Consider the following 576716-nt stretch of genomic DNA (forward strand, 5'->3'; position numbering starts at 1 on the left):
AAAAAAAAAAAAAGAGGAATTAGTGGCACGATGCAGGGAATGGAGGAGGCCCAGATCATTTCAAACCCAATAAAGGCGAACAGTCAGTGAGGAGAAGATGGAAATAAGGGGAGTTAAAAAAGGAAAGGAGCAAATTACGTTTGGGAGGAGAGAGAGGGGTCGACACAGGCAAAGTCTTGAAAGAGCTGATGGGCAGAGGGAGGATAAGACAAAATATGTTATTATCCACAAATATAAGGGACTTAGGGAGGTAAATACACAACAATAAAACAAACAATACTATGAGGGAGGTCTGGTTAATGTTAAGCTTTTATCCAAGCATTTTAGGCAGCTTTTAATGTTTTCAGAGGGATTAAATGTTCATGACATAAAACAGTTTTGAATAAAGTCTTATCAACATGAAGCTCATTGTTTTTTTGGTTTTTTTTTGTCCTTTATCAGTCAATCATGTGTCAGTAGAGCCTGTTTGACTGTGCCCTCTAGCATAATGTCACTCACAATTGTGTTTTGAGAAGCTGAGATATTTCCCCTGTCTCACCCATGAAAAATACATTTCCTGATTTGTTTTAAACAGTTTTTATTAATAGAGAACGTGATTTCGCCAAGCCTGGGTTCAATCACTTCATGATCTAAAGAGAAGAAATTAGGCTGCAGGCTATTGTTCATTAGATCATTTTGTAAATATAATGTGTAGCTGATTTTCTAAATTAGGTTTAAGACAGATTTTACCACCTTTGCCTTTCCCTAATCCATCATATTCAACAGGAATCTAGTCTTTGTTGTTTCTTAGTCATAATTCACCATCATTCTACTCATCTTTCATGACTAAATGTTCAAATGATTTTTAAATTATTATGATTGTAATTATAGATACTATCATTATTATTGTTATTATTGTTATCATTTAAATTGGTCAGATTTTTGTCAGATTGTTTTTCTTAAAGTGTTATGCTCCTCACTGCCTTGTTTGGCTGTTTGGTTGGTTCTTTATAGCGGAACATATCTAAAACAGGGAGGCTTGTTTTCCCCCCTCTGTCTCCACAGAAAGACATTTTTGTGCACATTACCACCCCGCCCTTTCTGAATCACAGGTGCCGAAGACACTTCATCAAACGCAATGTTTGCTCTCTCCGAAATCACCCCTCACTCTGTTAATATTCAAGGCAACCGAGTTGTGTTCAATTTCAGCAAGTGGATAGATGAGGTGGACAGAGCAACGTCTTTTTAGTTTTTGTCATGCAGAGGTGACAATGGCCTGCAGGGCCAGTCAGCTTGACTGGCCCTGCGTGTGTGTGTGGGTGTGTGTGTGTGTGTGTGTGTCATCGGGTGTAACGGCTTGTCCTTTCAGATCCATTCAGAGCAAGTATGAAAGACCTGATAGGATTAAAACACCACAAACAGATTTATGCATCTTTAAGAGGACCTGGGTCTGACCAGCTTTGTCTGAACAATGGTCTTAAAAAATGACTGATTAAAAACGCACACGATAACTCTTTGGCAAAATGGCAGTAGAATAATAAAGCCGCAGTCAGGGGAAGAACAACTACCTTGCTAATACTGTTTTCAGGCTCTGTCTCTCGACAATGTGCTGATATCATAATGAATAAATACAATAAAACAAAACACAACTCTGATTGCTTTTATGCAAATTGTCGTAAACATTAAAACTGTACTATCTGTGAGTTTTTTTGCAAACAATAAATTGATAAATATATTAAAAAAAACAGGAACACAATGAGGATTTTTTTTTGTAAACAAGCTTCAGTTAGCCCAGTTCAGTACATTCTGCCTGCGCCTGATAGGGCTGTGCTTGGATTGTCCACTGACAAATTTCCACATAAAATTAAGATGGTGGCAGCAGGACGACAGGGTCCAACAAAAGCACATTAGAAGACATTTCTGAGGTTGAATACGCCTCAATTTTTACATTGCACACAGTCCATTTAATACCTCTGTTGTGTCATGTGGATTTGCCATGAGGCTGATTGCAGATGACGTAGGATCAGGTGTTTTATGTCCGAGCTTTTCTTTGTGCATTTTATTGTTCAAAGGTGTTTCCATATTCCATCGGTGCAACATCCCTGACTTTGGAGCTTGACTCTGGCTTTCATTGTTTTTTTTTTTTTTGTTTTGTTTTTATCCCATGAAAAAATGAAGCAATTGAGAGCAAATTAAGAGCAAACAATTTGTAGGTGCCGCTGCGTTGCCCTCAAGTATTGAGACGTGCAAATGTTCTCGGGGCCCAGACGAGGCTGGGGTTTTGCGTGAGTAAAAAATTTTTCAGGCAAAGGGTTTTTCAGGTGATTTGCTGTAAAAATAACCCCCCACCCACCCACACCCTACATCACCCAGCACATTTTATAGCCCAGGCACCTCGGTCTCCATTTTGATCCGTGGAATGAGTTCATCCATATTTAATGATCGCCCTAATGAAGCTTTCACCTCGTGTTTGCCTGCTCTCCATTTTCCTCTCCTGCATCTTGAGCAAAGGCACTTTGCCAAAAAAAAAAAAAAATGAAAAAAACATTTTTTCTTTAAATGCACATGCTTCTCTTAGTAAAAGTCCTCTGAGAGTTTCAGACAGAGAATGTGATCATGTTTGACTTGCAGGTTAGGTGATTTTGAGTCCAGTATGGATGGGTTTTGTACAGTCAGGACACAGTCTGTGTAAGTGTGTGTCATGTGGAAACCTGGGACGGGGTCCATAACTCCCAGCTAAGTGACTAAAGGGTCCCTGCAGTGCCCTTTGAGATGCCCAATTACAATGATGGTTTCTTGGCTCAGATGAAGGGGTCCTTCAGGCAACAGGCGAAGTGACAGCGATCCATTACCATAGAAACAACCTATGGTTGCAACGCACATACACACGCTGACAGATTTAGACACACACAAATAGCAGGCGCTTGTGCTTGTTGACACACATGCTGGTCCTTCAGTTGCTCTCATCCATGATTTAACATGGAGAACTCCCATGGAGTGGCAGAGAGTTATAGGGCAGAGAGAATGAGCGCTCTAATTAGAGCAGAAAAAACGGATAGAACCAGGCAAAAAGTGGGAAGTTGATAGATGATTCAGCCTAGGGGAGGGGAGTTGGAGCGTGGGGGGGTTGGAGGGTATCATTCTCTGCTCAAATGATCAGTTAATTCTTTTTTTTTTTCCTATGTGAACTAGCCAACATAGAGAGGGAGGGGCAGACTCATGGGGAACGGATGGCCACAGCTCTGTTCCAGAGCTCAGATCGTGGGGGAGAAAGCAACCGGCTCACCCGTTGGAAAAAAAAAAAAAATCACAACAATAAAATAAAACAAAACCTGCCAAATGTTACAACGCAGACATGTCCCCGGTCCAGATAAACAGATTGCGACAAACATGCTACGCTTAGTCATCTGAAACATGCCAGTCAGTGATGTATCTGCTGATCTAAAATGGTTAGAGATGATCTGTGATTGTTACAGAACCCAGGATTAAGCCTGAAGTCCTGATATTTGAATCTTGGAGCCTTGGATCTCACAGGATCTCACCTGCAAATTATTTTGGCCTCACCAATATAAGACAGCAATATCAACAATAAACTGAAGGCCTTACACATGACACAGTGCTTTGTCAGAAAATATGTCACTGAAAGTCATGCAAGAGCAACACATCAGCAGACATTTTCCTTTTCACAGTAAAGGCTTTTTGAGTAGTTTTATTCTATGAAACTAATAATCAGACTGCATCTTCCCAAATTGTTCTTTTGAGTCTTTGCATTGACCACAACCCCACATGAAATAACTGGACTTGGTTGGTAGTGAGAAGATCAGAATTGCTAGGGATATAGCCCAGTATCTGCTTCAGCTGGATGCTGTATTTGCCCCAGCAGAATTATTAAGTGTCAGTAAGCAAATCCAACCACTGACAGAACATCTGTTTCTTTTTTTATAGTGCATTGATTCCATTTGAATAGGGTATAAACCATGGATTCTGTACATATTCACAGTCGTGGGAGGTGAAAAACCATCGCCGTTATGTTTCAATGTTGACTGCCGCTACTTGGCCTTTCGGAATAAAAGCTCGAAGAACTGACAAATAAAGTCAGAAGATACGGATGACGGAGGACACACCTGGTCATACGGTACCTTCTTGACCTTTGCCATCTGTGTGTTCGTGCATGAATTTGTGTGTGTCCCCCAGCTCACGGTACAATGATTCAGTAACTCTACACTGCGAAATAGAGCTCAGAGGTCACAGTGCATGGCTGCTCTGACCTCCAGATATATAAAGATATTAAGGTGCAGGCACGTGTCTTAGTTACTTTTGCCGGCATGGTTGAGTGGACTGGCAGAAGAAAGAGCAGAGGTCCCCCTTTTCAAAATATGTCAGGAGTCCGGTTCCGCTCAAGATTTCCTCTTTGCTTCTCCCTCAATGTGTGCAACTGAGCCAGAACCTCATCTGACAGATTAATTTTATGAGTCGCTGTCTGAGTAAACAAACAAGAGGCCAGATGCATAAAACTTCTCAGATTCACAGCTCAGCCGGGGTAAATGTGCAAAGGAAGAAATATGCGCGTGTGTTGCTCCTGTCAGATTTATAACATCGCACATGGGTTTGGTTCTGGTGCGCTTTAGGAACTGGTGGGTCGGTTACAACCCTGGCACTTAGCGAGAAAAAGAATAAATATCAGAATCCATCAAAGTTCAATTTTAAGAGACAACATGGGTCTGTTTGAAATCAGCATCAATTTTGGAAAGAACGTTTTATCTGTGATGTCATGTAAAAATACACCAGAAACAATAACCTAAATCATTGGTGTTTCTGATTAGTGGTTCCCAGCCAACACCGGCAAGCATCTTTGCTGCTTGGACTGGACACATGCATAACCAAATAAAAACCACAATTATTTGGTTGCTGCACGAGGCCGTCAATATTTTAATATTTTTTACTTTAACATCTTGAGGTGAGTTACAATAAGTTATGAAAGTGAAGTAAGTAACTTCATTTTTCATTTTTGATTCTGTGAAACACAGAAAAAGAATTATCCTATTGTATTCATAATATCGTATAATGCAGCCTCAGGGGGGAATTGGCTGTTGTTTTCAGGCGCCAGCTTTGGGGGGGCATGGGTCAGTGTCTCTCTGAGCCAGTCTCAAGTCTGGATAAATGCAGAGGATTGCGTCAGGAAGGGCATCTGGTGAAAAACTTGTGCCAAAACAAAATATGCAATTCAAACCCAAGAATCTCATACCAGATTGGTTGAGGCCCTTGTTTACTATGACCGCCATTGGTGCCAATAGCCTGAAAATAGGGCTACTGTGGGTCGAAGAAGGAGGGGAGGTAGGCGCATTCGGAAGCAAAGAGAGAAGAGGAAAGGCAAGAGTTTGGCACTAAGAGTAGGGACTTTGAATATTGGGGCGATGACAGGAAAAGGTAGAGAGTTGGTTGACATGATATAGAAAAGGAAGGTGGATATACTGTGTTTCCAGGAGACCAGGTGGAAAGGTATTAAGGCTAGAAGCTTAGGAGCAGGTTTTAAGTTGTACAATCATGGTGTTGACATGAAGAGAAATGGAGTTGGAGTTACCTTAAAGGAGGAGTTTGTGAGGAATGTTCTGGAGGTGAAAAGCATGTCAGATAAACTTGTTAGTCTGAAACTAAAAATTAAAGGGGTGATGCTCAATGTTGTTAATGGTTATGGCCCGCAGGTGGGATTTGAATAGGAGAAGGACAAATTGTGGAATGAGTTAGTTGAAGTGATGCAGAATATCCCCAGAAATGAGAGAGTAGTAATTGGCACAGACTTCAATGGGTATGGTGGCGCAGGCAAGAGGTGATGAAGAAGTGATAGGCAGGTTTGGTATCCAGGATAGGAAAGCAGAGGGACAGATGATGGTAGACTTTGTAAAAAGGATGGAAATGGCTATTGTGATTTTTTTTTTACCAGAAGAGACAGGAACGTAGGGTAACTTATAAGCGCGGCGGTATGAACACACAGGAAGACTAAATCAACATCAAGGTAATCTGAAGGAGATCAGTGATTGCAAAGTAGCGGTAGGTGAGAGTGTAGCCAGACAATACACCTGTAGGATGTTGGTTTGTAGGATGACTCTGGTGACAAGGAAGATCAAGAGGACAAAGGCTGGAAGCTGAAAAGAGAGGAGTGTTGTAGGGAGGAGGTGATAAAGGCTCTGGGTGGTCAGGGAGAGCTCCGAGATGACTGAACAAATACAACTAATATGATCAGGGAGATAGGTAGGAGAGTACTTGGTGTGTCATCTGTAAGGAAAGTAGATAACAGTCTAGTTGGAGGAATAAGGAAGTGTAGGAGTATATACAGAGAAAACAGGTAGCGAAAAAGAACTGGGACGGTGAGGGGACTGAATAGAACAAACAGGAGCACAGGGACATATAACATAAAGTAAAGATAGAGATAGCAAAGGCAAAACAAAGGGCGTATGATGACTTGTACGCTTGATTGGACAGAAAGGAGGGAGAGAATGATTTATACATGTTGGAAAAATAGAGTGATCGAGATGGAAAGGATGTACAGCAGGTTGGGGTGATTAAGGATAGCGAGCGTATTGTATTGACAAATGGTAGAAGCATGATGGGAAGATGGGAGGAGTACTTTGAAGGAAAATGACAGAGAGGGAAGGGCAGAAGAGGTGATTAATGCAGACCACAAAGTAGCAGAGAAGTGAAGTGATGAAAGCATTGAAGAGGATGAAGCGTGAAAAGGCAGTTGGTCCTGATGATATACCTGTGGAGGTGTGGAAGTGTCTGGGAGAGGCAGCGGTAGAGTTTCTGGCTAGATTATTCAAGAGGAACTTAGAGAACGAGAAGATGCCTGAGGAATGAAGAAGTGTGATGGTGCCCATTTATAAGCATACAGGGGATATTCAGAATTATGGTAACTAGAGGTGGGTAGCGTTCATTAGCAATAAAATGAAGTTATGGGAAAGAATGGTGAAAACGAGACTTAGAGCAGAAGTCCGCATTTGCAAGCAGAAAGAATATTCCAGATGCAGTCTTTTTCGTTTGAGAAAGCTAATAGAGATGTACAGAGAAGGTCAGAGGAAGCTGCATTGTGTTTTTGTAGACCTAGAAAAAGAATGCAACGGAGTACAGAGAGAGGATCTCTAGCATTATATGTGGAAGTCTGGAGTAGCAGAGATGTATGTTAGACTGGTGCAGGACATGTATGCTGGCTGTGAGACTGTGGTGGGATGTGCTGTGGGTGTAAGTTCAAGGTAGAAGCGGGACTTTATCAGGGATCAGCTCTTAGCCCGTTCTTGTTTGCAGTGGTAATGGACAGGCTGAAAGAGGAGGTTAGACAGGATACTCCATGGACCATGATGTTTGCAGATGAGAGTAGGGAACATGTTTAGGAAAATCTCGAGAGGTGGAGGTATGGTCAGGAAAGAAGAGGAATGAGGGTTAGACACAGCAAGATAGAATATGTGTGTATGAATGAGAAGAGCCCATGTGAAAGATAGGAGGATGCTGTGAATCAGAATAGATGGAGAAGGTTGATTCACTGTGGAAACCCCTGAAGGGGCCAAAAGAAAAAGAAGGCAATCTATCACATTGTATGCTGTCAGACTGTGCCATTTTTCACTGTGAAAATAGAACTGAAAGTATATTTTTATTGTTAAGAAACAAAAAATGTTCTCCATGATGCCAGTTGAGGATAATGTTGTGTCTGTGAGGATGAGCAGTACTTGCTAAATCTGCTGAGCGATGGAGCAGCGAAAAAAATCACCGGAGGCTTGACCAAGTTTCCTGTTTGAGGGTTTTCAGTCTGAAACCTTTCTCTCCATAATTCAAAACCCTCACTCAAAACTAAATTGTTACAATAACCCTAGAATAACAGTTATTCTAACCATAATATTAACCCTCATCTTAGCTGTTAGCCAAACCTAAATCCTTTTGATCGATCGGTATGGATCGATCAGAGTCCACAGACTTGTTTCAAAGTCTGTGCATAACAGATTTGTAATTTACAAGGGGTCAAGCAGAAGCTGATCAGAGTGGGAATCTCAGGAAATCACTGAAAAATATTGTTCATGTTGTCTTACAATGTCAGGGACCTACAAGGTTTTAGGTCTTACACCAATTTTTCAATGACAAAAAAAAAAAAAGTCAAAGGAGGAAACAACAAGTAATGTTCTTGAATTCGGCAAAGGGGGGAAAAGGATATCTGTAATTGTAAAACTCAAGATTAGATTGGATTAGAACCGATTAGATTAGATTAACCAGACAAATTGAATTTTCTTTTAATCATACTTTCGATGAAGTGGTGGTCGGTAATTATTTTTCTTCTAATAGGACTCTTCTCTTCCCTGAAGAAAAACACTGGGCTCAAGTCTTCCTCGTTGGTCTCAAAAGTGGGTTTAATCCTTATTACAGCTAATGAGTTGCCTAAAGAAGCAAAAGAGCCCCGCCTGATTCCCAGCTCTCATTGCAAGGGGTAAAGGAGATTATGCAGTATGCCTGAAAGTTTACCGTCTATCCTGGAATCGTCCGTAACATGCCATCACACAATCAAATTTGATGTTTATAACACATGAATTACCTCAAATGTTCCCATTTTAGCCCGCTCAACCCATATAGTCACTATTTTCTCCGTCGTAAAAGAGGTATTACATACCATTTTTGCTCTTAAAAAAAAAATAAAATAAATATATTTAAAAAAGCCAAAGAGACGCTGCATTGAAGCCAGAAGATTTTTGGTTGATGTGTTTTGTTTGGCTTAAGAGTTTCCCTTGGCGGCAAGGGGGGGCTCAGCTTCCCCCTATCTTCTGAAGGGATGGGGGGAAACGGCCGTCCATGAAAACACTCTCCACACCTGCTGGAGACGATAATGAGATAGGGAACTTGCCATGTGTACTCCCCCTGCTCATTTAAATGCTAATTTTTTTTTTCTTTTTTAATAATTCCGCCTCTTCTCATGATGTCATTTAAGGTAACAGATTTGTAAATGTTGTTTTTTTTTTGTGTGTTTTTTTATTTACATATTTACCAACTTTATCGTATGACTTTTTATTTTATTTGAATTTTTTTTTACAATTTTCAAAATTGGATGCAAAACAGGCATAAACTATGTTTTAACTAGCCCAGATAAAATAACTCTTTAAAAGCTTACCACTTGAACTGGAGTGTGCACCGGTGGTCTGGGTAACTGGATGAATCCTGCTATAATGCTGTGACGCACAAACCTGAAACAACTTTGACCCATCCCAGATATATGATTGACATGTCATCTTGAGGGAGTTATTCCAGGAACAACTCTTAACAATGTTGTTGCACAATATTGCTGGCCTTCCGAGTGGACTGTGGGATGCATAAGATTGTTCTTAAACACTCAAAGTAACAATAGATAAACTCTTACCATCTTTGCCATGCCCTAAAACATTAGTTTCAACATGAATCTAGTCTTTGTTTTTCTGTCATAATTCACCACCAATCTACTCAACTTTGATGATTAAATGTTCCAAGTGTTTTTTTACATTATCATTATTATAATTATTATTATAATAATAATAATAATAATTATTATTATTATTAGTAGTAGTAGTAGTACCAGTAGTAGTAGTAGTAGTGCTACTTGAAGTAGTGTTTAAATCAGTAGAAAAATTAACTTGTGTTTCGCTCATAAATGAACAGGCTGTTTATTTTTTCATTTTTTCGACCTCTGCTTGAGCTGAGGTCTCTTCATCAGATAAATAATTGCATTACAATAAATGAGTTGCTATGCCATAGTTACTTTTTCTTAACACTTGAATGACTTTATCTGAATTAGCCTAAAAACTGAAATAACTTTTAGCTTCAACAGGCTTGATGGACTATTTTGCAGGTTGTTGGGGGGTAAGTGTGAGTGCTGGTGATGGGATGTGTTAAAATCAGTGAACGATGTCCCCATGCTGTAGGCGTAATGGTTTTTCAGAAAAGCCTTGAGAAGAAGCTGAATAGAAATACGGTGATTCAATGAGTCCTATTACTTCCATTTAAAACAGCAGGAGTCATCTCTGTTTTTCATCCCCCTTGTTACTCTCTTTTTTGCCTTCCATTACTGCTCTATCCATTCCTGTGTAATTAAATATATTTTCAAATGAAAGCCAAGTGCCAAAGCATGTGTGTGCGCAATTGCATACACACACCAAATGTGCATGTATGTGTTTATCATCATCATTGTCCTAATTATAATTATCAATAATATTGAATCTGATTATTATGATTGTAACTACTTATAATAATAATAATAATGATAATGATGATGATGATGATGATGATGATGTTAATTCAATCTATTTGATTAATGTTGTAGAATATGTAATTCATTTGACCAGGTTACAAAAATTAAATTGAACAACGTTTAGCTGGAACAAGAGACCCCAGTACCTGTTCGATAGGGGGGTGGAGGGACCTACTTGTGGCAACAAACAACAAGTTGGACTGGAAATGTCCACTGACCATTAATAAGAGTTTGAAATATTCTGCTATTGTGAAACACATTCAGATAACTTTTTTTAAACCAAATTTTGTAATAATTTTACGCCAATTTTCAAGCATTTTTTTTTGCTAATACTCAAGTACTTAGTACTGGTCTTTGTCTTTATTTGCACGAATTATTTTGAAAGTGAATGGATTATCACAAAGACATACGGAAATTTATCTTGTGAAGCTGTAATCCATTCCCATCAGAATTTATCCAGATTTTGCTTAATTTTCTTTTTGTATGATTTATAATATTTAATTGCTCCCTTTTGTAAATTATTTCTTTCACAGGAAAAGCATTAATCTCAAAGATAGAATCTGCATTTTGCCTTTTTGCGGGGAAGGGGTGAAGTTTAATGTTTGTAAAACCCTCTTCTATTTTTGAAATCTACAAAATGCTCAAAAAAAAAGCCTTAGATAACGCAACTTTTGTTAATGGTGCATTCAGGTGTCTGTGTTTGTAATGTACCACTGAGTCATGGAATAATTTTTCTTTTTTTTCCAGATGAATAACTTACAATTCCTCCTCACTGAACCAGGATGACGCGATGTGAGTGGTAGTGCTGGCAAACCAGACATTGGCTCCACTTCTTGCTTGCTCTTCTTCCTCACACTTCACTCATCTCTCTCCATTGCTTCTTCTGGTCTTTTTCCTCATAACCCCAAAGTCTGCAGCACACATCCCATTTTTCTCTCTCGATTTTTTCTTTTTAATCTCTCTCTCCACTGCATGTTGCTTTATCCCAACCCCATTCCTTATTCCACCATCTTTTTTTCACCTCCTGGGCTAAAGATTGAAGCGTGGCAAGATGAGTACTGGCACCAGGACTTCTGGGTAATCATGCCAGGGTTTTGGTGCCAGTTACTGTACAGAAATGCCCTCTTCTCCTGTGTGTGTGTGTGTGTGTGTGTGTATCTAGCTTCAAGCTTCTAAATCCATCAGCAAATTTGGCATCAGGTCAGCTTGAGCACCCCCCACCCGTCTCTTTCCTCCTTCCCCGTGTCTCAATCTATTTGTGTGTCTCTATCTCTGTGTATGTGGATGTGGATGTGTGTGAGTTTGTACGTGAGCGAGAGAGTCAGTGCACATTTACTGGCCATCAGTAATTCCTTTGTGTTCCCTTGTGGATCACAATAAGACATGGCCATAAGGAGCTAACATTCCTCATATGGCTGCTCATGCCAAAACTCCTTTATATGCATAAGATTTACTGTAAGTGTGTGTGCATGTACTACACATTTTTCACAATTATCTTCAAAAGGTGTTTGATAATATATAACCATGATTGTGGACACGTGCTTACACACAAGTCAGGTCAGTATGTCTTTGCTGAGGCTGTGTGTGGATATTGGCATGTGCAAAAGTGTGTGTGTATGTATGTGTGTGTGTGTGTGTACAAGTGGCTGAGTGTGAACATGAAAATACAATCCACACCATACATAGAAATCTACAAGTTTGCTAAGTATATTGTCATGGTTGAGGATATAAAGGTATATACATATGGAAGAAAAACATGTTGTACTGTAGCATATATTTGTCCTAGTACAATTAAAAGGGATAAAGCTTAAGCTTGTTTTCACCTTTAGGCAATGTTTTCAGCTTTGAATATGGATGACTATACTCCTATTTCCACAGCCAACTCCCTGCGTTGTTCCCACCACAGGAAATATGACTTGGACGTGACTGCTCAGCGTCACTGTTGAATCTGTTTGGGAATGTGAACCAAGGAAAAATAGTCTTGTTTGTCCAGCTCTGGGTGGGAGAAGTGAGGACCAGGACAAACTATTCACTCATTCATTATGCATTCACTCAGAGCTTGAACTGATTATAAAGTCTACTTTTCTATCGTGAAAGACCAATCCCAGACTAAGTAAGAAAAAAAAGTCATTAGTTTGTAAAGTTATTCATAGCCAATTATACATAATGTATAACTGTTTTAATTTTAAAAAGCAAACTTATTACTTACTGCTTTTTTCTAGTTATTCATTAAGTTTTATTTTGCCCATGTATGTATGTATTTGTGTATATATACACTGCTCAAAAAAATAAACGGAACACTTAAAAAACACATCCTAGATCTAAATGAATGAAATATTCTTATGAAATACTTTGCTCTTTACACAGTTGAATGTGCTGAGAACAAAATCACACAAAAATGATCAATGGAAATCAATTGTATCAACCCATGGAAGTCTGATTAGGAATCACACTCAAAATTAAAGTGTAAAAACAAACTCTAGGCTGATCCAACTTTGATGTAATGTCCTTAAAACAAGTCAAAATGAATCTGTGTTGCTTCCTGAGTGGACACTATGATTTCACAAAAGTGTGATTGACTTGGAGTTACATTGTGTTGTTCAAGTGTTCCCTTTACTTTTTTGAGCAGTATATTTGCATACATATAATGCTCATAGCACAAAGGAACCTAGTTTATTTTCCACGCGTGGCCTCCCTCTCTGTGTGGAGTTTGCATGTTCTCCCCATGTCTGTGTCTTTCCCCTGGGTTCTCCAATGTCCTACAGTCTAAAAAATGCAGAAGGTTGATTGGTGTGAATGAGAGAGTGACCTGTTGTTTGTCTCTATATGTGGCCCTGTGATTGGCTGGCAACATGCTGATTGACTGCAGCACCCCCTGCAACCTTAAGTGTAGTCTAAGCGGTGGAAAATGAATGACTAAATGTTCCAACTGATCCATGTTGTGCTTTTTTACCTCAAGAAAAACAAAAAGCATGTACATCAGCTGCACAGTGAGGGACGGGTGCTGGACCAGAAAAAAACATAGACTGAAGAAAGGTTAAAAAAGTCGGCTCACCAAGAGGGCTCCATCACAAAGATAATTTAATTTTCAGTCATTTCAGTGACAATGGTGACAAAAAGAAAGGTCAATAAGAAACATCAAGAGTTCAGGTCTTTAGAAACATCTTGAATAGGTATCTATGACCCACATAGAGAGAAAACACAAAATATACATCGAAAAGAAATAAAAAAAAAGATAAATCTATGTATGCCAAACATCTTGAATAGGTATTACATTCCCACATCAGAATTCGGGTAACTATGCCATCAAACATCAAAAAAATACACAAAATCAACTAGAAAAAAGTACTCTTATCTTCCCACATCGGGATCCAAGGTAGATAAGTCATAAAACATCAAAAAAAGATATAAATCTATCACAAAAGCATCTTTAATAGGTATTATTATGTTCCCATATAAGGACTCAGGCTGGACAAGCCATCAGATACCATAAAAATATTACAAGGGGCACCTCGTATTAAAGAAAATATAGTATCTTCCTCTTTTCAGAGATAGGACCAAAAAAGATACTCTCATTATATGTAAAGACATTTGATATTGCCTGATGGAGCTGAACATTTTTTTACTGGAAAACATTGAAGAATCAACAATGGAAATAGTCATTAGCTTCAATGCAATATGCATAATCCTAACAGTTTGAGAAACAATATGTAAACAGAGGAAGTAATTGAAATAACGTGACAGAAACAGCAAAATAGACACAATCGTCTCTGTAGACATGGTCTGATATCAAAATTGTCATCGAAGCCTTGGGTCAGTGTTCCCAGTATATATATCCGAAAAAACATAGAGTTCACATCTGCGAGGACATTTTACAGCCTCAATGCCTGGGTACTTTAGGGTGCAGAATTTAAACTTCTCTAAATTATAGCGCTATTTGGCTGGACGCCACTTGATTTCTGATCGTACTGCGATGTTCAGCAATGCGGGGTATTGACAGGCTTCAGCATCCCCTGCAACCTTACGTGTAGGATAAGTGGTGGATATGGTGGGCATGGCATATTACTGGTTATTCTGTTTGTTGGCAGCTATTTAGAATTCATTTGTTATGTTTTCTCGAGGACTGACATCGACAGCACAAGTTTCATACTTTTGTAAATTCAGTTAGTGGATTCCTCCATCAAACGCTATCTCTGTTCCAATATATAGCAATCCTATGACTCTCAGATCATGGTGGGTTTTTGTCTCCTTGTATTTCGCAGTGCATGCAACGAATGGAATGTCGTGCTCTGCAAATCTGAAACTTTACAACCTAAGGAGATTTCCTTGCTTCTCTCAGAAACAAGCATGATGCATAGCATTCCCATTTCCCAATTTAACGTCCCCTGATTACATGCCTTTGGAATTTGGAGCGCAGAAACGTGTGCTGTGAGAGGGAAGGCTGGGAAAACGCCGGAGGTGGGGTGGTGACTGTGGTTGGCTACGAAGGAGAGCCCAGCATGGTTTACCTCTATCTCCCCCTGCGCAGGGCTCTGCCTGCCTTTGCCTTGCTCTCTTGTTTTCCTGCGGGAGGATTTGGAGGTCTCAAATTCTGCCATCCAAATCCATTGTGCTCGCTATAAACTCTCCTTCATCCTGCTATATCTCCTTCTCCAACCTCCCCGCTCTTTCACCTCGCTTTCACACTTTCCTCTCTCTTTGTTTTTTTTCTTTTTTTTTTTTTTCCTCTGCTCACATCTAACATTTTGCTTTTCTTGCCTGCACTACTTTGTTTCTGCTACCAGACAACTTCATTGCCAATGCTGTCTCACCTTGTTTTTTTCTTCCCTCCCTCTTTTTCATCTTGTCAAAATTTCTTTTTTATTTTATGTTTGTAGCTTTCAGGACAGGTTGAAACTACATCATCCAGAGTTGTCATACACTCTGAGGCGTGTGATGACATAATGTCGATTGATGATTGGACAGGTTCTCCTAAATGACACACACACACACGTACACACATTATTTTTCAATCAATACATTTATTTATTTCTATTTATTTATTTTTTCCACAGGAACCATATTTTTTTGTCATTGTGTTTTGCGTATCCACAATCAACAGCATACTTGCAATCATGCATCACAGTCAGTGGGCCAAAATTGTTGCAATGTAACAATTTAATGAGGGAATGTAAATAATTTGCTTATTTTCTCTGTAGTTTTTCAACTGATGTAAAAAGGCTCTACTATTGATACTCAATTACAAATCCAAGCTTCTGGCCCTCTATCTCAACACTGAACTAAGAGTTGTAACAGTTTTGGTGCGAACTTCATTACCTGTTATTATTTTATTCTTGTCCTGGTCTCATTTCAGTCCGTACTCTCTGTCCTCTTTGGCTCATATCCTCCCATCATTTATGTTTCCATCTAATCTCTACCCTCACTTTTTTATTCTTAATCCAATATTTACTTCGCGTCCTTGTTTTTTTTTTTTTTTTCATTTTTTTTCTCACCTTATCTGTCCTTTGTTGCTTCCCCATCCTCGTCACTCCAGAGCCAGTCAGAGTCCTTTTCTCACTCATGTCGTCTGGAATCATCCGGGGGCTCCCCGTCTGTCTCCCTGATTCTCTGGCGGTACCAGCCCGACATTCTGAAGGTTCAACTTTTGCTCTATGTAAAACACGCGTCGTGGTCTCATGCTTGGGTTCTTATGCCTGATCTTGAACCCCCCCTCCCCCACCCCCCCTCAGCTGTTATTCTCTAAATATTTCCCTTTATCACGATGAGAGAGCCAAGCCAGATGCCTATTTTCCTCTTTCCCCACCACCGTGGGAGCTGCTTGCCTTGTTTTTTCTGTTTTTGAGCTGACAAGAAGGTCCACCAATTAAGAGAGTAGGGGAGCCACTAGTCAAGACTGAGGGGGGTTGGGGGCTATGGGGTTACACAGGACTCATTACTGCTTAAGGCGCAAGCGAGCTTCCCCCCACGCGTCCAGTTTCTGCCAGCGAAGCTCCTTGAAGCAGGAGGAGCGGGGGAATTATGATGATGATGATGAAGATGAAAAATATGAAGAGAGTGACAGAAGTGTGCATTTTATTTTTGAGCAAAGTTGATTGTGTGAAGGGAGATGATGGATGTTGCGAATCCGCATTCCGAAGGACAGAGATGACACCGTTGCCACATTTCCCAAGATGCTTCCTGGGATTACCTCCTGCTGATTCCAGTGGGAGGACAATATGGGATGGAATTGGGGGAAAAGGGGTATGAGAGGAGGGGAGGGTGGGGGAAGGGGGTGTGATACGTCTTATTAAGGGCCATGGGGAGTGGGAGAAGGTCACGCTCGGAGAGGAGAAATATCTTCACAAAGAGCAGGAAAGGGAGATGGATTGAAAAAGTAGGCGAAGGGACACTGGGCGAAGAGGAGATGAGTGAAATCAATTCAGGAGGTGATCTGATCCTCAGATTTACTGTAGTTTAAACTAGGCAAGGACAGTAAAGTCAGGTTTTAGCAACAATAAATATGCTGCCTGATACAAATATGTTTAAGTTATTGGAACATCAAATAGGACCTGTCTGAACTAGATAATAGTTTAAGCAAAATGGAAAAAAATAGGGTTAAACAACACCAAAAAATAACAAGTGCGCTTCAGCTGGGGGCTACCAGTGTCATGCAAACCCCAAGAGACAAAAGATGAATGTGGTCATCGGTGTGATCCAATGAAAACAGTTTTAAGATATGCCGGCCAACTCAGTGTGTCATATCAAAGCTGAAGTAGAACAGTAGCTTTTTAAATGTTTCAAATGTTAACCTCCTGCGAGCTGGTACGATGGTGCCAGTTTGAAACAGAGTATAAAAGTCTGATTGGAATTTTCCTACTTTGATTAGTCTGCTTAACCTTCACGGGTCCTCCTCCTCAGCCAGTCTGGCAAGTTTCTAAAAGGGGATGGGTTTCGTTTTTTGCCTTTTACACGTTTGTATTTTGCCTTTTCCTCGTACCTTCCATTCCTAGTCTTTAGTATCACACTCAGAGCTTTAATTTTTGTTGAATGATTTGTTTTTCTTATCTCATGGTTGACCCGAGGCATGTTATTATCTATATCTTTTTATTTTGCTTGCTTTTTTGTTAGAAGCCTCTGGGCTTTGACTTACTCTTCTTTGTAAACTGACATTTCTAGTTTTGTTTAAGAGATTCCAGATTACCGTCGTTTTTTTGGTTGATTTTTTACCTAATTAAATTATCTTTTTTTTTTTCTGATAAAAAATTCTATGGTCAGTAACATCCATAAACATTGACTGAAATCCATTTCATTTTCACCTTTGTCTTTCACCATTAGTACTAAGCGGTAAAGCCTTTTTTACTCACTTTAAATTTTTCCAAATGGGCACAGGCAATTGCGCGGCAACGGAGTGAGAAGATGATGCCAGATGAAAGCAAAACGAGTCCAGAGAGGAATGAAAACACAAGTGTAGAGAGGGCAAATTCATCTGGATAATTGGAAGGGCAGACATGGGGCGTGTAGGAGAGAGTGTGAGATTAGCGGAGAATGACGGGATGGCGGAGGAGAACAAGAGGAGGAATGAGGATGGGAAGGAGGGCACATTAGTGAAAATGGGGTCTTTCGTCATCATCTGTACGTTCACTTTCCCCCGGCCTCCATTTCTTCATCATCAAAATAAACTAAAAGTCTGACGTTAACATCGAGTTGGCAACCCGTTTCTATTACACTTTGTTACTTCCGTCACATTACAACCTGACTCCTCTGCTTCTCGTAGGAACGACATCTTCTACTTTTAGTCTCGTCTTTTCCCTTTAGGGGACGCCACGAAGAATCAAGCTCCTCCATCTAACCCCGATCTTTGCATTCTCTCACACCAGCTTCATCGCAGTTTTCGCAGGGGGGCAAGGCTTGATCTACTGCAGCATCTCACCAGGTGTTCACCATTATTATATTCATTATGTATATGTATACTAAAGTCATACTTATATCATTACAGTAATTATCCATATATTTGTCATGGCTGCTGGTATTTATTGTAAAACTCATTTATGGCTGTCCCTAGCGTATTCTCATACCCCCTGGTCCCCACAACACTCTGGCTTCCTCCGCCCACCTTTAGCTTGTATTAGTCCAGTCCTCCTCAAATAGTGGGGCGCGCCGAAAGTCACCCGAAAGCTAAGATGGCAAAGTGTATGTAGCACTTGGCTTCACTGTGACAACAGGGGGAGATGAGGATACTTAAAATCTTTTCTGTTACAGGCTAAAAACAATGTTAATAAAGATATTCTCTGTTGTAAGTTGAACTATACTTCTTTCTTTTTTGTTATCTTTAATGTTAATAAGGATATAATTTTATGCAGAGGTGTACTTATAACAATTTTATAGACAAATTATATTATTTATAGTTGCGGCGGAGAGTGGTGGGGGCGCGGATGGTTTTCTTCTTGCCAGGGGGGGCGTACCAGAAAATAATTGAGAAGCACTGCATTAGTCCAAGGCAATTTTCCTCACTGCTGTTGCCAGTTGCTTGCTCATGGAAGAATACCAGGATTCTGTACGTGGTATTGAGTGTGGTCTAGACCCACGTCACATGTAAAGTGTCATGAGTGCAAGTCTTGTGAATTTACATTTTATAAATAATACCTGACATGGTTTTACTAGACTCCGCCCACTTTTCCAGACAGTTCTGCATCAGACACTGGCAGATTGCTGCAGCTGGGGACAAGTCTCCCACCAAATGACCATGACAATACAATACACAGTGAGGGTTGTAATGGGTTTGCTTACACAGACACAAACACACACACAGACACACATCACACACACACCTGCGCGTCATCTAACATTTCTTCAACATTTCCTCTTTAGTGCAGATAAAAGTCGGCTGGTGGTGACTTGTTTTGTTTTCTCTCTGTTGCTCTTCTGATTGTTTTGATTATATCTGCGCTGCTGGACTTGTAAATCTCTTTCTGCGGATCTTTTTTAATCAAGATTTTTATTTTATCTTATATAAATGTGCTGCAGGCAGTCTTTCCTGAAACAACACAAAATAAAAAATAAAGAATAAAGACGGAATGAAGAAAAAAAAAAAGGCAAGGTGTGTCAAGTCAGTTTTGCTGATAACGGTTTTGCACTCAGGCTGTAATGTTGAAGGTCCTGAAATGATGGCAGTTGCATAGTGTGTGTTTGTGTTTGTTTGTGTGCAGTGCTTCTTGGATTTCTGCAATTAAAAGTGGACCAGCATGGTAAATATTTGATACTGGGCCCCACCTCACCCTGCTATGTTCTCCTTTGTAATTTGACTCCATATTCTCTTTCTCCTTGCTTTGATCCCCTCTCCTCTTTTTCTCGCTTTTGATTTGTGTGTCTTCATTGTCCCACTATCTCCTTCTCTCCCCCAATGTATTCCTATTCTGTATATCCCTCTGTATATTCCAAGTCTACTGCCCAACTTCTAAAACGTTTCCAGTGGTTTATCTTTTAAAGCCTCCGCTAAGGTGTCAGTAGAGATTTTGAGCATGGTGGAGGCAGTCTCATTTCATAATAACAGGAGGATTTGAGTGACTTTTTTCAGTGTCTAGGCTGTAGTTTTTTGTTTGTTTATTTGTTTTTTTGCTTGTTTAATTGTGGTTGTTGTTTTTTGTTTACTGATGTAGTTGCTCCCTGCTATAGCAGTGTTAAGACCGATGTGATTTTTCAATTCCATTTAAATAGTTTTTTTTTTCTATCAGAAACTCCCATCATCTGGTCCATGCCACATAAAAAAAGGTCTTGTCAATTTGGCCCCTAATTCCTCATTTCTGCTTGATGTATTTTCTGTTTATTAGTTGAGTGACAGCTGACATGCTTAGCTTGGAGCAACACAAACTGAGGTTGGAGTGCGGGGAGCGACCCCAAACCCCCCTCCCATATGAAACCCTTACACATCACTCCCAACTGGGTCAGGTACAAAACCTGGAAGAAGGAGGTATAACTGTGTGTGTGTGTGTGTGTGTGTGTGCGTGTGTGTGTGAGTGAATGGGGGCAAGTAGGAAAAGAGGTTGTTGTAGGTTAGAGGGTTGGCAAATTAATCAAAAGTCTAATCTTGCCATCTCCTGCTGTAGATTTTGATCTTTAATTCTGGGTCTCCTTTGTGTTTCATAATCCAAAAAAGTGAGATGCTGGATGCTGTCTGTGTTTTGTTGCTTCCGTGTTTGTTGATGTCGTTTTCGGTGAAGATAAAACAGAATACAGAGCTCTGGGAGAAGAAACTGTTGTAGATCGGGGGAGTGCGGAGAACTCATATTGATCTTTTTTGCTGAAATTTCCCCCAGCTGGTCTAACGTCTCTGGATCTACGGACTGAAATTTTTGAAATATCTCTGAGCAAACACCAAGTGCTGCCAGAATGTTAAATAAAGTCTCTCTGGTCTGTGTAAATAAGAAATGCAAAGTCAAATATAAGTATAAATCATCGTCCATAATCATTATTTCGGTCCAAATTACACTGCTTAAGCCTGCTGCAGTTTTATACCTTGCGAGTGGCTTGGAGAAGTGTGCACAATGAGTTAATATACATTGTGTTACACTTTTATTAATAAACTATTACATTTTTTTCCTCTTTATCATTTTTTTTTCATTCGTTGTTCTGATCTTGAACATTTGACTTTTCTGCCACTGTGGCTTATTTAATTTTCTTTTATTGATTCAAATATATTTGTAAAGTGAACACATTTTATGTAAAATACAACATGGGGGATGTTCATAAGTTTCAACATTTTGGAAGGTTCCAAAAAACAGAATGCACATCTGGCAGAAAAGGACTTGTTTGGCCATTGCTGTCCATAGCCACGCATGTGGCTGTGAGCTAGAAAAAGGAAAGAACAAGCACATCCACTGCCCAGTTGGGGATATGTGCTAGATCAAAAAAGTCGAGGGAATAGAGGTTTGAAAAAATCTGCCCACCAAAAGTGCTCCAAAAATAAAGATGATTTATTTTACATACAGTACAAAAGAACTTTTCCTCACATGATGCTTTGAGCAAACATAGCCTCTTTCCTCAGATGCTTCGATGCAGAGATATGGGACACTTACTTTGGTAAACTACATCTTGTATAGACCAGGTAACCTGAAAGAGATCAGTGACTATAAAGTAGTGGTAGGTGAAAGTGTGGCCAGACAGCAAAGGGTGGTGATTTGTAGGATGATTCTGGTGACAAGGAAGATCAAGAGGACAAAGGCAGAGCAGAGGACAAAGTGGTGGAAGTTGAAAAGGGAGGAGTGCTGTATGGTTTTAAGGGAGGAGTTGAGAAAGGCTCTGGGTGCTCAGGGAGAGCCTCCAGATGATTGAACAACTATAGCTAGTGTTATCAGGGAAACATGTAGGAGAGTACTTGGCCTGTCATCTGGAAGAAAAGTAGATAAGGAGACTTGGTGGTGGAATAAGGAAGTGCAGGAGTATATACAGAGAAAGCGGTTAGCAAAGAAGAAGTGGGACACTGAGAGGACTGAAGAGAACAGACGGGAGTACAGGGAGATACAACGTGAGATGAAGATGGAGGTAGCAAAGGCAAAACAAAGGGCGTACAATGACTTGTATGCTCGGTTGGGCAGTAAGTAGGGAGAGAATGATCTGTATAGGTTGGCGAAACAGAGAGATGAATATGGAAAGGCTGTAAAACAGAGTCCAGATGACTCTCTATCCTTTCCTCTCTTTTAGAGAGGGAAATGTATCGACAGATGCTGAGTTCGAATACAGGTTGGAAAAATAGAGTAATAGAGATGGAAAGGATGTACAGCAGGTCGGGTGATTAAGGATAGCGAGCATATTTTATTGACAAATGCTAGAAGCGTGATGGGAAGCTGGAAAGAGTCCTTTGAAGAGCTGATGAATCTGGAAAATGAAAGCGAGGCAAGGGTAGAAGAAGTGACTACTAGAGAACACAAAGTGGCAGAGATTAGTAAAACTGAAATGAGGAAGGCATTGAAGAGGATGAAGAGTGGAAAGGCAGTTGTTCCTGATACCTGTGGAGGTGTAGAAGTATCTAGGAGAGGCAGCAGTAGAGTTTCTGACTCGGATCAACAGGATCTTAGAGAGTGAGAACATGCCTCAAGAATGGGGAAGAAGTGAGGGAGATGTGCAGAATTGTGGGTTAATTAGCCACACAATGAAGTTATGGGAAAGAGTAGTGGAAACTAGACTGAGAGCAGAAGTCAGCATTTGTGAACAGCAGTATGGCGTCATGGCTAGAAAGAGTACTATAGATGCAGTATTTGCTTTGACAATGCAAATGGAGAAGTCCAAAGAAGGCCAGAGGGAGCTGCATTGTGTTTTTGTAGACCTAGAAAAAGCATATGACAGGGTGCCATGCAAGGAACTCTAGTATTGTATTTGTAAATCTGGAGTGGCAGAGAAGTATGTTAGACTGGTGCAGGACATGTATGCTAGCTTTGAGACAGTGGTGTGCTGTAGGTGTAACTGAGAAATTAAAGGTGGAGGTAGGACTCCATCAGGATCAGGGATCAGCTCTCAGCCCCTTCTTGCTTGCGGTTGTAGTGGACAGGCTGACAGATGAGATTAGACAGGATTCTCCATTGACCATGATGTTTGCAGATGACATTGTGATCAGTAGTGAGAGCAGGGAACAGGTTAAGGAAAATCTAGAGAGGTAAAAGGTATGTGCTGGAAAGGAAAGGAATGAAGGATAGTCGCAGGGAGACAGAGGATATGTGTGTGAATGAGAGGAACTCAGGTAGAACGGGGAGGCTACAGGGAGTGCAGATCAAGAAATTGGAGGATTTCAGTTTCTTGGGGTCAAGAGTCTTGAGCAACAGAGAGTGTGGAAAAGAGGTGAAGCGACGGGTTTAAGCAGGTTGGAATGGGTGGTGAAAAGGGTCAGGGGTACTATGCGATAGAAGACTATCAGTCAGAATGAAAGGAAAGATGTACAAGACAGTAATGAGACCAGTTGTATGTTAAAGAGTTAAAATGACGAAAAGACAGGAGGCGGAGTTGGAGGTTGCAGAGATTAAGCTTTTGAGGTTCTCTTTGGGAGTGCAGGGAAGAATAGGTTCATCTTTGGGACACCACATGTTAGATGTTTTGGAGAGAAGGTCAGAGAAGCCATACTGAGATGGTTCAGTCATGTACAGAGAAGGGATAGTGAATATATTGGTAGATAGATGCTGGAATTGGAGCTGCCAAGGCAAGACGCCTAGAGGAAGACCAGAGAGAAGATTTATGGACGTAGTGATGTGAAGCTATTTGGTGTGAGAGAGGATGATACAGAGAATAGGGTTAGATGGAGAAGGTTGATTCGACGTGGCAACCCCTGAAGGGAACAGCCAGAAGGAGAAGAAGAAAGTAACGTCTTGGTTATTTGTTAAAAAAAATTACCAGCAATTTTTATTGGTGATTTCACCTAACTTTTCATGAAAATTTTCAGTGATTTTCAAATTACTTTTTGAAATAGTCGTGTGATTTATTTCTGTCATCAATTTTCATATTTGGTAAATTAAGTAAAATATTCAACATGAGTTTTCAAGATTTTCAAAATGTCTTTCGCTAATTTTCAAGCATTGACTTTTAGTTACTAATTTTATTAATTTGATATTGAGATTTGAGAACAGGGTTAGATGGGGAATGTTGATTCGCTGCGGCGACCCCTGAAGGGAAAAGCCGAAGGGAGAAGACGAAGGTCTCTGGTAATAATCTTTATTTTTTGAGCCTTTTTTATCAAACCTCCATTCATTCATGTGGCTCTTACAGTAATAGCCTCAGCAGTCCCAGCAGTATTATAAGCAAAAAATAGTAATAAAACAAAGTGCTAATCAAGTTAAAGCATGTACAATACTTAAACCATCGACAGCAGACCCGTTGAGTGTCAATAGCTGTAACTGATATAATTGGGTTTTCACAAAAACAAATGATCAAGTTTTAGATCATATAATGAACGTCCTTATGACTGCCCCACTCCCACCGCCGCTTCCCCAGAGGCCATCTTGACCCCTTGAACAACAAATCTCTAATTGCCCATAATTTGATGATGTGGCTGTGTTTCAGCTAATGAATTAGTGTAGGAGCATGTGTGAGGTAATACTGTGAAGGGGTTCAGTTCCAGAGAGACAGCTATTGATTTATATCAATTGGTACATTCAGCTCTTAAAGCTAGCAACAAAAGCAACAGCTCTTGGTTGCTATGTAGCAAAAAGAAATTTTTACACCTGTCATTACAATGTGTCTCTAGATTGTAGCCAAATATGGTTTGAACCAGATGAAAATTACAACTGGTATTCATTTAACAAAAATGTCAAATGAAATCAGTCAGTGTACCCAAATGACTAAAGGATTATTTGTTGTTGCATATTTATTACAAGAAAAAATGGTCAGTCACATCGGTCACCCATGTTTTTTCCTTACAATTACGCTCACAGTTTCACCCAGTCACGTATTAACTGAATTCAGACTAATCAGACTGAACAAATCTAAATCCAAAGTGTAAATTGGGTCAAGGGTAGTGTTCCTTTCACGGTGCCATGACTTCTTGGTGCCATGACTTCTTATAAAGCTAAGATTTACCGTAAAGGGTTCTTCAGCATGACAAAGAGGTAGAGGTGTTGCCACTTGGTTAAATTATCCCTTTAAAATGAGCTGGTCTTAATTACGTAACAAGTCCACACTTATGTTTTGAGAGGCCACCCGTGTGTGAAGTTGTATCAGACAGCATTTACTCATTGGAAATGTGAATATGCCGTGGAAGGTGGCAAATTGGCCAGCAGACAGTAACGAGGATGGGGGTGGAGGGGCCTCTATGCTGCCACTGCCAGAGCTATCAAGCTAATGGTTTACAGTTTATGACCCAAATGGTGCTCGCTGTTAAACGGGCAAGCGATCCAACAACTGCCGCTTCACTGGTTTGAGTCTTTAGGTTCTGTAAATTGGCTCTAAGGCTCTTAACTTTGGTTAGAAGCTTCAGCGTCTCTTCTTTTTTTTTGCCTTTCGTTTGTGTGGATGCATCGTCAAGGTTACCATTGCACTCACCGCACACATGTTCCTTCTTGACAATGCATTTTATGGTGGATACCCAATCTCTGGTTGAAACATCACTTCAGAAGAAATAGAAGACATTGAAATGTACTCATTCAAACACACAAACCATCTGTATGCCTAACTTTGATTACTGTAATGAATAGTCAAAACATGGAAAGAACACAAATACCACCAAATAAATATCTGTTTGACTTTGAGTCCAAGATCTATAATTTAACACTACAGCACCATGTACTGAAACTGTCAATAATTTCATTGTGGATACATACATCCAGTGACCATATACTTTGTCTCAGAGCAACCATCTCATTTATAACAAAAGCAAACTATACTCCCGTCAGGATTTATTCCAATTTGAAAGACCGCCACTCTCGAGTCCTAAGTCAACCCGTGTGATGTCAGACGTTCACCACACTTCTTCTATAAACACCATCTCTAAGCCTAACCCACTCCAATTCCTCTTTTGCTCCAAAAAACGTTTGTTTAAATTCCAATATACCATAAAATACCTTTCATCCCATCTGTATTAATTTACATTTAAATACTTTCTTCTACCAGCGCTACGACTGCATTGCTACAGTCGCTCTTTCACCTTCAAGTTTTTATTTTTGATTGCCATCGCTCCTTGCCTGTCCTCTCGGCTCTGTCTGGGCCCCTCCTCGAGTTTTGGATGCCAATGCCCTTTCGCTTGTCCTTCAGGCCCCGACCGGGACCCTGCTTGAGTTTTGTTTTGCTTGCTGGCGCTTCCCGGTTGGTCTCGTGTCCATCCAAGACACCCCCCACTTCAAGTTTTTGAAAGACAGCACCCAGTATCTCCCCCGGGGTACAGACTCTCCACTGGTCCCATCTCAAACTCATCTACTCCTGGAACCTCAGTGGATGTGCCATCGATGTTCTCCCTGCTTTGACACCATGTCACATCAACGAGGTGTTTTCCTGCTGCTGGAAGCAGCCCCGTCCCAGGGCCGACTCCACGCCGACAATTGGCTGCTCAACCACTGACAGAAAGTTGGTGGGTGTCAGCACCGGTGGACTCCACACGTCTCAATGCCGTACTGTTAATCCTCTGTAAAGTTTTCTCAACCCTCTCCCTCTTGTGTTGTCTTGTGTTGTGCGTAGGTCCGAGAAGCAAACCAAAACACACTCATCAGGTTAAATTACAAGTTTGAAAGAAAAAGGTAGAATATCAAACTGCTACTACTGAAGAGAATAATATATATGGTTGGATCGAGCTATAAATCACTTGAAAAATTGCAGTTCGGGTTAAATGGGATGTTAAAGAAACTTTCTTGCAACTCACACACTCCTTATTACATGGCTTGTGTGTGTCTGTATTGGCCACGACCCAGACATTCCCCCCGCTGAAGACTTTCAGAGGATAAATAAAAATCTCCTGTTTGAATTTCACAGTTCTTTGTAATGTTGACCTTCAGAGAGAAAGAAATAAATGCCCTGCGGATTGGAATAAAACCCTGCATCGCATAAACATGAGTATGTTCAGAAAAGAAACTGGTTGATTCAAGGAGATACGGTTGGTTGAAGAGCCGTCCTGTCAGTCTCGAGAACCAGAGCCAGAACCAAAACAGGGTTGGGTGAAGTGACATGAAGATAAACAAGTGCATCAAATGCATACTTATATGAGAATTTATCGTTAGTCGTAATAATACATTAAAATGAGTCAAACATGTTTGAAAATTAAATGTGGGGCTTTAAGCTTATTCACAGACAAATGTATCAGTTTTTTTATTAGACATTTACACATTCTGATAATTGCAATTTTACATCATAGCACTGTTTCCACACTCTGCACTCATCTATGGTTTTCTTTTTATTTTCAAGTAATCCTGGTCATTTGTTGTCACTTTAAGTCACTGTTTGAAATTCAAAGGTTAAGCAGGAGTGGAGAAATTCAACAAATCCCATGGATGTCCCAAAACTACAAACACATCTCGGGCACATTTCGTACCTGTCGTGTTCCGTGTGACCAATGGGGGGCGTCGGTGTATCGCCAAGTGAAGCTTCCCCATTGAACAAGTGCTGAGAGGCTGGATGGGAGGAGGGCTTTGGAGGGAGACGCATGATCCCGCTTGGTCTGTTTAACTCCCCCCACCCCTCCACAGACACACACACACACACACACACACACACACACACACACACATACCGCCACCACTGGGGGTAGTGGTGATAGGGAGTGGGGGTGTTTGCTAATAGTGGAACATTGAGGAGATAAGGGGCACTATGAAGAAGGAGAGGAGATGAAGAGAGAGAGGAAGGAGAGGAGGGAGAGAAAGAGACGGAGAGACCATAGTTGATAAAGAGGAGCTGAACCGCAGGTAGATAAATGAAAAAAAGAGTGATTATAAATGAGGAGAAAGGCAAACGATAAGCTGAACTTTTAGCTGACAGCTCTCCCTGCGATCCCTCACTCCATCCCCCCCACACCCCCCTTCTTTCATTTCTCTTCTTCTACTGTTTGCCTTCACAAACACTCACACACACACACACAAATACACAAATAACACAAATTCACACACACACACCTCCACCCCGCAGCCTCCTTCCATCTCTCTCATTGTCTTGCAATGTTGGAGGTAGACTGTAATGGCTGTTGTGACGGAGTGCTGGGAGTAATCAGCTTCCTGACGGCGGGCTGCTCACCACCTTCTCCCCCGGTTTGGACGGAGAGCTGATAAGGAGAGAGAGAGCCAGTCAGCCTCGTCTTCCTCGCGGTGGTTGATTTACCATCCCTCTTTACAAAACACCCTCGGGTAAAGGGTGTGGAAAGGAGAAGGTTCCCTCCATCACTGATTGCTCCTCTTTCGCAAACCAGCGGTCACAAAGTGCTTGTTGTGTTTTCGGCATAAACCTGACGAATCAGTCCCTGAACAACCGGCGGTGCGGTGACTTGTCCAATATTAAGGGGGCAATAATGATATATTAACTTTTCAGAATAACTCACTTGACTTTTCAACAGCTGCTTCTTTTACTTTGGCATTCTGCGGGACAGAGCATCTAGTATGGAGACATCCCGTGGTTTTTCGGCCCGTCAAAAGTTCATTTATCCAAACCCAAAGTTTAGTTTAAACAGCTCCCTCAATTTTTTATCTCCATCGCTATTTGACTTTTTCCTTGCCTTCCATCTCTGCCATGCCTCTATTGCTCCCATTCAAAATCCTCCCTCCTGTACCTCCTCTGTCATCTTTGCCACCCCCAGTCATGCTTCCTTCCGAAAAGATAAAAGCTAACACACACACACACATGCACACACACGAATACATACACACACACAGACCTTTTTGCCTACTCTCTCCACTCATCTGTCAAGCAGCGATCACTCACAGTTACTATTCCAGATGGATGCCGGGGTGTCAGCCCCATCGGCCGGTTAAATAAAGCATCAGCACCTCTCCCCCCTGTGTCCACACACCTGTGATAAATGACAAGAGGGGTCCGTGGGAGGGAAGAGTGAGATTAGATGTTGTTGAGGGAGGGGGAGCCGCTGGCATGCCAGGAGAGAGGAAAAAAAAACCTCTTAAAGGAATTTTGAATTCTTAACTGTGAGTTTTTAGACAGGCCAAGAGGCAGTTCAACAGGGTTTCAGTGAAGGGGGCTGGCAGTCATTGGCTCACGTGATCATGTGATGACAACAGCTCACATGGGATGTTATTTTCACCGCCACAACCACTCTTCAGTGTTGTGAAGGCTCTTATACCGCTCTCAGGGTCACAGGAGGCTTTAGCCAATCCCAGCAGACACTGGAGGGAACCTGGAATGAAAGCTACAAATCAACATCATGCCTGCTTCTCAGAAAGTTGGGGTCACAAACAGCAAAATAAGAAAATAGATCCCCATTGAAAAAAAAAAAAAACAACAGTCGTATATATACGGTATATATATACGACTGTTGTTTTATATATATATATATATATATATATATATAGAGAGAGAGAGAGAGAGAGAGAGAGAGATTATTATAGATGATAGATAAACAAAGTTTGTTATAATTATACAGTTATCTAGCCATTAATTGATTTATTTTTATTCATTTGTATTTTGTAATTAATTCATTAACTATCGTTTTTATTCATCTATATACGTTAATTTTTTTGACTATCTTTTCTTTTGCATTTTATTCATTTATTTTCTGGTTTGATAGTCCACATTTTTAGTGGGAAAAAAAAAAAAAAAAACATAATGACAGAGCAAACAGAATGGAGAGAGAAAAAAAAAGTTGCCATGGCTGCAATTATTGAAACATTTGTCACAAGGTTCCAAATTCATCTGCCGGGGAACACTAGCAGAATTCTGATCAGGTGACACACAGCCCTGCTGGCCTCTGCCACTGCCATATTGTGCTTCTGTAAAGATTGAGCAGGGCTTTAATTATTTATTTATTGATTTAATCATTTATCTTTTCATGTTTTAAGGCCAACCCTGCGCAGACACCATCTCCGGTACTCCCCCTCACGAACGCACACACACTTTTATCCAGACATCAAATCTCGAAGTGGATCGGTGATTGGAGGGAACACAATTGGTGTGGTTTTTATTCTGTGCTTTGTTACAGACGTGCTGTGTGTAAATGATTCTGTTTTTCTCCACCCTCCTTAAGATGCGAACGTCTGTATTATTATTCGTTGGGATATCATTTGTATTCTGGTTGGGGGGCAATGGCATAATAAACCATAAAAAACAATCTGTAATGTGATCAAATCATTACAGTTAATTATGGGGATGCATCAAGTGAGGAATCAGTTAACCTTCAGGTTCAATGCCGTTATCAGTTCAAATTAAACGACGTGTTCAGGCTGAATGATGTAGCATCACCTGCGTCGTGGTAACATGTGCAGCCGTGTTTGCACCACTTACATTGTGGCACTAATTAATGCATTAGTTCATCTTGATGCTTTGTCATGAATCAGGAGTATATTTTACTCTGGTAGAACAACACAGCCTCAACAGAAAACACGGCTCACCAAAAAAGAAAACAAAACAATAGATACATAAAGAAAATAATGATAATGTTACTAATAAAGAGAAGAAAGTGGTGTAATAAATAATACGCAACGCTATGATTTATTTCATGTAATTTTTGGTGAATGGGGTCACATGAGTTTGTCATGTGATCTTTTTTTATTCATATGTGTGTTATTATCATCTGTCATTCTCATACATACTTGTATGTTTGTAGTGTTTGTATGATTTCTGATTTTTTTTCCTTAAATTTGAAATTGTGTTTCAACACATTTCTTGTGACACTTAAAGTATCAAACCTAAAATATAAACTATTCTCTCAAGCTTTAACCGAATCACATGGATGTTATTTCATTTTAAGGTGGAATATCTTGATTTCTAAAGTCTTGCCTTCTATGTTGTGACCATCACAACTGCATCAACTTAAAACTCAAACTGCAGATACAGGGAGGGGGAAAACAAGTAACTGTGATTGACAGGTGATCCTGGGGAAATCTAGTGCAAGACAGTAAAACGGAGTAAAGGAGTGCAAACCAAAAGCATGTGCTCTCAAAAGTGATAACCAGCTGCAAAGCTTCCAGTGCGGGATCCAGATTTAGCCTCTCCATGGAGCTGGGCTTGTTAAAGGACGCCGCCACTTCCACCAACTGAGACAGTACCTGATTTGAGCCGGGATTTGTGACCCACTTAATTCCAACACCTGTAGACACATGCGCGCACACACACACACACACACACACACACACACACACACACACACACACACACACACACACACACACATTCACACACAGACACACATATACACATTCCTTCAGCCAAGTTATAGAATATGTAATTCAAGTTATTTCCGTGTAATTTAATACACACAAAACATCATGGCGTCACAAGAGCAATTGACTATAAACAATCATAATAAACTAAATAAATACATTTCTGCGTGTGTATGTGTATATGTGTGTGTGTGTGTTTGTGTGTGTGTTTGTGTGTGTGTGTGTGTGTGTGTTTGTGTTTCCCAATGTTTGATGTAAGTTTATGAGACATATCAGTTCAGATTTTCCCTCTGGTAATCATGATGTCACCCATTGATAGACTCTCCTGATGCTCATCTTTATAAAAATTTTGGAAATACTGCACTTTGAAGTTTCACAGATGCCTCTTCACATCTTTGAAACTATCCTGTGTGTATGTGATGTGACTGCGGCAGAATTTGGGTGTTTCAGAACCGAGTTTTGTTTGGCAGTGATGTCATAGAGCAATAACAGTCACTGTGTTGGGCTGGGCTGGTTCTCAGATCAGGGTAAAATAATATCAGATTTCAATCGTCGTTCATCCCCTTCAATCCTCATGCTCCTCTTTGAGTCCAAACCTTGTAATTCAGTAGGTTGAGATATTCTGCATCTGACCAGTGTCTCTAACAAGCCGAAAAAAAAGAAAAAAATTAAAAAACTGAAAAAAAGATGAGAAACACTGGTTTATTAATAATCAATACGCCTAAATCAAATACATCAAGTGTTCATTGGCCGGAAGGGGAAAATGTCCCCAGGCGGCGCTGCCAGCTGTTTGCTTTTGTGACTATCACCAGACGGCAGCCTCCTGAACCCCCACCACCCAACCCCCCCTCACGGCTGTGCATCAGCCCCGAGGAAGCCAAACGCTGCCTTGAGACGATAGTGCCCCAGGGGCACGCAGAGGCTGGCACACACACCGTCACACGTGCAGGGGTTGTTGACTTGAATTTGTTCTCCCCGCCATGGCTTCCCGCAGGGAGACAGAGGAGGCCTCAGAGAGGCTGGCGGGCAGAAAATACAGTCCGCAGAGGGGGGAACAAACTCGCACACTCAAGTTCATGCAAAGGTAAGTCAGCATTAAACTGCTGTTTTAATGTCTCATCCCTCTGGACAGCTGTTTAAAAAAAAAAAAAAACCTTCAAACAGATCAAACCTATCATTTTTTTTCACTAGCTGTCTTTGAGACATTACTTGAAACTGAAACGTGCTCTGAAAAATTCACATCTTTGGAACAGAAAGGTTGCCCGGCGGGTTGGCCATCTTCAGGACTCAAACCATCAAACTACGGTCACCTGCTGAGAGACGTTCAGAGCGAGCTGTTTAATTATCAACTATGACCTTCAATTGGGGTCGCATCAGAAAACCCAACAGCAGTAGATCTTTAAATACAACACATGTGACGATCAAGGAAAAAACATTATCCAAATTCACACCTTAATACCAAGGTCCTGTTTACATGAAAATGATTCCAGGTGAAAATTCAAAACTTTTGACATCTACATGAGGGCTCCACAGTGGAAAGATTTGAAAATGCCTCTGTTTCCACGGAGTTGGGGAGAGCGCAACGGGCACACACATAAAGATAGCGGTCAGTTTCCAAGTGTGGGTATGAAGGCCATAACAACAATGGCCAACTCCCAAGCATACTCAGTGTGTTTCACTTGGCTCAACTGCCAGTCGATATTTTCTTGAAATTTACTCCCCCATTTGTTTCAGTCACTTGAAACAAAACAAATAATCACATAATTCCAAATCAGTCAATACAAATAGTCGCTAGCCATTGTTGATGCTTACACCTGCTGCAGTGCCCACCTTTTTTAATGCGCCAAAGCAAGTGTTCCAACACATGTGCATGCATTTCTTTATCACGAAATCACACTGCCAACTATTGGCATGGCATGTGTATTACAGTCTTTATTTGTGTTTTCTACTGTTTGGTGTGTTTGGTGGAGATCGTTTTCCAAAATGTTGCCCTCTGCATGTGGAACTGTTTGAAAACAGCTGATGAAAATCAAGCAGAATGCTGTTGTGCTGCATATGGGGCCTAAAGTAGTCTGCTTCTTCAAACTGTAGCTTTCTCAAAAAAGCCTGGATTGGTCAATGTTCTCACTTTCCCAAATTGCTCAAATTGTTACCTTCTAGAGTTTTTGTTTTTGTTTCGTTTTTTTTTTTTTTTTTCCCCAGGGTGTAATATGAAGAAAAAGAAAAGAACAAGAAAAAAAGAAAATAAAAAGAGAAACTTTGGGACTAATCTTGCTTTTAGGGTGAGGAGTCAGGATATAAAGCTGTTAAGCTGAAGTCTGTCATCCAGCTGGCCCCGTCTCCTCATTTCAAAACTCACTCTGGTCCTCTCGCACACACACACACATACACACACACTCACACACACGCAGTCTGCAGTGCCACAGGCTACAAGTCTGGTCTGACTAAACTGTCATAAATTTATCTGATTGAACGATTGGCTGTCATACAGCAATGTGATTAGCTGACAGGCCATGATGACCCCCATTAGACATTTCTTCCTGTCTGGAGGGATGAGAATAGGAAGTGGGGATGGAGCTTATATGTGTGATGCAGCAGAATTGGCCTGACATAAATGCAGGGAAAGCGTACTAAACGTACGGTAACACAAGCGGAACACGCACTAACATGAATGAGAGGCGTTGACCCACAAATCCCTGAAGGCCCATCGGTCAAGAAGGGTGTGCGTGTGTGTTTCTGTGTCAGTGTGTGTGTGTGTGTGGTAAAAGACAGGTGGGTTCTCTTAACGATGCTGATATGGTAATAGGTTGCATGACATGACTGTGCAAGTTTGTCCTTTTTATCTGTGAGAGAGTGATGACCATGGGAGGCAGACATCGAGATACGTGCATGCGTCTGTGTTTATTTGTGTCTGTGTTTATTTGTCTATCAGTGAAATATAGACTGCTGTAGAGGACAAGACATGTAAATGCTCTGTGTGCTTGTGTGTGTGTGTGTGTGTTTTGGTAGTGGTGAGTGTAATTACTAATGTGAATTTCTGAATTATGGTTTACTGCACAGTTCGTGTGTGTGTATGTGTGTGTTTGTGAGAAAGTAATGACTAATGCTTGTGGGATAGATGGGTGCAGAGCAGAGCAACGATTATGGAGTCGTTCCTCACCTCAAGGTTGGCAGGCTCAGACAGATAAATGCATTGACCATCTTGTCCCTCCCTAAATCCAAATCCTCATATTCCTTCAACATTCCTTCAACAGGCAAATCATTGTGGAAACCTCCTGCGGGTTCAAAAATGGCAGCCTCATCCTGTACAGAAGCAAAAGCTATTTTTGCATTCAGACCTGTGAAAAAAAGTTCATCTCCCTAAGTCAGGGGTGTCAAACTCAAATATACAGTGGGCCAAAATTTAAAAAAATAGTACAAGTCGAGGACTGGACTGGTTCAATGTTTATTGAAAAACTTATGGAAATGAACTTATTGCAAATATTGACCCTGAAACTAACAAAGCTTTTAAATGATTTCCCATTGAAACAACATTAAACATTAAATAAATTAAAAATCAATTGCAACAAATTCGTATGGCTCTATCTGCAGCATTTCCAGGATAATGTCTAATGAAAAAATCATTCCACTGCCAAAAAAGAATTTCCTTTGAAGAAAAATCCAACGTAGCTTGTGGCAGCAAGAAAAATGTACAAAAAGGAAGCATACTACGGCTCAGTTTTCTGCTGTCTGATTCTCTTTAGTCTTAACCAGAAACTTGAACCTGGAACTGACAAAGCTTATAATGTCATGCCCATAAACAGCAACATTAAACATTAAATACAAGAAAAAAATCTATTGCATTTATTTCTTATGGCTCGATAAGCAACTTATTCTCATCCCAATGTGTCAACCGCCTGATGAATGGTGAAGCTTGCCTCGGCGTCACATACCAATGCATTAGGCGCCCTATTTTTGTCATTTTTCGACAAACCTGGAGAAGTGTTTAATTTTTTTCCTAAAATTTGCCACACATTCCCATGCGTCACATACCGGTGCATTAGGCACCCCTTTCTCGTAGGTTATCGCATCAGTGGAGGAACGCGATTTCTCCCTGAGAACACAAACGTGCAAAATATTAACATTGCTTTTATTTTCGTTAGGCTTTGAAAGAAATGCAAATGTTGATGTCGACATGACGCTCCAGGTCCATCAAAAAATGAGAAAGGAATTCCGAATGCATCGGTATGTGACGCGAAAAGAAGACTTCAACATTCGTCAGGTGGTTGACGCTTTGGAATAAGAATGGGCTGCTTTAAGCAGGTTTTTCCTGAGTAATTTTCTGAGTATTTCCTCATGCATTTTCTCCTGGATTCTGCCCACCAGTCCAGTCTCTTGACCGCACATCACGGGCACTCCATCTGTTGTCAGTGCCACAAGTTTGTCCCAAGGCAGGCCCGTTTCATTTACACATCTGGACACTGCTTCAAAGATATCCTTTAGTTGTGCAAGGCATTGATCTTAACCCCCAGAGTTCCTCTTTTAAACACAGATCTGAGTCCACTCTAAGGATAAAAATCGACAGCTGCACAGTATCGGAAGTGCCGTTGCTCTCTCTGCGAACATATATTCTGTCTCTCACCCGTCTTGAAACCCCCTGTTTTCAAAGTCTACCTTTCATTTTGCCATTTTTCGGGGAGACGGGTGGCTGGCAATTGACGACAGGTGACTCAGCAAGGCCAGCTGAAGTTCGGGTGCACCTCGCACTTGCCGGCAACTTGTAGAACTTTTTTGTAGCATTGTAATGTTCGCATGGGCGTGCTCAACAATGAAGATTTGGCGGTTCACAAACTTTATCTTTATTTTCGCAATGAAGCAACAGTGGCTTCACTCATCTTCCAACGCCGTGTGCACACACTCCACCATGCCCCCTTGCTCCCTCCTCTTCAAACACCTTCGCAGACAGTCGGAAAACACAGAACTCAGAACCTTCATTAACAGTACCGCAGGGTCATTACATTGCCCCCACTTCACAAAAACCCCGGGGGGGGTCACAGAAAAAGTCCTTTAAACGAACGGGAGGCTTTCTGCGTCTCTCTGGCCATCTTTGAACCAACAAGAGTGGCTGCAATAGCAGTCTTGGAACTGCCAGCTGATAAACAGGGGTGTGTTTTGGGATGGAGAATGCAGAAGGTCTAAACTTTCGCAGTTACGCTGTCATAATTCTCTTACCACTGCCAGCTTGTCAACCTTACAGGTTGCCAATTGCTGGTCCCGGGCAGGGGGGTGTACATCGAATGGCATATGGGGTGTGGCGGCCAAGGTGGAAGGCGGGGAAGCCTGGAGGGAGGAGTTTGACCCATGGTAGGACCCAAGGTTGGAGAGCATGGTCTTCGGGCCTCAGAGGGGTGTACCATTTCAGCTGTGGGTCCCCCTGGAAAGGAGAGATCTAACACACAGTGAGTGGTCCTTGGGAAGTCAAGTCCTAATCAAGTTCTGTACTGCTGCAACCGCTTGGGGCATCACATGCTGCTTGGCTGGCCACACACCCAGCACACGGGAGGGCCCCGCGGGTGCTGCTACGGGTTGGTTGCAGTGATACACCATGGATCAGTTCCGCTAACTCATCCACCCATCTCCTGGACTCGGTCCACCCATCCCGAGGCTCTCACAACAGGCCGAGCCCCGACATAGGCCTCCCTCTCCAAGGGCAGCTCCAGTACCTCCTGTAGTGTCTGAGGATGTGCAGCTCCCTGGGAGTTAAGGCCCTGTAGGAACCAGTCTCTGGCCAGCTCACCCTGTACCTCAGCAGGTATATGGGCATATGCTCTCGTCGCCAGGGTTTCAATGTCATAAGCCAACAAACAGAGCAGTTCCCTGGCCTGTCTCTGCCTATTTGATAACTCAGAGCGTAGAACATCAGGTTGGTGACACTGTCCAAGCCTCTGCTGTCGAGCACTAACTATGTCCCGCAGTTATCCCTTTTGAAAGGGCTTAGCATTAGCTAGCATGTCAACACTTCCGCAGTGAGACACAGGCCAAGCTGGAGTGCTTTACTATCCTATGACTAGCCTACTGCCTGTGCCAATAGTTCAAACTGGGTCTGGAAGGCCTGCAGAGTATTTCAGTGTCAACATGGCAACATTGCACTGTCTTTGCATTCATCTGAAGCTGCGTTGTCTGTGGCGGCCATTTTCACGGTGCCGCTGGCCACTGCACTCTGTGAGCCAAAACCAGCATCAGCAGCTAGCTTCTTTACCGCTCGTCTAAGGTGAGCATAATGCTCTTTAGCATGGTCAGATTCTGCCTCAAGCCCCGACAAACCTGCACAAATGTAATCTATCGCCTCCTCCCTGACTAACAAAGGAGAAATGGTCTTTTCTCACCACGCTGCCATACCTCCGGCTGAAGAGGAGCTAGCCGGTGCGGGCTCACCTCCTTAGTGAAGTTCTATCGGTTAAACTCCAAAGTTTTTTTTCTTCTGATACCAAGATACCTATGTAATTTCCGCATGGATGTGCTCTTTAATTTGGCAGTTAACAAACTTTTTGGCAATAATAAAAATAATAATAAAATAATAAAGATGATCAAATATATTTAATTTAATTTAATTTAATTTAATTTAATTTAATTTAATTTAATTTAATTTAATTTAATTTAATTTAATTTAATTTAATTACATGAGATATCTTGGTATCTTCTTTTAAAAGCTCCCACTTTCTTGGATTCCCTGCAAGCTAAAAGAATGATGCAACTCTTCCCAGTGTTTCCTTGGAAACAAAGGAAGGACAGGGACATGGAGAATTATTAATCCCACTTATTGCCACCTACTTACCAAGCTGTCTCATCTGAACAGAGAATCTGAATCTATTCAAGGAAGCAGAGACATTGGCAAAAACACCAGAGTGTATTTTATCTGTGTGGTGGCTAGTAAATATAAAATGATTACATATGAGTATATATTTGTGTGTGTTCATAACATCTGTTGTTATTATGCAACAAATTGAATTTATCAAATTCAGTGCAATTACAGTATGGTTGTCAGAAACATAAACATACACACACATAAACAAAAGAGAGGATTTATCCAGATTGTGCTTTGGTAACTGGTGTAAACTTCAATGCGCATGTTGGTGCAGGTAAACGAGGTGATGAAGAAGTGATGGGCAAGTTTGGTATCCAGGATGGGAATACAGAGGGACAGATGGTGGATTTTGCAAAAAGGATGGAAATGGCTGTAGTGAATACTTTTTTCAAGAAAAGACAGGAACATAGCGTAACTTATAAGAGCGGAGGTAGGAGGCTGAAGGAAGGAGATCAGTAACTACAAAGTAGTGGTGGGATGGTGGTTTGTAGGATGACTGGTGACAAGGAAGATCAAGAGAACTATGGGAGAGCAGAGGACTAAGTGGTGGAAGATGAAAAGGGACAAGTGTTGTATAGTTTTCAGGGAGGACTTGACAAAGGCTCTGGGTGCTCAAAGAGAACTTCCAGATGACTGGACAACCACAATTAATGTGATCAGAGACAGGTAGGAGAGTACTTGGTGTGTCATCAGGAAGGAAAGTAGATAAAGAGACTTGGTGGTGAAATCAGGAAGTGCAGGAGTATATACAGAGAAAGCCATCAGTAAAGAAGACTAGGGACACTGAGGGGACTGAAGAGAATAGACAAGGATACAGGGACATACAGCGAAAGGTAAAATACTGTAGATGTAGCAAAGGCAAACCAAGGGGCGTATCATTGCATATAAAATGGTTGGACAGTAAGGAGGGAGAGGATGATTTATACAGCTTGGTGAAACAGAGGGATAGAAATGGAAAGGATGTACAACAAGTCCGGGTGATAGACTTTTATCTTTCCCTCTCTATTAGAGAGGGAAATGTATTATTAGATGCTAGAAGAGTGATGGGAAGATGGAAAGAGTACTTTGAAGAACTGATGAATGAGGAATTCTAAAGGCAGGCAAGGGTAGAAGAGATGATGAGGGTAGACCACAAAATAGCAGATATTAGTAAAGGTGACATGAGGAAGGCATTGAAGGGGCTGTAGAGTGGAAAGGCAATTGGTCCTGATGATATACCTGTGGAAGTGTGGGGGTGTCTGGGAGAGGCAGTGGTAGAGCTTCTGACTAGAATCAACAGGATCTTAGAGAGTAAGAAGATGCCTCAAGAATGGAGAGACATGTGATTTTTGTGTGTGTAGGAGAGGCGTATGTGATGGTGCCCATTTTTAAGAACAAGGGAATTTGCGGGAATTGCTATAGGGAGATAAAGGTGATGAGTCATACAATGAAGTTATGGGAAAGAGCAGTGGAGACTAGACTGAGAGCAAAAGTCAGCTGTATGGGTACATGTCTTAAAAGAGCACTACAGATGCAGCATTTGCTTCGATAATGCAAAAGAGAAGTACAGAGAAGGCCAGAGGGAGCTGCGCATCACCTTTGTAGACCTAGAAAAAGCATACTACAGGGTGCCAAGAAAAGAACTCTGGTATTGTATGAGGAGGTCTGGAGTGGTAGAGAAGTATGTTAAACTGGAGCAGGACATGTATGCTAGCTGTGAGACGTGGTGAGGTGTGCTGTAGGTGTAACAAGTTCAAGGTTGAGATGAGACTTCACCAAGGATTAGTTCTGAGCCCTTTCTTGTTTGCCGTGGTGATGGACAGGCTGACAGATGAGGTTAGACAAGAGTCTCCATGGACCGTGATGTTTGCAGATGACATTGTGGTCTGTAGTGAGAGAACGGGAACAGGTTGAGGACAATTTTCAGAAGTGGATGAATACTCTGGAGAGGAGAGGAATGAAGGGTAGTCACAGCAAGACAGGATATATGTGTGTGAATGAGTGGAACGGTGAGGCTACAGGGAGTGGAGATCAAGAAGTTGGAGGATTTCAGGTACTTGGGTCAACAGTCCAGAGCAGTGGAGAGTGTGGAAAAGAGTTGAAGAGACAGGCTCAAACAGGTTGGAATGAGTGGAGAAAAATGTTATGCAATAGAAGACTATCAGCCAGAATGAAAGGAAAGTTGAACAAGAAAGTGGTGAGACTAGTGATACTGTATGGTATAGAAACAATAACAATGACAAAAGGACAGGGGGTAGAGCTGGAGGTTGCAGAGATCAAGGTGTTGAGGTTCTCTTTGGGAGTGATGAGGATGAATAGGATCATAAATGAGTTCATCTTTGGGACAGTACATGTTATCAATAGATTGATAGATAGATAGATAGATAGATAGATAGATAGATAGATAGATAGATAGATAGATAGATAGATAGATAGATAGATAGATAGATAGATAGATAGATAGATAGATAGATGTACTAAGTGAGAATTTCAGTTTGTGTGGTTGTTTTTCAGGAGCTGTGCTTGACACATTTGTTCTAGTGAAAGGAACTCTGAAACCTTCAGCAGGACAATTCCATGCTCTCAGCTTTGTGGAAACAGTTTGGAGGTGCCCCCTTCCTTTTCCAAGACTGTGCACCAGTGCACAAAGCAAGGTCCATAAAGACATGGATGACGGAGTCAGTGTGGATGAACTTGACTGGCCTACTCAGAGTCCTGACCTCAACCTGATGGAACACCTTTGGGATGAATTAGAGCTGACACTGAGAGCCAGGCCTTCTTGTCCAACATTAGTGTGAGAACTGACAAACATGATTCTCAAAGAATGGTCAAAATTCCCATAAACACACTCCCGAACCTTGTGGACAGCGTTCACAGAAGAGTTGAAGCTGTTATAGCTGCGAAGGGTGGACTAACATCATTTGGAACCCTATGGATTAGGAATGGGATGTAACTTAAATTCATATGCGAGTCAAGGCAGGCGAGCAAATTGTTTTGGCCATATAGTGTATATCATGTTAAATATTCATTGATCCTGCAGCACAAGTTGAACTGGTTAACTCGGCGAGTCTGTTGGTGGGTGTCCGTGTTGGTGAATCTCTCCCAACAGACAATATTCAGTCACCAAATAATCATAACTTTGTGAAGAACTTTTGTTAATAGTAGATAACAAAATAGCGCTTACTGGAAAAAATATAAAACAAAAAAAGCATAACATTGAATATTTCACTTTACTGCAGCTGAACACAGTCCGGCCATTAACATAGGGTCCGTAGCTTGTTGCTGATGTTTTCTTTTAATTTGGCTGATGTTCTTCTGTATTTTCTGGGAATGGTCAAGTGACTCAGTTCAATGCACCTGGTCGCAGGTAAAACCGACAGAAAAAAACAAATCGGATAAAGTGGCAAATCGTGGAATGGACTAAAAAGAGCAATATTAAAAACAAAATTAATTTTTGTCAGCAACAATTAACATCTAATTAAATAATAGCAAGACAGTATTTGGTGTGTTATTCGAAATTAATTTAATGTCAAAAAGCCAAAAAAAAAAAAAGAGCGATTCGCAAATATTTGTTAAAAATAACAGAAAGAATCAAATAAGCAGCAAATTACCAAAGATTCCTAAAGAAAAGATTTCCATTGTGATATCATCAAAGAAGGAAGCCAAATACCACTTACATTAAAACTGCAACAAATTGAGCATTTCTGATAAACCGCATTGAGAAAACAACAAAGGAATGGATAAAAAGAAATATTATTATAACCCACCTGCAATAATAATCAAAAAAAATACTCAAAGAAATTAGCAAGAAACCATAAGGAATACACAAATTAGAAATAAATCAAGGTGCAAAAATGGACCAACTGTTGTAAATATAATGGAAAAAAATGGTTTGGTTCAAATTAGAATCCTTGAAATGCTCTCCTGAAAGCGGAACAAACGTGATGCAGACCAGTGGCATGATGATAAAATAATCCAAAATCTAGCATCCCAATCATCCAAAAAGGAAGAAAAAGAAAAACCCAAGGTTCATAATGGAAAAGTGGCGACATTGAAAACACCTGCTTTTCTCTTGGTGTTGAAAGAACTTGAGAATTTCTCTTTTTTTTTTACCTTCATGCTTAATCGAGCGAAATCCAACAAGAGATTCACGAAATGTACTTGCATGTTTGTCATAATAAAACCAAGCCGAAGACAAAAACCCATTGTCTTTCACAACCGCTTTTATCAGAAAGCAGAGACCGCAGGGATCCAACCTGCCACTTACTATTCAAAAAAGAAAAAAAAAGAATCTGACGATTTCCAGGCGGAAACAAGCAAATGAATCACAAGTTTTAATTGAATTTTTTTTGGTAAATCAGCAAAAGGAGATGGTAATTTCTGTTTCCGTGCAATGCTGTCATGCAAATCAGTTAAGCAGATCATTTGGGACGAGAGCCAAAGTTTCTCTGTCGCACTGAAACATCAAGACTTTTCTTTTTTCTTTCTTCCTTTATTTGGTTGACATTGTTATCTATCATGTTATCTTTCTTCATCAGTGGCGGTCCAATATCAAATTAAATAAAATTAAAGTGAATGCTTGAAAATTAGCAAAGGACATTTTGAAAACCCTGACTGCTCATGTTGAATGTTTTACTTAATTTACCAAATTTGAAAATTAATGACAGAAAATTGACAGAAATAAGTCAGATGACTAATTCCAAAAGTGTTCTGACAATCACTGGAAATTTTCATGAAAATTTGGGTGAAATTACCAAAAAAATTGCATATATTTTTTTTTTTCCACAAATAACCAAGGAATTACTTTCTTCTTCTTCTCCTTTCGGCCTTACCCTTCAGGGGTTGCCACAGCAAGTCAACCGTCTCCCCCTAAACCTATTGTCTGTATCCTCCTCTCACACCAACTACCCTCATATCCTCTCTCACTACACCCATAAATCTTCTTTTTGGTCTCCCTTTAGACCTCCTGCCTGGCTAGTCCAATTCCAGCATCTGTCTACCAATACATTCACTATCCATTCTCTGTATATGACCGAACCATCTCAGCCTTTCTTCTCTGACCTTCTCTTGAAAACATCTAACAAGTGCTGTTCCTCTGATGGACTAATTTCTGATCCTGTCCATCCTCGTCACTCCCAAAAAGAACTTCAACATCTTCATCCCTGCATTCTCAAACTCTGCCCCCTGTCCTTTCGTCATTGTTATTGTTTCTATACCATACAGCGTAACTGGTCTCACCACTTTCTTGTTCAACTTGCCTTTAATTCTGCCTGATAGTCCTCTATCACATAGTACCCCAGACATTTTTTTCCACTCATTCCAACCTGTTTGAACCTGTCTCTTCAACTCATTTCCACACTCTCCACTGCTCTGGACTGTTGACCCAAGTACCCGAAATCCTCCATCTTCTTGATCTCCATTCCCTGTAGCCTCAACGTTCCACCCGGGTTCCTCTCATTCACACACATATACTCTGTCTTCCTGTGACTAGCCTTCATTCCTCTCCTTTCCAGAGTATTCACCCACCTCTTAAGATTTTCTCAACCTGTTCTCTGCCCTCACTACAGATCACGTCATCTGATGACATCATGGTCCATGGTCCAGATTCCTGTCTAACCTCATCTGTCAGCCTGTCCATCACCACTGCAAACAAGGGGCTCAGAGATGATCCCTGATGGAGTTCCACCTCCACCTTGTACTCCTCTGTTACCCCTTCAGCACACGTCACCACTGTCTCACAGCTAGCATACATGTCATGCTCCAGTCTAACAAACTTCTCTGCCACTCCAGACTTCATCATACAATACCGGAGTTCTTTTCTTGGCACCCTGTCATATGCTTTTTCTAGGTCTGCAAAGGTGATGCACAGCTACCTCTGGCTTTCTCTGTACTTCTGTATTAGCATTCTCAAAACAAATACCGTATCTGTAGTACTCTTTATTTAGGCATGAAGTCATACTGCTGCTCACAAATGTTGACTTCTCTCTAGTTTCCACTACTCTTTCCCATAACTTCATTGTATGGCTCATCAAACGTTGAAATGCCTTCCAATTAGGAAGCAGAGCCGGGGGACTCTCGATCCCTTTTTAAAAAGGGTGTTCTCCGGCTACTGAGGGATAACACTCCTCTGTCTCCCTGGTAAGGTCTATTCAGCGGTGCAGGAGAACCTCGGGTCCGGGAGGAGCAGTGTGGTTTTCGTCCTGGTCGTGAAAGAGCGGACAAGCTCTAAACCTTTGGAAGGGTCATGGGGGGGGGGGGGCATGGAAGTTTTCCCAACCAGTCTGCATGTATTTTGTGGCAGTAGTATGAGGCACTGAACAGTCGGTACAACGGGGTTCATTACTACCGAGGCTGCATTATCCAAGAAATAAGTTTAATTCATTAAATGATAAACAAATATAAAAGAACTTCAGAAAATCGTTAAGAACATCAGCAGAAATTTCCTAAAACAGCACAAAACAGATTAAAAAAAAATATATATATGTATATATATATATATATATATTTTTTTTTTTTTTTTTTTTCGGGGGGGGCATGATATTGACAAACCACTGTTAAAAAGACATTACCTAACTGTCGAAGAGCAAGTCACACTTGATAAGTCACACAATTCCAAGCACTGTCTGTTGTGGCCCGTCCATATGTCTTAAGTTTTACAAAATACCTGTGGTTCAGATTAACAGCAAAACCTTGCTTTTGCCTTAGCAATAGTACTACAATTACAACCTGCTGAATGACACCGCCCCTCTCACGCTAAGAGTTTATTTATCACATGCTGTCCTCTGAGGCCACATGGTCAGAATTTGTAGCTGCCGGAAGGGGGTTGGGGCGGGCTGCCGCTAACATTCCTATTTTGTAATTCTTGAGAAATGATTTAAACAACTGAGAATTACAACACATGCTGACACACTGTACGTGAGCTGATTTTATTTATGTTACTGTCCTGCAAAGACACACACGGACACACACAATGAGACAATGATCCATGTGTGACTGTTATTTCAAAAGGTCCTGCAGTCAGAAATTAATCAGGAGAAAAAGACACAAAGAAATCAATAACCAATGAAAACAATGCGAAAAGTGAAGCCAAGTTGATGACAAGAAATCAGAGGGATATGAGATGAACCCCGAGGTCAGTCTCGATAATTACTGTTTCTCTCCACAAAACTATAATAATATTTCAACCAGAAAATCCTCTCTGATATGATGGTCAGGGTGTGGGTTCTATGAGATCCAAAGGTATGGACAGAGAAATCATATTAGTGTTGTTCACACTTGGACTAGTGGCATGCATTTTATGTATGTATGTATGTATGTATGTATGTATGTATGTATGTATGCATGTATGTATGTATGTATGTATGTGTGTATGTATTTATTTATCTATTTATTATAGATCAATCAATATTTATTTGGTGACCATCAATGTTTCTTTTTACAAATAGGCACACAAACAAATAAATATTAGTAAATAAACTAAAGCAGATTGCACAAAAGATTTAGGAAGACGCAATAGAATCAATTATGCATAAACATTTTTTCTGTGGAGCAGTCAGCCATTTTATTTAAATAGATTGGAAATATGTGAGGTGTAACCTGGTGCATTTCTTTTTTTTTGTTTGTTCTGCTAAAAAAACATTCCTGTTGAACTGTCACCCATCACATGACTCCGGGCGCAATCTGGCACTGGCTATGAGGCTAATGTTAGCTTGATGGTTTGTCAGGGCGCTTGTGGCGCCTCCTTATCGGCCTCCAGTCGGAAACCGAGGGGAAATTTATATGCAAATGTTCCACTTTCATCTTCTAAAGGAGTGCTTGAATGATCCCTGCTCGCGCCCCAACAGCTTCTTCTGAAAATATTCAGCGGGGGAAACTACGAATCACGTTAACCTTTGAGAGTCTTTGTGCTGAACCGCTCCGGCCCACCGGCGGGCGAATGAAGTCTTTCTCTGTCTCGCCTTCTTTCTCTCAGCCCTTTTAGTGTTTTTATCACTATGTCACAACACTTTGAAGATACACCCAATGTGTATCTGACCTCTTGGATGAAGTTACTCTTTTTATATGTTTATTCATTTAAGTATCTATTCATTCACCTCATAATTCAGTATAAATTTCCGACTACTGGGAGATACTTACACAGCTGTAGGGACACAATTGTTTCAAGGTCACACAATAGATGAAGAAAACTAATAAAAAAAGAGCAGCAGATAACTGAGTGAGAACGAGAGATATCTGGCTCTGATTGATTTTGAGATGTCTTTACCAAACCGATCCTTCCTATTATAATTGAATAACCTTTTTTTCCTGCATTCCTCCCAACTAGAATAGCAGTCTGCACCTTCCAGCCAAATGACATGTGAACTCTTTGGATTTCTTCGCATGCTGACATGAATCCCCAACAAAATCACAGCATGACGCACAAATGTATTTTATTGATCAGTAAACAAGATTTATTTTTCACTTGAAATTTCTACCACAACAGTCAGTGGAGATTTCACCTATTCATTTTGCTCACAATACTTCGAGAGATCATTTCCACTTTTTCCTTTTTTTTTTTTTTTTTGCCTCACAACATTATTCTTCAAATACAGTTTATAAAGTTTGCATTTGCTTGCAACAGCTCTCACATAACCTCCCATCATTTGTAGTACTGGGCTCTGTACACATTTCTGGAAGCCAGATCATGGCTTCTTCTTCTTTATTCTTATTACCTTTCTCAGTTTCTTCACTGTAATACATGTTAGCTGTCCTGATTTTTACTTAACTTTGCTCGGCCATTTAAAACCAGTCTCAAAATGTAGTTTGGATGATTTTAAAAACATTGAGATATCTTGCAGGGGTGTGTTTGATGCCCAATATCCTAAAATCAACACACACTCTGGTATGACTTACTGTCTCCCTTCTGAGATGCACAGAATGATGAGTATCACATGCCTTTTTTTTTTTTCTTTTCATTGCGTTTATTTCAAGCAGTATATATTTGGAGCCTGAAAACTTTGAGTACACGTATGTAATTGGCTGAATGTATCCAATTGATAAAACAGAACAAGAATGCAGAATACATAGAATAATAGAATACATTATTATCCTTTGCATATTTTCAAGATGAGCCTTAATCTACAGAAGGTTCCCTGGCTGGGGTTGACAGCTTGTATCGTCCCAGCTCCAAAGATCACATGTCCTAGTGTCTCCGAGTACTTCTGGCCTGTTCTACTGACATCCCATGCAATCAAGACACTTGAGAGGGTCATCCTGGATGAGCTCTGGCCCATGGTATGACCAAATCTGGACCACCTCCGATTTACCCATCAGCCCACCTAGGGGTAGATGATGCCATAATGTACATGCTGGATCACACTTATGCACTTAACCATGTTCTTCGACTTCTCTAGTGCATCCAACATCATCAGACCATCTCTACTTGGTGCTTAGTTGATATAAGTGCAGGTAGAGATCTCCCCTGTGTCATGGATTGTGGACTATCTCCCTGGCAGACCACAGTAAAAAGGATGACGTGTTGCGCTGTGGTTGGTTACATCAGAGGATGATGATGAATTTAGAACATGCCGACTCCTTCGTCTCCTAGAGTGAGCAGAACCATCTGCAGCTTAACCTGCAGCTTTTTACCAAAGACAAAGGAGCTGATTGTGGATTTTAGAAGGTCCAAATCACCTCCTTACCTGATGTCTGTCCACAGGGTTAAAGTGAGCATTGTTTAGGACTTCACATAGCCGGATGTCCACATTGGTTGCAAACTGAACTGGACAAAAAACTTTAATGCAATCTACAAGAAGGGGAGGAGTCTACTCTACTTAACAGTACTTAACAGATACTAAGGTCCCTTAGTATCTGGCAGACATTTGCTGTGGCCAGCACCAACTTTTATGCTGTTGCAAGCTGGGTCTGCAGTCTGAGAGAGGCTAACACTATTAGACTTAATAAACGAATCTGTAGGGCCAGCAAGGTGATGGGGTTGGAGCTGGACTCTCTGAGGATGGTATCAGAAAGGAGAATGGTTTCCAAAATGAGGGCACCTCCCACCCACTCAATGACGTGCTGACCAAATGTTGAAGCTCATTCAGCAGCAGACCGATTCCCCAGAGCGTCACATGATTCTTACCTGTGGCAATCAGCTGTGTAACTCCTAACCGGTAATAACATCACACTATCTCACCTCTTCTCACTATCCATCTGTATGTTTTGTTTGTAACTTATTTATCTTTAACCTTGACACCATTTATATTTTATCATCTTTATTATCTTTATTTCCTTCTGATATCTGAAATCACTCAGATCACTCAATGGTCAAAACCAGCAAGAAATGGACCGAAAAAGAGGTCCAAGCAGTTCCAGCCTAATATGCCTTAAAAACACCTCAACTCATCTCAAAGTCAATGTTTTTTATCCTCAGCCTGCAGAACTTGAAGATAACTTCTGACAGATAGATAGATAGCTGGATAGCTAGCCAGCTAGCCAGATAGAATTAAATATAATAGAATAGAATCCACATTTTATAATCCCAAAAAGGGGACATTTTAATTTGCACAACAGAAAGTGGTATTTAGGTTATAAATCTTGAGTTAAAATCAGCAGCATATAAAGTAAATTCTAGAAAATATAAAATAAAAAATAAAAAAACTCACAGCAGGAAACAGCTGCTTACACCAGCAATATGACTGCACGGATGAGTAGTTGTATGAATGAATGAATGAAATTAAGTTTATTGGGAGCATAGCTGGGTGTTAAACAGTTGAACAGGAGCTGGAAGGAAGCACCTACAAAATAAACTATTGGGGTGAAATAGCCCGGCTTAAGGAGCTGCTCAGTGCTGCAATGATGTTCTGCATGTGGTCAAAGACATTGTCCATCAGAGCTGATCACTTTGCTATTACTCTTATCTCTCCCATCATGTACACTGAATGTATAGGACTCCCCAAGACGGAACTGGACCTGAGTCCCCTCACAAGTACAGCCTGCTCTGACCTTTCCTGTAGATATCCCCAGTATTGTGTTACCAGGCAGATAGATAGATAGAATTATTTGTCCAGGAGAGCAGGAACCCATGTTCCTCGGATTGCCATTCATCACAGATTTGCCGTGACCCCTGTCCCCCTGTCCCAGTTTAAGTTCCCTGAGTCAGGACAACAACACAGGCATCACAAACATCTTTTTTTCTCAAAAGTATGTAGCCATTGAGTTTAATTTATGAAAAAAATTAAAATTACAAAATGCAAAACCCCGTTGCTTTTCAGCTATGGTGAGCAGCCTGGAGGCTGGTGAGAATGGAGGGTTGTAGGGCGGTGAGTGATGCGGCAACTCTCATGAATAATAAAGCCTGGGGAAAAGACGGGCCATATATCACGCATCCATTTAGCGAACACAACAGAGGCCGACTTCCGACCAGTTCCATCAGCTTCACAAGCCGTAAACAAACACATACATCGGCAGCTGCCATCAGACAGCAGGAGTGTGCTGACAGAGAAACGCCTTGAGGACACTAACCTGTTATCTCCCACATTAGTTGATGTTGCGTGTTCAAAAAGAAGGCACCATATTTCACCGCAATAAACAAATTAACAAACCTTATTTGACCAAAATCATCAGTAATCGTTACTGGTGGAAGAACCAAGAATACAGTTTTGAAGCTGGAAAAATAAAAAAATAAAAAAAAACAGGAAAAACATTAAAGAGAGTTGTCAGTATTTAGTCTGAATCTTAACAGTTAGACATTAATCCCAATTTAAGTGCTTGTAGCAGGAAGCAAACACAAACGGGAATGATTTTGAGCCTAGAGATTAGATGCCACAATCAAGATTTTTTGCACAAATGACAGGATAACTCAATTTTTCAGGAAGAAAAAATAGTACCTCTCTGCTTGATGCTGAAGAAGATTTGATTTATCCTCTTGGATTTGGAGAATTATTTCCATTTACCACTGAGAGACACCTTGCAGTTTTCTCCAAATGTTATCTCCTGTCTGTCAACGGCTCTGTCGTGCCCTTCTCACACATGTCACCACCAAAAAATATCACAAGTCAAATAAAAAACATGCACCATCCTCCTGATTGCTGTACAAGACAGGAAATAAGGACATATATAACTGGTAAAACTGATTTGGTTTCTGTTTGTTACATTCTCTCTTTGAACTGGCGTTTGCTGCAGAGTCGGGGCAGACTTTATGCTGAGAGCCAACAAATTTTGCCAATGACCTTCATAACCCTAATAAATGATTTTTTTCTCCTGTTTGAGGCTGAGAGATTCACTCCAGCAGATGAAAGCAAATATGAAAACAGACTCAATAAAATATTTATAAATCAGTGTCATTGGGGATTCGTCACTGCGGAGCACATCTCGCTTCCTCAGACGAAAGAGACACTGCTGGCTTTTCTTACACGGTGTATAAAGATGGTGATGCTGCTGCTCCTGGACGGTTGTCGGTGTATCTTTACATGACAACGTTTCCCAGATGTCTTGTGCATCAGGGATGAAATATCACGGTCATTGTGATCAGCAAAGAAAAAAAAAACAAAACAAAACTAGAATAGTCAGAACACAATCCCTGTGAAAACAGAACCGGATATAGATAGAAATGATAAAGCTGTGATTATGGGAACATTTTTGATTTTGGATGACCAACTGGTCTTTTTTAGCAAAGTTTTAATCTTCTCCCTGTTCTCGATCTTTCCTCCACAATCTAAAAGCATTTAGAAAGGTCACTGATGACTAAATTGTCTATACATGTGAATGAGAGAGTGAATGGTTGGAGGACTCTATACTCTATATACACAACAATACACAAAAGCACAATTATGAGGCAAGTTGTATTTTTGAGAATTAATTTTGTTATTGTACAACTAAAGTGCTCTTAGTCAATCCCAAATGTTAACAAATCCTCAAACCTGAAAATTTAAGTAGTAAAAGGGAAGTTTTGGCTGTCTTAGGAAAATATCTATTTGTACACTGGGCAACTATTAATGTGCAGAATTATTACTCAACTAAATGAAACACAAAGATTGTCCCATCTCACTTGTTTATTTTCACCTGTTAAATTGAGAATAATAAAAAACTCAAAATTTACAAATAAACATTTCTGAAATAAAAAAATAAATAAATAAAACCTCAGTGACTAATATAGTCACCCTTCTTTTCAATAACAGTCACAAGCTTCCATTCATGGAGTCAGTTCGTCGAGGCATCCTGACCAGATGCTCATCTGACTCCTCAATGCGGAGGCTCTACTCCAAGCTCGTCCCCGATGACCGAACTTCTCACCCTATCTCTTAGGGAGAGTCCTGCCACCCTGAAGAGGACTCTCTTTTCGGCTGCTTGTTTCCGCAATCTCATTCTTTCGACCGCTACCCACAGCTCGTGATCATAGGTAAATAGAGAGCTTTGCCTTTTGGCTCAGCTCCCTCTTCACCATGACAGACCGGTACAGAGTCTGCATTATTGCAGACACCACACCGATCCACCTGTTGATCTCCCGCTTCATTCTTCCGTCTCTTGTGAACAAGACCCCGAGATACTTGAACTCCTCCACTTGGGACAGGACGTCTTTTCTGACAAGTAGCGAGCATTCCACCTGTTTCCGGTTGAGCACCATGGTCTCAGATTTGGAGGTGCTGATCATCATCCCGGCCGCTTCATACTCGGCCGCAAACCGTTCCAGTGAGAGTTGGAGATCATGGTCTGATGAAGCCCTTTTGACTATTTGCAACAAAATGTTTGATGGTTCTGTGATCACATCCCAATATCTGCTGCATCCCTCTGAAAGACTTGTTACAGACTCAGTTAAATTGTTTTTGTGGCCCAGTTTAGGCTGAAGAATCTGCCTAATAATTATGCACACCTTAATATAGCGTGTTGATCTCCTCACCCTCCCCCATTACACGATTACACATCACCGGATTAGCATTGAATCCAATTAGCATTCAAGTTTCTACAGCTTGGAGTTAGAAATTATGGATAAAATGATATGCCGAATAATTGTGCACACAGTGTATGTGTTCTCGTGTCTGAAAGGTGACCAGTTTAGGATCACCCCACCTCTGGCCCAAATGACAATTGTGATTAGCTCCAGCCTTGCAGCAACCTGAGTCTGATATAGATTATTAATGACAGGATGTCCTTTTTTTGACATTTTTAAACATGAAATTCCATTTAAAACTAAGATGTAAAACTCCTTTTATGACACCGTAAATTTATGGTCTCTCAACTTGTGACATTAAAACAGCACACCCTCCAGATGGTTATAGATCAGCTAATGAAAATCTGTCAGAAAACATAAAACTTTTCAAAACCCAATCTCGTGCACTTGGTTGTCACACACTGATTTATGAAATTGAAAAAATGAAATTAGAAACAGCCCTCTATCGAGGTCTCTACCCTTCACTCATCCAATGGCATGTGCATGCAAGCTCGTTACCATGGTGCAGCCCGGGATTGTATGGCGGTGACAGGCTCACAGTGTCACCTTGATGACGGCGGGGCGATGATGGAGGATGTTTCTAAGTAGAACGGATGTGCGATCCTGACACAGCAGGGCGTCCTGGCATCTGATGCCAACATCCTGCCGGGTGTCTTCTAGCCTTCTGACGACGGGAGAAAATCTCTCACTCTTGTCTCCGTGTCCTCCAGGAGTCACATGAGATGCAGGACACCTTCACACAAAATGACCAGACGCTAATGACACTAAATAATGTATTTAGCTGAAAGTAAGTCAAAATGTCAGCTGATTGAAAATACAACTTAAGGGCAAGTCTGATGTTTGATATTGATATGTCCTTGGTATATTCATTTATTCTATTTGCAGCAAATCATGCACACAACTTTTGGCAGGATTGGGTGGCGGTCGGAGCCAATCTTAGTTGACATTGGGGGCAGAAGACAGGGTCACAAACATAAACACACACACACACATATATATATCTATATATATATAGATATATATATATCTTCACACTCATGGCATATTTTGACATAAAATTGCTACTATTAACCCCCTTTTTTTTTTTTTTTTTTTTTTTTTTTTATGCCAGCCCCCCTTCCCCAAAATATACTACAACAATTTGCGGTAATATAGGAATCATTGTGAGAAAATAAATCTTTACCTTTCTTTCCATTTGAACAAAAAGTCTCCATCCAAAGTTATTCATACCCATTGTAAACAGTCACAATCTATGGAAAAAAAAGGTTCTTTACCATTACGAATAGTCCAAGCTGTTCTGATGCATCATAATTTTTCCTGATTCATTGGGAATAGCTGTTTCAATCCACTCAACGGCTGAAAAACAGCAGCTCTGCCATTGGTTCATGGACAGTCATGGCTAAGACAAGGGAATGACGAAAGAATCAAAAATGTACTATGAGACTGTATTTAAATGTTTTCATGTTCTGGCTGCTACATTTCAAAGCATTATAGAAAAAATAGAAGACATTCCACACTGTGAAAAGAAGATGTGGTTAGAATCCAAAAGTGACATCCGTGCTGGCTGGTCGGACATTGAGCGATGTGAAAAAGAATCCAGGATCACCACCAAGGCCATCCTGAAAAATATGGCCTCTGCTGGTAGAAATTTCTCAAGGCAGACTATTCAATGGACACTGCACACTGCTGGGTTCCATGGACTGACCTAGAACGAAACAATTTCTCTAGATAAAGTGATCAAAAGCTTGCTTTGCCTCTGCAACAGGTCATCTGGAGCTCTGTTTTATGGGCAGATGTAACAAAAATTGAATTGTTTGGCCACAATGATGTAGCCATCGTTTAGCATAGTAAAGGAGAAGCCCTGAACCCAAGGACACTGTCCGTCCACTGTCACATGGTGGTGGAAACCTGATGCTTTGGGGGGAAATTTCAGCCTGTGTGCTTTGGAACTTAATCAAAGTAAATAACACCATGAAAAAAGGACTACATCAAGATAAACATCAGGCAGTCTGCAGATAAACTTGGCATTGGGAATCATTAGACATGTCAGCAAGAAGTCTATGCAAAATTGGCCAATAAATGGTTAGACAAAAAAAACATTATGTTTTGGAGTGGCACAGTCAGAGTCCTGACCTCATTCCAATTGAGAACCGGTGGAGGGAGCTAAATATCTGGGTGATGCCTGGAGGCTCTCCAACCTGTGAAAGACCCTTCTTCTTCTTCTTCTTCTTCTTTCAGCTTTTCCCTTGAGGGGTCGCCACAGTGAATCAGCCTTCTCCATCTAACTCTATTCTCTGTATCCTCTTCTCTCACACCAACTACCTTCATATCCTCTCCCAGTACCTCCATACATCTTCTTTTGGTCTTCCTCGAGACCTCCTGCCTGGCATTCCCAATTCCAGCATCCACCTACCAATATATTCACTATCCCTGCTCTGTACATGACCGAACTATCTCAGTCCAAAACATCTAACATCTGCTGTTCCTCTGATAGACTTATTCCTGATCCTATCCATCCTGGTCACCCCCAAATAGAACCTTAGCATCCATCCAACCTGTGAAAGATGAATGGGCAATAATACCAGTGGATACAAACAACTGGCTACTACAACAGTTATACAAAAGCATTTGATTGCTGTAATAACAAATGTATCTTTATTTATGGGTGGGGTATGGATAATTTTGGACATGCCACTTTGTCAAAATGTAAAAACAAAATGCTCTTTTCCCACAATTATGCAGCTTATCTTTTGGGAGAAGCGTCCTTTTTTTTTCTAAAAACAAAGTAACAAAAAAAAATATTGGTTGAATAAAAGCCACCTTTATGCCAGGTATATATTGTTCTGGGCTTGACTGTATGAATATACCCTTTTTTCCCCAAAGCAAATCAAGATGTCCCATGATTGTCCAAAAGTTGAAAGCTTCAACCAGAACTTGTCCTTTAACTCTCCGAAACCCCTCTTCACCTGATACACCTGCAGACTGTTTTCTGCAGGTGTAACACCTTGGAACACCTTGGAATTTACACTGACACTGATATATCCCTTCCAAGGTGTGTATTTAATAAGCCTGAAGTTACCACTGGGGTCCATTTTGACTGAGCGTTTCTTAATTTTTAAGTAATCGAATATACGCTGACTTTCAAACACTTTAAACTCCCTCGAGGTAACTTTTTGTTTCGGTCATCTTACCAGACATTGGGTTATAATCACTTTTTGGACATGATTTCAATATAAGTATTTCAGTTTTGAAAAACATTATCTTTGGATAAATATGGCATTGTTTCTGTTAATTTTATGGTTGACTGTGGGCATTTCTTCATTTCTCCATTTCTCTGCTGTCAACCCCCATTTTTATTTTCTTGTCTCTTGTTGAGTCACTTAAAATGTGTTCTATTGCAACCATAGATTGATCAGTGTCTTAGATCAAAATTGGCTTAAAATGTAATTTTTACCTAATGAAGACAAACTATCTGCTGGTAATTGTAAATACATGGTAATTGTACCCCGGTGTGGTATTCACAGTATGTCTTTCATCAATTCAATCAATTTCTGTGTCATGAAAATGAGCAAAATCAGCAGAGGACACAACACCTCATCATTGCTTCATTAGTTTGACGAGGATTCACAGATACGTGCGCTCAGCTGTGCAATATATGTGTGGCTTTATCCGATAACTGGCAATTTTGCCCCCTTCATCTCTATTGACACAAAACTCTATCCACCAAGATGGAGTCCTCCATCTTTCTGTTTCACCGTGTTGTCCGCCCACCCGCTCAATCCTTCTGGTGTTCACTAGCGTGCTGCTTCTCATTTGTCTATTGCTGATTACTCTGTGTTGATGCTAATCGTCCTCTGGCTTCAGAGCGGCTCATCGATCCACTGTCGGTTGAAGAGTACCTGGAATTGTTGTCTAATTTAGATTTTGACCTTCAGATCAGATGGAAAAAGTCACTTTTCTCCTAACATATACTAAAGTAATTTCTTTTGGTGGTATTCTGTCCGTGGTTCAATCTTTTAAGAAATTGCAAAAAGTGAGCCGGAATAAACTGTCCCCATGATCACATGACTCTTCAAAAGATCACAAGAGGTAGCTTCCAAAGCCTTGTCTCTTGGCGATCTCTGCACCTGAAAACATTTGAGGCAAGTGTTAAAGATTGCCTTCTGAGCAAATTGGTCAATGAAGAATGCAGTCAACATTGGCCTGCAATGTGTCCTCTAACACCTAGACTACCCTGGAACTTGTGCAAGGATGCTGTTTGTAGACCTCCATCATCCCAGAAGTCCTCTCCACCAAAGTATTCCAGCTCGATCTCAACTTCCACCTGTCAGCGGATAACAAACTTCCAGGACAGGAGGCAGCAAATCAGGCTGGGGAAATTCATATTCAAACAATCAGCGTTCTTCCTTCCCTCAGTGCTCTTCCATCTTAGACCAATGGTTGCACTTCAATCAACCCATCCATTGAGGTCCTGATTTAAGAAACACAGAATAAGATGGAATAATTCTTTATGTGCCAATGCGTACAATGAATTTACTACAAATTAAAACTGTAGTTTTTGGGTGGACACCCCCTTTCATCAGCTTTTTGTTGACTTAAGCCTACGACACATCTAGAGCGATCAACTGTGACCCTAGGTGTTTCTGAAGCAAGCCCCTCTGTGCCTTTCAGCCACATTGTTGTGCTTAGGTTAGCATACCTTAGGTGCCTTCTTTCATATGACTCCTTTATGGAATCTTCCAAGGGAACAGTAAGTTTGACAATGAAGACCTTGGCAGAAGGGGACTAGAATACTGTCAGGGTTCACAGCTGATCCCCGTTGTAATCTGCGCCAGCTGCAGCAGATGCCGCTAATTGAGATCCCTATAAAGGGCAGCGGCGCTCTCTGCCTGGCGCCGGGGGATTGTGGTCTTCATGGACTACTGTGGGACCCTGCCACGACCCGGACCTCACCCTTGCCAACCCGGACCTCACCCCTGCTATGACCGGACCCCAGGTGTGACCTCCTTTCCCTTCCCGAGTCACGGCCGAGACCCAGTTGGCCGGCGTGACCTCTGTTCCCTTCCCGAGTCACGGCCGGGCCCAGACGGCCGGCGTGACCTCTGTTCCCTTCCCGAGTCACGGCCGGGCCCAGACGGCCGGCGTGACCTCTGTTCCCTCCCGCAACCCGTACTGTTGAGGCCCAGCCTCTGCCGTTCAGTCTGCAACTCGTCTCGTCCAGTCTGCAACTCGTCTCGTCCGGTCTGCAACCTGTACTCGTCTAGTCTGCAACTCGTCTTGTCCCGTCTGCAACCCGTCCCGTCTTCAATCCGAACTGTTAAGGCCCAGCTTCTGCCGTTCTGTCTGCATCTCGGCCAGTCTGCAAACCGTCCAGTCCAGTCTGCAACTTCACCCAATTAAAAGCGCTTTCCACCCATCTCTGTCCCGAAGTGTGGTTCCCTGCTCGAGTCCGCCCCAGCACATCGTGACAAATACCAGGTCAGGTCTTGGGGGGGTGGCATAAAAGTTGCTTTTATTCAACCAATTTTTTTTTTTTGTTACTTTTTTTTTGAAAAAGGAGGCTTCTCCCAAAAGATAAGCTGCATAATTGTGGGAAAAGAGCATTTCGACCTGTTTCTACATTTTTAACAATCTCTGGATGAAATATCTGCGGAAAGGATCCTGAGGATGTTTTAATGTTGGCTATGGTTTGCCTGTACTCCAGGGTGGCCACAAGACTCAAACCCAGTTATGCTGCCAGGTATAGCATCCCTGGGAAAGACTCACCCCACACTCCATGAGAATGTGCCTGAGATGTGATGGAAGAACATTGTATGTAACCCTGATAATGAAAGTGACCTGCTTGGATTCCATGGTCCACCGGCCTTTCCAGCTCAACTTCCTTTTCTCCATGCAGCCCCAGCTGGTCCACTGTCCCTGCTTCCCAAGTGACACCACCTTGGCCCACCTAGTGCTTTCCTCCTGGCCTTTCACCTCATCCACTAATCCTACTTTCAGCACCTGGGGCAAGAGGCCAAACTGCAAGCAATAGATCCTAAGCTTCCCGAGAAGCTCTGTATTTTCGATGGCCTGCACTCCACTGCTGATCTCCGTCTACAGTTGTGCTACCTGGTCCTCTTCCCTCAGGCTTGGATCAAACCATCTGCCAAGGCTCTTGACTGGCTGCTCAGCCACTGCCGATTGGGATTGAATCATCCCAATGGAATCATCCCAATGAAAAATTTCAGATGATACAACACTCCTTTGATGATGGAAATGCTGCGTGACTTGGATGGTTATATCTTCATATGAGCCCAACTGATGTTCTCCTGTACTTTCCTGAGCAATCACCTGGTACATGGAGCAGTGGTTATTAGGATAGTGATGTCATGCATGTATGCTCTGAAAGAAGGGAGAGTCAGGGCTGAGTCTCTGTCCGCCAACCATCTATTTAAAGGCTGGGATGATGGCCTCCATAGCCGTTGTGAAAGCCAGGGGGTAAACTCTGGTGGTGAAGCAAAACTGCAGGTCTTGGAAATAAGAGTAGAATAGAATGCCCAAAGGAGTTCATGGGGCATTGACCCAAACACATTTGCCAGGTCTAGAAAGACCACATGGAGATCTCTCTTCTTTGCCTTTGCTGTTTTACTTTTGGTGGCAGACCATGCTAGAGTGTTCCAGGCATCCAGAAAAGCCTGGGATGCCAGCCTTCTGTACAGATGTATCTATGTACTGGTTGTTAAGCAGGTAACCAGAAATCCTCTGAGCAATCATTGAGTTTACCCTCTACCTTCAGTAGACCGATTGGTCAAAACTGGCTGTTCTCTGCCTCTTTCGGGATCAGGACACCTGCTGCCCAACACCATACTTTAGGTATGTTCTTCCTTTGACATACTTTTTTCATCAATTTCCAGAGAAACCTCAGGACACCCGGTGAGGGTTTTATAAGCAGCTCCATTTGGTCCCAAGGCTGAAGCTGACCTTGCTCTATGGACTGCCCTTTCCAGGTCTGTAGACCAACATCAAATTGAAATTCTGGGTGCAGAATTGGTGGAATGTCCAAAGGGATGGCAAGGTGTTCATGCCGTTTTGGGTCTGAATGTGCTCCTGAAGAGGTCTTCCACATTGCTCTTGGTCGCTTCTTTGAAGACAGATCCTTCAGGAACTTTTAAGAATCCTTATAGAACTGTTCTAGTAGATTCTCCCTTTCTTCAAGTTTGCAAATGAAAAAAAGTTATCAGCCTCATTGGGAATAGTAATGAGTCTACATAAAGCTGGACCTGCAAAAATCATTGAAAAATGTGTGGTAGGGATGAGTAATGAGACTTTTTTTTGGCATTACATTGGATTGCATTTTGAAGACTCACCAAGACAATGGCTAGTTTTTAAAGCTCAAACATACGTTCACTTGGATCCAAACAAAACCACAAACTTAAAACCGAAGCAAAAAGAATGCATTTCTATGTGGCTGACGCACCTCCTGAGTGCAAACAAGAAACTTATCGCTTTGGCTGCCCTGATGTGTACCATCTCATTTGCATATTTGTCAGTTTCTGCTGTGAAATCCTGTCACGGCTCATTAAGTGGCACTCAGGTGGCTGGTTTCCGTGTCAGGCAGCTGCAGTGCCATGATAACATCATTTCCCAATCCGGTAGACTGGAATTGTCCTGAATCCTCATGAATGAAAGCTTTCTGTAAACATTTTTTTTTTTCTCCTCAAACTAGATACTATAATTTTGACTGTGTATATTGTCAGTGACTCCTATGCGATGAATTAACTCCTATTTACTTGTGTATTTGTGTCCGATGGTACAGTTACACTTCTGGACAAAAGGAAATAAATTAAACAAATTAAACATAAAATATTACTCACTGGCATTCAACATATTGGAGCATCTAAAATTTCATCTTACAGCTCTTTTTTTTTTTTTCTTTTCCCCCTGTGATAGACAGTCACCTATCTTGTTGACAGGCCTCGAGAGAAGAGAGGAAAATGCTAATGTTTCTGGGCCAAGCTTTAGATCTAATCATATACCAGTTCATGCGTGTGTGTTCCAGAAAATGTAGAATTACCCTGATACATCAGCTGAACGAAATGTGAACTCCTCAGTGAAGACGGACTTGTCAACTTCAATGGAAGCTGAAGTGTGTGTTCATGAGAGGGTGGGAAAATGTATGTGTGTGTGTGTGTGTGTGTACATGTGTTGGTCCCATAACCTTTCCCTTGCTAAATGTGCCAACATAAGACGTGTGCAAACACTTATCTGTACCTCTGGTTGACGTCTTCAGGTTGACAGTGTGATCGAGTGTCTCTTCACATGAATCATCGAGAACAACTTTTCAGTCACAATGTCTGTTCCAGCTGCTCCCTCGTCCTATATCTTGTATAGGATGATGGGGAAATGTAGAGCTTGTCAACAATAACCTTTTTTTGGCTGATAATTTTTGAACTATCTGTCAACTATCTTTCAACTGTCAGGCATGATTTGGCTTTTTTTTTTTTTTTTTACAGATCAGAGGTGCTTGACCGCATCAGAATTGCTTTATTCGCCAGGAAATTTTGCGACTACAAGGAATTTGCATTGGTTGATGGTGATAAACAGACATTTAACAGGCATTAAATAAGTGAAAAATAAAAGTGAGATCGGGGCGATTGTGCAAAGCAGTGCAAGGTAGTGCATTCGAGGGATTGGTACGGTGTCAGCGGGGGATCGGGGTATTATTTATGAGGCAGGCTGCCTGTGGGAAGAAAATGTTTTTGTGGCAGGTAGTTTTGGTCCTAATGGACCGCAACCTCCTGCCAGAGGGGAGTGGTTGGGAAAAGTGAGAGATCCTGGGTGAGAGGAGTCACCAAGGATCTTGCCTGCACAACTGCAGATCCTGGAGGTGTACAGGTCCTGTAGAGAAGGTGGATTACAGTCAATCATCCTCTCTGCAGAGCGGATGATACACTGCAGTCTGCCCTTATGTCTGGCGGGGGTGTACCAGATGGTGATGGAGGTGTAGAAGTGCACCATCATCATCTTTGGCAAGTTTAACTTCTTTAATTGCCTCAGGAAGAATATCCTATTCTCTGCTTTGTTTGTGAGGAAGCTGATGTTCAGCTCTCACTTGAGGTCCTGGGAGATGATTGTTCCCAAGACACAGCAGGACTCCACGTGGCCGGCTGGGGAGTCCCTTAGGATAATGGGTGAGGGTGGGGCTGGGTCCTTTCTGAAGTCCACCACCATCTCCATCTCCGTCTTTAGAGCATTTAGCTCCAAGCTCTTCTGACCGCACCAGGTCATTAGGTGGTCGATCTCACATCTGTAGGCGGACTCATCCCCACCATTACATTACATTGCATTTGGCAGACGCTTTTATCCAAAGCGACTTACAATAGAGGACATAGGGACTGCAAATACACTTGCAAATACACGATGCACAGGAAATATACAGAACTGTAAGCTTGGGTTAGTGAGGTTTTTTTTTTTTTTTTTTTTAATGGACAGAGACACACAAACGTACACACACACACACACACACACACTGCATCTCCACCAGCAACGAGTCCAATGAGGGTGGTGTTGTCCAAATGTCAGGAGCTTCACAAACTGGTGACTGGAGGTGCACCTGTTGGTGTAGAAGGAGAAGAGCAGAGGGGAATGGAGTCAGGACTGTCCCACTGTCTTTCAAAGCGACAATAGAACTCGTTCAGGTTTTTGTCCAGGTGTGCATTGTTCATGCAGTGTATGTGTGTGTGTGTGTGTGTGTGTGTGTGTGGGGGGGGGGGGGGTTACATTTGGTGATCTGCCTGATCCCATTCCAGAGGGAAGCAGAGTTGTTGGCTGAGAATTGGTGTTGAAGATTCTCTGAGTACAGTCGTTTAACCTCCCTCAACCCCTTGCTAAATCTGTACTTTGCCTGTCTGAACATGACTCTGCCCCCACATCTAAACACTGCTTACCTTTCCACCCTTAACAGTTTGAGTTTTGTCTATTAACCAGGGTTTGTTGTTATTAAAGCTCACTCCAGTGTTTTTTTGGAATACAGCTGTCCTCACAGAAGCTAATGTACGACGTCACAGATCGTAGGTGGCAGACCTGAAAACATCCCAGTTGGTGCAGTCTGAGCATGCTTGGAGGTCCTCCACAGCTTCACTGGTCCACTTCTTTGATTTCCTCCACAGGTTTGCAGAGTTTTAGTTTCCGCCTGTTTGCAGGAATCAGGCGGACCAGAGCGTGGACAGACGCCCTGGTCTGACCAATTATTAATACCAATTATTGCTCTGTTCGTCCTGACGTTGCTATTTCTTTCATCATTGTTGAAATTATTTTTGTCAGACGTGATTACAACGGGCAGGTCGTCATTCTGAATATCAAAGAGATGGAGTGTTTTTTTTTTGTTTAGTTTTTTTAATGAATAAGTTTGTGATTTCAAACTAATTCAACTGCATATGAACTTAAGTGTTTCTTTAAAACCCATTTTGGGGGCTTTTTGTGTTATGCAGATGTCATGTTGTGAAATAATAAAGATCATGCACTTCTAACCTCTTTGCTTCCTTGGAAAATAGTCGAATACTGCAATGACTTTGCAATAACACTTTATTTCATGTTACCACGGTGGCAATACAAATAGAGTGAGCCCAGGCTCTCTCTCATTTTTTTTACATATATGAATGTTCTTTTGCTGAACATCCCAGATTCTGCTATAGAGCTACAAGGAACAGTGTATCCAGAGCAGACTGCTTAGTACGTAGGTTTGTGGGACAACTATTGTACTGACATAATTGTTGTACAGACTTGTTGTTTCTGGCGCTGAAACAATCTTAAACTTAAAAAAAAAAAAAAGTCCTAAACGGGGCCTGGGGGTCACGAAATGACTATTTTGAGGACACGAGGAAGTGGCTCTGTGATGAAGAGGACACAGAGTAATAAGCCTCCACATTACTGGACTACATCACATTCTATATTGTAGAACACCAAGACCAATCATGTCAGGGTGACTTAAAAAAACAAAAGCTCTGGTTCAACAGTAAAGTTTACACTTTGCTGAAAGCCAGAAATGTAGCGCTGTGCTGAGGAAACAAGGAAGCCAATAGAAGAACCAGATCTGATCTGAGAAGACTGATTGTTGCTGCCAATAGGAAATTGGTAATCAAACAGCGTTCTTTTTTTTTTTTTCTGACAATAACCGCATGTGATATGGGATTAGAACAATCACTAACTTTGTCCTGACCCCACACTCCCTGATCAACTGAACAACGTCTTCTCCTGATTTGATAGCACCACCAGCAGTCACAGATAGTCTTGAGATGATCATCTCCAACACCATTCTTAACATTTGCAACCCTCAAGGCTGTGTTCTTAGTCCACTCGTATACTTGCTTTTCACGCACAGCTATCTCCTCATTCATAACACTGACTTCTGTAAGTTTGGTGATGAAACAGATGTGGTGAGACTGACAACCAACAGTAATGGAGGAGCCGGCAGAGAGAAGGCTTGCTCCTCAACACAGAGACTAAGAGGCTTGTTATTGACTTCAGCAAACAGAAGAACACAGCATATGCCAGTGTAGTGATCGACGGTGACAAGGTAGAATACGTGAGGAGTCTCAAGTACCTTTTTGTTCATCTCTCAGATGAGAGCACCAGGGAGATGATGATGATGACAAAAAAGAAACCATTCCTCCTCCTGACATACAGAAAAAGCAGGGTGCCGCAAAAGCTCCACCAACTTCTACCTGTAACCCTAGAGTTATTGATACACGATGGGGTTCTCTAGCTGCACCTCATAGGAGAAGGAGCGCCTGCAGTGGATCACCAAGACTGAGTCAGAGTCACCAAGTCAGATAGCATTTCCCCCTTTCTGCCCTTGGGAACAGGTACACTCTGCCTGGCTGAGGAGCAGAGCTGGGGAGCTGTGCTTTGGCTGCACATGCATGGGACAATGTCTCTGCACACACTTTACATACTTTGCACTTTACTTTTACATTTCAGGGACATTCTGCCACCCCCATTTGCTGCTACCTAGTCCAGTATTGAGATTAGATTATATCACTTGTTTATGCTATCCACTTTGTCTTCTTACTGGGTGTGAAAGGACTGCTATCAAATAGAATTTTGCCGTCAAAGACCATGACAAGGGATATTGCATGCATCAAATGCCCCCAGCAAGGAGCCACAGGATATCACAGAATGTATGCTGCTAATTGGTATTATTAGTTGTATTTTATTTTACCTCCCACTGCCAAAACCAGCCTCCCCGAACTCTGCATGTAAAAGTTTTTTAAGCTAAAACATCTCAAATATAAACCAACAAACTAGTGGTCACCCTGTCAGATAAAATCAGCATTCATTTGCACTTGCAAACCTGCAGAAGAACATGGAACCGTTTCTTGTCTCTCGTTGCCCTCAAGCATTACTCTGAGCTCCCAGGCTGGCACAGAATCCCTGTGAGGTTGTTGTTTGGTAAAATCATTGGTGTAGCATGTGTTGGTTTATTCACACACTGTCCTTTCCCCCCAGCGAGCCTGCACAGGGATCTTTTTGTAATGGAGACGAGGCCCTTGAGTTGCGAAAGGGATGTGGGCGAGTGTCTCAGAGGATTTCTTTAAAGAGGAGTTGAATCAGAATCCATTGCAGCCTCCAGATTGTATCGCCTCGGGCTCACTTCCTGCAGGGGAATCGGGAGTGTGTTTTACTTGTGTAGCCTGTCATGTTGGATGATTGAAACCCCATACCTGTGTTGACATATTTCCTGGAGACTGCGTGTCTGTATTGCATAGCGGATGATCTATGTCAACAGCACATGGTAAAACAACATACATGCAAATTAATGACCAACTAAACCTTGGATTTTCCCCCTGTGAAAGAAATGTATGTTACACAGCTTTGTATTAAGGCAGTAGTATTTGTGGGCGCATCGGTGGCAATAGTACTTGAAGTAGTCATGGTGGATGAAGTACCTGTGTTAGCTTGTGGTACCTCTGGTTGCCTCTCAGTCACCGAGTCACATATAGAGAATGCGACCATTCATTTTAATAAACAGTTATAATACTGGCGAGTACAAATAGTGAATCCACTCAGTGGAACCTGCACACTTCCTCAAGGTACTTTTAAGGTTCTCTTTAAGCAGGATAATGTCAGGACCACAATTTGGCACAGTGGTTAGCACTACTGCCTCTTTGTAAGAAGGTTCCTGATTTGATTTCAATGGTCTGGTGTTTCCAAGTTGTCCCCATTGCTATGTTGGATCCAACCAGGTTAATTGGGAAAACGTCCAGATGTATGAATTGAGATATGTCTCTATTTGTAGCCCTGTGATTGACTGGCTCTCGCTCAATAACAGCAGGCACATATTTTGAACCTTGCAAAGGATGGATTCTATCTGTTGGGAACTTTCCGCTGCAAAATCCTACAGCCACAGTTTGGTCCCCTTCAACAAAGACTGTAAAAGTTTCAAGAGACTGATGTGTGTGTGTGTGTGTGTGTGTGTGTGTGTGTGTGTGTGTGTGTGTGTGTGTCTCAAAGGAGGATTTAATGATAGATACTGGAGTTTAGGATTGTACCCAACAGAGCAATATTACGCACATACAGCAGCCATATCCTGCAGAGTTATATCTTCTTGGTCAGACTTTCCATGGATTGATGGTCAGGATGAAACACGACACACACATACACACACACACACACACACACACACACTCACATAGGTGACTTCGTCTCTCTCAGTGTCCTCCTCACAGAAAACTCGCAATCCTACTCCTTGTCTTCTCCTTCTCTTTATCATCACCTTTTTTCTTCTGCCTTGCCCAAGATCATTTTCTGGAAATAATGGCAAAGCTATACAGGAAGGACGGCAATCTGCGGGAGAATCTAGAGTAGATCGTGCAGTCGCACAGACAAAGCCCCCCCAAAACCTTCGAAAACAGCGCTTCACTCTTCCCGCCGTTCCGCCGTCCAGCCGTTTTTTTTTTTTTTTTGTGAGGAAATCGGTTGAGTGCCACCATCAGGCCAATCTAATCCTAAGAGCTCTTCAAAATAGCTTTTTGCAAGACCCCTGCCTTGAAAGTCCAAGTACCCGAGTAACAATAGAAAAGAGAGAGAGTGAGAGAGAAAGAGGGAGGTCAAGGGAGAAAAAGGAAAAAGTGCAGTTTCACCTTGGTCTGAGCTCCCAGAGAGGCACTGACACCTGAAATAGATGTTAAATAGGAGTGTGCTTGGTGAGCCGAGGGGGCATGCACATTTTGCAAATGAAATGACTTGGATGTAAAAGAGATGAAAGTACATCACCACCATCTTTAATGACTAAGCCAGAATGTTTATTTTTTCAAACGAAATTTGCGTACAACTCACATTTATGTACCGTTAATCAGTCATAAGAAATAATTTAGTCCCTATAGTATAGGTACTTTTTGGCAATTTTATTGTACTTTTTGGCAATAAAATTGACATTGATAGAACAATAAATCATAAGCTACTAAAGATAATCAAGAAAATAAAATGGGAGTGTACTATATGATGACGTAAATTTCTTGTTAATTTAATGATGTGATCTTATCTAGTTTTAATTGATCATTCAGCTTTTCAAAGTACTCCCTCCCACCGGCACATGTCTCAAGGATGTCTCCTTCTCATCTAGCTCACATCCAGCCTGAGGGGCAAAACCATTAACAACATTGAGCACCACACCCTCAATTTCTAGCTGCAGAATGATTACTCTTTTCACTTCCGGAACATTCCTAACAAACACGTCAATCAAGATAAGTCATGCTCCATTTCTTTGCCTATCAACACCATGATAAAATAACTTAAAAACCAATCCTAAGGTCCTGGCCCTGCTGCCTTCCGCTTGGTCTCCCAGACACACAGTATCTCCACCTTCTTCATCTGCACCATGTCAACAAACTGTTTAGCTTTTCCTGTCATCGTGTCAAGAGTCCCAATTCACAGCACAGTCGCTTGCTCATCTTCTCGTATTCCTCCTCTCCTTCTTCAACCCACTACAGCTCAATTTCCACCAGTAACCTGCCGATCATAAACACCTATGGCTGTCGTTGCTAACTTGGGCCTCAACTGATCCGGAATGAAAGTCATTTTCTGTTCAATTTTCATATTTTGCACTTCCTGACGCAACCCATCGCATTTATCCAGGATTAGGAATAGCTCGAGAAGAATGCTGGTTCGCATTGATCCTATGATTGGTTTGATTGGGTTTATACTGGATCTTTCTCTGACATTTAAAAAAAAAAAAAATCTATATGGAAACTGTCTGTCTGTGCCAGTGGACTTAACAGAACTTCACTGCTGCTGAAAACTTCCCCTCTTGCCTGTTAATTTATGTTTCCTCTCCAGACGTGCAGTCCTTTTCAATCACTTAGCAGATACCTTGGAGGTCTGTTGGGTAGAAAACGACAAGAAACGACACCATTCACCCCCGATTACTGTCATCCAGATAAAGTGCTCAAGGCATTCTTATGAAGCTGGCACTGTGCCCTTTCAACAAGCTTAAATCAATTAAGACAAAATGATCAATTTACTCCAGTAATTAGCCCGCGCTTTAACAGTTATTACCACCAAACGCATCTTTTCCCCCTCCTTGGTCTCGTCTCAAGACCGTGTACTTGATCCTAAATGGGGGAAGTGTGCAATCAGCTAAATTGAATTTAATTGATAAAAATAATTAGACAGATTTAAATGAGACAATTAATGAGTCAATTATAAGAGGTGGCAGGTGGGGAGTGTCTCGAGGGCTTCAGGGGTTTATTAATAATAACGGGGATTTAAATGTCTTGGCACAAGGGAAACGTAATCCCTCACTGTCTTCCTAACCCAGAAAAGCTCCACTCCGAGGAGATGCAGTGGAACATTCACAATGAGAGGAAAGAAAGAGCCATTTGTAAAATGACTTTTCAAACATCTAGAGTTTTTGTGAATCTGCATGTTCACCAAAGTCTTACAAACACTGGCTTTGCAGCAAAGGAATGCTCTTTAAAAACACCATTGTAATTTCCTTTAGATGCTCTTCGCAAAGATATTATTAATATTATTATTATTTTTGTGCTTAGAGGGCATCATAGTGTACCGATCTCGGCGCTGGGATGGGATCATTTTCATTTCATTTCATTTCAAACCTTTATTTATACTTGTAAGACCACTGAGGTCTCCCTCATTTTCAGGGTTGGCAAGTTTATAAGCAAAGCAGAGCACAGCACAACAATAACATGAGATCAAATTAAAAAAACAGTAGATAAACTAAAAACAGGTGGAAATGAGATTAAATTAAAGACAGTACGGAAGCAGTCGATAAAACTCGAAACAAGTAAAAAAATGAGATCAAATTAAAAAGTACAAGGGGGTGGATAGAACTAAAAACAAGTACAATTGGCAGTACAAATTAAAAAAAAACAGTAGATAAACTAAAAACAGGTGCAAATGTGATTAAATTAAAGACAGTACGGATAATTTCTTTCACCATTCACGTCAAAAACATCATGCATGTGGGCAATGAATTCACAGGTGAAGAGCTGGATAATGGAAAAATTTTCCTTCGCTTCTTCTTTATACACTTTTACTTCTCTCTTTAATCATGAAATTATTATTATTTGTTGATTCAAGATGAGATGGATATTATCATTATATTATAATAGGTTATTTTAGGGTGCTCAAGTATTTCAAACGTTTGAGTCTGTGGCAGGTAGAGCTGACCAGTCTCATGTTGATGTTTTTTGGGGACAGATTGTCAACCAGATATGACCGATTGCTTCTATTCTCCTATATGCTTCCCTCTCGGAGGGCTTCCAATCCCGGGCTTACGTATGAGTCTGCCCAGCGTCTTCCTTTTTGTTGCTGACAGACCCAACAGACTAGTTAAGAATTAAAATAAAAAAGCTGATGACACCACAGTGTCACCTCTGATCCTTTCTATAAAGCACAACTACATGATCAGACGTCAATCACCTCCAGTTATTTGGATTTCCCTGCATTCATCTGAAGGCGGTTCTGCAGACACGACATCTTGTATCATTTTCTTTTACTCTATATCACTGTCCTCTGCAATGAGGCAAAACATTGCAGAGTGTCCGGAGATATTCTTGCAGGTGACAGGAGGATGAGCTGGGGGGAAAGTTAGCAGTGTACAGTGAGGAGAGGAGAGCGCTGTCCTGCAGGTAGACAATGGTTTTATCCACATCATCAGTACCGTTGAAGGTGAGATGCCCAAATCTTCATCAGTTGGGATGTTAATGCCATGTTATCACCCTAGTGTGGCTGCTGATGTATTTAAGTTGTGGGGTTTGGCATACAGTACCACACAGGAGGTCTTCCAAAGCTGTGATACTCTCCCCAACTTCAAGGATGTGTTGGAAATAGTTCTCATGATCCCACACAGCTGGTCAGCACAGGATTTGAGGATTTTGGAACCAATGCCTTAAGAACCCAGCACCTGAATGAATTCCAGGTAAGCTAATTCCTCACCTGGAAGGTTGTGAAGGCCAGGGTGAATCCGATAAGATACTGGTATCTTATTAAGACATAAGACTTTTATTTTTATTTTTTTATTTTTTTATAAACCATTATCATATGTCTTGATATGACCATATCATAAACCTCTTTCTCAAGAGAAAGCAATCTACAACACACATTATTTCAAGGTGGAACAGAGATGAGGAATATTGATTAAATCGATGTGTGTCACCTCTCAAAGTTGACATTGTCTCGCCATTTTATGTTTTAGAGGATTCATTTGTAAACCAGCTGCATCCAACAGTAAGTACTGACCTGGCAGCGGTACAGTTCACAAGTTAGATCACACAGAGTTATAAGTTAACCGTGAATTTGTGGTGAGAAGGGATCCCATATTTGGAAAATCTTTGGCAAAGTTAAGTAAGATGGTAGTGTTGATAGGCAGATGTTTCTTTTTGCCTTTATTCACTAATTTCTTTCACTTAGCCCACAATGTACTTATGTCTCCGATGTGAGTGTGCGTGTGTGTGTATATGCATTTGTGGATCACTCTCTTTTGTGTGCGGTCCACTATATATTTAAGCCTTAATTAGAAATACCACAGTGGGATGGAAACAGACATTTTATTTATGCATGCATGTATTTATTTATTTATCATATCCAAAGAGAGTGAGTCTGACCAAGGTTTCAAGCCCTGGTTATTTTTCTGTAGGTATTCCTTTTTGTTTCTGCAAAAAACACACACACTTCTGTTTGTCTACAACTCCCATCTGTAGGTATAGATTACAATTTCATCAGGAAACACACACAATGAAAAATACACAGATGCACATTGACACAGGCAAACAATGTTCACCCATAGTGCACGTTTTAGACTCCTAGCATAATAAGTTTCTTCTCAAGCATCAAAGCCTATCAAAATGCCGTGGGTGTGATGTGTGTGATTTTTGTGAGCTTGTTTTATGAAGGACAAAGCAGTTGTGACAAAGCAGAATCCTCTAGGGGAAGTGAGCAAATACATGATGTAGAGATGAACTCTAGAGGGACAATCACACATGCAGGTACACACACATACAAACAACATCCAAATGTTTGAAGTAATTTCCCACCTTTCACTCTCAACACCACCCATAGATTGTAAAAGATGAAACAAAAACAAAACAAGATTGTATTAAAAAGCTAATATTCTCAGATCTGAGGCCAAATAAAAACAAATGCAACAAAAAGGTGGGATAAAAAAAAGGAAAAAAACAAGGAAAAAAAAAAAAACAGGTTATCCAGTGGTCAGTGTTTCCATGTATCTATTTCTTTTTTTTGCAGTAAATTCCACCACTTTCAAGCAGAAGGTGTTTTCTTCCACATGAAACAACTGTGACTCAGTTAAGAGCACAAGTCTACAGCGTACACCAGCAGAGCTTTGTCCTTGTACAGGGATGGTGCACATATTATAGGCTTTTCTTGGACTGCTTTTCTTCCTCCCCTGACAATCTTGGTCACTTTGTTGTTTGGATGCTGAAAAAAATGAGTTGTCTTAAATTACAGGTTTTGTTTATTTGAAAGACAAAAAGATTGGATTCTGCATGGTGTTCGCCAGCAGCTGTATGGGTGTCTGTCTTCCATCCCGGGCAAATCTGGAGTTCTGGTAGCACAGTGGAGAATAATAACAGCAGAGATTTTTGCATAAAATTTCCAAGACAGTGACGATAAATACAGATGTTGTCTTGAATTAGTCCTCTTCAAAAGAAAACACACAGATGAGCTCCAGTCTATGGCATAATGTAAAAAAAAAAAAAGGAAAAAATAAAAAGAACAGGAAATCCTTTGACTTGGCAGATAAAACACTTAACTCATTATAAATACTAATTGATAATTTGTATTTTTTGTTTTTTTGTACAATCGCGACACAAACCATTGCAACATTTGAAAATCTGATTGGGGGAACTATATTCATTTTTTTATTAATTTATCCAATGGCTGAAACCTGACACTACCTGATGATTAAGTAAAAGTGGCCCACTGGATGTTTAGGCAAGAATCGTAATCCAGACAATTAAAAAAAAAATGTTTGATAAAATTTCTGAAAAATGATTTGCTTAAAAGCAATGGCTTTTTGATTTAACCTGTCTTATGGCGAATTAAAAAACAGAATACCTGCACATATTAAGGTCGTTGGCCAACTCAGATATAACAGATACATTAAGTCACCTGAACAACAGGTATTTGAATTAATTCTTCCAATGATCAGACATATTTGTTCTAATTAAGTTGTCACAAAATTTCTTCTACAGTTCGAACACATCAGTTATTATGTTGTAATCAGGTCTCAGGTTTTGCAAGGCGCTGAAATGTTTTTTGACTCCTAATCTCAAAGCAGATTTTCTATATATTGGAAGCCCTTTTTTAACATTTATGTGCCATATCTATTTCATATTCCTCACATACGGTGAAAATTCGAATCTGTGAGCTTTAGTGATATAGAAGCAGACAAAGGCAGTTTCTCCTCCTTTGTCAAACTCGAGCGCTCCAAGAGCCCTGCTGTGCACTCGCTTTTCCTTGTCCGTCTTCCGCCCTCAGCTTCACTCTTTCAAATTGAATTTGTTCTCTCATTTCATTGGCGGAAAGCCGTGGACTTCTTGCTGCTCTGCTTGCTCAAATCTACCTGTCTGTAACCTTCAAACCGTCTGGTGAATCAAATGGTTCCTTTACAAGTTCCCCAGTGATTCTAGGCTTTTGCAGTAGAGGACAATGGCCAGGCAGAGCAGAAAGGTAGAAGCCATATATATATATAAAATGGAGAAGAACAAGTATTTGATACACTGCTGATTTTTCAGCTTTTCCCACTTACAAAGCAGGTAGAGGTCTGTAATTTTAATCATAGGTACGAAACTGTGAGTAACGGAATCTAAAACAAAATAACCGGAAAATACGATTGTATGATTTTCAAGTGATTCATTTGCATTTCATTACTTGACACAAGTATTTAATACATCAGAAAAACAGAACTTAATATTTGATATAGAAACCTTTATTCGCATTTACACAGATCAGATGCTTGCTGTAGTTCTTGACCAGGTTTGCACACATTGCAATAGGGATTCTGGCCCACTCCTCCATACAGATCTTCTCCAGATCCCTCAGGTTTCATGGCAGGCGCTGGGCAATATGGACTTTCAGCTCCCCCCAAAGATTTTCTATTGGGTTCAGGTCTGGAGACTGGCTGGGCCACTCCAGGACCTTGAGATGCTTCTTACAGTGCCACTCCTTAGTTGCACCGGCTGTGTGTTTCGGGTTTTGCTGGAAGACCAGCCACAACCCATCTTCAAAGCACTTACTGAGGGAAGGAGGTTGTTGGCCAAGATCTTGCGATACTTGGCCCCATCCAACCTCTCCTCAATACAGTGCAGTCGTCCTGTCCCCTTTGTAGAAAAGCATCCCCAAAGAATAATGTTTCCACCTCCGTGCTTTACGGTTGGGATGGTATTCTTGGGGTTGTACTCATTCTTCTTCTTCCTCCTTTCAGCGAGTGAGGTTTAAGCCATAAAGCTCTATATTTGTCTCATCAGACCACATGACCTTCTTCCATTTTCTCCCCTGGATCATCCAGATGGTAACTGGTAAACTTGAGACAGGCCTGGATATATGCTGGCTTGAGCAGGGGGATCTGCAGGATGTAATCCATGACGGCGTAGTGTGTAAGCACTGATGGTTCTCTTTGAGACCGAAGTCCCAGCTCTATTCACTTCATTGGCCAGGTCCAGCCGTGTAGTTCTGGGCTCATCCCTCACCCTCCTCTTGATCATTGATGCCCCGCAAGGTAAGATATTGCTTGGCGTCCCACAGCAAGGGAGATTGACCATCACCTTGAACTTCTTCCATTTTCTAATAATTGTGCCAGCAGTTGTTGCCTTCTCAACTAGCTGTTTGCTTATTGTCCTGTAGCCCATCCCAGCCTTGTGCAAGTCTACAGTTTTAAGTCCTTGCACAGCTCTCTGATCTTGGCAAATTTGGAGAGGCTGGACTTTGTTTGATTGAGTGTGTGGACAGGTGTCTTTAATACAGGTAAGGAGTTCAAACTGGTGCAGCTAATACATGTAATAAGTGGGGAACAGGAGGGCTTCTTAAAGAAGAACTAATAGGTCTTATGCAATAGAAAAGCAAATTCATTAAAAAAATCATACAATGTGATTTCCTGGGTTTTTATTTTATATTCTGTCTCGGTTGAAGCTTTGCAAGTGGGAAAAGCTAAAAAAATCAAATGTTTATCAAATACTTGTTCTCCCCACTGTGTGTGTGCGAGTGTGTGTGTGTGTGTGTGTGTGGTGAGTCTTCTCCTTTCAGCTTTTCCCTTCAGGGGTCGCCAGAGCGAATCAACCCTCTCCATGTAACCCTATTCTCTATATCCAATGTACACATTGATACCCTGTAGGTCATATGTGGCAGCAGTGGTCGTTGTTAACCCAGGCCTTGACCGATCTGGAATCGTCTGATTATTAGTTTTGATCCACATGTCTGGTTTTGGCAGGTTTGACCAGGCAGAAATGTTATGCTGGATGCCCTTCCTGATGCAACCCTCTGCATTAATCTGGGCTTGGGACAGACACATTAATTTATTTCGTTTTAAACCATTCCATTGTAGCCCTGGCTTTATGTTGAGGGTTTTTGTCTTGCCGGAAGATGAACCTCTACCCAAGTGTCAAGTGTTTTGCAGACCAGCGCTCAGATTTTCTTCCAAGACGGCTCTGTATTTGACTCCTTCCATCTTCCCATCAACTTTAGCCATTTTCCCTGCTTCTGCGGAAGAAACCCCTGAGCATGATTCTGCCACCACCACGTTCGAGAGTGGGGGTGGTGTGTTCTGGGTGATGTGCAGAGTTGGTTTTTTGTCTTACAAAGCATTTTGCATTTAGGCTAAAAAGTTCAATTTTAGTTTTCTTTCACATGTCTGGGGTCTCCCCCAAATGGCTTCCGCCAAACTACTAAATACTACAAAAACTACAAACTACAAACTACTTCAGGACTGTTTACTGCGCTGATGCTTGAGCTGCCCCGGATCAGGTTGGGCACCAAGTTAGGCTATGCAGTGTGTGTGTGTATGTGTACGCTTGTGTACATCTTTGTCAAAAAGAAAAAAAAACACTCACTAACCCAAGCTTACTGTTCTGTATATTTCCTGTGCATCTTGTATTTGCAAGTGTTATTTGCACTCCTTATGTCCTCTATTGTAAGTCGCTTTGGATAAAAGCGTCTGCCAAATGTAATTTAATGTACTAAATGGACAGATGCCTCCTTTCTGAGCTGTGGATCTTTGCGTTTATCGAGTCACCATAGGCCTCAAGGCTGCATCGCTGGTCAGCGTTCTCATTGTTAGAAGTTTAGGTGTTGGTAGGTGTGCAGTTGTTCCATGTTCTTTCCATTTCTGGATGATGGATTGAACAGTGCTCCTTGAGATTTTCAAAACTTGGGAAATCTTTATAGCCTAACCAATCTTTAAACTTCTCCGCAACTTAATCACTGACAGAACAGCTGTATATGTACCGAGATTAAGTATATTAGGTGGACTCTATCTAGTCATGAGGTTAACGTTCGATCATTCAGGAATCATCAGGCAAATTCTGAAGGCAATTTGTTGCACTCAGAGATAAGATGGCTGAATACTTTAGCACACCTCAAGCTTCAGTTTTTGTAAAAAAAAAAAAAAAACACAAAATAATGTATTATGTGTTTTGTACTTCACCATTGTGTGCCACGTTGTGTTGATCTTTCACATAAAATTCCGATAAAATATGTAAGACATTTCCACATTACAATGTGGAAAAGTTCAAGGGATAGGAGTACTTTTGCAGGCCACTGTAATTTTAATGTTCTTTTTTCCCTTTTGAATATCTGGCAGTATTAAACAATGAATAATTCCTCTACCCCAGGAAGCCTGCCTGCCAGATCTCCAAATACAGTGTACCCTCACTTTTCTCAGGAGTTACGTTCCAAGACCCCCCGCGACAAAAAAATTTCATAAAGAGTAGGGACGTGATAATTTGGTATTTACAACTATATTAACCCTCAACGAACCCCACTTAACGCTTTACAAACCTCCCCCAAACTGTGATCAATCCACCATCAACTGTATTACACTTGGCACACTCTTATACAGTACACTAAACACTTTTGGATAAATGAAACATACAATAAACACTGAAATACAATACAAAATGTATAGTAAATGAGTAAAACATCATATTAAATATAAAGTAAATAGAAATTATTTATGGAAAGAAATCACATTGTTTTTTTTGTTTTTTTTTTAATAAATCATTTTTCGAGGGTAGTCACCATTTGAAATACTTTGCTGCGCCGAAACTTGAATGATGATGGATTTGCTGTGCAGTAGTTATGGTGATGAATACCGATGAGGCACTGCAGAGCGAATAAGAGCTTTACAACTCTTTTGATGGCGGCTCTGGCGCTGCTTCGTCGGGTGGTACAGTATCTTCGAATTCTTGTGGATCTTCTGCTGAAGGCGCAGGCCTATGCTTTACTGGTGTTTTTTTTCTTCAGAAACATTGTTAACATTGCAGCAGTTGCTGCCTCTGCTTTTTTTCTGGTTGAAAATGGCTTTAAAAACTGCCACGGCCCCGTCGATAAAGTTACATAAGTGGACCGAACGAACCATATTGTTGTACCAATCTTGTGACATATACGGCTGATTATTTCATCACGAAAAAAAAATCAAATTCTGCAAAAAAAAGTTTGAGAACGATAAATTGCAGGAACCGAATGACAAAAAAATCTGTGAAGTGGCGAGGGCGAGAAAGCTGAACCGCGGAGTAGTGAGGGTTCACTGTATTACACTGATTGAGACATTCAGTGCCATTTTCTTCCTTTCAGACAAAGATTACTGTAAATACTGGCATATAAGCCGCTCCTTTTTTTTTGAGAACTGCGGCTTTTACAACAATGAAGCTAATTTATGGATTTTCATTGGGTATTTATGGTAGCTCCCTTTCGGTTACACCGTCACAGTGGACAAATGAAACTAATTCGGCGAACCCTCTTGTATTACAATAATTCTTCAGATCAGCCATTTGGCACTTATTGCACACACCCCCATCATGAAAAAGACACACAGAAATGCATTTGATGGCGCTTACAAGTTGAAAGCGATCAGTCTGGCTGTTGAAAAAGGAAATAGAGCTGCTGCACGTAAGTATGGTATATATTCTGAAAAAAAAAGAAAAAAATGGTGTTATGTACCGTTAGTTGTAAATGTTACCAACATTAATTTGATTAAAAGTTTTCAAAAAGATCTTTCCTGTAACATCTTGCACTGTTAATATCTCATGTTCAAACAGGGACACTTGTGGCTTATTTATGTACAAGTCATATGTTCTTTTAAAAACTAGTAGGTGCAGCCTCTATAAAGGTGTGCTCTACAGTCAATAGTTACAGGAATTAAAAGACTATCATTTTCTGATCACAATGTGTGTGTGTGTGTGTGTGTGTGTGTGTGTGTGTGTGTGTGTGTACTCATGTCTTCTCAGAGATAATGTGGATTATTAAGGGTTGATGAGGACCATGGCAACAAGAGGTAACAACAGATGAACAGATATATATACACACATGTATTCGCACTTTGTTTTTGCTATTCCATATTCATCTGTTTTGGCAATTCCCCCTGTCTGTCTTGTAACAACACCAAGCAACAATAGCACTGACTCAATAGACTTGAAGTGGACACACACACACACACACACACACACACACACTGGCGACAGAGAGTTGGGGCTGGGTACACAAAGACAAATGATAGCAGTGGTGAATTGGGGAGGCAGTGGAGTTGGAAAAAACGACAGAATGGATGAGCAAAGGGGGGGGGGGGATAAACAAAGAAAAACCAAGAACAGATCAATAAAACTAAGTGGCGTCTAAGAGTCTTGCGAGTCAGGTGGCAATTTATTTCACCCCCTGCCCCCTTACCGGCATACCAAAACAATACGTTAATCAATCAGTGAAAAGGAACGAAAAATAAAAATTGGAAAGAGTAGCAATCCGGTGGGGTAAACTGATTCATTTCAAAATAACACACAGCCAGTGAAAACTAAATGGGCCAGATCAATAGCAGCAGCAAAGGTCCATCTTTTGGGTATTAAGGAAAATAAAAAAAGCAAACAAACAAAAAAAAAAAAAAAACAGTTTGAGACAGTTCTGTGGTGTTTGGATTCAGCAAGCTGGAATTGAGGGATGAAGAAAAAAAACACTGCACATCCATGACAGATGGATTAAAAATATCACCAGTATCTGGCCCAGGCGAATTTCTTTGTTTTATCATTTCAGACCAATTAAGTGATGATTGGTTGGTAATCTCTATATGTGTCCCTATGATTGACAGGTGCTCTATCTAGGTTAAACCCCACCTCTCACCCTAATGACAGCAGGGATTGACAGCAGTCCCACCACAGGGTCCATTACTGGTGGATTTCAAATCATATCTAATTAAACTGTTTAGCGATGGCTGACATTAAGAAAAATCACCCCCAAAAAAGGTAATGAAATAATACCTGCACCCATCCACTGGCATGCAAATATTTGCTTTTCAGATGTGACAAATCAAATGTAATTCATTGATTTGATCAATGATATAGTCTAGAAGATGGAAGGAAGATAAAAATCTGACTTTTCCTAAAGTTGTTACAACTCAACTCCCGGATGTTGTTTTAATATCTTCTGAGGGCATGAATCGGAATGACGGGGGAAAATCAGATTTGCATTTAGGCCTTCAATCTTTAGGGAAAACATGCATTTGATGAGTGTTTGCCGTCTGGTTGGCGGTGGCTGGTTTGAGTGGGGGTTGTTAGTGGAGAGACATACATTTCCACAAAATACAGGGTAAAAGAGGAATGAGTATATTACTCAAATCAACCTCACAGAAATATTCATTTCTCACGTGTTTACGGTCTGGTTCTATTCAGTTTGACGTTATACTCTTTTCCCACTCTGTTGGGATTATTTCTTTATATTAACACTACAAACTGATTACAAGCATGCTAGAGTGTCTGTATAAGTATGCCATTATTGTGCAGTCTTGTCACCATGGTGAACCGCGGCCCATCTGCTTTTGTATTCACCACTTTACCTCTGTTTACACCCGCGCTTGACTGATTACCAAAACATTCCACCCGTTAGTCCCTCAACGTCACCACGTCCATTATTACTGACCCATGCTGCAACCACACATTTGGCAGCAATTTAGCATCGTTTAATGTAAAGTGTTCCGCGACGTGGGTGCGAAGAGAGGAGGTGCCGATCGATAGCAGATCCCTGTTTCTCTAAATGGCTCTTAACACCAGACTCCTCACACTGATCCCGAGGTGTAATTGTTTCTCTCATTTTTGTGGGAAAATCTATCCAGCTGTGATTGGTTTCCTGGATCCCACCAATCCGTGTATTCATGCTAAAGGTGTCAGCGCACCGCAGGAGATGCTTTCAGGAACACGTGCTCAGGGTTACTTGAGGAGTTACGCTTCCTGTGTTGCTTCCCTAATCGTTTTCTATTTAACTTCTTTTACCATCCGTCAGTGCACAAGTTGAGGCCACCTCTGACCAGGGTTTGTACGATAGTCACACAAGACGCTGCATGGATTTAAATGCAGATTCATGTGCACACACATTGATTTTTTTCTCTGAGAGTTCCAGATTTGTATTATTGGTATTCATTTCTTAAGCAATCTTAAGCAAATAATACCAATTAATATTTTTTGCTTTGGTTGTGTGGGTTTCCACATTCTATTTTCTGGGGTTCACTCCAGATGGGACTCCTCCCAAGGTCCAAAAAACTGAAAACTAAAAAAACATAGGTAAGAATTCAAACAGTGAATGTTTGGGCATCTCTGGATGCAGCCCTGTGATTGGCAGTCTACCACATGTTATGGTAGACAATCCATGTTCCTTGGCATGAGGATCTTAAACTGCTGTCAGCTGGCCTGTAGTAACCTTCTGGTGATCATTTCAAACGCAGCATCTGAGGATACTGACCTTGACAAAAAGTGATCCTAAGTAGTTTATCATTCTGTATGCAGATATCTTTAGAAGCTCCAAAATCAACACCGATTTCAGATTTGTAGGTTGCCCCTGGTTCTCTCTTTTCCTCATCACAGACTGAACTTGACGGACAAAAACTGCTCTCTTGTGTGTTTTTTTTTTTTTTTTTTCAAGGCACTTTACCATTTGTGTTCTCGTGGGAACTTCAATATGTTCTTCAAAGATTGCCGAGACAATGTGCAAAGCAAAGGAAGGTTGTGTCTGTAATAGGATATCAAATCTCAGTTGGGATCTGAGGTTATCTTTCTCTGTTCACCGCAGTTCTCCACCAGCGAGCCTGATTAACAGGGAGAATGGATTTCAGCCGGGGTGCAGTGCACACCTGCGGCTCATCGGGTCTGGTCAGGCCAAGCTTAAAAAGGAGCCTGTTGCCAACTCCTTTGGTGCCAGAGTGTTGAACTACAGTGGTTACTGTCACATGGGCACGAGTCCAGTCAGCACTGGTAGCCCTTCAGCTCCTTGTTCTGGTGTTCTGTATCTCTCCTTTCCTTAAGTTCCCAGTTTCAGAGGGTTGATGCCCCTTCCGTGCTCCAGAAACCGCCTGGACTGGACCTTGCACAGCCCTCCATTCATCACCTTGTAAATAAACTTTTCTTATGCCTTATCTTCCGAGTGTCTTTGGGTGTGGGGCAGACACCCCTCTGAAATCCATGACAACCTTAACCTATATCCACTGGAAAGGGGAGAATAGGTAGAATCTGTTTTCATCCCTCTGTAGATTCAAATTCTCAAAAAAATTAATTGGGGGGAAGAAAAAGAAAGGATCAGTAACTCTTTGAGTTGGTGATTTTTTTTAATTTTTTTTTTTTGCCGTGGCCTTTTTTTTGACAAATAATGCTGTTTTTTTTAAATATAAGGGGAGATTTCTTGTGTTCCCTTTTTCTTTTTTACATAAACATATGCGTCATAGTAAGGACTGTTTGCTCATTTGGGGGGGAATTTTTTTTTTTTTTTGCCGTGGCCTTTTTTTTTGACAAATAATGCTGTTTTTTAAATATAAGGGGAGGTTTCTTGTGTTCCCTTTTTCTTTTTTACATAAACATATGCGTCATAGTAAGGACTGTTTGCTCATATGGGGGGGAATTAAAATTAAAAATCTCAGCTTAGAATCTCCAGGCACCTGCCGGTTCCAGGAGATGAGCCTCCCGGTCTCTCACATAATTAGACTCACAGATTTTTCTTTCCCCTTCCTCTCAAAATCCCAACCCTCTCGTCCTTCCACAGGCCCGGTTAGTTGCTGCTACCAAAATCCATACAGATGAGGAGCTGAGACCGTTTGATCCCTGTCATCTCAAAGAGGAGTGTTGGAGGACGTCGCCAAAACCCTGAGAGAGCGCCACTGAAAACACTGCCAGCATGCAACCGAAGGATGACTGAGAGGCAGGGAGTTTCGGACAGCCCATAAAAGCAACAGCTGCTGTTTTGAGTTGCTGTATCCAAGTAGCACTTCTCAAATATTTGATGGGTATAACCCCCCCCCCCCATACAAAAGAGTCCCTCATAATGCCTAGAATTTTTTTTTTTTTTTCTGAATAGCAGAGGTGAAGAGCCTGAGTGCAGTACTTCCAATTGCTAAGCTATGTATTGACTTGATTCCATACCATAACACAAACAATTTTGTCTGGCAAAAGAATGAAAAGGGTTCACATTCTCACCAAAACTACTGTCCATGTTAATTTCATCCCAGCCAGCCAAGACCATTTTTTTAAATTAATTCAGAATGGATGGTTTCTTTAAGGTCCACACTCCTGGGAAGACTAATTGGCATAAATATATTTTAATTGTTACTCGAAAGCGTCACTTAAAAAAAGCACTACAAATTTTGATTGCTTAACCCATGGACGCAACCTCTGTTTTATTACTAAAGCAATGTGTTAATGCAAACAGATTGCATTGTGTTAACATTCGCTCGGTACAGTACGGTATATACAGTAATAATGCCACAACCTGTGGTTTTCGGTGCAATTTCAAGTGCAAGGGAAACAAAGGGAGTGATGCTAGTTTGTTACACCGCTTTCCATGGGACAAAAAGAAGGAAGAAGAAAGGAGTGAGAAATTGTTTTCAGACGTACACAACTTCCGAAGGACCCGGGATTGTGTTCTTGACACCTCTGTCTGGATTCATTTGATGCATCTAGCTGACCTGAGCTGCCGAAAGAGCTCATAGGTGCCAAATGCACTGTCTACAATTTTCTTTCACAAGCATACAAAAGGTCCTCGAGAAATGAGTGAAGCCCGCTCTAGTTAACACCACAGGCAGGAGACGCTGGATTTGTCCTGCGAGAATGTCAACAACCCCCTACTGCATAAGTAGCCTCTGATGACGAAAGACTGATCGGAAGATCACAGAGGAAACTGACGATGAGTCACCTGGTCAGTCAGTAAAGCAGTCCGTAATTCTACAGTGAACTTCAGATGTCAAATGTGAAGCTTCTTGCAACAGATAGGCTTTCTCCCCCTCGGCATAGCAACGGAGTTGCCATGCGCACACCAGCAACTTTCTTCAATTCTCGCCTCTTTATGTCTTTGTTCATTGTAATTTCGAAAGCTCATTTTGACCTCTCTGTTCTTCAATATCCTCTGTTCTCACATCTCTCTGGTTCAAATCGAAAGGACTGCGCAGATGACATGTTTCTGCACGCGCAGATGACATGTTTCTGCACTGTAGGGTAAAATAAATGGGACCAAGCCCAGTGCAACTACATGACACCACTCTTGAGACAGCTTTGAGACGTAAACAACAATGGCATCTAGGAGTGAATTTTTTTTTTTACAAATTTCACATAATAAGATATGAAGTAGGACAATATAGTTTTGGTAACCATGGACTCCTTTTATAAAATTATAATGAGATGGCAGAAACTTAAGTTGTTGAAATCTAAATGAAAACATGAGTTCAAAGGGTAGCTTTTACTTCATGGTATTTATTGTTTTTTTTTTTTTTCTCAAAGCAACCTTTGGCCTATATTTTTTTTTATTTGTTGTATTAAAAATATAAAACTGATGTCGATCATTATGATCAATATCCCCTTAAATTATATCTATTTTTTACCACCACTTTTTTTAAGACTTCTTTTTTTAGTCTGTTTCACGGCATGATTTGAGGTTCATATCTTTATAGTACAAGGTTTTTCTTGTATTATTGCTTCCGAAATATTATTTATCCTTAAATCAAGCTAATTAATAATGCCTTAATTAACCAGCATATAATCCACATGGGGTGATTGTTCCTAGCAAGACCTTTAGGGTACAAGGAAATACTTTTTAAATTTTCAGAAACATATCAGCTCCTGAGAAATAAAGGACGGAATACTGAAATACTCATGTTAATCATAATAATCGATACGTACAAAAATGCAAATACAAATTCATACACATTTTTTTCCACTTCAGATAAGATCAGTGACTGTGATCTTTGGGATAATTCATCACGACTCCCTATATTTTTTTAATCCTGTAGAACATTATTTAAGATGTGTCACGTTGTATTGAATGTTGGACTCTTTCAAGTTTGTTTTACACCCATCTCCACATCCACACATTTGACAATACAATTTTTACTGATTTTTATCTAATTTTTCCTTTTACACCAAGGATGTTTTTGGTTCTGCATGCAAACCCACGGACACTGGAGAAAAGAGTCAAGTCAGACTGCAGCACAAAAGTGGCCAAAAAAAGAATGGCAGCAAGTGAAAAAAGGTAGGAGAGCAGAGGGACACCAGATGAAAAGGATGGAAGGCCACGACGGGTTTGAAAAAGGTGAGGAGGCGAAGAATAAGATTAAAAGAGATGGCAGACAGTGAGAAGGAGATAACACAGAATATAAATCAGTTGGAAAAGAAGAAAGAGGGGGAGTTTAAAAAAAAAAAAAAAAAAGAAAATGGACAGCACGGCTGTCATCTCAGCTAGCCTGTTCAAACGGTTACACTCAGATCAAGGTCCCCATCTCGTAGCCGCCGTCTTCTTTTATGGTAGATAAAATAAAATGTCAGCATTAATACCCTCATCCATCACTTCCTGCTATGATTACTGATCCACTCATTGAGAAGTGTTTGGGCATTGAGGAGACAGGTCCATGTTATTGTTGTTATTCCATGTCACCAAGGTGACACATCTGAACGGCTCTCAGACAGGATATGACATTGCACGGTAGAAACAGGGTGGAGTCAGGGATTACCTTGGAAGGCACAATGCATGATGGGATATATTGCTTGTTGACATCAGAGACCTCTAGAGGAGGAATAGCAAATAGAGGATGGACGGTAAATACATTTATGGAAGGATACTATGGTTGGAACAGCCAGGCAGAAGGCCTGGAACAAGACCAAAAAGAAGATTTCTGGATGTAGTGAAATAGGTTAAAGTTGGTTAAAAAATGAAGTTAGCGAGTGTGAGAGAAGAGGATACAAAAAATAGTATTGGAGGAGGTTGATTTGCTTTGATGGCCCCTGAAGGAAGCTGCTGAAAGGAAAAGAAGAGGAAGAAGAAGACATCAGGGATCTTTAACACCATAGCATCACAGTTTGGAACTTTTAGTTCCAAAAGGTAACAGAGTTGATCACATCTCTCGAACCCTTAACCAACAACAATATTAAAATTTTAAAGTTTGATTTGAAGCCTGGCAACCCCAACCTCATCATAACCCCGTGAGCAAATGGTGATTTCAACAACTCTTCTAATTTTATTCTTGAATGACAATCAAACTCTAAATTCTTAATGTTGGTGTCATTAATCATGTATCTTTATTTAATTGTTGTTTTTTTTATTTTTTTTATTATTCACCTATCAATCACCCTAAGGATATCATCATCAGCACCAGAGGGGGTTACTCTGCCATGCTAATCAAATGTTTTCAAAACCACCAAAGATACATACTTAAATCATCAAAGATTATGTCTAACGAAATGGAGGATTGAACATTTTAAAACAATCATCTCAAACAAGTTTATTAGATGTATTAAATTATAGAGGAGAAAAAAAAGTAAATTTAAGAATCATCCAATTCCCATTGTTGTCTCTGGTTATATTTTTCAGATCAGACTGTTCAGTATTTGACATGTGAGCAATTTATTTATAAGCGGCAATGAAAAAACAAACCAAGAAGAAGGAGCCTCACTCAGCCCCTGTGTCCATCTCTTATTTCTTTTGCTAATTTATTGGAATCTCCTCCATCTTTTCCCTTCTTAGATCTTGAGTTCTATCCACCCCCCGAGACCTTCACCTCCACATCTCTTTCAACCTTTCCCTTTCAAACCTTTTATTCTTTCTGTGTTCACATCAAGGAATAGCTGGGCTAATGGAGATTTTAATAGTTTTCTGGCACAACAGAACTCCCCCCCCCCCCCCGCCCCGATAGATAGATAGATAGATAGATAGATAGATAGATAGATAGATAGATAGATAGATAGATAGATAGATAGATAGATAGATAGATAGATAGATAGATAGATAGATAGAAGTGATTAACGTTCCCCTGATTTACCCTTAGTTGCAAAGCAAATAACATGGAGCAAAGAAATGATTTCAATCTATAATATGATGAATTAACTTTTTTGTGCAATATTTACAACTTCTGTTTCTCTATTTGCAAATTTTCGGATAAGTTTAACTTATTAATCACAAAGTAATATATTCTATTTATTGCTTATCCTGCATTCCGAGTGACGGGGCTGGAGCCAATCCCACCAGAATGAGAGGCAGGTTTAAGCCGGACTTGTCAGCTGTCAATCACAGACATTTGACTATTCACTCTCTTATGGACCTCAATGTACAATTATGAATATCCAATCGGAACATACTGACTAGAGAACATGGAGATCCTAAGCAGGGGGCCAAGGAAAGAACCTAGGCAGGGGAATGAATGGAGAGTCCATGCTGAGAGAGAACCCATTTTGAATCAAACCAGGGTCTTGTGAACCAAGAGTGCCATTGTGCTGCCTGTGATGGATTATCCAACAGTTAAATAGATACATTTACATCTATGATATCTTAAGGTAGTGATGACAGTCATTCTAGATGCTAAGTTTTTGACTTATCCCTGTGTCTCCCTTGGCCAATTCTGGATAATCCAGTCCAGAATATCGGAATAGTTACCTGTTGGGAGACAACATCTTTTGCTTTTATTCCTAAACCTGACTATATTCCCTATTCGGAACTGATAAATACTGAAAGGGATTGTGAGAAGCTTCGAGACTGTTGCTACTTCATGTGACCCGTTGGGAATTAGAGACACTGTGTGAGATACAAGTATGTGTCTGCTTCTCTTCAGAGAGAGATTTCTCCAGGGTGGATGTTTTGGCGATTTGTTATGGCCCTTGTTCTAATCTTTCTGCATCTAATGACTGGAACATGTGAAGAGAAAGAGAAAACAGTCACATTTTAATTTCTATTTACCCCCTGTTATCAGCTCATAATCACCCTCCAGTTGAAAGCAATTTTCAACAACTGGCGTCAACAAAACCTTTTTGTTACGCTCAAATTTTGTAGATTCGCACATTTCAATGGAATCATTCACAGAGTGGTTTTTTCTAAAGCTTCCCTTCTTGAGATAAATTGATATGTATTTTTTAGTACTCTCTTTGTGTTTGTCAGCTGAAGGCAAAATAGCTACCTTTTCTGATATCAAATTTGCATTTAATGAAAGACCGTTTATTATAAGATGTGTTGAAGTGAGTTCTGTGAGAAAAAAATAAACCAGATTCATGATTCATGTAATTTAATGTTGTCCAAGTATTTCTTCTTTTGATATTTTCCACATTTTTTCCATTTAATTTGCCTCAGTGAGCTATAGCATTGCCATGTTTTTCTTTCTGTTCTTTATTAAGATCATGGTTTATTTCAATGTCCTTTTTTGCTCCATGTCTAATCTGAAATTAAACATCTGTTTTCCGCGTCGTGTCTATTATTCTTTGACTATCTCAACAGTATCTTGTCAATATCAAAAGACAGCTGGTCACACCTGGTCCTGGATGGACATACAAACAAAAGTAGTGCCCCCTAGAATTTCTCAATACCCATCACAGGTCATCATGTGATCTGATGCCCCACCCATAAATAAGCAATGCCTTTATTTACATTAATAGCCAGGCGTTTTATCCAAATAGCTTGTGTTTGTTAAAGGTTGTCGTTATATAGAGAAAGTCCCAAAAGTCTCAAGGATTCAAATGGGCCAAGCTCTCCAGCCTTATACGTATTGTTGTTTATTTTCATCAAAACCATGTTCAGGTCTGCAAAATATAGGACCTAAGAGCCTTGCGACCCTCAAACAATGTAAACATTGGATTCTAAGATTGAATTGAGAAACCCGCTGACTAAAGAGTGTACATTTGTATAACAATAAGCCCCTTGGAGCATGACAAAAGAAGACCTTCAAAGCTAAGTATGTATGTCCTTCAACGGTTTTGATGCTGACAAACATGGACCAATATATCGATGCCTATCAACATGGCCCCCAGAGAGCACCAATGTCCAAGGACATAGATCCCTGAGAATATCAACGTCTACAAAATTCAAACCCTACAGAGTACTGTTGTGTTGAGATATTAACTCCTGGGAGTTCGAACGTGTACAGATCTGGACCACTGAGAGTATCATTATGTATAGAAAATAAACTTATCAGGAGTACTGATATTTTATCATACATAATGGATCATACATAAATAAAAATACATTATATAAAATATTAAATACATTAATATTAATCTGATTAAATAAATAAAAAAGTGAGTTCCATCCTGTTCTCTAATTACTCTTTGCACTTGCTGTCAGTTCTCTCTTCCATTAAGTTGCCAAATATCGGGTTGCTTTCTTTTCTGTTTTGACATCATGAATTAAAGGGAGAAAAATACTGGAATCTACAAAATGATAATTAAAATAATTTCAGAAGATAATGTGATTGTTTTGCAGCGTAGTAGTTAGTGCCCCCCTTTGACAGCAAGAAGAATCATGGTTCGATTCTCATAGGGCACCTTTCTGTGTAGAATTTGCATATTTCCCTGTGTCTGCGTGGGTTTGCTCATAGTTCTGCTGTTTCCTCCCGCAGCCCAAAATATGAGGGTCTTTAATTGTATATATCGCCCTGATGTATGCGTGACAGAGAATGGTTTGTCTTTAAATGTGTCCTTGCGTTCGACTGGCGAACACTCCAGGGTGTACCCTGCCTCTTGGCCAATGAGAGTTGTGTTAGGCTCCAGCATCCCCTAATCCCTGCATGCAGGACAAGCGGAAGATAATGAATGACTAGTAAAATAGAAAATAACTATTAAATATTGATTGAATATTTTTTTTTATTTTTTAATTGTCTTTTATTTTTGAGAATTCTTTAACCAGGCAATATTTAATATTTGAGGCAAAATGTTACAACATTAACGGTATCAACAGTTCAGACTAAGCCCAATGTCCAAACGTTCCTTGCAAAGCTGTCTGTGTCAGTTGGAGAACAAACCATCAGAGATTGTGAAATTACTGTGATTTGCTCGTAGTCTGTCCGCAGTGTAACCATAACGCCATTTATCGCCACTTTTTTTTATTTTCTTTCCAACTATTCTTTGGATGGTTTTAAACTACGTCTCCCTAATGGCCTGCCCTTCATTGTTACATCACAATAGCTTCAGCGTTTGGATTACTGTAATGGGCCTTGCCTCTCCCTCACGTGATTAGCTGCCTGGGCCTAACTGCCTTTTAACATCTGAGTCAACCCCCCCTTTCTTCACCCCCTTCCAGCAGTTTGGATGGAGAAAGTTAATCCAGGGAAGCACTAATCTCCCGTCGCTGGCCATTGTGTGCATTCCCCATGGATCAGGAGCTGTAGCTAAAAAGGGTCTAATTGATGCTGCCGCCGGCTGTCTGTCGTCCCCGACGGAAGCGGATGATTGTCGGCGCGGCATGCATGGAAGTTTTGTGGTGCTAAGAAAAGTCAGGAGTGAAGGTCAACAACATTCTTGCTGTTTTTTATTTTTTTTAATCTAACATATTGAAAATATAAGGTGGCACGGTGGTTGGCGCTTTAGCCTCACAGCAAGAATGACCCTGATTTGATTCCGACAAGGGGACCTCTCTGTGTGAAGTTTATATGTTGGTTTCCTCCGAGTCCTCCGGTTTCCTCCCACAGTCCAGAAACAGCAGGTTAATTTGAAAAATTTGGGAAAATTGCCCAGAATGAGTGAGCGGTGAATGACTGAATGTCTGTGTATGTGGCCCTGTGATTGACAGATGACCAGTCCAATTTGTACAGCTGGGATAGGCTCCAGCATCCCCCATAACCCCACGTGCAGGATAAGCCCCAGATGATGGATGGGTGGAAGGTAAAAATGTAGTATATACAGTATATACACTTACGTAATGTACCTTAAATGTCCATCTTAAGAATGCAGAATAAGTTTCAATTAAATTCAGTAATTAACCAGTAATTTTAGATTTGAGGGATTATTAGAAAATGAAATCACAATATTTGATAAAAACTCAATCATCTAAAATTTTCCTCCAAAAACCAAATAAAATGATAAAATTAGATAAAATAAATCAGATTAAATTAAATAAAACACAAAAATAAATCAAATTAAATAGGTCATGGAGGGGTTGGGGGAGGTCACACACAGGTCATACATATTTCACTAACAGGTGGCAGATAGGTATCATGTACATAATATAAAAGTCATGCATGGATTTATACAGAAGTCATGGGTAGGTTTTTCTTTCTTGCATGAAGGATTATTGCATTTGAGTCACATAATTTTGGTAATTTAGTTTTATTTTTTTATGATTCTACCATCGTCCACGGGTTCTAGGCCAATAATACCACATAATTGTTCCTCCTCAGCGGTCCAGCTATCTATCTCATAATGCCTTGGTGCGCCTGTTGTTTATCTTTGGGGGTCAGAGTGGTCCAACCGTACTGTTTGGTGGTGAAAATTGGACACGTTGCAGGATACAGGGAGAAGATTGTAATGGCAGACAATGTGAAGAGTCTAAAGAGGCTAAAATGACCACTTGTGGGTTCTTCATTTCGAAGAACTAAAATGGAAGTTCCACCTGGTAGGATCAAAAATGATGGATTTGGTTCATTGGAATTAAAATTTCGGAATCCACCGACTTATGGTTACCCGCTTTTTTGTCTATTATTTATTTTTTAATCATTTAATGTATTTTTTACATTCAAATTCAAATTTTAGGTGTCTATTTATTTTCAACATTCCTTTTCTCTTTTCATTTTTTGGCTGAACAAAAGGTATTTTGGGGTGCGTGACCAAAGTGCCACAGGCTTTCCAGATGTTCCTCACAAAGCCAGCTGATCAGGAGGGGGCAATAACGAGTCACCTGAGCAACAGTGCGTGTGTGTGTGTGTGTGTTTGTTTTTGTGTGTGTTTGCATGTGTGTGCACTTGTGTTTGTGAAATGCAAAGAAGTGTGACTAATACATTTGAGGTTGGGATTAACTTTTCCACCCTGAGTATCATTCATTTTAAACCTCCTGACACAATGCACTAACACACAAACAAACACACACACACACACACACGCATGCGCGCACACAGGAGGCAGATGGAGTATGCAAATGGATGACTTCTAAAATAGCAGAATGTTTACTGAGATGAAAGGTTTGGCTTATTTTCCCCTCTAAGAAGATCCAAGCCAGAATGAGCGACTGCCAACAGTGTTCTTATGTGATGGTTTCCTCGCGCGTGAATGGAACCCTGGCGTCTTTGTGCTCCTCTGGCTCATTGTCAAACACCGGTATGTAATCTAGGTCCATGTCAATTGAATAACAAAGACAAACGTGCGCTTGTAACAAGAATTATTCTTTAAATCTGGCTGTTTCTTTTTCTGGTAATGAACGCTACCTCAGATATATGGAAACACGCCATCGCACCCAAACACTCGTCCAGTGTTCACCTCTAGGAACAAAGACACGTTCATAGGAAAAAACACAAGAAATAAAGTCATTTTATTGGTAGTTACTTTTTAGGATACACAGCCGCTCCCGTGTATTTCTGGATATTGCTCTGACAGAGAATTACCATTGCTGCACTTCTGGACTGCTTGGCCTATCGTGCAACAATGAATGTATTTGTCATGTTTATGATAAATTCTATTAATACATACATACATACATTTCCAGCATTGGCCACAGGGGGGACATTGCAGACGGGATGTGGTAAATTATAGGAATACAACTTTCACTTGCGCTTTTTTTCTGTCTTTATTATTAGTTTCCTCGAAGAGTGTCCTTGAGTTTAATTTTGTCAAATGAAGTCGCGGAGCTGTATATCAGCGTTTGGTCATTGGCGATTCTCTGCGGCATCGGTACATGGGAGTTACATCATCCTTAATCTCTTGATGGCTGCGGCATGTCGTCTGACGGTGCAAATTGATGGCTGCTCATTGACGTGAAATAAACACAAAGAGTCATTTCCTGTCGATACTCAATACTATCAATCTATCAATCTCACAACATTTCTGAAAAGTGCTAATGTTGCTGTTTTGTTGTGTCGAATTAGTATTTCACTTTTTTGTTGCAGAATTTGCCTATTTTTAACACTTCATTCAGTAATATCAAACTTTAATGACCTTGTTTTGCGTTCTTTGATACCTGAACACTAGTCATGTTTTTTTTTTATTCCATATTTACCCCCCATCAAGTTGTTGCAAGTTATTCCTACTCTTGCATTCATTGATAAACTTGACTGATTATTAGTCTAGTTATTGATTGTTATTGCTATTGTTTTTTATGTGACTATGTTATTTGTATGTGCAAATTCTGAACATTAGGTTTTCTGGTCTTGCACCTCAACAAGAAAAGTCAAATTAAATGAATATAAAATGTTATAAAAGGCAGGTTGACATCTGTTACAGGTGATATCAAAATATAATTATAATAATCACGTTAACTGCATTTTCACTGCTCCTTTAATGAAGGGCATGCAGCTCACAGTGCTTTTGTTTCAGAAAAAAATCCCTTAGCAAGACAAAAAGGTTTACAAAGTTCAATAAAAGAGCCTTAAAGCGCTGGCTGGTTGTCCCTGAAAAGTCAAAAATAATACTTCATGGCAGAGTAAATGAAAGCTAGAAAGTTGCAAATAAAGGAAACGTGTCAACACGATCCGTCTTCATGGCCCTTATCAGTCAGCGAAAAAAACCCACCTCATGTTGATGATCAAAACACAAGATAAAATTGGGTTGACTTGAAAAGCAACAGGCCTGTGTGTCAAGGCTGATTTTAGGGATGTGTTTTAAAGTTTTGTTTTTGGAAAATAGCATGTGTGCCAGACCCTTTCGGGGCAGTTAACCAATACGGATCAGCTGGATTTTACTTGTTCTTAGAAAAATAAATAAATAGAATGAAACGTGGGGAGTCAGTAATGCCTGTGCCCCTTTAGGGTTACAAAGCTGATATTGGCTTCATATAATTTCCTGTTGATTCTGGATAGAAATATGCAATAATTAAAAAAAAAAAAGTAATATGCATAAGCCATGCTTCGCCTGATTATGATTGATGGGAATTTCCTCTCTTATTTCCTGTGTGCAGTCAGTCATACTTCTGTCTACAATCATTTCATCATCACAGGACTGTGTAAAGGTGAGAAGGAGATTAACGCACACAGACATGAATACGAAGTTGTGGCTCCAGTGTGGACGGACGATCATGTTCGCTAATGTTCTACTCGTTAGAACTTGTTGTTCCTGTTCATAATAAAAGACGTTTATTAACCTGCAATAGGGAATCGGTCATCTCTGAGGACGATCCATGGTCCTTTGCGGGCAATTTGGTTTGAGATCAATGTATATTCTCCACAGTTAATAGAGATAAAGGGGTAATCTGCAGTAAAGGATTCATGACGTATTTTTCTCCTCATGATACAACAGCAGGACACTTGGGTGTCTGGGCCTCAGTCACATCCCCGCCGCTCCACCTACGTAACTTGTCTTCGGTATGTTTGCTTCGTTATGATTATTATTCAGTTTTTCTGTTTATTTTTGTGAAGACCGTTTCATTTTCATTGTGATTAATCACAGGTTAAAAAAAAAGATAATTATTGATATTATTAATAATAAAGTGGTCTTAGAATGACACCTTTCAGGACCAGTAGTGTGGTATTTTATTTCAAGTGAGTTTTTATTTTAATATTTCAATCTAAGTATCTTGTGTTTGATTAAGTAGTTCCCCTTTCGCCATCTTTGTGGACCATAGTATGTAAAAATCAGATTTACTTCCTGCGATATTTTCTCCTTGTGTTTCATGTTTTTCCATGCCGCATCTGTGCAAAAGTGAGACTACAGCTTACAGCCTTCACGCTCTGTCACCATTTAAATTGCGGTCATTTTTTGAATTACAGGGTAGAGGACCAACATCTTTTTTTTTTGTTTTTCCATTTCTGTCCAGTGAAAATGTGCATGGCCTTTAAAGTGCACATGTACTGACGCACATCGTGCACTGATGTACATCATGTACTGCTCCTGTGTGCAATTTTCTCCAAAGTTCGCGTATAATTATGTGTAATTTTCTCAGTCACACTGGACAAAGTGCACGTCAGGTGCATTTAATGTATTATGGTGTGTATTTCACCCAAAATGTGCTGTTCATAGAATAAATATATAGTTTAAAGGGGGCATTAAATTTACCAGTGTGATCAGAAACTTTTCAAACTTTCTGATTCGAGCTCAGACTTCATATATCATGAAGTTGGGCGACTTCAGACCGAGTTTGTTTTCACCCCCGTACTGGAGACGCTGTCTCTTCACTGACAGACGTGGAGGCTGGGTCCTGAGTCCTCCATAATATCCGCGGGCAATTAAAATGATGAAACTGATGTGAAACACGTGACTCAACGCGATGCAGAAATACCACTGCAATGTTAGAAAATTTTGAAAAGTTTGGATCACATCAGCTGAGGCCAAGTGAGAAACCAGTGGGTATTTGATTGATGATACATCTGTAACTACAAACTCATGTGAACTTTAAACAATAATAAAACCAAATCTGGCTTATTTTTACTTTCCAGAAAAAAGGCAAAAATCTATTGTCTTGGCTTGAACTCATCCAGCTTTCTTATTGTTTATTTATATATTTATTTTTTTGTCTACTTCTAAAAAAACAAACAAAAAAAAAAAAAATGTTGATTAAAGTTCTTCTTCTTCAGTTTGGCTTTTCCTTTCAGGGGTCACCACAGCAAATCAACCATTTCCATCTGTCAAATAACCATCACAATACCATATAAATACATACATTCATTTCTTCTGTTTTTTTTGGGGGGGGGTAAGTGCGATTAGTTGGGTAGTGCTTGGTGAAGAGGTACGTTTTCAGATTACGGCGGAAGATGGGCAGCGACCCCACTGTTCTGACCTTTTCCAGGAGTTTGTTTCACCACTGAGGAGCCGAGAAGAGCCAAGACCGGTTCGATCGGCAGGAAGGGGCTCGGAGTGATGGGGTGAACAGTCGCCGAGAGGTGGCAGATCGGAGGGGACGGGTAGGGACATGTGGCTTGAACTCCTGCCTGGCAGCTCCAATTCCAGCATTTGTCTACCAATATATTCACTATCTCTCTTCAGTACATGACCTAACCCTCTCAGTCTGGCTCTGACTTTCTCTCCAAAACATATAAAATGCACTGTCCCTCTGATGGACTAATTCCTGATCCTATCCATCGTCGTCACCCAGAGGAGAACCTCAGCATCTTCATCTCTATGACTTCTAGCTCTGACTCCTGTCTTTTTGTCATTGTCACAGTTTTTAGACAGTGACATCGAGCATCGCTGGTCTTACACCTGTCTTGTACACCTTCCTTTCATTCTGGCTGATAGTCTTCTTTCGCATCTTACCCCTGACACTTTTCTCCACTCGTTCCAACATGCTTGAACCTGGCTCTTCACCTCTTTTCCGCACTCTCCATTGCATTGGACCGTTGACTTTAGGTACTGGAACTTCTCCAACTTCTTGATCTCCACTCCTTGTAGCCTCACCTTTCAACCCAGGTCCCTTTCATTCACACACATATATTCTATCTTGCAACAACCAATCTTCATTCCTCACCTTTCCATAGGATATCTCCACCTCTCAAGATTGTCCACAACCTGTTCTCTGCTCTCACTACAGATCACAATTTCATCTGTAAACATCATGGTCCATGGAGATTCCTGTCTAACCTCATCTGTCAGCCTGTCCATCACCACTGCAAACAAGAATGGGCTCAGAGCTGATCTGTGATGAAGCCTCGCCTCCACCTTGAACTTTTCTGTTACATCTACAGCACACCACACCACTGTCTCACAGCTAGCGTACATGTCTTGCACCAGTCTAATTTACCACCCTGCCACTCTAGACTTTCTTATACAATACCAGAGTTTATCTCTCAGCACCCTTTCCGATGCTTTTTATAGGTCTACAAAAGCACAATACAGATCCTTCTGACCTTCTCTATACAACTGTTTTGCAGTCATTGATCTTTTTCAGGTTACTTCATCTATACAAGATGCAGTTTACCTGCGTGCATAGGTTACCCTATGTTTTTCTGCAAAAAAGTGTTCACTACAGCCATTTCCATCCTTTGTCTAAAGTCTACAAGCAAAATGTCCCTCTGTGTTCCTATTATGGACAACAAACCTTCCCATCACTTCTTCATCTACTCTATTAGCGGCACCAACGTGTCCATTAAAGTCTACACCAATTACCACCGTCTCATCTCTGGGGATATTCTGCGTCACTTCATCTAACTCATTCCAGAACTTGTCCTTTTCCTCTAACTCAAATCCTACCTGCAGGGCATAGCCGCTAAGAATACTGAGCATCACACCTTCAGTTTCCAGTTTTAGATTCATAAGTTATCTGAAGTTCTTTTCACCTCCAGGACATTCCTCACAAACTCCTCCTTCAAGATAACTCCTCCTCCATTTCTCTTTCTGTCAGTACCATGATAGTACAACTTAAACCATTCTCTGAAGCATCCAGCCTTACAATCTTTCCACCTGGTCTCCTGGACATTCAGTATATCCACTGTCCTTCGCTGCATCATGTCAACCAACTCACACAACTCACTGTCATCATCCCATTATTCTAAGTCCCTACTCTCTGTCCTAGATTCCTGCCCTTCCTCCTCTCTCTGCCTCCGAATACAGCATCCTCTTCTCCTTCTTCGACCCACAGTAGCCCAATTTCCTCTGGTACCCTGTTGGTCATCGGTACCAATGGCGGTTGTAGTTAACCCGGGCCCCAACCAATGAAATTGTCAGGTTTGATTCGCATATTTGGTTTTGCCAAAAGTTTTACGCCGGATGCCCTCCCTGATGCAACCCTCAACCCTGACATTATCAGGGCTTGGGACTGGCTCAGAGAGACATTGGCCTGTACTGCCCTAAGGCCGCGTTTGACAGTTTAAGTAAGAGTTGGCAATTAAACCTACCGGTAATACAAGAAATGTAAACAATAAGTGGTCAAGAACATTATAAATACAACAAGATAATGTGCGGTGAAGTTATTGCAGGTGCAATAACTTATCTTTCCCTACTTTATTTTAAAAACTGATAAGCTGTCGAAGAGTCTCTGCAGCTTCTCGACCTGCTGTGGGTTTTTTGGGATTTCTCTAGAAAAGCATGTTTTTTAAAATGACCTTTATGGGTTTTAATGAAAGACGGGTTTATTTTCAGTCTTTAACCTGTGCCCTGGCTGCGCTGCAAGTTTGTTCAATGTTGTACCACGCTATACTGTAAATTCTGCCATGAGCGTCTCAGTATCAGGGCTATTTTTTTTTTTTCTGTAAGATTGGAAAGAAAGTGACTCAATAATAAAAAATGAAATGGGAATCAGGATGAAATGTGGCTTTTATGGTTATATATTTTTGTTGATACCTGTTGACTATCTAAAACCTCAATTACCATCAATAAATCACTCCAGTTCTCAATGCTTCAGGCTCAAACGCAGCACAACTTTCCTTGAAACCAAGCAAAATAAGAGAATGGATTATAATTAGAAATAAAATTGTATTAAATTATATTAAATTAAAATCTAAAAACATGAAAAAGATTGTAGATTCAAAAGTGCCCAGATGTCTGAATAAGAGATTAAAAGGTTATTTTTCTTTTTCTATGTGGCCTTGTGATAGACTGGCGTCTCGGGTGACAGCTGGAATAGACTTTAGCATCCCGGCAACCCTGAATGAAGGATAAGCGTAAGTTTATGAATGAATAAATGAATATTAATAAAAGTAATTAGATAAACAGAAGTGGCATGAGCTTAGATATTTAAGGAGCACTTTCTCTCTCTGTGAACCTTTCTGTGAAAATAATGAATCCTGCAAAAATAATCAATAAAATAACTTTAGAAAATAAAATAATTGTTAGTGGTTAGAGCTCACACCAAAAAGGACCGCAGTTTGATGACCACAGGAACCTTTCTCTTTCTGTGTTGCGTTTGCATGTTCTGCACAGGTTTCCAGCGGGTTCTCAGGTTTCCTCCCGCAGTGTAAAACATTCAGGCCATTAAATGAAAAAAATTCCCAGATGTGTGAATGAAAGATTTTTTTTTTGTGTCAAAATGTGGCCTTGTGATCAACTATCGATTGATCCAGGGTGAACCCTGCCTCTCGCCCAATGACAGCTTAGATAGGCTCCAGCATCCCCATTATCCTATGTGCAGGATAAGTGGTAGATAATGATTGAATGGATGAATGAATGCATAGTGAATGGATGAGTGTACAGTATATCCTTGTTTTTCACAGGGGTTATGTTCCAAAGAGGACCCGTGATAGGCATAATCCGTGAAGTAGAAACCTTCATTTTTTTTTACAATTATTATACAATTAAATACTCTTTTATACATTGCCGCTGTCGTCCTTATGTTTTTTTCTTCCTTCTGTCTGGAACGAACGGAAGATTCATTAATTCCGTAATACCAACCTGCAGCCGCATAGCTTTTACCTTCCCTTAGCATGTCCAGAAGTTCAACTTTATCTGCGATAGATAGCATCTTCCGCCTTTTGGGCCCTGCCGCAGGTGCTTTTGTCGGGCCAGAGCGTTTTGTCAACATTATGGATTTAAGGGAAACTCGAAATTGCAAGAGAATTTGTACGTGTAAATTTGTAAATTTGTAATGTAAATTCGTAAATTGTAAATTTGGCAAGCTGTTTTATGTATGTGTACATATTAAACTGCAACGTTATTGACGCACAGGTAAAGAAGAAGCGGAGTGACTTTTTAGCCACTCAGAATGCAGAACACAATGCACTATGCAAATCCGTGAAGTAGCGAAACCGTGAAAAGTAAACCGCGTTATAGCGAGGGATCACTGTATCGCTAATCATTAATGCGAAAAGGAAGTAGCGCACACACACGGACGCATGCACACAAACTTCCTTTAGCTAGGCATGGTGTCAAGACTACTAGGTCAAGAACTGCCCACACCTCTTCCTTGTCCCCAGTCTAACTGGGTCAACCTGTTAGTACATAAACTCTGTGCTTTTGGTTTTGTCGCAAGTAGAACATGTCAAGATTTGGAATTATTTTCTGTTTGTCTTTTGGGAGTATTTCTCCATTGTACTTTGCATTTCGCTTGGTACTCTGCACCACGTTTATTGCGGCTTTGGTCATCCTGTCTAAACACAACACATGGAAGAGGTTAAACACCTCTTAACACATCAGGAGTGTTTTTGGGTCAGTGGTCCCTCTGTGAGGTGGACAGATGCTTCACTTACACAATATCCCTTTGACGGCAACGTGTAATGGAAACTCTGAAAGACACTTTATGGCTTAGAGCGGCATTTTTAACTGCTTAGACTAAGCTCCTTTGTGGCCATGAAGAAGAGCAGAGGGGGTAAGAGTGAGGGGGGGAATTAGACTTGTCGTCTTCAGCCCATGGCTGAAGCTTTGCGTTTGACAGATTAGATGGTCGTGTGTTTTTTTTTTTGTCGCTCTGTTACAAAGCTAAGTGGAGGATTTTTACCCCACCCCCCTCTTTTGTTCTTACAATTATCCACTTTTTCCCTCCACCCAAATGTCCCAATCTGTTATAAGAGATGAGCTCATGCTTGGCTTTTAAAGGCATTCCAAGCAATGACAACAAAAAAAAAGCAAAGCTTAGGGGATATTGGATGTAAATGTCACTGTCCCCTTATGGGGATTTTTTTTTTCTCATTTCTCTGAGCGACACACAACAGACAACCATCGCCATTGTTTTATCCCCCCATGTGCTGACAAGGATTGAATGTAAATTGCGGATGAAAGTCAAGACAGAAGTGATGAGTCATGAAGTTTTCATAAGATGCTTATTGTTTTGGGGAAGGAGGCAAAGCCTCTCACCGCAAATCTTGCGCAAATACATTGAAGACTGGAACCGAATGCGGTACAACATTATCTTATTTCCCATGTCTGTCCTCCTCCCCTCTGCTGCATCTTTATTTATTTATTTATCATGTTTTTTTTTTCAGGGATTACATTGTGGTTGATGCTATGAAACCCTTAAAACTCTTAGTCATAATAAGATTTCAGTATTGTAACTGTTCCGATACAGAGCTGTTCTGGAAAGAACATATATGGTCCGTGTTGAATTATCAGAACCAAATGAATCCTTTTGCTGTGGGGCCCAGTGGTGCGGGAAGAAACATCCTTAAATAAGTCCTTAGTTATCTTAGCAGACAAGTATAATTATGTAATTTAGTTAGAAGAACTCAGTCAGACTCACATTCTGAGAATGCATTAGACTCTTGGATTTCCGTTTTATCCATTTATTTAATGTATTTGTTTTGTCCGAAGGTTTTCTGAGAATAATGCATTGCCTCTGGATATTCTGACCCTGTTTATTAATTTACTGTTTTTTTTTTTTGCTAATTTGCTGAACACTTAGCAAACTTCTTTGCAAGATGGCAGGAGTTAATCTGTAAAAAATAAATAAATTGAATATGCCCTAAAAGCTGGCACAACCTACTTCAAAACTGAACCCGGAAAAAATAACCTGTTAAAAGTGTTGCATAGATTTAATGAAAATAAACCAAAAACAAACAGCATCTCAGAGCAGATCATAATAAAATCTATAAATTATTCCGAAATCATCAAGACGTTTTTTAAAAATCTGCTGAAAAGATACAAATAATCTAAAATCTGCAGGCAATGACTAAGAACTGTAAAATGAAAGGTAATTACAAATAATAAAACACTAAAACACTGTGCTGATGGACGAAACAAAATCTACAATATCAATCAGATATTGCTAAACCAAAGTACCGTCTGAAATATGGGAAGAAATGACCTCAACAAAACCAAAGATGAGCAATGACATCACTTAAGTTGACTGAAAATGTAGGACTTATTTCCGGTCGCCTATCCGATATCTGTAAAGGCAAATAATCCAAAGTTGAGTTCACCCCAGTCAATAGTGAAAGTACGGGTCGAGGCCACAGCTGTTTCGGGCTCGTTGATGGATAAATCCTTACAATTAATCTGACCAAGGATGTAACATCACAATAGATGCCGTTGGGACCTAAATTGGTCCTGAGAGGATTTGACATGAAATCTGCATCACACAATGGCCTGCTCATTTATACGGCCATCTATGCGGATAAAGGACCAGGACTTAAAAAAAGTCATTTAAACACAGGAAGGAATTAGTGAATCAGAAGGGGGGAGAAAGGGATTATACCATTAGTGTTTTGACCTTTTACAGGCTTAAAAATGCAACAAAACGACATGATCACCAAACTGGAAGCCACCCACTTTGAAAAAAACAAAACGACAAAAAAACCCGTGGTCTGCCACTGTGTGGCGCTAGCAGCCCACATGGCGAGACAGAGTTCACACAGAAGCGTATCATTCATGCATAGCCGGCTAATTTTTAAATTCTTGAGGAACTTCCAAATGTGTTTTTGTGTCTCCTTGCAGATCATATTAAATTGACACACTGAATTTGTTCCCAACAGTTTTGGGTTATTCAAAATCATCAATATTATTTTGCCATTGGGGCGAAAAAAAAATCACCATTGAAAACAAAAAATTAACTAATAAATAAAAATAACCAATATGTATGTTCTGTCAAACATAGAACTGCATCTGAGGGAATGTTTTAATTGATCAAATTTCACTCTTTTCCATAATTTACAAGTAGAAGAAAGTAACTTGAGGTAATTGGAGGAAATAGTTTATGAATTTCACTGCAACAGTCAAAAGCTTTTTTTTTTTTTACAGAGGGATAGCAAAGAGGTTAATTAGGTATCGGCATCTGATGAGACATTTGCTACTCCTTAATTACTTTGTTATTTACGTCACGATAATTCCAGCAGTGGTACATTTCACTCTCCGCTGACCTTTTCTCTGCCGCGGATGTCAAACGTTTCAAGAATGTTTTTATTTCTAAATGAGACAAGAAAAGTATCGTGTCAATGCTTTCAGGAACCAAGGTGTATTTGAGGTGTTTATGTAGATATTGCGGGACTGATGCCGTCTCACAATTTGTTTTTGATACCAGAACAATGCATAATAAGCATCCTCACTTGTCACATTGACTTAGGACACTAACACTCACACATCACACTCCCAGATGTCTCGTAGCGTTTTTGGGATGTTGAGTCACTGGAGGTCATTCTGCCAGTGATGAAAATAGAAAAGAAGTCAGATGATGAGTGGCGGTGCAGGTTTTTCAGAAAAATAATGCAAAAAGTGAAATGAGTGCAGAATGTTAGCGTTTTGTTTCACAGAATTTCAAAACATTGCATAGCCAACCGCAGACATTTAGTAAGGACCAAAGTCACATGACTTTGCTCTTTTGCACCATTACAACCGGAATCTTTTACTGTTAGGGAAGTCATTAGGAGCTGTTAGGGCTGATGATTCCATCTAGAGCTGTTTATAATCCACCTCAGTTTTAAGTTTGTTTGACAAAAATTTTGCAGCTAAAGCCTCAGCTGCTATGTTTTTGTGATCAAATACCTTTTTGTGACAAATTAAATAACATATTCCTGAGATATTTTGGTGCAAAGATACAGTACATGTTTTCGTTTAAATTCATTTGGACTTGTTTAATTTTACTTTTGTGTATTTTATTTTTAATTCATGCATCCATTAGCTGTCCTGCTTTTCTTGCAGTTAAGGTCCCTGGGCAGCTGTAAAGTTTTATCTCACAAACTCACCAGGATAAAAGTCAAAGGACCCTGCCAATAACATTTTTGAAAAAATAAAAATAAAGATAAATAAAATAAATAAATAATGTGTATATCAGCCAAGCTTTACAATCGGTTCTCAAAAGGGAACCGATAGAACAGAACCACTGAGAGCAGGTGTGTGTTCTCTTTCTGAGTCACGTTCCCTTATTTTGCAATTAGCCAACAGAAACCTAACCAAAAGTTAGCTTAGCTATTACCAATCTCTGTCTGTGGATCACCCTGGTTTTATTTCTAACGCACCTCGCTCTGTTTTGCTGCAGCTACAGTGCCCATATTTGATATACTGCATAATCAAACCACAAGGAGGTTTTTTTGAAATTTGCACACACACAATAAGCTTTCCCTTTTTCTGTCCACCAGAGGCCATTACTGAAAATAACCAGTGGGTTGATATGAAAAAGGAGAAACACAAAAACGATAACGTGCCGTTTATTATGTGTATTATGTGAATTGACATGCCTCATCGGTCCCCCTATCTTGGCCTCTTATCATGCAATTTATTTTGTCCACCGAACGAGTGATAAGTGTCTCCAGCTTGACGGCGAGGAGGAGAGAAAGCCAGAGTCAGTAGAGTCTGTCAAACACCGAAGCGAAATCCACTTGAATGGTGATAACTTATAAATGGCAGGGAGGAATTCGATTTCAAAATAATGGGTTGTTTTTTTTCTTCTCTTTTTTACACCTTTTAAAATTCAACAGGGATATAAAAGCTTCCTTGAAGCAACGCGGCAGCTTCTGGCAGAATTCAGTTCACTTCTCTCCCTCGCTGAGTGTGAAATCTGGATACGGTGAAAGGAGAGGCATCAATGCAGACGTCCCTAATGGATAAAATGGGAACTGCAAATTTAGAGCCAGTCATCAGGCTCTGGATTTATAAGGAGGAAGAGGAACCTGTTTAATGTTGCATTCTTTTTTTCACATCACAACCCATATAAATGTCCACCCTCAATGACAATGACTTGAATTGAAAACATAATGGCTACCGCCTTAGTTCGATGTTACTCTTAGTTTTTATCCCTCCACATAGTTCATGCTTTTCTTTAAACATTTTCCTATTTTCTCATCTGTCATTAGAAACCCAGACAGTCATTTTTGTCATTCTTTCGCTCCGTGGGGCATTTGCCTTTCTGATAGGTAACAGTAGTTGTACCACAGGTGAACGCCACTTCTATTTGCAAACCCGACTGAGATTATTGTCGCACAAAACGCCCAACACGGAGGGCATCATTTTCACCCGAGTTAATCTAAAATATATTATTTTCCTCACTGCTCTGTTGTGGCGCACACCAGCGGTCGGCCTCTGATTGCCCTCACTTCTGATGGGCGATGCTCCACATACACACTGAGGCAATGCGGAGTCAAGTGGAGATTTTATGATTTTGACTGAATCCATTTTATGCAGGAATGAGGCAGGTGGGGAGGATAGAGAGATAACTGAAATGAGAGGTAGAAAAAAAAAAAACTTCATTCAGATTGAAGAAAGGTTGGGGTTGACTGAATTTTGATTAGCAGGAACACACACACATATTGTGTGTATTCTCTAAAACAAACAAAAGAGAAGTTATCATACGTGATTGTTATCAATGTGTACGAATAGTGTAAAACCACACACACATATACAAACACATATATATGAGCCACACACTTGAAAGACGTCTTTATTTCCGCACAAGCAAACATTCATTCCCACAAACGACGCTCCTCGGCCTCGGCTGGGTTGACAAACCTCTGGATAAATCACTTGTCGGATCAGAAAGTGAGGAAGTTGGCTGTTCTACCAATTATTTTAATGAGGGAATAAGCTTGCCCAATTTATCTGAGATCCTTTCAAAGCACCCCCCTCAGGGAAGACAAAATCCTGCTGCTTAAACAGTTTTGTTGGCTCTTCTGTTTTCCCTCAAAATCGGTTACGAAACAAATTGACTTTTTTTTTTTTTTCGTTTTTCTTTTTGTTTTGCAACAGATTATGCACAGGATGTAATCTCCTTGCATTGCTGCACAAGGGGAAAGGTTTCCATGAGTCTGGGGCTTGTCAGATGGAGGCGTGGGATCAAGAGAAGGTCGGGCTTTCAGCAAGGGACCCAATGCTGATTTGCTGCAGCAAAATCACATTTTGTCCGTGTAAAAAAAGCTAAGCGTACTCCATTTCATTGACAAAATCTAACATTTAACAAGGAACAAAAAAGAAGAGGAGAAAAAACTTGGGTATGAGGAAGCATCCCTCTCTTGGGGAGGAAACCATGGGGAAAAAAAAAAAAAAAAAAAAATGAAATTGATGGCAAGAATATAAGAATTGTGAATTACCGCTGTGTTTATTTGTAAAACCAAGATCAGAAGTTTCCCCCCCTGCAGGTGAAAACCCAATTAAAACCTCATCAAATCAAATTATCTCATGTGCAATTATTTTCTTCATCATTTAACTGCGGTCACCAACATAGCTACAACCATTGAAACAGAAATTTATATTTAGTGAGTGCGTGAGCAGATGCGTGGTTAGAGTGAAACTTTTGCATATCAGTCAAACCAATCTACACGTTCATAAAAAAAAAGGGAAACAAATTATGAACCAATTATAAAGATCATAAACAATCAGAATGGCAAAAAAAAATCAACTAATTTATTTATTTTTCCATAATGAATGCATTTATATTATTTCATATTAGTGTGTTAAATATTGAAATGTGAAAATGTGCTTTCATATATATATATATATTCAATCATGTGTCATAAATCATCAATCATCAATCAATCATTCAATTCAATCAATATATTCAATCATGTGTGATCTTTATTTTTGTAGATCTGAAATAGAATCACACTGTGTGACCTTTGTTCGGTTGTTGTCTGTTTTTTTCTGTTATTCTGGTAGACAGATAATAAAATGTGAAAGACTCATCAGCTGCTTAGACAAACACAGAAGTGAAAAATAAATTATAGCGGTTTCATTTACGCCAGCTGCAAAAAACACATGGGGGGGATTTTTTTTAAAGATAGATGCTTTTGGTGATACTCAATAATCTGACCTTTAACAGGATCTGGGTAGGGAGAGTGAGAAAATAGAAATCAGATTTTTGCTCCCTGCTTTTCCCTCTTTTATCTTGTTTCAGTGCCCCAACCTCTTCACCTCCCACTTCCTCTTTTCACCCGCATCAATATAATCTCTACCTTTTTTGACCTTTCTTGACCTTCAGCTCTTTCTCTGTCATTTTCCTGACCCTCCTCACCTTCACCCTCCATCCCTCCCCCTCCTTTTGGTATGACACCGGTCTTCTGCAGCACCCCCTTTAGTATATGTTATGCATACAGATACTTGTACTGACAGCAAGCAGACTCCAAGGGCCTTCACGGCGAATTAGCTGGTTAACGGCACACACACACACACGTTCATGAATGAATAAATGAGCGCACGCACTTGCTGACGTGATACCGGTTAATGAGGGAAATGTATCAGCTGCTAACGAGCAGCAAAGCGCTGACAACACCTTGTAGTTTAATGACATCTGCTAATCAGAAATGAAGTCTACGGGTAAACACATGCTGTTACAGGTTTGCATGTACAGCATCTCCCTCACACACGCAGAGAACGGTTTTAGATTTGGTTCATTAGATATTCCTTTGATTTGTGATCATCATTGAAAGAGTCATGTTGGGAATCCATCAGTTGGATGTAGAGTGACAACAGCTGGGTGGGAGCCAATGACAGGTTGGAGACGTGTCAAACATTTAAATGCAGATACGGTGGGGATGATCTCCAACATCGTGCTTCTTGGGAACAAAGGCTTTCTTTGATAATATATGTTCAAATATATGTGTGTGTGTGTGTGTGTGTGTGTACAAATGTTATTTCTACTACTGTGCACTTCTTTTCTTTTGGTTTTTTTCCCTTCAGGGATTGACACAGCAAATCAACCCCCTCCATCTAACCCTATCATCTGTATCCTATTCTCTCACACCAACTAAGTTCACGCCCTCTTTCATTATATCCATAAATCTTCTCTTTGGTCTTCCTCGAGACCTTCTGTCTGGCAGCAGCATCCTTCTACCAATGAATTCACTATCCCTCCTCCTCCCTCTGATGGACTCATCTTCCTGTCCATCCTCGTGACTCCCAAAGAGAACCTCAAAATCATCATCTCTGCACCCTCCAACTTTGATTCCTGTCTGTTCTTCAACGCCGACGTCTCTAAACCATACAGGATTATTGGTGTCACAACTATCTTGTAAACCTTTCCTTTCATTCTGGCTGATATTCTTCTATTGCATATTACCCCTGACACCTTTCTCCAACTGTTCCAAAATTCTGGAACGCTATTCTTCACCTCTTTTCCTCACTCTGCATTGCTCTGGACAATTACCTATACGTTTATCAAATCCTAAACCTTCTTTATGTCAGATCCTTGTTGCTTCACAGTTCTACTTGGGTTCCTCTCATTCAAACACAACTATTCTCTCTTACTGTAACTAACCTTCTTTGTTCTCCTTTCCAGAGCATACGACCACTTTTGAGAGTTCCCTGCTCTCACTACAGATCACAATGTCTCACTGTAATATGTACGTGGTACCTATTCTTTTCATCCAAAGGTTTGGATTATCTGGCCTGATCAATTTAATGAAATATATTGGTGTCACGAAAGAAATCCTTAATTTTCATTTTCTTAAGGAAGGTGTGATATAGAAAGGCATTAATGTCCTCTTAGGTGTAAAGGTTCGTTGTTCTCTGATTCCCTCCTTAAAGGGAAGAGTTGTCTGGCTCGGAAACCCACTTCATATCACCTTCATTTATCTGGCTTCTTGACTCACCTTTATCTACAGTAGTTGTTATAGTTGTTCGTGAGTCCATAAATACTAGGAAGCTCACCTGCACCTGCAGGGGTTGGTGATGCAAGATCCCTTGAGTCCTTATTGATAGAGAAAGGACTCAGGTTCACTGGACGTGTGGTACTGGTGGGCGCAGCTACACCAGGCGTGGATGCACTGGTGGGCGTAGCAGCAGCGGGCCTTTAATAAGCAGTTCGCCTTCCTTTTCCAGATTCCTGTGTGGACAAGTAAACCTATTTGTATATATATACATTAAAAAACATTAAAAAAATACCAATCATCAATGTTAGTTTACTACATTTTTTATATATTTTTTTAAATTTTTTTTATTTTTGCAGAACAGACTTCCATTTCAATATTATATTAACCATGCAATTAGTCAGTTTATCTTTACAGTATATATTTTGTAAAAAGTGCATGTTTACTTTATGCCTACCACTTTTTTTTTGTCCCATTTGTCTCTGTTGCTGGAAACTTTTCTTTGGAGCCGAGAGGATACTATCTTATTTTAAGATTACCTTTTAATCTTCCCACTTTACACACTTTCTGGTCTCCAACATCATGATAACTTCACCATACAATGTTTGGCACTATGTTTTTGTACTTATGTTCATACTGAAGTAAATTGGGCAAAATGGATTGAAAATATTTATGATGTTGTGTGAGTATGTGAATGTGTGTGTAAGTGTTCATGAAGTTATGCATTTTGGACTCAGATTGTTGAGATCTGGCTGGTCGACCCAAACTATGATTCAGTCCAAGGAGCTATAGGCGCCTGTTTGTGAGTGTGTGTGTATGTGGCTGCACACACACACACACACACACACACACACACACACACACACTTGTACCTGAGTGTGTCTGTGTGCAGAAAGGAAATATGTTGGCATGGGGACCGAGTGTTGTGTTTTGAATCCACTATCTCTTCTGTGCAGCTGGACAGAACACAGATTGGACCAGAGCTATAAATACTGTCTCTGAGATGCACACACACACCCACGCACACACCATAAATACACCTCAATGCCGAGTTGAGCTCAGGCCGCTCTGCCAAACACGATTAAGCGGGAAATAAATCGCTCGAACACACCCACCCATGGACACAAATTTCAACACATGCACGGATTCACGTACTTGAACACGCACATACACAAGCAAAAAGACGAAAGGGGGGTTTGTTTTCCTGGGATGTCTGAGTCTGAAGAGGCAGGCGTTCAAACACACCCCAACTTCACTTGAATGTGTGATTTAAATGTGCATCTGAAGAGGGAGTCCCACAGGAACAGTGACGGCTACTGATAAGCCTGCTCCACCATGAAGCCCTGCACCGTCCGGTTGTCTTCTTCTCCTTTTGGCTTTTCCCTTCAGGGATTGCCACAGCGAAATCAACATTCTCCATCTAACCCAATTCTCTGTATCCTTCATGTCCTCTTTAACTTCATATCGTCCCTCATTACGTCTATAAATTTTCTGTTTGGTATTCCTCTAGACCTCCTGGATGGCATCTCCAATTCCAGCATCCTTCTACCAATATATTTACTAGTCTGGCTTCTCTAACTTTCTCTCCAAAACATCTAACAAGTGCTTTTCCTCTGCTCCTATCCGTCCTCATCACTTCCAAAGAGAACTTCAACATCTTCTGTGCGACCTTCAGCTCTGCCTCCTGTCTTTTTGTCATTGTCACTGTTTATAGACCATACAACATTGCTGGTCTCACCACTGTCTTGTACACCTTTCCTTTCATTCCGGCTGATAGTCTTCTATTGCATAGTAACTCTGGCACTTTCCTCCACCCATCCCAACCTGCTTGAACCTGTCTCTTCACCTCTTTTCCACACTCTCCACTGCTCTGGACTATTGACTCCCAGTACCTGAAATCCTCCAACCTCTTGATCTCCACTCCCTGTAGCCTCATCGTTCCACACGGGTTCCTCTCAATCACACACATATACTCTATCTTGCAGTGACTAAACTTCATTCCTCTCTTTTCCAGCGCATACCTCCACCTCTCGAGATTTTTCTTAACCTGCTCTCTGCCCTGACTACAGATCAGAATGTCATCTGCAAACATCATGGTCCATGGAGATTCCAGTCTAACCTCATCTGTCAGTCTGTCCAACACCACTCCAGTACCAATTACCACTCATCTCTGGGGACATTCTGCATCACTTCATCTAACTTATTCCAGAACTTCTCCTCTCACTCATATCCCACCTGTGGAGCATAACCACTAACACCATTGAGCATTACTTCTTCAATTTTCAGTTCCAGACTCATAAGTCTATCTCACAGTTTCTTTTCACCTCCAGATAATTCCTCACACATTCCTCCTTCAAGATGGTTTTGGCACAAGTTTTACACCGGATGCTTCTCCTGATACAACCCTGACCAATATTTAAAGTTCCTACTCTCAGTCGCAAACGCTTCCTTTTCCTCTTCTCTCTCTGCTTCCTAACACAGTGCCCTCCTCTCCTCTTTGACCCACAGTAGCCCAATTTCCACTGGTACCCTGCAGGTTGTCTGCGCTAATGGTAGTCGTTGTTGACATGGGGCTTGAGCGATTTGGTATGAAATTCTTAGGTTTGATTTGTATATTTGGCTTTGGCGCAGGTTTTACTCCGGATACCTTTCCTGACGCCCCTTGGTCTGCATTACATAATAAAAGAGTAAGAATTCGTATATTGTGACTATTCAGTAAGAATTAACCCTTGACTGCTTTTCATATGTCTCAGAACATAGCCATCTGGTTTCACTCCAGATTATTTTGATTTCATGTCACTTAGGACCTTTCTGTATCTTGTATAATTTCAGTTTCAGACTTTTTTGGCATCAAATCCTGCTGAAACTCAACAACACATATCTGTTACTTGGAGGAAGTGATGAAACATAAAGTTTAGGTGGTTGTGACATGCAATATTGAAAACGTAGAACATGCACAACTTAACAGTGTCTTAATATTTAAAACAAATATTCATTTTTTGGGAAAAACAACATCTATGAAAAGATCACACTGTTAATTTTTTGGGGTAAGTTTGTAAAATTCATTGTTTTCCCTTGGGACCTCTTAGAGTGTGGCAATTTACTAAAATAGGTACATTAAAAAATTACAAGAACAAAAAAAAAATCAAGTTATATATAACTTCAAATGTGATTATCTTGAAAAAAAAATGCATTAGGATGCCAATAATTTCATAAGCAACCTGAGAAAAGATTGATGTTTAGGTAGATGCATGATATGCTGTAGATATATATCAATATCATTTTCCCAGCGTAACTTGTGACTGAAGGGTTCACTTTTGTGAGCTGATCTCCACTTTTTTCAATCATGGGCTTCGTCATGGGTGACATTTGCAAGTATCATTACTACTTCAAGGCAATCAAGCCATCGCTTCTTGGGAAGTCCACTGAGCTGGCTGTCACAGTTTGGGCATAGGGCTGTACCGGCTGCTGACATCTTATCAATTGGCCCCACGTGGCCTTAACACTCTATATGGGCCTCAGGCATTTTGTGTGTTGTTGGTGCTCCTACAGTGGCCTCCCGGAGATCTTTATTTCTAATGTGATACATCTGTGTGAGGCCAAGTTCCAACTGAATCTGCAGTGCAAATCTGCACTGAGGTTAATGCATGTATGTGCTTAACTGTTGCAGGACAAGATTCAGAAACTGGGAAACTGGGTGCACAACACCATTGTTGATATTTGGCTTCAACTGGACAGGCATTTTGCAGTTGTGGAGGATGTTGTTGAGCTGCGTCCATATCGACCAAGTTGCTTTTATATGACCTCGGGCATCTGGGAGGATCTCACAGTTTGTACAAACAAATATCTGGGGAGTCCAGATATTTAAACTTTAGTTGCCTACATCACTATCAATATAGATATACAGTAGATATTTTAATAGATGTAAATATCAATATCAGACATGCTGTTATTGTAAAGTGTCATGAGACACTGTCTGTTGTGATTTGGCACTATAAAATGAAAATTGATTTTACAAAGTATAGAAAATGGTATATGTCTATGTGTGTGTGTGTGTGTGTGTGTGTGTTACACAATAGATATCTATTACAACTGTAAACATAAATAGCAATAAATAAAATAAAATACATCAAATACATCAAAAACTGAATCCGTGTGTGTCTGGAGAAGAAAAAGACATCTGTCATTGTTTTTTTCCCAAATAGAAAGGATAATCCCGATGCAGCCGATCACCGAGTAGAATTCAAAGATTATAAACCCACACTTTGTTGAAACACACTTATTCCACTGTCACACACACAACCATTCCCATCTCATAATCTGCACTGCGTTACCACGGTTACATATTGATCTAAAGGGAGAGTATTTCTGCAGGAACATCCATTAAAGTATCTGCTCTCCGCCCCCGACAGCTGCCGCTAATTAGCAGATGACCCGCAGCTGGGTCAAGGGGTTGGGTTTCCTGGTTGTGGGCACACACACACACACACACACACACACACACACTCACACTCATCGATCGGCCGAGGTGAGGGGGCAGAGCAGGATGAAAAGTCTAAATCTTTAGGGGAGATAATTGCATGCTGGTGAACAGATACAGCAGGACAAGAAAAGATGCAGCAGGCGACGCCTACGCTGAGGAAGAGGAGCTGAAGGTGGCAGTTGCGTTGATTATTCTGAAAGTGTAACACTCTCAGAGAATGCGGCAGCAGCTGCTAAAACCCATAAGTTTATAAATGAATTATCCAGAGAAGTGTCATCAATTCATCCAATAGAATCATTGGTGTCCAAAAGTTTTGTTGCCCCTCAAACCAGAAATAAAGGCTTTGGCTAACTTGCACTTGTAAAGAGTTCATTGTTAGTTTTTTTTTTTTGTATTATATTTCACATAAATAGCATTTCACTCAAAGGGTGAGACCCTGACCTCCAATTCCAGCATCTGTCTACCAATATATTCACCATCCCTCCTCTGTACATGGCCGAACCATCTCAGCCTGGCTTCTTGGACCTTCTCTCCAAAACATCTAACATGTACTGTCCCTCTGATGGACTCATTCCTGATCCTATCCATCCTCATCACTTTCAAAGAGAACCTCAACATCATCTCTGTGACATCCAGCTTTGCCTCCTGTCTGTTCATCAATACCATTGTTTGTAAGCCATACAGCATTGCTGGTCTCACCACTGTCTTGCACACCTTTCCTTTCATTCTGGCAGATAGTCTTTTATCACATCGTACCCCTGTCCACCCATTCCAACCTGCTTGAACCTGTTTCTTCACCTCTTTTCCACACTCTCCATTGCACTGCACTGCTGATCCTAAGTATTTGAAATCCTCCAACTTTACAATCTCCACCCCCTCCACTCCCGCCATTCCACTCAGGTTCCTCTCATTCACATATATATTTTCTGTCTTGCTGCAACTATCCTTGATTGCTCTCCTTTCCAGAGCATACCTCCACCTCTTGAGATTTTCCTCAACCTGTTCCCTGCTCTCACTGCAGATCACAATGTCATCTGCATACATCATGGTTTACAGAGATTCCTGTCTCATCTGTCCATCTGCCTGTCCATCACCACTGCAAACAAGAAGGGGCTCAGAGCTGATCCCTGACGAAGTCCCTCCTCCGCCTTGAGCTTCTCTGTTCAGCATACATATCCTGCACCAGTCTAATGTACTTCTCTGCCACTCCAGACTTCCTCATCCAATACTAGAGTTCCTCTCTCAGCACCCTGTCTTATGCATTTTCTTGGTCAATAAAAGTGTAATACTCTGTTCTTCTCTTTTAACATTCTCTTCAGCAATTACATCATCTATAGTACTCTTTCTAGGCTGAAGCCATACTGTTGCCCACAAATGCGAACTTCTGCTCTCAGTTTATTTTCCACTACTGTTTCCCATAACTTCATTGTATGGCTCAACAACTTTATCCCTCTATAGTTACCGCAATTCTGCACATCTCCCTAATTCTCAAAAATGGGAACCCTCACACTTCTCCCTTCCCCAGGCATCTTCACACTCTCAAAGATCCTATTTAATAATCTAACCAGATACTCTAACACTGCCTCTCCTAGATACTTCCATACCTTTTCAGGAATATCATCAGGACCAGCTGCCTTTCCACTCTTCATCCTCTTCAATGTCTTCCTCACTTCACGTTTAATGATCTCTGCTACTTTGTGGTCTACAATTGTCACCTCTTCTACCCTTCCCTCTCTCTCATTTTCCTCATTCATCAGCTCCTCAAAGTATTCTTACCATCTTCCCATCTCTCCTCTAATATCTGAGAATTCATTTCCTTCTCTATCCTTAATCACCCAGACCTGCTGTACATTCTTTTCCTGTCTATATCTCTGTTTTGCCAACCTGTATATATCATTCTATCTCTTGTTACCCTCAAACTGAGTATACAAGTCCTCATATACCCTTTGTTCTACCTTTGCAACCTTTATCTTTATCTTACGCACATCTGCATTCCTATCCTGGATAACAAACCGACCCATCACTTCTTTATCACTTCTATTGCCTGCACCAACATGTCCATTGAAGCCTGTACCCAATGCCATTGTGACATTACTAGGGATATTTTACATCACTTCATCTAATCTATTCCAGAACTTTTCCTTCTCCTCGAACTTACCTACCATCTGTGAGGCATAGCCACTAACAACATTGAGCATCACATTTCAATTTTCAAGTTTTTGACTCATAAGTCCATCTCACACTCTTTTCACCTCCAGAAAATTCTTCACACACTCCTCCTTCAAGGTAACTCCTACTCCATTTCTCTCCCTGTCAGTACCATGACTCCACAACTTAAAACCTGATTCCAAAGCTTCTAGCCTTACTACCTTTCCACCTGGTCTCCTGGAAACACAGTATATCACAGTATATCCATCTTCTTTCTCTACATCCTGTCAAACAACTCACTACCTTTTCCTGTCATCATCATCATTTGGTTTTGGCACAAGTTTTACAGCGGATGCTTCTCCTGACACAACCCTCTACATTTATCCGGATTCAGGGCTGGCTAAGAGAGACAATGGCTTACCCCCCCGGGGCTGCATTCCTGCTTTTGTCTCTCCATTTGTCATTTTCTGACTTCACTAGGGCCCTCTGAGACTATTAAAGAACATAGATTGGACTTGTTTTTTTTTTTTTAATTTTATCTCTTGCTTTGTCTGTTTGGAATTTTCTTCCTCCACTTCCTCGAGGCTGTTTCTTCTCTCCCTTCTCCCAAAAGGAAGACGCAGAATTGCAGCGCCATCCAGACATGGCCAGTGCCCAGAGTTGCCTCCATGTGTCGTCTGGTGTCGGGCCTCGTCCGCAGGGCCAGTTTGATCCCTTGTTTACTCTTAGAATCTCATCTCCTCCAATCAATACTCCATTTATAAGGAGCTCACGAGGAAATGAGCCCCGTCTGCTGAGGTTCCCCCTTCCTTTCCACAATTTCACCACTTACAGGTACTTCAGGTTCTTCTTCTTGTCTTTCTCCTCTCCTTTTTATTCTTCTGCTTTCCTGTTTGCCCCTATCTTTCCTTGGCACATCTTCTCTCCTCTCATCCTCCTACTCTCAGCCTTTCACCTTTTTAACTTTGCTAGTTTTATTTCAATTTTGTCTTCATCATTCTCAGTACTGCACACATTCTTGTTTTCATCTCTCGCTCTCTCTCTCGCTCTCTCTCTCTCGCTTCCCTGGCTCCCTTTTTGCTATAAAATCTGGCCGTGAACCACCTTGGCAGAACAAAGAACTGATATCACATCAACTGGTGTTTATTTATTTTTTCACAAAATCCAAAATCCCACTTCTCACTTAACCTCGATGGCTTTGCTTACTGTGTGAAGTGGGAATTTTTCCGTCCTCTGACGCTCCTCTCATGCTCCTCTCAAGCAGGAAAGAAGTTCCCTCACCACAAACTCCTTCCAATAACAGCCTGTTGGATTTTATGAAGTTGTAGAGGAACAAAATTCTGTCCTTTGTCCATATTGTTGTAGTTCATGTAGTTCATGATTTGTGGAGCAGCTTTATCACAAACAGTAATAGAAAGAAATGTGTTGCCATAGCAACACAACACACAATATTTCAATCCACAAGCATGAAATGAATCATATGAAAATTTCTACTGGTAATTTTTTATGCTGCAATGTATAAAGAAACTATTCAAGGTCTTGTTTCAAAAAGGTTTTCAATTTTTAACAAATGTGGTGCCATCCGACCCATTTTTAGGAATTTAAAAAGTTGCGTACACTTAAAAGACAGCTGTGGGTAAATCATACATGTTGGAGGTTCTGGTGTTAATTCTTCTCAACTTTCCATGATGATTCTCAGCAGTAGAAAAGAATATTTGTTATATGTTGGAATCTGATTGGTGACAGTTGATCACACACAGAAGCTGATATTTGTTGCTACCAACCACCACAACCCACTCCCACTGTGGACACTTTCATGTTCCTCGATAATGTGATTGTGAGTTCAATTTCTGTGATATTGATTTTTTTATGTTTTTTGTTTGTTTTTTTTATCTTTGTAGATGTTTGTAATGTCCATTTACTATTTCAACTGAAACAGTGAGACCAATCCAATATTTTCTGAATTTACCCAGTTTTTCTGTGAAACCCGCTTTGGATTGAGAGCTCGATAACCTCGAGTAGCACTTTATATATAACCATGGCGACAAACGTCATCCAAAACTAGACAGATATGATGGATAGGAAGAACGATCAAATCAATGCATTCAAAACTTTTACAAAAAATTCGTAGCTCTCAATTTTTTTGTTCACTCTCCCTTCATCCACATAGTGGCCCACCTGTGACCCACCCGGTCATTTTCACTCTGTCCCTCTTCTCTTTTTTCTCTCAGTCCTCATCCCTCCATGGGTTGTTTCTCTTTTCCATCACCGTTTTTAATACCTGAGGATTTTTTTTTCTCCCATTTCCAGACCCAGAGACAATTTATCCATGCCTCCCAGCAAGAGGAACAAAAAATGGTAAAATAGCATTTTGGCGTAATTTGATTAGTGTGTAATTGACATTTTAAATGCTTCACATTTAAATTCGCCAAGCTGGGTGTCCAATGCAAGTAGTGTGACTCAGGAAATGAATATATCTGAGCAGAGCTGGTGGTGTCATGCATGTTATGTGGTGGTGGTGGGGGGCTGATGACATGAGTAATAGTGGAGGGACCGGAAGATCTGTTGTGTTGGACTAGGTGTTGATATCCCTTGATAAAAGCATACCTAAGGCACCCATGAGACTCTGTGGGGTCAAGTGAGCGATGGCTTCCTTCAGGGTGTCAAATGAACGCCCTCCTTCTTGAATGTTTTGCTGATTGGCCCACGACATCTCCAGAGGGTTCAGCAGTGAATCCCAGCTTTCACTCCCTAGATGCCATCAGCTCACTTGAAGGCCCAAGTTGGTCATAGTCAAGTTCAAAGTCATGAGCTTTTTTGGAGATGTTAAAAAGTGACATCTGGTACTGTTTTGTACTGAGTATTGATTCAAACCATGAATAGATAAGTGATAGAACAAATACAGCAGCAGCATTGTGTTCCAATAGTGGGTGCCTCTGCCTCAAATTAAAACGATCCCTTGTTTGATTCTACAATAGGTGGTCTTTCTATGTGGACTTTGCATGTTCTCCCAGATTTCCTCTGTGTTCTTTTGGTTTCCTACCGCAGTCCAAAATGATTCAAGGTTTCATTTGAGACACTAAATTGACAAGACCTGTGAATGAGAGATATTATTGTCTGTCTCCATATGTTGCCGCCTCACACCCAATGGTAGTTGGGATAGGCTCCAGATACCCCAAGTGAAAATCTAAGAAGTTATGTTTGATAATGGGAGTTAATAGAAAAAAGTATAGCAACAGGCCTTTAATCCTATGGAAGACAGTATCTAAATATTAGCATGTATATCAATCATGTTGTCTGCATAGGTTTACACTCTCTCTCTACTGTCCACCATGAACATCAACTGCATTTGCATCTGCAATAGCAAGACCACGTGATTGTTAGTATATGTGTTTGAATTTATGCAAATAACTTTTTTTTCTCCCTTTTTTTCAACCAAACTTTAATTCATAGAAAGAAAAAAGACTGAGTGTGCAATTTTCGAGTTTGTTAGGAAGGCTGTGCTAAGCCAGAATGACTGGCAGTGACAGCACTTTTCATCTATTTTTAAAGGACACATACAGTCCAAACATGTACACACACACACACACACACACACACGAAGCAGGTATCCAGCTGGTGCTTGATCTCTTTTCCACAGTCTTTTAAAATTCTTTCAGCTGCAGTTTTTCAAAGGAAAGTCCTTCACAGCCCAGGCTGTTTGATGTGTCCAGTGCCTGCTGTCATCAGCAGCCTTACCTTACCATGTTATCTTATCTTATCTTATAAGGGGGAAATAATTCCACTACCTTGGAATCTTATTTTGCGAGATTTGATTTTTGTTCATCGGAATTTCTGTTTAAAAACTGGGGTTCAGGGCCGAATGTGAATAAAAGAGATTCATTAAGAAAAACGGAAGAGGTAACAAAAATTTGGTTCTCATTTTCTTCATGTTTATTTTTTTTTTCTGTTTGTCACCTCACCCTCAGCAGAGGTTTAAAAGGCCACTGAGCCCTATCAAAGAAACAGTCTCTTAATTTAGACAGAAATTTGCACTAATGATTTTAACATGGTTGAGTTTTGTGGTGGAAAGTCTCCCTGTGATCATGGGCGAAACTCAATATCATAGAGAAGGCAAACACATCATAAGGCTGCATGCATTTTAAACAGAGGGTTTTGCAGATCAGCAAACCACAAAGTGTGTGGTTTATTTCATTTCTATCTGTTTTTTTATTATTTTTTTTTTATTTTTGTTTAACGTATTGGCAATATTCTGACGGAAAACAGTACGCTTACATTTCATGAAACTGTTAAATTGAACTAGATTAACAATTGAGAAATAAATATATCAAATGACTGCTACCATTCTCATCAATGATAAAAGAAAAAAAAAAAAAACACAATAGTCACACATACTGAAATCTTGTTCTTTCCTCACATAATATCACCCAATCAATCAACAGGTGATCCCCATCGGTAATTGCATGAGAAAAATTACATATATTTCTATCTGGTTTCAATCATTCACACACACAGCAGTGGGACAATCTCAGTTTATTCACGCCCTGCCTGGCTTGTCACATGGCCTGGGACCACATATGATAAAATATACCTAATATATGTAGGTATCTTGTGTGTAGAAATCAATCCACAAGGCCTTGGTTTGGTATTTATGAAATTTCACATCCTGCCTTAGTTCTTTCCATGTGCTGCTGGCTTAAGACTCCGGATTTCCCGGTCTGGGTTTGTCCGTTGGGGGGAATGAGAGTGAATGGTAGGATGTCATAGAAAGGTTACAGGTCCAGGTTAAACAACGCCTCTAACACAGTGACTCTTGCGATTAGCCTGATGCTCTGTGACCCCTGTCAACAGGAGAGGCATTTTAGATGAGGAGTGAAGGACCAGATATTCATGTAAGGGTATTTTTAAAAGTAAATATCTTGTGGAATGATTGCAGAAAACCCCAGCTGAGAAAAGGTAAAAGCACATTCAAAAGCAAGAAATATGTGCACTCCTTATATGCAGGGATGAATAGAATAGAATAGAATAGAATAGAATAGAATAGAATCATCCTGCAGTGGGCAAAATTTCAACATCTGGGCAAAAGGAGGGCGAGGAGAAACCTGATGAACCTGAAAACAGCAAAGAAGAGTCTGTTCAGACTTTGAAAACTGGGGCTTCAGGGACTTCATTATATGGGGAGAAGTTTTAGGGGCCATTCAAGCGACCAGACTAAGTGCAACTGGATTTGAAACTTGAACAGGCCCCTTTTTTTCACAGTTTTATCTCACCGTTTTTATGTATTTTTGATAATCTGAAAGAGTGTCTATGTATGAGCTCATCAAATCCTGTTGTTTCAAGCAAGAAATGACAAAATTATTGTTTTATACTACTACCGGGCAGCAAAACGCTACAGTGGTTACCGCTTCCAACTCACAGCAAGAATATTCCAGTCAGGATTCAGCTCACGGAAGCTCTGAGCTTGGAGGACATACGGCTATTGCAAAATAACCGTGCGTTTGGAGGACGCAAGGCTGCCACAGATTACTGGCGGACCAAAGCCTCGATCTCCCTTGTGGCTTGCTCATTCGCTCTCTTTCTTCTGTCTCTTGTGTCATCTCTCTCCTTACGAATCGTTATACGATCTCTGTCTCCTTTTCCATTCTGGCCTTCCTTTCTCGGTATCCCTCGTTCCTCTCTGCCCGTCAGCCAGCGCCTCCAGCCTGGCTGCATATCCCCAACCGGACCCCTTGAGTTTTATCAACAGTACTTCCCCCTCCTGGTCTCCCAGTCCCATCCGAGCTCCTCTTGCAAGTTTGGACGCCAGCACCATTCTGCCTGGCAACCCGGTCCCAACTGGGCCAGCTCCTTTCTGCCTGGCCTCCAGACCTGAACAGTTTGTTTGCATTTTGATTGCCACCGCTTTCCCGCCTGGCCTACGGGTTCTACACCGGACCTTCCTTTGAGTTTGGATGAAAGCGCTCCCTGCCTCGCCCCTAGGTCTCTCCTCGAGTAAGCTAGCATTAGAAAAGCTACACCCAACCATCGGAGAGCTCTAGAATCACAGTCTACATAGCACCTTCATAGTACCAAGGGATTTTGACAAAGTCAATTTACTTATTGACTGCTAAGAGGCTTCAACATTGCAGGCCAGGTGTACACCAATGTGAAAAATGTATTCAGCGCATTCTCAAATCCCTCTCAAGGAAATTCTTACCTACTCTCACTGTTTCTGGCACCAACATGAAGATCCCTCTTCCGCAATTCTAGACCCACCACAAAAATAATAAAAAGGACTGTTTTGAGGGAGTCAATTGAAACTGTTCCCCGACGAAGCTACCTGAGGCACAGGAATAAACAGTTACTGCGCTTTTCTACATCACCAGCAGCGTGAATGATGTCACAATGGCAATGAATTCAAAAATATACATCAACCAGAAACAGCGGATGAATAATGGGTTGAAAAAAACCACGAGAATTTAATAATGCCTTCAAATCTGGCGACACCACAGCATACAGTGTTGCCAGACACAATCTGAAGAAAGGCATAGAACAGTCCAGAACTGCCCACAGATAATGGATAGAGCACCGCTTCAGCAATACCAACAATTGCAGCATGTGGCAAGGCATCAGAGTTGTCACTGACTAGCAGAGCTCCCCTGTCTCCCTCTTCTCAGACTAATGAGCTCAACAACTTCTTTACTCGTTTTGATGACAGAGACAGAAGGGACACGATCCCAGTCACAGAGGAGGAACAATCTCTGAAACTGAGCATACATGAGATTCAGCACACACAGCAATAGAGTAGAGTCAACTCATGGAAAGCAGGACTGGACAGCATCTCAGGCCAGGTTCCCAAAGGCTGCGCAAGACAATTATTTGGAGTTCACACATCTTCAATCTGTCAATATATGCCTGTAATATGCCACTATAGTACCTCTAACAAAGAAACCAATCACCACTCTGTATAGTACTTCCTCTTACCAATAACTGTGTCCCTGCATTTTACACCAACACCGTAATGAAAGTTGCAGACATTGGGACTGTGGTTGGGCTGATAACCAATGATGACGAATTAGCCTCCCCCGGGTTTCTATGATACAGAAACCCGGGGGACTGGTGCTCGGAGAGTAACCTCTCTCGAAACGTGGGAAAGACCAACGACTTCTCTTTGGTCTACTTCAGTGAAAAGAGAATGAAGAGGGAGTTCAGCATCAGGTTCCTGAAGCACACATCTCCATGGAGCTCGTCTAGGTAACACACACCACAGCAGAGCTGAAAAAGGCCCAGTAGGTGTAGTTTATCCCGAGGACAATAAAGAAGGCCGAACTACCACAAGAGATACTGATAACCTTCTACTGTTGCTCCATAGAGAGCATTCCAACATACTGCATCTCAACATGGTACCACAGTTGCTCTGCAGCATCCAGGAAGGCACTTTGGTGTGTTGTGTCCAGTGCACAAAGGATAACTACCCGTGCAAGAGAAGATCTGCACCAATAGATCATTCGGGAATTGATCACTAGTCAAGGAACTCATATGAGGCATCACTTGTGTGAACTGCTGCCATCAGGCAGATGGTATAAAACAATCCACAGCCACAAAAGTTAGACTGAAGAACAGTTTATATCCCAAAGCAGTGGCTGCTCTAAATCAGGCCAAGAAACTACTGCTGTTACACAAAAATGGTGTCAACTGCTTATATCTAACCATGTCACTCCATAAAAAACACACATTTTTGAACTTGATGAGTTTTTTTCCACTGTATATGATTTTTTTTTCTCCATTTGTAAAATTACTACAAGTTGTGAATATTTTCAAATTTTAATTTTACTTAATTAATTTATTGTTTATTTTTATTATTTTTTTTTTATTCTCAAGGTATCCATAGTTATATTCATATTGCAAAACACAAGCTCTGTTCATCTGTATATTCTCCAGAGTCATGTCAGACTTCTATTTATAACCATATTAACACTATAAATACAGTTTGTTTTCTTTTCATCCTGAACTTCTCACATGGCTGGAAAATATATATTGTTGCACTCTACAACTTGTGCTCTGCATTGATGTCAAAAGTCCATTATAATTAATTCTATTTTAATATATCAATATCATTATCATCACTATGGAATTTTTCCAGATGATCATATAAGCACGCAAGCATGCATACACATTCATTTCTATATTCGAAACTGTTGGATTTTTTTTTTTTTTTATGCTGTCCAAACTTTTTTTTTTTGTAATTTAGAAGACAATATTAGTGTTGGCTCGATAAATGTATCCACACGGTTGTATCTGTTTGTATTTTTTGTGTGGGGGCACAAAAACATTTTATGTGTGTGACTTCTGACTTAATATGCAAGTGGTTACGCTGAGGTTAGTGTGTATGTGTGGTCACCAGCTGATTGCAGCCGGATGGAAGGGAAAACAATTGCTGCTCTCAGCTTGATGGATCCATGTAATCAGCGCTTACAAAGTGTTGGGAATCACAATGTTTTTGCGGCATTGCTCGTTACCATATAGATAAGACCTGGACGTTCAAGTGCTTCTGTCCCACATCAGGACGCAATCAGAGCTGACAGCGGCTTTCTCAAAAGATGAGGCCATGTTTTCCAACCCTTTGTTATGAGGCGACATCACCGAATTGACAAAATATCCGCTTGGCAGGACCAGAAGTAAATTCCATGGCCAGGATGTCCCATAATACGCATATTTTTTGGTCTACCATCACGGGATATTGCCTTAAATCTGCAGCTGCATACACTGAAGCCTGGGATGGACAAAGTGTCCTCATATTCAAAACCCGGAAGACTCAGTTATAGTCTCAACTCAAATAGTACTTTTACGCCTCATGGATTTAGAGCGGTTTACCTAAGATAGCATTCACCCATTTCAAAACAACAACACATTCACATACCAAGAACAAACAGGGCCATCAGGAGCAAATTGGAAATAATTCTCTTGCCCGATAACACTGCAGACAGGAGGAGATCAAACCTCTAACTTTCCAATTGGAGGGATGTCCACTCTACCAACAGAACTTTTATTTTTAATGTCATATCTGCCACAATCAAACTGAGAGCAAAAGTGGTCTGCTTGTCTTGCTATTGGTAATTTCTCAAAATCAATCTAATGCACTTCCTTCCAAAAAATAGAAATAAAACCAAAATAGACAGTTCAGCATCCTGCATTCTGATGCTTGTTTTTTATTTTTCCTTTGGCTTCAGGGCCAGATGCTGAAATGAACAAAGTGACAATGGAAAGTTGTCCAATTTGCAGAGCCCCCCGCTGCATCTGCTCGTTTTATGCAGAGCATGGTAAAAACAAAAACCTGAGCTGATGATGTAACCTTGCACTTATCGCCATAAAGCACATCTACTCTTTCAGGGAGAACACAATAATACCAAAGGAAACCGCTTGGTTGTGACCTTTTGACCTTTAAGAGATCCTCTAATTAACAGCAGGTTACATAAGGCTATTGATAAACCAAGGGACTCCCCCCACTTCCCCAACTCACCAAGGGGTAAATTCTTCCATCCTTCCATCTATTTTATTTTTCTATTACTAGGATCTACAGGGAATCTCAGCAAGGCCACATGAGGGTCACCACAGGGTTACTTCTTAGTCTGTGTGTGTTTGTGTGTGTGGGTGGGCTAAAGGGAGAAAACAAAAACAAAATAAAAGAGAGATTAATGCTGACTGTAAGAACCACATCACGGGTCATTACGAGTTACCCATGAATTACACTTGTATTTGGGTGTTTTTTTTCACTGCTCCAGTGTGTTTTTGTGGCTCCACGACATTTGTGTTTTTCCGAATGTCACCATCATGCTCCAGGGGAAGCTTCACTTGCAGTAATTTTAAATTAAAATGTGTAAATTTTTTACAAGAAATAAAATATATATTCAAGCGCTTTCTGAATTTACTAATTTGACATGTAAAAAAGATCATTATTTTGTTCGGTCGCATTTGATTAGAGGTCAAAACGGTCATGAATGCAATTTTTTTGTCTTTTTTTTCTTTTCATTGTTTTTAAAAAATGTACTTTGAATACTCCTAATTTATAAAGCATCATTTCACTTTGCAAAGGTTTAGGTTGAGTGAAATTATTGCTCTGTCCAGTGACGTGCAAGTATGCTTGTAACATGCATATACTATGCATACATTAGCATATTTGTGTTTCGCTCATTATGTTGTGATTCACACTTACAGGTCTGAAGGTCATGATTTCACACACTTTGTTGATGAAGATGCTGGGAGCATGTGTGTGTGAATATGTGTATGACTGTGAGTCTGAGTATGTTTATTAGTATGGAGCACTGAGCACATGGCAGGGGAGCCAGAGGTGATAAGTCAGCCTTCCACCTCGAATAATGATGTCTGCTGCTTTGCTCCCACCTCCACACACACACACAGGGAGCCTCCGCCCCAACCCCATTGCAGCTGTGTTTCACCTGTATTCCACAGCTGTTAGGAGTGACAGAACAAATGTCAAAGGGGCAGAGCAGATGACCTCAGGGGCCATCATAAGGAGGAAACGGTACCTTCCATGTTAAATACCCATCATCCATCATCCATCTAGACTGGAATCATGTCAGTAAATGCTAAGATAAGCTCTCTATGCACAAAAATATGCGCATGCATGTGTCCTTCATGCCGTCCCAGTCACTGGATTCAGTGTCCTTTAGGGGGACGGCCAGAGTCTCTACCATGTGTATATGAATTGGAAGGTGTGTTTGAGAGGGTAACAGGTTGTTTGAGTTGGAGGGACAGATTTGACTGATTTGAATGTGTTGTGCGTCTTTTGTGGTATATTATCAAAAAATATTACCCCATAGCATAAATCTACAGTTCTTCTTCTTCTTCTCCTTTTGGGCTTTTCCCGTCAGGGGTCTCCACAGCGAAACAACTTTCTCCATCTAACCAAATTCTCTATATCCTCCTCTCTAACTCCAACTACCTTTATATCTTCTCTCACTACGTCCATAAATCTTCTCTTTGGTCTTCCTCGAGACCTCCTATCTGGCAGCTCTAATTCCAGGATCCATCTACCAATATATTCACTATCCCTCCCTCGTATATGACCGAACCATCGTAGTCTGGCTTCTTTGACCTTCTCTTAAAAACATCTAACATGTGCTGTCCCTCTGATAGACTAATTTCTGATCCTATCCGTCCTGGTCACTCCCAAAGAGAACCACAATATCTTCATCTCTGTGACCTCCAGCTCTGCTTCCTGTCTTTTCTTCAATGCCGCTGTCTCCAAACCGTACAGCATTGCTGGTGTCATCACTGTCTTGTACACCTTTCTTATCATTCTAGCCGATCGTCTTCTATCATATAGTATCCCTGACACTTTTCTCCCCACATTCCAACCTGCTTGAACTTGTCTCTTCACCTCTTTTCCACACTCTCCGTTGCTCTGGACCCCAAGTACCTGAAATCCTCCAACTTCCTGATCTCACACTCCCCGGAGTTTCAGCGTTCCACCTGAGTTCCTCTCATTCACACACGTCTTGCTGTTCAGTCCCAGTCCACTGTGTTTCCATACACATTCCTCTCCCTTCCAGCCCATACCTCCACCTCTTTAGATTTTCCTCAACCTGTTCTTTCACTACAAATCACAATGTCATCTGCAAACATCATGGTCCATGGAGATTACTGTCTAACCTCATCTGTCAGCCTGTCCATCACCACTGCAAACAAGAAGGGGCTCAGATCCCTGACGAAGTCCCACCTCCACCTTGAGCTTCTCTGTTACCCCTACAGCAAATCGCACAAATGTCTCACAGCTACCATACATGTCCTGCACCAGTTTAACATACTTCTCTTCCATTCCAGATTTCCTCATACAACACCAGAGCTCCCCTCTTAGCACCCTGTCATATGCTCTTTCTAGGTCTATAAAAACAAAATGCAGCTCCCTCTGGCCTTCTCTGTTCTTCTCTATTAGCATTCTCAAAGTAAATACTGCATCTGTAGTACTCTTTCCAGGCATGAAGACGTACTGCTGTTCACAAATCCTGACTTCTGCTCTCAGTCTAGTTTCCACTACTCTTTCCCATAACTTCATTTTATGGCTCATCAACTTTATCGCTCTATAGTTGGGGCAATTCTGCATAAGCCCCTTATTTTTAAAAGTAGCCACCATCACACTTCATCTCCATTCTCACTCTCTAAGATCTTGTTGAATAATAGAGTCAGAAACTCTACCGCTGCCTCTCCTGGACACTTCCACACTTCCTCAGGTATATCATCAGGACCAACTGCCTTTCCACTCTTCATCCTCTTCAATGTCTTCCTCACTTAATTTTTACTAATTTCTACTTTGTGGTCTACAATAGTCACCTAATCTACCCTTGCCTCTCTTTCATTTTCCACATTCATCAGCTTTTCAAAGTACCCTTTCCATCTTCCCATCACTCTTCAAGCATCAGTCAATACATTTCCCTCTCTGTCCTTAATCACCCGGACCTGTTGTACATCCTTTCCATCTTTATCTCTCTGTTTCGCCAACCTGTATAAATCATTCTCACCCTCCTTACTGTCCAACCATTTTAAATGTCATCATACGTCCCTTGGTTTGCCTTTGCTACATCTATCTTACCCCTCATTGTATGTCTCTGAACTCCTGTCTGTTCTCTTCAGTCAGCTCAGTGTCCCACTTCTTCTTTGCTAACCTCTTTCTCTTTATATGCTCCTGCACTTCCTCATGCAGCCACCAAGTCTCCTTATCTACTTTCCTTCCAGACAACACCACCAAGTACTCTTCTACCTGTCTCACTGATGACACTAGCTGTTGTCCAATCATCTGGAAGCTCTCCCTGAACAACCAGTGCCTTTCTCAACTCCTCCCTAAAAACAATTCAACACTCCTGCCTTTTCATCTCTTTGTCCTCTTGATCTTCCTTGTCACCAGAGTCATCCTACAAACCACCATCTTATGCTGTTTGGCGACACTCTCACCTACAACTACTTTGCAGTCACTGATCTCTTTCAGATGTAGTCTACCTGCATGCTCCTTCCTCCACTCTTATAAGTTACCCTATGTACCTATTTTTTTCTGGAAAAAAAAAAAGTGTTCACTACAGCCATTTCCATCCTTTTTGAAATATTTACCATCATCTGTGCCTCTGCATCCCAGCCCAGTATACCAAATCTGCCCATCACTTCTACATGCCCTCTGCTTCCTTCACCAACATCCCCATTGGAGGCTGCACCAATTTCCACTCTGTCACCTCTGGGAATATTCTGCATCATTTCATCTAACTCATTCCAGAACTTCTCCTTCTCCTCAAATTTCTATCCCACCTACAGGGCAGAGCCACTAACAACATTGAGTATCACACCTTCAATTTCCAGTTTCAGACTCATAAGTCTATCTGACAGTATTTTCCCCTCCAGAATGTTACTAACAAACCCCTCCTTCAAGATAACTCCTACTCCTCTCCTCTTCTTTTCATTACCTTAATAGTACAACTTAAAGTCTGCTCCTAACCTTCTAGCCTCACAACCTCTCCACCTGGTCTCCTGGGCACACAGTATATCCACCTTCCTTCTCTGCAGCATGTCGACCAAATCTCTACCTTTTCCAGTCATCATCCCAATAGTCCCTACTCTCAGTCCCAAACTCTTGTCTTTCCTCTTCTCTCTCTGCTTCCGAACACACCTTCCTCCTCCCCCTAAGACCTACAGTAGCCCAGTTTCCATTGGTTCCCTGTAGTTCATCAGTGCCAATGGCAGCTGTTGATAACCCGGGCCTCGACCCATCCGGTATTGTTTGATTATGATGGTTCACATGTCTGGTTTTGGCAAAAGTTTTACGCCGGATGCCCTTCCTGACGTAACCCTCTGCATTTATACAGGCTTGGGACCGGCTCAGGGAGACACTGCCCCCCCAAGGATGGCTCGGGAGACACCGGACAGTACCGCCCTGAAGCTGCATTAGCATAAACCTAACCAAGTAGCTTTAATCCATTCATTGACCCAAATCATAATCAGTCCATCTTGTCGGACAACCAGTTTTGGGATTGTCATTCTGAAAGTGCTCCTTCAGGGTACAGCAACCTCAGCAAGCTTTAGACTTCCAGAATTATTTTTGCTACCAGTGGTAAGAATGTCCTTTAAAATCATGCCCTTTTGTGATGTGTTTGAATCTAAAGTACAAATAAATTATAATAATTAATAAATAACATAAAATATATATTTTTTAATATCAGATTGTTAGGAGAAAAAATGTCTGGTATACAATTACATATGCTGGCACATTAACCCGAAAACACCAAACAAGCTACTTAAACATGAGGAATAATTCTGTGAAAATTAGCATAATATCTAATTTTTTGATAAACAAACAAACAGAAAGAGAAACAAATGTCCTGCACCAGTCTACCATACTTCTCCACTTTCTCATGCAGTACAATACGTCTCTATCAGCATCCTGTCTTAGGCTGTTTCTCGATCTTTTCTTAAAAGGCACAATGCAGCACCCTGTGACCTTCCCTGCACTTCTTCATCAACATCCTTAAAGGAAACACTGCATCTGTCGTACTCTTTCTAGGAACGGAAGCCATACAGCTGCCATACAAAAGCTCTCCTCTACTCCCAGACTAGTTCCTATTTCTGATTCTTTAAACCTCCTTGTTTGGATCATCATTTTATCCCTGTATAGTTACAATCATTCTGCACATCTCCCTTATACTTTAGTACCATCACAGTTCTCCATTCCTCAGACATCCCCTCGCTCCCACTTGCACTTTATTTCGCTGGACTCATGTCTGCTCTCTTCAGTCCCCTCAGTGTCCCCCTTCTTCTTTGCTAAATGCTATATATACTCTTTCACTTTCTCATCCACCACCACGGCTCCTTATCTACTTTTCACCAAGTACTCTCCGATCGGTCTCCCTGATCACATTAGCTGTAGTTGTCCCGTCATCTGGAAGTCATCCACATGACCACCCAGAGCCTTTCTCAACTCCTTCCGAAAAACCATACAACACTCCTCTCTTTTCAGCTTCAACCACTTAAACCTCTGCTTTAGCATTGTTCTCTTCATTGTCACCAGATTCATCTTACAAACCACTCCCACTCACTACTACTTGTCGGTGACTGACCTCCTTCAGGTTACATAGTCAATACAAGATGTGGTCAACCTGCGTGCTCCTACCTCCCCACTTATAAGTTCCACTATGTTCCTGCCTCTTCTGGATACAAGTATTCACTACAGCCTTTTTGATCCTTTTGGCGAAGTATACCCCCATTTGTCTTCTGTGATCCTATCTAGGATACCAAACCTGCCTCTATAACCTGGACCAACATGTCCATTGAAGCCTGCACCACTTAGCACTCTGACCTCTGCTGTATTTTGTAACACTTCATCTAACTTTCTCCAGAATTTTTTCTTTTCTTCCAAAGTACATCCCACCTGTTGGGCATAAGCGCTAACAACATTGAGCATTGCACCTTCAGAAACACTGCCCGGAGGAAATCATGTAGCTTCAGTTTCGAGCTTCAGAATCATAACTGTATCTGACACTCTTTTCACCTCCAGAATATTTCCGATGAACTCCTCCATCAAGATAACTCGTACTTTATTTCTCTTCATCAGAACCAGAATTAGACTCAGAATTTCTTGAATTGCAATATATAATGTACACAGGAATTTGATATGATATGAAAGTGTCTTATGGCAGAAAATTTAAGATAAGAATTATCTGTTATAATCATACTAATACCACGTTAGAGCAACTTAATTCCTCTTCCTAAGCTTCTAGCATTGCTTTCTATTCACCTGGTCTCTGGGACACCCCGTGTATCAACCTTCTTTCTCTTCATCTTATCAACCAACTCTCGATGTTCCTGACAAGTCCCTTCACTCAGTCCCTCTTTCATGTCCTCATCCTCCATTCATCTCTCGCGTCTCTCAATCCCTCCTCTTTGCTCTCCTTTTTTTTCAACTTCCCACCTCCCTGCTCCACTCATTACCTCCCAGGGGTGTTTCTTCTCTGGCTTGCCTGGCCAGCTTTTAACTGCTGGAAATGGGGAATATTCTCCTTGGCATTTTAGTGAAGCAATGCTTTGTGATGACCCGACTGTGGCATCGTGTTCCTCCCCGGGCGAGGAGCTAAATTACAGCAACCTTCACATCCCGCCGAAGAGCATTCCAGAGAAAATTGTCTCTCTTTGGAGGAGAAAAAAAAGAAAGGTAACTCTATTTGGTCCTGCAATAACAGTGTGATGAAGCCTAAGGGATGATTCAACCCCTTTATTCCGGCTAAATAGTTTCCCTAAAATAATAAAAATAAAATAAAGTATTGATAATCAGAACATATATATTTCTCTTACACTGGAAATGTTTTGATCTTTATGAACTCACCTTCACTTTTCATCCTTTTCCGTAAATCCCTAAATATAACATACGTGTAATTTAGCAGAAAATGAATGGCTTCATAAATTATATATGATAAAATGCACAAATGATGATAATAATGATGATGATGATAGCAATAATCTAAAACGAAGAATATGTAAAATACTTTAATTTTAGGTTTGAATTTCAAAGAGAGAAAGTAAGATTTTTGATGATCCAACTTGTTCTTTTTTTTTGTTTTGGTTTTCAGAGATTGAAAAAATCCCCCAAATCCAGCAAGGAACAGTTATATCACTGGAGTAACCTGAACAAAACTGGGGGCCAAACTATACTGCAATCTTCACACCTGACTGGAAGAGATGGAGGATCAGATTATTGCAGGCAGGGAACTGATAGGATAATTGATACTATTATGAACCAACAAGCAACATCTTGAGGTTCATTAAAAAAGGAATGGCAATCAGGCAATGACAGGAAGTAAAGCAAACCCAAAACTGAGTACCTAAGTAAAACAGGCAGTCAGAAGAAACCGAGACAAGAGTCTATTATAATTCAATATAATGTAATAGAAAACAAAATGTAGAAATAGCAACAGAACAAATACATACAAATACAAAAAGGAAAAATATAAAAGAAGAAAAACAATCTGGAATACACAGAAACATTTACCAGCTGAAAGTCTAAAGGTAGAGACTGAGAATTACATTACTTACAAAATGAATAAAATGAAGTCCGTAACACTTGAAAGATACAATGATGCCATTTACATTGCACAAAAGTGCACGGACACATGCACACATGCACACACCCACGGGAGGCTAGTCTGACTGTCGAGGTAATGATTTCACCACATACTCATCCTGGCAATACAATCTAAATGATGATGGCTGTTGGTAGAAATGGGAAATAATGTTGATGATGTGCTGTGAAATGAAGCCTTGTGTGTGGCTGTGTGTGACTGTGTGTGCGTGTATGTGTATGTTGGTGCGTGTGAGTCAGAAACATGTGTGTCACACTGGATTTGCCATAGGAGAAAATGACAGCTCACTCAGGTTAGGGAGAGACATGATATGGGTGAGGATGATGAAATCTCTGACACTGTATTGCAAATGTGTGTTTGTGTATGTTTGTGTGTGTGTGTGCATAAAACTATAAAATGTGCACAGTAGTTGAAATAATGCAGCCTAAGATTGCACAGGCCAGTGTCTTCCTGAGCCGGCCCCAGCCCGGATAAATGCAGAAGGTTGTGTCGGGAAGGGCATTCAGTGGAAAACCTGTGCCAAAACCAAATATGATAATTGAACCGTAGAATCTCATACCAGATCAGTTGGGGTCCGGGGTTAACAATGACCGACATAGGTGTTGATAACCTGCAGGGTTCCATTTAAAATTGGGCTACTTTGGGTCCAGGAAGAAGAGGAAGCTATGTATGGAAGCAGAGAGAGAGGAGGACAGGCAATTCTGGGACTGAGTATAGGGACTTTGACTATTGGGATGATGACAGGAAAAGGTGCGAGTGGGTTGAAATAATGCAGAGAAGGAAGGTGGAAATAATTTGTGTCCAAGAGACCAGGTGGAAAGTTACTAAGGCTAAAAGCTTAGGAGCAGATTTTAAGTTGTACTATCATGGTACTGACAGAAACACAAATGGTGGAATTATCTTGAAGGAGGAGTTTATGTGGAATGTTCTGGAATGTTCTAAAACTGGATATTGAAGGTGTGATGCTCTATATCAGCGGTCGGGAACCTATGGCTCGCAAGCCATATATGGCTCTTCTGGTGATGGCATATGGCCTTCAGACAATTTTGAGTTGAAAAATAAAAATCGGTTTGGAACTGATTTTAAAATACTTGTGATATTTCTTCATAATACTGTGTCAAGTAAACAGAAATTAGTTTGGATCAGGAACCAACGGCGTCTGAGCATGTCCGTGTCATTGCAAAGGTGTGGAAATCAATTTTATCAGATAGCCAACTAATACATCCGTGTCAACCCTTATAATTGAAAAGATGGCGAAAAGAAAAAAAAGACGACGATTACAGTGCATTCCAGCTGCGTGGACAGAGGAATTGCATTTACATTTGGATCTGCGCTATGTCAAATATCCAATGATAAAATTGCATCGATGAAATGGCCAAATAAAAGCGGAACAAATCCATGCAGCACCAGAGGTTGCATTAAAAGTAAGTCATATTTGATTCATAATACGTTAAACATACTATATGGCTCCCAATAAAATATATCTAGAAATATTTGGCTTTTATGGCGCTCCCAGTCAAAAAGGTTCCTGACTACCACTCTATGTTGTGTGTGGCTATGCCCTGTAGGTAGGATGTGACCTGCCCTGTGTAGGAACACAGAGGGACTGATGGTGGTAGACTTTACAAAAACAATGGAAATGGCTATAGTGAACACACTAGAAAAAACATAGGGTAACTTACAAGACCAGAAGTAGGAGAGCGCAGGAAGACTACATCTTGTATAGATGAGGTAGCCTGACAGAGATCAGTGACTGCAAAGGAGTTGTAGGTGAGAGTGTAGCCATACAGCATCGGATGGTGGATTGTAGGATGACTCTGGTGACAAGAAAGATCAAGAGGACAAAGGCAGAGTAGTGGACAAACACCACTTGTTTGCAGTGATGATGGACAGGCTGGCAGATGAGGTTCGACAGGAATTTCCATGGGCCATGATATGTGCAGTTGACATTATGATCTATAGTTGGAGCAGGGAACAGGTTGAAGAAAATCTTCAGAGTTGGAGGTATGCTGGATGCTGGAATTGGACCTATCAGGCAGGGGATCTAGAGGAAGACCTGAGAGAAATATACTGCTCAAAAAAATAAAGGGAACACTTGAACAACACAATGTAACTCCAAGGCAATCACACTTCTGTGAAATCATAATGTACACTCAGGAAGCAACACAGATTCATTTTGACTTGTTTTAGGGACATTACATCAAAGTTGGATCAGCCTGGAGTTTGTTTTTACGCTTTAATTTTGAGTGTGATTCTTATCCAGACCTCCATGGGTTGATACAATTGATTTCCATTGATCATTTTTGTGTGATTTTGTTGTCAGCACATTCAACTGTGTAAAGAGCAAAGTATTTCATAAGAATATTTCATTCATTTAGATCTAGGATGTGTTTTTTAAGTGTCCCCTTTATTTTTTTGAGCAGTGTAGTAGAAGTAGTAGAAATAACTAATTCACAGTAGTAGAAATCACATTAGTTTCCCTTTTGAAATTCTGGTCACAACGGAGCTTTGGATTTGCAAAGAACATTTGGCTAAATAAAACCGGATCTGTCAAAACTTTCAGTGAACTTACCGCGACAAGACATGAATATCAGTGACAAATATTGCACATCCACTATTGCAGATCGTTTTAAATCCCCACATGCGATCAGGGATCTCTTTTTAAGGACAGATTCTAAATCACCCTGCTGACCTCCTCAAGGGGGGACATTTTATTCTTTGTTCTGAACAAGAGCAGTGATTTTTGGCTCCTATGATGGCAGTGCAATTCGAACACACTGGTGAAGAAGTGCTATCAGAGAGGGACTGTAAATTGCTACTTTTCATTGAGTTCATGCTATAAAGCTTGATTCACATGCTTACGTTGATCAAAACATACTGACCACATGGATGGCTATCTTTCGAATGTTAGGAAGTTGATGCTTGTTAACATCACTCCAAAACTTCACAGGTCTGTCTGTATGAATCTCTTGTGCTCTACATGCAGATGACTGTATGTCCACAAACTCCAACATGACTTTCCTTTGTCTATGGAGGGGAAAACCTCTTTTGCTCTGGTGGATGAGCCCCTTGCTGTAGCAACAGTGAATGGATCTCTGACAAAGCCCCTTACATCTGTGGGCAGATCAAGGCCATCCAGACGATTAGCAGAGTTCTCTTTTCACTTCACGATGAAATCTATCATCACATTGGTTATATGCGGTGGCGATGAGATGCTTTTGCAGAGTGTGGGAAAATGAAGCAATCTGCTCAAGTCAGCCCTGAAAAGGTCAAACTGACTTAGGCACATCTGTTCACCAAGATCGATCACGGTTTTTGTCTCAGTCATTCAGGTATTTGACTATGTCAACCAGAAAGAAGATATTGGCTATGAAGTTGTCATGCAGACTGCAGTTCATTTGTGTTTCCATTTTATTTTTCTTAATCTCCTTTCAGGGTTCACAGAACCTCATAGATTTGCATTTGGACAGCCACCTGATGCCATTGTCCAAATGCATGTCGTGGTGCTCGGCAGAATTTTCTAACAGTAGCTTGCAGTAAAAGTGACGTTGATGAACAAATAAAGGGAATTCTAGCCATCCCTCTGTCCACTATTGTTTTAAGTCCCCTGCCAAGTTTTGCACACAGTTCTGTCCAATGGACAATGTGGTGTAATTATGTTATCTGAGAGGTAATGGTGCACAAATGACGAGGCAATCCATCTACTTTACACAACATCTCTGGTATCTCTGGTAGTCTCAAAGACTATCTCACCAATTGTTTGTCCTTCCAATGGCAATAAGCCAAGCAGTTTCTCTGAAGCATTTGCCGAATCCTCAAAAAACGAAAGAAAAACCATTGCTAAGAAAACTACATCAGGTGTCTTTTGCTCAGTTAAGTTAAGTTAAGTTTCAAATACTAGTGTAGGTAGAATTTCAATACAGCAGATGTTTGACATGTATAACATGGGTACATTTTTAATAGCACCTGTCACACTTATTTACATTTTCTTGCCATTTATGACTTCATTGAAAACTGCCAGCATACATTTTTAATAGTTTCAAATTCATAAATGGCATTTTCCTTTTTCTAATATCCTCAAAACACAGTAAGAAGCAGCCGGGACTCTAGAGCTGTGTGTGCCTGCTCCATAGTGGTACAGTTCCAGCTGTAGGATACAATTTTTTGAAATTTCCCCACTGTGTGACGATCAAAGTTGCATTCTATTCTATTCTATTCTATTCTATCAAATACTGCACTTTTACCAAGCTCCCCAGGGATCCCTTGCGGGCAATTCATCAGGAATGTCTGGTGTTTCTCAGAGTGGTGCCTCCAGACATTGTAATCTCTGAGTACCTCAATGCACGCTTAGCAAATCAGACATTGGTTTTGTATTTGAAGTGGAGAGTAGATTGAACAAGTATTTGTCAGTCGGGGCAGGGTTAAACTAACAGTTTTCATTTTCAATTTTACATTTCAGAGATGAAGAGGACATATTGTAGGCTTTGTATCTTGTCACTACTAATTGCTGGTTGACTGTTAATAGGCTAGTTGCATTTAAAGTGTGTAATAATAGTATAGGGCCTACATCATTAGAGTCTGAAACTGTTGTAAACATAACATAGATCAAAACTTCTACATTGTAGAATGCTGCAAAATATGTTGCTCAATGCTTATTTGGCTGGATAGCAGGCTGGGCCACTTGGAGATTAGTTCTGGGCCATATGTCGCCTGCAGGCTGGCAATCGAACAGCCCTGCTTTTGTGGAACCTTTCCTCAGGCTCTCATATTCACTTGGGGACAATAACGATTCATTAGAATTATTTATCAATATACATTTTGCAATAGTACGCAAGCATATACATACAAGTGAATGCACATTTTTAAAATTGTATCAAGTATTACTTAAGTATTGATCATTTTGCACTAGTCTTCCACAGCAAAAAGGAAGCAAGCATCAGGTATTTTCTTCTCCCCTCTTCCTCTGTTCTCATTCAGATCTTGGCTCATCAGGGTGACCGGCCCTCTGGTTTGCAACAAAAGTGCAGCCTTAGATGATGTTTGTCTGATTTAAAATTCCATCTTAGTGACACGGCATGAAAAGTCCTCTCCTTCTTCTTCATTGATAAGAGACTACGTCATTTTGTCTTCTCTCAAAGCCCTTTGACGATACAAAATGCTTTGCAGAGTCCTAAGAGGCCTCTGATGTTGGATTCCCTCTGCTATTCCATGTGTGTGTGTCTGTGAGTGTGTGTGTGTGTGTGTGTTTTAGTGGGTGTGTGAGTGTGGGTTAAGACAACATTCCCACATCTGTCTTTGTAAGTTTGTGTGAAAAAGTCTTCCTTTCTCATGCCAGGTTTTCTTTTTTGTTTTTTGCTCAATTCCTCTTTGGATATATATTTTTTAAAATCTTTAAAAGCTCAAATCTAAATTATTAGCAATAATTATTTTGTAAATATCTTCTAATTTTCTCATCCTTGTTAGCTGAAGCACATTGGGTCATGGGGGTCCTGGAGCATATCCAGGCTACCATTGGTTGAGAGGCATGAGATGCATGAGAACCTGAAGGAAACCCACACAGACACAGGAAGAGCACGTAAACTTCACATGCAGGTTGAAATGTTTACATCTTGTAGCTTTGAAAACCTGGATAGAAGCAGTAGGTTTTGCTGCAGCAAACATGATTGTAACCAGATCAAACCATCAAAGGTTCAAAAAGATGAAGGCAGGAAAAAGAAAATCCTGAGAAAAACTAGGAAAATCAGATTTCCTGAAAAAGTGCAAACGCAGCACAATCGAAGTACGTAAGATTCGCTTCAGATCCCGAATAACCTCGTTACAACCAATCTGGGACACATTACATTAATAATCCTGTCAGAGACGGAAGATGTGCTACCTCCAAACCCCTTCTCCCCCACCATCCCCTGGATAATTTCATTTTCAGGGAGAGCAAATGGAATGGGTCCCATTTTCAAACTCATTACAAACTGTGCCCCAAACAGAGGTGAACAAAAGGAGAAAACAGAGTGAGGAAAGAGATGTGACAGATGAGAGACAAATTTGCAGGCCGACAGCAAAGACACAAAGCACCGGGACAGGCTTTGGGGTCACAACGACATCGGAAATGTAGCTGCTGCTGCTGGACAAGAAAAAATCTGGGCATCAACTATGAGGTTCTTGGCAAACTTTAGTTTCTCAAAAATGTAAAAAAAAAGTTGAGATGCATAGGCTGTTAAAAAAAAAAAAAAACGGTGATGTGACTGAGATCTGTTTTGTGTAGTTTGTGCTGATTTTTGCTGCTATTGTTAGTCAAAAGGTTACCGAAAGTTGTTTTTGCAGTTTTCGTTAAGGCACATGTTTTGAGAAAAAGCAAGTTTGGGGTTTTAGTCTTACTTGTCCAATATTTTTTTTCAGCCAGCTGGATGCATACGTGCATCTGTAAACCACAAAAAGTAAACCACAAAACCACAAAAAGAAAATACCTGAGGAAATAACTTATAAATTCTTCTGGCAAGGGGGAACAAGTACCCCAAGGCCCAGAGATTGACTGACAGCTGACCCATTCGGTTTGAACTTCATCCCTGACCAAAACAGTGAACCAGAAAATACAGAAAACTGTTACCGAGAATGAATGAATGAATGAATGTTTGGGCATTATTTTGGCATAAAAAAAAGCAAGAAGAAAACCTATAATAATATCTATAGTCCTCTATTGTTACTAAGCAACACACAGAAAGTATATTTATATTAGACTTTAGTCTAAATATTTGATGTCTCTGTTTGTTTAGACATCTAGTAATGCCCTGGTTCTACCTGAATATAAAAAGAAAGCTGCATACGTCAAAATAACAAAAAAAAACGTCAAAAGTCAATTGAGTTATTTAATCAGCCAGTTGCAACTGATGTGTAAGACAGTACATTGTAATTGCAAACCGAGAAAATAAAACATCTAAAGGAATAAATAATTAGAGGACTAGTTTTGAGGTAGCAAGCCCTTTTAATGCATGAACAAAAATAAATACAAATATTATGTTTGCTGTTTTCTCTTCTCTGTCACACGACACCCACTCTAGTGAAGGTACATAAAACAAAAAATAAAACTTTGAGGACTTTGTGGGCTTTTTTTTCCTAACCCTCCCCAACCAATCAATCAGCGATCTCCACAGAAGCCAACGGCCTCATCCTTTATTTAGCTGGTTGATTCCTGAGGAGCACATAAATATTCATGAGCTGCGATTAGCGTCGGCACCAAGGACAAGGCCTGTACCTCGGCATTATTACGATCAATCAGGAGCACTAAGGCGCTCCTTGGAGGGAAGCTGTCTGTCAGATCCACTTTGGGATCAGCTGACGCTCACGTAAAGAAAAGGTACGCTGTGAGCATACACAATGTATGCTCAAGATAAAAAAGATGATGTTTTTTTAAATCCGTAGTTCATAAATTACTATTATTATCAGGTACCCAGGTACGATAGCCCTCTCAAATGAAGACTGTCAACTGACATCCTGTGGAATTTTGAGTAACCATGGCAACAAAACTCCTCAAACATCACACGAAAAAAATGTCATTGATGTGAGCGAAGAATCGATCTGAAGGAGTCCTCCCAAAGCTCGTTACACAAGAGCCACAAATGTGGAATATAATAATATGATGTTGTGATTAACCATTCCAACAAAAATCATTCATTCATTGTCTATACAGTTTATTTTGCACACAGGGTTGCAATGACGCTGGAGTGAGTCCCAGGGTTTAACCTGAACCATTCAGCACTCAGTCAGTGGACCGTAGAAAGAGATATTAAACCATTCACTCTAAATTGTCTGTAGGTGTAAAAGGGAGTCTTCAGTGTACCTGCTGATTGTTTTTGGACTATAGGAGGTGGATGGAGGACTCAGGCAAGCAGGGACACGCAGAATCAATGGAAAAAAAAAACAGTTGGAACTGAACCAGGAACCACCCCGGTGCTCAGATCTGATTAATAACATGCATTCATAACAAACATTAAAAACATGCTTTCAAATTAGCTTTGCAGATACCGATTTGAAAAGTGGGTTTAAATTTAACACTTATTGACAATACTGGTGTTTTTCAACCTTTACAACATAATCAGTGACATTGTTTGACAAGTTGAACACAAAGCCTCATCTTTAACACATAGCATTTGATTACAAAGCTATATTAGGCAATTTTTAGGACAAAGGCATGGCGTTCCCCTCATATTCATCCCTTATGCTGTGAAATCGGGAAAAAACTCCAGATCTTTTTTAAGATTCCCTTTAAACAGATACGTACAAAGAAAGAGAGTGAACAGTATCACATTCAACATTTTGGTCCCTTTATTTTTACTTGAAACCACATTTCAAACAACTAAACAACCGATGCTTAATGGCGTCACCAGATCGAAACAACACATGGACAAATCATTTTCAAATAAGACAAAAGTACAGACGAGAAAAAAAAAAAAAAAAAACATAAACAAAAGCAACAAAATAAAGCAAATGAAATACACTCAACTGATAAATAAGCCTCGGCAAAATTAAGGGTAAACATTTCTATAATTATTATGTCATAAGAATTGCTGTCATCATTGTTATAGGTCCATGAATGAGTCTGAATGCACTCTGGCAAGAAATAAAGAGAGGGCTCAACATTTGGCAACAATGACCGATGCTCAGACCTTTTTCCCAGTGTGAACCTTGCGAACGTGGTCACCTCTCCAGATGAACACATGAATTGAACTGGCATGAATTGACAGACTGACCTAAATAATGGTATTATCCTGGCTTAAGAAATTATTATCTCTATTATTGTCCTTCCACAGGGGACCTACATTTGAAAACTCAGCTCTTGATCAGAAAGCTTCTGTTTGTGATATTCATCCCTACCCTCCACCCCCCGCCTACCACTTCCACCCTGTATGAGCACATCCCCGTAGAACCAAGCGAGTTCACAGGCTCTTTGGGAATATTTACAATTTAACACTGTGTTTGTGTCATTAATGTTGGAGGGGTTTGATTTTTAATATTGAAATTTAAATGAAATCTTGTTTTTTGTACAGGAAACTCAGTAACTATTTTCCATGTGAGAGCATGCAGCAGTTACTAATGCTGGTGCAGCTCTGACGAGTTCAACATTCTTACACCTTGTTCGACTATACATATTTCATGGTAATGTACAAAAGAGAAATTATTATGATCATTATAATAATTATTATTATTGTTACAATGGAACAAGCTGGTATTTCAAGAAAAAGCTCTACCCAAAGTGCTTGGGCAACTTTGCTCGTGGGATCCACACTGTCGAATGTTGTACTTGTAGGCGAAACCAATCTATTTTTTTTAATCTTTCATTACATACTTTTGTTGCCTGAAGTCACAGATTAGCAACAACAAGCAAACAAACAAATTATATATATATGACAAGTAATTACATGACAGTTATTTTTGTCAATGATTGATCTTATCATTTTTTCACCTAATCGATCAGTTGACCGAAAAAGAATCAAAAATAATGAAATACCACAAACAACATAGTGTTTCACACGCTAAAGAAGTTCAGCTTAAAGATTTGACAAATGTTAAAAGTAAATAAACTAATCAAAATAAAAACATGAATAGTTAGGTGGTGATTCATTGAAAAGTGGACAGCTAATTGACTGCTAAAGATGGAAGGTCACATGGGAAACAAACATGCAAACTAGCAAGTGCCCTGCATGAACCTTCCGCAAATACAGATAATTTGGTTGCCAATATTATCTTGATAAACTGAACTGTAGTAAAAAAAATGAAGACAGAGGCACATCCCATCCCTTAAGGTAGCAAGAGGAAGTGTAAACTTTAACCATACACACAAAATAAAAATGATAGCAGCTCTCTGTCAGAGAGCAGATAAGGACAGGATTTTTTTTTCCAAACACTTTTTTAAAACTCAGGTTGAGGAGAATTTGTATTTCTTCATATGTCTATGTAGTCTATGTAGATATTTATTTGTTCCCCTCTGCATAGATTTAAAACAAATTAGACTAGCTTGCTTGCCAAATAGACAACTGCTGACCTTGCTTAAAGATTATCAAGCAAGCAGCTAGCCAGGGGGTTTCTTCCAATAGCTAAGGAACTGGAAGGAACAACCTGACCTACAAATATATATATATAATATATAAAATCAAGGTTTTGGTTCAGCTGTTTTTTCTTTCTTTTTTTTTTTTGTGTGTGTGTGTGTGGGGGGGGGTAACTCCGAATGTAGAGTCCTGCTTCTTACCTTGAGCAGCACGTAACATACATCTATTATGATTTTTAAAATCCTGCAGTGTGAACTCTGCCTGTTCCTGTTCTATTTTTGTTTTCTAAAGGGACCTAGAACACCACAACTATCAGAGCTGTTTTAAGAACTCCCCCCAAAAAAACTCTAAGTAAATAAGCAAAAATGAATAAAATATTAAATTAAAATACCTGAAAACATGAATAAATGTATTAGCATTTGAATAATCCATGAATTACTTAATAAACAGAAAGAATAATATGTCATGTTCATTTGTCAAAAAAAAAAAAGAAATAAATAAAAAGATGTACCCATAAATCTCTCCACTCCGGAGCCCATTTTCATATTGTTCCATTTTCAGCCATTGCACCGCCGTTCTCTTGTAGATGGAGAGTTAACGAAAGTTAACGAAAGTTTCGCGTTTTGTGTTTAAACTCCCCCAGAGATCTGTATCCTCAGACAGGTTGAAAAGATTCTCAGGGGATCCCTATTTTTATGGTTACAATAGATGAATAAATAGGTTATTGGAGAGAGATGAGGAAAGCATCCTTGATTCTAAGAGCTGTTAACATCCTAAAAGAAAAGCAAGTGACTTGTCAGGTCAATTGTTACGCTTCTCCGTAAACACAGGTTTTCCTCTTCACCAACGTTTTCAATCTATTATCTGCTTATCCGTTCTTCTTCACGTTATTCTCAGTGTGTGAGGAGCAGTTGACAAATCCCTGGCTGAACAATGGAGATTTAATTTGTTCTATTTTGGCCATGTAATACACTCACCATTAGAAATGGATTTGGGGTTCCTTCTCTCTTGGATTTTTTTCTTCCATTCTTTTGTTGCTCACCTAACTGGGGGACATTGCTGATATCTGATGACATAGAATCCATTTTTTTTTTTTCTTTTGAATGTACAAAAGCCAAAATTCAATTAATAAAATAATTAAATCTGGAATGATAGCTACCTCAGCCCAAAAAATAACAAATTAAACTTTGTAAAAATAAATTAATATGAAAATAAGACAATTTTTTTTTTTAGATTCCTGTTACATGTATTGTAACTAGAGCTCCATAAGCTCAGTCCAAACAGTGTCAAATTGAAATCGAATAAGAATAATAAACAAAAAAAAACAAATACGTGATAAATAAATAAATAATAAAAATAACAAAATATAATCAATTCTTTGTAATTTCACAACACAACAGGCTGAAAATAGTTTTTGATAGTCTGATAGTGTTTGGAAATGATAACCTTTTGACACATCTTGGATGCGTCTGTTTGTTTGTTTGAGTGTGGCTGTCTAATCTTATATACAGCAAGGGTGGATGCACACTGTGTAATTTAGACCCAGCTTCCTGTAGTGTGTCTTGATTCCTCTAATTTAACTTTTAGGAGTGAATCCCTTTGTTATTTTCACTCTAAGTCTTTTTTTTTATTTAAAAATACATACTGACAGAGATGATGGAGAGGCACTGACGCTGAAAGAGCACAGATTTGTGTTTCATTTAAATTAACTTTGGACTGACTCAGCCATATTTCAGCTAATCTGGCCGAGGGATTATTTTGAATCCAAAGGATGTCAATGGCATCAAGGCATCACCCAGGAAACGAAACATACAAGAAATCATCCAGTTGTGCATCCAGCCTTCAGAGGGAGACAACATTCAAGGCATAGAATATAATATGTAAAAAGGAAATACTGTACAATAATCACATCACAGCTCAGCAGAGAGGATGGAGGGGGGACTTTGCGTTTCTTTTTTTTTTCAACATGTCATTTTCTGTTTTATTTTTTTCCAACAAATATTTGTTTTGTTTTTTGTTCTATTTTTTTTTTTTCTTTGTACAAGCATGAAAAGGTTTGGGTCTGACTGATGTTAACATCCACAGGAAAAACCACCAGGTCATGTGTTTGCAGCTCCTTCTTTTTCCTCTTTCAGTCATCTGTACAGGGTTGTGTGTTGTCACAGGCACACATATAAGATAAATGCCCTGCAAGCATGCCCTTTCTCCCCCCACACACACATGCACACAGGCACACACATACACACTCACACAAACACGCACACAGGCACGCTTCACCACAGGTTGGGCTGGTGCACCCCTGTGTTGTGTTGAGGGTGACAGGCAAGCAGCGCTGATGGTCAATCAGAAAAATTCAGTTTTTGGACAAGGGATGGATCAGAAGGAGCTGAGGGCCTCCAGGGCCACCTCGTAACAGAACTTGTACTGTTCCTGCAGAGGAAAAACAAACAAAAAAAGAAATCCAAGATAAGCAAATATTACACTCTTCACTGCTGCTGGCTGAACATCACTGGCACTTTCTGCTTGACAGTAATGTGGGAGTTTCTAACAATCACGCTCACCGACAAATCTGTGCATATTTAAACATAAAGATATGTATTGTCGGTTTACTTCAATGGAAATAAAACATTATATTCATTTTTTTTCTTTTTTTTGTGGCTTGAGCTTAGTTTCATTGAATTTCATTGAATTTGTCTGCTGGTGTTAATCCAATAATGATAATGTTTTTGCATTTTAATCATCATACAAATACGTTGCATGCAGTCATTCCTTTTTTTCTTACACCAACCAAACACCTGACCAATGTCGCCAATGTCTGATGGGTAGAGGTGCAACAATTACTCCTAAATTATGACAAAGGTACAGGGGAAACCTTAAAAGCAACACTCCATGGCAACTACATACATTCAAAAGACTTAACCTACCACGCAGTTAATCCTATTTCCGGGGTAATCAATACTTCAATTTAACAACACATTTGAATTTTAGAAACAATTCATTTGATGGGACACTTATTGGAGAGTGAAGAACAAATAGCAGACTGAATTACTTTTCCCCCCATCCAATCTAGAAGCTAACAAAGCTTTAGCTGCTTAGCTTGGGGAAATATTTTCAGTGCAGAGCCCATGGGAGGCACACGAATGTGAATGACAATTTTAAAGTTTGGCACTTGATGTGCAGCTAGAGACACGGACTAAACATCCGTGTTATAACCATACACATCTTCATGTGTATGGTGTCAGCAAAGAACATATATCAGGCAACAACCCATAACAGTAGTTTTGTGATGTCTATAGGTTTCTGTGCAAGAAGTGTCCATTTTATGTGGAGAAAAGGCACAATAAAATATTTAAATCTCCTTCCACAGTTTTGGCGTGTGATCACAACTGTCTGTCAATCAGCCGGGTCCTCACCATCGTCTCCACCATGTTGGTCTTGTTGTTCCTCAGTGTTTTGACGGTATGGAAAACATCTACAATGTTCTGCTGCTGAATCATCTCATTGATGCTGCAGATGGCACAGAATGTTCCAGAGCGCCCGCCGCCGGATCTGCAGAGTAGAGAGGAAGGAGAAAGAACTCCCTTGTTATCTCTATTTCAGAAAAAAAACAATGTCGTTGACATGGAGGTAGAGTTAAAAACATGAAAACACTTTATAGGAGCTTCTTTGATGCCCTGTTCCTTCTCCGCATCTATTGAAAACCAGAAACGTGCTTTTGCTCCTTTCGTAACATCAGAACTTTAAAATAGAATTAGAAAAAAAAAGTATACATATATATATATATATATATATATATATATATATATATATATATATATATATATATACTGTATTTATCTTTCTCTGCCCAGTCCTCTGTGTTTGAAACTGCAGAGGTCGACACCACTGGCCTTTCAGAAAACACTCGTGAACCCAGTGAGCCCTGAGGTGAGAGATCATTGAGCAGAATTAATAAAACCTCATGCCCACTTCGTGATGGGCATGTATTCCTTGGTTTGCTGCCAGAACCCCCGAAGTCTATGTCTTTAAGACAAAATCTGTCTAACTGGGTTTGATTTAATGCGGTTCTGGATGTAGTTCTATGATGTGTCCTTTGATGTATCCATGGACATATCACTTGATTTTTTTTACGATAAAGTCTTCAGAAAAGTATTATGAAAAGTCTTAAGTGCAAGTCTTAAGAAAAAACAGCTTCATAGCAGATGCATTTGTTTTTGTTTTTTTTTATATGAGGACTAGCACATTTTCCCTCGCGTTATCAAAACTTTTAATACACATTTGTAACATCTAGGGATGTATTTGCATCAGATTTGAAAATACATATAATACGCAAAGACATTATGTGGTCACTTATAGGCACTTGGAAGAAACAAAGAATACTTGCTCTTTTGGAAAGTCAAAAAACCTGCGAGGAGGAGTAAGAGGTTCATGTTTTTTTCTGACTACTTTGACATCCCAATGGGATTAATCAAACAGATGATCGAGATTACTGGGGATGTAGTTCTCTTAGTGTGCTGGCAGGAAAGTGGAAGTACTCCATGTGGTTAACAGTGCACTCAGTCTCTGAAGAGGCACATTTGGAATATTAGCTGTATTGTGTGAGGGGGAATGGGACAAAGAATGACAGCATGTCATCATGCCACATTGAGCTGTCAGCCTATCAAAAAAAGAAATACATGTTCTGCAAATGGCTTTTAGAAATTTGAATAAATGCCTTTAAGATTGTTATTTTTGACTTTAATTGTATCTTCTTTTGCTCAGTTATACTTTTTTGGCAGGCTAATTGCAAAGAACAGATCAATTTACTGTTTATTATGCTATTATCTTTATCTTCGGAATCCAACCTGAACACCCTGTAATTCTGAATAAGATCTGAGCTTGAACCCGCAGGATGTGGTGTTCAGCAAGTGGGACTAAGCAGATGATCTTATCAGCCCACTTATCTTTGTGAGAGTCGCTAGTTAATAAAGACTCAAAATGGAAAATAATGGAAGTAAACATAATTGAAAAGGGCACTGGCAAACTTTGCATTGTGTGTTTTTGTATTTATGTGCCAATCAGCAGGCTCTCTTATCTGCAGCTGAATTACCCTAGTATTAAAATAAACAACAAAAAAAAAACCACTTAATTCCAAACCATAGATCAACTCAGCAGTACCAGGAATTACACTTCTCCTTCAGAACTTGGATCTTACACATTGCAAACTTCAAGCTAATTCTTCCGGTGTTCATTAAATAACTTTTCAAAGGACTCAAGTACACAACTTCCATCTATGGTTAAGTAGTACTAAATTATTTAAAAACTGACTAAAAGTTTGTTTTACAGGAAGGTTCCCCCCTAATTCCTGATTGAGTCCCAGCTATGATAAGCACACTTAAAGCTAAGAGTTGTATTTCTAACAGTAGTGAAACCCTGTCTATCAAGATCCTTTTCATCAAAAAAAAATCCTATACAAGGTCAAATGGTTGACCTGACATTGTCATGATTTTGCATTGTCATCATAAGAGCCAAAATTGAACATCTGGACTTAAAGGTTAAGTATTAACCTTGACACCAAATGTAAGAAACCGTGTTTTGGGGTATTTGCTAGTGATGTGCACCTAAAGCAGTGGTACTTACAGTTTTGTCAAATTGATTTATTATTCTTCATGTCATGCTAACGCTTAGGTTCTTACATGTTAGCAATGAATAATAGGGCTGCATGTAATGTTTTCCAACATCTATAGCAAACAAAGAATCCTTGTTATTCTGAAACTTCCGCAGTACAGTGATTGCTCCTAGTTTTGCACCATGATGCTGTACCACATATCTTTACCTTGACCTCTGATGACTGTGGTTTGTGTTACAGTACAGGAAGCTAACTTTGTATTTTGACAGTTTATACAACCTGATTTGTGATTTTTGAGTTGTTTGTATTTATTGACCATCCAGGCGATAGTTTCACCTTGCAGATGGCAGCTGCCTTAGTGACTGATTCAATACAAATATGGTCCAGGAATTGTGAAAGGGATCTTCATAGAACCACAAAAGTTCATGGAGCCATGATTACTTTTTAACAACAGAAAGGATGCAACTCATTTGTTAATCAAAGTAAAGTTACCAAATATAGGTACAAGGAGGGGCCACGGCGCAGGAGGATAGACCACTGGTCCTTGGAACCAATTATTCCTGGTTTGACTCCTGGCTCCTCCTAGCCTGTTGAGGTGTTGATGAGCAAAATACTAAACCCCAAACTGCTCCCATGGTGATGCACAGTGACTGCTAACTACTCATGGCTCTTCATGATAAGTTAAATGCAGGGAGGAATTCCCTGCAAGTGATAAATAAAGTATAATAATAAAAAAAAAACAATGATGCACTGAATTACTATAATTACTATACCAATTTCACACAGATTATGTCTTGATTATGTTTTATATCTCATGCGTTCCTGAAATATATGTGAATCCTGTCATTATCAAGTTCGCTTACAAATAGTTAACTGCATAATCAAATATCTATGGTCACGCCATCCTGAGGTGGATGGCTCAACATCCCCACACTGAAGCCGCTAAGGTTTTCCCAACTCCTACGGCTGGATAGTTAGGCAGTGGGAATGAAATAAGCATGTGAATATTTTTAAAAGTCTAATTTCAGAATAAATGGGATTTGAGGGATTGGGAGGAATATAACACTGCAGCAAAATATATGAAAGTTCAGTTCATGACAAGATGTTTTTTGTTGTTTTTTTTTTTTTGTGCTTTTTTTTGAAAACATCATTTCTAGGTGAGGCAAAACACGGAAAATCAATTTTACATCAGCGCTGTCAGCTATATCTCAGCCCGATGATGAACCTAATTACTGAAGAACAACCAGCCTAGCCAAGAAAATCAATGCAGATCGAGACTCGGCCGGCAGTGAGAGCTGAGCAACTGAATAAGTTCCACATGTCTTACTGAAATACTCAAGATGCATTGGGCTCCTTATTAACCTCAGTGTCAAACTGTCAAACAACTGAGTCTTTAAATACACAATGAAATAAAGGAATGAAAAAAACAAATAATAGAAAGCAGGAAAAATAATTTAACTCTATTAACATATACAATTTTTCAGTGATAGGGTTAGGTTAGGTTAGGTTAGGTTAGGTTAGGTTAGGTTAGAGTTGGTGATAGGCTAATGGTTAGGGGTTTGGGTTGGGTTTTGGAGTAAGAGGTTCAGGGTTAAGGGTTGGGAATTAGGGATTAAAGCTACGGGTAAGGCTTAGATTTAGGATGAGGCACAATGGTTAGGGTTAGGAAGGGTTAGGGTAGGGTTAGGGATAGGGTATAGGGTATAGGGTATAGGGTATAGGGGTAGAGTTAGGGGTTAGGGCGGGGTTGGTGGTTTCGGTTAGGGTTGGGGTTGGGTTAGAGTTCAGGTTGTTTTGGTGTAGGGTTAGGTGTAGGATTAGGGTTAGGATGAGGTCAGGTTTAAGGTTAGGGTTTTGGTTGAGGATAGGATTAGGACTTGGGGGACTTGGGGGTAGGTTAAGGGTGAGCTTGTGGTTAGGGTTAGGGACAGGATTAAATCTAGGTTCATGGTTTAAGGTTGGGGCTTAGAGCTTAGGTTTAGGGTTAAGGTTGTTGCTGGAAAGTGATTATGCTTGCAGTATCTGCATTGAATACTTCCAATTTTACCTTCTTTTTTCTTCTTTTACTTTACAATTTGGAGTTTTTATGTGTTTTGGGCCAAGGCAGTAAACAATAACACAGCTGGTTCTTCCTCAAAAAATATGACAGTGGCTAGCATTTTTACAGTTTTATGTCACCATATACATTCACATCTCTCCATTTCTTTCTTTTGAGGAGAAAGCGATTAAGTTCATTTTAAGACAATGATTACTAAAATCAACAAATAATATAACTAAAGCAAAATAAATGTAACTAACTAAGCTACAATTTTACTTTCACATAAAAGTGTTTCACAAACAAAAGAAAAAAATTTTTTGGAAAGTTTTACATGGTCATCATTTCAAAAATAAGGGACACGTGGACTTGGTATAAAATATAGACAGCTGCAGCTCGTAACCCTTGAGCAGGTTCTGCTGAATATGAAACATGTGTTTAGCATCAAATTACCATCAAGCCAACCCTCCGGACGAGTGAGAAGCAAGAAGAATAATACAATTTCTCCTGCTGTTGATTAAACCATCATGTTTCTCCTTATCTCTTGTGTTACCTGGTCTGAAATCAATAGCTGCAGTTGATTAGCTGCCAAGTGTGTCTTTACAGGCACAATGCTGAAATGACATTGCTTTGGACAAAATGTCTGATGATATAGTTAAACTCTGGCAAATAAAATATCAGCAGATAGACAATCATATTCTCAGTTAAAGTAATTTTATTTTTCTCTGCTCCGTGACTTCACTGGTGAATGGCGTTATAACATTGTTATATCTATCATCTCCGCTGGTTTTGATGCATATCTGGAATATCCACAGTCAGCTAATTTAGGCAGGTTTGGGCTCATACTATTAGAAAATTTATTTAGGGTTGTTGCCTCAGTTCTGAGCAATGATATGAGGAACACAATCTCCCTTTTTTGCTGTTGCAATGGGATAAAGTTTTCACATGGTGTCCTAAAGTAAAAAGACATAGAATTCATATTCTAACATGTTTGATCATATGTTAAAAGTGTGTTTGGCTCAGTATATTGGCGTAGCTTCCCTTTTGTCCATCATTAAACAGCATTCTACGCCACTTCCCTTCCATATTTGTGTTGGTCTCCCACACCATACTTACTTTAATTTAAGCCATTACAAATCTAAAAGAAAATTGTTGAATTCCTCATTTGGCAAAATGACTGCAACAAGTAGAACATCCATCCATCGATCAATCATTTACTGATGTTCCTGCACTTAGGGTCCCAGGGTGCTGGAACCTATATCAGCTTTCCTTTTAAATAAGAGGCGGCGTTCACCCTGGACTGGTCACCAGTCGATCCCAGGGCCACATAAAGAGACAGACAACTATGTACTGTCTCTTTGCACATCTGGGCATTTCTTCTCCAATTAATTCCAACTGAACTCCAGCATGTTTTTGGGCTTCAGGAGGAAACCCACTCAGAAATTGGGAGAACATGCAAATCCCACACAGAAAGGCACCCCGGTGGGAACTGGACGAGGGTACCACTTGCTGTGAGGCGGAAGCGCGAACCCCTGTATCCCCGGCGACCCCAAGTGCAACAGTCAAAAAAACATACAAATTAACAAAGGGCTGATGAAAGAAATAGAAAAGATACAAATCAATGGTTTGTTTGGATTTGTGTTGCCACTGTGTGGCTCTTCATCTGTATTTATACTGTTACATGTTTACATTTTTTTCCTTGATGAAACCAGAAATTAATGGAAACCAATGAAAATATGTGAATTGAGAAATAATGTGAGAATTAGACATTATTTCCCATCCTCTCCTCTTTTCATTTTTATGTAATGTGGCAGGGTCAACCACAAATCATTGGTAGTCTGGATTGGTCCAGCGAGCTGTGGCAGAGGAAGCTGATTGGATGAATATCAGTGTGATTAGTAAGGTGGCGCGAGAGTCTGAGTTTGTGTGTGTGTGTGTGTGTGTGTTAATGTGTATGTGTGTGTGTGCACGCGCACACCAGAGGCAGCCGACATGAAGTTTCCTGTAATCTATCCTCTATAGATTTTACAGCTTGTGTTTCCCTCCCTCATTATCAACCTCATTTGTTCGGCTGCTCACCGTGTTTGGATTTGTTTGTGTGTGTGTGTGTGTGTGTTGTGACAAGACTCACAAATATGTGTTCATGCTCATGTGTGTAATTATTCTTTTTAAGGACTGTTAATTAGACGCAGTGACTCTTTACATACTGAATAACTCATAGAAGTATCAAGTCACATTGTGGAGTCAAGAAGTGCGTCAGCCAGTTTAACATCACACCTAATAGATTCTTCCATCCAACTGAATTAATTATGGATTTCTAAGTTAAGACATTTTAAATACATAAAAAAAAAACAAATACATTAAACTATGTCATAATTTGTTTTCTATTTTTTTTTGATTGATGGATGTTTTTGTTCATACAATTATGGTTTATGAGTTAATCATCTATCATGATTTTATTTTTACATTGCATTTTATTTTAGTCTCGTCTTACTCACTTACTGGTAATTATACAACATGGGGTCACAGGGAATAAATTAACAATTCAATTTAAAAAGAGACAGTATATATCTTAGGTTATATGAAATAAAACACATTTGATTAAGGTTTAGGTTAGCAGACAAAAAAAAAAAACATGAAGGAACAGATGAAGGGATTGTCTGGAAGAACTCTGACTGATAATCTAATTGGTGTGTATGTGTCTGTATGTCTGTGTGAGTGTTGTTTTGCGCAGGACTCACAGACAGTGGACAACCGTTCTGCCATCCCCTCCGTCGTACTGCTCCTGCCACTTGGCCAGCCTTCGCACCAATTGCAGGATAGAGCGCTTTGAGAGGGGCGTGTCCCTGTAGGCTGGCCAGCCAATGAACTGGAAGTGCTGCACCAGGCGGTAACCATCCTGTGGCTGCAGAATGGGGTCACATGGTTTGGGATTATAGTCACAATCACTAATTTTTAATGTGCAATTAAACAGTGGTACAAAAAGCTCGGATTTCAAAAAAATTTATGCAAGCCACGTTTTCTAGTAAGTCATATTTGCTGTAAGTCAAATTTGAAGTCACGTGTCCTCCACTCTGAGGAAGCCTGGCATCTGCTCTTTAGCTTTCACTGATAAATGTTCATAAATGGTAAGTTTTATTTCATCAGAGATCATCAAACACTCATCTGTTAGCTAAAACACAAATTCATTTATCGCTTTACAAAATACGCACATGATGTGTTATCTGTTCCCAAAGCAGTTTACATTTTAATGTATTTAATTAATAATAAGAATTTTAATAATTATTTTTCTTTTTTTGTTTTTTTTTCTTTGGAAACCCCAACGTAACCCACCCTTAGCCTAAACTTAGCCAAAGCTATATATTGAAACTGCTACCATTGGAAACCCCACCCTATCCATTACCCTACCTTAAGCCCAACAGTAAACCTTACTCTACCGCCAACCCAGATGGATCCAAGTGAAAGTTGCACAAACTTGGTAATGGTACTGATGAAAAGCCCACCTTATCCATATCCTAACTCAAATTTTTTATATCCCTTTATGAATCTGAGTAAATCTGCAAGGGAAAATTGACTTGGACTGGTATTGAGAAAATATATTCATATATTTATATATATATATATATATATATATATATATTTATAAATTTGTATATGTGTGTTTGTGTGTGCATGCGTGTGTGCAAATGAGCATGTGCGTGTGTGTGTATGAGTGTGTGGCTATATCCATGAGTGAAACGAACACTAACTTGAGACTGGCAGTAATTGAAGCCCCATCCTGAACTAAATGCTAACCTTAAACCCAGCTTTATCACTTGCTGTAACCCTAACACGAACCATCACCCAAACCTTAACTTAATGCAAACCTAAACACCAACCAAAACTATTTTGATTATTTTGTTTTTCATTTCCTTCCTAAACATGATCTGCAAGTAAAGGCACTAACTTGGGCACTGATGGAAAGCATGCTTCAACCTTATCTATAATCCCAATGCCAACCCTTTCCCTTATGGTAATCCAAACATCCACAACTCCCAATGACATTGTTTTTATTTGCCTCGAAAATTGAGTGAATCTGCAAGTGACTGTGGCAAAAACCTGAGAGGGACACTGATGGAAAGGCTACTTTATCCGTAACCCTAACCCTATTTCCAACATGAACCCCAACCTAAATCTCAACCCCAACTGTAACCGATCTTAAAGAGATTTTTAATGTCCTTCAAAATTAATAAATAATAAAAGAATGGATATAAAAGGAAATTTAAAAATAATCTTAAAATTAATGTTACATAAACTTGGATGTGCCTATGGGACTGGTATCAATAGAGGCCCAATGTATCCATATCATTAACCCTAAAAATAGCTTTAACCAACCCAAGTAATGTTTTTTTTGGTTTGGTTGTTTCATATCATTCAAAATCCAGGTAAATCTGGAAGTGAAAGTCATATATACTCTGAAGGTCCATTAATATAAAGCCTACGCAATTTTTTTTGCAACATTCATCTTGACCTGACAGTGCTTTATGTTTGAAACTTGGCTTAGTACAAAATACCCCACGGAATGTTTTTATTTTACTCATATGGACATCGTAACGAAAAAGAAAAAAAAAAAAAAACAGTTGAAAACAAAGGAAAAAGAAGTGTTATTACTTCAAAGATAAGTACATCAACCATAATAACAAAAGAAAAAGAAAGCTAAACTGCGACTTTTCTTTTGACCAAAAAATAAATAAAGAATGAAATAAAGAGATAAAGAGATAAAAGATAAAGAATTATACCAAGGTGTTGCTTTTGAAAAGAAGCTTGCAATCTTCACACTTGTCTTTTACTCTCCGCTAGAATAATTATTTACTCACAAAAACTGACTCATAAACCATATATCATGTTCGCGGCCTGAGATTTTGTTAATGAGTTTGTTAAAAAGAATTGAATAGAATCTTATTTTTTTAAATCCTATGTTTAATTCAATTTCATGGCAAAGCTTTTTCTTTTTCCTTTTTTTTTTTACTCGTCTGTGTGTTATTTGTGCTTGGCTGGCCCGCGGCAGCTGGCAACTGCTGCCATAACACCAAAATCCACCATTACTGTCAGACTGATTTACCGCCACACAAACATTTGCACAATAAAAAAATAAATAAAAAGAGAGAGAGAGAAACACTTACATGTGTGCGTGTGCAAACATACAATGACAACATTCCAGCAAATTAGTTTTTCTTTTCATCTACATTTCCTCCCTTTGGGACTTTCATTTCTCTTTTTATCTGCCTCTTTTTTTTTTAATATTTCTCTTTCCTATACCCCCCTCCCCTGTCAGTGGATTAGTGGTTGGTGGTAAAGACTCAGCCGGGGTCTCGCGGTGTGTGAGAGATGCTGTTGTCGGGACGATATGGGCCATTTCACGCTCGGCCGGTGATGTGTGAGAGACTATGGAGAGGTGGGGGGAGTTTGTTAGGTGCGGCCGGAGCACACTGACAGTGAAGTTGTAGCACTATCAACTGGCGGAAAAATGAGACGCCAGGGAGAGAATGAGGAAGAGGAGGAGGGTAGATGCAAAATTCCAATTTTCTCCTTCCTACTTTTTCTGCCATAGCAATGGAGTCTGCATGGCTTGAATGAATTCTAATTCAGATGACAGTGAACTTGTCTTCAGATTACAGGGCTTCACAGATTTTGATTGAATGGCTACAATGGTGTTTATTATTTTCTTTTTTATATGTTGAGACATCAATCACCCCTTTACCACAGCAGTTTATTAGGAAGCTGTACTAAGGAGTGTTTGTGAACTAAAAAGTTACATTTTTTTTGTCTTATTTTTTTTTTTTTTGCTTTCTTTTAGTTGAGACAAAGTGTTTGAAAGCTTCCTTTAATGGAATCCACACCAGCTAGATTAAACTCAAAATTGTCAGACAACTTTCAGCTGCACTTCTTTATAGGTCTTTTTAGTTTTGCATGTAGTTCTATGTAAACATCCCCATGTATAGGATTCACGTCCCAATGATTCAAGATGATGTGAGATTTACAACAAAGCAAGAAGGGAAAAATCACAGATGGAACGGTGGAAAGTCAAGTGAGCGCCACAAGGAAGTGTACAAGTTAGTCTCTTTTGCAAAGCACAGAGGAGATCTTATTAAATCCATACCAAACCACAGTTCTATGGTTTCTGTCTGGAGCCAATGAACAGCGAGATTGGGACTGACCAATCTGTATGCATTGGAAGCATTGCCAGAGGATACAGTAAATAAAATTGGATTTCTGTTAAATATGCCTCCTATCAAAAGATAACAAAACGTGTAATTGTTTTTAATAGTAACACTCTTTATCCTGTCCTGTTCTCAAGATACTATCAGACATCAGAACTTTTATCCTGAGGCCTCGGTCTTAATGGAGCAACTCAAGGGTCAGCCATGGTTACATGGAAATCTCCATGCTGCTGTCTCCAACAGGACACCTCAGTGATTTTTGGGTAGTGAAACACGTTTGTGAACTGGGCGAATATGGGACAACTGGGACAACAGTGAAAGCAAGACATACCCGGGCCATGTTGCAGATTCTGAAGATGCGGTTGATGATATCCTCATCAATGTCTGCTGAGATGAATTCCACTTGAATGGGACCATAGCAGCATGAGCTTTTCTCTGGCCAGTACTGCATGCATAACTGAGAGGGCAGAGACAACAAAAGTTGTCAGTCGACCATAAATGAACAACAAGAACGCCCGCATGTGGCTTAGTTTCTTTTTCACTGCAAAAATGAGTAATATCCTAACATTAAATGGACAATAAGAGATACCTGGTCTTAAAGGTACATTAAATTTCCAAGTTATTGGACTTTCTGCATCGTTGATATAAGATTCTATGAAAATGAAAGTGCAAAGACCTAACATTGGCTGTCAGACAATGTTGCAATAGCTGCTTCTTCTGTGAGATAATATCGGGCGGATTTTCTTCAATGACAAATTTGACATATTCACAAAATGACATATCCTCTCTTAACAAATTTAGAAGTAAAATTTTTTTGGAGGAACCCCCCACCCCCCCATCCCTGCGTTGATCTGGTCTTGATTGCAGGTGCAAGAGAAACATCGCTCTCTCTTTCATCCGAAAAAGATCACGTTCATTTTAAAATCGTGTGATTACCTGGATACATCCCATCAGCGCAATGGCGCCAATCTGAGACATCAATTTACACAGTCATAATGGAAAGATGATGGAAATTATCCATTTTTATAGTGAAGATTTGTGTGAATTTCTCAAGTCTGAAAGTAATTCAGCCTTGGGGAGAGAAAGAGTCTGCCGATGAGGAACATGCAAGAGCAGCAGCACAAGTTTGCAAGGATGTTACTTCAATGTGAGAATGCAGTTGATTTTTGTATCTGGCTTTACATTCATTCATACATCCAAATTGTTTAAATCCTACATTCAGAAAAAAAAAAATATATATATTGCAATTAAGTAATAGAATAGACCAACATTAAAGAGCTCATAAGTAGAGGAAGATAAAATCTAAAAAAATACATAAAAGACAAAGAAAAAGAAAGAAAAAACCTTTTCCTAACCATCTTGTTAGGAAATGACTCCTTCAAGGTTTGCTTGTACCTCAAATGTTACAGTAGCTCAGTAGATACCTTCTGAGCATATTGAATGACATAAAAAGAGGCATTCATTATTTACTAGTCCATTTTACATTCCAGATCAATTCCATAAGTGTCTAGAATTCAAATAAGGTGAGGTAGTGATGCCCTACAGCCTTTTTGTTGTTGGCCATAAATTAGTAATTGCTGTTTCTACTTTGTGATTTTAATGAATGAAGTTAAACTGGAGGGGGTGACTTGGTTGGGCACATTCACAATCATGGAGTTCTGGATTCCAAAACGACCATTACAAAAACAGCAAAGAAACCAATGTTGTGTGTGTGTGTTTGTGTGTATGTCCATACTTGAGCCGCATCCATTTCATTGAGCATCACAATGGAGGAGCAGTTGTAGTCGAAAACAAGCCTCCAGAAGTCACCCATGGTGTTTGGCAAAGGATGCTGGGTCACAATGAAGGCGGCTGGCTGTTTGTGGCTCTAGAGGTCGAGGAGAGCCAGGCCGTGAATAAACCAACAGCACGATAAAAACAACACACATATGAAATAAACTCACTCACGTCCATTAAGGCTGCGTTGATGTAATTTGAACTCTCGCCATCAACGGATATGAGGAAAGGCAGGCAGCGGTCAGCTGACAGGACGTCCATACTACGGTTTTTGTCGTGGTTTCTGGGTAGCAAACCCACACTGCAGTCCTCTGGGCGGACTCTAGGGGTGACTATATTTAGAGTCTGATGACAAGAGATACATTTTCTTTAGGTTTATATATAAAGTATATACATATACAGTGGGGAGAACAAATATCTGATACACTGCAGAATCTAAAACAATCACCTTTTATCACCTACCAACAAGTAAGACTTGCGGCTCTCACAGACCTATTAGTTCTTCTTTAAGAAGCTCTCCTGTTCTCCACTGTAACTGTAAACTGTACCAGTTTGAACTCATGACTTGTATAAAAGACACCTGTCCACACACTCAATCAAATAAACTCCAACCTCTCCACAATGGCCAAGACCAGAGAGCTGTGTAAGGACATCAGGGACAAAACTGTAGACCTGCTCAAGGCTGGGATGGGCTACAGGACAATAGGCAAGCAGCTTGTTGAGAAGGCAACAACTGTTGGCACAATTATTAGAAAATGGAAGAAGTTCAAGATGATGGTCAATCTCCCTCAGTATGGGACGCCATGCAAGATCTCACCTCGCGGGGCATCAATGATCATGAAGAAGGTAAGGGATCAGGTCAAAACTATACGGCTGGACCTGGTCAATGACCTGAAGAGAGCAGGGATCACAGTCTGAAAGAAAACCATTAGTAACACACTACACTGTCATGGACTAAAATCCTTCAGCGCATGCAAGGTCCCCCTGCTCAAGACAGCACATGTCCAGGCCCGTCTCGAGTTTACCAATGACCATCTGATCCAGAGGATGATCCAGAGGGGGAATGGAAGAAGGTCATGTGGTCTGATGAGACAAAAAACTTTGTCTAAACTCCACTTATCGTGTTTGGAGGAAAAAGAAGGATGAGTACAACCCCGAGGGGCCACTCCAACAACCTCCTTCCCTCAGTAGGGTCTTGGAGTGGCCCAGCCAGTCTCTAGACCTGAACCCGATAGAAAATGTTTGGAGGGAGCTGAAAGTCCATATTGTCCAGCGACTGCCCCTAAACCTGAAGGATATGGAGATGATCTGCATGGAGGAGTGGGCAGAATCCCTGCTGCAGTGTGTGCAAAGCCGGTCAAGAACTGCAGAAAACGTCTGATCCCTGTAATTGCTGACAAAGGTTTCTATACCAAATATTAAGTTCTGTTTTTCTGACGTATCAAATACTTATGTCAAGCAATAAAATGCAAATTAATTTCTGAAAAATCATAAAAAGTGATTTTCCCGGTATTTTCCGTCACACAGTTGAAGAGTACCCATGAAAAAAATTACAAACCTCTACACGCTATGCAAGCGGGAAAAGCTGAAAAATTTTGCAGTGTATCAAATACTTGTTCTCCCCACTGTGTATTTAATATGTATAATATTTTCTGAAATTAAAAAGCCATCAGATGAGACATAATCAATATTAGACGATCATTTCAAAGTAAAAGCTTAGTTTGATCAGGCCCAAATCTCTAGACCTTTACTTAGTCATGCTCACACAAAAACCTGCAGGAAAAGTGGTAGATAATGGATTTCCCTTTTTTGTTTTCTTTGCTTGTCTTTTCATTAAGTTTATGGAGAGCACTTCACTTATTGTTGTGCTGGCAAGTGTATGCCGTGGTTTAACCACCGCATATATCAATTCACAGCATAGGAAATAGTTTTTGGAGCGAATCAGTGACCTGAAACTCGTCTTTGATCTGGCTGGAGTTGGTCTGCGGGTCGAGTCTGCTGATGTTGTAGTAAATGGCTCTGAACTCGCATACAGGGATGGCAGTGTTCCCACATAGACATGCCTCCAAGATGGCGTCGTGGACAAAAACATACTGCTCCTGCAAGAGAACAACAACATTTGCGTGCATTGAGTTTAAGTTTGAAGTTTAAGTTTATTGTTGTGATATTAAAGTTGTATCTTGAGCTCTAGGAGGAGACGCCTTTCTTGCATAAGGGTTCTGATGGGAATCAAAAATACAAAATAGAGAACAACATTAGAATTTTATTTTCCTAATATTTGGATATTTTTACTAAAATGATAATGGCTCTTTTCCCGTAACATTATTATGTTATTTGTGCTTATTATGAATATGGTGCTGTATTGCTGTAAATGTATTCAAGTATAAAAGTACCTTAATATTCTGACATCATTACTCATTACTCATATCATTTGGCACCCTCTCCTCTACACACACACGCACATACCTTGCCATTACTACCATGTAATTAAGGCCCTATCACTATGAGATAATGGGTTTATGAATTTTTTTGTACTGAATGAATTCACATTTTATTATGCCTTCATTTAATTTAAAACAAAGTCCTTCTTAAATGATTATTGCATCTTGTTCGCTGTACCTGCATTAAGGTGAATGATATGAAAAATTGGAAGCTGTCCTTAGAAACACATTCCTCTTCTGGTGGACTTCAACAGCTTTTTCAGTTATGAGTTGTAGTTAGTTGATTTGACACAGTGAGAGAGACAGTGACTACCTTGACTATCACTAAAAGAGAGGAATTGTTCGCGTCAATTTTTTTTTTTTTTTTTTTTTTTTCAAAAGCAAAGCTTCAATCTGTCAAATGGTACAACCTCTGTTATTTTCCACCGTCAGGGAAAACGCTTCCCTGACAACCCCTGTCAGAAACATTTCACCCATTCTGGGTCAAGTGCCCTCTCTGTGCACACACCGATGACCCCCCACCTGCCCCTGTGACTGTATGATGATGTCGCTCAGTGCCGCTTCCTCTGTTTTAATACTACACGTTTACCTTCTCTTTGTTTACCTTCCTCTCCCAGATCCTCTGCTGCAATTTGCTTTGCTTTGCCCCCCTACGTTCAACCGTGTGTGAGTGTATGTGTGTCTGATAGCGTGTGTGTGTGTGTGTGTGTGTGTGTGTGTGTGTGTGTGTGTGTGTGTGTGTGTGTGTATATGAAATGTTAATTGTTGCCCTCGGGGCAAGGGTGACAGCTTTAAAAGCATCACTGAAACGACTTCCAGTGGCCATTAGCTACTCTAGTAAAACACGCACACACACACACACACACACACACACACACACACACATATAAATATAGAGTATTCTCTGTCCTCTGCCTTTTTAAAGATTAATTGCTTTGTGGTATTTGGAGCAGGATTATAGGAGCATCGAGAGGCTTCAATACTGACACAAATTGTTCCCACACACGGTCAGAGAGGAAGGCCAGGACCCTTTTAGAGTGCATGAGTACACACGCATGCACAGACATACACACACACACACTTGCACACGTCATACACAAACTGCAAAAACCTGCCCCAGATGACGACCGAAATAGCTAGGAGGTGCTGTAACCCATACAGAAGTGTTAAACTCTACCGTTTTCCAGGTATGAGGGGGATTTGCTCCAAAAACATAATCTATATTGTAAGCATTGTTAGTGTCTCGTCAGTCTCCGGTTTGTCTTCTTCAGACTCACCTCAGTTTGAACCATGTTGACCCGCTGCGACCTCAGCTCTCGGATGCAGTTAAAAATATCCACCACACCCTCATTCTCCGCCATGTCCAGCATGATGTCCACAGCGATGAAGCAGCCGGTCCGTCCAGCACCAGCACTGTGTACACACACACACACACACGCGTGCACGCATGCAAAATAGACATTGTTACAGGAGCATGTTTAAATGTGCCACATTTTGCATTGACACTTTTTTTGTATCTGTATATCTTGGTCAACTATAAACACCATTACCTGAAGTCCGCCTATTGGTTAATAACAACATTGATGATAAAACATGTAAAAAATAAAATGATTGTTGCCATTATAATTATTTTTAGTAGTACTAATAGTAGTGTTAGTGATAGTATCGGTTGTAGTAGAAGTAGCACCAATAGCAGTGATAGTAGTTATCATCATCATAATAATAATGCTAAAAATACCAATAACAATGATACTAGGTTCATCCATTCATGAATAAATGATTGAATAAAAAACATAATAACTTAATTTCTCAGAAAATGCACAAAAACTTATTTAAACTTTTTTTTTTTTTTTTTTTTTACTACAACCTACATTATGTGTAAGTGTTTTTTTATCATCTATATTTTTGGTCATTTGGGCCTCCATACAATGAAAAAACATCAGTTTGAACATGTTCGGCTTTTTGTCCTGAAAAAAAACTTTAAAAGTTGTGCAACATTTGGCTGCAAAACAAGCCAGTGACTGTTGCTTGGAATATTGGGCTGAAATGGACAGAGTAACATGTGATGACACCTCTCTCCCCTCTCTCTCTTAAATATACACACACACACACACACAGACACACACTTGCACCCACGGAAACAAGCTGAAACACCAAGCGACACAAATAGCAAATGTCAAGTGCGTGATGCTACACATCCTGAACTGTGATGCCTGGAGGAAATGAGATGGATGGATGTACAGATGGGATAGAAAAAAGGAAACAAGGTGATGGGGAGTGACTGAGGCAATAGACCCTGCTGTTTGTCTGTGTTTAAGCGTGTGTTTGGGGCGTGAGGGGTGAATGTGAAGATCGGGGTATGGAGGAGAAGCCTGTCTTTCACTTTGTAATCCCCCTGATGCCACTCCAGACGGAGAGCGGGGGGGTTCGAGAGAGAGAGAGAGAGAGAGAGAGAGAGAGATAAGGAGGTGAAGGGGGGGCAGATAAGAGGAGAGAGAGGAGGCCAGGTAGAAAGGAGGGAAATGGTGGGAGCACCACGGCAGATTACCTGTCAACCTCTGTGATTAATGTTGAGTCCAGAATTTAGCTGGGCCTCCATGGTGTGTGTGTTCCTGTGGGTGTGTGTGTGTGTGTGCGCATGGCCCAAGAGACATTCAGGCAAATAGCATCAGGTCACACTCAAGAAATTGAAAGTGACAACTATCACTTTCTAACCGTCTGTCCACACACTTTTAATGCAGCTTCCTGTTTACATCATTGCTGTTGAGTTGTCCTGTCTGTCAGCTGTCCCCTACCTTCTAATTGTCAGTGTTTATTTAACACTATGTATGGGACTGTGTGTGCGAGTGTATGTGTGTGTGTGTGAATGTGTCTGAGGGAACTCCACAGAATCAACAGACATGAAAAGACCAAAACCTCATTTTGGAGAATGGTCTGAATTTTTGTACTCCTCAGTGACCACACACCAACAAAGCAAATGTGTTGCTTTGCATTTTTAATTTCTTATGTATGTTAACCTCTGTCCTCTCCTGGATAAAGGACCACTCAGAGTGAATGGAATCAGGAAGTATCTCATAGAGCCAAGACCAACAGCTAGCAGATTAAAAGTTATTGTAAAACATTTGACAGCAAACGTCCAATTTGTTTTCATAGTAAACCAGAATGCACACTTCCTGCAAAGCAGTCCAAATCCCAAAATCCTCTCCAATAATGCAGTGCAAGAAGAGCCTTTATTGCTTCTAATATGATTGTTATCATCTTCTAAATAAGACGCAGTTTGTTAATACAGTTAATGCTTTTTGCTTGCACAAATTGTGTTGTTACAGGTCATGCGGGGTTGCTGGCAGCAAAAGCCCAAGCTAGAGTTTGCCAACCAGACACCAGTGTGTCACAAAAAATGTATATATTTATAAATATATCAAAAATGCTAAAATGCTTAATATATATTAAAATTTGAGATTGTGAAAAAAGTGAGATTGTGAACAGATTGAACGCTACCTGTGAACTATCGACGCACTTCTCCTCTCTGTTCTACCATATGCAACTGTAGCCCACCTTCTGCTAATTAGCTTAGTGCAATGATTGGGGCTTCACAGTAATGACCGCCTACCTCTTATATTCTTGTTATGACTCAGTAATTCACCATGTTATGAATAACGATCACATTATATGAATCGCTGCTTCATCACATTTGGACACAAGATGACAAGAGTACTGTTTTAAAAGTGATCTGTTTTTCAGATGGAAGGTTTGGTAAGGTTAAATGGTAAGCGGGGGGTTTCAGTGACTAAGAACTAAACTGAAGGGGAAAGAATTTCACATAATCTGAAAAAAAGTTCCCCATTTGAAATACCATTGTAAATATTTTCAAAAAAAAAAAATGAAAACAATGAAATAGGAATAAGAAACCCATAAATGCAACTCTGACTTCTTTTAATTAAACTTAGGTCATATGACAAGTATTAAGTATTTACATTTATTTTACATCGGCATTCATCTACAATCAAGAAGACTGTGTGGTGAGGGAGTTTAACTAAACTAAAAATCATACTTTTCCATAATTCACATTATTTATATAATTAATTTATTCATATAATATCAATATGTATATGTATATGTATATATATATATTTATATGAAAATCATTATCTCTTGAAGGCAGCAGCATACTTTGAAGGCAATATGCAATTAGGGGGACAAGGAACATGCATAGTTTCTTCAGAAATCCGAAGTCCTGAAGAGAGCGAATATCCCATAAAAAAAACACCCAAGTTAAATATACTGTTGTCATGGGGCGACTGTCACTGCTCTTTCTGCCTCTATTCCCAGGCTGATGATTGCAGTGCTGGGATTAAAAGGCTTTCTTTTAATGTCTTTCCCCCTGCCTACATTTAAAGGTTAGCAACATTAATCTAATTGATGGCTGAGCAGGTAGGGATGTGTGTATGGGACTATGTGAGAACATATCGTTGTGAATAGCCACCTGAATTGTTGTATCTCTGATGATAACAGTGGACTGAGAAAAAAGGAGTAAAGAAGAAGAATAAACAGGAAACCATAACTTCCTGTTTTATGAACCAAATTTAAATCAAATTTAATTTTCTGTGGCACAAATGTAAATGTGATGCTAATGAATCATTAAGTTACTACTGGTTGGGGATCTGATTAATCTAAAAACTACTTTTATTAAACTATGTTTAATTAAACTTCATTTCATGTGGGCTTTACTGGGTGTTTGGTTACATTTTTGTAGTTGTATGCAGCACTTTTTATTTTATTTCTTAATATCAAACATTTTCATTTTTGGGAAAACTGTACTCTTCAATATTCAGTTATAGCTGACTGCAAAGGAAATTTGAGTTTATGAAGTCTACATTTGATATTCGCTTTTCACCAACATTGAAAACAAAATATGTATGTTCCAGGATAAAGATAATTTTTAAAGGACGCATCCCATGTGATCTCACTGAGTATAAGTCTGTAACAGGATGGGCGAGTGGACACCGCTAGGCGATGGTGATGGTGGATTGGGCCAAAAATGCAGAGGCAGAGGAGAGATTCCTGTAAAGTATTTTATTACCAGAAATCCGGGTCAAACTGTCACCATATCCCAAAAAACAAAACTTGCTAAATCGCCGATATGAGCAGAGAACATCTATGCAGCAAAGGTAAATGCACCGGATAAAATCAAATACCGTACTCAAAAATAACTTGCTCAGTATAATGAAAGCCGTGATCAAACATTAGCAAAAACAAATGTACCAGGCAAAATCAAAACAAACCATCTTTCCTCGACATATAACTTGACAAGGGGTGGGCAAACTACGGCTTGCGGGCCACATCCGGCCCGGTGGTCTTTTTAATCCGGCCCGCCAAAGATTGGTACAGAATTCATACTTGATGTGAATGAATGAATGATTGGATCAATGAATGTGGGAGCTTAAACAGGAGATTATTTCATTTTTTGAGCTGGTTGAGAATTTTCCTGAGCTGAATGACACAGATTGGCTTTGTGATTTAGCCTTTACTGTAGACATACTGACACACATGAGTGAGCTGCACGTAAAGCTACAAGGGAAATGCATGAAATGCAAGCAAATGTCAGAGCATTCAAAACCAAGCTGGTTTTATTGTCAAAGCAAATGTCAGATGAGTCTGATATATATTGTTAACAAATGCATTGTTTTTTAAATATATATTGTATCTTGTGCTGACCTGGCCCGTCTGTCAAATTTTAAAAGTCAATGCAGCCCCCGAGCAAAAAAGTTTGCCCACCCCTGGACTAGACAGACCTACATAAAGGCGGTCAGCACCATTACCACTTGAAAAGGGAAACACATAATTGACAAATACAAACAACAACATCAAATTCTAGGAAGTATTAAATGAACATTTCAATAATACTTAAACAGCAGCCTGCCAGCATGGATATCAAAAAGTAGCACATTTCAATGAAATATAAAGAGATTGAACGGGGCAGCTTGATCAGGGCCAACTCTGTCATCACCATGATACGCAACACGTAAGACTCGCCCAATTAAGGCTGGAACACAACAAATCTTCCAAAGACAACAAAAATGCTTTGCCACCAAAGGGACCCATCAACGGCAAGGAACATGACGAAAAGCAAGCACCTCCACCCCGCCTACCCAGTTCTGCCGCCGGCACATGAAACAAATTGTCCGATCCAGCATGCCGGCGCATGCTCATATGCCCCAGAGCGTCCACACAAGGGTCGCCCCGCAGCCACAAAGGTATGGAACATGTGCGGCCCATCTACAACCGTCACAAAGTCATGTGATAAAAAGTGTCGTTGTATGGGAGGTAGTGCAACCCCTACTAACTACGCTCCTGGGGACCATGATCCTTTCTTGGATCTGCAGCAACCTTGTGTTCTACACAGAAGAACCTTCCATGGCTGTGGGACCGAAGTCTTCAACCAGGCTTTCGAGTCAATATTTTGTTGATTATTCTTTGTATACATTTATTATGTACCCATGTGTGTGTGTAGATATATACATATTATAGCATTTTAGTCAGATAAAACACCTGGTTGACAGTAAAACATCCGTTTAATAAGCAATAGCTGTCGTTGGCCACAACAACGCCACATAAGCCTGCAATACAACTACTGTTCCCGCTCAATTCCAGGTAAAAAAAAAAAACAGAATTCCTTCCACCCCAAACCACATCCACAAAATTCCTAGCAACCCCAAAATCACACAGAAACAAGCATCTATAAAAACCCCAACATTCATGACTCGCTACAATACATATAATATACATGGCCAAAACATATTAGGCCAAAACTGCTTATCTGGAGGTGATTATAAAAAACCCTAATATTCAAGTTATTACAATTTTGTTAGTTTCCATATGTGGCCCCATGACTGACTGACAACAAGTCCAGGTATACCCTGCCTCTTGCCCAATGACAGCTGGGATAAGCTCAAACCCGCCAAGCCTCACACCACCACCCCTACGACCCCGATTGTAGGAAAAGAAGTATAGAGAATGAATAAAAACTGTCACTTAAATACCTTATTGGGGCAATGACGTGTATCTAGTCATACCTGCAATGCGCCACGATTGGACCGGCGTCTGGCAGGTTGAGAAACTTGACTTGCCGTATGAAGCCTAGCAGGCCGGTGGCATAGCAGGGGACACCATGGTCCGGCCAGCTGGTGAAATGAAATTGTCGCAGCTCTCGGATCTCGTGATGACCCTTCTGGAGAAAAAAAATGGACAATGGAACACAGAAAACAAGAAAAGTTAGGTCACTTACATCAGTCACTTCTGGAAACAATTCCAACCTTCCGTTTTTTGCCCCCAGATGGTGACAAATGGACAGACCGCCCCTCTCTCTTCATCGCTCTTCGGGGAAAAACCCGGTGTAGAGGACACTGTTCATCATTTCCTGATTTACAGCCGGGGCTCCTGCTAACTGGCGGCTTCACACAGGAAATAAATTCTCCGGGATATCAAGTTGGCACTTTGGGCCACTTCGGGGAGCGAGAGACCACGAAGTCTTACTGTCGCTCATTTGCCTCATTTACAAGGGAGCTTTCCAGAAAACTGATAGCCATTTGGGCTCCAAAAAAAAAAAAAAAAAATGAATTGATCTCCCGATGGCCCTTTTGGGATTCACCGATGAGAAGAAGACCCTGAAATGAAACAGTCCATGCCTAATTTCCATTTTCAATTTTAATTTAACAGTGACATCCTGCATAAAAGCATGCATAGCGGAAATTCAAAATAAACAAGGGGAAACAGAATGAAAGCTAAGTGTTGTGAATTGCTGAGGACAGATCGTCGAAAAACCGCCGGCCTGAGTGAAATGTTTCCCTGCATTGACATAGTATCGCTTAGCGGCATAACTCTGCAGAAACAATAGAGTTTTCGACTTTGGCAAAACTGAAGAGTGGGGATTAGAGGGTAATGGAATGGCATTAGGTCCCGGCTGTAGCTCCCGTTTGATTGTGTCTTGACATTTTAATGATGGACTTTTGAGAAACACAAAGGGCTGATGAATGTTTTCGCTGTTGAACAATGGGGATATTAAAAAATGACATTCTGATGCATAAAGGATAATTATGGTATCTCTGAACCCATGTCACATTTTCTCCTCACTCTCAGGGTTTGAATTATTAATAGGACTGTTCATTAATTTCAAATGATTCCAAAATATGTTAGAGCACGACTTGATTGGCAGTGAAAAAGAACACTTATCAAAAATGCAGAAGAAAACTGCATAGGTTGAGTTAGATAAGGATGAAAGACAGTGAGATACAATTAATTTCATAATTATATTGATAAATTTGATATCAGAAAGATTTCATTCGGTCTAGCAAATGTGAACAATTAGCTAGATACATTTTATCAATATAGAAATCAATATGATGAAGAATTTTAAGAGGAAAAAATATCTTTTCACCTGGATGACCGAATTGTTAAATTAATAATTAATTAAAACAAGCACTGTTAATGCAACAGAATTGTCTGAAGAAGTCCCAAAAATATTATTATTCAAAAACAGATTCATCTGGTCTTTTGATTGAGTGAAAACACATAATTAAATGTTATATTTTCATGTTAATGTTAGAACAGATCCATCACAATGCGTACCTGATTACGCATTAACAACAATTTGAAATTTCGGTTCACATTATTAAACTGTTAAGCTGTTCTATTCTTTATTTTTAGCCTAGAAAGTGAAAACTTGTGCAGAGTTTCGTCTGCCTCTTTAGGGAGGTTTAAATCTCTTGCAGGGTGACAGCCCCGTGATGCAGGATGCATTCAGTCTAAACCTCTTTACAGGTCCGTATCACCACATCCTTCTTTAATAATTCAAGATCATCGATTCCAAGATGCCGTTCCAAACTTAATGGGGCTCAAAACGAGAGACTCGCCCTTCTCTCTCTGCTTTGCTCTCTAATAATAGAATGCTGTTGTTGGGATGCTTCCTGCTGATTGGAGAAGGTCAGACGCCATCCACCCAAATGCTTGAACACGGACAAGGTGAAAGGTCGGGCAATTGCAAGGTAGAGAATAACTAACCTACTGCCCAGAATGAGATTAAATCTACTCCCCATAGATCTGCTCACCCACTATGTTTCATTTGCTACTGCTATTTGACTGACAGCAGTCAAACAGTATCCGTGGGTCCCTGGTGGTCGCTCACAAGGTCAAACAAAATCCAAAACTGCGGGAATGACTGAAAATTCAGGACATATTCTAGACCCCTGAGATGTACAAGGTAACAAAAACCCCACAATTCCACCCTTTCTACCAATTTGGAGCAGTTTCCTGACTGCCTTGTGTTTTTCAATACGTCCCTGCTCAGGTATCATAGGCATAAGCTGCTTTTGATATTTCTGACTTCATAAAAGCGTAAATATTTAATTATATAATTGTTTCCAAAGATTTGAATTAACGAGCAACATAATGAGGAAGATATTTGAAATGCTTGAATGGTGTTTTTGATCCTTATGTGGGAGCCAGGCTAGCAGATACCAGTTTACAAGTCATTGTAGTACACTCACTAGCAGGAGGCAGATCAATAGAGGGGGACGATGACATCTATCATTTGTCTTGCAATCAAGATCATAACTAAAACATAATGTTCTGAAAATGTTTTAAATAGAACTCTATTATTTCACAAAGAACATGTAATAACCGCTGACTGTGTCCTGAGTCGACCGTCCAAATGTAACCTACACCGAGACGAGGAGCAGCAACCCACTGATGTTTGAGTCATGCCGCCCTGGCTGGAAAACAGCAACAAACACCAAGCAGAGGATGTGTGCCTACGTGGGAGGGCGGTGGTAAATAAAAACCCCCGGAAGGTCCAGTTTATGGATGACGCAACATCAGTGGGTTCACCGGATGAAAGAGGAGGCGGAGCTGCTTTCAGTGGTGAAAACAGACTCCCTCTATGCTTTTCCACAGGGTTTGTGGATAAAATCAAGGTTGGGGTTCATGCTCTGCCAGCCGCAAGCCGTTTGATTTCTTCTTTTTTTCAATGACGAACCAAACTAAATATGATTTCTTCAGCTACGCTTGGCTGAAATAGACATCAACAGGAAGTTCTTTCATGCCAATTATAGGATAAAATTCCTATGAATGCATGTGTTTGTGCTTTATGCTATGCAAAACACACTTGATGAAGCTGTCTAAAGCCTGCATAAATAAATAAATGGATCAGGATGAAAAAAAGAAAGTCAGAAAAAATGGGAAAGCAAAAGAAAAGAAAAGAAAAGAAAAGAAAAGAAAAGAAAAGAAAAGAAAAGAAAGAGGGAAACAATTCATCCTATTTTTTCCATTTGCTTTGAATTACAGTTTTCTAAGTGGCCTTCGGGTCGTTTTCTTTTGTGTTTGGTCATATTTAGTGTTGATTAACTACAATTATTAAACTACTTATTCTCCTTTTGGCTTTTCCCTTCAGGGTACACCACAGCGATTCAACCTTCTCCGTCTAACCCTATTCTCTGTATCCTCCTCTCTCACCCCAACTTCCTTCATATCTTCTCTCACTATGTCCATAAATCTTCTCGTTGCTCTTCTTCTAGACCCCCTACCTGGCAGCTCCAACTCCAGCATCCGTCTACCAATATATTCACTATCCCTTCTCTGTACATGACCGAACCATCTCAGACTAGCTTCTCTGACCTTCTCTCCAAAACATCTAAAAATGCTGCTCCTCCGATTGACTCATTCCTGATCCTATCCATCCTGGTCACTCCCAAAGAGAACCTCAGCATCTTCATCTCTGCCACCTCCAGCTCTGCCTCCTGTCTTTTGGTCATTGTAACTGTTTCATCAAGTTGCTGTTTGTAACTTGCGTTCATCATCATCTTGTTGTCGTTTTGTTTATTTGATTTGTTTGTTTTTGTGTTTATTTAGCTTTTCATTTTTTAATGCTAATGATCTATATATTTTTGTTTTTTTGTTTCGTTTAAGATTGTAAACTGTTGATTTCATTATTTTTCCACCTGACTAATATAGTTTTGGAGTCGTTTGTTGACATGTATACAAATATGACATACTTTTTTTTTGTTATTTATTTTTCATCCACTGAAATTTCAATTTTTGAATTTTTTTCTGGTTGCTTTTTGGTTAAATATGACACTTGTAGAGTTCAGGATTTTTAAGTTTTATGAGCGACAAATAAACACACTGTCAAGTGGACATGCACATTTTAGGGCTGGGACACAATAAGAAAATAATAACTGAAGGCTTTTTAGGATATCAATCAAAATTACTCACGTTATTCACTTGAAATGTTATTTATAGAAAAAACAATGTGTTTGTCAGATAAATGAATGAATAAACGTATACTTCAAAATGTTAATTTTCCCATCAGTCTACGACAAAGACCAATTAATAGGCGGAGAAAACAGATTATTTTCTCTTCAATGTGATCTGCTTGCTTTCCTTCCATCCTCATACAGTTGATGGATTTATTTCAACATTTTGTCTCAGGATGGCAGTCCATTCTTCTCATCAGCTAAATAAATCTGAAGTGCCTACTTTAAGTCCTAATCATCTACCATGGAGTACAGAGTGGTCTACAGCCCATGGCGAGCCATCTTGCCCATGAATTAGTCAATTTATCAAACATGGACTTGAACATTTTCGTTCTGAGTTTGAGTTTGAGCCCCAACATGCAGCATGGAAAAGGAGGGAAGTGCCGCTATTACAGCAGTTCTGACCATTGTATGTAATTTCAAATCAGTGTGCAGTGCTGCTCCCTAGGTTACAGCCCCATTTTGGGCAATTTTCATTCAGGGAGAAATCGCTTTGTGTTCTCTCAGAGACTCTACGAATCTCAAACACTCTTCTCAGATGAAACCTTTTTTTTTTTTTTTCTATTCAAAAAACAGGCACTTCAATGCATTCCCCATGAGTTCTGGATGGCTTGCATATGCTTTCATCATTAAGTGATCTCAGTCTTGCAAATATGTGCTTTTGTCATAGTCAAATAGACTTCTCTTCTCATATTAAGAGATATCTAAAGGTAAACTGTCAATTCTTCTTTGAATATACGGTCAATCCACTATGGTGATGTACTTTACTTGTAGCTCAGGGACGCCCAACACGTTGATCACAATCTACAGGTCAAACTCAAACGCAACAGTGGTCGATTGGAGTGCTCCGTATTTCAAAATAAGCTCTCCTGCAAAGTGTAAAAAAAACACTCAACCGAGAGCCACAGAATACACTACAGTACAGGTAGCGTGGGTAGATTGGATGTCAGCAGTTAGTAGTTAGCATATCATCCAGCCCCACTGTGGAATTGACGTGATTGATTGACATACAGTACAGCCAATCTGAGATCTCGATCTGACTATTGTTCCACCATGACTGATGGTTCTTTGGAAGTGTGTTTGAGGATGTGCTACCTAGTGCAAGATGTCATCAGAGTAAAGAAATTGACAAAAATGTACAGAATTGTATTGTGCAATACAATACATACACACACACAAACACACACACACACACATATATACTATTTTTATTGATGGTAGATAATTTCTGTAATTTTAAGAGTACCTTGCAAGCCAAAAAGGATTGGCTTTTGTTGCTAGAGGTTAGCAACTTTGTGTTTCTCTCTCTAACTATTGGTTACAAGTTGTATTGCTATGTAATTTTGAGAAGAGAAATGTAAATTGTCTAGTCGCCTGTTATTTTGGAAATGCCAGTGGATAAAGGTTTGCTGTGATAGGCATGTTCCGCGCACATTGAGTGCAAAAAACTGTATTCATACATCCCCATGGAAGTTTCCTTATATTTAAATTTCCCATCAACCAGCGTTGTTGCATCTTCATTGTCTATTATGCGATCACACTGTGCATCGGTGCAATCTGTTCCCCATGGACCCATGCATTGAGAAAGAAAACATGTGCTGCAGAGCAAAGTAAGGTACAGCAATTTCATTAATTTTCTCAAGTAATTTTTTTTTTGTAATTATATCGTTAAATTCATGTATATTTCATCATGCTTTTCCAGTTGTTCTCTGCCACCCTCAAACACACACACACACACACACACACACACACACACACACACACACACACACACATACATGCATACACACCCACACACGCATGAACACACACACACTCACACACACACACACACATTCCCCTTCTTTGAGCCCGACACTCTGTCACTTCTCTTGCACAGTTAATCTCCTCAGATGTGCCATTAATAAAGCTTTTCATTAAGATGCTGTTCTCATTATTCACTGCAATTAAAACTACTTAGCTGTGGTGCTGAACCTGAACACCCCCCCCATGTCTTGGTTCTTGACAGGAAAACACACACACACACACACACACACACACACACACACACACACACACATACACACACACACACACACACATCCCTCTGCAGTTATGTTACATATTAATGCAAACTGCAAAATGACAGGCTTTTCAAAATCAGCTTTCCTTTAAACTTTAAACTACTCTCACTTGTTCGCTCCCTTGCTCACACTCACTTACACACAGACACTCAGACGCGCACGCACACATAAACACACACACGTGCATATATTCAAAGACACACACACACTCAGGAGGTATGGATTAATGGCTTGCTAAACGAGCTGACAGCGAGGACTTTGACATTCATCTTCATAAGCTGCTTTCATGCGAGTGAAGGAGGTGGTGGGGTGAAGAGGGGGGTGATACGGAGTGAAAGGAGAGAGGGAAACAGAGAGACAGCGAGGGAGGAACACAAGGACAGAAGACTCAAGTCACAGAACCGGGTGTTATTACAAGTGCTGGGGATTGACTTCTAGATTAAATTCCGTTGGGAGGTTTTGCATCAGTGTCGATGCTGATAAAAGGACTATCATAATCAAATCAAACCAAACCTGACACATTTCAGCTTAGAAACAATAACAGATAATTTCAATAGATGAAGAACTATCTAATTACGAACGTATTTAAATTCCGGACCCAGATAATCCAAATCTAAATCCGATCATATTATTACAATACATTATGTAATGATGTGATAGAATGAGTAGAGTTCATTAATGTTGTTCCCACATGTTGAGGAGTAAGATAAAATTGAACAAATAGATAATTTTTTCAACTAACACAATATCACAATTGAATGAGGTTATGGATTATGCGATCGATTGATGGATCGGTTACTTCTGTAGTGTTTGTGATGTGGCAGGTGTTTGTGTTTGTGATGTGTGTGTGCTTGTGTGTGTTTTTTCACCTTCTGCACAGTGAAGGTCCGGATGACGTACTCAGCCAGTGGTTCCGTCTCTATCAGCGTCACTTTGATGTCTCCATAAACCTCAGTCTCGTCAGGCCAGTACCTTACACACTTCACCTGAAACACACCCGTTTCCAGAATTAAACTTTCTCCCGTTCCTTCACACAGTCCAACTAAAACCTAAGTTTTGGGAACCGAGTTCTTAAAAAAAGTCCTGATCAATGTCAATCCTATGTTTTACAGAAGCAGGAAGTCATGACCCTGATCTATAGGAGTTGAGACTTCCAAAAAGGCATATTCAACCCAAAGTGAAACTTCCCAAAAGGTGTTTAGGGACTGTTTTTGATGGGAAGAAAATGGTTTGACAAGGAGTCACGTGTGATTGCTCTCCTGGTGGGGAAACTTCTTTGGAGGAGTCACATGTGATTGGCGGAGCAACTTCAGTGTTGCATGCAGTTGTTGTCTGGGAGGAGTAACTTCTCAAGAGGAGTCATACGGCTTTGAAACTTCAAGAAGAAACTTTTCAGGAGGGATTAGATGACCTTGTTCTCCTGGAGGAGGAACTACCATGATTGAGTCACATGTGCTTGTTCTCCTGGAGAAAGAGCCTTTCGGAAAGAGTCGAGTGACCTTAATCCCCTTGAGGAGAAGCTTTCCAGGAGGAGTTATGTGACCTTGGTCTTCTGGTGGTGGTTGTTGTTAATGTATTTTTTTCGGTAGATTTATTTCATCAGATGCATATATAATCATACACTTTGTGAAATCCAGCAAACAATGACCCTACCCTGCCAACTTCCACCAAGTTGGTCACCATGACGATAGAAGTGGAGTTTTCTTGCCAAACCATCCTCCAGAAGTCCCTCACCGTCTCCTGCATGGGGCCTGACACACACACACACACACACACACACACACATGCATTAGAAGTTTTAATAAATGGTACCTCTATTTAATCACCTTGCAGTGATTTCAAAGTATTCTAGACTGGTTAGCATTCACCCATTCATGTACACACTCACACAGCAATGGCAGCAGGAATGCTAAGTGCTAGCCAGGCCATCAGGAGCAACTGGGGTTTTAGTGTCTTGCCCAAGAACAATTTGAAATGTAGACAGGAGAAGCAGGGGATTGAACCGCCAACCCTCACACACAATTTTCTCCTGGATGAAAAAGGTATTTCTGGTTCCAAATAGAAGGACACCCACACTACCAACTGAGCTACAGCCACTAACATATTTCTGAAACAAACACATACATGAGCACACATAGATTCATTTCAATGTCACAACACACACAAAATAGAAACACCTACTCACACACATGCACACACACCTCCACAAACCCCTGCACTATCAATCCCAGGCAGTCTTAGGGTTTGAGGTAATGGGGTCTTAAATTTGTCAGGGGGGATTTTATATGCTGGTTCAGATTTAGGAGGTTGTGGTAATAGCCTTCCAGGCCGAACTGACGACATTTACCAGGTGGCTGTTACACACTCACACACACACAAACATCAGGTCAGTTTAATTACCTTGTGTGGCGATGTAATGTCTGGGTCTGTGGTACCCCTGTGACAGAGAGAGAGAGAGCGAGAGAGAGACAGAGCGAGAAAGGGGGGAGGCTTTAAAAATAAATGAATTAAATAGCCATATTCTCATCTTATTTCCTCCAAATGGTCCTAATTTCCTGCTTTTTATGATGTCACTTATCACATGATCAGGACGGGACCTCACCGTCTGTTGTATGAACTATAGTAAGCAAGGAAGGTTTTTGGAGATGATGGGGGGATGACCTCCCGATTTAGCATCTCTTGTTGGTGGCAGTAAGAAACGACATGATGTTACCATGGTAACAGAAAGTCGGAATTTGATTCCTTCTTTATCCCTCCCTCCATCACTTCATCCCCTCCTTCATCCACCCCCCACCTACATCATCTCCTCTCACTCTCCTCATCTCTCTCTAACTGGTTGGATCATTCATTTCTCCATCTCAAGACCTTACAGCATCTCTTGCTCCATCATCTCTCTTCTCAAATCCTCTTCCCCTGTTGCCTCCCCTCTGATTCCCATTAAAGTTATTCCTTAAATCTTTCCCACTAATTTTAATCCATGTCTTCAATCCTTTCCTATTCTAGTCTGGCTCTTATCTTTCTAATTTTCTCCTTCTCCCCATCACCCATGCTTGTTTACCTTTATTTTCGTTTTCACTATATTGTGTGTTTATTAATTACGTGTCCCCACCTGATGGTTCCTCCCGCACCTAAGGGTGACTTTCAGAATAAAAATCAAATTAAATTAGGAGGGTATAAATTCTCTCTTCAGGTTGAAACGACACGCTGGATGGCCACCGATAAACCCACCGACACAAGAAAAGTCAAATATTTATCATTTTCAAATTCTGATAAAAAGGAATCATGTCATTATACTGTTAGTGAACTTTTTCATCCCCTTATTCGGCCCCCTTTACTTTCTGGTAAAAAAGGCGACCCACTGACACCCCAACTTGTTAAAAAGAAGAAAAAAAAAAAAAAGGCAGTTTGAATAAGAAAAAAAAACATTTTATATAAATAAAATAAATAGATAGATATAATAATCATTATAAAAGCTTTGATAGAAAATTATCCTGAGGCAAGACGCCCCGAGTGTAAATGTTACACTTTTGTTTTTAAATAAAAAAAAAGTGATAATGGTCATTGGCCCCTTTTATATGTTGAGCATGTTTTCCTTCTCACTTTAGTGAATCAAACTGGGGCAATGGGGTGAATGACTAAAGGATAAAAAATTGAAGAAGTGACATACGGTAATGAGTTCTGTGGAAACCCGTATGACTGTACATTTCCTACTGTATGTCATGTACTTCAGGCCACAGCTCTTGTTTTATATGGTTTATCTGACTTACACTGGCCATAAAAGTCCAATGTGATATGAGTAGAGCACTATATGAATAAACCATGTGTACATCTGCTTGCATGTGTGCTAGTGTCTGCGTGCACACTCACATCGATGTAGTTGGCGTTGATGTAGTCAGAGTGTGGCTCCCCATCCAGCAGCTGCAAGCGAACCCTAGTGTGGTCGTCTGTGGGGTCAGATAGCACAAGGATACAGCAGGCCTAAAGTTACATTTACCCACAGATCTGAGCAGCTACAGAGAGGACGAGTGGGTGGGAGGAGACCGGAGAGAGGGCCTGCAGAAATTCACGGAGGTCGGGAGCTGGCCTGGAGAAAGGCTGAGGAGCGAGGTCAGGGTGGAGGCGAGTCCGTCCACTTTACATCAACTCAGCAGCTTTACATCTCTCCAATGTACTGTCCCGGGACTACATGTCCCAGGATTGTGGATTGCCTGGTTCCATATGTTCATCATTGAGACTCACCTACTTTTTCCACTGAGAAGATGAGGTCCCATCCACCACCTCTATGATTCACAATCCACAAATAGACTTTGAAATTGACAGGTGTGGTGTGTGTGTGTGTGTGTGTGTGTGTGTTTGTGCATGAGTGCTCGCTTTGTGATAATAATAAATCAAGCTTTGTGATTTACAGATATTCAGTGAGTTTCAATCAAATGTCCTTGGTCAGTGGTAGAGGGAGTTTTGGTCACAGACCTGACTTGTCACTTGAGTTGATTAAGCCTGATTGAATGAAATGTCAGAATGTGAGGTCGATATTAGTTCAATGTTCAGAAAAAAAAAAGAAGAATCAGGGAATTGAGGAATTTCACTTCAAAAAAGTCAAGGATTTGGCTGAAGCAGGCGTAACAGGGGTGGGAGCAGCGGGCAGCAACATAATTCCATTATAAATTAAAAACCAGTTCCTCCATCGACATTTACCCGGCTTTGAGTCACATCAAGTTAAGATATGTTTTATTTATAAAGTGCCAAATCACAACAGGGTTGTCTCATGAGACATAGCATTTCAAGCAGGTCTGGACCACACTTAAAATGATTTACAGATATCCAACATTTCCCCATGAGCAAGCCCTTGGCGACAGCGGCAAGGACAAACCACCTTTTACCGGGCAGAATACTTGCACAGACCCAAGCGCCATACGTGCTTCTGTCTCAAGAAAGAGAGAGCATGAGAAAGAAGGACAGAGATAGAAAGCAAGAGTTTGATGGTGTTAAATAACTGGCTCTAATTTGAATTCCCATTAGCTTAACAGAACATAACTTTCTCTCTGACAGAAACAGTTGAGTTTGGTAGCTCCGTGCTCCACGAGTGGAGGACACACAGATGAGAGAGGTCCAGCTGCAATCTGCCAGTGACAGAGGACCAGGAGAGCTGGCTGATGCAAGCTGCTCAGGTGAGCTGTTGTTTCAACAACAGGCCTGTAGTAGAGGGACAGCTTTCGGCTGCCAGTCAGAGAAGAGGGACAAAAAAATCCTTCTCGAGAGTCTCGGTGTAAGGGCTTGCAGCACCCTCGAACATACTGAGTAGTATGGATGACAGAGTGATTACCTATCCTGCATTATGGTCAACTAAAATAACCGACTGACGGAGTGAAACTTGTGTGATGTTTTGGCGAACTGAACACATTTCTCAGAGAGGGCGAATTGGTTGCTAGCAAATGCAGAAGGCACAGATTTCTCAAGTTTCGGGAAAAAAAATCACTGGGAATTGAATAATACAAATAAATAAATGAAATAGTCACAGGCAAGACTGTCATCGGGCCTTTCTGGGAATATTGACTTCTGTTCAGGATCTGGAATGAGGAATTGTGTTTACAGTGAACACTCATAAAATTTTAAGCAATAGATATAAAATTCTTTAATTACCATTTTAGTTTGCTTGGATACAAAAAGCACTTTGAGATAGTACACTTAACTTGATTTAACGTCAACCTACAATAGGGTTATTATCACGCCAACATTTTAGCTTGTTTTGAACTGACTGGAAGAACTTGAATGGTTAAATTTGCCAGTCCGTGGGTGGAACTGGTAGTTTCCAAAACGGATCACTGAACCCTGTAAATGTTGAGCCCGGAGATTGGCTTGGGGAAAATGGAATCCTGGGAGGAAGGAACACCAGGAATGTTCAATCTGCGAACATTAACCCTCAGGAACCCTGGACACACTGAGAAAATTAAACGTGGAAAAATGAGCCATGAAAAGATTAGACCTTAGTAGAATAACTACCTCCAAGAACAATAAATCCCAGGAACGGTGACAACATGAAACAAGCACGTGAGCCCTGAGACCAAAAAGTTTTCTAGAGAGACACTGAGGCTTATTCAAGGTGACCAAATAATGAAATGCTAATCACATTAGCATCAAATGCTAAGGGTTTTCTTGAAAATTCCATTAGATTTTTCAGTGCATTCAGACAAACTCAATAACTACTATAGGATACACATTTATGGATGTCTGAAATGAAATGGAAGAAGCGGTAATTGACAGTCCACAAGGTAAAACCGCTCTGTCATCCAGTTTGATTCCGATCCATTCATCTTTTTCTTTTACACATCGTCACTTTCCTGCCAGCAGGGACAAACAATTGCTTGTGTAGCGATAGTTCAATTACTGCAGAACAGCTTCTCCACAACCAATAACCTCATAAAGTAGTGACCAACGTGACAACTCTTTGATTAATGAGATTCGCATCTCCTGACCTTGTTTCAACACAGAGGAGACAGCCTTTAAAAGCAGACCAATCTGATTGTTTCCTGCTGTCTGAGTTTCAAAACCTGTGTTAATATAAAAAGGTGGAAAAAATGTTGAGGCATCAACAGTCTTCATTTATTCAGGTAGAGAGAACAAACATTTTCTTGTTGGTCGCTCAATAGCCCAAATCCCTCGCAACAATCAAAAGGGAGCAAAGGTGGAAAATAAAATCCATGTTTGTTGGCTTTAAGTGGGCTCTAATTGAAATTGACTACCAATCCTTTCAGAGTTAAATTTTGGAGTTGTTGCAGAAACTAATGCTTGGATGGAGAGCAAATTTAATTAATTCCTTATCTACCGCTTACCCTACACTCCGGGTTATCGGGGTGCTTGAGCCTATCCCAGCTGTCATTGAGTGAGAGGAACAGTTTCACTTGTAGAGACAAATAACCATTCACTCTCTCATTCAAATGTCTAGACAATTTTGGAGTCTCCAAATTCTAGATGTATTTGAATTCTGGGAAGAACTCCACGCAGACGTGAAATATGCCGACTCCACTCAGTAGTCCCCCTAAAGGAATCAAACTAGGGTCCTCCTTGCTGTGAGTCAGAAGCGCTAATTACACTACAAACCTCCTTTAGAATATTACAAATTATATATCATGCCATTTACTCCAATTTTAAGTTATAAAATAATAATTCATAAAAGTTTTGCATAATAGAAAATTCATGAACCTGAGACAGGACATCCCATGGAAGACCCTGCCTGGGAGGATTAAATGTCAAGTTTACAGGTGCTTCAAGAATGTAAAACCTCAAATATGTGTTGAAGTGTGTTGTCCAGAATGGGTTACATTTGAAGAAAAGGCATACTTAGTCATTATGCAAACTGTTTATCCTATGCTCATAATTGCAGGGGGAGCTGGGTCCGATTCCAGGCGTCTTTGGGCTATTGATGGGTTATGGAAGGCATATGGAGACATACAACCATTCACTGTGTCATTCCCACGTCTGGGCAATTGAGAGTCTTCAGTTTACTTGTTGCTTTTTTTTGGACTATGTGAGGAATCCAGATAACCTGGAAGAAACGCCACACAAATTAGCCACCTAGAAGAACTCAAACTGGGGAAACTTCTTGCTATGAGGCAGAAGCGGTAAACAGTGTCTCTGTGCCGCCCCCACATATTTGTGTTTCATTCATTTAATTTGTTTAGCAAATGGAAAAAAAAAAAAAAAATGGCGTGCATTCATATTGGGTTATTTTTTTCATATAGATATCAAGTAATGAAAAAGAACCTGCAAACATCCTTGCGTAAGTGAAAGTAAAATAAGTAATAAAAGAAAACAAAGATACCGGATGATAGACAAAGAGGTTACCTTCATAACCTTTTGAGACGCAAACCTTACAAAACGAAGATGAGGGGTTGCATTCTGTTACAGCTGTAAAGTTGTTAAGCGGCTTCACCTTGTACAGGTAGGATGTGATTTTTGCAACATCTTTTGCTCAGTTTGTCACATTTATGAAACATCTTCTTCACACTGAGCCATTTACTTATTATCTTCTTCTCTCTTTTCATTTTGCGTATTTCTCTATTTTGAATGTCAATTATTTTGTCCCAGTTTCTAATAATGGTGTCACAGTGTGATTGCTGCTGATACACTATGATTTTGGTTAGAATGGCCATGGGAATTGCAAGTACATTAATGGAGACGCCATGAAGGTCTTATTACTCGAAACACACAAAACCACACAAGCACACACACAAAGTGTTTGATTTCATTCTCTATGAAACATCGCAATAACTGATGATTAAGAATATAAAGTTATAGAGAATACACACACACACATACACACACTGACACCAACACACAAATACATAAATGAAATAATATATATATATATATATATATTATTTCATGGGATTTACTCTTTCAAGTTCCAGTTTAAGCATAAATTGGTGGTGAATAATTCTAGTTGAATGGCTTGTCGGCACCATGAATCTCATTTTCATTTCTCAGTTCATCTTGAGGAGACATCTCTACGTCGCTTCTCAGTAATTTTCTTGATTTTGCTCAGCACCAATGATGTTTGTGTGACTTCACTGTCACCATGACATACAGTCATAGGCAATCAAGTCCTCTGTTGGCTCATTCACACTTAATCGCTCTCGTACAAACAAGCACATACAAACCATCTTTTCACGCACATGCACATACACTTGCACATGCTTGACTTTTTTTTCAGACTATTCCTTTCATTCTTTTAGCTTAAGAACTAGAAGATGATTAAGGTGGAGTCAGGGCATGTGTGCATGTATGTGTGTATGTGTGTGTCTGTATGCGTGTGTATGTGTATACACATACACACGCATACGTCTGTATGTCTGTGTGTGTGTTGGGGGGGTTAAACCCCGAATACCCAACACATTATATTATGATGTTAGCTGCTGTGATATTAGACATTTATAAATTGTTTTAGAAATATCAAAATTGTCTAAATCAAAATTGATGATCAAAATTTAAATAGAAAAATAAAATGAAGGTTGTAAAGTTTTTATATTCTTTTTTTATCAAATATATCAGTCTGCACTGTAAAGCCAACAGTAAAAAAAACAAAAAACAAACAGTACAAATATATAAAAAGAACTTCAGAATTAATCATGACATAAAATTAACATAAATTATTTACAAAAGTCCTGGAATTTTTATATGCTCTGTCACCTACTACTTCCAGTCACTTTGATTTTTTTTTTTTTTCATTTTCATTTTTAATTGCTCTGGAGTTTGAGTTATCATCACTTTAGAGGGACAGAGCAGATATCTCAGACGAATGCAGGAAGCATCTCCAGCCAGGCTGGGCTATAGTTAGCCCTCTTTACATAAAAACAACATGTATATCAGACCACCTCATGAAAAACTTAATCTACGCCGATTGTCATGTTGCTATGAGCTGCAACTTGTCAAAGTTGAAGAACAATGCCGGTCAAAATTCTCTCCCTGCTCGTTCCCCCCTCTCCTCCCCTATTTACCTTTTCTTTCTCCTCTCTCTCTGTCCCGCCAATTACACTCAATTGTTGTCGGAGGCATCTATAACACAGGAGCGACTCGTGCCAGGCCGGGGTAGGGCGGTCCTCTCCATGCCTCCTCTGCCCAGGGAGGGGGAGACTCTTAATTGGGCTGAGCTGGCAGGAGATACCGGCGGGAAAATGCTGCAGATCTGGACAGGGGCCAGGGGTTGGGAGGAAGCTGATGGCGTGCTTGCTCAGTCATCGCTGTATGTTAACAAGGACATTTTTAAAGGCTTTAGAAGGCTAGGTGGAGGTTAGGTGAATATCATTCATGCCCAGAGATAGATTGTGATTTATGAAGATTTATGGCAAGCAAGAGGTTCTCCCCAGAAAGAATCTACTGTATTAAGATTGTATGTCATTACTTTTTTTTTACCTTATTTATTTTAAAGCTGCAATGTTTCATTTTTGAAATAAAATGAAGTAAAACAAAATGAGAGAAAAAAAAATTAAACTCCATTTAATCAAATCAAGATTCAAAAACTTATCAGACTTGTTTTTTCAACATCTCATCCAAGTAGTTTCATGAATGAAAAATTAAGTTGAATGATTTAGATGATTGAATTAAGTTCAAAAACATATTTATCAGTATCAGTCTAATTCATGTAATTTATTGTTTTACATCACATCCAAGTAGCTTCATCAGGTCTTATGGGGATTTGATCTCACATCTCCATCACACTTAGATATCTGACATGAGGTGGTTTACCAGTAAATCTTAACAACTAAGTGCTGCAAACTAAACAAGAAATCAAGAACACGTCATAATGAGGACGCTGCTCTGCTCGCTTGGATTCAATGAGTCCCGCATTGAAATTATCATCAACAGACGATTAATTGAACTTGTTTCCAGTAGCCATTTCTTTGAGGACAGACTGGTATCGCTTCCATCTCCGAATCTTTATTTACCTTGTTACTTGGCTTTTTAAACATTCATATTGTATGATGTTCTCTTTCTTTGAATTTCTTTGAATCCTGTTTCTGCCTTTGATGAGATTTTATCATACGAAAAGAGCTCTTTTCACTCCAGCAACATTGCAACATGAAAACAAAGGAATACACCAGCAATACATAGGATGAAGAGCTGAGCTATTTTGCTCAGGACATGGATAGTTCCAATGCCAAAATTCAGAATCAAAATTCCCCAAATGCATCTTGGAGTCTTTTTAATATATGTATTTGTTCTTGAAGGGTTTTAATAAAACATGAATCATTTTACTGTTTGTGAAAAGTTTTCTGAAGTAATTTAAAATCTAAATGAACTGCCTCACAATAAACCTCAGCTCTCAGGTGATCATGAAATTTCAAGCAGTCCCATTGACATATAGTTTTAATTCTAGATCGATATTACTGAATTATGCATGCACATGCTCCACCCCTGCCCCCGTGGACAGAGTCGACCTCCACAGGCCGCCCTTAAAGGTTAAAAAAAAAAAAAAAAAAAAAAAAAAAACAGAAACACTGGAAATTCTTGTTGGTGTCCTGGTGTCCTTTTCATAAGCCTGTTCAATCAATAATCGATTCAGCCTCTTGCCTCACGAACACACAAAGGATCAGAGCCTCTACGTCCAAATACCATGTTGGGGAACTCATGAAGGCCTCCCTACATCCTGGAGTTCTGCCACTGGGGCCGCAATGGCTGCCCATGAAGATTATCATCCAGTCATTTCGAGATTCGGGAAGAATCAAAGCTCTTTTACAGCTTCATATCCAGCTGTGCACAAACAACTTTCTCTAATGAGAAGACCAGGGGTTTTCTTGGCTTAAGGTCACTTTGAGATGGTTCAAACTAGAGAGGAGCAGAGTACCACACTGCTGTTGCCCAACTGGGTCAAGAGGCTTGAGGGGCTTTTTTTCCCTTCCTTTTCTTCGCACAAAAAAAAAAAAAAATGTCCAAAGAAAAGTGCACTGGACCTCAGCCTATCCAGTGAGATACGGTCCTTTGGTTAGTTTAGCTTAATATAAGTTTTATTCAAATCATTAGTTTATTAAATCAGTGGTTTGAATGGCTGTGAAAGGCTAAATATTAAGACTGTAAGTTATGGTTGGTAATCACAAATCCTAAAACACCTCAGCGGCCAGAAGTTTTTAAACAAACTGTGGATCAACTTTGTCCTCCTGCCTTTCCACTCGTTCACTTCACTTTTCCCATTCCGCCTCTCTCACATCCCATCATCAATACAAGATAGTAATCTGATTTCCTTCTCCCAAAACCCCGGGCTCTCTCATTTTGCAGATTCAGGGGGTGTTGCTTGATCTAGTGCAGCCGCCCTAGCAACCATCAAAAAATATTTAAACTATTGGCGGATCACATCACTGGAACCTTGCAGTTGTTAATAGTGCTGTTGTAACTAGTATGAGATTATTTTTTACCTCTCACTCCCAACCAAACCTAACCTAACCCTCAGACCCCCCTTGCCTCTAGCACATTCTTGCTTTCTATCTCTTTTTACCCTAACTGGTCGAGGCAGAAGGCCATCCACATTGAGCTCAGATCTGTCTCAAGCTTCTGCCAGGTAAAGGGCAGTTTTTCCTTGCCACTGTTGCCAAGTGCTTGCTTATGAGGCAATGTGGAGTTTCTGTGAATAAATGTAAAGAGTGTGGTCAAAAACTTCTTAAAATATGTCTTGATGCAATTATTGTGATTAGATGCTATACAAATATAATTTGACATGACTTAACATGGCATAGCTCATGCAGTTTGTTAGTTTCATCTTGGAGACTATGGTCTAGAGTCTAAGCTAAAACCAACCAGCAAAGCACTGTGCCGACACAAGAAAGAGCCCCTCTGCCCAATATCTGAATCTACTTGTACACCCCCTGAATATATTTGATACAACTCAACACTTGTAGGTGTAGCTCTAGTGGGTCCTAATGTCTGTAATGTTTTCTTTTTCTTTGCCAGCTTGTGAGTCACGTTGAGACAGAATGTCTGACACAAACAAACGTGTCAAGGTCTTGGTCCGCAGGATGGAGCTCAGGGTGAAGAGTCACAGTCCAATTGCTGATTAATGAGCTCCACTCCTCTACTGAGGACCTCATTACCCCCATTTTCCTCCCTGTTTTTTGTCTGGCTCTATGTTTTCGCCACTGGTTTTACCACTCCCTCCATTATTCTCCACCAAGTCTTCCATTGCCTGAGAGCCACCTCACACATTTGCGTGAAAACTTATGTCGAGTGTTCCAGAAGCTGCCAAAAAAACACATTTTTTTTCTTCTGTTTGTTTTAGATCTCAGAGCCATTCAGAAGGAGGTTGATGCTCCACAGCAATCCAATCTGGAGACATCGGAAGGGCCTGTGAGGACAAGGGGCCTCATGAAACTTAAGGAGGAACCAATTACAACAAAAGCAGCAAAACAGAAGCTGCAGCATTTTGTACTCAAAGGTCAGGACCATGTTTTATCCTTGCCATCCCCAAAAACTAAAACCTACAGCATTGGAGCTGGAGTCATTATCTTCCATTACACAACCTGTCCTTTTACTACTTCAAGTGTTTCTTCCTGATTATTTTTTCATATTGAGGGAAAAAAAAGACATTCAAAGTGGAAAATGATTATAGGCAAGTACATGATTTGGCAGGGAAAAAGTCATATTAAGACATTTCTGTTTTTCAAGAACTTAAAATCAAGCATATATTTCTTTGCTGGATTGAAATTTTCATTCAATTCTAAATTATATGCTATCCCGTTAACTGCATTTAAGTTAAAACTAACAATACTGGAAATTAATGAAATATCACTATGCGAAGATTGATTTCTTTATATTCAGTATAAATGGTTTGCATATGTTTGCTTTTAGATGCATCATTTATTATTATTATTATTATTATTATTATTATTATTATTGATAATAATGATAATAATTGATAATAATAATAATAATAATAATAATAATAATGCTAATAATAATGCAGCCTCAGGTTGGCATGGGCTAGTGTCTCCTTGAGCTGCTACCAAACCAGATAAATGCAGAGGGTTACCTCAGGAAGGGCAATCAGCGTAAAACCTTTGCCAAAACCAAACATATGAATCAAACCTAATAATCTCATACCAGATTGGCGAGGCCCGGGTTAACAAGGACCGCCATTGGTACCAACAGTATACCAGAGGAAATTTGGCTACTGTCGGTCAAAGAATGAGAGGAGGAAGGCGCATTCAGAAGCAGAGAGAGAAAAGGAAAGGCAAGAGTCTGGGACTGAGAATAGGGACTTTGAATATTGGGACGATAAAAGGAAAGGGTACACTGTTGGTCGACATGATGCAGGGAAGGAAGCTGGGTATACTGTGTGTCCAGCAGACCAGATAGAAAGGTAGCATGGCCAGAAGCTCAGGAGCAGGTTTTAAGTTGTACTATCATGGTACTGACAGTACGAGAAATGGAGTAGGAGTTATCTTGAAGGAGGAGTTTATCAGGAATGTTCTGGAGGTGGAAAGGTCAGATAGACTTATGAGTCTGAAACTAGAAATTGAAGGTGTTATACTCTATGTTGTAAGTGGTTATGCGCCGCAGACGGGATGTGACTTAGACAAGCAGGAGAAGTTCTGGAATGAATTAGATGAAGTGATGCAGAATATCTCCAGAGATGAGAGAGTGGTAATTGGTGCAGACTTTAATTGGCATGTTGGTGCAGGAAATAGTGGGGAGGAAGACATGACGGGCAGATTTGGTATGGATTCTATACCGAATCTGCCCGTCATGTCTTCCTCCCCACCCGTCATGTTCCCATTATCTATACTATAGATGATGGAAACACAGAGGGACAGATGGTGGTAGGCTTTGCAAAACGGATGGCAATATCTGTAGTGAACACTTTTGCCAGAAAAGTCAGGAGCATAGGGTAACCGATAAGAGTGGCAGTAGGAGCATGCAGGTAGACTACATCTTGTATAGATGAGGTAACCTGAAAGACATCAGTGACTGCAAAGTAGTTGTTGTGGGTGAGAGTATAGAGTGCCAGACAGCATAGGATAGTGGTAGGATGCCTCTGGTGACAGGGAAGATCAAGAGGACAAAGGCAGAGCAGACGTCAAAGTGGTGGAAGCTGAAAAGAGAGGAATGCTGTATGGTTTTCAGGGAGGAGTTGGAAGGTTCTGGGTGGTCATTGAGAGCAACCAGATGACTGGACATGTGATGCGCATGTGATCAGGGAGAAAGGTAGGAGAGTACTTGTTGTCGTCTGGAAAGAGAGTAGATAAGAGAGTTGGTGATGGAATGAGAACGTGCAGGACTATATGCTGCGAAAGTCATTAGCGAAGAAGAAGTCGGACACTGATGGTATTGTAGAGAATAGACAGGAGTACAAGGGGATACAGCGTAAGGTAAAGATAGAGGTATCAAGGAAAAAATAAAGGACGTACAATGACTTCTATTCTCAGTTGGGCAGGAAGGAAGGGAGAGAGTGATTTATACAGGTGCGCAAAACAGAGAGATTGAGATCGAAAGGATGTACAGCAGGTCCAGGTGATTAAGGACAAATGCTGACAAGTGATTGAAAGCTAGAGAGAGTACTTTGAAGAGCTAATGAATGAGGAAAATGAAAGAGGGAAGGATAGATTAGGCGGCGATTGTAGACCACAAATTAGCAGAGATCATTAAACTTGAAGTGAGGAATGCATTCAGGAGGATGAAAAGTGGAAAGGCAGTTGGTCCTGATGACATACCTGTGGAGGTCTGGAAGTGGCTTGGAGAGGCAGCGGTAGAGTTTCTGACTAGATTATTCAACAGGATCTTAGAGAGTGAGAAGATGCCGGAGGAATGGAGAAGAAGTGTGATGGGGCTACTTTAAGAATAAGGGGGATGTGCAGAATAGCGGCAACCATTGAGGGATAAAGTGATGAGCCATACAATGAAGTTATGTACTAGACGAGTGGAAACTAGAGTGAGAGTAGAAGCCAGCATTTTTGAACAGCAGTATGGTTTAATGCTTAAAAAGAGTACAACACATGCAATATTTGCCTCGAGAATGTTAATCAAGAGGTATAGAGAAGATCAGAGTGAGCTGCATTGCACCTGTGTAGACTTAGAAAAAGCATATGACAGGGTGCCAAGAGAAAAACCATAGTATTGTATGAGGAAGTCTGGAGAAGGATGTTATAGTGGTGCAGGACATGTATGCTAGCTGTGAGACTGTTGTGAGGTGTCCTGTAGGAATAACAGAGAAGTTCAAGTTGGAGGTGGGACTACATCAGGGATGAGCTCTGAGCCCCTTCTTGTTTGCAGTGGTGATGAACAGGCAGACAGAAGAGGTTAGACAGGAATCTCCATGGCCCATGATATTCGTAGATGACATTGTGATCTGTAGTGAAAGCTGGGAACAGGTTGAGGAAAATCTAGAGGTGGAGGTATGCTGTTGAAAGGAAAGGAATTAAGGCTAGTCGCAGCAAGACAGAATATATGTGTGTGAATGAAAGGAACCAAGGTGAAAGGTGAGGCGACAACGAGTGGAGATATAGAAGTTGGAGGATTTCAGGTACTTAGGGCCAACAGTCCAGTGCAATGGAGCATGTCGAAAAGGTGAAGGTGAAGAAACAAGTTCAAGCAGGTTGTAATGGGTGAAGAAAAGTGTCAGGGGTACTATGCGATAGAAGACTATCCGCCAGAATGAAAGGAAAGGTGTACAAGACACTGGTGAGACCAGCCACGCTGTATAGCCTAGTAACAACGACAGTGACGAAAAGACAGGAGGCAGAGCTGGAGGTTGCAGAGATGAAGATTTTTAGGCTCTCTTTTGGAGTGACAAGGATGGATAGGATCAGGAATGAGTCCATCAGAGGGACAGCGCATGTTAGCTGATTTGGAGAGGTCAGAGAAGCCAGCCTGGGATGGTTTGGTCATGTACAGAGGAGGGATAGTGAATATTTTGGTAGATGGATGCTGGAATTGGAGCTGCTAGACAGGAGGTCTCGAGGAAGACCAAAGAGAAGATTTAGGGACATAATGACAGTGGATATGAAGGTAGTTGGTGTGAGAGAGAAGGAAGAATGCTTCATGGATGACAGGTGAAATGTCTTCAAGGGAAGAAAAAAGTCGAGTTGCCACAATAAGATTTGACAATGATTAACTATGACCAGAATGGCTGAGAACATACATAGAAATTCCAGCAGTATAAAATTGGAGAGCCAGGTAAACTAATGTTTAGTTAGGAGAAGAAAAAAACAATAAATGACGTAATGTAGCATTTGCAACTTACAAGAAATGTTTCGTAACCTATTATTTGTAGCTGCTAGAGATGCTTATTTTTCTTATGCATTGTGTGGTTTTTAGGTACTCTTTTCTTACTTTTTATACATAACAAAAAACCCTACTACTTTAGACACACAAATGCTCTTCTTTTCTTTGTTCCCTCTAATCTGAACAACAAATATTATCCTTTTTTTTTCTTCATGTCCCTGAGTCTTCTCAACTATTTACACTAAAAAAGAAGGAAAAAGAAGTGTGTGTGAGGCAGCCGGGAGGGGAAACTAAACTGCTACAAGGGAAACTAATACAGAATAAATGTAAAATGAGACACTTTTCCAGGTAAAGCAACCTCAGTTTGATTGGTGAAAATGGTGATGGACAGAAATAGGTTTTTTAACAGTCACTATTGAACAAAACAAAAAAAAAAAGACTGACCTCCATTTTAATGGGAAATATTAGTATTCATGCAACTGCGCTGAAAATACATGCATCAGGACAGATGGAGGCAGTACTTTGAAAAAAAAAAATAAAAAAAAAAGAGGGAGGAATGCTCACAGTAGCACATCCAAAGTGCTGAACAAGATGTTTTTAAGCTTCTAACCTCTTCCTCCCTCTCATCTCCTCCTCCTCCTCCTCCTCCTCCTCTTTGCTCTCCTCGCCTCCTTTTTCAGACGCCACTAAGCAGGGATTGTGTCTGTCACAGATATACTTAATCAGTTAACTCCCTGTGGAGCTCCACTCGCTCACCTCACACAATCCTCCGTCAGCCAGCTCCAGGCATCAGGGAATCTAATAGTCAGCGTGCATGTGTGTCTGTGTGTGCGTGTTCACACTTTTCTTGCATGCTTGTAGGTCTTGGAGTATCTTTGCAAGAGTGTGTTGAGTATCTAGAAAGTGATATGTGTGATACATATTTGTGTCACCGTAGCCGCTTGGTGTGTGTGTCTTTGCATGTGTGCCTGTGTGTTTTCAGACGGTACTACAGTGCTACAGAACGTAATAGCCTATTAAGAGCAAGAGCTACTTCCAGCTGATGTGTCGAGGAACACCAGATGTTTTCTTACTGGCAAATACACACATACACTCACACACACACTAAAGTCAAGATGTTATGCCCAGCTGTGAGACGGAAAGTCCTGATTGATGACTCTTTTGTTTTTATTTTTTGACTTTTAACTTTTAGGCTACACAATTGAGCTGAACCAAGTCAAGACAGAAAGCAGTTCTTTCTTCTTGTCCTTTTGGCTTTTCCTTTCAGGGGTCGCCACAATGAATCAACCTTCTCCATCTAACCCTATTCTCTGTATCCTCCTCTCTCACACCAATAACCTTATCCGCTTTCAATACGTCCATAAATCTTCTCTTTGCTTTTCCTCATTCACCGTCCCTCCTCTGTACATGACCGAACCATCTCAGTCCGGCTTGTCTGACCTTCACTCCAAAACATCTTGCATGTGATGTCCCTCTGACAGACTAATTTCTTATCTTATCCATCCTCGTCCCTCCCAAAGAGAACCTAAACATCTTCATCGCTTCGCCCTCTAGCGCTTCCTCCTGTGGTTTTGTCTTGTTCACTGTTTCTAGGCCATACAGCATCGCTGGTCTCACCACTGTCTTGTACACCTTTCCTTTCATTGTATCGCATAGTACTGTACCCCTGACACTTTTCTCCACCCATTACAACCTGCTTGAACCTTTTTCTTTAAAAAAGGTTTGTTTATGAAATTCTCCAACTTCTCAATCTCCACTCCCTGAAGCCTCATCGTTCCACCTGTGTTCCTTTCGGTCACACACATATAGTCTTGCTGAGACTAACCCTTATTCCTCTCCTTTCCAAAGCATACCTCCACCTTTCTATATTTTCCTCAACCTGTTCCCTTCTCTCAATGCAGATCACAATGTCATCCGCAAACAACATGGTCCATGGGGATTCCTGTCTAACCTGTCAGCCTGTCCATCACCATTGCAAACAAGAAGCGGCTCAGAGCGGATCCCTGATGGAGTCCCATCTCCACCTTGAACTTCTTTGTTACCCCTACAGCACACCGTACCAGGGTCTCACAGCTAGCATACATGTCCTGCACCAGTTTAACATCCTTCTCTACCACTTAAGACTTCCTCATACAATACTGAAGTTTTTCTCTTGGCACCCTGTCATATGCTTTTGAATGTCCACAAAAGTGCAATGTAGCTCCCTCTGGCCTTCTCTGTATTTCTCTATTAGCATTCTAAAAGCAAATATCGAATGTGCTGTACTTTTTCTAGACATGAAACCATACTGCTCTTCACAAATATTGACTTCTGCTCTCACTCTATTTTCCACTACTCTGTCCCATAACTTCATTGTATGGCTCATCAACTTTATCCATATATAGTTTCTGTTATTCTCCACATCCCCCTTATTCATAGATGGGCACCATCACACTTATTCCCTCATTCCTCAGGCATCTTCTCACTCTCTAGGAGCCTATTAAATAATCTAGCAAGAAACTCAACCGCTGCATCTCCTTGACACTTCCAAACCTCCACATCAGGACCAACTGCCTTTCCACTCTTCATACTCCTCGATGCCTTCCTCACTGCACGTTTAATGATCTCTGCTAATTTGTGGTCTACAATTGTCACCTAATCTACCCTTCCCTCTCTTTCATTTTCCTCATTCATTAGCTCTTCAAAGTACTCTTTCCAGCTTTCAATCACTAGCAAGCATCTGTCAATACATGTACCTTTCTATCCTTAATCACCCGGACCTGCTGTACATCCTCTCCATCTCAATCTCTCTGTTTTGCACACCTGTATAAATCATTCTCTCCCTACTTCCCGTCTAACCAAGCATACAAGTCATTGTACGACCTTTGTTTTGCCCTTGCTACATCTATCTTTACCTTACGCTGTATCTCCCTGTACTCCTGTCTGTTCTCTTCTGTCCCACTTTTTTGCTAACCGCTTTCTCTGTATATACTCCTGCACTTTCTCATTCTACAACCAAGTCTCCTTATCTACTGTTCTTCCAGATGATACACCAAGTCCTCTCCAACCTGTGTCCCTGATCACAAGAGCCATAGCTGTCAAGTCTTCTGGAAGATCTCCTTGGCCACCTGGAGCCTATCTTAACTCCTCCCTGGAAACCATACAACATACTCAACATGTAATGTCGGATGGAAACAGATACAAAGAATACATTTCCTTCCTCGTGCTTGGAGCCAAAAGTTAGTTAACACATCAAGAAAGCGATTTTCTTGAGCGGGTTTGTTCCATGACAGGGGTTAGATCTAAGGAGAAGCCCTTCCTCTTTGGGGTTTTTTGAAGGTCCTCTGAGGTTCCCAAAAATAGGAAATAGTATTTTATTGCAGGCGTACAAAACAGAGACTTTTTAACTTTAGTAAATCCGCATATTATTGAAATGCTGGTTCTGACAAGGAGGTAATCACCAATGGGGTCAATAAAAATCAAGCAATGGAGCAGAAGCCTCCCACTTTGGGAGAAATTAATGCATCATTCTTTTGTTAAAATATTGCTTCAAGGAATTTATTCATTTGTTTGTTTGTTTATTTTTTTTTCATTTATTCACTCACGGAAGGAACTGAGTATGTTGAGAAAATGGTTGATTTACATATTTTACTTTTGTTTTTTACCCATCACAATATGTCATTTATGGAAATGAGAAGAAGATCCAGCCCTCACTTTCATTTTTGCAGAATGCACTTTTATGGCCTTGCAGCTGTGTGTCCTTGATTGTTTATTACTTATTTGTGAAGTTATTAATTTTAGGGAGGCAATAACAATGATTTATGCATTTTGTAACTGCTTAACTGTTAGTCTCCATCTTACAGAAAATATAGCTGTTACTTCAAGTGAAAAAAAGCTTAAAAAGTCCAAAATAGTCCCTTAACCCTCAGAAACTACAAAAAAAATACAAGAAATGCACTCAGAAAAAAAAAAAAAAAATCAGTTTTCAAGAAAATAAAAGTGTAGAACTTTAAGTTTAAATATCTATTTTTTCAAAGAAAAGAAACATTTTAGTTTGTAAATAATTTCGTCCAGTTGAACAAATATTTTTCATATCCAAGGCATTAAAGTCACACTTCATTGTATACCCAGCTCATACCGGAAAATCAAAGTAACATACGTTTTTGGTTAATTTTGGCTGCCATTACTTAAAACTTGTGCTGATATCTCACTAACTTCTGACGGAATATCATGTCAATATTGAGGTAATCCTGATCCAAAAGAAATATATATTAAGAGACGTTTCCAGTAGCTTGTTTTGTTTTGTTTTGATTTGCTTTGTTTTGTTTTGTTTTTTTGTTCATTCTTGTTAAGTAATTTCCTTATTTTTCTCATCATTTACTGGCTTATTTATTTATTGATTGATTGATTTTTTAAATTTTTTTATATAATTTATTTATTTATATATTTTATTGTACTGGTCATAGTGATATAACTCCTTCCATATTTACTCAGGATTTAAAGTGTGTCTGGGGTACTAGCCTTTTATCCAGCCTCTCACACAGCCGAGGTTGCCCTCTGAAGCCATATTCAGGCTTGTGTGTGATACTGATCGGAAGTGTTGTGCGGATATCTGTATTACTGTGTGTGTGTGACAGCTGGGTGTGTGGTGGTGGTGTTTCAGGGGCAGGGGGAGGGGGGGTTATATTTGCTGTGTCTCTCTGGACAAACACTTCAGAGGAGTCGACTTCAGATCAGCTCGGCAAACGTGGTGTGAATCCGAGCCACAGAGGATGAGAGGGGGAGGAGGAGGAAGATGATGAGGAGGAAGAGGAGGTGTGCCCGCTCTGCCCCACGCAGACACACAAATGGTGACTTTTGATTACACAATCTCAGACACACACCTTGTTACTCACACACATTATCTTATTTACACGGCGGCAACAGGAGCTACAGCAGCAGCAGTTAGGGCTGCGGGGTGATCACATGGCATGGGCACAAATGTGCAAGACGGCTGGCGAGAGAATTATTTTCTTATCTAGAAATAGTCACCCTCTCCCCTAGAAATATTCCCTGATTATTTTTTTTAATTTACTTCCCATCCTCCTGAGACTTTTAAGGATATTCATGAGATGTATTTGATTGTAGGAAATATTTATTTATAGATGTTTATATGAACCACATAATCAAGCGGTATGTGTGTTTTTTAACTGGGCCGGTCACCTGTAAAACACTGGTGGGCACATATAGAGACATTTTACCAACTAATAAAAATTCACATTAATAATGTTTTGTGTTGTGTATAATTAATTCAAATGTGTGTGTATACTGTATATTTATATTTATAAACACATCGCTTCTTCTTACCATTTAACTATATACCATTTCTACCTCCACATGTAAATATGTCAATATCATCTCTGCATATTGTTAAATCCCTTATTTCAGTTTTCAGGCTTTTTTTTGTTTTAATTTAAAAATCGAAAAGCACAATTTCATTTTTTTACAGTAAATCTATTATTATGTTTCATTTTGTCTTTCTGTGAATGTTATTTAGACAAGCAGACTGTCGTAGCAGACATTTGTCTACTTAAATTTAAATGAACTAAGCGACTGAGTGCTATATAACACTGAATAAACACCATGTTCCTTCAGTCTGCTGTGTGTGTCCTGGATGATTGGGGTGTGTGTGTGTGTGTGTGTGTGTGTGTGTGTGTGTGTGTGAATGTTGGGGGAGGGTCTCTTGAGGACAGAATTAAGGTTAAGATTATATGTGAAGGGTCACCAGCTTGTGGTGTTCCATACACACACACACACACACACACACACACACACACACATACGCGTGCACTCCCTCTGCAGATATGTAAATTCTTATCCAATAAATCTGTTTATTTTGAAAGAGCTTCTGTTGAATTATAAATGACCATATGGGAAGGCTGTACTATAAACTGAATGAGGGGGAAGTTTGAGGGGAACGAAGGACCAGAGAAGGGAGGTGAAAGAGGGAGGTGAGGCAGGAGGAGGAGGGTAGACATGCAGAGACGCAGAGATGCAGAGATAGATGCGCATCATGAGGGAACAACACAGTGCTTTACCTCCAACCATAAACTATCAGTTGTGACATTACAGAGGAGAGGAGAGGAGAGGAAAGGAGAGGAGAGGAGAGGAGTGTCTGGAAGGAGGCACAGAAGGTGCATAGATGATCATTTATTTTGATTTCTAGCACTAGTATGAGCTGGCAGATGGCTGGAGGAAGAGCTGCTGACACCTCAGCCCAAAACACCTCCTCTTTCATGGTGAGGAAGAGGAACGGGGGTGGGCAGCAAATGACAGAGAAGTCACCCGGGTGTCACAAGTCTCCCGAAGGTCGGAGCATCTGGGGATTACATAATCCTGGATTCCAAACAAATCCGCAAAAAAGGTTTTGCATTTATTTATGTAATTGTTGTAATTTTCAACATTACGTTACAGCCCAGCCACTACATAGCACGCAAAGATGTTGGACAAATAATTCCATTCTATTTCCAATTTGACCTCTTTTTTTTTGCAGTTATCAAGGTTATTTCATTGTTAAAAAGGGCCTTAATAGTGTTCCAAGATTTGGAAGGAAACGTTTGTCTGAAAAATTGCATCAAATAGATGTAGTATTAACCTCGTATTAATTATCTCCAATCAGAAAACGTTATCAATTATGTATTGCTATGAGATAATATTTTATAATAACATTAGATTAGATTAGATTAGATTAGATTAGATTAGATTAGATTAGATTAGATTAGATTAGATTAGTATGTGTCCCTTCAGTAAAGTGACACTCATCCAAATGCCTTAAAAGATTAAATCTGGTTCATGCTCATATTTTTCTGCTCTCTTTTCATTCACCAATACAAGTTTAGCCAAGATGCAAAGTATTTTGATGATTTCCTACTGCTGTCTATCGTGACAGCTAAGGGGAACGGTTCCTCGGGAGGATGTAGACCCACAATTACCTGAAAAGAATCAAGTGATTTAAAAGCTCTATTTCCACTTGTGTCAAAATGTCCTAAGTGGACCGGGAGCTCTTTGCAACGCTGGAACAAAAGGAAAGGAAAGGGAAACCCCTTGCAAGTTAGAGAATGAACCAAATGATGATGGAAATGTCCTAAAAAATGATTCAGGTTTACATTATATGCCAGTTCACTTACCACACACACACACACCAACCCTCCGGGGCCTTCGAAACATTTTTTTTTAAGAAAATGAGCCTTTGTGTGATCACAGCCAGCGAGATGGACAGTTTCCATTACAGGGTCCTTGTAATTAAAGGATTAGTACTAATGGATAATTCATCATAATTCCTGCTGCCTATCAGGCGCCGACAGACCATCCAACTGTTCCCCAGCCTGCAGGTTACACTGACAACTACAACCTTTAATTGGGTTGCTCGCATGCAGTAACACACACACGGACACACATGCACGTGTTTGTGCATACACGCATGGGCACGCACACACAGACATTCCTTTGTGCAAACGGGGGCACACACATGAAGGTTCGCACACGCATTCACATACACACCAACAGGCGCATAAACAGAAACATGAATCATGGAAGTGAGAGGCTGACATCATGCCTTTTTGAAGTGCGATAGTTTGATCTCAGTAATTGTAATACTGACGCTAATTATAGTGCTGTAATTGCAATATTGTAGCTGATTGACATTTTGCAAATATCCAGTAATTTAATACACCAGTAGTTAACATCTTTAAAGACTTTTTCAATTCGTAACTTGTTTTGACATTGTAACTAATTATGATTTATTCTAAGATTGTATCAAATGAAAAATTGTAACAGCGTAGAAAAATGGAGCATTATTGAAGAACAAAGCATTGACTCTATCACCTGTGCATCAGAAAAAAAAAATAATTAAAAAAAATGAAAATGAAAGTGTGAAATGAAAAATGAAATGAAATAAAATTGTGCAATTTATACTCAACAAAATGATTCTGTGAAACATAGATGGAATGCAATTCAAAACACTGTAATAGCTTTGTATAGCTATTTTAATTTTTAATTATTGTAAAAACCATGAATTTGACCTTGACATTTTTTCTGACATTTAATTTTATTTATTTAAAAAAATGAGTCAATTGCATTTCCATTTATTTTATATTATTCTATTTTATACAGTAATATAGATAATAAATATGGGGGATGGTTCTTGTAATATTTGCACATTTGACCATGACATATTTACTGACATTTTCTTCATTCTTATTTGATATGGTAGAATTTTAAGGTGGGGAAATATCATTTTGAAATATTATTAGTATCTTTATTCAGACTGAATTTTGACGCCATTCTTTTTTCAAACAATAATTTAATTCCAATGTTATTCAAGGAGTAAGGAGGATGGAATGAGAGAATACGAATGAAGGGGAAATTTATGGGTTAGATGGAGGAGGATGGTTCACGACCCCTGAAGAGAGCAGCCGGAAGGAAAGAATACAATATACATACACATATATTCAAGTTATCAAAGATCACTAGGCTGAAAAGGAACACATTAAGTAAAAAGGTTCTCACGACGACACCCTCTACATGTCACTTCTTTACTTACAAGCGATGATGTTGCCATAACGATTTTTGTTGCGGTTCTCGTCCTTCTTTGCCATTTCCCAGGGGGCTGTTTGTCCCTCCGCCAGGGCCTAAACAGATTAATGCACAAACACCTGTATGAACCTGTGTGTTGCTGAAAGTAGATATTCATGGAGGAGGTCAAATGTTTTAACATCTCTAACAACTTTTCTAAAAGATAAGTACTTATAATGAACTAGAGGTCCAAGAGATCATTTTCCCTGTAGGATTGATTCATATTCACTATTTTCTGAGGATGTAACATCATAGCATCATTCATTTATTTGTGCATTATGCATTGTATATTAACCTGTAATAAGCCTGCATTCGGAATCACAGTGGGCTGGAGCCTATCCCAGCTGTCATTGGGCAAAAAGCAGGATTTTTTTTTTGTGTTTTTTTTTTTTTTTTCAATTTCATTTTTTTCTATATTACTATATCTGAGAATCAAACACAGATTGATAGATAGATAGATAGATAGATAGATAGATAGATAGATAGATAGATAGATAGATAGATAGATAGATAGATAGATAGATAGATAGATAGATAGATAGATAGATAGATAGATAGATAGATAGATAGATAGATAGATAGATAGATAGATAGATGGATAGATAGATAGATACATAGATACATAGATACATACATAGATACATAGATAGAAATACATCATTAGTTTTTCTAAAAATCTGTTTTAGTTGTGGGGTCCAGCTTCATTTAAAAAGAGACTTCCAAATAATTGAAAATAAATTAACAAATCACTCTGCAGGGATACGATGAATAATAATTTATCCTTGATTAATCCCCATGGGAAAATTCGTTCTCTGCATCATGGATGAACCATAAGCAGTAGGCTGCCGTCAACCAGCACCAGGGGAGCACTAAGGGCAGGGGTGGGCAAACTACGGCCTGCGGGCCACATCTGGCCAGCCAAAGATTGGTACAGAATTTATACATGATGTAAATGATTGAATGATAGGATCAATGAATGTGGGAACTCAAATGGGAGATAATTTCATTTTTCGAACTACTTAGAATTTTCCTTAACCGAATGACACAGACTGGCTTTGTGATTTAGCCTCTACTATGGACATACTGACACACATGAATGAGCCAAAAAGTTTGCCCAACCCTGACTTAGGGGTTCAGTGTCCTGCTAAACAACACTTCAAGCAGGGAATCGAACAAGGAATGTGTGGTTTACAATCACATATAAAATTGAAATAGATAGATAGATAGATAGACTCATTCCTGCTCCTTTCCATCCTTGCCATTACCAAAGAGAACCTCAACATCGTTCATCTCTTCTACCACCAGCTCTGCCTCCTATTTTTGCTTCAATGGCAACAGTCTCTAAACCCCTTCATATCATCAGAGTGTGTTTTCTGTGGAACAACAGACTATTTTTCTTTGTGTAAGTGACATAAAAAACATTAAAATGGCGACATATGGACGATAAAAGCTTTTCAAACGAAAGTGATATGACACAGGGTAGGCGACACACACACACACACACACACACACACACAACACATAAATCCATGTTGGATTGAGTAAACTGGTCTTTATGATTTCAGTAGTGGCTTAAATAAAGATCAGGCACCAGCTTTCAGTTACAGACAGGAAAATGACCTACATGCACAAGTCCTCACATACACAAACTAGCGTGCACACAAACACACACACACACACACACACACACACACATACACTTTCAGTACTTTACAAATGCACTGTGACAGAAACAGACACCTAAACTTATTGTTCAGTCAAGCAGAAAATTGAGGCTTTTATGGTGGCATATTGGCCTGTGTATGTGTGTGTGTGTGTGTGTGTGTATGTGTGTGTGTGCGTGTGTGTGTGTGTGTGTGTGTGTGTGTGTGTGTGTGTATGCGTCTGCGTGTGTGTGTTTTGGTGTGCGTTCTTGTGTGTAGGTTTCTTTGTACTATGTTCTGCTGCAAATATTAGTCGAAAAGAATATAATAAAAATAGCTGATACATGTTTTTTCTGTTCGTTTTTGACAGCAGGCTGCAGTTGGGGGGCTGTCAGACTAAGTGAGTGAGTGAAAATGTGTGTGCATGTGCATAAAAAATGTATGCATATAAAAAAAAATAAAAGCATTTGTGGCAGAGAGGAATGTCAACCGACTGTCATTAGATGAAGGAAAATTAATATTAATAGAAATCAACAAAGGTCTAATTTCATTAATTTATTTTATTTGAGAAATTCTGACACTTTATAAAATTATATTTTAAATTTCTCAGAGCTGAGAAGGATTGGGATCTTTTTTTTCTGGAAATCATTTTTTTCGGTGGAGGAGGTGCCATGAAAACATGGTTGCTGTCAGTGTTAGTGGGTTAATGGGCTTCAACACCGCATACACACACACACACACACACACACACACACACATACACACACATGCGCGCTCACACACACGCACACTGGAATTTCCCTAGCCTTTTTAAATTGTAGAGCAACTGAATTTTAACACGAAATAAACATTTAAAAGTAACTGCTTTACTGACAAAAAATAAATAAATAAGACAAAGTTCACCACAATTATTGACTTATTATTATTATTTTGAAAATCATTTTCTTTTTCATTGAGCAGATAAATGCTAAATGTCCTGATTAGCCACCAGTTAGTGATCGTTGACATCTTTCCAAAAAGCTGCTTGCAGTCCACTGCAATACTGATGTCCACCCCACAACTTATTTATTGTATGCCTCGTTCTGTGTTTGTTTCTGTGTGTATGTTCACCTCATACTCCTCCTTGAAGCCGTAGCCCTGCCCACACTTCATCTGGGTTATGTGCTGCAGGAGGTCAGCGACCCGGATGGCAGGCTGGAACTGACCGGCTTGGAACTGGCCTGAAACAGGATGTGACACCAACATGTCATGGCCCCAAAATGGCTGCCTGCTGTTTTATTGACATGTCATCCTCACGTCAACATTCCTTTGTCTTGGCCTTGTATTGCCATTTCACTCATGTTGCATTCTTGTTGGGTTGTTACAATGTTGCATTTTGCTATTGGCTTGTTGCACTGCTGTGTTGTTGCATTTTCATACTGCTGCATTGGAGTGTTTTAGTGTAGTTGCATAGTTGTGTTTTTGCATCGCTGTGTCGTCGCACTGCTACGTTGTTGTGTGGCTACATTAGCGCACGCTCACCACTTTGGTAGGACAGCTCCACCGACTCACATCCTCCATAGGGGAAGCTCTGAAGGGTCAGAGAGGGCTGTGCCAGCGACGGCTGGCTGCTGTCTGTCAACGGAGAGAGGGAGAATTTGAGAGTGAGAGAGAGGGGTTGCCATGGTAACAAAACTTCGTAATATGACAGTGAGGACGACTGGTCATGGGAGACTTAATGATGTCAGTGAACAGCCCAGGATCTGACCAGAGGAAGTGGTCTGACACTGAAGTGAAAACCTGGCCTCTAATTGATTTACAGCTTCTTGATTGGATGAAAGGGATGATAATGGGATGATGGAGAGATGATAGAGACACGAAGGAGGAGTAATGAAAGAATGGTGAAGGCATCATAAGGGACGATAGATAGATGATGGAAGCATGAGGTTGGCATGATGAAGGGATTATGGAGGTATGGTACAATGACGTATTCTCAGTCATCACATGTCAAGAGATGGACCACAAGAGGCACCATAGAATTCATCCCATAATGCTGCACGATCCCGATGAGGTACATTTAGGTGCTGCATTTAGGTGTGGTCAGAATGGTCAGAGCAAAGATTTCAGTACCTGGAAAGTTGGCATGAACATGAAATAACACACAAGAAACACCGTGGCAGGAGAACTTCCCAACTCAGAAGCCTGTAGAGTGGCACTTAAATGCAGCAGTGTTTTAAAACTGTACATTGCAAAAAAAAAAAAAAGAAAAGGCAGAAGATTGAAGAGAAAGCTGCACTGCAAAAGGTTAAATAAAATGAGGAAGAGGAGCTTGAAAGAGGGGAAAAGAAGAAGCAAAATAAGGAGCGAATGCAGCAATGACAGCAATTCTTTAGACCTAATTTTGGGAACATATAGCAATACCACGGGGTTTTCTTTTATGTATGTATTTATATATGTATGAAGTTGTGTTTTATCTTGGCATTTTTGCCATATTTGGAGCCTTATATCTAAAATGTTTAGCCTGAAGCCTGACCTTCCAATAGCATCCAGGATCTCAATTAAAAGATATAATAGATGAAAAAAAACAATATTAAAAAAATCAAACTTACAGTAACCAAATAAAAGTACTCTTATGCAAGTACAAGAACATTGTGTCCATGTATTAAATGTAACAATTAACAACGATGATGGTTGGTTTGGGTTATTGTTTACCAGTCATAATTCCAATTCAGTAAAATAGATAAAATGAACAAGTTTATATTTTCCTAAAAAACTTTGGTTTTTAATAATGTCTTTGCACGCCTAAAATGTAAATTGGTCTATAATTAAGATTTCTAAAAGATGTTATTATAACATTAGAAACTAAATGTAAGCAAGCATTTAACTTCTTCTGTTCAGAGGTCATTACCTAATAACGCAAATTTATTATAAGTGCAAAATAAAATGTGCTGTGAAAGTTTTTTTGTTTTTTTTTAATTATCTATGCATTTTTTATGAAAATGCTTTGACACCTGTGGAACCACACAAATGTAGACAAGTATTTTATGAAGTCTACTTAAGACTGATTACCTTTTTTTTTAACTTGAGTCCGATTCATCACTTATTCCTGTATTGAGAGTGAAAACCTCCTGGGAACCTGCAAGGTCACTCCATGCAAATCCTCATGTATTTGTCTGCATTTTGTGTTCCCACGGTGTCACCACGAGTGTGGTTGTGTGTGTGTGTGTGTGTGTGTGTGTGTGTGTGTGTGTGGTAGTGTGTGTTGGCCCTGCAAGGTCAAATATGCATTAAGCCAGGCATGAAATAGAGTCATAGCAGCAGCTCCACAACACTGACTATGATGAAGACATCTCAGAGCTAATGGGAAGATTTATTGACCCCCCCCACCCCGGTATGTGTGTGTGTGTGTTTGTGTGTGTGTGTGTGTGTGTGTGTGTGTGTGTGTGTGTTTGTGTGTGTGTGTGTGTGTGTGCGCATGAGTATGTGTGTTTGCAAGACAGTATGCAAGACGTGCAAATTATGTGCTGAGTCTGCAGCTAGTGTGTGTTTGATGCTGTACGAGTGGCATTGAGGTAGAAAATATGTGGTTTTGAAGGAAGGTGTGTGTGTGTGTGTGTGTGTGTGTGTGTTGGGGGGGCATGTATGTGTGTAAAGGCCTTGAGTGTTAACACTGTCCCCCATGCTTCCATCTAAATTACTTTCCCTTGAAACCCAAAGGTGCGATTTCGCCTTATACTCAACAAATCACGATTTTATGTATTTCCTTTTATTTGTGATGTTGCAAAGTAATTTTATTTCCCTCCATCTGACCACTCTAAACTCCTTCAATCCAGTGGTTTTTATGTTTCATTTTTCTGTATTTACTGGAAGAACTCAAAGGGTCCCGCTCTGCAGCACATCACATTGAGTCTGACCCTGACCTGTAGCTCCAGAATACAAACAAACAAACAAAAATAAGCTCATAAAGGCATTTACCCATCATAGTTTTTCTGTTTTTATTTTCTTCTTTCTTTTTCTTTTTTTCTGAAGTACTTTCTGCTAAAACTCTGTCTTCAGATAGCTATACCTATGCTACAATGCTTATCTTGTCATAAGCGCACCCCCAGGTGGGACAAACAAAAGCAATGATGATGATGATGCTGCTCTTATAATTTAAGTCATGCTACTGTTATACTGCAAGCTGAGTTTTGAGCCAGGTTATAAAAACAACTGATGGAGAGTTGTGATTTTAGTCAAAACTGTGGGGTGACACTGTTTTGGTTTATTAACAATTTGCTAGCACAGGATCTTTTACTTTTGACTGAAAAGTCCTTTTTTTTCTATTATACTTTCCATCTTCAAGCTTCAGTCTCTGAATAGAAAAAAAATATATATTTAAAAAAGTACATGAGTAAAAAACAATCTGTTGGGAAATGTTATTGTCCATGTTGGGGGGAGGAGCCAAACAAACCCCTCCAAGTAGGAACACAATTTAATTCCACCTACAGCTTAAAGACAGATTATGTGTACTGTTTTGATCACCCCATTCTGATAAAAGTTATTTTTTTTTAATTTTAGAATGACTGACACTTTAGTTATGAAGCTAAAAGGAAACAGATGAATGATCTGCGAAGGTGCAAGTCGTGAAAAATTATGCAATGCAACATACCAGCAGATTGGACGTTTTAGCTTTTAGTTATTTCATACTAAAAGCACATTTCATTAAAAACATTTAATTATAAAAACAATTGTTTACTAACACGCCATCATCCTGGTTAATGGAAGTATATAGATATCTTAATTCAAATTAAAATCCATCAGCAGGGTACTTCATTTTCAGAATGTGGCTGCATATTTTGAATAAAAATGTATTTTCATTTTCATCTTCCAGAATGCTCATTCTGTGACATAATCAAAACTAAAAAGCAAAAAACATTTAAGATGTTATTATTAAAATATACCCAACCAAATAGTTATCATATTTGATTATCTAATTTGAGATTGAGTTAACAGAAATCAATTTTTACACTGACTAATGTCAGAGATCAGCTAACAGGTAACAGCTGAGTCTGTGTTGTTTTCTAGCGCCTGAACAAGCCGGGAAGAATATTGGCCACTGACGTAACTCCCCTACGCTGGTTGGGACTGCAAATCCAATCAATTTTGGTACCTTTTTTAGACTGCGGTAAAGAAAACTGAGAAAGCAGCGTTCTTTTCATTTTCTTTCTAATTGTGTCATAAGATATGCAACCTCAAGTAGAAAATGAAAAAGCAGGTAAGATTATTTATTCCTCATTTGAGTTATGAGCCAAAATAAGTTCCCACATTCTGAAAGTGTAAAAACATTTATTCTAATGCATATGAATTCTCAAATTTGATATTTCTAATTGAAATTTGTTTACGATTTGCTAGGGTATGTTTCAAAATTAGATCTTAAATGTATTTGGGTTTTTTATTTGAAATAAGTCAAAGTAATTAGTCTAGAGGAAGAAAATGAAAATGTGGTTTGGATTACTGATTAATCATTTTAGTTATGAGTCAAAATATGCTGCAACATTCTGGAAATGAAAAAGCATCCTGCTGGTGCATTTTAATTTGAATTATGATACCTGTATGCTTCCATATTGATTCTGTTATGAACTATAAAAGCAGATTGTGCACAAAGTGGCCAATAAGGCACAGGGAAAAGAATGCATGTGTGTGAAATTACCCACAAACTCAGCTGCATCTGGCCTGGTTGCCAGGCGACCGAGTGCAGGAAACTGCCCTCTAATTCAACTTAATTATGGTGATGTCACCATCTGTCTAAATTCCGTGAACTATAGGGATGGGTCGGAGCAGGGAAATGACGCACATCAGCTTGCGCAATTAAGGATTCGAAATTTCACGCCAGAATTTTCTGCCTCTTACTGATGAAGAGGGTGAGACACCTTGGGGCCCTGATCAATCATCATGTGATTACTTAACTTTGAGATTTAACACTGGATGTCTTGGAAATCCCTCCGCCCTCGAAACAGAGCCCCTTTGATAATGGACACAGTTAGATATCCTAAATCTATGTTTCTCCATGGCTTCAGAGGTTACGAGGTCAACAACATCATGATAATGATCCCGTGGGGATTTTTTTTTGTGTGTGTTAATTATGAGTCTCACTCATCAACAATTTATTTTGTATCAATAAATTGAATTACCCTGTGTTTTGTTTGTGATGACGCTGTGAAGGACATCTGCTCATGATCAAATGGCTAATTTGGATTTGAGGGTTCCTATTAATTGGCCAGTCCGTCTTTTCATAAGAATATTATAATTCATGCTGTATTCTTTGTTTCCCAATCAAAGTAGCTGCTGAGGGTCACGGTTGAATGTTACTGCGAGCTATTGAATGCATAATTTCCATCTCACTTTAAATTACCACGCAACTCTACCAATAACATTTAGGCATTTATTTATATGTTTTTTTTGCTATTGACGGTGATTGTGTGAGTGCATGGGCGAGGCTACGTGCATGATTCCTTCCTGTGTAGGACCAGACATTCAGCCCCCATTGTAATTAAGTCATTTGTTTAGCGTGATTGGATTTTATGGCGTTGGCAGTTTGGGAGTCTCAGGGTTTGTGGTTTAAACACAGAGACATCATGTGACCTCCTGAGGTATACGAGCAGAGTGACAGGGGCATAAAAGCTGAGGGTGTTTGTCAGTAGACACGATTTCACCCTTGCATTGAGCTCAGAGAGTCTTCTTGTATTTCTCTTTCAGGCAAGAGTTAATGTTTGTAGAGAAAATATAGGAAGAGGCAATTTAAATTAGCAAAACTCAAGATTTCAGACAGGAATACTCCAGTAGAAGGAGGCCTTCTTCACAGTATAAATTAGCATTGATTTTAATGTTGCTAGTTAGTGAACAAACAGCAAAGTAAATCAATTAGCATCCATACCTGCTTCAGCTTCTTTTAAGCTTTTTAGCTTGTTGTTTAAGAAAAGAGGTAAAATTCTGCAATAGGCTAAGATGCAATGTTACAAAAAACCTGACAGACAGGAGTTTGACAGGAAGTTTGACAGGAAATAGAAAATATACATGAAGCAGGTTAATTTTAAAAAATTGGGACAATTTCCCCCAGTGAGTAAGTAAGTGAATAGTAGTTTGTCTATATATGCTGCCCTGTGATTGACTGGCAACCAGGGTGTACTCCGCCTCTCACCCAATGACAGCTGGGAAAGATTCCAGCATCCCCCGCGATCCTGAGTACAGGATAAGCGGAAGGAGATGGATGAAATGGATGGATGGATGGATGGATGGATGGATGGATGGATGGATGGATGGATGGATGGATGGATGGATGGATGGATTGTTGTTGTTGTTGTTGTTGTTGTTGTTGTTGTTGTTGTTGTTGTTGCTGTTGTTGTTGCTGTTGTTGTTGTTGTTGTTGTTGTTGTTGTTAGTAGTAGTAGTAGTAGTAGTAGTAGTAGTAGTATTACACAACTATGACAATTATCAAGTAAGAAAAAGCACATTTTACAGCAGGGGCAAAAAATCTCCTTTTGAGCACTATGTGTAATATCTTCACAGAGTGATTAATGCAAAAAAAAAAGATGAATTACTAGTTTATAATGTATTGATGTAAAAAAATTCAAAATGTTTAACATATATGTACATTAAAAATAAATATATAAATAAATCTCCTTTCGGTTTTTCCCATCAAGGTTCACCACAGCAAGCACCACCTTCTCCATCTAACCCTATTCTCCGTATCCTCCTCTCTCAAACCAACTACCTTCATCTCCTCTCTCAATACATCCATACATCTTCCTTTGGATAAAGACAAATTGATAATTCTAATAATACAATACAAAACTATTAACTAAAACAGTATTCAGAAACATCTGTGAATCACAAAAATGTGCCAAATGATTAACCTAGCATACTGAGATCATCTACTCTGTAGTAACACTGCAGAGTTGAGGCACACAATTTTAAAAACTAGCCCTGTTTTATGAACGACAGCTAGAACGATAGCATTGATGTGCTAACCAGATGGTGGGAGTAAAAGGTTGGAATTTATGTGAGCACATTTTGGATGTTAAAAAAAGTGATTAAAAGCCCTAAAATAGTATAGTTTTAAATCCTGCTCACGGTTAAGTTCATCGTATATTTTCTTTGTAAAGAACTGGACCAGATTGGAGGCAAATACGTGAAAATGTCACAAAAAAAGACAGTAGAAAGAAAAGATATCAAAGGCCAGCAAAATCCCAGCATATGTTTTTTTATTTTTTTTATTTATTTTTTTTATTACTCTGAAGTGTAAGAAACATTTTTTGCTTTATGTAGCTGTAAAATATAGAATAAGATTAGAGATGACTGAGAAATGGAGACAGAATGTAACAGAATTAAAGAATAGATGTGAAAAGTGCCCAGAAGCACATATATATAAAGGTGATTAGTGGAGGCTGCAAAATCTATATCTGGACTGCAGGTCGCTGGGATCAGCTGGTCTAGACAGAATCCCAGCAGTTTACCTCAGCTGACCTCCAGCCAGAAAGCCAAGTGTGTGTTTGCATGTGTGTACTTGTGGGAGCTTGTGTCAGTGTGTGTATGTGCACGCATGTGTGAATTGGGGCTGTGAAGACACACAAAAAGTGTTCCATTCAACATAATAAAAAGTGCGTCATAAACCCAAACTGAGGCTCTTAAGGCAGAAGATTTTTTTAACCTTGCTTTTAACCCTCTCAGGCTCAAATTAAGTTGTAGTTGCAGGAAAAATCTGATATTTGGCTGTCGCAAATCTGCAACATCTGCCTGGAGAAGGTTAATAAAGGAGGAATGAAGACAAAAACTTTTATTATTGTAGTAGTATAAGTAGTAAAAGTAGTAGTAGTAGTAATAGTAGTAGAAGAAGAAGAAGAAATAGTTGCAACTGTTAACACATTATCTAAGTTGACTATTATGCACACATGCACACATATATATATATATACACATATACACATTTATATATATATATATATATATATATATATATATATTTATTTTTTTTATTTTTTATTTTTTATAAAGAATCAGGATATTGTTGATTTGTGATGCAGTTACATTACAACTTCAGTTAACTCCATTGTACATCTCAAAATGTACTTTGGGTTGAATATGTTTGTATTGATTCTCAAGTGTGCTGTGAAATTTTATTTTGTATTGGTTTTTGCCCAAAGCTACAGTATGATTTGGTTTCCCACAGGGGACTGGTCATGCCACCCCGCGACCAACACACATATTGTAAAGTAATTTATTTGTTTTTGTTTACTCCGTCTGAGTAACTTAGTTCTGTGGCTCTTGTGTAGCTGCACGTAAAGAAACCAACCAAACAAAGAAACAAACAAATAAAAAAATATTAGCACATGTTGTAAATCAGGCCGCCACAGTGACTCATAGCACAAAGGACACTGGTTTAATTCCGACAAGGGGACCAGGATGGATTGACGGATGGATGGATGGATGGATGGATGAATGGATGGATGGGTGTTATAAATTATTTCAAAAAGAATAAAAAAAAAAAACTACTCTTAATTTTTGCAGACAAAAAACAGCAGCAGAGGAGCCTACTTGATGTGAAACAAAAGGCAACCATTCTCACTGTCAGAATGGTTTGAACACCCATGGATGACCTTTTAACTCATATCAGTGTCCGGAAAATTGATTTTTCAGGAGGAAAACGTGTTCATACATAAAGTACGATGCCATCTTATTTTTCTCTCTTTTCATTGATCCACTGGATTTACATAGCATCGATGCTAACACTCTTCCATATGGAAACATTTTAACTGACTGCATGACTGTATGCGTGTGTGTGTATGTGTGTGTGTGTGTGTGTGTGTGTGTGAGTTGAATCCCATTTTTGTTGCTGAGACACTTGAGCTGTGAGGAAAAGCTACGTGGCTGTAAAAGGCATGCATAACACACATGACTGTACATGTGCACACACGCACACGCACACATTGAGTATCTTGCCATGGATACTGGATTTATTCTGCGCCTTCTCTGTCTTTGATCCCTCAATCTTTACGTTTTTCTCACTTAATAACTCTGACTCTCTCTCACTGTCTCTCTCTCCCTCCCACCAGCCATCGCTACTTCAACCTTTCGAAAACCCAATCCCACCCAGCTCTCTTCAGGCTCTTAATAGTTCCATTTACCTCTGAAAACTTTTTCTTTTTCTTCTCCCTTCATTCGTCGTTAAATCCATTTTCAGCTCCCAACACAAGAAGCCAGGGAGCCAACCAACAAATCAATGGAGATTTAGAAATCTGCACGTCTGTATGTACATATTTCTACTGCAATGACAAATGTGTTTTTTTTTATGTATTATTTGTACATTAAGCAGTCTAATTTGTCACACATTAAGCGACATGTAATACTGTATATTGGTATATTTAGTCATCCCAGAACTGATTATTTGTTTATTTGTAGGTTTACAATTTACCATTTATACTATTTCTATTTACCTTTTTGGTACGTTTATATATTGCTATTATAGAACTTACTGTGTGTACTGTTTTTTACTGTTACTTTCAGCATCAGATGAAATACTACCTTTTACTGAAATATTTTTATAAATGCCCAGGGATAACAATACAAACGAGTTTCAGTTTAAGTCCAGAAAAGTGAGGACAGACAGACTTACTATTATTATCATTAGTATAATATGCAAGTTTTTTTTATCCTGACAATTTGTCTAAAAAGTTTGAAGTTTGATATAGTTAGTGAAATGTTAAATTAACCAAATCAAAGTAGAGAAATATTCAGAAGTAATTTTGCAAAACTTGTTTACATGCACCGCTGAGTTGCATGACATACCTTTTGTTTTCTCAAATGCCCTATGGGTTGAGTGGGTTCAGGTTTGGGTAAGGTTTAGACACCTGAGGTCTGTCATCACGGTGTTTGCTGATCATTGCCATTCAAACAAATACAAGTATGCTGGTGCAACAGCTTGATATTGTAATTCAACTGAAGAATGCTATTAAAGTTGTTACGATTGTATAAATTTCTTTGAAGGTAGTTTACATGATTACACGTTTTGAATATGAATACCTAATATTTTTACATTCTCCTGTGTATCTGTGGGTTTATAATAATTAGATTTGCATATATTTGGTGGTTTCACTTTTTGTTTATTCTGTCAGTAGTCCCTGGATGTGGTTATGCTTCAGTACCGTAATTATTTTTCCACTGCTTTTTAACTTTCGTTGTACAATGATTGACTGGTGACCGGTTCAGCATGTACCCCCCCTCTTGTCTAATGACAGATGGGGTATAACCAAACAATCTCAGCCTGGCTTCTCTGACATTCTCTCCAAAACATCTGACATGTGCTGTCCCTCTGATGGACTCATTCCCGATTCTATCCATCATCATCACTCCCAAAGACAATCTTTGCATCTTCATCTCTGCGACCTCCAGCTCTGCCTCCTGTCTTTTCATCATTATTACTGTTTCTATGCCATACAGCATTGCTGATCTCGCCACGGTCTTGTACACCTTTCTTTTCATTCTGGCTGATAGTCCTCTATTGCTTCATACCCCTGACACTCTTCTGCACCTGTTCCAACCTGCTTGAACCCGTCTCCTCACCTCTTTCCCCACACTCTCCGCTGCTCTGGACTGCTGACCCTCATCAGGGTAACCTCATCTGTCAGCCTGTCCATCACCACTATAAACAAGAAGGGGCTCAGAGCTGATCCCTGATGAAGTCTCAACTCCACCTTGAACTTCTCTGTTACCCCAACAGCACACCTCACCACTGTCTCACAGTTAGCATACATGTCCTGCAGTCAAACATACCTCTCTTGTACTCCATACTTCCTCACACAATACAAAAACGCAATGCATCTCCCTCTGACCTTCTCTGTAGTTCTCTATTGCATACTCAAAGCAAATACTGCATCTGTAGTTCTCTTTCTCGACATGAAACCATACTGCTATTCACAAATGCTGGCTTCTGCTCTCAGTCTTTTACTACTCTTTCCCATAACTTCATTGCATTGCTAATCAACTTAATCCCTCTATAGTTGCTGCAATTTTGCACTCGTCCTGCACTTCCTCATTCCACCACCAAGTCGCCTTCTCTACTTTCCTTCCAGAGGATACACCGCGTACACTCCCACCGGTCTCTCTGATCACATTAGCTGTAGCTGTCCAGTCATCTTGAAGCTCTCCCGGATCACCCATAGCCTTTCTCAACTCTTCCCTGAAAACTATATAACACTCCTCTCTTTTCACCTTCCACCCCATTTTCCTTTACACTGCCTCTGCCCTCTTGATCTTCCTTTTCACCATAGTCATTCTACAAATCACCATCAGGCTATATTCTCAACTACAACTACTTTGCAGTCATTGATCTCTTTCAGGTTACCCAATCTCTACAAGATGTAGTCTACCTGCGTGCTCCTACCTCTGCTCTTATAAGTTAACCTACGTTCCCGTCTTTCCTGGAAGAAAAGTGTTCACGACAGCCATTTCCATCCTTTTTGAAAAGTCTACCACCATCTGTCCCTCTGCATTCCTATCCTGTATACCAAATCTGCCCATCATTTCTTCATCCCCTCTACTGCATGCCCCAATATGCCCATTGAAGTCTGCACCAATTACGACTGTCTCATCTCTGGGGATATTCTGCATCACTTCATCTAACTCATTCCAGAACTTCTCCTTCTCCTCCATCCCACCTGCGGGGCATAACCACAAACGAAATTGAGCATCCCCCCTTCAATTTCCAGTTTCAGACTCATAAGTCTATCTGACATTATTTTCACCTCCAGAACATTCCTAACAAACTCCTCTTTCAAGATAACTCCTACTCCATTTCTCTCTCTGTCAGTACCATAATAGTACAACTTAAAAGCTGCTCCTAAGCTTCTGTCCTCACTACCTTTCCACCTGGTCTCCTGGACATACAGTTTATCCATCTTCCTTCTCAGCATCATGTGGAACACATCTCTACCTTTTTATGTCATAGTCTCGATATTCAATGTCCCTCCTCTCAGTCTCTTTCCTCTTCTCTCTCTACTTCCAAACAAGCCTTCCGACTCTCCTTCTTTGACCTACAGTAGCCCAGTTTTCAGTGGTTCCCAGTAGGTCATCGGTGCCGATGGCGGTCGTTGTTAACCCGGGCCTCGACCGATCCGATATGAGATTATTAGGTTTGATTCACATGTTTTGTTTCGCCAAAAGTTTTACACCGGATGCCCTTCCTGACACAAACCTCTGCTTTTATCCGGGCTTGGGACTGGCTCAGGGAGACACTGGCCCGTGCCACCCTGAGGCTGCATTTAGTGCAAGATACACTTTATGGCCAAAACTATTTGCTCACTCATCCAAATAATCGGAATCAGGTGCTCCAATCATTTCCATGCCCACAGCTGTATAAAATCAAGCACCTTGGCATGCAGACTGGTTTTATAAACATTTGTGAAAGAATGGGTCGCTCTCAGGAGCTCAATGAATTCTAGCATGGAACTGTAATAGGATGTCACCTGTGCAACAAATTCAGTTTTGAAATTTCCTCGCTCCTAAGTATTCCACAGTCAACTGTTAGCTGTATTATAAGAACAAATAAGTTTTTGGGAATGACAGCAACTCAGCCACAAAGTGGTAGGCCACGTAATTAACAGAGCAGGGTCACTGGATGCTGAAACACACAGCGCTAGATAGGCTAGGGTATCTGTGTAATATCTATGATTAAATGTAAAGAAGTTTGAAGTTTTAATCTATTACTGTCTTACTTAAATGCACTTTGTGCTGTTTAATTTTGCTCATTGAAGGTAAAACATTGATTGACTGATTTATAATAATTACTTGATAATAAGAAAATACTACATTATATTACATACAGGCGTTAATCAATAAATGTATGTTAATTCTGACTCTGCAGTGGAGTGGAAGTATGAAGTTTTTCTACAAGTGTGTTTTTTTGTGTGTAAGTCAGTGTATATGTAAGTGTCTTGTTTACAGGATTTAAAGATATATTTTGAATCAACGATGTTTAACCTCCAATCCTCTGTTAGAACATGATGACGAGTTGATGAGATGAGAGAAACACTAATGCTAGAGAACTACTCATACAGGAATGTGTGTCTGTGTCACACACACATACGCGTTCACAGTTTGGCATTTCAAATCCTGTTGGCAAAAAAATATGGTTTATCCAGCCAAAGGAAGTGAAATATGGAGGTAAAAAAAATAAGGAAAAAGATAGAAGGTGAAGACCCAGAAATGTTTCTGACATTTCTCTTGACCTATCTGTACTGTTTGTGAGTATATGTATGTGTGTGTGTGTTTAAAGATATTTACTTTTAAAAGTGTTTATTGGCAATTTTCATGTCCTCTTTTTACAGGAAAGTGTTTGTTTTTGAGACTTCACTTCAGAGCAACCTTTTAATTCTGTGCACTGCTCATTTTGAGAAATTGTTGTATAATCAAGAATCCCAGCTTTTTTCAAAGATGGTTTTTGAGACCATTTTAGAAACAGCCTGTAACAGCAAACAGTAAGAATTACAAAACCAATGTCTTCAAGGCTAACGTGGCAAAATACTAATAAGACCACAGGGTCGTGCTGATATCAGCAACTTAGCCCCGTTGTGTGGCGTTCTATTGGATTAGCTACATTAGCAACCAAAGGGGTTGAGTACTTTTTCTTAATTTTGATATGGGAAAAGTCCAAGTAAAGTTTTACATCAAGTTTTGGGTTGTTAGCAAGAAAGAAAGAAGGATAGTTTGAACTTACCAATAGATGTTGTGGCAGGAACTGGCTCTTTAGACACTGCAGAAAAACAAAGTCACCTTTGTCAAAATTCTCAAGATATGAGAATGAGAGAATAATGCAGAGAGCTTCTAGGAGGCATCATAATAGGTTGATGAGCACATTTGTGTGTGTGTGTGTGTGTGTGTGTGTGTGTGTGTGTGTGTGTGTGTGTGTGTGTGTGTGTGTGTGTGTCCATACCTGAATAGTAGGAATTCAGCAGGGATTTGCTCTGCAGTGTCTTGCTTCCCTGCATGGAGAAGGAGCAGGATGAGGGGGAGGCTGAAGGAGAGGAAACAAGGAGGAAAGGAATAAAAAAATAGGCAGGATGAATCACGGGGTGAGGAGAGAGGAGGTAAGAAGGAGGAGAAGGAAGGGATTTAGGAAAGAGAAGAAAATTTTAATTAACCAAAGGGAAGGTGGGAAGATTGCGGAGGTGGGTGATGTTTGAGGAGGACAAATGAGGGAGGACAGAAAACAGAGGAGGAGGAGGAGGACAGATGAGTGACCTCGTTCGGAGACAAGCAAAACAATCAATTAGAGGACAACCATTAACAATGAAAACATTCATGGGGAGATCAATATTACATATTCAACTGCAGAGCAATCCCATAACCCTAATGGTTCTGTCGATCAACCACTTCCAGTTCTGAGTGGTTCCATCTGAACAAGTTACACCTCCCAACCACCCTGCAGCACAGATGAAACAACTCAGGTCAATATGAGACCAGATAACTACATGAAGGTGACAAAGATAGCCACACAAACAGACAAACAAACACACACTCTACGGTACTTCTGTGTCCAACGGCAATAACACAATAAGAACACTAGTTGGCAGTGTTGGGTAAACACTTTATGAATGCCACAGTCATGGCTGCAATGTGAAATTAGGTGCTGAAAAAAATATTTGGTGGCAAATATAATCACTGTATAATTAACATGGGCTTTTCACAGCCACTTAGCGTAGTTACATGCTACCATATGTGGTCTCAGTATACACATTGTTAATGATTAAGCTCATGGTCAAAAAAAAGCTCTCCTTTTCACATTTGTATCTCACCTGGTGTCTTATTTTGCTGTTCCTTGCTTAGAGGCTCTAAAAGGAGTTGGAACCCCAAACACCAGAGTGTCCATTGGTTGTTCAGCCACATCCAGAGGGAGTTAGAGATAAATGTCCCAGAATCATTGACAGAGAGGACTTGGCAGACCTGTTAACCATTTTTGTGCTGACAGTGATATTTGGGATTCTTATCTAATCATTTTAATTCTTAAATCTTGATTTTATCTTAGAATTGTGTTTTTCCTGCATAAAACACTTCATACAGTTGTTTATGAAACCAAAACGAGCCATTCGGTCATTACGTTTTTGGACTACTTTCTGTCATCAGCATCTTGCTGTTTCCAAATCGTTATATACATAGAAAATATTGCCACGTGCATATTCTCCCATCTTATACAACAAAAATGAGATTGTTTTCCTTGTGTATTGAATGTACAATAGTTATTTGTCTCCATGATACTAAACATGATTTATGATGGGAAAATTACTCAGACTCCTTACCGGAGTTCGCATCCTGCTGTTTTCTGCTCCAGTGGCTCGATTTCCCCACAGCGCCTAATTTAAGACCCCACCCTCCACCCCTTCATCCTTCCTCCTTGCCTCCTTAACCCATGATAAAATCCCCTGGCTTGGCGTATGCTAATATGCGTCAGGAAAAGCGTTGGAGCTTTAATTCAGCATAAGGTGTAGGAATTTGCTTTGACAGCAGTGGCGTGTGAAGAGACAGCTGGGGACGAGGACGGAATGCAATAACGCACAAAGGTTATTTGCCCTATGAGGGTCCATCTGCGCAAATATTATTGCCCCCCCATCCCCACCACTGTTCTCATGTCAGCGTTTTTCTTTTTCTCATTAGGACCCGGCCCTGGACTGGTGAAGGCACACCTGTGTTGCGCCCAGGCGCGCCTTAGCATGGATGTGTTTTTAGTCAACAAAGATACAGAGAGCGAGACAGCAGAGCAAACGTGATATTGTCCGGCAAATGTGATAACATTTTTTGTTATTCTATTTGGGAAGAGGAGGCAGTTACCCTCTATCTCTCTCTTCATCTCTCTCTTATAATCACACATTATAGATGGGTGTAGAGTAGTGTAAGAAGGCGGGGGAAGCATACAAGTGTCACAAACACTAGTTTGTGACACTTGTATGCTCTAGTGTCAAGGCTGGGGTTCCAAGATCCAAATGGAAATCAGCTCTTGAGGCAGGTGAGAAACACTCAACGGAGATCCTGTGGGACCTCCAGATCGCCAACCCATATAATGCAGGTTGGATTGAGGACCCAGGAAAGATGAGCTGTGGTGACAGCAGCTTGGGGATGAAGGACCACGAGAACCGGTGCCGAAATAAGAGCTTATATATATATACTTGCAGACATGTCTAACAATGTTACTGATTTGAATGGCTGAGATCACTGGTCATCACGTTAAAATAGTGTTTTTGAGTGCTCATCTGGCAGCTGTCCTGTAAATATCTGAAAGGAGAAATATCTCACAATTGCAAAGTGGTCATTTTAGGAGGTGGTGGGCAGCGACTCGCAGTGTTAACGCACTTCTCCTTTCGAAAGGGAACGGCGTTTAGCCTCCAGTGGATTGAAGCAGGTCGTATAGAAAACAGAAAAATCAGAAAGGTATCGTTTCTCTTGTCTCAATTGTTGAGTCAATGATGCTATTTCCTTTTCTGTGAAAGACTCAGAGGGGAAGGCAAAGTATTTTTGTGTTTTAGATTGAAGCGATGGAAGCGAGTGAAGCGGAGAAACTTCATGCTGATCCTGGAAAATGTTTACAGAGCCTGATAATCAAATAAATACAGCTGACAAAATGATTAATGATGTGGAGATGTTGTGTAAAGTCAATATTTTTTCTTTGATTTTTTTTTTTTTCTGATGCTCAGCTATTCTTGTACACCATGATAGCATATTTAAAATTGGAACGAAGCAATACTGCTTCAAAAAGCTGTAATAAAGTCCTAAAACGTGTCATAGGGAAACAAAACATGCACAGATTTGTATTCATGTTTTATCAATGTTTGCTGACGATGTAATGATGTTTTGCTTTTTTTTTTTTTGTTTGTCGGACAGCGGCGGACTCACTGAATCCGTTCAGGTCCTGGGTTGAGGTGGAGAAGGGATCGTCCTTGTGCAACGTGCTAACTTTAGTGGTGCTTTTGTCGGCCGTGGTGACAGGACCCATCTCCCTCTGCTGGGTGGAGCTGCTTGCCGTCTCCTTCTGCTTCTTTGCCAGCTTCCTGCAGGGGACGCCAATGCAAAAATGCACAATGAAAAAGAAAACAAATCAACAAAACATAAATAATGTGCAAAAGCAAGCAGATGCACAAAGACACACACACCCCCAAACTGAGGTTTTGTCAGTGAGGATGAATAAATACACAGACAACATTGTTTGAATTGTAAAAAGCTGCTTCATGGTGAGAAATTAGAGGCAAAATTTTCAAAAAAATGCAAAATAGCAATACAGCAAAATTCAAGAGAAGCTGACAAGTGACATTAATAGATGTCTTTTTTTTTCCTAAAAAAATACAGAACTAGAAAATGAATTTAATCTGCCGCTTTAAAGCAAATTGTGTAGTTGTATTGATATAATCATGTATATAAATATCAGTGTGTGTATGTGTGTGTCATTGATCTTTTTATTGTACACGCTGAGCCAAAAGATAAAAAAGGTGAAAAAAAATGAATAGATTAATTGCATTGCTAGCTAAGATTAAAAAATCATGAAATATATCAGGGGGCTTATTTTCAGAAGGAACAAGAAATGACTGTAAGCCGAAATACCTCAATGTCAAATGAATCATCAATCGAGTTGTTATTTTCGTGCTTTTATTCTGATGGGATTCATTCACACGACTTTGGAGATTGGCACATCAGACACAGGAAATCAAATGACCACATTAAGGTCCAGACAAAAAGACGAAGGATGTAATTCAATTCTCTGAAGCCATTAAAGGAACAGAGGTGGCGGGGGCGGTCCAGTTTTCTGATAGGACGTCCCGGGAGCAAGCTTTTGTCGTAATGTTCGTTCTTTTCATACATCCAACGGTCTAATGTCACAACTCCCATCTGTTGCAACATTTTTTCCTCCTCAGTTATACCTGAACCTCCGGGTTTCAGTGTCCACTGAGAGGACAGATGGCAGCGGCAATGACGAGTCTTTACGACATGACATTTACCAGACGGACCAACAGGTGCTTGCCAAAATTAAACCGTTAAATACATTTTAACTATACTGTCCTGATATCTGCATTTGGGTCAGATTATATAAGTAGCAGTGCATTTTAACAAAGCACTATGTGTGTCTGAACTTTCAGAGCAAAAGAATATGGAACTCTCTGTCTAATAATTGAACTCTAAGGTGATTAAATGTGCTAATATTTAATACATATATTTTTCAATATTTGATCACTTTAAAATATGCTAACTCTACAATTACATAATACCTTTTTTTTCATTTCCCACATCTGACTTTTCAAGACCAATTTAAACTTTACACTGTTGGAGGATACAACAAAGGTTTATGATATATATGAGTGTATTTTCTGTGTATTTCCAAAGAAATATTCAGGAAATCAGAAGCAGGCCACAAAAAGCTGGTAGATTAAAAAACCGACCGTTCTCGTTGGTATATATTTTAGAGAGACTTAAGACAAACCGCCGTCGTTAGATGGACCACCAATGAAACTCAAAGTGACCATTGATTTTTTTCACTGTTGATCAAACTTCATCACCATGCACTTGACTCCTTTGCAAATAATAATATCAACATTTCAGGGCTCATCAGAAAAATGATTCAAGTTAAAATAAAATTAGATAAGGAAAAATATTGAAAACTGGTGCAATGTTGTGTTCAGATGACTTTCTAGTCTTTGGGTATTCATGGTACCAAGAATAGCATGTCAGAGAAATAAAATGTAATGGCAGTAACTTACTGCCTGTGCCTGATGGCAACAGGAATATTATCTAATATTCTTAGTAAACAAAATAGGATGAACATCCTGTTTTCTATCATGTTTTGAGAGAAAACTGTTTCTCTATTTTACCAGTTAAGAAGAAACTCCTTCAGATCCACCAACACAATCTTTAACTCCCTGAGTCTAGTCACGATTGGCCTGCAGTGATTGTGTGTGTTGTGTATGTGTGTGTGTGTATGTGTGTGTGTGTGTGTGTGTGTGTGTGTGTGTGTGTGTGTGTGTGTGTGTGTATCTGCCTGAGTGTGTGGGTGTGTGACCGATCACGATCCTCAGTCCCTCATCTGAAATATGTGCCCATCCCACGATGTTCATTTTTAAAGCCAAATTAAGAGCAATTAATATTTTGCTAATGACTAAATAGTTATCTGTGTTCAGTGCGTGGAGGAGAAAATAAATTTAAAATAATAAACAAGGAAGAACATTTCAAGGACTGTTCAAAAACCCAAGATAATTTCAGAATCCAGGAAACTCATGCTCAACTATTTTCACTGGGTTTGGGGCCCAAATGGCTGAGGACGGCTCTATAATTAGGAACATCTCATACAGGTGTCCATCCATTTAACATCAAAATTAAAAGCACTTGCATGAATGATCATCACTGAAAAGTGCTCAGTTAAAAAAAAGTTGCCAGGATTTGAAATAAATCCTAAAACAAACATAAATCAGACTCTTAATTTGATGCCAAGATGGCATCTTGATTTTCTGGTGGATTATCTGTTTTGTTTACACTGAAAGGGGGGCCACACAAGCATATTATATAAAAAGTCTTCAAAAAGAAGCGTAAAATCAAAAGCGAGTCAGCAAGTTGACCAAATAAAAGCACACAACAAACCTTTTCAGAATCTTTGATCACTATATCGCTAAAAAAAAGATTGAATACAAATCAGCCTGACCAGCAATTAGCATAGCACAATGAATAGCATGCTCTTGTTTTTTTTTTTCATCTTACCTCCGTCAGCTTTTCAAATAAACGTCAGGAAAAAAAAAAACGTATTGCTATCGGGGACATTTATTACTTATATTATGAAATAGTGTTGCGATTCTCAAAGCAAATTCAAACAGAAAAATTCTACTTGTAGGTTCAGTCATTTCAGTCACTGAATGTTCACTATCAAGGGGTCAAAGTGACACCAAAGTACAAACATCACAATGAGGATTTTAGTAAATACAGTTTCCTGCTTTGTGACCGCTAAATGCAGGATACTGACGACAACAAAACAATTGTGAGTTAGAACTGTGTGAAAACTGTTTGATTGCTTCTGCACATTTTTACCATCTACATTGGATACTATAGACCAGAAAGAGCAGGTAGCAACAAAAAGGTTATACTGATTTCCAGTATCCTGCTGAGGTTCCCCTCAACACGCAGGGAAGATGCTGCACGTAACAGGAAATGCAAGCAGCTTCAGACAGCGATGTGTCACCCAGGAGACAAATGAAGAGAGTGATGGCTGAAGCAAGAAAGACATAAGGGAGTGTTTTGAGCATAAGACAGACAAAAAGAAGCTGCTTTAACAGGAAAAGAGATGAAGATGATGGGAGGAGAGGAAAAAGAGAAGCCTGTCAACTCCCATCTTCTTACCTCGAAGATTCAGCATCAGCGACTCTGAGGTTCTTTTGTTCCAACTTTTACCTGACATAGGCTCTAATTTAAATGTTGATATATTAGAAATAAAACTACACAGTTTGTGAATCATTATCAGAAATTGTACATTGAATATTTGAAATAAGAAAATATACTTGATAAACATTTAATTTATGAAAAGAAAATCCTTATTTATTTGTTCCCTTTCATTAAATGAAATTCAGTATTGAAATTGAAATTGATTGGGGAAAAAAACGAATACATGGGTAGATGAATAAATACATTAATTAATTAATACAATTACAAGAAGCTGAACATGGTAGAAAGTGTCCAAACAAACTCAACCCACAATATAGGATTTTTGTGAAATGCAGTAGTGTCTCCAGCTGTTACAGTCTGGTGTCCGTCTCAAGGGGATGTTCAGGTACAGTGGGAAATCTGCAATGCCAGACTCTGTGTAGTGACAGTGAAGGGGACGGAGCCCTCACAGTCACTTTCCCGTTCCCAGGCCCAACCTGTTAATGGACTCGTCGCTATGACAAATGCACACAGGGAGTGGAAACGAGCATCCCTGAATGTCACGGCAGCGCTTCATTAGGCACGAGGTCCGCCCGCTAAGCGCTGAACGCCACCACAATCACCCACCACTTTGCCCCAAGGGAGCACTGATTGTCGACTGTTTGATATGCCTGTAATGAGCAACGAGTCTGATTTTTATTTTTTTTACATTTTTTTTTTTTAGCTCCGCCATGGAGGCATTATTACCATAAGTTGCCAAGCGAGATGAAATGAAGCAAAGCAAAAGATGGTACTTTTCATGAACTATCAGAAAGCAAAGGAGATAAAAACAGTAGTAGAACTTAATTGTGGTTAATGTCTTATATAATATCTGAGCGCCCAATTTTTCAAATGGTAGATCTAAAGCTGTCGATTAAAAATATATATACCAACTTATCAGAAGTAACTTGGAAAAAATTGGATATGTTATTATTGTTTTAAATGTCTAATATGTGTACATATATCCATATGAGTGTGTGTGTGTATATGTAATTATGCATGTATGTATGTATGTATGTATGTATGTATAGATAGATAGATAGATAGATAGATAGATAGATAGATAGATAGATAGATAGATAGATAGATAGATAGATAGATAGATAGATAGATAGAGAGAGAGATAGAAATCCATCATCACTTTTTCTAAACAGCAGTTTTAGTTATGGGGTCCTTCCAAATAATTAAAAATAAATAAATAATTCACTCTTCAGTAATATGATGAATAATGATTTATCCGTGATTAATCCCCATGGGAAAATTCGTTCTCTTCAATTAACCCATCATGGATGAACCATAAGCAGAAGGCTGCCGTCAGCCAGCACCAAGGGAGCACTAAGGGCAGGGGTGGGCAAACTTCCAGCCAGCCAAAGATTGGTACAGAATTTATACATGATGTGAATGATTGAATGATTGGATCAATGAATGTGGGAGCTCAAACAGGAGATCATTTAATTTTTCGAACAACTCGAGAATTTTCCTGAACCAAATGACAGACTGGCTTTGCGATTTAGCTTCTACTATGGACATATTGACACACATGAATGAGCCAAAAAGTTTGCCCAACCCTGACTTAGGGGTTCAGTGTCCTGCTAAACAACACTTCAAGCAGGGAATCGAACAAGGACTGTCTGGTTTGCAATCACAAATAAAATTAAAATTATCATGAACCAGGTGCTATGATACTTTTCTTTACAAAAAAAAAAAAAATTACAGTCAATGGTAACCTGATGGCAGTCTTTGCCAGTCAGGCCCAAGACTTAAACAAAACGCACTGTTGAAAATGCACTCGACAGGGGCTATATAGCACATCTGGATATGGGTTCTAGATGTGCAATAGAGCTACATCAGGAGGAAGACCTCCTGCTGTCTTAATAAAAACTAAATCGGAGACAAGGGCCTCTTTCTAAAGGGAGGTACAGGTAGGTTCCTCCCTCCTGATCAAACAAAACAAAATAAATTAATAGAAAGGCTATTTGTTTCTCCGAATTCTCGGACGCTGACAGTTTAGCCAGAATAAGCTCAATTTATTATTGAAATATTTTCCAGTTAGTTCCAAGAAAAAAATATGCCAAATATACCTCAACTATCAAAATACAAAGCTATATATTGACTTCTGCAAGAAATAGTATGTCACTTTGATCGGCAGCTCTGAAAAACAATGCTCCACAGGTTCATTCTTTTTCATTTATACTAGAGGCAAAGTGAATGCCAATAAATAATGTGATAATAACGATTAATGTAAATAACAACTACATGATTATAACAAACAAAATTCTGTATCTGAAACATTAACATCAACAATTTTATTGATTAATATGTAATTGTTTTTATTTTTTTCCAATGAACAAAGTATATTTTTGTTAAACTAAGAGCTCCATACCCTTACTCCAATTCTTCAGTAACATCTATCTAAATTTGGCGAGTTTGCTGAATTTACTGGGGTAAAATACCTTAATTGCATATGTGCATGTCAGTGTGCATCTGTGTGTATGTTTGTATATGTGTCACTATAGTAGTGAAATTAAATATCTGCCTTTAGAGACATCAATTAAATGATATCAGTTCAGATGAATTTTGTGCTTGTTCCAGCAGCACATTGTAGAGATATTAACCAGGGTGCTCATTTCGTCCATGAAAATAAATATTTCTATAAAAAATAAAAATAAAAATAGTTCACGGTACTATTGTGGCTTGATCTGTTGCTAAGAACTACTGATGATACTGCAAAAGTGCAGAGTAGCTAGGCTCCCTGCTGGTGTTGTGATGGGGTGGTGAGAAAGGTGTGTGTGTGTGTGTGTGGAGAGGGCGTATTATGACATAAGAGGTCCAATGTTAAAACCTTAACATGACATGAACGCAGCAAACAGAAATTCAGTTATTCGGTATACGTTCTAGACGGCATTAATCAATATGGCAAATTCACGAATGAGCCATATACAAAGATACCACTGACACAACAATTGCTGACAAATGGAATGTATTAAACAGAAATGATTTTTTTTTAGAAAATTCTAAATAATAGATAAAAACCCAGATATCATGTTTTCCACTGACAGATTAAAGTTCCGGAAAAGAAGCCTTGCAGAGTGAATTGTTTAGAAAATGTCCTGCCCAAATATTCACAGCCGTTCCATTGCTCTAAACCACTGAGCCATCAATCTTTTATTTTATTCATTTTTTTTTTCCTGGAAAGTGATATGAAAAGGGAAGTGAATTTTTTCCAACTGAGCTATTGGAGGTTCCAACGCAAGGCATCTCATCAAAGAGAGGAATCAATATTTGTTTAACAGACAGCATTAAGGCTAAGAAAAACAATCCGAAAAACAAACGCTAATAAATTTAAACAAACGGTCACAAGCCAGAAATGGCAAATGTCTGGCAGCCGTCGCCCAGAAAAAGGAGAGCAGCCACTCAGTCACTCCGGGATGACGCGGTGGCTCAGGAGGGCAGTTTCAGGCCAGAACCAAACAAACTTTCATCTGAACATCAGACGGGTCACTGGCAATGAGGTGGAGGGAGTGAGAGAGAGATGCGGTAGAGAGACACTTTGGGTTTACGGGCACAGGACTTTTAATCCCTCTTCATTCTCCCTCCATCTGATGGTAAACATCCCCAGGCCAAAGGCTGCCAGTGTGTGTGTGTATGTGTGTGTGTGTGTGTTTCCGCGTGCATCTACACCTTTGTGTATGTCTGATGTTTATATGCGTTGTGTGATAGAACCAAAATCATTTTGATCCTAAAAAAAAAAAAACATGATAAAAATATAAGACAAATCTACAAAATTGTGTTGGCTTTTTTTTTATTTTTATTTTTTTTCAACCGGAATTAAATACTTCAATACAAAATATGGGATTTGTGAAAATCACTGATTTTAGCTTGGTAGTTTGAACTGGGCACAAAACCTGAGGTTGTCAGTCATTCAGGTCATGGTGAATTCTTGTCGAAATCTCCTTGTCTTGGCAACTGGATTTTTCACTTGAAGACGTTTCACCCCTCAGGCTATTTCAGTTCTAATGACCTACGGGGAGTTTCCGAATATAACTGTCTAGATTATGCCGGCTTGTTATGTAAATTGTGGTGGGTCTTGTTGTTTGGAAAGTAAGGAAAGACCCACCACAAGAACCAGCCCCCGGCAACGTCCACATGAGACTCAGTTCATGTGATCCAACAGGTTTCGCTCATTTGTTTAGCTTTACCTTTTCATATTCCAATCCAGGTAATCCCACTAAATTGGTCTTTCGTACCAGCGAACGACACCCCTATTAGCATAACAACCCCTCTTACGCCAAGTTTCTACAGATCAACTCTCCATTTACATAACAAGACACCATAATCTAGACCCGCCCAAAAACCTGGCAGTTCTAATGACCCCATAGGTCATTAGAACTGAAGAACCCCCTCAGAAAAGGTGTGAAATGGCTTCAAGTGAAGATATTCAAGTCCAATTGCCTAGATAAGAAGATTTCGACCAGAATTCATCATGACCTGGATGACTGAGAACTTTAGGTTTTGAGCCCAGTTTCTAACTACTGAAGTAAAATCAGTGATTATCAAAAATGCCAATTAGATTTCGACAAGAACACACTGCAGGCAGTAACCAATATAAATCTGAGTTTAGCTGCGTTATCCAAAGGTTTAATCTGGTTTTCTGATAACGGTGTGATAAACTGTTTTGTGCAAGATTTTAATTACAACTCAAGTTTGAAGCTATGAATTTGAAGTTTCGATGGCGGAAAGAAAGTTTAACTGTTCAGTCCCGTTGTTATCACATGAGCTCACAGTTTCTACTGTGTTTTCAAAGAAATGAAATCAGCGTTTGCTACCAGCAACACTGGTGTATTTATTTAACGTTTTTGGAGATATAATTCTATTATTCATATAGATAAGAGTCAGAGGAGACTTTTCTTTCAAGCAGCAGCACGTAAAGTAGTTTTCTTTAAATATTCAGATAAAGATTACAGAATTTGCCCACAATCCTGAACATGTCACTGATAACAGTAAGATCTGTGACTCCGATATCTGTGCAGCTCTAGTCAAAACACTCTAAACTTGACAAGATGGTGGAAAAAAATAATGAATAAAGAAAATAGAAAAAAACCTCAGTTATGATTAATTTAGTGACTCCTGACAACCTCTCTTCGCTAGACTTTTTAGACTTTGTGCTCATATTATTAATAGTTTAAGTAATGCAAGGTTTTGAAAGCACCCAAAAGCAGTTAATTTATTATAGATGACTTTCCTTGAAATACAGAAAAAAAAAAAGAATATGTGTTTTCCAGAAATAGTTTGTTTAATGGTAAATGGTCAGTTTTTTAATAAGTGTGGTCGGCTTGTCATTGGTAAGTGTGGTCTGTGACTGTCTTTGCGTGTTCTTGTAGACATCAAATAGGCTTGTCTTTAAGTTCTTTTCCCATGAAAAAAGACGAGAAAAAAAAACACAACAGCCGCTTTAATGTGAACAATTTCCTCGTTTTACGGACAAATTCCCAGATGGGTCAAACAGCCACGGGCTAGTGTGTGATTACGGTTCCACTTAGCTTGAAATGTCCAGCAGATTTGGGGTAAATTTCCTGCTGCTTTGAAGACAGCTGAGGAAGTGTGGATTTGTGAAGAGGCGAGGATTTGAGGAGTGAGCTCAAGGCAAAACCTGTGTGTTTATGTTTTCACACATGTAGCAGGACTTATGTGGACATGTCTGGATCAGTGTGTGTGTGTGTGTGTGTGTGTGTGTGTGTGTGTGTGTGTGTGTGTGTGTGTGTGTGTGTGTGTGTGTCCACGCGCGTACACTCGTGTCATTAGAACCAGTTAATAAGCAGGAAATAGCCACTTGCTGCAGGAGCTAACAATGAATTCAATTGACCTTTCAGGTTTAGATCCCTGAAGATCGTGGAAACAATGTCGATGCAGTTCCACTGAAATTTCTTCTTACGCACCGGGTTAAAAAATCCACTGGCCTTTACTGATGCCCTCTGTTAAGATGGGAATTAGCAAAATTGTTTATATTAATTATTTACACAGTCTTTCCAATATGACTCAAATTACATTAAAAAAACGGTTCATTTAAAGGGCGGTTTATTAACTGGAATAGCAAAGGAGGCTAATGCCTACAAAGCGACAAGAGAGGCACCCAATGTGACGGGACACTAAGGGACTAAACCAACTGGTTGGTCTGTAACATATTTGTTCTTGCAAGACAAAAAAGGTAACAGGTTCTGCAAACCATAGCCTGTGCATGAGTCAAATTATGATTCCTAAGTGCTCATGGGTGTTCAGACATTCCTGAAGTCTAAAGGCTTATATACTAAACGTTTAAAACAGATTGCTATATGGATGCCGCTTTCTGTCTGTCCTCGGGATTGATTTCATGCCTGATCCTGTACATTTTGGGAGAGCTTGCAGATGGGTAGCCAAATGTAGAAAACAGTGCAGTATCACTGTAATTCTAGGAGATAGTGTCTTGGTGCACGTGTTCGACCAGCGAAAGGACAAGAAGACAACCGTGTTTCGGTAAAAACATGGAGAAACTCTGTCCAAATGTCCCGATATAATCAATGGCCGCACAGAACAACATTGTCCACAGACCTTTAACTATTTGTTAACTCTGAACTTGGAGGTGAACTATGAATTGCCCTCTAGTGTATTATTGTTTTACAACCATGGCGGAGTAAAGCATGCAAGGGAAGTATGGGGGTATTGAACTTTGACAATGTTTGGAATGGGGTTCCTATTTACACACGAGCACAAATGAGGCTTAACATTGCACTGCAGGGTTTATCTGCGTGTGTGTTTGTGTGCATATGTATATGTGTGTGTGTGTCTGTGTTTGTGTGTGTGTGTCTGTCTTTCTGTGATGGCAGCTTCAATCAGGCTTCATCACTGACCCAGACATACTAAGGTACAACTCCGTAATAATGTGGTTGTTAATGATGGGCTAAAAGCAGATTAGCAGTGATTATTCATAGTCATTAAGTCTCAGCCACAAAAGAGGTCTCGTCCTCTTTTGTGGACGAGTGTGCTCTCTGACTTTACGGATCAAACCGTGCAGAGGCAAGTCGGTATCTTCTAACTTTGTGACAGGCAGGTTCTTCTCCAACAGTTTTGCAAAAAACCACACCAACATCTACATCAAGTCAATTAGAATCACCTTTTTGGCAGTGTTTTCAGTAACCATGGAGTTAAATTAGGGAAAACCACTGTAAGAATAAATTGAGAACTAATATAGAATAAACCCAAAATATAATAAAAGTTTAAAAAGGGGAGGATATTTTTGATATCAATTTTTTTCATTCATTGTTAGAATTTAAGTGACTAATGCTCTAAATTATCATAACCTTTTTCTCATGTTAGAAGTTATACTATCCCCGTTCACAAGTAGCAAATTGGCAAAGAAACTGGAAAAAACTGGCAAAAGGGTAAATCATGCCATCACACTGCCCCATGTCAAAGCTGCCCAGTACATATCACCATGCAGCATTAATACAATTTGGCTGTTGAAGAAAACAAGCAAGCTTTTTTTTACATTAATTGAAAAATGAATTGAAAAAATATATTAAAAAATACAGTTTTATGTTAAAACAGAAGGAGTAGATGGTCACGTTCAGAGGTGGAACGTCTACTTACAGGTAATAAGAGTAGGAATAAGCATGTCTTCTGAAGCATGGTGAGATGAGGCCGATGATGACAAGAGCAAAACCCAAGAAGAAGGACAAACACATTGGATTAGTTCATGGTGTGAATGAAGGAGCAAAAAAATTATAAAAGAAAAAAAAGGAGAGAAAACAAAGGAAGATCATGTTGACATTTTAAACTGCTCTCAATTGTCTTCAGCCGTTCCTATTTGTTTCCCCGCCTTCGCTATCAGCCTGTCTCTGTGTCCTCGAGCACGTGCTGCCTGTCATACCCACCACTCTGGAAGTAAATCGTCATGCCTCCTCAGACTACCTTTTGATTTAGTGGGACAGAATGTTTTCTTTTTTTTTCCTTTTTAGATATTTAGATTTGTTTTTTATTCTTTGCATGAGACAAAGGTCCTTCAGAGGCTCATCCACGGGGGATGGTACAGTTTCTCTCCCCAACATGACGTCCACCATAAATCAGCCTGGAAGTGGTGAGCAGTCGATTAAAGGAATTAGACCTAATAGCGATTCCGTGGCTTGTGAAATGATCACTTTACTCACCCGCAGAAATTAAACCTTTGAAACGGCGATCGGCCAGCTCATTAAACTCACCATTATTAGATGAAAACATAGACATCCAGTTCATCCATCATTTACTCAATTTTTCGGCACGAGTGCTTTAACACACAGTCGTGCTCAGAACAAAGCTATTGTCCTTTTCTAAATCAAGAAAATACCTGTTTGTCTATTGATTTTGAATTTGACTAATTTCATCTTTTATCACGATGTTGTTGTTCACTGTGATGAGGGATTAACATGCAGCTCCTTACTCAGCCAAATGAGGAATTTTAATTGTACACTCTGAAATGTAATCTTCAAGATCAGGAAGCTATAAGGGAAAACATGTTGGGTAATATTCTTATTTTTATTTTAAGCCTCCAAACATCATCAAACAATTTGTTTTTGTTTAATTGGCATACAAGGGATCTTTAGATGTTTCATTTATAAAATGTATATAATTAAATACCAGTGGAAATAAGGAAGGTGTGGATGATCTTTTTTTTAATTATTTTTTTATTGTTTCTTGATCTATTTTGGTAGTACCCTGATTTTTTTCAGTCATCTGGCCTCTAACCAGAAAAGTTTGTGGTTCAATTCAAGGAGAGTTTGCTAAGGGTTTGGATGTGATCCCTATTCCTGTCTGCTCTCTCCAGGTTCTCTGTGCTGCCCTGTCATTTCTCGTCCGTAAATGTGAGTGATTGAGTGACTGGTTCAATGTCTGTATCTGTGGCTCCATTGATTGACAGGTAAAAAGTCCAGATTACAGAAAATAAGCTTATCACCATATGGCGTTTCTTTCCGCCTCGCCACTCTCCCGGGTTATTTGTTCCGATACACAATTTTTAGAGGGTAAAAATAAATAAGTAAGTAAATGAATAATTCTGTTTAAAAGGTGCACGCCTGATTCCTCCATAACTGGTCTGCAGGTCGACACAGCGGGAGGATGAAGGATGAGAAGAGAGAGTAAAAGGGACAGGAGATGGGCATCTGATGAAGGATGTGAGGTTGGGTTCTTGAAACAATCATGTTATTTAATCCTCAGCATCGTCAGACATGAAATTGTTGTGTGTGTCTTTGTGAATGTCTTGTTTGTGTGTGTGGGTGTGTGTGTGTGTGTGTGTGTGTGTGGTGGGGGGAGGTAGACCTGCATTTGTGATTCTATTTACAAGTCAATGTCGCACTGGCCTCTAACAGGCTAAATCACAGAACAAGGAGGGAAAATGAATTGCATAAATAAGAATATAACCTGACCAATCGGAGGAACACGACAACTTTTTAGGATATCTGCATCTTTGCTACAATCGGAAGAGTAATATTTGAAATAAAAAGTATTTCAATCCTCTCTAGTGCCTTAGAAAGATCTATCAGAGTACAGATTAGTGAAGCACACTGAATGGTAAGTGTTAGCTTACCGCTTTCAATTCAATTAATGTACTTCCCATATTAATATTGTGATTCAATCAACTGGTAATAAATTAATTTTTTCGAAGTAAACACAACTTCCCTACTAGGCAAAGCGATTTTATTCAGCAAAAACTGACTGTGAAGAGTACCACATTAACAGGGTTTTTCATGTTAATGATGATATCAAAAATATGCCGAAATAAACACATGATAATAAAGATTGTGAATGAATATGAATTTCTGCGTTTCTATGTCTGAATGCAGGAACACAAAAAGGTCAACTTTAAAATGATTGTTTTCCAGAGTTTGGCATTCCCCAACTGCCGTGCCCAACTCACATTGCTTTTGTGCTACTACTTTGAACCAAGCCATCATTCCGTATTTATTCCGAGCCCTTAATACAATCTTTAAACTTTTAGAAGTACTCAAAATGCAAAAAAAGGCCCTTTTCCTTTTTTAATCCATCACCGACACACACACACACACACGCACACGAGCACACACACACACTCAGTCAGTCATCGCCGTAACCCTCTCTAAGGGCTCAGCTGACATTGTCCTTATGATACTAATAAAGTGCTCCGCAACGAGAGCCCCGCAATAAAAGCCACAGTCGTTAAAACTGGTCATAAATATTAATATAGTGTAGACCAGCTCACGAGTGAGTGTGTGTGCGTGTGTGAGTGTGTGTGTATGTGAGTGAGTGTCTGTCTGTCTGTCAGAGACAAAGTGTGAGTATAACTACCCAACATAGTGGGTTAGGTTCTGGAGAAATGAAAACACTTCATTTAGTTATGAATGACAATAAAAGATGATGGTAAATTAAAACCTTGTGGATCTCAACTAGACAAATGTGGATAAAATTCCAGATTGAGTATAATTCAATAGATAAATAAATATGTTTGGGAAGTAATGGTTCTTGTTTAATCTGTGCTATCACTTAAATTTCAAACTGTAACATCACAGCATAGTAGCCCACAAGAGTGTCTTGTGTGATGTAAACTGATTTAAACCCTCTCTGATTTAACTTTTATCAAGTGTTGTTAACTTTGGATTTATTGAATTACCACCCAAGTATCCATACAGACACATGCTTTGAGTTTCGATACTACATTCATTTATTCAGGCTTTCATCCATTCATTTGATCTGTTTTTTTTTTCTGCCCCTTTCAGACTTGACATTTCAAGGCAGAATAGAGTTCAGTATTACAGCAGGCTTGAAGTCCTTGAGTGGAGAGTTACACGCACACACACACACACACACACACACACACACACACAAACACACACACACACACAGTGTCAAATTATCGCATTGGAGTACCACTGCACTATTAAACAAAAAACGACTTGACTTGAGACCTGGTGGCAAACATTACAATGACTTTTCTGTGTTGAAAATATTTGTCATGACAGTGGATAATGACGGGATTATACAACGAATACACATCTTATATGATATAATAAAAAATACAATTTAAATTTCACTTGATGATGATAATAATGATAATAGTTAGTTGTGTATGAAGGATACAATTTCTGCTGCACTCATAATGTTTCAATTCTAAATCCATAAGAAAATACACACCAACCATTAACACATACAAGCATGCATGCATGCGCACACACACACACACACACACACACACACACACACACACACACACACACACACACACACACACACACACACACACACACACACACACACACACAAACTCACAAGCTCCTATGACAAAATGTCAAGGTTCTAATGAACAATGAGTCTGTTATCATTCTTATTAGAAGTATTTTTATTACTATTATTTTCATTATTATTATTATTATTATCAGTAGTGGTGGCAAGGTGTTGCATGCTCCCCTTTCCTCCCGACCACCTTATTATAGAGGAACATATGAATTATCATTCATTATCATTAAAACAGTAGATATATAAGTAGCAGTAGTAATAATAATAGTAGTATTTATTTATTGACTTTTTGATGACTGACAAGCTAACAAAAACTGAATTAGTTGAATAGTTAGTATTTAGGACATATCACTCATAGTAAATAGTTAAATTATTCAACAAGTTATGTTGTGTAATTTTGTGTTATATGTTGAAATTTTTGGCTCAGAGAGGCGGCTTTAGACGACCAACTCAGCCTGAACAGCAGCAAAAAGCTCACACATTGACTCAGAGCCTGGAACTACGTGGGAGGAGGTATTTTAGACGCATCACATTTAATTTGGTGGAGATAGTAACACACACTTCCATCATTAATCTCCCACCTCTGTGTTATTTGTCAAAGTACGACAACGTTTCTCACCTATAGATATGCAGTAATTATTGAAGGTTTTTTTTTTGATAGGCAGAAGAGACATGCCATCTGTGATTAATTATACAAACCTGATCCCACACTCACCAGAAGTGGCAGGGATGCTAAGTTTTGTTTTTAATTCCGTTTGCTATATCTTTGTATCCAAAGTTTGAGGTAACAAACTTCATATCACAATATTCGGGACATATTTCATTTCTAATATTCTAGAGTAGAATTCCACCGCCAACAAACTGCTGATATTTCTATGTATTTGTATGTATCTATCCATCCATCCATCAAACCCTGCATCCATCCCTATATATTTAATTGCCTTTTTTTAATGTCCTCAGGTAATTTGGAGGGCAAGTTTATGTTTATGTTGAATGGCTTGTTGAAACCTTAAAATCTTTTTTTCAGGGAATTTCCTTTATTCATTTGCCAAAGTCTAAACATTAGTATTTTGCTCAAGAATAATAGCAATAACAGTAATGGTTATAATTATGATGATGATGATAATAATTGGAATATTTCAATCCCTGCAAAGGAAAGATTACTGTAACTCATAGGCATGAAATCAATCTTGAAAAACAGACAATTAGCAAAATATTTCTCACCATAAAGAGGCAACAGTGGATATGGATAGATTCATGCAGAATGAGGCACACACATGAACCATCAAGCACAGATGAGCACAGACTGGGAAAGACCTTTCCAGAAGCATCTTATATTGTTTTGGTGAAAGAAACATTCTGGTGTTCTACTTCCTTACAGAACAGCAAGGCGATAGTTGCCTTTCTTCTTTTTTTAACCACTTCGTCACTTTTTTATTTTTATTGTTTATTTTGGATCTGTGTTTTTTATGTGTACATACCGTAATTTCCGGACTACGAGGTCCATCCATTTAATATAAGCCACACCGGCAAGCTGATTGCTATCTTCATTTTCCTCCTGCATACTAAAACCATTAAAGTCGTCTTGTGGCTGACACTAAAAGGTGTGGCCTCTAAAGTCGGGTATGTATGGGCGATCTCGGATGCTCAAGGTTGTTTTTGTTGTTGTGTTTCTATATCAAAATACTAAATTTCGCCACGTCTCTGCCATTGTTTCCTCATTGAAACACCACGGTCTTCTTCGGTGTCGGAGTTGAACAGCTTCAGAATTCAACGGTAATTTCAATGGTCCGATGTGTTGACGCGAATTGTTTTGGTGGCTTGAAGCTCGTTAGCCCAAAAAAATCCGTAAATCAGCCACATCATTCGCAATGTTCAAAGCGTGTGAAAAAGGTAGCGGCTTATAGTTCGGAAATTATGGTACTTGTTGGGATGGAGGCCTTCATCTGGCTAGTTAGCTTAGCATAACAAATTCCATCATGGTAACTGTTAGCTCCCCTTGGTAACAAGTCTTCAAGCACTCATCTTCATTATGTGACTCTTTCATTGATCATATTATAAATATAATCCATTTACTTATTTACTGTATAACAAGTACCTAATGTTTCAACAGGAAAGTAGATCAAGCTTTTTCAAAATTCCATCTCTTTGTTTGACAACATAGTAATTGAAAGCGTCACATGATCAGCCAATCATTGTGAGCCGTTTCAGTGCAGATTAGATGAGAATGCTAATACTTACCATATGATGTCAGGACTGCTAATACTTACCACATCGCCATTTATTTTGCTTAGCTAACTAGAGCCCAGAGAACATCTATTTTGATATCCTACTGTGGGGAATTTTTAAACACACCAATCCCATAAAAGATGCGGTTACTTTTATGTAGCCATCCTCATTCTTTTCTGCTTGTATTTTGGGTCATTAAAGACAGCAAAAAAACACTTACGATGTTGAAATAAAAGCCAGCAAATAAAGACTGATGCCGCAGCTCTCAAAGAAGCTAGAACCATTTAGTGACATGGATCTAAACTCGGCGTGGCCTTAAAACCAGCCAGACGGAAACTTACTTTTGTGCTACCGCCATTAAAATATTTGGCGGTTAGTGAGGGCTGTGATTAAAGAAATGTGAATGAGTTGCTCTCGAAGTGTTCATCTGGCACTGACACATTATCTGGGGGTCATCACAGCAAGCACTCCATTGTATTATTTACCTTTTTCCTTGCTTGTGCATGCTGTTAACCCATTATTATCATGCTTGAAAGACAGATTGTGGACACATATTTTATGTTTATAATTGAATTTGAAAAAAAGGGGTAAATGATGGTAAATGAATTGTATTGGTAATAAGGGGTAACCGAAGAGGAAGTCATCCATTTTTGCCCTAATGAAGATGCTTTTCTGGAAAATGTGTATATAAAAAAAGAAAGACAAAGAAAGTATAATTGAGAGTCACAGTGAGGAACAGAGTGGCTGTGTTGATGTCTAGAAGTAAACATACAATACCCCACGCTCAGAGTTCTCCACGTGTGAATCTTTCTATCGGAGCAAGGGCAGGTACAGGACGGGATGGTACGGGAAAGGAGGGGTGGAGCCAAAAAAGACAGGACACAGGATAGAGAAGAGACATAAGAGGGTGTGAGATTCTTGTCCAAAATTATGGTGATATCTGAGCAGTTTTTGTTTTTTCTCTGCATATATAAATGAATATATAAATAAGCATGTCAGAACCAAAAATGACTGCAACTCCGGGTAGCATGAACTGTAATCATAGATGTCCAGCCTTTACAACAAAATTCATGATCTTTAGGAGCCTGTAAATGTTAAAAAGTCCTCAGATGAGGACACTAAGTTGCTTCAACACACAACAAACACAAAGTGAGACCAATGAGTTGAATTTTAAACTTGGAAAATTACAATTTCATCATAAAAAGATTGACTATGCTTTAACGATATGCAATACCTTGACCAAAAACAGCTCAAAATTAGCTAAAATTGAAACCTGCTTAAAAGCAGCCAAATCAGGAGAAACAAGAGCCCATCATACCATCATATTATATTATATTTTATTATATTATATTATATACAAAAAAATAAACATAAATTCTTCAAACCTCCAGGTTAGTTGAGGCAAGCAAAAAGAAAAGCTGTATTCAGCTCAACTGGTCAGGAGCACAAAAAGAAACATACTTTACATGACACTTTTCTTTATGCAAACCATGAAGATTGTCATGATGCAAAGATGCAAAACCAGAAAGAAATGTGCCCCTTTTGTGCCAAAGATTTCTTTTAATATGAAGATATTCCCGAATTCTTCCTTATTGTCTTTTTTCTCTCTTTTTTTTTTTTGGTCTCGGGGAGGAAACAAGCCAATTAATTTCTGCCAAACCTAATATTGAGGAGTTGCTGATGTAAGACATCCAGATAGCAACCTGGAAGCTGAACTGGACTACTGGGGAGTTATTCATTTCTAAGAACAATGGTTGGGTGGGGCGAATTGCTCACTTCTATTCCGTCACTGCTGTGAAAGCATTAGGAGGTGATTGAAGAGTTAGAATAGATTAGACGTAGAGCCAGAACAGAATGGATGAGTTATTCGCCAATAAGGACTCGTGAAAATGCCAGTGCAGAGTGGATTATTTCAATTTCTATGAGGTGGGAAGCACAAACAGGAAATGAATGGAATGACTGCGACGTCTCAGCAGCATGTAACACTCTGGAAACTAAGGTTGATAAGGAAAGTTTTGGGTCATGTGAAAGGCAAGAAAATGCTTTGGGTTCTTTGTTTTGTTTTATTTTATTTTTTCAAGCAGCAATATGAGATTAAACAAACTGACTTGTTTTAGCAAGAGATAGATATGCCAAGTCTAAACAAAGTCCTGAAGCCATCTGAGAACTGGACAATCTTCATGGATTGTCTGTTATTATCATGTAACTACACAGGTCAATCACTCCATCATTCAAGAGATGGATTTTATTGAAAAAGACCTTTCAAATAATGTATTTTACTCTATATTGGCCTTTTCAAGTTGATTTACTTTTCTTCACAGTTCAAGAAAACGAACGCTTTTCAGAAATCTTCTTTTTTCTTTTTCTTTTTCCCTGACAGAACACTGCTGAAGGACAGTGGCTATAATTCGATGTTGCATTTCCAACTCAGCTCCATCCACTTATTAGGAAACATAATTTTCTAGTAGATATAGTACAAAATACTTAACTAAAGAACAAATCAAAAATTTCTGACCCATGCAGACAACCCTAATGGATGACTATTATAATCTTTGAAACTATCATAGTGCTGCGTCCAAGGTGCTAATTGCTCTATTATGTTACAATACCATATAAAATACACTTATCGTATGTACTGTATGTATAGATTTGTAAACAGGGATTATCAATAATTGGTAACTGATTGAAGTAGACTTTAATGAGAGGAATCTCCTGCGACCCTGAGTGCAGGATACACAGCAGAAAATGGATGGATGTTTACTTTGTGTGTGTGTCTATAGATATCGGATCAATGATATATTCCACATTTTCCTTGCAGCTGCAAAAAATAAATGATTAATTAAAGCACTACAAATACACCACAGGTCAATTTAAGGAAAGAATAGTTAGTTAACCAAAACAATTTTAGGTTGATACGGATATTATTTGGATAAATTAACAATATACATAGTTAAAAATTCATCAGTGCCATCTGATATCTTTTTAAAACTTGAGCTATAATTAGCTTGAGTTTTAAAAAATATTTCAGATTATTTCCAATTCATATTTCTGTTGCATTGAGCAAAACTGTCAACGTTACGGTATCTTGTCCAAAATCATTGCTGTGGGTTTCTCAGATAATGTGGCATGTATTGCAACCGCAACTGATTAACAACGGTTATTGAGGTAACTGAAAAACGTGTAATTGAGCAGGCATAGAATACAAAGGATGTGTTTTTGTTGTTGTTGTTGTTGTGTCTATGTGTGAGCATGTTTCTGTGTGTGTGTGTGTGTGTTTGTGTGTGTGTTTGTGTGTGTGTGTTTGTGTGTGTGTGTTTGTGTGTGTGTGTGTGTGTGTGTGTGTGTGTGTGTGTGTGTGTGTGTGTGTGTGTGTGTGTGTGAGAAGCTACAGCCCTTGCTCAAAAGTGGCTTTAAGTTGCCCGAGAAGCACAATCAGACCAACAATCCAAGCTAATCACCCACCCACCACAACCACACACACACACACACACACACACACACACACACACACACATATACACACACACACACACACACACACATATCTGCAGATGCACATATGGTGATGTGTCACCATGAGCTTTGAAACAAATTTTTTTTTTATTTGTTTATTAAGTCAAACGTTGACATTACAATATATGTTAAAAGGGGTTCGTTTTCAGACAAATTGGACTTTTTACAAAGCAAATTGATTTTGGGTATGCCAACACAGGCGTTTGATTTTATAGTGCGAGTCACCATTGTCAGCGATTCATCTGTGTTGATTTTGAGTTTCATGTCTGGGTTGTAAATATTGAAGCCTTGAGACCCAGGTGACTATTTGACTGCCAGGAATGAAGGTGAGTTTCAGGGGGAAATGAGCCAAAAGTCACCATTGTTTGTGGAATGTCTGTATTGTCCTGGCAGGTTCTGCTCTTGGCGTCCACATTTTCGATATCCCACAGGGAGATTGTTACAGCAACGAAAAAGAAATAACCTCAATCAGCTCACTCACTCGCTCTTTTCCTTTTTGTTGTAGTTTTATCTTACAAAACCAGCCACTGCTGGCCCCTTTTTTTGTAGTTATTAACGATATTTTCTACTCATTAAACGGAACATATTATCGTTTAATAAAAAGTCTCCTGCCATCTAACAGAAAGAAAAAACTGAATTCTACATGTTTCCAGGATGCATGTTATTCTTCATCTGATCGCATCACATTAAGCTATTTTCCTGTTCAACATCCTGTTCATTTGACACTGCCGTGTCTGCTCCCCTTTGATAGGAAAATTCACCTAGACAATTGGGGTCACAGCGCAAATAATCATCAAATTGTAACTGATTGACTATTGACATTTTGTTTTGGAGAAAAAAGGTATTCCTTTGTTTCCAAGCTGACCATATCCCAGATGGCGCCAAGGTTGGGATTTTTGACTATGTAAGATTCATCATTTTGTCAAAATTTCTGTGCAATTACTTTTTTTCCATAAAATGTTGCAAAAAGTTTCAGCTTGTCATGCTTTAGTACAACTGCAAACACAGGAATGTTTGCTATTTTTATTTTGTTGCTAGGGAAATACTTAAATTAAAATTAAAATTAATTTATGATAGTTTAAGTGCAATAGGGTATTATTATAATATATAAAGATTACACTTTTGAAAAGACATATTTCTTTACATACCTCACCAAGAAACGAGCAGTACATTACTCATGTGTTATTTTCTATGATTTTGAGTCTTTTTTCCTTATCACTGGTGAACAGCGGGATGAACTTTGTCTTCTTCTTTAACACTTAATGCATAAAAAATGAAATTAGTCATTAATTAATTCATTCATTAATTCATTCATCCATTCATTCATTCATTCATTCATTCATTCATTCATTCATCCATTCATTCATTCATTCATTATCTATACTATTTATCCAACACTCTAGGTTGGCTCGAGTCCATCCCAGCTGTCATGAGGGAAGGGAGGTTCAATCACAAGGCCACATATAGAAACATACAACCATTCCTCACTCACTCATATGGGCAATCTGAAGTCCTATATATTTTGGACTATGAGTGCAGATGTGGGGGGAATTTGGAGACTCCACACAGACAGGCCCCTTGTCAGAATCAAACCTGAGACTTCCTTGCTATGGGGGAGAAGTGCTAACCATTGTGCTTTCTTTAATTTAATTTGATTCAATTTGAATTATGAGAAAATTAAAGAAAAACAAGGTAAGTTCCTTTGTTACCCTTTCAGAAAATGTAAGCAATTGCTAAAATAAAATCTCAGGTCTGACATTAAAAATCATCCTCACAGGCTGGCATTATTAATTTATCCGAAGCTCAGCCGGCAGCAACGCCTCCAGAAGCCCCTGGGGACCACCTGGCTGCACAAACACCGAATCCCCATTAAGACTACTAGGCTCGGTCCTAGATCCTCCGCCTCCACACCCCATCACCGGCAGTTTCTCGCAAGCAGAAGTCCACTCAGAACACGTGTCATTTTGAGTGTGGGGGGCTGTTCGCCTCCGCCCAGGAGTTTTGTCCCGGAATAATTTATGAATAAAAACACTTTTGATTTTGCAAAACATGTCCCGCAACCGGATTAAATATAGAGGAAGAGAGAACGCGGTGATGGGTTTCCTGTCTGGATGCATCTCTGCTCTTTGTGTCTCCGCCTTCTGAATGCATCCTCGTTTTTAATACTTGGAAATAAAAGTCCATCACAAAGGTTTCATAGATCGTTCATTTGCTTCTCCAGGCAGTGATGGACAATTTGGCGATTTTGAAAAGTTTTTTTTAAATCTTTGGAGCTACTTTTTTGTTACTTCAAATCATCTATGGTCAAAATGTATGGACATAATTTTGCATATGGTGTTCTCTTGGAGGACATTTCAGGTTTACAGGTTTAGTGCTATTTGAGGTGTCCTTTGTTTACACTTTTTAATACAGAGGTTGGTTTGTGGTTTTGTTTTTCATTCATTCATCTATCCATCTTCTGCATCTTACCCTGCACTTAGGGCCACGGGGATGGTGGCGCCCATCACCACTGCTCATTAGCAAGAGGCGGGAAAACCCTTGAGCGGTTGCCATTTTTTTTTACTTTTTAAGTCATTTTTCAATCATCTTATGCTGAATTTGGGAATTTTTTATTTGATTTGATTTCATTTTATTGTGTCCAAATTTCTCAGTGGGACTTTAATGTTGAAATAATTTAATGTTCCAACAATTTATTAGAACTAAATTATAATTTTCAATCCAAAGTTAAAAAGTTAAATAATTTGAGGTCAATATATGTTTACAAGTCATTTCTTGGATGTGTGTTTTGCAAATATTTTTTAAACTTTTATGCAGAATTTAATGGAAGTACCACAGCCTTTGTTCCAGAGACTTTGACCTGCTGCTCAGGAGCACTTCTCATTTTGTAAACTCATTTTTACACGTCAATTAAAATGTGCGGCTTATGTCTTCTGCCCTTCCTCCCCACTCCCCCTGTCGCTGCAATTTTCTCTTTTTCCTTCCCCTGTCACTCGTTCAAATTTGAACCATGACTTGGTCCAACCCGAATGGGACCTGAATTCAACCCCAGCCGAGACCAGACGGATCTGATCAGCATCTCAATCGTTCATCCCCAGTACGCCAACTGCCACCGACTTTGTCCTCCAGTTGACCTGTTTTATGTATATTATATCCCGTTAGTCTGGTTAGCATTTCATTAGCATATTCGCATGACCCTCGGGTTACCCAGCGCCGCCCTTGTTTTCCCTCCTAATTCTTTTTTCCTTGCCTACACGCATCGCCTCCAAGATCCCCTTGCAGAAAATTGCCCGAAGTCTCCCTCTACGCCGAGCCCCTCCAAGCCCCTGATATTTCTCGGATCGACTCTTTATCGGATTATGGACAGATCGACCCCTTGTGAACTATAAACCCACAAGGTTATGTGACGGGAACTCAATGTTTCAAGGAGAGCAGTGTAGACACTGTATTTATTTCTCTGATCCAGACCAATAAATGACAGTTATAGAAGAAACTGATTCATATACTGTATTATCATTCTTATCTACAAATATATACAATTTTTTTAGATATAACTACAAATACACATACAGATTCAGATTCAGCTATATAGAGGTAAAGATCTAGATAGAGATAGACATAGACATAGACATAGACATAGACATAGACATAGACATAGACATAGACATAGAGAAATAGGTATAGTCTTTGACACACCTTGACACAAACACACACACACACACACACACACACACACACACACACACACACACACATACACATGCACCTTCTCATTTCATTGAACTATAAGCTACTTGAGAACATAGACTGAGTTGACCATACCCAAATCTGCAAACATGCTCTTCATCATGAAAACGTTTTGACACATACCTTGACCTTTCTTTGCCACTTTGGCAGTTTTAGTGATCCTTTCTTATTTTTTGTATCTTTTATATTAATTTACGTGACATATATATATATATATATACAGTTATTTTTGACAAAGAGAATATTATGTCTGTCAGAATTTCCAACACTTTGAGATGATAAAAGTGATTCCTGGTGAAAGGTGAGACACAGTCTTGGGATGGATGGATGGATGGATGGATGGATGGATGGATGGATGGATGACAGAGAGGAAGAAGAGGTAAAGAAGAGAGAGGTAGGTAATGGTTGCAGGCCAGGGTGTATGTTTAAATACACACACACACACACACACACACATATGTGTGTATATTTGTATATGCGTGTGTGTGTTTCCACGATTTCCATAAATTTTATGGTAAAGGGATAAAAAATGAATCTTTTTTTTTTTCTTTTAAATTTAAAGGGGGTTTAAATTTAAACTGTACTTTCATTAATACTCAATTTTAGTGCAGTTCTCTTCAGTTCAGACTTGCATTTTGAAAAGCCAATGTTCAATTTTTTTTTAATTTTTTTTTTTCTGCTTTCATATCTATATTTGTAACTCTGAGAACCCTTTTCAATAATTTGTCAATTAATTGCTCTACTTTTAAGGTTCAATAATTCCTCATCTCGTGTTAACATTGAATTGCCTGTATTAGTTTTATATAATTCAAGCTTTTGATGAGTTCAGACAACCAGACTTGTTAGATATTTCCAGATGATGACTGAAACATTTAAAAGATTCAAAGAGTTTATTGGTAAGCGTTTATTATCAGCGTAAACTACGTTTTTTTTTTTTTTTTATTTAATATTTTTCCAGAGGATGATCATTTGTGTGAAGGTGGTGATAGCTTAGTTAACTTTTCAACACTTCCCTGATGTAACATTAGAAACATTAGTATTAGTTTCATCCACAACATAGCTGCCCTTGCATGGAATGGCGGAGCCCAAATTTGATTGACATGCTCTAATGTCTCAACAAAAGCAAAGAGTTAATGTTGCTCGAATTTACCGGTAACACCTCTTTGTGGAGAATAAACTAGAGAGGTGTTAGTGTTCATAGCTATGCTGCTAAAACCTTTAAGTAGTTTGCTTGTCTAAACTCCTGGTGGTCCTTTAATACAGAGACAGGAAGTAGCTCAACTCGTGAAAATCCAAGTTCCAAGCCGTTGGTTGGTAGGCGGGGTTTATTTACCTGCGCTTGAAGGTGAGGACTATGCCAAGAAGGATGATGACAAACATCAATATCCCCGCAATGACACCGGCCATCTTCACTGTGCTGTCCACCTGCTTCTCTGGCTCGATGGCATCTGAGTCCTGGGTGGACGCACCTGGACACACACATACAAACACACACACACAAGCACACACACAAAAGGCAAGCACATAGTCACTGGTAGGAAATGGAAGGGACACAAACGCATGTAGCCACACACACAAATGATGTTAGAAACTCATGCAGACGCACACATACACAAAGAGGTGTGTATCCTTGGTGGCAAGATGAAATTTGTACATTCAGTGAGAGGCAAAAGCACTCGGGGAAGATCCTTGAAAAATAATGTCAACATCAGAGCACATGTCACCGAAACACACACACATACACAAAGGATACACTCCTCGGGAGAGACAGCAAGGTTTATGACTGATAAGGAAAATGTCAAAGGATGGCCTTCAGCTTCTTGTAAATGGCATATAAGTCATTATCATAGAGTGAATGAAGTTTCAATTACCAGGTTATAACTCTCAATGGCAGTTCACCCCTTTATTTGATGATAACATAATGAAAATTATGATAATGAAAATAAATAATGGATCATAGCATAGAGTACATGCAAAAATGACCAATGTTTTTTCTTTTCTTTTTTTCCTCAATTTTCCTTTATCAATTATAAGGATGATCTGCCATGTAAGGGTATAAACACAAACCTCAAAGTTTTAGTGGCCATAGTGATTTCCTCATTCACATTCAAACATGTTTGTGTGAAGAGGGAGAGGAAGCGAGTCCAAACCATCCAACAAAGAACAAATGAAGGTCAGGTGGTGAGCACTTATTTGATGAGATGGGAAGGAGTAAACAAATTAGACAGAGAAAAATTCACACGAGCAAAATATGCAGTGTTGTGTGTGTGTTTATTTATTTATGACAATATTTTTTGATGTGCTATAAATTACATTTGAATTCTATTTTGGATCCCTTAATGATTATCATGTTAGATTTTTAAATGACTTCTAGTCAAGTTTATTGGGTTCGCTTCAACCTCAGTATAATAATAAAAATGGATGCATAAATTACCCAACAAATATATCCTGATGATTTTTAAGCAGCTTTACAAAATTATTTTGATTTGATTTTGCTGAAACAATGAGTGGCCCCGCATTAAGTTTAACTCACTCATAAGATGTATACTGTATCATACACGAGCACCTGAATTGAACATCGATATGTATTATTTCATTATCATTTGCACCGTGCATTTCAAAGTTTGTTATAAAACAACAATGAAAAAAAGCACATTTTTGTTATTATTTTATTGTAATGGAGAAGAAATATGGATGAAAGTATCCACAACTCAAATCTATAATATTGATTTAATATGAACATGTTGGAGCACTAACAAAAGCAAACTTTTTTCGTTTTTGAGTTTGAAAATCTAAAAATATTGCTTTTATTTATTTCACTTTTCATCGAAATCATTATTTGTTTATTTATTTCAATTATACGATTATTTTATGATGATATGAATGGATTTTTCTTATTTATTCAATTTTCATTCATCTATTCATTCATTCAATCATGAATTTCCATGTCTTACAGTCTTCCATTACATTCTAAGTAAAAATTTGAATTCATTTTTTTTTTTCTTTTTTTGTGCGTGTATGAATGACTTTTTAGAATAAAATTGATTGAATATGTACTGTCCACTGAGCTGGAAGCAGCTGTAATGTCTCTTATTTCCAGGGACTGAATAAATGTACAAACAAGACACAACAAGATGAAATTATGACTTTAATAATAAATAATCAAAAATTTGACTGAGTGCATTAAAAGCACATAAGAGTTGGCTGTCAGAAATGAAATGTTGATACTACTTGAAACCCTGACATCCCTGTGAAATGTTTGGGCTTGGTGTCAGAGATGTCTTTGCTGAACGGGCTTTTGATTTCTCACAATGCGAATAGACCCACCCCAAAAAAGGGGGAAGGGACGTGTCTCTGAAGTTAACCCAGAACTTATTTTATGCATCACAGGATTAAAAGGTCTTTGTTTAAAAGTGCCAAGTTTTCCCCATATGGATGGGGGCGTTGCCACAGGCAACCAAATAAAATGAGAGATAACATCATTTCAGAAAGTTAAAAATGAATATTTAAGATGCATAAAGGGAGCAGAAGATGGATTTTTCACAGAAAGGGGAACATGCTCCCCGTATGTGATCCAAAGTTCTGAGGGAAAGTCTGAAGATTCACGCAGGGCTTTAATAGCCGAGTTTTTGCCCAAACCCTCCGTGGATAAAGAATATCGATTCAAAAAGCAGCAGCTGCACTAACCGCGTCAAAGCACCGCAAACCTTCACCCTGCAGGGGGCAGCAATGCAGAGCCAGTGATGAATATAAATATAATATAAATATTCAGGCCAGTCACATTTCAGTTTGCCAACATCGTGAAAATGAATAATGATTCGGTTAAAAGAGACATGTGTTTATACATCCAAGAAAACATTGTCTCATGGTGCCGCATGCCCAGCATTTTCAAGGTTGAAAAAACAACTACCAATAAATAATAATAGTCGAATGAAGATAAAACTAAATAAAATAGAGAACATTTAATCCGTTAAATTTAATTATTCTGAATTATTTGTATTCCCTGAAGGCCATGTAATGAATGTTTGCGTGACATATAATTTTCTCTTATACATCACCTCCTTGTATCTGTCCTCACTGGGGAGGAAGGTGAAAGGTAAAACCAGGAATACTCAAGAAATATAATCTAATCAAAATGGGACAAAGATTATTATTAAGATTTTGGTTTTCTTTTTATTGTGTATGTTCAAGTGTAGAGAGTTGATTTCTCAATATATATTTCATCCAATGGATCAACATAGTTAAAAAAAACATTGGTTTGTAGGCGGGGCTTATTTGAAAAAAAATCTGTTTTTTCAAGGGAAAAACACAAAGTCGAACTGCATGCGTGCCGTGCAGCGTAAGCTATGTGTGTGCATGTATTTGTTTCAGAGATTTGTGGTATTGTTTGTCAAAAACTGCGTGCCACATCTTTTTCACGATTAGTGTTCATATGGCCAAGTGAATTTAAAGGATTACTAATCTGACCTCTGTGTGAGTGAGTGAGTGAGTGAGTGAGTGAGTGAGTGAGTGAGTGAGTGAGTGAGTGAGTGTATAACTAATTTAGATTTTCTGGAGCAAAAGTCAATCACTATGAATCTACCAAGGTCACATGACCTTTTACTATATTTCCAGACCTCCATGCTATGTCACCTGGAGGAAGTGGAGGTTACTTGACTCCTTCTGAGATCACGTGAAACATTTTGGTCACTTAATGTCTTTATTACTCTATTTGTGTATATTGTGATAGTTCACATATTTTGCCAAAATCTCTATCATTTGCAAATACATAATACATATTAACTTCACATGTATATCAATATATTCATATATTAATATCAAGATAAAGAGGCTAGAAGTGACTTTGTGTGAGTGTGTGTGTGTGTTTGTGTGTGTGTGTGTGTTAATGCGCTGTAATGCAATGCCTCCCAACGATTGTAAATCACATATTTGCTTTAATATAGAATAATTAATACTTAAACATTTTTAAACACAATGTAAACTATTTCTCAATTTCAAGTGAAATTACATGATGCAAAATTTGTTTTATTTTATTAATTTAATTCCATTTAGTTTTTCATGACTGTGCAATCTTGAGATCAGAGCTTAAGATCGAAAGCCTACACTTCAAACTCAATGTCCCCCGCATCCCTGTTACTACTGCTGAGCACTACAGGATGTGATAAAAAACAAGTAGGCTTAAGATGTAAACAAAGGAAAATGCTCTTCACATTTCTGCTTTTTTTCTTCTTTTTTTTCCAGGAAGTCAAAAGCAAATTAATTATCACTTGTTTTTCTTCTGTGTTCTGTGCAGAATGAAGTATGAACATGAAGTAGATCTTACTATTTAGAAAATGACCTCATAAAGGGCTGAATATTCTGTCTGAATCTGTAAACATAGAATGTTGAGGAGAAAAAAGCTGAACCCTTTCTTTTCTTTTTTGTTTTGGCCACGTCAAAGCAACATCTATCATTTAAGTCATCGCTGACTGATGTTCCCCATGTCAGTGGTCTCTTCCACTGCAGCCTTTTTCAATTCTTAAACACATAAGATATAATAATAATAGACTAAAAATAGGAATATGGGAAAAAAAACAAAATCAATTAAGTTGAAGAGTTCAAAGGTAAACAATGCAGTTTGTGCGGGATCTCAGTGAACATATTTCTCCCTGTACCTCCTTGATGCTGCTATCAGGTGCTTTCCCTCTCTCTGTCCACAGATGTTTTCTTTTGACTGAGCACTTAAGATACAATTAGACTTTTTTTTTTCTTTCATCTCAGCTGCACAGACAGAATTGGAAAAATCCATAGTGCGGTTTGAAGGGCAAGTTTAACATATGACAACAAGTTCCGACCATGTGTGTGCGTCACATCTGGGATGGGAGGTCAGGGGAGTCTGTCTGCATACAAAATATATTCTAAGTGGCAAAGGATGCTTTTGAAGATGAATCCTATGAAAAAGCACAACGGCAAAAATGCGCTTGCATAATTTTGGAATTGTACCAAAACAACATTTACTACAGCATGACAATTAAGCAGAAATTAAACAGTGAAGCTTCAAAATGACTGACAGAATGAGAGAAAATGGATTTGTCGTATTTAAATAAAAGCACCAGGGAAAAATGTGAGTGTGTCATCACCAATTGTTCGTTTCTTTGAAAGTTTTGGTTTTGTCTGAAAGGCAGAGCTTTCTGGTGAGATCAATTCAGGCAGGCAAAGTTCCCAGCTTAAGGTGCCCTGCAATTATTAGGACTGGATGAACAGGCCTGAATCGTCTTGGGAAAAAAAGGCATGATAAGAATGAAAATTTCTAATATGTTTTTGGATTCAGTTTTTTTTTTTTTTCAATACAATAAACTTTGGATACTTTCCACTGGGACTGGAGGAAATGCCTTATTCATTTATTCATTTATTCATTTATTTATTGAGCAAGTGGACGTGTCCTACAGAACTGTAGTGTGAAGAGAATTAAAAAATTGTGAATACATTTGAATTTTTATGATTTTCAATCAATCGCGGCAAGTGGTTATGGTGTGTTCTGTTTTGAGACTGACTCCCACATCAATCATGATTTTTATTAATTTTTTTTATTCTAAATCCTTTTTTTTAATAATTTCCTGGTAGCAGGTGTTCTAACATTCTAAAGCTGGATTTGAAATTAACACATAAAAATTGGAATTTGGATGGACAAGCATCAATGAACAAGTAACTGCTTATTGATTAAATGTTTCAAAATTACCAGAAGAATCATATTGGATATTTAGAGGTTTGCCAAAACCCAAGATGATGTCAAAAGCCCTTACTGAAAGAAATTGGACTTCCTGCTCCATAAGAAACAACATAGCCACAAAGATAAAAACAGAAAAAAATAACACATGTTTTTCTTTTGTTTCTGTAAATAACATTATTGCCTATCAAAACAATTGACAGCTAATCTACAATTGACAGCTAATCTAATAGCTGAAAAACAATCAAGAAGTTGACAGTCTATTAAATAGTCATCTACATTTAAAAAAGCTTGTCCCCTGAATGCATTCTTAGATTTAATGGTTTCATCAGCATTCCTTCCTCCTCTTCTTCTTCTTTACCTTTCGGCTTTTCCCTTCAGGGGTCGCCACAGTGAATCAATCTTCTCTATGCAACCATATATTCTGTCTCTTCCTCTCTCACACCAACTACCTTCTTCTCCTTTCTCATAATGTCCATAAATCTTCTCCTTAGTCTTCCTCGAGACCTCCTGCTGGCGGCTCCAATTCCTGACCTTCTCCCCAAAACATCTAACATGTGTTGTTCCTCTGATAGACTCATTCTTGATCCTATCCATCCTGGTCACTCCCAAAGAGAACCTTAGCATCTTTATCTCTGCAACCTCTAACTCTGCCGTCTGTCTTTTCGTCATTGTAACTGTTTCTGGTCCATACAGCATCGCTGGTCTCACCACTGTCTTGTACACCTGTCCTTTCACTCTGGCTGATAGTTTTCTATCACATAGTACCCCTGACACTCTTCTCCACCTATTCCAACCTGCTTGAACCTGTCTCTTCAACTCTTTTCACCATTTTTGACTGCTCTGGACTGTTAACCCCAAGTACCTGAAATCCTCCAACTTCTATATCTTCACTCCTTGTCGCCTCATCATTCCACCCAGGTCCCTCTTATTCACACACATATGGTCATAGTCACCTCTACTACCCTTGCCTCACTTTCATTTTCCACATTCATCAGCTTTTTAAAGTACTCTTTCAATCTTCCCATCAGTCTTCTAGCATCTGTCAATAAGCTTCCCTCTCTAAGCTTAATCAGCCAGACCTGTTGTACATCCTGTCCATCTTTATCTCTCTGTTTCACCAACCTACTGTATAGGTCATTCTCTCCCTCCTTACTTTCCAATCGAGCATACAAGTCATGGTGCGCCCTTTGTTTTGCCTTTGTAACCTCTATCTTTCCCTTACGCTGTATCTCCCTGTGCTCCTGTCTGTTCTCTTCAGTCCTCTCAGTGTCCCACTTCTTTGCTAACTGATTTCTCTTTATAGACCCTGCACTTCCTCATTCCACCACCGAGTTTCCTTAACTACTTTCCTGCCAGATGATACACCAAGTACCCTCAAACCTTTCTTCCGGATAACATTAGCAGTAGTTGGGAATCATCCGGAAGCTCTCCCCGACCACTCAGAGCCTTTCTCAACTCCTCCCTGACAACCATACAACACTCCTTCGTTTTCAGATTCCGACACTTAGTCCTCTGCTCTACCTTTGTCCTCTTGATCTTCCTTGTCACCAGAGTCATTGTACAAACCACCATCCTATGCTGTCTGGCTATGCTCTCACCTACAACTTCTTTGAGGTCACCTATCTCTTTCAAGATACCTTGTCTATACAAGGTGTAGTCTACCTGCATGCTCCTACCTCCACACTTAGAAGTTACCCTATATTCCTGTCTTTTAAGGAAAAAAAGTGTTCACTACAGCCAGTTCCATTCTGTTTGCAAAGTCTACCACAATCTGTCCCTCCTGTTCCTATCCTGTATATCAAATCTGCCCATCACTTCTTCCTCCCCTCTATTGCCTGCACCAACCATTGAAGCCATCCACTGAAGTCTGCATCAATTACCACCCCCTCATCTATGAGGATATTCTGAATCCCTTCATCTAAGTCATTCCAGAACTTCTCCTTGTCCTCTTACTCAGATCCCACCTGCTGGGCATAGCCGCTAACAACATTGAGCATCACACCTTCAATTTCCAGTTTCAGACTCAGAAGTCTATCTGACAGTCTTTTCACCTCTAGAACATTCCTAAAAACTCCTCTTACAAGATAACTCCTGCACCATTTCTCCTCCTGTCATTGTCATAGAAGTACAACTTAAAAGCTGCTCCTAAGCTTCGCGCCTTACTACCTTTCCACCTGGTCTCCTGGACACACAGTTTATCCACCTTCTTTCTCTGCATCATGTCAACCAACTCTCTACCTTTTCCTGTCATAGTCCCGATATTCAAAGTCCCACTCTCAGTCCCACACTCTTGCCTTTTCTCTTGTCTCTCTCTGTTTCCGAACAAGCCTTCTTCCTCTCCTTCTTTGATCTATAGTAGCCCAGTTTCCATTGGTACCCTGTAGGTCATAAGTAGATCCATTGCTAACTCGGGCCTAGACTGATCCGATATGATCTGGTTATTGGGTTCGATTGGCATGTTTGGTTTTGGCAAACTTTTATGCCGCATGCCCTTCCTGACGCAACCCTTTGCATTTATCTAGGCCTGGGACCGGCTTAGGGAGACACCAACCCATGCCACCTCGAGGCTGCATTTTCATCAGCATTCCAATAACTAAATAATAACAACTCACTCTATTCTTTCAAGCCTGGATGTTGTAGTACCTTAATTTCCCTTTGGACAATAAATCTTATTGTGTCCACAAGGACTTATTTGATTATTTGATTATTGACAAATAATCAGTTTTGCCCCCTGTTGATGGGCTTTTTGACTATCATTTGGCTGACTAAGAGGCTAAATGATTACATGTGGCTGCGCAGCAATAGAACCCCTGACTGGATAAACACAGACATTTTAGACGGTAAACAACGCTCCTCTGTTTAAGAAAAAACATATAAAAATAAAAGGAAGGACTGGACTGCGGTGAGCCTGGCTGTGTCAAACACTACAATACTAAGAATTAGATATGGTTTAAAGCGGAAAACATACGTTTTATGTCATCGCCAGTTGATTAACTCAACTAATATGAAATATTACTATCCATTAAAGAATTCTTCTCTCTCAGGCATCGGCAAGACGGTAATTGTCATCATGTATTTCTGATAATTGATACTTGCCGTAGGTGAATAAAAAGCCATTGTTATTTCAAAACGCTTTGTGAATTGCAGCTAATGGTTTAAGAGCAAGCTCTCATGAGGAAAGATGGTGGAAAAAACAAAATGAAATAGCAGGCAGAGGTGTCACGGGAGGCTCAAAGGGGTTACCGCTTCTGATATTAACAGTTTCACTGCTTAGCAAAGGACCTGGACTTGAGCTTTTCCATGAAGACTTCATTTTTTTTATTTTTTAAATTATTTGGATTTTTCAGTTCTGTTCAAATAAAGAATTACATAAAATATAACTTAGATTTGTGTAGAAGTCAATCACCCGTGTTTGAGAAAATTGCCAAAATAACGTTAACTTCTTTAAAAATTTCAGCAACTGATTGGCCAAAATGCCCAACAAGAGAGCGGACACTTCTTTCGGCTTGCCTCATACCTCCACACACTTCAATATGTTCAGTGCTGAAAATTATCGCTGAGTCGCCGAGCTAGAAAGTACAAGTTGGATCAAAACACTATAAATACAGACACATATTTATAAATGTGTATAAATATGTATAAATAATGTTTTTCAATGTTACCACATTCTATCACTTTCTGTAGGCATGATACCTGGGTAACTCTGCACCATTATCAAGTATGAAACACAAAGAAGCACAGGTGCTGTTATACACAAAAGTTATACCGGCATCTGTTGTGATCAGCCGGCAGGGTCTACACAGTCCCGGGTTCTCTGAAAGGCACATTTCAAAGAGTTTCTAGTCAAGGACAAGGTTTTGAATCGGGAAAGTGTTGAAGTGTTGCACCGAAGGAATGTTTTGCGGGCGCGAGACAGCAACATAAAGAACTCAACACCAACACTTTTCAAATATCCTCCACCTGATCCTGCCCCATCCACCTTTTTGGTTTGATTTTCACTGTGCCAGCGTCAATTACACAGAAACAGACCAAGCAGTACAGATAAGAGCTAAATAACTGCAGCTTACAGGTTGGATTATATAAAGGTTTGATGTGTTTGTTTTTTTTGTGTGTGTTTGTTTATACATCTAAAAATTCATCGTGAGGAATGAAGAAATGAAAGTCTCATGTCGGCAAGGACCGGTAACCATGCATGAAAACGTTGCAGTTTCCATGCAGGCTGCATGTATGCGTGTGCAAGTGCATGTGCACATGCAAGACGTAAAGACAGAAGAGGTAAGGCTGACGGAAGCGAGATGGGCGTGCAAACAAATGCTGCAAAATAGCGATGATGAGAAGGTTAAAGAAATGGCAATTGCAATAAAGCGAAAAACACAATGAACAGAAGTAGGAAAGGTACAAAGCAGGGAGGGGCCGGGGGCAAAGAGAATAAAAGAAGAAAATACAGGGTGTGCGCATTGTGCTGATGGTCAAGGTTCGGTGATGGGAAAAATATAAACATAGGGAAGAAAATATTCTGCCTATAAAGCAATAATCACCTTCGCTTGGGATGACTAGAATGTACGGCGTTGTTATTTGTCCCCTACCTATTACCACTAAGGCCAAGGGCCGCACGTCCCCGCCGGAAAGCATGAAAAAAGAGAGGAGAGAAACAGAGAGAGAGAGAAAGAGAGAGAGAGAGAGAAAATAACAAACAACGAAAAAAGAAAGAAAAGGTCTAAGAAAAAGATACTTTTTTTTTTTTTTCTTTCCATTTCATCAATGATTAGAGCTCACATTCTGTCTTTGAGGAGAGAAACAGCAGTGGTGAGAGAGAACACTAGAACACTTAAGATTGGAATGGCTGCAGGGGGGGCTAAAAGACTTGGGGGAGAGCTGTTACGGATGTCCTCCACCGACCCGTCGTCAGGCCAATGCCACCGCCGCTGAGGATGCCGATCAGGGTCAGGGTACACGCTAGCGCTGTGACGATTGGTTCTGGGTTGTATAATGTATGTGTGTGAGTGTGAGTGTGTGTGTGTGTGTGTGTGTGTGTGTGTGTGTGTGTGGAGGGAGGAGGGGGGGTGAAAAAAAAAATATTTTATGGATAATATTGGAGTGATGGTTTTGAAAGAGAGATGAGAGTGAAACTTTGTGGCTCAGCAAGTTACAAAATATATAATAATAAAATAAGATAAGATGAAATAAGATAAAACACAAAATAACATGAATGAAACATTAAATTAAATTAAATTAAATTAAATTAACCTAGATTAAATTAAATTAAATTAAATTAAATTAAATTAAATTAAATTAAATTAAATTAAATCAAAGTGAGCTCAAGTGCAGGTAATTGATGTTATAAACAAACGATCCTGCATAACTTGATCTAATCCTCTTCCACTGTCCTTTCCAGGGAGGGATAAATATCGTCTGTTCTACAGATGTTTGAGCAGGAGAACCAGCTTTTCACAGGTTCTTTAACTGCATCAATCATTTCATCAACACAACTGGAACTGGATTATTTGGAGAATCACAGAAATCCCATGGCTTTGCTTCTAACCTTGGGTACGTGAGGACTTTCATCTCGTCATCCTCAGCCAGCAAGAGGTGGGTCAATGACCTCTGGCTTAGATCAGATCGGTTTCTAGAGACCGCAGCCTAGGACGAAGATGAGTGGATCAAAGGTGGGGGAGAAATCCCATGCAGAGTTTGAAATGTATTTAATGTGTAATTAAACAGTCCTGGAAACTCCATCAGGCACAGGCATAACAGCATGAATATGGGGTTTAATGTTTTTATTTTTTTCCATTCCTCCTTCTTTTTGAATATGATCTACCCTAGCTAAGGTTCTTCTGCTCATTTTCTTTAGAACACTTTTCAGATTTTAACCAAGGTCTTGAATGGGGTTCTGGTTTTTATTTTTCTCAAATCTTTTGACTTTTTGCTTTCACTTCAATAATTGAAATCGACTAGGTCTCTGGGGAAGTAATCAAATCTGTCTTCCTGTTGTCTAATGTTCTGGAGGTTCTGTATCAGCAGTTAGAAATTATTTTCAACATTTGGATACTCAAACCTTCAGACAACAACAAGTGCCATATCAAAATATATTAAAATATATTGAACTTAAAAAGGGACTGGAATTTTCTGCATATCATTTTCCCGTTTAATGAAGAGCTTTCATCCTGTGCAATTGCAATTGTCTGGATATATATAAATATATATACATATTATGATTCTAATTTTTTTTTTTTGATTCGGGTTCAACATTATACTGTAACTCAAAATTCAACATTTTAGGTCTTTTGGGTTTGGTTTGGTGTTATTGGAAGGTTAAAGATGCGATTGAAGGAGGATGGAAAATTCAATCAACCCCAAAATCCCATCCTTTTATTTTGACACAAATAGGAATCCTAGCAACTGCACCAGGTGGGCTGGCAGATCCATTGCTACTTCATTGGGAACCAAGATGACAAAAAGCCACTGGAGTTAGCAAAATCTACCATCTGCATTATCTCCATCACCTATCAAAAACTTTTAAGTTTACTTTGTGATGTTAACTTTTTTTTTTTCAATGTTAAAGAAAAAAATGAGCATATAATGAAAGCCAGCCACAAAGTTTAAATAAACACCAGACGGGCACACACAAACACACACACACTTGTGCACTGACGACAGACAGCAGTGTCAAATGTACTGCGGACCTCCACCCACTGCGCATCCCACTCAGAAACATACAGATAGAAATGGATGGATCTGAAAAAAAGAAATAAGACAGTGGCACGAAGCAGAAAAGTGCGAAAAGAAATGAACGATAAGTGCCGGGTGCAGCCGCAGAAAAGAGAAGAGGAGAAGTGAAAGGGAGGTGAGGGAAATCTGATGTATTTGATGCAGAAGGAAATGTAATTAATGGAAAAAATACAAAGACATTAAAAAAAAAAAAAAAAAAAAACGATGACAAGGAACTTGCAAAGTGCGGATGTGGGAATCCGCCGGAGCTAAGAAGCAAAACAAAGGAAGGAGGCATGGAGGAGAAGCCAATGAAGTGACATGTCATGTCCACCTGTTGCGGTCAAAGGTGGAGGTCAATCCCGAGCCGATGTACCCTGATGTTTGCCGGATGAAGTGGACAAAGGTGCGGGTGCGGGCAAAAAGAGCGATGAGGGAGAAAGATTCTGGAGAAAGGGAGGAGGAGGAGTAGGAGGAGCCGTGCAGGGTGACTGGGCAGGGGGGCTCCTGGACCCGACGACAGCACTTGCCTCTTTAGGGACGGTGTGTGTTGAGTGTGCTTTGGCCATTAGCGACATGATCAGAGATAATATCACACACCGATCCGAAACGTTCGACCTGGATCAAGCTAGCAGTCACATGACGGTGATGGAAGGGTGCTCGTACCTTTTTTCGCCAGGCGGACACAGTTGATTTTGGTTTCCTGTAACGGAGAGAAGAGGAAGAGACTTTAGATTAACTTGTCAGACCGGATTAGATATTAAGTTTGTGTTGACACCGGTCATACACAATATTAAGAAAAAAATTAATTAACCGGGAATAATGTTTGATGTTCGATAACCTCTTTAATCCCTGCTGTTTCCTGAACCTAATGTGTGCTTCCTCATTAAATTCCCTCCCCGGATAGTGCAATTGGTAAATTGGCCTCAAACCGAGCTCTGGGTGGTGCCGGATACACAGCCCATCAGAGAAGAGACACACACTCTACGCACAATGGAGGACGCTGAACTCTCCATCCATTCATTCCAAAGAAATTAACTGAATAAACATGTCCAGACCTCATTTCTTTGCGCATTCACAGAGAGCATTAAAATCAGATGTTGAAGGTTGTTCCCGTTATGGATTGTATTTATCTTATGGAAACAAAACAAGGACAGGATTACCAGTATGATGTTGTAAAACAATTGTAACAATATAGGTGTATTGAGCCAAAGCAAGTGGACGTGTAGGAGGAAAATGAACAGAGGTGAGGATCGCTTTGAAAGAAGCAAAGATTTTCCAAGCACGTTATGTCAGACTGCTGATGTGTAAACTTTAAGCAGAGACTTTTAAACTTGGTCTGAATTGACTGAGACTTGATTCAATGTTAAATATAAATTCTCCCAGAAAATGACTACTTTGTTGCAGAGTTGCAGAGTGCAGATCGATCTCCGGGTATATGTGTGTTGGTCTGTCTAGGGACAGAACTCCCAAGTGCCCAACTATATGGAGTCAAATGGTTGGAAAACACCCTAGAGTGAAGGTCTCCAGTTTGACAAAGATGGCCTACTCTCTCAATTTACTGATCTCCTCTGGCCAGAATATAGATATTGCTGTCCTTAAAGTAGTGGCCCTTGTCCTTTAGATGTAAAATAGAGAAAACATTTTTTGTCTTGTCTTTATTAGTGGACAACATTTTAGACCCTTCCCACAAAAACTTTCAAAGATAAAAGTTCAAAACGGCAAGCAAATGATAATGTAACTTCAGCAAACATTAAAGGTGAATGACATCAATGAAATTGTCAGATCCTCTGAGAAAAGCTGCTTTGCATTCAAATAATAGGGAGGGCCTTGTTCTTGAACCCGACTTGGAACACTCTCAAAGCAGGTGCTCTCAGATACCGCATCTGGGCTTGAAAGTATTTTGAATTTAATTGGTTTTATTTTATTTTACTTTTCCTTGATCCATGGAATTATCTGGGGATCATACAGGCAAATGGCTATCATGAGGAGGCAGCATGGAGGTCAATCAAGTAATAATACATTATCTTCAGAGGATGAGGCTGAATAGCAAGAACAAGATCCCAGCACTAAGCACCCCCATAGTGATCACATTCCAAGCTTGTTTTTAACCTGGCCACTAGTTGAACAGGAAGCCACAGATATCAAGACAAGAAAGCCCCTTACAATGGATGGAAGGTTTCAACCTAAGTCCAGCGTCCCAAGAATATACACTAAGCTGAAAATAGGACGTCACGGACTAGTTAGCGTCAGAGTCACTCTCCAAGAAGGAACAACATCCAGGCATACATCAGAAAAATGGGCCCGCTTGATGACCTGTCATGTCTCTGGTTTTGAGGTCGCAGAGTACCTTGAGCAACAGAAATCCATGAAGAAGAAGCCAGAGGGGCTGTCATGGACAAGCCCCCGTTAATCATATACCAGTAGCAGCTTGAAGAGGTAGCTGGCATTGTAACAAACACAGCACTGGCTGAAAAGGTTGGACCAAAAGACAACACAGTGACATTGATTGTGGCTGCATAAAGCACATGAGCGCAAGATTGACTGTTAATCACAAACATTTGTCATCCAAAATTTTATGTCCTTAAGACATGTCTCATATTTAATAAGCCCATTGCTTTAATTTGTCTCAGTGAGAAGTGCAACTGGGTGTCATCCACATAGAAATTGATATTCAAGGAGTTCTCCCCAAAACTATTACCTATGTGTAGGGGGGTGATGTATTGATCCAAGCACAGAACCTTGCAGAGCACTGTCACTTAGCTTGGTGCACACAAAAGGATTTGGTGTACAAATCGAGATCCCACAGATAGACAGGACTTGATGCAGTCCAATGTGATTCTCATATTGTCAATAAATATTCCAGCCTTGTTATTAACATGTCATGATCAATGGTATTGAATGTGGCACTGAGATCTAAAAGGACCAGATCATTGACAAAAGTCCCTTATTTGATGAAAAGCAAAAAAGTAGAAGGCTCAAAAGACCTCTAACTTTCTGTCAGCCTGGCTATACAAAAGTACCAAAGAGGAACCTTGGATTGTTGTTCTCCAAGCGACAGCAGTAACAGGGAGAAAGAGGATGAGAAGCTTGAGAAATGCCAGAGCCTCAAAAAAGAGAGAACAGTAGGAGAAGATGTGGAGCGTGAAGGAAAAAGTGGTCACAAAACTGATAGTCACTTTGAGTAGTAACCTACAAGCTAGGTTACTAGATTGAGATGTTTTTCCATAAGAATTTAATTCAGTGAACAGGTGGGATTCTGCACTAATCCCTCTTGCTCAGGACTCAAGGTTGAACTAGACACAATGCCACCAAGAAGGAGCGAGAGGGGGAATTAATGCACAACCACACGCACGCATACGTGCACACAAACACAAACACATATGCATATATACGTCAACTCAAGGGTGAATGTTTTTAACTTTAACCATCTGTTTTTTTGTTGTTTTTTTTGTTTTCTTTTGTGTTTTGTGTTTACCTTCCTATCCTTACTTTCAGCAACCCGCTTTACCTTTTTTCCTTTTTCACTCTAACTGATGGCAACCATGTTTGGATATATTAGGGATAATTATTTGAGATTTTGTCAATTACTGTGCACTCATACACACATTCATATGGTGATTGCAGCATTCTCAGAGTTTTAGCCAGCAATTATCCAGGTCTGACATTTGGATAATTTAAAAATAAATTCCACAGAGTTGTGAAAAAACAATTAACAGACGGAAAATACAAGAAAGAAAACAACAACACAGAAGACCCCTCAACCTCACCAGAAGTTAATTGATTTAATATATATGAATAAATAAAATTTATTAATCAATACAATATACTCTAAATCAAATGTCATTAAGGTCACTTGTATCAGTGAGTAGGATTTTGTGCCGAAAAATAATAATGAAAGACAAATAAAATTTGCTTTGACACCATTATTTGCATTGATTCATGTGGCGGGAAATGAACTAAAACAAGCTGATGATATTAACACACACACAAACATTGAGATCAATGAGATCATGAGACCATGTTATTGGTTTTGCATTTTTCTATCTCTGTCAAAGCAGAAATATTAAAATCAATAGGTTTGATTGGACATTGGTGACAACCATCATCCATCACATCATATACACACTCAAACACATACATACACACGTTTTTACTCCACACCTCACCATACATATCAAATTTGTCACATATTTAGTGTAATGTCATCCTTTCCTGTCGGCTGCCCTTTCAGGGGTCTCCATTGCAAATCCTCCTCCTCCATCTAACCTTATGGTTCGCATCTTCTTCTTTCACAGAAACTAGCTGCATGTCCTCTTTGACTCAATCCATAATATACTTTTTCTAGACCCTCTTGCCGGTGGTCCAAACCTCAGCATCCTTCTACCAATACATTCACTATTACTTATATGTATATGTATATGTATATGTATATGTATATGTAAACCGTCCCTCTGATGGACTCATTCCTGATCCTATTCATCCTTGCCACTCACAAACAGAACCTGAAAATCCTCCTCTCCTACCTTCAGCTCTGCTTCCTATCTTTTTCTCAATGTCACTTTCTCCAAACCATACAGCATCACTGGGCTCACCATAGTTGTGTACACCTTTCCTGTCACTCTGGCTTTTCTCCACCCATTCAAGCATGCTTCAAAGCATTTCTTCACCTCTTTTCATACCTTATATTTCTAGGTTGTTGACCCTAATTACTCATCATCGTACACATTCTTATCTCTACGCCCTGTAACTTGCTGTCGTACCTGGATCGCTATCATCCACACAAGTATTCAGCTGCCGCTAACCTTCATTAATCTCCTTTCCAGAGCATACCTGTACCTGTATATCTTTTCCTTCACCTGCTCCCTGCTTTCACAACAGATCACAATGTCATCTGAAAACATCAAGAACCATGATGTCTAACCTCACCTGTCAGTCTGTCCATCACCACTGCAAACCATAGGGGGCACAGAGCTGATCCCTGAGGCAGTCCCACCTGTGACACACTTCTCTGCCACTCCAGACTTCCTCATGCAGTACCATTCCTTTCTCAGCAACCTGTACTTTGCTTTATGTGGATCTACAAAGGCACAATGAAGCTCCCTCTGACCTTCTTTGTACTTCTCAATCAACATTCTTAAAGCAAATACAGCATCTGGAGTACTTTTTCTTGGTATGAAATCATACTGCTGCTCACAAATCCTCTTTTCAGTTCAGTTTCAAGTACTTTTCCATAACTTCATTGTATGGCTCAACAACTTGATTCCTGTATAGTTACAGCAAGTCTCCCTTGTTCTCAAAAATCAGCACCAACACACTTATCCTCCATTCCTCAGTCATCCTCTCCCTCTCCAAGGTCCTGTATGATATAGTTAAGAATTCTAAATCCACCTCCCCTAGACACTGCCATAAATACATTATACAATATACTGTTAATATCACATTATTCTTATGAATCTAATTGAAATCAATATCATTTTCCACTAAAGTCAAAGACTATGTATCATTTTTATCTAGCCTTTTTTATGCATTTATAATCTGGTCACCTTCTCCTGGGCCCAAGGTTCACAGGGACTGTCCTGTCCAGAACTAAAATACACACTTGTACTTAAAAAGATATCTAATTATCAAACATGCCAAGGTTAAAAAAATTGGGATGTGTAATCCATGTCTTTAGATGGTAGTGGCCCCATAAGCTATGAATCAATGGTCTAGGCTAACTTGCTGGGTGTGTCTCATCAATGCAAAAAAAAAAAAAAAAAAAAAATTCTGGAACAGATTTATGTTTTAGTGATGATGTTTATTATATTTTTGTTTATACTGATATTGGTAAATCATCATTTTCTGTATTTTTACTTCCTGTTCATCTATATATAGCTTCCTCCTGACAATCCACCTCCATCTTAGGTGTCTGACATTCCTACCTCCATCTGTCCACCCAGGACATTTCGTTACTCTGTGCCCTCAAAACCAGCGACCCTATCCCTCATTATCAAAAAAATTGTCGTTATCAAAGGTGATTGCACCCGATGGCTGTCACACCCTCCAACGGCTGTCACACACTCTGACAACATCGGTCCTACTGGGAAACTCCTTTCATCTCTGCTTCCTTGTTTGATTTTCAAATGTAACAACGTTGGCTTTGTTTGTCTAACTTTAATCACTTTGTGTATTTAGATGTCCTGGGGGAACAAGGATACAGCCGTGTGTTCATGAAGAGAGTACACACACATTCACACTTACAGATCCACATTCACACACACACAATCACACACAGTCCTGCAGATACACGCGCACATATCAAACCTCACACGCACACTCAAGTCTATGCATCTGTACAAAAGTACAAAAGTAGTGACAGATGTATTTCCTGCTAAAGTAATGAAATACTATGAATCAAAAAACACTCAACAAGTAACAAATAAACTCATCTGGGTTAAAAATCTGTTTTCCATGCAGCAGCCCATGGAAGTGGGCTCTTCTATCATACAAGTTCTCTACCTGCTAAGGAGCCACGACGGAAATATCGGAACGGCTCCTGCCATTGGATGGCTCATGTTTGTGATGCATTTGCGTGACTCTCCCTGTTTATGGTGCATTTAAACGCCCAGCTCTCCCGAATCCTCTGCTGCCTGGCCTGCGCTCATGCTAATGGGCTAAACCCCAGTTGGCATTCCGGCAAAGTTAATAAATGTGAGGCCAATTTATTGCTTCACCTCGATCCAGAGAGGCTGAAGAGTAGAGGAGTTGTTTATGGATAGAGAAACTGGAGAGCAAGTGTGTGTGTGTGTGTTTGTCCATGTTTGTGTGTGTGTGTGTGTGCATGTGCGCCTGTGTGTCTGTGTGTAGTAGTTAACTTTGTTGATCCTGATGAGAATACTAAGTGTGTTTGGGAGATGCAGCTGCTGTGAGGGTGAGATCGCTGTCTTTTTCTTTCTGTTTATCCATCTTTCTATTATCTCTCCTCTCTCTCCCTCATGCTTTTTTGTGTGTGTGTGTGTGTGTGTGTGTGTGTGTGTGTGTGTGTGAATGCATGAGTCTATAGATAAAAAATAACATACTGACCAAGTCCTTAGAATTAGCAAATAGAATAAAATTAAATTGAATTAAGTGGATACACCAAAATTATTAAAAAAAGAACAAATTTCCATTGCACTCTCTTACTCCGCTGAGTGGTTGTTTGTCTAAATGTGGCCCTCCCATTGACAGGCAACCAGTCCACAGTGAGCCCCACTTCTCACCCAGCGACTGCTGGCTTAGGCTCCAGCATCCCCACGACCCTAAGTGCAGGATAAGCAGTAGATAATGAATGACTGATTTACTCACTCAGTGATCCTTTCTCTCCCTCCAACTTTTGCTCTTTCAAGGAAATATTAAAATGAAAACTAACATCCGCAAATTTGGGAGTAAACAAATTGGAATACCCCCTACCACCACCACCACCTTCTCTTAGTGACCCTTTAGTCTGAGAAGCAGTATTACACACACTCACACATGCACACACACACATACACGCGCACACACACACACACACACACACACACACACACACACACGCACAGAATCAATGGGCATTTGGGGATTTTCAGCTGAAACATCTTCATTCAAGTGTCAGCTGGTAAAATCTCTGCCTCTGTCAGTCTTGTTTCCTACCGCCCACCAGTCTGCACTCTAAGCATGTGTGTTAGTGTGTGTGTGTGTGTGTGTGTGTGTGTGTGTGTGTGTGTGTGTGTGTGTGTGTGTGTGTGAGTGAGTGAGTAAGTGTGTGACTGACATTGATTGGCAGACTACCCTGGCCAACCCCCAAGGCTTTTTACTTGTCAATAAAGATGTCTGGCTGCTTATTTTACACAATGGGGAGGCCATGTTTATTTTTTTTCCATTACCCTCTGTTTGTCGCACAGTTTTCTTTTGTCGTGTGCCTTTTATTACCCCGTCACCTTCCTCCTCCTCCTCCTCCTCCTACTCTTTCTCCTTCCCATCTTCCCCTGGTCTGCAAATGCCCTCCTTGCTGTTTGTCTTCCCAAGGTTTAACTGTTTTAACAAACTGTTTAAAAAAAAAAAAAAAAAAAAAAGGCATTCACACTTTTTTCATCTTCTTCTGCTCTGGATAAAAAAAACTCATCTGTGTCATTCATCTGCGATGAATAACTTCCAACTTTGAGCATTCTGAGGTCTTGTCATTTTTTGCTGTTTCCTTTATATCTTCAGACATTTCTTGATTGTTTCCTTCAGATATTTGGCAGATCATTTTCAAATTTTGACAGGATTTTTGTCACAAGTTTGTGACTTTTTTTTTGTGAATTTTACATCTAATGTTTATTTTGTATAAAAATTAGAGGACAATTGAAGTAGATTTTGAGGGAATTGTATATATTTATATATTTTCTGGTTGATCATAATATCATGATTTATCTTGCATAAGAGTTATAATACAGCCTTAGGGCAGCACTGGTCAGTGGCTCCCTGAGTAGGCCTCAAGCCTCAATAAATGCAGAGGGTTGCATCAGGAAGGGCATCCGGCGTAAAACTTTTTCCATACCCAAACATGCGAATCAATCATAATAACCAGATCATATCGGATTGGTCAAGGCCGGGTTAACGATGACGGCCATTGGCACTGATGACCGTCAGGGAACCAATGGAAACTGGGCTACTGTAGGTCAAAGAAGGAGAGGAGGAAGACGTGTTCGGAAGCAGAGAGAGAAGAGCAAAGGCAAGAGTCTGAGACTGGAGTAGGGACTTTTAATATTGGGACTATAACAGGAAAAGGTGGAGAATTGGTCATGGTACTGACAGCAAGAGAAATGGAGTAGGAGTTATCTTAAAGGAGTTTGTTAGGAACATTTTGGAGGTGAAAAGAATATCAGATAGACGTATGTGTCTGAAACTGGAAATTGAAGTCGTGATGCTTAATGTTATTAGTGACCATGCCCCGCAGGTGGGTGTGAGTTTAAGGAGAAGGAGAAGTTCTGGAATGAGGTAGATGAAGTGATGCAGAACATTCCCAAAGATGACAGAGTAGTAATTGGTGCAGACTTCATTGGACATGTTAGTGAAGGCAGGAAGTGCAGAAGTATATACTGGTCAACTCATATTCAAGGAAGTGGCTTGGCTTTCCCAGGTGCCTCAGTAGTACTGGGCTCTATAGCAAAGGGATGCTCCACCTGCCCATTTCCAGTCTGGCAGAGGAGTACCAGTGCGCCAAAGTCAGATTGGAGATGATGCTATTGGACTCGAGCGACCCATCTGTAGCCCAAGCGCCCCCCCATCCTGGAAACTGTAAGGAAGTGCACCCTGCTGGCTGCAGCTGAGCAGGCGAAGTTCAGCACTCAGACACAGGGACATCATGGGCCGAATTCAGGAGGGGAGGGGTGGTCTTGGGCTCAGGGCCAGTACACCAGCCAGGAGCAAGGCCAATCCAGCCCAAAGACGCAAGCTGGTGATCCAGGAAGTTCGGCGGGAAGAAGCAGGAAGGCGCGCACAAGCTGTGTCACAGGCGAAGGAAAGGCAGTGGATAACATGGGAAGGAGTGGAGAAGCGGAAGTATCTCCTGGAAAGATCTGTGGGAGATGGAGGCTATCAGGGCGAGCTTTACCATCAGGGTGACCTATAATGTCCCGCCCTCTCCATTCTAAACCAATGGTATGGCGAAGACCCTACATGGCCTCTATGTCCAAGTCCAGCAACACTGAAGCACATCCTAGTGGGATGCAAGACAAGCCTCACCAAGGGCCGTTATACCTGGCGGCACAACCAGGTACTAAAACGCCTTGCAGCAGTGCTGGAAACTCGTCGGACAAGCATGAACACTCTTCCTCCCCTATTATCCCGTCACAGCCAACTCCATTCATGCGGGAGGGGCAAGTCAGCCTCTCCCCATTAGAACTGACCTAGGGCAACTGGGCAGTGCATGGGACTGGAAGCTGCTGGCAGACCTGGACAAGAAACACTGCTTCCCAGCTGAGATCGCATCCACCAACCTGCGACGAGATCTCATTCTGTGGTCATCCTCACTCAGGCTTGTTTACATCATAGAGCTCACAATGTCCTGGGAGGGTGCAGTGGAGGAGGCCTATGACTGGAAGAAGCTGAGATAGGCTGAGCCCACCGCAGATGCTCAGCAACAGGGGAAACGAAGGTTCCTCCAGTGGAAGTAGGCTGCAGAGGTTTCATTGCCACTTCAACATCTAGGCTACTAAGGGAGATGGGAGTACGAGGAAACGCCCACAGACAGAAAGTCAAGGACCTCTCCAGGGCTGCTGAGAAGGGGAGCCCGTGGCTGTGGATGCAGAGAAAGGATCCAACTTGGGCCGTCAAGTGAGCTAATGGCATCTAGGGAGTGAACCTGGGATGCTGGGATTCACTGCTGAACCCTCTGGAGGAATCATTGGCCAATCAACGAAACATCCATGAAGGAGGGCACCCACTTGACAACCCGAAGGAAGCCGTCGCTCACTTGAACCCCAAAGAGTCTCATGGGTGCCTTAAGTGTGCTTCTATCGGGGGCATATCCACACCTAATCCTACACAACAGATCAGAGAAAGCGGTTAGCAAAGAAGAAGTCGGACACTGAGAGGACTGAAAAGAACAGACAGGAGTATAGGTACAACGTAAGGTGAAGATAGAAATAGCAAAGGCAAAACAAAGGGCGTACGATGACCTGTATGTTTGGTTGAACAGTAAGGAGGGAGAGAATGATCCATACAGGTTGGCGAAATACAGGGATAAAGATGGAAAGGATGTACAACAGGTCCAGTTGATAAAGGATAGAGAGGGAAATGTATTGACAGATGCTAGAAGAGTGATGGGAAGATGGAAAGAGTACTTTGAAGAGCTGATGAATGTGGAAAATGAAAGAGAGGCACGGGTAGATGAGGTTACTATTGTAGACAACAAAGTAGCAGAGATTAGTAAAAGTGAAGTGAGGAAGGCACTGATGACGATGAAGAGTGGAAAGGTAGTTGGTCCTGATGATATATCTGTGGAGGTGTGGAAGTATCTAGGAAAGGCAGTGGTACAGTTTCTGACTAGATTATTCAACAGGAACTTGGAAAGTGAGAACATGCCTGAAGAATGGAGACAAAATGTGGTGGTGCCTATTTTTAAGAATAAGGGGGATATGCAGAATTGCAGCAAACATGGAGGGATAAAGTTGATTAGCCATACATGAAATTATGGGAAAGAGTAGTGGAAACTAGACCGAGAGCAGGAGTCAGCATTTGTGAACAGCAGCATGGCTTCAGGCCGAGAAAGAGTACTACAGATGCTGTATTTGCTTTGAGAATGCTAATAGAGAAGTACAGAGAAGGCCAGGGGGAGCTGCATTGTGTTTTTGTAGACCTCGAAAGAGCATATGACAGGGTGCCAAGAGAGGAGCTCTTGCAATGACCAAAAGAAAGGAGGCAGAGCTCGAGATCACAGGGATGTTGAGGTTCTCTTTGGGAGTGACCAGGATGGTTAGGATCAGGAATGGGTCTATCAAAGGTAGAGGATATGTTAGATGTTTTGGAGAGAAGGTCAGAGAAGCCAGACTGAGATGTACAGAGGTCATGTACAGAGGAGGGATAGTGAATATATTGCAGGAGGTCTAGAGGAAGACCAAAGAGAAGATTTATGAACGTAGTGAGAGAAGATATGAAGGTAGATGGTGTGAGAGAGGAGGATCCAGAGAAAAGGGCTAGAAGGAGAAAGCTGATTTGCTGTGGCGACCCCTGAAGGGAAAGGCCGAAAGGTGAAGAAGAAGAATCTTGGAAGTATAATTAACAAACCAAACAGGTAACTGTGACAATATTTCTCTAACATTTTTCCTCTACGGATATTGCAGATATCTCTGCAAAGTCTTTCTGAAAGTAGACCATTTTTTTTTTCAACTCGATCATTGTCTTCTCATTTCCCTCTTCCTCTTCCTCCCAAATTTTACCTCACTGAATCACTGCCTCAGGCCTGTTGTTCACATCTCTGCGCGTTTACCTTCAAACATGGGAGGATTCCCTGTGTGTGTGCGTGTATCTTTCTGTGTGTGTGTGTGTGTGTGTGTGTGTGTATGTGTGTGTGTGTGTATGTGTCAGTGGGTACAGTAATAGTTTCAAGTACAGTGGACATGACTGCTTGAAGAAAGTGCATTGATAAATCAATCAAATATTCATTCATTCATTCATTCATTATGGCTTTGACTATACAACATCTCCTGCACTAGGGGGAGCGGTGGCAGCTGAAACCAATCCCAGATGTCATTTGGCTAGAAGTAGTGTTTAACCTACGACCAGTCACCTGTCAATCATAGGCAAGTAAAGGGAGAATCTGGCAACTAGACTCACAAAAACCCATCAGAACTTGGAACCAGACGACAGGATGAAAACACCTTTTTTGGCGAAGGAGTCTATGTGGAGGACTGGTGATACCAGTGAGTAGCTAAAAGCATTTACAGACTAACTGTAAGTTTGTTAATATGTACAAACACTTTTATGCTCTGCTCTTGTATATCCAGCAATATAAAGGAGAACCAATGCACGGACCTGAGTAAACAGCTGGTCATGCGATGGAAATGAAATGAAAGAGGGGAGATAGAACCTTTTCCTAACATAGCAGGATTATCGAATAAATGCAGAAACCGACAGGCGGATGTTTCATCCACAGGATCAAACTCCGTCAAACCAGCAAAAATCCTGTAAAATGTAAATGAGGCGTCTCCCTCCCGGCTTCAGACAAGCAGTGCTCGGAAACACACCTCATGCTCCGCGCTCAACAGACGGCGGATAAATTAGACAAATTACTGGACTTTGTGAAGACGCAAGATAACACAAATCCCCCCTGAGTGACAGCATATCGCTGCAACGTACATCGTGTAGATGCTGAAAGAAGAGGGTAAATCATTCAGACAGTTTGCGTGGAGAAACAACGCAAAACTGGTCGATCCACTGGTCACCATGACAAGTGGAGATGTTGGTGATGGATTACAGAGAGGAATCGAATCCTTCATTCTATTAAAAGCTGATCATTCCGGGATGAAGTCAGTTTTACTTTGACCCCTCCCCAGCTACAATTGTCAAGCAGAAGGAAATTGATGACATTATATCAATATTAAAAATGCAAATTATTTAAATCCCATTGTTTTTGTTTCTAATTATTCTTCACCTCAGAATCCCACTCGCACCTGCTCCTGCTGCTGTAAATAAACCACAGCTACCTACATTAAACAAAAATATGTGAAATCACTGAGTAATCACTTTAAAAGGCATATAGTGGAAGTTATAACGTGCAGGAAATTCACACTTTCGGATTATTTCCAGCAGGAAGGAAGACTGTACAAAGGTTCTCATGGAAGCTATGCTAGTTGCTGAAGATTCTTCTTTCACTTACAGCTTTTCCCTTTAGGGGTGGCAGCACTGACGCATCCTTTTCCATTTAACTCTATTCTCTGTATCCTCTTCTCTCACACCAACAAAATTCATGCCTTCTTTAACTACATCAATAAATCTTCTCTCTGGTCTTTCTCTAAATCTACCAAGCACTTCCAAACCCAGTACCCTTCTACCAATATATCCATTATCCCTCCTCTATACATGCCTCAGTCTAGCTTCTCTGACCTTATCTCCAAAACATCTAGCATGTGTTGTCCCTCGTATAGGCTAATTCCTGATCCTCAACATCATCATCTCTGCCACCTCCAGCTCTGCCTCCCGTCTTTGAATCATTGTCAATATCTCCACAACATACCGCATTGCTGGTCTCACTTGCACACCTTTCCTTTCATTCTGGCTGATATTCTATTATCACGTATTACCCAGACAGCAGGCAGAACTAGAGGTTGCAGAGATCAAGATGTTGAGGTTCTCTTTGGGAGTGACCAGGATGGATAGGATCAGGAATGAGTCTATCAGAGGGACGGCACATGTTTGATGTTTTGGAGAGAAGGTCAGAGAAGCCAGACTGAGATGGTTCGGTCATGTACAGAGAAGGGATAGTGAATTTTGGTAGACGGATGCTGGAATTGGAGCTGCCAGGCAAGAGGTCTCGAGGAAGACCAAAGAGAAGATTTATGGACGTAGTGAGAGAGGATATGAAGGTAGTTGGTGTCAGAGAGGAAGATACAGAGAATAGGGTTAGATGGAGAAAGTTGACTCGCTGTGGCGACCCCTGACGGGAAAAGCCGAAAGAAGAAGAAGACCCTTGACACTTTTCTCCTCCATTTCTTCACTGTCCATTGCTCTGGGCAGTTGACCCTGAGTACTTGTAATCCTACCACCTTCTTCATCTACATCACTTGTAGTCTCAGTGCTCCATGCAGGTTCCTCTCATTCACACACATATATTCTGTCTTACTGCAACAAATCTATTTTTCTCTTCTTTCCGGAGCATACCTCCAACCCAAACCCTAACCCAAACACAAATACTCCATCTGTAGTACTCTTTCGAGGCACAAATCAATACTACTGTTCACAAATGCTGACATCTGCTCTCAATCTAGTTTTCACTATGGCTCATCAACTCTATCCCTTGATAGTTAGCGCAATTTGCACATCTCCCATATTCTTAACACTGGACACCATCACACTTCTTCTCCATTCCTTAAACATCTTCTCTCTCTTTGAGATCCTGTTGAACAATCTAACCAGAAAGTCTACTGCTGCTGGATCTCATAAACACATCCACATCCAGGTAGATCATCAGCGTGTTCCTACCTCTGCTCTTACAAGTTACGTGATTTCTTACCTTTTCTAGGAGAACATCATTGCCACATCTGTGACAAACATCTGACCCTACACCAAACTTGCCCATCACTTCTTCATCACCTCTGTTGCCTACACCAGGGGTGGGCAAACTACAGCCCGCGGGCCACATCCGGCCCGTTGGTCTTTTGAATCCGGCCTGCCAAAGATTGGTACGGAATTCATACTAGATGTGAAGGATTGAATGATTGGATCAATGAATGTGGGAGCTCAAACAGAAGATTATTTCATTTTTGGAACTGCTTGAGAATTTTCCTGAGCTGAATGACACAGATTGGCTTTCTGATTTAGCCTTTACTGTGGACATACTGGCACACATGAATGAGCTGCACGTGAAGCTACAAGGGAAAAAAACAGTCTGTGCGTGAAATGCAAGCAAACATCAGAGCCTTCAAAACCAAGCTGGTTTTATTTTCAAAGCATATGTTGGATGAGTCTGATATGTGCTGTAAACAAATGCGTTTTTTTTTTATTTATTTTTTTTATATATATGTATTGTATCTTGTGGTGACCCAGCTAATCTGTCAAATTTTAAATGTCAATGCGGTCCCTGAGCCAAAAAGTTTACCCACCCCTGGCCTACACCAACATGTCCATTGAAATCTGCACCAATTACGACTCTCTCACCTATGGAGATAATCAGTATCACTTCATCTAACTCACTCCAGTAATTCTCCTCTATCTCACATCCCACATGCGGGGCATAGCCACCAACAACTTTTAGCATCACACCTTCCATTTCCAGTTTCAAACTCATAAGTCTATCTGACATTCTTTTCACGGCCAGAACATTCCTAACCAACTCCTCCAATACTCCTACTACAAATGAGATTGGATGAGTCTCATCTCAACTACAATGAGATCGTAGAGATTCATGCAGGAATTCATAAACTCTTCCTGTCTTTCGGACAGTGATGGAGATTGTGCGTGTCATTGGGGGAGGGGTGTCCAGGGTGACTAATTTTACATTTGGAAACACTCAAACAAAAGAGTCAGATCGTCTGTGATGGTTGTATTGCTTGATGTTCAGGCATCGAGGGGATAATTTCATCATTACTGTGGTCTGGTTTTGGTGTATTATTCTTAAAATCCCTAGCTTTACGAGCAGGAAATCAACACTTTCAAAAATTAGTATCACGTTTCTGTCTTTGGCTTTTCTATTTACATGGCTGGCTGACTTATCAAATCATCTGGGTTACAGTGGATGCCTTTCTCTTTACTTTCCACTGCCACACTCCAATCCATGACCCAAACAAACCGTGCATTGATTGGATTGACCAGGATCCAATCAAACCATGGAATTTGGATCGGCGGCTGAACATGGGGAGCTCAGGCCACTGGAGGAGATACGCACGCACTGAGGCAAACATGTTTTTTTTTTACATCTTTTTGCTTTTAATGCATCCCCCTTGCGCTTACTTAGTCTTGTAACTTCCCCGCAACAACCCACAAAACCAACACCTTCCCATGTAACTTCCACCTCACTTCTCCAATGAATGCAAGGTAGGGGGGGGTTACATTACAGCATCAGCCAGTGTGGCCCGAGCTGAGTTACCGTGGCTACGGCAGTGGAAAATTAAAACAACTCTCAGTGGATTTGAGAGTATTATGGAAATCCAAAGCCAAGTTAAAGTTGTGAATGAGTTATATGAGTTATGAGAAGCAAGGTCTGCTGTGCGTTTGTGTGTGTGTGTGTGTGTGTGTGTGTGTGTGTGTGTGTGTGTGTGTGAGGAGCAATTGTATTTGCAAGCTGTATAATTGCCAGACAAAAAGGGGGAAGCAAACAGACAGATTATTTCTGGAAGTGGGGATTGCCAGAGGGATTTTATTTTCTTTTTTTGTTTTTGTTTTTGTCTGACTGCTTTGGTAATGGTAATCTAAACCTCTCCCAAATGGCTTGAACAAAAAAAAAAAAAGAAGATAGAAAAAAGGAGAGAAAACGAAGAAGCTCACCTGGGCCAATAATATGATTATGAGTTGCTGAGCATATATAAATAAATAGATAAATAAATAAATACTGGCCACTAGAGGTTGAAATGTGTTTAAAACCAACACTTAGGTTTAGGATATTTAATACATTATGTTTGGTTTAGATATATGGGAGGAGAAACATGTTGACTTTTTTTTTTTATTAAGCATAGAATACGAATGAAAGAAGGAATGAGGCCCTTGTGCACCAAAAATAATAAAAATGGAAAAGAAGGGGTTAGCAGTCCTCAGAAATGTATTGAAAAATATATAAAACAAAAGTGAAAATTCAGAAAAGGTTTCATTCTGAAAATTAACTGTAGTTAACTGTAAAATACAGAAAATTGGCAAGAAAAGTGGGAGGTGGCACAAAAAAAAATCATAAAGACAAACAAAAAATAAATGTTTCCCATATCTTACGTTCAACTGATATATTACCCATCTGTGTCCTGCAACGACAATAACGGCTATTTTGATTCTGATCCAACCATGCCCTATTCAGAAATGTACGTGACCGTGTTGAATATCAGATGCTAAAATTTCATCTGTGTTACAAATTTACCTCTGCAACAGACAATTGGCTGCATTTGGGCCACAACAGTTTTAGAGGTAACAGTCTGTGAAAAGGGCTTGAACGTCTGTAACATTTGGAAGCCTCATCTTTGTGCGGCGAGTAGACTCACCCCATTGGCTCGGCTTATGGCCTGGTAGTAGATACTGTAGCTCTTGGCAGGGGAGAGCGGAGGGTTCCAGAAGCCACCGTAGCTCTTGTTGTCCCCCACGGTGAACGGCTGCACTACCGTGAGGCTGGACGGCGGCAACTCAGCAGCCATGTAGTAGGACGAGTCCACAATAGAGGCATTGCGGAAGCTGACAGGGACGGAAAAGCACTCGGGGGCCTCAGGGGCCGCCCGCCGCGTCTTTGACTTGCGCTCCTCCTTCACAACCAGCTGGTAAGAGCTAGAAAAACACATAAAAACACAAAAACTCAATGTGTCTGCAAAAAAAAAATAATGTTTTCTGCAGCTGATTTTTTTTTTTTTCAATTTCATCATATATATCATTTTTATCATTTATGCAAAAGTAAAAGTTGTAAATGATTTCTTGCCATTTTTAAATATTTTGAGCAAAGTTTTTGAGTTAATCATTTTTTTTTTTATTGTGCTGGTCAAAGGAATTTATATAGAAATGAATGTATATGCCTTGTATCTTATTACAAACATGCTGGTCTTGTACGTGTGTGTGTGTGTGGGTGTGTGGGTGTGTGGGTGTGTGTGTGTGTGTGTTCGAGCACACACGTCTAGAGGGGAAAGAAACACATAAAATCAATGCGTGCAGGTGTGGCAATGCATGCATGTGTATTCTAACAGGTGTGTATGTTTTACCAATACACTTAAGATGATTATCTTTGTGGGTGGAAGCCTCTTAAATGTGTGAGTGTGTGTTCATGAATAGCTGAGGGCTCCTTCAGTGGTCCAGGCAAGCGCAGCAGCCCCTTGCAATTACCTACATCCACCACTCCACAAACTCACTTCACAATTAAACGCAATTAGTGTAGTGTGTGTTTGTACGAAGGGGGGCCACGGCCAATTATTCCCCGGCCCCTCATTTGGCCGCTTTCACTAAGATAATTGCTGATGACCAGAGATTAATCTTTCTCTAACTCTCTCCCCTTTTCTCTCTCTCTCTTTTCTGCCTTCACAGAAATATCTCTTTCAAACAAATGGCTTTCAAAGGAGAAGGATTTAGCTCTTTGGGCCTGTATGTGTGTGTGTGTGCGTTTGGGAGGGGTGGGGGGTACTTAATTCCTTTTTTTCTTTTTTTACAAAACTATATAAACTTCCGGCTTTGTAATTGGACATAAGAGAGCAATTAGCAAAGCAAGCTCATTATGTGTTCTGTTTTTCATTAATGAAGAGTTTTTATTTTTGTTTTTTGTTTTTTTTAAGTCCACAGTTTTCATTACCAGTGGTTTAGGAACACCCTGTTTATGTCTGTTTCCGAAGGAGATATGAATGTTAAAACAGCTTTAGAACTTTATCTTTATCTTTTCTGCATCCACAACTACCAAAAGTAAACGCTGTCAGATATCTATCTATCTATCTATCTATCTATCTATCTATCTATCTATCTATCTATCTATCTATCTATCTATCTATCTATCTATCTGTGTTATTTTTTTAAGCAAACAATGAAAAAAAATCCAATATTAAAGAAAAATGAAATAACAAAAATGATACTAATAATAATAATAATAACAATTAAAATGGAATTAGAGGAATTTTGACAAAAGTCACTTCACCTCCCAAATTTAGGTCTTCATTTCTTGTGAACCTAGATTTGAATGAAAATGACATTTCCTTATGACTGTATGCTGGTCAAGGGTGATTTGGCATTTTGTTACTCCTACATGCAGACATTGGGTAACGTTGAATTTGTCTATGATACACAAGTTTGAGGGTGTTTCCGCCCACAGCACAGGTTTGTGTGAAGTTGACATTTTCTGCCTGGGGGTTCTCCTGTTTCTTCCCACGGTCCAAAAATTCAGGGGAATAATAGGAATACATTGGAAAAATCTCCATGATGTGTGAATGAGAGAGTGAGTGTTTTTTTTGTGTCTCTATATATGGTTCGGTGATTGACTGGCAACTACTCCAGGTTGTACCCCTTCTGTCGCCAGATGGCTGCTGGGATAGGCTGCAGCATCCCCTGTGACCCTGAGTAGGATAAGCAGCAGACAATGGTTGGATGGCCGGATGAATGAACGTTGGCTTGGCTTTACTTTCATTTTACCCTCAGTGACAATTGAAGAACCCCTTCCATCTTTCCATGAATGTGTTTTACTTGTTTTATTCTAAAAGCAGCATTAGGTGATTTTGTCCCTCTGTTTGTTTGTGTGTGTGTGTGTGTGTGTGTGTGTGTGTGTATGTGCTTGTCTGTGGAAAGTGTAAACCCCGACAGATGCTCCTTCCTACGGGCATTGAAATCAAAGGCATAAGTTAATCTCAGGTAACGATAATGCTGGAGTCTAGCTGAGATGAACACACAAACACACACGCGCATGCACACACACACACACACACACACACACACACAAAGACACACACACACACACACACCAGATTTGTGGCCCTAAAACATGAGGGCTGTCTAGACCATGGGTCGGCAACCTGTGGCTCTTTGATCCCTCTGATACGGCTCCCTGTTGCTTTTGAAAATGATTAACAAGTATCTAATTAAACTGTATTTTATTTTACTTTGTTCATTTTTAAAATGTAATTTTTAATTTGAAGATTGTGTTGATCCTGTGGCATCTAAGTAAATGTGTTACGGCATTTTTTGTTTGCTGCCGGTGGTGGATAATTTTTAAATGCTCAGACTGAAATAAACATTGAGTATTTTGCTTCAACCCAATGTCTTTTTTTCAGCATTCAAAATGTTTTGTAGCAGAAATTAAGGAAAATTTTAAAATGCAACACATAGTTTGTTTACATACATACATACATAGCATAAAGGCAAAAAAAAAGTGACATTATATGCCGTGTCAATTCATTTTAAATTTCAAAAGGGTTGTGTGAATCCTGTAGTTTTCCCTTACTGTGGGGAAACGGGTCTTTGAGTGGTAAAGGGGGCTGACCCCTGGTCGAGACAAACCACTACCAGGCAGCACATTGTGCCTGGCCATGGCGGGCAACAGGTATAAACCCCGCACCACCACCCATTTGGGCAAGTTCCACTGTCTTTTGCTCGAATCGCATTGGTCAAAGGCAGGCTCTGACCTGATCGGGGCGCCCCTGGACTGGGCCGGCTTCAGCAGAATGGTGATGGTTGTCTCTGTCTCATTCAGCGGGGCCTCCGACTCGTACTCGGGCATCATGGGAGCTGGATGACAAAGGCACAGTGAGGCATATAAAGCACAAGGAAAGGCTTGGTGATGGACAGATGGAGCTGGTGTCGCTGTTGCAGAATCTCAGAGGGGTGGGCGGAGCCAAGGGTTGGCACGCTAATCCCGGGTATGTGCACAAAAAATGTCAACAAAGAGAGCTGTGGTGCTGACAGCAGGATGGTAATCCAGGCTTGGCAGAATTTCCATTTTCATAAATAATGTTGATTAATAATAATAATAATAATAATGATTATTTAGTTTTGCATCCAAGGAGGTAATAATAATAGTTCCTCAAGGGGTCCCTGTCCGGCCAGGGTTAAGTTTTTTTTAAGTATTTTTTTTCCTCTTCTTTTTCCTCGGTCTTGTCAGCGGCTCAGAACTATGAGAAGTAGATGGAAATTTGATAAAGAATGTGCACAAAAGCTAACAACAAAGCTTTTTTTGATTTAATCTTTTTCTTTCTTTTGTGGTATTTGTAGTGGTTTGTGGCGCATTAGCAGTGGGCATGTACATGAGTGTGTGTTAGTATGTGCGTGCGTGTGGGAGTGGGTGGTTAGAGGAATGGTCAAGAAACAGATAATTGGTTTTGTCAGTGTGTTGATGTGTCATTGCTTTGGTTGGTTGTGTTGTTGTGTCATCTTCTGGCACCTAACCTGCGATTTTGGTAGATATGCGGGTGGTTACAGGGGGTCCAAAACCTTTGTTGGTGGAAGCTTTGAGGGTGAAGAAGTAGGTGGTCCCGGGGTAGAGACCCACGAACAGGTGGTGGGTTTCGTTCCTCAGCTTGAAAACCCTCCCCTTCTGGGTAGTGAGGTCAGCGCTGGGATCCAATGAGCTCAGGGCCTTGTAGGTGATCTGCAGGGTGGTGGGGTGGAGGTAAGTGTTATTAGCAAAAAGTTCCCTTGTGAAAAAAATAGAAATAAAACATTATTGTGAATATGCCCATCTTAAGCTATTATGTGACCCCTTTTTGTCCAAAGGGTCAAAGTGAAGTTGAACACCCATAGAACCAGAGAAAGGCCAGAATATGCTTTATTAGATGTTCTGTGCTAGTCCAAGTCAGTCTCATTCTCTCGCTCTCTCGCTCACTCTCTCACACACCCACACACAGGGATCCACTTTAGTATTGTATGACAATAAAAACAGAGAATAAACATACAAAAGGAAGAAGAATCCGGATATCATTATCAAATGACCGGAATCTGTAACCAACCACGTCCAACCTAATGGATATCCAAAGGCCTTTCATGTGTAAACCTGAGTAAGTGAATGAAATATCCTAATACATGATGTCAAGCAGGGGGTCCTCTGTCAAGCAGGGGGTCCTCCTTTAAAAACAGTGTTGACGGATCTCCTGACTAACACATGATTGACAAACTGAAAGTAATAAACAATAAAGCATCAGTCAAAGCATCACCAATTACCTATCCTTCCTGAAAGAACCTCCACCGTCACCTCGTCCATCCCATCGAACCTTCCATCCCTCTATTGTCCGCTAAATGTCGTGCAAATCAATAAGTGTGTTTTCACTCTGAGGCGGCGGTGCATCGAGCTGGTTGAACAGGAAGCCAGCTTTGATGGGACAGTGGATGTGCTCAGTAAATGACGGCAGGGACTATGTGAGAGCCGGTGTCTGTCACGGCGGCAGACAGGAAGCACAAAGGACTATTGATCGCTAATTGCGACTCTTGGTGACGCAACGACGACAGTGTCTCTGAGGGGACTCTTTGCCCCGATGTGAGATGAGAAGGTTAAGAGAGTGACGCTTCACAGACTGTGACCAAGAGAAGTGAAAATGAAAACTAAAAGAGAAAAAAATACAGTTTAAGTTTTTTTTTTATAAATTACAAAACACAGGGTTTGAGATTACATATAATCATTTGCTGGGTTCAGTTGTGAAATTACGAAAAAAGGTTATTGGCCCACATGGTATCACACCTCAACCCCGATCCCCCTTTGATGTACTTGAGGAGCCATGAAACACATTTTGTTTTAATGGCCAATGAAAGACAGAGGTAGCTTGGCCAGTGCATCTTTGGTAACAGAGTGTGCAAGAATGGCAAATAAGTCCCATTTGTATGTGTGTGTGTGTGTATGTGTGTGTGTGTGTGTGTGTGTGTGTGTGTGTGCAAGAGGAGACCTAATGGATCTGCCGACCAAATGAGTTGCAAAAGAAGAAATAAGAAAACAACAGAAAAAACAACAGTGAAGGAACGTGGATATCAGTCCAATCACTTTCTTCATTGCTATTTGCAGACTAAACATTCAAACTGACTGATTTCTGGATTTTTGGTTTAGATTCCCTCATTCACAGTTGAGGAGTACCGATGATAGAAATACAGACCTCTACATGCTTTGCATGTCGGAACAGCTGAAAAAACAGCAGTTTATCAAATACTTTTTCTTTATTTTTATTTATTCATTTATCTTTCTGACCATAAATTTAAAGGGGATCAAGAGTTGGAGAACTAATTGGCATAAACATGTTTATTGTTCGTCTCATATATTCATTGAAATAAAGCATGAAGAATTGATATTGCTTTAAAATCAGAATTTATAGCATATTTTAGATGACTGGCGCAGTCATTGTTTTGCTAGCGCAATGCATGTTTGGTTGATGACATAAGTGCTAACTTTTGCTCTACAGAAAAAGGTAATAATGTGCTGCTTGTTGGTGCAATTTCGAGGCCAAGGGATACAACGGGAGTGATGTTAGTCTACGCAGCTTTCCAATGGACAAGCAGAGAAGAAAGTTGTGGGAAATTGCTTGTGGACGTACACAACTTCCTCAGGACCCACAGCGGCGTTCTTGCCCCTTTTCTCGGGATGCATTTGATATATTTATCCAAATGAAGTTGCTGAAAGAGCTCACAGGTGCGGCTAGTTGTAAAGACTGTCGCCAAATGCAGTGGCTAAGGTCCTCAAGAAAGAAACACCATATGCAGGTGATGCTGGATGTTGTCCTGCAAGGATGTCAACAACCCGCTACTGCAGAAGTAGCCTCTGATGATGAAAAACCGGGCAACAGCGTTATCACGAAGGAAGCTGGTGACGTCTTCTCTGTTGGCATAGTAACACACATCAGTGACTAAGGCGGACTCTTGCCTCTTTGAATCATTACACATTAACTTTGGCTTTCTATTAGTATTTACCTCGGAATATGGTACTAATGATACATTGTGCTGTTTTTGAGAGCTATTTCCAGTCAAGGGAAACAAAAGGAGCTGTTTGACACAGCTTTGCAAGAGACAAAAAGAGAATAAAGGAGTGGGATATTGCTTGAGAACGTAGAGCGAGTCTTCTGAGTTGTGAGACCAATGGGCACCAGTGACTAGCCAACTTTTGCCTCTTTGCATCTTTGTTAATCTTCATATTGACACTCATTTTGACTTTTGTCTTCAGTGTTATCCTCCTAGCTCAGGTCTCTCTGCACCGCAGGGTAAAATGAGTAGGAGCGAGCCAAGTGCAACCATGTGACATCAGTACCAGGGCAGAATTGTGACGTAAACATTTTTTTTTTTTTCCAATTTTCAATACAAACCAAGACATGGTGAGAGATGTTATTATTTTTTTTATAATATGTTATTAATATAATAAAATTCTACTGTTTTCTTTGGAAAGAATGAGATCTGTTGCTGTGCTTTGTGTTTTGTCTCCAAGAGTCACAGATGAAAGTCGTGTGGATGAATAATCAGAATGAAGCTGTTGCCAGCAAAGATAATTGAACGAAAGAGGAAAAAGCCATCATCTGCGTTTTATCTATTTATGATTATGTCAAAGGACGTGGTATGTTTCACTGCGTCTTGTCCTCTACCTTGGAAGTTAAACAGGTGAGTCAAACAGGAGTAAAAACTTTGCAATTTTTCCTCATTAAGACGAAGATTTGTGTCTGTACTTAAAATTATGTTTTCTTCTTGAACTCTAAGAAATGCAGCATCTTTCTTCCACATCTCGGAATAAATAGAAATCGATGAAACAAAAAGATTATAAAAAAAAATGCGTGAATTACAAGCTTTTAATTTAGACTGGAAGGATATATTGAGTTTAATTTTGAAACTGAAAACTGAGATGCATTATTCTGATGTCCATGCTCAGACATGGATCATGGCAAGCTTTATACATCAACAAATCATAACATTCAAACTAATTTCTGTAAAACTACTTGCCTATTAACATAATGAACCATCTCAACTTAGACCAATGCCCAACCCCAGTCCAAGCAGTTATATACCAGCAAATCCCCACAGCCTCTTTCAGAGAAAGAGAAAGTGACTAAAATTTGACAATGATTAATCATGACCCGTATGCATGAGAACCTTCATAGACATCCATTTGGACGGTTTAAAAGACAGACATAACTTTTTTAACTTTAGAGTTTATGGCCACAAGCACAACTTGAAATTCTCTGGGTTTCTGTTTTGTTTTTGTTTTTTTTGTCTGGCCACCACAATTAGTCACAAAACAAACATTCTCCTGTTGCTGCCATCTTTTTGTTTTTTAAATCCCCTAAAGTAAAGGAACAGATATTCTCTTTAGCCCCTGATTTTGGTGACCCTGCTTATGACATCCTAGGTCACAGCAACAAGACACAGAGATGTCAGCTCCGAAAATTTAGAGGCTGCCCCCCATTTCCTGAAATAAACAGATGCTATTTGTGCGTGTTCCCCTTGCAGATTAAATAGCCGCAGACGCGCACAGTGTCCAATAACACTTCCTGTCTGGAATGTAATTGTAGATTTCTGATGAGCAGATTGAGGAGAAAATATGTACATGCCATTATCTTTGTTCCTGCAAAGATAAATTTATAAAGAAGCTGGAGATGGAGAGACCAAAAGCAAACGACCAAACAAGATTCAAAGACATTTCAAACTTTAAAAAAACAGGAGCCTGAAGTTGAGCTGTTAATCTCTGAGACAATGAATCACCCAGTCGGCTGCTCCATCTTGACTGGGTGGACGGGACAAGTGGCATGCAAAGATCATCAGTGTGTTGTAACGGTCAATTTTCAAGTCAAAACTGACACAGCCACCGCTAATACTGGTATCACAGAAGCAGGGGGGAGAGACGTGGCGTGAAGGAATAAGCAAAAGGTGACAGATATGACAGGAAAGAGCCTGAGACTTCTTCCTCAGGTCTTGTGATGATGAGTTACAGGAAGGTGTCACTGTTCACACTCAAAAATCAGAAAAAAAAGGCAACAGTGATTCTTTGTGTGATTTTTTTCAAAGAAAAAGTTTCTTAGTTTGTTGTTGTCTAGCCGCTTCAGCCAGATGTAATATTTTATATTCCCTGGTGAAGCAAATTAGTAGCACGTGTGTCTGCTTGAAGATTTTCTAGGGACTTCTGTGTTTTTATTCATTTTTTTGTTTTTATTAATTTGTACTTCTTATATTTAAATTAGTGTGTTGGCAAGATTACTACTGAGTTTCTCAGTGATCTGAATTTGGTGATTTGATGGGTTTATGAACAAGTTACAGAGACAATTAGAAAGGTTTCTTGGCCAGTTAGCATGTTTGTGAGTGAGTTTGTTGGCAAAGGCTCATCTTTTAGCCATGAGAGTAATCCACCCAACAGTATAAGTTAGTGAACCAGTGAATGAACTATTTCAAAACATCATGTTCATTGTGTTCAAAACAAGATGGCAGCGCATGTAGATGCAGAGGCCCCTTGCTCTCCCGCACGTGAGATGATTTACCGTAGTTCTTCGTGTATTTCAGGCTTTTCACCACCGGATTACAGGTATAGTCGGCAAGATCTTCTGAACATCTGCAGAAGTCAGTCTCACGACATGTTGGATAGCTTACTAACCGAGACAATCAAAGAGCTCAGACTACTCCGCCAACCAGCAGCCATGTCTCACTTGCCTGCATCCTCTACCCTGGAAAGGAGGCGCCACAAGCGGTGTGAGAGGAAGCAGAAGAGGGGGAAGCGCGGCGGTATCTGCGCTGGGCCAGCGAGTAAACCTTTCAACCATACCATCCAACATTCTGGCAAAGGTACGATCTCTGGACAATAAAAGGGATCACATGAACCTTCTGAGGACAGTGAAGCAAAACGTGAGAAACCGATGTGTGCTTGTCTTCACTGAAACGTGGCTAAATGACAACATCCTGGAATCTGGTGTACAATTGGAGCACCGGAAAATGCCACCAAGCGGACAGAGCACTTGTAAATGGAGGAAAGACTCGTGGTGGTGGAAGTCTGTATTTAGATCCTTGACGCATGGTGCCAGGAAATACTGTTCACCAAAGGCAGAGTTCATGATTATTATGTTCCTGTCTTTCTACCTGCCGAGGGAACTCACAGCAATTCTGTTAGTTGCTGTTTACATCCCTCCCATCTCCATCAGCATTGACAGGAATGTAACATTCAGTGATTTGTACCAGGCCATCAGTGAGCAACAGACAGCACACACAGATGGATTCCACATCCTCGCTGGAGATTTTAATCACGCTAACCTCAGGGTTTGCCTCCCACAACTCCACCAGCATCTTGATTTTCCCTGCAAGAGTAGACAACACCCTTGACTTGGTCAACACCATACACAAAGGAGCATACAAGGTCTCCCCCTCCCCTACCTTGGACTCTGACCGCACCACTGTCATGCTAACGTGGGCCTACAGGCCCAGGGTGAAAATCACCAGACCGGTTCAGAAGCAGATACAGGTGTGGCCAGATGGAGCTACCTCTGCTCTTCAGGACTGCTTCAACGAGACGGACTGGGAAATATTCAAGCAGACAGCCACATGAACATTGAGTGTACAGACACTGTTACCTCTTACATCGGCAAATGCACTGACAATGTAACCCACACCAAAACCGTCATAACCAGAGGAAACCAGAAGTCATGGCTGAAAGGGGGCGTCCACCAGCTGCTGGCAGCCAGAGATAGAGCCTTCAGAGCCGGGAACGAAGCTGGCCTAAGAGCAGCGAGAGCCAACCTGGCACGCAGCATCAGAAAAGCCAAACGCAAATACACCAGCAAGATAACCAGCAAATTCAAGGACAGCAGAGATGCATGGAGCCTGTGGCAAGGCAACCAGACCCTCACAGACTACAACATGCCTCTGTTGAACAACCTCAGCAGCTTCTTCGCACGGTTTGGGGCTCAAAACAACAATCATCCACAAAAGACCCCACCAACCCCCATGACCAAACCCTGTGCCTGTTTGATGCCAGGGGAAGAGAGCATTCCACCATCAACTCCTGCAAGCCAGCGGGCCCAGACAACATCCCTGGTGAGGTGCTGAAGGACTGTGCAGAGGAACTTGAGGACATCTGCAACACCTCTCCTGTGCTTCAAATCCACCGTCATCATATCCATGCCAAAGAAACCTGGTCCATCCAGTTACAATGACTATCGCCCCGTAGTGCTGACCCCCATCATCATGAAGTGCTTTGAAAGCCTTGTCATGGCACACATCAGATCCATCCTCCCACCTCTCCAAGACCCCTTCCAGTTTGCATACCAAGACAATTGCCCCACAGAGGGCACAATCTGCTCAGCCCTCCACCCAGCCCTCACCCACCTGGATACCAAAGACTCTTTTGTGAGAATGCTTTTCCCGGACTTCAGCTCACCGTTCAAAACCATAATCCCACAACAGCTGATCACCAAACTACAACAACTGGGGCTCAACACCTCCCTCTGTAACTAGCTGACGGACTAGTTACAGCGAGAGTCAGCAACATCTCAAGCAGCATCGTGAAGGCCCCCCCCAGGGCTGCGTGCTCAGTCCCCTGCTTTTCCCCCTATTGACTCACAACTGCATACCCACCACCAATCACGAGAGCCACTACAGGGAGGAGGGCTACCTTCTGTCACAGGTCGCGAGGGCAGACTTGGGCAGGGAACCACACCTTCAAGGCCGAAATCAGGGTTTAAGCGCTTTATTTAGGTAGACAGGCAGGTAGGGTGTCGCTGGCAATTCCCTGGCCCCGAGACAGAGTCGCACGAGGCTGGTTCTCACCAGGACGGGCCCCAGGCAGGGTCAAGGCAGGACGGATCTCGGGCTGGGTCAAGGCAGGATCTCAGACAGGGTCAAGGCAGGATCTCGGACAGGGTCAAGGCAGGATCTCGGACAGGGTCAAGGCAGGATCTCGGACAGGGTCAGGTGGTCCACCAGGGGGTCTCACGGGGTCAGGGTCCGAAGGTCCAGAGGGGGCTCTTGCAGGGTTGGGGTCCGGTCGTGACAGGGATCCGCAGTGGTCAGGGTTGTTGAACAACCACAATCCCCCGGCGCCAGGTAGAGCGTGCCGCTGCCCTTCATAGGGATCTTGATTAGCGGCCGCTGCTGCAGCTGGCGCAGATTACGAATTGAACCCAGGTGTGAGACCCTGACACCTTTGAAACATATGCAGAGACAACAACCTCCTGCCGAATGTCAGCAAGACCAAGGAGATTGTTGTCGACTTCCAGAGAGGCCACACCAAGCACTTCCCACTGACCATCAATGCTGTGGAGAGTGAGCAGCACCGAAGTCTGGGGGTTGCACATCAATAAGGACCTCTCCTGAACCACCCACACCACATCACTGGTGAAGAAGGCACAGCAGCACCTCTGTCTTTTGCAAACTCAAGCAAGCAAAAGTCCCCACACCCATCATGCGCACCTTCTACTGGGGCACCATCAAGAGAATCTTGACTATCACTGTGTCACTGTGAAGCGAGGGTGCACGAACCACAACAGCAGCGCATTGTGAACCCAGCTGGAAGAATCATCAATGCCCCACTCCCCTCCTTGAAAGACATGTGCACCACCCGCCTCACCCGTAAAGCGTCCTCGATTGTGAGCAACGCATGCCAGCCCCCACACAACCTGTTCTACCTCACGCCTTCAGGGAAAAGGTACTGGAGCCCCCGGACCTGCTCCACCAGACTCACCAACAGCGTCATACTCCAGGCTGTCAGGATGCTGAACTGTCTTCCCACCATCTCAGTACCTATATTCAGCCCCAACCCAAGATGCTGAACCTCCCCCACGCCTCCCAACTGACTTCCCTATTCCCCAGATGCCAATCTCTCCCCCCCAGTCAGCATTGGACTCTGATAACATATCGAAAAAGTCACTTTCTTATCTTTTTTTTTTTTTTTGCAATGAGAAAAACATCACGCTGCTATTGTCCGTACACAATCATGTTACTTCCTACTGGCATTTGCACTAAACTGTACAAAAAAGAATTCTGCTGCCACTCAAATATCAGTCTATATCTTCGTGCACTTGATACTTACAGTGGGATTGTGAGAAATGTCTTCTTCTGCACGTCCAGTCCATGCAGAGAAATGGACCATAAAGCTGACTTTGAATTTGATTATTTTTATTTATTTTGATTATTTAGAGTGGCGAGTGAACGAGTGGTCAAGTTAACCAATGAACGGGTTCATGATGAAGTGAGTTGGTGAGACATGGACTAGATTAGCAAGTATGTTAATGGCAAATGTGTAGGTAGATTAATGATTAAACTGAGAGAGTATGTGAGGCAGGTTGTCACAATTCCATCTCGCCTAGTGTTTTATTGAACCCTTTTTTTCAACATAAGAAAGAATGGAGAGGAAAGAAAAAAGGAGCTTCTTTTTGTTGACATCTGACTGTAGGGGGACACTAATGATTGACTGCAGGCAGGAAGTTGTAGAGATTACAGGGAGACAGATAATGAAGTGTGTATGTATGTGTGCGTTTGTGTAATCCTCTCTCTGACTACCAGCAGACAGATTAGCATCATCTTGCATCTGTGGTTTAGGGCCTGGCTGTTGCCAGCTAATTCAGCTTCTCGCTTTAAATTCTTTTCGTACGCGTCTTTATCTATTTATTGCTGTCTTTGTATGTGTGCAAGTTTGTGTGTGTGTGTGAGTGAGTCTTCGCTAATCTTTTCCCTCCAATATAAATGAAGAACAATTAAAGGCAGGAACCTGCTGATAAAAAGTGCATCAATTATGGATATTAACTGTCACATTTTGATTTATATTAATTTAGAAAATAGACTGTCATAATCCTTGTTAATTAATGTTAAATACATTTATTAAATTTGGCAGTTGAATAATTAATGCCAAATGGGTATTTTGAAATGAAATATAACTAAAAATATCTAAACTTGATTGATCTCAAGTCAATATTTTTTTTATAAATATATAAAATATAAATATAAATATATAAAAATACAACTGTATTGTTTCATATACGTATATATGTATCATATATGTATTGTTTCATTAATTATACATTGAAAATCAATAGCCAATATAATGACCTTATTATTATCTAATATTTGACTTAACCGCAATTGGATTAACATAGAATTAGTCAATTTCAGTTCCAGAATATACAAATAAATAAAAACAAAATGAAAGAATAGAAAGATAGAAAAATAAATACACAAAATAAATAAATCAAGAAAATGCTACCACAAAGACATTGCATCAATAAACAAACTATAGAAATCAGTGACCCGAAAAAACATGATGGAAATAAAAACAGGCGAACAAGACACAACAAAAAAGCAGCAAATTACTTACTATAAGTTATACTCCTTTACAAAATATTATTTATTATGATGTGCTTTTGTGATTTTATGAAATAAAAAAATGTTACCATGTTAGCAAGGTGACATACTTTTTATCATTTAATACAATTAAGCACTCCTGTATCATCAATTACTGTGTAATAAAATATGACCAGTCTGCATTGGTGGTAACAGGGTCTAAATAGAATGTGTCTCTTTTATTTCCACTAGTAAAGGAAGGCACACGCACACACCGATACACACACACACACACACACACACACACACACACACACGCACACATACACACACGTTAGTCAGTGACAGCAGTATTGAGGTCAACAGCTCAAGGACTAAACAGGTACTAAATATAGTTTGTTATTGACAAGTTGGGGGTGTAGTGCTGAAGAAATGCTACTTTCATCAGATGAAGAACTGCTCTTCTCATAAGTGTCCCCTCTCGTTTCTAAAAAAAAAAAAAAACTATAACAACCAAATAATGCATCTGGGAAAGAGAAATATTTTGACATACAAGTTGTCTGATTTAAATAATTCACTGCATCCTCCCACGCACCATGACTCCGCCCACTTGTTGGTGTTTCAGATTCGGTGTAACTTTAGAGCCAAGGAGAAGTTGGGAAGATCTCATAAATGCAATCCATCACAAAGCAGGGAGGTAACAAGTCTCCATCTGCCGGTCCTGGAAGATCCAGCGGAGCAGAACGGAGTAAGTGGCTAAAATAAATGGCGGCCCACTTGCCAGGATTGATCACCGTGATGGATTAAAGGCCAAGGGAGAGTTGAGTCGTTGGCGCAGGGAATAACCTCTCAGCCCCGGCAGTTTATCGCTGTGCCGTGGTGGATTGAGCCGCTCCCGGGTTTGTCAGCAAAATCTTCACACACTTTTTGGTACCACAGCGAGAATTTGAACTTCATCCGAGGGTGGGGAGAAGGGCGGGGGGTGATGCGATCAGAGGCACAAGTTCTTCCGGAGTTTCTCACACCACCAGTGTGTTTTACCTGAAGGGCTGGGGGGTTGGGGGCTGGGATGATTGCATTGACAAACCCCACCATGGTGGAAGTAGATCATTTTGTTTTATCAGCATCATATGAACTAAATAACAAACTATATTTCATAAAAAACTCCTTATAAAGAGGCCAGTCTGGAAAGCAGAAAAATTATAAAAAAAAAAGATAAAATTTTGTAAAAGAACCCCCCCTCCCCCAAAATGCTTGCAAGTCATGAGCTGGAAATTACCTGATAAATTCCAACAAATCACAAAGGACCCAGTACATATCAAATTCCGCATTAGCGCATGTAAATTGATAATGTTTGTTTCTGAGAACTAATTCATTTCAGAACCAGTGGAGAGTTCAGGAAAAATCCCAGAGTAGCAAATAGAGATGTTGTGATGAATCAATTCCAAGGCAATGACAAGGTCAAGATCTATGTGCGCGTGCGCATATGTGTGTGTGTGTGGGTGTGTGTTTGTGTGTGTGTGTGCATATATATAGGTTTGTGTCTGCATATGTGTGTGTGTGTGTGTGTGTGTGTTATCCAAGGAGGCAAAGAGTCTGACATGGGAGAAAATATGGATCTATTTAAATCAAGTGAGAGATTTATATCCAGGCAGAGGGTTTAAATGACTTCCATTGTTTCATCAAGCTGACGCCATGACACACACACTTGTGTGTGCGTATATGGGTTTGTGTGCAGCAGAATACAGATTTCCTACTTAGTCTGCGGTCAGTTCAGCAAAAACTAGAGGATACCAGATTGAAAGGACTGAGTAATTACAAATTACTTAAATTTAAGTCAAAGTGGTCAAAAAAGGTAGCCTGATTTTCAGTCTGTACTTTGTCTCAGCAGGCAAAGTGAGCCTTTGGAAACCGGACAATGATATTCATTCACTCAATTTATAACATTTATCTCGCAATGAGGAATTGGAGCAATCCTTGCAAAGAGGTCAGACCTACGTGCACAGGTCCTCTGTCAATCACACGATCAGTTGTCAATCACAGGTCCATATATAGACATCCAACTGTTTACTCTCTCATTTACACCAATGGGCACTTCTAAGTCTTCAAAGAACCTACTTACTGTTTTGGGACTGTAGAAAGAGAACCCAGGTAATAATATTTACATACATATAAATATAATGCTGTGGAAATAAATGTTCCTAGTTGCTCCAATAAAACTCAGAAGGTTCTAGTTAAATCAGGGAAAAATGCTTCACCGAAAACAAAAGCTACAGTAAATTAAAGAATTTAAAATACAGTTAAAATGAGTATAACTTTTTAATCGAAAAATAAACTTTGTTTTTCCTGAAAAAGATCAAAGATCCAGAGGTAATTTTTTTTTTCCTTTTTCCTCTTTTTTCTAAATGTTAATTAAAAGTTAGATTAAATTCTTTATCACTTCCTTTAAGAAAATCAAACTGCATGCGTGCATGACTAGCAGGCAAGAAAAGGAGCGGGGAAGGTCAAAGCGTCTCATTCATCAGCGGAAGGATATTTATTAGCGTGGAGGCGAAACGTCAGCAGTTAGCAGGGACATGTGGATGAACTGTCTCCTTCACTCTGATTTGCACTTATCCGTCCCTGGAAGTACGATTCCATGATTAACCTTTTTCTGCCCACATAGTCATGTGACAGGTGTGGATGATTCGTAATCTCCGGGCCATTCTGCGCAAGGCAACTCCGTGGAAAACCAGGCAGCAACCAGGCCTTTTTTAATTGAATTAATAAAATATATTCAATTGTTCCAGCTAACATGGAATTGTGTTTTATACTTTTTTCATTACTAATTATCTTCTTTTTAAATCAAATTTTGAAAAATCTTCAGATTTTCTTTCAACATCATTTCTCAATAACTTCTTTAAGGTCTTATCTGTCCTTGGCTCATTTCTTCATGGGATTTAACCTATTTTGGTACTAGATTTTATTTAATTATGATCTTTATTTCATTATCTATTATCATCATAATATTTAATTTTCATTCTTTTTTTAGCTGAAGAAACACGTTCAAGCAGGTTGGAAGAGATGAAGAAGAGTCATTTCCCAGATGAGAAGTGAAGAAAATCAAGTCAAGGCGCCATGAGAAGAAGATTAACACGAAACAATGTGAACGAGGGCATGAAGTTAGTTGGTGTGTGAGAAGAGGATACAGAGAACAGGGTCAAATGGAAAAGGTTGATTTGCTATGGTGATCCCAAAAGGAGTCACTGAAAGGAAAAGGACAAAAATACTTTTGTGAGCACTATGTATTGGGTCCTGGTGGAAGTCAGTCACCTTGGTGATATGATTCTCCGCCGCAGGGATGCTATAGGGATGTTGAAATTACCCTCGGAAATTTCCCTTAGAGATGAGGTGAGAAGCATTTGGGGAAGTGCTCAGAGTAGAGCCGCTGCTCCTCCGCATCCAGATGGACCAGATGGGTTGGCTCCGGTACCTGATGAGATGATCCAGGCATGTCTCACCAGGGGGAAGCCCCAGGAAGACCCAAAACATGCTGGGATGACTATATCTCTCAGCTGGCCTAGGAACACCTCAGGATTCCCCAAAAGTTAGACCACGTGGGCGGAGACGTCTGAGCGTCTGGAGACATCTCTGCTTACGCTGCAGAACCAACAACCTGACCCCTGATGATTGGCTGAAGACGATGGACTGGTGGATGGATGAAAACTATGGTATTCCTAAGTCAAATATCTATAGTATGGGTGTCCTCTTTTTGAATATATTTGTGGATTTTTTGATAATCATGTGCCTATTTTTTTTTTTTTCAGGAATAAAAATTACCCGGCTCCAAGGATATTTGCTAAATATAAAAGTGAGTCATAACATATAAAACAGCAGAATCATCACGGGTTTATCCAACATCCATATTCAACAAAAATTTCTGTCCTTGAACCTCTGAACCGCAGTCCTTCTGAATCTTACATCCTCACCCTCCACCTGCCTGCTTGAGAGTGAAGGGTATGGAGGGAGCTTCAGACCTCATCGCCCACACAAGCAAACACGCAAACACACACACACACACACATAAATGCTCCCTTTAATCCTGTAATTACCCTTAATTACACTGATGAAGGGATTTTATTTGGGAAAAAAATAAATAAAAGAAAACAAATCACACTGTCCTCCACCTTCATCTCTTCCCCACCCCACCCTCCACCTCCCCGCCTCTTTGTCCAGGGCTTATTCATCTCATCTCTGTCCTGAAAAGCTTAAAAAAAAAGGACAAGAAGGATGGAGACGAAGGAGCAGGACACAAGAGGCCCTTCAGATGCGGCAGATGATTCCTTTAATCCTGTCAATGGCAGCAATTATAGTAATTACGTCTAATGGCAACGCATTGTGCTTCGCCTCAGATGTGTTTAACAGACGATGTGCACATTCATATTAATGACGAACCGCACAGAAAAACAATGCCCGGGAGGTCGGAGCTGCCGGATCGAGACAGAGGTGAGCTGGGAAGAAGACACCATGCCAAGTGGACAATGAAGCCAGACACAGATAAAACGCAGTTTGCTGTTATAACCATTGGAAAGGGAGAGAAATAAAATAGAAAATAAAAGTATTTTATATGACCTTGAAGCTGAGTACTAATCACAAAAACTGATCAGATGACATTTGGACCCTCTTCGTTTCACGCACTCATCAAGAAAGAAATTACCAGCCGAATATCAAATCACGAAACAAAAACAAATGCAACAAAAAAAAAGAAAGAACTTTCAGACATTACGAAAGAAATTATCAAGGCGAGACACGATGGATGACTGGATTAGAGCAATAGAAACAAAACGCACAACTTGGGGCCGGTTTTAAAACCATGAAAATTTCTCAATGAGGAAAAAGTCCTAATTTGTGGAAATCAAAATGTAAAAAACAGACCTGATTCTGAAGTGAACATGGAAAAAGCATGACCGAGAATGAAGTACTAAAAAGCAGAGGTACAAGCCAGTGCCACAAAACACTGGGCTGAGAATCAATGGATCAATGAGCATTAGTGACAGAAACTAAACTAAAAAATGAAGTAAAATATTAATATAAAATAAACCAAAACTGGCCATTGAAACTTCAAGAGAATAAATATATGATGAATTCATTACTGTTTGAAATTATGATATATCAATTATCATATATTACATTATCTTTTTTTTTTTTAAATAGACACATCCGAGCACACACACAGACACACACACACACACACACACACACACACATACATGCACAAACATATATATACATTTCCACTATCTATGTTTTTTTCCTGTTAGGTCCAATGCTGGCTTTTAATTTTGGGAAGGGGCAGTTATTACATAGATCCATGGAAACACTATGGAAGGCACACATACATGTGCAGTTTAACTTTGCAAAAATTGGCATTATTATATCAATTAATACTGAGTGAGGGCTTAGGGAAAAATATAATTTCTGAGAAAAATAAAAAAAGTGCTGACAAATTATCTTCTTCCTCGGACATCAGGAGTGTCATCTTTAAGAGCAGCTGGACGCAAGCAGCAGAGCCCAAGTCGATAATTCATTAGATAGAAGGCTCACACACACACACACACACACACACACACACACACAAAAAAAAAAAACACACAAAAACACACTTCAGAGTCAATCTTTTTCCCTTCATCTGGTTCCTGCTATTTTAAATTTGGCAGATCATGTGACTCTTCAGACTTACAGGAAGGAAACACACACAGGTTTTTCACAAACATACACAAATATATATATATATATATATATATATATATATATATATAAATATATATATATATATATATATACAGGGATATATATATAGGGATATATATATATATATATATGCATATTTTTGCATATTTTTCAGTGCAAAAAGGCATTCATTCTCTTATTTTTTTATTTACTTTTTTATTCTGTTAACTTAATGTAAGTTCCTGTGGTAAAACACAAGTTTCCATATGTAGAAGACAATTTTTTTGCATACTTTGAAGATTGAAAGTCTTGATTAATGTCTTAAAACTGTTTCTGTCCAATCTCTTTTCTCATGGGTTTTCAGTTCATAGACTGAGCACAACAATAGAATTTGCAAATGCTTTGAAACATTAAGGTGTTTCTGCTTTCTGTTTAAGCCAGCCAGAGAGAGCTAGCCATGAATAAGGTCAGACTGATGAAGAAATAACGATGAAACCATGAAGACAAAGCTTTGTCCACAATCTGCTCGAGGAGCAACATTAGACCATAAAAGGACACGGTTGACATCATTGTCACCATCACCGTCATAATCGTCACCAACCAATGCAATGCTGACAAGCGTAGAAACAGCCAAGCTATTTCGACCGAAACCAACAAGTGAAGCTGAAAGATAAGTTTGAATAATCTGGCTCAAGGAGAAAACTGAAAAAAGAAAAAAAGGATGTAAAATTAACGGGGGAAAAAAGTAATTAAGCAATGTTTTGCATCATCATGTTTTAAAGGTGAAAAACAAATGGTTATTCATTTGCCAGAATTGCAGGGACATTAGAAAAAAAACTACTGACCTCAACAGTTAGCTGAAATTATACATTGGTGAAATAATAAATATATGAGGCTCTTGAATGGGAAGTGAAAGAGAAGAAAATCGAGTCCACTTGCTACGAGCAAAAGATTTTGACAAGACTCAATATGTGTTTCGATGGAATAAATTATTAAAGGGTTCAGTTGTCTGGAAAGAGATGACATTGCTATAATTAACCTGCAAATGACCTCAAAATAAATCACAATAATACAAAAAATTACCTAAAATTGTAAGAGATTACTTGAAAAATATTGAAAAACTCAGGGGAAAATAAAAAATACATTTTAAAATATGTAAAAGAAAAAAACAACAGGAAAAATAGACCTTAAATATGTTTTTATAAATATGAAAATTCCACAAATTTTGCAGACATTTTAAAAGTTGAAAAAAATAAGGAGGGGGTCACAAAGAGATTATGTTATTATGGTATCTGACCTCATACAGCGTGATGACCCCGTTGGTCTCATTGGGAGCCTTCCACTGCATGAAGATCTTCTCCTCGTATGGTGTGTTCTGGAGGGACTCCATCGGCACCGAGCCTGGAACTAAACACAAAAATCAGCACAAGATCAATCTCACGATCCGATCAATCGATTTGATCGCTCAATCCTTGTTCAGTAAAGTGAGCAACTGATGCTTAGATCACTGAAGATGCTTAAATCCATCTCAATATTCTAATCACTTATGACTATATTCTCCACTGATCTATAGTCAATTAGCCTGCCATGTTTCTGAAAATCACACAATATTTCAATTTGCGTATTCGCTGAAAATAAAATTAGGATATATGTGAAAACTGAAAGAAAAATATATGAATAAACCATTATTATGTTCACACAATTACATGGTTCCTGACTGGTTCCTACAGGCCAAATATAGTTGAATATGGGATGACGAACACAAATAATGATAATAAAATCAGTCTAAATATATTGGACTCACTGGGAACAAAAAAGGGAACAAAGAATAAAAAAATAATAATTAAGCATGAAATCTGTTTGGTATGGGTTGAGGGGAAAAAATATCTTTTGTGTTAAAACTTCCTTTTGAACCCTCTCTATAGGAGCCCTTTCTGGCAGATAGCCTTCAGGGCAAAGTTCTCCCGTGTGCGACAGCCTTTTACACCTCTCTATGAAGGCAAGCGGACAGACAAGACGTGTCAGAAACCTTGTCATGGGGTGAAGCCGTCAAACACAGACAAATGCGCAAACACACGTACACACTTTGCTTACACAGTCCCACTTACGAATCCCCACTCAAACATGCACATAGACATACACACACCCCGAGTCTGAAATATTTCTAAATGTACAAGATGGAGACAGGAGGTGTCCGAAAGATGAACTGACAGGAGAACTGTGTGTGTGAGTGCTTCCTGCCTTCACATTCTCACTTATTTTCTTCTTGGCCATCCTAGCTCAGCGCACAGGGAGGTTACTTCCCTGATCGCTGACCCTTCGATGTTATCACTTCCGCCTTTGCATATTGACGGCGAGGAGTCTAGTCTTCCTCGCTATCACTCAGCCGGTCGTATTAAATGAGCATTCACTGGAAAGTGAAGCTGACAGTGGTGGCCCCTGTGTCCCTTCTTTCAATTTTCGCACTATATTGGAGCAAAGAAAACAAAAAATGAAACTCCAGGCTTTTTATCTGCCACACAGACAAAAAAAAAAAACGCAGAGGTGCGCCAGCATTTCCTTTTACATTGGAGCATCTGGCGCAGCTTATCAGGCTCCCTTGAAAACATCAAGGGCATTTTGAGGCGACCTCCAGCTTGAGGATTCAAAGGTTCAGCAGCTCATGTAGCGGAGCTGCGGGTGTCGCCCAGCCAGATGCACAAAATCTCTGCTCTCTGGGTTTAGAAGCAGAGACAACTCAGTCTTCCTGTCAAATACTAATACTACAGCACAATGAACACTTAATTCTTTTTTCTTTTAAGTGAATAAGTTCAATTTAGTTGTTTTAGAAATACAATTGTTGGAGGGTTGTACTGAATTTGTATGGGAACATATTGTTGTTCCCTATTATAGGTCCACAGAGGGTGATTTTCACACAATTTCCTCCGTGATCAATATAATATTTTTGATTCATATTTCTGGTTTCTTTGCAGCTTCATCAAGGCAGGGCCCCACCTCCCACCAGTTAACTTCTATAGCAAGTATTATTGTCCCTCCTTCAAAAGGGGAATACATACTTTTGCATTACAACTAACTTTATGTTTTGAGTAGATCATTCTGTTATCCAAATACAAACAGATCTACTTCCGTGCTGGGCGGAGTGATTGCACAAGATGAAGCCTCATCCTTTAGAATGAAAATGAGGTAAAAAAGGTTTTTCAATTCCAATGAAGGGATTCAAATGATGCACAAGAAAAAACATCAGGCTCTTCACAACTATGACATTTCTGAACTCACAATGAGAATAAAACAACTGTATTTTATTTATTTATTTATTCCTTTTGTTTGTTTGTTTGTTTGTTTGTTTGTTTGTTTGTTTGTTCATATTTTTTCCATTTATTCATTCCTTTATTTTTTCTAAATACTTGTGTGGATATGATTTCTGTTGATGGAACTCCTTTCAGAAAAGAATTGCTGAAAAGGACTTTTTATCTCCACTGGACTAATTTACAACTGATAAATTGTAGATGTATATGGTGTTTTCCTGAAAACTAGGCCCCATGTTACAGCTGTGCGACTTCATCATGTTTTCTGTTGTAAAAAGACACAGCTGTTGATAGTTAAATTGTTATCTATTTATTTCTGGTTGTGAAACAGCACAAACAAGCCTTGCAAAAATAATTACTGTGTATTTGTTGGCACATAACCTGTGAAAGCAGGACAAACACACACACATACACAGTCTGAGAAATCTGATGGAGGAATATGGTGATTTTAATTCCGAGGTGTTGATTAGAGGCCTGACAGCAAAGCATATCAAATTACTTCAACAAAGAATTACAATTAGATGCTTTATCCAACAGCGAATGTGTGTGTGTGTGTGTGTGTGTGTGTGTGTGTGTGTGTGTGTGTGTGTGTGTGTGTGTTTGAAAGGCTTTCTGTCTTTCTGTTTATACAATTCTTTAATGAAACAGAATGACACAATGCCTACCTGGCTACCTGCCTGTTTGTGTTTGTGTGTGTGTGTGTGTGTGTGTGTGTGTGTGTGTGTGTGTGTGTGTGTGTGTGTGTTTGTGCGTGCGCATGCACATTTGAGAAGCAAATATTGTACACCACGGCGCCTTATTCCGAGGGATTGTTCATAATGGAAATATCAAATCTGTATCTGTGTGTGAGTGTGTGCATGTGTGTTTGTTGAAAAGATAACGGATTCTGTAAAACTTTAATCATCAGTTGATTAACTTCCAACCAGCAAGTGTTATGAAGTCACCACACATGCCCGCACACACACACACACACACATACACATTCAGACATTCACACATACACACACACACACACACACACACACACCATTGCGTCTACTGTTGTTAACCCTTTCAACTTCATTTCAGTTCAAGTTGTTTTTAATAACATTTCTTCTCTGACTGTCCTCACTTTACCAGTGGGCTACCCTCAATTGGTAGCCATCTGTGTTTTATTTTAATAAGGCTTTAAGCTGATCCTTTTTCTTCTTATTTTTTTCTAAAAATAAAAGTGTTTGCGTGATTGACAACACACAGATAGAGTCAATGACATGGTGCTAAAATATCTAGGCGATATTGTGACAAGAAGAAAAGATTCACAGTCAATTTCTTGTTATTTTTAAGCAATCTATGTATGGATTATTGAACGTTTTATTTATTTATATGAAGTTACATGGGTTAATTTTGAGGTTATGTACAAGTAGAAGTAGTAACAGTAGTAATAGAATTTCTCAATCATCGTTAATTAACTGACTTTGACCATGTTTATTTGTAACTGTGCCACGCAGCCTTCAGTGCTTCATAAGATACTAATAAACTTTGAAAATAATACAATATTCGCAGCATTTCTGCAGTGTGTTCATCTTTGGGATGATTTGTGTACGTGTTTTGTTTTCACTAATCCATTTCAAAGGATGGCTCTAGCATTGAGGGCTGAAAAATCTCATCCCATCTCATGTCGGCATTTGAAAACATCCCATAATCTGTGTCAGATTATGAATTTCACACAGTCGTTCTTGTTATTGTTAAGACTTCATGACTTGGAAGGATCCCGGGGGGAATGAAAGCCATAAATCCACAGTGATAAAATTGTGAACCCAGGATTCACTTAGTTTTTCACGGATTACATAACAACTGTGATGTTGTCATGACGACAAATTGTGATGAACATGGACAATATGTGACAACTGTTTGTTTTTGAGCTCAAAGCTGGGGAAACCATCATCTTGTAAATTTTGACAAAGACCCTTTTTGTTTCTATTTTTAATTCATCAGCTGAAGCACAGAGTTTCAAACAAAAATTAAAACTACCTGAGTGTCTATGTTTCATTGTTTTCCACACTGTATTCCATTGGTATGATTTGTGATTCGCTGCATTTTAACAATTCACTTAATACTTATCTACTTATTTATTTGCCTTGACTTTATCATTTGCATTTTTCAATGTTTATTTTATTAGTCAGCATTAACTGGCATGTTTTTATGGTTTGCGCCAGTGTTTCAATTTCTCTGATGTGTTTTTCCTCAAGCTGTTGTGATGACATTTAATTTATCATTTCAGTTTTATTATTTGTGAGGTTTTGCACCTGACCAAGCCCCAGGATCATTGAGGGACACAAATAACACACCAGAGTTGTGTCTGAGCCTCCAAAGCAGAATGTATTGGTCAGGAAGAAACCCCAGCAGTAAATTATTCGGCAGGTAAAAGTCAGAATTAAGTTGCTACCCTGTCATAAGCACTTAAAACAAGAAGCAACTTTTAAACATGTTACTTGTGTTTTTCTCTCGCTCATTATGTTGCTTAAACCTGTGCCAGGTTACAAGTCCTGCATTGTTCCTTCTATAACAACTCAATTATTATAAATAGAAAAGGAGCAACTCTTGGTTACGAATTTCTCAGATGACCAAACTGATTCAAATTAGATATCTGGACTTGAATGGGTCACTGTTGAAAACCTTTTACATTTCAATTAAATTTGACACGAAAAGAACTCAGAACTAGAAAAATTGAACCAATGAAAAGACTTTCAGCTGTAGAAGTGACATAAAACTATTGCTTCTTGTTCAGCGCCTATTGTGTAATCAGATATGTTTTAATCAAAGGACTTATGCAATCATCTTATTTAATCACCAGTATTTTTATATAAATGTGAAACTCTCTGTAGAATCTAATAAATACACTGACATGATATAACCAGTCTGAGCTCAAGTGTTATGAACAAGTGTATAATCAATTAAAAAGCATCAGATTTTCTGACATAAATTAATTTACTGGTGTGGATTTTCTTGTATCATATTTTGTTTTCTAATCCACTTCCTCTAATGATAAGAACACTTGTTGACTCTTGAATTATTTCAGTCGTTAACATCTGCTGAGAAGGTTGCGGGGGTGGGAGGGGATGTATGTCTGTCGGCAAGAGGCGAGACATAATGCAGACGGGTTATTTGTCTGTCACAGGGTCGCTACAGAGACAACCGAACATTTGCTTTCTAATTCGGACTTAAGAGTCTGGAAAGTCTGGAGAACATAAGGACTGAGCAGAGAGGAAGTGATTCGGCCGCAGAAGGACAACCATGAATCTTCTAGCTATGATCATTGTCATCAGTTTATTTTATACTATCCTATTATTTGTATTATTGTAGCAGTTGTTGTTGTTGTGTTAGTGAAAGGAATAAACTATATATGCTGATAGGTCTCAATACCTTAACCCTCATATTATGTTACGGGTCAATTTGACCCATTGGGTCAATGGGTGAAATGGGTCAAATTGACCCTTAACATAATAAGAGGGTTAATCTTTTTTGGGTTTTGATTTTTTGGGGGAAACTATATTCATATTGGATTAATGTTTTTTTTTTGTTTTTTCCCTCATTTCCCTATCTACAGGATTTATTTCCTGCATTTCTATTTGCTGAGAGACTACATGTGGAAGTGAAGTGGAGCCCACACCACTATTTTACTTGTAAATATACATCAGATCCTACCTCTGACTGATCCAACAAAGAAAACCGCGGACGGTGAAACGGCAGCTCAGAGGCGACCTGTCAGCCGCCAGACAGCCGCCTGAAATGACGTCTCCAGGTGGACTGTGGCTCAGTGACAGGAGACAGCCCGTCAACACCGAAAGAAAAGATTGCGACTATGCTTTGTCCGACTTTTCTCTCAGAGAATGCTGACAGCTGATAGGATGAATTCAGGAAGTGATTCATAAAAAATGATCATGGTGTATAAGTGGAGGGTTTATATTGAAAGGGTCCAGAAAAAGAAAAAGAAAAACATACAGAGTTCGAAAATTGCACAAAGCTGTCATCCTTAGTTGGACCAAGCCATTCCCTAACACACACAAATCATTCTCATTTAACGCAAAATTGGCTAATTACACTAAACAAGTGATCATGATCACGTATAAAAACGGTCAAAAAACCCAACAATTAAATCAGCCCGCCACCTTTACCCTGAAAGGAGAAAGGTGCAACAGCCACAAAATTAAAGGTTTAAGTGTGCATTATTGGTCTGAATTAGAGATGTATATTCAGAGCACTTTACTTCTGAGACTCTGGAGAAGAACAACTCGGGCCTTCAAGAGTTTGATGGTAAATTTGCTATGTGCAGTAATCCAAGACGTGGTTGAGAGAGGGAGCTTTGTTATTTTCATCAGTATTTTTACCTTTGTCTGAGGCCCAACTAAATACGACATGTGGATATTATTCTGAAATCACTTCAAGCCCTATGCTGGTTTTCAAATTCTAGGTGTTAAAAGAAGTTTGGCAGCTTGATTGGTTCAGGGACACTTTGATTGGCCAGATTTTTATAAGGATCAAACTCATTATTTTATGATTGTTCTCAAAACAAGACTGCATTGAAAAAAACACAGCTGTAGGTGTATGTTAAATTTAGTACTGAGCGAAAGAACCCTTCCTGAGTGTTAGCTTCACGAAGGTCCATTGAGAGCTCAACCTTGTCAAAAATCATCCAATTCAATCTCTCACACTCTAAAAATGTGTAATTTTAGCTTTATGTTTAAGCCATACAAGCTATGTTAGTAGCTATTGTTAATGTTTTTTTTTTCTTTTTTTTTCACGTATAATAAACTCATAAGACTAGTCAGAGGAACATAACCAATGAAGCTTTCCTTTGGCTCAAATATATTGCGGTTCCTCCCGTATAGCTCAAACTGTTGAAACCAAAGAGCTTGAGCAAGTGATGTATAGTTTAAGATAATACGATTCTCTGGGATAATATCATCATGGGCGCATCATGAAAAATGTGTTAAATTAAATAGGCTAAATTGTAGCTGTAATAACTCAAGGAGATCCTCAGCAAAATCTATTCCTGTGGATTGTTTTTACCCCCCAAACGTATTAAACTAAAACCAATGTAATTAAGTGTTTGACTACTTAAAAGACAAAACCTGCCAGGACCGACTTGTGTGTGTTTCGATTTTGACTCTGTGCGCAATGATAAACAATTACTGCAACAAAATTCCGGTGCCGCCGCTCCATCACGTCAGCAGGGGTTTGGATCATCGTCTGCTTTGATTTAATGTCTGGTCTCTTTTTCTACAAAAAAATTATCTCAAGATTTATCCAGTAATTATCATCGACTGAGAAAGAATTAGCCAACATATCATGAAGAAACAACCTCTAATTCAGGAAGAAGAGTGAACCACAAATTTGTCAAAAATCAGTGTAGAACAACCGATGAACTTGCAGAAGTTTGCTTAGAAATCAACTAAGTGATACATAAATAAATCCCTGAATAAGCATCAAATTAGTAAGTAACCAGTAATTGCCTTAAAAATTGCTTCATGGTGTGAATGAAAATCTCTAAATCAGTCAGAAAACACTAACAACGAAACCAAAAAATTCCAAAACAAACCAAAAAGTAGTGGACACAGAACTAACAAAATGACTGTAATTACAGCAAGATATTATCTTGAAATGGGAAGATATTGCCTTTAAATGATTTTTCACATTCATGAAAAGACATGATCTCATATCAGAACATTTTTTTAATGGCTAGGTTTATCTCATCTCACCATGCAGGGTGAATATTTATATATTTGGCAAATTCCGCTTGTTTATTCCCAGATTATAATATGACCGTCTTCATTCTTGAGTGTCTGATTCTTAAAAGGACATTAAAAGTCTACAACACATGCATGCATACAGTGTTGGTGACACTAACCGTCCTCCTCCGTCTGCTTGACGATCTCCTCACTCTCCTTGCTCCCTTCGGGATTTGCGAGTACGAGCCTCAGTCGGACAATGACAAAGGGCCGGAGTCCCCGCAGTGTGTAGTGTGATGATGTCTGGATCAGCTCCTCGGCCGCAAACTCCTGCTGGTTGAACATGTACTGGTACTGAACCTGGAACACAGGAAGTGTGTTGTTAGGAGGTGGAAATGTTTGTTTTTCAGTTTGTATATGCAGCTTGCATGGCAGCTCTGTTGCCCTTGGTACTATATAAGTGGAAAATATCCACATATACAACCATGTGTGCGTGTGTGTCTGTGTGTGTGTGTGTGTGTATGAGACACTACCTTGGCAAGGTGTCATAATGTGTTGTATATTAACAACTGATTCTGATGAGGTGACCTCATGAATTGTCAAAAGATTGAAGCCAGCTGAATTATCAAATTCTTAAGGGAGTAACCATGTCTATGACAATTTAGAGTGGGGATGGGCAACTATTTTGGCCGGCAGGCCAATCTGTTTAATCTTTCTGCGCGGGCTGACTAGGTATCAGGTAAATTGAACAAAATGAAAATTGCAATTCAAATATTTACAATTTATTTCAACTGTAAAATCATAAATGATCAAAGTTACCAAGATTAATTTGTATGTAATCATCCATACAAAATTAAACAAAAGGAAAAATTAAGAAGTTTCTAAATTGAATATTGATTGAAAATACTTTGAAAGTAGTTTGGCAGGGTGGATAAAAGAGCAAAATGGGCTGGATGTGGCCTGCGGGCCGTAGTGGGACGTGACACAAACATGGATGATAACCAGCTCAAATTTGCTGTTACTTGCACAACTCTCTGCTCTTTCTTCCATTATTGTAGCTCAGTTTGGCGTTGTCATCTCCCCCCTCCTTTGCTGTTCGCCTTCATTTTGTTATTCCTACTAAATTGTGTAATCTTCTGATGCAGTTTCCTGCGTCCCGCCTTCTCTTTTGCATCTGCTGTGGCTGACACGGTTGCGGATCGGTTCTACGTATACATTACGTCATTGCGGTTCAGGGCCGGCTCTAAAATTCAATCACTCGATTGACTTTACCGTCAGGTTGTAGCTGTGACAGCGAGTCACCGCATAGCCAAATGTTTCCCACTGGATGGTCAGCTGACGTGCCCGGACATCCACCACGTTGACGTTCTGGGGGCCGTGGACTGGATCTGGGGAGAAGGGGGGGCTTCAGTTAAATTCACTTAAAAATACAAGTGATTTAGGAAGTTCCATGTCAATCACAGAAGTAGAGCAGACATATTTTTTGTTCTTTTTTTTTTTTTTATAGACTAATAATCATTAACCTACTCCTCACTACAATATCAGTAAATATCTGGAATTTAAGTTTTCTAATTTGACAAAACAAAAAAAACAAAAAAAAACACCACAAAAAACAGAAAACCACAAATTACTTGAAAATCAAATTGGAAAGAATTACTTGAAAGAAACAGGATGTAGTAACCCAAAGAAAAAAGAAGAAATTGAAAGGGAAGAAATCCGCAATTTTAAAAATACTTGACAAGTCTTATCATTTGTATTTCTGTATTCTCAAATGCTTGAGACTCTTCCCTTTTCTGTTTAAAAGAACTTAAAGGTTCATAGTTCGGACTGATCCCCAGTTCAGCTTGGTCTATTTCCTGGCATTTTGCTTCATTGTTTTGGCTGTGGCAGGAGGTCGTTGGTTTTTAAGTGGTGATCCGCTAATTAGTAGACCGTCTGTTTGACCACTAGGCCATGCTGTGTCATCACAACACGGCATCCAGACTACCGTCTCACACACTCACACACACACACACGTACACGCTATAATTCCAGCCATATGTCAGAGGATCATCTGCTGTTTGACTGCATACTAACCAGCATATTCCTCTCATTGTTCTTTGGGATTAATTACTTCCTGGGTGGATTTATCGAAATAAAGATGCTTTAAAACAATCAAACTTTATTTGCACGCATCATTCTGTAAATTGTTGGCGGTCTGAAGGAGAGGCTTAACCAGAGATGCCATAACAGATTGACATTTGAAAGGAAGGTAGTTGAAAAGGCGCGGATTGAAAATGTTCTGTAATGCAGTGTTTGGTTTCATATGATGCCTTCAAGGTCTTTAAGCAAAGAAAAAACTTAGCTTTCAAGATTTCCAGTAAAAGGATTATATTTTATTTATTTTATAATTTTGGATATCAATGATTGAACAATAAAGTATTTAAAATGTCTAATTTTCTTTATTTTTTGTGTTTTTATTTCAGGCAAATAAACAACTTTAAATAAAAAAGCGCATTAAAGAAATATTATTAATATGCAAAATAAACAAGGACTTTTGTAGAAGCACAAGCTACGTTTTTGAATGCAAAGAAAATGAATGTCTCTACATTTCATTAATGTACTGATTTCTGAAAACTAAAAAGAAAATACTTTGAAAGGCTCCGCTAAAAGATTGCTGAGTGCATTAAGAGATTGTTGATAAAATCTTCTCCTGATCTATGCCAGATTAGCCAATGAGGCCGGATTAGACGACGGCAGATTAGATAATCTGAGACATCAGATTCGGCTCATTGTCTGCAGAAAGGGTTAAACCAGTAAATCTCCGACTCTATTTCAGGGATATTCTATAAGGAGTTTGGAGCCGCTGCTGTTTGTCCATGCTTCTTAGAAAGGATCTTAAAATTCCCGCAAAGTAGCACGACGCACACCAGAGGAGGCTGATGAACACAGACGCCAAGCAGCCATGATGACAGCAGGTGGGAGCACTTGTGCGGATTTGTCTTAAACTCAGGCTGAAATCACACAAATCACCCTGGGCCACTTAAAATTCAAAACTCCAACTGCAACTTTATCGTCCCCATGGAGACCTGACATCTCTAGAAATACTTTCAACAGATTGTTTAGACTCTAACCTCTTCAATTTAAAGCCTTGAGTCTTTGTATCTTATAAATATGTAATGAACAAGGCCGCTGTGATCAAGCATCTCTGTCACTCAATAGAAGCTTTTATTGTGGAAAAACTGTGTGTTTGTGTGTGTGTGTGTGTGTGTGTGTGTGTGTGTATGTCCGCATGCTCTTATTACTTTCCTATTTTGAGAGAACAAATAAGAACTGAGAAACTGTTTAATGAATTAATTTGCTTTGTTATCAAAAGTTAAATCAAGAACTACATAATCAGGTTGTTAGTATTCATGCAATGTTGTTTTTGAATATATGTATATCATTTTTATATCCTATATGTATAACAATTGAAATCTAACTGCCGACAAAAACATACCCGTTGTATAAGAGGAGCATGTAATAAAACCAGACAAAATGTAATATACAAATTGAGAAAATGGAAAGAAACGTGTTTTGCAATAGTTATGTCACAAGACATAATTGAAAATATAATACGAGATGACAAAACACAAAAAAAACTTGATGTTTGTTCTGGTGAAACTCACGACCAATTGCTCAGGGTCTCTCCATACAGTTGTCTCTAGTGGTTAGTATTTAAATTCAATTCAAATTAAATTAATTTAAAAAAAACATTTGAGCATGTTTTACAAGATAGAGCTCTGTGAAAGAATAATTTCAATAGACAACCGGGGACCTTCATGCGTGTCAAATAAATGAACGAATGAATGAATATAAGAATATAAAAGCTCTGAACATGCTTGAATAAACAACACACACCTTTAATTCTGCCATGACAAAGACATAATCTCTCATCACTAGAATGAAATAATCATACTTCCAGGAGATCGGCCATAAATCAAAGCCCCCGCAGTTCCGCCGACTCAAACCATGTTAGCAAATCAGATTTAGGCTCACAGGTTTGAAAAACAACAAATTGAAACCAGCGCCAGGCAAACTTAATCCGACTGGAAAAGAGGGAAGCTAATCTTTCATCTGATCTGGCGTGTGCTTAGTTGGAAACCATCCAAACAGATGGAGTGAAAATCAAGAAAATCAATAAAGTCACTGAGCGTACCGTGGCAGTCTTGTATTTACAACTGTTTTCTGGTGAAGTTATTATTTTGATGAAAAGAGCGTGTAACTTTATCCATTTTTTTTTTCCCCTAGCAAATAAAAGAGTAATAAACAATATGACTTTGTGTAATAAAGTGACTAACAAGTTACATCCAGAGTTATTGAACAGAACTTATGTTGACTGCATTAACAGATCACAAGCCAAGTTTAAGAACTCATTTATAGTTAGGCACAGAAATATTTGGATAGTGACAAGATCCTCATGATTTGGAAAATGCATGCCACCACATTGGATTTGAAATGAAACATATCCAATGGAATTGAAGTACAGACTTTAAGTTTTATTTCAATGGGTTGAACAAAAATATATGATTAAACATGCAAGAAATGTAGCTATTTATTAGAAAAAAAAGCCCCTCATTTCATGGGCTGGAAAGTAATCGGACAAATAAACATAACCCTGAGTTAAATATTACTTTCCAGTATTTTGTTGAGAATCCTTTGCAAGCAATATCTGCCGAAAGTCTGGAGCCCAAGGACATTTCCAAAACATTGGCTTTCCTCCTTTGGGACGCTTTGCCAGTCCTTTACTGCAGCTGTCTTCAGTTGTTGCTTTTTTTTGGGGTCTTTTCCCCCAAGTTTTGTCTTGAGCAAGTGACATGGGTTGAGATCTGGTGATTGACTCTGCCATTGCCGAATATAACACTTATTTGCTTTAAAAAACTCCTGGGATGCTTTTGCAGTATGTTTTGATCACTGTCCATCTGTACTGTGAAGCGCCGTCCAATCAACTTTGCTGCATTTGGCTGAAAGTGAGCAGAAAGTATATCCCGATACACTTCACAATTCATCATCAAGTGAGCCAATGCCATTGGAAGTCGTGCATGCCCATGCCATCACACTGCTTCCCCCATGTTTTACAAAAGATGTGGTGTGCTTTGGATCATGAGCTATTCCAATACTTCTCCAAACTATCTTATTCCCATCATTCTGGTACAGGTTTATCTTAGTCTCATCTGTCCAAAGAATGCTGTTCAAGAACTGGGCTGGCTTCTTTAGGAGCTTTTTGGCAAAATCATTTCTGTCCTTTCTATGTTTGGGGCTGATTCATGGTTTGCGCCTTGGGGTGAATCCTTCGTATTTTCTCTCATCTTTATGGTCGACTTAGATACTGATACACCTACTTCCTGGAAAGAGTACGTCACTTGAGTTGGTGTTGTATAGGGGTTTTTCTTCACCATGGAAAGGATTCTTCAATCACCAACCACTGTTGTCTTCCGTGGACGTCCAGGCCTTTTTGAGTTCCCAAGCTCACCAGTGCACTATTTTTTTTCTCAGAATGTACCAAACAGTTGATTTGGCCACTCCTAACATTCTGCTATCACTCTGATGGATTTCTTTCTTTTTTTCAGCCTCAAGATGGTCTGTTTCACGTCCATTGCTCCTTTAACCACCTGTTTTGTGTTCACAGCAACAGCTTCCAAATGCAAATGCCACACCTGGAATCAACTGCAAACCTTTTAACTGTTTAATTGATGACAGGTTACTTAGGGAAGAGCATCCTTGTTATGTTTTTTTTGCAGCCTACTGAGTCATTTGTCCAATTACTTTTGGTCCCTTGAAAAAGTTGCAACTGTGTGTTAAAGAGCTGCAATTCCTAAACTCTTGCTCCAATTTGAATGTGAATACTCTGAAATTACAGCTGAGTCTGCACTTTAAGCCCGCATTGATTATATAATTCTATATAATGTCCAAATATTTCTGGGCCTAGCTGTATGAGCAATTCGCATTCCGACGGAGACGTCTTTCCGTCCTCTTCATGAATTTCATGTGGAATTCTGCGCGACCACGGAGAGGAATTCTCCGTCCATATGCTGCCATGTGTGTAATGTCTGTCCAGACCCTCACCCACTACTGTGCCTCCTCTTTTTGTGTCACTCTCTGTCATCTGAAACAAAAGACAGAACTAGAAACTTGGAAGTGACCTCAGGACTCCTAGCGGATGCAATTACTTAATAACCATGGCCATGCACGGGAAGTGTGTGAGCGGTGACATTTAACAATATCTTAAACATACGTAACGTTAGCATAAGTAACCCCGTAGCCGCATCCAACTGCAACAGCAACATGGCAGCCTGGTGAGGTGACTGTCAGCAGTGTCAGACACCTCCGGCCAATCAAAATGGTTCATGTGACAAGGCATTGCCGTCCTTTCGAATATGCAGACGATCAAGGAGGTTATTTCAAGAACACGAAGACAACAAAGTAAGAGGAACGACCTTCAGCGTTCCCTCTAAGCTGCTCGCTTGCGCAATCGCTGCAGCGTTCTCCGCTCCGAGCAAATCTACGCAGTGCATGAAATAAAATCCAAGCTGAACTGTAAATGAAATAAATGTGTTTAATTTATGTACAGTTCAGTTTCAGTTCAGCTTAGCGGGAACATAGACAACCTTAAGTGGAGCAAGAACTACAAAAAAAGGAAAATTTGGAAAGAGGAAAAATTAATGGAAGCAGTTGATGGGTTCTCCCTGTGTAAAAACGTTCACTTTGTTCAAGATTTATCTTTTTAAGGCGAATTACTGTAAAAGCAACGAGGAGGTTTTTGACAGGATTTTAAAAGTAGTCAAATTAAGCGGAAGATAATTTGAACAATTAAGTATACTCGCCAGGGACACATCCCTGTTGTTTCTTTTTAGTCGACACTGGTTTTGTGCTGAAGTTTGAGAACCCCTTGATCATGAAAACAACACCCTTTACTTCTGTCTTTAATTTCCTTTGACTTTATTACTCAAAAGCTGAAACCCAGGCAATGACAGGCTAATAAGCGCCAGTAACCATAGATGGTGATGATTCGCAGCTGATTCGGCCCAACAGCCAGAGACAAAGTTGCTTCTCCTGAGTTGGAAGAAACACTTAATGGCCTGCTGAATGTTTTGGCAGGTAGATGTTGGGATTGGATAGGGAGGCGAGTGCGTGTGTTTATGAGTGTGTGTGTGCTTCAGGGTTGTGGGAGGAGAGGCGGCTTCCGCTGGGGCCCTGCGTTCTGGGATGCCTCTCCAAATCTGATGAATGATCCAGAGAAATGGAGCCATTAATCCAACGACTTGAGGGAGCAGATTCGCAGAGGAGGGAGGCGGGAAGGAGAAGAGGAAGAGGGGAAATCAATCTTGTTTGCGTCCCAACAGTAAACCTTCCTCACCCTCTTCTCTTTGTCTGTTTTTACATTGCCATTATAGATCCTTTACTTCTGCCCCGCTCGGTCAGGCTTCACTTATTTATTCTTTCTCATATACCAACCACTGTCATCAGAAATAGCCCATATTGAGGATTATTACACAGAGAAAATGCTCCAAGTTACATAATACCTTCATTAATATGGTAATGATATCTGTTTGTTGTCTAAAAACCTCTCAGGTGCACAATATTATCAAATATCAAAGGTAATCAAGAAAAAAAGTGCAATACATTTGATATATGTGATACTGATCCTGCAAAAAGGTTTGTGGTTCTGGGCAGGCAAAGGGGAAATAGAAAGAACCAACGCGGAACTCTCTAGACCAATAGAACTGAACGGGGAAACTTTTTTGCTGTAACCTACGATTGCTAATTACTGCGTTATAAATAATAATCAATGACTCATTTATAGAACAAATAAATAAAAGCGTAATTGTAACAATTATCTTAATAATTATAAAACAGATGTTATATTATAATAATTTCAAGTAGTAGTAACAGCAGTAATAATAATGATAGTATTGCTGCTGATGCTACTATTATCAAACATGAGTATTCTGCTCCCGCCAGCTGCTTTACCCTTTTCCTCTTCATCTTTTATGTCACCGGATTCATCCTACAAACCACCATCCTCAGCGGTCTGACTGCTCTCTCACTTCGCAGTCACTGATCTCCTCCTGATTACATCATCCATACAAAATATAGTCTACCTAAGTGCTCCAACTCCCGCTCTTATGTCTATGTTCCTGTCTCTCCAGGAAGAAAATATTCACCACAACCAATTCCATACATTTTGCAAATTCTACCACCATCTGTCTTTTGAGACCCTATCCTGGCTACCAAACCTGCCCATCACTTCTTCATAAGCTCAACTGTTTTGCCTTCACCGACATTAAACAATTAAAAGTCTGCACTGATTGCCACTCTCTCACCTCTGAGGATATTCTTCATCACTTCACTCCAGAATTTCTCCTCTTCTAACTCAAATCCCACCTGACAACCTCCCAGCCACTTACAACATTGAGCATTTCACCTCAAATTTCTAACTTCAGGCCTGTCACTCAATCTGACAATCTTTACATAGAACTTTCGTCGAAAGTCTCCTCATATCAATACCATGGCAGATGAACTTAAAATCTGCTTCTAAGCTTCAATCATTGCTACCTTTCCATTTTCTGTCCTGGACACACAGTATCTCCACCCTCCTTCTCTGCATCATATCAACAAACTCAAGCTCGAAGAGAAATTGACATCCCGCTGTTTCATATGCAGCATAAATTGGGTGAAATCAACTAAGAGCCATTTAGTGTTTTTAATTACAGTATTATCTGTGAATGCTGAGCGTCAAACACCGAACTCACAGATGAATGCTGCTGGTTGCCACGGTTACATCTTCTTTGACTTTTACCATAGACAAATGGACAACCTGAACCTGCAGTCAGTTAGAAGACATCCAAGAAGGGTTTATTTGCACCTTGTTGGAAAAAAAACAATTTATATCTTTAAAGGCCTTAATATAGTTATAAATGTGCAATTATAAACCATCCAGGAGTGATAGAAATTTTCATATTAAAAGTAACAGAGACACCCTTAGCCTTCAGGGTTTGTCATGCGGATGATGCTGATTGATAAAAATCAACTGGATATCAATGCGTCTGACCCACTTCCTGTGGTATATGGGCTCTTTATTCCCACAATCACTACCATAGCTTTTTCAGAGCAATATTTACATTTAACAAGATTTTATCTTTCGCTTTGGGAACTTCTGTCGCATATCAGATATCTTCAGTGTGTCTTTTGTCCCCCTATGTTCAAGAAGATTTAGTGCTCGGCTTTTTCTGTTATTAATTTTAGTTAATTTCTTGGATTGTTTTTTTTAAATTAACTTGAAAGGAGAGGGTGCGAGGAGAAGGGAGACTGCATGCAAGGGAAAAGGGCTGCAGCCGACGAAAGAGAGCGAGGAGGTGGAGAGAAAATGGAAGAGAAAGCAGGAAGCGCCGATTTTAAGGCAGGACATAATGAGCTAATTGACGGCAAGGGCCAGGGTCAAGCACCTGGAACCAGCCCGTAATTGGCTGAGAGTGGCGAGTTGACAGCAGCTCTGACCCATGAAGGCCTGTGTGATTCATTTTGGGATAAAAAAATGAAAAAAGTGTGGCAACAGCGCAGTAAAACCCAGGGCTCTGAATGAAAGCAGGAGAAACAATAATGTCATTCAGCTAATTATATCCATAACAGCCGTTAAATTAAAGATGGAAGAGTCATTTTTCTCAAATCTCCTCCTGAGGTTTCCCTTTCTGACGACTCCACCGACAGTTCTTTTAGACAAAAAAAAAAAAGGAAATCCGTCTTTCCTTTGATCACAAAACTAGAATCCCTAGAAGAATCTTCTCAGGGAGCCAAACCCCAAAAAATAAAAAATTATCTGAGTAAAATTCATGGTGAATTGTTTTGGGACCGCTGTCCTTTGTCGGCGGTAACTGTCACAAAAATAATAAAGGAAATAGTAGCTGAAAAATGAAAATCGTAATTAGAGCCAGAAATGTCAGTGAAACCAGGCGTTATCAGCCGAAGGGAGAGAAGATGAATGTTTGCTATCACTTTATTATTAAAATGATTGTTTTAATTAAAGAACTGCTGATAATTCTGTCGCGCACCATTTGTTATTTATTAAGGTGACAAGTGTCAGCACATTAATACAAATAGTACTGCACAGTACCAGATAGTTTTTTTTTTATTTTATTTTTTTTATTTTGACATCTCAAAGTGTCTATGTCTGGACTCCAGCTTGTGTAGCTGTGTGTGTTTCTGCATGAGTTTCAGACAGACATATACAGGTAGATAGAATCCTGAATCCTTGCTGTGAGACAGAAGCCCTCTGTGAAACTATGCCACTGTGAAACCAGTTATATATATAAATATACATAAAGATAGATACAGATATACTGTAGATTCATGCAAAAAACAACAATGAAACAAGGGAGGTTACAAAGCAACCGCCTACAGACTGACAGCTCGTTTGTGCTTTTGATCGCAAAATGAAGGGTAAAACAATAGTCAGGGTAACAAGTGAAATCGACGTCTGGAAATCCTCAAAAAATATCAGGAAAAAAACAAACATGCAAAAACAAACAAACAATACAATGTGATCGCAGTCCTATTATATATGTTTTCAAGAAAACATTGTCCGGGGTCTCAGTCGTTTCGAGAAGCAGCGTCGACGACTCGCTGCCTTAACGGATCACTAAAACAGGAAAAAGAATAATAGAAGCGTAAACTCGCTGCCACTTCCACAGCTGGATTAACTCAATGTATTGGTCTCAAGTGACTCTTGCTTGGCAATGAGTCAAAGTTCAACCTCCCCTATCTCAGGTGTTTTTTTTCTTTTACTTGTCAGAAAAAAATAGGCAGTGCGGAACAGAGGAAAGAAAAAATGAAAAAGAAAAAGTAGAGCGCTTTTAAGGACTGAAGTGATTTTTCTTTTTACGTCCTCACTGCTCTCTTCTTTTTGGGCCGGACAATCGAAGAGCGGCAGGTGCGGGGGGTGGGGGTGAGGGCCGGGGTATGTTTGGTTTTGTGTTGAGACACCTCTTTCCAAATGTCACAGCACGAGCACAGCATCAAAGCAGCATCTTGGCGCACATGCGCCCTACTGTGCCTTTGTACGCATCAATATAGACCACAGCATGTGTGTGCATGTGTGTGTTTGTCCAAAACTAAAGCTATTACAGCCTTTGGGCCTCTATCTCTTTCATACAGTGTTTTCTATGTTAAAAAGCTAAAAGACGGGCAGCTCTGCAGATGCCGGAGACACAGGTTTGACACTAAATTTAACAAACTTGAAGCAAAACATGTTGAAATCTGACGCTCATAGACCAAAGGCTCCAAGAACAAGCGGGAACATTGAAAGGCGCCGAGAAAATGCCCTTCTCTTATTCAACACCGAAAAATCCAACTCCGACAAAACAGACATCAAACTAAAATATGCAAAGCTACATAAAAGAGGACTAGAAGTGTGATTATGTTTCCACTAAACATCCAGAATACAAACATTTTTTTTTTTTTTAATTTGACGTTACAACATTCAAAACAAATACAACCTCTATATGAATACAGAGTCGAGGGCATCGCATTTGGAAGATTTGAAAATTAAAATTCTGGATTGTAACATGGCTTCAAACAACTGGATAAAACCAAACAAGCATGTGAGATATGAACACATGAGAGCATATGAGCTCTGACTGAAGGGACAACAAAACCGGGAAAGACACCTAGTGCTGCTGTTGAATCACAGGTAGTGTTTCGTCCAGAACAGATCAAACCATGAACCAACGAAGAATGTGTTTATATTGCCCTTTTTGTCACCCCGTCCCCACTACTCCAAGCGCAAGGCTCGGATCCATTGCTGCGCACACCACACACCTCGGTATATCATTTGCATATTTCTAATATGATTGGGATTTCTTTCTTTCTTTCTTTTGGTCGGGGGGAGCTGGCAAAGAACAAAGTTGGCAGATTTTAAAATGACTTCTTATCTTTGGGATTATTTCAAAAGGTGCTGGACCTGTGCGGAACAGACGAGCATTTATTGCCAGAGCAAACACAAGACAAGGAGAGGCAGACGGTAGCGGTGGCGATGAGGCGGGAATAATATCTCTCCCAAACGATCCCCCTTATCGCAATCTTTCTCCTTTCAAGTTCTCCCTTTCTCCCTTGAAGTCAATGGCATGTTTTAAGCTCCCTCTATTTACTCCCCATTCTTCTCAATCCCCAAGGTTTTTTTTTTTTTTTTCTTTATCGCCCCTTCCCCTGTTTTTCTTCCTCTAATCATCATCTCCTTGTTCCTCTCGCTCCTAATTTGCATGCGCCTCCTCGGCCTGCCGTTTCCCTCCAGCTCTCATCATTGGTTAGAAAACTGGACAAAGAACAGAAGAGGTCACTGAAGTCTGCCGGCTACTCCTAATGAGCAAGAAGCACACACGAAGAGACGCACGCTAAACACTCATAGCTACAAAAAAAAAAAAAAAAAACATACAATTCCTGTTTTCCGCTCAGGCCAGCAAGGTCGCTCATTTTGGTATATTATTTGTGTGCTCGATTGAATGGCTGGCTACAATAGAGCATGCGACCACTGATGAAAGCGCTCGGGCGTGGATCGGGATGCTGGAGTCGGTTTGTGCGACACCCAAGTAACCCTGCATTGATCACCTGCCTTCCAGGCTTTGGATTGTGTGTGTGTGTGTGTGTGGGCACCTTCATTAACTGTGACTCTGATGAAAGAGAAACAGAAAGTTCCCACATTGAAGTTGAATTATGGACAATCAGTCTCATCCTTGATCATAGAGTTCTGGTGTGATCATTTTCAAATTGATATTTTGGTTGTAGATCTTTGTTGCTATGGTAACTATTGAAGTGACCTGGCTGCAAATGATGTATTGTGCCTTATAATAACATGGCAATGATTTATAACAACAAATCAAAAAAGGAAGAACCATTGTATACAAAGTGTGATGTGATTAGAATATTAGAATTATTTCACTTTTTTGCAACTTCTTGCTTTGCCATAGTGCCTTACAATTTGACTGAGTTTGGAGACCTTCAGGGCCACTATAGTTGCATCCAGTATTAAACTGTTATTTACCTCTGAACTAATGAAACCATGTTCTTCTGAACACATGTTCTAAATCATATGTTCTAAATCGTAAAACATTACTGTGTGACAAACCAGATGCTCACAGTCGTGAACTTGATGGAGTGTGTCCATCCATCTAAACAGGAAAAACGTACTCTTGCAACAGTGATTGTAGCAGGGGATATAGATAGTGTTAATGTGTGTGTGTGTGTGTGTGTGTGTGTGTGTGTGTGTGTGTGTGTGTGTGTGTGTGTGTGTGTGTGTTGCTGTCTCTACAACCACTCTTTTATACATAATTATATATGATAATACATAATGATGCGGTGTACTTCAGTGTAATTACAAAATTATTATTCTGGAAACCGCACAATAGATTCATTTTAGTGAGTAATTTTTTTTTTATTCATTTCCATTGCTATTTACTTTTGACCCTGAATGTTAAATAGTTTTGCATTTTAATGGAATTAACTGTGGATTAATGTTACATTCCAGCCATTTTGTTGGAAGCAAATGCATGAGCTCAACAAGGAGTGCCTGTTCTGATTGGTTATTTGCCATTACATTAACATTTTTTTAGTGGCTGAGCCAGTTTGACATCCCTGAATCACCTGCAGCTGAGAGCAACTTTATTCCAAGTCACTGAGTTCCAACCTAGATTGATATCTTAGAGTCCAAAATGCTCTTTCATGGGAAAAACCCATGGGAACATCAAACTGCTGCGCACACTGGTATTCGCTGAGAAACAATCAACATTGATTTAACCAGCCCCCCGCTCTGGATGACATAAGAGGTTCAATATATTGGTAAAAGTATTGTAATGAGTTTATGCGCAATTGAATGGCTATGTCTTAGTTGCTTTGTTCTAAATCTCATTTATCTATTTCTCTATTGTTTTATCAAGACTATTCAGTGCAAGCCCAAAAAATAGTATCACCAGCAAATATTTGTTTGAGATGGCAAAGTTTTTCATCTATTTTCCGTTTGTTTTTATTGAGTTTTAACGCATCCCTACCGCACACATTCACACACAAACACACACACACACATTTTGTTTCCACCCAGACAATGAGTTGGTCCAAGTACAGCTAAGCTGGTGCAAACAGGCCGGGCAGTCCGATATGTGTAGAATGCTTACTACAGGGTGGACTAACAGAAGGAGGGATAAAGAAAATACACAATGAGGAAAATTAAACAAAAAAAAAAACGATCCAAAATAACATCGTAAATAAATAGTAGTAGTCCTGCACATCCTTCCAGCTCATGCACAAACAAAGCACAAGCAGCCAAAGCGAGTCAGCTGCACACAAATGCAATGCAAACATAGTGTGTGCGTGTGTGTGTGTGTTTGTGTGTTTCTGTTTGTGTGGTTTGTTGATCAGCAGACCATTTTCAATCCAGTCAAATGACGTTTTCTGTGTTATTTCCTATCATTTGTATTGAAATTGAATTGAATTGAAAAGGCAGGCTGTGTGAGTTTCCCCGCCACCTTAGTGTGTGCCATGGCTAAACCCCTATGTGTGAGCATTTATTAACCCTGATATTTGGGCTGTGAGTATTTGGGGCTGGGGGAAGCTTAGGGGGGATGGAGGGGGAGGATGGATAAGTAGCTGAATAATTTATCTCTATTAGTTTGATAGATTTGATTGTACCATAGCGCACACAGTTTTTGCAAATCTGGTCATTTCTTTGACTTTCATAAGTACCGGTATAAATCGCTGGGGGAAGTAAGTAGGGTATGTGGGTGGGTGGGTGGATGCGGGGTCCAATCAACTGGATAAGGAGGGGAGGGAAGATGAGATACTCCCTTATCTCAGTGAGTGGAAGTGAAAAGAATAGTCTATTGACAAGCATGAAATTGTTGCACACACAGGGCATGGTACTACCGATGATGTCACCCACTATTTATGACACTAGATGCATTTTTTAACCCTGTAACATTTATTCAATCACCAGGACGAGCACATTTGTTTAGCCCTACAGCCGCTGATTGAACATTTCAATTAAGATATTTTATTTTCAATTCACCCACAAAAAAAGAACAAACAGAACAATCTATTAAACTGGAAAAAAAAACAATATATGAATATGAAAAAAAAGAAATAAATAATAAAACAAAACTTTAAGACATTAACTGTACTTTTCATTTTTTTGGTTGAATTTTTCTAAACTTTTTGATAATTATCAGTTATCATTTGTATCAATTAGAATACTTAGAATTGAAGCGTTATTAATAATTGACATTCTCTCTTGCCTCCTGCCTTCAGTTCACAAGGACAACTCCAGTGAACTATCAGACTCTGAACAGGTATCATGTCAAACAGCTGGTTGAATGTGTTTTATTTTCAATATTATTCTGTCATACTATCAGTGGAGAGAACCTTGATGTATACTTTGAAGCTGTTCAACTCTCAATTTAAGACATTTTTTTCCCAATCATTGTAGCTACTTTGCTTCCAGAATTAACTTTGGCTAAAATAGGTAGCAATGAAAAAAAAAACTTTTCTTCAACCCTCTGTGTCTCCAACCTCGACTTATTACTTTGTCTTTGCACTTTCCCCCTTTTCTGGTCTAGTGAGTTGTGATGATCCTGGCCATGGACAGCCACCCTCAGGCCTTCAAAACCCCATGCGGTAAAAAGAAGTGGGCACACACTGTCCAGTTCAGAGCAGATTACTGCTCTGGACAACATCATATTCAAACTTTAATAATAGGAGTTGGGTGTTGTGATGTCCTTGGAAGAATCGCAGCAAGTTAAAAATTGGGCAGTTCATCGATACTCCCCCGGTTCCAGAAGGGAAAGCTAAGACTGAGAGCAATGTGAAGGTCGATCACGGTACGCCATTCAAAATGCGAAAGCACAGTTTCCACAACAAACCTCGGGTCAAACGAAAAAGCATCCGGACCTGAAACCATCGCATCACCTCTGCAAGGTGGTCATTGCCACCATCTTCACTCAGAAATACATTTCAAATAAATGACAAAATTGACCAAAAGAAAACTCATACGTTTACTTTTCCTCCCTTTCTCAGTTTCCTCTTCCTTCTTCTAACTATCTAACTTGCCAAACCCACCTGAACCCCCCGCCGGGGCCACGCAGCGTGACCCCTGGCTGAAGCTGGAATACCGTGCTGAGAGACAGGCTTTTTCAAAAGAAAAGCGTCTGCTTGGCATTGACTGCCCGCTATGTGGGAACCGCCAAATTAAAGCCGCTGAAATTTCCAATAATACTTTTAACGCTTTAGCTGAGCTGATAGATTTTCTTCCTTTTTTTTCCATAAAAGGCGAGACCTGAGGGGGAAGTTTTAATGGAAGATGAAAGGGATTGCTCACATGTGTGTGTGTGTGTGTGTGTGTGTGTGTGTGAGAGAGAGTCTATGTTAGCTGTGCAAGAGATAAAACACAGTTACAAAGATTGTGCAATACTACCTTAAATACCCCACCACCACCACCCAAGCTGTGACACTTTGATTGTTTACATAAAACTGCACCACTGCAACTGGATGCTGCCTTGGGGCTAGAACTATAACATACTTTGATCCAAAACAGATATATGGTATCTTAAGACTACTACATAGTAATAACCACACCAAAGAGTCAATGCTAACATTAGGAGCTCACATCAGCTATATTGGCATCATCATGGCTTCCAGCTGAAGGGAAATTCGCACGTTCATTACCTGGACGTCAGTATAATTGCGGTGGAATTTGTTGTTTTATAGGATCTGATATTTATGCTAGCCAACTGCGCTGGCAATAATCTGTGATCAAGATGTCAGAAGTAAACAAAAACATGAAATCATCTCACGTAGTTGTTTACAGGAAAAAAATTTGGAGAACGTAAGCATCACCCGAAACATGGAAAGATTTGTTGCGTTTTGTTTTCAGTCAACAATGTTTTTGTAACACAAAAAGATTTCAATGCAGTTCTGATACACACCGCACAAGGGAGGTCTACATCCATATTTTAAGTGAATTTGGAGTGATTTGGAACATTGAGCCTTTGCGTTGTTTTATCGTCATCGCTCGTGCTGCATTCAAAATTCAATTCATGTAACTTTAGCAGCACTGGCCAGGAAATTATACATATGAAATAATAAAATCCAAGTGCTTTTTTTTAAATTATGCAAGGAGAATTTAAAATTCTCAGTATCTCTGATTTCTTGTACTTGCATTTGCAAGTCATGACTAAGACGTTGGTATCCATATATTTGCCTAAGTCGCATGACTACTTTGTACTTTTTCTTTTTCTTGCAGGGTGGACAAGCAGCAACGTCTTCCATTGCAAGCAGTCAATTCAACACTAATAGCCTATTCCAGCCAATGCTTGCTCGCAGCCGCTGCAGAATTAAATCAAGAAATGTACAAGGCGACTAATGATAGAGCATATAAAATATTTTTGAGGATTCAGAAGAGGAGTCAGTCGCAATTATAAGTCCTGTCTAGCGCACAGATAAGACAATGCAGCCTCCAAGGATTAGTTTGACAGAGAGATCGATACTCCTTGAGAATATCAACTAAACATCAGGCAGCAATCTGAAGGATCACCTCAGCCAATTAGTCATCCCGACATTAACTTCCTGTTTTGGGACATGGCTATGGCACGTCAATAATATTTTAATGGTGTAAAATCTACTGTTGATGTCATTTGCTCTTGCTTTTGAAAGCCGGTGGGCTGATTTTATTTTATTTTATTTTATTTTATTTTATTTTATTTTATTTTATTTTATTTTATTCATTTTTCTGGTCACCCTGAATTAAAATTTCTGCTTTTATAGTCTGACAATAATGAGTCTTCAACCCACATAAAGCTGATGTCTCATCTAACACTTCACACAGTTTCATCATGCTGTCTGGGATCCGATTTTGTTTCTGCTTGCATGAATGAAAAAAGGTTTGCTTTGCACATTACTTTATCATCCAAGAAAATAGCAAACAGAAGCTTTCTTTGCAAATTGTATTTATTTATTTTTTTTCTGGATGGTTATTCAGAACAAAATGAAAAAAAATTACAAAAATGAAACTAATGATTGAAGGGTTTTATTCAATAAATTGACCAGATAATTTCTTAAAAATTACAAACATATTAGGTATTAATATAAAATCATTTGAAAGCATATTCCATTTCCTGCTATAATGGGGGGTCACAGGTCTAAAACTTCTCAGGTCAGAGGACACTCTGCACTTTCATTTATCATTCGATTCATTACATGTCGTTAGTACATTAAGTTATATTGGTATGGGCAGCATGGTGGCACAGCAATGACACTTCTGCATGAAGGACCCTGGTTCGATTCTGACAGGACAGCTTCCTATGTGGAATTTGCCGCTGGTCTTGCATGGGTTTCCATCCAATGCAACATCTAAATTGCCTGTTTGGCCAAAAATTTGTGAATAAAAGAATGAATGCTTGTCTGTCTCTAACCCTGCTTCTTACCCAAATGAGATACAGTAGGCTCCCATAACTACTTACCCCAACACACTTTGAGAATAAAGGTAGGGAACTGTTTTCCCCTATTCTGATGTTTTGTCTGAATATTTAAAAAAAAAGTGGTTGACAGTGATGTGCCCGTGGCTATGAGCTGCCGAGTAGCATGATGAAGTGATGGCTATTTGTCAAGCTGATGATGTGGGATGAGAACGCATTGGAAGGCCATATCTAGAAAAAGTGTGATCAATGCCAACAGCTAAGTCGGATGATTCCTGATCTCTCAACTGCTGTATATCAACCCGAGCCCAAATATATCAATTCCTGTCAGCCAGTAGAGGGAAGGTTGTGAATCAAACCGGGCTGCTGTGCATCTGTGAAGGCTTGTATTTTTATTTCCTGTGACCTTATTTATTGATATCCTGGTGTAGAGTTGTTTTCTGTAAGTTCCATTTTCTTTTTCATTTTCTAAACATATATATCTATAGCTGTGAAAAGGTTGACCAAATTGAATATTTTGGTTCTTACATGAGAAATATTTTAGCTAAAAATGACAAACTCTAATTCTCTTCTATACCAGAAACTGATCTTCTCTTATGATTTTTTTTCCTTAAATGAGGAATCCCAAATCATTTTTTTTTGTGTCAAGCACTTGAAGATACCTGTAAATACAGCTAAAGACTAGTTGTTTTTACATTATTTACCTAATGTACATAAGAAAAATAAAAAATCAGTCAACTACTAAGGGTCAACAGTCCAAACCAGTGGAGAGTGTGGAAAAAGGTAAAGAAACGGGTTCAAGCATGTTGGTTTGGGTGGAGAAAAGTGTCAGTGGCACTAAGCGACTGAAGACTATCAGGCAGAATAAAAGGAAAGGTGTACAAGACAGTGGTGAGACCAGCGATGCTCCATGGTTTATAAACAGTGACAGTGAAAAAAAGACAGGAGGCAGGGCTGGAGGTTGCAGAGATGAAGATGCTGAGGTTCTCTTGGGAAGTGACGAGGATGGATAGGATCATAAATTAACCCATCAGAGGGACAGCACATTTTAGATGTTTTGGAGAGAAGGTCAGAAAAGCTAGATTGAGATGGTTCGCTCATGTACAGAGGAGGGATAGTGAATATATTGGTAGGTGGATGCTGGATATGGAACTGCCAGGCAGGAGGTGTAGAGAAAGACCAAAGAGAAGATTTATGGACGTTGTGGGAGAGGATATGAAGGTAGTTGGTGTGAGAGAGGAGGACATAGAGAATAGGGTTAGATGGAGAAGGTTGATTTGCTGTGGCGACTCATGAAGGGAAAAACCGAACGAAAAAGAAGGTGAAGAAAAAGAGAAAATAAAGTCTTAAGAAAGAGAAAAAAATATGGCATTTCTGGCAGTAGAGAATATCATCTTTCTTATCATCTCACATTTCCTTTTAAAATGACTTTATGGGGTGAAGACAAATATTTTCAAATCATGATTTTCTTGCTGAAGTCTTCAGTGTTCACCATGATTGACTGATTTGATTCAAACCCCACCGTTTTTCTCATTTTTCATTTTTCAGCATACAAAAAACAAAAAATAAGAAAAAACACAACAAAGAATAAAAATGACTAAAAACATAGGGTTGGTCTTCTTGCAAAAGGTTAACTTGTTGATAGGATGTAGCTGTAGGCCCCCTGCTCATTTTAACACCTACTACACCGTCCTCCGGCATCTCTCCTTCAAGGACAGCACCGAGGCCCTCATTAAGCAACAACCTATCTAAGAGTGGATTCACCCATTACCACAGCAACTTCATACTGTCTTGACCCGCAGCTGATGAGATAAACAACCAAGGCTCATGTGTTCTCATTATTATTCAAGTCATTCTCTTTCTTTCTCAATCTCACTCTGAAACAATCCACATTTATTTGTGGCATTGTGGTGTTGACACATGTTGTGAGCTGCCTTCAAGATGGCTGCCAATTGCTTGTTTTCATTTAAAGGCACGCCGGAGATCAGTGTGTTTGACCATTAGAGGCATCCTTCAAAAAGAAAAAAAATAATAATTTGTTTCCTTCAGTGGTGTGGCTGAGATAGATTAGAAAAACAAAAGTACTACACTACTTTCATTAGATGCTCAGAGTTTACTCAAAGGGATTATGCAAAACGAAGAACAAATTTAATTTTACAATCTTGCAAAAAATTAAATAGCGGGGAAAAACAATACAAACCAAGAAATGTGAAAAATAAAAAAATATATAATTATGACTGAGTAAACACTCAGTTGGTGCATATATACTGGAGCTCAGATGACTGACTGTGATGAGGAATAATTCATTCATTCATTCATTCATAGCAGTACAGAGGAGATACACAAGACAAATGTTGCCATGGAGAGGTTTTGCTATAATTAAAGGGAGACACCTCTATGAAAAAGTTACATTAGTTATCAAGCCAGGCAAAATGTGTAATAATAAACACGCTGCTATATTCAGGACAAACGCCATTTTTCAAATACTAAAGTCTCAACTATCGTCAAGCCAGACTCCTTCATAGGCAGTAGAGCTGAAGCCCAGTTGAGACAGGTAACTCGACAGAAAATGAAGTTGCTGCTAAAATCAAGAACGACGGCCCTGTAGAGAGTAGAGGCGATGCTATAGTCAGCAAATGCACCTCTATAGTGGATAGAGTTGCTTCTATAATTAAGGCAGAGGCCCTGATAGAAAATAGAGCAACTGCTTTAGTCAAAAGATATGACTTGATATGATATGAGAAGTGGTCAAATGTATTGAGGTCAGCGAAACAGTAATTTCAGTGTATGGGTCACTGAATATTGACAATATAGCTTCTTGATTAATGATTCTTGATTCTTGATTCTTGATGTGCTGGCAGAACCTGAGCTCACATGAAACCACACTCAGTCATTGAGATCAGATTGAAACAATATACTAGCCTTTTGGAAACAAGAAAACCTCCTTTATACTCATCAGGATTAATCAAGGCCCGATGATTGAGTTTGATTCTGAATTATGCTATCTGCGCCACGTTTTGTGGACGTTTTCATTTGCTGGGTAAGGGATGTGTGTGTGTGTGTGTGTGTGTGTGCCCTCAGTGGGGGCCATAATGATCATAAACTTAACAATGAATGCTATTTCTATGATCCGACATCCCCTTCAATCAATGGGCATAAAAGACAACTATATCATTTTAATTCAGTGACAGATGTTCCAAAAATCTCTGAGCCAAGTCAAGACCTTGACCTTCAAGGGATTTTTCTGATTTTTTTTTTTTTTTATGAAAATGTGTCTTGAGTCTGAAGGTCCATATTTTTAAATGCCTGGCAGAAAGATTTAATGGAAGAAGATGGATCAAGGCAAGCTCCTGGCTAACCTCTTCAAATATGTGCTTCACCATAAATGATCAAGCGCTTGGACCGCAATTTTACAACATCAACAGGTGTAGGTCAACATTAGCATTGAAAAAGAAATAAATTAAAACTCTAAAAAAACCCGCTCTGTTCACATTCCTCCACCACATGCAGCAGTAACTGCAATGCTTTTAACTGTCAATTTCTATGAGAATCCTCTCAAGTCCTCCCGTTCTTTGTCTGTATATGACCATCGCACCCTAATCACCTCTATTTTTCCGTTATCCCTGAATTTCTCCACCACATCATTCAAAAAACATACTTTCCTGCTTTAATTTTGAACTGCGTTAATTCATCTGTCGTGTCCATCCACCGTTCTTCACTGCCTTCCTCTTTTCAACCGTCTCCCAGCTATCATCTCACTCCCTCCAATTTGACTGATCCCTCTCCGCCACCTCATGATCCCCCTCTGCTGCCGACCCCCATCCATTCCCCCCAACTGTGCCCGGATATAGAAAGGCAAACTTGTTGCCCGGGAAACAATGCAAATCGCCCCCGACAGGCCTATTATCAAAGAGCACCAATTAAAGCTGAACCTGGTCTGTTTAAGGGGATTCATCTTGTCTGCCTTTTGGATACTGCTCACACACACACACAACCCCACATGCACACACAGTAGCAAGTCACTCCTCTCAAGTAGCTACAGCAGTTGCTAACTAAGTAAAAAGGAGTCGCTGTGTGTGTGTGTGTTTGTGGTTGTGTGTGTGTGTGTGCATACTTTGACATGGTCTGTGAGGATTTTGTAGTACAGACAAATTAAATTCTGTGCATTTGGGATTTTGTGCTTTTGAGGGGAACCTCAAAACTGATTTTGTACTTCTAAGAGGGAATCAGTCACAGATTTTGAATGTAAAAATATATATATTCAATAAGAAAATAATTAAAAATAAAAAATATATTTATATTCATGGATATGTATGTATTTATACATCAAAGCAAAGCATAAAAATAGAGATACGGAAAGATACGGTATTTCTAATCCTAAATAGATGAAAAAAACAAAAAACGAAGGATTTTAACAAAACAGATAAATAATCACATTACCTTAAATGAGGACAGACTTATTCCAATTTTATTACACTTTATTACTCTCTTAAAAAATGCTCAATTGCAATGCCAAGTGAGCCTCCTGTTTAGCATTAAACTCACATCAACCACAATGGTTAAAAAGAAACTACATCATAGTTTAAGATGAACTTGGTATTGTGTGCCAATAATATCAAATAAAACAACATAATCTAAACTGAATAACGCAAAACAAAAATTTACATCCCCTTAATTTTAAGTGTATATATTTCAAGTCTATATTGTGTGTAAAAATGTTACTAAAATGAAAAAAATGAAAATAGTAAACCCTTTGAAGTATTCTGTTAAGAACGCCACTACGTCAGAAATACTGTACACGTCTTTTCAATACTTTCAGGAAATGTCTTTAGATTATGTCCTCAAAAGAAGCCATTTAAAAAATGTAGAAATTTTGAAACTTTGCCAAGGTCATGATTATCCAAAATAAGAAGTTTAGACCCTAAAATTAAAACCTTGTGGGACCCAACATTCCATCCTCAATATGTTCTGATGTGTTACCAGCAAAATGCAATTTTTGTCATCTGCTCTTTAGAGAAGTAGCAGGTAAATAAGGAAGTCAAACAAGCCATAAAAACCGCCCAGCTAAGTTATAAGAACCAGGTGGAGCAAACCTTTGCATTAGGGGACGTACAAAACCCAGAGGGAAGAAGGGCAACCTTCGACCCCAGAGTTGTGCAACTCCTAAATTCCCTGCAACCCTGCAAACCCCTCATTGTCATACCAGCCCCACCTCCCCCCATGATATATTCATTATAGAAATGCAAGGTGTAGCTTACCTCACGGTCTCTTACCAATGGCATAATTTGCACATGTCTGTACAGTAATTTATTATACTTTATTTTGGATGTTCATAATTTGATGCTCCTATCCCATGTGTCCCCCAATTGCCCCTTGAGGATGAATAAAGTTTATTCTGATTCTGATTCAAGTTTACAACCTCTCATCTTACACCATTTTTTTTTTTTACTTTGAAAGAAAAATTGAATGATTTTGTCAAATTTCTTTTCAACGCAGCCTCAGTGTCTCCCTGAGCCGGTCCCAAGCCCGGATAAAAGGCAGAGGGTTGCACCAGGAAGGGCACCCGGCGTAAAACTTTTGCCAAAACCAAACATTCAAATAATTTCAGAAATGAGTCTATCAGAGGAACAGCACATGTTAGATATTTTGGAGAAAAGGTGAGAGAATCTAGACTGAGATGGTTCGGCCATGTACAGAGGAGGGAGGTGAATACAGTATATTGGTAGGCGGATGCTGGATATGGAACTGCCAGGCAGGAGGTGTAGAGGAAGACCAAAGAGAAGATTTATGGCCGAAGTGAGAGAAGATATGAAAGGTAGTTGGTGTGTGAGAGAGGAGGATACAGAGAATAGGGTTAGATGGAGAAGGTTGAATCCCTGTGGCGACCCATGAAGGGAAAAGCCGAAAGAAGAAGAAGAGAAAATAAAGTCTTAAGAAAGAAAAAAAATTGGCATTTCTGTCGGTAGAGAATATCATCTTTCTTATTATCTCACATTTCCTTTTAAAATGACTTAATGGGGTGAAGACAAGTGACAGAGATTTTCAAATCATGATTTTCTTGCTGAAGTCCTCAATGTTCACCATGATTGTGTGTCACAACAACTTTGGTTCTAACCCAACCATTTTTCTAATTTTTTGTTTTTCAGCATAAAAACAGCATACAGCATAAGATAAAAGCACCACAAAAAATAAAAATGACGAAAAACATAGGTTGGACTTCTTGTCAAGTTTCTTCTCAAAATTCGAATTTCTTTTCAAATTATATCATGTAATTTCTTTATATAAATCAATGAATTCCATCATTTTATATCTTACTGTCAATTGGTTTTAAGACTTCTTCAATGTTATTCTGTTTAACTGACAGTCTGTTTTTCAATTGCCAACTTTTAACTAATGAGATTTTTCAGGCAAGAACCTTTACAACAATACGTTTCAAAAAAGAGGGACTTTTTTGAATACATTTTATCGCTATCTCCCTGTTGCTGAACAGTTGCCATAAACACTTGATGATTACCATAGTGATAAGTAAAAGTAAAATGATATTTTCATCACATCTAGTAATTGTTTGGGTCAATTAAAGACAATATGATTCCTATGCTTTTCTTTCAGAAAGCCTGTTATTCCTCCTCAGAGGGAAGTTCAGGAATTACCTCTGTGTGTGTATATGTGTGTGTGTGTGTGTGTGTGTGTGTGTGTGTGTGTGTGTGTGTGTGTGTGTGTTTGCCATCTTATCTGAATTCATGAAACAATTCTTTTATGAGTGTGTCTTTGTATACATTGGCTTTCTTGTTACAAGGCTTTTACTGATGTTTCTTGTTTGAAGGAAGATAAGGAGCAAGTGTGTGTGTGTGTGTGTGTGTGTGTGTGTGTGTGTGTGTGTGCATGAATGCATCTGTGTGTGCGCGCATGTGCGTGCATGCGTGTTGTGAGGGAAAAAAGGCTAGCTACCTCTAGGCAGCATACTGCTTTCTACCCACACTTAATGAAGGAGAAATTGGATCCTGATGGCATCGCAACAAAGGACTGCCCTGGAGCCCTGTGTGCACCAGCGTGTGTGTGTTTGTGCAGCTTGTGTGTGCCCAAGCGCATGTGCGTGCGTGAGAGCAACTTATTTGTGGACAAAATGGGAAACATTTTCTTCCAATAAAGGGACTCTTTCTTCTGTGCTTGCCTGGCATCCCGCTGCTACATTGGTCATCAGTGTGAGTCCGTGGCCTTCTGTGGGTGTATGTTAATGTATGTCCGCTTGCAACAGTTTATATGTCTGGGGTGGGGCTGGATATATTTGGTCTTCCTATGACCTTGTGTTATTTCACTAAAACTGTCTATGTAGGACTGTCTATTTAAGACTATGTGTATCCTGCGATTTGTCTTGTTCACAAGTGAGGGACGGATGGAGCCGGAGATCGACAGGCAGATCGGTGCGGCGTCTGCAGTGATCTGGACTCTGTACTGTTCTGTCGTGGTGAAGAAGGAGCTCTGTATTCACCGGTCTATCTACGTTCCTACCCTCACTTATGGTCATGAGCTGTGGGTAGTGAGAAAAACAAGATCACGGATACAATCGTCCAAAATAAGTTTTCTCTGCAGGGTGGCCGGACCCTCTCCGGGGGTGGGGGGGGGTATTCAGGGCATGTCCATCTAGGAGGAGGCCACGAGGAAGACCCAGGAGAGACTATGTCTCCAGGCTGGCCTGGGAACACCTTGGGTGGATGGATGGATGGATGGATGGATGGATGGATGGATGGATGGATGGATGGATCCTGTGAGTGTGAGGTTGGATTTTTTCCCTTACTTTGAAAAGGAAAGCAGAAGTAAAATTTGTAGTCCAACCTGCTGATGGTGAATCCATTTAGGACAAGGGTGTTAAACTCATTTTCAGCAAGGGCCACATCAGCATAATGGTTGTCCCCAAAGGGCCACGTGTAACGGCAACAATATAAATATAACTCAATTTAATGTTAAATAAATTTAAGTGCTCCTAAATGTTAAATAACTCTGAATTTATTACTCATTCAAATCCAAAATGTTACTTATGCATTTGCGTGGATGTAAAATAATGATGTTTACTAGTTTCTCTCTTCCAAAGCTAGCTTTCACTGCTGCAGTGTTTTTGGATGCAGCTTTGGTGAACACATTGTGCCTCCATCGTAGTTTGGCTTTTAATTCTTGGACAATTTGTTGTTTTTCTAGAAGACTAACTTTAGCATACTTAGCTCCGCATTTGGTGTCAAAATGCCGACGTAGATTTTACTCTTTGATGACTGATGCTGCTTCATAACACAAAAGACACACCGCTTTTTCCCTTGAAGCACAAATGTGTATTGACATTCCCACCTTTCTTGAAAAAGCCTTCCATCTAAATCAGCTTTTCTCTTCCTGTATATTTAGGAATCATTTGCATTTCTCAATTCCACCTGTTGAAAATGCATTGATGTGGATTCACTGCGTTCTAATGGCGGGGTAACGTCACGTCATGGTTCAAATTGTGGGAAATGTAGTTTATGGTCAATACATGTGTTTGACTCCTTTTTTTTTAGACAATCAGACCTCAGAAGACGTTCTCGTGGGCAACACAAAATGACATGGCGGGCCACATTTGGCCCGCGGGCCTTGAGTTTGACATGTGATTTTGGATGTTACACTGAGAGGATAAACGTCACTTACTGTCTGTTGAAACAAACACAATGTTGCCTTTTTTGGTGTTGGTATTTAAAGATATATATGTTCAGCAGGGGTGAATTATAGATATATACATATATATAAATATATATGTGTACCTATGTTGGATTTTTTGGGGGGGGTTAAACTATTTTTGAGAATTGGGACTACCAAATTCCCCAAAGAGACATTTTGATTTTGTTATTTTGTTTGTTTTTCTTTTTTATTCTTTTATATTTTTTTTTTTACTATCATGCATTTTAACTGCATCAAAAAATAAACTGGAAAATTTATAAACAGCATAGCCTGCCATGAACAAGAGAGATCTTTTTCTTAGACTTTTGGCACTTTTGAGATGAAGGTAGAAAAATAAAAACCCCCATGAAGAAAACAAGTGAGTAGTTCATTAACGTTGGGTTAAACTGTCAGTTTGATCTAAACACTGAAATTTTAAGTTCCCCTGACATTATCAACACACACACACACACACACACACACACACACATACACACACAAAAATACACATGCAGGCACACAAACACCCACAGACACAAACTCTCACCCCCAGTGTTACTCACACTGCCTCCTCACAACGTGCTCGAGTGTTGATTAAAACTGTGGTTGTGTGAGGCGCGTGAATGTGTTTTTTTCCTCTGTACACACATACACACACACACAAATATACACACACACACTCTAACACACAAATTATATGATAATATTACAGTTTTATTTTTTAATTTCAAGTACGTATCATTCTCATTATTGGTTTTTTTTTTTCCACTCCTGTAATTTTCTAATGTTAACTCCTATTATTTATTTGTATTATTATAATTATGGTTGCTGTTGTTGATGATGTTGCTGACATTAGTATCATTGTTGTTAAATGAATCTGTCTAATCTGAATCTGTACATTCTGCTATTGTATTTTATCATCATTTTTTATTATTTGTGTCATTTATTTGTTTTTTCTTTAATTCACCCCTGCTTTTGTTGGATCACTGGTTATTTGAATATACTGTCCATGCATTTGTGACTTATTGATAATTCTTTGAATCTGTTTTCTAGTGCTTGATCAGTTGCCCTCAGAAATATTTCAACTTTATCATTTGAAGTAAAAATAAAGGCAGGCGGGTTTGTTTCTGAAAGTTTACAAGCCCTTCAAATAAACTTTGATATCACTTGGAAATAAAGTCAAAACCCTAAAACAACCGCTCAATTGCCAGAACATTTTAGAACCCCGTAAGGATAGTAAACCAAGGCCACACATGTACCATTGTCCAAATGAGCAAGACCATGAGCATTATCACGGCGCTCAATCGAATCTCACAAGATGCCAATATTTGTGAGATTTTTTTGTTTTTGCAGCATGCGTGCGTTTGTGTGCACGTGTGCGTAAATTTGTTGACGTGTCTGTATTTTTGTGCTCAATCATCGGGACTCTTTCGTGTCTCATGTCTCACACTAGTTTCTAACAACATCTCACTTCATCTTGCAGACTTCACTTCAACTCACCCCTTCACACACACACACACACACACACACACACACACACACACACACACACACACACACACACACACACACACACACACACATATATTGCAACATTGCACACACCCTTGGAGTAGATGCCTGTAACTAGGGTAGGAAAAGGGGGTGTCTATTTGTAGTATCTGGGTAGAATTCTCCAGATACATGCTTTCATTGGTTAGAGTTTGAGGTAAACAGCGCACGGTCTAATGAAGAAAAAGAAAATAACATGATAAAAATTAAAAGGAAAAAAATAATATGAAAATAAAAGTGACTGATTCAAAACTGAGGTTTATTTAGTTACTTTTTAAAATGAGAAGATGGAATTCAGCAGAAATATTTTGACATGCTCTCTCCATAAAAATTAAAACTATATCTCACTTTGTATTGAAATGATTGCTATTACTTCTAAAAGGCTTCTGACAGGATAATTTACTGAATGATTCAGGATGCATGGCCTGTAAAATTATATGTTTCAACTGCTGACATCCCGCTTTGGTGAGGCTTGATCTGTTATCCATTCTGGTTCTGTCCATTTTGTCCAAATCACAAAAAAACAGCTGACAGGTGACCATGACACCTTAAAATAACTGCTTATTCAAACATATCAGAAGTATGTGTTAATGGGTGTAGCTCATTCTATCAATCACCAAGCACATGTGCCAAATTTTGCACCTATGGACCTGTAAAAAGAGCTCAATTGGTTCTGGGAACTGAGTTCTATGGTCTTGGGATCCTATGCTGTCCAAATGCACTAAAAAGAGGCCTCAGTACTGGAAAGGTTCTATGAGCTACAAAGTGTTCCTACAGTGCAAAAGCTACTATAGTCCCACCAGTGTGTCCTGGGTCCTCCGGGGGACCCCTTCCAGGAGGACGTGTCAAGAACACCTTACCGTGGGAGTTTTAGGAGGCATCATGACTGGATGCCTGAGCAACCTCATCTAGCTCCTGATGCAAAAGAGCAGCAGCTCTACTCTGAGCCCCTCTGGAACGGCCGATCGTCCCACCCTACCTCCAAGGACCCACTTGTATCCTTGATCTCGTTCATTCAGTCACTACCCACAGCTTGTGACCATAGGTAAGGGTGTGAATGTAGATCAAGAGCTTCTCTTTTTGGTGCCGCTCCTTCTTCAACTTGACGGTTGGATGCAGAGTCAACATTGCTGCGAATACTGCACCAATCCACCTGTGAATATCTCGCTACATCATCCCCTCACTCCTGAGCTTGAACTCCTCCACTTGGGGCAGTCTCTCATACACGACCCAGAGAAGGCACCGTGGTGCTGATTTTCACCCGAGCTGCTCCACATTTAGCTGTAAACAATTCCAATCAAATGCGCATATAATTTGTGTTGAACACTAGTTGCGGTGCTTCTCGCCCCACAGAACTGTGAGACGAGGATGCAGGTTACAGATGTTTTTAGCTACGAGGTGTTCTTTTGAAAGTTTAGTTTAGCCCTTGAGGAATAAAGTTTGAACTCACCTTCGTCTCCATTATCTTTCCTCATCCTGCCACATAATAATAGACAATCAAAATCCAAAGTTTCTCACAATTTTAGGAAATAAAAAAATTTCCACCGTCAATATGAATGAAACAAAACCAAAAACAAATCTATAATGAAAGTACGTAAATCATTTTCACTTTTTGGAAAACTCTTTACGCTGAATGACTTCAAACCCTTTCTTGAAGCAATATCTCAGTTTGAATACTTAATCTTTCTCATGTCTCATAAACACACACTCATACAGAACTATATATATATATATATATATATATATATATCTTTATAAGCAAACTAGGAATTACACCAAAAAAATAACATAATTATATATATTTTTGTCTCGTGAAGTGATTTTGCAACTCTGAACATTTTCAAAGCAAACATGTCCATCACACTCTCAATTATCATTAATGTCCTCCAAATCACCCCCATCTAGCAAAACAAAGCTCCACTATCAAGCAGGATTTCAATTCGGTGGCAATGAAAGCTTGTCGAACCAGTAAACAACTGAGGCGACGAGGCAGAGAAGAAAGGATGTGTGCCGGCGGGAGGTTGTCGGCCGCAGCATGAGAATGAGAACAAGCTTAAATCAGTCAGAGTCCCGAAAGTTAAAGAAGAAAAGAGCAAAGAAAAAAAGGGGGTTCAAGGCTGAAACAGGATTGAAAGGACAGATGTTGCAGAATGGAAGAAGGAAGGAACATGACATGAGGGAGAAAAAAAGGAAAAAGTGTTTTATGAATTAAAAGTGGGTTTAATGGTTTTCAACAAGTTTAAAGGGTACCAGAACAGAATGAGCTTCAACTTGGATAATCATCCCAAGACTGAATATCCACTGGCAAAATCTAAAATTGCTGGTTCAGGTAGTTTGGGAACGGATACAAGAAAAGAAATACATCTTCACACATCCATTTGATCATTCATTTATTAAGTATACTGCTCATCTTGCTCTCAGGGTCACGAGGGGATGCGAGGCTGGAAGCTTAACCCAGCCAGAGGCAAGGCTCACTAGAACAGTTGCCAGTCGATCACAGAGCAACATATAGATACAAACAACAATTCACTTCAAATCTGGATATAGAGTCTCCAATGAACCTATTGCATCTTTTTGGGCTTGGGAAGCATAAAAACACAGTTCAGATTCATTTTATCCTTCTTATTCTACTACCGCTTTCCATCACCAGCTTGAAACTATGCTGAATTTGAGTATATGTGTGAAAACATCGGGTAAAAAAAAATAATAGAACAGTGTGTGAGCTCAACTGATCTGTTCAAATTTGTATAGCGTAGATAAGGAAAAAAGAGACGTTTTTATGTAGAAATATATAGATATTTTAAAATAACATTATCAGATATATCATAATGTTATCAGATTCAGATACTAAAAATGTCCTACCTCCTAAGTCCACGTTAAGTTTCCTTTTGGTTTGGCAGCTGAATCCGACTCAGAGTCGCTTTATTTGTGAGGTGAATCAGATAGACAGGTAACATGCTATACATGTTAAAATTAAAATGTGTGTTATTTACAGAACCTCTGTGGTAATAGGAATATATACCTCACATACAAAAAGTATGTAAGAAAGTAAAAACCACAGCTGGGGTTACACCTGTTTTGTCAGGGGAGTGTGGTATTATTGTATGTTGAGTCATTTTAGGGTTTATTTTCATGGGAGTTCCAGCATCATGTTACCATGTAAGGGCACTGTGACGTGAAGCTCTATACAGTATGTGGTGTCAGGGGTGGCTGCCAAAAAAGTTACTAAATTTTTTACTTGTTTAGTCATTACTTTTTTTGAATAGCCTATAGAACACAACATGGAGTCAGAAGTGTTGTGATCCTTTAACCCAAACGGGAAAAGGCCCATCTGGAAGGAAGAGAGGAGTTTTGGTGAGGAAGTTGAACAAGTGTCGGAGAAGAAGATCACAGTGGGGAAGGAGCAAGCAGGATGGCTAACACACCCAGCGCTACGTTTAGCATTCAGCTACCAGAGCCCATCGCCTTGTCCGAGCCACACGAGTGGCCAAAACGGATAAGGAAAGATTTTGTCAAGCAACTAACCTATCTGCAAGCTCTGAAGAAAACCAGGTAAATAATTAAATTTACTGTATGGGGGACGAATGATGAGATAACTAGGGGCAGGATGTTGGTTAGACTGACTGACACACGACTCTCATAACACATACAGATGAAAAAATACTTAGATTCCAAAAAAGCCATAAACATTGCAAGGGAATGAGAGGAAGTCAGAAAGCAGCAAAACACTGAGGAGTGAAGCCAGTGGTGTAAAACAGTTAGATGTATGCTGTGGAGAGAGTAGTTAAAGACAATCAGCAAAAGGAAAATCCCAAATTCTACAAGTTCAAAAACAATGGAGCAAAGCCATGCAGCAGTCAGAGCAGAAACCAAAAAGGCTCCCAGTGCTACAAGTGTGGTGGCACACCTCACCCAAAACACAAGTGTCCTGCCAATGATACCCAGTGCCATTCCTGTGGGAAAAAAGGGTCACAACCAGCCTGTGAGGCATGCAGGACAAGCTATATAGGGTATAGAGGAAGACGAGGAAAGTTTCTTTCTGGGCTCTGTGATATCAGATGGCAATATGTGGACTGCTGACGTAGACATAATGGACAAAAAAATCCATTTCACACTCGACACTGGAGCAGACGTTACCGCTGTGTCGCAGATGGAGTTTAACAACATCTTTTGCTACCATTCAGCGGCCTGTTTTTCAAAGGCCAGAAAAACCTGGATGGATTCCCCTGGAGGTGTTGGGGTTTGCCGGACTGATGCAAAGGAAAGAGGCCAAGCGGACCATGGAGAAGGTCTATGTGGTCAAAAATCTGAGCACGCCTTTGCTTAGATTGCCAGCCATTAGAGCCCTTGGCTTGCTCATCCACCATCAAACTCAGGCCAGGGGCTGTTCCGTATTCTGTAAAATACCCAGGAGGATTCCACTAGCTCTGGTGGGTAAAAAGAGAGCTCCAGTACATGGAGGCTCTGAGTGTTATCAGCCAGGTGGAGGAGCCGACATACTTGTGTGTCGGCATGGTGATCATGCCAATAAAAGTTGTTCAGCAAGTTGGATACCAGCATGGGGCTCTGGCAGATCTCACTAACAGAGGAATCAGCCAAGTACACCACATTGATAACACCTTTTGGGCAGTTCCGATTTAACCATCTTCCATTTGGCATTGCTTCTGCACAAGAACATTTCCAGTGCAGGATGGCGGCGATCACAGAGAGAACTCAAAGGTGTGGTCTGTCACATTGATGATCTGTTGCTTTGGGGGCAGGCTCAGGAAGAGCGTGACACCTGACTTCATGCTGTGCTCAAAGACTGGTAAAAAAGGAGTCAATACACTGAATGTGGAAAAGTGTAGCCTTCCGGGGCCAAATCATTACAACTGCAGCCATCTGTCCCAACTCAAGAAAGACAGAAACCATCACAGACATGTTGGAGCCCGCAAATGTGAGTGAGTTAAGTGTGTTATTTTCCCGACATGGTCAAGCAACTAGGAAAGTTTATTCCCCAGCTAGCCCAAAAAGATAAACCACGCCGTGAGCTTCTCTCTAAGGAAAACTGCTGGGTCTGGGATGTGGACCAGGCAGCAGTGTTTGCAGAACTAAAGAGAGCTCTCACCTCTCCTGTGCTCGCCATGTAAGACCAAGGCAGAGACACCAAGGTTTCTGCTGATGCATCATCATGTGGCTTTGGGGGCATTCTTCTCCGGAGGTGGGAGGAAGAATGGAAGCCCATTGCCTATACTTCTTGGTCTCTGACTCCAACCAAGCAACGATGCGTACAAGTAGAGGAGGCCCTAAGCCTCACATAGGCCAGCGAACGGTTCTAGGATTTCCCCATAGGACAGCATTTTTGCCTGAAGACTGACAAAAACCCCTTCTCAGCCTGCTTAGAGCCCAAGCATTGGATCTTTTGCCAATGAAAATACAGCGCTTCAGGATGAGGCTGAAGCGCTATTCATAATCCATCAAGCATGTATTGGGAAAGTCACTGTGGGCAGCGGACACACTGTCACACTCAGCCATGAAATCATGCATGTCCACCGATAAGCAGGAGCTGATGGAAAGCACCACTATTTATGTAGACTGTGTCGTTGAAAGTCTACCTGATTCTACCTGACAGTGTCTGCTCATGCATCATGACTCTGTGCACAGAAGGATGACCAGCACATGCAAAACAGGAAACAGTTCCGAAAAACTACTGTCCAGAGTGAGCTATACTCACAGTGAAGGACGGCTTACTGCTGAAAGGCATGCAGCTCGTACTACCTTCAGCAAAGTGAAATGATGTTCTTGCTAAATTACATGAAGGGCACCTTGGTGTAGTGAAGTGTAAAGTATGTGCACATAAGTTTGTGTGGTGGCCAGGACTCAGTCAGCAAGTGAACGAAATAGTACTCAACTGCAGGACATGTATATGAGAGCAACACGATCCCAAAGAGCCACTCATGCCATCAGAGTGCTCAGAAAGACCATGGCAAAAGTTGGGGACAGACCTGTTCATCCTGGGGAGTAAAACATACTTGTTGTTGATTACTTATCTTGGTTTGTTGAAATTGCATATTTATCTGACACCAGGTCCACTCCCACTCCCACTGAAGATTGAAGTCAATCTTCTCATGCCATTTGCTACTTCATACGGGTTCAGGCACATCACAAGCAGCCCAGGATTTCCACAGTGTAATGGGGAAGAAGAACGAGTTGTCCAGACCCCTACCATGCTCTACTCTCCTACAGGGCCACAGCTCTCCTGAGTAGATACAGTCCCACTCCTGATAGGATGGTGTCTTTTTGTTCAGGATTTAGACAGTAACAGACTTTTCTTCAAAGGGGGCAGAAAACTCCTCTTAGGTCTGATGAGACAAATGTAGTCTATCCCTTGTTCTTTAGAAAGGGGAGATGCAGTATTATTGTATGACGATTCATAATAGGGCTTATTGCTATAGGAGTTCAGACATCATGTTACCATGTGGGAGCGCTGTGGCGGGAAGCTGTATATGCAGTGTTGGGGGTGGCTGCCAGAGAAGAGTTGAACAAACAGAGCTGCGTACGACACAATTGGTTTGACGAGATCATTTCTTTTTTTGAATAATGCTAGAGAACACGACAGGGAGGTGAGAAGATTGATGTCCTTACCTTTTTCTGTGCTGCACTACACAGCTAGAGACCCACTGCGGACAGTTATCTTAGAACAATGAATGGTGGTCTCTGGTAAGAGTTAGTGTTGCGCTATCAAACATAATGAAGTGCATATTCAAACACTCAGAACTGTTCTATTCACGCCGTAACTCATTGAACCCATTCAGCTCATTTCTGGCACAATCCCAAAACAAATGAAGGCCTGAACAACTTTCCTGTCGGCCATAGCAATTTCATACAGGCCTCACTCTGTGAATACTTAATTCTGAAAACCATTTACCTTTGATTAAAGTGGAAATAAAAATGACGCTGAAAAAAAAGCACTGTGAAGCTGATCCTTACAAAATATAACATTCCTGCTTCCTCACATCTGGATGTAAGATGGAGATACAATAGTTATACAAACAAATGTATTTTCTGGATGGAATCCAAGACAAGTGAGCAGAACTCCATTAAAAAAGTATCTTTGAAACCTTCTGTCTGCACTTGGTGAGCTTTTATGAAGAGACTTAGCTGTCTTTACAGGACAATGTTTTACCTTCAAATAATCATCCCTAAAAAAAATGTCTCAACAGATTTACTCAAATCAAAGGGTAAGAGTTTAATGTGTAATTTTTGGAAAGAAGTTGGCTGCACACTAGTTTTGCCGCAATTACTTGGCTCGACAGAACCCCAGTTTCAGCCAAATGGCTATACACCCAGCAGGTGCATTAAAAATCCATCTTTATGGAGCAACACATTAGCCAACACTTACATTACCATCCTTCACATAAAGACCTCCTCTTTAATATACGGACAGGATGAACAGGAATGTGCGCTCTATAACATTTTTTATAGAGCGCTGGCGTCCACATTAACACCCGCCTCCCGTAACGAAAAGAGCGAGGAAAGTAAAATATTAGGGAAGAAAGACATAAAACACAGTGCGGGGGGAGGCGGGGGTGATTTATGAGCGAGCCGGTGAATTAAAGGTTCATCTTAAAGGGGTGACATATGAGCTAAGTCTTACATTATCGTTTGTCATGGAAAGATATTCATTCACGGTGGGAAGAGGGGATACGAGAGGAGGCCGCAGCTATTTGGAAGAGCTCATGCCAAAGTTAAGAGATGATATTTATAGAGATGAGGATCGCAGCCAATATTCACATTTTATGCCCTCCTAGGTGGGTGGGTGCAAGGTGTATGTGTGTGTCTGTGTGTGTGTGTGTCTGTGTGTGTGTGTGTGTGTGGAGGGGGTAGAATGGCAAGGAAGTCAGACAGGGTATCCACCAGGTAATTTTCAAGTTATTTCTCACTTAATTTTGGCAAATGTCTTGCCTTTTTTCAAGCAATCCATGGCAATTTTTTAGATCATGAAAATGAAATAGAAAAATAGTAAGTGTTTACTATTTTTCTATTTCAATTCATTTTAATTTCTTTTGTGGTAACACGCTCGTCACTTTGTGCAAACAATTTCAATTCAATAAAAACACAAAGCAAAGGAAAAAGATGTGTTGAAATATGACGTGCACAAAAATAATCAGGTTGGGCAGGATAGCATCTCCAATGCATAAAATCAATTTTCTTTCTGAGCTTGTTGACTTCTGTAAAGTAAATCTGGTTAAGACACTATATGCTGTAAAACAAAAACTATAGAAAAAAAAGCTGTCATTTTTCTTGTTATTGGCATTGCAATGTAGGGATGGGAAAACCTTTTGGCCCAGGGGCCACATTGACTTATAATTGGACAGACAGGCCTGGTCATATGAAAAAAACGCATTTCTTAACAGCACATATCGAAAAAAAAAAAGAAAAAAAGCAATAGTGTTGGTATACCTTTTAGCCGAAAGTGTTGTTGATCACCCATTTTTGCATCAAAGTCTGCTGGTAATTCTGTTGTGGCAATACAGATCTGAGGTGTTCATCACTCAGCTCGGATCTGTGGGGTGCTTTGTTGGTGTTCATCGCACTAAAAATCTGTTCACACACAAATGTAGAGCTAAACAACAGCAGCATCCTTTGTGCGTGCTATCTTCTGGATGTTTGGAAATTTGGCAGAGCTTTATGAAGTATAAAACTCATCAAGTTTTAGGGAGTTGAACTCCTTTAACACCATGCCAAATTGGGGATCAGTCAGCTCTGCAACTCTTTTGGCACTGTTTCAGGGTCTTGTGAGAAGGGACATGATACCAGCTGAAGTGACTTGTCAATTTTTCCAAAATCAGAGAACCAACGGCAAAATTCTTCATGCAGGTCATCTGGTGATTTCCTGTATTTTTTACACATTTTGGGCCTCTTTTAACACAGCCAGTGTGGGGAAATGAGCAAATGACTTGTCTGGCATTTGCTTTGAAAATAAAACTAGCTTGGTTTTGAACGCACGTTTGCTTGCATTTCATACACAAACTGGTTTGTCCCTTGTAGCTTCACATTCAGCTCATTCATGTGTGTCAGAATCTCCACAGTAAAGGCTAAATCACAAACCCAATCTGTGTCATACAGCTCAGGAAAATTGTCAGCGTTCTCAAGTAGCTCCAAAAATTAAATATTCTCGGACATTAGAATTGTAAAGCAGGTCTCTGTGATCAACATCAGTTTCTTCAAGAAAATTAATAAAGTGACAATGGTGAAGTCCCCTCACTCGAATAAAGTTAAAGAGTTTCACAACTGGCTTCACTATGTGGTCAAACTGCAACATGGATTTACACGGTGCTTCCTGGTGAATTATGCAGTGTAGGAAAATGACCTACTGCTCAGAGTTGTCCTCTTTCACCCTGTCCTGGATTCTTTGGAGCAGCCTGATGTTTTTTCCCATCAGATTCGGTGATCCATCTGTGGTAACGTTGGCGAGCTTACTCTAAGGTAGCCTATGCCTCTTTGTGAGGGATTCCATAGCCAAAAACTCCGCTGTTAATACCTCTGATTGTTTAAAAGATGAACTGTGTCCTTTATGCCATTGCTTTAGTCCAGGGCCAAAGAATACAATGTAAATGACGCTTTTTTTGTTTAGCTTTGTAGTTAAGTGTTCGTCAATTACTTCAACAGTGTCTTGAGTTATAAGCTAATTTCTCAAATTTGTTCTTGCTCTCAGGACATAAAATACTTTCTGTATCTACCATGCACTCTTTCCCCTTCAGGGAAATGCCTGCTGGCTTTTGCTAATTTGAATTCAAATAAATAACTTGTCTTCATGCTTGATTCTTGGATAGAAGTTGTTCGGATAAGATGTTTTGCTAAGCCTACAAGCTAGCTACCAACCTATGAGCGGTAGCCATCCGTTTGTGTGCTGTTGACGTAATTAACATGCTAAGTGAAAAAGTGATGGCGGATGTTGTATTCCTTCAAAACTGCAATGGTTTTCTTGGCAATAAGACAAACAGTGTCAGGGTATCACACCTGGGTCCAATCTGTAATCGGCGCCAGCTGCAGCAGATGCCACTAATCAAGATCCCTATAAAGGGCAGCGGCACGCTTTGCCTGGCGCCGGGGGATTGTGGCTCTCACAGTTCACTGCGGAGCCCTGCCACGACCCAACCAACCAACCAACCAACCAACCAACCAACCAACCAACCAACCAACCAACCAACCAACCAACCAACCAACCCACCCACCCACCCACCCACCCAGCCGGCCGGTGTAACATTGGACCCTGACCCTGCCGTGACCCTTCTTGCCTTCAAGAGTGATAACAGGAAGTGGCTTGGGCTCTGCAAAATCAAGTCACTGCAGCTAATGCAACACATGGTGGTGAAATGCATGTCATTACAAGTCGGCATTAAAGTCAAATGAATGCTTTCATTCAGTCACTGACAAAGTATGAATTCTGTACCAATCTTTGCCGGGACAGATTAAAAAGACCAGCGGGCCAGTTTTGGACCGTGGGCCGTAGTTTGCCCACCCCTGCTATAAGCAGTGCAATGTTGCTTGATATGTTTCTACAAACCACAAGTGATTAACTTATTATTCTACATGCTCTGTAAACATGGAGTTGCTTTTCAAAGATAAAATAACACTTTTTAAAATGATAAGAAATACCTGACTTTTGCTACAAAATGTATAACAAAACAATGTAAAATGGCAGATTAGAAAATAGTTACAAGTGACATGAAAGACAAAGTGAACAAGATAAAATTAAAAGAGAGGTGAATACCAGAAACACCAAGTTGGAGGGAATACCACAGAGGAGAGATAAAAACCAGGAGGAGGTAGGGAGAGAGGGAAATCTGATGGAAACAAGAAAATCAATCATCAAAATAGCTTGAAAATCCCCGAAAAGCAGGGGCGAGGATGAAGATGGGGCGACGAAAAGAAGAAGAAGGTCGAAGGATCGAATCAGTCATGATCAGCAGGACGGAGAGTTCATTTAGAAATGTGCCTTGCAGGAAAAGACTGGATCCCAGGAGCACAGGAAGATATGCTTTTAGGTGAAATGGCCTGGATCCTATTTTGAAAGGGGGAATTGCCTGCCTTCAGTTTCCTAGGTGTGTCGGTGTGTGTGTGTAGATGTGTGTCCACACATACATACTGTATTGACACTATACATATATAGTATATGTTTATATGTACACATATGTAAATGTATTGCTTTGCTTTGTCAAGTGACAGCAATCTCTTCAACCATGCGATGGTAAAGTCATATTTGTGGCTCAATGTTCTCGGTGGAGTTTGGAGGAGGACATTACAGGGTTAGCGCCGCTCGGTGAGCCATGATTGGCTCCCATCGCTGTGACGATGCAATGTGTCTGATGTGTGACCATTAGAGCACAAAACGCCAACCTTATTTCAACTATGATGTTAGTCAGGCTTTAGAGACTGAGAGGAAGCGAAGTGCGAACACGCAAGGTGTTGAAAGGAACACACATGTAAACTCACTGATGGACACACAAGCACACACACACAAACACATACACACACATGCATGCGCACAAATGCTATTAATAGCCTGCAGGCTTGTGAACATCTGTCACACCTGCCTAATCCAATCCCATCACACCCACACACACACACACACACACACCCACACACACACACACACACACACACACACACAAAGGCACGGGCAGTGTGAACATCTGACAGCTTGACACGCCACAGCTCCTCCAGAAACACATGTTGGTGACCAGCACCTCTGTTCTCCTTCAATTCACATCATCCCCCGTGTTTCCATCACTCCATCCCACTCACTGTCACTGGAGATCAGCACTCACTGCCTTTCTCACTGTCTCCTCTCATAGACAGACAGACAGATAGATAGATAGATAGATAGATAGATAGATAGATAGATAGATAGATAGATAGATAGATAGATAGATAGATAGATGGATGGATGGATAGATTGATATTGTCTTTCGTGTCTATGTGTTTGTGTGCAGTTAACGTCAATGCTACTTCTTGCTTTTTTTTCTTTTACAATATATGCATTAATTTGTTACGCTACATATTTGAAATCATTGTCTGAATCTGGGCTCAGTCTTGATTTTCTCTGCTGATATTTTGGTAATCCTCTTATATTTTAACTAACACGTAGCGAATGGTAATGTTTTTGTAAAATATTTTAATCATCACTGTGTCCAAAAGTAGCTATAAAGTACTCCAATATTTATGCTCAAACGATCAGATGATGTTCAAACTACATTAATTTAGATTTGAAAATATACAAATCACGATTAATTTTCAGTAGATAGAATATTTAGACTCTCTGTTATTTTACATTCAAAGGGGCTAAACTGTTTTTTTAGCAGGATTGTGTGCATTTATTTATTCATTTCACTTTCATTATCTCATACTGTCCAGTTTCTATCATTCTACGCAACATGGAAACGGCGATCAGCTAATCAGACCCTATACTTCCCCAGAACCGTTACAGCAAAAACCATCTGTTCATTAACTAATTCCTCTTCCAGAACGCTTCTATTTTATGCTCACCATTTTCGCTGCACTGCTTCTCCGTGAGACAACAGGGAGGTTAAGTTGCAGCTGAATGGAAGGATGAGGGGGCAGAGGGGGACGTAAAAGCACACTGATTGAAAGGAGATGAGCATCAAAGTAAGGAGAGAGAATCTGGAGGAAAAATAGCAAGTGGAGTGAAGTTGTCTAACATCTGACGGCCTGTCATTTTATAAAGTGAACTGTCACTCTTCATACCGTCCATGCCGGCTGGGGCTCTAATCCCCGATGGGGATTGTCCCGCATATATCCCCCGTCCCTTCCCACCTGCTATCCACCTCCTCCCTTCAAGTTCAGGTAGCCTCTTTCTTAATGTCCCATTATCATCGTCTTTGAGGCTGCACCCGTTCTCACAATAAAAGCAAATTAACAGAAAACGACAAACCAAGACAAGACACACACTCCCCACTGGACGCGACTGGCGAATGTCATGTTGCAAATTGGGTGGACACCGTGCCAGCAGGTGTCACCATGAAACCACCGCAACAGCAAGGTGAGTGTGATGTTCAACGGCATTTTCAAGCAAAACTTCAGGAGAAAATTACTTTAAAACTTTGATTAAGCCAAGTCGCCAATAAAGGCCTGTGCGTTTAATGACCGGATTTGGACACCAATAACCATTTCCAATTCAGGATATTTTTTGTTTATTAATTTGCTTTTGTTGGTCTTCCTATGTATTAAAGTTATGCACTTGACAACTGCGTCTGAACGAGTGGAAGGAAAAACAAGTTCAAGCAAGCCTCTTTGGAATTTTTTGGATGTTACTTTTCCATTTCTTTTGATAAATTAATTTATCGATTTATTTATTCACTTAATTATATATTTTTTTATAGTTTTCAACTCGTGAAGAATTTAAGTGAGCTTTTCGGTAATCCTAAGGGGGGGTTATGATATTTTTCCTGCATATAAGGTGCGGTGTGGTGCAGGAGGTAGAGCAATCCTCTTTGGACCTGAACTTTCCTGGTTCGGTTCCCAGCTCCAAGACATGGAACCCCTAAGTGCTCTGCTGGTTGATGCCAGTCAATTGCATCATGGTTCATTTGTGATTGGGTTAAGTGCAGTGAATGAATTTCTCTGAATAAAAGGATAAGTTATTATATCGGTGTTTTTCTTTTTTTTTTTCCTCAGAAAATTACACATTTTGAAACAATCCTTTTTTTTGGTTAATGTGATGTTTTAATCATCTGTTACCAGTAATGATATTTTTAGTGTTAGTTCTGCAGATATTCCTATTCAGAAAAGTACTTCATACTATCGTCAACAGGAGGTATGATCTTCTAGAAACACTGCTGTACTTTTACATTACAGTATTAAAATATTTTAGAAAAATAATGTAATGTTTCTAAAGAGTTAGGGAATTAAATGACTGAATGTAAAAAAAATATGGACTTCTAAATAAAGTTTTACGGTAAGTTAAGCAAAAATAAAAAAAAAAAAAATGAATTGAAGGACATGATAAAGAAATAAAGAACAAGAGTGAGGTTATTGCTCACCAGCACACTTGGTCCTGGTGACCAGCGGCGGCCCCGGGGGGCCAGTCCCTCCCTCCCCGGGTCTAGAAAGCAGGACCTTGATCTCATACTCCACATCAGGGTCCAGGTGCCACAGTTTGTAGGTGGGGGAGTCGACCACATGGGACTCTGCCCAGTTCCCTGCCGTCGTGCGGTACTCCACCTCCTTCAGGATGATTGGCCCGTCTCCGATGATGCTGTTTGCATTGGGTTTGATCCACAGGTAGGTGGCACCAACAGCCAAGAGTTCAGGTGGGGCGATGGGGGTGGGTGGAGCTGTGAAAAGAAAAATAAATACAGCCTTAGCTTGCTTTGATTTTTTTGAATTTTGTTTGTTTCTGTAACAGGGACACTATTCATGTCATATGGTAAATTGCTCGAATAAAGGATGTGTCTAGTTGTTGCTTTCAACTTTAAAATCAAATAAACTCCATATAAAAACACAAATGAGTATCTCAACAGCAACTATAGATTTGTTTTACGATTTTCATATATATGAAAATATTTTAATGAAAATCTTCCCTTTTCTCTATCATCATTCGAACAGAACAGCTCAATTTCGAAGAGAAAAAAATCTGAGATACCACAAATGGGAAGTTAAGAGATTAAACTCTAATTGCTTAAAATGAATAACATTAATAAAGGATTATTTATAAAGAAATAATCATTTTTTTCATAACTGCCTTTTTTAGGATGCAAGGACACTTTTCAATAGACAACAGTGGATAAGGACATCTCAGCAATTGCAACGTTTTTTTTTTTGTTGATACACTTTGTACTTGTAGTATGTGTATGCCTTGCTACCGGTGGTAGAACAATAAGTGAGTCCTCAAATCCATCCATTTAATATATATATAACACACAAAATGTGTGATATCCCTATTTAATAATCTCTGTTTTTTAAAAGGATTTTGCTCCCAGCATTAACACCCGCACCACATATTTAAGGATTATTGGCTGAACTTCCAAGCAACGTTCCTTGTGTTCTCCCCTTTTGAAATAAAAAGTGACGTGGGATCAGAGCATGTGCAGCTTCCACTCCGATGCAATTGTGTGTCCAAAACAGCTGCCACTTAGCACCAAAGTTGACATTTCAGGGGGGAAATTTTTCACCTGTAGCAACGATCCATCACCCGGGTGACGCGTCGCTGACAGGCATCTTTGCCACCAGACTCTAGCATTATACTCCTTTAAAATAATGGCCTCTGTCAAGCCTAAAAGCATGGAATGTTTTATGACTCCCTTTACATTCAGCTCTTTTTTTCATCCCTGAAACAAACTTGGAAGGGCAGCTAGTATTCAAAAATGAGACATTCATCATTCAGATAAATCGAGGCAGCTCTTTATAAACCATCCACACAGTGGGGAAAAACCAAAAAGATCAGATGCTTTTTCTCCTTTTTTCAACCTAATATAAAATGCCTGAATGGAGAGCTTAATACAAGATGAAGAGGTCTGCAGGGTCAAGTGACGACATTCACTTGCTTTGCTGTTTGGGTCGATATGTGTTTTCTAAAGACTGAATATGAGGCCATGAAAAGCAGCCAATCGCTGACCAGGTCTGCGGAGATGAATAGGAAGCATGAGCTCACCAAACCGGTGCATTCTCACAGCAGGAGAAGAAATGAGAACTGTAGCTTTTAATCACACTTGCTTTTGCTCATCAAAAGAAGAATTTGAACCAAACAAACTTCAAGACTTCAGTTAAAAGGACAAATGTACTCAAGACTTGAGCAGCAGGATAAATAACTTTGTAAACTTCGTGTGGGCGCGATGCTGGTGTAAATTGTCAGTGGGAGGAAGTGGCGAGGCTTACCGCCAACCTTAATAGACCATCTGATAGATTGCCATCACTGGCTACTGTAAATTAATTCCACGAGCTCAGGAAAATTGACTGTATCGTAGCTTATTAGCCCCATGTGTGGGATTAAGGTCCCCATGGACGCATCACTATACCCCATTGTCTTGACTGACACAGAAGCAACACCGAAGTTGCTTACCTCTGAATGTAGAACTGCTGAGAGGGGAACATAGTTTCCAAACGTGGAAGTTAGTTTTACGAGCAGTTAATTGTTACATTGTCCTACTTACTTTGCAGGTATTAACTGTCCCATAGTCGACAGTCTCCTGTTCCAAGTAAGACATGTGCCAATCATTTCAAAACTGACTCTCAATGTTATTCTTAGTGATGTTGGTGGATTTCACAGCCATGCAGTGTTGCAGTCACGCCATTAGACTAAATTACAGTGGCAGAGGAGGGCGACCACCTTCATCGCCAGGATAAGAGTGCATTAAAAGGCCTTTATTTTCCCTTTTTTACCTTTCTCTTACAGTTAATTTGTCAAACTGTCCACTGAAAATTATAATCATTTTCAGTGAACAGTTATTATTTTGCATTCAATGACAGTAACATAATGTAAAGGCTGGGCTGCATCTAATGACCAGTGCAGCACAGTAGCACAGTGTTTAGCGCTTATGTTTCTTGGCAAGAAGTGTTTTTGGTTTTATTGTGACAGGGAGCCTATCGGCGTTGAGTTTTCACGTCTCCCTGGATTTCCTTCCGGCTCTCTGGTTTCCTCACACAGGCAAAAAACAGGCAGTAGGTCAATTGAAGAAATGGAGAAAGTGGACGGTTGTTTGCCCTTTGATCGACTGGCGACCATCCGAGGGTACACCCGGCCCATCGCTTAATGGCGGCTGGGATGGGCTCCTCCACCCTGTGACCCTGACTGCAGGGAGAGCGTGATAGATAGTGAATGAATGAATAATGATCAGTAGCCCCACCTCAACACTGCAGCTGTGTGATGAATAGCTGCTGCTGTTATTGTTGAAAAGACAGAGCCATATCGGAAATGACCATGGACGTTTTTCAATAATCTTTCAATTGACATTTTTCAAGAAAGCCTTTTCCCCCCCTGCAAACCAAATCCTGAAATACGATCACACCCCAAAATCAGTTGTAAACACATAATTTATCAAAAACTGCAGCCAGGAATGAGAAATTGTGAATCAGCAGGACCCGAGATATTATGTTCTTGAGTGAGTTGCTCCGGATAGCGATTCCAAATATTTCTTGAGCTCAGAATAACCTGCAGCCTTTAGATAGAGATGGTCTTCTTGTACAAATTTTAATGTTTACCTCTAAGTGATGCAGGTCCTTTTTTGTAAATTGGCATTTGATAATTGTGTTATTAGAGCAAAGACCCAACTACACACCCAACTTAAAGCAAAGTCCCAATCTAACTCAGGAAAAAAACGTTGGTGGCTGTGCGAATGTCACTTTGGGTGTGTGTGTGTGTGTGAGTGAGTGAGTGTGTGTGTGTGTGTGTGTGTGTGTGTGTAAGTGTGTGTGTGACAGTGGCAGTGAAGAAAAGCTGAGTGAAAGGTAAATTTGAAGAGCATGCATTGGGATTATAGTATGCCCATGCTCCTGTTTTTCATCACAAATCGCAAAAGCCAATTCAAAACACAGGCAAATGCCAAAAGCCTCTCTTTTATTCCAAGGTGCCAACTTTGCTGCAAAGTTGTTTCCCAGGAGCTCTTTGACTTTTCCAAAGGAATTTTGACAGGAGATTTACGAGAAACAAAATTGTTTAGTAAGTGATTTTAAGGATTTTGATGTTGGTCTCGAAAAGACCAGAGAAATATTCATGTACAATATATAGCCTCACGGGCATAATTTACTAAGTAACTCCAAATGTATTGCAGATTTATAAATGGAAAAATTTGCACAAAATATACAGGTATATAAGATGCCCACACACACACACACAAACACACAAGCACACACAAACACACACACACACACACATATACAAACACACATACGCCCACAGAAAGCCCTGAATCCCCAGGAATCAAGATTTTTTTTATTTGTGTAACAACAAGAGGCTGCATAAAAATTATAATAGGTCTAGACTTTCCAAAAGATTTGAACCTCCACTCACGCACACACACACGCACACATACACACACAGACACACACTGACACACACACAAACAGCACCTCCTCCACCTTCCAGTGATTAGACATGGAGGACAGCATGAGGGCATGTCTGTCGCTCGTCGACTGAGTCAGACCTCCTTCCCTCAGGTACACAAACACCACGTTTTCATGGGTTGGGAACATTCAGGGCTGCCGGCGTCAGGTGGGAGGAACGGACGCACAGAACACACAAAAAACAGCATCTGAGCACCATAATGTTTGTTAGCAACCTTGAGTTTCTTTGTGTTCTCACTGTATGATAGCGATCGATAGTTTTTTCTGTGACTGCACTGTGTTTAATAATACAGGTAACTGGTGATGCATCTTTTTTGAGCAAGCTCCAGAATATGCAAGTTTAAATATGTAAAACAATACGCACACAAATGCCCAATGTATAGGAATGATGTAATGGCCTCAAAGGGTCAAGAAAAACTACCTGGTCATAAAAAAAAAAAAAATAGAGTGACACATTTTTAAACAACATAGTGTGGCTGAAAATGTGCTTGACCTAATGTTTGAACAGGAAATGAATAAAATTGACATCAATTTTCTTTCAGACCCTTTCCTCTCAAACATTGCCTGCCACAACCCCTGAGCCCTGAGTAGTGTGTTCTCTAAAGCTGCTTAAAAACATCCCTGTCTTCAGCCTATTATTTGTATGTGAGCTGCTACTCCTGCACTGACTTCACATTGCTTTTGGTGTCTACATGAATAAATTAAGTACTGCACTGTTTGTGATTAAAAAAGTGTGTGTGTGTGTGTGTGCATGCGCCTAGTTGTGAATGCCAGACTGCGTGCTACTGGGTGGCCTCTGCAACTTCGGCTCCAAACGAGCCGGCGGAGGGAAACAGATGTGGGGAGCAAGTGATGGATGCACGTCGTTGGCTCCTCGAAAACCCGTCAGACTGGCCTTCGGATTGAACCACGGCACTGGTTACGACCCTTGGACCCAAAGGATATTTGTGCCTAATTTAATATTTTAGATTTTGATATGCTTTATTTTATTTTGAACAAAAAGTGTTTGTTGAGATGAACTGCCTCGTCTGTCAAACTTGTTTCGATCCAAGCAGTGGTCTGTTCATGATCCACACTTATCTGCTTGGATTCTACCTGTCAATGTTTGAAGAAGACGCTACATATTAGTTTTGAAGAGAGACTGCAGAGAATGACTTGTAATGGTGCTTTTTTGATGCCACTGACCACCAGGTACATGTGGCTCAATGGGAATCTTCATTATCTCATTAATGTTTGTCAAAACATAAATGAAAATCATAGCCACTGTTCCTTAGAGGTATCATTTTCATTGGTTTCGGTCACAATGTTGTGTGTGTAATGTTGGTGAATTTAACTAATTTCACTGAGACGGAGAGACATTGAAAGATACTTGTGAAAAAAGGCAACTTTGACTTATGAAAGACTTTGTTTTAGTCAAAAAAACAATTATTTTCAGTAATGGAATCTGCAAATATGATTATTATAAGCAACAAAGTTGATTTCTTTCTAATTACCGGCCTGAATAAAATATATAGGTCCTGGATCTGACCCTCATTATTGTTTCATAGCCACAAAGATATCCTTTTTTTAATCAAAACAGGAAATGCTAAAAAGATGCAGAGGAGAGATGAAAATGTCAGCGAAGGGTGAAATTCAGATTTTGAAGTTAAATGGAAGAGAGACAAGAAGACACTGATCCTCATGATGTCGCTGAAATGTTCTCCATTAGTGCTGTCAGCTGTGCTTGTGACAGACACCCTTTCATCCACACCTGGATTTATGTACTCCTCTCACATGGGAGCAAATTGGGTGGAATTTAAGAGCTGTACTGTAATTGGTCAGTTTTGAGCACAATTCTGGACAGATTCCAGAATTGTCATTTTTGTGGTGTTTGCTGGACACTTTGTATCACCTGTGAGGTTACAGGAAGTTTACACCAAAACTTTTTTTCTGAAAGTTCATGAAAATCCTATTTTTTTCCTTCCCTGTTTTCTCCTGCTCCCTCCCTCTTCTCCCTCATTTGCACACCTGAGTTTCACACCTCCTGTCTTCAATTTCCACTCTTCACTTCTTCTTTCTGCCACCCATTTGGTTTGTCCTGTCTGGACCTCCTGCTTGACTCCCTCTTCCCCCACAACTCCGCCTTCTTCATCATCTCCTCGCACCTGCTCATATATTACTTATAAACCTGCTCAGAAATTCTGTGTGAAATGTCCACAAAGGCACGCTTGCATCCACACACCCACTCATGTATGTACCCATACACACCCACATGGACACACAAACTCACTCAAGCTGATGCACTTGAAAGAGCAATGGCCAAGGAATACTAATAACATGACAAACTACCCACCATACGCAACACACTGACTCTGTTGAAAAAAATACATGCACACACACACACACACAGCCTAAGGTGAGCCCACAGGGGCTGGTATTACACATAGTTGAAGTGTGTCTGCTTCCCTTCATGTAGGTGAAACACAAACTTACAATGCTTTGCTCATAAAAAAAATTTTGAACCCATCATTTTTTTCATTCAGGAGGAATTGTATCTTTATTTGTCAGAAACAAGAGCCTGATGACAACTATTTACTTTACCAAACTTTGAACCTGAAATTACTTGGAAAGGATCTGAAAAAAGGGTTCTTGGTCACTTTCGGGTCTTTCTTTGATTTCCCCAAGATCTTTTTCAGATGGAGCCTCAAGGGGGCACAAACCAGTGTTCTGCTCAAGCCAGTCCCAAGACAGGAAAGTTGCACACTGTTGTTTCAGGAAGGGCATTCAAGATCATTTTTTTGCGAAATTAGAATGACGAATCAAACGAAATATGACTTCCCCACCGGGTCAGTCAATGCCCAGGTTAGCAATAACTGTAATAGATTATGAAAACCTACAGGACATCAGTGGACGTTGGGCTACTGTGGTCCAAAGAGGGAGAGGAGGAAGGTGTATTCTTAAGCGGAGAGAGAAGAGGAATGGCAAGAGTCAGGAACCGAGAGTAGGGACATTTGGACAATGACGGGAAAAGCTACAGAATGGTTGACATGATGCAGAGAAGATAGGTGGACATACTGTGTGTCCAAGAGACAAAGTCGAAAGGTAAAAAGGCCAGAAGCTTATGTGCATGTTTTTAGTTGTACTCTCATTAAATTGATGGGAAGAGAAATGGGGTAGGAGTTATCTGGAAATAGGAGTTTGTTTTGAATGTTCTGAAGGTGAAAAGAGTGTCAGATAGTGATGAAACTGATATTAGAAATTTTAGGTGTGATGCTCAATATCATTAGTGGCTACAGTGCCCTACAGGCGCGATGTGAGTTAGAGGAGAAGGAGATGGAGGAGTTGGAGGAGTTGTGTAGTGCACAAGATGGTGGGGACAGCAGCCATGTTGTATGGTTTAGGGCAGTGGTCTCCAACCTTTTTATCAACGCGGACCGGTCAACGCTTGACAATTTTACTATGGGCCACAGGGGTGGGCGCAGTACACGTAGATTGTTTATATTGCAACTATAATAATAAACATTTATTTCCCCTTCAAAAAGAAACTTTCCGTCTGTTTTTTTACTCATTTTGCTAGCCTGTGGGTTACACCTCTGGTGCTCAAGTGACCGAGATGTATTCCTGTCATTTTCCAAAATAAAGTTGTTTTTTTTTATTGTGCGGCCCGGTGCCAATTGATTCACGGACCGGCACTGATTTGTGGCCCTGGGGCTGGGGACCACTGGTTTATAGAAACTGGCATTGAAGAAAAAACAAGAAGCAGAGCTGTAGGTAGCAGACATGGAGATGTAGAGGTTCTCTGTGGGATTGATTGGATCGGATCAGGAAAACGCCTATCAGAGGTATAACACCTGTTGGATGAGATGATTTGGACTTGTACAGAGGAGGGAAAGTGAGTATCTTGGTAGAAGGATGTTGAGGTTGGAACTACTGGGCAGGAGGCCTAATGGAAGATCTAAAACAAGATGTATGTATGTAGTGAAAGAGGACATGAATTTAGTTGGTTTGAGAAAAGAGGACACAGAAATTGAAGGTGGATGGAGGACGCTGATTTGATGTCACGACTCTGAAGTGAGCGGCCGAAAGGAAATAAGAAGATCCCAAGATGGTCTCTACCTAATTCTTAGGGGGACAATTGTAAATTTGTGGAAAATTTCTTGATAGCTTTTAGGTATTTTTTTTGCTTCCAGGTCCCACTCTACCTCATTTCTCCATATCAATGAACACAAGTGTAGTTATTCAAAGACAATGATGCAACATGAACGCATGTGAAACCAATGACCAAAAATAGTGGTCAGTCATATTCCACACTAAACCAAAGACACATACCAATGCACAGCTAGCTCATTCTCTGACACACAGACACACACCTGAGGGTATTATTGTGACCTTGTTGCACCTGGAGCTTCGACTGCATCTGTTTGACATTAGCCATACAAATGAGAAACACATCGAAGCAGAGAAAAATGTGTATGTGTGTGTGTGCCAGTAGAGGTGGTGGAAGGACGGTTAATGTTTTATCTCCTTATCTTTTGGGTTAAAAGTGCTTTGAGAGTATGTCAAAGTAGCTTCAAGCTAACTATCGTTTTCATTTGTTCTCCAAGGACGCCTTTTACTTTATTATCTTTGTGTGTGTGTGTGTGTGTTTTTAAATAATCTTGTCGTAATTTGTTTTTGAATTTCAGGTCCAGTGCTTTCCAATGTTCTCTAAAACACAAAAAGATAAAACATAGCCTCCAATTCCCCCAGGGCCTGATGCTTCTGGGTTCCGACATGCCAAAAATAATACATTCCCATGATGCAATCCAGTCCCAGTGAGAAAAAGGCCCAAGGACAAATGTTCTCTGGGTCCAAGGATTCCCTAGAGTTTAATGTAGGCAAATAGGATCTTGTGAAAAGGTACCGGGGTCTGATGTTCAAAGCATCACCTCTTTGACGTAAAATGATCTGCAGATCTATATTGCACGTTTCTGGTTTCCAGCAATCTGTGGATTCATTCTCAAAACCCTCTCTCCTGCACTCTTGGTGGCACCTGTCAATCACAGGTCCACATGAAGAGACATCCTACCGTTCGCCCTCTCATCTGTTCCCGCATACATATCAGAGTCTTCATTTAACCTATTGACTGTTTTTGGAGTGTGGCATGAAGATGGAGAATCTGGAGAGAAGCCAGTCAGAATCAAACTTGGAAACTCCTTGCTGTGAGTCGGCAGCACTGACCCCTGCGATGCCAAAATCCAGAGGATATATTTAACAAATCCTGCGGGGTTCCAGTCTGGTCCTGTGGCACGGTATTACCATCATGTTGGGAGCAGAAGGAAGCTGATGTGTGAAGACAGGATAGACGGTCGAGTACACAGCAAGTGAATTAAGGTGTGAAGAAGGAAGGCTGTGTGATTTGCCGACATTTCTGCTTTTCTAAGAGAAGAAATATTTTGTTGCAGATATAGCCGCCACGCCATTTTCAAGAAGGACCTTGTTGGACCTTGAGAGAAAGGGAAAGAGAGAAAATGGATGAATTTTATTTTCAAATAACCAGATGCGGTGGAATCGATCTGTGATGGTTAGTGTAAAAAAAAAGTCAAAAACTATTTTAATATTTTAATGTTATTTTTAATATGTCACTTTATTTAATTTGAATTAAGTCAATTGTAAGAAAATGAAATGACAGAAATCCCCTCTGTGAACTGTCACCTCAACTTGGTGGAGGGGTTTGCACATCCAAGTGATCCTGGGAACTATGTTATGGGGGGCTTTATGCCCCTGGAAGGGTCAACCAAGGCAAAAAGGTCCCAGGTGAGGAACCAGAAAAGTGTGTCTCAGATGATCCTCAAGAAGAAGAAAATCATTGGACCCAGTTTTCCCTTGACCTGACCTGGCTCACTGGATGCGGATTCCCTTGACTGGACGTGGAGCCAGGCCCGGGGGCGCCAGGTGCTGATGAGCACCTGGTGGCCAGGACTTCAGCCATGGGGCTCGGCCTGGCACAGCCCGAAGGAATGACATGGGCCCCTCTTGCCCGGGCTCACCACCCACGGGAAGGGCCAAGGGGGTCAGGTCCAGTGTGAGCCGAAACATTGGACCTCGGCGGTATGATCCTCGACGCAGAAGCTGGCTCTGGGTATATGGAACATCACCTCTCTGGCGGGGAACGAACCCGAGCTGTTGCGCAAGGCTGAGACATTCCGAATAGATATGGTCTGACTCACCTCCATTCACAGCGTGGGGTCTGGAACCAGGCCTCTTAAGAGACGCTGGACTTTTTTTTTTATTCTGGAGTTGCCCCCGGTTTGAAGCGGGGGCATATTGGGCAGGTGTGTGCATATTGATTGCCCCCCATCTCAATGCCTGCACGTCGCCATTCAACCCGGTGGACAAGAGGGTAGCCTCCCTCTGCCTTCAGGTGGGGGGATGGGTTCTGACTGTTGTTTGTAGCTATGCACCCAACAACAGTTCAGTTTACCCACCCTTCTTGGGGTCCCCAGAGGGGCTACTAGAGTGCGCTCCTAACAGGGACTCCCTCGTTCTACTGAGAGACTTCAACGCTCACATGGGCAATGACAGTGCGACTTAGAAGGACAATCTGAACCAGAGCGGTCTTTTGTCATTGGACTTCTTTGCTCATCACGGATTATCCATACCATACACCATGTGGCAACCCTCAAAAACCTGCTGGTGGACTCCAGTGGTTCTGTTGGCTTCATCAAGCCATGATTTCCATCTCTCATGGGAGCAGTTCAGAGTGAAGTGGCCGGGATGAGGATCAGCTCCTCCAAATCCGAGACCATGGTGCTCAACCGCAAACGGGTGGAATGCCCACTCTGTGAAATACACTGCCCGCCATTGATATATGATACATAATAATTATTGTAATATTGTCATCATTATTTTCCATATACTAACATACATCTATATACCTATATATATTTGGAAAAGAATTATATATATATATGTACGGAAGATGATGATGATGAGGATGATGATGATGATGATAACACTATGAATATTATCACATTATTATTATTGTTGATTTTTTTTATTTGATTCCATTATGCACATTCCTAAATTCAAAAGTTGTTTATTTAATGTTTGGTTTTATATATTTTTCAGAAAAGTGTTAATAAGTCACACACTCTTTAATAGGGGTGGCTGTGTGACCGCAGCCAACTTCCGTTGACGTAGAGGTTTGTTACGGAGACTGATCACCTGTCAATCACAGAGCCACATACAGAAATGTGGAAATATGGGGAGAAAAAGTAGCTGGGTACCAAAGAAAGAAACAAAACAACAACAAAAAAAAAAAAAAAAAAAACACATAAATCAGGCAAAAATCTCATTTACACTTTCCTTCAACATTACCATTTATATCTGAATATTTACAAATTGGAAAAAAAAAGGACAAAAAAGAATCAAGAAATTACATTAAAAAAATCCTGATTTCAGATGCATGTGAATAAAAGTACAACATAGTAGAGACAAAACTGTATAACACATTTAATTGAAAGACTACATTTTTGTAAATGTATTTAAGTGAGCAATAGGGAAAAACTTGTTATCACTCTGAAAATAAGGACACCTGAGCAGGTGTGACATGCACACTGACACATACACATACACACATGCACACGTATACAGATTTTGTACTAGGAATCTCACAGCACATTACCCTTGACACACCTTGCTGTACGACACACTGGTTAACCTCAATTTCACATCGAAAGCACAGACACATAAAAGTACACAAACCACTACAACACTCCCTAAACTCACAGCACAAGGACCATCAGAACCCCTGTGACTTAACACATTTGAAAATATACACAGTTGGGAACACATGCTAATGTGCGTGTGTGTGTGTGTGTGTGTGTGTGTGTGTGTAAGTTGCAACTTGTTCACGGTCACTATTTTGGCTATTCCCTTGGCACAATGCATTGCTAACTGCACCTGAGCTCCACACACATGCGCACACATATAAACAAGCATACACATTATACAGATTTGCGCAAGCATGCAAAAAAACACCCACCCACCAACTGGAGCATACATACACACATTGCATATCCAAAACCCAAAATATGCAGGAACACTATGTATGTGTGTGTGTATGTGTGTGTTTGTGTGTGTCTGTGTGTCTGTGTGTGTCTAACAGATGATAATGACAGTTTTAGTCCTGAGACTAATCACATCAACACACATACACACACACACAGAGTCGCACACACACACATACACATATATACATAGATACACCACACACTCCAGCCTCCCCCCAGATTAAAACATCCTTCACACTAATTCATGATCAACATGCATGGTGAACATAATTCAGGTCACACAGATTCCACTGTTTATTTGGTGCTATTTAAATCCCATTAAAAGACACAGTCAAGACCCCCCCATTCATCAAGATAGGATCTAAATAATGCAGACTGGAGCTGTGTGTGTGTGTGTGTGTGTGTGTGTGTGTGTGTGTGACAGTGTCTCCATTGACATTATACTTAACCTTTTTCTTTTTTCGGCAGACAAGTTTTAAATATTCAATTTCATCAAATAATTGACTTTTTAGAAAATGTTAGAAAATGTTTAGTATTGATATCAAGTGGTTCAAATCGTTACTTTCCTTAATGAAATATTCATTTCAAATGGCATGAATCCCCTTTGAAATCCTATTATGCCATAGAATCAAGTGTTTTGTAATTTATTTTCTATTTTTTCATTTATTCATTTTACCAGCAATAGTGAAAGAGTTTGATAGTATATTGTGTGTTTGTCTTTTACCTTTTGTGAGGCACTTTCAGCTGCAGTTCCAGCAAATAATGACAATACAATACCAACACTGTGGGCAGCCACTGCTACCCGATAATACACAGGGTTCTCTTTTGTCCCTAAGTCACAAATTTGTGTTACTCTACAACACTGGATGATGTCCAAAGACCAAAAACCCTTAAGAATGTTGAGCAACCGAGCGTAAACTCTTCTTCATGGTGATTCATGTCACATGTTTCCAGGTCAAGGACACTTTGAAACTGATTTTGTCGCTGCTGGTGAGCTTATGTGATTAAGGGGCAAAAGGAAGAAGCAAAGGCACTGGTAGCTACAATCAATTGTTCTCCTCATACTGTTAAAGGCTGTCTGATTTTAAGACAGCGGTGTGACGTGCTTAAACAGAGTTTGTTGATAGATAGCCAGTCAGACTATGCTACTATGTGAGCTCTCTCTTTGCAGGCATGTTCTGGATACCAAAGCGTTAGCACAACTAGGACACTTAAACCTTGCTCGCAGAGACCATTAGAGTATATATTTAATGACAGCATTAGCACCAGCTAATCCATCTATCCACGATCTAGCCTGTTCTTAGTAGGAACACCTTCTCATGTTGTCACAGCCCGTTGTTGCACCTCAAGTACAGACTTTGACAGAAACTTATATTCAACCACCATGTCATCAGAACCGGGCCTCTCATCCCCAAAACATAACATCCCTGATCAGCTCATTACAAGAGGCTAGTATTAGTATCTGGACAAGCATGAATTATTGATCAGTTTTGTATAAGGGATGTAACTGCTGTTTTCCTGTTGCGCCTTGGGTAATCACTGTTATCCCATATCATTGCTATTGTTTCCGTGTTATTCAGCCTGTTTCAGCCAGTTTCCTCTCCATTCAGCCGCCGGAAACCATAACAACCTATCTTTAACTTAAAAACAAACAAAAATGTGCAATATCTCATTTCTGTGCAATATTCAGAAACTGCAATATTTCATCTCATAACAGCTACAATGTGCAATATTTCATCTCATCTCATAACTGCTACACTATAATGTTCCCTTCTATCATACTATACTATAATGTTCCCTACTATCATACTATTGTGCACTCCTTACCTCACTTGTTACTAAGACACTTATAGTTTTATCACTGCTTACTAAGACACTTTATAGTTTCACTGAAACACTTTATAGTTTATAGTTTATTTTTATTTCTAATTCTGCCTTTCTTTTATTATTTATTACTGTTATATTTTCTGTAACTCTGGCACTGCAATTTCCTTCGGGATTAATAAAGTTGTTCTTATTGTTATTCTTATTCTTATTCTTAACTTGCTGCTCATCTGGTTCTCTGCTTTCCTTTCTTTTCCTAACACAAACACACCTCCACATATTTTTTAAACAGGGCATTTGGTATCCAATTCTTTCCTTTGTACCCTCCAGCCCTGGTCACGTGGTAGCACCAGGTGGTAGCCTATGGACTAAAACCTCCGGCATTTTGGTAGTTCTGCATTCAGACCGCCATTTTGTAGTTTTCTGGGGCCCCCTCCATTTTTGTAGTCCTTCAACACATACACACACATCCACACACGTGCATCGGATTGTTAAATAAACTTTTTTATTATATTTTAAAGGGGGAGTTTCTTGGAATTTTATTTGCAAATATTGTGATCAGACTATGTGCCAAAGACAGAGCTCAAACATACACCTTATTAATCTAAGATATCATTATTGTTAATTTTGCCATTTTTAGATAAATACCTGTTTTCTGAGACTGTGTTCCACTTATTAGTTATTATTTTCCAGCTTTGCTGGTGGTGCCCCGGATGAAGGTTTGTATCATTATTGAGTTAATGATATTCCAAGATTGATAACTAATAATAAACATTGATAGCTGTTAGTTATAACTAACAACTAATTCTAGCTCCACTCACAGTGCCATAAATGGTGTTCCATGGGAGGCTAGAGAAGAACAGTGCAGAACACCATGATACAGATTTTAGCTTGTTTATAAATTGGGGAATGCCACAGTTCTGAATGATACTTTATTTACACTCTTTATTGACCTTATTGTTTATTTTAACACATATAGCCTCACATGATTAATTGACTGACAGAGGACCACCTCCCCACTGGGATGTGTGCAGGTTTCAAGGCTATCTGTGCTTAAAAAAGGCCATATTCGTTTTGCAGTACCTATTTTACAAATAACGGCCACAGAGTCTGCTGTTGTTGGCCTCAACTTTCCACTCCAGATAAACATATAAATGGGAAACTCTTTGCGAGGAATAATAGTAGACTTATTGTTAAAACGTCTTCATACAGCCGCTCCGAGTCTTTAGTGATAGCCTGTATCAGCTGTTACTATCACAGCACTGAAGCTCGATGATGAAAAATCATTGCTCTTGTTCCCCATCCTCTTACAAAATGAAGTCTCACTGCTGCAAGTGGAGAGGTGGAGGGTTAAAGGCAAGAGGCTTGAAGAAAATGAAGCATAGCAGAGGTGGAGGAATGTAATTATGCCTTGACAACAACAGATAGTTGCAATGATGTAATTCTATCAATGGCCTTGCAACAACATTATCCGTCCTCCCCATCCTTCCCGGCGCTGAGCTTCCTGTTGTTCATGTGAACAAGAGTGGGAAGTAAATCCCGTTGCGTGACTGTTGAACAACGACTAAGCACACGGTGGTCGTCATTGCCACACACACCATCACTTTTTCTTACCTTTCACGATGAGGTCGGCGTAGTTGGACACCCCCGAGCCTCCGTCTGAGCGGATCACGCAGCGATAGCCGCTGGTGCTGCGTTGTGATGTGTCACCAACGCTAACGGTGGCCGAGAAGCGTCTATGGTTCACAACTCTGGTCACCATCAGTGCAGTGTCTTTACCGTTCCACTGCTGCATGTGGCAAAGACAGGAGAAGAATTCAGAGAGGGCCGGTCAGTGATGCTGAGACCTTGATCCGACATCATCAGAAGGGGTTCTTGATTTCAAAATCTCCAGTGTGACCGAGAGCCAAGTGTCCAATGCTCCATGTCTGTGACTTGAATCTCAGAAATGATACAGCCATTTATAAAAAAGGTTGTTGCATTTGTTAAATGCAAACAAATGCAAATGTTAGGAAAACTTCCGAACTCTTATCATCAATCTGCACTCTTTTCTCTCAACAGAAGCAAAGATAAGATCGATTTGGGGGGGGGGGGCTGAAAACAGCAATCACAGCCCAATCAAGATGGTTCATAAGCGCAAAAGAAACATTCGTATGTTAAATAAGTAAGATACAAACGTATCAAAAAAATAAATACTTTAGTAGATCCCATCAGATATTAGTGTTCTCAAGCTAACTTTCAACACAAAGTTCAAACAAAAGAAAAGCCCAAGATGGAAATGTGTCTCTTTCTGCGCTGCACAAGATCCTTTAGACTCAGTCTCCTTTCTTTTCTATTTATTCATCTTTTCCTCTTGATCTTTTTTTCTATTTATCTACCATTTTAGAGAAACCACATTTTCACCAGAGAGGAGGGTCACCGGTCCCCCCCAGCTCAAACACGTTGGAAAAACATGTAAATTAGACAAGATGCATCAGGGGAATCGCACTACACACCCACACGCTTGTCGGTCACGGAGACGGAGCCGCCAGTGCAAATCAGAACAAGGGCTTGTAATCGATTCTGAGACAGAGCCAGGGGGGCTGGGGATTACTTTGTTGTAAAATACCCTAAATAAATGATTGCGTTATAATTGCATGCAGTTCTGGAGATGTAACCTTAGCAGGGGGGGGTTCCCACAGTGTGGGTTAGGAGACACAGGCATGCAAATCACAAGTAGATTTTCAAATGTAATTCAATAACTGGGCATGTGGCTTATAAAAGATGCAAACAATGAAATTCAATTAAGTAATATGAAGTTTGCAGGATAGTTTTTTTTAAGTTGCCCTCCAGGAAAAAATCGAAATGACGTGACTATTAGTTTCTCATTTTTGTTTCTGATGAAGCCAAATGGCCCTTTTCTTTAACTCACAAGTGGTTTCAAAACTCCAGATAAACTCAAGCCATTATGTGAACACATACCTCCTAAAAATTGCCAAAGAAAGATCAAACACAACAGCACAAGAAAACCTTACACAAATATGACACAGATATGTCAGTTTAATTTGAAAAACCTTCAGAGTTTTATTTTGGGGGATGACCTAAAGAGTTTGGGAAGAGCTGCCAACAGGGCTTGAAGGCAAAAGTGGTTGAAACAGCTTCATGCTCATTTGTTTGAAAATATTGGCCTGATGACTATCTCAGATTTTATTTTATATAATTTTATTTTATTTTACAATCTAAAATATAAATAATTAAAGAAGACACAACAGATACATGGTAACACTGGACACTTCTTTAAAAAAAGGAAATAAAAAAACTTGAAATTCTGAAAAGCCAATTATAGAGACTTATCTCACATCTCCAGAATTTGGAGCGAGCCAATGTAAACACACAAACCTGCAGCCAGAGTTTATCATGCTGGGACCATTTTCCTCCGGCTGTACACTGGAAGGTGGCATTCTGACCCACGTTCACCTCCACATTCTGGAGCCGCAGGAAGTGAGGTGCTTTTCCTGCAATTTGGGGCAAAAATAAGTAAAATAAATACAAAACCTATTCATGAGAAATCCGGTAGATATCATGTCAGGAGACGAGGGCAGGATGAAGAGATCAAGTGATTTAGGCAAAGCATGTTAAATCCATTAAGAGACACAGTGATTACTCAGTGACGGAATTTAAAGGACTTGGGGTACAGAATGACAGAATGAATAAAATTAAAAAATATGAATAAATAGATCAGCAAATGGAAAACTTTGTTAGCCTAGCCAGTTATCGAGCTACTACCTTTGTCTGGCTCTCGTTTTCTCACTCATGTAAATCTACTGTAATTTCCGGACTATTGAGCCCACCTGAATGCAAGCCGCACCGGCTAGCTAATCACTATCTTCGTCCTCCCCCTGTGCACCGTTAAAGTCGTCTTCTGCGGTGTCGGAATTGAACAGCCTCAGATTTTCACAGTAATTTCATCGGTCCAATATAACAAGGCTAAATGTTTTGGCGGCATTAAGCTCGATAACCAAAAAAAAGTCAATAAATCAGCCGCATCATAGTTTAAGCCGCAGTGTTCAAAGCATGTGCAAAACTACCGGCTCATAGTCCAGAATTTACAGTTAAATGCATCTCAAAAGCTGTCTCTGGAGGTTGTCAGTCATCCAGGTCATGGTGAATTCTTGTCGAAATCTTCTTGTCTTGGCAACTCGACCGGAAATTTTCACTTGAAGATGTTTAACCCCTCATCTGAGAGGCTCCTTCAGTTCTAATGACTGTTGGGGAGTTTCCGAATATTTGGAACATCTCAAAAGTTGTAGGATATATTCTGTTCTTGATGCTGTCACCACAGCAATGCGCCAACAGTTGTGTTTTGTTTGTTTTGTTCTGCTATTGGTCCGTTGGTCTGTTTGTTTTTTTCCCAAATTGTCCTGAAGCTTGGAATCCTGTGTGACTCTATGTAAAATGCAACAAATAGGGATGCAACAGCGATAGTCATGAAACTCGTTAATCAAATTTACAATGTTTCCTGAAATAATTAAACTGTTAATTTCTTTGACTAATTGGCCATCCCTGATTGAAAGGGAATGCCGTGATGATAACACGGTCCAGAGAGGGACTTGACGCTCTGGTAGTGAAGGCTGGCAGACAGATAGAGAAAACACTAAGACACTGGCTGACATTGGCCCGGCATTGAGAGCTGTCCGTTGACGAACGGCTAATTTCATTTCGCCAGCTTGCAGAGAACGATAAGCCGGACAGAGTCTGCATTGATCATGTTACAATGATAATTTGACTTGACTCTAATGGTCACGCAGCTGTAAATGACAAAGAGTCTGATAGAACTGAAAGGCTGCTCATTTGGGATCCTCCCGTCAGTCCTCCTATCTTCATTCACGTTACCTTTTCTTCTCGTCCTTGTAATTCCTTACTCATAAGTTTGCCATGGGTCTCATCACCTGCTTTGGTCTGATTTCAGCTGGCGACTTCAGTGAAACTCAAAAAACTGTTAGAAACCAAGGGGCATTTTAGGGAAAAAACGAAACTGCCCAGAACTCGGGTGCTTCTTAGTTAAAAGGTGGAACAACAGGATTTTTCAAATACATGACCTAGATTACTGAAAATCTTCATCTTTTTTCCCCTCAAGGTTATTTGGTCCTGCAGTCCTGCTATTTGGTGGTAAAACTGAACTGAATGGGGCTGCTTTAATTTATTTTGGATATTTTGATTCAGTACACCTGGCTAGTGTAGATCTAGTGTTTCAAGGAGAATTGCATACAGGAACATAGCATTGAGAGCTATATACTGGTCAAAATGTAGAAATACATTTGCTTTGAAAATAAAACCAGCTTGGTTTTGAAGGCTCTGATGTTTGCTTGCATTTCATGCACAAACTGGTTTTTCCCTTGAAGCTTCGCGTGCAGCTCATTCATGTGTGTCAGTATGTCCACAGTAAAGGCTAAATCACAAAGCCAATCTGTGTCATTCAGCTAAGGAAAATTCTCAAGTGTTCTCAAGTAGCTACAAAAATGAAATAATCTCCTGTTTGAGCTCCCACATTCATTGATCCAATCATTCAATCATTCGCATCAAGTATGAATTTTGTACCAATCTTTGGCGGGCCCGATTAAAACAACCAACGGGCCGGATGTGGCCCGCGGGCCGTAGTTTGCCCAACCCTGCTCTACAGTTTAGTTTTGAATATTTGCAAAGCAAAAAACAGACAAGGAAGTAGGAAAACAACCAAAAAAAAGAAATTTGTCCTGATAAGACTTTAAAAGTGCATACAAGCAGTAAAAGTAAACTATTTTTATTCCCACTCAATTCTCCTGGAGGTTAAACTTTAGGTTTGTCTATCGGCTGATAGAGGTCTCAAGAATTGCTTGATGGGCTATTTGGGCTGAAGTACAGTTTGTCTTTTCGCTGCACTGTGAAGTAAGAGAAGTTTTGGTTTCAGAGAAACTCTTCTCCTTCTCATAAATCCATTTGGACAATTTAGAATCTCCAAATCAAACTGCTGTTCTGTGTCTTGATCGTGGGAGAGAACCGGAGAGCCAGCAGGAGGGGAACACATATTTACATGGGGAGGGAGATGCATACTCCACACAGAAATGCCACCCCCCTTTTGGACTTGAACCAGGAAGCTTCTTGATATGGGGCAGAAGTGCTGACCACCTTGCTGCTATATTTTATTTTATGTTATTTTATTTTATATTATTTTATTTGTACAATCGACAGAATGAATTGTGCTGAAACTGCTCATCCTAAATAATATAATTGATGTATTATTTCTGGATTCATTTATTTATCTACTTACTTGTGTGTGTGTGTGCGTGTGTGTGTGTGTGTGTGTGTGTGTGTGTGTGTGTGCGCGTATTGTTCTTTTATTTTGCTTTTTTTTCTGCAAAGCAGTGTTTCCTGTCAGCTCTGAGTGATGAGGTCCCTGAATCTGGACCTTCTTCCCTGCTCTTTGCAATCCGTCAGCAAGCCTCACAATCTGTCCTTGACACAGCGTTTTTTGTCTGAGTGCATGTGGAATCGCGAGATACTGCTGGAAAACAGATGACGCTCTGCTGAGTTACAGTTGAGCAGGGTCAACCCTGACCTCACTCACATGCATTAACACACATCAGCTCACGCATTAACATATACGTAAACACACACACACAGACACACACACACACACATGCACACACACACTCACGCACACACACACACACACACACACACACACGCACACACACACATGCACTTACTGCAAGGGTGAGCCAGAACTCGAATGTCATCAATGGCGATGAAGCCTGGGTGTCCTTGGACAGAAACTGCTTCAAATATGACCTGAAGGGGAAGACAGAGGTAAAGGAGCAGTTGATAAATGTTGGTGAAAACATGGCTTACATCAATAGTTATTGAGAGTAATCTACTCTCAAAGAGTTTAATTGCAGAAGAGGTTTAATTGTCTAGGTCAGGGTGTTTATGCTTTACACATCATTTCTCCTCTGTGAACTCACTGCAAAAAACTGTATAAAAGCAGTTTGAAAACAGTCAGAATAATTTCCCAAATCCTGTTCCATCTACATTTACTAAATCATTCCATACTATCCTACATGAAGTTGAGGACTTGAGGACTTCATGATCAGGGAGACCCCATGAGGAAGGTTGACCCATGTGGACTGGTGGCTGAAGCAGAACGTTAGGTTAGATGGGGAGTGGAGAGTGAGACGGTAAACGATGGAAAGCAATGGAGAATGCGGAAAAGAGATGAAGAAACTCTTTCAAGCAGGTTGGAACGGTCTGAGAAAAGTGTCAGGGTAATATGTGATAAAAGAGTATCTGGCAGAAAAAAAAATTGTGAGACCAGTAATGCTGCATGTTTAGAGACAGTGACACTGAAAAACAGGAAACAGAGCTGGAGGTAGCAGAGATGGAGATGTTGAGTTTTTCTTTTGGAGTAATGAGGATAAATGGGATCAGGAAGGAGTCCATCAGAGGGACAGCGCATGTTGGATGTTTAGGAGATAAAGTCAGAGAGGCAAGACTGGGAAGGTTCAGAAATGTACTGAGAATATATTGGTAGGTTGGAACTGCCAGGCAGGAGGGCAAGAGGAAGACTGAAGAGGAGAATTATGGATGGAGTGAAAGAGGACACTAAGCTAGTTGGTGTGAGAGACGAGAATAGGGTTAGATGGAGGAGGACGATTCATTGTGGTCACCCTTGAAGGGAGAAGAAAGAAGAAAAGAAAAGAAGAGAAAAGAAAAGGAGACCATTGTCAGAGTCACACACTTCACTTGTGAAATCGAGATTTTTTTATAACTGCCCTGTTACTGCCTGATAAGAGACACCAGATAGTCAACTTTATCTATGAAAGCGCTGGGGCTCTCAGACAAACGCACCCTGCCACAGGAGACAGTAATAATGATTTCCTGTGAGGTGGATGCCACAAAAATGCTGCCTTAGCTTAAATCCGCTCGCTTACTGCACGTAGTGACAACTTTGTTCAATGACCATTGTGCAGCTAACTTTAGTCTCATAAACACCTGCTGTCTGTTTTCATTTTTTATGGTTCAGAGAGAGACATAACAGTCTCCAAGGAAACAGAAGTGTGATTAACAATATGTATACCAACAAACACAGTGTCTAAAAGCGCACATTTCTATCTGACCAACCTAATAAATTTGTGATTTTATTGTTATTTTTTTGTAATTTATTGTAACATATTTGTACTACTACTTGTACTAGCCAAGTACAAAAACGTGAAAAATGTATCCTTCCATAGCCTTAAAATTGAGGCGCCCTCCCCTGAAAGAACATGCTGGTTTTCATTCCATCAACTGTAAAAAATGAGATATCTTCCATCAGCCACCCGCATCACTCTCGTGTAAAGCTCCATGATACGGAGATGGTGGGTGGGTGATACGGTTAAAGTTTCTCTCGCTTGTCCCTCAAAAAAAAACAATCAGAAACTGAATTCCTCCCACACACTCTTATAGCCCATGCAAAGCGGACACAGAAACCCCAGAGGAATTTTTCCACTAAAAGTCAGCAATTGTGCCTGGGCTCCCTTCGGTCCTTATGGCAGAGACATATGTCTCTCCTCCTTCGTCATCACTTTTCCTTCTCCTCACCCTCTCTGTTTGTCTTTTCTTGCTTCTTTTCCAATCATCTGCTTTATTTTCTCTTCTCTCTCTCCTCTAATGGCTCCTTTGTGGCTTGTGGGTTCCCTCCATCAAGTCAGTCCTTTTTTTTTCCCATTTTATCATTTTTCTCCTGCACGTACTTTAAATTCTCACAGTGACAGGCTGTCAGTAGGGCTGTGCACTCCTGACCCATACACATATATATAGTCACGCACACGCACGCACACATACACATACACACTTATATATCCATGCTTTGCTTGTCAGGACCCTCAGCAGTTCAAGCTACGACTGAGCAAGAATGCCAGTGACCCACAGGAAACGTTACCCTTTCCCTATCCGACAATAAAAAGTGTAAATCCTCCTCCTTTCCTTTCCTGGTTGTTTTTTTCTCCATCTTTTGCTCCTGAACCAGAAAAATACATACTTTATATAGTGGCTTCACTTGTAGTTTTCCCTTAAAGCAGTGTTTCCCAACCTTTTTTAAAGCCACGGCACATATTTTACATTAGAAGAATAACACGGCACAACACCAAATAAATATGTCAAAAACATTTTTTTGCAAAATAGAATGAAACTAGAGTCTCAATTTACTTACTCAGTATGAAATCTAATATATCTAATATCTGTAAATTAATCAAGTTGCAATGCAAATTTCCCACTGATCTGCAACTTTTCCAGAACACGCTTTTCAATGTCTGAAGACATGTCATCAATTTGTCTGGAAATGGTATTATTAGAGAGCGGGACCTTGGCTATTTCTTTCACAGCGCCAGAGCCGAGCATTTCTCCCTCAATGATTTTGCTGGCAGGTAGTATTAATGTTTTGCTACGATGTGTGGCTTTTTGGATTTAGCGATGAGTTCAGCAACTTTGTAGCTAGCTTTCAGAGCTTTCTCACTCGTCTTGGTGGTTTTTCAACAATGCTGCCTGTTTGTTTACGCAGATGAACAAAATTTTCTGTGTTCTTTGAAGTGAAGTTGTTTTTGTTTGGGGATGGCGTCTAAGTTTGCTTGGAACCATGGCACTGTTGGACAGCTTCTCCTCGCCCACCAGGCATAACAGTCAGCTCGATTGGTTCCCCAGTAAATGTGAATCCAAACGCAATATAACTTTCATTGCATTGTCTTGAGCTCACCTTCTTTTTACTTTCTTCAGATCACTACTCATACTTGGGCTTTCATCTGGGTCAGAATGTTCTTCAAGGGTCTTGATTAAGTACTTTTTCTTTTAAAAGAAATCTATCCATGGCGTATCACTGCTGTTGTCTCACTCAAAGAGTCACGAATCACTCAGTTTGAGTAGCAGCAGGTAGATACACAGGTTAATTCACTACCTGTTGCCATCAAGCGGAAGAGCATTTAATTGTTCTGCCTGTCACTGCACGCTGCCCACATAGACATAAGAAGACACATTATTTGCGTTGAATAAATCATTTTCAGACCAATCAGGTGAAAGTGGGCATTTTTCCACAGCACACCTGATGATCTCCCACGGTGCACTAATGTGCACCGAGGCTGAGAAACACTGCCTTAAAAAAAAAAAAAAAAAGAAGATAAAGTGTAAGATGGGGGAAGCACATGCTTGCATGTGGAGAATGATATATCTATAAATGTTTAAATATTACTAATCCCTTCCATCTTTAATTCAAGCCAACCTGTCAAAATGTATACATGACATTGAAAGGCAAATGTTTAATTTTGGTCAGAAAATATCATTATGTCAAATAAGTAAAGATGGGAAAGGTGACACACGCTGTTTTCATAGAGCCCTGTAATTACAGATGTTTATCCTCTTCAGAGAAATCAGAGGATGTGAACTTAGGGGTCTGAAACTGAGGGTTGCTATTGATATGATATTCACTACAAACATTTTTTTCTTTTTCTTTTTCTTTCAAATCTTTCAAATTAACCATGGCAGTATTTAGCACTTCGGCCTCACAGAATGAAGGGCCCTTGTTAAATTCCTACAAGGGGACCTTTCTGTGTGGAGTTTGTATGTTCTATCCGTGTAAGCGTGGGTTTCCTCTAGGTTCTCCGGTTTCCTCCCGCATTCAGAAAACATGCAGCAGGTTAATTGGAAAAATTTGGGAAAATTGCACCGAATGAGTGCGAGAGTGAATGTTTTCTGTCTTTGCATGTGGCCCTGCCACTGACTGATGACCAGTCCGGGGAGAACCCTGCCTCAATGACAGCTGGGATAGGCTCCAGCCTCTCCCACGACCCTGAGTGCAGTATAAGTGACAGAAGATGGATGGATGGATGAATTAAGCATAAATCACAAGGGATATAGCCAAAATGTGATAGAAACTATCATTTTAAATCCCATAGAGGCACCTCGAAATCGTTTCTTTCCTCGAGGACATTCCTACTATCATCCAAGAGGCTTTGGGACGTTAAAGAGCGCACTATTATATGTAATGTTGGGCAGGAGTTGCAAGGTTGTTGATCTGTAAAGTGTGTGTTGAGCTGTTTTAGGACCAATCTCGCCATTGTGTTGTACATAGTGAAAGGTTGAGTTGGAAAACACCATCAGTGAAGGTCTCTCAAGATTGACAAACATGACTTCTTTGACTCCTATTGACTGAGAACATTTACAGCACAAAAATAGAACCCCCCCCCCCAAAAATGTTTTTCACAATTGAGATGTAAAAAGCAAAAATGTGCTTGAAGCACAACATTACTAAAAAAAAGAAAGAAGAAGAGGAGTCATCACACCATTTGGATAAACCTTGAAAAAAAAGTTAAATTTGCATAAAAAACTGTGCAAAACCCATAGTTCTAAGGCAAAAGCCTCAACAAATTGAATGAATGCCTTATTTTGAGGATTATAATATTCTGATCAGGATTTTTTTTTATGTTTCAATATTTGTGTGTGTGTGTGTGTGTGTGTGTGTGTGTGTGTGTTACCTCATAAGAGTCAGGCCAGAAAGTCGAAATGGCCAGTTCGGCCTTCACCCAGCCCTCAGTGACGGCGTCGGAGGTGTTCCATACTGGGTTGCCCTGAGCGCCACCATTCACCTGCAGGATGGAGGACCAGATAAGAAATTCTTTAGATTTTATAAGCAAGGCTATATTTGGTTATTGGTCAAAAATGAGAAAAAACAGGAAAAAAATTAGATATATACATTTCTATTTATATATATAAATATATTAGATACATACATACATACATACATAAATACATACAGGTACGAATATTATACTATCATTGTGTAAATCACATGCGGAAATATGTTTGCTTGAATTTGTTTTGTGAAAATATAAATGAATAAACAAACAAACAAATTAATAAACCATGGATGTATGATTGAACCAAGGTGGAGGGGGCCGGACCTCCATTTATTTTGATGGGGAGCTGTGATTGGGTCACTTGACACAAACAAGTATATAATGTGATGTCAGGCAGGGTAATAGACAGTAGTTATCACACACAAACACACACCTTGATGTAGACGTTCAGGGTCCCTGGACTGGCTCCATCTCTGCTCGACAGTGAGTACAGAAAGTCAATGCAATGGGTGTCGTTCTCCTTCAGAGTAGGCATGTACAGGTGGGCCTTTTGACCCGACGCTCGACCTGATGCATTCACCACCATGAAAGAGCCTGGAGGAGGGAGGATGAAGAGGAAGAGAAAGAGGGCGGAGGATGGTTAGAATGTGAACAGTTTCAATTTCAAGCTCCAGGAAATTTGAAAACAGAAGGCAGTGAATGATAATTTCAAAAGCTGGAAATATAGATACGGAATAAATTCTTGATCAATTACGAGAAACCAGGATTTACAAGCCCATGATAATCGCAAGAGCAACCTTTCTTTATTTTGTAAAAAAATTATTTGAAGGCCAGAGGAAATTGATAAAAAATGTATAATTTAACAGCCTGAGTAAAAAATAATATAAATCAAAATCAGAAAAAAAAAAATATAAAAATCTTGAAAATCAAAGTAATGTTAATAAACTATAAAAAAGCACAAGATTCAGCAGAATGACCTCAAAAATGAAAAAATGCCTAAAAAGCCAGTTAACCGAAAAAAACCAAGATAAAACTTTGCCATATATAGTAATGTGAAAAAAAAAACTTGATACAGCATCTCATCTTCTGAATTGTTGTTCTTGCTATTCAATCAAATTATTGTTTCAAACCAAAATAAGAAAAAAAAAAAACTGACTGAAATGCTTTAGTGGAAAGAGTTGAAATGTAACTTTATCTGACTGTGAAAAGACTCCAGTAACATCCCTTTTATTAACTGATTCTCTTCATCACCATTCGTCACTTCAATCCAGGAGCAATTTTACTGTTTCCCCTCTGAAGCAGATCAGAGCTCCAACTATTTTTTTCATCGGCTGTGTAAAAAAAAAAAAAAAAAAAAAACAAAGAAACGTCCTGACTCTTTAAGTCAGATGCATTGTAAATCAGCATGTTAATGTCAGCCCACCCCGGAGGTTCTGAACCATGACATAAAACACATTTTCTGTGTCGACGTGCATTTTAAGTATGTTTTAGTCTCTGCTTTATGGCTTAGGATGGAGCTTTTATTGGTCGAGTGGCGCCATTTGGACGCCTGCCACAGGAGGACATAGATGGAAGTTACTGAAGAGGACAGACACTGAATCAACAGCACGTTTGTCTGTGCATGTGTGTGTGGTGGGTAGGTGGCATAATTTTTAATATATTCTGAAGGACAAACAGGGTACAGCATTTGGCAATATTAGGAACTGTCATCCACGATCTATGCAACTGTTATTTATGATATATGTTACAATATAAAAGGATATGGCAAAGTCTGGGGAGATAGTTTGTAATCATGTAACAAATTTCACAGTTACGTTCAAATCCAAGCAAAACATGCACATCCAAGACGCACACATGCAACTCAGTCTCGAAAGTATCTAGCCGTGTTTTTTTTCAGGTGGACCATGGATTGTTTGACGTTTACACATTTGCTTTATGTTTACAACTTGTAATATGAATACAACCAAATTTCTTAGCACATGTACATGTTTATAAATCTTCCATCCATCCATTATTTTCCTTTTTTTCCTGCTCAGGTCCCAGGGATGTTGAAGCCTACCCCAGCTGTAATTGGGCGAGAGGCAGGGTACGACCTGGCCAGTTTGCAAGTTTATCCCAATATTTATACACGAACATATTCATACAGATGCTCAATACGTCTTTATATTATGTTGTTCTTTCTTTAGTTTCAATTGTCTGTTCTTGATAACTGTGGTCTACAATTAGATTGGTTCTCAACCTTTGACCCCAAATCCCTGACACCAAATTACTAATTTCAGGCTTAAAATTTAAAATTAGAGTTTTTATATGAAAATTAAAAACAGCTGGGATTTTTAAAAAAAGAGAAATAAGTAGCCAAAACAAAAAAAAACTCCACAGATGAATTGCGTCCACAGATACTGCACAAAGATATCCATTAAACCTCAGATGCAGTTAGAATTCAACCGAATGCTCTCACTGGTTGACTGAGTCGGCCGGGCTCGTCATGAGTTTTTATGTGGTGGCATTTTCTCTCCAAAGGGCAGTGCAGTGACTTTTGTGGAGAAAAAAAAAAAAAAGAACAGACTTTAAAACCAACTAGTTAGAAAGCTTGAGTTTCAGATAAAAAAAGAACACGTTCCTGTACTGGTGTCACTGGACTTGTGAGGACCATGCAATGATTCATGTCCAGACTTCAATGTTTTTGGTTTTTGGTTGTCTTTCTGAATGGGGGAAAATGGATTTCTTTTTCCTTTTTTTTTAACCTGTTGAGGATGAAACATCAAGTAAGTTTAGATTCAAAATGAGTTATTAGAACGGGAGGCCTTGAACTAAACATGAATTAGACAAATTAATAAATACATATATTCTGTGTGTCTGTGTGCGCGTGCGTGCGTGCGTGCGTGCGTGCGTGCGTGCGTGTGTGAAAAACACCTAACATTTGTCAAATAAAATCCTGAAATTTTGCATGCTACCCCAGTATTCGTACATTCTCAGCCACTAAAACACACACACATTAGTTGCTGTGTTTCTTTCCTAAAGGGATTTGTTTTATCTAAAATTATGTGATAATGGCTTATTTGAGGAGAATAATTTTCTTCGCTCGGGGTCTGAGGCTCTTTGGAATAAACTGACCGTGACTAAACTCCTGTGCATGAAAAATATAAACTAAATAATTAAATAAATTTTGATGCCTGGGCATCATTTAAGTCGGTTCTTTATATATATTTTTTTTTACATCCTTCATCATTTGAAACATTTTTGCCTATTTAAAGGTAATTTCTCTATTTCATAGGGCACTCTCACACTATGCATTATTCCCTCAGCTGTGAGGTCAGAGAGCGGTTGCCAGTTAACATAACTAAAACTGATGAGCCTGTCAACCATGCTACCACACACACACACACACGCGCGCACGTACGCTCACCCTCAAAAAAGACACACGGGCAATGAAGACAAGTGGGTCAACACCCTTGCTGCGACAAAGGACAGGAGACAAACCACTGATAATTTGGAAGTCTGTGCTTTTCTTTAGGAAAGTATTGACAAATACAGTATGTGAGAACAGCAGAAGCCTAATTCAGCTGTCAATGTGCCTTTGAGTAAAAACATTTTGCCTCCAGCTGTAAACGAAAGTATTCAGTACTTCGATGGAGAGGACAAGTGTGGGAAAGAGACAGGATGAGCTGTGTTTTATATATTTACCTGCTGGATAATTTTAAGAGAACGACAGATCAACAACATCTGCGTTGTCAACACTCTATGACAATTCAATCTGTGTGTTTATACTTTTGCTTGTCTCTTTGCGTGATATCCAATAAGAGTAGTTAAGTATATCGTGTCACTATATTTGAGTTGAAACTGAGTGAGTGGGGTGTATGTGTGTCACTGTCTTACAAGTGTGAGTGGGCAGTATGTGTGTATGTCTCACACACACACAGATGGATACACACATGCAAACCTATGTGCTCTAGGCAAATCTAGCTGCTACAACAGGATTATAAAAATGAACATGTTACCAATCAGAGGGACCAATCAGATTGAGTTTATTTTTCTCTGTTTCTTCCAATAACAGCTAGTCATTTTCTTTTTTTAAAGCCAGGGCTCCTCAAAGGTCAACCCTGGGACGCATTTTTATTTCTGTATGTAAAAATGCATGAGTGAGAGTGGGACACAGAGGGTACGAACAGGCAAACAAACAGGAGCATCAGCTGTAGCACAAATGTGACTTTATCTGGATGACAAAACACAATGACTCATCTTCATCTTCATCATCATGAAAAGATATGAGAAATGGAATCAGTGAAGTCTAAAAACAAGTAGCCTTTCTTTTCAGCCCATTTCATGCATTTAGTTCATCCAGACCCCCCTTAGGTCTCATACACAGGAACACATACACGAACCCATATGTTCAGTGTCCTGAATGGGTAATGGACCCACAAACAGATGTGTGAATGTGTGTGTGTGTGTGTGTGTGTGTGTGTGTGTGTGTGTGTGTGTGTGTGTGTGTGTGTGTGTGTGTGTATAAACACACCCTGCACTTTGTGTGGTCATCCTCTTCATGACCTGTTTCTTCGAGAGCGTTTGCTGTGATGGCAACATCAATTTACACCTAAAACCAAGATCACTTCCTATTTTTAATCCTAACAAATCCCATTCTTTAGCCAATTTAATACTCATTTTGAGTTAATTTCTCTGCAATTTTAAGGTAATAACCAAAAGAAAGTACTTTATTGATTATCTAGATTTTCACAGTCATCATCATATTCATGTTAATTGTTCTCCAGTTTGAGCGAATGTCTTATTTAACATTTTGGAACAATTGTCAATGATTTTAAAGAATTTTTTTATCATATATTGTGTTGATTTGTTATTCATTTAGACGATTGGACATTTATGTCATATACAGGACTGTCTCAGAAAATTAGAATATTGTGATAAAGTTCTTCTGTAATGCAATTATAAAAACAAAAATGTCATACATTCTGGATTCATCACAAATCAACTGAAATATTGCAAGCCGTTTATTATTCTAATATTGCTGATTATGGTTTACATCTTCAGACAACTCAAAAATCTTATCTCAAAATATTAGAATATCGTGAAAAAGTATTTTTTGTTATTTTAATTGCATTACAGAAGATAAATAACTTTATCACAATATTGTAATTTTTCTGAGACAGTCCTGTATTACTAAAACGCATTCTCATTGGAATTGTTATTATTTATGCATATATATGTTGTGGAGGACACTAAGGGGCGTGGCCTCTCACCCGACTGGGGGCTGAACGTGGTTTAGGTCCAGAAGTTTGTTGTTAGTCACCAATTTGGTGACCCTGACGTGATGCGCTCGCTAGCAGCACCACCTTGCAGCTAGGACTTGCAACAACGGACTTTCAGCATGTGGATGGGATGTCCAACCCTGTTGCTACATGCCTGTCACATGTGTTTGTTGCGCCCGTGCACATCGGGGTAGATTTCTCCGCGATGGCCGCTGACCAGCCCAGAGACTCACATGTCCTCTCCCCGGAATCAATGCGCTCTGGCCTCAAACTGGAGGATGTGGTTTTGCAGGGAGGTAGTCTCGCCCTCCTCTGCAACATCTCTACTGGCCGTCCCCGCCAAGTGGTTCCAGTCCGTCGTGGTTTGGACCTGGTTGACTCCCTCTAGCACCCAGGAGTTCAGGCATCCGTAAAGTTGGTGTGTTCAAAGTTTGTCTGGCATCACATCCATAAAAACATCAAGGAGTGGCGGGTTACGTGTGTGGCCTGCTAGCATGCTAAGATTCACCAGCAAGTTGGGGCGCCCCTTCAACTGTTTCCAATTCCGGCCACCTGCTTTGACCATGTGGGCCCTCTACCTCCTTTGCACTGTTCTTTCTTTTTTTTAAGTGATTCACGCGGGATTAGCTCAAATCCTGTAATAAAGACCGGGATGGTATAAGTACACTCATCCAAGGAAAGTGAAAAAAAATCAAATAAAGTCAAGATGAAATCATTTTCATTCAGATGAAATTCACCCGCATCTTATATCCCTTGCTTAAAAAAAGACGAGAAAAAGACAAATATATGAAAAATGAAATGGAAAAACAACTTTGAGATAAAACATAAAAATAAAACACATGACAGACATTTCCGGGCCACATGTGGACATGCAGCCGCCGTCAGACCACACCTTCGCTTCAAACACTCCTCATCCAACATTACAAATGCAAGAGCGTTAGATCTTCCAGTGCACGCCGAGGACGTCTTGCTCCAAACGACGACACTCACAAAACACCCGATGAGAAAAAAAAAATGAAAGGAAGATTTAAAAGCGACATAGACGAGGAAGGGTCCCCCGAGGAGACGTTGAAAGCACATGGTGGTTCTGAGTGTTTTGTTTCTGATGATGTAATTGATCTACTGAAAAGGCATTTAGTCTCAGACTCTTTTCTGCTTTGCTGAAAACCCGACTTTCATGTCTCAACTATAGCGCTGACCTTGTTCTCCTCCAGAATTTTGTTTGGAGCCTTTCGAGAGAAGTTTCATTTATGTATTTATTTATTTATTCATATCCACCTAGTGCTTTTATTTTGTCAAAACAATTCAAAACTATTTAAAGGTTTTCTTTTTTTCTTTTAGTATTTATTTTTGATTGATGTATAGACAATAATTCTTATTCTTATTCTTATTATCGGTACAGTGTCTGCAGTGATGCGTACTGTATTGATCTGTTTTGGTGACGAGGGGACTGAGCCAGAAGGCGAAGCTCTCCATTCACCGGTCGATCTACGTTTCGGCCCTCACGTATGGTCACGACCTTTGGGTAGTGACTGAAACAAGGAGGTCACGGATACTAGTGGCTGAAATTAGTTTTCTCCGCAGGGTGGCTGGACTCTCCCTTAGAGATCAGGTGAGAAGTTCGGCCGTCTGGGAGGGGCTCAGAGTAGAGACCCTGCTCCTCCGCATAGAGAGGAGCCAGATGAGGTGGCTCGGACATCTGGTCCCTGGCCTCCTGGACGCCTCCTGTGGGAGGTATTCCGAACATGTCCATCTAGGAGGAGGCCACGAAGAAGACTCAGGACACGCTGGAAGGACTATCTCTCTAGGCTGGCCTGGGAACGCCATGGGATCCCTCCAGAAGAGCTGGACTTTGTGACTGGGGAGAGAGAGGTCTGGGCCTCCCTGCTCCAACTGCTGTCCCTGCGACCCAACTTCGGATAAGCGGTGGAAGATGGATGGATGGATAATATAACTCTTAGTAATAATAGTAATAGTTGTCAACTTATCTTCTTTAAGTCACAGGTATGACTGACTTGTTTAACTCCTGTCTTATCACTTCTGGACTGTTACTTATTATTATTATTATTCTATCTGCTCCCATATGTAGATAATTACTCAATGTTTTTATTAGGATATAAATAGTTTTTTTATTTTGAATTTTATTAAAACAAAATCATTTTGATTTTTACTTTTTTTTTTTTATCGTTACCTTGATAAACTGAAAAACTGGAAATTTGCAACTAAATATCCAATTATTTCCGAGTGATTTTCAAGTAAGACAATGTCCCTGATCTGTGTCTGGATGAAAAACCATTGAAAACACAATGAGAAATACTGCATAATATAGGAGTAATCATATTTTCCACGTAAACTGCTTTATTTCTTGTTTTTGGCCTAAATTCCTTTTTTTCTCTCTTCTGGAGGGGTGGCAACATTTCTGTTTTTGTCATTTGTACAAATAACACAAAACAACCAATAGCATTTAAACCAATGAAAAATCATTACAGAAACCATTTCCACGGGTGTGTACACATACATACATATACACACACAATCACTGTATTCAATTTAGTTCAATAGGACTATATTAAATTTTGCTCGAATAGCTTTTCTCCCTCCCTCTGGCTTGCTCTGAAAGCAAAATCCAGGCGTTTGCACATCAACAATAATGGCTCGCATTTCTTTCTTGATGATCTCTGCTCAATTTGAGTTAAATTCACCACTTATTTTCCTCGCTGACTCCCGAGGCAATAAATGAACGAGTGTTAAGGTCGTTTACAGACGATGTTCTTTCTGGTTTTTCAGAAATGTCTTGATGGTTTTCATCTCCTTGCTATTTTTCTGGTCTTTTCGTGATGGCTTTCTAGTTTTGTCCTTGAATTCCCGGGTAATTCATTACTTGTTTCCATAATCATTTCAAAAACTACTTTCAAGGCAAGGGAGGAGAGACAACACCCACCTGACACACACACACACATACATAAAGACAGTCACACATACACACACACCTCCATTTGCACACAGACACACACACACTTCTTACTATTTACCATTATAGTACAAATTAAACCGATTTTAATACTCTATTAGCCCTTTTTCTGTGTTTGGGCTCTTTATTGGAGTAATTTTACATGTCCACAAGGCAAACATGAGGGCTAGGATGTTATCGAAGACAGATAGACCTGGAAACTGGTGGGCTTTTTCTTTCTTTCTTTCTTTTTTTATATTAGGCCACGCAGAAACATCTAAATGAAAAGGATGAAAGTGAGACCAAAAACAAGAGGCCAAGGAATTTAGATGAAATGAGATAAAGATGTTTAAAACATTTCTCACGGAACATTTTAATCTCCTGTGGGAGAAGAAACGCTATGTTCTGCAAGAAGAAGTGTTGCATTCAGGGAACATTTCTTTCCTCACTGTTGACCCTCCCCAAGACCTAATGTCAATATATGGACTCTTTAAGGGATCGAATTGGTTACATTACCAACATGAATAATAGTTTTAAGTGTAATTATTGGAGCACATGTGGGGACTTTCATTGAGATTAGGGTAGAATATGGAGGACAGCTTATCTTAACGGGGGCACGATGGCACAGTGGTTAGTTCTTGGGCCTCACAGCAGGAAGGGCTTGGTGTTTCCCTTGGCTAAATAGATTTGCTGTGTATATATATTTGTTAATTAAAAAAGAAAATTCCAACAAGGGACTGTTCTGTGTGGAGTTTGCATGTTCTCTGGTTTCCATCTGAATATGTGGCCCTGCGATTGACGCCCGATGACCACTGAGGGCGACCCTGAGTACAAGATAAGCAGGAGACGACGGATGAATGGATGGATTATATGAACCTCATTACTGAGAGAATTGACATTAGAAACTTGAATTTATATCACAAAAGCTAGACATTGGCAGATACATAACTTGTGGCAACAACATAATTAAAGCGTGGGGACAAGATATGCAGCATTTACTCTCCGACAAAGGGAGCCTCCCTCTGAAGGCATGGCCCTTAAATATATTGAGATATTCCCTTTTTAATCAGTATATGTTTGTACTATAAATTAGTAAATAAGTAAATAAAATTAATCTAAATGCCTCAGATGGGTAAAGCAGAGATTAATCTGCTGCCTGGATTTACAGAGCAGCATCATCGCCCTGTTCATTAATGTGAACCGCCACCGTTTATTTCAGCCAAATTGTCTGGAGAGCACGAGGAAATCGCAGGATCATCCCCATAAAGCGTCATTGATGGTGTTTTATTGGCTGATAAAGCTTGATGGGCTGCAAATGCTCCATTTCCTTGCAGCTCGAAAAACATTCTCCTTATAAAAAAAAAAGAGTAAAATAAAATAAAAATCACTTGACTTGTTTTACTGGCTTTCATTAAGTCAAGCCAGCCTTAATTGCTTGGCCAAGATATAACGCAACATTTTTACAGGTTAATAACTTTTCTGTCTCAAAGCACAGAGAAGGAAAAAGACTTGGCCAGAATTAGAGTGAAACTGAAGGCTACAAGTAGTGGGCGGATTCGATTTAGGGTGTCTTTTTCCAAAAAACATCAGGAGAGCAAAACATGGGAAAAGTTTCCCGTTCCTTTACAATACAGGAAACTCCATTCTCCTGCTGAGATTTTCAAAACCACTGTCAGCTGCTGGTTGTATCGATCATTTTCACAATTGACCCTCACACACATCAACCAGCTAATGGATTGAAAAAGAAAAAAAAAAAAGGTGATCATCTCCAGTTACACACCACTTGCAGTTACGCTCTTGTTCTGTCGGTTCATGTGAATGCAGGACAAAGGTATTGAAAACGAAGGCTATCGGATATAATGTACACGCATCCAAGTTCCTTTGCTCATGCTGCAACTCATCATCGTTACAATGTAAACATTTACCACACTCGCTATTTTGGATCCCAACAAGCCAAAACATCATGAAAGTACGAAAACTTTGAATGAACAGAAAACACACTGTGATGATAAACATGTGTCAGCACCAACGAACCATGTTTACCAAATGGCAACTCCACCTAGAGCAACATGTTAAAAAGACTGTTCACATATGAAAAACTAAGAGTAACCACAGGGTTTTCAAGGTCGGTGAATGTAACATTTTTTGCTTTCGACAAACCTGAATCATTTTCTTGGTTTTAGTTTCAGTGTGTGATGTCACAGTCTATCTATGATTGGGATGTAGCACAAAGACATCTAATTAATGAACCAGAGGTCTTATTGCTGGGAGGCGGTACGGACGGGGCAAACACTCTGCCACCGTGATGCATGGACCGAACCTCTGTATGAAGAAAAAAATGTACAGAACAAAAAGCTCAGCCAGTTAGCAGAAATATATCATGTGGAATGAGAACTCGCAAACTAAAAGGGTCTAATTCAGGGGTCCCAAACTTTTTCCTGAGTGGGCCAAATGACTTTTCCCTTATCTAACAGGGGGCCGGGCCAGAGTCTAACGAAAAGTGTGATGATCGCAGAAGTGTCTAAACTTAGACATTTATTGTTTTCCAGAAAGCCACACATAACCAAAAATGAACCCTTTCTGGGATCTTGACAGGAAAAAAACAAAAAACAGAAAATAAATAACAACATTATGAACAAAATAAATAGCACCATTAATGAAATAAATAAAAAACAAATAACCCTTTTCAAGTTTTTCAAAGGAAAAAAGCCCAAGAAACATTAACTTTCTTGTAGACGCAACTGTTTGCAGCTCTCTCATATCAAATTCACTGTGAAAAACAGAAAGCAAGCAGGCAACACCTCCCAGCACAACAGATTTCACTACCAGTATTATTTTATTGGGTTTTATCCCAGTAGATTTCATTATACTTATATTTGTATTATTATTTGCATTATGATTAGAAAATCATAATGCATCTCTGGTATCATTCAGGGGCCGGGCAAAATGTGGAGGCATGCTGTATCCGGCCCCCGGCCCTGGTTTGGGGACCAGTGGTCTCATTTATTTCATGAATGATTTCAAAACAGTTGGCAAATGGAATTTTGCGAAATTTGATTCACTGATATGACAAATCGTCTGGGAGAAAAGGCTGCTGTTTTTATTCATCATTTGTTTGACAGCAACTTCTGAGAAAGTTTCTGATGACAAGGATAAAACCAGCCTCATCTGAAGTCAGAGACTGATAAAATGAGCGTGTTCGGGGAAAAAATACAACCACAGAAACGCGTTTATCCATAATCAGACTTCGGAGGCTTTTCATTGAGTTTTCTGCCATTAGATGTAGAGTGGATGGATGGGTTCCTCTCTCTCTCGCTCTCTAACTCAACGACACACACACACACACACACACACACACACACACACACACACTCACACACACACACCACACACACACACACACACACACCTGCAGGCCTTTGTTGAGCTGCTATAATCCCCTCCTAATAAGGTGGAAAAGACAGGAGGATCGGCCTTATTGATCAGGCCTTTAGGGAAAACCTTTCTATGTCCTGGTGGAGAGAAAAGTCACACACACACACGTACAGACACACCACAAAAGTCACTAAATACACTAAATCCCTGGGCCGTATTTGACCTGTGGGGACTTTAAATCCCAAAAGCCGTTGCTGTTCGGGGTCACAGTTTGACCTATAGGAGATCGAAGAAGGAGCATGTGACTACTGTGGGCATAGATAACACCCCTCCCTCCAGGTATCTCATCAGTCATTGCGTGTGAGCGTGTGTGTGTGTGTGTGTGTGTGTGTGTGTGTGTGTGTGTGTGTGTGTGTGTGTGTGTGAAATAAGAAAGAATGTGAAGCTGAGAAGTGGTGCGCACCTCTTCTGGTAACAGAATCTAACCATGACCTCATACATTTCTCTACTATCACTTGTTGACAGTGCAGTAAGTTACGTCTACACAACAAAAAAACTGAAATAATGTGTTGCTGAATCTGTTTTGTGTTGAATTTCAGGTCGTTTTTGAATGAGTTTCGTGCTCCTACACTTTTTTTTATTTAAAATAGATGGATAATTAAATCAAAAAATCCACTGAAAACAGTTTCCTTGAAAATCTTTGAAGAAGTTCTCGGTCTATAAATACAAAAGCAGAAGCTTCACGAGCTATTTCTGTTTTTTGGTTCCATATTTATTCAATGCCGGAAAAGCCAGTGCAGCCATAGCGGAGTGTCATTTTTGTTTATTTGCTTCTTTCTTTCATTATTTGCTTTTCGAGTGAGACGGCCTCATTCATCAAGCAGATCCCATTATTTCTATTTTGGTCCCTTCAAAATTACTTTTTATTCAGCCACTTACCCACCAAAACCCCTAAAATATGATATCTCTAAATCACTTCAGAGGTAAGAAACAAATGTTCACTTTGTCTCGTACTTCCTCGCCTTCCTCGTACCCTCCCCTCTTGGTGTAACTCCTCAAATGAGGCTTGAGGACGTGAATTACCGCACAGGGAAAAATGTGGAAATGCAGAAGTCGTTAAAAAGCCAATTATCCGCAGGTTCGATGCAACAGGGAAGAGATCAGGGGACACTGGAGAGCAATCGTAAAGTCAGTGATATATGGAAACCGAATAACAGGTCCTTGTGTGCGTGGATATACGTGTGTTTGTGTGTGTGTGTGTGTGTGTGTGGCATCTGCGCATGTAAAGGCAGGTTGCAATTGTGCCTGAAAGTTTGAGTGTTTACACAAATTGTTTTTCTGCCCATTCACCCAATGCTTAGGTGTGAATGCCAAGACGGTGGGTGTGTGTGTTCATGCGTGCATGTGTACAATAATATCCCAGCAAGAAAACCACTGTTTAATTCAGTGTCTCATCAATCTGTGTCATGAACAACAATGTTAAACTTTATTATCATTTCTCATATTCCCATTATGCTGCGCTCGAGTCGTACATCATTGGGAAAACACAGATTCTTCTGTTGTCAAAAACACACAAGACTCATAAACTTGTGTGTTTCTGTCACTTCAGGCGGGTTTTCATATATTTTCTGAGGGCTTTTTTTTAACAAGAGACTTAACATTGTACTTTGTTGTTAAATGTCATTTTACGAATAAAAATTGGTGTTATTTGTATCATTAATTCACCCTGTTTGTAATAGAATCACCTGCACGGGCAAACACATACAAACACGTATACACACACACACACATATATATATGGTATCTCTGGAACAGGTGAAAGCATACACACACAGGAAAACTTTTACCTTAAAAAAAGCATTGAATTTTACTATCTATCTGTACCTTTAATTTTTTTACACCTTCACAAACAATAAAGCTATAAATTTCTCTTAATCTATTAACCAAATACTTGTACAAGGAGGTACATATACAATTGTGTTCAAAATAATAGCTCTGTTTTTTAAAATGTGAGTAAAGATCAAAATATTACATTTTTTTATTTCAATAGATTGGGAACACTGCAAATTATATTTTACATCAAAACACCAAGAAAAAACAATCACTTTTTTAATTACTTTAGAAAAGTAAAGTAATTTACTTCGAAGTAAAATCGCCGTGCGCTGAAAAACATACGTCTTCACCAAGCACTACCCTACTAATCAAAAAAAAAGAAAAAAAAAAAGGATGAAATGAATTTATGTATGTATATGGTTCTGAGATGGGTATTTGGTATAGAAAATGAAGAAAAAAAATGGTATTGGGCTGTTCAAAAATTAGCAGTGTCTGCATTTTTCATTACAAACTCAGATATTGACTCAAAAAACTGTAAAATGTTCCTGTGAATCAGTAAACAAATATTTAGTCATATAACCACTGTTTTTGAGAACTGTTTCACATCTGTGCAGCATGGAGGTGACCAACTTCTGGCACCTGTAAACAGATATTCCAGCTCAGGATAATTTGACGACCTTCCATAATTCATCTGCACCTCATGATTTTGCCTCAGAAACAGCATTTTCGTTGTCACCCCACAAGTTTCCTATTGAATTAAGGTCCAGGGATTGGGCCGGCCTCTCCATAACCTTAATTTTATTGTTCTGGAACCAATAAATATAATGCTGCTCCCTTACTGGTGTGTTTGGCGTCGTTGTCTTGTTGAAACACCCATTTCAAGGGCGTTTCCTCTTCAGCAAAAGGCAGCTTGACCTCTTCAAGTATTTTGATAAATCAAATTGATCCATGATCCCTGGTATGCCACAAATAGGCCTGACAGTAAGAGAAACAGAATCTTTGTGAGAGTTTCTACTCCAATGATTACACTTAAAACTAACTAAGAGAATCTTTGGCAAATTGTATCCTCTTCAGCACGTATTTTTGTAACAGTGGGACTTTGCAGGGGTTTCTTGCTGACAGATTTGCCTCATAAAAGCGTCTTCTAATTGTCACAGTACTCACAGGTAACTTCAGACCGTCTCTGAGCTGATCATTGGCTGAATCTTTGCCATTTCGGCTATTGTTTGATCGATTCAAATGGTAGCCTTCTGTTTTCTTCTACGTCTCTCTGGTTTGGCTTTTCATTTTAAAGCATCGCAGATCATTTTTGCTGAGCAGCCTATCAGTATCTGCACTTCTTTATATGATTCCCCTCACCAATCAACATTTAATATAAGCACGCTGTTCTTTCAAACAATGTCTGGCACGATCCATCTTTCTCAGGTTTTCGGAGAGAATCGCGTGTACAACATGTGCTGGCTTCATCCTTAAATAAGGGCCACCTGAATGACACCTGTTTCTTCACATTATGAATGACCGCACTGATTGAACCTCACACAGCTATTATTTTGAACACACCCCTTTCACTTCATTATTCAATCACACAGAATGAGGAGCATTCATATCATGAATGTTGGGTCCGTTGATTTCTCTGACTCTACTACACCTATTGGTACATTAATTGTGATTTATCTGGTTAGTCATGTTGGACTGCTATTATTTTGAACACAACTGTATACACACACATATGCAAACATAATATTCACACATGTACATTTAAACTCATATATGTGAAATGTATACACACATATAGTTTATGTATGTGTGAGAGTCAATACATACATACACATAATAGTAAAATAATTATTTCCTCCTGTTTTTTTCATGTGGTTATTTTCAATTATTCCATAAACATTAGACATTCATTCAACATTGCAGAAAAATGATTTTCCTCAAAAGTTATTCCTCATTCAATAAGACTGGTCAGTCTTTTGGGTGGTCATGTATTTCCCTGTCGATATGTAAAAAAACAAATAATGTACTTTATGTTTATATTTTCTCTGCAGATGAGAGTGAAGCTGTAGCTCACTGTGTTTATTACACCGTATGCAGATGACTTGTTTAAAATTTCATGCTCTTCATCCACCCGACGGCCGAATTGCCCACTTTTACTGCTTGTTGCAGAACAATATGACGATAATAACAATGATGATAATTCCACGTTTGTGCAATTTGACACACACACTCAAGCTTGTGTAGGCGCAGCCTCTGGCAATTTTAGTGTGTTGCATTACGATGTTGCAATAAAACAGCAGTTCGATGTGATAAAATGTGATAAAATATAGGTATCTATTTCATGTTATCAGGTTATTATAGGTTTCATATTATCAGTTTATCTCAATGCATCATACACATCGGGGGAAAAAACATGGGAAAAGTGGCATGGACATTTTCATTACACATGAAAACACTTCTGAGTTAAAAAAAAATATTCAAAAGGAAATCACAACAATACAACCAGATATGACCATCTGGTTGCTGTAAGCTTGAACATTTCAGTAACACCTCCATGGAGCCTCCTGTGTCATATAAGTCCACCCTTGTATCAACAAATTAGCTCTGAGAAATGTGACCTTCGACTAATTTCATTAATTGCAGTGAAAACCAGACAAGATAGTTTTATCAGCATTTGGATTATGTGGATTAGTGGTTAAAATAGTCTGGCATAGTCTGCTAACTACAAGGAAGGGTATCTCTTGTTACTGTTGTTATGTTCTTGTTCTTTTTAAAATGTTAATGTTTTTCGCATTTTCATCTTTCCACCACCAAAGACAAACATCAACCCTTTTTTATATGTTGTATGAAAAAGGGTCCCTACTTATACAGCACCGTAACGCCACGCAGTTCCAAAGCATTTTAAACTGGGTCATATTCACTCATTCACGCACTTACTCACACACTGATTGCAGTAGAGCACCTTGCTCAAGGATGACATGCAGACACGAGTAGCTGGGGATTGAACCACCCGCCCTCCAATCGGAGGGACTCCTGCTTTACCAAATGACCTACAGTTTACCATCCATCCCCCAAAATGATGTTTCACTTTCTCACTCATTCCTGCACTGATCATACAAAAGGAGCTTATTTTCTTTCATGTGTCTGGAGGAAAATTACCCTGGGAATATTACATCTATTTTTACAACCAGGACCCATTAGAGAAACCTAGGAAAAGGTGTGTGTTTATGTGTGTGTGTGTGTGTGCGTGTCTTTGGCCCAGGTGCTATGTGTGTAATCGACCAACTAACTGCAAATGGAGAGAGAAAGACATCAGGCGTCCAGGTTAGATGGAAAGTGAAACAGAGGCAGAGATGGTGTCTTTGCACTTATCAGCCTTTTTTTTCAGCTTGTCTGTCATTTTTAGACATCATTGCCCTTCTCTGATCACCACAGTCACACACACACACACACACAAACACACACACACACGTATAAACAAAGAGTTATCACTGGCCTACAGGGACCCATTACTCCTGTGATTCAAGGCTTTTATATGGTGGCTTGCTCTTAAAAAATGGCCATTTATTTCTCTCCCTTGATAAATCTAGGGTGTGTGTGTTTTGTTGTGCGTCTGTGTGTGTGTGTGTGTGTGTGTGTGTGTGTGTGTGTGTGTTTGTGTGTTTTATGCGCACGGTATTCATTCAGCCTTGTGACTGCATGTTTCTTTTTCTCTTCGAGAAAAAATGAGAGAGATAAAAGCCTCAGCGTGAATTTGCATCTTGGATTTGTTGATTCTTTTTTCTTTATCCAACAGCGAGGCTCCGCTTTAAAGAGACTTTAATGTTGGAGAAAATACAAACACAAAAGATGAATAAAACGTAGACGTTGCCTTATCAGAGAGTAAAATGGGATTTGCGATATTGAGCAGAACAAATTAGACTGATGCAAACCTTCCGATTGGTCAAAGACACACAGAGAGCCTCTTTGGGTGGAATTAAGTTTCTGAACCATTCAGCTTATTTTTAAATTGCCTTCTTCGCCACAGTTTCTTGCAAATCTCATTGGAGAGTGATTGAATAGCTCAACTTAAATGACTGTACATTCTCAAAGCACGGATATTGTGGAAAATTTTAGATGGAATTTATCCCAATGCAGAGGATATTACGTTGTAATAAAATAATGCAATTTGGAAAAAGAATATATATATTTGTGAATAGAAAATCTGAAAAATATTACACGAGCAGTTGAATTATTTTCATTTCTATTTTTTTTCTTTGTTTGACACCAGGTTCACCTACACCCGGACAAAGTTTCACTTTCCAAAAGTCAATTTGTACCACCTAAAAATGAACTTATAATCAGTATATAATGTCCTTGAAAATGTCAATGTCAACAAGAAAAAGTAAGAACAAACCAAAAATACGCTTAAGCCAAAATACAAAGATCATCATCAAATAGCTCTGAAAATTTAGCTACAATAAAATTAAAAATGCAATATCAACCATAATAGCACTCAGTATTCTTTAAGAAACACTGTTGGAATCAGCAAATAAAACTTTAACAAGAAATTGTGAGAAAATTATTTTATAAAAATCTAAAACTGAAATCATCAGGTTGGTTAAAAAAATTGTGAATATTCCCTCTCAAAAATGACCTAAAAGATGGCCCCAAAAAATCAGCACTGAATTTCTTGACAAAAAAATCATTCCATTATTTTCTAGTGAAAAAAAAAAAAAAAAAAAAACAATTTCACAGTGATCACTCTCACCCTGTTGGTTTGCCACTCCTTCAACCCCCCCGCCCTCCACCCCCCCCCCTCCTCACCGCCTTCTGTGTGCCCACAAATCACAATGCAATCACAGTGGCCCTGACAAGAGCCCTCCAATCACCGGCGGCGACCAGAGAAAAGCAGACGAGGTGTTTAACCTCTGCACCGTCAGCCGCCACTCCACGTTGCACACGCATGATTAACGCTTTACCTCTCTGACACGCTCTAATTTACAAGTATATTACCGATGGCGGCATTAAACAAAGCATGAGAGTGTGTATGTGTGTGTGTGTGCACGCATGTGTGCTAAACATGGCTGAGCGGTGACAGTGTTTTGGTTTTGATTAGCGCTGATTTGTTTTCAGGCTCTTCAAGGAAAAATAAAGAGGAACGGCTGAACGACAAACCCAGACATGGAAGAAATACGACCGGAGACTACATTCAAACACGGATTTCTGTCAAACTGTCAAATGCTGAGAGGAAAAAAAAGGGAAGCTGGAGACGAATTTAGGACAAAGGCGCCTCCGGAGGACGGGATGTCAGGGAGAGGAGAGGAAAAGAGGTGTCTGTAAACGTTGTTGCACCAGGATTGACAGTTCAAGGAAATAAATAATTCCATGGTGACAAATTCAGCAGAAAAATAGCAAAATATTTCAAAGAACTAAATGCAAATTACGCTTGAAACTAGACTTAACAAAGAAGTGTGCAGGGAAGCGATGAACTACACTGAAAAAGTGAGGAGAAATCTGGACACATTGATTATGCTTAAAGAATTCTTAAGTAAACAGGAGGTCTCATATAGGGGACTAGATGTGAGTGCAGGATCCAAAATAGAAGCAACTATTTGGAGCTTGTAGCTTTTGTTGCTGAAAACATTGATCAATAAAGTTAATTACTTATGATGACTTATAATAGAAATAGAAATTTGTTAAATATCTCAGTCTTCTTCCAGGACATATCCCAAAGCACTGCAGACAGCAAAGTAGGCATTTCACTGTACAGAGAGACTACACTGTATACCTGTATGTGACATAAACGCTTTGAATCTTGAATCTTAAGTAATTGCAGTAGCCAAAATGAAAATTATAAAGAAGTAACTATGTTTTTTTTCATTCTTTCTTTACTTGTTTTACTGCAGCCTATCAACTTTGTTTTCAACCAGCATGTTTGAAAAACAAGCATGCGAAAGTACGGCATTTATTTGTCTTTTTAAAGAGAAAAAAATCATTTGACCGTCCGATTCTTTTATTTGTTTCTTATTACTTTGTTGATTCAGTTTTTTTCCAAACATAGCTCCGCGCACTTGCCGTCACAGCGGGAGAATATTCAGAGCAGGAATACGCATGCTGTGCATCTCGGAGACGCTGACAGACAATTTGTTCTTGTCGAGCCTCATCAGATCTGCAGCTGCCGGCGAGCTGTGCAGTCAATAATGTGCCAGTGACGCGGAGGGCTCGGAGGCCATGATGGCTATCACCCCTGACAACCGCCCGGTGCTGTGATGGATGAGTCGTATGGTCGACGTGAAGCCGACTGGCCGCGTGCTCCGATAGCTATCAGCTGACAGAAACAATGGTGGGTGATGGGTAATATGACTGATGGATACAGTTTGTGTGTGTGTATGTGTGTGTGTGTGTGTGTGTGTGTGTGTGTTTGTGTTATATATTATATATTATATATACGCATATACACATAAAACAGTAGCTGATGCATCACATCATATGAAATATGGCTGAATAACCTAAAGTTGTTTTTTTCCCTCTATATCACTGGAAAATCATCACGACAAATAAATAAACAGAAAAACAAACAAAGATGAATAGTTAAAAATGTTTGTTCCTCATTTTAAAACTTACATTTTTCTTAGCTGTGTTTTTTTCTTAATATTATCTTTTTTTATATTTTTTTTTATTTTTTATCTTATTTTTTATTATTTTATTATTTTTCTTTCAGAGAAAAGGAGCCCAGAACAATTGATGAGAAAAAAAGTGTGTCCATGTCTGTGTGTGTGTGTGTGTGTGTGTGTGTGTGTGTATGCGTGTATGCGTGTGTGTGTGTGTGTATATGCGTGTATGCGTGTGTGTGTGTGTGTGTGTGTGTGTGTGTGTGTGTGCATGCATGTGTGTTAAGACTGGAAATGACAGGCATCTGATGGCCATTTTCTCTTGTGACGGGCGGGAAGAGACACCCAGCTGGGTCACATCTGTGTGTGTCTCCTAGATTCCATCAGGCTGACACACATGTACACAAAACACAGGGTGTGTGTATTTGTTCCATTTCACACACCAGGCCTCTTACTATCCCAATTTTTGACGTTGTGTAAATTTTATAGCATAAAAAGCAGAAAACAATCGTTAAAATAAAAAAATAAAAAATCGCAATACATTTTTCAATTAAATACATCAATTGATTAAAATCTGAAAATTGTGAAATATATCAACATGTGCTCTTTATTATGATTTTCACCGTGCAGTAATATTTACTTCATTTTATTTAAAAAAATGAAGAAATAAATAACAAATAGAATCCCAGAACTCTTAGGCCAAATAAGGTGATGAGACACACAGTACCTGTGGGTAAGGCCGGGTCCATTGTGGGTTTCTCCCAGGAGTTCACCTGCTCCCAGGTGAACCCATTGGTTCCCAGGGAGACACTGTACCCGCAGCTGCTGTAGGACTCCTCGAACATGCAGCCGCCTGGAGGGAGGAGAGCGAGACACAGATCAGGTTAGTAGAGCAGGAAACAAGAATTTTTGAAGTTTAAAATCAACCTCGGGACCCATGAATACTGCAGGACTTGACCTGCTTGTTTGGGCAGTGGAATATATTCTCTTGTGGAAGGGGTGCTGGTTCAAACCCAGCAAGACAGTCACTCCTAATGTTGCACCATCAGTTGGATTCATATACGAGTCTTGTTATACTTAAGAAATGTGCAAATAGATTATTTCTGATAGTATCTGCTTAACCAACAAATTTGAAAACTTGTAATGAACATGTAAATTGTATAGTGGGATTTTGTCAACACATTTAGAGGTTCATTACACCTTCACTTGTATAAATGCATTCACAAATGTAATTACACACACACACACACACGCGAGATACACAAGCACACACTTCTGGCACAAATGCATGACAATATCTATTACAGCAGCATCCTGATATTTGTCACATTGGATGTAAACAGCCAGCAAATGATGTGAAAGTAACACAATCTTCATCAAGCTGTTCATTGGTCATGTGATGTTGCACATTGCCGTCGTACAACACACAAGTATATACACTCCACTACATTATGATTTAAGATTTTTATAAATGTTCAAAAAATATATTCATTTACCAATATGAGACAGTTTGGAATGTCAGGTTGCTTTATTTTTTTCCTGAGTGAAGAAAAAAATTTGTCTGAACACATTTCTTTTTCCACAACGATTTGTTTGAATAAATAAAAACAGCATTTTTATGAAACATCTTGTTGTCTTAGGTTCATTTTTCTTCTTCTTTTTTTTACCTTGAAATCCAAATTCTAAAAAAGGAATTGACAGAATATTTTAATTCAAATATATGAAAATGAGAAAATGAATTAATGAGCCGCATCATAGTCGTCACAGACAAAGAGGAAGCTCAGAGGGATTAAGTCACAGAGTCTCATCGCTGCTTCATGGTCCTGCTAAGACGCATTTTCCACCGCATTAGCCTTGTCTGCTAGCCTCAAGCGTGTGCACACACACGCACACTTAATTAGACATATGCTTTGATGCACAGCCCTTTTAATTTGCTGCAAAGCATCTGAAACGAGAAAACGTCACCGCTGAATTTATGAAATGACTCTGTACTCTTTTGTTGCCCTCGGAGACGCCGCTGTCATTTTAAAAGAAATCAAACCCGCCAGACAAAGTCGACTCTCCCACGTTGATGGACGCCGACTAACACCAAGGCCTGAAGTCGATCATGCCACCGACTCACTCTGACCACATCACGCTGATCGAACATCTCAACTTTGACACGAGTTTCGTTTTTGACACGGGTTTTTTTCCAATATTTTTTTTCCCTGCTCCATTCTCTTTGCAAGTTAGCGCAGGGATTAGAGCTTCCACCCCTCAGCAGGAAGCACCATAGTTCAATTCCCACCGGGGGCCTTTCTGTGTGTGATCTGCCTGTCCCGTGCTGTTTGGAATTTCCTCACAAAATCCAAAAACATGCAGGAGGTGAACTGGAAGTTTTGCTCTGATGTGTGAATAAGATCCACTAGTGACCGGTCCAAGGTTCACTGTGCCTCTCACCCAATGACAGCCTGAACAGGCTCAAGTGTCCACACAACCCTAATGGCAGGAAAAAGTGGTAGATAATGGATGGATGGATTTTATTCTTCCTCAAGCTTGCTCACTATTATTACACCTCTATAGATCAGAGACCAAAAAAAAAAAAAGACAGTCCTTTTAATCTGATCAAAACAGTGATGATCTGTGTTTGAACTCTTTTGACATCTACCTTAATTTTTCTGTATTTTCCTGGGATAACAAACCAAAATATTTGTAGAATCCCTAAAAGTGCCAACGTGTTCAGGGATGCTGAAAAATAACATAAACTATGGCATTTGGCAATGCAGCAACATCATCATCATCAGATTAGTCAACAACATTTACATCTTGACCTGTTCAGCATTTATGCTCACAGTGATGCTTATAGGGGTAAAACATACATCAGCTGAGAAAGAGCAAATGTTTTGGGAACCGAACAATCCAGGTTCGATTCCCGGCTCCTCCTTGTGTGTCAAAGTGTTGTTGAGCAAGACACAGAGGCCCGAACTGCTCTCCTGGTGTTGGCTGACAGCAGCCTACTGCACATGGTTCACCCATGATGGGTTCATTGCAGAGAATGAATATCCCCACAGGGACTGATAAATTATTATTATCAAACAAAATCCTAGAATAGGAAGAGGAGAAATAATCTTGTCTATATTCAACTGGAAAACAACCTCCAGCCAGCAGAAACCGGGAAATCACAATTTTTTCGTATTATAAATTAATCAATAGTGAGATAATTAGCCTTTATCGCCCTCTCGTTGTTCAGTGTTGGAAATTAAATCAAACTGATCTCATTAGAAAGGAGGGGTGTGTGTGTGTGTGTGTGTGTGTGTAGAGGGAGTATGACATCAATATTCAATATCAGAAATGCAGATTTAAAGGAGAAAAGGCTTGCAGCGATGCATCCTCCTGATCTCAGCTGGAAAACTGGCGCAGCCCCTCCCCTCTGTGTCCCATTCGCACACAGACACACACACACACACACACACACACACACACATACACACACACACACACACACACACACACACACATTGTGTATCAGACAGTCATGGCATACTTCTCTCCAATCTAATTGGAAACTTAGTGATGGAGATGAAAATGTATGTGTTCACGTGTGTGGGTTAGCTTCGGGGTAGTGCAACATACATATGTCAGTGTGTGTGTGTGTTACTGTGACACCAAAAAAGTACAATCCCTTCATCTCTGCTTATTAATATGCTTGTAAACTGATAACATAAAATACTGATATAACAAGTACAAAAGCACATATATTAAGACAGGTATGCCTACAAATACACGCAAACACACGCACACCTATAACAACAGCGAGCAAACATATTACGCCACAGATCATGATGATACACATATTGTAAAGATTGACTGAGGTGCTTCTTGTGAGGAAGCAATGGCGACCACTGCGCCGCCAAGCCTTTCGTGTGTGTGCTTTATGTCCCATGCAACGATTTATTCAGGGCTTTTTTTTGAGCATCCATGTTTGTATTGAAAATTGATCTTTTATTGGTTATTCATGTTTTTCAAGCTCCATTTATGTTTTGGGCACAAAGAAACTATCCAAGTTTTTTCTAGCGAGGCCAACATGTCGGTGGAGTGGAGAGCAAACGCATAATACACAACAGCATCTGAAAACACCCATTTCTGCACACTGGCACAGATACACACACACACACAAACACACACTCCAACGATTGCACCTATTTAAGTCTTTCTCGTGGAAAGATTTCCATCCCTTGGGGCTCCAGCAGCAGCTATTAGAGGCTTCACATCAGACCAAGTAACGCCAGGCGACAGCAGCATCCAGTCACAGGCCGCAGGATGTGAGTGTGTGTGTCTGTGTATGTGTGTGTGTGTGTGTGGGGGGGGGAGGGGGGGGGAGGTTGTGGGGGAGTGCCCTGCAGTTAGGAGGCTAAAGAATCTGTTTACCGTTTACAGAGATAGCATCCAAGTTATCAGTGGATCGTGTGTGCGTGTGTGTGTGTGTACTTGTCCACGCCAAGTACACACTGCTGTGTTCGATGAGTTACAATTAAGATGTATTGGAATATTTCATCAAATTCTTCGAAGGGGAATAGTTTCTTTAGTCATTAACTTTATTGCTTTTTAAAAATTTTATAAAGCTTATTCAGCAGCCTTCAAATCTCTCCCTGCTGCATCTTGCTACCCTGGATACACAGTGGAAGAATGTAGGAAAATAAAGAAATTAAAACAAAGAAAAAATGATGAAAAACTACCATTTGAAAAATACGTCTGAAAATGTAAAAGAAAAACAAAACTAGAAGACCATACATGCAAAAGAACAACTGATTTTTTTACGGTCAGCAATAGATACAACATTGAAACACATTTCAATTGATTGGTTAGACAGATTCATTTCAGATAATTATTTCCTTTTATCATTTTCATCTTAATATTGTAAAGCAAAGAATGAATAATTGATAGCATATTACGGATATGTTTCCTGGAAATAATGCATCCTAAAAGCATCTTTATATCACTATGATATTTGGTTTCTTCTGTATTTCTATTCCATGTTTTTATATTTTATATAATTAGAGAGAAATAATCTTATTCCTTTAAGTTTTGTCCTGTGAATGTGATTTTTTTCATGTCCCTCAGTGGCTTGTTTTTATTCCCGTTGAGTCAGGAAAACAAAAGTGTAAGTGTGTGTTTGAGGATCTCGGTGAACTGACTCACATACAAGCGTACATCCATGTGTGTGTTGACACTTTTTTTGCGTGTCTTTGTTATCCCATATTAAAGGCACTGTCAACTTACATGCAAAGATCATTAAATAGTCATGTTAAGCTGTTTAAAACCATATGCCAGCATATGCCATCTGCACCCCCACACACAAACACACCCTGAAGCAAACAAACACACTGGATAAATAACTAAATGCCATTACTGCCACCCCAGTAAACCTGGATAACAAGTAAAAGGAGAGACACGTAGTTTTGTAGTGTAAATCAGTGCTAGCGTGTGTGTGTGTGTGTGTGTGTGTGTGTGTGTGTGTGTGTGGGTGTGTGTGAGGGTGACAGAGAGTTCAACATCCTTTCTCGTTCTGAAGTCATTGTGTCATTAGCAAGAAAAGAAGAGTTTGTGTTTGCTAACAATTGTTTCCACATTCAAAGCGGTGTTTATGTTGATAAATACCTCAAATGGCCATTAATGGTCAGGAAAATGTTAATTTTGTAAAAGTGAACAAGTGACTTACTTAAAACCCAGCCACTTACCTACATGTCTTTTGGTGTGTGTGTGTGTGTGTGTGTGTGTGTGTGTGTGTGTGTGTGCATACACATTTCTGAGTCTGTGTACCTGTTAATGTCTTAAAGGGGGGGAATGTGTATACTAAAGGGTCTGTTGTGAGTTTGATTATCGTCAATGGCTGACCTGCCGAGTCGCCTTAACTCCTGCATGAGAGAACACACAAAAAACGATCACTGCCAATTGCTTTCATCACATATTACAGACGCCAAAACGTATACACACTCACACACAAAAATTGCCTGTATGTATGTCAGACCTCAATGCAATCCATTGGATTGTACAGAGGGGTTACTACAAAGGGGAACCAGGGAAAGTGAAATATATTGGTAAACAAACCAATACAACAAACACAGATTCATACTTTTCACTTTCGCCTCTTGTTTGAAATCCCTGGGTGAGGAAAGCAATCGTATTGAATTAGACAACAAGAAGTTGACAAAGCGGACAAAGAGCAAGCACATCAGCACATCGGGCGTTTTGATACGTGGCAACCCTCGAGCCACCCCAGTTGCATTCTCACACACACATAAAAAAAAAAAACACATCCAGTAAATATAAGCAGAATTTTAGTCACTTGAACATTCAGTTAACCCTATCAGACCTTCAATTTGGATCCAAACTAGCCGAAGTTTAACATCATTTGACCCCATGAAGAGGGAACAGCAGACCCATTGAGACCTAATTTGGGAGCAATCCTGCCGGGCTGAACTCAATCTAACCCTTCTGGAAGAGAGAACTGAGCCCGGCACCGACTGCTGAGTCTGCCATTAATTCTTCTTTGACTTTGGAAAATGTACATTTGACCAAAATCAGAGGCCAAACTTCATATTTTTGTTTATTAGCGTATTTTGTGCCTCGAAGAAGAATGTCAACAATAATATCATTTTCCCCCTTGACTTCCGGAACAGGAAGAATCAGCCCTGTCATAAAAAGGTAGCCCTCGAGACAGAGAAAAGCGAAGCAATGATGGAGGTGAGCTGTTACGACAGACGTCAGATCGCCCGAATGTCATGACCAAGAAGGCGGAAGATGCTGGGTCTCGACTGTAGTCCAAGGATGATTGACCAAATATATTGGACTGGAGAAACATGTCCGTGAGAGGCGCAAAGGAGGCCAAGACACATTTGGACTTTTATGGTTATTCTGAAACCACATAAACTGAGTGTTAATTTTCCCGGCTGCATTGTAAACGCTGATGGTCCTAATGAAAGGGAAAGCAGAAAGGTGCTGCTTTCAGAGGCCTTCTCAGGGGCACCACGGTTGTGCAGTGGTTCATACTTTCCACGTCACAACAAGATGGTCCATTTTCAAAAGGGGGCATTTGCGTGTTTCCACATTCTTCTCTGGATTCCACCCACAGTCCAAAAATTTGAGGTGGGTTCATTGGAGACACTAAGTTGTCCAGATGCTATGCCCAATGACAGCTGTGATTGGCTCCACTAATAAGTGGTGTAGAAAAAGAATGAATGAGTGAAAAATCCACCTCAGAGAGGTACTTAATGGTTTCCAAGACATAATGAAGTAATTATGTGAACTATACTCTATGAAATTACATTTATCAGACGCACATCATCATACGGAGCAAATAAAGAATGGGTCAATCAGTGTTACATGAGAAGGACAAGGAGGTCCGGGCTCAGAGTTCTAAAATGTGTGGCCCATGAATAAGCAACCCTGGGGACTTCTCCCTCTATCCCCCCTGATGTTTAGCCCTTGGTTACTGGAATACTCTTGATAAAAATGATATACTTAAGAAGCTCTAAATGACTTTCAAAATAATGGCAGACAAAAGAACATCCAGTTTTAAGAATCAATCTCCAGTCTCTGCATATAAAGAGAAACAGACGGCAGATCAGCTGGAGTTCAGTACCTCCTTTTACCAGCGGGGTATTACACAGGCCATTTTGTTGCTTACCAGTCTGTAAAATACAATAAAAAGTGGAGTTATCACTCAGTTATAAAGCACAGGATTTTTATTTGAAACAATCTGCGCATCCACTCAAAAACCCCTGGCATCACAAGTTTGTGCAACAGTTGAAATTGATGCTCCTCGCTACTGCACAGATGAAAAAGAAAAATTCTCAAACCAACTGTCTCATCTAAGTCTTGAGCTGCTGCTCTGAAGTCCCGCCATCCGCCATGTTGGATCCAAACTAAACAGTGTCCTGATGGGTTTAGAGAAGGCAAACTCAGCTCAGCCTCTCTTGTTGAAAGTGTTGAAAAAGACTGTCAGAAGCTTCCAAAAAGTCTGAGTCACAACATGACTCACTGCAAAACACAAGGACACACACACACTCACGTATTCTTTACACGGTGCATACAGTGATCACCCATATGGAGGTGGGACTGTAAAGTACCTAATGAGGTCCTGTCACTTTTAGCGTGTTAATCCTGGTGGGGATTACGCCACAATTAGTTCTCAATAGCCATCTAAAACTCACCCTTACAAACACAATCCTCCTGCCTTCTTTCTCTCCTGGCCCTTTAGCCGAAGTGTCACTCACTGTCAAAAAAGTCTCCCAAATTCTAGACAAATGCTTTCAAGCTTAGATTGAGGAGGATATTCCTGGTTCAAAATGATCACTTCACAGATAGCACCAGGTTTCATGTATCTGAAAGTCATACCAAGTTAAGAAATGCTTTGTGAAGGGTAATTGAATTTTCAGCTGTTGGTATTTGAATTATAGTATTTTCATTTTGCATTTTCAAACCAGCTCTGTTCCTTTTTGTTTCAATCCACTGTTGTTGCTGGTTTGTTTGCTTGCTTGAGCTCAAATCAGCCCAGGTCTTTCATTGCTTTTACAAGTGGAATGGAGATTTTAGATACTAGTTCAAAAGCTCCCTGCCGGCTTGGGCTCTCCAGGTTCTCCATCTTTCCCACACAGTCCAAAAACAGCCAGCAAATTCATTGAAGACTAAATTATCCAGAGGTGTGGATAAAATAGTGATTTTCTGGATGTCTTTATATGAGGCCTTGATTGACAGGTCACCCCGTGATTATCAGGTGACGGGTTCAGCTTTCGCCGTTTGTTGCAGTATCAGCGCTACAGACGATGATGAAAAAAAGGCATCTGGGGGTGTGACACTGTGTTTGCTGTATTATACATGCAAAAATAAAACAACCCATAACAATACAATGAAAACCAAACAGAGAGACAAATACAACCATGTGAGTCTGTGTTACCAGCCAAGACTCCATCTCCCTCCACCCATATAGGCATATATTTCTTCGAGGATTTTACCTTGCCAGGGATAGTAATGACAGTAAAAAAGAACTCTGTCTAATAAAGTCTGACTCACCAACTGCTAACATTGGTAGGCATACATACGAAAGCCAAAAAACATAGGGTTTTCCGGTGTACAAGAGCCCAGAAGAAAAAACGGATAAAGTCAGAATGAGGAGACAACTAGCTATTTCCCAAACTCTTTCAGCTTTTAGTCAGGAAACACTTATTTTTTACATTTTTTACCTTAGATGATTTTCACTGTCGAGGAGCATTTCTAAAACATAAAACAGTTTCCTCTGCCGTGTCTTGGCCATGTCCGCTGGGTTTGAAGCATCCACATCTATGTCTTCAGACACACATGGGAGTGAGTACAAGTAACACTTATTTACCAGCCCACCAATTCCCAGAGCAGAAGAAGAAGAATTTTGAGTTTAAAAATTCCCTTTATTCAAACTCTGGGATCTACCAGGTATACATTCAACGAGAACAATGAAAGATACTCAATATAGGTCAGTGGCAGGTGATCAACTCAGAGTGACAACATTAACTCGCCATTGTTTTTTACAGAACACAAAACGCCTCCTATCACCCAAGTAGAAATAAGGTCCCCCAAGTTGATGGTCGAAGAGAAGAAATCAAAATCCACTTTTAGGCGAGTCTTAATCAGTGCTTTTAAGACCGTCACTGACCCTGGTCGCGGGCCTTCTGCAGATCATAAGAGGATATGGCAGATCGGAGGGCCACGAGAGAAGTGCCCCCGGCCGCAGCAGAAGGCCACGGCGCCATCAGTTCCGGCTTCTCGTGCGGACAAGCGACTCGTTTCTGGCCCACATCTCCTCATTCATCTGCCCTGACCAGGCGTACACCATATATGAGGCATCTCCATACCTCACCCAGAATGAGACCTCCAGGGTTTGTGACGGCGCCTCCAAAAACATGAAGACCTGCCTCCTCAGGGACTGAACATACTTCAGCCAAGGGTCTTTGCACTCCAGGCTCACAGTTTTAAAGCCACAGATAAACTTTTCAACCATTTTAGTTCACTTTCCAACAGACCGTTTAGAATGAACGATGGCACACCAGAGACAGTGATCTGCACGAATGTATCGCTGATAACCACGCCGCTAGCAATCAGCTGGTGGACGACTGCTTCCGACTTCAGGAAGGCAACCACCGCTTGGTTCTCATGTCCTACATCCTCGCTGACTGCAAGCAGTATACCCTCCACGAACACCATGCTGTCAAGCAACATAATCTGTACTCTGAGAGTCAGAGGGGGGGGCTTGGAGGACGCCATGTCTCTGATTAACTGGCACCAGGAGGTGTGCAGGCACACCTCCTGGATAAAACAATCAAACAATGTAATCAAAAATTTGCAAACATAAACTGAAAAAAACACAGACAGAAATAAATTTAATAAACAAAGTACATATACAGAAAAAGGTGAGTGGAGAAAAATGGCCCAAAGTGACGCTTTCAATCTCCGCTTGTGTCTCACAAACCCGCAACGGAAGAAGAAGAAGAGGAAGGAGAGTTTGTTGGTTTTTTTTTTTACAACCGATGGGGACGCGCCTTTCCCTACCCACATCTCTGACTGCCACTCGCACACTTTACGGCCCTGGGCGTCATGTTTTTCCTTCGGTAATCAAAACCGAGCTGCAGTGAAAATGCAGTACATGCATTCTACAGTAGCTAATCTTCTTGTACCTACAAATTTTATGGGTTTCAAGCCTCCCTCTCTCTCTCTCTCTCTCTCTCTCTCTCTCAGTTTATTTTATGACGCACCAGGGCTTTTGTGTTCCTCGAATCGGAATAGTTGTATTTCATTGTAATTATTTATTGAACATATTAAATAGGGAGGGTAGTTGAGAGACAAAGATGTGGAGTAGAAAGAGCTGAGCTAATCAGCCCATGGGCCAATTTCTAAAGTGACTATATTGATGCAGAGTAGTTTGCAATTTAACTTCGAATAAGAATTCACAATTACAAATATTCGCCTATGGATTATTTCAAACTGTGAGTAAAAATAAATACAATAAATATATTTATGGAAAGATAAGTACATTTATATTGGGAAAAAAAATCACAAGTGCACACATTTGGTCAGCTTGAACTTCCTGAAAAACTTTTAAAAAATTCAGCCATGTGTAACTCTTTTATCATCACATCCTTCTACTTAGATGTGATTTCATGAGATAAGATCACACTATATTGACATTTCTTATAAAGTGTTACTGCTTTTGTTTAATTTTCCCCATTGTTGTTTTTTTCATTGTTATTTTCAATACTACGTATCCTTGCTATTCTCCTTTTTGATATTTTCATTGATTCCACCTCTAGTATTTCCTCACATTATTCCTCATAATTTAAGCACAACTCAAATTTATCTTGATGTTCTTCATCAAATTATTACTGTTATAAGCCTCCCCTTATTATCTCAATGACTTGTACAATGATTTAAATTATTTCACATGGCTTTCAGATGCCATGTACCCTCATTACATTCCACCCAACTTTTCAATCGCAATAAACACTCAATAAATCCTTCTGTCTGAAGGAAAAATGAATCATCACAGTGTGTTTGGTAGGCAATAATTTGTTTTAAACAAGTTCTTAACCATGTATGTGCCTGTGTTAGAGAGAGAGAGAGGAAGAGAGAGGGATAAAATCTAAATTTTAAATTATTGACTTGCGAGACTCTACATCTCACTGGGATTGTGTATGTGGGCGGTTGCTTTTGATGCTGACTTAAGTCTAAGTACATTAATAGAGCCTTTAATTCCAGCCCACCGGGATGAGCAAGATTATCGACTAAGTTCTCCTATCATGTCTTGGAGACCAGAGTTTTATCCAAATATCAGGGTTTCCATTTTAATATAAACGGAATATAAAAAACACTCAAAAAAGTAATGGTTTGAGCCAAAATCGGCCCCTATCTTTTAAGTAATCGTAAATGACAGACCTTTTCTCATTTAATAGCTCTCCCTGTTGGTCACATAAACGTTCTAATTGCTACCCAGGCAAAGTGTTTCAGGTTCCATTTACATGAGAACCCTGAACAGTAATGTAGACTCTTCATATATGTTGCAGGAACTTTGAAATCAGGAAATTAGGGAGTGCTCAGCCTTAGCAATGAACTCAGGAAAAACTTGGAACTTGGGCCCTGGAAAGATCTAGCTTGGAGAAACTTTGGACCATCGGAGAACATCAAACTGTTAAATTATGGAACTCGGAGACCATTGGATCCTGTAAAAACTACAAACCGAAAAACCAAAAAGCATGCATACACTTGACCCTGGAAATATAGCTCTCCTGGAAACACTGACAGCAGGAACACTAGTCACATAATGAAACACCGGATTGTGATTCAATTTCCAAACTGACTTTGTAACCTAGAGCTGTCTTTAGTCCAACCTGAGGTTTTTCAATCTCAGTATTAAACAAAAATTAAATAAAAAGAACACATTTCTTTATTTCTTTACCACGGCCTCAACTTGGAAGTTGCCGACATTATGACCAAAACAAAATTTAACATCCTGAGAATATTAATTTCCATGAATATTTCAGCATACTAAGAAAAGAAAGAAGGTACACACTTCCTGTATAGTTTTAATGTAGTTGGCACCCCAGACAGAGAGAATATAAAATAAGGACTTGCTTTTCCTTCTTCGTCTGTGGTTTGGATTAAAGGCTTTATCACGGCGTTTGAAGGACTGCCTTATTTGTTTTTCTGTCCATCTTAAAGAAAAAACATACCATGGAGTCCAAGTCACTGGGACACATCCATTATTGCTGTATTGATGCACTAGCACCAGGTTTAACCACTTTAATCACAGCCTCTCCCTTCATCCAAACCAAATTAGCCGTGTACACACCGGCCTACACTTCGGCAATTTGTGAACCAGCCGCACACTCGCAGTCACATAAATACGCGTTCATTGATTAGCAATCCCACACTCGCATAGCTCTCTCCTTGGCCCATTAAATGCTTTCCAGCGTCATTGTCATGCAAATCATTCATTTCAGGGTGGAAATCCATGAGGTCAGGAAGTCTGACTCCCTCAAGTTCCACATTAGTAAGTGCTGAAAATTGGTTTTGATTTTTTGAAGAATTGTGCTTTACTATATTCATATTTTCAATTGTTGATCACTACTTAAAAACCCTGAAATATGCAATTTGGGAAAAAAAACTGTGCTAAATGCCAAAGCAATGCCACTGACCAACATGACATAAAGACATGGAGACATGTTTGGTTTGTGAGCGCAGATGAAAAATTGTCATTGGGTTGTCAATGGATCATCACCCAACAATCACATCTTTGAACTTAGCTGGAAATTTGAATATATATTCTGATTTTGTCCCTGTAATGCCCCATCTGGCCCATGTTGAGTATCCTTCAGGTCCTTAACCAGAGGCTCTAGAGCTTCAGGGTCACGCAAAGGATACTTGTTGGTCACAGGATTGCACTCTTCTGGACAGATATCGCTAATGTTCTTCCTGGATTCTTTCCTCGAGCTCTTCTCCAGGGTCTATCTGGAGCTTGAAGTCGCAGAGAATTTTCGCGTGCTTTTTCTGGATCATCTTTGGAGGTGTCTTCTACCTTGAACCTGGGACCTCCTGCCCATGTTTCTGTGAGCGATGCTAGCCAGCAGGTGATGATGCTCCATGTATGCCTTTCCTGTCAGCATCCCACATTCTGCTGTAATATGCTGGACTGTCGCAGGGGTATCTTTGAACAGCCTGGATCTGCGGCCTTGTCAGGTAACAGCAACTTGGTGGAGATGCCGATGGTGCATGCCATGCAGGGGCTTATCGGTACATTTTGTATCGGTCCATATCGCTATATTTTGCTTTGTTCAGATTGTAAGAAAATCTCAGAATTCTATGACTGAAGGAACTTGAATGCAACTTGACTAATTGGACAGAAGAAAAAGAAAATATCATCCTTACATTTTTCTAATGAGAAAACAGCCCTTCAGCGTCAAACATCGCAAACCGCCAACGATTGGGTCAGAGATTTGAACAACAATAACAACGTTAGATCTACCTGCAGGGTAGGATGGGTTAAGGGTTGGAGATTATTCTCCAGGAAATGAATGTAGGTCCATGTAAATGTCCTCTAACAGTCACAGAGCTGCGTGTGCATCACCACCTGAGGTCAGATTGTGGAAACCAGGTCAGACCTGCATCCCGGCCGACGAGCAAGGACGGCGGGACCCCAGGGCTGTGGTTTTTACGACTGTGTGTATTTATAGCTTTGGACAGGTGCACAAAACCGCTAACCTATCCCCTCTCCCCTTCACTGCCCTGCTTTCAATTGTGTATATGTTTTTGTATGCGCATTGGTGCATTTTTGTGTTTTGTGATTTTTGTTTTTTTTTTGTTTGCTTGTTTTTTTTTTTTTTTCCTGGAGCCCTACAACAGCCTGGTTCGTAATGAAACATTAGAATGTAACATATCTCTGACTCAATCTGGCCTGTCAATGACCTTGGACCTTTAAAACAAACTGCACCCACAGGGGGCATCTAGTCCACGGGGCAGCACACGGGTTAATAATAAGTGAAATACAGCCTGAAGGGCTCGTTCCAGAGATTCTGCCACTTCTATATTGTGTTTGTTTTGTGTTAACATGCTTGGTTTGGCAAGTTCAGAATGGCACTGCTCTGAATGTCGGTTTTATTTTCAGTTGAGAGACTTTTTAAAAATGTTACTCAGTTGATGCAGCGCTGGAGAGTGAAGTTTCAACTTTATTCTTTCTTACAACTCTTTATATATTAGAACATTGTGAGACTGAAAAAGATGAATATTAATGTTTGTTTGTGTAAATGTGTTTTCAGGGTGGGAGACTTGATTAGAAAAGGACACACACTGGTTCCTTTTCTGAATGTGTGACTGAAGTATAGGTTTTGATAATAGCTAAAACTTAATGAGACGATATATGACGTGATCTCTTGATGTTCTGTATTAAAAAAAAGAGCACGTGAAACCTGAAGGATTTTGCTCATATGTGGTAGGAAAACTGTGCATGTGTGTGTGTGTGCATCTGTGTGCATTGTGTCCATTGTCTGCATGTGTGTTATATGTGTGAGGGACTGATGATTGACAGGTGGTGTGGACCAGGCCGGTCGGGTGGAATGCAGCTTCAACAGCCCAATGGACGCAGCCTCTGACACACACACACACACACACACACACACAAGAATAACACATGATACACACTCACAGCAGGCTGAAACACAGAAAAGCTCCAAGTTGATTTCTTTCCCATTAAAGACTCTCTCACACCACAGGGACACCTCCTCACATCCACTTGTTTCTTTTTGACAGCTTTCAGTGGTGGTCAACACTAGCACACACACACACACACACACACACACACACACACACACACACACACACACACACACACACACAAGAATAACACACACACAAGGACACAGTGAACTCTGACAGATACATCCTCCTTCTTTCCTTCCTGTCACACTCTTGGCTGCTTCACTACCTGGCTGGCACACACACACACACACACACACACACATACACACACACACACACACACAGCGAGAGAGAGAGAGAGAAAGAGAGAGAGAGAGAGAGAGTACTAAGGTCAGTAGTGTCGAGCTCCAGAAACACCTTGACTTATAAAACCCAGAGGAGAAGTTCACTCTCCTCTCACTTTGTTCTTCTTCTCCCTTTTCGCTTCACTGAGCCAAAACACCAACCGCTATTCTTGAACTTTCCTTTGTTTCCCTGCTTCTACTTGAAAGGTTTGGACAGTGTTTATATCCTCCGTTTAGCATAAGATGAGGATAACTAGATATTCCTACAATGTATTTTATCCGCTAACGACCTTTTAATCCCTACAAGCCCCGATTAGCCCGGTCTTGGCGACAGGTTAGGTGATTGAGGTACATGTCAACATAATACATCCAGTTATTTTCAACTGCAGTGGATCGTGACGTTCCAAGATACAAGACATCGCTTAGCCGATTTTTTTTTATGCTTTGTGATACGGGCCGAGATCTGAGTTACAGCCGAGCAAGATGAGCGTTTGGCACCGAGTGACCGCCACTGTCCATGAAATGGTGTTTAAAAAAGTCGGATGTGCTGCCAGTGGCTACGTAGCCCAGTGAAAATCATCAAAAAACATCAGAGAGGAGGTGAGCGTGTTGTCGACTTGTCAAGGAAAATAAGGAGAAGTTGTTGCTGTTGTTGAGATATCATGATTGAGAGAATTATCTATGAAAAGGGGTGACACATTTACAGGAATTTGGTGCAGCAGATGGCACTATCGGAAGAATCATTCAAAGCCCGTCTGGGATGATTTGATCATTTTGAAAAGAGGAGATGTATTAGCTCTATTGCTAAATTAAGTTTAGGAATAAAGTGTGTGCTTGTAATTTATAAAGTGGATTTTCTATATTTAAAACATAACAAAAGTGGAACGGATTTATAGCATTTCAATTCATTTTTGTGGGGAAATTCAATTTGATATATGAGCAAACTGGGTTACAAACTTTGTCTGGGATCAAATTAAACTCTTTAGTCAAGGCTCCACTATATACAGCTGCTTGTTAGTTACTGTATGTTCAGGGATCTCTTGATACAGTATTAGTCACATTGGGGAATGAATTCTAGTAGCATGTTACACTTTCAGAGTGTGTGCATCTGTACGTTATTCAGGCTTTAACATTTATCAGTCTGAATAAACCATACAAATACATATATTCACTTTCATCAAGAGGGGAGTAAGGTATCATTATGTAGTTCTTTATTGACATTCATTAGCATTTGACAGCTGTGTACCGTACTACCCTTATGTTTCATTTCTAGGTCATTCTCAGAACATTTTTTCCTTTCTCGCTACTTTTCTCAGTATTAATAAAATTCTTTGAAAAGAATAAAACTTAGATAGGACTTGCTTACAAATGATTGTAAAATTCAATTTCCTCCTGGTATTGTGTGATGATTTTCAAAATGATTTTGCAAACCTCCAAAGAACTGTTTTTTTTATTAATTCCTAAGGTTAGGGCAAAAAATTGACGTGTTAAAATGTCATTTTGTGTCTGATAATCCCTTCAGTGGTTTCAAGATTGATTTTTTTTTCATCTCCATTTCCTCTTAAAAAAAAAAGAAAAAAAAAAATCACAGCTGATACTTAATACTATCAGACCCCAAGCTTTGGTTGTCAAAAGCAATAACTTAAATCATCTTGGCAAATTATTTCCATACCCAATTTCTCCATCCCTTCATCTAATTTGATAACAATCACAGCCTGCTTCAGGCCACATTTAACTCTTTATCTATCTAATTGCCTCTCACGGCAACTCGCTCAGCCGCTTCCGTTGTTGGTCACATCTCGTTTATTCTCTTTGTTGCTCGGCTTTTTTCATCCGCATCCTCAATAGTCCAGATTTCATTGCCGAAGGGAAGCATTTTAATCCCTGTTGTAATTAATCACATCTAAAGGGACGACCAACCTTGTTCACTTCAACTCAATAAAACACACACTAACAAAAGAATAAAAAAATAAGAAAAAAACACTTGAAAAAACCTGTGTGTCTAAGGCCACAGCATCACTTCTTCCAGATGCTTTCAAGGGTTTCTGATTGAAATCGCTCACACTTTGAGAACAAGACAAATAACTTCGGCTGGATTTACATACAGCCCTTGAATATAAACCTTCAGTTGGGGATAAAATAAACAGCAAAAAAAAAAAAAAAAAAAACACAGCGATGAGAGATAGTTTAATGGACAATTGATCGGCTGTAAATAAATTGGGGACGTTATTGAAGAGGAAGAGGAGCTTTTTCAATAGTCATTTGTCCTTCGGCTTTTAAAAGAAAAAGCAGAAGTGTTTTACACCTGTTTCAGTGCCACAACAAACACACACGCACACACGCACACACACACACACACACACACACACACACACACACACGCACACACACAAACATACACACCAATACAAATGGATGACCTGTAGAAATGCAGTAACAACTTGTATACACACACTGACCCACAAAAACCACCTGCAAACACTCAAGGACACCCAGCAGACCTACAATGTCTTCAATGTAAAAACACACACACTGCCTGCACACACACAACACCCCACAGACACACTGCAACACATACGTACATCCTGCAGACTCACAGTGACACACAATGACAAACTGCGGCCATGAGATGACTCACGCACACACTACCTTCAGACATAGAATAACAAAGAATGAAAACCTGCAGGGACAAAGTGACACACAGAAACACAATGTCACAAAGGCATATTGCATTATGTAAAATGTACTTCACGGCTAGCTTATCTTATTTTCCTCGTATTTAACAAATACGTTCTGCGCTACATACACACAAACACACACACATACATAAGTATATATACAGTGTATATATGTATATATATATATATGTTCATATAATACTCAACAAAATAAAGGGAACACTTAACACAATGTGACCCCAATTTGTGACATCAAATTGTCCACTAAGAAGCAATACTGATTCATTTTGACTTGTTTTAAGGACATTACATCAAAGTTGGACCATCCTGTAGTGTGTTTTTCTACTTTAATTTTGAGTATGACTCCAAATCCAGACCTCCATGTGATAATAAATTTGATTTCCACTTATAATTTTTGTATTATTATGTTGTCAGCACAGTCAACTATGTAAAGAACAAAGTATTTAATAAGAATATTTCATTCATTCAGAAATAGGATGTGCTCTTTTATTGTTACCTTTATTTTTTTTGAGCAATCTATATATATATGTAGCGGTATACGGTGGCACAGTGGTTAGCGCTTTGGCCTCACAACGGGAAGGACCCTGAACCCTGGCATGCGTGCATCTTTTTGTGTGTGGTTGTGTGTGTGTGGGGTGGGGGGGGCGCGGGGGCAGGTTTCTGGCCTCATTAAACCTCAAGGGCTTCAGACCAACATACGCTCTCCTCCTGCAGCTGTCTTTACACTCATTAGCAACTCAGCAGCCAACCATGCTAACATGCTAACAACAGGGTGTTCACCCATAACTTGTTCCATCTCATTTAGCACGAAGCTACATAACAATGTGGAATTTGATCTTTGGATCATCACCGCAGATGGCTCCTCAACCATTTCCCAAGCGAAACGTCTCTAGAACCCGACTTCCCCAATTTTTTGCAAACGTGGCCCAAACAATAAGCAGGATAAAAGGTTGACCCTTTCCTGTCAGGCAACAACAGAATATTTGACAAAAATAGCTGAATACTTTTAAACCCGGAACCATGAATTGATCTTAAGCTGAAAAAAATAACTAATGACAAGAGCAGTGACATGAAGTTGTTATGGCGCAGGTTGTTCAGAACCTTTTTTTAGAATTAAACATATTATACTGAAGAGGGAAAAAAAAATTCTTGTTACATTTCTGGGTGTTTTTAGTGTGTAACATTGATTCAATTTTAGGATGATTTCTCATGAAATATTGATTATTGATTGAAGAACTTTTTGTTGTCAGTGTCATTGTCAAATATCATATCAAATAAGAACAAAAACTGAATAGGGTCACTTGGTAGTGTTATTAATTTTTGAAAAATACAGTAAATTGAGGATTTATTGACAGTATATCTAAATCAAAATATGATTGCATGCAGTAAAATTGTTTTAACATGAAGAAATCAAAGAAATAAGATAATTTTTAAAGATTTTCTACATTTTTTTACATCATTCTACATCCCTTATCGGGAACACAGGCTTAGTAATGTGTCTGACTAAAATTCCAATTACCCTGGTCAGTTTCTTTAAAATTTTAGCATTTTGAATTGATTACTTGACAAGTTTGAAAAGTCTGTGTGTGTGTGTGTGTGTGTGTGTGTGTGTGTACAAGTCAGTGACGTGCGGTGAGGTTCATGGCTGGTGAGGCACTGACGTCATCAGCCAGATTTACAAACATATGAACCCTACGGAGTAACTTATTCACCATTTTATTGGCTGCAGTTGAGGTGTTTTGTTTAAAATGTCATATCAGCATTCTTTACATATACAAACTGTAGCACAGCAAAAAGTACAGAAAAAAAGGTTTTAACTCTTACCTTTACTTATAAATGAAGTCCATGCGCCGCTGAGCGGTTTTCCTTTACCTTAGCATTGTGGATGCTGAGGTTGATTCTCTGCTGTTCATTCAAAGCCAAATCTATCCTGGACATCCCAAATGTTTTTAGCGCAATTTGACTTAGAATGTGAGTGGCCGACCGCTCATGTTTGATTGTCAGAAGTCTACACAGCCAGCCTTTTCGAGTGTGCCACTCCGTTTGAAAAGACCGAGTCTTCCGTCTCCTAGTCTGAAGCAAATCCATTAGCACCGGTGTCGGTCTTCCCTTACTTATTATCTCCTGCTTCCACTGAAAGTCCAGTTTAGAAAATTCTTTCAGTTTAGCTATGAAATTCTCCATTGTGGAAATAAAGCCAAGCAAGAGGAAAAAAATGACTGGATGGCTGCACTTGACATGCGACCTGTTTACAGTAGCTTCCTATTGCAATTCTATTTTTCTTTAGCCAAGTTGTAAAAAGGCTCCCTGGGATCAGCAGTGCCCCCTACCGTGAGGCCCCGTCACTGTGTGCCTCACTCAGTGTGTCTTCGCTGCCGCTTCACGATCGCTCGGCACGAGACACACGTTACAGTTGTTGACGAAAAAAATTATACACATCAGCTAAAGTATGTATGCATGTATTAGTGCTTGAAGTTTTTGAAAATGTTAATGGTGACATCCACAGAGACAGCAATACGGTCTCAGCCGCATAGCATGGCAGGGTAGTTATTGCGCAATCCATAGTGGGCTCCGTTGGCTGCCGTGTCACCGCACGGCTCTTCTTCATATTTAAACGCTAACAGTGATTTTTTTTTTTTTTCAGCGATTAAAAAAAAAAACACTTAGAACCATTCAAATTATTTTTTCATTTTACTTTAGAGGCAGGCCTCACCTGCCTCTACTGACTGCACGTCACTGATACAAGTCCATTTCACACAGCAACAAGGCATATAATAATTACAGTTGCTATTATGCAAGAGACACCTGCATATTGGATGAAACACACACACACAACCAGCTGCTCAATCTACTTACTGCAAACATGACCATCAGCAGGATAAAATGGTAGATGGTCTCAACTTTTACAGCGTTTTCACAAACACAGACACACACACTCGCACACCTATGGTGGCAGAGCTGCCATACGAGGTGCTAACCAGGCCTTCGGGAGGAACTGGGGGTTCAATATCTTGCAAAAGTACACTTTGGCAGGCAGACAGGAGAAGCTGGGAATACACCCACTACCCTTCTCATTGGAGGAATGCTTGCACTACAAAACGAGCCACAGCCACTTAAAGTAATGCTACATGTTATGACATTTTGAATAACTTTTTGCAGTTGTATTGGTATTTATCATTTTTTTTTTGTTTGTGTTTTTCATTTGTTTGTTTGTTTTCAGTACTTTGTTGCTTATCGCATTTGCATTCTGAGGGAAAGTGTGATATTTGGCTAATTTTCTTGTTAAAGTCAGTGAGTCCAGCAGTTTGGAATTGTTGTTTACCGTGTCTTAATATCAATATATTATATAATATATACAAAAACTTTGGAAGCAAAGCACAAAGGTAGTTGTGGGGGAGATTGGGGGTGGAAGGGATGGGGTCGATGGGAGGGGAGGTGAGGGGTTGGCAGAAGGGGAAGCGATCAATAAGTCAAGTCTGGTTTATCAGTCTGTATTAATGGGAATTAACCTTTTAACCTGCCACTCTGTAACACAAACCTGAGCTGTGGTTACAAATGTCATGTCGCTGCAAGGTGTTTCTGCACAAACTGATTAACGTGCATGTGTGTGTATATATGTGTGTGCATGCGCACGGGCGCATGTGCGTGTGATCCCTCTGTTTTAGTAGGGAAGTCAAGTGTTAAATCTATATTGAATTCTGCTTTAATTTCTGACCGCTTGAATGACTCGTCAATCTGATGCTCTGACCTTCAGTCTGCTGTTCTGAGAATGATTATAATTTGACTTGTAGGTTTTAACATTACAGTAACATTTTGTAAATGTTAACAAAACAAGATGATAGAAAGTACAGTTGTACATATGAGGGTGTTTTGGTTCTGAAAAATAAGTAAATATAAATTAAAAGAGGAAATTATGAAATTGAAAACCTAATCTAACCTAACCTAATTCCAAAACATTTTAACCAAAAACTGTTTTGTTCCTATTAAGGTAAACTAAAAAAAAAAACCTTCATGTTGATATTTTATTGTTTATTACTTTTATGTTACATTCATTATTTGATGTGTGCATAATTCATGTTCCAGTGTGATTGTTTTCTGTCATGGACCTCATGCATAGAAAGCATTGGCAGCACCGCAAATGTCCTTAGTGGTCAAACCAGAGAACTGCAAGTTGGTCATTGACAAGACTTGGACTGAAGACAATAATACAAAATATTGTTATTTTTTTCCCTTTTGTCGAACAATTGCAATCAGTGATGTTATTGATATAACTTTTGTGATTTCATTTGTTTGGTGTGGATATGAATTTGAAAGTCTTGATGTGATGGAACACAAGTGTGTATAATGTCTTCATAGAAGAAACCCAAGGCTAATATGGGATTTGACAGCAGGAGTCCCAGGTGCTTTTGTTCTACAAAGCAAAAAGCTGGAAGTCTAACCTTAACGTCAGACCAAGACTGTGAGGCCTCGCCCTCAACTCTTTATCCAGCTACATTACATAGCCAGTTGTGTTAGAGTTCAAACCTTGTCTGCTTTAGCAGGGAGGGCAGAGTTTTGAGAAAAGAAGCAGAAGAAGCATGTTTGACATGGGGTGGGGGATGTAGCAAAACTAGAAGTACAGGAAGTAGGAAGAGAACCTTGCGCTTGTAGTGTTTCTTTTAGTCTGACCTGAGGTCCCCCAATGTCATCTTTTATCCAGTTTGAGTTTTTCAACTTTGTAGCACTATGCTGGCTTTTTTTATTGACTGATGTTTTCATCCAAGTATAATTTCATGATAAATATTGACACATACACACACACACACTGGAACATGTATAAAATGATTCATGTTTTGGTATCAAAGTGTCGTATAATAGTTAAAAACCAAAGCAATCAGAGCAGCTGATAAAAATTAAAAAAAAATGATTTTGAATAAAAAATGAAGAAACCCACATTCAGCCCATGTTTTTTGTTCAGCAGAGCAAGGTTTAATTACTCTCGCTCTCTTCCTGTCTGTTTCTTTCTCAGTCGCTCACTCAGCCATCTAAATGCAAATGTGGCGTCTAACCTTTATGCACCACGGCTAAGCTAATAATTGACTTTGACTGCTGGCTGCTCTTGAGCTCTGAGCAATACAGCAATTAGCGGAGAGAGAGATGACATTTTCATTGTGGCACTGGCGGGAGCGTCTCCACAAAACGTCACCTGTCAAGTGTCAGGAGGACAGATTTGATTATGACTGATGTGAAAAATGAGCACCTGATTGGACGAAATCCACAATTCGGATATTGGTGATTGCATGAAAAACACCGAAACATAAACGAGTCTGGAGCCATTGCTGTCATTCAGACAGAGGGCGGCATTTCTCCTTAGGCGAAAACCCACTGTAAGTAAAGAAACCTCTTACTTCCTTTTAAATATTGCAACGTCCAAATGATTAATTGTACTTCTGTTTACAGCCAGCAGGGGGTACGATGAGCCCCAACAGGCTGTCAGGAATTTTATATGTAATCTGTTTATGACGATTAATTCAGCTGAATGCATTAGTGTGTGTGTGTGTGTGTGTGTGTGTGTGTGTGTGTGTGTGTGTGTGTGTGTGTGTGTGTGTACCTTGGTATTCCAGGACTGAACGGCCTGTATCAGTATTCCATGTCTGTGTTCATTCACTGTTTTTCTCTACCGAGTAGACGCCAATTACTGCTGCCAATCTAACATGCACACATATGTGCACACGCACATGCACACACACACACACACACACACACACACACACACACACATACACACACATACACACATGCGCGCACAAACACACAGGGACTGGTTCAGGAGTCTACAAACATGCTGCTCTGACTCTGGCTAATTATATTTTTTTTCATTTTTTGATATTAAATATTAAAGGAGGAACACTAATGAAGTTTTGGATTAGAAGACTTTTCAGTTACACCCGTTCTGACTGACAGACCGGTTGTTGCTGAAATTGTAGGCACGGTTATTGTTACTTATGCAGTTATGCAAAACCCATTATTGGTAACCAGAATAAATACTGTAGCTGTGGCTTTTGTAAAAACTGTAGTTATTTAACTGTTTGGATAAAGCTGTATGGCGCTTATTAGATTTTTTTTTTCTATTTTCAATGTTGCCATTCTTCCAGTAGATAATGCAGACCTGGTAGTAGTAGCAACTGTTATTGTTAGTAATTGTTGTACTTGTTTGTTGTTGTGGCGGCTTGTGTTGTAGTTGTTGCAATGATTGTAATGTTACTGTTACTGTAGTTACAGCTATAAATTTATAGATATGATAGCAGTATGATCCCTGACTGCTGCTCAGCTTGAGGATGTTGAAGTAATTTTCTTGCAGAGTTGTTTTTTAAATGGGGTTTTGTTTTACCTCTCTTTTTTGTTCTGTCTTTTATAAACAGTATATTGTCTGGGTTGAGCATGTGGCTTGAAACAATTTTTTCAAAACTGGTGGCGACAAACTGAGCTATTGTTGATATAACCTTGGTGTTGAAATGGTTGATGAATTTCTTCAGATGTGAACATGTTTTAAAGAACGTTTTAAATATTCATTCGTTTTATTTTGTTTGCATGGTTATGGAAGAGCTGCTTAAACTTCAGGGAGATAGTTGCACGACCTTGTGACTTGACATATTGCCTGAGGATCCACAAGCACACATAAATTTCAGATGGGAGCGTGTTGTCGATATTTATTCATCACCACACAATTTTTCAGAATGAAAAATATAAACACTCACATCTGCAGGTACTTACATGTGCTTTACATACACACATGCACACACAAACATAAGTGTCCTCGCCTTGAGGCAGCCAAGGACACAAACATCCATTCTAATCGACATTCAACATGCAATGATTTTCATTATATTTCAAACTATATATCTGTATGACTTAATATATGAATTGTGTTTTTGAGTTAGATTCTTTCTTGTTTTTGTGTCTAGCAGCAAACACGCTTTGCTGATTCATTTTGCCAGAAAACAGCATGTGAGAATTTAATGAAAGTACCCCAAAAATTGGACAGAAATTAAATAAAAATTAACTAGATAAGACTTTCTTATCTATCAGTGAATAGAAAGCAAGACAAATGTATACAAAATGTAGATTTTGATTCCGTCAATTGAATAAACTAAAGGAAGGGCCTCATATCAATAAATATTTGTTCAATATCTATACCACTTATTTTGCAGTCAGTGGCTGGAGCCTGTCCCAGCTGACGTTGGGGTTTAAACCCAAACCTGGTCATCTGTCAATTACAGGGCAACATACAGACATTCAGCCATTCACTGTCATTCTCACGTCACATAGACAAACAAACATTCATTCTCTCACTCACATAAGTGGAACAATGGTTCCAAAGAATCTACTTTTTCTATCAAGGGAGAATTGATTTTAGAACCATATGTATATATATATATATATATATGTATATATATGAGACTCACTTTGAATTTTTTTTTAAGTGTATTTTTTTCTTAATCGCAATTACATAGATCCAACCAAACGTGATCGAAAGATTTAAAGGGTTTAGACTAATATCTGGAAAAATGTTTGGTATTTTGACGTCTCTCTTTTCTCCTTTAAATCCAACACAACTTTTTTTTGAAATAATAAATTTACTGAGAAGTGCATTGGAGACTGCCTGTAGAGAAAATGTAAAAAAATAAATAAATTGAAAGTATAAATCTCATATCTGAACATCACCATCTCTGCCTCTTATTGAAATTCACAGTCTGACCGAATGACTTCAGAATAGTGATTCCAGCAAGTGTGACATTCCTGCATATGTGTGCGCCAGTGTATATATGCGTGTGTGTGTGTGTGTGTGTGTGTTTGAAAAAGTTTTCAAAGTCTTCCCAGTCAGTCTATTCTACTTTTATGTCACCCCCACACCCCAAAAAACAAAGAGATGAAAAGAACCATCCGGTTAGAGAGACAGAGATGGGAAACCAAAAAATATTTCAAAAGGCCCAAGTTCTTTTTTCCTTTCCTTTCCTCCCTCAAATCATATACCAGGGAAACAGGCACTCGTCTCCATTCACTGCGTCCACCTGATAACTCTCAAAAATTAAATTCACTGCAACCAATGTCTCCAGCCAGGTCCATCCAACCCGCTCATTAGACGCAACAATGGCATGCAGACCACTTGTCTCATTAGCATACTATTAGCATTACTGTTTGCCTATGAGACAGGAAGTCCTGCTGCCCAGACATTTAGACAGGGAGTTCAATATTTGTCTTTATATCAGAATTGTCAGAATTACTGAAGCAATTACATTGTTGTTTTGAAATCTTTTTATACTTATATTTTGTGATATTCGTTTTAATTCGCTACTTTGAATTATGCTCTCAAAACTTCTCAGATGATTCTTCTTTATCAATTTTAAAGTGGATATCTTGCTCACTTTCAAGACATAATGGTTGACTTACAGTTAATTTCTTACAATCCCTTTTTTAAATTCTTCTCCGAAACTCTCGAGATCTGCTCCTGTAGGTCTTTTAATACACGACTTGGTATAAACTAGTATTTCAACGTGATGAGGATCTTAAATGGATTTTTTTAATTGGTCCCCGATGTGCAGGTATTTGGAAATGCCTTGAAATAATTTAAACCTGTCCTTTCTTGAACAAGGAAACAGTTTAAATGTTAACCTGATCGTTGTCGATACCGAAGGGATTGTATGCTCATTACAGAGAACATCACACACACACACACACACACACATACACACACACACACGCACACGCACGTACACACAAACAGACCCTCCACAGGGAGCAAGCCGTGACGGTGGCATTAACTTCGAACAGAAAATTACCCTCGACCACCCAATTAACCAGCACTTAAAGCTTCTTAGTGCGTTTGCCTGTGCATGTGTGTCTATGTGTGTGTTTGGTTTTACAGGGACACAAAAGAGAAGATGAGCATGTTTTTCTGTGAGGGACAGTCAAAAAAAAAAAAAAACACTAGGGCTTTGGATTTATTTAGTGTGAATGTGTGTGTGTGTGTGTGTGTGTGTGTGTGTGTGTGTGTGTGTGTGTTGAGCAAAGGTTAATAGGATCTCAAGAGGGAAGACAAGGGCCTTGTCACCTTCTCAGCGTTCTGTCTCTGCCTGCCTCGCACACATGCATGCATGCACGCACACGTGCACGAACACACGCACATGCATTTGCATAATGCAAGTGTGTGCATGTTCTAGTAAATCTCAATACAATATTTAATCTTGTCAGTGATGGGTGAATCGTTTCAAGTCATTAGAATATAAATGGTGCATGTTAGATTTTGTCTTTGTTTTGATTGGCTCCTTGGGATAATACTATACTCCTGCCTCTGTGTGGCAGCAGTGAGAAGAAAGTGTTTGTTGACAGGCATTGTTTCCGTTTCAATCTGCAGCTAGCTTTAATAAACAGGTATATAAGATCATGTTTTTTTTTTTCAAATGACGCTTCAACAAAAGCACCTCATCAGGATAGGGCCTCCCTCAGAGCTAACTGAGAATCCCCAACTGCCAATCACCAATAGCTAATCACTAGCCGATAATCTCTATCTGATAATCGCAAACTGTAGGATGGTCAGTCATCTATTTTCTTTTCTTTTGAGATAAAATCATCAATTCAGACAAGCCTATAACTGAAAAATTGGAGACATAAGATAAAATATATAAGACAATTTGTTTGAAAGGCTTGGTATATTTTCTGGTCAAAATCCTCTCCGGTTCACTCGACTCAAGAGCTACCCCTTTTTAACTTTTGAAATATGTTTTCAGGGTGTAGCAAATGTACATTTTCCGGTCCGTCATGTAAAAGGGCTTTTAAATTGGCGTCTGATGCCTGGCTGTTCCATGCTGCTCCTGCATTAGCTGAGACTGGAGTTGAAGCTTCAGAATTAAATCTGCTCTCCTGGAGCTAAAAAAGCACCTGCTCCAGTGTTTTAATGGACCATTAGCTTGCAACAATGGTGGTTTCAAAGTATATTCATAATGAGCTGCCGTCAACAACGTCAGCAATTAAGGTTAGTTGCTGGAGCCAATGGACTAAAATCCACTTCCTCTGGGAAAATGTCGAAACTTCTATTAAGATTGTCCAACAACAATATTTGTGCAGAAATGGGCTTAAAGCAGGATGTTAATATTATAAAATAATGTTAAAGTTGGCATCACTGGCATGCCAAGACTTTAAACCATGTTCCCAAATAACACGGATATCTGATGGTCCCAGGACAAAAGTGGTCAAGATATAAATCCTTAATTAAACTTTTCCAGATTGAGTTAGGAAATTGAACTGGAAAAATATTTTTCTATCTTCATTAAGCTTTGGTGGGATCATAATTGCTGATATTTTAAATTAAGCCTTAGGCCACGGTAATGTAAAAGGATCGTATGAGCAAAAATACACTTCTTTATTGATCCCGGAGGAAATCAAGGTGACCTGTAACCAATACAATGTTAACCTGTTATGAGTCTTCTTCTTCTCCTTTTGGCTTTTCCCTTCAGGGTACGCCACAAGGAATCAACCTTCTCCATCTAACCCTATTCTCCTTATCTACCTCTTTCACACCAACTACCTTCATATCCTCTCTCACTACGTCCATAAATCTTCTCTTTGGTCTTCCTCGAGACCTCTTGCCTGGCAGCTCCAATTCCAGCATCCGTCTACCAATATATTCTCTATCCCTCCTCTGTACATGACCGAACCATCTCAGTCTGGCTTCTCTGACCTTCTCTCCAAAATATCTAACATGTGCTGTTCCTCTGATAGACTCATACCCGATCCTATCCATCCTGGTCACTCCCAAAGAGATCCTCAACATCTTCATCTCTGTGACCTCCAGCTCTGCCTCCTGTCTTTTCGTCATTGTAACTGTTTTTAACCAGTTATAAGCAACTTCCAATAAGTCTGAATACTTGATCCATAAATAATGATAAAATAATGCTCAATATTTATTTTTTTTTCAGCTGTATTGGTTCTAGTGGTTGCTCTCTGTTGATACATGTCCTCCTCCACCATTTGTGACATTTGACATTTTGACTCGTCCACCAGTGGACACCTAAACGTAGTGCAAACACAGAGGAAGCATGGGAGCAGAAAACGTCACAGCATTTCAACCAGTCGTGTGAATAGTTCCGTGACCAAAGGTCAAGTAAGTCTTAAGAACTAGCCTGGACTGGACTGATTTTGTGTTTTGGGTGAAAAGAATGCGCAAGGAGAGAAAAAGTGTCAGAGAACCCGAGCTGTATAGACAGGACATATATCTATATTTAATCTCTGCGTATCTGTTTGTGTCTGCTATAAATACATCCGCTTTGACTGAAACAGAGGAGCAAAAAGGTACTCCTGCTGTAAATAGTCCAGAGCCTGTCGGAAATATTTTTAGATTTAAATCCTTCGTCTTTTCACAAGCCTTGCAGAAGGGAGCAAGCGGCGTGGTGGCAGCAAGCAGAGCAGCGGCAGTAAGCGGAGCGGCTGCTTAATGCATATTTTCCCTTTGTTTGCAGCAAGACACTTAGCTTGTCTTTCATGTCTCATTTTGATCCTTTAAATGATGATTTCACAGTCAGTGCCCCAGCCTCGAACTCCTCCGTGTTCTATAAGCATATCAGAATGACACACTAATGTGCTAATGCACTAGAAAGAACAAAGCACTTCCTGTTTCCACTTGAAAAAAAAACACTAAAAACCCGACAAGGCTTCAATTAGCCCTACGCCATATTTCTTTGCTCACCAAGAACAATGTTTTCAAATAATTAACAAGAAATCTAGAGCAGAAAAAAAACAATGAAAAAGAAAAAATAACTCATTTTAAAATTCCCCTTGATGTACTCGTTGTTTTGTAAGAAATTCCAATATGATATAATTTAAAAATATAATTATTAAAATTAATTGATTAGATCATTATTAGAAAATTATTCAAAATATATCACTTTAATAACTTCCATGCAAAATTCTCAAAATCAGACACAAGTTGAAATGATGTCATCACTGTATCAACTTTTTTTTCAGGAACATAAACATCAATGACATCCATAACAGTACATTTTGAGTTTCAAAGACTGTAATATAGTGAAACTTCCTGTTTTCTGTGAGCATTTCCACCTCCTTCTCTGGCAAAGTTTGGAGCAAATATTCTCCCTTCTAAGGTCCTTTTCTTTATAATCTAAAGTTAGCTTAACACAAAATCCCAGATGGCTTGAAACTTTTAAGCTTTAGGAAATAAACGTGGCATAAAGAGCTCTTCTTCTTTGTTGTGAGGCTTCCTGCCCATCTCCATGGTTCAGGATGCTGCTCTGAACAAAAAAATGTACACAAATAAATAGAAGAACCAATAAACCAGAATGGCTCTCTGATAGATTAAAAAATTCCCTTTATCCCCCAACTGTGGGTCTCCGTCTGGAGAATTTCCAGCTTGAGTAGGAACTTTCTTACTTTGGCAGTAAAAGTGATGCTAAGACTCTTATTGATATTTCACTCCCTTCCATTTATTTATCTCACTCACTTAACTTCCTGCCATCCATCCTCTCGCAAATTCATCTTCTAAATTTCCTGTTAAATATGGATTAATAATTACCAAACCATCATCTGCTTGGTTAAGATCTTCCGCATTAATCTGGGATTACTTTCATTAGCAAGAGAAGAATTTCACGCTTCCCTCATGACAAATCAACTCCATCACCTGATGATATCCAAGAAATATTTTCAAATATATCAACAAGATTATCTTGAAATAAGCAGTAAAATCACCTTGAATACCACATGTATCCGTAAAGCTGAAAAACCATCAGCAATAATCTAGAAGAAGCTACTGTGAAACTGGCAAGAAATGAATTCAAAATCAATAGCCATCCATAAAAAAAATAACAAGATGTGAAATTCACTTTGAGAAGAAAAATGTGAAAATTCAACAAAGGAAGAAAAGTTGAGCAATAACTTCTCTCACTAAAAATCTTTTCAAACTTCAAGAGTTCAAAAGTGACATGCAGGTGATTTACAGCACGCGTTCCTCCTTGATTACAGACAAATTGCAAAAGTCTCAAGACGTGAAAAGTCTCCAACCTAGAGGCCCAAGGCGAACAGCCTCGCCGGGATCAAAACAAAAACATTTTCCGCCTCATTGATGCTCGCTGGGACCTTATCATTTCTTCCCAATGACAACGCTTCTGAGTATATGTCGCTCTTCGTCTATAATTTACAGCCCGCTGTAAACCATTCCCCATAAAATGTAAGTGACAAAGTAATTAACAATAATTAGATTTAACCTGTTATGAGGAATCATCAGTGTCCGGGAGGCACATCTTTTAATTACTGCCTGCTGCTGCCATTATTCGCCTGCTGAACAACTGCTTTAATGACTTTTTCGCTGATAAAATCAAACATATTAAACCAATTCCAACCACAATTGCAAAGAAGCCAAAAAAATTGCTTTTTTTTATTTATATTTTTCAAGAATGAGAAAATATGTGGAGTGGCTTGAACCTTTTTTTTTTTTTTTATTGGAAATGCACAAAGTCATCCAGCTGTTTGTGAAGGAGTTAATTTGGGTTTTTATTACGGTGCAGAGAATCACAGAATGTCAGGGTACACGTCTCTGTGGGATGTCAGTCAATCAGCTCCCCCTGAGCGATTTCTTAAAAACGACCCGCTGTGATTGGCAGAGAAGAGACAGGATGTGTGTCTTCTTTAAGGAACCCTGCAGAAACGTTCTCGCAACAGACACACAACGCATGCCACAACAAAACCTCCGTCTCCCGGGGCGATGTTGTCCGCCCAAATCATCTTTCGGTGATGCATTCAGTGCATGTGTGTGGTTTGTGTGTGCGTGGGTGTGTGTGTGTGAGATTGCATCAGTTAGTGAGTTGATCCATGAGCGACTTGGTAAAGGTTTAGTAGGAAAGTGAGTCAGTTGGCTAGTAAGTGAGTCAGTCCCTCAGTAGATTAGTGACTGAGTGAGTCACTGACTGTCTGAGTCAGTGGGCCAATGAGTGAGTCAGTTAGTTGGTCAAGTGGGGTTTGACACTCAGTTGATGAGTAAATCAATGTGTGGATCGATAGGTCCATGAGTCAATCAGTCAGCGGGTGAGTAAGTGTGTGATGGAGTCAGTAAATAAGTGAATCACTATATGAGCGCGTGAGAGAATTAGCTGGCTTTTGTTACAGTGTGCAGTTGTTGGTTCAGAGCACGTTATAAGATCCAAAACAAATGAGATGAAAACAATGACAAAGTGTAATTCGCACCCACATATGCACACACGCGCGCACAGATAAAGACAAACAAATACACACACACACACACACTTTTGGGACTTCTGCAAATCAAAGATGACTGGTTAGAGCTCCAGTTCAGATCTTAGCACAGACTCTCAGATCTTATGGACTTTAAAGAAGGAACTACTTTCTTCATGCTGACTCTGGACTCTGTTAATGCCCGTTTGTCACCAAGTGTAGTTTTACTGCTCCACATTTTTTTCTGTGACACAACAAATACACACACACACACACACACTCACACACACACACTCACACAAACAAACTCTTTTTACTCTCTAAGTGCATTGACTACAGAACACGGCTGTCTCTCTTTTAAAGTCTACTACTTTAGCATTCATTCAGCACGCGCACACACACACACACACACACACACACACAATACCGTCTACACTCAGCTTAACCTGCTATTAGGCTGTCACTGGTGTGGACAAACAGAGTAACTGCATTGGATTTAAATGGGGCTTCTTTTCCATGATTAAAATCAACTTAAAATGCTGAAAGCTGAAGGATTATGAGGTGATAAAATCAGTGAGGCTTCAAATGTAGTTGAAGGAAATAATGCGAAAAACTTGGCAAAAAATAGAAAAATTACAACTCCTTCCTTAGAGTCGGTGACAAAGTATCATTAAGACATTCAGGGAAAAATAGAAGTGAAACTTTTCAAGAAATTACAAAAATTTCTATTTTTCAGGAAACCATTTGACCACAAATACATTTTCTCCATTGTGAGTGCAAATCACCGAACAGAGAGCAAGACTCTCTCAATGTCAGGTCCACTTAGCATTCATTCAGTCTCCCTCTCTCTCTCTCTCTCTCTCTCTCTCTCACACACACACACACACACACACACACACACACACAGACATACACACATACACTGCACATGCACACACACACACACATACACACAAAGCACTCAGCTCACCCTGCCATTAGGCTGTCACTTAGTCAGGCCAATAGAATAAGTGCTGTAGATTAAACACGCACGCACACACACACACACACACACACACACACACAGCATACTAAACAGATTAGGGCGGGAGGTGACAGACATCCTGTCATACAGTCCTCTCTCTCTCTCCCTCTCACCCTTTCTCCGTCTGTCTCTCTCTCCCGCTCTCAATTACAGGCACTCAGACAGTCGATAACACAGAGACATAATCAATTAAGGGGCACGTTTTTTGTATTTTTTTCTCTCTCTCCGACCTCCTGTCATTCACCCTTTTTCCCTCCCACCGTTCTGTCCTGGTGTCTCCTCATCTCCTTGGTCTTGTCTAGACGGCAGTGATGGATGAGGCAGCAGATGACAGGAATATTTCTTCTTTTCACCTTTATACCCCCCAGTTTCCCAGTCGACGTCCACAAGCTCACGATATCTCAGCTGAAGATTCTATTATTCTTTTTTTATAACTTTATTGCATTATTTCTTTCTGAGTCGCAAAGTGAAAGGCGCAAGTATATCTTCTGTGGTTTTGCATTTTGAGGTTTTATTTTATTTTATAACATGACTGGAAGATTTGAAGGGAAACAACATGGAAAGAAATGTCCTGATTATCATAGAAAAAAACGGCTAAAACTTCAGCGAGAAAAAGGAACGCTTAAATATACATGAGAAAACGTTAAAAAAGTTGAAGGAAATATCAATCATATCAAAACAATTCTGCAGAAAATGCAACCATAATTACAGGGAATAGCATTAAAAATCAGCGGATGAGCTAAAAAGACACAATGCCCAGATTGTATTTCTTTTTTCCAAAATGAGAGAAAATCTGCAAAAATTGAGTTTTTCATCAGTCAGCTGTAAACCGCGATCTAAATTTTTTATTTAGCTCAATCAGTCGATGTTAGCTTTGTGCTAGCAAACTATCATAGTTGGCCAATCGTTTTGATGTTTGCTGTTTTTAAACGCTGCTTAAGATAGCGCGCACACCCACATCACGCTTTAGTTGGTGTTAGTAGCACTTAAGCCAACATCTAGCTTAATTTGGGGTTCGCTGACATGCAGATAAGCTTCTTGTCAGCTTGTCACTGTTCCTTGGCACGCTTGGCTTCATGCTATATTTATTTATGGTGGGAAGTTATTTCTGACCCGTGTGTTCCCGTGGCAAGTCTGGGTCCACAAAATGGAGGTCAGGAAAACATGTACTCTCGCAAACAAAGAAATGTAGTATTGAACTTTTCTATGATGTTTAAACTCAAGGTATCCAATACTTGGGATACATTAAGTGACAAGATAAACACAGAAGCTGTAGAAGCACCAGGGTCAGTTACATGATGGAGAAGTGAAGTACATAGAGAAGAAATGACAGATAAAAATCTTCAGAAATTCTGTTTTTTTCTTTCCTCCCTTCTTTTTATTTTGCTTTTGTCCTCAAGGTTTTTTCCTCCGTCCTTTCTCCTCATTTTCTCCTCTAACATCCTTATCTCCTCCTCACTTATCGAATTCTGTCTTACTGTCCTCCTCTGTCCTTCGCCCACCCCTTTCCATTTTCATTCACCTACTCCTTTACTCCTCCGCCCCAGTTTCCTTTCCTTTTTTTTTCTCATCTCCCCTCCACCCCTCTCCTCCCTCATTTGGAGTTGTCTTCCGTTTGCTGCCTTACCTCCCTGCTCTCCTCTCCTTTAACGACACAGAAATCTACCCCTGCCACTCCTACCGAGCCTCACGCTTCATATAATCCCATAAAGGACTATATAATTGGGTAATTGCATGCTGTTGATTCGATCAAAGCAGAAGACTTCACCGCCGTCCGCCCGACACGTCAACACGCCGGAAGAACGAGTCAAGGAGAGACGGGCGGGACGGACGGACACATGGACAGAGTTGGTCCCTCCCTCCCATAGAATTGAATTAACTGGCATGTAAATTTTAAATTTGCCCCTGCATCACCTCCCCACCTGAGATGACCGTGCAACAGTTGGCAGCGGACACATAGTGAACGCGTATCCTAACCGAAAATGGATTGTGTTTACAAGGTTGAACACTGAGCTCTTCCTCCTAACTTGACCGTCAAATCCTAAAATTTATAATTGTTGTCATACACATTAAATGGTCATTTAAAGCAAAATAAACAAATCATCCATGCATTCAAACGCCACGTTCAGGAGGTCCTCGAGTTACAATGGAGTTCTGTTCTGTTCCTATGGTGCGACAGAGAGCAATTTTCGATGATGTAACATCAGAAGAGTCTGACTTATGCTTCCACAAATACAACACAAACGGAAAACAAAACTGCAGCCCGCAAATGTAAATAAAGAAGGGTACCTCATAGAGCGGCGCACATTATTCACTGCTCCGCTCATCAACTAGCTCCCGTCTTAATACATTTATGAGAATTGGTGACTTAACATTGAAACACCATAGGATGAGGACGTCGTAATCCAAGGACTTCCAATAAGGACATCTCTGATGTAGATGTCAAAAGTCCAAATATCGTCTTGTTTTTGCATTTTACTTGAGCCGCCCTACATGTTTTTAATCAATGCTCCAGCAAAGAGTGGTGGAGAGGCACCAAAAATTTGATACGTCTACTTCATTCACTTGTGCCGCACCCACAGCGTGACCCCGTCTCTACTTGTCTTCCTTTGGAGCTCACGCTGTAGGACTTGCATGATCACCACAGCTTCCCCTCATAGCACACGCATGTAGAAGTCATGGACTTCCCCCATGTGACATCACAGGCTGTGTGTCTCATCCGTCTCACAACCCCCTTCGGCACACCTCATGAAGTCACAGCTCTTCCTTTTTTTAGTTGACAATCCAGTGTCCCTGGAAACAAAAAAGCGTGTCTCCACGTGACTAGTTAAGACCTGGCCACACGGTGGGGACGCGTGGCATTGGTCTGTTGATGGTTCCCCACGCAGGAGGGGCCCCTACGGCAAGACGGATAGGTTATAAAGTCACATGGGTGGGAGGTGGGATGGACGCTGTGACTTCACAAGGGGGACCCTGATGTCATACAGGGACCTGTAGTATCACTAAAGGGAAGCACATTCTGTCTGCGGTCCTGGGAAAGGGGAGGCTGTGTGACACAAAGAGGGTTTCAGGATGGGGTGGCGGTAATGCAACTCCATGGATGCCTGCGGCCATAACAGCCTGCAGAAGAAGAAACCAACGGCGGCAAAAAGGTGGAACCGGGCCAAACGGGAACGGCACATGCACATTTCAAATCTCAATCATTTAGTATGGTGACGGAAGTATTGCGGTAACATCATACTACCCGCTACTCATGCCTGGTTGAGTACAGCTTCTACTGCGATGATGTTGGCTGAAAACACTTTGCTACAAACAAACTGTCCTTTGGAAAGATGTTCACAAACAAAACCTTCACAGTAGATGTTTTTAATACAGATGGCCCAGGTAAGAAAACCGAAAACACACGGATCAGATACTCCACCAAAGGCGCTTACACTCCAGGTACATGAATATATATATATACTTAACAGTTGAAGTCAGTATTTTGTATAATTCTGTCTGCATAATGAGTGTGTTTGGCTCTTTTGAAAAAAATCAGACCTTGTACGTTTACGTCTGATTTTCCTTCAAGTCACAGATGACGAAGATGTCGAGGACCTGGAGGTTCATAAGACGTACACTCTGCATGGCAACTCGGGCCACTACGTTGTGGAGGATTTTCTGGGCGAGGGAACATTTGGCAAAGTGGTTAAGTGTTATGAGCTGAAGACGGACAAGAAGGTTGCCCTGAAAATTCTCAAAAATGATAAGACATCAGAACGGGAGGTGGGTCTTTTGATTGATGAGAACCCTTTGTGTTCCAGGACTGAAATTAACCCTTTCACACCTGGGATTGAAATAGGCTTGTTGAATCAATGTCGAAAAAGTAAGAAAAGAACTTTGAACATGACCGGAGTCTGTGTTTTCAGTAAAAGATAAAGCTTGACTACAAAAAAACATCCCAAGTTCATTTTGAAAACTGTACTATAACACAAGAAGCCTCAGGCTTTCACTTTTCATTCTTTCGGTCGTTCCTGCACTGAATGTACGAGCTGTCTGGGGCCTGTGCGGTACATTCTAAAACACTTTTTCTCTGGCTTGCAAGGACAGTGAAAAATATATCTAGAGGCCATCGACACATTTTTTTAGATTTAATCCGGGATTGAATATAATAGATGACTCCCCCTGGTGCCGCCTTTTTTCTCTTTCCCTGCACAGATATACATACTGGACGTCGTAAGGGCTCTTGACCCAGCAAAGACCAACATTGTTCATTTCATCGAGACGTTCACTCACAAGGGACACACCTGTTTAGTGTTTGAAATGCTAGACAAGAGTCTGTGGGACCTTTTGGAGGATCAAATTCAGCCATTATCGCTTTGTGAGATACGACCAATAGCACAGCAGGTACAGAATACAGTCGCTCCTCTATAAAAGTTTGGGTTGGGTTGGTGCTCATAATCCCATATGGAAAATGCATATTATAGCTCCAGCATCATCACCAGTGCAAGGAAGTGTAATGTGATGCACTGATTTGTTTGTGCAAGGATATTTGCACATTTTCTCGAAAATTTGCCGCAGAAGTTGAATCTCTTCAAGCAACACCAGCTAAGTTATTGCAAATAAAAAACATCGGAAAGGAATTATAGCAAACAAATAAGAAATCCCAGAGGTTCCTATGAGAATTAATGGGCTTTCAACACTGACTTTGAACACGTGACTATTTGAAAAGGAGGCTCAAATGTAAAAGTGACCTGAATTTACCCGGCTAGCTTTAAAAGCGACTCAAAGATTTAATGATTTGTTGCATGGCAGGGCTGTAAATGACATTACGTTCAAATCAAAATTCTAACGCTGAAATTCAGAGGAGTCTCATTTGACCCTGTGCTAGGCATATGCTCAAAGCAAATATTGTGACAGTTACTGTTAAATAGTGCTTTCATTTTGTTTGTTTGTGACATCTGCATGCAAACAATTGAACACTGTCTGTGCACGTGAGCCAGTGTTGATTGGAGGCATAAAGAGTATGTTAAATTGGTGTTAAAGTAGTATAAAATGTAAGTCAAGCAAAAAGTTTTCTGCAAGTCTTTTTCTGACTTGTATACATTAGATGAGAGGTCATTTCATTTATCTTCTGAATTTCCTCCTCCGTCCTGCAGTTGCTGACGGCATTGGATGCCCTGAAGGGCATCGGCATCATTCACTCAGACCTGAAGCTGGAAAACATCATGCTGGTAAACCACGACGCTCAGCCTTTCAGAGTCAAACTCATAGACTTCGGCGTTTCATTCACAGCCTCCGAAGCGCCAGAGACTCAGGGTGAGATCATTCAACCTCTGGCAGTGAGGTAGGTTCCATCATCCCGAGTCCATCTTTTAAAATTGATTTACCAATTCGTCCTTTCTTCAACCGGTTATGTCAACAAGACTTAACATTCTGAGGCTGGACTCTACATCAGGCACACCGACCAAATTTTACCTAAGTCCAAACCATGTTTAGTCCTTGACTTGTGCACTCCCTGGCTGTTCCCTTTGCTAAACTAAACCATTGACCTATCTCCCGATTCTCCCCCTAATTCACCAATTCCATTTCAAATTCTTGAGTAACATCGAGATCATTACGGAAGATCGACTACAAAAGAGAAGGTAATTTCACAGACAGAGAGGGGAAATTATTTGAGGTGTAGCGCCAGCACAAAAACAGACTGACCTCCTGGCAGACAGATGTGATATATGACAGGAGAGGGTTCTGAGTAAGGCGAAGAAAAATGTTTAAACAAAAAAAGGAAAAATACATCAAACTGACAAGGGCTTTTTCAAAGTGAATTGAGAATTGAGACTGGAAAGGTTGCTTCCTCTGTAACGATACCAATTATGTCAATTCATCTACCTTCTTCATTTTCTATCCCTTTGGATTTTAAGGGTCTCTTGGTAACATCATATCCCCAGAATGACTTCTCGTTTTCGGCTATTCATGAACATTTTGAAGGCAACTCATGCTTGGTCTCAGCAGATTTCTTGTGATCTTGAACTTTTAAGCCAGAATTTAATTGGTGTTGTTTTTTTTTTGTTTTTTTTTATCATGAAAGTCTTCCATTGTGATATTGATGAAAAAACAGTTGATATTAAAATTTGTGTATATTCTAGACAAAGAACTACTTGGTCCAACCAATCATTCATTCTCAACAAACAGGGCACCTGAAGTACTCCTTGGCCTACCAGTCTCTAAAGCGATCGATATGTGGAGTCTCGGTATTGTCCTCGGGAGTTTGTACCTCGGTCTTTATCTTTTTGATGGAGAAGACGAGTATGAGACAGTAAGTGAGAAAATACTCACTGATAAATATTGATAAACTGCACGTAGAAATCCTTCCGTGTACTGGGAGAGTCCGGCTGACTTAAGGCTTATCTTCAGATGAGCTGCATGGTAGACGTGCTCGGCCAACCGCCAGACCACCTCCTCCGCGCTGGACAACACACCCGAAAATTCTTTACCGAGAACCAGCACAGTGACGACCCCAAATGGTGGCTTAAGGTATAAAGATACATGTTCGTCATTTCGCCCCTCAAATCTGTTTGCAGCGTTCAATCCTCATGGTAACTATAAATATGTAATAATATGTAATAAGGGGGAAAGGTTGCGGTGTGCACGACGGTGAATGTGAGACGCAAGCTGGATTTTAAGCACTGCGGTCATCAGGATGCTGAGGTCGTTCCTCCCGCTGCTCTGAGCCGCACTGCTCTCCTCACAAATTCTATCAAACCACTGCTTTGCACCGATTTATTTTTCCCAAAACCCAACCGATGTGATTTTTTTTTTTTTGCCAAATCCTTATAAACTAGGCTTTAATCTACCCAATGCGGAATTGAAAGATTACATAGACAAATGTTGTATTTTGTTTCAGACCCCAGAGGAGTACACACTCGAGACAGGCGTCACCTCAGAGTGTGAGTGTGAAGGGCCGGTCACTTGCCTGGAGAAGCTTGTCACTGTAAGTGGCCTAATTGTCAGCCAGGGGATGAATTTCTACCGCTGAGAAATGGGCTGAGCCGTCGCTAAACTTCTTCTCAAACTCAGGCCCGGAACGTCGTACGAGAATCTGTTTTGCTGGAGGATCGAAGAGCGTTTGTGAGTCTCCTGATGGGTCTCCTACATATGGAGCCAAGTAAGAGGATCACGCCTCAGAGGGCTCTCAACCACTACTTTGTGTCGATGGCCCACTTGCGTGACCAGACGGACACCGTTTAGTAAGTGCTTGTTTTAGAGTTAGTAGGTTGGGTTGAATGCCTACTCGGTTACCAAACTTCATTGGCTGAACGATTTTTTTCACCTTCGCGGCTTGGTTTCGTTTCAGTGTGGAGGACTGCTTTGACAAGATGAGGGTCTGTCCAGTGCTTTCCATACCCGGCAGCCACGATGAAGAACATCGGGAGTTCGATCTGGACGTCGATACCATCGCGCAAGAAGAGGCTGAGCTGGAGTCCGAAGCCGAAAACGACGAGGAGGGGGAGGGAGATGAGGAAGAGCAGAAAAAGGATTCCAGAGCTGAAGAGGAAGATGAAGAGGAAGAGGAAGAAGAAGAGGAAGAAGAAGAGGAAGAGGAGGAGGAAGAGGAATCCAAAGCAGATTCTACCGTTCAAAGCGACATTGGGGAGGCGGACGGAGCTGATTTGGCTGTCGGGCTCAGTGCGGATTTTAGAGCTGCCGGTGAAGTGGAGGAAGACCTCGCAGACTGTATCACAAGCAATGAAGAGCCAGAACTGCCTTCAGTAGTTTGTAGCAAAGAGGATGAAGAGGCCCAACCTGAAGGTGTCCCCATCGCAAAGTCACAGGAGGCTGAAGACTCCAAAGCTCTCGGCTTTGACGCTGAACCAGCTGTTCAGATGCTTACAAATGCTTCGACTCCAAATATCAAGGAAAGGAAGGGGCTAAGGGGGCGACTGGGGGATTTCTTTAATCAGCTTCAAAGGACTTTGTGCAGAAAAAGAAACAAAATCTATCCAAACTAGATATGGGCAATTTTGTCCACAGTTTGATTGTCTGATTGGCATCTGATTGGGAGTCGGAGTAACATTGGCGGTCCGGTAGCCGATCCTTTCCACTGTTATATTTCGGAGCAGCTACACTGAAGGTATTCGTTCTCTTTCGCTGACATTGACAACTTCTTCTTTGTCGATTGCCGCTCTCCGAGTGTTTTTCTTAACGGCAGAAAATGTGCAGGATTGTGCAGAACTGAACAGACTGTTTTAAACATGTTAGAGGGAATGTGAGGCTGTAACACGCCTGCACATTTTTCCCTTATCCAGCAGTCAACTCAGCGGTGCTTCCGTGGTCCCGCAGTCAAAAGTACTGACTTACATGCAGCTGCTGATAGTTTTCAGAAAATTTCCATCTCTAAGCAGCAGGAGAACGCTGAGTGCACTGCTCAATTTCTACATTGTAACATGAAATTTTGTTACGAAGGAATAAAATTTCCCTTGTACCGATTGACGCGCTCAGCAGGCGGTCGAGACTTCAGCCACCAATTTCTGTGAATGCATGAAAAAATTATCTGCCGTGGAAATGGTAGAAAATGTCTTAGTTGCACAAATTGCAATTTGTGCAAATCAGATCACCCTCACCGCGAAAAACGATTGATAAACAACCGATCAGCGAGTAGCCGATTACCTGTGATCATTCGATAGCACTGGCAGCTAGAGCAAAGGTCATCCTAGGGATTGTGAAAGAAAATGTTGCCTGAATTTGATGCCTTTTGTGATCATTGTGTGATGTATCGAAAGCCTTAAACCCCAGCTGATGCTAGAGACAGGCTTTCATTTGAATGGACTGTAAAAAAAAAGTTTGGATTCAGTTTTATTTTGGAATACCGCAATATTTGGTATAATATTACTGTGAGCGCTCTGAGTCCAAGTGAGTATGTTGATATAAAAATATACCATTAATGGCTGTCACCTCCCAGCCAAAACTGCCGAGGATTCTGGGTCTGTCCGAACGGATAGAAGTTTGAGTGTCCCCGCACCATCCCATAATAAGTCTGAAAAGAATGTCAGATGAATTAGAGACTCTAAATTATCCATTGGTGTGACTAACTGTCCGCATGTCAGCCTTGTGATTGGCTGATCATGGATAACCAGCTGGGATTGTATCCAGCACCCCAAGACTCTGTACAGGATAAGTTGTAAAGATCATGAATTAAAGAATATTTTAATCAAACTCGGTTATTTTTAGAAATTCTGATTATTCTCAATTATTCTTTTTCTTTGAATTCGATGAAAAAATATTCATCTATGGTATGTTCTAGAATGTAATGATGGCAGTGCTGAAACCTTGCCTGAGCTTATCCTTTGTGACATCATCTCCCCTTCACAACCTCCACACAAAACACACAGATTTTGTACGTGAGATAGAATCTTATACTATGCAAGGCAATGAAAGCATTCAAGCATTCAGTGTAATTAAAAAGGAAGTCAAAGACAAATATTTTAAAAACACAATAAACCCCACAGAGAATAGCCAAAAACCATTAAAAATGAAAGAAACTGTCAAATATTGGCCTGAATTATTGAATAATAAAATTTAAAAAAAGCCACTGAGAAAAGAAAAAAGGAAAAAGCCTGTCAAGTGTTGGGATTATTATGTTTTTTACAGTTTACCCGACATTGTCAGGCTGTTTTTGATTATAAAATTCAGTTGCTTTATCGCCCCATGTTCACCCACCCCTCACTCATCCTTTAGTCTAACCTTTCCGAAAAACGAAGACAGGAGCCTGGACGGAAATGTTCTCGTACCAAAATTCTTATCCATCTACTAACCTGATTTGAAAACAGGAAGGAGCTTCGCATTCTGATTGATGAGTTTTGGGCTCAAATAAAAAAAAAAAAAATAGCATCCCAGAAGTCCTAAGCAAAGAAGGGGTCTGAGATAAGTAGCTTGGATCCACATTATAACCATCTTTAAATCAATGTACAACCCCTCCGTCAATCAAAAAATATGTCTTTGATACATCTAACTAATCTGTTATTAAGGCTGTTTTATATTTATCCAAAAGTAACTGAACCAGCAGGAGGTAAAAAAAACAAAGCGAGAAAGTCGTCAAACCAATGACTTGATATAAACCACTCTCGACTCTTCGACGCAAAACTGACTGATGTCTCACCACTGACGGAATATTCAGTTTTATGACTATGTGATAATGGAATATATGTATCAGAAGAAAGAAAAGCTATTCTAATGTTTGAGTGAGGAGGGGGTGACGTTTTGTTCTGAATTCATCTGTGCTTGTTTTATACTCCGCGCTCATCAAAAACCCTCTTTTAAGAGACGCAGCAGAGAAAAATTGTCTTTTGTGTTTCACAGCAAGTCAACCTTTTACCCATTACGCAAGGGGGAAAAAAATTCAACACCCTAGTCTTCTTGTATGGGTTTGCTTGACTGTGCCTCTCAGCAGCTGAGCATCCCGGTCAGAGACCCCTGCCTGAAAAAAGACCTGTCTTTATCATGGCCGGCTTAAAAACGAAACAGCAAAAAACTCCCGTGTTGGGTTGCTGCAGACCCAAACAGCAGTTTCAGAACTGCAGACCTGAGTTCTGAAGAGTCCTACCTTTATGTTTGTGCCACTGCTACTATTTCCAAATAGTAGCTATAATATTCTTTTTTTTGTAACAGCGCCACCTGTTGGACCACCCTTTCAAATTTGATGAATCAGGACAAACTACTTCATACGGGACCGGCCAATTCCGTCATATGAATTCTTGCCCTTTCTAGAATTTTTCCCCGGTCCAGTGCAAAGGTTACTCCTTGTCTTTATTGTGATAGGTTGATGCGGTACATGTTCCTTTACTCTGATTGGCTGCCCATGCCAGGCGTAGTCTTTGTTTGTTGCTTATGATCAGTGTGCGTGTGTGTGTGTGTGTGTGTGTGTGTGTGTGTGTGTGTGTGTGCAACTTCTTAAGACTGGGACTGACTTCGGTTACCTTTGTTCCACCTAAATTAATCAATCAAATAGTAAATAGCTTATTTATATACTATATAGATAGATACAAGTGACATTGTTATACTACATTATCTTAACTGGTACAAAAGAGAGAGACAATTATCATGTTTTGCTTTATAATTAAAACAAAAAAGCCTATTTAAACGTCTCTTTTTTAAAAGTCAGCTTTGTATTCTGCCATTACAATTCTCCCTTCACCTATTCCTCCTCAGCTATTTCTGCTCCTTTGGAAAAAAAAAAAAAAAAAAAAAGATTTTTTTTTTAATAAAAAAAAAGCATCGCCTTCTCAACTTCAACCAGCATCTCCGCGGCTGCGAGTCTCGTCTTCCTCGCCGTGAGGACGCCTGAGGTCTCCCGTGTGCCGATGTCGCCCCCTAACGGCACAAGGACGCAGGGTTGGATGGAAAAAAAAAAATTTGCCCCAGAGGTCCGCGCACGCACACACATTTTCATCAGCGAGCACACATACTGTAAAATGACATCATAACGAAATTCGACTGGAAAACAACAATTCTGCACTTTTGATCCATTTTTATGAACACATATAAAGGGGTTTTATCCCCCAGTGGGCTTTTACACTGTAGCCTGAGTCGGTGTCTCACTCACGCACACAGACACACTGATCATCAGGTGCTGTCAGTGGTTTAACGCCCTGCTCGATGGCACTTCGACGGATAACACACACACACACACACACACTAATAAACACTTCTGCTTTCCATCTTTTTTATGCGCTCTTTTTATGCGTACGATGAGATTCTAATATAGGATATTTTTATGCTCCACGCCGAGGTCCGAAATAACAAACGGGGTCATTAATCCGGCCTTATTTATCAATATCGACCCACAATCAAATTGGTAATGTAACAACCCAGTGTGTGCGTCTGAGAGGGCGAGGAGGAGGAGGAGGAGTAGGGTTCGGTGCTTGAGCCAGGCGTCTTCCCTTCAATGTGGGCTCTTTTTTCGCGGCGGTACCGCTCATGAATACCAAGCAGAAGGTGCGGGGAGGGACGCGGACGTGGACACGGACACGGGAGGGTGCACGACATCGCAGCCCGCCGTTCCGGTACTTTTAGAATAAATGAAAGGAACATAAACGGGTGCCGGGTGGAAGTTCGGGGAACCGGAGAGAGACAACAAATTGACGTTTGTTGTGATTGTTTGTGAAGCGGAATCCGCGCAAGGGGCGTAAAACAGGAGGGAAGCTTCGGTTCCATCCGGATTCCTGATCGGGGTTTTGACGCGCGGAGAAGAAGTCGGGTCTCTTTTCGCAGAATTATTGCACTCCAGCGTCGTTAAACAAGTCAAACCGAGGATGAGGGGGGTCCGTTCTCGCATCCATGGTGCGTAACGAATGCCCGGGATGCGTAATTACGCGCGGATGCACGCCACGCTGTGGGTCGAACGGAAGGCTCCGGGTGTCCGTAAGAGATCCGACGTCTTCTTGCGACAAGATCTCGCGGTGCCGGATTGCGTGAAGCTCAAAGTTCTGCGCGCAAACTACGGGGCGCTCTGAGCGGCTTTGCGCATACAGACGGAACTCCCGTTGCACCGGGATCATCAGCCTCCACGAAACCCCGGGGAGACATACGCGCACACGCGCACACACACACACACACACACACACACACACACATACATACATAAACACAGCTCACTAAGGACGGAAAAAATGACTTTTTTTTCTTAAATAATAAAACCTCCAGCGGCCAGAACAACTTCAAAACGGACGCGCGGATCACCGGGGATCGATCAGATGATCGGATTCCTCCTAATTTACATCAACTCAGCAAATCAATCAACATATAATCGTCCTCGACCACCCCCCCCCCCCCCCCAAAAAAAAAAAAAAAATCGAATTAAAACATGAAAATTGCGAAGCAGTATCACAATAGGAGTTTCAGCATCTCTGCATCCGTCCGGAAGAAGGTGAGAAACACACAATCACTTAGCAGCACAAAATGTAAATAAAATCTAAATGAAAGAATATAAAGACACTTGAATGAAATGCACGCTTTACCTGGAAAGAACTGTCCAGCAGTAAATCCAAATCGCGAAAAGTGGATGAAAACAGCAAAGAGAACGCGAAAATAACTCCTCGTTTCCATCATCTCCTCCTCTGCTCCTTCTCAGTTTGTTGTTGTGTTTGTTTGTTTGTTTGTTTGCTTGCTTTTTATGTTGTTGTATAATTGATGAAGGCTACACAGAAGTATATATTGTCGTTTCTTTACATCCGTCCGGTCCTGGGTCTGGTTCTCCTCGGTTCGCTTGAGAAATGTAATAAACTCCGCGCATTCGGTGGAAAGTGGAAGAAGTCGACGAAGAAAGAAAGAAAGAAAGAAAGAAAGAAAGAAAGAAAGAAAGAAAGAAATAGAAGGGCGCAAGAAGCCGCGAACAGAAGTTGGAGGGGAATTTAAAAAAAAAAACCCGCAGCTTCCAGTGGCTCCTCTCCGGTTCCACCGCCGCTCGAGCACACGCGTGCGTGTGTGTGCGCGTACTCCCGAGGCGCGGACGTGTGTGTGTGTGCTGCAGACGGCGCTGGAGAGGGGTTAAGTGTGTGTCTGCGCGCGAAAGCAAGACTGACTGACGGAGTTCAGGAGCGGAGAGCTGCGCACACCGCGCCGGGCGGCGGACGCTCGCGTCAAGAGCCGCTCTGGAGCACCGGAAGAGCTTCCGTGAAACACTTTCAAAATAAAGCTGCCATCTAAAAGTATTCGTTTGATTTCAGATAAGCCAAATAATTAGCCTGAAACATTATTCTGCTCCCAAATTACTCTCTTTGTTTCCCAATTTGGTTATTTCTCACCGTTCAATCTTGTACTTCACCAATATGATTAATCCATGATTTTATGACCCTTCTTTTGATGTAATCCTGATTTACAATTTCTTTTCTTTAAAACGTGTCTCATTTTAACACAATGTGGCCACTGTTTTACTTTTGCTCGTTGATATATATGTATATATTTAAGCCTGCGTGTAAAATAAAGAAATAAATTCAGTAAAACAATAAGTGATGCTTTTAGGTGTGACTTTCCTCATAAACGCCATTTTCCCCCTGAAAGAAACAAATAGAGGTATTTATTTGAAACACCGGTAGTCCAATATCCTGTCGTCGTCTTCCCCCTTACTGTTTTCGGTAAGCTTGACGGTGTGGAGTCTCAGCTTTGCCGCTTCTCCCGGGTCCTTCCACCGGACTGCTCCGCAACGACCGACCCTCTGAGCGCACGGTCAGGAAGGCCGGGGGGTCAGAACCCATCTGATCTGTAGAGACAGCATATTAATGTGCCATATTGCAAGATATTATCAATTAACATTTATATAAGCACAGTTATTCCTCCTAGTATGTGTTGTTAGAATAGTAGACCAAGCAGCAGTAGCGGTAGTAAAGTAGAGGGGCGGAGACAGTAGCAGCAGCAGCAGCAGTAGTAATCGTAGTAATAGATACTGTAGTAGTATTAATTCTTTTTCTCTTTAGGTTATTATTTCTGAGTTTTTTTGGGTGGATTCTTGCTGGGTTTTATATAATTCCTGTAGGATTGTGTGTGTGTGTGTGTGTGTGTGTGTGTGTGTGTGTGTGTGTGTGTGTGTGTGTGAACGCACGCAAATTCATTTGGGTAATTTACCCAGACAGAATAAAAGCAGAAAATGGAAAGAAAAAGATATAAAATGGTGTAATGGAATAAAGGTATAAGGGTCAACAAATTTTTCACAAGGCAACCAGCAATGTACGGAGGCATGTACAGGACTGTCTCAGAAAATTTGAATATTGTGATCTCTATCTTCTGTGATGCAATTACAAAAAAAAGTCATACATTCTGGATTCATTATAAATCGACTGAAATATTGCAAGCCTTTTATTTTTTTAATATTGCTGATTATGGCTTACATCTTAGCCCTCATATTATGTTAAGGGTCAATTTGACCCATTTCACCCATTGACCCAATGCGTCAAATTGACCCTTAACATAATATGAGGGTTAAGAAAACTCAAAAATCCTATCTCAAAATATCAGAATATTATGAGAAAGTATTTTTTTGTTTTTTTAATTGCATTACAGAAGATAAAGAACTTTATCACAATATTCTAATTTTCTGAGGCAGTCCTGTAGATGTGGTCCAGATGACCTGCTGAAGTTCAAACCAAGAAAGAGGGAGGGGAGGAAATGTGATCGAAATGACTTTGAATGAATGCCTGCTGGTCTGAATGTTTCAGGAACTGATGATCTACTGGGATTTCCACTCAACCATTTTCTGGGTTTATAGAGAATGGACCGAGGAAGAGAGAATATTCAGTGAGCAGCAGTTCTCTGGGCAAAAGTTCCTTGTTGATGCCAGAGGTCAGAGAACAGCCAGATTGGTTCCAGATGGCAGTGAGGCAATTGTAACTCAAGCACGCAGTTGTAACAACCAAGGTCAGCAGAAGATCATCTCAGCACACAACACATGGAACCTTGAAGCCGATGGTCTCCAAGCAGCAGGAGACCATAACAGGTGCCACTCCTGTCAGTTAAGAGGAGGAGACTGAGGAATCACTTAGCAGAGGCTCACAAAACATGGACAAGAAGTTTGGAAAAAAAAACATTTCATGGTCTGATGAGTTCCAACTTTTGGGTCGGAATTTGATGTGAACAACATGAAAGCATGGATCCACCTGCGTCGTATCGATGGCTCAGGCTGCACGGTGCTGGGAGTGTATTTGTTCTAGGTTTGCTTTCTCGGCATACACGAAATCTCTTGGGAATTTTTCCAACGCTTTATTGAATTTACAATACAAAGACTGAAGGCAGTTCTGATTGAACAGTAGTACTAGTAGTTGTAGTAGCAGTAGCAGCAATATTACCATGTCACATTTATTTTGAAATTTCAAAAATGAATATCATCCCCTTTCCAAACTACAATGTAAAATGGACCATGTTATTAGGCTATATCTCAGATAACATTAAAAGTCTCTCATTGTAAAAATAAACTGATCTTCCCTGAAAAATAATCGGCATCCATACAGTCACTGCCTCAGAGATTAGAGGATTATTTGAGATTAGGGGTTTATAAACTAACATTTGGATCTCCTATCAGTAATGAATTTTACATCACAAGGAGCACAAAGCTATAAAAGAGTAAAGTCTGTCATAGACCAGAATTTAAATCAGTTATTTCCATTCTAATCCTATCGATCAAAATGCTTGAAGGGCACTAGGGGAAACCTTTTGTTTTTTTCATCACCCGGGAAAAAAAATCCCATGGACATTAAAAAACTTCTTTTTCAAGGGAGTCCTAGCTAAGATAGGCAGCATCAAATACAAAACAAAAATACAAAATTATGTAGTTAAAATGCAAGCAAAAGGAAAATTAAAGGAAAACAATATAATGTTCATGCATGATAGCCAATTGGCCTAAAAAACTCAGTTTAAATTTAAAATTTATGAGTTAACCATCACGAATATCATCTGGGGCAATGGCTTGCACTTTTGCACCGCAGCAAACCCTGTCCGTTTCTGACAGGTGGACTGTCTGTGTGGAGTTTGTATGTTCTCCTAGTGTCTCCCCGCTTTTTGCTTGGGTTTCCTCCCGCGGTCCAAAAACATCGGAGATGCTGCCCAGATGAGTGAATGAGAGAGTATGTCTTTTTCTCTCTGTATTGTACACCAGGCTTGAACCCTGCATTTCACCCAATGACAGCTGGGATTGGGTCCAGCCGCCCTCGACCCTGAGTGCAGGGTAAGTTGTATAGATGATAAATGAATGAATAATACTAGCTGATTACATCAAGTTCTTGCGAACGGAATTATCAGCAAGATATCAACTAAAGGCAAACAAGGTTAAAATACGCTGAAAGTTAATTAAGTACCAAGGTTATCACATTGACAAATAAATAAAATAAGAAAATAAACCCCAAAAAAACGCATAAGTCCAGAAAAAAAATTACAAAATGTTCTAACGTCATTTAAAAGTTCAGCTAAAAAATGCAATGAAAATTTGAATGACAATCACACACATTATTGAACGATAAAGATTTGAATAACCTGTCAAATTCAAAAGTAATAAGAGGGGAAAATGACATGGTTGAAAAAAATACATTTGAAAAATAAGATACAAACAAAACTTTTTTTTTTTAATGTAAATCTCAAGCCTTTACAATCAAGACTTCACTCAATGTTCCAACAACCAGAGAAGGCGTTCTTTCGATCACTTCCCCCTGGTGTATGGCCCCCTCCGTCCTCTTTCTCTGTCACCCATTTTTATACCAGCGGCCAATGAATTTCTCCATTATTCAGTGAGGAATCAATGTTGGCTTGATGCAAGGGGCTGTTTTTCCCATCTGACATCATCTTCCTCACCTCAGCTTCATCACTAATTTAGAGACCGATCAATTATGCAGAGTCTCAGGTCTCGCTCTCAGATTTTTTGCCTGCAGTGTGAAGGTTAGGGGCAGGAAACTGACCCGCTCTTTATTTTGTCAAAAATGGGCACCTTGTCTGGATACGTGATCGGACCTTAAGGTCAGAGATTTGATGCTAAAGGTCAAAGTGTCACTGTGCAGGAAATACCACAAAGGTACTATTTTTTAATGTCAATCCTAGAGTTTTAAAAATAATTGACATCCTGGCATTTGTTTTTAAAAGTTTAAAAGAGAAAAATGAAATAAATATAAAGTTAAAATATCCCAATTCCTCCTCACCATGAGGTTTCGATAATCATAGACGTGTAATGGGAAATCCTCAGAAATTATTAAAAAAAACATTTTGCAAGAAACATCCTTTTTTTTGAAAAAGAAACAAAACAAAAATAGAAAAGAAAATGTTGACAACACCCACACACGCACACATATAAATCCATCTCTATATAGGTATATAGAATCACAGTAAATACAGCCTCAAGGTGGTACAAGCCAGTGTTCTCCTTGAGCCGGTACTAAGCCCGGAGTTATGCAGCAGGTTGTGCCAGGCTCAGGTCAACAGCGCCATCGGAGGCGATAACCTGCAGGGTACCAGTGAAAATTGGGTTACTGTGGGTCATTGAAGGTGTGTTCATCAGCAGAGAGTAAAGAGGAGAGGTGAGAGTCTGGGACTGAGCGTGGGATGTAGTTTTGAGTGATGTGACGATGACAGGAAAACTTACAGTTGGTTGACATGATGCAGAGGAGGAAGGTGAACATACTGTGTGTTCAGGAGACCAGGTTAAAAAGACAGCGAAGCTAAAAGCTAAGGAGCCCATTTTAAGTTGCTCTGCTCGGTATTGAGGAGGAGAAATTGAGGAGGAATTATATGGAGGAAGGAGTTTGGAAGGAATGTTCTGGAGGTAAAAAGATAGAGTGATGAGTTTGAAGCTAGAAATTGAAGGTGTGATGCTTGATGTTGTTAGTGGCTATGTCGCACAGGTGGGAGAAGAGAAATACAAATTCTGAGGGGAGTCAGATAAAGTGATGTAGGAAATCCCCAGAGTTGAGAGAGTGGTAACTGGTGCAGACTTTAACTGTTGGGGCAGGTAATACAGTAGAGATGATGACAAAGTGATGGGGAGGTTTCGAGGGACAGATGGTAGACTTTGCAAATAGGATAGAAATAGCTGTGGTGAATGTTTTCTTTCAGAAGAGACAGAAACATAGGGTAACTTACATGAGAATACAATCATTTGGCGGACGCTTTTATCCAAAGCGACTTACAGCTGACATGCCGGGGATTTAACCCTGGACCTCATACATGCAAAGCATGCACTCTACCACTGAGCTACACGTACACACAGGTAGACTACATGTTGGACAAGCAATGTAATCTGAAGGATATCAGTGACTTCAAAGTAGTGGCGGGTGAGAGTGTACTCAACAACATAGGATGGTTGATTGTAGGATGAATCTAGTGACAAGGTAGAAGAAGAGGATAAAGTCAGAGCAGAGCATGAATTGTTGGAGGCTGAGTAAGGTGGGGTTTTCAGGGAGGAGCTCCAAATGACAGGATAAATGCAGTTAATGTGATCAGGGAGACGGGTAGGAGAGTACTTTCTGTGTCATCCGTAAATAAAGTCAATAAAGACACTTGGTAGTGGAATAAGGAAGTGCAGATACAGAGAAAGAAGTTAGCAAAGACGAATCGGGGCATCGTGCAGATTGAACAGAGCAGACAGGAGTACAGGGAGTTGCAGTGGAAGGTGAAGGAAGGGGTGACAAAGGTCCAGCAAAGGCCATATGATGACTTGTATGCTAGATTGGACAGTAAGAAGGGAGAGACTTAATTGTACAGGTTGGCATTGAGAGAAAAAGTGATGGGAGGTACACAGTCAAAAGTAGACTGAGAACAAAAGTGAGCATTAAGGAACAGCAGTATGGTTTCATACCTAGAAAGAGTACTAAATGTGCAGTGGCCTTAATTTGAGTCAATATTTTTTCAATATTTTTTCATAATTTTTAGGCTTTGGTCATTTCTTTCTCACTTTTTCTCCTTACCTTCAGGTCTTTTTAGACACTTTTGGAGATTTTTGTTCATTTCAGGAAATACCTGCAGTGTCTTGGCATTTTTTAGGCTTGTTTATTTTGCAGAGCTCAGGGGTACTTGGCAGATTTGTGGGGATTCTCTGACATTTATCCAATTCTTGGTGATTATCAACCACTCCATTATTGTGTGTACCCAGGCGAATCCAACCCACAAATATTTGGATTACCAAAAATTAATAAGGAAGGAGCACCTCGTCAAACCTGTCATCAGCAGTATCAATTCTGTCAAGGCCAACATCTGCACACACACATCTTAATGCTGTCAAACCAAACTGGACCCTGATGAACCCATGGTGTCCTTTGACATAATCCCCCTCCTCACATTTATTCCTACACTGGATGCAGTCAGAGCAGCGAGGAAGCAACTACCAAAGGTCAACACCCCGGCCAACAGAACCATCCTTACAATGGACCAGATCTGTGCCCTACTGGATCTCTGCTTACAAACCAACTCTTTCCAATACAACGACTTTTTCTTCCATGAAGCATAGATGTGTCATACGCTCACCAGTACTCCCCGTATTGACAAACCTATACATGGAGGAGGTAAAGCAGAGCACTCTCCTCTGTCAAACACAACAGCATCAACTCATTGGTTCATGTATGTGGATGACACGTGAGTTAAAATCACAAAACAAGAGGTGGAAGCTGTCATGGCACACCTCGACATGGTTGACACATACATTTGATTCACCAGGGAGGACATCATGGATGATAAACCACCATTATTGGATTGCTCAGTACATATTCTGCAAGCCACAGGCCTGGATATAAGGATCTACTGAAAACCAACGCACACGTATCAATATGTGTTATCTGCTTTTCACCACCTGCCTAAATGCAAACTCTGGGTCATTATAACTGGTGGAGAATGTCCCAACAGAGGAAGGAAAATATAGGTCTAACATGTTGGGAAAGCCTTAAAATGTTGAGCAGTAACTGCCTGGAGAAACCACGCAGAACAAGAGGAAAACACAAACAAACATTGTTCTATCATACGATCCATCCCGAATATCCCCAATGGAGATCAATAAAGTGTTATCTTCTTACTGGTATTTCTTAATTCAGTTCAGTTCACCCGATGGGCAGAACACCAAGACAGAAAGTTGAGATTGTTGTGTATGCTGATAAAAGTGCAGTGAGGATTGTAATGAGCTCTACATCGGTGAGACCAAACAACATCTGGCCAACAGAGGGGAGCTACCTCTTCGGGTCAGGACTCCACGGTCCACTTACACCTTAAGGACAAGGGCCACTCCTCTGAAGACAGAGATGTCCACATTCTGGCCAGAGAGGACAGATGGTTTGAGAAGCTTCTAAGACTCATTCTTTGTCAAACTGGAGAGACCTTCACTTAACAGAGGACGGTGGTCTTTGACACAATCTCTCACCTGCATACAACACAGTGTTAAGTTCTATCCAAAAACAGCTCAACATACACAACCTCAAATCCGTCTGCAGAAATCAACAACTCGCATCAGACACAGGCAACTCCTGCTGAAGCCTCAGCAAAATTTTTTTTACAAGCTTCTTTGACACAATCACATATTGGCCTTAAAATTACCTGTTCAGATTTCAGCTCAGGTGAGTCCCCGAAATTCTTTTATTTATTTTGCCAAATGCAGCCAACAAAATCACGCAGGCATTAAGATAACCCGTCAACAAGTCACTCATTCAGAAAACAAACCCTTTCAGCTTAAACCAGTGCCCAACACTACCTGTTATATACCAGCCCTGCTGTATGAAAGGATGATTAACATGAACGAACCTGTCTTCATTTATTTATATTATTACTTTTACCTTAATTTACTTCTATAATGTAAATGATTGAGCAGACACAATTCCCTCGCCAGGATAAAAGAGAAATACTTTCCAGAGTAAGATTTCCCTGGAGCTTCCCTGAAGCCTCCTCCTTTCATCTCCATCACACCATCTCATTCCAACACCAACTACAATTAAACAACACGGATTAACTCTCCAGATTGGAGACGGTGAACATGGCCGACTGCGATTTCGAATTAAAGCGGTCCTTAGAAATCCATGCACTCCCCGGAGACTTGCACATTGTTCCAGGATATTACCTGGTGGAGCGTTTAGGGTGTGGAAAAAAATCTAATTGTCTGAGAGCAAATCTGCACTGTTTTGTTGTGCTTTTTCCCATACGAGGGAAGTGAAATCACAGTAAGACGGAGGTCGTGTGTGTAAAAACAAAAAAAAACATACGCGCTCTGATCAGCAGCTCATCCAACAGGAGCTATATTCCAATAGGTTGTTTGTTTTATTGTTTTTTTTACACCTGTGACACACATTTCTGGTTCAGGGATGTGAAAATGAATTTGCGCTGATATCATTGAAAACAGAAAGGGAAACCGTCACTCAAAAAAAGAATGAATGGACTCATCGATCAGTGCACCTGCTCAGATGCTGCAGGGTCGCGGACCTTCCTTGTGGTTCGAACATGCAAATATATGACATCACTTTCACTCTCTCTTGTGCCCGTCGAAAACTCACACACCGTAGAGAGAGGATGATATTGGTCTCTCGTTGGAAGGTCGGGGTGGGGTTTATCCGTCTAAAATGTGTTAGATAATTTCATTTTTGCTTGGCCTTTTGCAAAATTATGTTTCTTTTGTGTGTGTGTGTTTATTCGAAAATAAACATGTCATCTTTTTTTGGAAACTTGATCCTAAAAAAACAGAGAAATATTACGTATGAATTAGACAGCATGAATGATGAATATCAGTCAGTTTTATCAAAAAATACAGTTGTTAAAAATAACAGTTATTTTTAAAATCCTGTTTTTTTTCATTTGATGTTTAAATTGCTGCCACTTCAATCGATTAACAGTTATTGACAAAGATCTTGCTCTTTATGAAAACCACTCTTGTCAAAGAAAAGCAAAATAGAAAACAAATCCCCTGCTATGTTTCTTTGATTGAAATGCAACTAATGCATATTCAAATTGGTTAAAACTGGTGCCAACCCGTCTGACAGGCGTCTTAATCAAAATGTTAAGATTAAAATGAAGACTGTGATGTACATCTGTGTGGAGACGTTCCAGTAGGGAGTCCCACACCATCGCCCCCAGAGAGACTCACCACGCTAGGATATCACTACCTCCATCAAAGCACTGTGAGTTGTTTCCCACACAGGTGGTCTTTGTGTGGGAGAGCGATAGTGTGTGTGTGTGTGAAAAAGAGAGTGCTGTGATTGGCAGTGATTTGCATCTCAGACTCAACATTCATCTCATCTATGTCTCTGTGGGTGTGACGGATGTCGCCAATTCTGAGTTTGTTGACAACCTCTCACATGTTGCTACCTATCCCTCTTCTCCCACTCTCTGCATGTTTGTCCATTACAAAAAGAATATAATGTCTGAAAATAAAGTGTGAGCTCGCAAACACACACACACACGCACTCACACACATTCAGGGTAACACCACCAAGCCACTGGTCCAGGCATGTAGATGACAAGAGGTAGAAGCGCTCACCACTCATCTAAACACGATCAACGCCCACATCAAATTCAAAAGGGGGGACGTCACTGCTGAGCAACTCCCCTTCTTGGACTGTGGTGTTCACATCCAATAGGACAGAAGCCTGGACATCAAGATTTACAGGAAACCAACACACACCGACCAGTATGGATAATCACAACTTTACACCACCAGGCCAGGGCCAAGAACATCCCATCGACCACAGAAGTAAGCAAGACTGAGGTACAACACGTTAGAAAAGCCTTGAGATCCTGAGGCTACCCAAATTGGGCCTTGGCCAAATCAGAAACCACCACACGCAGGATCGTAGAACAGTTGGAAGACAACAACAAACGAAAGAACATCGTCATATGATCTATTGCTGGTGTTTCACAGAAACTCCTAAGGGTGTTCAACAATCACCATATGCCGGTACATTTCAAACCTCATAACACCCTTAGGAAAAAAACTAGTGCACCCAAAGGACAAAACACCCAGGCATTAGATAGAGAATGTGGTGTATGTTGTCACTTGCACTGAGGATTGTGGTGACATCTACATTGGAGAGACCAAACAGAGACACTGCACAAATGGATGGCCCAACACAGGAGAGCCAGAACTTCAGGACAAGACTCTGTGGTCCACCTGCACCTCAAGGACAAGGGCCATTCATTGATGTCAATGAAGCCATCTTTGTCAAAACATAAAAAACATCTCTGAACAGAGGAGGGGGCCTGAAACATAACCCTTCACAAATCTTTTCCAATGCCGTTCTGGGATCAATAGCACGACGGATTGCACACATGGACCAGGCCAATCTGTGCCCTCCAAGCAAACAGGAAAGACCCACCACCAGAACCAGCCCCCTGTAGTGTCCACATGAGCCTCAGTTCATGTGATCCGACAGGTTTCACTCCTTTGTTTAGCTTTACCTATTCCCATTCCAATAAAGGTAATCCTACTAAATTGCTCTATAGTTCCAACAGGATAAGAACAGTTACATCTGATCAATGGTATTTTATGACATAACACTTTAATACTTACATCAACATCTGAGGCAAAAAGATAAAATATTTGAACATTTCACAATGGGGTGTAGAGACCACTGGGCATTGGAAGGTGTAAATCATGGAAGCACAAATAGTATGAGTATGAAAAATAATCACTACTTGAATCAGGAGGAGTTTAAAAATACATCCATACAGTCTATAACTAAGTCTATACCTGAGTCCATGATGTGCCTATATAGGAGTCAATACATTATTGTATACAAGAGTCCATAACGGAGCCTATACTTCTTTTTCTCCCTTCAGCAGAAGTAAATCATCTGCCTCCATTGAACCCTATTCTCTGTATCGTCTTCTCTCGCACCAACTAACTTCATGTGTCACGAGACGCAGGGGCGGACTCGGGCAGGGAACCACACCTCAGAGCAAGGATCTGAGATCGAAAGCGCTTCATTGCGTTGAAACGGCAGGTAGGGTGTCGCTGGTAAGCCCCTGGCCCCGAGACAGAGTTGCACAGGGCTGGGTCTCACCAGGACGGGTTGCAGACGGGACGGGTTCAGAGGTTACACCGGCCGAGTGGGTCTGGTCGTAACGGGGTTGGGGTCCGGCCGTGGCAGGGCTCTACAGTGGTCTGAGAGCCACAATCCCCCGGCGCCAGGCAGAGCGTGCCGCTGCCCTTTATAGGGATCTTGATTAGCGGCATCTGCTGCAGCTGGCGCCGATTACAAATTGGGATCAGGTGTGAAACCCTGAGCTCATGTCCTCTTTCACTCCATCCATAATTCTCCTCCTTGGTCTTCTTCTAGGCCTCCTGCCTGGCAGCTCCAACCTCAGCATCCTTCTACCACCATAATCACTATCCCTCCTCTGTACATGGCGACACCATCTCAGTCTGGCCTCTCTGACTTTATCTCCAAAACATCCAACATTTGCTGTCCCTCTGATGAACTTATTCCTGATCCTACTCCCAAAGACAACCTTGACATCTCCATCTCTGCTACCTCCAAATCTGCTTTCTATCTTCCTCCGTGCCACTGTTTCCAATCCATACAGCATACTTGTATGCATCACCATCTTGCACACCCACGTAAGTATGTACATGAGTCCTTGGAAATTCTATCCATGATTGAATACATTAAATCATATCACACACTGAGGTGGTATTGTTTGGTCCAGGTGAGACTCCAGTCTGTTGATCATAGCTCCGTGGTGCTGTTCTTAAACCCCGTTGTCTCCAGCTTGGGTCCTCTAATGGAATTTAAATTTGACAAGCTGATTAGCTCCATTTGAAGGAAAGGGTTTCTTTCAACAGTGAGACATATTCTTTCCAGATCTGAATTTGAAAAGCTCATTCATGTCATTGTTAAAAGTATTCTTTTCTTTTCAGATTTGCCTTTCAGGGGTCACAACGGCGAATTGACCTTCTCCATCTAACACTATTCTCTGTGTCCTCCTCTTTCACATCAACTAGAAGGAGAAATGCAGCCTCTATGCAGCCTCACCGTTCCACCCAGGTTACTCTCTTTTGCATACTTATATTCTGTCTTGCTGTGAATAATCTTCATTCTTCTCTTTTCCAGAGCATACCTCCACCTCTCACCCTGTTCCCTGCTCTCACTACAGATCACGATGTCATCCGCTAACATCATGGTTCATGGAGATTTCTGTCTAACCACATTTGTCAGCCTGTCCATCCTCTCTGTATGCTCTAGGTCTACAAAAATGCAATGCAGCATCTCTGACCCTCTGTACTTCTCTATTAGCATTCTAAAGCATATAACATCTGTAGTACTCTTTCTAGGGATGAAGCCATACTGCTATTCCCAAATGCTGACTTCTGATCTCTGTCGAGGTTCCACTACTCTTTCACATAACTTCAGTGTATGGTTCATCAACTTTATCCCTCCATAGTTACCGCAATTCTGCACACCCCCTTATTCTTAAAAATGGACAACATCACACTTCTTTTCCATACCTCAAGCATCTGCTCTCTCTCTAAGATCCTATTGAATAGTCTAGTCAGAATCTCTACTGCTGCCTCTCCTAGACACTTCCAGACCTCCATAGGTATATCATCAATACCAACTGCCTTCCACTCATCATCCTCTACAATGCCTTCCTCACTTCACTTTTCCTAACCTCTGCTACTTTGTAGTCTACTATACTCACCTCCTCTACCCTTGGCTCTCTTTCATTTTCCACATTCATCAGGTATTCAAAGTACTCTTTCCTTCTTCCCATCACTCTTTTCAATACATCAGCTCTGGGATCAGATCTGAGCCCCTCCTTGTTTGCAGTGGTTATGAACAGGCTGACAGATGGGGTAAGGCAGGAATCTCCATGGACCATGATGTTTGCAGATGACATTGTGATCTGTAGTGAGAGCAGAGAACAGGTTGAGGAAAATCTAGAGAGGTGGAGGTATGCGCTGGAAAGGAGAGGAATGAAGGTTAGTCACAGCAAGACAGAGTATATGTGTGTCAATAAGAGGAACCTGGGTGGAACGGTGAGTTCTACAGGGAATGGAGATCAAGAAGCTGGAGGATTTCAGGTACTTGGGGTCAACAGTCCAGAGCAGCGGAGAGTGTGGAAAAGAGGTGGAGACGGGTTCAAGCAGGTCGCAATGTGTGGAGAAAAGTGTCAGGGGCACTATGTGATAGAAGACTATCAGTCAGAATCAAAGGAAAGGTGTACAAGACAGTAGTGAGACCAGCAATGCTGTATGGCCTAGAAACAGTTACAGTGACCAAAAGACAGGAGGCAAAGCTGGAAGTCACAGAGGTGAAGATGTTGAGGTTCTCTTTGAAAGAGACGAGGATGGATAATATCAGGATTCAGAGGAGTCCATCACAGGAACAGCACATGTTAGAACGAGATTGCGGATACAAGCAGCCGAAATGGCTGGACCCTAGGAGATAGGTTGAGAAGTTCAGTCACCCGGGAGGAGCTCAGAATAGAGCCGCTGCTCCTCCGCATAGAGAAGAGTCAGATGATGTGGCTCGGGCATCTGGTCAGGATGCCTCCTGGACGCCTCCGGGGGGGAGGTATTGCAGGCGTGTCCATCTGGTAGGAGGCCACGGGGAAGACCAAGGACACGCTGAAGACGGTATGTCTCTAGGCTGGCCTTGGAACACCTCAGGGTCCCCCCAGAGGAGCTGGACCATGTGGCATGGGAGAGGGAGGTCTGGGCCTCACTGCTCGTTTTGCTCCCCCCGTGACCCAACTCCGCATAAGTGGGAGAAAATATATATATATATTAATCCATATATGAGTCAATTTGAATTATACAAAAAAAACAGCAATAAGGAATATGAAAAGAATTTTACCAGAAGATGACAAAAGTTTTCAGATAATAACTAAAATTGTAAGAAATGCCAAAAACATATCCAAAGAAAGGTGGCAAATGTCATTCAGTCGTTCATTTTCTACATTGCTCATGCTGCTCCCGAGGTCATAAGAGGCTGGGGTCAGTCCCAGGTGGCGTTAAGCAAGAGGTGAGGTTATACTTGGACGGGTCAGCTGTCAATCACAGGACCATATGTAAAGATATTAAATCATTTAGTCTCACATTCACACTTAGAGACAGTTTAGAGCCTCCAACTGGAGACTGTTTTCAGGCTGCTGGGAAGACAGAGAACTTGGAGAGAACCCAGGCAGAGGAACACAGAGAACAAGCACACATTCAACTGTAATTTAAAAAAATAATGAAATGATTAAGTATAATGTAGTGCAGTGTAATACTTAATAATGTCCATCAAAAACACCAACCCTGCAGGGTTGGGGAGAGGGCTGTTGTTGAGGGGTCGTGACCCCACGGATGGTTCTTTGATGATCTGGAAAAAGGAGGTAAGGCATTATTTGTGTTTTCATTCCGAACCACGGCCATCCTTCTCCCTAAGAGGAGAGCACCTTGTACGTTGTATATAATCCTGAGTAATGTGTGAGCAGCAGTCTCATTAAGTGTGAGGTTTCCCTGGACCCTTCTGGATGTTGGAGCCTGTGTGTGTATTGGTGTGTGTGTGTGTGTGTGTATGAGAGAGAGTGTGAGGGTGAGCGTGTGTGCGTCTCCCTCCAAGGGCGTGGGTAGGTTGGCCAGCCAACAGATATGTAGTTGGAGAGGAGAGTTTCATCCACAGCAAGCCATTCTCTCCAAGAACACAAATCCTCCGTTTGTCATTGTGATTTATAGGAGCCGGCCAGCGCCACGCCGCCTGCATGACTGATGTGAGTATCTGGAACGCTAAAGGACACGAACACACACATTAAACCCTTAAAAACACACACACACGCACACATGTACACATCTACATGTTGAGAGATAAAACGGCAAAAACAAGCATTGAAAGTTATCAAATGATGTATATGCAGTTGGATGCAGAAGCTAAATTCTATATACACACACTCCTAATAAGACCAGACAGCATACAACAAGATGTTTAAGAGCTTGTTTGTGTGTTTTTATCTCTGAGAAGGAACGTCTTACATCTGATGTCTTTGGTGATATGAGGAAGAAGACATTAACATGAGATAGAGGCAAGTTTGCACAGCGAACACATGTGTGTATGTGCATTTGTGTGTCTGTTTGTGTGTGCACACGCCTGCGTGTGTTTGAGCGTGTGTGGGGGCGCTCAAGGGCAAATGTAAACCTTTCAAAGCCTCTTTGATATAGATCTGAAACACTCCTATGTTGGATTTATTCTAATTCTCCTGGGCAGAATGCACGAATGGGCGCAAACACACACACACACACACACACACACACACACACACACACACACACATACACACACACACACACACACACACACACAGAAGGTCTCACTTCTGAGCAATTTTTTTAAAAAACAACCATTTTTCCAATAATCTTCACACACCAAGAGCTCATTTCATGTATTTTTAATGATCTCCATCAAAATCTCCAGCTAATATTCATTTAAAGTGGTGTTTTTTCTTCAGTAAAACTTGAACCAACAACACTGCCACCAGCCCATGAAACTTTTCTATAAAAAGGTGGCTACAAATGCCACAACTGAAAAAAAGAACGCTGCATAATTTGCAATATATTCTCAACAAAAAAGAAAGAAAACCATGATATATGGAGAAGCAATTTTCTAATGAAGAAAAGAATTAAGAGTAAAACAATGTTGCCAACAATTAATCGCTAGAAAATTAAAAGCAGCACAGGATATAGTACATTGCAGATTTGTCAAAAATCTAGAAATGTTTAAAATATTTTTTCAGATGATATGAAATTGTAAAATTGCATTCACCTCAACAGTTTTTGACTAATCTCCCAAAGAAAGAAAAAGAAAAAAAATGGGAAAATATTAAATGCCCACGTAACATTGGACCACAAAAACCCACAATTAATATTTCTAAAAGTGAAAAATCACCCAAGGAAACATAAAAAAGGTGTTCACTGTTCAGCCTTTCAAAACTAAAAGAATCATTTGATGCTTTATGCCGGAATTTGACTGACATCGTGAGAAAAGCGAAAACTTTTGTAAAGGTTTTCATTCCTGTGAAATACAGAAGAAAACTTAATGAAAAAAAATGACTTCTTCATTCTTTTTTTCTCCCTGCTTGGTAAAATACAGTTGGGTAAGAGTTACCCAAGAATTGTCTCGACAAAGAAAAAACTGTTAGTGGAGAAAGACATGAAATATTGAGCAGTTATTTTAAGTGAGGATTTTTTGATTTCATCCGTTTGGTGAAAAATAAAGTAAAACTCCTGCTTGTAAGATGTAGAAAGGGGTAAAAGAAATATCAAGAGCCGAGACTGTATTTCTTATATATTTTCTTTAGGATATCGGAAAAGAAAATCATGAACCTCAGGCCTGGTGCCTATGAGCCCAAGCAGATCGTGACTCCGCTGGATCGGATTTGTCGGCAAACTCCTTCATGCTTCAAAGCTGCGGCGCAAACATACAGTTTTATAAATATTTCCCTCCACCAGGCGGCAGATAGAGCAGAAGTTCAGCGAGAGATCAGGATCTTCATAACGACTCCCTCGAGGTGAAAGCACATGGTTGTCTCCATCACTAATTTTAGATCTTTAACTGTGAGTTGGCCTTTGGTGCCATCGTTGTCTGCTATTTACAGCAGAGTTTGACTCCACAGACAGACTAAGAAAAAAATATGAAAAGATGCTTTCAAGGTGAAGAGTGAGGCTGACAGCCACCTCTCAATTCCTCCTCCACTGTCTGTCCATGGATTTCCTTCAATTTCCTCATAATATGTCTTCCTCAAAATCTTTAGGATACTTTATTTTGAAAAACATATTTGTCCAGGGGGAGATGAACTATATGCATTCAACTTTTTGCTGGGTTAATTATCCTTTTATTTTAAAAAGATTCCCTCTTTTGTGACTAATTATGTTCCCCTTTGAGTCCATACGACTCCTGAGCATTATTTGAAATATGTGATGCTGTTTCAGTTACTGCCCAAAAGATCATCATCTAGTCCATTTGAAGATTTTTTTTTCAATAATATGTTGGAAAAAGAGTGCTGAAAAACCCAAATGTGAATTTAGAGTTCAATGAAAATCACCCAACTCAAGCGACTTTCTCTATGTCCAAAGTCGAACAGATTGTACAGTCTAGTCGAGTTTCAAAATTGTTATGTTCATATAAATATTGCTTATGGCAACTACTTTTATGTTACATGTATAATACCTTTTAGGTATCCCTTGGTGGTGGATTGATACATTAAAAGGGAGTGGTAGTGCTTCAGCACAGTAAGCAAAGCAATGTTGTCTATCAAGATTCTCAGTCATCCAGGTTATGGTTAATTCTTGTCAAAATCATCTTCTCCGGGCAACTCGACCTGATTTTCTTCCCTTGAAAACATTTCACCTCTCATGAAGAAGATTTTGACAAGAACAAAACAATGTTATGTCTGTAAAAATCCATTAAATTCTTTGTTAACTTTACTCTAGTGTTTGTGAAGTGTATGTTGTTTGTAAAAAACAACAAAAATAAAATATACTGCAGACACTGAATCAACACGCAAAAGTTTTTCAATCATTAGAGCCAAGCAGTAATTGATTTTGATATTTTCATGGAAAGATATTTTCAGAAAATAATTTAAGTTTGATCCTATTCACTAACCTGCATATTTTCGTAAGTGCTATAATTACCATTTTTTTATTTTTGTTACCAGACAGAGTAGATCAAGTTATACTGTTGTCTTTAGCAAACAGACCCAGCAACGTGCATGTGGGCAAACAGAAGGATATTCTTTGTCTTTTGACGAGGGAATTTAATTGAGAAGCATCAGATTTAATGAGGGTAAACAGATGTCAGTCAACAAGCAGACAGTATTTAGACAAACACACACACACACACACATTCAAACAGCTTATGCATGTTAACAACAAACTGGCCATAAAAACATAAAGGATGTGAATGTACAAATTCACTCATTTTGTTAAAAGGCACAGCAAGAAGTGAATAAACAAGAATGATATAAAGTCAGTCACGGAGGACAGACTAAATACATACACAACTACACACACACACATGAAAACAAATGTAGGTTTCATTCACACAGATCATGCACTGCTATTCAGTGGGACACACATAAGGACAAAAAATTCAACCATTCAATTCATGTTTTCAAATGAGTGGAAACACTGACGACACCGTATTTCCTAAGGACAGACTTTATGATGTGCTGTTTAGACACACCCACACACACATACACACACACACACATACACACGGAGCTCAAAGTCAGTTCCTGGTCTAAGGACATACTTAATGATATAAACCACACAGACACACACAAGCACACACAGATCATACTGAACGATGACACATATATACACAAACACACACACACACACACACACGCGCCTAATAGCGATGAGTCATGTCGTTGAAGTCGACACCAGAGCAAACAGGTTAATAAAAGTGTTTACTTCTCAAGAGTCGTCTGATGACACAAACACACACGAAGAGACACACGGGGACTTAAAGTTTGTGATGACCGAGCAACAAAAGTTAGGTTTGAAGATCATGTTTCTGCAGCGACAAGAAATGAATGAATATATTCTAGACTACAAAAAAACCCGCCAGGGTATAGCCAATCCTCAGCTGCAGAAGCTGGTTCTTGAGACATGGAGTGTCACCTCTCTGGCTGGGAAGGAGCCCAAGCTGATGCGCAGGGCTAAGCGATTCGGACTAGATCTTCTTGACGCACAGCGTGGGGTCTGAAACCAGGCCCGGACTGAAGGGCTGGACTCTTTTTTACTCTGGCGTTACCCCCGGTGAGAGGTACCGGGCAGGTGTGGGGATATTGATTGCCGCCCGGCTCGGCGGCTGTACATTGGGGTTTAACCTGGTGGACGGGAGGGTAGCCTCCCTCCGCCTTCAGGTGAGGGGACAGCTTCTGGCAGTTGTTTGTGGATATGCACCCAGCAACAGTTCAAGTTTACCCACCAGTCTTGCGGTCCCTAGAGGGGCTTCTGGCCCGGGAATCCCTCGTCCTACTGGGAGACTCCAGTAAGCAATGACAAGTACGACTTGGTGATTGTAAGGGAATGCCCTGGGGTCCCCCCAGAGGAGCTGGACCATGTGGCCGGGGAGACGGAGGTCTGGGCCCGACTGCCCCGGCTGCTGCCCCCACGACCCAACTTCGGATAAGTGGGGGGAGATGGATGCTTTATATGTTTTTTTAACACTATTTTTTCTCCTCCCATGATGTTCTTTTAGCAGGTTAAGGCAAAAATCCAGGAGGATGAAGGAAAGTCACACAATTTATGTGTCATTTGTCAATAAATCAAACTAAATAAAGTCTAGATTCACCTGATAAACAAGACAAAACTGAGATATGAACTCACCAATGAGAAGACAAGATAGGAGTCACATGTCAGCAGCCAGTAAGCTGACATGACGAGAGGAGCAGGCAAGAAAAACTGTGGACCAGATGTAGGTGATCCCAGGAAAAGAAATTTGGAGAAGAAGGAAAACAAAGAACAAACTGAAAGTAAAGCAAACAAAAAGCAGACTTTCAAAGTAAAACAGACCAAACCAGATTGGAAAACTGTCACATATGAGACTCGGGGTGGACCAAAGACAGGGGCGATATGTTATCAAACAAAACTAGGAGGAAAAGAAAAGCAACATAAATGAAGCAAGGAAACCAAGTAAAACAATGTTTATGTAAAAAAGAGAAACTCACCGCACAAGTAAAAGACGGGCATAACAAACTGAATCGAAAAACTGTATACATAACAAACAAATGAGGAGAAATCAAAAGTTCCAGGAACAGAATTCCGAAAGCCCCATTAAAAAAAAGAAATACATAAAATACAGCATGCTGGTATAGGATTATTTTTTCAGGAAGTATTCTGATCATGTAATCTTTTACATTTTCCATGTCATTATACAGCCACAACAGTAGGTGTCAATTGACATCAAGTACTCTGAATTATCTAATGATGTTTCTTTTTCCCTGTTTTGGCCTTTTCAATTTTCATCTTGATTTTTGATTTAATCTAGGTTTGTAGTGTTTTTCTGTACATGAGTGTGAGTGGGGAAGAAAGTGGTCTACAGTCCAAAACAATCCATCTCGCCCATGAATTGGTCAATTTATGCATTTATCCTCTGAATATTAGCTCCAGCATGCAGTCAAGGGTTGACCACCAATACTCAGCTAGCTGGTAATTGCATGCTGCTTTCACCTTAAAATTGCTAAGTTACCATTAGCAACCTGTGTGCTAGCTCCAACATGTTTAGCTTTGAGAAGGAAATTAATCGTATAGGTGCTCCTGTGATATGCAATCTCTTGCACATATGAAGAGCAAAGTACTGCATGTGCGTTTACACTTTTATCTGCAAGTTTTTTAGACTTCAATTTCCCTTCAACACACGTGGTCCCATCCTCGTCCATCATCCTATCACACTGTGTGTCGCTGTAATCTGTCCCCCAAAAACCCCTGCTCTGAGTAACGATCATCTGTGCAAAATTAGAATGCATTAATTTTCTTCCTGTTTCATTTTTTTTTTTTTTTGTAATTAATGAACTGAAATGAAGCAATTAAAGCCCAAGACCTAAGGGTTTTACATTGCCCATGGTGGAGTGGGAGTAAGACCGTAAATCAATGCATTATAGCATTGTTTAGGGAGTCGAGAGGCCGACTCATTTTAGCCAAATAGATCATATTATATGATAATTGTAGGTTGGTTCAAATAAATGAGTTCAAATCTGAATGTGGCTTCTTTGCTTCTTTCTCTGAAAGCTTTTATGTTTGTTGTTCTCGCTCGGCCGCTGTGCAATTCACCTGCCACCCTGGAAAAGCTGCCTGAACAATGAGCTGAATTGAATCTTAGCTTCTCTTTGAAACTCTCAAGCAAATCCATGTACCCCTTTACCTGCAAACACACACCCACACAGATAGGCACACACACACCAGACAATAACAGCTGGAGAGTAGAAAATGATTACTCAGACATTTTTTTTTTGTCGGTCTGCACTCTTCATCTGATTTTTGTTTATTTATAGTAGAGAAAGGAGCGACTGCCTCGGTGATATTGCTTCTCTTTGCTTAAACGGATATTGAGGAGGAATCAGATAAAAATGCTATTTATTTCTCATCTCCGCCAATTTGGAACAAGGTTTCCATGAACAAACACGCTGACTGCAGACACGTACACAAATACACTCACACACACAAACATAGCACTGGAGAGTCCTACAATAAATACAAATATAATATTCAGGTAAAACATCCTGCAGGAAGATGCTTTTACATTAGTTCAGCGGCTTACATGACAAGGGGGACTGAATTTACATGAGTATGCATGCGTCTACGTGTGTGTATGGTTTTTTTTTGTGTGTGTGTGTGCGTGTGTGTATCCTGTGATTAAGGCTGTTTGGTTCCTAACACTTCAAGCTGGCCGCAGGATGGTCAGTCTTAAAATCTGACATGGCTGGAGAGGTCAATCCCTTTAAGTAGCCATCAGCAAGGAGGCACATAGACGGACACATATACATATAGAGAGACACACACACATATACACAATATGATTTTGTGCCGTAAATTGTAAAAGTCAACTACAGCATGTTCGCAAATATCAATGACTTGTATTGAGATCAATAATGTGCTGATCTTGCGGTTGGTGTGGCTGGACATGACCCCGCTGACACGGCTGGACACCTTCAATCCCTTTAGCGTCCAGCAGCTTAGTGTCAGCGCCTGTCCTGAGAGCTGTGAGCCGAAGCCCCATCTGAGGTTAGATCCAGACCTGGGAGTCTGGGGGAGCGGGAAATCTTCAACAACCTTCCACCCTGGAGACCACCTGACAGGGGTTCTACAACTCCGTTCTCCATTTGTGGAATCTCTGTGTTGTCCCCTTGTCTGCCTGGGTTCTCTCCACGTTCTCCTGCCATTGTTCTCTCACAGTCCAGAAGCAGTTGGTGGGTTCATTAAAGACTGTAAATTGTCTGTTTGTGTGAATGACAGAATTAATAATTAGCTGCATTTATATGATTAACAGGTATCCTGTCCAGGTTAACCCTTATCAAAGCATCAGGAACAAGTCACAAATTAAACTCTTTTTCTCTCTTTTGGCACGTAATGTATTTGAGAAAAGTTTCAGAAATAGACGCATGGCAAATTTATTTTATTTTGTTTTAGCAGATCAATTTCTTTCTCATGTTTTGTTATTGTTTTTTTGTTTCTTTTTCTCCATTCTCATGATGGATTGTATCCACACATTAAGCCCCGCCCACAGCGGCAAAAATAAATAATGCCACATTATTGTCCTCAGAAGAAAAAAACACAGGAAACCTCCTGCGGTGCATCTTTAGGGGGCAATTAAACTTCCAGTATCTTGAAAACAGCTCCTTGTTTTTCTTTCCTGTCTTTTTTTTTTTTTTTTAATCACTGATACATCCAGTCCGGAGGTTAGAGGATGAAAAAGAAACGCATAAAAGAACGATTGCAAGCTGAAGCTGATCAAATGACTCCCCACCACCTCCACCACAGTAACGAGTGAAGAAGCGCTTGTTTGTGTCTCCTGACCTCTGACCCCTCTCCTCACTAACATCACTTGTGTCTGCCAATTAAAGACTACTTTCAACTTCGAGCGGGAAAATCATCCAGCATTGTCGCCCCGGAGCCTCCTTGAAGATGACGGCTGTCAGACCGTCGTGGCTCCCGGGTGACACCTTCATTCTGGGTTCTACTTTCTCAGCACAAACCAGAGGTTATTGCTCTTGTTTGAATTGCACGTATCGGGCGCATTAATGTGCCTTCAACAAATGAGGAGAATCCCAGTAAGCCCACTGGTGGACAAACCATAGGGTGAAGGAGGGAGGTGGGGTTGAAGATTTAAGGCAGAGTCGGAAGGGGAGCGAGAGAAATACAGAGTTTTGTGCACAATAAGTGAGAAAAAAAACACAATTTCTTGATTTATCACTCTTACATCTTAAGAAATAAGCCTCATTCTCTCATTGAGATGCTTCTTCTCTTTAATTCTCACCAATCACAGCAGGCAATTTTCACTGAAGCCAGTCAAACTGAGGTGGGACCACCGAAGTGCTTCATGTTAATGAGATTTAAATTTGAACGGGAAAAAAATTGCAGAACCCTCTTGCAAAGACAGCTTTGATAAGATTTTATCATCACAGATGTCATGAATTGATTAAAAAATAAATAAATAAATAATAACAATAATGGTTTTTTTGTAAATATATAAAATAGTAAGATGAAATCACTGAAATGTCTGCGAAACGGAAAGAAAAAAGTTTCCTTTAAATTTGGGGCGTGTGTTAGACTTTTTCACCAGAGATCTTAAACGTTTTAAGACCATTTAAAAATGTGAAGAGAGAAGAGAAACTTTTAATTAGGCCAATGGAGAATTCAGTGAGGTTTCTGGACAGGGCTGTACCCTTAAGCAGTGTGGATGGTTTCAAAGGCTAAGCAATAAAATTCTGCTTTTACCTGCCATGCTGTTGTAACCATGGCCACCGGGAGCAGTGGCGAGCCCCCTGAACCAATGCGAGCTTCAGCTGTTTGATGGCACCTTTCTAAACTCCATGTAGCTGTCAATCACCATGGCAACCTCAAGCTACCCCACAATCCTCTGCTGGCCTGGGACTCCTCATGCATAAACACTTCTAGACAGATTAAACCTGTTTTCTTTGTAATCAGACATGCGGACCTTCTTGAGCTGCATTTTGTAATAACGGTGCATTTTGTAATAAACTACCCCAACGCATTTTGTAATAAATGTTGCCACATTATGTAATAAGTTATTACATTTTGAGAAGATCATTACAAAATGCACTTGCAACTTTTTTATTCTCTAGGAAATGTAATAACATGGTGCATTATGTAATAACAATTCTAAAGCATAGTTTATTTGTTTGTTAATTGTATTTTATTTTACTTAAAAGTATTTGTAAAAGCTAGGCCAATTATTAGTATCACTGTATTAGCTTAGTAGCAGTACTATCAGTACAATTACTATCAGTACACTATTCAAAGGTTGCATTAACAGAGAATATTCTTGAAATTCCATGTTATTACATTTCCTGGAGAATAAAAAAGTTGCAAGTGCATTTTGTAATAATCTTCTCAAAATGTAATAACTTATTACATAATGCGGCAAAATTGATTACAAAATGCGTTGGGGCAGTCTATTACAAAATGCGGCAGTTTATTACAAAATAAAATGAAAAAGTTATTACATTTTGGACATTTATTACAAAATGCACTGTTATTACAAAATGTGGCTCAACAGACCTTAAACTGAATGTTTTTATCACACAGTTATGAATTATATTTATCTATTTTTTGATCGCTTATTTTGCAAAATGTATCCTAAAATTTGAACAAATGCAGCCTCAGGGGGCCACAAGCCAATGTCCCCCTGAGCCGGTCCCAAGCCCAGATAACTGCAGAGGGTTGCGTCAGGAGGGTTTCTGGCATCATAAGGGAAATTCCTTTGTCATAGCAGCGTAACGGTTATAATGTCAAAAAAAGAAGGAAATAATATGAATACAAATAAAAATAGAAAGGCAGAAGACAAAAGATAGTGAGACAAAAAAAAATCCATGAATAAATAGACAGCAGATAAATAGACAGCAGACAACAACAAAAACAACATCAGGGATGACAATGGGCAACATCAAGGAAGTAGTGAGGGAGAAAAATACACAACTAGAACAAACAACAATATAAATAGAGTGACAAAAATAAATAACAATGGATAAAATAAATAGACAAAAAAAGCAGGATATGTGCAGACTGGGACAAACCAGGGGTTAGGACATGATGTGAATGGGTGAGAAAGTGAATGGGGTAGGGTAGTGAGATTGTAGAATTGTGGAAGCAGCACAGGTGCACCAGGCCGGTCTGAGTTGTGTGCTGTCCAGACTGCTGTTATACAGTGTGATGGCCGTGGGCACAAAAGAGCGTCTGGAGCATTCGGTTCTGCACCGGGGTGGGATGAACCGTTGACTGAAGGAGCTGCACATCAGCCACAACTCATGGTGCAGGGGGTGGGAAGGATTATCCAGGATAGCTCCCAGTTTGTCCTTCACCCTCCCCACTGCCACCGATTGAAGATGGTCCAGGTTCAGTTCCGCCATTGAGCTGGCTTTCGTCACTTTCTTATTGAGCCTATTGACCTCACTAGTTCTGGCACTGCCCTACCAGCACACAACCAAAGAAGAACACGCTGGCTATCATAGACTATAGGAAGGTCTTGAGGATCCCGTTACAGACGCCAAACAACCTCAGTCTCCTCAGGTGTGCAAATCGAACCTAAGAATCTCGAGGCCCGGGTTAACAATGATCGCCCCTGGTGCTGATAACCTGGATAACTTTCAGGGTACTACTGGTTACTGTGGGTCGAATAAGGAGAGGAGTTTGTTAGGAATGTTCTGGGGCTGAAAGAAACGTGAGAAAGACTTATGTGTCTGAAACTGGAAATTGAAGATGTGGTGCTCAATGTTGTTAGAGGCATGCCCCACAGGTGGGATGTGAGTTTGAGGAGAAGGAGAAGTTCCGGCATTATTTAGATGAAGGGATGCAGAAGTAGAGATGAGAGAGTTGTAATTGATGCAGACTTCAATGAACATGATGGTGACTGCAAAGTAGTGGTAGGTTACAGTGGTCAGACAGCATAGGATGTTGGTTTGTAGGATGACTCTGGGGACAAGGATGATCAAGGGGACAAAGCCAGAACAGAAGATAAAGTGGTGGAACCTGAAAATGGAGGAGTGTTGCATGGTTTTCAGGGAGGAGTTGAGAAAGGGTCCGGGTGGTCACGGAGAGCTTCCAGATGATTGAACAACTACAGCTAATGTGATCAGCGATACAGGTAGGAGAGTACTTGGTGTATCGTCGGGAAGGAAAATAGATAAGGAGACATGGTGGTAGAATGAGGTAGTGCAGGAGTATATACAGAGAAAGCGGTTAGCAAAGGAGAAGTGAGATACTGAAGGGAACTGAAGAGAACAGACAGGAGTACATGGAGATACAGTGTAAGTTAAAGATAAATGTAGCAAAAGCAAAACAGAGGGTGTAGAGTGACTTATATGCTCAGTTGGAAAGTAAGGAGGGAGAGAATGATTCATACAGGTTGGCAAAACAGAGCGATAGAGATGGAAAGGATGTACGGCACGTCTGGTGATTAAGAATTAAGAGATAGAAATGAACTGACAGATGCTAGATGAGTAATGGTTAGGGGAGATGACTATTGTAGACCTCAAAGTAGCAGAGATTAGTAAAAGTGAAGGATTGGAGAAGAAGTGTGATGGTGCCCATTTTTAAGAACAAGGAGGATGTGCAGAATGGCAAAAACTATAGAGGGATAAAGTTGATGAGCCATACAATGAAGTTATAGGAAAGAGTAGCGGAAACTAGACTGAGAGCAGAAGTCAACATTTGTGAACATCAGTATGGCTTCATCAGAATCAGAATCAGAATCAGAATCAGAATCATTTATTTAGGCCACACAACAGTGTTGGTGGAATTTGTTTCTGGTACAGCACATAATGCTCACATCTCTAAAAAGAGTGCCTAGAAAGAGTACTACAGATGTAGTATTTGCTTTGAGAATGCTGATGGAGAAGTACAGAGAAGGTCAGAGGGAGCTGCATTGCGCTTTTGCAGACCTGGAAAAAGCATATGGCAGGGTGCAGCGAGAGGAACTCTGGTATTGTATGAGGAAGTCTGGAGTGTCAGAGAAGTATGTTAGATTGGTTCAGGACATGTATGCTCGCTGTGAGACAGTGGTGAGGTGTGCCGCAGGGGTAACATAGAAGTTCGAGGTGCAGGTGGGCCTCCATCGGGGATCAGCTCTAAGCCTCTTCGTGTTTGCAGTGGTGATGGAAAGGCTGACAGACGAGGTAAGGCAGGAATCTCGATGGACAATGATGTTTGCAGATGACATTGTGATCTGTAGTGAGAGCAGAGAACAGGTTAAAGTCTAGAGAGGTGGAGGTATGCTCTGGAAAGGAGAGTTATGAAGGTTAGTTGCAGCAAGACAGATTATGTGTGTGAATGAGAGGAACCCAGGTGGAACAGTGAGTCTACAGGGAGTAGCATTCAAGAAGTTGGAGGATTTCAGGTACTCGGGGTCAACAGTCCAGAGCAATGGAGAGTGTGGAAAAGAGTTGAAGAAACAGGTTCAAGCAGGATGGAATGAATGGAGAAAAGTTGGTACAATGCAATAGAAGACTATCAGCCAGAAGGTGTACAAGACAGTGGTGAAACCAGCAATGTTGCATGGTCTAGAAACAGCGTCATTGACGAAAATACAGGAGGCAGAACTGGAGGTCGCCGAAATGAGGATGCTGAAGTTCCGGTTGGAAGTGACGAAGATGGATCAGGAGGATCAGGAATTAGTCTTTCAGAGGGACAGCACATGTTTGATGTTTTGGAGAGAAAGTTGGAGAAGCCAGACTGTGATGGTTCGGTCATGTACAGAGGAGGGATAGTGAAGATGTTGGTAGACGGATGCTGGAATTGGAGCTGCCAGGCAGGAGGTCTAGAGGAGGACCAAAGAGAAGATTTACAGTGAGAGAGGATGTGAGGTTAGTTGGTGTGAGAGAGGAGGATACAGAGAATAAGGTTAGACAGAGAGGGTTGATTCGCTGTGGCAACCCCTGAAGGGAAAAGCCAAAAGGAAAAGAAGATCATGAGATTTGAACAAAATCTTTAGAAAATGTTTTGATGTCTCCCCCCGCTTTTATTATGGTAACAGGAATCATCTTATTCAGGTATATTCATCCATTTGTTATAAAAAAAAGGGACATCCTATTTCCACACAGTGAATAAATGTGTTAGCAATGATACCATAAGAAAAAAAAAAAAAAGAAATGAAAGGAAAAGGGGGGGAAAAAGAAAGGATGGATCTTTAGCTTGTCCCACAACAGGAAAATCAATATCAATCTGTCTTTCAGCCATTAAATAGTCTGTGTTCCCATCAGTGGCTCTGTGGGCAGCTGTAGGCCTTCAAGAAGTCACCTCTCTGCTGTGTTTCCTGGCTCTGCAGTCCTGAAGCGGAGGAGGTGTCAAAGGTGTTTAAACTTAACTGTGAAGGGAAACATGCCAAAACTTTACAAAAGCCGTTATGACAGCAAGAATTAATGGCAACGACTTCATCCAGCGCCCCCCCACCAACACCCCCACCAATAACTTAACTGTTCACATAGTAAATCAAAAGCAGGGCAAATTGTAGTTATGGAAATAAGCAGGGCGAGGGAAAAAAAATGGGTAAAAAGTTGGCGAAAGATGGAAAAAAAAGGGATAAGCGGAGGAAAAAGATCAGTTTACATCACAAACTGAAGAGGAAAGTACACAGGAGACAACCAGGAGAATAAAAGCTGAAGAAACAAGGAGACAGGAATGATTGAGGTGACAGTTGTTTGGAAGTGAGGAAACAAGGAATATAAAGGGAAGGAGAACAGAAGGAAATAAGAAAAGGCAGATGAGGCAGTAAAAGATTTTAAAAGCAGGGAGATGATACAAGAGGATGGGATATATGAAGTACAAAAAATAGGAGGAAGGAGCAGGTAGGTGAGGAGTCAAGGAGATACTGAGGTAACAAGACAACACAAGGGATAGGGAGGTGAGGAAACAAGGAAACAGGTAAAGGGAGGCGAGGAGACAAAGATGACTGGGATGAGGAGACAAGGTGACAGAGGGAAGGAGGAGAGGAGACCTGGAGACATGAGAACTGGCTTGAGGAGACAAGGATATGGGAGAAGAGAATTGGGGTGAGGACCCAAGGAGACGGGAGTATTGATGTGAAGAGATGACGAGACAGGAGTACTGAGTCAATGAGACGAGGTGACAAATGAGGCTGTTTGCATTGAGAAGGCAGGGTGTTTCAGGAAGTGTGTCTAAATGATCCTCCCATGGCTGCGGTTCCTCTTTATCACTCCCCCCGTCAGACTCTTCACTGTGTGGATGAGAGACAGCAGAGCGAGGGGGGAGCGAGGGGGGGAGCGAGGGGGAAGATAGAGGCACTTCCAGGCAGGCAGTCCTTCCACCGGATAATCCTCTCCACTAATACTAATCCCTACTCTCTCTCACACACACACAGACATTCTTAACACTTTCCCGCCAAGTGAAGTGTGTGTGTGTGTGTGTGTGTGTGTGTGTGTGTGTGTGTGTGTGTGTGTGTGTGACTGCCCCCCCTCATATTGGGCCTTGTTTGTCAGTCAAATCCTTGCACTTTCTATCAAAGGGACCAATTACAACTGTTTGTTTACTTGTATTAAAACCCCCTCCATTCAGATTCAATGTCAATGCTTTACAGTTGTTTTCGTTTTTCAGACAAATAGTTATTTACTTGTCTTATGCATGCAATCAAGTTTCAGTACTGCTATTAGAAAGAATAAACAGAGGTTCAAAAAAATTAGGTTGAAACTGAGCAGGGACTGAGCAGGTGACAAATTATTTGACTTGAGAGATCAAGACAATGTCAAAATAAGCACATTGGTACAATTTGACGGGTAAAGAAACACATCATCAGGAACAAGGAAAATGTCATATATACATGATATAGTTACGCACACACAAACACACACGCACACGCACACGCACACGCACACGCACACGCACACACACACACACACACACACACACACACACACACACACACACACACACACACACACACATACAACAGACACATACATATGTATAATACATCCTAAAATAAAATCTTTCATATAGGATTGTACTGTTACCTTGGGTACTGAAGCTCAATTTTCAAAAAAGATTATTCCATTGATGTTTGCAACAACTTTGAAATATTCAGGCTTTAGTCTCATGATATTATAGTTCTATTTTCACTATTTAACACACCTGTTGAAATGTAATCAATCTACTCTCTCCAAATTATGATTTCACTCCCCCGATGTTCCTGACAATCTACCACAAGACACACTACTGCTGACGTACAACTTCAGAAAATGTGTGTGCGTGTGTGTGTGTGTCACAAGGTTTCTGGATCAAAAGAACAACACTTCAACAAGCAACTTGTGTAGAAGTAGAAGCAACCTCTAATTCTATACAATTCTACAAGACCCACACACACATCTGCACATGCATACAACACAAGGTAAACTGTGTCAAGTTCATGCGCGTACACGCACACACAGACACACCGCTACCTCCATGGCTAAGCAGATAAAGGATTAATGTTTGATCCTTCTTTGAACCAGGTTGTTTAGCTGAACTGACTTTCATACACACAGAGAAACACACACACACACATATACACACACACACAAACCCATTGTCTCGAGCTTTTAAGGAAACCCACACTGACTTGCAACATTGAAACACGGAGTGTAGTATTGTTCCTTCTACACAGAATTCAGCAGGAGCTTAACAACAACCCCAGACACAGCGCCCTCTAGTGGCCAATGCCAGAGTCAGTCCTGAAGGAAGAGGCCAGGTTTGATGCTGAAAATTCAACCTATTCAAATCCTGTATTCTATAAAGTGTCGCTTTCTGTCTTTTTAACAAAAAATACCTCTTTGACCCAGAAACACACAATGCATAGTATGAGCTGACAAGATTCAGAGACTTGTCAGGTGTGTACACACACAAAAACATACTTTTGGAGCCAGTATTACTGTGTAACAATCGCAGACAATGATGTTCAAGGGCTGCAAATGTATCAAATATATTTTTAGACCGAGTAAACATGTTAAATTAAGTATAAAACACATGCTGATTTCAAGCGCATGATAGTATGAGGTCCTAAAAATTAAAAACAATTGGAAAAAAAAAGTATGAAGCTGGATTATCTTAGAAAAGTCAAGCATCTGAAAAGACTTGCAAAGTGTGAATGATTGACAAGTTTATATGAGAATTAAAGAAAATCAAGAAGAAAATGAAAAGAGGAATATGTGGAATAAAAAGGAATACTGGGATGTAATCAGAAAAGTATAGGAAATTATAATTTTGAACAAATAAGAAAAAATGAATATATTATTCCGATTCTGGTTCTATGCTAGTTAAGACCTTGTTCTTTTTGCTCACAGAAAATGTCTTTCACTCTCAACAGATATTTTCCGCAAAATTTATTTTCTTTTTCAAGATCAGAGAGACAAAAAGTATTTCTCCTCCTCCTCCTCTGACTGTCCAAGTTCTTCATAATTCATAATTCACTCCAGGGATTAAAAATCTGCTTATCCAATTTAAATATCTCTTTTTATCATTTTCCTTTTGCTCCGGTGTCCATGAACCAGTCCCTCCACAATTATTTGGGTCTTTGTGAAGCTCTATTTACATATATATATATATATATATATATATATATAGCTGTCTCTCTGCCTTCAAATTGTAACTTTCTGTTTTACTTTTTAATATATTTCTAAATTAATTGTTTTGAAGAAAAGGACAGAGTTTGTTTATGTTAGATTCCCCTAGGTTCACTAAATTAAAGATGAAGGTGCAAATGGACAATGGTGGAGGGACAGAAAGATTACTCAAATAAATAATTGCTATAAATTCATCGTCATCACAGGGAGAAGCCTGACACTCATTTAATTGAAATAATTTATTAATCATTTATTTGCAATATACATGTATCTTCCCCGCTTACTGGGTGACAGTGTGAGAGTCAAAGGATTGGCTTTGGATGAATAGTTTCAGAAAATTAAAAAACAGAGACTGAGCAGAGAAAGTAACATAACATTCACAATATGTTTAGTAATTGCATAATACACATGCCTGAGAAATTTCTACAATTAACACGTGAATGTACATGCGATTTAAGTGACACTGATGCATCTCTGTATGTATAGGTATGTGTTTTCATGTGTAAAACCCTGCAGGGGCATCAGAGAAGTGTGAAACACTAAATCGACTAAATGTTGTTTTTTTTCGCTATGGGTGGAAAAAAAACATCATGTGAAAAAATCTTGCAAGAAAAGAAATGTGTTTTTTTTTCTCATAAATGAATGTGTTGTGAAGGTGAGGCTCTTTTGTGCCCCCGTTTGTAAACCCTTTTATCACCGTGTGTGAGAGACACTAAACCAATATGCTGCTTTTGTTGATTACAATCATTGCCACCATCCGACAGACGAAATTTCACTGCTGGTTTGATTTCTCTATTCTTTTGTTTTCTTTTATTTTAACAGCTTTTTCATTTTCATGTCAGCTTGTCGTTGCCAGGTCACACTGTCTGGAGAGCAACACACCAGAGCTTATCACAATCTGAACCAAGGCAGTCATTGTCAGACACATCGTCATCTGTCTCAACAAAAAAAAAGGGTGTTGCACAAGTGCACGCGTGTGTGTGTGTGTTTTGTGTGTGTGTGTGTGTGTGTGTGTGTGTGTGTGTGTGTGTGTGTGTGTGCGTTTCCCACTGCAGCTCATACGAAAGCTTGCAGTACAGTAACGTTATTAATTGGATTTACTTTAAAATCTTCTGAGACAAGTTGTATTAAAATCCTTGTTTAATAGATAATAAGCTTCTAATGGGCCCCATTGAGATTTCTGCTCCCTGCGTTTGGCTGGGATTAAATATCCTTAGTTTTCAGTCTGTAAAGCACCAACAGTCTGACCCACACCTGAGAGGCAGAGGGAGCCGTTGCTCGTGCGTTAGAGGAGGACCACGTTAAGCAACTGCTACAGTTAAAGACCTGATGCAGGATTATATACGCGGGAATCAAATTTTATCAAATGAAAAATTGTTTGATGATAAAAGAAACAACTGGACGCCACGACAATCAGCTGAGGCTTCAGATTAAGGCAAAATATCAAAAGGGAAGAAGTGAAGCCAGGACCTAAAAATACACAATATTGGTCTGACAGACAATGAGGAAAGAGGGGGAAACCAGACCCTCCGTGACCCTGTGAGCAGGATGACAATGAATGAATTAATGGATCCAGTAATTTATAATATTTTCTGATCAGTATGTGAAGCAGCTCCTGTATAGCCCTTCAGCACTTGGTAGGCGGATAGATGGATTCTGTTGCTAATTTGGTAGCTGTGAAGCCGCTAGCAATGCTCCATGCTAAAAGCTACATCCAACTTTTATCCAATTGTAATTCAATCCATCTTTTTACACTTAAAGTATTTTACTCATAAAGTAGTGTGAATTGAAGCATTGTGTGTGTGTTTTGTGTGAAATATATGGCATGTGAAGCCACAAAGCCATTCATTTGCGTACGTGTGTGTGTGTGTGTGTGTGTGTGTGTGTGTGTGTGTGTGTGTGTGTGTGCGCGCGTGCACGCCTTGGCTCCATCTGGTTGTAGTAGCCCACCCCAACCCCCAGCACCATCTCTCCTGCCAATACTTAATTGATTTGGCTCCATCCTGCCTGCTTTACTTACTGAAGTAGTTAACTTAACTTTTAATTCATTTCCACGCTGAGTGGCTAAAACATAAAGTGGACGCCGGCTGCTCAGCAACACCCCCCATTTTCTGTGACGGGAGTTCACAGCATTGGAAGTCCCGCAAATCGTGAACCGGCCCAGAGGGGCTCCGGAGGTTAAAGTCCCGCAACTTTCCCTGGCAAGACTTCAGGCTCGTTTTCAAACTTCACCCTAAGAAATTTCTCATTCTGGCCACCCTTGTTTTCTCCTGGCTTTCCAGCAGGTTCTCGTTTTTAAATTTACATCACTTACAATTTTTAATCAGCACATAGCACTAAATTACCCCACTTCATCAACATGGGGTTGACGAGGTTCTAGATTAATCAAAATTATCCACCAATTACTTCACCAGGTGCTGAGATTCATGCCTCTCAAAAGTCATTTTCCAGCCCCAACATTTTTTGAACAAGGTTTTCTTACAGCTCCCTGCATTTTGCATTGTCTTAATGATGAACGTTGATGCATAAAATATGTGAAAAAGCCGCCGCTGGTGATGCAAGGCATGTCACATACGCAGAATAAAAAGCCTATTTATGGAGTCAAATAAAAGGAAATGTGGTTCATTTCAAAGATGCCTTCCTCGTCATCCCACAAGTCTGTCTTGCACACAGATCCTTCCAGAAAGGGATCACAAAAACATGGCGAGTCCTCACTAATTTACTCACTATTTTGGGATAATTGTTCAGTAATTTTTGTCATGTAGGATATTTACGGTGAGGAGAACAAGTAATTGAATCACTGCTGATTTTACAGCTTTTCCTACTTGCAAAGCATGTAGAGGTATGTCATTTTTATAATAGGTACTTTTCAACTGTGAGTGATGGTATGTAAAACAAAAATTCAGAAAATCACATTGTATGATTTTCAAGTAAGACGGACAATGAAAAATAAGCCCCTCCGTGACCCTGTGAGCAGGATAATAGAGGGGTTTGCTTGGGGAAAACTATGTGATCAAAAGTAATGATTTGTGATAAGGATATCAAAAATGATCAAAATAGTGAGTAATTACCAGAAATATTGTGTTGGATCTTAAAATTACCTTTTTCGCAATGATCCGTTTGTAAAAGAATGATGTCCATAAATAACACTTATGAAATATGAACGTGTGAAAAATCAAATTCGTCGGGAGAAAACTCTTTTGTTAAATAATAGAAATCGCACTACAGAAGTGAGCAAGAATGAAGTCGGTAAAACTTTAAGTCATGCACCTCTCCATGCTGAGCAACAGGGGTCAGTATTCTTCAGTAAATACCCCTCATGGACAGAATGCCTGCACCTGCTTTTAAACATGGGCGTAATTCTAATGGGTAATACAGATCCATATAGATTAATATCTAAAGGAGTTTTTTTTTTTTTCAGCAGCCATTTTGGCATAATGTTCCCTCATTCTTTGAATAATTTGACCTTCAAACCAGGTTATGACTAAACAGGATTAATCAGAAATGAGTCAAACTTGTCATCTTGTGGAATGCAATTTAATTAAAAGCACACACGAGGGGCAGCAAAACAACATATTATTATTGATTCGTTCGATCATGTGCTAATCGTTAAAACGCATCTGCATCTCCTGATGTGTCCTCAGTCAAACCCATTCTATGGAACATAAGGATCCTTCTCAGAATAAAGTTTAAGATCTAGAATCTGTTTTCAATGTCAGAATTGTGTCTATTTTGTCTAATTTTCAGTCATTATAATGCAATATAAGTAAACACAACAGTGCAGGATAAAACACAAAACTTCCAGACACATTCACACTAATTTCTTTCAATAGAAATCAGATTCACACTGATTTTTTTCATAAATATTAGCTTGCCCGTAAATCATTCTCAAGTAATCCTACATGAAGTTCTCCAAATTTTTTTCGCTTGTTGGGGGACAAATCACAAGGATTTGGGTTTTCTTTGTCAATCAAACACTTATGAAGTGCATGTGATTCATTCATATAAGTAGCAGTGTCTACTACACATGCAGGAGTAGAAAAAAAATCACTATCTGGGTCAAGAATGCTTTGTCATTTTCCATCACTGTGCCTTGGGAACTTGAAAAATTGTGCAAAATTATGTGTATATTCGCCGTTTTCCAAAATAAAAAAATACCTTAAACCCTTGCAATAATGCGGTTCACCTTTAGCGGCTTCATTGTTGTGTGGATTTTTTTAGTGCAGCTTTTTAATACTTTTTTTTTCCAGTACAGTATGTTGTGTTCTGCATCCTAATTGGCTAAATTAAAAGACGGTAGACCAGTGTCAACAATCTCCGTGCCTCGTTTCTGTACAGCTTGCCAAATTTACGCTTGCAAATTTTCAAAAACCCATAATGTCGACGAAACATTCTGCACCGGCAAGAGCACCTGACGACGTGCCCAAAATGAAGAGGAAGATATTAACCATCGCAGAAAAAGTTAAACTTCTGAACATGCTGAATAAAGGTAGAAGCTATGCTGCTGTAGGGTACCATTACGGAATAAACAAATCTTTGGTTCCTTACATAAAGAAGGAGGAAAATAAGATAAGGACGACAGCAGCAATAAGTTTTAACAAGGATGCAAAAGGTTTGTGACTGTCCGCAACAAGACCATTGTTGGGATGGAGTCTGCTTTAGCTTTGTAGATTAATGACTCCAGGAAAAAGAACATTATGCTGGATACCAACGTTATCCGCACTAAAGCTAATAAACTTTATGAAACCTTTGCTGACAGCGATGACATTCATGACAGAGAAGAGGAGGATCTCGAGCCAATGACGAATGCTGTTCATGCAGTATCCTGCCCATTTACTGCCAGCAAAGTCTGACTACTAAAGCTGACTACTTTGCAGTTTTCCCGTATTGCAGGTTATTTTTTGAACATAACCCCCACAATAAACGAGGGTTTACTATACCGTGTATAAATATCACAATAACAATAGCACAAACCAATAACAGCTTGCATCACAGCCTTTTACTCACAAATAACAAAAATCAAACAAATAAAAATGCAACTAAAAATTAGAATGCAAAGAAATTACCTCATAAAAAGAACGTCACATATTTATTAGAAAAAATTGTGTGTCTGTGTGAGTGTGTAGGTGACGGGTTGCAGAGCTCTTTGAGTTGTAGCTTGATATACAGCGATCAGTGGTGTATCAGTAGTGAAGAAACAGCTGAAAACCACTTCCCGCTTTTGACTCTCACTTAGACCAAGTTGCATCACACCAACACCTTTTATTTTGATGATGCGCAAGGGAATCTGTAATACGGGGGGGTTCTCCTGTCAGCTGCTGAGCTAGTAAACATCATAGATGGATATGAATGGGAATGTACTGTGACATCACACACTGCATGTCCCCTGTGTGACATCATACCTTTCCCTCCCACACTGTTCAGGGCAAGTTCTCCCCGCAGACACACACACACACACACACACACACACACACACACGTGCGCAAACTCACAGATTGCTTGATTTATAGTTGATCCTGGTGCCAGTCTTTACAAGCATCTCTCATCTGCTGCTCAATTTCCCTTATGACAAAAGCAGCTTCCCCTTTTACGTTGCCCACCGATCAAGCTGGCATGATATTGAGATGTTTTGAGTTGCTAGAATTGCCGTCGATGTTCTGTTATGAAACTTTTAAGGGTCAAATTCGAGCAATGACAAGAATGTTTAAGATTCCTGCTCCTCTGGTTCTTCCTCTGGGTCCTTAGCTGTGCTGGTATCAGGCTTCGCTGTGGCAGTTTTCTTCTTGCTATTCTCCAAAAGGTCCGAGAGCTGTTGGTTCCTTGACTTTTTGAAGAGAATCTCTTGTTCCCGCAGCTCTTCCTCCATTTGACGTCTCTCACACGCACTCTGGACATTTGCATCATATTTCTCTTTCTGTTGGCTCAGTTGCCTCTGCAGGCCATCTTTCTTATTCTGCAGCTCAGCAATTTTTTGCTCCAACGCAGCATTACAGTTGTCAACCTTCAGTCCTTTGGCGACCGAGAACATCACACTGTTGTTGTAAAGCGTCTGGTAGCAAGCCATCGTCATCTGAATCTCATCTCTCACCCTCAGCAGAAGGCAACCCCTGTCCACACAGTCGATGGTCAGCTGTCGGATGAGCTCGTCAAAACACTGGGTGTGCAGGTCCAAGCTAATGTAGCAGATGCCCATTTGAGTAGCATTCTTCTCCCGCAACTTCTTGTCCAATAGTTCATCGAGGTATTCCACCTCTGGACGGGTGGATATCTCAGGTGATACTTGCTGCATCCACACCTGGTCCCTCTCTGTCCATTCCCTGGGTGGAAACATAGTGTTGAGGATCTTTTGATTCCTTCTAGCCTCGAGAATGGCAAGCTGTGGTCTCGGGAGTGGCGGTACTGGGATACATTCAGCGATTTTGGGAGGAAACACAGCCGCAAAGTTATCTCTGCCATCGGCAGTGCTCGATTTTGGTGGAGGAATCTCCGCGTCAGAGGGGCCACGTTCATCACCTGGTTCTTCATCCCTTTGATAGCTTCTTAAAATCGGCCTCTCGTATTTCAGCAGAGATTCGTCAGGTCGAATCATTGTTGTTTACAGTCAAAACAAAACAATGGAAGAAACCGAGGTTATGGCTTGATAGCTGTGTATGGTTCCTTTCATAGTTTCATAATGCTATGAAGTTCAATGGCTGCTGTGATGTTTTGACATCACAACGTCATCCGGTGTTCAATGGGGGCTCCTGACAAAATTATCGGGGGAGGGGCAACTTTTGCAATGGTGATGAAGGTGACCCATTAAATAGGAAAATTAACAAGTGACCAGGCGATTGTCAAAATTAGTTTGTATTGTAAATATTACATGGGAATACAACTTGTAAGCAATAGGTGGCGAAATAAACACAAAGATGTTCCCTCTAGCTACATATGCTACAAGGAAAGAACATCTAAAATTGTTCACAGGTGAAATTATCTACACTGACCATGATGGATTGACCGTGTATTCATAAAAGAATTGTCAGAATAGCTCTAAATATCTATGAATATGAAGAGAGTAGCCTGTTCGACAATTGCCCATATGATAAAAGCACGTTTATGCAAGCCCTCCAGGAGCCCACATGGAATGCGTTGAAGTGCCTGTTTTTTGAGACAGATTTGAAAAAAAACATTTCATATGAGAGTCTATGTGAGAACTTGGGTTAATTTCAACCTGATTGAAAATCGCCTAAAAAGAAGCCATTGCCCAAGGAGCGGCGCTGCAAACTGATTGTACATGCAACATGCACTTGCTGTACTTGCTACAATGAGCAGAACTGCTGTAACAGTGGTTGAATGTGATTTTAAAAATTCTCTCCTTTCCTGCCCTTTAATGGCGCATCACCCAGATTCCCCTCATGAACAAACCTGTATCTTAACAGAGCCATAATTCGTTCAGTGCTACCAGTGTCATCAGATACACTTCATGTTCTGTGTGTGTGTGTGTGTGTGTATGTTTGTGTATGTCTTTGTCAAAAAATAAATAAAAAAAAAACTTACTAACCCAAGCTTACTGTTCTGTATATTTCCTGTGCATCGTGTATTTGCAAGTGTATTTGCAGTCCCTATGTCCTCTATTGTAAGTCGCTTTGGATAAAAGCGTCTGCCAAATGCAATGTAATGTAATGTAATGTAACGTTCTCCTTTCGGCTTTTCCCTTCAGGGGTTGCCACAGCGAATCAACCTTCTCCATCTAACCCTATTCTCTGCATCCTCCTCTCTCACATCAACTACCGTATTTTCCGCACTATAAGGCGCACCGGATTATAAGGTTTACCTTCAATGGGTGGCCTATTTTAAAAACATGTTCATATATAAGGCGCACCTGGGTTTGTCTGAATCACGCACATATACTGTACTCCGTCTTGCTGCAACTAACCTTCATTCCTCTTCTTTCCAGAGCATACCTCCATCTCTCTAGATTTTCCTCAACAACTAACCAGCTTTCACAACAGATCACAATGTCATCTGCAAACATCATGGTCCTTGGACATTCTTGTATAACCTTCTCTGTCAGCCAGTCCATCACCATTGCAAACAAGAAGGGGCTCAGACCTGATACCTGATGGAGTCCCAAATCCACCTTGAACTTCTCTGTTACCTGTATCATTGACTCACTGCTAGCTTACATGTCCTGAATCAGTCTAACATACTTTTCTGCCGCTCCGGATTTGCTAATACAATACCAGAATTCCACTCTCGGCAACCTGTCATATGCTTTTTCTAGGTCTACAAAAACACAATTCAGCTCCCGCTGGCCTTTTCTGTACTTCTCTATTAGCATTCTCAAAGCAAATACCCCTCTGTAGTACTCTTTCTAGGCATTAAGCCATACTGCTCTTCACAAATGCTGGCTTCTTGCCTAAGTCTATTTTCAACTATGCCTGAAGAATTGAGACAAAGTGTGATGGTGCCCATTTTTAAGAATAAGGGGGATGTGCAGAATTGTGGCAAAGATAGAGGTAGAAAAGGCAAAACAAAGGGTCTACAGTGGCTTGTATGCTCAGTTGGAAAGTAAGGAGGGAGAGAATTATCTATACAGATTGGCAAACTGAGAGATAAGAAGTAAGAGACAGAAATTAATTGACAGATGCTAGATGAGTAATGGTTAGAAGAGGCTACTATTGTAGACCTCAGAGTAGCAGAGATTAGTAAAAGTCAAGGATTGGAGGAGAAGTGTGATGGTGCCCATTTTTAAGAAGGAGGATGTCCAGAATTGTAGAGAGATGAAATTGATGAGCCATACACTGCAGTTATGAGAAAAAAGAGTGCTTCTCACTCTCTAAGACCCTGTTGAATAATCTAGTCCAAAACTCTACCACTGCCACTCCTAGACACTTTCACACCTGCACAGGCATGTCATCAGGACCAACTGCCTCTCCACTCTTCATCCTCTTCAATGTCTTCATCCCCTCACTTTTACAAATCTCTGCTACTTTGTGGTCTATAAGTAACCTCTTCTATCCTTCCCTCTCTTTTCATCTTCCCATCATTCTTCTAGCACCTCAATACATTTCCCTCTCTATTCTTAATCACATGCTGTACCTTTCCCTCTCTATCACTGTTTTGCCAACCTGTATAAATCATCTTCTCCCTATTTACTGTCCAACTGAGCTTAAAAGTCATTGTACACCCTTTGTTTTGCCTTTGCTACGTCTATCTTTACCTTACGTTGTATCTCCCTGTACGCCTGTCTATTCTCTTCAGTCCCCTCAGTATCCCACTTCTTCTTTGCTAATTGCTGTACCTGTCAGTACAATTGTAGTACAACTTAAAGCCTGCTCCTAAGCTTCTAGCCTTACTACCTTTCCATTGGATATACTGTGTGTCTCCTGGACACACAGTGTATCCACCTTCCTTCTCTGCATCATGTCAGCCAACTCTCTACCTTTTCCTGTCATCGTCCCAATATGCAAAGTCCCTACTCTCAGTCCCAGACTCTTGCGTTTACTCTTTTCTCTCTGCTTTCGAACACACCCTCCTCCTCTCCACCTTTGCACCACTGTAGCCCAATATCCACTGGTACCTTGTAGGTCATCGGTGCAATGGCGGTCATGGTTAACCCGCGTCTCGATCGATATGGAAATGGTACCAATATGGATTGTTAGTTTTTTTTTTTACATATTTGGTTTTGGCAAAAGTTTTACGCTGGATGCCCTTCCTAACACAGCCCTCTGCATTTATCCAGGTTCAGGACCGGCTCAGGGAGACATTGGCCCATGCCCCCCCTGAGGCTGGCTCTGGTAAGCACTGGCCTGTGCCGCCCTGAGGCTGCATTTTAATAGATACACATCACAGTTCAATCTATTAACATCTGAGAACATGTACCTGTCATAAGAGACAATATATGTGGCAGGAATATAGCGGGAATCTGATATTGTCTCTTTGAAGTCGGCCCCTGGCTGCAATAAGTCGAGGGATAGACAATGGACGTATACTGTTTGGCACAGCAACAACAATCTGCTGGCAGAGCTGAACGTTCTACAAGCTTGAGGTTAAAGAGTTCTAGGAATAGCATAAGGCCACAGAATTTGCAAAGACAAATATCTATTGATAGCTTTGCTGGAAAATGGAATAGGCAGAAAAATAGAAACAAAAAAACATTTCGGCTGGCTTGATAAAAAAATGGGCAGAAATTTGGATTAATACAACGATGGTTTAGGTACAATAAAGAATGTGTCAGAAAACACTGAAAGATACAAGCTGTTTACAGTCACAATAACGCTAATGTTAGCAACACAGTAAAGTTGCAAATACAATCAACCAACCCCTTTTTTAAAACAAAGTAAGGGTAAATAATTCTAACTGGTATCCCCTTAATGTCCACTGTGTGGAGTATTGTTGGAGATCTTGCATAGTTGTTGGTGCATAGTTAAAGAGTGTTTCTGTGGCAAGCTGCGTGCCAGCTCTATCTTGAAAGCTAGGATTTCATTGCTAAACAAAATATTTGACACCCATGCCAATGATTGGATTACATTCAGTTTGGAGAATTAGAAAAAAATCAGTTGCCTATGACTCAATGAATCAGTGTTCCAGCCTACCTGGTTGCTCCCTCTGTCATCTGTGAAAAGGGGAAGCTTTAATGTGCCAGCGGCAGCTAAAGGTCCAGAATTTTGGTGTGGGCACTGCGCCCATATGAGGCATCTTAAGGTCAGAGTTCACCATTTTCTCTTACATTATTTGTGAAAAATATTTTTTTTGTGTTCAAATACAATGCCAGGCATTCATTTAAATTCTTTTGCTGAATTACATTCGTTTAAAAGGGACTTGAAAGGCTTCTTTGACTGCAATGAAAAGTGAAGTAGCATTTGAAAGAGGCTGTACTGCCGCTTTCCGGATGCCAAAGCCTGTAAAACCTCATGGAAGAAGAACATTCATTTTAGAATATTTTATCCTAATCTGACATGTATGAAATGGCCCAAAATTATCGCTTTATGCGTACTGCCTGTCTGAGTTATTTAAACAGTGCTTGAACTATTTCATCCCACCCTTTTTGAGTCAAATACCCTGGAACATGATCACTCTGAGATATTTCCCCTGCACATGGTTATTATTGGATATGCGGTTCTGGTCCGGGCCGTATTGACTTTTGGGGTCGACTGCAACCGGCCATATGTTTGGGTCGCAGAGTGTATGCACACTACCAGGTTGTTGCGGGAACACGTCTTCAGCTGGACCATGTTTATCTATTTACACCTTATTTAAAGTGCTGCTGTGCATTTTAACTAATTTCCTGCCAAACTGAAGGGAAAGTTTGTAAGTCACTTTTGATCCACTCAAATGCCCTGATGATAATCTTTTGTCTTCACACTCATAAGAATCATCATATCACAGTCTGGTAACCATAATTTTCAGTTTTGGTCACCAAAAGTTTTTTTTGTTTTCCACTTGGTCATTTATTGGGTAGTGCACTATTTCTCAGGAAACAGTCCATAGGTTAGCATCACTTTCTGGCTTCTGGGAATGATAAACAATACCACATTTTCTGCTCACATTTTTTCTCCATTCTTAACTGAATGATAGATCAATATGTTTTGTGCGTGCTTGGATCTAGGGGTGAAATTGTAAACTCTGATTTTTCAGAATGGGTCTTTCAGTGTGACACATGCGGCACATGAATGCAGCTCCCTTTTCTCAGCATATACAGCGAATAATTTTTCCCCTAAACACCACCCCTTAATAGTATCCCATTTTTCCTCATTCTTATTTGTACTTTGAGTCATTGTGTCTTATTATTTGAAGGTTACAGCCAATTGCAACATCAAACATCGACAATTTTATTTGAAGGCAAAGTCAGCGTTTTTTGTTTTTTTTTCAATAAACCACCCTCTACTAAAAACGACAGCAGCAAGGAAACAGTTTTATCTTTTGTTTCTTTCACCAGGCTGAGCCAGAAATATGAATTAGGATTAGAGAAAAGACTGAAGCAGGGGATTCCCAGCACAGAAAGGCTTATCATTTCATATCAAATTAAAGCGCTTGCTCTAAGATTTAACAAGGTTATAAAATCAGATTTAGTACAACAGTGACACCCGCCAATGCTGATCAAGCATCAACTACAGATTTATCTTGTCTAATTTACCCTACCAGTGGTTATATTTAAATTCTTCCTGACAGATAAAACTGTCCATAATCAATTGGAGTACTTTGTCATTGGCTCACTGGACATCTTACTCTGTATTTTAGCAGACATTAGGTATTTATACTTCTACCATGTGTCAGTATCAAGCTGTAGTTGCTCAGGCCAAACACTAGTTGGTGGTTATAGTTAAATACTTTACCGTTAAGGCTCTGCATGTATTTCCAACTTTCAAGGAAGTATAGTTCTGCGTTCATGGTGATTGTCTCATACATATGTTCTCAGTAGCCAATATGTAATGTTTTCTAGTTAGGCTGCTATTCTCTTTTCCAGGTTACAGACAGCACCAGCATGCACATGTGTGGCTGCCGTAATGGAGGGAAAATGGAACAGCACACTGTCATAACATTACACCCAGTACACATTCCCACAAGGTTAGAAGAAAAGTTTGAAGAAAAATCGCAAAAAAGAGAGCTCTCCATTTGCAGTCTTTGAGTTTGCTTTGTTAGGAATGGGTTGAAGTCAGAGGCAGATCCATATTATATAGCCCGGAGCAGAGAAGAGTTTGACACTATTGTGAAAGAAGTAAAGAGCCATGGAAATGGAAAATATGACTTCTTTCAAAACAACCAACAACATCAAGTTACATCCCAAATAAAAATAAAAAAAATCTCTTGTCCCTGCACTCCAAAATGGTCATTTTTGTAAAAGAAGTGCCTGCTCCAATTAATCTGGCAGTGATTGAAAGGGGATGAGACCCCTGAATGTTCTAGGGCTTAACATTAACTTGATGGAGACATAAAGAGACAGCAGATCAAAAGTAGTTCCTTGACGTCATGTGGATATGAAAGGGATGGTAGGCATATTTATTCTGCATTGAGAGCTGGGACGCTTCCAGTTCGGGTTAGCAAAGGCAACTGTCTATCCATCACAGGTTGGGGGAGACTTAAGATAGTTTTACTTGACTGGCAGGTGGGTTTCAGACAACCAAAACCAGTGGATACTTTGAGCAAATGCTAGTCATTGTACGATGAATAATTTGCATTTTCATTTTTTTTTTTAAGCTAAAGGGGCCCTCCGTTTATTTTATCCTAAACTCCTGCCTGTTTAAGGTGGAGGAAGTGAGGGGATACATTCAGTTGCCCTTGCTGACATCATTGTCAAGAACAGAGCAACCGGCTGATGTTTCAAGTCCCGAGTCCAGCAATGGAGTGATGTTGATCTGTGTGACTAGTCTGGAGAAGACTAGACTGGATGTGTGCTGCATCAGGGAAAACCAACCAAAGTTGTTCTTCCATATCCATGTTGTACAAAGCGGTTGCCGAAAAACACAGAGGTGAATGAAAGAAATAACAAGCTTACAGATTAAAGAGAAAATCATTCATCCCCCAGAAGTCTGACAAATAGCTCACCGCGAGTTCCTCGTCAGCCTCAGGAGTTTCTGGTATTGTGGTAACACTGACTTTGCAGAAACATTAGAAGAGAGAATGGATCCCCACAGAGAAAACAAAGACAAGCTAAGAGCAATATTTTGTGGTTTGCAGATCTCCTGCAAAGCAATTTTCTGATGAAAAACCTCCACTCATCCTGGAAAATGGCCGGATTACAACACATTTGCCTTGAATAACTTATGGACTTGTAGAGGGGGTAGACGATATAGACTCTCCATCACACCGAGAAAATATTTGGGGGTCAATGAACTTTGCAACATTCAATTGAGACAGTACCTTCTAGCCAGGCATCAGCAGATCATATCATTTAGTGAACAAACTCTAACCCTAACAGTTTTAAGTCTCGGCCTTGTCTCAAACTAATGCTAACATTTTACAGAGACTTTGAATCTTATAGAGTCCCTATTTACAAGACTACAACTCAGTCTTTCAGCAATTTTTTCCCTCTCTGTAATATTACCAGCGGGTATTTGCAGAGGCTCTCCTTTTTCAGTCCGTTGCTTTTTCCTCTCCACTTCGTCGTGATACACTGGAGACTTGATATTGTACAAGCTGGGCTGTTCTGTCCACTGCCCTGCCATCCGCTCCTCTTTCTGGATAGTCCATAATGATTGGGACGTCCTTCACTGTTCCAGTTCATCTATACCGCAAAGAGATACCGTCTCTGCCGCCAGCAACGCTTTGGCTCAGCAACCAGATTTCCTGTTTCCAGATTTGTTAGAGGTCGTCTGGTGGTTGATGATTTTGTCATGTTTCCATAACTACTAAAAAACTGAAAGCGATAAAATCGTTTGATTTCGTTATAAGCCCGAGACCAGGAGAAAAATTAAACTGCTCATATTACGGTACCACCTTTCACCGAGTGACCAAGATGACGGGAAGGCGCTGCGACTCCAGTAAGAAACCAGTAAAACTGTATAGCTTTTCTTTGGGCTTTCATTGTTTCATTCTGCGACTGTGAAAATTATTAGGTGGAAGCCCAGCAAAAGCATTTCAGCAACCAATGACTCTAAGTAAGTGACATAAAGTTACATGCTTCGATCATATTTCCTCAGAGGTATGTTTCTCTTCAGTGAAAGATTCAACTGTGCTTTTGTTCTATTTCCTGGTCATTCAGTCCACTTTAGCTGCAACAAAATGCGCCGTGTGTACAAACATGGATTACCTCAGAAGCAGTGAAGGCTTTTTTGGTCCTCAGTACCAATTAACCAGTCCTTGTATTGATCCCGCCTCTTGTGTGACAAATGTTTTTTTAAGTTAACTCAGCAGGGGAAAGCCATTCGAAAACTGACAGGGGATTTTAACAGCTGCAACCCAGATTATCCAATAAATGAAAGTGGTTAGAAAAACAACCAGTTGAGAGTAGGCCAACGTGTGAGGGAACCACAAGCAGACTGCATTCTCTAAAAAAAGGCAGACGAGACCAAGTTTTTTGTTTTTACATTTAAAATGTTCAATTTTTGGGGTGCATAATCAAAGGCTCATATGCAAGTTTCTGACGGCTAATCTGGTGCTAAAAAATAGCCCGACAGGGCAGGTAGCCAGTTCGATCAACTCTATCTAAATCTTGTGACAAAAAGAAAAAAAAAAACACTTTTTCTCACAATTCTGTTAATTTTGATGGTAAATATACTGTCCAGTTCAGCATTTGCGGATTAACAACACATTTGGATTTTGGGAATGGCAGCCATCTTGCATTCACAAAGATAACTGATTGTGATTGGTCTGGCTCTGGCACAGCCCATGGAAATCGGAACGAATGGGAGCGAGTCCAGGCAGATAGAACAATCCGTGGAGTTGGATGAAACATAAGCTCGGCAAGATTTTCTCTGGTTGTGAGGCTAATCCTCATGGGTGAGCTCAGGGGATTGAGGCAGGTCTGTTTTGCCCTAATAGAGTATCTGCTGTGAGATACTAATTAAAGGAATTACGGGTAACCAATGAGACCGTGCTACGATGTTGATGGTCTGCTGCTGACCTGACATTCATCTTGGAAGTGGAAAAATAAATTAATAAATGAATCAGTTGTTTTCACCATGTTGACCTTCCTTTTCTGGCAGCAGCAAAACGAAGCAGTAGAAAATAAGAAATGATTTAAGACAGACAACAGATATTTAACTACATAAAGGCTTTTGCCAGCAATTGAAAGATAAGGGGGCGAATCGGCAGACAAATCTACCAGCTTTTTGTGAACGATTCTGGCAGAAGGTGAAGATAAATGGAAGATGGAAGCAAAGCGCATTCCTCGGGTGGAATCAAGGGTAACTGGATTCGGTCGTCGAGCCAATTCTTTATTTATTTTATTTGTTTATATTCTAAAGATTTACTTATTGAAAACTGCAAACGCTTCTCCCCTTTCCTTGCGCAGAGGTTGGGAGGAATCATCGGTATTATTTACAACCCTCACTCGTTATATAAGGCCGTTTTTCAAATCCGGAGTTGCATAAGAACAATTAACAGCCCACAACAATGAGCGCCCCTCCAAACGGCTGACCTGGAATTACCTCTCAATGCCCCCAGGTAGGAAAGACTGTGCAGAGGCCGCCATGTTGATGTTTTCGTTTTAGTTTTTCGATTTTTTTTTTTTCCCCCTCTGCTGCATGCCACTCATATTTTTGCTAAAGACGCCCGTAACGTTTGAACTTCCCCTTGAAAAAACGCAACAGGAAAAATGGGTGGGGTATCATATATTTCCAGAAGGCCATCTGACAGTGGCAGTAAAAATTAACAGCTTGGGACAGTTAATTTTTATCACCAAAAATAAAATTTCACTTTGCCCTCCTTATACTTGAAATGCTTGACATGAAAAATATGTTGTTATCACAGTCCAGCTGAAACATTTATCCACGTGATCTCATCTTTTATACCTGTGCATGTGGCCGCCGTGTCAATGCTTTTTATTTGTCTTAAGGGAAAAAGAAGGTGTCAGGAGTTGAGGTGTCAGAGATATGATGTGCAGATAAACGGTTGCCATGGTGTTCGGCTTAACTGCGTATAACTCACAAATGGAGCATCTGTTGTACATTTACCCTGTGGTCATGGCCTGGTGGAGCCCCCTCCCCTCCGCCTCCCTCCCATCTCCCCATTGTCCTGATCACTCTCGCTCCGCTCCGGCGTTCACTCTTGCTTCTTCTCATAATCAGCTGTCCCGTGTCTCCTGTTTCTGATATCCCTCTGTTTTGCTATCAGATGAATCCAAAATCAAAGAGGATTAGGGGAGATTGTGTTGCACCGGCGTCATGAGACGTCTTATCTGTTTTCCGACTAACTCCTCATGGTAGCGCGTAGAGGTTTTGGTGGTGGTTGAGTTGCCACTGTTGACAGCTGCTCATCCAGCTGACCTGAGACGTGGCGAGTGCGTCTTGGGATTGTGCGGTGCGGAGTTGGAAGGAAATTGTGTGGATGTGTAGCTGTCTCCAAAAGATTTTGAGCCTCACTGGAAGAAAAAAAAACTGTTTTCCTTGATAATACGCTATACATTGTATGACGAGGAAAAAAGTGCTGAAGCACTGTCTAAATAAATGTTATTATAAATCACAAATATAAACGTATCTACACAGTCTTAGTTGTTTCTCTTGCATGTGCTAATTTCTTATTAGTTTTAATGTTTTCATCCTGGAGCTAATTTAAACAGACTGGTTAAAATGCTGTCATAACCAGATGCACAAGATATCAATTACATTTTAGTTTAAAAACAATGGCAACAAGAAAAAGGATTATTACAAATTAGATTAAATTGATGAAGGGCAGCTGCATTATGGGCTGTTTATATTCGGGGTGAATCCCCCGGCTGCTCCCGGCTGCTCCCGGATCCCCAGCTGTGATCTGGATGGCAGCCTGGAGAGCATTCAGACAGCCGCCCTGCGAGGCGGTGAGATCCAGACAGCTGACACCGTGACCTCCTGCATGTTGTATATGCGTTAGATGACCGGAATGGTTAGAACCTTTACAGTATGTAAGTCCCCGGGATGTTTTCGCTTGCAATATTCAACTTTTTTTTTCTGCAACTAATGGTTCCCCTCTGTTTCTCTGTAAGTTTATGACACTCCCAGCAGGGAGGGGAAGCCAAGGGTTTCCTGCTTGTGGAGTTTGAGGGTGTCCCAGCATGCACCAGAATGGTTCCTGGGAATCATCTCTGGCTCCTGCTGAGTGGCAGAGCTCCACCCTCATCCATCCTTCGTGACTAGATCTCCTCCGACCATCATGTCCTCCACGCCAGACGTGTGAACTAACAACGTGTTTAACGGCATCCTTGCTGCCAAAGTATGCGCATGTGTGTATGTGTTCGCCACAGCGGATCCGTTCCGACGGATTGATGTGGCGCATTCTGCTTTGCAAACAAACATATAAAAAAATTGGGATCATTATTTTTAATCATTATTTTAGTGTATTTTTCTATGAAATAAAACAACCCCAGGCTGCGCTCAAAAAAAAGGGGCCCACTGTTGTCACACATAGAGTTCAAGAAACTCAACACTGGGGGAACATAGCGTTTAGTTAACTGTGTATTGAGGGAACCCACTTGCGGGAGCAGTAACCCGACAAGAGATGCTGGGAGATCAATATAGTAATGATATAGTACTGATATGCTGGGTAAAAGAGCGTTTCTCTGAGCAATAACCTGCTAACATGAAAAGTCTCCCCGTCCCTTATTGTTTTTCGTGTTTGCAGATGCACCTGTGTGACACAGCAACATAAGGCCCTTTTGTTTTCTTTACAGCTTCTCTTTTGGCTTACAAATCGCAGCATCTTGGCAGTGACACTCCCTGCGTGCAGCAAAACTTCCCGATGACTCAAAAAATTGTACTTTCATTTTTTGCAAAACATGAGGATCCTGTTATGCTTCTTCACCTAATTGTTTTTTGGACTGTGATCCCTTTGACTCCCCACATTTTAAGTGAGTTATTTATACCCCTTTTCTGTTTTCAACCTTCATAAAAATGTCTTATTATTACCGATATCTGACGGCATTCGTGTTCTTTTCTTTTGTTTCCAAAACGAAAGAATTACATAACCATACATTCAACAAGGCAGTGATGAGCAACCTGTTGACAACCTACTTAGAATACGAAATAGTACCTTTGTTTTTGTGAACTGGCTTTCGAACTACATAATTGATTTTCTTAATTGAATTTCTTAATTGATTTATGCATCAAATGAGTCTGTCTTGATTATCCAAGTTTTTTTGTCATAATTTTTCTCCACCTGTAAAGCTTTAATAGCTTATTCCTTCCACAGGGATTAAATGAGTACCGTGTAGCTGAAGGAGCTTTAACCCAAATAACCCCAAATTACTGCCCAAATCAAAAACTTTAACATGCATCTAAAAGGCCTGTTTGAACGCCAAGATTACAGGAAACCAAGAAAAAGTAGAACAAATCCTACAATAACAACAGAATTAAAGTTCAAATTTATTAAGCAGTCTGGAAAACTGAACCCACTGAATAAACATATATAAAAAAAAAAAGGACTACCGAAAGTGGCCTTTTCCGAAGCTGGGCGTGACAGTCTTTCACCATCCAGCTAGTTTACCCATCGCTGTGTCCACTCCGCATAGTATTGTCTTCTCTGGAAAACTCTTGAAAAGGAGACAGAGATCTGTTTTGGGTTCTTGGGTGGGAACAAACGGTTGTTAAATCCGACTGGATGCTCGCAAAAATAACAATAAATCAACCTAATTTATCTCCAGGAATCACTTTAAGATATTTCTACATACCCAGCACGGCTGCACAACAACCACCTCTGAGAGTTTTTATTTCCCTCCAACAGCCAGGGTGGGCAGACATTTAGAGACCCCATAAAGCAAAGGTCAAATGTTAGATTTATGCCGCAGCTAATGGATTCATCTCTCCAGCCCCTCTCAGCTGGATGCTGAATACTGTCCAAATCAGCTGTTGCTGGACCATTAAATTGCGCCTGTCATTTTTGTTTTTGGTTTGTCTTGTTTTTTTCCTTTGTTATTCATCCTGACACACACCATCTAAAAATTTATTTATTACTGTTTGATAATTCCCAAAACTGAGACAAAGTTGAATAGCCTCTCTTTTGTGGCGTGAGCTGCAGAAGACTTTTGGAAATCCATCCATCATTATCAATCAGTTATAGTCTCAGGGGATGCTGGAGTCTATCCCAGTTGCCATTGGGCAAGAGGCACAGTACCTGGACTGGTTGAGTCAATATAGAGACAAATAACATTCTTGCATTCACATGCAATTTTTCCCAAATTAATTTTTTGGAACTATAGGAAGAAATCCACGCAGACATGGGCGAAACATGATCCGAAAACGAACAGGGGTGCTTCGTGCAGGGAGGCAAAAGCTTTAACCACTGCACCATCATGCTGTCCTGACTTTTGGGGATTCCATCACCAAAATAGAAAAATAGAATGCTGGCTAATTTTGAGAAAACAACTGCAATTTCTTGTCTGAATTTTTATTTTAATGAATTGTAATATTTTATATATATATATATATATATATATATATATATATATAAACTCAAGAGTAAGTAATGTGGCATGTCTTATAAAATGTGAGTGAAAGTTTTGGAAACGTTTAAAGTATCGTTGAGTCCTTCATATATACATATGTCAGGTACACCACTGACTTTATGAGAAACGTACCACCAGAAAAGACTTTCTTTCCACCAAACTAAAAACTTTTGACCTCAAGGGTCTGCACCGTGGTTTCATTCACGCTGATTCAGATGCGACACACGGTTCCAATTTGTCGCTGTCTCCAAACACTGGGCAGTAATGAGCTCCCTCCCTTCACTTCCACTTTAATTGGGGCAGTAATTTTTTATTTTATGGGTTTTGTTAAAGTGGTCCTGAGGTGAACAGCAGAGGCATTAACTACCAAGATGTCTGAGCAGCCATGTGATGCAGGCCTCGAGCAAGCATGCTCCATTAGGCTGTGATTGACATACAATTTTTAGCAGCCGATGGCAACGTTTTGCGAGTGCATCAGTATCAGTATGTAAATTCAGTTTTATTTGTAAAATATCCAATCAGTTTATCCTATTTTCTGGTGTTTTTTTGTCTGGCATATTTGATTACCAAGAGGAACTGATATTATATCAGAAAATTGATGTCCTAAAAAAAGCAAAGAAAAAAAGAAACATAGCTAAGGTATCAGAACGCATCCATGGCAATACATCCCAGACTTTACCTGAACTTTATCTGAATCCCCACTCTCCTTACTCCTTTGCCTCTAAGTTAAGCTTCTGCTCTTAAGAAACATGCAGGAATGAAGTGGGACCATAAAAAGAAGAGACTGAACAGAGCTGAGGAAAAGACAGAGGGGAAATCCAGTGAAAGGCTTGATTTACTGTCTACGTCCTCACCAAGAAAAGCAAAAAAAAAAAATGCCTTTATTATATTTATTTGATTGCTTAAAAAAATCATCAGGAAATCCCCCACCCCCAAAAAATTATAATAAGTAATAAAAAATAGCAAGTAAAAACCTATAATATCATCCCAACGTGACTTTAAAGAAAATAAGTGACACACCATCTTACTGTCAGCAATAAACAGGCGACTGAATTTTAAGAAAAAAACTGAGAAACTACCTGAATATATGAAAGAAGAAAAAAAATCAGAAAAAAAAATTAAATAGAATTTTTAAATTTCATAGGTAAATGACCAAGAAATCCCTAGGAAAACAAAAATAAAATAATATGTATTTTAAAAATAATTGTAATTGATCAGTTAAATAAATGTATTTAAAATGCAAGGTAACAAATTCTGAGAATGGGTTGAAGGGATGGGGTAAAGAAAAAAAAAATGCTGAACTGCGATAGACTGACAGAGCAAGAATAAGGAAAGAGGAGAAGAAGGAGGAGGAGGAGAGGGAGGAAGAGGAGGAGGAAGGGGCTGGAAATATGGAACCACTTAGGTTCGGAGAGACCCTTTAAAGGGTTAAAGATGGCTACGGGATAAGTGGGGGCTCGTTTATCGCAAATTTGACAGTGGTAGTTAAATGGTGAGTTTTCACTTGGGGCTGCCAGTGTGGAGCGGCAGAGGATCCCCCGGGCTCCTCCGATCACCTCCCTCCAGTTCCAAGCTCACTTTATGGCTTGGAACCACCAAACAGGACAGAAGAAAGAGGCTCTTCCCCGTCTTCCGCCTCCACGCTCATCACTTCCAGTGTCGCTGCGGCATCTTGTTGGCGTTATCTCCATCCGTCCCTCCTTCGGTCCCGCGGGTTCCTCTTCCTCCCCTTCTCCTCGGCCCTCTCTCCACCGTGGAACAGAAATCCCGGCCCCTCGCCTCCCTCAGGAGTCCCCTCCGATGAACGCCGACCTGCGCTGAAGCGGGCGCTCGCCAGCAGCCCAGATGCATCTGCAACTCTTCGCCCTTGTCATATCGTTGCTTTCTGAGGTGATGAGGATGGGCTCCGGGGCAGCGAACAGACACAGCGGTGAGTGAATAACTGACAGCAGCTGGATATCGGGCAGAAACGAAAGCAAAAACAGTTTCTTTTTCTTTTAATTGTCAACCGGAATAAGTTCGCTCGGCTGAAATAATTGAAGGAATAAGTGGAAATCAGTACAACAATGGGCTAAAAGGCAATAAGACATGTTATCAAACGTGGCAAAATGTTATCTGTGGGAAATTCAGCAAGAAATTACCAGAAAATTGGCGAAAAATCACTGAAAAATCAGTCCACGTGGCTCGATTGGCTCCTCAAATCTCTAGAGAAACGGCCACAAAGTTTCTGAATTTCACTGAAGATAAAAGAAAAAACACTGAGAAATCTCTCAAATTGGTAATCCATTGCTTCGAAATCGATTGAAATAAAAAAAGTTATTTTCCTCACCTGTGTGGAAAATCACTAGGAATTTCTATGTGGTTTTCTTTTCGTCTTCACAAAAACCAAAGGACCACTTCGCATCAGCGGGTTTGTTTGTTGATCTTCTTTGCAGCATCTCCTTCAAGGCCATGAGTCTCTGCACACACACACACACACACAGAGCGCTGATTGGTATTTCCTCAGAAATTTTAGGCTAATAGTGGGGGACCCGGTCCCAATTATGCCATCATTGTGGCTTCCGACCTTCTACTCCCCAACCCCAATGTCAGCTGACCAGAATTTCAGCATCCCGGGCTGATTGGAGCCTCTGACTAAGCTCTGAGGTAACGGCCTTTGACAGGGAGGTTTCACCATTTACATATGGATTTTACAGCGAACAACATCCGTTCCCTGGAAATCCAAAGGGAATAAAGCAAAAGAATATTGTTATTTTTTTCAATCCTTTATTCCTGTGAATAGAATCTGGTAAATTGAACCCTAAACATCGATGGAATACCTGGTAATTGTTGCATTTTTAATTTCTTTATTCTAATTTCCTTCACATTTTCCAGTCATGACTCTCTCAATATGACATTAGAAATTCTTGGCAATTTCTTTTATTTCTTATATTTGTTAGGGAAGCACTTGGCCATTTTTTGATTAATTTCCAATAATATGTGGCAAAAAAAAAAAGAAGTAGATTTCTTTGTAATTCCGGCTAAGTTAGGAGTTTTACTGAACATACCAGTCTCCATGAGTGAAACGTCAGTCTGACAAAGGGATGAAATAAAAACCTAGTTTCGTACAGAAACAAGTGGATGAAGGCTCCTGAGGGATCTGGAGTCTTCCAGAACGTCTTTAGACTTTATCTCACTGTCGAGACTTTCACATCCCCGTGGTTTAAAACTGGATAATAAAATTCAGATGTTGGAAATTCAATATTTGGATTATTAACAGAACTTGGGAAGGTTCATCATGTACCGGGTCCCAGACTGAGCACACAGCTTCTTACCAATTATTAGATTAGTTATGACTGGGGCAGTTTCTTTCTGGCTGTTGTTTTAACCCATCTATCTATCTATCTATCTATCTATCTATCTATCTATCTATCTATCTATCTATCTATCTATCTATCTATCTATCTATCTATCTATCTATCTATCTATCTATCTATCTATCTATTTGTGATTCCTCATTTTTAGGGAAATGTATTTCTTTATTTTTTTTGCCTGGTCATAATCAAGGTTTGAGACGTCTCTCTGGTCTCTACAGGTTAAAGGTTGTGAAGTGGCTGCGGAGCAAACAGTTTGATCTGCTGTCAGAGTTCATCAATTTACAGCACATAAATTAATGTTGTCATTTAAAGCCCCATCACCACTACCACCACTGCACCATTCCTCCATCTACCCTTCAAACACTGGCCTCCTTCCTCCTTTCCCCCTCTTTCTGTCACATCTGGACCTTGTTCCTTTAGCTGTTAAAATACATACACACACACACACACACACACACACACACTCAGGAAATGGTTTTCTGAGCGGCAAGCTTGAAATATAGAGTTAATTGTACCTGTTTCTGTGACTGTTATCATGTAATTTCCAACAAATGTGACGTGTTTTCCTTCCTCACGAGGATATCATTTTTATTTGTGGTTTCTCCAGACTGACAGACCGTGAAGAGTAAAAAAAACAAAAAAAAAAAAAAAAGAATCACATCCTGATACTTGGATTTACTTTTAATTTTCTCATTAATAGACCCTATATCGCCACAGGCTTATTTGTTATCAGGCTTTATTGTTAGTGCTTTGGATACAATGGAGCCCATGATGGCTGGTTGCATTTGGATAAATAACATCCCAGAATAAATGGGATTATTGCACAACAAAGCTGAGTATGAATGTCATTATCACACTCAGCAGGAAAAATACCAGTTGTTTGTTGTTTGTTTTTCTGTTGGTTTTTTTTATTGTTCTCCCTTCCCTGGGGACGGGGGTGGTCTAACGGAGTGGAGGGGGGCACAAGTTGGGCCAACACACACTCCCAACCAGGCGGTAACCACCGCACATGTTGCAACAAGTCCCCTAGACGTCAGCAATAACACTTGGAGCTGAAACTTTTTTTACATTGTATTCTAGTTTGCCCTTTCAGTGTGAATGAAAAGAAGAGCGTGACAATAAAACAATGAAGCAAGTTTTAAAACAAATATGTTAATAAGGACAAGACCCACCCACACACTGCTTATTGTTCATCCATGATGGGTTAAGTGAGGAGAATAGATTTATATGTTATTATTATTATTATTTCATTATTATACTTTATTTAATAAATTGTGAGTTAATCACTAAATGATTAAAACAATGAGATGATGTCATTACACTCAATATGCTCGCAATAGAGCACCTTAAATGCCACTTCTCTTTCATGATGAGCTTGTAGGTGTGTGTGTGTGTGTGTGTGTGTGTGTGTGTTCGTGTGCATGGTTGTGCAAATATTACATTCCTGTTGATCTGTACTCCTTGCCATGTGTGCTACTGAAGATTAGACCGGGGCTCCTTGGAAAATTTGTCATATCACAAACCCCCCGTCCCGAGCTTTACGAAGATCATTTAAAGTCATTTATAGCCCGCAGAGAGAAAATAAAGAGCTGACTCGGCCACCCGCCCCCGTGACATCTTCAGAAATTCCAGGCTGAGGAACGTTTGAAAACCTGCACATCTTTAACCCAACTGTTTTCCCTCCTCGCATTTCGGCCATCCCTCGCACATTTTTATCATTAATATACAGATTGTGGGGTTTCTGCAGCTGCTTTATCCTACAGCAGAAATATGCCCAGAAAAAACTGAATTCTTTCCTTTTCCGACATCTACGTGGACTCACCTGTTTTTCCACATCCAAATATTAATCCTGTGCCACAAAGCAACATCTTGCACGGTGGCATACTGATGTCCCGCACTTAGTATGATCTGGACTTTGAGCTGATTGAGTGTGACATTGATAATACAGTAATAACAATTCCTTGGCATGATAGAAAGGAAAGATGCTTTTTACCACTTAACTACAAGTAATACTTCATATTAACTGTCATATCAGCAGCCTTCTTATGCACACTTTATGTGTAGCTAGTGTAAATGTAATAAGTCATGCGAATGGGTTGCATCTGCGTGCATCTTCAATTACTGTTTATTACCGTCCCAACATCAATATAAAGGACAGTATGAGGTTGTTATTGCAGTATCATGTAGCGTTTGCTATGCAGCACTGCCCCCTGCTGGTAAACACGTCGAAACCGCAGCTCACTGGTGCATTCTAACTCCTTAATATGAGGATTAATATATGATAATGACAGGAACAAAAATGGATATTTGACACCCTTGACCATTTTGATTGACACAAAACAGTATTGGAAATATTATTCAATTTTTGTTGGGTTTTGTCCTGACATACGAAGCAAATTTTGGTATCTGACGTTGACATTTCCTAGTCAAACACTGAAATACGCTTTGAATTTGCAGACAAAGTTGTTTAGGAGAGTGTGCCAAGCGCACAGTTGGTCTGGGTCATTGGATGATGTCGCGCTGTTAACGTAGCAGGAGGGGGATAAGGAAGGCGACCTGAACTCTGCACGACCAGAGCAGGAAGTACGTGAATGGTTCTCTGACTTTAGACATTGCTGGTCTCATCTTTGAGGTTTTATCAGTAACCAACGTTTTTATATGAGTCCAAACACACACACACACTGATACAGTTTGAATCCTAGTGTAAATCAACTGATAACATACTGTGCAGTTTTCAAAGCTTACCCATATCAACAGAAATGTTCATGTTAGATGAATCTTTTAAGATAAACATATGATATAGTTGTTTCAGGGTTAAAGTAGACCCCAGTGCTATGAGATGATTCACAGAAAAGCCTTTAAGTAGACCTAATCTTTGACTCCTGAATGTTCTGAGGAATATTTACCCTTATCTTTATGGGCAAACAGCTTGATCTTTACAACACGTTGGCATTTAAAAGAGGAATGATCAAGTCTGAGGATCGACGATTTGCACTTTAGTTCAATTTTCTTTGCTTCAAATCCTTCTCCCACCTTCCCTCCATGTATGGAATTCACTCCTGGGGTGGAGGTTCGGTGTGAGCACCAGTACTTTTCCCTGAAATCCCAGCAGAGCTTCTTACACCTGGTGCTAGTTAAACACCCGGCGCAATACCGTGAAAGGTCAAAGGTCTGTGTTTTACACTACCTAAACATGCCGTTCATCTGAAAAGTCCCCCAAGCTCGCAGATCGATAGCATATGTGGTTTGTAGACAATGGCCGGGGCTTCAGTGTAGGACCTAGAGTCACGCTGAGGAAGCATGGCCCCTTCGTCACATCTTCATCCTCTTTCCATATCTGCTCCAAAGAAGGAAGAGTGAGACCCATAAATGTAAAATCAGAAGTCATTGTTTACTGCTACCTGAAGCAGCTGCGCTTAGCGGAGATTAGTGATGAGGGATTATAAGGCGTAAAAAAAGACTGCTACACAAACTGAAAATTACCCAGTTGGTTCCCATTGATTAAGATGAGCAATTATGCTATATTTCACTGTGCAGGTCAGCAGACATGGTTTACTTCAGTTAATCAATTGAATATTGAAACCACTATTATAGATAAAGGAGAGAATTCTTGAGATAAAACCAAACAAATAGTCCAATGCAGATCTGAAAATGACGTAATGAGAAAAAAGAGGTATTTCTCTGATATAAAAGATATTAGAAAATTAGGACCTTGTGCTTCTCTTGTGAAGCTCCAGATACCAGAAATCACAATTGAACCCCAATGCAGTTGACAGGTGGTTTCTGAACATGATCCATATTTAAGTGTCAGCACTTTTATGAGGAACTATTTTATCTACATTACACAGTTCTCAATTATCCATCTATCTTTCTCTCTATATCTGCATCTCTTCTTTCTGTACTCTACATAAATATGTATTCATGCACATTTCTCTTGCTCTCCCTCTCCCTCTCTCTGTAAGATACATAAACACACAATTATATTCATTTATCGCTATCTAAGTCTATTTCTTGACAACTCTATCTATCTATCTATCTATCTATCTATCTATCTATCTATCTATCTATCTATCTATCTATCTAGCAAAACATAAATATATACCCTTGAAAATGTATGTATATATATGCCATGTATATGCGCATGCTTACATGTATATACGTCATATACTTGGACATGTAAACATGTACATGTACACATGGAGAAAAAATGCACATATATAAATACAAATAAATCATACCTACATCTACATATCTTAGTATCTGTGTCCTTATGCCTTTTTATCTTTAATTCTATAACACATAATTTGCATGGATGGTAAACATGACATGATGAGAGTCACTCCTAATTTCACCTGCAGTGGAAGTTCTAAATAACACTTGACAGATGCGTTGACCTTTTTAAACATCTCAAGGCTCTGGTTTCAAATATTTTTCTCAAAACAGGAAAATTCCACCATTAAAAGCGTCAGAGGTGGACCATTTTGCATTTAGTAAAGCTTCACAATCACTGAAAAGATGGCGCCATGGTAATTGGATCATCAGATTTACAACTTGATTTTTAATTTTCTACTTTAAGTACAGTTTGTCTCCTGCTTTGATTCAAAGCCTCTGATTTTTATTTTTCGAACCATATGGGAAAATTCCTCCAAACATACATTTCAGAGATTTTTCACATCCCAAAACAAAAGTAGCAGATTTGTGAGCTCTTTGTTTATTTCTTAAAAAAGTCACAGATCAGCAGTGTAACTAGAATATCTGTCATAAAATCTGACAAAAATTTGACATTTACCAGTATATCAACTTTACACTTTTTAGTTGATTAGCTTTTTTTTGTTTTGTTTTGTTTTGTTTTGTTTTGTTTTGTTTTGTTTTGTTTTGTTTTGTTTTGTTTTGTTTTGTTTTGTTTTGTTTTGTTTTGTTTTGTTTTGTTTTGTTTTGTTTTGTTTTGTTTTGTTTTGTTTTGTTTTGTTTTGTTTAAGAACGTTCCTTGCAGTTCACGACTCTCTTAATTATAGTAATTTTTTGCCATTCTGCTTTTCAGATCATTTATTGTGTTTATTCATGCCAACATTGTAACAACAAACAGTATTGCATCAAAATGCAATTTTTCCCGTACTGATTTTAAACAATGATTTCAACCTAACTGAGTCTCCCACTGATGGCTGAATAGTAAATAAAGGGTCCCAGTGCATCCACAGAGAAGGGATAACCCCTGTCAATCAAACCAGTTGGAATCCTCTCATTGAATATGGAGGGTGATCTGTAAGAGGTGATCTGTTTGGAGTCTGAGATATTTTTGTGACTCAGATATATTTTTCCGAAGATCATCTTCTACAATGGTTCAGACTCAAGCAAACTTCACCTCCGGCGCATCCGATCCATCATTCCATAATTCCCAGCCTCATATTTCCCACCTTCCCATCCATTCCCTCATCATCCTAGGAGGTTGTCGAACCCTCCAGAATCTCAGACTGTAATCTAATAACAGCAACCTAGACGACAACACCGTCCTGCTGACACCCCCAATTCCCCACCGCTAATCATTTATGAAGTTTACTTTTCATTTTCCAACATGGTGACTTTAAGGGGTTACTAAATCACACATTTTTGAGAACGCGCTGACAGGGAGCAGCAGCTCACCACAGAATCGAAACATTAGCTTGAAGGGATATCAAATAATGAGTCTGACATCATGAAAATGAACACAGCCAGAGCTGTAACCATATCGTATACTCTAGAATAAAACTGTCAACGGTTGCAATACTATTCTACCCGTAGTCACTTGCGGTTTTATCAGTAAAGGGTGACCCGATCGTTCTCCTGCTCTCAGCTTTGTCTGACAAACAGTTATTCACTCAGTGAGCCGGAGCAGGGCCACGTGGTTTAGGGGTAAAATGTTGCTCGGCTGAAACTTACAGGCAAGAGTCGTTGATTAATTTCCACCATATCAACACAACTGAACTTGTTTTGTTTTCTTTCTTCCTAATTTCATGAATAATTTAACCCTATATTGTCACATTTCGTGTCATTTCTTGAATGCATACAAGACTTTTATTATTATTATTATTATGAAATTATAGTATATTTAATATCATATATACAATTACTATTATTATGGAGATATTACTTGTAACTCTTTGCCAACTTTATTCAGGTATTCACCCATCTGATCTTATTCTAAAAATGATGCACCAATACATTTGCCCTCAGTCAGCATGTATTTTTGCATGTCACCACTAGGGGGAGATGAAGAGTCCTCACCACCATTGCAAAATGCAGCAGTGGTTGTCCTTTGACCCGTGTCTGTTCCCGCTTTCAGCCCAAAGAGAGACGTCAGAGGACTGTCGCAGCTGCCTGGAGTGTTCCCGCGACAATGGCTGCATGCGTTGCCCCGAGCGACTCTTCCTGTTTCTGAAGAGGAAGGGGATGTCTCACCACGGGACATGTCTTCACGCCTGTCCTGCTGGACATTATGGACAAAGAGGGAAGGACATCAATCGCTGCTCAAGTAAGTCTCCCTCACAAGATCGTGCTGATGCTCAAAGTGCCAAAACAGAAATTATGTTTGAGAAACTCATCGGAAATATTGTGCACAAAATCCTGGCCTGCTTTCTGGAGCTAATTCCCTCAGCGGTTTTGGCATCTGCGCTTGTTAGTCTCTGTTTTTTGCCTTTTTTGGGTTGATTTGATGTTGACTTGTAGATTGGTAATGCATTTTTTTCTCCCGATGTTCCAGTTTGATTTTCAGGAAAATTGATTAAAAAGATTCTTAGATTCTTAACCAGGAAAAATAATTTACTGATTTCTTGATGAAATACTTTCAAGCTGATAGACCGCAAGTCGGTCATTTCTTTGATTTCTCGTCACAATTCCAAAACATGCTATTCCTCAGTTTTCATTCACTGAAGGAAATGATCTATTAAAGCTCCTGTGTTCACTCCTGCGTGTGTGTGTGTGTGTGTGTGTGTGTGTGTGTGTGTGTGTGTGTGTTTCCTCAGAGTGTCGCTCCATGGATTGCGAGCGATGCTTCAGCAAGGATTTCTGCATAAAATGTAAGCCCAATTTCCACCTTCACAAAGGCAAGTGTCTGAGCCGATGCCCAGAGGGAACCATCCCCCACCAGATGGACTGCATCGGTAAGACCCGATCGTCCACCGGTCAAGGCCGGAGAACAGGGGGTCGTGAAAATCACATTCCAGAGCTGAAGCACTAATGAAAGATCCCGGCGTGATGGAGAGCACATTACAGACACCAGCATTGAATTCAGGGAGTCTTGGATATTTGTTAGTAGCTTGTTAGGTCATTTATTTCATTTTTATTGTGTCAATTCTTCCAAACTGTTGAGGAGAATTCTCCCTAAAAGGATTTTTTTTTAATGAGAATTTCTTGTTGATTATTTGGTTATGTTCGAGTTGCGGAAGGGAGCACAGACAATAAATTCAAATGTTCGTGAAATAAAATGAAATTATAGCTTTACTACTTTGTTCATGATTAAAGATAGACATAGTTACAGAAGAAAATTAATCATTGTCCATTGGGATCACAAGGAATCTCTTCTTTGGTGGTAAAAAGATTAAAAAAAAAATCTAAACAAAAGTAAATATTCTGTGTTTCTGTTTCCTTCCACAGATTTTTAATTAGATATTTATGAAAAAAAAACATTTCGCACAAACAAAAGAAGTAAATACGTACCTAGCCTTGGAACGAATAAAATGCTTTCACCCAAGAAAATACCTGCGGTCGACTGTTTGTCTTCCCTTTGAGCAGCCCGAGGTATGTCTGTGAGTATGTGTATGTGTGTGTGTGTGTGTGTGTGTGTGTGTGTGTGTGTGTGTGTGTGTGTGTGTGTGTGTGTGTGTGTGTGTGTGTGTGTGTGTGTGTTGAGTCAGAACTGTGTGAGCTGCCAGTGATAAACCCCAGCGTCTGAGGCTAATCTAAGATCGGTAATCAGCAGCAGACCTCGCCGCCTTTTATCCGCCTCTCTGGCTCTGCTGACGCTTCTTGGCTGTATTTCATGTGTGAATGGTTGAAAAATTCCTCGGTGGTGCTTCTCCTGTTTTCTTTTTTTTTTTTTTAATCCAACGTCAGGCTGGAGAAATCCCGTGCCTGTTAGATAAATAGTGAAGCGAGACGCACTTTTGTCTGAGGAGACGAGAACAAATTGAACAAGACTTTCACGTGGATGGCATTCACGGGCGGTTGGAGGTTCACAAGCTCTTTTGAGGAAGTGCAAAATGAAATGATAACGTGCTCTACTTTTTCTTGAACAATGTGAAAATACTTGGGTTTGGGTTTTTTTATGGAGGTTTGTGAGTAATCAATTAAAAAAAAGTTCACTCAGTTCAGCCAAAGTGGAAAAATCTCTTGTCTAAAAGTCAAATAAGATCCCGGCAACAGTCTTTAATTCAAAAATATAATGTTTTCTTTGCTTCAATGCATTTTGGAAGATCTGCCGTGTAAATCAGACCAATTTGTAATATTTTTGTCCTCGATTTTCCATTTTTGATCTGAAGAATTTGTCATTATAATCCTACATTCCTGATTTAATTCCAAGCGAATCCGAGACTTTACATTTGAATTATCTGCTGTTCTCCCGTTCATCTCCCGCCGATGCTCTCGCAGTCCCATTTCCAACCTTGGCTTCCGTCGTCGCTCTCAGCAGCCGAACGACACCTCTGGGCTATGAACCGTGTCTCAGACAGAGATGTTTATCTTTCTCTCCTCTGGTGCTCGGTTCCTCCGCTCCATATCTTGAGAGCCAAACTCTCCCTCCTGCACCTGATCCGCATTAGAAGTTCTCAAATGTAGGGTTATTCATCTCCATCTCCCCGCTAAGTAAGTGAGATATATCGATGAACTCGTTCGTGGAGCTACTTGTTGGTCCGTCGCGCACATCTGGTTCTCGTGTCGGACCATTGTTGCATACCTCCAGTCGCTGGTAGCAAGAGGCCCGGCCGTCCTTCTCTGCCGTTCCAATGGATAAACAGTGTGTGAACAGGTGAACAGGCCAACCTAATAAAATGAAAAATGAGTGTGTGATTTTTTTTTTATTCAAACCAACAATCCAATAATTAGCTGTCTTAATGTAAATAAGATTTTGAAGATGTTTTTTTTTTTTGGAGGTAAATTGATTTGAATACGTTCATTAGAAACGTGTGAAGTTCTGACACATTCCCCGAAAAAACATTACTGAATGACCTAAAAAAATTGAGTCAGAAAGTCAAAGAGGATTTTAAAAATAACAACCCTTAAATGAAATGTTATAAAGTCATATAAATCAGAGAAATAAAGTAAGCAGTTACAATGGCAATGACCCATGATTTTGCATTTCTTATTTTTAATTGAATAATATACAGCTATGATAATGAATTGTTCTTGAATATCAGATTGCTGATTACTTGTCCCAGTTAAATTCTTCACTGCCTTTAAACAAAAAGAAAACGTTAATTTGCTTCTTTCTTTCAATCATCTTTAAATAACAGAAGAATGAAAGAAGAACCCAATTTCATTGTTTTTTAATTTTTTTTTAATTATTTATTTATTCAAAATACTGGAGATTTTGCTTTTTTGACTCTCCTGAGTAAGACCAACTAGAATAAAACATTGCATTCAGGATCTTGTGAAACATCAGGACTTAGTTATTCTCTTCTGTGTCTTAGAGGACTGCCTCCCATCTTTGCTGGGCGAATGGAGTAGCTGGACCACCTGCCACCACGACGGCGCCACCTGCGGCGTCAGATGGGGACATCAGACCAGAACCAGGGACATCCACTCTTCGATGGTGACATCCAAGGAGAGAGCGTCAGCGTCCTGTCCCACACCCACAGAGACGCAGCACTGCCGGATGAAGAAGAAGTGTCCCACAGGTGAGACTCGAGCAGAGACGAAGGGTAACAAAGCCCTGGTTGGCCGGTCCAGTTGTCTTTATGGCAGATTTCATTTTAGGCCAATAAGACTGATGACCTCCAGATTTAACAAGCTTGGATTTTTTTTTTTTTTTTTCGGGGGGAAAATTTATCAATTTACTTAGAAAAGTTCAGGTCCATCTCCCAGCTGACGGGGCTGTAAGTATGGATGAAGCTGATCGCCGATAATGATGAAGCACACTGTAAGGCATCGCTGGTGCTGTTCACTACATTCAGGGAACCCTATAAAATCCTGTAAAAGTGCTTAAACTGATCTATCTGGTCCTGAAACTTCCCATCAGCCCAGATTCATGTAGGACAGTTAGAGAATCCTCGGGCGAATTTGAAGAATCAAGTCTTGTGTGTTTTTACGTCGTACCATAGGGTTACCGGGAGCTGTAGTTATTAAACTTATTGTTTTTTTTTTATGTTAGGAATTAAAAACAGGGCAGATGTACACTGATGTAAACATGTTTTTTTTTTTTCGGAGAAAATCTTACTGGATACGTCCTTCCGTAGTTTTGGTTTTTCTTTTAAATCCCAAGTGGAAAAGGGATGCAGATTGAAAGCAAGGCATAGGAATGAGAAGAACAATAACGGCCTCTTGTATTGGCCACATTGGGATCCCTCAGGCTAAAAAAGGACTTCCTTGTCTCCGACCGGATCCCTCATCAGCAAGATAACATCTTAGACCATCACACCTCCCAAGCTCTATCCCATGAATGTGTGTTTGCGTCGCTTCCATCCGGGGACTTTGAGTCTCTCCCAGCAGACGTCTCATTTTTGAGATTTTGGTGAGTCCTGCGAAGATAAGATAATCATGCACGGGCCTAATGCACGCCATGTGTTCGGAATAACCCTGGGCAGGGGGGAGACTGGAATGGACCAACTGTAAGGTCTCATGGTCAACGCGTTCCAGTGTGGCACATAAATATCAAGTAAAGCTCCATCATTTGGGAATCAAAAACAGGCATCGCTCAGTGTTGTTTCTGAGGCAGTGCCAGGCTCTTACTATTGACTTATTAAATAAAGGCTATTCCGTTGTTAAAAATTAAATGTCACGGTGACCGGTGTAAACTTCGTTTTGACTTTGAACACTTACGACAGCTTATGTTGACATTGTGTCGATACGAAGACATTGTTTATTTTGCCCCTACTAGCATTTAGGACAGAAAAGATGCCTGCTCAGATCCAGCGTCTTTGAAAACACATTGAATTCGGTTATAGGAATATTTGAATATGGAATGCGTAAAGAAACAAAATAAAATAAAACGTGAAAAAAACTAAATAAAAACAAAGAGCAGCCTTCAGTGATGCAAAAATATTTTGTTCTGGCTTCATCTGTTCTTGTTTAACCGGCACCCAAAAACTTTCATCCGAACACTCAATACTTTTTCACGCAAAATGCTGAGAAAAATGTCGAACTCAACTGAATTGGAGTTTTCACATTTCAAATGTGAATACGATGTCACAGACCATAATATCACAGATGGAAACAACATCTAGGATATGTTGCAAGCCTTGTCAGGCTTTCAGCAGACCGCCCTGAACCCCATCCCCCGCTGTTGGCATAAAGAGCTTGGCATAAACCACAAACCAGAACTTTCTTAGTCACCTTTTGGGTAACCATGGCAACAAGCCATGGGGTTGAGAGTAATCAAACACAATGCAACGTATTATCAACTGTCCGCACTAAGCAACAGCTATAGTTGAAGTTTCTGCAAAGACTTTTATTTATTCTTTTTGTTTTGTTTTGTTTTGTTTTGTTTTGTTTTGTTTTGTTTTGTTTTGTTTTGTTTTGTTTTGTTTTGTTTTGTTTTGTTTTGTTTTGTTTTGTTTTGTTTTGTTTTGTTTTGTTTTGTTTTGTTTTGTTCAAACAAACAGCTTCCAATGCCCCGACTGAGACATACAGTAAAAAGACAAATGACTGCAAAGTCCAAAAGTACAGCCATGGTTTCAATATGTGCCGTGTTATGCAGAACCAGCAAAGGTGAAATTCATGTGTGGATTTGTGTCCTCCCAGTGTGCAAAACCATCCCAAAATAATCCCCTAACTGTGGGGAAAAAAAAACTGAAAAAAACTGAAAATAGTCACTCTGGATGAGGCAGAATTCACCTGAACGACTCAATACCGAAAAAGCTACGGCCTACGCATTTTCCTTCTTTCGTAAGAAGCACTAAAACTTGTCGAGACAGCTGAAGGGGAAAAAGTTTCTATCTCTTAACCTGAACTCGGAGCCAACGGTGAAATTTCCTTAAAAGCCCTAAATATCGTCTTGATGTGTGTGTGCGCATGTGTGTTTTCCGCTCCCTCCGCGGCAAAAAAGTCATGTCATTTGAGGTAATTATCATTATCATCGTCGGATCGCATGTCCAGTGGCATTAGGACAGGGAGAAATGTGAACCGGCAGCCTCTGGAGCCAGAGGATCTAATAGCACACATGTGGGGATGAAAGAGGGCCGTGGCATCTCCCCGAAATTCCTCCCTTGTTCCGTATTAGATGACTATAGTCCTTTAATTCCCGCGCTGTTGTTACCTTATAGTTTTCAGATGACAGGGAAGAGCGTGTCGCTGTCTCCCCTCTGGTGGCGACGGCAGCCGGACGCACTCGGCTAGCGACGACTCATTTCCCTGCTAATTTAGCAACATCTTACAAACGGTGTGAGATGTCGTAGCGTCGATGCAGCGAAGGCGTCTCTGGGTTTATGCCCAGCTGCGAGACAGGACGACTCAGTCACAGGTTCAAGGCCCAGTCAGCTGGGGCAAAAGGTCTCATGCGGATCCGTGTGGTTTCTGCCTCTCGATTGGCAAATCAAACCCCGGGGGTGCGGCGGGGTCTCCATGGCGATCAGACCCAGCCGGTCTCTGGATACTTTGCATTTCTTGTGCTTCTTTTATGCTTCTAAAACATCTGTTCGCAGGACTCGATCTGGTTTCAATCAAAAATATATCATGATCTGGATTATGATTAGATTCTGAGGCTAAGGGCCTATAAGCATAGCGCTCATCATCACAGCTGTGTTTAGCATTAAGGCTCATCACCATCCCAGAATGTGAATAATGCAATGATACACAAGTAAAGAAACAATTGTGGATGACTCCTCTGTTGCCGTAGTAAAAACAGTATTACTCACTGCCATTTTTCATTGACAAACAGCATCAATCCATGATTAATTAACATACTTGGTTGATTGTTTTTAGAGGAAATACAATATTACAATACTCATTTTAAATAGACAGAAAACAGTCTGAATTATTGACCACTGCCTTGCGAACACATGCAAACAGAAACACGTCAATGTGGTGTCCAGGGATGCGTAATCCCTCCGCCCACTTTGGTTTCGTCTGACGTTCACGGTCGTCACTCGTCTCCTTTTTGCCACATGTGACATTCCGAACAAACTTCTGGGAGGCATCTTCCCCCTAAACATGGAGCATTCTGGTTCCCGAGAATCCAAACCCCATCACTGATCCTTGAGGTGGGCTAATATACTGCTGAAAAAAATAAAGGGAACACTTGAACAACACAATGTAACTCCAAGTCAATCACACCTCTGTGAAATCATAGTGTCCACTCAGGAAGCAACACAGATTCATTTTGACTTGTTTTAAGGACATTACATCAAAGTTGGATCAGCCTGGAGTTTGTTTTTACACTTTAATTTTGAGTGTGATTCCTAATCCAGACCTCCATGGGTTGATACACTTGATTTCCATTGATCATTTTTGTGTGATTTTGTTGTCAGCACATTCAACTGTGTAAAGAGCAAAGTATTTCATAAGAATATTTCATTCATTTAGATCTAGGATGTGTTTTTTAAGTGTTCCCTTTATTTTTTTGAGCAGTGTAGTTTTTGCTGCAGGTCTGTATCTAGTTTCTCAAACTCATTGGCGGGCAGGACCTTTGGTAGATGACTTGAAATTCTTCTTCGCGACCATCTTGCCAGACTTGCAACAGACTTGTCCTCTACTCCGGCGGATAGAGGAGAAGGACACACACCGCCTGGAGTTACTCCTCCAACCTTTAGCATTCAGGGAATCCTGCAGAATCCCCTTGCTGCTCCCCCAGCGGCTAAGTGGATTCCCTCACATGTTGAGGGGCTTTTCCAGTGTCCCTGGCGAGGGGAAATGTGCAAATGATCTGTTTGTCATTTACTGCATATTTACTCCCTTGTATGCCAGTACATAACTTGTTTTTGTGCTGTTTTGAATTGGAGATTGATGAATAAAATCGCCTTAGCTGGCGTCGCAGCTCGCCCCTCGCTCTTGGAGCGGCTCTGTCTTCAAATGACAAGTTTCTAGCATAGTGTGCACGCTACATGTTACTTTCCCTCTTCATGCCGTCGCTTTACTGACCAATGAGTCACTCTGGGCTGTAATTCAATTAAATACTATTTTGGAGAGCACTCTTTGTTAAAAACCCGACACTTGATGCGATTTCTTTCCGTTTCTTGTCCTCTAATCATGTGTTGGGGGATGGCCTGCGTCTACAAGCGTCTCGTGAAAAGGTTATTTGTGACTGATAATCAATTCTTTGAACTAAAAACTAATAGCAAGGCACGGCTCAGATTCAAAGGGGGGGCGTTGAACCTCCCAGTCGCTCACGAGTGACACCTTGAATGGAGCAACATCTCTGAATATCTGAAAATCCTCTTATTCAAAATGACATGGATATTATTAAGGTGATTCAATTTCAGGTGATAAATATTCGATTTGAATAACCTGAATAACCCTTAACATATTTTTATTTGCATTGTTAACCATTCAATCCCTTTTTTATCTATTAGCTACATCAATCAATATTGATTTACTGTTCAGTTTTGGACAATTTCCTGTCCCTTTCTTCTTAATCTCTTTCTGTTTGGGGACAATTGACTTTCAGTCTTTTTTTCCCACCATTATCCCAAATGTTTTAGTGGGTTTGGTTTAATTCTGTACTGTTCTGTTCTGTTCAGCAATGTAGGGTAAAATATAGCTTATTTTGGGGTTGGGGCTTCCACTTAACAGCAAGGAGGTACCTGGTTCCTTCTTGATTTATTATCCTGAGTCTCAATCCCCAATCATGTTTTTTGTTAATTTCTCAACTGATTACAACCATGCATATCTGGATGTCAACAGCAAACTGATGGCTGGCAAGAGTATCAATAAAATATATTCACCTTAGTCTGAGATCGATAAGACAAGACAAGATGAAATAAGATAAGATAAATACTAATATTCCATTATAATAGTAATAATGTGAAAAAACTGGTTGTAATTATTACAACAATAATTTTCAACAAAAACAGCAAAAATAATATTGATTATCGTTATCATTGTTGTTATTTATATCATTATTACATTCTACTACTACTACCTGGTTCTAGTACCTGGTTCTGGGTCTTCCTGTGTGGAGTTTGCATCTTCTCAATGTGTCTTGCAGGTTCAGGTTCCTCCAACAGTCTAAAGACGAACAATAGGTGAATGGTTGTTTATATCTACGTGGGGCCGTGTGATCGTTTGGTCCAGGGTTTCCCCCGTCTCTCGATCAATGATAGCAGGGATAGCCTCCAGCCTATTAATTAACAATTAATGAAAATGAATGTACTTTGATGCTGATTTTTAGTGCAATCAAGATTAAGACTGTTCCTACCAGCCCACATGTAGCTGAGACTCCTTTCCATTGTTTTCCACTTGTTGGAGTCTAAGTGGTTATAACAGAACCTTACATGGCCCGGTCCAAGCCAAAAGAGGTCAAAGGTCACTTCTTTGTACAAGCGTCTGGCTCTCTGTGAAAATACGCACCCTAGTAGAAAGATTTCTCAGAAAATAGAGAACTCAATGCCGCCTCTGTAAGGATCGGTTTTATTTTATCCACTGCTAATATCCTCCGGGGTGCGGAAACCCTTGATAAACACAGGCAGATTTAAACAGATTCCCTGTGAATCCCCCCCCGCTTTCCCCCCCGCGGTCGCAGTTCTCATGTCCCCGCACGACTTTGACATTTGCGATGTCTAACATGCAATTATTCCCAAGCGGTTAAAACCGTGACATGGCGATTAGAGGCGTGGATTTGCCGCGGCCACAGCCGAAAGCTTCACACGCTGAGGATTATGTTCAACCATCAGTCAACCAGACAGATCTCATTCTAGACCTCCCCGCCTCCTCCCTCCCGCCACCCTGGCTGAGGTAGACCTCTCACTCAGCGTGGCTCTCGCATGGTAGCAAGTCGTGATGTGGCACGAACGTTATTGGCATGAAACTCAATATTTAACCTCCTACAATTTTATATATTGCAACATCTGCTTTGGTTTAGAAAATCACGTGTCAAATACACATCACTTATTAATACCCCACCGTACTCAAAAAAAAAAAAGGCCGTAATAAACAACATACCGTACCGTCTGACCTTAAAACCTATGATGAGAATTATTATGTTATTATTATTTACATTTCTGATCATTTCCTGTGAACTCATTCATTCGTGGTATTTTTCTTTTTCTTTGTTTTTTGGTTATTTCCTTTTGTAACAATAGCATGCTTTTAATTAATGCTAATTTCTTGGTTATTTCTTAATAATAATAATAATAATAATAATACACAGGTTTTCTATAGCGCTTTTCATGATACTCAAAGACGCTTTACAATTGAGGGGCCAGTTGCTGGCATTTGATTTTTCACAAATTTTCTTGCATACATTCTGGTATTTTTCCAATTTTTTTTTTGCTAATTTCCTACCGTGAGTAATTTAGTCAACAATTTCAATGCAATATACAACGTGAAAGCAAGTGAATAGAATATTTCCTCAATATTCATAAAACAGCCTTGAGGCGTTTAAACTATTAACCTCCTGAAATAACTGACTTTATATATACCAAACAATTATATCTGGATGATACGAGGAGTGGAATAATATAATATAATATAATATAATTTTGGTCGCGAAGATTGGGAAAGATTCTTGGACATAGTGAGAGAGGATATGAAGGTAATTGGTGTGCGAGAGGAGGATACAGAGAACAGGGTTAGATGAAGAAAGTTGATTCACTGTGGAAAAAGCTGAAAGGAGAAGAAGAAGAATATTTTGGATGCGATAAACTGTACCTATATTTGTCTATATACTATGTGTATATATGTGTGAATCTATTGTTTACATAAATGAATTCGCACAGTATATTGATCTACATTGTATCTACAGTATGCATCTAGACACAGATAGATAGATAGATAGATAGATAGATAGATAGATAGATAGATAGATAGATAGATAGATAGATAGATAGATAGATAGATAGATAGATAGATAGAAATGTTTGTGTGAATTTATGTGTGTTGTTTGTAAGTATTAATGTATGTGTGTGTGTGTGTGTGTGTGTGTGTGTGTGTGTGTGTGTGTGTGTGTGTGTGTGTGTGTGTGTGTGTGTGTATTAAACCTGAACCTCCATAACTCAGTGTCACTATTAGATAGACATGTATGGATATTACTTTCTATATAAAGGTCAGCAGGACTTTTGGGTAATTTAATTTAATCAGATCTACACAACTGCGACAGACTGACACACAGTCTGGAGGGCCTTCCAAGAGTCCCAGGGAGAGTGAGGTGACCCCCTGCAGACGGTACATCTTGCCAACCTCCTTTTTGTAAGAATGGGGAGATCCAATCGAGTATCATAGTCAGTAGGTTACATCCCAAACCTTCATGAGACACTGAGGAAACACGTTGCCCAAAAAGCCCCCCGGTGTCGCAAAGGTCTAGAAAACAAAGCGAAGGGAGAATTGAGGGGAAAAACAAGAGAGATATGATTGTTGAGGTTTTGGGGTACAATTAGCATAAAATCATATGGAAATGACTAATGTGGATTGGAGGAGGTGTGAGTGTGTGTGTGTGTGTGTGTGTGGGGTGTAAGGGTGTAATACAATCAGACAGCAGGAGCTTAAGTACATTTTCCAGGGTATCATATGCATTAAGTTAAGTGTTAGCAGCCTCTGTGGACGAAGCCCAGGGGCAGACTAAACCCTGGACAAGAGGGACTCATTACAGATCAAGGAGTTGTCTTCCTTTTCCACCAACCTCAGCCCCCCTACCCCACAATCTCATGCTGGACGGAACCATGGCGGAGAATGTACAAGCGTTTTCTTCAGATCTTTTTTATTTTTTATCATTATTTGGAGGCCTTGAACACACCGCAGCCCCCTGAGCTTTCATTCTCAGATTTATTTTGGTTGTTCAGCGCGCACCTGCTGCGCTGCTCATGCCTCTGGTATCTTTTTGAAAAAAGCTTTCAGAGTGAAGTTATGGGAGAACGTCTGGCAGCACCGTTTGTTGTTGATGTCATTTCATGTCCATGTTCTCGCCCGTTTGAAACATCAGCGGTCTGCTGCGACCGTTTTGGATCACATGGGGAATCTGCCCCCCGCTGGGCCAGACAGCGGGGGGCAGATCATGGATGAGGTGACATCATTGGTCGGCAATAAATCAAATCGAAATCAAAGAGGTCAGGATGATTTCATCTTTTCGCCTAACTGAGAAGATGGAATGATTTTTTTTTTTATTTTTATTTTTTATTTTTTTCAAAAACATAACAAAGATTGAGACATTAACGCATTCAAATTTAAAATGGAATTATTTTTTTCATGGCTGTTTGTACTTTTATAGATTATCAAAGATAAAAGGGGGCCAAACTTTTTTTTCATTATTTTTCTTCTGATTTGCATGCCATATCTTTTATAAAATTCGAATACAAATGTGTTTAGAATTATCTTGTTCCTCCGTGATTTCCTGCCAAAATCATCAATTTGTCAGTAACTTCTGGGTCATTTAGATAAAGTTCAAAATTAAGGTCAAGTATCTTTTCACCGGTACCCAAGACATCAACATAAAAGTGGAATCATTCTACTCAATTGATTATCCTAATCAATTTGATTTATTTATGACAGGAATGTACCTTTCATTTTATTTGTCCAGAATGACGAGCATTTTTACTTTAATCCCTCGCCATTTTTTTCTCATTTTGATTTTTAGTCAGTTTCAGGTAACATTATTCTTATTTTCAGACATTTTTCTCCTCAGTTCTGAGTTATTTGAAAAACAAAACAAAGATGTTTACCCCAATGACATCACCTCTGACTGCGACCTCCTGGGGATTCGGCCTTGTATGCCGGGCTGTTGTACTGCACCGCTTTACTTTTATGTTTGTTTTCACCGACTGTGCGTGAGTGTGTGTGTGTGTGTGTGTGTGTGTGTGTGTGTGTTGACCCAATTGTTGGCCTGGTAACTCCAAACTGATTTATTATGTGTTGTTTTGCTGAAACACATAGCTTTTCTAGTTTGGAACACAACATGTGTTTCTGAGTGTGTGTGTGTCGGGGGCGTGCAACAAGTGGGTCCGAAGTTAAAAGGATAATCGCAGCAATTCTGGAAAGTCATCTCACTTGTCATTTGTTTGTCCAATAAATCTTTTCCCACTGTTGATGACAAAGCTATGATGTTGTTGCACCTCAGTTTTCAACTTCTTGAGGCAACACAACCGTGAGTGTGTGTGCGTGTGTGTGTGTGTGTGTGTGTGTGTGTGTGTGCGCGTGTGTGTGTGTGTGTGTGTGTGTGTGTATGTTTTTTCTCCTAATTGCATGATTGAATTCTAGTTTCTTCTATTTCGCGTTGTGTGTGTGTGTGTGTTTGTAGTGTGCACTCAAACACTGAATTAATTTTTGATTTTTATTCGCTCTTATTTTTAGATCATTTTTGGTCAATTCTAGCAAAGTAAACTTTGCAAATCTCAAATGTCAATATGATATGTTTTGAGTTAATTTTCTAATAGTTTTTTCTACTTTAATTGTATATTTTCAATTCATTTTTTTGAAAAAATTGGTCGTTTCTCAAATTTTTCATTTATTGAAAACCATTTAACCATGTCCTGAGCTTTTTCTGTCACACTAAGCTTATAATGTGATCAACATTAAGGTTCCAATGTCAATCAGAAACAAACGTCAATGACAATTATTTTTCATTATCATTATCATTAACGGGAGCACTATCATAATTATCTTAATGTTGTTTTTGTAAATTTTCTGATTATCCGTTTCAATTTCACTCATTACAAATTTGCAAAAAGCAAAAAAAAATTTTTTTTTTTTTTCAAACAGTGCCTGAACAGCGTGTGCTGCGTTTACAGCAGATGTCCCTCCTAATTGTCTGGTCTTACAACAGTGCCAGTGTTATCTACTAATACTACAAACTTCTTGTAAGCTGAAGTGATCAGCTGCAGTATCTTTACTCACACACACACACACACACACACACACACACACACACACACACACACACACACACACTCACCCAGGCAGGCAGCCATGCACACACACCCAGGGATTCCTGCCCATTATTGATTTCAGCCGAGTTGCGGTTCGTTTGAAATTGTAAGGAAAAGGAGGTTTCATCTCATTTGGTTCCCAGATGATTCACACTTTCTTTTACACTAAGGTTATGATGGGGGGAGAGAAAAATAAAGATACAAGATACTGTACAGGAAGAAAGCCAAGCTTTAGGTTTACAACTGCAAAACCGGGTTAACTGAAACACTTGAATCCATGTACATTCCATAACGATAATTTTGTTTCAACGGAAATATGACAAAGCAGATAGTACGGCACTTATTAAAGGCTCCTTTTTGCTTTCATTCCAGTTGAAACGTGGACATGAGAGCTGTTTAATCCAGCCTTTCAAACCCAACTGCAATCTTGTCTTGATCTATTATCCTGAGTCTCAATCCCCAATAATTTTTTTTGTTAATTTCTCAACTGATTACAACCATGCACATCTGGTTGTCAACACCAAACTGATGGCTGGCAACAGTATCAATAAAATATATTCACCTCAGTCTGAGATCGATAAGACAAGACAAGACAAGACAAGATGAAATAAGATAAGATAAATATTGATATTCCATTATAATAGTAATAATGTGAAAAAAAACTGGTTGTAATTATTACAACAATAATTTTCAACAAAACAGCAAAAATAATATTGATGATCGTTATCATTGTTGTTATTTATATCATTATTACATTCTACTACTATTACTGCTCAGTTCCTCCCCTCCTGTTTCCATAGATGATGTGATTATGTAGTTTTAGTCCCACATGTTTTGTTGGCGAGCGAGTCGACGTCCACATGATGAATAATGGCTGTGAGAGCGGAGGGAGTTTTCTAAAGCTCTCACTGACAGGTCCGATGCTAAATTATTATAAATCCAGCCATGAACTTTACTCACATTTTTTTGATAACAAGCTATTTATTAGCAATATAATAATGGTTATAAGAATGAAAGTTTAGCACACTTTGGATCTCTGTTTTGAATACATATGCAACTGTTTTTAAATTAATTAGAAATTGTAAATAACTTAAAAAATTATAATCAGCCTTCTCCCAGACGACCATCATCTGTGGATTTCTTTGCATTTCTTATTTTAAAGTTAATTCATAATAATTTCTGCTCTTTCACTGACAATGATGATATTGCCAAGTCAATACTAAAATCCATTACAGCATTTTAAAGGCAATATATTTTTTAATAGTGGTGCAGTTTTTACGGTAAATCCTTGCTAAGATATATATATATATGTATATGTGTGTGTGTGTGTGTGTGTGTGTGATTGTGTGTGTGTGTGTGTGTGTGTGTGTGTGTGTGTGTTTGTGTATGTTTTTTCTCCTAATTGCATGATTGAATTCTAGTTTCTTCTATTTCGCGTAATTTTTAGAGGAATATTCTGAATTTCAAAACAGTCCATTTCCATGTGTGGTGGTGAAAAAATTAGTTGTTTGAAAGAGTTTTTCTAAATTTTGATCAAATCTTTCGATCCAAATGTGAAAGTGAGTGAAAATATCTGTCTTTTAATATTATTCTGAGTTTTTCTCCCAAATCAATCACAAATTCAGTCTCAGTTGTTTTTACTTCTTGTTTTATTCTTTTATTTTTCGTCCTTCACCGACCCCCATGCAGTTTGAATAGACAAAGGCCTTAAAAATATCTCCAGATCCTGTTCACAGATCAAATCATACGCAGAAATGTGTTGCTGATGTTCTGGTTCTGGTTCTGATTGACATGGTTTTTTGTTTTTGTTTTGTTGTTGTTTTTAATGGAGGAGTGAGGCGCCCGAACGATCCTCTGTAACCAGTGAGTTACAGCCCTTTGCGGTTATAGGAGCCAAAAAAAAAGACAAACATAAATAAATGAATAAATTAAATTTGAAAACGTTAGAACCACAACGAAAATATTTGTTTTCTCATCTTTTTTTTTCTTAACTACAAACGACAGGAAACATGCAGGAATCTTGATATTATTTAGGATTGTGGGTCCCAGAAAAAAAATCAAACTACGGTATTTTTGAAAAACAATCTTGGTTTATCATCTGCTTTTATTTTACATGTATTTAGATATACATTTTTTCCATATCATAGAGAGGAAGATTAAAATACACTTGTCTACATTTTTTAAGATACAGGTGATGATTTTACAATATTAATCAATTATGTGAAAAAAGAAGACTATGTAACAAGAGAGTTTCTTACAACTTTCAGTGTATAACTGTAACTCAATATTTTCATTTCAATGTTGCAATGAATCCTATGCATCCATTTCCTTCTCCAGCCACCAGGGGCCAGAACAAACTCCCTGACCTCCTTTCATTAAAATGGAAAAGATTTCAATTTAAATCAAAAAAGGACTTGAGTACATGGTTTCTCACAGTTTTCCTGCAGCGGCCACTCATCGGCACCCACTGAACAGATTCCTGCGTGAGCCCTCGTTGCAAGAAGATGAAGATCGCCGCGCTTGTGCGCCCTCCGCTCGATGCCCGCCAACGCCAACGCTCCGAGAGTCCGGAGGCATTTAAGGATAGTCTGTCCTGGTTCCCGGTGGAATCAAAGACCTGGTGACAGCAGAGCTAATGAAGGACAGATCAGACAAAAGGAGCAGGATGGAGGTGATTGCGTCAGAGGATGAGGAGGGGATTTAGGGGGCCGGCTTCTAATGAGGGACAGATGATGGCGGCATCCCAGAACACGGAGATGCAAACAAAGTCCTGCTCGTCCCTTTTGGCTGCCGAGACAGTGGGTAAACAGCCAAAACATCCATGGCAGCAGGGCTAGGGGAGCAGAGACCAGCTGTGACGTCACCAGAACAAACTCTCCATCGGCCGAGAACCCCGGTATCAGGGCCTCCCTCATAAGAATTTCATCCAAACGCCATCTAACCAGACCCAGACTGGAGCAACCTGTTGTCCGCAACCATGAAGAGCACAGATGTCCAGAGCAGGAGGTGTTCTTGGGAACACCGCATCCATCACTCTTTGATATTGGACCAAAAATGATTGGATGTTTCTGAGGGACTCCACACAAATAAAATGTTGATTATTTCCCAATTGGATTTGGATCTAGAAACTTCAAGACATTTTTAAACTCTTAATGAATAAAACTACTAGATGTCTTGCAGTCTTGCAGTCCCGTCACACAATTTTCTCCCTACCGCCTTTTCTCCTTTAGTCAAGGTGCCTGTTAAATCAAAGTCCAGACGCAGAAAATAAAACACCCTTTTACTGTTTCAAGGCCAAAATCTGATCTGAGTCATGGTCATGGTCATGTGACCAGTCATCGGGGTGCAAACCCATGGGGAAACTAGATTGATCAGACACTTTTGAGAAAGTAGATAATGAGACAAGACAGCCCCCCCCCCCCCCCCCCCCCCCCCCCCCATGAGTGACATTAAGATCAGATTCAGATCAGATCTGGATGTGGTGCCAAAAAAACAGCAATGATAAGAAAAAAAGGTGACAGCGTACTTTCTCCTTCTGCACATTTACTGTGTGAAGCGAAATATCTACCCCACAGAGATAGCCCACAGTATCTGATCTAACACCTCCCCCCCCCAAAAAATCAGCCGTCTACCCCTTTGCCCCATTTGAGCCATTTCTGGGAGTTTCTGTGCGGCGGCTGAAGCTGCAGAGAGGGGAATGTGGAACAGCTGCCTCCAAAACACATCGATCGTCATTGATAAAGCGTCGTACAGGAAAGTTCATCCATGGATGGAACAAATTTTACTTTACAAAAGACAAAAAGCAGGAAATATCTGCTGTCCTGTTGACAGTTGTTTACTTCATCATATTATTCATTTTCAATCTTGATGAAAGTAATTTCCCACTTAATTTTCATTTTCCCCCCAATAAATTCACATACTTTCACCACCACTAGGAAATGTGTAGATCAACAAGGCACTTTAGCTTCCTCTTGGCTCAGATTTATTTTCTTGGTCAGAACGTGGGCTATTCCACGGGAGGGGGGGATCATGAAGGTGACGTGGGCCGCGTCACATCCGTCTGCAATGTCTAAGGTATTTATGATCAACCAGCTCAGTGGGTTACGTCAATCAATTCCTGTGCTTTTCCTAACCTGACAAAGTATTGTTGAGCAAAACACTAAACTGCCTCCCTTTAAGCAGCTGCCACTTCACCAGGTTTCAGATTCATTGGTTAAATGCAGTGGTCAAATTTCTGTTTTCTTAAGAAGTAAGATGTTAAGCTGTGACAGTGGTGACTTGGTCAGTGTGGTTTATCCTATCACAGACGCGCAAATGAGGACCCAAAAGGCTTTATTTTTCAACTGTTTGGCACAACTCTGAAAAACTCCTCATTTTCAAACTTCTCTTTTCTTTTCCCTATTTAGCAAGAAGAAGGAATAAAAAACAACCAGGAAAAAAGAGGGAGAGGAAACGACTCCGGACAATGGCCGGCGGCAACTTCGGAACAAAACCTCCCGCCAAAAAAGACACGACAAATCCCTGAGCTAGACAGGCGCGCAGCAGAGTGCACCACAGATACACACCTCAGAGACACAACGTGGGATCATCAGTCGTTTGGCATGAAAGTGTCTCATTGGCTGAGGCCGCGCAGAGGAGCGACAAATGTTTTTCTTCTTGAGAAAAATAAATGACTTCAAGACTTTCAGCACTATAATCCCGTTCGCCTGATTTGTGGACATCCAGTCGGGACACCTTTACTACACAGTTGTAGAGTGATTGCCTACAAAAAAAATAACAAATTAATAAATAACAGCAGCACACAAGTGGAAAAAACCCTGAATCAACGGAATAAAGAAATTGATTTGTGAGCTTACAAAGGTGGATTACTCTTGGAGATCATGAGGTTATGTATTATCAAAATAGAGACGAGAGGTATGAGATGAAGGTTTTAAATTCATGAGATTAAATTGTCAAACCGGCGAGAAAAACAGCTGGAATAAAATAAAGCAGCATTTTTAAAAAGGTGGAAAAGATTTAAAAAAAAAGGCAGCAGGGCTGCTGGGGATGGAATGGTGGGCTTCCATCAGTTTTATATTAAGGGGTTTTTTGTTGAACTTAGTGGGATATTTTTATCCCTCAATAGATGAACATTTGATAAATATATAATTTGATGGCGCACCTGCATCAGACTTGATTTATGGTGTATCACCCACAGGAAAGACAAAAATGTGTCTCCTATTATTGGTTTGTGTTGCAAAGTATTTCCACTTTTTAGAGATAAAATCATTCATTAAATCCCTTCAAACTACTGAGATTGTCACCACAGCAAGTCACATCAATGCATATTTTAAATGCAATTTGGAATTTATTCAAATTATTTATATCCTAAGAATGGTGGCAAAATGATATATTGATAGTATTTTAATACATTTTTGTTAATTCCTTGCATTGTCATTTATATTATTTTCATGTGTTACATATCATGGACAATATGTAAGGCCACAGCGCCCTCCTGTGTTTTCATCTACTTTACATCATCATAATGCAATTTGACCTGTATTTTTCTGAACATAAAAGTTGTGACTACAGTTCCTTGAAAACACACAACTTTTGAAAGGGAGCATAACTTAAAATATAACGTATGGGGAAGGAGACGTTTCTAACAAAATCTAGTCTTAAAGGGAATAGTTGTTAGTCTGTTTCCAATCTTTTTTATCATTTTATGATAATTTTCCTTTTAAATTTTAAATCTGTAAAGTACTGAAATTTGTGTAATCTATTTTAGAGTACAACAACAATGGCCATGATGTAACCGAATAGATATAATTCTGTTATGATTGGCATTTCAAAAAATATTCTGACGCTGGACCCTGAAGGCACCTCAGTGGGCCGGGCCGTGCATTATCATACATCACTATGACGTGTTGGAGTTAGCTATTATTTAAAATGTATTTGAAATACACAACAGATCAAGACACCAGGATTCATATTCAGTGTGTGGTGGAATTTGGAGAACAAAACCTCAAAATAGTACATTTGAAATAAAGGCTCCAATCTTTATTCAGAAATAGATTTTTTTTTTGGCTGGATGTTTTGATGCTTATGGCCAAATTCCTACTTCTTTGTTACCTGTGGCGCTGCGAATCTGTGGCAGGGGAATCATGTTGCGATACACATCGTTCCCCAGACTCTACCATGGAACTCTAGCATTGTCCATCAGAAAAATTAACGGACTTCAGATGCTAAAGGCTTACTGCAGTCACAACTCTTTGCAGCGAGCACTACTTTTAGCAGCTAACAGTTTGCGTTTAACTCCATTGTCAGCTGTTAGCAAATAGCCCCTGCTATTAGCTGTTTTCAGATAGCTATTTGGGACAGGCCCATTTGTAAGCAGTAAGTTGTTTTGCACTTATCCCGACTGTTAGCAGGTGTCCGTTAGCCTAGTAAGCGGTTCATAATTAGCTGTTACCCCAGCTGCTAGCAGTTTTGTGGTTAGCCCCACCATTAGCAGTTAACAGTACACATTTAGCTGCGATTTTAGCTGTAAGCAAATGGGCCTTGCTGTTAGGTGTTAATGGGGCATTGTGGCTCATGGGCAGCTGTCACCTTGGAAATAAACATTCCAAGTCTGATTCCTGCGCTCCTCCTAGCCTGATGAAGTGTTGTTGAGCAAGACACTCAGCTCCTAACTGCTCCCCTGGTGCTGCTCATGGTTCATCCATGATGGATTAAATGTAGTGGCTGAATTTTACAGCTGTTGTATTGTATGTATGTATGATTGAATGTTGATAGTAAAGGGCTTTCTCCATCTTTTTAGGTGTTAGCGGTTAAGCTACACTTTTAGAAACCACCCAGTTTTGCAGTTTGTGCCACTGTTAGCAGGTGTCCGTCAGCCCAGTTAGCGATTTACAGTGAGCCCCATACTAGCAACTGCCATTAGGCCCACTTGTAAATGTAGCGGTTTTTAATTTAGTTACACCCTCTACATTAAGTTCCTCTATTAGTAGTAAGCGATTCGCAATGACCCCTCTGCTGGCAGTCAGCTTTCGGGTTTGTCCTTGCTGCACGTCAATTCTTACCTGCCATTCTGCAGCTTGTCTTAGTGAAATCTTTGCTACCTGAATCAGATGACGCGTTAATACTTTTCTGTTCATTAATGGTGACAGTGAGTTATGAGGTGCATTACTACCTCACTCAGGCAGAAGGACTGAAGGAGGTGATAAGGAGAGAAGGACTTTCTCCTAACACTTTCTCTCCCTCTGCCCCAAACTACATCAACACTGCCCTTATCCCAACATTGCTGGCATCTGTGTCCAGGAGCAATCGCAGGTAGCGGTCCAGGGGAATGAGGATGGGAGACTCTTTCAAGGCCCTCCTCAAAGTGCCAAAGGCCTGTTCACACTCAGGTGTCCTGGAGAAATCATTGTCTTTATGCTGCAGGCGGAACAAGGGTGTGGCCATGCATGAGAAATCACACACAAACCACCTGTAGCAGGATGCCAGATTAATGAAGCTCTTCAATACTTGCAAATTGGTGGGGACCAGCCAGTCTCTCACTGCATGCACTTTTTCATCCAACATGCTGATACCGTCTCCCCCAGCTCTGTGCCCCAGAAATTCTAGCTCCTTTCTCATGAAGCAGCCCTTGTAGGCATGAAGCTTCAGACCAGCCGCTTATATTCTCTGTCAAAGCCACCGCAGAGTACCCATGACTAAATGGAAAGAGCTTCCATGGACCAGCACACCATCTAAGTAGACCAGCTGTTTGGTCACGCCTGTGGTCAACACAGAGCCTCATTTATAGCCTCTTCTTGTTGTTGACCAATAACAACACCTGAGGCCCCTGGGCTGTCAGATAGCTTAATGATACCAGCATTCTGCATCTCCTTGATAGTGTTGTCTGCAGCTGCCTAGTATGCCAGGAGAAGGCGTGGGGGCACGTCATGATGGGGTGGGCATCACTGGTATTAATGTTGCAACAGGTGTGTCAGGCCCACTTCCTCCTCTGTAGGGGCAAAAATGTCCTTTAATTCCAGCGGCAACTTCCATAGTTCATCCTGCTGCCTAGGTTCTAAGTTATTGCGCTTGCACCCCCATAGGTCCCTTGCCAGTCAGTTTGTCCACCCCACAGGCCGCAGGTCTGGTAGGGGGGACCTGTTCCCCAAGGACAGGGGGTTGCACATCAACCAGGATATGACATGTGGGTGACAAGGTTTTGTGTGTGTTGGTTGGGGGGGGGGGGGGGGGGGGGGGGTTACAACCCATGATGTGCCTCTGTGGCTGGCAAGGTTGGTGGGAGTGGTCTTGGGGCCTGAGTGGGGTGTGGTATTTTTCCTGTGGGTCCCCCTGGAAAGCCCAACATGTTCTTCCCCAGTATCCATTACCCTTCTCCCAATCATGGGGCCTTGGTCACCAGTCACTGTTTGCAGCTTCACTGTAGTAAGTTCAGTCGGTGTCGGTGTCGACAAGACTCGGCTGATGGGGACATGACAAAAATCTTGTACAACCACCCACGCAGACTCTGCAGTGTTATCTGCTTCTGGGGGAAGTCTGTACAGGTGGGCTCAGTCCGGCAGGGATGGGGAATGGAGGGAGACAGGGGTAGGGGTCTACTTCATCCCTTTTACGCAGACCCTGGGGCATTTACCCGGACACCTATCTGCTTGGGACATCACACTCTGGCTAGACTGCCCATACACCCAACATACAGGAGGGCCTTTGTCAGGGCGGGTGCAGTGGCAGAATGGATGCAGTGACAAAGCACTGATCAGTTCAGTCACTCATCCACCCATGCTGGCTTCTCTTGGTCCTGACCCTCCTGTATTGAAGCTAATACACTCTGAGCAGACCCTCTTTCGACCTCTCTCTCCAAGGCTACCTCCAATGCCTCCTGCAGAGTACGGGGATGCTCTAGCTGTGTCTGTATGCGCATTTTCGGGGAGTTATGTCCATAATGAAGCGCTCCCTTGCCAACTTGCTCTTCACTCAAGCAGGCATGTGGTCATATGCGTTATGGAATTTGGACGTAGGACACACATGCAGACACAGGACTGGGTTTGAAACAACAAGCTTACTTAGACCAATGAACCGATAGACACTGACCGGACACAGGGCAGGAGCAAACAACTAGGCGAAAGCACCAGCATGGAACAATAAGGATGAGGGGCTGGGTGGCTAGGTGGAAGGTGCTGGCGTACACCAAAAATGGAGAGAGGTCCGGTCAGGGACGACCGGCTAAGCGTAACATGCTAGCATACAATGACAAGGGAGGTGGCGATCCAGCAGGATACAATGTGGGAAGGAGCAAATGGGGAAGATCGAGGGAAATTGACGAATGCCCCAACAATCAGTGAGGCTCAAAGCTCTGGCTTTTAAGCCTTCACTGATGCTGGGAACCAACACCAGCCGTGTTCTCCAAATCGCATGGCAATCACAGCAGGTGGGAGCGCGCCGAGGGTACACCCGCCGCAAGTCCAACCCGAACAATATGCTCTCCTTGCCAGGCTTTCAATGTCGTTATCCAACACACGGTGCGGCTCCAGGGCCTGTCTCCGCCTGTTTGACAGCTAAAAGTGCAGAACATTAGCTTGGTTACATTGTCCAAAATGCCATCGCAGGGCACCAACTAGAGCCCTGTTGTCTCTTTCGGCTGGGCTAAGCAGCATAAAGCATGTTGACGCTTCATCAGTAAGACAGGGCCAGCTGGAGAGCTTTATTGTCCTCTGACCAGTCTGTGGCCTGTGCCAATAATTAAAGTTGGGCATGGAATGCCTCACAGTTCGATTTACCAGAATATTTATGTCTTGACATGGAGCTGATTACAGTGGGCGCCGCCATTCCCATCTGGCCCAACGTTGCCCCCCACATTCCTGGCAGCACGCTCTTCAACTTTTGGTGAGCGCTAGTCAGCATTGGCAGTTAGCTTATTGACTGTCTCAGGCAAGCATAATGCTCCGCAGCATTTGTCGAACTCTTCCTCACACCCTGAGGTATCAGAATAAGAATCGCCCATCACCTCCTCTTTGACTCTCAGAGGAGCGTAGACCTTTTCTTGCCACAACGCCTTAGCTCAGGTGGAAGAAGCAGAGCTAGCCGGGTTCAGCCTTGCCGAGGAGATAGGCAGATCACACAGGTGTTTTACTTCTGACACCAACATAGTGTCTGACCAGACATGTTCAACAATTATGAGTGGTTGGTAAACAAACCCTGTTTTTATTCCAACGGGTACATCCAAAATCTACAAGAACAGCAACTCAAAAACCCGTTACCTTTGCGGCTCTTGAACTCTCACTCACGCAAAAGCCACCCCCTTGCTCTCTCATCCAAAACACATTCACAGCCAGTACAAAATAACAGAACTCTATACATTCCTCTCAATAGTACTGCTGGGTTGCTACAGTATTTCCATATGGTGTCGGTAAAAATCTTAGAAATCAGTAACTTTCAGAAGAATATCAGAATAACAACAAATAATAATCTCACTGAGGACAATAGAAAGTCGAAGGTCATCTTTTATTGCACAATAAAAGATCACATACCATGTTCTGACTCCAGATTGGTCCACATGGGAATACAGAGAACTATAGTTACAAATAAAAATTTAAAAAAAGAAAGAAAAAAGCATAAACTCCCCACCATAACCTACTTAATCTTGATGTTTCTTGTTTTTTTTTTCGTTGCATGTTTTAAGAGGAACAGTGAACATGAGTATCATTGCACTTGGTTCAGTAAGGCTGTGAACCATCAAACAGGTGACGCTCACATCTATCTTGAACCGTCAGTCATCAAACAAAATCTATTTACCGGTTTACATATTGTTTTCAATGATGTTTTGACGTTTCTTTTTTTTTTTTATCATTTTAGATGTCTGTCAGCGTGCCCGTCGAAAACAAATGGCAACCATAAGATTTGTCAATGAAATTCTTTTTTTTGTTCTGTTACAAAACACGGAAAAATTCTAGGGTATTCATTTAAACAACTCCCTTATTTTGAAAAAAAAAAAAAGAAAGAAAAAAAGTTGCTTTCATATCTGATTTTTGCACAAGATCTGTTTGATTTTAGCTGAGAGAAAACTTGTGGACTGTCGATTCTTTTTGCCGAAATTACGGTCAACAGAAAAAAAAAGGCAAAAAATATACACAAGACTAAAATTCCCCTCTTTCTACAGTACTGTTCATTTGTTTTCAGAGCTTTTCCAAAAAAAAAAAAAGACAACTTCCTTGTTTGGTTTGGACATTTCAGTCTAGACTCTAGACTGAACCAACTAGAGGTATGAAACGTGCGGATCAGGGTGTGTACCAGTTAACCACCTAAAAGATGGTGTGGAAGTAAAAACCAACACCAGACTTGAAAACAGTCTTTCTGGGAGCTTGCAGGAAGTTGAGCGTGTCATTAAAACCGCAGACGTAGTTAAGCAGTTTCTTCTGAGACAAGACTATCTAAGTGTTAAGCCTCCGTTCTATCAAGTTTGTTTGGAATTTCAGGATGTTTTGGTCTCAGAGTGACTCAGCAAATATTTCCGCTCAATTTCACATGAAAGTCATACAAAAAAGTTTTTTAAAATAAAACGCAAACAGGAATTTCGTTCTTATTCAAATCGTCTGCGGCCGACTAGACCTTGGTGTTAGGCGAAACAACGGACATTTGATGCAGGCAGCAAGGATTTAATAGGGGACAAAGGCCCGATTTCACCAGATCCGCCAGGATTCACACTTGAGGCCGTTCTCTGTTCGAGGTTGTGTGAGACAAAGGCGATGAAAAAGAAAAAAAAAAAAAAAAAAAAAAACTTTATATGGGGTCCATTTTCCAAATAAAACATCTCACAATTGAGTCATGGACGAAATGCAGGCTACAGAACAGGACCACAAATCCGCTAGTCGGAAGGCTTGGAACATGACTGAGAAGCAGTTCGTTTTGGGATGTTTTCACATCTTTAGTTTGTTCGCTTTGGTCTGATTCTTGGTTTCTGTTGCTATTTTGGTTTGGTTTGGGCTGACACAGCCAACATTTCAAACTGCCCATTTCTTCACTGGTCAAAGATCCCTCAGGTTTGGCAGCAGAGAAAAAGAGGAGACTTTTATCTTTTATCCAAGAATTTGCATCATTTTGTAACGACTGTCATTCTTTGGGCCAAACAAAGCCGCAAAAATTTTGATTTGAATGTGCTTCAAGGTAACATTTACAAAAAAAAAAAGAGTTTGGCTTCTTATTATTTGAGGAAGACGAGCTGCTTCGGTAAAAGAACAAGGACCATTTAACGATTCAACCCGCAACTGATCAAAGCCTCGCGCCGTTGGTCGGCTTAGGGTCCAATCACGTTGGGCAACAACCAAACCACTGCTGGTTAGTAACCGGGCCGACGGCGGTCTGAATCTGGTTCTTTTGGTGCGACTGTTTCACCCCGGGACGAAACCGAAAAGTACTCACTGGACCGAAAAAGGGAAAACAGCCTTTTCATTGAAACAGGAAGAAGATGCTAAACTTGATTCAGAGCTGACAGAAATATTTAGAGTGAATTGTAGGTATCACGGAAACACCTCAGGATCCATCTTCGAGCCTTTTTACCAAAGAGCACCAAACCAAACATTCTGACAGAGATTCGGTGCAATTCAGGGATAGTTGGACAAGACAAGGCAGGGCCACAATTTGTAAAACAACCCCTGAAGGTGGTTCCGTTAGTTGTGCGACAACAGGACCAAAAGCAAAAGCGGGTGGAGACGAAATTGCAACGTTCACTTAACTGAGACCAAATCCATCCAGACTGAGGGTACATTCCAGTTACTCGATTGAAATTTTCAGGAGTAGTTTCTTCTGCTTTGGCAGAGCCAATCCTTTTAGCGGCTAAAACTTCTCAACAAAACACTATGGCCTTACATGTTATTGAAACATAACATTTAAATTGAGGTACAAAACTGTAATACCAAATTCATAAACAGTCAACTCTTGGCAAGAAGAGTTTAATACTATTCTCAGAAAAACAAATTGTGTAATTTTGAGGGTCTAGAAGGTGAGCATTTATCTGGATTAATTCGGAAATTTACAAGTCAATTCTTATTTTTCTTGCATTATTGCAAATAAAAATTCCCTTCCTTGCAGGGAGAAAAAATGTGATTGCCTATTTATGTATTACTGTTAAAACTGTGAAATTATCATGTATTACTTTTGTAACTACATTGTTTTTAATTATTACGACCCTGATCTTGTTGGTTACTGTGTCCTTAACATTCCTCATATAGTACCCTGATCACATCACGCCCCAGAAATATAAGCTGTAAAACATAGATCCACAAAATATATATAAAAGGTAAAAGAAAATCTGTGCTTTGATTTAGTTCACACTTGTCAGCTTACATTTCACTTAAGACATGTCCCGTGAGGTTTTACACCGAGGTAATGTTTTCAAATGAAAGTAAGGTCAAACTTTTTTCCTCTTCGACAAAATGTTTTGTTTTCTACAAAAATGCAGTGTGTTTTGTGATCAGGTGCATTTGGCAGATTCCCTTTTCCGGTGTTTAGGAAAAAAACAAACAAACAAACAAAAAACGATTACCTGAAAACGATTCCTTTGTTTTTATGGCAGATTAAGGGGGTAACACAGACGTCAAAGAAAAAACAAAAACAATCAACAAAAACGTCATCTTCCATGTGAACCAGCGATTTTTTTTTTTTTTTTAGGAGCTGCTCTGAGTCACGAAGGCAACGGTCTATAAAGGTGAAGACGGGAAGCTGGACACTAAACAACGTCACGGATCAAAATGGATCAAGGTTTGCAACATGTTGAGTTGGCATTTGAGAGGAACATTTAACACTGCCAGGAGCCACCGGGAGGCGTACTATCTACCATTACAACCAGCTACGGATCCATTTCTTCTTTACACGAGGACGAGCGACAGGAAGCGTCAGGCAAGTTTGAAATTTAGCAGTGAAGCCTCGGGTTCCAGTTTCCATCGTTCTTCTAAAAATCTGTACGTAAAATTTTCTGACAGCAAATAATTAATAAAATGGTATAAAACGCAAACTAGAATTTTGTACCTTTTCTAGTGGAAACTTAAATCCCATTAGTGAATCAGTGATCAATGTGTGATATCGTGAGGATTTCGAATGAAAAACGAGGTCAAACTTCTTTTTTGGAAAACCTTTAAAGTTTTAGCTGGAAAGTTTTAAAAACGAGGTCACAGATCAGGCCGTGATTCTTTGCTGAGTGGAAAAGTTTGAAAAGGACGCCAGCTATTGAAACTCATTCAGTTTGATTTTAAAGAAGAAAAAAAGACAGACAAGCAGTTCTTTAAGGAAAGTTCATTTTCACTTTCAATCCCAATTAACGTTGCAGCAGCTGCAGGAACCCTGGCAGAACCGGGGATTGACGCCCTGCTGCGCTGTCATTGTGGACAAAGTTGGACCAGAGCTAAGCACTGACATTTAGATGTCTCTAGGGTCCAAAATCCAATGATATATTATGTTTTGGAGATAAATTCATTGTCTGTCTGTTAAACTAAAATAGATTTCTATTACTTGTCTTCATAAGTCAGACTATCCAAGTCTGTGTGGATTTACAGGTCGAATGCTGTTTAAATTACAGGATAGGAGACAGATTCCCCTTTCAGAAACAGCAAGCAGTTAATGGCAAACAGTGAAATACTGTTTTTTATAGTAGTTCCTCAATGATGATGCCACTTTGGGAGCCTTAATTCAGAATTTTTGTGAAACTATGTGGTTTTGGAGGCACTGAGTGGAGACCTATTGTCCGTGTTCAATTATGCTTTTGCGCTTTGAGGACGGACAGTCTGAATTTTATGAAAAATCAGGGGTCGGTTGATAGATCGTTTGTAAGAGGTGATTTTTGTTGATATTCAAACACAGATAATTGTGTTTTCATGATGTTTTATGAATGAATTAACTGTTTTGTTTGGCTTTTGCAAAACATGTTTTCTCATTTACTTCAAATGATATAAGGTTAATTACCAATTACACCATTAAATGTCAAAGTTTGAAAAAAAAGGTAGAAGATTCAGTTATTTAGAAATTACAAAAGAAATTAAGATAAAAAGAAAGATCCTATTTACTTAAGTGGTTTACTTTAATGGTAAGATCAACAATGACGAGTCAAATTTAATTTGTTCTTGTGAATCGTTCTGGAATTACACTCCTCATTATTTTGGAACACACACCTTATTTTCTGGTCTTATTTTTCATTCATGAGCAAAACAAAAGTAATTTGATAAAAAGTGAATCTGGGAAATCAGCATTGGTGCGACGATGTCGCTGGCCCTTGACAAACCTTCACTCTGCTGTTGATCTTGCAGTTTCTGCACATCACAAAAAAAGATAAAAAAAAAAAAAAAACAAAGTCTGCACAAATAAACAAACGTGATAAAATATCCGCACGTGGAGATGTAACATCTATGGGAAAAAAAAACACAAGCTAAATAAGGCATTTTACTTCCAATGATAACATGATGAAACTGAAGACATATTTGGTAAAAAGTTTGGCAAAGCAAAAAAAAAAAAAGTAAAAAATAAATCAAATGCATAATAAATTATATGTAGCCACATTTTGTGACAAGGCAACAACTTTTTTTTCCTCCTCCCCGATGAAAAAAGTGACCTGTAATGGTTGAAACAAATCCATCAAATAAAAAAATAAGTGTGTGCTCATGCATGCACACCTGCAGCTCTTTTCACACACCTGGTTGACAAAAAAAAAAAAGGCATTGTGCAAAAATGTGTTCATGTATGAAATCACAAAAAAAGAAATGAAACATTTGAAACCCCCTTTTATGGAAATACAAACAGACCCTGTTGTGAATAAAAACCAGCCACTTGCATTCATGTAATGTACAGTACAGGAACATTGGGTCTAAGGTGAAAGGAACCATCAGCTAACCTCAAGTACGTTTTTTTCTCTTCTTAAAAAGGGAGAAATTAAATAAAAATGGTGTGTTTGTCGCGTTTTTTTAAATAAAGGCAATCTACAGCACCGCTAATAGATATAGTCCCAAGCTGCTAGTCAACAGAGGCTGAAGACAAGGAAAAAGATTCCCCTTCCCTCCATTTTCTGTTTGTGCTCTTCTTCATTCACAATGTATTCCCTTTACCTGGTCAGACTCGTGCGCGCGCACACACACACACACACACACACACACACACACACACACACACACACACACACACACACACACACACAGTGATGCTAAGGAAATTAAGAACAATTGCGATGCTACTGGGGTCGGGGCTGCAGTGGCTGGTTTGCACATTTTCTTGAAAAAAAAACAAAAAAAAATATCTCCGAATATATGAAACAGCCTCCACTGAATCTGACCCCTGCTGCCTTACACTGGTCGATCCCTGCTACGACATCCCTCTTTAAATTCTTACTCAGGGGTAAATCTTTCAAAGTGACTGTTCAGGACAAAAAAAAACAACACTAATAACAAAGAAAATGAAAAACACATTATTCAAAATAGAAAAAAAAAACTCATGATTGTTCTCTGCTTGAGTTCCTTTTCCAAACCTGTTCAACTTGTTCCAGCCCTACGAACATATCCTTGTGTATATGATGACATAAAAAGGAGAAAAAAAAATAGCAGCAATGGTGTAGCTTAGATAAAATAATAAAATCCAAACAGATGATGCGACCTACAGATTAGAGGACAACTTTGTTGTTTTGCTTTCAGGTTCATTTTTTTCAGGGTTTAAAGGGTCAGAAATAATTAAAATAAAAAAACATTTCCTTGGAGACTCAAGAAGTGGAAAAGAGCCTGACAGTTTTGTTGATTTGACAGTCAACCTAATATCGGCCTTCTTTGGTTGGTGGTGGGTTTCTCAAACACTTGATAGACGCTGATGGTTGATTTTAAAACCATTTTAACTGAAACCTAACAAACCTGAATCCAATGCAAAAGCTCGCACAGCGCAACAATTCTAAACCTTTTTTTTTTTGCTTTTAAGAGACTTTGGGGTTTTCCTTTGCAGCTCCACAGCTAACATTGACTCATTAATGTGGCTTTCCTCCCTTTCCAGCATCAAACTGCCACCTCGATTGTAACTGTGATGCTTGAATAGTAAGTAATTTGACCCAACTGATGAAGACTGTAATCATGAGTTTACTGCTCAAGATTAGTCGTGGTCTGAATTTCTGATTTGTGGATTTTCGGGCTGCCGAGGGTATTTCTTGGTATTTTAACTTTTGCACAACAGCGTCAATGTTTTCCCTCAGTTTCCAAAAACGTGTGAAAGTTTTGGCTCAGATTCTTCAGTCTTACAGGTTCACCTTGACTGCAGGTTTCTGATCATTGCACGAAGAGAGAAAAAAAAAAAAGCGAAAAAAATAAAATTAAATTAAAATAATGTTAAATCACATGATTTGGAGTGTGCCCTCAGTCTCAATGAGACTAAAGTAAAGAGGTTTAGGTTTTTGTTTTTTTTTTTTTAATTGAAGCTCCTCCTGCTTCACTTCCCAAAATAGTGAGAAATACAGGCTGCTCTTCGGTCGGTGTCCCGAACGCGAACGCGGACCAAAGCTCTGCCGTCTTGGATTTGTTTGAACATGCCTGCAAACATCTCGATGTGTGCGCTCCTTGCCGCTGCCTCGATGTAGAATGTTAAATACACAGAAGATTGTTTGTTACATTGTTTTGTTTTTTGTTTGTTTTGTTTTTTTGTATACAAGTTTGGAGTGGGTGGGGGCTGGGGGGGGCGGGGGTCTCGGTATATAAACATGACAGTTTAATATAATGGTTGTTATTATTAGTCATCCTCATAATAAAAGTCTTTACATGGACAAAGACTGACAGACACAGCACAAACTTTACACTCAGAGGACACTAGCCTTCCTCTCCTCCCTCCTGTCTCTGTTCCTCCCCTCCTTCCTCCCCCTCTGCTGCCGCTCCCCCCTCCAGCTGGTCCTGGCAGTCTGCTTCCTGGGTCGCTGGGGTTTCGTCCTTGCCGTGCGCCTCCTCGGCCGGCGGCGGCTGGGAGGTGGAGGGCGATGAGGAGGAGGCGCTGGCTTTAACTGTACTTTCATTCTCCTCCGCCTGTCCGGGCGCCAGACGCTCCTCCTCCCGGTCAACGTCCTCCTGGCCACGCTTCCTCCTCCTTTTTGGGCTCCCCGGGGAGCCGTCGATTGCGCCTGGCGGCATGGCAGGCAGCGCCATGATGCCTCCATGGGGCAGGAACATGTGCGGATAAAGGAGACCGTGCGACATACCAGGGATGAGGAAGGGATTAAAGGTCAAGTGGCTGCCGGCACTGGCGCCCAGGTGTGCGGAACCAAGATGACCACGGCTGGTTGAGGTGATGATGGCGGCAGCGGCATCAGCTCCACCCGCTCTTTTACTACTTTCTGCAGCTCCTTTCTCTTTGTGGCTCTTCTCTTTTTCGCCACCGGATCCCGAGGAGGGGGCGCTTTCCGTCTCGTCCGGCTTCGTCACTGCCTGGTCGGACGCTTCGGGGGTGGAGGGCACCGTCGGCGTGGTGACCCTGGCGGCGGACGATGAGGAGGAGGATGTGGAGGAGCTCGGGTGGGCTGAAGGTGGCGCGTGTGCCATCATGGCGCCGACGCTGAACAAGGCATGTTGTGGGATGGTGGCTCCATGGGGGTGAGGGATGCCATGAAGCATCATGGGTAACATACTCAATCCATTCTTGGCGTCCTCCGCAGACGCCCCGGCGCCTCCCGATGACACGGAGGCGGGGAAACTGTGAGTAAATCCTGCGGCCATGATGCCCGAGATAGGGATTCCAGAAATGCCGCCGCGCAGGTTCTGCATGGCCATCATGGAGTCCATGCTGCCAATCAGACCGCCGTTCATGAAGAGAGGAGGCCCGAGGCCCGACGAGGCGGCATCGGAGACGGAGAGCAGAGGCTTCGGCATCTCGCTGCGGGGGCGGCGACCCCGCCGTCGACAGGTGGGGTCTCTGTTGACAGGCTCCGTCAAGATCCGTGAGAACTTGCCCTCAGGGAGGAAACCCTAACGGATTGGAGTAAGCGGCGGATGGGTCAGAGGAACAATCCGTGCTTTTAAAAACGAAATACGAGAAAAAGCGTTACATTGAAATACTAATGTAGAGAATTTTTCCTTTTTTAATACTCTTTGGAACTTTGAAGTTGGAATCTTATTTTATGAAAATATAAAAAATAATGAACTTCGTTGCATCACTGGCTACTGGGTATTCCTTACCACTTTACCCCTGGATTTCTGGTGCTTTTAAAAGAGCTACGTTATTTGCCTGTGAAAGATAGGGGAGCTGATTGTTCATGAAATGCACAGAAATGTAGATCAAATAAGCACAAAAAAAGAAAAAAAATCAAGAAAAGGGGACACATTTGACTAAAGAAAAAAAAAGAACCTCAGCTGCGACACAGTTACAGTTACTCACAGAGTGTTTGACCACATCGGCCCAGTCCGGAGCCACAAAGTACTCGGAATTGGCATCAAGCCACCTGGACAGCTCCTTAATGGCCGGTGCCATGGCCCCCCCGAGCTGCAACATAGTGAGATATTGTTAAAAAAACTCTGGGGAAACATATGTTTGTCAAGATCTCGACTGTTTAAAGGAATATTCTGAATTTTGTGTGAATTGTAGCTGAGCACAAAAAATTCTCACTTGTGGGAATTGTTGCCTTCAGTCAAAAGTCATAAATACACATGCTAAGCCTCTATTGTTCTGGTTACTTGATCAACTCCTACTAATATTTTGCTCTTTGATTGTAACAATCTTTTATCATCAGTTCACGTTGCAACTCGTTCAATCATAGCAATAATTTCAGAAGCAGCAGGATCCTCTTTGCGGCAAGGCGTAATGATTTTACATTGGCCTCTGTGAAGTGTTGCTGTGAAAATCATCATATGAACAGGGTTTTGAATTATAATAAAAGGGATTTGAATTATGTTGAATTTACAACACTGTGATGCTGATTCTTGCTAAATATCATTTCCTGCTGTGGTCACATCGGAACAAGAAAAGAACACTTAAAGTGAATGTAGGAGGAGGATCAGAAAAATTACTATACTTAATCTCTTACCCTGCGTCCGGTGCCTCTGTGGACGACTGGAACTCTCTCTTCCCCCGTCAGTGAGTTGATGTCCAGTTTGGTGGGGTCTTTGCAGCGATGCCTCCTTTGTTTCGGACGCTCCACAAAACCATGCAAAAGACCTGCTCCAGACTGGGGGCGGGGGGACGACATAATGCATTAGCCTCTGAATTAGAATCATTCAGTCAAAGTTAAACAAGGATTTAAGTTTGACGATCTTGGGGTGTTCTTGAGGTTGGCTGAGAGTTCCGATGAACCCGACATTAACAAACATGTTTTTCAGCATTGAGGTTATTTCTCTCTAAATGTAGAGATTTCTCATTGTAGCTCAACAAGTATTCTAGTAATGTGAAAACCTATTTTCAATTTCTTCACAATTTGTTTTGATGGAATTCTCGTCAGCTTATTTTTAATGTCTTTTGTCTAATGCCTTTTTTCTATGTTTTTTTCTGCTGCGGTTATATTTTTCGTCTCACTGCACATTTCTAACGCTCGTTCTTTTGTCTTCCCCCCCCCCAACAGCCGTTACTGCTCTTTGCAAGGCGAGTCAAAGTGTAGAGGACAAACTCAAGGTTATGGGAAGAAGTTCCAGGACTTTGTCTTACGTGAGCAAAGGTTTGCAGGTCCATGCTATAACCTGGGTTCTGCCTCAGCCATTCAATCAGACCTTTACTGGCGGCCTCTCGATCGATGGCCACTACCTCTTGCTGGGGTGGCGTCTGGGTGGGGGTGGGCGTGGAAGATGAGGACGGCGTTGGAGGGCCGGCAGGTCGCTCCGATGGGGAGGGGGACGGCGAGGAGGTTGAAGAAGAGACTGAGGAGTGGCTGATGACCTCGGCGCGACCCTGGAGGTGGAGACACAAAAACAACGAGGCTGAAGCTTTAGAGGATAAGAAATGTGAAATCAGATATTTGCTCTGTGACCCACAATCCCAAAGGAGAGAGTTTTCCATGTGCAAAAAACATTAACTGCTCTTATTCTGAAAATCATCACCCTTCACCAGTTAGCTCCCCCACTTTCCGAACGCTACGCCATTACTCTCGTTTACTTCTCTTTCTCTTTGCTGCCTGTCGCATAAGTCCTGAAACATCCCCTTCCTGAGATGTGGTGATCCCCTCCATTCTTGCTGCACCCACCTGTGTCTCCGGGAGGTGCAGTCCTCGGTTCTTTGTAAACTCAGAGTACAGCGCCTCCACATGTCTCCTCCTGCCCCTCCGCCGTCTCAGGGTATCGTCTCCCCTCAGGCTCCCATTGACTATCTGTCCGGTCACAGGGTGGATGAGGCCAGCCTGCAGGATCCCGGCCATGTCGATCCCCACAGAAGCCGATATTGGGGCGGTGATGGGCGGCGGCGGCGGCAGGGGCGGCAGCTTGTGTGAGCTACTGATTACCGCAGCGGCTTCGCCTGTCCCACTGCTGCTGGTGGGCGTGCTCATTTCTGAAGGCGACTTGGTTAAATCAATGGCCGCTTCCTGCCAGCCATTAATCAACATGGCACCAGCGCGGTGCGAGGGTGGTGCCACCACAGGCACCTTCTCACCACTGTTGGAGCTTCCGGCGGCAGAAATGTTGCAGGTTGACGCCGATTTCCCAGCTAAGACTTTAGCAGCTGCTGCTGCAGCCTCATAGTCGAATGACCTTCGACCTCCCGCTCTTTTGAGCTCGGGGAGGAAAGGAGGCGCCACGAGCCTCTCCTGTAAGAGAGGTAAGGAGGTGAGGCGCCAAGCTCCGCGCCCACAAGCGCCGCCCCGCGGCATGTACTGTCAGGGTGGACAGGGTGGGTGAGGGGTGGACAGGAATGGGAGAGAGATGACGGTTTGGTTAAACACACATATGGACTGAGACACAGTGACCCAGAGAAAAACTCCAGTCCAATTTATTCACTCACACTTAAATGCTGACAATAATGTTGGCTTTAGAAGCTGCTGCAGACCCCTGAAACTCTGACAAATATGTTCCTACGACGGCATTAATGAGGAGATAATAAATGTGTTGTAGCCGCGTGATATTTGGTCTGAGGTGTGGAAAGCTTCAGCTGGTACACGGTACGAATATTATCGCACCAGGAATTAAGTTGAAGCAGAAAGCTCACATGAACATCAACGTCAGTAAATGTTTAAAAAGCGGGTTGATTGATCCTGGCCCAAAGGAAAATATTTGAATTATAGCTCTATAAACTGATTGGAAGTTATATAACAACATTTCCTGGAGGAGAAACAGTCAAACTCTGAGCTCCTCCGTCTGCACGTCATTTGAAAGACACAATATCGGTTAAAAAAAGTGTCAAAGAAAGTGCAACTTACACTGTGTTTGAAATATTGAAAGCAAACTTCATTACACAAACGCACTAACATGCCGGTATCAGAGTACATTTAAAAATCGGTGTAGCCTTGACCGGAGCTGTGGAATTTGGAGAAAAAAATAGTAAAAAGAACTTTTTCTTTTAATTTTTTTTATTTTTTATCAATTGTGGCTTACAATCCGTGGTTCCATTATTCTATAAACTTTTTCAAAAACAGTAAATATATGTTAATAGCAATTTCTATATTATGACCCTGATCTTGTCTTTGCTATTAACCAGCCATTTCCAACCATTTCCATTTCTTTTAAATTGGGAAGGAAATATCAATATTCAATATGGTCTCAAATATGTCTTATAATTCACAATATGAAAACAAAATTCATTTAATACCTCTCACAATTTGAACTATTCGTCGATGAGCCTTCAAATGCATGATATAATCTGAATATTTTTCAAGACGCCGAAAATAAATTCAGAACTATTATTCAAAACTAAGAGCTGCAGAGTAAGTAATTTTGACATAATAATAATAAGACGCATGGTATTCTGAAGTCTAGAAGCCAGAGAAAACTAGCGGATTCAATCCTGGATGTTGTGCACGCTTGGCAGCTGTATGAGCCATGGCATGAGACAGCGGAGATAAATGTAGACAAATGATAAATACACTGATATGTACAACACAGGTGGTCTTCACGGCTGTACGTCGCGGGGGGGTTCTCACCTTCGGCAATCTGGTGAGAGGAGGCGGGATGGTGAAGCCCAGACCGGGGTTGCCCTGCTGAGCCCGGGCCTGGCTGGACACCGAGCCAGCAGTCGTTGTGGGCAGGAAGCTGGCTCGGTGGTGATGGTGGTGGTGATGATGATGATGGTGCTGCTGCTGCTGTTGCTGGGCTAAGCTGTTGGCTAGGCAGGAGTTGGCGGCTATGGAGTCGTACTGCTCATTGGATGAAGGCCACTTTCCCTTCAGAATGGCGTGGCAGATGCTATCCAGGCGGTTAATGATGACCCGGTCCTGCATAGGAGGAAAGAGAGCTGTAGTAAGGATGCCATGGTTCAACGTATTTACTTGTATTAAGGCAAGTGGCAGAAGAACTAGAGCTGACAGTTGTATCGGTGATTGTGTTTTGGACAAGAGCACAAGAAAAAACATAAATATCAGGTAAAAACTGTTCTCTTTCAGGACTTTGTACTGCGCTGATGCCCCAGATCAGGTTGGGCAGCAAGTTAGGCTATGCAGTGTGTGTGTGTGTGTGTGTGTGTGTACGTTTGTGTATGTCTTTGTCAAAAAAAAACAACAAAAAAAAACTCACTAACCCAAGCTTACTGTTCTGTATATTTCCTGTGCATCGTGTATTTGCAAGTGTATTTGCAGTCCCTATGTCCTCTATTGTAAGTCGCTTTGGATAAAAGCGTCTGCCAAATGCAATGTAATGTAATGTAATATCAGAAATGTGCCACAACAATCTGAAATAGAAACTGCAAAAACGCACACAAAAATACCCCAAACCAATATTAATTGAAAGAACATATTCAAGAAATTCTCCGAAATCATTAGAAAAAAACTCCATGACAAATGGAAAAACAATCCCATATCATAAAGAGAATGTAAAAAAAAAATAAAAATAAAAAAGCGTCAAACATACTGATACCTTAGGCCACTCTGAGTAGGAGTAAAGTGCTTTCTCTTGCAGCAGCTGAGCAATGGTCGGCTCCCGGCTGTCATGGAGGCCGTCTGGCATTTCACACACTGAGAACGGAGTCGCAAACCGGGGACTCCCGGCGTAACCCTCCACAGCAGAGACTGGAAATAAACAAACATGGCAGACTGAAGCTAGATTCAAGGGGGGAAAGGGGCTTCTGGTTGACAAGTGCTGGGAAAGCTGGTATAGCAAGAAGATTGCCGAATTGTTAAAGTTCTTTAGACTTTTCCGTGCTGTAGTTTTTTTTCCAGCCCACCCTCCTCTTACATCCTGTTCCCATCCAATGAAATCCATCCTTTTGGCTGTCTGTCCAGTTTCATATGGAGAGTATACCCGAGGTCAATAAGTTCTTAAAAGATCAACACAAATGCTTAAAATGAAATGCTGCTCCGAGACTCCTAATTGCAGATCTTAGTTTGTGGTCTTTCTTTCTTACCTGGGGTGCTCGGCCTCTCCTCCTTCACCTGTCCCTTCATGCCCCGAACCTCGGACGTGTCGACCAGCCCGTCCACCTGCTCCAGTTTAGGGGTCAGGACAGTGCTGTCGGCCTCTAAAAGCTCCTGCTTCATTTCCGACTTGATCGTAGGTGAGGCAGCCGCCTCTTGCTTTGCCTCGGGTTTGATCTCGGAGCTGTCGGGGAAAGCTGGTAACCCTGCCCCTTCCGACTTTGTCTCGGTCTTCAGGTTGGCTCCGGGTTTGAATTCCCCCCCGTCAGTGAACAGGAGGACGTCGGGTTTCGCATCCAAGTTCTCCAGCTTTACAGGGAAGCAAGCGTCTTGTGATTTGGCCTCAGGTGTTTCGGGCTTGACGGGATATTCCAACTCCTCAGGTTTGGTCGCCAAGTCTTTTGTTTTGACAGAAAAGGCAAGGAAATTGGCGTGCTTGACTACAGAGCTATCTGGGTAAACATCCTCACCGGCCTCCATCTTGGTCTCCTCAACTTTGATTGGCAGCTCAAGCTGCGACTTCTCATCGCCACACCTGTCGAGCGAGGGTTTTGTTTTGAGGCTCTTTGCAGAGCTCTGATTAAATACGTTGTCTTTATTTTCCTGATGGAGAGAAAATGTCAACGCACTGGGCTTACGGTCCTGGATGCCATCTGGCGAGTTCAGATCCTCAACGCTACAATCATAGTTTTCGTGTTTGATTCCAGCCTCCACCGCTGAGGATTCATCTGACCTTGAAGCTACTATAGAGGACAAGATGGACGTTGAAGGGCCACAAATGTTATCCAACTCCATCTTGCTTGATTTGGCATCTTCTGCTGCATCGGCACCGAGTTTGACCACTGGGACGTTCATGAGAGAATCCTCCTGTCCTTCGGAAATCTCGTCCACTTCATCTGCAAGATTGGCGCCTTCCATCGGGACATCGTTGTTTTCTGAAATCCTCCTGGCCTGCAGGAACTCCCCAGCGGCGCTCCCCATCAGGGCCTCAGTGTCCAGAGAGTTCTCCACCGACTCCTCCTCCACGGTCTGGTACAGGATCAGCCCGTCGACTTCCTCGCCAGGCTCTTCTATCGGCTCAGGACACATGAGGCTACCGCCTGTCTCCAGCTTGGCAAGGTAAGGGAGCATGTCAGGCGGCAGCTCCTCCTTCTGTTCAGGGTGATCGAAGTTCTCCTCGAGGTCTCCAGGCAGTTGGTTGGGGACGTCCATCCTCTCGTCCTGGTCGGCCAAACCAGGTTCTGGTTCTGTAGCGTTGATGTCAATTTGTGGACTCAGGACTCCCAGACTTTGATCTGCACCAGAAGGTGTAAAGCAGCTATTAAGCATTATAACATTACAGCTTAAAATCTAACTTATACACTAAAGGCTAAAGCGACAATGATTGGGAACAGCGGCAGAGGGAAAGAGCAAATATCACGCTCTTTAAAAATAAAATAACAAGAACTACAAGCACTGTTTTTTGAATAATAAGGAAACAAATTATTTGAATGATTTTCTTTCCACAAACCAATTATCAACCACCCTTTACTTCTGAAAAGAGAGGCTTTTGTGATTCCCACCAAATCATTAATGTTGCTTATTACAGATTTGGTGAATGAATCTTATAATGAATGATCATTTTGCTAATGATCATTCATTATAAGTTGAGAGCAAACTAAATTCTAGATGTGTTGGTTTTGGTAGTCAATCAGTGCAGTGGCATAGCTTCTCAAAAAAAATGTTTTCAATGTAATAATACAAAAAATGAAAACACAATTGCTCACACACAACATATATGCGACAGATAGAAACTAACCATTCACATAAAATAATTCAAAAAGCATTAAAACTGAATTTGATATAGATATGGTTCAATTTATCAACATTGAACACACTTTCACATATCTGTCCTGAACCGCCATTAAAAAAACACATTCTGACAGAACACTCCCACTTTTCCACACACCTTGATCTGCGTCACATTCGTCGCCCTGTAGAATTTGATCCCTGCACTCCTTCATCTTCTGCTCGATGGTCACCAGGTCTTCCTCCTCCTCATCCTCCTCGTCCTCGTCTTCCTTCTCCTCAAACTCAAAGGCAACGCCTCTCTCCGGATCCTCGCCCTCATCCACAGAGTTGGTCAGGCTGCTCTGTGGCTCATGGCCAGTGATGACGGAGAGAGACAGGGGCGGCGGGGGGACGTACGGGGGAGGGGGGCTGGCTGACAGATCGGTCTGATCCGCGCTGGGCTCCTCGCTCACACCGATGTCCTGCAGTTAGGAACACAGCATTCAGCCAGGTTTGACGTGGAAAAGCGTTTCTACAAAACTGATGGAAACAATAAATCCAAGATATTTCAAAACCATTCAAGGTATTTGCAGGACCCGCAGCGATCCTGTCTGAATGTGATTTCCTGATATTCCGGTTTGAACTCGTCACGGGAGGTTTCAACTGTTATTGAAAAGATTATTGTAAAACAGCCTAATTGTCTGAAAATATTTTATAAGGTTACACATTTCATCGTAGTTTATTTCATTTTCCTGTAGAAACAAATACTTATAATGGAATAACTACATGTCAAAATAAAAATTGCAAGTATAGGAATCAAGCCATATCACAATATACTTCATTTCCTGTTATTCTTATGAATAAGTCTATCACAGCTGACTGACTCATGATGTATCATGATTTTTGGCTTGAAAATATATTATTTAAATTTGCATTGGGACATGTTGAAATTCACCAGAAGGTGGCAATAATGAGCCTGATAGCCCACAAGGTGAGTTCTTTTCCTCCTTGCTCCTTCCTCTCTGGTAGGTCAAGCAGAAGGTAATGATAGAACAAACTGTCCAAGTTATTTCCCTGTCCTTTCATGATATAAATACGGTTACATGGTTCGGCCTTCAAGTTTAGTTTTACATAGAGACTGTGTTGTGCACTGATTTGTGCAATATTTCATTTCATAACAGCTACAATGCAATTTTTCCTTTTATCATACTATTGTGCACTCCTTACCTCACTTGTTACTAAGACACTTATAGTTTTATCACTTGTTTACTGAGACACTTTATAGTTTCACTGAGATACTTTATAGTTTATAGTTTACCTTTATTTCTAATTCTGCCTTTTTCTTTTTATTATTTATGACTGTTATATTTTCTGTAACTCTGGCACAACAATTTCCTTCGGGATTAATAAAGTTGTTCTTATCTTATCTTATCTTATTTGTGTCGGTGATTTATATGCATTTTCGCTGTTTCTCCTTTTTCCCGGACTTTGACCTTAACAATTAATATTGTATGAATTTTGCTATAACAGCTGCCACAAATACATATGCAAACTGTTTGAAGGGGGGAAAAAGGTAAACCTTGAAAAGCATGTAGCTGGAGGACAGCGGCTCCACGTGGTCTCCGGCTGATGGGTGTGAGGGGGAAGACGAGGGCGGGAGACCCAGACACTCCTCCAGAGTCCCCCCTTCCTCGTCCCCTCTGTCTCCCCTCTGGGTGTCCTCGTCCTCCTCCTCGAGGAAGCTGGTCTCCAGGGCCGGCGGACCCAGGATGGGATCTGACTCATTGAACATGTGGTGGGCCGGACTGGACTGGTCTGCACTGTCCCAGGGGGCCTGGCAGTCGCAGAGACACGGGCACGAGATAGAAGGAGAAGGCTGAGAGACTTTAAACCCCTATTTAAATAATGTGGTTGATTTTTTTTTCTTCAGAAAAAAATGCTGATTTGTAATGCTTTGCGTACATTTAATGCTAACATCTTAGAATTCCAGATTTTTTGTTGCTGTTTTTTTTAATCACTTTTAGTCATTTTTATTTACTTGTGGATAGATTTTTCATTTTCCTAGATTTTTTTAGAGGTAATTCAAAATAACAATTTTCAGACAATTTATGATCAGTCTTCAGCAATTCATTTTCAAAATGAGGAATTTTGTGCAACTGAATTTTCAATTACTTTCCTTTAATCAAGACAATAAGAAGTGCTTTTGGGTAGAATTCTTGTCATTTTTCGGTAATGTATTTGAAGTATATAAAATAATGATGATGTTTGTTCAATTGCTTTTTTCACTGAGATTCATATTTTCAAGTCAGGGTCAATTGATTTTAGAGTAATCTAGTTAAATATCCTTGACTCCTGAATCTAAACATCAATACCAGGTTAGTGCAGCTCCCCCTTGTGTTCAGAGTGCCACATCTCAACTTGTTCTGATCCATTTTTGAAGTTCAAGGTGCGGGTTGACCACAATTTAATTTGCAGCTTTACCATATTGTGACATGCTTTTTGTGTAAATAATAAATCTTTATTATAGCATGCTTTTATTATATAAAAATAACTAAACCTCTTGACTTTTAAAGATTTGAATCTGTACCTGTAACTGATCCAGCTCCACCGATGGCGGTAAGAGTCCTGTTTCCTCCGACGATCCCTGCTCCCCGACCAGCACGTCGCTCCTCAATTTAGAGTCAAGGTCCGCTCCCCCAACACCGTAGGAGTTGAGCATGCTCTGACCCCCTGTCACGGAGTTGAACGGGAACCCGTTGAGGGCGTCTTTGGAGGCTTTTCCTCCGTGAAGCGCATCCGCGGTCATGACGTCGTGTTGCAGTGAGCTCAGCTCCAGGCTCTCATCCAGGGGGGCGCAGTCCAGGAAGTCCCCCCGTGCACCTGTGCCCATCCCCAAGCTGGGGGAGGAGGAGTCCTGAGCATTGAGTGGCGGCGGGTGGAGGTGAGAGGAGGAGGAAGAGGAAGGAGAGGGAGTTGACGAGGGCCCGGTGTGGTGCTGCTGGTGGTGGGTGGGATAGTCTGGCGGCTGCAGAGAGTCGTAAAGGCAGCAGTGTGGGTGGGGCAGCTGTGAGTGCGAGGATGATGAGGGGGAGATGGTGGGGTGTGAGGCCAGGCCTGCTTGCTGGGAGTGATGGGGAGGAGGGAGATGCGATGGCTGTCCGCTGACGTAGTTCCTGTGAGCCTCTAGAAAGCTCAGCTGGGGATCGTTGAGGATGTAGAAGTCGGTGCGGCTCAGCCCGTGGCGCGCAGCCCCGATCAGAAGGTCACGGTCATGCTTTCCCGACTCCCACCACACGGGCAGGTAGAGGGAGGGGCGACATAGCTGGAGGCGGGCAGACAGTAAGGGGTGACGGAGGACCTGGTGGGTGAGGGCAGAGATTAGAAACCTTTCGACCGCTCACCTGGTTCCCTTAACCTCTCTGTGGGGTGGGGCAGGTTTAAGTACACCATCTTGCACCTTTGCCTTCTTTTTTACTCATCACTTTTTGTGATTCAGTCTCCTCTTCTACTACAGGTGGAGACACTTCCAGATTCAAAGTTTGACAGCGAAGGACACTACTTTCTAATCGAATAAGTCAGACTCCTAATAATTTAACTTTCTCAAAATACACTCATCCAATACCGATACCGGGCCATGAAATTCTAGAAGGTGTACCTGCTCTCGGATTTTGCGCAGAAGCTCGATGCGGTACAAAGTCCGAGCTGCTCGCTCTTCGGTCAGCGGCTCGACAAGGACAGCGGGGTCAACCAGGCCTGCTGGGGGAGTAATGGGGACACCAGGTGATGAAAGTAAAGGAAAGAGATGATGGATGAGCATGAAAATGGTCATAGGAAGAATGTGCTGCCGGTTTCAATAATCAAGGGGGAGGAACTTTTATAATGTTCAATCCAAAAACCATGGACTTGGCAAGAGTTTACTTTAAAATCAGGAGAATAAAAAAAAAAACACCAAAAAACCCACAGCAACCATTCAGTGGAGAACTTATTTAAAAGTAAATAGAATTCAGCAAAGAAATTGTGCCACCCCCCTAACAAAGGCAAAACAGTGGCTTGAAAATCTAATGTTGGAAAATAAACAAGTGAAAGCAATGACTAGTTATTTAAAAAAAAAAATCCTTCAACAAAGCCCCCAAAATCAGGAAGAATCACAGTAAAAATAGCAAGATAGAACCCAAAAACTATCAAGACATCTTGAAAACATTCAGCTTATAATTATGGAAACATTTGCATAAAACCAAATAAAACGGTCAGTCTCCTGTCGCAGGTGTCATTTGGGTGTTCAATAAAAATGGGCAGGCTTACCTTCCTCCTTCCGGGGCGGCAGCTTGCACGCCGTCCGGCACATGTTGACGAAGGAGTTGAAGTATCTCTCTAGGCTCTCGTCCGTCTTTCGTTCTAGCCGTGCCAGAGCTCTGAACTGGGACCAGTCAAAGACCTTCCTCTCCGGGTCGTACACCACCCCGAACGACGAGACAGTGCGGTAGAAATCCGACTGCTCCCGGCGGGTCCACCTGGGACCCAAGGGGCAAAGACAATATGATTTAAAGTAAGAATTACTGTTAGAGTCCCCAACACCTGAGAAATGAAAAATAAACCTGCAGCTGAAGCTTATATACATTCACACATAAATACATGTAAATGTTATAATGCCAAATGGAAACTATCTTTTCATAGCAGCTAGGTACATGCACAAACTACAAGAAGTAGCATAACCAAAGGAAATATACTGTGTATGTATATATACTGTATATAGGTATGTAACACAATAAAAGAGCCATATGTTGAATGAGTTGATTTAGCAAAAAAAAAATGTAGTCCAAAAATGACTACACCAATTGTTTAAGAAGATGAAACAAACACACACACACACACACACACACACACACACACACACACACACACACACACACACACACACACACACACACACACACACACACACACACACACACACACACACACACACACACACACACACACTTCATATCCTGATGCCACTCTGCTTCCTTTGATTATGCTACCTCTTATAATTTGTGCATGTACCTAGCTGCTATGAAAAGCTGGTTTGGTAAAAGTTGGTATGAATATTCTAGAAATCGCTTAACATCTCACAAAAAAGCTGCCAGGCATCACCAGAGAAAAAAAAATTATTGATGATCTGTTTCAAAATCTGCCAGAATAAAAAAACTTTCACCTGTGTTCATAAAGATTTTTTTTTTTTTAAATAAAAAATGTGCAGTGGAAATTCTGCTCGACAGGAGATAAATCGCAGTTTATTTTTAAGAGGCTGGAATATTTCCAAAATTCCTATCTCTCCTGTTTATTGGTAAAATGCCATCTTCGGATATTTACGCTGTTCTGATTAGGACTTTTGCACCAAGTAGAAACACTCTTATGGAAAGAGTTAACAGCCAACATGGTTACCGTCTCTGCCACTCCAGAAACAATGGGTCAGGCTCAGTTGGAACCACTGAGCAGCGTCTCAGCTCCTCCCCCAGCTGCCAGGCTAGCGGCCCTCCGGTGTGGTGAGCTGCGGCGGTGGCAGCGGTTGCAGTGGTGGTGGGAGCAGCCCCTCCCATGCCCATGCCAACCAGGCCGTCGTGCAACATAAAGTCATGTCGCATCAGTGGTTCACGGCGCAGCGTGAAGCGCTGGTAGGCGGTGATGAGGCGACGCAGGCGGGCGGTGATGGCGGGGCCGGTGGGCCAGAGGGGTCGGGACTGGATGACATGAAGAGCTGCCACGCCTGTTCCTGTCCCCATTGTTGTCGTGGTGACCAGCGTCGCATCCTGGGAACACAGGTCCACAGGCACCTGGGAATCTGGAGAGACAGGAAGTATTAACCCTGAGGATATAAGTACACAGCGTCACTTCATGCACATTAAAATAAAAGTCTTTCCATCACAATAGGGACATAATGGGTAAACCAGAAAGTGACTGACGTGTTGGGGAGTGTGTCTGACCTGGCCCAGTGCTGTCGGGTTTGTCCGAGGTGTCGGTGCTGGAGCAGGTTTCCTCCCCCTGTCAATTGGAGACAGCCATGAACACAAAAAAGGATACATCCAGCAATAACATGGCAGAGTAAACGGTCCTAACACAAAGGTACTCAATGGGACTATATAACCCAATTTGTGCAAAAAGCAGATAATATCAAATCCTGGCAGGAGCATGTGAAAACCTGGTTGTTTTTGAATTTCTAAGTTTTTTTTCCACAGTTTTTGGTAATTTACATTCATTTTAATGATTTCCTTTGCCTTCATGTTTCACTTCATTATTTTTTGCATCGTTTTCAAAGGATTTGTATTTAATTTTTATGTAATTTTTTAACTAATATACTTGACACTTCTACTTTGTTTCGCATGTGTGTTGGGAATTTCAATATTATTTTTTTATCATTTATTTAATCGACTTCTCAGGTATTTTAAGTTATATCTATGACATTAACCGGTTGTTTATTATCAATTTTCTGTTAAATTCAACTGTGTGTTTTCAACAAGTTTAATATACCTCCACATTTTTTACCCAAACTTACAGGCTCGTTTATTTTCTTGTCAGTTTCCGGTTATACAAACAAACCCTCAATTCATATATGAAGCCAATTTAGAGTTGATTTCCTATCAACTTTCAGGTAAATTGACTAGATTTGTAATCGTCATCTCTTTTTGATTATCTAAGAGTCTGTGTTGCACCTTTCAAATCCCACACCTAGATTCTTCAGTCACTATGGTTAACATGCCGGTAGTATAAACAAGCTTTTATTTCACACCTGGAATCTCAGCATCACGTTGTGAAATTAATTTTAAATTAAAGTGTCATTGAAGCCCCCTTAATGCTCTGTTTCAGGTTGCACAAGAGTGTCGCTTCCCATTCCCTTGAGGTGATGGCAGCAGTGAGAGTGGTTATTTAACCAATTTCATTATATTGAATTATACTGATTAATTCCTAGAAAAACTCCCCAGGGTGGGGGGTGGGAGGGGGACAAGAAACACTGTCTGCCCGACGTATTCACCTTGCTGTTCTCGTCTCGATCTTCTGCCCCGTCAGCTTTGCTTTCCCCCTCCTCTTTTGCCTCCTCCGGTTTCAGTACACTGGAAGAAGCGAAAAACACGGACACACACGCACCCACATACACAAAACACAACAGGTCAACATCCTAGGGCCGATCACATCAGCTCCTAGAAAGCACAACCTTGTGGTTTTTGGTTTTGCTTTCCAGTTCTGTTCCTCAACCTATAATTTTTTTTTTTTATTGTCAAAAAAAAAAAGTTACATTTTTGTTGGAAAATCCATTGTCAAGCTGTGTTTTAAACTTATTTTCAGATCATTCTTTACATATTTTTTTTTAAATTTTGCAGGAAATTAAATGTAAATATTGCTTTTTTTATTTTAAATTTTGGCAATTAGCCATTTGTTTTCAGGCCATTACAAAAGATTAATCAGTTCATTTGTTTCATTTTATTGACATTTCAAATGAAAACTTTTTAGCTAGTCTACAGTATTAAAGACTTTTAAGACGTCTCTCGCATATAAGATGTTTTACCGAGTAGCCTCTCAGTAAAACATTCTTGAGGGAAAAGAATGACGTCGAGTTAGAACGAAAAGAAGATTTTGACAAGAATTAACCATGACCTGGATGACTGAGAACCTCCACGGAGATATAATATATATGCGGAAATGTGGTTAAGAGTCTCGGCATTCCAGATCTTGAGATCCACTAAGAACCCTCACTTGACCACCTTCATCTTCCAGAAGACGTCCCACCTCAGGTTCAAGAGATCAAAACTGATGTTTCTATGCAACCTATTCACTTCAGCTAATGAATGGATATATTGTCTGCATTATGACAATTTGGTCAGATCTTCTGCACACATTGGCTTTCTGCTGTGAAAAGAGAAATCATTGACCTTTTTCAATAGAAAATAGACAGAGGCGGTTCTAATGATTCTTACTGTTTGAAACTAAAACACTGAAGTAAGGAGTCAAAGTTTGAAACAACATCCCGATGAACAGGAAGTTGATGAGACATCTATCAACGCAACCTAAAAAATATAAGATCCTTTCACACAGGGGAAAGGATTTTCCTGCCGGAAGCCTCCCCAGGCTCAAGAACCAACAAAGTTGGCGACGGCCTCAATCTGCTCTGAGAGCGTGATCAAAGCTTCGACGTCGTCTGAAAAACACACTTCAAACCAAGCAGGCTCTCTCCCCTTTGCCCGCCCAATCCTCTCAAGAGGGGAGAAGCGACGGGGAGGAAGAGAGTGATTTCACTAGGCTCGTGTGGGAAACTGTGTGTGTGTGTGTGTGTGTGTGTGTGTGTGTGTGTGTGTGTGTGTGATGTTTCCCCCCACCTGTCGGTGATGTCAGTAGTCCCCTCTGCTCCTCCCTGCTCGGCGGTCAGCGCTGTGACGTCAGGCATACCAACTCTCTCCAAGAAGCACAGGTCTGCATCCGCGCGTATGGCGTTGTACCGCTCATATCCTGTCACGATGAAAACACACATGGAAACATATACAAACACACACACACATGAGCGTCCCGTCACCAATCATCACTTGCACACTATAGCATGATGTCCGGTGTGTCCCGTGTCCTCACCGTGTTTGTGGACGCCAATGAGCAGAGACTTGTCTGCATCAGCGTCCCACCATGTAGCTGGAATCTCAATGTAGTCGATTTCGGGTAGGGACACCTCCAGTTTACTGTAGACGCAGGCGCGCACACACACGCACAAACGCACACACACAGAGAGCATATGAGTGCTGGTGTATTCTTTTTTTTTTTTTTGGTAAAGTAAGTCCTTGGAAGTTGTCAAGAAACAATTGGAGTGTGTAGGAGTGTCCCACCAGTAACCACTTTTATCTTTCTGGGGCTCATCCAATTTCTCACCAACTTCTAAAGAAAGCACTTGGTGATATATGTATAATCCTTTTTCATTTTGCTACTTCAAAACAGTTTCATCACAAATTAGGAGACAACTTTATGAAATTGCTTTTGGTATATTCTTATAGTCTTGCCAATTTTATCTTTTTTTTTTTTAAATCACTGATGCTAATTACAGGGGTTAATTTTCGCCACATTTTTATGTCGCTTCTTGCTTCTAATTATTTTTTTCTTGATCATCATAAAGAAAATAAATTATGTTTATTTTTATTTGGGGGGGGGGGGGGGGGGGGGGGGGGGGAAGCAAGTCAAGTTCATTGAAAGCAATTGGATTAAAAAGCTCCACACCTGGCCGGGATTCCCTCCAGGGCTTGATTAGCCGCTTCACCCAGAACCTCCACCTTCAGGTAGTACAGCATCCTCACCCTCAGCAGCACCCTGAGAAAAACAGGGGATGGGGAGAATAGAAGACAGGGGGGGGGGGGGGGGGGGGGATTGAGGGGAATCATTTGAACTTTGACTCTATTCTTTAGAACGTCATAAAACTTGGTCTCTGTCTCTGTGGAGGTTTCCATCTCACTACAACAACAAATGCAGGCTGAACAATTAGAAGCATGAAGAGACGGCAGACGCTAGACGCAGCCGCAGGGGCTGTGCTGCGTTGCCTTGGCAACCACACCAATCAGCCAGTCCTTGTTTCAGTTCAGACATCAGACGCGTGCGTCTGTCCGGTTCAGCCTGATTTCTGATGGCCTCACCCTGCTACCTCCTAACGCCTGGACCAGCCAGCAGCTATTGAGATACAAAATATAAAAATGTGTTCGGAAACAGCTGGTGTGCCATCTGGGAATTCTGCAGGCGCCCCTAAAAACACAAGTTGGCCACAATCCGTAGACCTGGGTGATTGAAAATGAACAGTTGAATCACATTTGTTCTTTTGTTCCACTTCTTTTATATTAACTGGTGCCTTGGCGCAATATTAAATCCCTATAAATGTTTTTTTTTTTTTTATCAACTGTTCCTTTACTCTGGTAGTTGGACTCCGCCAGGGCTTCCCTTTGTCAAGGATTCTGTTTATAACTTTTATTGATAGAATTTCGAGGCGCAGCCAGGGCATCATGGGGATCCGGTTTGGTGGCCGCAGGATTGAGTCTCTGTTTTTTTACAGATGATGTGGTTCTGTTGGCTTCATCAGGCCATGATCTCCAGCTCTCACTGGGGCGGTCCGGAGCAGAGTGTGAAGCGGCCGGGATGAGGATCAGCGCCTCCAAACCCGAGACCATGGTGCCCAACAGGAACTAGGTGGAATGCCCACTCCAGGTCGGGAAAGAGGTCCTGCTCCAAGTGGAGGGGTTTGGGTATCTCAGGGTTTTCTTCATGAGTGAGGGAAGGATGGAGCAGGACGTCGACAGGCGGATTGGTATGGCATCTGCAGCAATGCAGACTATGTACTGGTCTGTCATGCTGAAGAGGAAGCTGAGCGAAAAGGCGAAGCTCTCAATTTACCAGTCAATTCCGCTACATTCCTACCCTCATCGATAGTCACGAGCTGTGGGTAGTGACCGAAAGGACAAGATCGTTGATACAAGAGGCCGAAATGAGATTCCTCCACAGGGTGGCCTGACTCTCCCTTAGAGATAGGGTGGCTTGGGCATCTGGTCTGGATGCCTCCTGGACGCCTCCCGCGAGATTGCATGTCCATCTGGGAGGAGACCACGGGGAAGACCCGCGACACGCTGAAGAGATTATGAGTCAGGCTGGCCTGGGAATGCCTCGGGGCTCTGGACCATGTGGCGGGCCTCACTGCTCTGGCTTCTGCCCCCGCAACCCGAATCCTGATTAGCGGGGGAGGATGGATGGATGGATGTTCCTTTACTAAACGAAGGTCAGTGTGTGCTTAGCCTGCGGTTTTGAGTAAATACAAGCAAAAGCTGACGGGATTCAATCTAAGATCCGGTTTGGCCCTTTGTTTCTAGAACAAACAAAATGATATAGCCTTGCATCCCCTGGGTTGTGACTCTCAATCACCCTCTTCTTTCTTAGTGCACATCAAGGGTACCAATGACCGACATCACACTTGTAATCCCTGTGTTTGGCAACTGCAGGTAACATAGATAAGTGAACCCCTCTAGGAACGGGGCTAGTGGACTGACTTGTTGCAGTGCTGTTTGAGGTGCTTCTTATAGCTCTCATCCTGCAGGACCACCTCAGGGTTGCAGTGAACCAGCCAGTCAGCGTTCTTCTGTTCTGGAACATTCAGCTGGTTCTTCAGTTTCTTCCCCTTCCGACCTCGTGGAACTGGAGCCAATAAACCTAAAGCGGAGAACCAGGGGCAAAGTTACATTCTCAATGGTTACCATACTGAACTGACTGACCTCACTTTTTGGTTAATTTCTTGCCGATTTTAGCAATGTGGGTTAAAAAATGATTTTGAGGTTATTTCTATAATGTGGTGAATATTATTTTTGAAGTTTAAGCTACTGGGTCTTTTCTAGGAAATCTTGTGGGGATGGTTATGATTTTTTGGGATGATTTGTTGTTATTTTTCAGATCATTTTTAGGCTACTTCTTCATACAGGGTTTTTTCATTTTCGACTTGACTTTTATCGCAACAAACAGAGCTGTGGACAAATAAAGGAAACATGCACCAAAATAAAGATGGCTGCTGCCGTCTGGGACCACTTCAACTTAACGTCCAGCATAATTGGTGAGAGGTGAAAGTCAGACCTGAGTGATTGAGCAGTGCCTGGTCCTGTCCCTCTTTAGTGGGGGCGATCAGATCCCAGATGAAGCTCTTGATCTTGTCGTCCCCTTTGTAGTGTCTCAGGCAGTAAACCAGAAGAGCCCTGCAACGCGACGGCAACACTGAGCTAATAGATGCATTTGTGCTGGGATGAAAAGACAGTTGAGACTCCCTGGGTGACGTACCTGCAGATCACCTCCATGTCCCTCTCCGCCAGGTGCCATTTAAACCTGCCGTGATTCAGGATGTCCTTCCACCTGCCCCAGCTGAACATACAAACAGAAAGTAGACGGGGTTTAATATCCAGACACACACACAGGAAGTAGACGAGGTTTAATATTTGTTAAGACAGGAAGAAGACAAGGATTGATATCTGAGATTACAGGGGTTATACACACTGGGGTTAATACCTTGCATATTTTATGTGATTTGAAATGTGTGCTTGTTGGCATTCTTCTATGTTAACTCAGTGTATTTTAAAATGGGAATTTTAAACACGAGATTCTGCAATTTAGGTGTGGATTTAATACGTGTGTTATACTTACGTAAGGATAACGACACATGGTTAAGTGTACCAAAGATGATGAAAACCAATGTCTCAATTGTTAAATTTAGATTAGTGTTTGACAGTGACATAAAGGCTTCAAATAAATAAGGGTTTGGGTCAAACACAATTGGTGCTCAGTGAAATAATGGCACATAATTCTATTTATATTAGTCAGATATTAATGTTGTATTTTGGCAGGATTCGTAATCATCACTGTAAATTCTGAAGGGTAATTGTTGTCCAAGCCCAAGAAGACGCCAGCTCCTTTAAAACCGCTCTTGCTTTATTGATTCGGAACTGTCTGGCCACCATGGCAGTCCTACCCGAAGACGAGGAGGTTCTTCTCCACGCGGAAACACTCAGCTCTCAGGTAGCGGCGGCTCCTCTCTCCCAAGCGGCGGGTGCGACACGGCCGCTCCTCGGAGTCGCTGTCCAGCTCGGAGAACTCCATCAGCTCGTCATCCTCGAATGAGTTGTAGTGGCGAGTCTGCTTCCTCACGCGTGGGGTGTCGATCACAAGGGACTCCTGGACGAGTAGAAATTGAAGACTTATGGCAATATGTTAATTTTCATTCCATTCAAATATTCATGAGGGAAAGAGGGACTACAATACGCCATTTGAATTTTTAAACTTCTGCTCCAAACATATATGAAACTATACAAGCACAGAGTTAAGGCAGTTATTAATGGACTGGAACTTTCAGGAAAAATATAATTTCTTATCCATTTTGAACTCTTATTGTTATTACTATTGTCCTGTTGATTTGGTTTAGGTGATACATTCCCAATGTTTTTACTTATTTAGTTATTTATTTTGTTCATCCTCAATCCTCAGCCTTAACCCCGTCCCAACTCCCTCTGAGGGCAGAATTCCCACCTTCTCTGACTTGGAATCGATCTCGACCTCCGCGATCTTGGCCCATTTCTGCCAGAAGTTGGGGTCGTCCAGAGAAATGTCTGTCCTGTTGCCCGAGGAGATAAAACTGGCCTGAGGATGCAGAAAAAAAACAGCCTGGTTGATACAAGATGGGGGCTCAGCTCGGAACCTGCTGTGTTCTAAAAGTTCAAAATTGGAGACTAAAATGTGTTTGGTCCTCCTGGGTTTAAAATACAGCTTCATTAAAAAGCTGAAAAGAAAAAGAAAACGCTGAAACAGAACTATCAAAACACTTATATTGTGTTCAACCTTTAAGTCATTGTTTCTTTGACCAAACATCAATGGGATTCAAAAATAAACAAATATGAAATAACTAATACCTTAAATTCTGGTTCACATGATCTTGCAACTGAAAAGACCCACACCCCACCCCTGTACACTGGAATTACCTAAAGACAATATTATATAACTTGCTTTATGGTTATTTGTACAAATTTACGGGTATTTTCTGTTTATTGATAATGATCATTATTTCAAATAATAGTAGCACCCCCCATCATCATCTTTGAAGAAAGAGATGTGTGTAACCGTATTATTGATCTTTATTAATGTTTTGAGGTAGGAGACTGGAAACGACTGCACCTTGAAACTGAATGTCACCCAAAGTTGGACCTCTTTCACATTCCCCTTAAAGTCTTTTTACTTTTCAGACTTCAAACCCGTTCATAAAGAGCGCATTTTCATTAATTTTAAAGATTTTGATCTCATAAGTGTCAGTTTTTAATGTCACTTCTAATTGAAAATATATAAATTAAAAAAAATCTTTATATATGCTTATATTCGGGAGGCATTATCCAGGGCATTAGTCATAATCTACACCAGGAAATTATGGTGTTTTTGTTTTGTTTGCAGCAGTGGGAATTCTATTAAAGGTCACAAAAACTTAGAGAATTCATAGCGTTTGCATCATACAGAAAAAGCCTTGAAAATGTTACATATTGTATCCCATGTTAAATGAATGAATTGTTTTTTTTTTATTTATTTATTTAATTTCTCAATTTCTTTCTTTTGTCTTTAATTGCCTCAATGAGCCTCAATGCAATTTTAAGATTTGATCCCGAAACACATGTTTTCATAGCTTTAAGCAACTTCAACATTGTGAACCACAAATTATAAACTCTATAACTTGTGCAAAATGAAATTTCTTTCCCAGAAGCCTGGCACCTTGGCAAAGGTGGAGCCCTTCCCCTCCGATTGGATGGTGATGGTCTGAGTGCGTCTCTGCAGGATCTGGTCTATGTCTTCCTCACAGAACTTGGAGCCCTCATCTTCCTCATCCATCAGAGCGCCGTACGCTCCCTTCTTCAGGAGGTCCTCCACCTCCAGCTTAGAGAGCTGCTGCACCTGCAGGGAGGCGAGACACCGCACCGCAACTGAGTTTTTTCACAGGAAAATAAAGATTGATAACATCATTAAGATCATGATCAATGCCATCAAGCAGGAATGACACATTTAAAGATAAAGAGGTCTTTTTGAAAAAAACACAAGGTTTTTTCTTTTTTTGTCCTCAGAAGTACATTTGAAAGAGATTTGCAAAAGGTTAGTTTGCCTGGACAGCATTTCAAACTCATCTATGGTTAAAAGATTAACGGGTTTAACCACTTTTTTTAAGTAATTTACCAATTATTTTCATGCAATTTTTCGATGGTGTTTTTCCTCGATTTACAGGTGTATTATTGTCACTTTAAATCTACACTGAAAATAGTTCATGGTAATTCACTTTTCTTTTGACAGTATATGGTTTGCTTGCATCAGATACATAGTAGTATGCATTGCATACCAACATAGAACCAGGTGTATTTAATATCTTTTTGGCATATACAAAAAACTTTGCCCAGCCTATAATATTGAGACAAATCTGAGGCTTGTAGTAAAAATGTGTAATAAGTCTCACCCCATTAAGGCTTCCCTTGCGGTTGATGTCCTGAAGGACAGCTTTGTCCAACCCAAGCTTCAGACTGGCCTTGTCGAACATCTCCCTCTCGTACGAGTTCCTGGTAATCAGACGGTAAACTTTGACCGCTTTGCTCTGTCCGATTCGGTGGCAGCGAGCCTGAGCCTGGAGACAGGAAGTAGGTAGGCAGACAGAGGTAACAAACGCCATCCTGTCCACACGTGGGCTGAGGAACACAAACCGTTAATATGACAATACCCGGAAAGCGGTTTACTAATATACAGTAGTAACAAAAAATTAAGGGCTGCTTTGAGGGAAAACCAGATGCATGTAGGTTTCCCCAGCAGAGTAAGGAGCAAATATCTAAATATTTTTACTGGGAATTTCTCTCTGTATCTTTTGGTCTCAAGTATTTCAGGAAAATTCTCAATTTTTCTCGAATTTCAAACATTTTAAGGTCCTATTTTATGTCATTGTTATTCATATTATACAATTCATAGTAATTTATTACATTCAAAGCTTAAGACTTATTAGCGTTTTTTCCGCACTATAAGGCGCATCAGATTATAAGGCGCACCTTTAATGAATGGCATGTTTTAAAACTGTTTTCATATATAGGGTGCACTGCATTATAAGGCGCGTGGAATAAAAATTACTCTAGTGACTGGGGTTGCGTTATGCATCCACTAGATAAAGCTGCACTAAAGAGAATGTCAGCAAAACAGTCAGATAAGTCAGTCAGTCAAACTTCATTCATAGAATACAAACCAACGTTCTGACAACTGCATTCCCAAAACAAGTTAGTGCATTCACAATAAGGTACTGTACGTTACCGATAGCTCTTACTGGTATTTGTGCCTCCTTCATTGAAAACAATGTTTTTCAAACACCATTTGTCACAGTTCAAAGCTTTTCATAAATGAAAGCACCAAGAAGGACTGCCTCTAAACTCATTGAAGTTCATGTGGTTAGCTCGCACTGTTGCCTTCATTTGAATAGTGACTTGCTGCTCTCTGTTCAACAACCCACTGTTTGGGTTTGTCCTCCTACTGTGGCCATCTCGCTTTGGAAACTCCTCGGAAACCCTGTTTAGTCTTCTTGAAGCAGGTCATCTTGTTGCTTCCTCTACTTCCGTAGCATTGATTAATTAATGTTGAATTCTCTCGCTGCTACTCTATTCTCGTTTTCTACTGCATGATTAATCGCCTTGAGTTTGAACTCTGCGTTGTAAGCTTGTCTCTTGAAAGATGCCATTTTGGTGTCTACACACACACACACACACACACACACACACACACACACACACACACACACACACACGTGTATGGGACTGGAATTCCCCTCTACCGTTTTTACCGCTGCTACTTCGGCAATGTCCCCTGACTACGGTAGCCATGATTAACCAATATTGATCCATATTTAAGGCGCACTGTCAGTTTGAGAAAATTAAAGGCTTTTAGGTGCGCCTTATCGTGCGGAAAATACAGCACTTATATCTCATTAAATGACCTTTAGATGGTTAGGCAAGGCTCAGTACAGCCAAAGTCCCGATGAAGAGGAGGAAAAGGAAGATGGGGCAGTTTCAGATTTCAGAAATATGGTGATAACTTTGAAAAAACCTTCTTGTTTATTATCAAATAATTTTGATAGATTTTCAGATTATTTAAATTGTTCACATACCTTTCCAGATTCGGTCTTTCTTATTTACAATTCACTTATATTGATATTTTTCAAATTTGAAAGCAATTGCTGTGTTTTTTGCTGGTTATTTTTCATATAACATCCTGTTTAACTGTGAACCCACGCAAGGCAGCATGGGAAGGTCAGCTGACTCGCCTGCAGGTCGTTCTGGGGATTCCAGTCCGAGTCAAAGATTATACAGGTGTCGGCGGCTGTAAGGTTGATTCCCAGCCCGCCGGCTCTTGTGCAGAGAAGGAATACGAAGCGATCCGAGTCCGGCTTGCAGAACCTGTCGATGGCAGCCTGCCGCAGGTTCCCGCGCACACGGCCATCGATGCGCTCGTACGTGTAGCTGCAAGGAAGTAAAAAGGACTGAATACAGACTGGGGTCTCCACCTTTCTGTTGCCTTACTGTTGAAATAAAGGCATCAACAGACGCAAGGTCCGCGTGAAGCAGTCAAACAAACAAAGCATACAAGCACGCACACAATCACAGACAAATGTACACGCGCACACACGCCCTGACTTAGTAAGCATGCACAAACACACAAGCAAATGCATAAGCACTCACATATATGCAACTACAGACGCATACAAAGCATCAAAATGCCTGCAGATGCGTGCACGGACATTCTATTTGTTTACTCACCGCCTCTGGATGAGGTAGTCCTCCAGGATGTCCAGACAGCGGACCATCTGGGAGAAAACCAGCACCTTGTGCCCCCCTGCCAGCAGTTTGGGCAGCAGTTTGTCGATCAGCACCAGCTTGCCAGCCGCCTGGATCATCGCCTGCAGCTGGAAGTCCAGGGCGTCCGGACTGTGACACTTTCTAAAGCTTTCCAGAATCTTCTCCTCGGCGCCTGCGCAGGACATGAAATGGATCAAATTTAATTGCAATTACATCCTGATTGGATCAATACAGGTTTAAAATATTGATACTGATGTCAGGTGAAATAAGGTACTGCTCTCCTGGTTGAGAGCCATCCCCATTTTTTACTTCATAGCAGAAATAACAGTGTGGGAAACTAATATATATACTGAGGGGTATTGATCACCTGTGATCAAGTAGGGGTGGTTGCAACACTTGCGAAGCTCCATCATGGTGTTGATGAGGTTGGGCATGTTGTGTTGGTTGGCTCCTTTGGACAGGAAGGAGAAGTTCTTCTCCAAAATGGCCCGGTAATATTTCTTCTGGATGTTGGTAAGCTCAACCTGCACAGATGCGAAACCACCGAACAAGTTTCATAGCTTTGAAATTACTCTTTTCTATGTTTTACATGTTGTGATTGTTTATCTGTTTAAAATTGTATTGTATTGTAATAATACCACTGTGATTTTTGAAGTAAATTTGATTTCAAGACAATTCTAGTCAGGTGAGATTATTCAGTAATATTTGCAAGAAAAAAAAAAAATTGTATATTTCTGTCAATTTTGAGTGAGTTCTGGTCAATTTACTGGCCTTTAGAAAAAAAAAGGCACAATGTAAAGCATTTTAAAGAAAATGTCTTGATTTTAGATCATTAATTACTGACTTTGAAATATTCTCTTTAAGATTTTTGGGTGGTTTTCACATTTATTTTTTTTTTCAAATGAGAGATTTTCAGGTGACTCGTTGCCAGTTTTAAACATATTTATAGGTTCATAAAACTGAGGAATGATGACGGACTCCGACGCCCATCTCCATCAGACAAACCTCACCTCAATGATGGTCTCCTCCTTAGGCGCCAGGTTCTTCTCCACATCGTCCTTCAGCCTCCTCAGCATCATGGGCTTTAGGATGGCCTGCAGTTTCTTCACCTGTTTGCGGAACATCAAATACATGTTTACACACACATCCTTCAGCCCCTCTGGATTAATGAAAATTGATTAACAGCAAACACATTGCTTTTATTGTTTAATTTCACAATTAAGATTCTCCATATTTCGTGAACTGGTGTGTCGATGGAATAGATAAATGAATTATCACTATAGGAACCGTCTGGCTTCTATAATCCTTATATGAACATCACTGATCATTTCCAACCATTTCTGTACTTGAATTAGTGGTAATACAGAGATTTTATATAATTATAGTTCGTAATCCATCTCTGCTGAGTCTTGTTTGGCTATGGAACTGTTAATTTTAGGTGATCATAAACTAAAATTGAGACTGACACAAAATTTTGCTTAAAAAAAAATTCAAATAAATGCCGGTTTTATAACATCAACTCTTGTTTATCTTACATCTTCGCATAAACCACTTTAATAGGAATAAAAAACAATAAAACTGTTCTTTACAGCATTTACTATATTCTTTTTGATTAAATATTGAAGAGGTCAGTCTGAGGTGAACACAACACAAGAGAACACCTTCAAATAATAGTTTCTCTGAATATTTACTGATTATTAATTGGTATTTCCATCGTGTCATAAAAAGCTGATGTGTTGTAAGCTATGAAAAATATACTTTAAAACGTGCGCTTTACAGTTTCATTTGTTGAATAATTTGTTGTACAGGGATATACTCTGAACCAAGAAATGCAGACTTAATTAAAATATTCTGATCAGAGACTGTTTTCGCGGTGAGGTGAGAGATAGATGTCCCACAGCTGGATTGATCCAACACCGAACATACTATTTCAGATATTTCATCTCCTTCAAAATTTTAACCTCCTTATTGATTGATTTTTTTTTTTTTTTAATTTCTGGAAGGTTACTAGATACCGGTACAAACATTTTCAAGTAATTTCCGAAATATATTCATATATTTCTGAAGGTTTTCTATAAATCCCTGAAAGATTGTCAGAGGACATCTTGTCTTTAAGTTTTGTCAATTTTTTTTTACCTTCGTTTGGATAGTTTTCAATTTCTTTACAGAAAAGCGAAGCAGGACAAACAGAAACACCCACAAGTCCTCCTGCGCATGTTTTTCTTCTGCTCTCACCTGCTCGTCCGTCTTCAGGTCCCCAAACTCCTCCAGGAAGCTGCTCTCTGACGGAAACTGCAGGGGCTCTAGGAAGTTGAGCAAACTGAAGAGCTCCTCCACAGAGTTCTGCAGAGGCGTGCCCGTCAGCAGAACCTTGTGTTCCTGTCACACACACACACACAGGTTGTTAAGATCACAAAACACACACAGATGCATGGCTACATCCGATGTCTCTGCAGCGTCCCTGTGATCTCCTCCTGTAAAAACTCTCCTCACTGCTACAGATCGAGGTCACTGATAGTTTTTAGTTCACATATGAATACTTTGGATATCAACAGGTCAGATGTTGATGCATCGACTATTATAGGTCAATTGTTGGGGAAAAAAAATTAAAGATGTTGATTTTGGGGGGGGGGGACTTTTTTCTGTTTATTTTCGATAATTTTGCGTCTTCAATGCTGCCTCAAAAGGGCACAAGCTGGTCCCAAGCCTGAATAAATACAGAGGGATGCGTCAGGAAGGGCATCCGGCATAAAACTTGTGCCAAAACCAAACATGCGAATCAAACCTACGAATCTCATACCAGATTGGTTGAGGCCCAGGTTAACAACGATCGCCCTTGGTGCAGATAACTGACAGGGTACCAGTGAAAATTGGGCTACTGTGGGTCAAAGAAGGAAAGGAGGATAATGTGTTCAGAAGCAGAGAGAGGAGAGGCAAGGCAGGAGTCGGGGACTGAGAGTAGGGACTTTGAATGTCGGGACGATGACAGGAAAAGGTAGAAAGTTGGTTGTCGTGATGCGGAGAAGAAAGGAGGATATACTGTATGTCCAGGAGACCAGGTGGAAAGGCAGATAAAACCTGCTGCTAAGCTTCTAGCCTGTGTTGTACTACCATGAGGCAACAGGGAGGGGAGATCAAGAAGTTAGAGGATTTGTGTCATAGTACCCCTCGCATAATACCCCTGTGTCATGGGTATTATGTTATTGGAGACTATCAGCCAGAATGAAAGGAAAGGTGTGCAAGATAGTGGGGAGATCAGTCATGCTGTATGGTCTAGAAACAGGGACAATGATGAAAAGACTGGAGGCAGAACTGGAGGTTGCAGAGATGAAGATGTTGAGGTTCTCTTTGCATGTGACGAGGAATCAGAGGAGTCCATCAGAGGAACGGCACATGTTAGATATTTTGGAGGGAAAGTCAGAGAAGCCAGATGGAGATGGTTAAGTCATGTACAGAGGAGGGATAGTGAATATATTGGTAGACAGATGCTGGAATTGGAGCTGCCAGGCAGGAGGTCTAGGAGAAGACCAAAAAGAGAAGATTTATGGATGTAGTGAGTGAATATATAAAGTTAGTTGGTGTGAGAGAGGAGGAAGTGATTAGGGCTGGATGGAGAAGTTTGATTCACAGTGGCAAACCCTGAAGGGCAAAGCTGAAAGGAAAAGAAGGAGAAGAGCTAAAGAAGAGCAGGTGATGATAAAAAAATGGAAATACAATGTGATGCAAATAAAATCTCAGATTTTCATCTCAAATTCAGTGAGGTTTTTTGGCCAAAGTTCATGTTCTTCTACAGCAAAACAGAATGATCTTAGCAGGACTGTAGTTTGTTTATGGAGGCAGGAGACTGACCAGGTTCATGAGTTTGAGCCCCTCCAGCAGCTTGCAGTTCCTGTTCTTTAGCCGGTGGGCTTCATCAATCACCACGCAGCGCCAATGCAGCTTCCTGAGCTCCGGACAGTCAGCCATGATCATCTCGAAGGTGGTGATCAGGCCGTGGAACTTCAGTACCCCTGGGATGGAGTTTCCCTGACAACAGACAAATGTCACGGTCAGACTCGGGTGAATTACCCAAATGTTTACAGGATCAGACCCCGCAGGACAATTCGCATATTTAAAGAAGAAAAACTGTCTGTAATTAAGGTAACTTTTATAATTTTTTGTGAATCATCTTGCTACGATTGGCAATATTTAGACTTCTTTTTAAATTGTATTAAATTATCATTGGTGGATTGCTTAATTTTCTTTAAATGATACTCTTTAATTATAGAGTGAAGTCCTTCGCATTTTTTTGTGATTATCTTGAAGGATTTTGTTTTTCTTGGAGTTAAATGTTGTCTGGCCACCGTGGAGCCTCAACACCATCTCTCACCAACTCCCACGGGGTCTTTTGACCCTCCAGTAGGCTCTAACTGAGACATTGGAAACTCCAAATGACAAGAAACTGGTGCTTGAATTAAACAGATTGCCACCCCAACTCACACTCAATCCTCCTAAACAAACTCTAATCCATCGGCATCACCCACACCGCCTTTGACAGCTTTTATTGTTAATTCACAGGCCGCACTCAATTCATCCAACTTAAATCATTCAAATATGACCTCTTCGCTATTACTACAGGTGTGCCCCGGGGCTCTATCCTGGGGCCCCATCTTTTCATCATCTACCTCCTCCCCCTTGACAATATTTTCCTGAAAATTCAATATCCCCTTGCACTGCAGCTCCACCTTTCTTGCAAAACAAACTCCACACTCCTGCCCTCTTACCCCCCTTCCTACTTATCTGAAATCAAATCCTGCTTCACCTCTGACTTCCTAAAACTAAAGAATGGAAAAACTGAACTCCTCCTTGCTGGTGCAAAATCATCACTATCCAAGGTTGAAAGTTTCTCCTTCGTGCCTGACAGCTTCTTAGTCTTGCGCTCTCTTCACATTAAGAGTCTATGTGTCACCTTTGGTAGCTCTGTCATTCCAGTCTCATATCAAGAACATCACTTGGTCTGCTTACTTCCATTAACTACCATTAATACAACATTAACATGTCCACATTGCCTCCATCCATCTCCACAGTCTGGTCACCTCCCGCATCGATTACTGCTACTCCATCCTTTTTGGTCTCCCCCGGGAGTCCTTCCACAAGCTCAAACAAGCCCATCACTCTGATCATAACCTGAACGTCCTCATCCCTACCAATTGGCCTTATCTTGCTGCAACTCCACTGGCTCCTGGTCAGGCAAAGAACTGCATTTAAACCCCTTCTTTACTCCAGCAAGTCCATCCACAGACAAACCCCTCATAGTTTTCGGACCTCTGACCTCCTCCACATCACCACTCCAGCCCACTTCCTTAGTTCCTGCTGTTCTATCCACCTCACTGTCCCCTCTGCCCGCCTCAGCACGACAGGGAGCAGAGCTCTGCTCCCAAACTCGGGAACTCATTGCCACCTGATATCCGTAATTCTAACTCTGTTCAAATCTTCAAGTCACCTGTTCAAAGGTGCCGTCTGCACCTTTGCACAGTCTGGCATTTTTCTATTTTATGTTGATTTTATCCATTGCGGTTTTATCTACACGTGTTTTTAATTATATTTTTTTTTCTACTGTTCACTATAGTAAGGTGCCCTTTAGTTTTGAGACAAGCACTTGTAAATAAAATGTATTATTATTTTTACTATGATCATTACTATTGACCTGAGCGCAAAATGTGTCCACCTGGGCTGCCGTATAATTGCAGCTTTGACTAAAAGCACAAAATCCTCCATGTAAAAATAAAACCATTAAATGTGGAAAAGATTCCGTCACCTTGGAAACCTGCATGAAAGAGCCATTTGGCCTGACTCTGAATACAACTGAAAGAGGGCGTGCAACTGTCTCATTCTATCATGGTGGAAAGAAAAAGGAGGGAAAAAAAAATAACGGGTTTTAAATAACAGCATAAAAGTTTCTGTCCTTTCCAGTTGAGCGGGTAATGATCAGTGAAGGTGGACTGAAGTTTTTAAGGAGCGACAGATATTGTCCAACTTGCTGAAGATGAGAGTAAGACTTTGATCGTCCTCTGAAAATATTTGAAACCTGGTTAGGATGTCCCCTGGATACCACATCCTAACCAGGTGCTCAAGCCGTCTCATCTGACTCTCTATGTGGGGGAGCAGCAGCTCTACTCCGAGCTCCCTCCAGATAAACTTCTCACCCTATCTCTAAGGGAGAGCCCGGCCACCCTGAGGAGTAAACTCTTTTGGGCCGCTTGTATCCGCGATGTCATTCTTTCGATCACTACCCACAGCTCGTGACCATAGGTGAGGGTGGGAACGTAGATCTACCGGTAAATTGAGAGCTTCTTTGAGCCTTTTGGCTCAGCTCTCTCGTCCCCATGGCAGACCGGTACAGAGTCCGCATTGCTGCAGACACTGCACTGATCCACCTGTCGATCTCCCGCTCCATCTGTCTCTCACTCGTGAACAAGACCCCGGAGATACTTGAACTCCTCCACTTGAGGCAGGACCTCTTCCCCAACCCGAAGTGGGCATTCCACACGTTTCCAGGTGGTGATCAGTTGACAGTTCCGCCCCTATCTTCACCCGAGTGTCCAGGACATGCGGCCGCCAAGTACGACAATACAATCACAGGTAGATCAAAGAGCTGTGGCCACAGGTGTGTAGGTGCCAAGTGCACATAAGGACACCTTTATGCCTGAACATGGTGTTTGTTATGGACAATCTGTGACGAGCACAGAGGTCGAATAACAAAACACAGCTCGGGTTCAAATCAGGGGGGGCGTTCCTCCCAATTACGCCCATCTAAGTTGCACTGTTGTTGTCCACATGAGCGATGAAGTCTCTCAGTATAAAGAGGGAGTCCCCTGTAGGAGCGGTCTCTAGCAGCCACTCAGGGGACTCCAAGAAGGGAGGTAAACTGAACTGTTGTTGGCTGCATAGCCACAAACAGTCAGAGCCCGTCCCCCCACCTGAAGGCAGAGGGAGGCTACCCTCTCGCCCACCGGGTTGAGCCCCAAAGTGCAGGCGTTTAGACGGAGTGCAATCAAAATGCCCAAACCTGCCTGGCGTATCTCACAGAGGGCAACTCCAAAACGAAAAAAGAGCAAGCATGCATTATATTCAGTGTTAATTTTCAAAAAAGTAAATTGTGAAAAGCATGCACTGGATGTGCAGAAATTATTTTCAAGGCGAAAGGAGACATTAAGTAAGAAAGGATGAGCCAAGAAGGGGTGGTACTTGGAAGGACCCCTTGCTGCGTTAGGTCATATTTAAAGGCACATACCTGAGCGTCTCTGTGGAACATCTCGTACTGTAGGATCATCTGCCGGCTGATCTGGGAGCCGTGATACACAATGACGTTCATGCGCGTCCAGGTGCGGAACTCCCGCTCCCAGTTGGTGATGGTGGACAGGGGTGCGATGATGAGAAAGGGGCCGCGGATCCCCATACTGAAGATCTCGTACAAGAAGGTGATGGACTGGATGGTCTTGCCCAACCCCATCTCATCGGCAAGGATACAGTTTTTCCTGGGAGGACAAGAGAAGGGAGGACGTCCAGCTGAATTAAGATCATTTATTCACGTTGGTTTGAGTCTGCAGTTACTTACCGGTCTTCCTTGTAGTTCCTGAAATAGTGTTTTTATTATGAGATGATGTTAGATGTGAGATTTTAATCCTAGATTCTGAAAGTGCTATTCTTTTTAGACAATGTAGAGCATGCTTTGAATAAAATCAGCTCACTAAAATACTTATAAATAAAGGGTCCTCGACAGGGCAAAAAGTTCCCAAAAAACAACACGAACAAAAGAAAGCCAATGCAGCACAATCCAATATTGCGTGCAATCAGCGAATATAAGCAAAGCCCTCTTCCTCATACAGCATCACGTGACAATCCATTTCCTCATCTTCCCAACTAGTTACCATGGAATTTTGTTTTTAACGTTGCAAATAATGTACGTCTGAATGATGGAGCAAGGCTTTCTCAGTAAATTTATATAAGATGGCATAGGAACACAAAAAGCCGCTGGTCTAGGACATCATTAACCGAGGGCTGTCTTTAGTCTAATTGGGAATGGTTAGACATGAAAAGGTCGAGGTTTAAATGACAAATTACATCATTTAACCAGATTTATATAAAATGAAAGTAGTTATCTGTTTTGCTGAATCTGCTAGAAAGATAAGACAATTTTCAAAGTACTATGTTTCCCGTAACTGGTTGCTTTGGTGTTTTACAGACTTTTCCAGGATGCCGGGGAAGCCTCAAACTCACCTGTTGTACCAGTTGAACAGCAACCAGTTCATTCCCTCTAACTGGTATTCTCTCAGCTGGTTCCCGTTTCGGTAATCTCTGGACTTTTCCAGCTTCTGCCATTTCTCTGGAGAAGGACGGTCCTGGAACAAGCACATATAATGATTCGCATGCACAATCACACACAGAGATTTGTTGTGAACTGTTATTATTTGTTGTTTTCAAGTGTTTCGTTTTGAAAATCCCCTGGCTGCTGTGCTATTTTTGCATCTGACTTCCTGTCCCTCTCAATCCCCAGGTATGTGTTTGCACCACTACCTTGTTTTGGAGGATGGTGTTATGAATCAGCTGGAATAAAAGCTGTCAAAGTCCACGACCAAAACAAGATGAATTGCATCAATGAATTTCAGTCCAGTTTTTATGACAACGTCCTGTTTCATTTTCAGTCGCCCATTTGAAATAGTGAAACATGCAGAAGGCAACGTTTTGAAAAGGATCTCCATGCACACCAGACAACAGGAAATGCCTGAAATAATGTAGCATGCATTACAGCCCCATAGTTAGCAGTGAGATTTCATGGCAAACTAAACCAAGGGCATAGAGGGAGACACTTCCGGTCTCTGCTCCATTTCTGTTATGGTCGACCCAACCAGAACATAGCAATCAACTGACACCTTCAAAGTGTTGCATTTTCCTTGTCTATACGGAGACATTTTCATGTCATTCCACTCTAGAGCCCATTTCCATATTATTATGTTTTCAGGCACCACAGAAGCAGTCTTGCACAGACAAAGGGCAAAAACGGGAGATAAAGTTTGCAATTTCATCCAGACACATTGTCAATTGTTTCCAATTTGACAGAAATTTTTTTGACTAATGTTGACGATTTCTCATTCATTTTAAAGTGATTTGCTTTTAATTTTCAAAGTAATTTCTTTTTGTTTTATGTTATTGTATTTTATTCTTATTATTACATTTTTAGGTCGGTCCTTGCTGATTCAGATTTCATATTTATGTTACATCTTGGAGAAAACATGTCACAGACACAATTAAAATCCTAATTTTTTAGAATATTTTTCTTAACAGAATTTTTTGGAAAAATTCATAATGTTTCTTAATATACTTGTCTGTCTTTCATTCCCTGATGACTGCAGCTTGAAACTGCACTTCCTCTTATTTGTTTACTTCAACTTTTGCTTTCATATTATGTTTTGTTTCATATCCATTTTTTTACACTTACCATATGTCTGAGGTCAGGCGGAAGCTTCTGGATCTCCTCAAACTCCTTGATTTTCTCAGGGTCAAGATCCTCCTGCAGCTCCCACGTCGCCTCCTCATATGAGAGGCTGCACCACTTCACAAGGTAGTGGGTTACTTCCTGCAAAAACACACATGACCATAGAGTGTCTGTGCATGCACATACGCATACATGAGTACACGCATAGAGCATGTTTGTGTGGATGTCACCCACCTCCCCTGTCTCTGTATCCGTGGTAACAGCCACCTCCAGCACTCGGTCCACCTCAACATAGTCGGGGTTAAACAGATCCTCGTCGGGCTGGAAGAATGAGGAAGAGGAGGAAAAGAGAACTTTTTTTTTCTCCCTTGGAATTAATTTGATTAAAAAAAAAGAAGTATGATCTGTGAAAAGTGAGTTGTTCCATTAAGTCTTTGCAGAAAAACACTGTTGGGGCACAGTTGAAAAGCACTTAAAATGAAAGAATTAATTAATAAAAGGGACAATAAATAACGGTGATTGTGATAATAGAAACATATTTAGAAAAAAACAACACTAACTTATTGGGGATTACAGAAACAAATTATAAAAACAAACAGTAGCAGTACACTGAAGGCGTGATGCATCTTGCAGTATTATGAAGTATTAGAGCATCATGTGTTAACACAAAAAAAATATATAATTAACTTCTTTTATTGTTTTTTCTCAATTAATTGGTGAAATGGAGGAAATGTATTATATATTCCGTTCCAGGGGCTTATTCCCAAAATATCTCTTATTAAATAAAACTTATTAAACAAAATCTATCAAATTACTATGTAAGAAGAAAATTTTGCACAACTGATGTCTGTAGCCGATTGGCTAAGGCAGTTCTTAATGGGAGATTAATCTCTTATTCGCTGAGCAGTGAGATTAGTGGCAAATCAAAAATCGGTACCTCGGAGAAGAGGTGCTTCATCTGGGCCCGCTTGGTCCGGAACCGTTTTATCTTTTGGTGGATTCGAGGGTCTTTCTCCAGCTCCTCCAACGTGGCCCACTTACAGTGAAGGTAGGAACTGGACACACACACACACACACACACACACACACAGAGTCAAGATTCAAAGCGTTTATTGTGACATGTACAGTGTATAGGTACCCTGTACAGTGAAATTCCTACTTTGCTGTCTGCAGTGCATTGGGATATGTGTTGGTAGAAAAGTGTAAAAAAAAAAAAAAAAAACAATGTCATTGTTTAGGTTTTTTTTTTTGTTGTTTTTTTTTATATGCAGCCCACTGAACTTTAGAATCAATGCCAAATTTTAAGGTGATTTGTTTTCATACTCTGAAAGGGGGTTGTTGATATTAATTTTCATGCAAATCCTGTTAATATTTTAAATGAGGGCGGTCAAGTTCTCAACAAAACTATTGCAAAAAAGTTATTGCAGAAAGTTATTTGTTTAAAAAGAAATAATAACATTATCTATTGAAAACACTTCAAACAACATATTTATGGTTTTAAAGATCTACAAAAAAAAAATTCACAGTTTTATGGAAACATTTTTATGGAAAAATAACTATAACCAGAACAATTATAAAATAGTTTATAATTATAACATTTATAAGAACAGGGCCAAGATGAAATACCCTTATGAAATAACAAGAAAAATAATTCAATGATTTAATCCATAAGCAGGTCTAAAAACCCGAGGACAGGGAAACCCTCTCATCCTGCCCATTCTGCCATAGTAAAAAAATAATTTGAAAAAATAAAGATACATTTCCATTTATGACTGCAACATGTGACAGCAGGATATATACTACTGTTGAACCAAATTAAAAAGGAGACTTACAAATTTCTGTATTTCACATAAAACTCCTCTGTTTCTACTGCCTGGTCCTCTGACGATGGCATCTGAGGGGAGAATCGGTTGACTGTCAAACAGACATGAACCCAACATGAATCATTTTAAATCATTTCTCATCTTTTCACCTCTTTTTTGATCAGTCTGACGGAGAGGATCTTCTCGATGATGTTGGCCTCGTCCTCTGGGGGCTCCTGTCACAGACAAGACCACAAGTTTGGGTTGGCACAGTCAGCAAGTATTACCTTGTAATTAACAAGCTATGATGTCTATTTTAATGTTGAAATATGTTACACGGGCATGTTTTCTACTCAGATCACAGGTGGAGAGTCCGTACCAAGCAGAGTCACGAAAAAAACAGAATAAATGTCCAAACTAAAAACCCAAAATGAACATATCTCACTACTCTGATGGACAATGAGTCTTAAGAGCTTTGCTTCCTTCAACCTTTTTTTCTCTTTTTTTGAAGTAAGTGATAAAGAGAAAAACAAATCTGTATTCTGAATTAATCATAAATAAATGGGAAACTGAATTTTTTTTTTTACTCAAAAATTCTACTTTACAGGAACCATAAGTTGATGACGAAAGAAAAACATTAAAGCTTCAAAGCAAGACATATTTCGTGGCCCCTCTCTCTCAAGAAAGAAATCCCAACAAATAAAATGCAAATATCAAACATGGATTGGACCGATGTTGGTTGTTAAAGGGTTTCGGGGTAGGTGTTAATAAATGATAAAAGTAAAAAATAGAATGAAACTCATTTATAAATGCAAAAGTCAAAGGCAAATCTTTGAAGGACGGAAATCTAACCTCGGCCTGCCAAGCCAATGCCGTTGCATTCAGCGCCGCGATGCGACCCGTTCCCAAAACGGCGATAGTTTCCCCGTCATCGTCCACAACCTTGAAGTCCAAGTCTTCGTTGTACTTTCTTCGCTTGACCTGACGACCTGAACGACGCTTCTGAGTGCAGGACGGAACATTTTACATTGTCAAACTCGAACTCACATCAGATGTCCAACAGATTCATATTGACAGTTTATGACTCTTGATTGATTTCATAAATATAGCAAGATATTTGGTATGACTAAAACTCTAAGGAGGCCTTAAAGTACAATTAATGGAAGTTTGAAAATGGTTAAAATGGTCCCTTGCGAGTCCATGCCGGTTCCGTGGAGGCGGGAATAAGGGTCTGTGTCCCCTCACCGTGTGATCCAGCAGGTCCTGGCTGTCGTCACCTCCCATGTTGAGGGCTGACATTGAGGTAGTGTCGTCACTCTCCACCCCCTCCAGGACAGACACCTCCTGGTTTCTCCTCTTTGCCTTCTTCTTCTTCTCCACCGGCGTGGCACCGGGGTCTCTGTCGGGGGGGAGGGGGGCTTTTAATTAATTGGTAGAGGAACATAACTCGTGAAGGCCTGAGAGGATGTGATGTGATTTTATCTGCAGGAGTGGATATAACTTCCTCGTACTGGACGTACTGACTGATCATCAACAAGAGAAAGACACACTGACTGATCACCAAGAAAGGAGACACACTGACTGATAAAAAGGATCAAGGAGAAACACTGACTGATCACCCTGATCACCAAGGAAGGAGATACACTGACTGATCACCTAGGAGAGAGGAGACACACTGACTGATCACCTAGGATTGCAGAGACACACTGACTGATCACTTTGGAAGGAGACACAGTGACCGATAAAAAGGATCACGGAGACACACTAACTGATAACCTAGGCGTGAGGAGACATGCTGACAAATCATTGCGGAGCGAGGACACACTGCCTGATCGCCATCAATCAAGCCTATAAAATAAAAACTGCTAGCCCTGATGAATCATGGGTAAATGACGGGCCGAGGAAGGTTCGGCCGACCCCGGATCAGCCGGATAAACTTGTCCAGTCGGATCAGCTCCTGAACAAGAATCTTATACATTTAAAGTCATGTGAGGATCGAAATACCAGTTATCAGTCTTTTTTCCAGGACCATTTTCCAGTACCATCTGGACATTCAAATCATTATTTATTATGATCTTCAATCAGGCATTTAATAATTTTTCAAGCTGTTTTTTTCTTTTCTGTTATAGCTCATTGCCTGTCAGTTTCCCCCTCAGCAGACAATTTGAAAGTTTTTAAAATAATGAAAAAAATTCTGGGTGTAACCAAAACAAGGACATACACCCCCAAAAAACAACTGATCTAAGAATCATGAAAAAAAGAATTAAGAAGTCAAATTAAAAACCTGTATCATAAACTTTGCTTTGTTACAAAGATTAAAATTTATAATAATCACTTTTTTTTTCTCCTACATTTAAAATCCGAATAACCCCTGAGCCCCTACTTCTATAAAAAGTAGTGTTTATTGATTAAGTATTTCAGTATTTGACTTCTTAAATAGGTATTAGCCAAGACAGTAGTGTTTGAATGAATCGCCATGTCCTGCTTGCACTGAAGGCAGCGGGATTCTCTCCTCCCCCGCAAGAGGAGGAGGCGGCTGCTTGTCAGCGCCATGTCTCTCCCATTTTATTCGTGAGGATGATGCAGAGCCTCTCATTGTTCAGCGAGTGTCTTCGCGACGATCAGCGAGGGAAAGTATGCCAATAGATAAAGATGTAACGAGGGGACAGGGACCCATTTACCAGGGGGGGCTGCAGCATGAGAAACCGCGATTATGATAAAATGACACCCCTCCATTAGCAAGGCATCATTTCCCTGCTTTATTTAAAGAGAACAGATCCATCCCCTCCCCTGGGGGCCACACATCGTGTCTGGAGCCAGAGACATTCATCTGACAGGACACAACATTTCATCCCATTTGACGGCAAGGTTGTTTATGCTCTCCTCCCGAGTAACTAGAAGACCTTAGTCCTCAGACTGGGAAAAAAAAAGTCATTTGTATCATTAAAAGTACAATCAAATATGTAATATTTTGCACGTGCTATGGAGTGTTTTTATAATTTCAATCCAATTTTCTATTTAAATCTTTTGAGGGTATTTTTAGACATTTATGACAAAAAAAAAAAGTCAGCTTCGGTTAATTCATTATTTTAGAATTTCTCTAATAATTTACAAAGTTGCATTAGTGCTGAAATGTTTCTTCGTTTCTGGCCAAATTTCGGAAAATGTTCAAAAACGTGCCCAAACTGTACGCCGCCTCTCGCCCAATGACAGCTAGGCTCCAGCAACCCCACAACCCTGACTGCAGGATGATCTGTTAGCTAATGAATGCAGAAACATTTGAGTTTTGCCCTTTCGGTGCAGACCAGTGAACACAGTTGTAAAAATGAGAGGACTGTTGTAAAAATGAAGTTGCGACACGTACTTGAGCTTCACGACCCACACACTCATCTCATTCAACAGAGCATGAAAATTACACCTACATTCATTTAATGCTCATCATTATTTCTCAAGAAGTAAATTAAGGGAGTCTGTGCTGTCCGACTGAGTTTGAGGTGTTCGATGACTGACTGGGATATGGGGGGGGGCTATGTTTTTCAGGCTGGGACTTGAGGCCGAAAATAAACTGTGTGACCTTGACAGAAAGCATTTCCCGCAGAAGAGGTGTGTAATTTGTGGGGGGGGAGACAGGTAGACCACTCCTCCCCCTCGTTCTCCTCCCTGCTTTCTCCCTCTCCTCCATCAATGTCCACTTCAAGGGCTTTTCCTACAGCCTCATTCCTGACTTTCATTGAAACCTGTCCCAAACTTAAAATGTCCTGCCCTCCATCCTCAAGAGCAGCTTCCCTGGCAGGAAGTCACATGACTCACCTGGGTTTGCGGCCCCTCTGTTTCGGCGCCGAAGCGACTGGGGTCTTGACGTTGGCCTGGCTGTGGTTCTTGCCATGGGCCTGCAGGATCTGGGCCTGCCCATGGGGCTTGCTGTGCAGTCCAGGAGGAAGTGCCACTAGAAAGGGTGATGGGGGGGCACCCATCAGTCACAGCAGGATCATTTAATAATCAATAGAACTCTTCATCTGATCACAACACACGCCTCATCTTATTATGTCTGTGTCCAGTGTCCTAAAAACCCGTTTCCAAAAGATGATTTTCAGAAGAATGATTATACTCAGAATTGATTCTTCTTCTTCTTCTTCTTCCTTCGGCTTTTCTCTTCATGGGTCGTCACATCGAATCAACCTTCTCCATCTAACCTATTCTCTGTATCCTCCTCTCTCAAACCACCTTCATGTCCTTGCTCACTACGTCCGTAAATCTTCTCTTTGGTCTTCCTTGAGACCTCCTGCCCGGTAGCTCCAATTCTAGCATCCGTCAGCCAGTATATTCACTATCCCTACTCTGTATATGACAAAACCATCTGAGTCTGGCTTCTCTGACCTTCCCAAAATATCTTAGATGTTCTGTTCCTTTGACAGACACGTTCCTGATCTTAGCCATCCTGGTCACTCCCAAAGAGAATGTTAGCATCTTCATCTCTCTGACCTCTGGCTCCGTCTTCTATCTTTTTGTAATTGTAACTTTTTCTAGGCCATAGTCTCCTATCACATAGTACCCCTGATACTTTTCTCCACCCATTCCAACGTGCTTGAACCTGTTTCTTTACCTCTTTTGATGCTAAGTACTTGAAATCCTCCAACTTCTTGATCTCTACTCTCTGCAACCTTGGGTTCCTCTCATTCATACATATATATTCTCTTTGGAGCATACCTCCACTTCTCAAGATATTCCTCAACCTGTTCCCTGTTCTCACCACAGATCACAATGTCATCTGCAAACATCATGGTCCATGGAGATTCCTGTCTAACCTCATTGTCAGCCTTTCCATCACCACTGCAAACAAGAAGGGACTCAGGGCTGATCCCCAATGAAGCCCCAACTCCACCTTGTACTTCTCTGTTACACCTATAGCACACCTCACCACTGTCTCACAGCTAGCATACAAGCCCTGCACCAGTCTAATATATTCTTTGCCACGACAGACTTCCCCATACAATACCAGAGTTCCTCTCTTGGCATCCTGTTGTATGCTTTTTCAAGGTCTACAAAAGCGCAATGCAGGACTCTCTGACCTTCTCTGTAATTCTCTAAGCAAATACTGCATCTATAGTCCTCTTTCTAGGCATGGAGCCATACTGCTCTTCACAATTGCTGACTTCTGCTCTCAGTCTAGTTTCCACTACTCTTTCCCATCACTTCACTGTATGGCTAATCAACTTGTAGTAATATATAGTTATAGTTAGATACAACCTATAGTTTCCAGTTCTATCTCTCTGTATACCTGTGTAAATCTTTCTCTCCCTCCTTACTGTCCAACCGAGCATACAAGTCATTGTACATCCTCTGTTTTGCCTTTGCTATCTAGCTTTACCTTACACCATATCTCCCTGTACTCCTGTCTGTTCTCTTCAGTTCCCTCAGTGTCCCATTTCGTCTTTGCAATTACTGTCTCTGTGTATATACTGCTGCACTTCCTCATTCCACCACCAACTCTCTTTATCTTCTTTCATTCCAGACGACACACTAAGTACTCTCCTACCTGTCTCCATGATCACATTAGCTGTAGTTCTCCATTCATCTGGAAGCACTCCCTGACCACCCAGAGCCATTCTCAACTCCTCCCTGAAAACCAAACAACACTCCTCCCTTTTCAGCTTCCACCACTTTGTCCAGTGCTCTGCTATTGTCCTTTTGATCTCCCTTGACTTCAGAGTCATCCTACAAACCACTATCTGATGCTGTAGGGCAAAGCCACTGACAACATTGAGTATCACACCTTCAATTTCCAGTTTCAGACTCATATGTCTATCTGACATTCTTTTCATCACCAGAACATTTAAAAAAAAAAAACTCCTCCTTTAAGATAACCCCTTCCCCATTTCTCTTCCTGTCAGTACCATGATAGTACAACTTAAAATCTGCTTCTAAGCCTCTAGCCTTACTACGTAAGCACTGGGTCTCCTGGACACACAGTATATCCACCTTCCTTCTTCGCATCGTGTTAACCAACTCGCGACCTTTTCCTGACATCGTACCAATATTCAAAGTCCCGACTTTGAATAATATACTCTTCTTCTCTCTCTGCTTCCGCACACACCTTCTTTTTCCACTTCTTTGACCTACAGGTGCCCAATGTCCACAGGTAATCTGTAGGTAAGTTTTACGCCAGATGCCCTTCGTGCCGCAACCCTCTGCATTTATCCTTAGAGACACTGGCTTGTGGCCCCCTGAAGCTGCATCCAAGCAGTAATACAAACATACAAACTTACCAATAGAAATAATCGAAAATAGCTAAAAAAAAAAAAAAAAAAAGTCCCCCAGAAATCAACATGTTATCTTTTTTTAAGTCACTCATAAATTCTTCAGAAATATCTTCAAAATGGGGCAGAAATGGCAAAGATATTCCCAACAATTCAGACTAGATATTCACTTGACAAAAATCTAAATCCAACAATTATTCCCTCAATGCTGTAAAGAATTTCCTGCAATATAAAAAAATCTTTTTAATCGTAATATCTGCGAATATTAGCAAGTTCGTTAGCAACGAATATCAACTAATCATAAAATAGTTATTAGGAAATGAAGTAAAAATAATGAAAATAATGTATTCAAAATTAATCAAAACTCAAAAGTTTGTGCAAACTTTTACTTTTTAAAGTTGCTTTACTGTGACAAAAGATAAGAATATAAATCATCTCATTTAGGTTTTCTGAAACACCTTGTGGAGCATTTGTCTGCCTCTACTTCAGGGCGAGCAAGGGAGGGGGTTACAAGTCTTATGGTTTTACTTTGAAGGTCAAGACCTTCATGGCGAGGGACCTGGGCTGAATGGAGCTGGCTGTGCGATCACCGCAAACACACAAAACCATATAAACACCTCCCACCCCACCCCTCTAGCATACCTTGATGGGGGGGCACAGGAGGTAGGATCTTCACCTTGGGTTTCCTCCCTCTTTTCCCTGGCACCTTGGCAGGGGTCTCTGGAGCTGCTCCCCCTGCCTTTCTGCTCCCGATGCTTTTGACCTCAGTCCGAGTCTCTACTCCTCCCTCCCTCCCCTTGGCTCTGCGCTCTTTCCTCCCCTTTCCCTCCTTGGTTTCCTTGCTTCTCCTCAGTGACACGAGGTTCACCTCCTTCTCCTCCTTCCTTTTCTTTGGTATGCTCCCCCTCTCATCACAGACCCCCTGCTCCCGCTCCCGCTCCCTCTTGTCCTTTTTCTTCCGTTTCTTCTTAACCCTGCTGCCCCGGCCACCGCCACCACCACCACCGCCTCCTCCTCCTCCTCCGTCATCCTCATCACTCATGGAGGATGGGGGTTGGGTGGCTCCCGCTCCTCCGGAAGAGTGTTTGGCCAGGGCGCAGTGGTTGGACATGGCCGAGCTTCCCACCGGGGTGAGGAGACGCAGCTGGTCCTTGGGGCCGACGACAAGGTGACCCCGAGGAATGGTGTGCACCCCGCTTTGTGTGTTGCTGTTTTGGTCCGAGGCAGAGGAGGAGGAGGAAGATGAAGAGGATGACGATGACGAGGCTGCAGCGGCCGGAGGTGTGTGTTTCAGGAGGCCAGTGAACATCTGGGCAGGGAGAGACATACAGCCAATCACTGAAGTTAATAGGCATCTTTCAGATCAATACAATGCAATTTATTAATAAAAAGGGATTTGATATTAGGGTACACATCACCTCAATAATCTGATCAATTCATTATTTCAACGATTGGAAATGGGAAAAATTGTTTCTTCAAATCCCCTTATCCAAATTTTCAATCTGCTTGACATTTAGTGGAAACATATTAAATCATTAATTACGAATTAAACTTTTTTTAATGCACTTTCCAAACTCAGTGTTGGGTCATTTCAAGCTAATTTCTTAATTTCTTGCATTTTTAGTGTGTTTTTCGGATTTATTTATACGGTTATGTTGAATTTCTTTTCATTTTTAAGCTGATTTCTATCTTTAAAACAACTTCATTTTTACTTTCAGGGGACTTACAGTTTTTTGTTTAGGGATAAAAAAAAAAAGTCCTCTAGATGTGGTCATGAAAAGAACATGAACTGAGCCGTTTTTTCATTTGTGACTAACAAGAGCATGCGAATTCTCGGTCAAGGGGTGTAATTTCTCCTCCTCCACCTGCTGCCTTCTTCACTGAGAGAGCGACCATCTATACATGACACGAGTGGTGCTACGTCACCCAAACATTCATACGCCTAGCAGAGGAAGACACGGCATGTTGCGTCGGGGGCCCCGTGATAAGCGAAGGCCATGGCTTCCTCCAGCGGGCTCATGAATGTTTGGGTGACGTAGCACCACTTGCGTGCAGATTGTTGCTTCTCTCCATGCCTTCTTTTTCAGGCTGCATACACCCTCAGGGTTTTCTAAACATTCTGATGAAGCCTTTCCATGAGTGACAAAAATCCCTAAAATCCTGCACTTTTGGAGGGGTGTGGTAGAGGTATTTTTTTGTATATTTTTCTTCAAGATTCAAAGCGTTTATTGTCACATGTAGAAACACGTTTCTCTGTACAGTGAAATTCCTACTTTGCTGTCCACAGTGCATTCAGATATGTGCTGATTGGAAGACAGTAAACATCATATAAATATGATTGTGAACAGTGCGATAGAACAGTGGTATCTGAGTGCAGCTTGGTGTGCAACTCACAAAGTGCAGGTGCAAGGATGAGTGCAATTTGAGTGGACGATAAACTTTACATGTGCAGTTTTGTGAGTAATTTGTTGTTTTGCTTTTTGGAGGTTTGTGGGATATTTCTTGTTTATTTTTCAGTATTTCTTCCAGTTAGCTTGGTTTTTGAGATTTAGTTGCTTATTTTGTTTCTCAGCTTTTTTTATGCAGATTTTCAGTTAAAGATTTTCTGAACTTCTAGTTTTGTTCTTGAAGGTAACTTTTTATTGATTTTTCTCAGCCAATTTTGATGATTTGAAGGTAAATTGTTAAGCATTCGTAATATGTTAAATTTCTACCAGATTTTAATGTAGATCTAATTAAATTTTTGTTTATCTATTCATTTTTTTCATGATTATGTCTAATCGATTTTGATGTTATTTTTCCCGGTTATTTCTATCTTGATTTTAGAGGTTCTATTCAATTTTTTAAGCTACTGGCTAATTACTGGAGTTCAAGCGGGTCAGTTGAGCAGCCAACTGCAGGGTCACACTAAGAGATACCCAACCACTCACTCTGTCATTCATACCTACGGACTATTTAGAGTTTCAATTCAAATGAACCTACTATAATGAACCAACTGACTGGTTTTGGGCTTTGGGAGAAAGACGGAGAACCTGAACAATCAGGGCGGTACAGAGAGAAGCTTTAGAACCCAGGCAGGAAGTTTATTGATTCGCAAGTATTTTAAGTCATTTATTAGAAGGTAATTTCACTCAGATTTTGGGGGGGAAATTTCTTGTTCATTTTTTACACCTATTTTTCGTGCATATTTTTCTTTTATTTAAAGAATCTCTCTGGGATCTGGACAGAATGATAAGAGTCTCAGGAGCTCATTATAATGCCGGACTGTATTTGGAAACCATAGAAGAAGAGGGAGGAGCTGCAGGGTCATAACATGGTGGATGAAGTGACGTGTGCGTGCGTGTGTGTGAGAGTGCCAGCTGTATTATACTCCACAAGAGCAAATGTGTGCTCCATATCAGCATATGGACAGTGTATGAAATATGAGGAGAAGCTTTTTGTTGAGGATGCTTCTGACTGGATAAATAAACACACACGCACGCACAAACAAACAGAGAGCTCGACGACCTCGTCGCCAGTTACATCGGGGATGGGTGGGGAGGAAGGGGTGAGTATTGGGGCTGTTGCCATAGAAACTGGCTCTCTCTGTCTGCCAAAGCTGCAGGGAGCGGGGAGGCAGACATAAACACATGGTCGCCATGGTGACCCTGTGGTTACCGCCAGGTCCTCCTGAAAATGATGAATCTTTACCGGATTCTGTCTGATTAAGTCTCCTGTTATATTTGGGTGACTCTCAACTGTCTGCACTGACACGCACCTTTATAACGTCTTTATACATAGATTTGTGAAACACAACTTTACTTCTACCAATATTCTGTCCTTTATTTGGACATGAGATCAGAGTGATAAAAAAACAACTCTTTTTCATAATTCTCATTAAATTGTAGAACTTCCAAATTTTCCTCATATTATTAGTGAATGCTTGTTGAATACATTGTTCCTTGTTACAAAAAATCTGTTTCCATACCCGAAACAAGAAACAATTTAAATGACTTATTGGGAAAAAAGCAATAAATACAAGCCTTTTACTTCAAGATCCCAAATAGAATGTCTAAAGACTGAACGACACAATGAGACAGCAAACAGTTGGATGTCTCTTAATGTTGCCCTGTGATTGACACGTGACAAGAAACAGTGAAACCCCACCTCTGGCCCAGAGTCAGCTGGGACTGACCCCAAACACCCCCCAGCACTCAACACAACCATGACAAGCGCTATGAACCTATAAATACCAGTGCTCACATATTCTTTCGGCACTGGACACATTCGATCCTCTACTGTAGCCTTAACAGACATCATATGTGTTTAACTATATCCAAAACCAGCTTTTACATCAATTACAAGACTATAAATCGATGTAAATATGGAACAATATTCTACAAACTCTTTTCTTTGGAAATTCGATTTTTCTGTCACTTTGCGACACAAGCTCATATCATCTCAAGTCCCATCAATGGACACAAAATTGCAAATAGTGCAAATTCTGAAAAAGTGACCTGAAAAATAAATAAATTTGTTAATGTGAAACTTAACTTTTTTTTAAAAAACTGATTGTGTATCTGACATGTTTTTTTTTTTCATTTTATATACAGAATCTTATCTATTTTCAACTTAATAATGATACTTCCACAATTTCATGCACAGGTTAGGTTTGACAAGTCCACTGTATTTAGAAAGGAAGGGCATGTGGGCATGTGGGCATGTGTGCATGTGTGCGTGTGTGCGTGTGTACGTGCATAATATTTATACATAACGAATGCACCTTTCCTCTCAAGCAGGTTTATATAGCAAGTCAACAGACATTGCTGTATAGTACTCCCATTCTTTTTACTACCTGCAGGAACCACCGACCTGCATAATCACAAGTTTATTGTTTATACCAGATGGGCTTTTAGCAGAGCCTCAGTTTGCGTGTGAGTGACAAATAACGTTGGAAAAAGTGTCCATAATGGACAATGGCAAAGGTCAGAACCATTGGATCAGCTGCCAATTGCTGGTTCAAATCTAGCTGTGTGCCAACAAAAAGAAAATTAGAACGAATAATTTATGTCTAACATGGCCTTTCAGTAAAAAACATTTTTAAAGACAGAAATATTGAATGTAGAAATACATCCTGGCAAATAATATGTGCTTACCTCATTTTGGTAATTACCAAAGTATTTACCAAAATTACGGTAATTTTGGTAAATACTTTTCGAGTAATTTCAAGGGAAGTAATGCACATCTATGACCACGCATTATCAAACACACCAAATGTACAGCAGATACATTTCGCCAGGGTCAGGAAGTCCATCGTGAAATTTCCTCGACTTCAAGAATTTGGGACCTGTGATCAGTACGTCACAAAGGAGACAAATATATAACACTTATTAAAACATATGCATTACTTTATTTGTAGTATAACTTTATTTGTATTTGTATATAATTGTATTATTTGTTTTCTTTTTTATGTAAGACAGAACGAAAACAAAAAGATTTGAAACTTAGACCAATTATATTGATTGATTGTTCACATTTGAATGGTTTGAAGCAAATTCATGGTATAATTGATAGATAAATAGGTTATTTTTTTGTAACACACCTATGATTTGTTGATTTCAGGAGACAGTGGAGGATCGAGTGCATCAGACTGTTGATTTCACACAGCGTTGCTTGAGAAAGATGGAGAACCTGGAGAGAACCCCGTACAACAGGAACCTTCTCACACAGATGCACTGCCTGTTCATTTACATTAATTTTTTTTGCCCAATATTTGCCAATAGTGTTACTGAGGTTACCTCAAAAATGACCAA

The 576716-nt window shown here is 40.3% G+C and overlaps 4 protein-coding genes and 1 pseudogene across 12 annotated transcripts in view; 2 read left to right on the forward strand and 3 right to left on the reverse strand.

The window, feature by feature from the left end:
* Nucleotides 1-141909: 141909 nt before the first annotated feature.
* On the reverse strand, nucleotides 141910-435057 carry ptprt (protein tyrosine phosphatase receptor type T). 9 transcript variants are annotated; one of them, XM_086150160.1, is made up of 37 exons: nucleotides 434435-435057; nucleotides 388691-388816; nucleotides 368388-368548; nucleotides 367853-367963; nucleotides 363062-363143; nucleotides 359715-359830; nucleotides 357951-358125; nucleotides 342462-342755; nucleotides 300995-301110; nucleotides 299902-300082; nucleotides 292007-292116; nucleotides 275176-275377; nucleotides 274416-274518; nucleotides 271320-271596; nucleotides 254602-254638; nucleotides 251766-251822; nucleotides 241852-241987; nucleotides 227382-227411; nucleotides 216222-216376; nucleotides 213271-213351; nucleotides 213055-213090; nucleotides 199851-199943; nucleotides 199440-199549; nucleotides 196655-196742; nucleotides 175258-175343; nucleotides 173791-173827; nucleotides 173044-173141; nucleotides 172260-172376; nucleotides 165095-165249; nucleotides 159299-159434; nucleotides 157530-157679; nucleotides 155752-155925; nucleotides 155540-155671; nucleotides 154136-154261; nucleotides 150346-150509; nucleotides 143375-143510; nucleotides 141910-142391 (listed from the first exon to the last, which is right to left on the reverse strand). In XM_086150160.1, the coding sequence occupies exons 1-37, from the start codon at nucleotides 434523-434525 to the stop codon at nucleotides 142338-142340; spliced, it is 4533 nt and encodes a 1510-aa protein (XP_086006286.1). In that variant the 5' UTR covers nucleotides 434526-435057; the 3' UTR covers nucleotides 141910-142337. The 9 variants fall into 9 exon arrangements, with proteins under 9 accessions (XP_086006286.1, XP_086006285.1, XP_086006290.1 ...); XM_086150159.1 differs by lacking the exon at nucleotides 227382-227411 and adding an exon at nucleotides 234039-234071; XM_086150161.1 differs by lacking the exon at nucleotides 227382-227411 and adding an exon at nucleotides 234039-234071 and having other exon boundaries at nucleotides 141914-142391; nucleotides 175258-175334.
* On the forward strand, nucleotides 424775-432011 carry LOC147232977 (homeodomain-interacting protein kinase 1-like). Its single transcript, XM_086148906.1, has 10 exons — nucleotides 424775-424826; nucleotides 425014-425207; nucleotides 425640-425828; nucleotides 426581-426768; nucleotides 427614-427737; nucleotides 427836-427955; nucleotides 428326-428412; nucleotides 428499-428668; nucleotides 428776-428946; nucleotides 431972-432011. The coding sequence occupies exons 1-10, from the start codon at nucleotides 424775-424777 to the stop codon at nucleotides 432009-432011; spliced, it is 1335 nt and encodes a 444-aa protein (XP_086005032.1).
* Nucleotides 435058-471885: 36828 nt separating the features above from the next.
* Nucleotides 471886-472770, reverse strand: LOC147232978 (axonemal dynein light intermediate polypeptide 1 pseudogene; annotated as a pseudogene).
* A 14971-nt stretch (nucleotides 472771-487741) lies between these two features.
* On the forward strand, nucleotides 487742-515785 carry rspo4 (R-spondin 4). The gene is made up of 5 exons (XM_086148882.1): nucleotides 487742-488167; nucleotides 495913-496101; nucleotides 496592-496729; nucleotides 499253-499459; nucleotides 514195-515785. The coding sequence occupies exons 1-5, from the start codon at nucleotides 488083-488085 to the stop codon at nucleotides 514311-514313; spliced, it is 738 nt and encodes a 245-aa protein (XP_086005008.1). The 5' UTR covers nucleotides 487742-488082; the 3' UTR covers nucleotides 514314-515785.
* A 4478-nt stretch (nucleotides 515786-520263) lies between these two features.
* The window catches only part of chd6 (chromodomain helicase DNA binding protein 6), an 82104-nt gene continuing 25651 nt past the window's right edge, over nucleotides 520264-576716 (reverse strand). The window contains exons 3-45 of the mRNA XM_086150176.1: nucleotides 571567-572233; nucleotides 568478-568613; nucleotides 565913-566066; nucleotides 565520-565669; nucleotides 564838-564903; nucleotides 564698-564759; nucleotides 563803-563920; nucleotides 563100-563186; nucleotides 562869-563006; nucleotides 561650-561771; nucleotides 560664-560907; nucleotides 557240-557416; nucleotides 555626-555769; nucleotides 554401-554499; nucleotides 553758-553914; nucleotides 553352-553562; nucleotides 552859-553054; nucleotides 551023-551187; nucleotides 550293-550472; nucleotides 549069-549179; nucleotides 548515-548717; nucleotides 547830-547910; nucleotides 547629-547747; nucleotides 547055-547214; nucleotides 545250-545339; nucleotides 544617-544720; nucleotides 544370-544499; nucleotides 543031-543109; nucleotides 541985-542042; nucleotides 541446-541842; nucleotides 540324-540532; nucleotides 539677-539777; nucleotides 538609-539379; nucleotides 537601-537855; nucleotides 536200-536503; nucleotides 534242-535546; nucleotides 533755-533906; nucleotides 532827-533117; nucleotides 530940-531563; nucleotides 530408-530647; nucleotides 529794-529934; nucleotides 529148-529252; nucleotides 520264-528738 (exon numbers count right to left, since the gene is read on the reverse strand). Coding sequence (XP_086006302.1) covers nucleotides 527593-528738; nucleotides 529148-529252; nucleotides 529794-529934; nucleotides 530408-530647; nucleotides 530940-531563; nucleotides 532827-533117; nucleotides 533755-533906; nucleotides 534242-535546; nucleotides 536200-536503; nucleotides 537601-537855; nucleotides 538609-539379; nucleotides 539677-539777; nucleotides 540324-540532; nucleotides 541446-541842; nucleotides 541985-542042; nucleotides 543031-543109; nucleotides 544370-544499; nucleotides 544617-544720; nucleotides 545250-545339; nucleotides 547055-547214; nucleotides 547629-547747; nucleotides 547830-547910; nucleotides 548515-548717; nucleotides 549069-549179; nucleotides 550293-550472; nucleotides 551023-551187; nucleotides 552859-553054; nucleotides 553352-553562; nucleotides 553758-553914; nucleotides 554401-554499; nucleotides 555626-555769; nucleotides 557240-557416; nucleotides 560664-560907; nucleotides 561650-561771; nucleotides 562869-563006; nucleotides 563100-563186; nucleotides 563803-563920; nucleotides 564698-564759; nucleotides 564838-564903; nucleotides 565520-565669; nucleotides 565913-566066; nucleotides 568478-568613; nucleotides 571567-572233 — 10449 coding nt within the window. The 3' untranslated portion in view covers nucleotides 520264-527592. The remainder of the gene's footprint in view (nucleotides 528739-529147; nucleotides 529253-529793; nucleotides 529935-530407; nucleotides 530648-530939; nucleotides 531564-532826; nucleotides 533118-533754; nucleotides 533907-534241; nucleotides 535547-536199; nucleotides 536504-537600; nucleotides 537856-538608; nucleotides 539380-539676; nucleotides 539778-540323; nucleotides 540533-541445; nucleotides 541843-541984; nucleotides 542043-543030; nucleotides 543110-544369; nucleotides 544500-544616; nucleotides 544721-545249; nucleotides 545340-547054; nucleotides 547215-547628; nucleotides 547748-547829; nucleotides 547911-548514; nucleotides 548718-549068; nucleotides 549180-550292; nucleotides 550473-551022; nucleotides 551188-552858; nucleotides 553055-553351; nucleotides 553563-553757; nucleotides 553915-554400; nucleotides 554500-555625; nucleotides 555770-557239; nucleotides 557417-560663; nucleotides 560908-561649; nucleotides 561772-562868; nucleotides 563007-563099; nucleotides 563187-563802; nucleotides 563921-564697; nucleotides 564760-564837; nucleotides 564904-565519; nucleotides 565670-565912; nucleotides 566067-568477; nucleotides 568614-571566; nucleotides 572234-576716) is intronic.

This window comes from Fistularia commersonii, chromosome 7, assembly GCF_037954325.1.
Source record: "Fistularia commersonii isolate RoL2024-O1a breed Wild chromosome 7, RoL_Fcom_v1.0, whole genome shotgun sequence".
NCBI classification, from domain to species: Eukaryota; Metazoa; Chordata; class Actinopteri; order Syngnathiformes; family Fistulariidae; genus Fistularia; species Fistularia commersonii.

Excerpts from the sequence above, each read along its gene's own strand:
- LOC147232977 (XM_086148906.1), top strand. The coding sequence starts at position 424,775 with ATGTTCACAAACAAAACCTTCACAGTAGATGTTTTTAATACAGATGGC. Across the intron at positions 425,829-426,580 it reads TACGACCAATAGCACAGCAG|TTGCTGACGGCATTGGATGC; the intron begins GTACAGAATACA and ends TCCGTCCTGCAG. Across the intron at positions 427,738-427,835 it reads GAGAAGACGAGTATGAGACA|ATGAGCTGCATGGTAGACGT; the intron begins GTAAGTGAGAAA and ends GCTTATCTTCAG.
- ptprt (XM_086150159.1), bottom strand. The coding sequence starts at position 434,525 with ATGATGGAAACGAGGAGTTATTTTCGCGTTCTCTTTGCTGTTTTCATC. Across the intron at positions 234,072-241,851 it reads GTCCTCACCTTCAAGCGCAG|AAAGATTCACACGTGGAGAA; the intron begins GTAAATAAACCC and ends TTGCTCCGATAG. Across the intron at positions 159,435-165,094 it reads CCAATCGTGGCGCATTGCAG|TGCTGGTGCTGGACGGACCG; the intron begins GTATGACTAGAT and ends GTGTGTACACAG.
- rspo4 (XM_086148882.1), top strand. The coding sequence starts at position 488,083 with ATGCATCTGCAACTCTTCGCCCTTGTCATATCGTTGCTTTCTGAGGTG. Across the intron at positions 488,168-495,912 it reads GGCAGCGAACAGACACAGCG|CCCAAAGAGAGACGTCAGAG; the intron begins GTGAGTGAATAA and ends TCCCGCTTTCAG. Across the intron at positions 496,730-499,252 it reads CCACCAGATGGACTGCATCG|AGGACTGCCTCCCATCTTTG; the intron begins GTAAGACCCGAT and ends TCTGTGTCTTAG.